This window comes from Coregonus lavaretus, assembly GCF_964263955.1.
Source record: "Coregonus lavaretus genome assembly, chromosome: 1".
In the NCBI taxonomy this organism is placed as follows: domain Eukaryota; kingdom Metazoa; phylum Chordata; class Actinopteri; order Salmoniformes; family Salmonidae; genus Coregonus; species Coregonus lavaretus.
The window spans coordinates 20021445-20590976 of NC_139988.1; the positions used below are offsets into that span (position 1 = coordinate 20021445).

At 43.6% G+C, this 569532-nt stretch overlaps 7 protein-coding genes and 1 long non-coding RNA gene across 9 annotated transcripts; 4 read left to right on the top strand and 4 right to left on the bottom strand.

The window, feature by feature from the left end:
* Positions 1–5064: 5064 nt before the first annotated feature.
* LOC311116144 (sphingomyelin synthase-related protein 1-like) lies at positions 5065–42758 on the bottom strand. Its single transcript, XM_084157383.1, has 15 exons — positions 42620–42758; positions 34251–34843; positions 32960–33055; positions 32493–32610; positions 32167–32317; positions 30747–31047; positions 20200–20234; positions 13826–13897; positions 8257–8306; positions 7992–8144; positions 7851–7903; positions 7279–7506; positions 6875–7025; positions 6164–6221; positions 5065–6069 (listed from the first exon to the last, which is right to left on the bottom strand). The coding sequence occupies exons 2-15, from the start codon at positions 34823–34825 to the stop codon at positions 5978–5980; spliced, it is 2133 nt and encodes a 710-aa protein (XP_084013509.1). The 5' UTR covers positions 34826–34843; positions 42620–42758; the 3' UTR covers positions 5065–5977.
* Positions 42759–66614: 23856 nt separating this feature from the next.
* On the top strand, positions 66615–69453 carry LOC311139663 (dual specificity protein phosphatase 13A-like). Its single transcript, XM_084174585.1, has 3 exons — positions 66615–67232; positions 67558–67775; positions 68197–69453. The coding sequence occupies exons 1-3, from the start codon at positions 67078–67080 to the stop codon at positions 68397–68399; spliced, it is 576 nt and encodes a 191-aa protein (XP_084030711.1). The 5' UTR covers positions 66615–67077; the 3' UTR covers positions 68400–69453.
* Positions 69454–98403: 28950 nt separating this feature from the next.
* On the top strand, positions 98404–101517 carry LOC311124464 (dual specificity phosphatase 29-like; the record flags this gene model as incomplete). The annotated part of the gene is made up of 3 exons (XM_084158302.1): positions 98404–98570; positions 99914–100134; positions 101321–101517. The coding sequence occupies 3 exons, from the start codon at positions 98404–98406 to the stop codon at positions 101515–101517; spliced, it is 585 nt and encodes a 194-aa protein (XP_084014428.1).
* A 2362-nt stretch (positions 101518–103879) lies between these two features.
* LOC311124575 (dual specificity phosphatase 29-like) lies at positions 103880–106622 on the top strand (the record flags this gene model as incomplete). Its single annotated transcript, XM_084158314.1, has 3 exons — positions 103880–104067; positions 104593–104816; positions 106348–106622. 3 exons carry the CDS (start codon positions 103880–103882, stop codon positions 106620–106622), a joined length of 687 nt encoding a protein of 228 aa, XP_084014440.1.
* A 2971-nt stretch (positions 106623–109593) lies between these two features.
* Positions 109594–166814, bottom strand: LOC311136678 (histone acetyltransferase KAT6B-like). Its single transcript, XM_084170894.1, has 17 exons — positions 166729–166814; positions 164850–165775; positions 148958–149066; positions 146364–146479; positions 143164–143245; positions 142109–142238; positions 140785–141896; positions 138799–138914; positions 138397–138509; positions 138086–138227; positions 137591–137752; positions 137254–137347; positions 133598–133829; positions 132398–132653; positions 116521–116799; positions 114138–114426; positions 109594–113995 (listed from the first exon to the last, which is right to left on the bottom strand). The coding sequence occupies exons 2-17, from the start codon at positions 165504–165506 to the stop codon at positions 110607–110609; spliced, it is 7278 nt and encodes a 2425-aa protein (XP_084027020.1). The 5' UTR covers positions 165507–165775; positions 166729–166814; the 3' UTR covers positions 109594–110606.
* Positions 166815–171919: 5105 nt separating this feature from the next.
* On the bottom strand, positions 171920–448210 carry adkb (adenosine kinase b). 2 transcript variants are annotated; one of them, XM_084160041.1, is made up of 11 exons: positions 447999–448210; positions 445898–445972; positions 445724–445777; positions 395656–395734; positions 340865–341037; positions 338127–338235; positions 257427–257597; positions 210915–210953; positions 199976–200090; positions 172957–173043; positions 171920–172654 (listed from the first exon to the last, which is right to left on the bottom strand). In XM_084160041.1, the coding sequence occupies exons 1-11, from the start codon at positions 448031–448033 to the stop codon at positions 172530–172532; spliced, it is 1062 nt and encodes a 353-aa protein (XP_084016167.1). In that variant the 5' UTR covers positions 448034–448210; the 3' UTR covers positions 171920–172529. The 2 variants fall into 2 exon arrangements, with proteins under 2 accessions (XP_084016167.1, XP_084016168.1); XM_084160042.1 differs by lacking the exon at positions 447999–448210 and adding an exon at positions 447234–447370.
* An 18576-nt stretch (positions 448211–466786) lies between these two features.
* On the bottom strand, positions 466787–545123 carry LOC311127740 (vinculin). Its single transcript, XM_084159608.1, has 22 exons — positions 544791–545123; positions 515968–516038; positions 511896–512046; positions 510608–510716; positions 510049–510171; positions 500947–501107; positions 482029–482119; positions 481438–481585; positions 478560–478713; positions 478219–478394; positions 476077–476267; positions 475283–475482; positions 474405–474533; positions 473644–473793; positions 472155–472263; positions 471872–472050; positions 471005–471128; positions 470570–470697; positions 470146–470331; positions 469697–469900; positions 469143–469247; positions 466787–468686 (listed from the first exon to the last, which is right to left on the bottom strand). Exons 1-22 carry the CDS (start codon positions 544956–544958, stop codon positions 468540–468542), a joined length of 3204 nt encoding a protein of 1067 aa, XP_084015734.1. The 5' UTR covers positions 544959–545123; the 3' UTR covers positions 466787–468539.
* Positions 536996–539776, top strand: LOC311101893. Its single transcript, XR_014609962.1, has 3 exons — positions 536996–537154; positions 537408–537459; positions 539423–539776. It is a non-coding gene; the product is annotated as an uncharacterized lncRNA (long non-coding RNA).
* Positions 545124–569532: the final 24409 nt, after the last annotated feature.

A 569532-nucleotide genomic window follows, 5' to 3' on the forward strand; every position in this document is an offset into this window, starting at 1 on the left:
AGAATAGGGGGAAATGTAGAAATAGAATCAAAACGTTGCAGAGACAAAGAACTGCAGAAATACAGAAGCCTGCTACAGAAACTATTACGGTCTGATTTCACGAAATTGAACAAGAAGTGTAGGAACTGGCTTGTGCTGGGGTTGTGAAGAAGTGTAGGAACTGGCTTGTGATGGGGCTGTGAACAAGTGTAGGAACTGGCTTGTGATGGGGCTGTGAACAAGTGTAGGAACTGGCATGTGATGGGGCTGTGAACAAGTGTAGGAACTGGCTTGTGCTGGGGGTGTGAATGAGCACAAGCCACACTCTGCAATGCAGGTCTTCATGTAAAACTTTCATGGATGATAATGACATGACATGAAATACCATCATCTAGATTTGGTGAACCAAGTGTTAAATTGATTAGTCATGAATCAGAGACCCTCCCTCCATCCCTCCTGTCCTCAGAGGTCATTTTATGCAGTGCACCACAGACATAGCGGTACAACAGAACTGGCCCCATGCAGATTCATAGTTAATCTCCTTATATGCGGTAAGTAGGTTATTCTGTGCATGACTTTTGGTGCTATACATATTTTTGTAAATTTGCATTCCACTTGTGGTTGTTATGGTTTAATGTAGGGGTCCCCAATTACATTCAGTAGTGGGACGATTTTGAGCAGATTGTCGGGGGACCGGAACATAGCTATAAATAATTGGTACACTGCAAATTGACAGCAAGAATCCCAAACAGATATAGTATTTGACAAAAACTGAATTATTTGAAACCTTGATTACATTTGGATACAATCACATAGGCCTGTCTATCAACCTATTACCGTCTGGAAGTGGATGTATGCAACAACCATATCTCTGTCACTAATAAATACAGTCATAAGTGGTAACGCTACAATTCACTTGAAAGGCAAGGCACTCTGGGAAATATGCAAATAAGGCTTTACAATAAGCAGTGTGTTAATTTAACACTGAAAAGTGTGGACCCATAGACACTGGACCACTGTCAGTGTTGATTTAACACAAAAATGAGCTGTGCATTTAAACAGAAAAAATTAGGGAGAGTGATGTCTCTCTTCCTCTTCAGTCCTTGATCTGTCAAACTGTCAATGAGGAAGAGAGGAGAAACATTGTTACAATGTCTTTTCACAATGTATCTAGAGAAGCATTGATCAGGCCCGCTACACTTGTCTTTGTCTCTGGTTATTACATTGGTAAGGGGGGAGAAAAGCAACGTGCCTGCTTCTTCTCAATATCATGACATGTCAAGATGATGTTGAACAGTGTTGCCATTAAAGAAACTCATCAGTTGGCATGATTGTTCCCTCCAGGGAAAAGAAAATCAAACATTTTCAGTATGGACATGTTCAAGAGTCACTCTGGGGCAAAAGATAAGCCTTTGATGGATGTCCTCAATCAATTAATGAGGAAGCATCTGGCCCCAAAGAAGGTCCTGATTTAGAGATGTCTTCTTCATTATCAAAACATTTGCTCAGATTTGCCTGCCAGCACTACAAATTGTTAGCTGTCAAATACAGTAGTTATGCCACAAGAGGGCCCCATTTACAATGTTTCACAAGTATGATTAAATAGAAGTTCACACATGCTCATAGAACACATATCAGTCTTACGCCTAAATATAGTCATTATATCAATTATTCTCTTCTGTGGCAAAAATAATAAATTAACATTTTGGCTTTCAGAGGACCATGGTCATGGATGATTCCTGGAACTTCATCATGGTTGCAGCTGAGCAGTCACATCTCATGGGTAACCTGGCCAAGAAAGCTATAGAAATCGGTAAGCATTATTCATCACATTATAGTCTTTATCACATTTAATAATCTCTTCTCGCTCATTGCTAAAGCCTACCTTTTATTTGATGTTTTCATCACCACCAATAACATAGTGTAATGCTATTCCATATACTGTAGGTTTGCAAAAATAAAAACTGTCAAATCAAATCAAAGTTTGTCACATGCAGAATAAATGTAGTGCAGAATCAATGAAAATTAGCAAAACTATCAATATACAAAGTAGATGAATTGGCCCACATAATTCAAGAAGATTTAAATGCATATTCCCATGAAACTGATTGAGATCAAATGATTGGTATACAGATGCAGTTTAGACATTTCACCGGTAAAATGTGAAGAATTATCATTCACAATTGACAGTGATGATGGCCAATTATGAAATTAGGTATGCCTAATGCTGTGTTTACACAGGCAGACCAATTCTGATCTTTGTTTTCACAAATTGGTCTTTTGACCAATCAGATCAGCTCTGAAAAATATCTGATGTGATTGGTCAAAAGACCAATTAGTGGAAGAAACAATGTGCAGTCTTGTCATGGGTACTGCATTGTTGATAAAGATACCAAACACAGAGCATCATCTGTGGAACGAAAACATAGCTCAAATCACATTTCATCCCCTGTAACTCAGTTGGTAGAGCATGGTGCTTGCAACGGCAGGGTTGTGGGTTCGTTTCCCACGGGGGGCCAGTATGAAAAATTTATGCACTCACTAACTGTAAGTCGCTCTGGATAAGAGTGTCTGCTAAATGACTAAAATGTTTTTCAAAAATGTAAAAATGTCACATGCACCGAATACAACAGGTGTAAATTTCACAGTGAAATGCTTACTTATGAGCCCATTCCTAACAGTGCAGAGGTAAACATACAAATATTTGCTAAAGGAAATAGTAACTATATACAAGGAGTACCAGTACCGAGTCAATGTGCAGGGGTATGAGGTAATTGAGGTAATACAGTATGTACATGTGGGTAGGAGTAAAAGTGACTAGGCAATCAGGATATATAATAAACAGAGTAGCAGCAGCGTATGTGAAGTGTGTCTATGTGTGAGTGTTAGTGAGTGTGTGGCGTCAATATGCATGTGTGTGTGTTTTGTGTGTGTAAGCGTATGTAGTGTGTGTGTTGGACTGTCAGTGTGAGTGTGTGGGTAGAGTCTAGTGAGTGTACATAGAGCCAGTATAAAACCATTAAGATAAATTAATATATAATAAAGGGGGTCAATGTAAATTGCCCGGGTGAACTGTTGATGAACTGTTCAGCAGTCTTATGGCTTGGGGGTAGAAGCTAGTTATCATTTTGTGAACGTTTAGATTTACAAGACGCTGCCTATGTACTACCCTTTACAAAAGTGATGAACTCAGACTTCTGCTTGCTTTTTCACAGTCCCTCAAAATCAATACAAGCTTTTAGAGACTGGCTGTGGTTGTGTGATAGATTGATGATGTGATGTAAAAGTCATCTGATCTATCATAGAGAGCCTGGGCACATTACACATTGCAGCCGACATTAAAGGTGAGTCGAGACTGACTGATCTACAAATCACCTTGCATCGTGAACAACTACTCAATATTACTTGTAGATCAGTCAGTTAGTCACAATTTACCCATGATACATCATGGTTTTGATGCTCTCGAACACAGCCCGTCAGAGCATCTATTACCAACAGTCTCCCCTGATAACATAAGTTCTTATCAAAACTCTTAACACATTTTTTTACATTTTAGTCATTTAGCAGACACTCTTATCCAGAGCGACTTACAGTTAGTGAGTGCATACATTTTTCATACTGGTCCCCAGTGGGAAACGAACCCACAACCCTGGCGTTGCAAGCGCCATGCTCTACCAAATGAGCTACAGGAGGCCTGAAGATGGCAAGTAACACCTTCAAGGAAAACCCTTCTTGTCAACATTGTCAGCTGTTTACAGAATTGGTATCAGAAAAAGCAAGGTGTAACCATGGACTTTATTATATAACTCCCTGATCAAGCAACAGTCATATCCATTTTGGTGGGGGTTTTTACAGGCTGGAGTAGACCATAAAATAGATCTATACATCCAGCCGGCATTTAAAACTCGAGGTACAGTAATAACATGGTTATAAAAGAGATCCATTAATCAGCATGGATACAGACAAGACAATGAACAAATGTATTCACTCACATTTCCCACTCCTCTTCCTCAGATGACCTCCTGGCTAAACATTTGACTTCGTCTTCATGGATGCAAAGCAAACTATGGAAACTACTACAGAAAATCCCTCCAGCTAGTGAGGAAAGGAGTTATTATTATTGAATATTTCAGTACAGCATGACTATAGCTCAGTCATGATGCATAGTTCAACAAAATATCTATTCAATGATCATGTTACAACAGTCATTTCGGCACTCAGAACCAAGTTTAAGCAACTAAGCAAAACGCTTAAGAGTGCTGACGATGCTCTGTGCTTTAGTTCTGTGGAGTGGGAAGGTGGTGAACCCTGCAGCTGATGATGATGTGGACACCCAGGCCATGTGGGAGATAGGCTAACACTGGCCTTCAAACTGTAACTATGTAGGAGACAGGTGTTTAAATTGTAGTGAAGAGTGAGATTGGCCAACACTGGCCTATACTGTAATAAACTGTAGTAACTTGGCCTAGATTCAATCCGTAGAGCTGAAGACCCGTGCTATTGGGCGATTTAAATTTAAAGGCAATGTTCCCGCGTTTGCGGAGAATGCATTCAAGGTAAACGCTGCATGACAGCTCAACCTGAAATTCCCTTTACATTTAAATTGAGCTATAACGCATTGTCTTGCGTCAGATGGCTTCACTTCTCCGCGAAACTCATCCCTTTGTGCAGTCGGAATCGACGCACTGATGTAAGACAATGTCTATAACGCAGATCTTCCGCGCTATGGGTTGAATCTAGCCTCTAATTAGTGAGCTTTTCATTATAATAATCAGATGGTACTTGCCATCTTTTTGGTACAAGTACTGACTTTTCAATTGGTGTTACGCTGCCTTGAATAACTGTCTTGAAACAGTTTAAATGAAAGACCCAAAGTAATAAGGGTAACGTTTACAGTTCTACACATTTTGTACACAGGTGTGTCATATTTTCACTGTATACATGTTTGTTTTAAATGTTCATTATGGTTGAGCTGTACATTCAAATTGTAAAACAAGTGACTTGTTGGCTTGTATATTTTCATTTTGTCCAACTGTATGAAGAGGCTATGTGCCATAATATATGAAGGAAGAAAGGACTGACTTGTTAAAATACTTTATTGTAAAGGTAGACACACAAGTGGACTTGGTTTCTGATCAATGTCCCAGTCATATCATTTATACACAGCTATGGGAAGGGGAGGTGGAAGATAGTCTTTCCTAATCACACCCAGAAAATTCCATTTGGCATTGTTGTGCAAATGTACATTACCACGTTCAACTAGGAAGCAGGTTAGTTCATCAAGATAGTACGGGTCTGCTAATGACCGCACAGAGTGGGTAAGCAATAAGCATAGTTAACAAATCCTCAAGAATATTAGCTAAATAGATCACCCAATAGAATAGATTGAGGTTTAAGGTCTCTAGAGTAGATGATAAGCATTGTGAGTAGGAGCCGTCCTGACAACAGGCAAAGCGTTGCTAACCGAACGCTACTATATGTGCAAATGAAACAGGGAAAGATGGGATATAAATAATATATGTAAAAAGGTATAATATAATTTGCTAGTGTGCTAGTTTAGAATTGACACAATAATGACATAATATAACATATTATTATACATATTTAAATCAAAGAATATATCTTCATATAACCCTCCTCGGACTGTCCAATCCAATGAGCCAAATCAATAAAGCAAAACGCTCTCTTTGAGAAGGATGTATTTCACTAGTGGTACAGCACAGTATAGAAACAAACACATGACTTGATAAATAGCAGACCTAGTAGGACTAGGCTACAAACCATATGAAAGGAAATAACAGTGGCTGATGGGTTGGGGATCCATCTAACTGAGGGTACTGAGGGCTATGTTGTTGTTGCTTTAGATTAGATTCATCCCTTTCCTTTGAGACATCCCTTAAAATGGTGGTTGGGCTGGAAATACATAAGGCCAAATTCTTCTGCGATTCCCTCAATTCAAATAAATACGACGACTTCACTAGACAGGATAGCTAGATACTTATGCCTCCAGCTCCAGTCCCAGTCCCAGTTTGTGGCCACCGGCATTGATGCTTTTTCCGTCGACCAGTGCAGACAGGACGAGTTTCATACCTGCAGAACAGGAAAAATAAATAACTTCGCTATAACAGCCCACTTTGGAGATGGTTGGCAGTGCTTTTGCAAAGTAGTCAGAGCCAGTTCTTACCTGGCCGCAGTGTCTGGGTATAGCCAACTCCCACCAAGCTGGCATTGTTAACTTTAGCCTGGAAAATATAGCAACAAACACACACAATTAAAGACATCCTCCAGAACTTTGGCGACCACTATTTCTTTTTTGGGGTCTAGATGTGTCAATGTTCATACATGCATAATCTATGAGCAGAATTACTGTTTTACCTCAATTAGCCACGTAGCTATGCTATGCAATTTTCCTTACATTTTGCTCTGTGGGCCAGCCCCCTAGCAATTCTAGTTCAACCAATAAGCTTCAGCCCCTCACCATATGAGTGACAGCTAGCAAGATGCACATGATGCACCCACAGCAGACCAAGAGAGAGAGCAATGCTGTGGTGCACATATCTGCACATATGTGACGTAGTACGTAGTTTTCAGGGACCACTTTTGGCTTGTGAGTGCTACTTTCAGAACTACTGGCTAAAAAGTATAAAGAAGTACCGGATAATCCCTTTAACAACGGAGTACAAAGGGTTATAAGATCATTATTGGCACTGAATAACAGAAACATCAACAAAAAAAACATCAAAAACTACAGTTACTTCCTAAAATACCTATTCCCATCTAATAAACGACTAATCTCACAGAACCAGAGTCTCTGAATATTGAATACTAAATACAGCCTTAAAGTCTGGCATAAAAAACGTACAAACAACAAGAGAAGCAAAAGAGCAGCACTCACAGATATTGAGGTACTGGAGTCCAGCTGGTACTTGGCAGCGATGCCAAAGCGGGTGCTGTTGCTGCCTGCTGTCCAGGCCAGGTTCACAGCAGTCTCCAGCTGGTCATTTACCTTCTGGTAGATGGACCCTCCAAACTCTGTGCCATCATTACTGGGATATAGGAAATAAGCAGACGTACATTATGTTATCCTTGTCTGATGAACAGCTCTTTTTGTTTGATAACTCAATTAAAGATGAACTGAAACGCTCAAATCAACCTACAACTTATCAAAATCAACTTTCAGTTAATCTTTAATTACAAATAAGACTCCACTTTCTAACCATGGTAGAAACATTCACACTTATCACTTTAGTGCCGAGACATATAGTAAGTCCTCCAAAATACAATCGATATGAAGCTTACACATTGGTGTGCAGCTGGAAATCTCCTGTCTTATAGCCAACAGCGAAGTTGCTCTGGGTCATTTTGGACTTGGCCGTGTCGAAGGCCATCTGATAGCCAGCCAGCCATCCCTCGTATCCGGCCACCGCTGCCCCGTGGATGGCCGGGCCGGCAAAGTCAAAGTCTACATCCACACCCAGGTTGACGTATTCACGCTTATAGGCAGTCTTCACCTTCCCACTCTTCTTGCTGTTAGAGAGAAAAATAAGTATAGAGAGGGAGAAAAAGAGGATGAATAAACATCTATAAAAATAAATATCTCCGTTGTTACATTTTAGTCATTTAGCAGACGCTCTTATCCAGAGCGACTTACAGTTAGTGAGTGCATACATTTTTCATACTGGCCCCTCGTGGGAAACGAACCCACAACCCTGGCATTGCAAGCGCCATGCTCTACCAACTGAGCTACATAGGGCTGGTGGATTCTGCAGTGCCGAACATGTACAATAAATGTTTTAGACTCCAGGGTCTCAAAAGACTGGTGAGAAACATTCAGTTATGCTTGAAAACTAAAAAAAAGCCACAAACATTACCCAGAATTTGGTGAGAATTGGGTGTCGAACGTAAGTTTCAGTCCTTTGGTGATCTATGGAAGAAAAAAATACTAAATACAACCAAATAGAAAGCTCACAAATCACTTGGACACTTCAGTTAGACTGGTTTCTCCCCTCTACCTGGTCTTCAACGGTGATCTCAGTCCCCAGAGTGTTGTCTGTTGTCCACTTCTCTGTAAACGTCAGGCCGTATTCACCCCATTTGTACTTAGTCTCCAAGTTCCCGTTGACTTTGCTGGTGTCAGTGTTGGAGGAGCCCGAGGTTTTGAATTCCTAAAGAACAATTACGACAGGATTAGTTAGGAGTTGTAGGCTAGCCTATCCTTTGTTATGCAAGATAATAATGCACAGTAATTCCCTGGCAGGCTTGAATAGCCAAACTCACCACTCCACTTGAAGACTTGGTCTTGACATCAAGTTTCACCAATCCAAAACCTAATGAAGAACAAATCATAGCATTCAGACCACCACATGTTCCTTTGTATGGTAAGGTTCCTTTGCATTTCAGTATTTGACAAATGGACCACTACAATACTGATAATAATGGCGCCGGAGGAGATGGCTGCCGTTTTACGGCCCCCTAACCGACCTCGACTAACCTGTGCCCCTGCACATTGACTCTGTACCGGTACCCCCTGTATATAGCCTCCCTACTGTTATTTATTTTACTGCTGCCCTTTAATTATTTGTTATTTTTTACTTATCTATTTCTTTACTTAACACTTATTTTTCTTAAAACTGCATTGTTGGTTAAGGGCTTGTAAGTAAGCATTTCACTGTAAGGTCTACTACACCTGTTGTACTCGGCCCATGTGGCAAATAAAATGTGATTTGATTTGATCCATATGGCCCAATTGTGACATGGCTTAAACAAATTGAATGTCTGGTTGTCATCATCGTGTTTCCTTCCTGTAATATGTCCTGTCAGTGTGAAATATGTTCTGTGGATGGATGTAAACATTCCCTTAAAAAGGCAAGTTGCAAGTCCTTCAAAATATTTTTGATATACCTTGTGTAGGGGTACCAAAAGACAACCATGTTTTTACATATCTCTAAAGGACTCCCATATATGAAATGGATGGTTGTGTAAAGATATTTTACTGCAAAAGTGGTTAAATTGATAGATATTGTGGAGGGGGAAGGGATGGGGGGTACATAAGCTCATGTAACCCAATATTGCGAAAATGTGGAATACGAGTGGTCAAGTGTCTGCCCTTTATACACAAACAAACCGCGTTAGGATATATTAAAGCATTTCGGAAATAAATACCTGTAAACACAGATACAACAGGCGGAAATATCAACTGTGAATATTTATGATGAATGTTAACTTCACTCTTTGGTAGCTGTTCAATAGAGAACTTTCCAAGGCATACTTGCTCTCATTCAGTGCTGTATGGTCCTGCCTGACCAAAAAAATAAATACACACAGTAAAATGTTTCTTGATGATGTGGCTATTGTAATCAGCTCTAAGGAAAACACCCTAAACTCAAAAAGTGCAGAATAATGCAGTGTTTTCCATTAGCGCCGGCTGTTTGCTAATAAGCCGGTTACAGACTCATTTTCAGCCGGCTACTTTTTCCACTTCATATTAACTAGGCTACTTTTCATTTAAATATTTTCAATTCGCTAGTCCGTCGAGCCCTCTCCCACTAGAATGAATTATATGCACCTTCTAGAGATCTATTGATAGGATAGGTGCAAATAGTCTGGGTAGCCATTTGATTAGCTGTTCAGGAGTCTTATGGCTTGGGGATAGAAGCTGTTAAGAAGCCTTTTGGACCTAGACATGGCGCTCCGGTACCGCTTGCCTTGCGGTAGCAGAGAGAACTGTCTATGACTAGGGTGGCTGGAGTCTTTGACAATTTTTAGGGCCTTCCTCTGACACCACCTGGTATAGAGGTCCTGGATGGCAGGAAGCTTGGCCCCAGTGATGTACTGGGCTGTACGCAATACCCCCTGTAGTGCCATGCGGTCAAAGGCCGAGCAGTTGCCATACCAGGCAGTGATGCAACCAGTCAGGATGCTCTCAATGGTGCAGCTGTAGAACTACTTGTATTTGTGAGAGGTATTGACATGTTGAATGCACCGAGCTGTCTGTTTGAACTACTGGCACACAGCTTGGACACCCATGCATACCCCACAAGACATGCCACCAGAGGTCTCTTCACAGTTCCCAAGTCCAGAACAGACTTTGGGAGGCGCACAGTACTACATAGAGCTATGACTACATGGAACTCTATTCCACATCAAATAACTCATGCAAGCAGTAAAATTAGATTTTTAAAAACAGATAAAAATACACCTTATGTAACAGCGGGGCCTGTGAAGCAACACAAACATAGGCACAGACACATGCATACAAACACACGATAACATACGTACACACAGATTTTGTGTTGTAGATATGTGGTAGTAAAGTAGGGGCCTGAGGGCACACACTTAATATGTTGTGAAATCTGTTGTGAATGTATTGTTTTTTTAAATGTACAACTACCTTAATTTTGCTGGAGCCCAGGAAGAGAAGCTGCTGCCATAATAAACACACGTACAAATATAGCCACATACATAATACTTTGCACATTCCCTTATTCTGTCAGTGGTGTACTAACGAAACTCAGCTTTACCTATTGCTGTTTAGGTCTTTGATGGACATGGGAATCAGGGAGTGCTTATACCTTTTCAGCTTACATTTAGGGACCCTTTAGTGTCTGCCTGATACTCAGAGTGAAGTACATGGGAGGGACCAGAATTTTTTTTCTGTGCTGGTGTGGTAACGGTCAGTTCAGAAATAGTCTGCAGAGAAGGATGTTGCCTCACACCCGTTACATTCATGGCAGTTTGTATCAGGCAGGTCTTCAGTTGGACTGATAAATTGCCAAACCAGACTGTGATGCCATATCTCAGGATGCTCTATTACCACATGGAAGTACAGGAGCATTATTTTCTGGTCAACTCCAAAAACCCTGAGTCTACGTAGGAAATAGAGGCGTGTGCTATGTCGGCATTGTGGACAACCACAGGCACGTGGTCGCAGACAGAGTTGGGGTCAAACACCATCTCCTCAGTTTTCTTTACATTGAGGATGAGGTGGTGTTCATCACACCACTTGACAAACCTTTGAATCTCAGACCTGTATACACAGTCGTAGCTTGTCATGTCTGGTTGCATCGAGGGTGGGAAATTAACTTTGTCCACCAGTTACTGTGGCATGTAGATGAACAAAACAAATCTACCAGCCATTCAAATGTTAACAGCCAAAATAACAAATAACAGATGAGCATGCTTTGTAATGTTTCTAAAACAAGAAATGTATTACTAGTAAGAAGTAATGTGGTATATTGCTCAATTCAATTTTGTTTGTGACCTGAGTCTTTTAACTGAGTGTGCAAAACATTAGGAACACCTTCCTAATATTGAGTTGCACCCCCTTTTGCCATCAGAACAGCCTTAATTCATTGGGGACTCTACAAGGTGTCGAAAGCATTCCACAGGGATGCTGGCCAATGTACCCTCAACATTTTTTGGGCATTGAGCAAATTTCAGGCCTGCTGAGGGCAAACTTGAACGTTGTGAAAATTCTGTGCAACTTCCAGCGCGTGTTTACTGTGAACACTGAGGCTGTACCCGCTTTAAGTTACAGTTTCAGTCAGTGGTCAAGTAGGCTACTGTGGCTATTTGATCATAATGTAGGCCTACCAGAGTGGCCTACCATCAAAAACAATGGAGAAAATGCATCCCATAACATGGAAATAGCTGTCATTCAGCCTCCTGTAGCAGCCAATGTGTGGTGTTCAAAGTAGGCCTACATTCCATGAGAAATATATATATATATATTTTAAATAAAATAAACTGCCAATGTGGCTGGTGAAAAATACAAATAACACCCGCCAAATGCTGGTAGAGTTTGGCATTGGCGGGTATTATTTTCCCACCCTGGTTGCATTCTCTATAAGGTCACCAAGTCAACATATACAGTAGCTTCAAAAAGTATTCACACCACTTGACTTTTTCCACATGTTGTTGTGTTACAGCCTGAATTCAAAATGGATTAAATTGAGATGTATTGTCACTGGCTTACACACAGTACCCCAGAATGTCAAAGTGGAATTATGTTTTTTAATTTGTACTAATTAATATACTGATCAAAAATATAAAAAACACAACAATTTAAAATGTTTTACTGAGTTACAGTTCATGAGGAAATCAGTCAATTTAAATAAATTAGGCCCTAATCTATGGATTTCACATGACTGGGAACACAGATATGCATATGTTGGTCACAGATACCAATACATCTATACACACACAACCAGTCAAAAGTTTTAGAACACCTACTCTTTCAAGGGTTTTTCTTAATTTTTACTATTTTCTACATTGTAGAATAATAGTGAAGACATCAAAACTCTGAAATAACATATGGAATCACGTAGTAACCAAAAACAGTGTTAAACAAATTAAAATATATTTTAGATTCTTCAAATAGCCACCATTTGCCTTGATGACAGCTTTGCACACACTTGGTATTCTCTTTACCTCATAAAGTTGGTTGTCACCTGGAATGCTTTTCCAACAGTCTTGAAGGAGTTCTCACATATTCTCATCCATCTACTGTGTGTAGATGGATGAGAAAGGGTTATGAATACTTTCAGAAGGCACTGTAATGCAACTCCAGGGCAGACAGCCAGGATTGTCGACATGTTTGTCTGGAAGAACCAATGTGCCAGCTCAACCCGAACAGGATGACAGTGTTCATCACAAATGCAGTGAGCCAGCGGAAGGTCATGTTGGATTCAGGCAGGCATATTGGACTAGCAATGAATCAAAGCTTACTTTAAATAATAAGGAGGTAACTTAAGAGCCCAATCCTGGAGGCGCAAGTTCTACCACAGTGGGGGCCAATTGCAGAGCTAGGGAGAGGGTGTCAGAGTGCAGGGTTGGATTCTCTTTCCTTACGGTTGCTCATGACTTGGAATGCTTGGGGTTGCCATGCCAAACAGTCTGTTGCTTTTTTCTATATCCAGACAAAGGTGTTTGAATTGGATTGGATTCCTAACATAGTTGAAGTACACAAAAATAGTCTTCAGTACAGGTCATAAGTGCAGTACACAAATCTGAAAAATGTATCATTTAAAAACGTGTACATAATGTATTTGGGTGATTAAAGCATCATTTAGTGGTATTGTGGCAGTCATATTGGAGTTTGAGTCAAATCTAGGAGGGCCCCTAACGTAATTGCAAGAGTAAGGGCTGAACATATAAAATTATTTTATTTTTTATGACAGTTTTATGTGTCTGAGCCCACTTGCCTTAGAGCCGATTACAATAACTACATTTTTTTTTAAACATGTGTAACTGTATGCATTTTTGTCAGGCAGTACCATACAGCAGTGAATGAGAACAACTTTGGAAAGTTCTCTATTGAACAGCTAACGTTACCAAAAAGCGAAGTTTACATTAATCATAAATATTCATAGTTGATATTTTCCGCTTATTGCATCTGCGTGTTTATATTTCCAAAATGCTTTAAAATATCCTAATGCTGTTTGTATGTGTACAGTATAAAGGGCAGATAATTGACTATTTGTACCCCCCCCCCCCCTCCCTCTCTCCAGCCAGGCATTTTCAGCACTGTGAGAGTTATGGGGGTGTCACAATATCTATACATTTAACCACTTTTGCAGTAAAATACTTTTACTCAACCATCCATTTCATATATGGGAGACCTTAGAGATATGGAAAACATGGTTGTGCTTTGTTATACCTCGGGTAGGTACCTCAAAAACAAAAGCCCTTTTTGAGGAATGGCCACTAGCCTATTAGGGCGTAAGAGAGGCCAAAGCAAAGTGATGGTTCATGTCCAAGCTGTCACAAGTACCCCTGTTACATAAATGTAAATGTTTGTCACTCTTGTCATTTCTACAGGGGTAAACCAACCAGTTAAGACATTTACCATATCCTTTGTTGAAGATGTCCTTTGCAGATTTGCCAAGGTCACCATATGATGGAGGTACAGCCATTATACCTGTGACAAGAAAAATGGAAGATGAGAAATCTAGCTATCGTAGTACTACTGACTGAGTTCAGCATGTAGCCTATAGAGAAATAATAATGGTGTATTTTTGTAGGCACCAACTCCGCCACGGTTCTTTGGACAAAGCCTATGGGAAAATGAACGCCATTTATGTAGTTTTTTTTTGAAAAACTCAGAAAATAAGGTATGTGGTAAACACAGGCTTAGGAGATCTTATATGTTTTGTTCTATGAGAATCTTCATCAGCTAACATCACTTTGTGAATTCTTAAGCATTTATGTAATTCATAAAGGTCATGTTAACTGAATGATACTAGCCTATCTACTAGAACAAAATATATAAGATCTCCAGCCTGTGTTAAGCGCAGACCTTGCCTATAAACCTCAGCGGTACCGGAGCACCAAGTCTAGGTCCAAAAGGCTTCTCAACAGCTTCTACCCCCAAGCCATAAGACTCCTAAACAGCTAATCATGGCTACCCAGACTATTTGCACTGCCCCCCCACCCCCTCTTTTTACGCTGCTGCTACTCTTAATTATTTATGCATAGTCACTTTAACTCTACCCACATGTACATATTACCTCAACTACCTCGACTAACCGGTGCCCCCGCACATTGACTCGGCACTGGTACCCCCCTGTATATAGCCTCCCTACTGTTATTATATTTTACCTCTGCTCTTTTCTTCTCAATACTTTTTTGTTGTTGTTTTATTTTACTTTTTTATTAAAAAATAAATGCATTGTTGGTTAAGGGCTGTAAGTAAGCATTTCACAGTAATGTCTGCACCTGTTGTATTCGGCGCATGTGGCAAATAAAATTTGATTTGAACTTTGAATTGTATTGAATTCTATGTCTGGCAGAAATTAGCGTTTGAGTCTGGAAAGTTTCCTCGCACGACCTCTACAAGCTAGAATGTTGAATAAAAGTATATTTTAAAGTACTTTACCGGTTGTCCATGCAGTTGGTCCTTTTGGGGGGTAGTAATGTGGGACAATATATCCACAGGAAAGTATAATTACATCAACTTTTCAAAGTGCTGGTAGTGCTTTATAATTTCTATCACCTGAACCATGAGCAGAACCATGTAAACACGTGCAAGAGCTGGGCAGGTATGCATGAGTCTGTGTATGTATTTGTATCTTGTGTGCATGCTTCAGGTGATAGAAATGTGAACACACTACCTGCGCTTTGAAAAGTTGACGTAATCTTGCTTTCTTGTGGATATATTGTCTCACATTCCTACCATCAAAATGCACTGACAACCGGTAATGTACCTTAAAATATCATTTTATTCAACATTCTGGCTTGTAGAGGTTGTGAGAGGAAACTTAACTGATTCAAAACACTCATTTCTGCCCAACATAGAATTCAATGTAATTCAACATCGAGTTTCCAAGCAACAGCAAGCCTTATTTTCAGCGTTTATCCCAAAACCCTATTCTTTCCCCATAGGCATTGCTGAAGCAACCAGAGGTAACTCATTTACGAGTTTTAGGACTACAACCTGGCGAGCTCTATTACAGCGAGTGTATGACAACGATGGTATTACCACAAAGGGATAATCCTAACATGCATAATGTTTGCTTGTTCATCACTGATTGACTAGTGGCAGTATAATCCACCACCCAGTAACTGATCAGATAATAGGGAATTTATGGATCATCTCCGCATAGGACTGTGCAAACATTTGAAGGGATATAGCCAGGCCTACAACCACATCTACACGGGTGAATATTTGAAGAACATGGTTATCTGCAATCAGCATCCATCTTGACATCGATATTAGCACTCCAAAGCCTCTGCCATGTCTCAAGTTGTTTGCCTAGATCGTTTCAATGACTGACAGTGGCGGCTTGTTCAATGAAAGTCAAGCTAGCTAGCTAACTAACTAGTAGGGTTAGCAAATAGCTAGCTATCACATCACAGACAGGGATTTGCTCACAGCAATCGGTTCTTTGAACTTGAAGCAAAGCATGGTTAGCTAGCTAATGTCACAATTTTGAATACAAATTTAATCTTTTTTTTAATTTTTACATTTACAATTATGTCAACGACCATGACTTGTCTGACTTTATTGACAAAGGACCAAACGTTAGCTAGCTGGCTACACATTTCTCTTCGCTGGATCCTTGCTGGCCATGTCCCCGTCTTGACTTTAGCTATAATGGCTAGCTCGCTAACGTTAGCACTCAAAGACACCTAACGTTAGCTAGCAAAAAAAGGTTTGACATTTAGGCCTAACGTTACTTAGCTACGGTAGCTAAATTTTGCAGGAATATTATAACTTCACCTCAGTTGGTTTGACTTGTTTTCAGGCTGTTTCTGACACCGCGTCGCGATACAGTCGTGTCCAGCTGGAGGGCGATGAAGGAGAAACACATAGAGATAGATAGAGGTCTCTAGTAGAGACGGAAGATGAAGCGAGACATTCCACTCCCTCAAATTATCTGTTTCAATGTAAGTCAATCAACTAAGTAGACCAGGGACCAGACCCAGCTGCTATTGCATTGGTGTCTATGGGAGAGCCACCCCCTCCTTAAGTAGACAGGAACTGATATCTTTTTTCAATGGTAAACAGAACTGTCTTAATTTATCCACCATCTTGGACTCTAGTGCCCAAGAACCCGTTTTATCATGGGCAGCGCCATTGAGGACTTTCACCATTTTTAAGTAGTCAACTGGGTGGGACTTCATCTGGGTTAAGGAAGGATCACATACTTCCATCCAGGTCATCAGGAGGGATCAGCCAATGAATTATACTTGTGAGCAATCATTCCATAACTGCAGGTGGCAGTAAATCACCAACCTTGACTTTTATACCTGTTCAAACACACTCCAGGTGGCAGTATGCACCCTTTCAGTTTGTTTGCCAACTCATATAAGTAGTAGAAGAAGAAAATTGACTACTTCAAAATGGAGATGGCCTCAATGGCGCTGCCAAAGACAGTACAGTATGAAGATAGGCTAAAACTGCTTCTCCAATAGAAATCCCTGCTCACACTTGTAGGCAATGTAGCGTCGGGTCTAATGGTCGTCTCGTGCAGAAATGCGCATGTGCAGACCGTCAAATCAAAGGCACTCTTTCGATATAAAGTTGTTTTTGACATAAATGAAAATGTGTCAGTTTGTCACTTTCACGAGGTTGGAGTAATAACATGTTCATCCACTTAAGACATTGTCTAAAATCTAGGTTGTGCCTTTAGATTTCGAGAAAATTAACAACTAAGGAAGAATTTCTCACTTCTCTCATTTACTTCTCAAACCACAAACCCCGGCCTGGTCTGTTTCGCAACCGTTCACGGAAGTCTCACGATGTTGCGCCTCCGTATCTAGAAACTCAGTGGCATACTCTCACAGACGCCATATAGGACACATACAATGTTGCGTCCTCTAACTATCTTCATGGAGAAACACCAACAGCAAAACAACCCCTCATGACCCTGTAAATGTAGCTGCTCGTTTCTTTGCCTGTCTAAAACAAAGTAGAATGACTGAATTATGAGTTAATTTGAGTATTTATAAGTCCATATTTGAGTAGCAAGTTAATACAAGACTGAAACACTTAAAAATGAATGTATTTATTAACTTAATACAATTGTCATCATAAATAATATATCTGGCAACTGGAAGCAGTCTTTATCCTCACCATAGCAACCATGGTGCTTGGCGTAATAAGTAGCCAAGCCATATATATACACTGCTCAAAAAAATAAAGGGAACACTTAAACAACACAATGTAACTCCAAGTCAATCACACTTCTGTGAAATCAAACTGTCCACATAGGAAGCAACTCTGATTGACAATAAATTTCACATGCTGTTGTGCAAATGGAATAGACAGCAGGTGGAAATTATAGGCAAGTAGCAAGACACCCCCAATAAAGGACTGGTTTTGCAGGTGTTGACCACAGACCACTTCTCAGTTCCTATGCTTCCTGGCTGATGTTTTGGTCACTTTTGAATGCTGGCGGTGCTTTCACTCTAGTGGTAGCATGAGACGGAGTATACAACCCACAAAAGTGGCTCAGGTAGTGCAGCTCATCCAGGATGGCACATCAATGCGAGCTGTGGCAAGAAGGTTTGCTGTGTCTGTCAGCGTAGTGTCCAGAGCATGGAGGCGCTACCAGGAGACAGGCCAGTACATCAGGAGACGTGGAGGAGGCCATAGGAGGGCAACAACCCAGCAGCAGGACTGCTACCTCCGCCTTTGTGCAAGGAGGAGCAGGAGGAGCACTGCCAGAGCCCTGCAAAATGACCTCCAGCAGGCCACAAATGTGCATGTGTCTGCTCAAACGGTCAGAAACAGACTCCATGAGGGTGGTATGAGGGCCCGACGTCCACAGGTGGGGATTGTGCTTACAGCCCAACACCGTGCAGGACGTTTGGCATTTGCCAGAGATCACCAAGATTGGCAAATTCGCCACTGGCACCCTGTGCTCTTCACAGATGAAAGCAGGTTCACACTGAGCACGTGACAGACGTGACAGAGTCTGGAGACGCCGTGGAGAACGTTCTGCTGCCTGCAACATCCTCCAGCATGACCGGTTTGGCGGTGGGTCAGTCATGGTGTGGGGTGGCATTTATTTGGGGGGCCGCACAGCCCTCCATGTGCTCGCCAGAGGTAGCCTGACTGCCATTAGGTACCGAGATGAGATCCTCAGACCCCTTGTGAGACCATATGCTGGTGCGGTTGGCCCTGGGTTCCTCCTAATGCAAGACAATGCTAGACCTCATGTGGCTGGAGTGTGTCAGCAGTTCCTGCAAGAGGAAGGCATTGATGCTATGGACTGGCCCGCCCGTTCCCCAGACCTGAATCCAATTGAGCACATCTGGGACATCATGTCTCGCTCCATCCACCAACCAGTGGCGGTTTTACACGGAGGCCGGGGGAGGCCCGTGCCTCCCTGGAAATGTCCCTGGCCACCCCTGTGGCCCCCCCGTGCTGACCAAATAAAAAATTATGAATTTATAACTATTTTACACGCGAGCGCCAAAAGCGGAACTAATGCAACGCCGTACACGGCAACGTTCTACACGGGTAAATTAGAGTGGCGCACCCAAAAACTGTATCCTGCCATCTGCCTGCCTGCCACGTGTGGTGCTGCTTCGGTGAATGAGAGCTCAGCAACTACTATTTGCGAGAGGAGCTACGATTTGCAGGAGTCGAAGGTAAGAAAAGATTTAATATCATAAGTGACTTGTTGTTCTTGCACATAGCCTACATGTTCCTTTTGTTCCTCACACATAAATCAAATCAAGTTTTTAAATGTCTGGTCTCGATTTGTTTAGAAATGTAATCATATCTAAGCAAACTCATCGAAGCAGAAGCAAATATCCAAATGTTAGTAGGCTATCCTTGCTAGGTCTACACAATGTTGTGATGTTAACCACGTAACTTCATCCGTCTTGGCTGTTGCATCGCGATAACAAATACATTTTTAGTAAAGTAATCAACAGGTTATCTGCCAGTGTTAAGTAGGGAGGGATGGTTAGGTAACAAAATGTAATGCATGCCCCTACGTTTTTTCTTCTTCTAATAGTTATCATGAAACGAGGAAGGGACATAAAGTCATTTTTTGCCCCAGCAAACAAAAAAGTGAGAGAAACAAATCGAGGTTTTGAGAAAGTTGAGGAAGAGGGAGAGCCAGCATGTGATGAAAGTGAGGGGTCTGACAAAGAGAGGGAAATTCCAGAGGGTGAGGAGGATGAAGAAGAGGGTGAGGAGGATGAAGAAGAGGGTGAGGAGAATGAAGAAGAGGGCGAGGAGAATGAAGAAGAGGGTGAGAAGCATGAAGAAGAAAGCATACAGGGACAGAGAGATGAACAGCCAGAGGGACAGCAAGTGGATCCATGTGGATCAAGTACTGCACCATCAGGTTTGTGATGAGGAAGGTTCTTACTATTTGCAAAGCAATGCAATTACAATGTAATGGTAGGCCTGCTGGGTGTCCTTAAAATGCTGCTTTCTACATTTACATTTACATTTTAGTCATTTAGCAGACGCTCTTATCCAGAGCGACTTACAGGAGCAATTAGGGTTAAGTGCCTTGCTCAAGGGCACATTAACGTCATTTAGCAGACGCTCTTAGCCAGAGCGACTCACAAATTGGTGCGTTCACCCTATAGCCAGTGGGATAACCACTTTACAATTTGGCTCTGTTTTTTTTTTAAAGTAAATACTTTGCCTACATTTTGAAATACATGCAGATATACAGTAAATAAATGTTGTAGTTGTGCCCTATGTTTACTGTCCATCTTCTTCAGATATCAGCAAGTCTAAGTATGACGTACCAGTACAGCCGAACTTGAAGATATTCCCAACCACACTGATGGGGGACAGAAGACGAAGCTTCAGACCAAACTGGTACACTACTCATCCATGGCTTGAGTATTCTGTAATGACGGACTCTACATGTTGCTATGCATGTAGACATTTTAGCACACCAAATGCCCCAGACACCGTTTTTGTTTCAACACCTGGTTTTACAAACTGGAAAAAGGCAACTATGAGAAATGCAGGGTTTTCACTACATGCAAAGTCTGAACGACACAAGTGTGCAATGATCGCATGGAGGGATTATCAAAGAGCTGTTAGAACTGACGCAACACTAACAGATCTCCTTGACAAAGAACACACTAAACAAGTACAAGAAAATCAGGCATACATTAAAACAGTTGGGGAAGTGCTGTTGCTTACAGCTACACAAAACATAGCACAAAGAGGACATGATGAATCTGAAGGGTCCACTAACAAAGGAAACTTTAGGGAAATTCTTAACACAGTTGCTAACCACGACCAACTTGTTAAGAGAAGATTAACTTCCATTCACAATGCAAAGTACACAAGCAAGATCATCCAGAATGAGGTTTTGGGTTGTTTGGCAGAAATGGTTCGGTCTGAAATCATAGAAGAAGTGAAGAAAAGTGTGGTTTTTAGCGTCATGGCAGATGAAACAAAGGATATTTAAAAAAAAGAACAGATGTCCTTCACACTCAGGTACTATTACAATGGGGCCATTAAGGAGAGTTTTCTCCATTTTGAATCTGCAGAGAGGTTAGATGCAGCAGGGCTTACTGGAAAAATAGTACACTTACTGGAACGTTATGGCCTGGACTACAAAAATAACCTCGTAGGCCAAGCGTACGATGGCGCTGCCGTTATGAGCGGTAAGCATTCAGGGGTTCAGGCAAGGATCAAAGAACAGGCTAAATGTGCCTTCTACGTCCATTGTAGTGCTCATTGTCTGAATTTAGTGTTAGTTGATGTAGTCAAAAGTGTCCCAGAAACGGAGGAGTTTTTTTCTTTGTTACAGAGTCTTTATATGTTTACTTCTTCCTCATATGTGCACCCAAAATGGCTGTCTCTCCAAAGAGAAATGTATGGCAGAACCAGAGAGCTGCAACGTTTAAGCGACACACGTTGGTCATGCCGATTTCTAGCCCTACGTAATATCATGGACACTCTACCTGCCCTTAAACGACTACTGCAAGAGATTGCTCAAGAACGTCATGGTGAAAGAACTGTTGAGGCCCGAGGTCTTCTTGCTCAAATTGACCTAGAATTTGTTGTGCATCTTGTTACTCTGCGTAAGTTGTTTGGGGAGACAAAGCTATTGTCTGACATGTTACAGTCACAAACTGTTGATCTGTCAAGTGCTGTTGACTTAGTAAATGCTTTAGTCCTGACATTGAAAGACCCCAGGCAGGAGTCTTTCTTTGATGAGTTGTGGGATGAAGCATTGAATATTTGTGAGCAGTGTGATTCTGCAACAAGGTCAGTGGCGAAACGTCAGAAAATGCTGAGCTCTAGACTCAGTGGCTACTGCACGCTAAGCACTGTTGGTCAGAGGGAGGTAGAACGTGACAAAGATATGTTTCTCACATCATTTTTCTATCCTGTAATTGACAGCATGCTCAATGAGTTGAACAGACGTTTCTCCAATACAAACTGTGAGCTCATGAGAAGCATACAGTCTCTCAGTCCCCAGAGTGATACCTTTTTAAAGGAGAGCAATGTTTTTTCATTTGGCCGTTTGTATAATGCAGACATTGATGATTTAGGGCATGAGCTCCATCAATTTAAGAGAGTTTTGGACAGAAAAATACAGAGTGGTGAAGTCAAAAAGCCATGCAGTACAGTTGAGCTGGTTTGTTTTATTGAGCCATACAGGGAAGTTTTCTTTGAGCTCTTTAGACTGTGCAAGATTGCTGTAACCCTTCCTGTAAGCTCAGCCTCTTGCGAACGCAGTTTCTCCACACTGAAACTGATAAAAACCTTCCTGCGGTCCACCACTAGTGATGAGCGACTCAGTGATCTTGGTGTCCTGAGCATAGAGTCCAGAAGGGCCAAGGCTCTGGATCTTGATGTATTTGTGGACCGTTTTGCCAGACAGCACAACCGCCGTATCCTGTTGCTGTAGTGTATCTATATGATATATACGCTAGTAGCGTATGAGTGCCGCTGTGAGGAAAAAGAGATATAATGAACAATAAAACAACAAGCTTGAGCTTCTTAAGACACGGTGGGTTTATCTGTTCTCAATACCACCGGTAAAATGAATGGAGTTAGTCTGGTGTCCACATGAAGTTACGTGTGTAGACAAAGAGTCTGGTGTCCATATGAAGTTACATGTGTAGACAGAGACAGTCTGGTGTCCATATGAAGTTACATGTGTAGACAGAGACAGTCTGGTGCCCATATGAAGTTAAATGTGTAAACAAAGACAGTCTGGTGTCCATATGAAGTTACATGTGTAGACAGAGACAGTCTGGTGCCCATATGAAGTTAAATGTGTAAACAAAGACAGTCTGGTGTCCATATGAAGTTACATGTGTAGACAAAGAGTCTGGTGTCCATATGAAGTTACATGTGTAAACAGAGACGGTCTGGGGTCCATATGAAGTTAGATGTGTAGACAAAGACAGTCTGGTGTCCACATGAAGTTACATGTGTCTACTTAGATGAACCCACCGTGTCTTAAGAAGCTGAAGCTTGTTTTATTTTTCATTTTACATCATCTATCTTTTTTTCCTCACAGTACCAGTAGTTCCACACACTACTAGAGTGTATGTATGTTTGTATGTATGTATATATATCCCACCAATCCTCTCTCAAGAGGTTTTCAAAAAGGGGCAAACTCATGTCTCAAGACCTGCTTCTGTTGGTTCCCCTCTCCTGCCTGTAACTTTCCATCCACATCCCCAAAGTTTTGTGGCCCATTATGACATCACTCCATTAAGTGATTGCTGCATGTACTGCTCTAAGGAAACACTTCTCTCTCTCTCTCTCGCTCTCTCTCTCTCTCTCTCTCGATAGATAGAGTTTATGATTTTATTCTTTTGAATTATCTCTGCCAAACATCTATGTACTACAAATCTTCAAGCTCCACAGATGTTTTATGGCATCCACTAAACCTCTTTAGATATTTGTAAATTATACAGTGTGATACCTTTCAACGAAAGTTTATTTTATTTTTTACCAACTATGATTTTTCCTTTTGAAAACAAGCAAAGCAAGAAAAAAAAGAAACAAAATCACTCCAATCATTGCACACTTGTGTCGTTCAGACTTTGCAGGTCCAGCTTTGACATGATGATCTAACTAACACTAATATTGTAACTAATATTGTAACTGAAATATGTATGATCCTATGATGAGCGATTGCTTACTTCCCTTTCACTCTTAAAAAATTACTGAAAAAAAATGTGTATAAAAAGGTATATGTAGTATATGTTTGTTTAGTGAGCATTCATGCTGTCATTTTTTCCTAATGTGAACTATGGTGGAAATGTGCTGTCCTAAATGGACTTGCCCATATATGTTGTAAAGCCTTTTTTTGTACACCTGCTCATCAACTGACAGTGAAGTACACAGACACACACACACACACACACAGACACCTGTAATATTCTTGTTTTCATGTTGTTGCTGATATCCATCAGTGTTGTTCATATTGCTACATTGTGTTGACATGATTGTTGCTTTTAAACGAATGTTAACTTAATGTTTATTGTCTGCATCCTATTGGACTACTGGATGTTAATGTGTAACACGTTTCCCTGTTTATGTGCTTTAGCAATACTGTATGTCAATATGGTCATGCTAGTAAAGCCTCTTTGAATTGAATTTCTTTTCTGATTTGGTTTATTTTACCTAAATGGATACAGGGTAGTGTGTTTTGTTTATAAATCACTCAGAAAGTTTTCTTTCTTAAAACAAAATGTGGAATCAACTGTCCACAGTAGTGGGGCTTCCATAAATAGGAAATGGCACATTGTTGTACCCTTTGTTGTATCCTGGAGTTTTGTTCACATTGAATATGAACCCTGTATTTGTACCCTGTACTTTTTTTTTTTTTTTTTTTTTCATTTTTATGGCACTATCTCTCTTGCATCTGCACTCTTGTACAAAATACGTGTTATAATAAATGTCATATGATTTTAAAGTAAAATAAAGTTTATAATCTTTGAATATCATGTGTTGCCAGTTTTTTTTATGTGTGCCCCCCTGATTAAACACTGGCCCCTCCTTGGCCCCCCTTGTAAAATGTGTCTAGAACCGCCACTGCCACCAACGCCACGTTGCACCACAGACTGTCCAGGAGTTGGCGGATGCTTTAGTCCAGGTCTGGGAGGAGATCCCTCAGGAGACCATCCACCACCTCATCAGGAGCATGCCCAGGCGTTGTAGGGAGGTCATACAGGCACGTGGAGGCCACACACACTACTGAGCCTCATTTTGACTTGTTTTAAGGACATTACATCAAAGTTGGATCAGCCTGTAGTGTGGTTTTCCACTTTAATTTTGAGGGTGACTCCAAATCCAGACCTCCATGGGTTGATCAATTTGATTTCCATTGATCATTTTTGTGTGATTTTGTTGTCAGCACATTCAACTATGTAAAGAAAAAAGTATTTAATAAGATTATTTCATTCATTCAGATCTAGGATGTGTTATTTTAGTGTTCCCTTTATTTTTTTGAGCAGTGTATATATTTAAGACCCGTTTCCATTGGCACTTTAAAGTGAACCTAGGTTGTGCTGGCTGAAATTGTGTTTCCACTGCCTCCAGAAATGTAAAATGATGCCATGTTGATAGGTAGCCAATATGTGACTGCAGCTGCCTTGATTGATTGAATTTATTTGACAATTTGTAAAATACATACATAAGGGGGCTCCGGCCGGTGACGCCTCTGCATTCAATTTAATAAAATAATCAAGGATAACACAATAAAGCTTATTTCCATTGTGGTCCTAATGTTGCTAGCTAGCAAGACGTTGAAGAATTTAATTCACCCTTACCATGCTGTAACTAACGTTACCCCATACTCCTGCCAGTGCCAGCCAGACTCGGAGCCATTTATATAGATCGCTGACGTTAGCTACCTAGCTAAACGGTTAGCGTAGTCGCTAGCATAGCATACTAACTAGCTAGCTTAATTCCTACCTTGCTCGCCATGGTATCTGCTATTAGCTAGCTAACCAAGCAAACCAGACAAAGTTTTATATGATGTAGCTAGCTTTCAATACGACCTGGCCAGCTACAATTCCTGCTAGCTCACGTTAGCTAGCTAGCTTGTTTCAACTCTGATTTGCTAGCATTCGAGGGCTGACTTTTCATAAAAGTTTGTGTAGTGCAAAAATTAATGAAGGATCCAGCTACGGTGGTAATTCGTGTCATGTCTCAGTACTGCTTGTCCATGTGCTAGCTAACAGCAACAAGCCCAGACGAGCTGGCACCAGCTGTGAAACTGGGCTGCGGTGGCCCGGGTTTCCCTCGACCCAGCAGGAATTTGAGAATTCCATTGAGCCAGCTAGAATTTGGCCCTAAATGTAAGTGCCAGTGGAAGCGGGGATTTAGTTTGGCCAACTTTTAGAATTTTGAATATTGTTCTAGTTCTAGACATTCAGAATATAATAGTTTTTTAATATTCATCGTGTAACGTTAATGTGGAATTAACATGGCTGCCATAGAATGTTGAAGGGGTTAAAGTGTAATGTAAATGCATCATAATGCAGAAAACGCATTGGCCCAACTCTCTAAATACATATAGCTAGTTGTCTGCAAGTAACACTTTTTGTAACCTTAATTTCAATTAGGAGTCCCACTGAGTCCAAGGTGTCTTTTGCAAGGGAACCCTGCATCTTACATGATAGGTCTATATTAAACATTTAATAATATATAAATACCCATTTAAATATATTAAATAATATTAAAGTATTTCTGGTATAGCAGTCAGCTTTTCTCTGTACAGTTAGTTTCAGGAGGTTTGTATTTTGTTTACAGCTGGATTACTATAACTGGGGTAAGAAACACTTCAAGAAACCTGAACTAACTTTAGATATCTAGCGAAACTAGCAGCATTGTGCAAGGCAAGGAATTAGAGTAGACCTGAGATCACAAATAAAAAATATTTTGCTGAGAATGACAACTGTGCTAGCTAGCTAGCTTGATGAGTGTGGTTGGAGAACTCTTCTGGTGGTCAAAACAGAAACAGGTGTTCTAGCTAACTGAACAATACACACAGTGTTACACTGAATCAGCACTTTGACCTTCAGAGACGTGAGAGCACTTGAGATCTAATGAGATCAGGCTGAACACACCAGTGTTGCCAACTCCTCAGTAAGGAAAGTAGCTATTGGCTGTCCTAAAAGTAGCTAAATGACGTCATCATAATTTGCATAATTGGCCATGTGCATGTAATTGTGATGGACGCTGTAGGAGAGAGGAATAATGTCGTGGGAGAGACAAAAAGTGAGTAAAAAGCTGCACGATGACTGGGCCGCCTTTTGTGCTACAGGGTGGGGCCCACAGCAACACCCGCTGTGGCAGCACCCGCTGTGGCAGCACCCGCTGCTCGTTGAAAAGAGTAAGAACAATACGTGCTTTCACGTCAGTGTCTCCAATAACACCAGAAAAAGTCACTAGATTTGTCGCTAGTCGCTTTTTTGAAAATGTGTCGCTAGAGGGGTCTGAATACTCGCTAAATATAGCGACAAAGTCGCTAAGTTGGCAACACTGGAACACACATGCTTTTTTCCCCTAGCAGAGACCTGACATGTAAACTCAGAAACGTTAGTAGGTTGAATCCATGCTTAGACTCTGGACCTGTCACAGTAGGAACCATGACCATCAACTGGGAGGGATTTCCAAAATGTAAACTGCTCAGAATAGCTCTGAGCGAATTCCCATAATCTGCTTTAATCCACTGCACTCGACTATCTCGTGCAGATGATGTGTCACCATGGCCTCTAATCGTGTAGCTAACTGAATTACATCCTTACACACACACACAGGGCTCCGGTGTGACTTTTCACTAAGTACAGTTCTAGGATCAGCTTCCCCTCCCCAACACTAACCTTAACCATTAGTGGGGAAATGCTTAACTGATCCAAGATCAGCATCTAGGGGCAATTTCACCCTACTCTAACTCACAAACCGTTCTATATTGAAGAATCACATCAAGACGACAGACCCTTGACTTCAACTATTTGTTAGAAATTGCGTAATTCAAATCTGGTATTGGAATAAGAGAAAACATAATCAAGAGATATTCAATCCAAGCTAAATTTATTATATGCAAAATGTATGTATGATAAGTATGAAGGTTCGTATATGGGCTCACTGAAATACCACGCAGGGCAGACAGAGATCTAAACCATTGTTTACAGGTTCTTTCTCAAATACTCTGACAGAGAGTTCCCACCTCTTCTGTTGGCCAATCAGAGTAAAGGACTGAGTGTGGTTTAGACTTTACTCAGCCAATCCGTTGGCGCACGGGTTAGTCCCAAACCCTTGGCGCTCCACCCCTTGGCGCTCCACCGTTCCCAGGCATAAGTTGCTATCATAATAACCTGTAGAGTCAGCACCCAAAAGACACCCTTCCAATCTGTACTCTATGTACCTACGTTCAAGGACGGTTTCACAGACAACAAAGAGAGAGTGTTCGTATCTGTAAGAAATACAAGTCTTATCTGTCCTACCCCCTAACGTTCCTTACATGAATCACAGCCTGTTATGTGAAACAATTTATATCAGTATAGTACAAACCTATGCTTATCATTAATGCATTCCTTCTAAGTTATTCATCACATACAGATCCAATTATGAGAAAAATAGAAGCCAACATATTTAATGATGGTAAAGACACTTGTCATTTGCAGGGCATTATCGATTAACCCAAAACAACCACACTGGCTGTTATTGCTACATTTTCATTACATTGGTAGTCAATTACTGTATCTTGAAGATAAGTAACATACCGCTATAACCACACCAGTGATAAGGATTAGTAACATTTTATTAGAGGGGGTTAAAAGTGACAACTAAGAACAAATTCATGAGAGAAAAGCCATCATTCATAAGTATGTATCTAACATATTAGCAGAAAATGATCGATTTGTAGTTTGCTAGCTAGCTAGCTAGCTAGCTAGCACATGAGCTGGCATTTCTCAAACCAAAAGATTTATGCACTAGGAACTAGTTGGAATTATAAGAAAGGTGGGGGGAAAAGGTAATAAAGACACATAACCAGTAGGGGTTATGAACTAGGCCTAGTAGTACTAGTAACTATTCCACAGCTGAAATAAAATAAAAATAAACATGATGGGATGGATATAGGACATAACCCACTGGACACAAACTGGTTGATACATTGTTTTTACGCCATTTCAACAAAAACATTTAATGTGATGATGTTGAATCACCATGGAAAAAGTCTGTGCGCAGTGGGAAGTAATACTTTATTTTTTTTACAAATATGTGCTAAGTGGGTTGTAACCAATACCATCAATGGCAGTTTCAGATCTGATTTGAGTTACTGTGGGGGACTTTGTGTTGGTCTGCATTTGTTTTCAATGATTTCGGTGAAAGGGTGATTCTGAAATCAACCCTATACATAAAAGCACATTGTGTTTCAAACAAATATAGTTCCGCACAACTGTAAACATATTGCGGTTTAAGTGCATGTTGCAATAACCTTTTTGTACATCAAATATATAAAAAAAATTGCTATTTACATATACCAAATGAAATAAATTAAGATGCAGTCAAAATGAAGTCCAAAGGATCTGTGGAAGAAGTTAAAAAAATACGATTTCTTTCAATTATTTTGTAGGGATTGATATCCTTGTATGTTATTCTTATTATCGTGAAGCTTGGTCAATTACTAAATTACTATTTTACAAGCTAGTATACAACTCAACAATATTCAACATTTGAGATATGCATTTCCTACAAAGACAATGTTACTATAACAACTAAAGCTATTGGCAAATGGAATGGTATTTAAAACAATTGTTCACCATTTTCCATTCCATAGTTTTGGCTGCTTTTTGCAATCTCCTTAGTAAAGGCCCTGGTTACGGTAACGTCTAGTTAGGACAAGGCAGGATAATAACTGAACAATACAAATATTATAAAGAAAACCAAAACAGTTCATTTCATAATGAGCCATGAATGACTAATTCAGCGTTCTAGTAATACTGTCAAAACCACAGTAGTGTCTTAAGGAATGCAGAAGCTTTACACACTACCTAAAGAAACAATGTCAGACAAGTAACAAGACCCGTCACAACATCTTGAATTATGATATTGCTATACATAAATTCAGCAATATCATCTGTGACGTTTTGATATTGCCTTTAAGGTGGTCCATACTTGTATTAGAACTAGAGTCCAGATAAAACATTGAAAGAAACATGTCAATAATATCATGAAAAGTGCCCTAATTTCTCAGGATATCTAGTGAACACACAAGAGCCTATTTCACTATAACACTGTTGAATTTATGATTTCAACAAACTCTACTGACTTAAAAATAAGGTGTTTGGTTACAATAGGCTGCCTGAGAATTCTGCTTTCATGTTTTCCCAAACCTCTAGCTTGCTATTACCCCCAATTTTCTATCAGGTTGCAAGTTAAGAGCTTTTAAGGCTCGCACACGTCGCAACGAATGTGCATCTAGTGTTCGTCTGCCGATCATTCACATTTTACACACGATTTTACATGTAAAATCGGTGCGCACTCGGTTTGCAAATTATGTTCAGAGGTGCTAAGTACTCCCGGGCAGCAAACCCTAGTCGTGTGTCTGAGACCCAGCATTGAAATGCTAGCCTGGTAGTAGCAGGTCAGTTTGTGCTTTAGTCAACTCCTCTGTAGAGTTTGTTGTCATGCCATTAACAGATTGTATACCATAACAACAGATGAGGAATTGACTAACTCCTCTGTCAAGTTTGTTGTCATGCCATTAACAGATTGTATACCATAACAACAGATGAGGAATTGACTAACTCCTCTGTCGAGTTTGTTGTCATGCCATAAACAGATTGTATACCATAACAACAGAAGAGGCATTGACTAAAGCACATATATATCCGTAACCAGATTATTGATCTTGTGGCAAAAGTTGTGGGAAATTTCTTCAAAAAAACAAATCCCTTTTCAAATGAAGAGAGGAAGTTTAGAGGACAGGATGAGTCCTTAGGATTCCTATTCCCTATGTAGTGCACCACTTTTGATCAGAGCCTTATGGGGCCCTGGTCAAAAGTAGTGCATTACATGGGGAATAGGGTGCCATTTTAGACGCAAGCCTTCCTTTAATCCCTCTCTCAGTCTGTACCCGGTCACACCATGGCACCAATAGGATCCCACAAGCCATCTCAGTTCTCTTGTAGATATTGGAATATGAAGTCGATATCACATAACCACAGTTAGCAACTTCTTTCAGAGGGCAGTAGCAAAAATAGCATGCCAGGGCTCAGTCAACAGTAGTGTCTATTAGATGAGATCAATGTCCTTGTGGCTGCATCGCGGACCGGTGTCCTCTACCACCTAGTACCCAATCAACCTCCTGATCATGGCGGGTTTAGAGAAGGGCCAGCCGTACTCGTTGGGCACGGGGCCGTTGACGTTGCATTCGAAGAAGGAGAACATGGGGAACCAGATGCGGGCCCTGCGACTCTGCTGGTACGCCCTGGTGTTAGCCAGCGTGTGGTAGTACAGGAACAGCCTGGTGGTGATGTAGAAGGCTATGAAGACGTCAATGGAGTAGTGTTCATGGGCTGCCAGGATAAAGAAGATCCCAAACAAGTTAAGGACCCAGGATAAGGTGTGGATGAAGTTCCAACCCCTCGGTGTGTCTGTTGAAGTAAAATCAGCAAATTGATGCGTTAGAATGTTGAATTTCTGTCATGTTAAACTCAGGTTGTGTACCAAATGACACCCTATACATTGCGCACTACTTTTGACCAGAGCCCTATTGCCTCACAGTGCATTGAATGACACATCTTTATTGATTCTGGTCTCAGTGTAGATCCATTATCTGTATGCGATTTTCAAATCAATCAAACTTTATTTATAGAGCACATCTCTCACAGAGGATGCATTTCAAAGTGCTTAACAAATAAAATAAAAAAGATGAGAAGATAAAAACCTAATACATTTTCTAAAATGAGAGAAATTCAAATAGTAAAACAAAATAACAGTGGACATGAGACTAAAGAATTAAAATAAATAAGATGTATAGAATGGGATAAAATAGTATGGCTAAAAGCACACTATGTAAAAGTATGGCTAAAAAGGTGTCTTAAGATCTTTTTTAAAAATGTCTACAGTTTCTGAGGCCCCTCCCCTCTGGTAGGCTGTTCCAAAGGCCAGAACCATAATGGCTGAAGGCAGCCTAACCTTTGGAACTAAAAGGCCGGTGCCAGAGGATCTGAGGGACCGACTGGACACATATCTTAAAAGCATATCAGACACGTATTCGGGTGCAAGGCCACGTAGTGCTTTAAAAAGCTTTAAAAACATTTTTAAATGAACTCTAAAACTAGCAGGCAACCAATGCGGGGACTTTAAAATAGGTGGTATGTGTGCTCTCCTTCTGGTTTTCGTTAGCACACTTGCTGCTGTAAAACAGTTTAAATCTGTCAGTGGTTATCGGTGGCTCAGTTGGTAGAGGGTGACACTTGCAACGCCAGGATCGTGGGTTTGATTCCCACTGGGGTCACCCATACGGAAAATGTATGCATGCATGACTAAGTCGCTTTGGACAAAAGCGTCAGGTAAATAAATGGCATATATTATTATATTGTCAGTGGGCTGGTCTTGACGCCTTTTGTGCAGTTAGAGCTAATGGACACATGAGGGCAGCAAAGGGACAACACATGACGTACATAAGTTCTTCCCACTACAGTCAAGGATAATTATTGTCTGCAACAGGTGACAGTGAAAGTAACAGTAAAAAGATATGGAAGACTTACATTCTGTCACAAAGAAGTTGAGCATGGTGATGACCACTGTGTGACCGCTGAACATGTAGTCACCACATGTGTGGACACCTGTGAGAGACATTCCAAATCCACTCCAGATGGCCAGAGCTCGATGCAGTTTGGCCCACATATCACCATAAATCTGGGGGGGAAAGAGAAGGAAAGAGTCACTATTGAGATTTGACCCTGTCGTGAGAAGAGTGAAAATTGCTAAAGAAAATTGCTACCCATAGATTGTAACTATAAAAAGCGACACGTGTTATGAAAAGATCATCCTCAACCTGGAGGGAATGCTGATGTGTGTGGAGCTGTAGTACCTTTCCTGAGCACTGCAGGTGCTGTCCTGGCACTGACAGGGAGGTGACGAACATGGTGATGCAACGCAGCATGAACACTGTCCCCATGAGGCTGCACAGGCGCCGCAGCAGAACAGACCTTCAGCAGAGCATACATTACACATGAACTAGACCTGTGGTTTTCAAATCTGTCCCCCGGAAGTTTCACAATTTTGTTGTAGCCCTGAACTAACTCACCTGATTCAAGTAGTCGAAAGCATAATAGTTAGTTGATCATTTGAATGAGGTGGGCTAGCTCTGGAATATTTCAAATACATCGAACGGCTGGGTGTTCCCAAGGACAAGTAAAAAAAACAATGGACTAGGTAAAACATTCCACAATTCTCTTAATTTCATAGAGAAATTCTAGATACTAGTTTAAATAATGTTTAGGCTATCTGTGTGATGAACAAGTTTTCCTATGGACCAGTCAGTAGTCAGTACTCTACCTGTGCTTGTGCAGCAGCAGAACTAGCAGCCAGATATTACACAGGATCACGCCACATGCCTCTGCCATGGCAAAGGCCCATGGTATTCTAGGTACACTGTTAAGAGAAAGAAATGGTTATTGGCTAATCTACTTAATGCAAACTGCCTTGTATTGTGCATTTAGATTATTTTCCCAGGCTTGGCTAATGTTTATGAAGTGTCACTTTAGCCTATTAACAGATAATAATAGCCAATAATACTAATAATATGATGATGATGAGGAGTATTACCCTATCAACATTACTTCATTGGAAAAATGAAATAGCCTAGTAGATTTCTATGCAAACAGCAAGCCTAAACTTGTGCAACTGGAAAAACACACCTGACAAACCTGCATGAGGTTAACGCAAAAGGCAAGCCGCCTTCTCGATTGCACCAAGATTAGGCTCTATGACAATCTGTAATCCTGCCAGTCAGATCATAAACACAGGGAGCCTAGAGAGCTACATTTAGCCTAGTTCCTGCTTACTCATCTTGCCAACAGTAATCTGCCACGTTATCACACCATGAGTAAGTCAAACTACACTCTCAGTGAGAACAAGCTGGTTGTTCCGGGGGCATGCCCCATTGGGCGTATTTTGTTTTATGAACGACTGATGACTTTTTAAAAAGGATATTCTACTCCAAAATGCATTAAAATGTAATTATGTTATCTAACTTTAAAACTAATCTGAAAATCAAAGACAGTAACATTTTATCTCTTGATCTCAATGACAAACAGCCAATTCAATATTAACCCAAAAACGTAGTTAGCTAGCGTAACGTTACTGTATCTTAGCTAGCAATTATTCCATACATCTATTAATAGGATTGGCTAGCTAGTTACCTTGGAGGTTTCTTGGACGATCTGATGAGACTGAGGAAGATACGTAACTTGTTGTAACTTGTCACTCTGATCTTAAAAGCGTGTCTCGGAATAAATAAATATTTCCTTAATTTTTTATGTATTTGTTTGCATTGGCGGCAACAGTGCACTGCTCTTAAATTAATATAGGCGAAACACTAGACACCATTGCAAAACGTTTAGCAAAAATAAACAAGTTTATATTGGACAAATTCAGGTAGCCTAAGTAAGTCCCTCCCCGTTTAGTTCAGTTTGCTTGTGTTTGGTTCCTAGTAACCGGTTATCACCACAGCATCAGTTATGTTGACATTCGAAACAGAGGTGTTTGCTGAACAGTCACAAGCTCAAGTAGGTCTACATATACATTGCATAGGATGTGGGGAACAGCATGACCAACAGCAACCCACCTGTCTAAGAAAATGTCTGGCAAGGGCGGGTAGGTGCGCATGTCCGGCACCCTCTCGTGCACGATCACCATGACGAAGGAGGTAAATCCGAACACGAACACAACATAGATGGCACTAAGCACCGTCTTCCAGTACTCAGGGTCCAGCCTCCTGCTCCCTCCATGCTTGTACTTCCCATTCGTATACTGATGATACTGCTCTCCAACCGGTGCAGTATCGGTGTTAGAGTTATCACACTCTCTACTGGAGTCTCCATTGCAGTGCCAGTCCCCACCACCTCCGCCGCCCTGAGGGGAGTGTCCGTCGAACGGGACCCCCAGCTCCTCCAGGATGTCCAGGTTTTGTTTCTGCAGCTTGCGGAGGGACACCATCAGCCTCTTGATGTCCCCCAGCACCTTGAGCTCCAATGGGGGAGAGCGTAGGTCGTACTCGCTGAGGGTGAGTAAGGACATGCCGTCCAGACGGTGCTTGTTGCACAGTAGGTCTACATAGTGGCAGAAGCCCTCGTCCTTCAGCCACTTGGCTATGTGCTTGGTGGTCCACTGCCGGATGTTCAGCTGGGTGCTGCTAGACATCTCCTCTTCACTCTGAAACTGTAGAAAACAAACAAAATATTAATCTTGACTCCAAGAACCAAATCTTGCATGTGCCCTTATTAAGTCTGTCACGGGAGAAATGCATATCACGTGAGCAGTCAGTACCCGGTACTTTTACGAAGGAGAAAACACTGTAACTCTGTGTCATTACACAGAGAACTAGTCATCCACCATTTCCACTGAATCAGCATTTCAGAAATACTGTTGGTTCCCTATAAAGCCAAGCAAGACTTCAACACGAGTCACTGACAAAAGAGGCACATACTTTACACTGCTACAAGACAAACTTCACCTTCTCTTCCCGTCTGGTTGTTAAATTGTGGTCACTAAAAACAGTTTTCCACTGAAACATACAGTGAGGGAAAAAAGTATTTGATCCCCTGCTGATTTTGTACGTTTGCCCACTGACAAAGAAATGATCAGTCTATAATTTTAATGGTAGGTTTATTTGAACAGTGAGAGACAGAATAACAACCAAAAAATCCAGAAAAACACATGTCAAAAATGTTATAAATTGATTTGCATTTTAATGAGGGAAATAAGTATTTGACCCCCTCTAAATCAGAAAGATTTCTGGCACCCAGGTGTCTTTTATACAGGTAACGAGCTGAGATTAGGAGCACACTCTTAAAGGGAGTGCTCCTAATCTCAGTTTGTTCCCTGTATAAAAAAAGACACCTGTCCACAGAAGCAAATCAATCAATCAGATTCCAAACTCTCCACCATGGCCAAGACCAAAGAGCTCTCCAAGGATGTCAGGGACAAGATTGTAGACCTACACAAGGCTGGAATGGGCTACAAGACCATCGCCAACAGTTGGTGTGATTATTCGCAAATGGAAGAAACACAAAATAACTGTCAATCTCCCTCGGCCTGGGGCTCCATGCAAGATCTCACCTCGTGGAGTTGCAATGATCATGAGAACGGTGAGGAATCAGCCCAGAACTTCATGGGAGGATCTTGTCAATGATCTCAAGGCAGCTGGGACCATAGTCACCAAGAAAACAATTGGTAACACACTATGCCGTGAAGGACTGAAATCCTGCAGCGCCCGCAAGGTCCCCCTGCTCAAGAAAGCACATATACAGGGCCATCTGAAGTTTGCCAATGAACATCTGAATGATTCAGAGGAGAACTGAGTGAAAGTGTTGTGGTCAGATGAGACCAAAATCGAGGTCTTTGGCATCAACTCAACTCGCCATGTTTGGAGGAGGAATGCTGCCTATGACCCCAAGAACACCATCCCCACCGTCAAACATGGAGGTGGAAACATTATGCTTTGGGGGTGTTTTTCTGCTAAGGGGACAGGACAGCTTCACTGCATCAAAGGGACGATGGACGGGGCCATGTACCGTCAATTCTTGGGTGAGAACCTCCTTCCCTCAGCCAGGGCATTGAAAATGGGTAGTGGATGGGTATTCCAGCATGACAATGACCCAAAACACACGGCCAAGGCAACAAAGGAGTGGCTCAAGAAGAAGCACATTAAGGTCCTGGAGTGGCCTAGCCAGTCTCCAGACCTTAATCCCATAGAAAATCTGTGGAGGGAGCTGAAAGTTCGAGTTGCCAAACATCAGCCTCGAAACCTTAATGACTTGGAGAAGATCTGCAAAGAGGAGTGGAACAAAATCCCTCCTGAGATGTGTGCAAACCTGGTGGCCAACTACAAGAAACATCTGACCTCTGTGATTGCCAATAAGGGTTTTGCCACCAAGTACCTGTCCGAAACCCCTACCTGTCCCAGACCTGCTGTTTTCAACTCTTAATGATCGGCTATGAAAAGCCAACTGAGAGACCTGAGCCCTAGGACCATACGTCGGGACTACCGGCCGTGGTGACTCCTTGCTGTCCCCAGTCCGCCTGGCCTTGCTGCTATTCCAGTTTAAACTGTTCTGCCTGCGGTTATGGAACCCCTACCTGTCCCAGACCTGCTGTTTTCAACTCTTAATGATCGGCTATGAAAAGCCAACTGAGATTTATTCCTGATTATTATTTGACCATGCTTGTCACTTATGAACATTTTTGAACATCTTGGCATGGTTCTGTTATAATCTCCACCCGGCACAGCCAGAAGAGGACTGGCCACCCCTCATAGCCTGGTTCCTCTCTAGGTTTCTTCCTAGGTTTTGCCTTTCTAGGGAGTTTTTCCTAGCCACCGTGCTTCTACACCTGCATTACTAGCTGTTTGGGGTTTTAGGCTGGGTTTCTGTACAGCACTTCGAGATATTAGCTGATGTAAGAAGGGCTATATAAAATAAAATTGATTGATTGATTGATTGACTAAGTCATGTTTTGCAGAGGGGTCAAATACTTATTTCCCTCATTAAAATGCAAATCAATTTATAACACTTTTGATATGCGTTTTTCTGGATTTTGTTGTTGTTATTCTGTCTCTCACTGTTCAAATAAACCTACCATTAAAATTATAGACTGTTCATGTCTTTGTCAGTGGGCAAACGTACAAAATCAGCAGGGGATCAAATACTTAATTCCCTCACTGTATGTGCTCCTAAGAACGGACTTAGCCTAGCCTACAGTACACATAGTCAGACTTGAACTTATTTACCTATATCCCTCAAGTACAGAAACTGTGTGTGTCAAGCTAATATTGACGACAGACAAAGTAACAGAAACAGTTGCTTAATCATGAGAGCCACACCCTCCATTATTCCATTGTGGAATACAAGCGTTGTCACATATGGGGTAAAGAGCAACTTGAACTAGACTTGCTTGCTTCTGTTTTGAGAACAGAGCAACAATCCATTACATTCTTTTGGGTTGGGCTGTGTGTCAAAAGGGGAAAAAAAGACAGCCCAACAACGCAGCAGCCCATCTATACTTAACAAAAATATAAACGCAACAATTTCAAAGATTTTGCTGAGTTGCAGTTCATGTAAGGAAACCAGTCAATTGAAATAAATTCATTAGGCCTAATCTATGGATTTCACATGACTGGGCAAAGGCTCAGAATGAGTTTTTCCCCTACAAAAGGGCTGTATTACAGACATGGACGTACTACCAAATTCTCTAAAACGACGTTGGCTTATGGTAGAGAAATGAACATTCTCTGGTGGACATTCCTGCAGTCAGCATGCAAATTGCACACTCCCTCAAAACATCTCTGACATTGTGTTGTGTGACAAAACTGCACATTTTAGAGTGGCCTTTTATTGTCCCCAGCACAAGGTGCACCTGTGTAATGATCATGCTGTTTAATCAGCTTCTTGATATGCCACACCAGTCAGGTGGATGGATTATCTTGAGAAAGGATAAAATGCTCACTAACAGGGATGTAAACAAATGTGCCCATAACTTTAGAGAAATAAGCTTTTTGTGCGTTTGGAAAATTTCAGGGATCTTTTATTTCAGCTCATGAAACATTGGACCAACACTTTACATGTTGCGTTTATATTTTTGTTCAGTTTATAAACAGAATTATGTGCAGAGATTCACAAATGTGACTGATACAGTATTAAGACTTGAACTTGACATTCAATCTGTATCACTGAAGCGTTAGATTGTGCGATAGAAATGTAAAGGTAGGCCTAATTTTAGATTGAGCCTTCATATGCAGCGTTTACCATGAATGTAGTCTCCACTAACGCAGGAAAATTGCCTTTAAATTTCAATCACACTGTAACGCTGAACTTCCACGATACAATTTAATTTTTGTTCAGTATATTTGGCAGTAGCCGTCTAAACTCAACTCTGCGATTTATGATGGAGTTGAGCAGCAATTAGTGTGGGCGGACTGGAGCTTCGACTTCAAAAACTACAGCACCCAAAGAACAGCCCGCAATTAATGGGTGCTGAAATCAGTCATTTTTTACGTTGGAGCTCCAGTCCTTCCACACCAGTCGATGCCTGAGTATGTGAGTGGACAATTTGACTGGAAAGCGGAGCCAGATTCCCAAAGGCTGGAGCGTCGGCCTTCTCGCCCGCTCCAATTTCGCTCACTTCACCAGCTCAGGGCATGCCCGGCCCAGCATACATTTGTAGTCTACTTGTGTGCTGCTATAGCCCCTTGCTTTAGCTACTGTCATGGAGTTAGCTAAATATTTTCTTTAAAAAAATTGATAAAAACACACATGTGCAAAATCAAGGTGACTTACAAAGATGAGGACCAAGAGCAAGAGAGGGAGTGCCGTGATGTAGTGTCCACAACTAAATAATCATTGTGGAATCTGAAAATACACATATCCCGAAAGCATGATGGTGTACTTAGAATGTGCACATGCTAAAGAAAGGATCGAGGTGGGTAGATAACTAAGTGTGTCATTGTAGCAAAGTATTTATAAACAAAAAATCAAATTTCTTAAACGTTTCGTTCATTTTTGTTCTATTATCTATACAATAGGCCATAATTGATTTTGGCCAAATAGGCCGGGCATATTCCCATGTTCAAGGAGCTTTCCGTTTTGATTGGATTATTTTGCCAAAAAACCTTTAGGCCTACCTATAGAAAAATAAAAACAACAACTCTGCATCTCTGCCCAGCCTGGCAAGAGTGGCCAAAAGGGTGTTTAGCATCCCCAGTGGCTCTGCAAGTGTGGAGAGGATATTCTCTGCTGCTGGCCTGCTCTCCAGGCAACATCGCATGAGCCTAAAGTCACAGACTGGCCAAACTCATGTTTCTAAGAATGAATTCTAAAAATGAATTCTAAAGCACTAATAAGTCATTTTTCATTTAATTTGTATTTAATTCTCAGTATTCACAGCCTATATGCTCAATTTATAGACTATAATGATTTAATACAACAAAATGTTGTTTAAATGCTGAGGGTTATATGTCCCTACCAGCCTATTGTGTCGCACTCGCAAATGTTTCACAATGTATTTCTTTGTAGGCTATAGCCTTGAAATAATTGAAATAATATAGCCTAAATAATTCATTTTAGTTCCTTCTTAGGCTCCCTGTCTGGCTCCTGACCTATTTAGGGTGTTTATATGCTGTTTAGTATGACATGATGCAAACTTCTTACATTCACCTTTTCATGTTTATTCAAATACTTTTCATTCAAATCAAGTGGTTTGGTTTCAATACTTAAAAACAAAATGGTAGGTCCAGGTAGTCACAATAATAGATGGGTGTTCATTAAATTGTGATTTTAATGAATGGAGCTGCAGTTTTTATTTTCTGTGAGCAAGGAGAGGTTTTTAGCGGAGCAGTTGGAAAGGACGTGGAGCGCCTGAGCGGTGTGCAAGCACCACTCCATGAGCAGGATTTCCAACCGATCAAATACTCTGGTCGATGCTCAACTGCATCATAAATCGTGGAGTTGAGCTTCATCGGCTAACTTGACAGAGGACAGTGTTCTAATGATGGGAAGTTAATTTGGGTCAGATAAACTGAAAAGTCGAAATAGTAATGATTCTGCAAGCCTCTCGTTCACAATAAGGGGCTTAATGGAGCTGTCATTTGTGACAGACTTGTAAAACTGTGGTTTAAAGAATGTACATTTGTTGATTGCTAGGCACACAAATAAGATAATTTCTTGGTACATTTGAAACAAGGTCTAGTTGTGGCCGCGACCGGACTAAATCGTGAACGACTTGGCAGAACGCATTAATTGACTGCCGTGAGCGTAATACGCACAATATCGTTCGCGGACCGATTCGTTCTCGAGTTCCGAGTTTGTTGAGCAGAGGCTGTGTATGTTTTGGTTCTACAAAGCTGTGTCCATCATAACATTCAATAATCAATTAATTGCATTCATTCTTGCACCATGCGATTAATTATCAGTTCTAAACATGTACAGTTGAAGTCGGAAGTTTACATACAGAGTTTGGAGTCATTAAAACTTGTTTTTCAACCACTCCACAAATATCTTGTTAACAAACTATGGTTTTGGCAAGTCGGTTAGGACATCTACTTTGTGCATGACACAAGTCATTTTTCCAACAATTGTTTACAGACATTATTTCACTTATAATTCACTGTATCACAATTCCAGTGGGTCAGAAGTTTAGATACACTATGTATTTCAAGGTCTACCTTCAAACTCAGTGCCTCTTTGCTTGACATCATGGGAAAATCAAAGAGATCAGCCAAGTAATAATTGTAAACATCCACAAGTCTGGTTCATCCTTGGGTGCAATTTCCGAACGCCTGAAGGTACCACATTCATCTGTACAAACAATAATAAACACCATGGGACCACGCAGCCGTCATTCCGCTCAGGAAGGAGACGAGTTCTGTCTCCTAGAGATGAACGTACTTTGGTGCGAAAAGTGCAAATCAATTCCAGAACAACAGCAAAGGACCTTGTTAAGATGCTGGAGGAAACAGGTACAGTAATTATCTATATCCACAGTAAAACAAGTCCTATATCGACATAACCTGAAAGGCCGCTCAGCAAGGAAGAAGCCACTGCTCCAAAACCGCCATAAAAAAGCCAGACTACGGTTTGCAACTGCAAATGGGGACAAAGATCGTACTTTTTGGAGAAATGTCCTCTGGTCTGATGAAACAAAAATAGAACGGTTTGGCCATAATGACCATTGTTATGTATAAGGGAAAAGGGGGTGGCTTATAAGCCGAAGAACACCATCCCAACCGTGAAGCACGGGGTGGCAGCATCATGCTGTGGGGGTGCTTTGCTGTAGGAAGGACTGGTGCACTTCACAAAATAGATGGCATCATGAGAAAGGAAAATTATGTGGATATATTGAAGCAACATCTCAAGACATCAGTCAGGAAGTTAAAGCTTGGTCGCAAATGGGTCTTCCAAATGGACAATGACCCCAAGCATACTTCCAAAGTTGTGGCAAAATGGCTTAAGGACAATAAAGTCAAGGTATTGGAGTGGCCATCACAAAGCCCTGACCTCAATCCTATATTAAATGTGTGGGCAGAACTGAAAAAGCGTGTGCGAGCAAGGAGGCCTACAAACCTGACTCAGTTACACCAGCTCTGTCAGGAAGAATGGGCCAAAATTCACCCAACTTATTGTGGGAAGCTTGTGGAAGGCTACCCGAAACGACCCAAGTTAAACAATTTAAAGGCAATGCTACCAAATACTAATTGAGTGTATGTAAACTTCTGACCCACTGGGAATGTGATGAAAGAAATAAAAGCAGAAATAAATCACTCTCTACTATTATTCTGACATTTCACATTCTTAAAATAAAGTGGTGATCCTAACTGACCTAAGACAGGGAATTTTTACTAACACTAAATGTCAGGAATTGTGAAAAACTGAGTTTAAATGTATTTGGCTAAGGTGTATGTAAACTTCCGACTTCAACTGTATGTTCTTCTCTGCCTGCACATCACTACTGTGTTCAGTGTCCCTGGCAAGACAAACTGTCCCCATATGATGGTATTCCCACACTTAAGTCTTGCACCCATTAAACGCAATACAGATTACTTGTGGGCTGTTAACTAATATCAAAGAATCCCTCAATAAACGAAACAACACAATATACAATACACAGAGAATGATGGTTAAATAAAGGTGAAAAAAAACAACATCATCTCTGGCAACAAGCCCATTGTCTTCAGTAGGCCAGGCAGAGATTAGTTAGCTAACGTTGTTGGCTACACAGTAGTAGTTAGCTGATACAGGCAGCTAGCTATCTGCACGAGTGACTGATATACCCCCGATCCCAGTAAGCTTGCTGTGTAGATTCCTAAAAATATGCAGAACACATTTCCATGCTCCGAATACATTAGCTAGCAACAAAGCGTACATTCAGGCATAGCGTACCAGCTGGCTAGCATGCTAACGTTAGGCTGATATGTTAGCTAACTAACCAGCAGTAATTACTCACCAGAATTCAGATTCAACGGTTAGTTAGCTGCCGCGGTGAGCAATATGACTAGCTATATGGCATCTCACATGAGTCTGACGAAGCTATATTTACGTTTAGTGCAATAAGAGGATTGAGGCAAATCATTTCGCCCCGCTGCTGATTATTATCTGCTTTGCTGTGGACATTACCAAAAAGGAGCGTCGGCCGTAAACACTAGAAAAGCCGCGCACTAGTCAGTCTTCTTGTACAATGACCTCTACTGGTGAAATTACAGTATCGGTATGCAAAGTACAGTAAGTAGTGCAATGCATTGTTTATAATAACAATAATAATATGCCATTTAGCAGACGCTTTTATCCAAAGCGACTTACAGTCATGCGTGCATACATTTTTGTGTATGGGTGGTCCCGGGGATCGAACCCACTACCTTGGCGTTACAAGCGCTGTGCTCTACCAGCTGAGCTACAGAGGACCACATAAAATAACCTATAACATAATGTAGAATATATAAAAATGTGCTTAGTCACTCACTGTAGCCGACCTTAGCTCTTTGTAAAGTTGCAAGACATATGTAAGTTTAACTACACAAACAGACATAAATCAGGTCATTTTAATTTTAGACTGAGGGGAAGGAAGGACACCTGTTCCTGTCACTATACATAGGCCTATCTAAAGCCTCAACTAGGCTAATTACCACCCTACAACATCAGAAAATGAAAAGGAAAGATAGCTAATATCGCATAAGAGCCATTTATACCACAGTGTTGTTATTGTGCCTTTTAAAATATTTTCAATTGAATCTTATTTAAAGCTCTCACAATGTATCCTGTGCATATGACAAATAAACTTTGATTTGTATGTTGGAAGTAGTCCATTTAATGAGCAAATAAAAACATCCCCATGCAAACAAACATCATCCATCGAGCACACCTGCAGCAGGTCAGTTATCATGAAAGGGGATCTCCCAGCCTCTGTCATTTACATCTGCAACAACATCATCACCCTGCAAGAACAGAGATCACAGAATGACAGCCAAATGATGGATGACTACGATCATTTTAGATAATGGCATTGGCAATGGCAGGGATACAAATTGCTGACATCTTTGTGTGTTGTTTCTCCACATGGAGAATGTCAGGAGAAACAGTAATCCATGTTTTGGTTTACTTTAAAATGCCATTACAAACTTCAGCCAACTTTAGCCACCGCTAGCTAAAACTCAATGGCATGATAGGGGCAACCGTGCAATCAATAAAATGACATGGTCAAATCAACTCAAATATTTGGTTTGATGTTACCTGAAGATGATTAGGCCCTATACACTTCCATTGGTTGTCAGCTAGCTATGGCTAAAATTAGCTGAAGTTTGTAGTGGCTGTTAAAAAACATTTAAGAAAATCGAAACATGGAATACAGGTTCCCCTGGCCTATAAGCCACTTTCAGGCTGAGGAACCATCTAACATCAGGTTGTAAAATACTGACTGTTGTGAATGGTCATGCCACTCCTACAGTCTTCTAATTGTCTCCAATTATCCTAGGGCACTGCCCTTTCCTCCACACCTGTTTTCATTCCCAAATCACCTCTCCTCTTCCTTTTTCACACCTTTCTGTTTCCACCCTACATGCTAGAATAGTTTGCTTGGTGATGCCACAGGGTGGCCCTATCCATCCTCCCATTGTGCGTGATATGATTAAGTAAGTGCCTTATATTGTAGGAGAAATGTAAGTTAACCATGTATATTATGCTGCCAGAACTTATGACGTATCCTTTATATCCATGCTATGCTAATGTCCCTTTATGTTTAGTCCTGGCATTCTCCTTAGTTTGTAGTTACAGTATATGTTAAGCCCATTCCCTGTATGTCACATCCTTCCTAACTCTACCTCGGTTCCAAACCCTCCCCATGTGCCTCTGTTCATTCCTGTGTTCAACTGTGTGTAATAAATACCCCTAAACCTGGATTCCTGCTCCATACATTTACATTTTAGTCATTTAGCAGACACTCTTATCCAGAGCGACTTACAGTTAGTGAGTACATACATTATTATTATTTAATTTTTCCATACTGGCCCCCCGTGGGAATCAAACCCACAACCCTGGCGTTGCAAACGCCATGCTCTACCAACTGAGCAACATCCCTGCCGGCCATTCCCTCCCCTACCCTGGACGACACTGGGCCAATTGTGCGCCGCCCCATGGGTCTACCGGTCGCGGCCGGCTACGACAGAGCCTGGATTCGAACCAGGATCTCTAGTGGCACAGCTAGCACTGCGATGCAGTGCCTTAGACCACTGCGCCACTCCATCACTTGATTCACACTCTGACCAATGCACCATGGTGGAAGAAACAGTCCTGACTGATGCACCATGGTGGCAGAATCAGTCCTGAACTTAGCTTACAATCTATCCTAGTCCTTTTCTTCACTGACCTTCCCCTATAACTATGACTCCCAGCCCACAATTACAACCTAAGCTTGATTGAAATGCTGTGTTCATGCTGTGGGAAGGTGGTATTTACCACATCTGACCATAGCCGTGGGAAGATGTTTTGAGAAGGGGGTGCTGACCGCAGAGTTGAAAAAAATCCCCTTTATAATAAAGCATTTTCAGGCTAACAAAATAGAATTCCTAATGTGATGAGTAGCCTAAGCAAAATTGGGTAACAGTAGTCACCGCAGCCTAAGTTAATTTAACTCCATGACTGTTTGCAAAACAAAATAGACTGTTGTGAACAGAGCACACATTTCTTTATAGGTCCACTGCAATTACACTGTGAGAGAGAGAAAACGACAGGGGTGTTGTAACTAAATTAGTCAACACAAGATTGTGCCTATCAGAACTGAGAACAAATGGACAGCTATGCGATCCATCGTAGCATGGGCAGATTGGCTGTCTGGCTAATGACAGAATTGCAGGACCATCTTTTATTGGGGTGGGCTGGTTATTATTAACTTTTTTATATATACACTGCTCAAAAAAATAAAGGGAACACTAAAATAACACATCCTAGATCTGAATGAATGAAATAACCTTATTAAATACTTTTTTCTTTACATAGTTGAATGTGCTGACAATAAAATCACACAAAAATTATCAATGGAAATCAAATTTATCAACCCATGGAGGTCTGGATTTGGAGTCACCCTCAAAATTAAAGTGGAAAACCACACTACAGGCTGATCCAACTTTGATGTAATGTCCTTAAAACAAGTCAAAATGAGGCTCAGTAGTGTGTGTGGCCTCCACGTGCCTGTATGACCTCCCTACAACGCCTGGGCATGCTCCTGATGAGGTGGCGGATGGTCTCCTGAGGGATCTCCTCCCAGACCTGGACTAAAGCATCCGCCAACTCCTGGACAGTCTGTGGTGCAACGTGGCGTTGGTGGATGGAGCGAGACATGATGTCCCAGATGTGCTCAATTGGATTCAGGTCTGGGGAACGGGCGGGCCAGTCCATAGCATCAATGCCTTCCTCTTGCAGGAACTGCTGACACACTCCAGCCACATGAGGTCTAGCATTGTCTTGCATTAGGAGGAACCCAGGGCCAACCGCACCAGCATATGGTCTCACAAGAGGTCTGAGGATCTCATCTCGGTACCTAATGGCAGTCAGGCTACCTCTGGCGAGCACATGGAGGGCTGTGCGGCCCCCCAAAGAAATGCCACCCCACACCATGACTGACCCACCGCCAAACCGGTCATGCTGGAGGATGTTGCAGGCAACAGAACGTTCTCCACGGCGTCTCCAGACTCTGTCACGTCTGTCACATGTGCTCAGTGTGAACCTGCTTTCATCTGTGAAGAGCACAGGGCGCCAGTGGCGAATTTGCCAATCTTGGTGTTCTCTGGCAAATGCCAAACGTCCTGCACGGTGTTGGGCTGTAAGCACAACCCCCACCTGTGGACGTCGGGCCCTCATACCACCCTCATGGAGTCTGTTTCTGACCGTTTGAGCAGACACATACACATTTGTGGCCTGCTGGAGGTCATTTTGCAGGGCTCTGGCAGTGCTCCTCCTATTCCTCCTTGCACAAAGGCGGAGGTAGCAGTCCTGCTGCTGGGTTGTTGCCCTCCTATGGCCTCCTCCACGTCTCCTGATGTACTGGCCTGTCTCCTGGTAGCGCCTCCATGCTCTGGACACTACGCTGACAGACACAGCAAACCTTCTTGCCACAGCTCGCATTGATGTGCCATCCTGGATGAGCTGCACTACCTGAGCCACTTGTGTGGGTTGTAGACTCCGTCTCATGCTACCACTAGAGTGAAAGCACCGCCAGCATTCAAAAGTGACCAAAACATCAGCCAGGAAGCATAGGAACTGAGTGGTCTGTGGTCACCACAGACCACCTGCAAGTGGTCTGTGGTCACCACCTGCAAAACCAGTCCTTTATTGGGGGGTGTCTTGCTAATTGCCTATAATTTCCACCTGTTGTCTATTCCATTTTCACAACAGCATGTGAAATGTATTGTCAATCAGTGTTGCTTCCTAAGTGGACAGTTTGATTTCACAGAAGTGTGATTGACTTGGAGTTACATTGTGTTGTTTAAGTGTTCCCTTAATTTTTTTGAGCAGTGTATATACAGTGCCTTCAGAAATTATTCACACCCCTTGACTTATTCCTCATTTTGTGTTACAGCCTGAATTTAAAATGTATTAAATTGAGATTTTTGGTCACTGGCCTACACACAATAATACCCCATGCCAAAGTGATTTAATTTAATTTTTTTTAATACAAATTAATTTTAAAAAAGCTAAAATGTCTTGTTATCACAAGCCTAAATAAGTTCAGGCGTAAACATTTGCTTAAGTCACATAAGTTGCACATAAGTGTTTAACATGATTTTTGAATGACTTCCTCATCTCTGTACCCCACACATACAATTATCTGTAAGGTCCCTCAGTTGAGCAGTGAATTTCAAACACTGATTTAACCACAAATACCAGGGAGGTTTTCCAACGCATCGCAAAGAAGGGCACCTATTGGTAGATGAGTGAAAAAGCAGGTATTGAATATCCCTTTGAGCATGTTGAAGATATTAATTACACTTTGGATGGTGTATCAATACATCCAGTCACTACAAAGATACAGGCGTCCTTCCTAACTCAGTTGCCGGAGAGGAAGGAAACTGCTCATGGTTTTCACCATGAGGCCAATGACTTTAAAACAGTTCGTTTAATGGCTGTGATAGAACTGAGGATGGATCAACATTGTAGTTACTCCACAATACTAACCTAATTGACAGGTTGAAAAGAAGGAAGCCTGTACAGAAAAAAATATTCCAAAACATGCTTCCTGTTTGCAACAAGGCACTAACGAAATACTGCAAAAAAGTTGGCAAAGCAAATTCACTTTTTGTCCTGAATACAAAGTGTTATGTTTGGGGCAAATCCAATACAACACATTACTGAGTACCACTCTCTATATTTTCAACCATAGTGGTGGCTGCATCATGTTATGAGTATCGTTATGATCGTTTAGTCTGGGGAGTTTTTCAGGATAAAAAAGAAGGAATGGAGCTAAGCAGAGGCAAAATCCTAGAGGAAAGCCTGGTTCAGTCTGCTTTACACCAAACACTGGGAGATGAATTCACCTTTCAGCAGGACATCCTAAAACCCAAGGCTAAATCTACACTGGAGTTGCTTACCAAGAAGACATTGAATGTTCCTGAGTGGCTGAGTTACAGTTTTGACTTACACTACCAGTCAAAAGTTTTAGAACAAGGGTTTTTCTTTATTTTTACATTGTAGAATAATAGTGAATACATCATAACTATGAAATAACACATGGAATCATGTAGAAACCAAAAAATAGTTAAACAAATCAAAATATATTTTATATTTGAGATTCTTCAAATAGCCACCCTTTGCCTTGATGACAGCTTTGCACACTCTTGGCATTCTCTCAACCAGCTTCATGAGGTAGTCACCTGGAATGCATTTCAATTAAGAGGTATGCCTTCTTAAAAGTTAATTTGTGGAATTTCTTTCCTTCTTAATGCATTTGAGCCAATCAGTTGTGTTGTGACGGGGGGGACGGGTATACAGAAGATAGCCCTATTTGGTAAAAGACAAAGTACATATTATGGCAAGAAAAGCTCAGATAAGCAAAGGGCAATGCCAGTCCATCATTAATTTAAGACATGAAGGTCAGTCAATCCGGAAAATTTCAAGAACTTTTAAAGTTTCTTCAAGTGCAGTTGCAAAAACCATCAAGCGCTATGATGAAACTGGCTCTCATGAGGACCGCCACAGGAATGGAAGACCCAGAGTTACCTCTGCTGCAGAGGATAAGTTCATTAGTGACTAGCCTCAGAAATTGCAGCCCAAATAAATGCTTCACAGAGTTCAACTCACAGACACATCAACATCAACTGTTCAGAGGGGACTGTGTGAATCAGGCCTTCATGGTCGAATTGCTGCAAAGAAACCACTACTAAAGGACACTGTTATGTTCTCCCCTCGGGTGTAGTTCGTCTGAGGAGGAGACGTAAATGCCCATGCCTACGCACACAATGTAAACTAGATGGATGGGAAAGAAATGTGGGTTGTAACTAACTAAAATAACCAGACACAACAACCAGATCTCAATGTTAGCCTTCTGGGGACGTTTAGTAAAGTACTAAACAAAATAATGTATAACACCCATAAAGAAACAGTAAGAAAACAAAGACCAATCAAACAAACCAGGGAAGGTAAGAGAAGGGAATGTTTGGGAACGGGGTCCAAGTAATGAAAATAAACAAAAGGTCCCTTCTCTTCTACACACCTAATCCTTCCTAACACACTCTAAGCCTTAACCCACTTTCCTACCTGTTACCACAAATTCAGGGGTGACACCCGCCCGGCTAACCTAGTGTGTAAAACAGTGGGTTATCTACGTGTGAGTGTACACCCATGGGCAGAACTAACTTTCCCTTCTCCAGGACCTAGGTAGGGTGGAATACAGCAGGAGGACAGGCTGGAACACAAACAAAGATAAATCAAAACAACTAATAACCAAATCCTCAGACAAACAGCCAAACAAAAAGTGCCCCCTTTCTCTGTTAAGTTCACACGGCAAACAGTTTATATACTCTAGTCAATCAGTCACTCAACCACAGCTGCCAGGACTCCGGACCGAAGCCACGCCCACCATCGTCAGCCGCAACTCAGCATACCTGTAATAACCAGAACACACAAACAGAACAACCACTCTGAACCACACACACACACTACAAAGGAAGATTGGGAGAAAGAAAAACATGTCACACATAACAGACACCAATAAGAAGAAGAGACCTGCTTGGGCCAAGAAACACAAGCAATGGACATTAGACCGGTGGAAATGTGTCCTTTGGTCTGGAGTCCAAATTGGAGATTTTTGGTTCCAACCACTGTGTCTTTGTGAGACGCAGTGTGGGTGGACGGATGATCTCCGCATGTGTAGTTCCCACCGTAAATCATGGAGGAGGTGGTGTTATGGCGTGGGGGTGCTTTGCTGGTGACACTGTCTGATTTATTTAGAATTCAAGGCACACTTAACCAGCATGGCTACCACAGCATTCTGCAGCGATACACCATTGCATCTGGTTTGGCCTTAGTGGGACTATCATTTGTTTTTCAACAGGAGAATGACCCAACACACCTCCAGGCTATGTAAGGGCTATTTTACCAAGAAGGACCTGAACCTAATTGAGATGGTTTGGGATGAGTCAGATGGCAGAGTGAAGGAAAAGCAGCCAACAAGTGCTCAGCATATGTGGGAACTCCTTCAAGACTGTTGGAAAAGCATTCCAGGTGAAGCTGGTTGTGAGAATGCCAAGAGTGTGCAATGCCGTCATCAAGGCAAAGGGTGGCTATTTGAAGAATCTCAAATATAAAATATATTTTCATTTGTTTAACACTTTTTTGGTTACTACATGATTCCATATGTGTTATTTCATAGTTTTGATGTCTTCACTATTATTCTTCAATGTAGAAAATAGTAAAAATAAAGAAAAACCCTTGAATGAGTAGGTGTGTCCAAACTTTTGACTGGTAATGTAAATCTACTTGAAAATCTATGGCAAGTCCTGAAAATGGTTGTCTAGCAATGATCAACAACGAATTGTGAAAAGAATAATGGGCAAATGTTGCACAATCCAGGTGTGGAAAGTTCTTACACTTACCCAGAAAGACTCACAGCCTGTTATTGCTGCCAAAGGTCCTTCTACAAAGTATTGACTGAGGGGTGTGAATACTTATGTAAATTAGATAATTTTGTATTTCATTTTCAATTCATTTGCACTTAAAAAAAAAGCACTGTCATTATGGGTTATTGTGTGTAGATTGGTGAGATTATTTTTTTTTTTATCCATTGTGAATTCAGGCTGTAATACAGCAAACTGTGGAATAAGTCAAGGGGTTTGAATACTTTCTGAAGGCACTGTTTATATATTTTTTAATGAAAAGGCCAGTTTTCTTGTGCAATTTCTCTGTTGTCATAATAGTCGACAGTATATTGAGCATTTGGCTGATCAGTGGGCAATGGCCCCCCTACCAAGATGGGCCGGCCCGGTTTTCTGATTGGCTGAGCTAAGTTGGCCAAAATTCACATTCAAAGTCAAACGCGCATCATCAAAGAGAGTGAGATCCACTGACTCTCTGTCAGTCACTCAGTCAGAACAGAAGATCAGGGATCATAAAAAACGGAAAGGTGGTGCCGAAAAAGTTATAGACCAAAAAAAGGGCTCTTGAGGCCGACACTGCTAAATGTCTGAAGTTAACCGACTTATTTACTAAAAGTTCTGCTGGTCCAAGTGCTGTGTCTGTGAGAAATGACAGACAATCTGCTGCTGCCGCTGCAGCAGAGGACAGTGGTGCAGTCCAGGTAGGAAGAAAACAGAGAAAGACGCACACTGACACAGATCATGTAGCCTACTGCTGCCAGTTAGGCCTAATATTTTGGCTGTACATTGTATGAAATAGTAGGCTAATTAGGGAAGGGGGGATTTGGAGAAACAATTATACACTAGGCTACTTGCAATATAGCCTAACAAGTTGTTAGATTTAAGCAATAAGGCTTGAGGGGGTGTGGTACATTACATGGTCAATATACCACGGCTAAGGGCTGTTCTTATGCACGATGCAATGCGGAGTGCCTGGATACAGCCCTTAGCCTTGGTATATTGGCAATATACCACAAACCCCTGAAGTGCCTTATAGCTATTTTAAACTTTTTATTAAATCGTTTTTTCATGATTAGTTTTAGTTTTTAAAAAATGGTCTAGGTAGCTAACTACAAACCCCAGAAGTGCCTTATTGCTATTATAAACTGGTTACAAATGTAACTAGAGCAGTAAAAAGCAATGTTTTGTCATACCCGTGGTATACGGTCTGATATACCACGCGTGTCAGCCAATCAGCATTCAGGGCTTGAACCACCCAGTTTATAATGGATTTTATAAACTGGGTGGTTTGAGCCCTGAATGCTGATTGGCTGACAGCCGTGGTATATCCGACAGGTATGACAAAACATTTATATTTTCTGCTCAAATTACATTTGTAACCAGTTTATAATAGCATACTTATAATAGCATGTCAAACCAATTTTAAGTGGCCCTCCGGACCTCTGTGAAGACCAAATGCGGCCCGCGGGACAAAATTAGTTTGATACCCCTGCAATAGGGGAACACTTTGGATAACCTTTTTATAATGGTTCTACACTGTAAACCCCAATGAATTTTTAACTCAAATACTTCTAGTAAGTTTAACTCAAAGTAAATTAAAAGTCATTACTACTTAAAATGTTTATGTGGTACTGACTCAAAACTAAATAAGAAGTCACATCAACAAGATTTTTTGCACCAGTTACTGAAATGGTTGTTCCAGTTTAATGGGTTAGGTACACCTCTTATACTGTTCCTAACCCTGGCAGTTATTATGGTGAATAAAAATTAAACTGTTGAATATCCTAACTCTAGCTGGATTCCAATAGAAATTACACATTACTTTGCAAGGCAGCATAATGTGACTTGCAGGTAGGGTTGCAAAATTCGGATATTTCCTTGAAAATCTTGGAATTTGGGGAAAGTTACCAGTATTTTGCAACTCTACTTGCAGGTCTGTTGTGGACTGTAAAGCTAGGCCTCAAAATAAGGCCTTATGAGATATGTCATAAATAGTTAAATTATAATGATAATACACCTAGGAACTCACTTGGTGAAGGCCACAGGACTGAAAATAAACAAATTCAACAACCATGTTTCTGTCACTAACAAATACGGTCATGGGTGGTTACTCTACAATTCACTCAAAGGCTAGGCACACTGGGACATTATATTGGAGGCGTGGCTTAGCAGGGGCATGACAATTGTTTTTCTTCCTGATTCAACTAAAATCTGGACCCCCTATAGGGTGACAGTTACTCTATCAGTTTGAGTAATGACAAAAAATCACTTTAAGTAACTGTACACAGATATATTTAATGAAAGTTTTGAGTAATGACAGCACATTCGGGTTCTACAGTGTATGTAGAACCATCCACAAATGGTTCTACCTTCATAAGAGGGTTCTACATAGCACCAAAAGGGTTCCATGCTTGATTTATTCCTTTAGGAACCATAAGTGGGTTCTTTGATTTGTCCCTGTAGGGGAACCCTTTCTGGTGCTAAGTAGAACCCTCTCATGAAGCACTCTCTGCACTGGGTTCCAGGTAGCACCAATAATGGGTTATATCTAAAACTGTACTAGTATTGCATTTTAATGCATCTGATTACACTTTACATTCAGCAATGAGGCTCATCCACAATTAAACGTGAGAAATTTGAGATTTCTCCCTCTTGATTTTATCAAAGTGAGACAAGCCACCAAGAAAAGTGATTCAGCGTTAGAATCTTGATATAATGGAGTCTGGAGGCCCGGAGTCAAATACATGCAGACATTTTTCACTCAAGGTTCCAGACCAACCACCACAGTATAACCCATAAACATAAACACATAGGCAATACAGTTAGAATAAAATCACACAACCCTATTGGAAGAAGGTTCTTTGCAGCCATTCAGACAGCATAGAGCCTAGTGAAGAACCTCCTCCAAGAAAGGGTTTCTTGAGCAGAAATAATGCCATGTAGAACCATTGCTCACCTCAAAGAACCTTTCAAGAACCCCTTTTCCAAGACTGTAGTTCAATTGTAAATGTTATACACTCTTTGGAGAACATATAGAAAGGTGGGTCTAAGCAAAAACAAGCATTAACATAGGAAAATAACAAGAACATTATGGGATTGAATCCAAAACCCAAGACTCAAGCACTCTTCTGAAACCAGAGGCAGAGCCAGTCCACTTTCCCTGGATTACCCAGGTAGAGAATAGGCATGATTGCACTCCCTGCCATAGAACTGATTAGAACTGGGATAGCCATGGTGCACAAGTACATCACTTATGGTTATAAACCACTGAAAAGAGTGGACTAACATTGGGGGCAGGAATCCAATGAAAGTCATGACCAGGCTGTTAACGATGATCTGGAGAGCCTTCTTCTTCTGGGGATGGAGGTCTCCCCCTCCAGGATAAGATCCCTTCAGAGCCCCGAGGATGAGGACGTCACAGGGATGGATATTATGTATGGCACGATGATGATGGGACTGGAGAACAAACGGGGCTCAAGTAACAATGCAGTCCCATTGGCTACTGTGATAGCCCAAACACCAACAGACATCAGAACTCTGGAAGTCAGGCCCTTTCTCAAACTCCCAGTTGTGCCCAATTAAATAGTTACACACGCCGGTGGGGATGAAAACTAAAAAACCAAGTCCATGACTGTGAGGTTTAGCATGAAGACGTCGTTGGGGGTGGTGGGGTTGCCTTTCTTGTGTCTCTGCAACAGCTCCTAAAGGATGGCAACACATGCAGTGGACCCAAACAGGAAAGCGACCACACCGAAACAAGCCCAGAATACGATACCGACCATCATGTCATTGCAACAATCAAAGTACCCTAGTTCCCCAGAGTTTTTTAAGTTTAAAGTTGACTGTAGCTCCATCCACGTAACTGAGCAGCGGAGATGAGATGTTATGCCCAAGATATGTATAAATCTGAGAGAATCAAAGAACAGCTAAATGTGCACATCAATGCTAGTTCTGTATACAGCAGATGTATGAATTAAGTAAGTGTAACCATATTATTGCTAAACATTGTTAGGTTGATGCTTCTCTCTATGATATTTTACATTTTAGTCATTTAGCAGATGCTCTTATCCAGAGCGACGTACAGTAATGAGTGCATACATTTTCATACTGGTCCCAAGCGACATGCTCTACCAATTGAGCCACGGGGACCACTGTCCTGATTTACAGTGATATATGTTAATTTACAGTACAGTAATAGATGAGTAAATGCAGAGAACTTGCCTTTCAGCCAGAGGGTTTGTGATGAGGTGATTTTTCACAGTGTCTTTATAAACTCACTAGCTTTGTATATGCAAGTTTTATTGTTATGTTTTATTTTTCTTTGCATATGCAGGTGTCACTAGTATAGAGTGAACCTACAGAGTAAACCTCCACTAGGGTGGCCTGTCAACATGGATTGATTTTGCAAACCAAATAGACACAACCAGGTGCAGAGTCATAAGGTAGAGCAATGGAAAACATTTGTTTTAGCAGTACTGGAAAAATGTACATTTGGTCCTCCAGCTTTCTGTTCCATGATCTAACTATTACACAATGCACCAAAAGCTGTGTTAAAAACAAACCATTAAATGCCTGGTATTTTTTATTTGTCTAAGGGTAACAGACAGGGATGCCCACATTCTTCTCTTATATTCACCATAACCTTCAAGCCTCTTGTTACATAAATGGTATCATAACGTCTGTCAAAAGACTGTGGGATGCAAAGACCACCGGGCAAAAGTTGTTCCAGTGGGCAGGTTTTTCGTCACTGGTAACTTGAACAAATTGCGATTTAGCTGGTGTTCGCTTCTTTCGAAATTCGGAAGGGGACATTTGGCCCATAGACTTGCCCGAAACTAGCAGCGAGAGGGTGTTGGAGCGACCGCCCTGCTTCGCTGCTCGTTCTAGTATATTTTCTCATGCATCTCCCCTCAGAGCAAAATCAAGCATCTGACACATTTACGCAAGATTAACATTTTGGTTTTCCGAGATTATATGTTGAGAGCCCGACTGAGTTCCTAAAAAAAAAAACGTATGTCGCTGATTGGCTGAGCCGGCACTGCATGCGTGTGTCACACGTGCTGCTAGAGAAACCAGATTACAGGGATTAAGGCAATAAAATGGCTTTAATGAGAATTTCAATGTGAAGTAACTTAACTGGGCAAAGATACACTACATTACCAAAAGTATGTGGACACCTGCTCATCGAACATCTCATTCCAAAATCATGGGCATTAATATGGATTTGGTCCCCCCTTTGCTTCTATAACAGCCTCCACTCTTCTGGGAAGGCTTTCCACTAAATGTTGGAACATTGCTGCGGGGACTAGCTTCCATTCAGCCACAAGAGCATTAGTGAGGTCGGGCACTGATGTTGGGCGATTAGGCCTGGCTCGCAGTCGGCGTTCCAATTCATCCCAAAGATGTTCGATGGGGTTGAGGTCAGGGCTCTGTGCAGGCCAGTCAAGTTCTTCCACACCGATCTCGACAAACCATTTCCGTATGGACTTCACTTTGTGCACGGGGGAATTGTCATGCTGAAACAGGAAAGGGCCTTCCCCAAACTGTTGCTACAAAGTTGGAAGCACAGAATCATCTAGAATGTAATTGTATGCTGTAGCGTTAAGGTTTCCCTTCACTGGAACTAAGGGACCTAGCCCGAAGCATGAATAACAGCCCCTTATTCCTCCTCCACCAAACTTTACAGTTGGCACTATGCATTGGGGCAGGTAGCGTTCGCCTGGCATCCGCCAACCCCAGATTCGTCCGTCGGACTGCCAGATGGTGAAGGGTGATTCATCCTCTGTAGCTCAATTGGTAGAGCATGGCGCTTGTAACGCCAGGGTAGTGGGTTCGATCCCCGGAACCACCCATACGTAAAAATGTATGCGCACATGACTGTAAGTCACTTTGGATAAAAGCGTCTGCTAAATGGTATATTATTATGTTATTATTATTATTATTATCACTCTAGAGAACATGTTTCCCCTGCTCCAGAGTCCAATGGCAGCGAGCTTTACGCCACTCCAGCCGATGCTTGGCATTGCATATGATGATCTTAGGCTTGTGTATGACTGCTCAGCCATGGAAACCCATTTCATTAAGCTCCCGACGAACAGTTATTGTGCTGATGTTGCTTCCAGAGGCAGTTTGAAACTCGGTAGTGAGTGTTTGCGATTTTTACGCGCTACGCGCTTCAGCGGTCCCATTCTATGAGCTTGTGTGGCCTACCACTTCGAGGCTGAGCCATTGTTGCTCTTAGACATTTCCACTTCACAATAACAGCACTTACAGTTGACCTGGGCAGCTCTAGCAGGGCATAAATTTGACAAACTGACTTGTTGGAAAGGTGGCATCCTATGACAGTGCCACTTTGAAAGTCACTGAGCTCTTCAGTAAGGCCATTATACTGCCAATGTTTGTCTATGAAGATTACATGGCAGTGTGCTCGATTTTATACACCTGTCAGCAACAGGTGTGGCTGAAATAGACAAATCCACTAATTTGAAGGGGTGTCCACATACTTTTGTATATATAGTGTATATCAACCAACAACTGAAATAAAACAAGGGCCTATAACTCAAATGCAAACTATGTATAGCAATGCTGCTCTCATGGAATGACATTCCTTTAACACTACAGCTAAATCATAGAAATCAAGTGCTATTTGCATGTGAGAATTATCCATAACTCAAGCACTCTTGTGAAGCCAGAGTCAAACCAGTCCAGTTTCCCTTGATTGCTCCGGTACACCGTCATGACCAGGCTGTTAACGACCAGGCTGCCTTCTTCTTCTGGGGATGGAGGTCGCCCCCTAAAGGATCCGATCTCTTCAGAGCCCTGAGGATGAGGACGTCACAGAACCCAGACTAAAACTCACGCTTTGGCTGGAGAAGGTGCCCATGTACTCGTGGACCGAGCATGCTCCGTTGAGACCTTGTGACTGGAACAGCTTCCTGGGTTATCTAGCCTATCTAAGACTACCACTTGTGCAAGACATTTAGGGCCACCATCTGGCAAACAGGTCACATTTTGTGAAATAGCTACCTCCGAGGTCAAACCAATCAAATAGTCAAAATGTCACGACTGAAGTGACTAACCTCAATGAAAATTCAGATTCAAACTACAGATGTCACTACAGATGTTTAGTTAATTTCATTCCGATCTCCTTTGCATTATTGTAGCCTTTTCTGTAGCCTGTCAACTATGTGTCTGTCTATCCTTGTTCTCTCCTCTCTGCACAGGCCATACAAACGCTTCACACCGCGTGGCTGCTGCCACTCTAATCTGGTGGTCCCTGCGTGCACGACCCACGTGGAGTTCCAGGTCTCCGGCAGCCTCTGGAACTGCCGTTCTGCGGCCAACAAGGCAGAGTTCATCTCAGCCTATGCTACCCTCCAGTCCCTCGACTTCTTGGCGCTGACGGAAACATGGATTACCACAGAAAACACTGATACTCCTACTGCTCTTTCCTCGTCTGATCATGTGTTCTCGCATACCCCGAGAGCATCTGGTCAGCGCGGCGGTGGCACAGGAATCCTCATCTCTCCCAAGTGGACATTCTCTCTTTTTCCCCTGACCCATCTGTCTATCTCCTCATTTGAATTCCATGCTGTCACAGTCACTAGCCCATTCAAGCTTAACATCCTTGTCATTTATCGCCCTCCAGGTTCCCTTGGAGAGTTCATCAATGAGATTGACGCCTTGATAAGTTCCTTTCCTGAGGATGGCTCACCCCTCACAGTTCTGGGTTACTTTAACCTCCCTACGTCTGCCTTTGACTCATTTCTCTCTGCCTCCTTCTTTCCACTCCTTTCCTCTTTTGACCTCACCCTCTCACCGTCCCCCTCTACTCACAAGGCAGGCAATACGCTTGACCTCATCTTTACTAGATGCTGTTCTTCTACTAATCTCACTGCAACTCCCCTCCAAGTCTCCGACCACTACTTTGTATCCTTTTCTCTCTCGCTCTCCTCCAACACTACTCACTCTGCCCCTACTCAGATGGTAATGTGCCGTCGCAACCTTCGCTCTCTCTCTCCCGCTACTCACTCCTCTTCCATCCTATCATCTCTTCCCTCTGCTAAATCCTTCTCCCTCCGATCTCCTGATTCTGCCTCCTCAACCCTCCTCTCCTCCCTTTCTGCATCTTTTGACTCTCTATGTCCCCTATCCTCCCGGCCAGCTCAGTCCTCCCCTCCTGCTCCGTGGCTTGATGACTCATTGCGAGCTCACAGAAGAGGGCTCCGGGCAGCCGAGCGGAAATGGAGGAAAACTAGACTCCCTGCGGACCTATCATCTTTTCACTCCCTCCTCTCTACATTCTCTTCCTCTGTTTCAGCTGCTAAAGCCACTTTCTACCACTCTAAATTTCAAGCCTCTGCCTCTAACTCTAGGAAGCTCCACTGGCTTCCAGTTGAGGCTTGCATCTACTACAAGACCATGGTGCTTGCCTACGGAGCTGTGAGGGGAACGGCACCTCCTTACCTTCAGGCTCTGATCAGACCCTACACCCAAATGAGGGCACTACGTTCATCCACCTCTGGCCTGCTAGCCCTCCTACCTCTACGGAAGCACAGTTCCCGCTCAGCCCAGTCAAAGCTATTCGCTGCTCTGGCACCCCAATGGTGGAACAAGCTCCCCCACGACGCCAGGACAGCGGCGTCACTGACCACCTTCCGGAGACACTTGAAACCCTACCTCTTTAAGGAATACCTAGAATAGTATAAAAGTAATCCTTCAACCCCCCCCCCCCCCTCCACCCATAAAAAAAGTGGTTGTCCCACTGGCTATCATAAGTTGAATGCACCAATTTGTAAGTCGCTCTGGATAAGAGCGTCTGCTAAATGATGGAAATGTAAATGTAAGGTATTTTGGGATGTTTGTCTGAATATCACCAAATAAACCTGAACCCAATAGCCTCAAGCATCATCGTATCAAGGCAACCCCTTGAGACCACCCCTTGAGACCATTCCATTGATTCCGTTCCAGCCATTACTTTGAGCCCGTCCTCAAAATTTAAAGTGTCACCGGCCACCACTTGTTTTGAGGGAGTTCCTTCTTTCTTCCAATTTTGGCATTGCTTCGAGTCTGACAATCTTGTTTTCTTTCCAGGGAAAAAATTATCTTGAACCGGGTGCCTCGGGTCCTTTATGAAGCCAACTGCCTTGAGAGACACTCCTGTAAGGGTATCGACAGCACCCCCAGCCTTGAGACAATCCCGTCACCCTCAGGATGCCCATGCTGAGGATAAACCCCCGCTGCACCACCTTCTCCCTGGAGTTCGAGCCCATCAATATAGCCTATACATGTGCCACTTCCAGACAAAGCTGATTTCCAACCTCTCAATTGTAAATTATTATAGTATTTATTTTGCCTATAAATGAGATCAAATGTATTCTGAATGTTTTTCTATGCCATAAGGGCAATGATGATTGTAATTGTTGACACCACTCACTGCATAACTGTCACTTCCAACTCTCAATCTCAGTTCCAAATCTCAAAGTCAGTTCCAACTCTCATGTTGTTGTTTGCCATAAAGACATTGAAAATATCGGTCTTAGTCCGAAGAAGTAAAATTGTTCACTAACCATCTGCTTAAAGTAACTGCCCAGTGTTTCCCGATATCTATGAAATATGACCTATAATTACTTACAATATGAGTCAAATAGTTTTCCTTCCAAAAAGTTATAAAAAGCAGCTATTCTGTGTTGGAATTGTGTAGGTGTACCCCAATAACCAAATGGTGTGGGCGAATACCGGTCATTAAAAATATTAATGCAAGGAGACTGCTGATTGGCCAGCTCATCCTCCTCTAGACCTATCACTACACAGCAGATTCAAATAACCAACTCATCATCAAGCTTTGATTATTTGAATCAGCTGTGTAGTGCTAGTGTAAAAAACATGCACCCGGGGGGGGGGGGGGGGGGGGTTGGACCGAGTTCGGGAAACCCTGCTCTAGACCACTGATTGGCCAGCTCATCCTCCTCAGGGAGATGACATCATGTTCTATGAGGAAATAACAAGCATTTTTGAAACGGTCTGTTTGATATACAAGTTTGAGGTGGGGTTTTTGATGTGTTTTTTCTCCAATGTATGCTTTGGCCACAAATACGAGTATAGGACTAGTCAACAAAATTTTTGGGATATGAGTTGACAGAATATTAACTTTTAAAAGTGAGATTTTCACTGGGCAGTTACTTTAAAGCTTAACATGCTGACCAGACCGCCTACATTGCGTGTGTGAGTGTTGCAAAATACATTTACACATACATATTGGATTAAATGATTATTCAATCATTTTATCCAAACTGCTCATGGGCGTCTGCGTAGCCAGGCGCTAAACTAGAAGTTGGTTCTATTTTAGATGCTTGACGCGCTGCAAGTCCCACCTCCCCCATCTACTCATTGGTTTTTAGGAGCATATACCCTTGTGAGTGATTGAAAGACGAACGAGGTCCATACTCCAGTCCAGTTGGTGGTGGTAATGCACCTTAAAGTTGGTTGCCAATCGGCATATAAAATCCCCAGAAGAAGAAGAATGAATGAATGAGGAGAGATTAATAAAAGAAAACGAACTAAAAACTAACTAGGTTTCACCTTTTATCTGTGGATTAATTGTCGGGGGATAGAACACACGATTTTGTGTGACTCAAAATGGGTCAAAATTCAAAATATGCATATCAAGCAAAATAACAACCCATGTTTATCTCCCAGGACAAATTAGCGAGCAACAGTAAGCTAGCTAAATGTCCATGAATGTTTTATATGTGCAAAAATATAAACGCATCATGCAACAATTTCAAAGATTTGACTGAGTTACAGTTCATATAAGGAAATCAGTCAATTGAAATAAATAAATTAGGCCCTAATATATGGATTTCACATCACTGGGAATTCAGATATGCATCTGTTGGTCACAGATAACTTTTTTTAAAGGTAGGGGCGTGGATCAGAAAACCAGTCAGTATCTGGTGTGACCACCATTTGCCTCATGCAGCGTGACACATCTCCTTCGTACACGTCGATCCAGAGCATCCCAAACACGCTCAATGGGTGACATGTCTGGTGAGTATGCAGGCCATGGAAGAACTAGGTCATTTTCAGCTTCCAGGAATTGTGTACAGATAATTGCGACATGGAGCCGTGCATTATCATTCTGAAACATGAGGTGATGGCGACGGATGAATGACACACTTGGATTGCATCCTACCTGGCAGGCCACTCCTACCAGGTGATGAGGAGAGGATCTGTGTCTGCACCACGTACTCTCACTACTAGCGTCCCCCAGGGCTCGGTTCTAGGCGCTCTCCTCTTCTCTCTATACAACAAGTCACTCGGCTCCGTCATATCCTCACATGGTCTCTCCTATCATTGCTATGCGGATGACACTCAACTACTTTTCTCCTTCCCTCCTTCTGACACCCAGGCGGTGACACGCATCTCCGCATGCCTGGCAGATATCTCAACTTGGATGTCGGCCCACCCCCTCAAGCTCAACAAGACAGAACTGCTCTTCCTCCCGGGGAAGGCCTGCCTCTTCAAAGACCTCTCCATCATGGTTGACAACGCCACAGTGTCGCTCTCCAAGAGTACAAAAACCTTGGCGTGACCCTGGACAACACCCTGTCGTTCTCTGCAAACATCAAAGTATTTTTTATTATTTATTTATTTATTTCACCTTTATTTAACCAGGTAAGCCAGTTGAGAACAAGTTCTCATTTACAACTGCGACCTGGCCAAGATAAAGCAAAGCAGTGCGATAAAAACAACAACACAGAGTTACATATGGGGTAAAACAAAACAAAGTCAAAAATATAACAGAAAAATAAATATATATATACAGTGTGTGCAAATGTAGCAAGTTATGGAGGTAAGGCAATAAATAGGCTATAGTGCAAAATAATTACAATTAGTATTAACACTGGAATGATAGATGTGCAAGAGATGATGTGCAAATAGAGATACTGGGGTACAAATGAGCAAAATAAATAACAATATAGGGATGAGGTAGTTGGGCGGGCTAATTTCAGATGGGCTGTGTACAGGTGCAGCGATCGGTAAGGTGCTCTGACAACTGATGCTTAAAGTTAGTGAGGAAGATAAGTGTCTCCAGCTTCAGAGATTTTTGCAATTTGTTCCAGTCATTGGCAGCAGAGAACTGGAAGGAATGGCGGCCAAAGGAGGTGTTGGCTTTGGGGATGACCAGTGAGATATACCTGCTAGAGCGCATACTACGGGTGGGTGTTGCTATGGTGACCAATGAGCTAAGATAAGGCGGGGATTTGCCTAGCAGTGATTTATAGATGGCCTGGAGCCAGTGGGTTTGGCGACGAATATGTAGTGAGGACCAGCCAACAAGAGCGTACAGGTCACAGTGGTGGGTAGTATATGGGGCTTTGGAGACAAAACGGATGGCACTGTGATAGACTACATCCAATTTGCTGAGTAGAGTGTTGGAGGCTATTTTGTAAATGACATCGCCGAAGTCAAGGATCGGTAGGATAGTCAGTTTTACGAGGGCATGTTTGGCAGCATGAGTGAAGGAGGCTTTGTTGCGAATAGGAAACCGATTCTAGATTTAACTTTGGATTGGAGATTCTTAATGTGAGTCTGGAAGGAGAGTTTACAGTCTAACCAGACACCTAGGTAATTGTAGTTGTCCACATACTCTAGGTCAGACCCGTCGAGAGTAGTGATTCTAGTCGGGTGGGCGGGTGCAAGCAGCGTTCGGTTGAAGAGCATGCATTTAGTTTTACTAGTGTTTAAGAGCAGTTGGAGGCTACTGAAGGAGTGTTGTATGGCATTGAAGCTCGTTTGGAGGTTTGTTAACACAGTGTCCAATGAAGGGCCAGATGTATACAAAATGGTGTCGTCTGCGTAGAGGTGGATTTGAGAGTCACCAGCAGCAAGAGCGACATCATTGATATACACAGAGAAAAGAGTCGGCCCAAGAATTGAACCCTGTGGCACCCCCATAGAGACTGCCATAGGTCCAGACAACAGGCCCTCCGATTTGACACATTGAACTCTATCTGAGAAGTAGTTGGTGAACCAGGCGAGGCAGTCATTTGAGAAACCAAGGCTATTTAGTCTGCCAATAAGAATGCGGTGTAGTGACCCGGTCCTGCATATTCATGGTCTACAACATCCATAGAGTACGACCCAACCTCACACATGAAGCGACGTAGGTCCTAATCCAGGCACTTGTCATCTCCCGTCTGGACTACTGCAACTCAATGTAAGCTGGGCTGCTTGTGCCATCAAACCCCTGCAACTTATCCAGAACGCTGCAGCCTGCCTGGTTTTCAACCTTCCCAAGTTCTCCCAGGTCACCCCGCTCATCTGCACACTCCACTGGCTTCCAGTCTAAGCCCCTCCCCTCCCCCCAGCTAAAAAACGTTAGCTGACATGGGCTAGTTGATCTGGACATTTCTGACAATTTATAAATAGCTCTTTAAGGTATGCAATAACTGACATGACAAGCAGATTCTACTAGTGCGTTCTACTATTACAACATTGAAGAGTAAGTTGAAAGCCAGACCGAGTTCCTAAAAAATCATATATTTTTTTATTTGGGGGGGGAACCACTGATGTAAGACAGTAAAAATTAACTCATTTTACAACTAACTTTTTCCTGTTGCGTTGCAGTTTTACAGTTTAAGCTTGGAATCACTCATGTCCTGAATGCTGCCCATGGGAGGCAGCACTGCCTAGGGAGCCATGTTTTCTACGGGTCAACCATGGAGTGCCTGCTGATGATTCACCATCTTTTGAACTTTCACCGTATTTCTATTCCACTCCGATTACAGATGAAGTCGGAAGTTTACATACACCTTTGCCAAATACATTTAAACTCAGTTTTTTACAATTCCTGACATTTAATCCTAGTGAAAAGTCCCTGTCTTAGGTCAGTTTGGATCACCACTTTATTTTAAGATTGTGAAATGTCAGAATAATAGTAGAGAGAATTATTTATTTCAGCTTTTATTTCTTTCATCACATTCCCAGTGGGTCAGAAGTTTACATAAACTCAATTAGTATTTGGCAGCATTGCCTTTAAATTGTTTAACTTGGGTCAAACATTTCGGCTAGCCTTCCACAAGCTTCCCACAATAAGTTGGGTGAATTTTGGCCCATTCATCCTGACAGAGCTGGTGTAACGGAGTCAGGTTTGTAGGCCTCCTAGCTCACACACGCTTTTTCAGTTCTGCCCACAAATGTTCTATAGGATTGAGGTCAGGGCTTTGTGATGGCCACTCCAATACCTTGACTTTGTTGTCCTTAAGCCATTTTGCCATAACTTTGGAAGTATGCTTGGGGTCATTGTCCATTTGGAAGACCCATTTGCGACCAAGCTTTAACTTCCTGACTTAAGTCTTGAGATGTTGCTTCAATATATCCACATCATTTTCCTTCCTCATGATGCCATCTATTTTGTGAAGTGCACCAGTCCCTCCTGCAGCAAAGCACCCCCACAGCATGATGCTGCCACCCCCGTGCTTCACGATTGGGAAGGTGTTCTTCGGCTTGCAAGCACCCCCTTTTTCCTCCAAACATAACGATGGTCATTATGGCCAAACAGTTCTATTTTTGTTTCATCAGACCAGAGGACATTTCTCCAAAAAGTACGATCTTTGTCCCCATGTGCAGTTGCAAACCGTAGTCTGGCTTTTTTATGGCGGTTTTGGAGCAGTGGCTTCTTCCTTGCTGAGCAGCCTTTCAGGTTATGTCGATATAGGACTTGCTTTACTGTGGATATAGATACTTTTGCACCTGTTTCCTCCAGCATCTTAACAAGGTCCTTTGCTGTTGTTCTGGGATTGATTTGCACTTTTCGCACCAAAGTACGTTAATCTGAGTGGTATGATGGCTGCGTGTTTATACTTGCATACTATTGTTTGTACCGATGAACGTGGTACCTTCAGGCGTTTGGAAATTGCTTCCAAGGATGAACCAGGTCTTGGCTGATTTCTTTCTGAGGTCTTGGCTGATTTCTTTTGATTTTCCCATGATGTCAAGCAAAGAGTCACTGAGTTTGAAGGTAGACCTTGAAATACATCCACAGGTACACCTCCAATTGACTCAAATGATGTCAATTAGCCTATCAGTAGCTTCTAAAGCCATGACATCATTTTCTGGAATTTTCCAAGCTGTTTAAAGCACAGTCAACTTAGTGTATGTAAACTTCTGACCCACTGGAATTGTGATACAGTGAATTACACGTGAAATAATCTGTCTGTAAACAATTGTTGGAAAAATTACTTGTGTCATGCACAAAGTAGATGTCCTAACCGACTTGCCAAAACTATAGTTTGTTAACAAGACATTTGTGGAGTGGTTGAAAAACGAGTTTTAATGACTCCAACCTAAGTGTATGTAAACTTCCGACTTCAACTGTACATCCAAGATGCACTAAACTCAGCAGACGGTAGGCAAGCATAGCCATCCCATTTAGTATTTTACAGTCATTAGACTTTGCATATAAGGCCGGTTTTTCCTCTGCATTATAAAGGGCTTGACATTCACCTTTTTAGCCACTTGTCTTTCTGACCAGTAGGACAGATTTCTAATTGTCCAAAAGCTCAAGTCACCAGATACTTTTTTTTTTTGTAAACACCATTGTCCAAATAGTTGACTGAACATTGTGTTGTATTGTGTTGTATGATGCAAGAAACCACTTTACAAAATACAAATAATTATTATCATTGTTATTACCATACAGAGAATCAGACAGAAATGCAGGCTACCCTCTGCCTATTGGCCTCTTTGCATATTCAAGCCTGTCTCAAAATACAACACTGCCCCTTTAAGACAAAAAAAAAACTCCTTACCTAACTTGCATATCAATGATGCCTAGAAATGGAACTAGGAAGCAACCACTCCCACATTGCTGACCAAAATAAGCTATAACTTGGCTAGTAACTTGCTAACTAGCAAATAATCAAGAAATGTGCACACGTGGTGGCTACACGTGGTTCTGCACTTTGAAAGACCGCTTGTCAGAGTAGTTCTCCTCAGATGCACAATACCTACAACGACTCGATCTTGTAAATTAGATTTGTTTTGTTGCATTGAAAGGAACTGATATGTTGATTCGATCACAATTTCCACATTAAAGAGAAACATTGATATGTTTATGGGAAGATAGTGTAAACTAATGGGGCAACTCTAGTGAAGTTCATTCTGCTTCTCTGTGTGGGCTGGCAATTCTTCTGCGCGTCGAAGGAGCTGCGCGACCGTGCACGCACAGTTTAGAAGGAACGTTGGACTCAGGCAAGTCATACTAATGATATGATGGCATTGTAGGAAATTATGTCCATTGTCCAGCACTGAGAGGACAGTCATGTCCAAGGTGTTAACAACAACAAATGTTCAGGAAGCATGTGGATCCTCCTCTGACACTCCATCTGTGAAGGACTTGGTGAAGATTCTCTTTGGTGGCAAAAGATTTGGCAACCCAGTGGATGAGGTTTGGCCTAACCTTTTCATTGCGGACATGTAAGTCATGAAGTATTATTCCTTCACAGATTGCCCTTCACAGGCTAACTGAATTGCATGTATAGAATTATCTTATTTGTAGCTTAGTTGGTAGAGCATGGCGCTTTCAACGCCAGTATAGTGGGTTAGATTTCCGGGACCACCCATACGTAAAAAATGTATGCACGCATGGTCACTTTGGATAAAGGCGTCTGCTAAATGAAATATTTTATTATTACACAGCTTATTTTAATCATTTTACAATGTTTCTCTCAATGTTTACAAGGGATTTCGGAAGATCATACTATGAAAGAAATACATGAGATTCCGTTTTTTTTTTCTGCAGGTCTGTAGCCAATGATCGATACAGCCTATGGAAGCTTGGAATCACTCATGTCCTGAATGCTGCCCATGGGAGGCAGCACTGCCTAGGGAGCCATGTTTTCTACGGGTCAACAGTGGACTACCATGGAGTGCCTGCTGATGATTCACCATCTTTTGACCTTTCACCTTATTTTTATTCCACTGCCGATTACATCCAAGATGCACTGAGCACAGCAGACGGTAGGCAAGCATAGCCATCCCATTTAGTATTTTACAGTCATTAGACTTTGCATAAAAGCCGGTTTCACAAACACAGATTAAGCCTAGTCTTGGACTCAAAAGTGTATTCTTAATCTGTCTCTTGGAAAAGTGGCCCATAAAGTATGTCTCACAAGATCAGTTTTACGCCAAAATGTAACCCTTTCTGTATGCCTCGTTAATTAAATAATCAGATCTATGCAGAAACAGAATGCTCCTTTTTCTTTATTTTCCTAGATAGTCACCCGTTGAAGTGTCCTGGTGTAAGGAATGTTTTCTGATTAGTTGGACCACTTTAATTAATTCATACTTTGAAGTGCTATCCTCTGGGAATACAATGTACATCTTGCTTTATATGGTTTTACCCAAATAAATTAAACTAATTTTTTTCACTCCTCCACAGCCAGGATCCTGGTCCACTGTGCTGTAGGTGTGAGTAGGTCTGCTTCTCTGGTGCTGGCCTACTTGATGATCCATCACCACTACTCCTTGCTAGATGCCATCACAAAGGTCAAAGAGCACAGGTGGATCTTTCCAAACACAGGATTCCTAAAACAACTCAGCGCGTTGGATAAGAAACTGCACACAAAGAAACAGGAGAAGTGAATATGAAGACAGGTCAACATTATGCTACAAAGAGCACTGAGACACTAAAAGTCAACCCTTTTAAACAGATGAAATGTCAATTTCTTAATAAGCTCTGTCTGCACAAGGCAATTAGATTTCTGATATTGACTACCATGTTGATGCACTTTTCAATAGAAATAAAATAGTTTGTTTGGCTTTTTAATGTACTATATTTGACCTATTTACAATGAATAGGCAGCACTGTCTTTCTGTTCCTGCCAACACACTACTGTATACTGTAGAAAACATTTGTCCATAATGATGTGTAAAATGATCAGTGCGTAATCTCGGTTTGTAGTTTATTGAATTAAGATTTGGCTGTGTCGCAAATGGCACCCTATTCCCTATATACTGCACTACTTTTGACCAGGGCCCATATGGCTCTGATCAAAAGTAGTGCTCTATATAGGGAAAAGGGTGCCATTTGGGACTCACACCCAGAGTGGTGTGAAAGGCACAGTCACAGCCCCCAGTTTGTGATCCCGCCCTCTCACAGCCTATGTAGTAAGCGTACACGCTAGCCTGAGCGCTAAATTGGGTAACTGTCCCACTCCATCACACTTAGTTTATAGTTAATTAATTTGTAAGTACCCCATGTCTGATGTTATGATTGTTAAAACCAAAACAACCCTGATGATAAAAACAGCATAGACCAGCATACATTTCAAGCTGGTCTGACCAGCATGGTCTAGCTGGTTCTGCTGGCTGACCAGCATGGTCTAGCTGGTTATGCTGGCAAACTAGCATTCGTTGTGTTTTTGTCCCTATGGGGGAACCCTTTTGGGTGTCACGTAGAACCCTTTGATTTGTCCCTGTAGGTAGGGGAACCCTTTTAAATTCCATTTAAATCCTCTCATTTAGAACCCTCTGGTTCCAGGTAGAACCAATGACAGGTTCTACAGTTATACTTATAGCATACTTCAGATGCGCTTATGGCACACGCTGTTAAAAATTACCTGTAATTTGACATTAAGGCTACTGAGTTGCAGTAAAATACAGTATTTTCACTGTTGAATTAAGGTGTTATTGTTGTAAAATAACTTGTTGTTTACCTTACTTTCACTGCAGTTTGAAATGTAGGTGGAGCAATGTACTGGCGTGGGCTTATTAGCATATTTGGGGGCATGTTCTAAATATGTTGCATTTGTGCCAACCGTTAGTGGAAGTGTTGTACCAGTTTAAGTGGTTTTATCGTTATGTTGATGAAGATTGAGCAACTAATTTGTCCACGCACATTTCTATAGTCTTTGTAAGAGGTTGTGAAAATCAAGAGCTGCACTGTTAACAGTAACTTACTTTGGCTGAATTTACTTTACGCTCACTGACCTGATGGTGTGGCAGGAAGGCCAATCTAGAGGTTGAGGCCAAGTGTGCTCATCACAAAGAATGCTAATAGTTGTCACCTAATGTTATAAGCTTTCTTGTAATCAGAAAAGTTCATTGAAGGTACAGTGAGCTACTGGCAGCTATTTGCAAGTATGTTACTGTGCATTTTAAAATAACTTATTGACAGTTAGGTTGCAGTTCAGCTGCCAGTTACTGGCTATTAATCAATCAATCAATCAATTTTATTTTATATAGCCCTTCTTACATCAGCTAATATCTCGAAGTGCTGTACAGAAACCCAGCCTAAAACCCCAAACAGCTAGTAATGCAGGTGTAGAAGCACGGTGGCTAGGAAAAACTCCCTAGAAAGGCAAAACCTAGGAAGAAACCTAGAGAGGAACCAGGCTATGAGGGGTGGCCAGTCCTCTTCTGGCTGTGCCGGGTGGAGATTATAACAGAACCATGCCAAGATGTTCAAAAATGTTCATAAGTGACAAGCATGGTCAAATAATAATCAGGAATAAATCTCAGTTGGCTTTTCATAGCCGATCATTAGAGTTTAAAACAGCAGGTCTGGAACAGGTAGGGGTTCCATAACCGCAGGCAGAACAGTTTAAACTGGAATAGCAGCAAGGCCAGGCGGACTGGGGATAGCAAGGAGTCACCACGGCCGGTAGTCCCGACGTATGGTCCTAGGGCTCAGGTCTCTCAGTTGGCTTTTCATAGCCGATCATTTAGAGTTGAAAACAGCAGGTCTGGGACAGGTAGGGGTTTCGTAGCCGCAGGCAGAACAGTTGAAACTGGAATAGCAGCAAGGCCAGGCGGACTGGGGGCAGCAGGGTGTCATCATGCCCGGTAGTCCTGACGTATGGTCCTAGGGCTCAGGTTCTCAGAGAGAAAGAGAGAACGAGAGAATTAGAGAGAGCATACTTAAATTCACACAGGACACTGGATAAGACAGGAGAAGTACTCCAGGTATAACCAACTAACCCCAGCCCCCCGACACATAAACTACTGCAGCATAAATACTGGAGGCTGAGACAGGAGCGGTCCGGAGACACTGTGGCCCCATCCGAAGAAACCCCCGGACAGGGCCAAACAGGAAGGATATAACCCCACCCACTCCGCCAAAGCACAGCCCCCGCACCACTAGAGGGATATCCCCAACCACCAACTTACAATCCTGAGACAAGGCCGAGTATAGCCCACAGAGGTCTCCACCACAGCACAAACCAAGGGGGGGGGGGGCGCCAACCCAGACAGGAAGATCACGTCAGTAACTCAACCCACTCAAGTGACGCACCCCTCCCAGGGACGGCATGAAAGAGCACCAGCAGGCCAGTGACTCAGCCCCTGCAACAGGGTTAGAGGCAGAGAACCCCAGTGGAGAGGGGAACCGGCCTGGCAGAGACAGCAAGGGCTGTTCGTTGCTCCAGCCTTTCCGTTCACCTTCACACTCCTGGGCCAGACTACACTCAATCATATGACCTACTGAAGAGATAAGTCTTCAGTAAAGACTTAAAGGTTGAGACCGAGTCTGCGTCTCTCACATGGGTAGGCAGACTGTTCCATAAAAATGGAGATCTATAGGAGAAAGCCCTGCCTCCCGCTGTTTGCTTAGAAATTCTAGGGACAATTAGGAGGCCTGCGTCTTGTGACCGTAGCGTACGTATTGGTATGTACGGCAGGACCAACTCGGAAAGATAGGTAGGAGCAAGCCCATGTAACGCTTTATAGGTTAACAGTAAAACCTTGAAATCAGCCCTTGCCTTAACAGGAAGCCAGTGTAGGGAAGCTAGCACTGGAGTAATATGATCAAATTTCTTGGTTCTAGTCAGGATTCTAGCAGCCGTATTTAGCACTAACTGAAGTTTATTTAGTGCTTTATCCGGGTAGCCGGAAAATAGAGCATTGCAGTAGTCTAATCTAGAAGTAACAAATGCATGGATTAATTTTTCTGCATCATTTTTGGACAGAAAATTTCTGATTTTTGCAATGTTACGTAGATGGAAAAAAGCTGTCCTTGAAACAGTCTTGATATGTTCGTCAAAAGAGAGATCAGGGTCAAGAGTAACGCCTAGGTCCTTCACAGTTTTATTTGAGACGACTTTACAACCATCAAGATGAATTGTCAGATTTAACAGAAGATCTCTTTGTTTCTTGGGACCTAGAACAAGCATCTCTGTTTTGTCCGAGTTTAAAAGTAAAAAGTTTTCAGCCATCCACTTCCTTATGTCTGAAACACAGGCTTCTAGCGAGGGCAATTTTGGGGCTTCACCATGCTTCATTGAAATGTACAGCTGTGTGTCATCCGCATAGCAGTGAAAGTTAACATTATGTTTTCGAATAACATCCCCAAGAGGTAAAATATATAGTGAAAACAATAGTGGTCCTAAAACGGAACCTTGAGGAACACCGAAATGTACAGTTGATTTGTCGGAGGACAGACCATTCACAGAGACAAACTGATATCTTTCCGACAGGTAGGATCTAAACCAGGCCAGAACTTGTCCGTGTAGACCAATTTGGGTTTCCAGTCTCTCCAAAAGAATGTGGTGATCGATGGTGTCAAAGGCAGCACTAAGGTCTAGTAGCACGAGGACAGATGCAGAGCCTCGGTCTGACGCCATTAAAAGGTCATTTACCACCTTCACAAGTGCAGTCTCAGTGCTATGATGGGGTCTAAAACCAGACTGAAGCATTTCGTATACATTGTTTGTCTTCAGAAAGGCAGTGAGTTGCTGCGCAACAGCTTTTTCTAAAATTTTTGAGAGGAATGGAAGATTCGATATTGGCCGATAGTTTTTTATATTTTCCGGGTCAAGGTTTGGCTTTTTCAAGAGAGGCTTTATCACTGCCACTTTTAGTGAGTTTGGTACACATCCGGTGGATAGAGAGCTGTTTATTATGTTCAACATAGGAGGGCCAAGCACAGGAAGCAGCTCCTTCAGCAGTTTAGTAGGAATAGGATCCAGTATGCAGCTTGAAGGTTTAGAGGCCATGATTATTTTCATCATTGTGTCAAGAGATATAGTACTAAAACACTTAAGTGTCTCTCCCGATCCCAGGCCCTCGCAGAGCTGTGCAGATCCAGGACAGCTAAGCCCTGGAGGAATACGCAGATTCAAAGAGGAGTCCGTAATTTGCTTTCTAATGGTCATGATCTTTTCCTCAAAGAAGTTCATGAATTTATCACTGCTGAAGTGAAAACCATCCTCTCTTGGGGAATGCTGCTTTTTAGTTAGCTTTGCAACAGTATCAAAAAGAAATTTTGGATTGAGTTACTGTGAATATTAAGTTACTGTGAATTTTACAATAACTTACTGACAGATGGTTGCCAATTCAGTAACACAAAATTCATAGTAACTTCCAGGCAACTAACTTCTATTAAGTCACAAGCTCTTACAAAGATCGCAGAACTGACAAGTGTTAAAAGAAGTGCTCAACCTTTGACAACATAACCATCAACCACTTAAACTGGTTCAACACTTCCACTGACAGTTGGCACAAATACACATTTATTACACCAGGGTTCCCAACTGGCGGCCCGCAGGATTTGACCTGTAGATGGTTTTATTTGCCCCCCAAGTTTTCTGAGCAAATTATTATTATAATTTTGGGGGAATTTTCATTGTTGGACATAAAAGACTAAAAACACCTGGAAATCAGCTCCAATTGATTTTAATTTTGGAAATCAGTTCCCAAGTATTCCCATGCATAAAAGAGAGACGTGACCATATACAAATGTTAGCAAGGTTTGAAATTCTTATGTTTTAGTCAAATATTGTATCTGTTTGGGCTTCTTGCAGTCAATTTGCAGTCCACAAATTATTTGTAATTATGTTCTGGCCATCCGCTCAAGAAAAGATTGGTGTGTGATTTTAACCAATTATGAGTAGGCGTTGCCTACTAATTGCCAACTAATTGTTAACTAATTGGTTAATGATGTAATTGGAAACGCTCATCTTCCTCTATCTTTTTTACTACCAAACATAGAAATGCACAATTTTCACATATGTTGATGTTGGGGTGGTGCTGTATATGATGACATTTCCCTTTAAGCCTTGAGACAATTAAGACATAGATTATGTATGTGTGCCATTCAGAGGGTGAATGGGCAAGACAAAATATTTAAGTACCTTTGAATGGGGTATGGTAGTAGGTGACAGCCGCACCGGTGTGAGTGTATCAAGAACTGCAATGCTGCTGGGTTTTTCACGCTCAACAGTTTCCCGTGTGTATCAAGACTGGTCCACCACCCAAAGGACATCCAGCCAACAAATATGGGAAGCAATAGAGTCAACATGTGCCAGCATCCCTGTGGAACACTTTCGACACCTTGTAGAGTCCATGCCCTGATGAATTGAGGCTGTTGTGAGGAAAAAACGGGGTGCAATTCAATATTAAGAAGGTGTTCCTAATGTTTTGTACAATCAGTGTAAATAGTCTCAGGGCTTAAAAATCCTTCTTTAACCTGTCTCCTCCCCTTCATCTACACTGATTGAAGTGGATTTAACAGGTGACATCAATAAGGGATCATAGCTTTCATCTGGATTCACCTGGTCAGTGTATGTCATGGAAATAGAAGGTGTTCCTAATGTTTTGTACACTCAGTGTATATTGGCACACTCCACTTAGACCAAGGCAAGGGTAACAAACTAAACCTTGAAGTTGGAGGTTTTATAATCTCACACTGGTGGTTAAATTGACCTGTTTAACAAATGGGTGGCTCTACCGTGTAAGGTCTCTGGTAGGTTGATTAGTTATTCTGTTATTATTATGTGCTCAGTGTAGTGGCTAATTGTGCCAGGTTTGGCCTATGAGAAAAGCTAGCAGCTAGCCATTTTAGACCACAAGTCTCAATCTCGGTTGTAAGCTAAATTTGGCAATTATGGCCCCATACATTGTATTTCAATGCCACACTAAACAGATAAGCTATGTTATAGAATCAGAACTATAACCTAATGTCATATCATAGACTACTGCACATCTGATGTAAACAAATAGATGCATTATCTATTGTTTGTACTGTTTCTGACGAGCTAAAAAACTACTTTGACAAACTAATGTAGTGCTGTCGTGCATTCACAACAGTTCTGTCTCACCACCTACTTCTTTTTCTAGCTTTGTCTTACCAGGACAATAGACCAAAACAGGAGTGCCTTGCAGAAGTTATGTGGACACCTCTTCAAATTAGTGGATTCGGCTATTTCAGCCACACTCGTTGCGGACAGGTGTATAAAATCAAGCACACAGCCATGCAATCTCCATAGACAAACATTGGCAGTAGAATGGCCTTACTGAAGAGCTCAGTGACTTTCAACGTGGCACCGTCATAGGATGCCACCTTTCCAACAAGTCAGTTTGTCAAATTTTTGCCCTGCTAGAGCTGCCCCGGTCAACTGTAAGTGCTGTTATTGTGAAGTGGAAATGTCTAAGAGCAACAATGGCTCAGCCTCGAAGTGGTAGGCCACACAAGCTCACAGAACGGGACCGCCGAGTGCTGAAGAGCGTAGCGCATAAAAATCGTCTGTCCTCGGTTGCAACACTCACTATCGAGTTCCAAACTGCCTCTGGAAGCAACATCAGCATAAATAACTATTTGTCGGGAGCTTCATGAAATGGGTTTCTGTGGCCGAGCAGCTGCACACAATCCGAAGATCATATAACTCTTATAGAAGTTCCACGTGGACGGGGATGTTGGAAATGTTATCAAAACCTATTGGATGACAATTTGTTCTTAACTAAGACCAAATAATTCATAATTGACTTTTTTCTGCACAACATACAGTGGGGAAAAAAAGTATTTAGTCAGCCACCAATTGTGCAAGTTCTCCCACTTAAAAAGATGAGAGAGGCCTGTAATTTTCATAATAGGTACACGTCAACTATGACAGACAAAATGAGATTTTTTTCTCTCCAGAAAATCACATTGTAGGATTTTTAATGAACTTATTTGCAAATTATGGTGGAAAATAAGTATTTGGTCAATAACAAAAGTTTCTCAATACTTTGTTATATACCCTTTGTTGGCAATGACACAGGTCAAACGTTTTCTGTAAGTCTTCACAAGGTTTTCACACACTGTTGCTGGTATTTTGACCCATTCCTCCATGCAGATCTCTAGAGCAGTGATGTTTTGGGGCTGTCGCTGGGCAACACAGACTTTCAACTCCCTCCAAAGATTTTCTATGGGGTTGAGATCTGGAGACTGGCTAGGCCACTCCAGGACCTTGAAATGCTTCTTACGAAGCCACTCCTTCGTTGCCCGGGCGGTGTGTTTGGGATCATTGTCATGCTGAAAGACCCAGCCACGTTTCATCTTCAATGCCCTTGCTGATGGAAGGAGGTTTTCACTCAAAATCTCACGATACATGGCCCCATTCATTCTTTCCTTTACACGGATCAGTCGTCCTGGTCCCTTTGCAGAAAAACAGCCCCAAAGCATGATGTTTCCACCCCCATGCTTCACAGTAGGTATGGTGTTCTTTGGATGCAACTCAGCATTCTTTGTCCTCCAAACACGACGAGTTGAGTTTTTACCAAAAAGTTATATTTTGGTTTCATCTGACCATATGACATTCTCCCAATGTTCTTCTGGATCATCCAAATGCACTCTAGCAAACTTCAGACGGGCCTGGACATGTACTGGCTTAAGCAGGGAGACACGTCTGGCACTGCAGGAATTGAGTCCCTGGCGGCGTAGTGTGTTACTGATGGTAGGCTTTGTTACTTTGGTCAAAGCTCTCTGCAGGTCATTCACTAGGTCCCCCCGTGTGGTTCTGGGATTTTTGCTCACCGTTCTTGTGATCATTTTGACCCCACGGGGTGAGATCTTGCGTGGAGCCCCCGATCGAGGGAGATTATCAGTGGTCTTGTATGTCTTCCATTTCCTAATAATTGCTCCCACAGTTGATTTCTTCAAACCAAGCTGCTTACCTATTGCAGATTCAGTCTTCCCAGCCTGGTGCAGGTCTACAATTTTGTTTCTGGTGTCCTTTGACAGCTCTTTGGTCTTGGCCATAGTGGAGTTTGGAGTGTGACTGTTTGAGGTTGTGGACAGGTGTCTTTTATACTGATAACAAGTTCAAACAGGTGCCATTAATACAGGTAACGAGTGGAGGACAGAGGAGCCTCTTAAAGAAGAAGTTACAGGTCTGTGAGAGCCAGAAGTCTTGCTTGTTTGTAGGTGACCAAATACTTATTTTCCACCATAATTTGCAAATAAATTCATAAACAATCCTACAATGTGATTTTCTGGATTTTTTTTTCTCAATTTGTCTGTCATAGTTGACGTGTACCTATGATGACAATTACAGGCCTCTCTCATCTTTTTAAGTGGGATAACTTGCACAATTGGAGGCTGACTAAATACTTTTTTCCCCCCACTGTAGGTACAGCAGATCCCGTTATTATATGGGACACTTTTAAATGTACTTTTAGAGGCGATTCAATACAATACTCATCATTAAAACAAAATAGTTTAGGTCAAAAGAGATTAGACTAGTAAAGGAAATAGAGGAAATATCAGCACATGTAGATGGTCATGGAAACTGAACTATAGAGAAACAAAATAGGTTAGAGGGAAAACAACAAGAATTGGAGGTACTTATTCAAGAACGATCAAGTGTAATGTATTACAAAAATAAAACGAATTGGATGGAATATTGTGATAAATTCACTAAACTTTTCTTGAATCTTCAACATAGAAATGCTACCAAAAAGAATGTACAGAAACTCATTACAAATGGAGTCATCCATGATTCACAAAATTATATTTTGAAAGAGGAAGCAAAATATTTTAAGCCTATGTTTTATTTTCAGTCTCCTCCATTTCCACAGAGTTATGTTAACTATAAGGATTTCCTTCATAATAATAATAATAATAATAATAATAATAATAATAATAATAATATCAAATTAACACATTTACAGAAAGACCTGAATAGTATGAAGTAATCCTTCTTCCCCCACACCCCATAAAAAAAAAAAAAAAAGTGGTTGTCCCACTGGCTATCATAAATTGAATGCACCAATTTGTATGTCGCTCTGGATAAGAGCGTCTGCTAAATGACGAAAATGTAAATGTAAGGCCAACTTACAGAAGAGGAACATTTTGAGGCAATTCAATATTTTCAGTCTGGAAAAACACCAGCGCTTGATGGTATACCAGTAGAGGTACAGTTGAAGTCAGAAGTTTACATACACCTTAGCCAAATACATTTAAACTCAGTTTTTCATAATTCCTGACATTTAATCCTAGTAAAAATTCCCTGTCTTAGGTCAGTTAGGATCACCACTTTATTTTAAGAATGTGAAATGTCAGAATAATAGTAGAGAGAATGATTTATTTCAGCTTTTATTTCTTTCATCACATTCCCAGTGGGTCAGAAGTTTACATACACTCAATCAGTATTTGGTAGCATTGCCTTTAAATTGTTTAACTTGGGTCAAACATTTCAGGTAGCCTTCCACAAGCTTCCCAGAATAAGTTGGGTGAATTTTGGCCCATTCCTCCTGACAGAGCTGGTATAACTGAGTCAGGTTTGTAGGCCTCCTTGCTCGCACACGCTTTTTCAGTTCTGCCCACGTATGTTCTATAGGATTGAGGTCAGGGCTTTGTGATGGCCACTCCAATACCTTGACTTTGTTGTCCTTAAGTCATTTTGCCACAACTTTGGAAGTATGCTTGGGGTCATTGTCCAATTGGAAGACCCATTTGCGACCAAGCTTAAACTTCCTATAATATAATATAATATAATATGCCATTTAGCAGATGCTTTTATCCAAAGCGACTTACAGTCATGTGTGCATACATTTTTACGTATGGGTGGTCCCGGGGATCGAACCCACTACCCTGGCGTTACAAGCGCCATGCTCTAACAATTGAGCTACAGAGGACCACAATTCCTGACTGATGTCTTGAGATGTTGCTTCAATATATCCACATAATTTTCCTTCCTCATGATGCCATCTATTTTGTGAAGTGCACCAGTCCCTCCTGCAGCAAAGCACCCCCACAGCATGATGCTGCTACCCCCGTGCTTCACGGTTGGGATGGTGTTCTTCGGCCTGCAAGCAGCCCCCTATTTCCTCCAAACATAACAATGGTCATTATGGCCAAACAGTTATATTTTGGTTTCATCAGACCAGAGGACATTTCTCAAAAAAGTACAATCTTTGTCCCCATGAGCAGTTGCAAACCGTATGGCGGTTTTGGAGCAGTGGCTTCTTCCTTGCTGAGCAGCCTTTCAGGTTATGTCGATATAGGACTCGTTTTACTGTGGATATAGATACTTTTGTACCTGTTTCCTCCAGCATCTTCACAAGGTCCTTTGCTGTTGTTCTGGGATTGATTTGCACTTTTCGCACCAAAGTACGTTCATCTCTAGGAGACAGAATGCATCTCCTTCCAGAGCGGTATGACGGCTGTGTGGTCCCATGGTGTTTATACTTGCGTACTATTGTTTGTACAGATGAACGTGGTACCTTCAGGCGTTTGGAAATAGCTCCCAAGGATGAACCAGACTTGTGGAGGTCTACAATTGTTTTTCTGAGGTCTTGGCTGATTTATTTTGATTTTCCCATGATGTCAAGCAAAGAGGCACTGAGTTTGAAGGTAGGCCTTGAAATACATCCACAGGTACACCTCCAATTGACTCAAATTATGTCAATTAGCCTATCAAAAGCTTTTAAAGCCATGACATCATTTTCTGGAATTTTCCAAGCTGTTTAAAGGCACAGTCAACTTAGTGTATGTAAACTTCTGACCCACTGGAATTGTGATACAGTGAATTATAAGTGAAATAATCTGTCTGTAAACAATTGTTGGACAAATTACTTGTGTCATGCACAAAGTAGATGTCCTAACCGACTTGCCAAAACTATAGTTTGTTAACAAGAAATTTGTGGAGTGGTTGAAAAACAAGTTTTAATGACTCCAACCTAAGTGTATGTAAACTTCCGTCTTCAACTGTACAAAACTATACTTTAACTTCCAAAAGTCTTACCTTGCAGAATGACACTGGCTCCTCTCAGAGACCCTCTTCACCAGAGGACAGGCAGTATGGGATTTATGTGACAGCCAGGCAGCCTCTCTCTCTGCAAAGGGACTTTAAATGAACAAAGGCAATGAATTGCGGACCCTATTTTTAGCTTTCTGAGGTTAATAGAAATGCCACAAGATGAGACGGGCAGTCATGTATGATATTAATAAGACTGTAAGTGAGGACTTTGTGGACTGTATATTCTTTAGGTTAGGTTTTACTTTATGTGTTAGCTCCCGTGTGCTGGTAAGGGCACAGATACAGACTGGTAAGATTCCAGTTGAGGTGTGTTTGTGTGTTCTGCAAGTAAAGTGAGAAATAAAGATACAATAGTGAATGAGAGAATACAATCTCTAATTCACATCTCTTATAAATAATATGCATGGCTATAACATAACTATGATCTTAATGCTATACAGGACTATACATCGCAATTCAATGTGACTGTGACTGACTAATTGAGATCAAAGGGGTGCCGCCGCACGTGTACTACAAAGCATAGCCCCATCATCTTCAGTACAAGGCTACAACTGCACAATGAACTTCAATACCTCTAAACAGTAAAATACCCATATAATGATGTACCATACACCTATACAAATACAGGGCATATAAACAATGCACTAAATGTCCGAAATGATTAAACAGCCAAAACCAGATCTAGCCAGCTCACAATAGCTAGCTCGCAGTATAAACTACTAATTAGCATAACCATCAATATGTGATTATCGTAAGAGTGCATCTTAAGACATAAACACCTGAAAGATATGAAATATGTACTTACATATCAACAGGGACTGGCCTTGGCTAACACAATGAAAGCTAACTGGTGGGAAAACAAGGATGGCTGGAACTTTCTCTCACATGACTTCTCTCTAGCTGATCTTCTTCTTTAAGCTGGAGATCGTCCAGCATGCTCTGCTCCACTTCACCGGTGGGCGGAGCTACAGCTCTGATATGATTAACTACTATTACTGATATGATTAACGACAAATACTTCACAGCCTTTTGTACACAGATGGAGGCCTCTCACTAATCCATATACATTTAACATTTAAGTCATTTAGCAGACGCTCTTTTCCAGAGCGATTTACAGTTAGTGAGTGCATACATTTTCATACTGGCCCCCTGTGGGAAACGAACCCACAACCCTGGCGTTGCAAGCGCCATGCTCTACCAACTGAGCTACAGGGAACCCCCCCTGCAATCCCTCTCCATCACATTGTTCTCTCTGCTCTTCTCATCTTCTCACTAATCCCTCTCCATCACATTGTTCTCTCTGCTCTTCTTCTCACTTCTCCTCTCCAGGGAAGGTTCTTGTGCATTGTATTATGGGTATGAGCAGATCGTCTACCTTGGTGTTGGCGTAACTCACGTTTTATCATCACATCTCTCTCCATCGTGCCCTTCGGAAAGTAGTCCAGAAGAGAGTCATTTACCCTAACAGGAACTTCCTGGCACTGCTGCTGGACCTTAGATCTGATTTCTGTGGAGATGAGAAGTTTTGACATTTCTGGATTTTTTTTTTTAGCACTGAAGGCCCAACTTGAATCTTGGGATTGCCCCTTTCACAGCTCCAATAGTTCACGCTTTGTGGGCAATGCACCTTTTTTTCCCCACGCTGCATACAGTGAGGGAAAAAAGTATTTGATCCCCTGCTGATTTTGTATGTTTGCCCACTGACAAAGAAATGATCAGTCTATAATTTTAATGGTAGATTTATTTGAACAGTGAGAGACAGAATAACAACCAAAAAATCCAGAAAAACGCATGTAAAAAATGTTATAAATTGATTTGCATTTTAATGAGGGAAATAAGTATTTGACCCCCTCTCAATCAGAAAGATGTCTGGCTCCCAGGTGTCTTTTATACAGGTAACGAGCTGAGATTAGGAGCACACTCTTAAAGGGAGTGCTCCTAATCTCAGCTTGTTACCTGTATAAAAGACACCTGTCCACAGAAGCAATCAATCAATCAGATTCCAAACTCTCCACCATGGCCAAGACCAAAGAGCTCTCCAAGGATGTCAGGCTGGAATGGGCTACAAGACCAATGCCAAGCAGCTTGGTGAGAAGGTGACAACAGTTGGTGCGATTATTCGCAAATGGAAGAAACACAAAATAACTGTCAATCTCCCTCGGCCTGGGGCTCCATGCAAGATCTCACCTCGTGGAGTTGCAATGATCATGAGAACGGTGAGGAATCAGCCCAGAACTACACAGGAGGATCTTGTCAATGATCTCAAGGCAGCTGGGACCATAGTCACCAAGAAAACAATTGGTAACACACTACGCCGTGAAGGACTGAAATCCTGCAGCACCCGCAAGGTCCCCCTGCTCAAGAAAGCACATATACAGGGCCGTCTGAAGTTTGCCAATGAACATCTGAATGATTCAGAGGAGAACTGGGTGAAAGTGTTGTGGTCAGATGAGACCAAAATCGAGCTCTTTGGCATCAACTCAACTCGCCGTGTTTGGAGGAGGTGGAAACATTATGCTTTGGGGGTGTTTTTCTGCTAAGGGGACAGGACAACTTCACCGCATCAAAGGGACGATGGACAGGGCCATGTACCGTCAAATCTTGGGTGAGAACCTCCTTCCCTCAGCCAGGGCATTGAAAATGGGTCGTGGATGGGTATTCCAGCATGACAATGACCCAAAACTCAGGACCAAGGCAACAAAGGAGTGGCTCAAGAAGAAGCACATTAAGGTCCTGGAGTGGCCTAGCCAGTCTCCAGACCTTAATCCCATAGAACATCTGTGGAGGGAGCTGAAGGTTTGAGTTGCCAAACGTCAGCCTCGAAACCTTAATGACTTGGAGAAGATCTGCAAAGAGGAGTGGGACAAAATCCCTCCTGAGATGTGTGCAAACCTGGTGAACAACTACAAGAAATGTCTGACCTCTGTGATTGCCAACAAGGGTTTTGCCACCAAGTACTGAGTCATGTTTTGCAGAGGGGTCAAATACTTATTTCCCTCATTAAAATGCAAATCAATTTATAAAATGTTTGACATGTGTTTTTTTTGTTATTTTTGTTGTTGTTCTGTCTCTCACTGTTCAAATAAACCTACCATTAAAATTATAGACTGATCAAGTCTTTGTCAGTGGGCAAACAAACAAAATCAGCAGGGGATCAAATACTTTTTTCCCTCACTGTATGTCGGCTCAATCAAAAATTACCTTTCAATTTCAAGCAAGCTATAATGCGGATCTACAGCTGATCGGATTGAATCCCGGCCTACGTAATAAGCCTTGTCCAAGCCAGAATAGTACTGAGTTGGACTATGTTAAGAACTAATATCAGTCAATTCATACCAACATGAAACAACAACCAGGTGGTAGGCAACATCCGCCATGCTGGCCCTCAACACGGGGGCCCCTCAGGGGTGCGTGCTTAGTCCCCTCCTGTACTCCCTGTTCACCCACGACTGCGTGGCCACACATGACTCCACCAGCATCATTAAGTTTGCAGACGACATGAAGGAGGTAGGCCTGATCACCAATAACGATGAGACAGCCTACAGGGAGGAGGTCAGAGACCTGGCAGTGTGGTGCCAGGACAACAATTTCTCCCTCAACGTCAGCTAGACAAAAGGAGCTGATCGTGGACTACAGGAAACGGAGGACCGAGTACGCCCCCATCCACATTGACGGGGCTGTTGTGTATCAGGTCGAGAGCTTCAAGTTCCTTGGGGTCCACATCACAAAGGAACTATCATGGTCCACACATCAACACAGTCGTGAAGAGGGCACGACAATGCCTCTTCCCTCTAAGGAGGCTGAAAAGATTTAGCATGGGCCCTCAGATCCTCCGAAAGTTATACAGCTGCACCATTGAGAGCATCTTGACTGGCTGCATCATCGCTTGGTATGGCAACTGCTTGGCATCCAACCGCAAGACGCTACAGAGGGTAGTGCGTACGGCCCAGTACATCACTGGGGCCGAGCTCTCTGCCATCCAGGACCTCTATACCAGGCGGTGTCAGAGGAAGGCCCTAAAGATTGTCAAAGACTCCAGCCACCCAAGTCATAGACTGTTCTCTTTGCTACCGCACAGCAAGCGGTACCGATGCACCAAGTCCAGAACCAACAGGACCCTGAACAGCTTCTACCCCCAAGCTATAAGACTGCTACATTGTTAGTTAAATAGCTAACCAATCGCTACCCGGAATATCTGCATTGACCCTTTTTGCACTAACTCTTTTGACTCATTAAATAAGCTGCTGCTACTGTTTATTATCTATCCTGTTGCCTAGTCACTTTATCCCTACCTATATGTACATACAGTATCTACGTCAATTACATTGTACCCCTACACATCAACTCGGTACTGGTACCCCATGTATATAGCCAAGTTATCGTTACTCATTGTGTATTTATTCCTTTTGTTATTACTTTTCCATTTTTCTACTATTTCTATATTTTTGTCTCTCAGCATTGTTGGGAAGGGCCCGTAAGTAAGCATTTCACTGTTAGTCTACACCTGTTGTTTACAAAGCATGTGACAAATACATTTGGAAATGTTTTATTTTTATTTCAAAATGGACCAAATGTCAAAAATGTGTTTAGAATTGTTTTATCCCAAGGAGTTTACATTTTTATTAGTATGCAATGAAGCTTAAAAGAGAAAGTTGATATTTACATAAAGTGGAAATAAATCTGTCAATTAACTTTATGCACAAACTACCTTAAAACAAACATGTATACATCTATACCTGAATACTGTATGTTGAAAAAATATGCTGCAATATTATGTTTTACATTTATTTTATTATTGACTGACATAATAAAAAGTTATATGGATGTTCTGAAAGCAGACTTAAGTAGAATTGTCAGGTTTCAAGATGATTTGCCATGTGTAACACATGTTGAAATGTTCTGCATTGTGTCAAATGAATGAGGTCATCTCGTACGTACTGCATACACAGTAAAGGTATTTTCCATAAACGGAAACATAGAAAGCACGAGCAGTACTTCTTAAAGTTATTTTCTCGCTGCCGACAAAACCAAACAGCGTGTCCTCGAACGCTCTCCATGCCTACTGGTAGCCGAGCTCACAGAACTTTTGGGGAATGCAGAAGATGATGCCAGAATTCTTTTGAGCTGAGATCATTCAGATGTTTAAATAGAAAGAAAAGGTTGCGTGGTGGATAACACTACAGACAGTTGTGCCGCTAGTCTACATGTAGAGCTCCTGTTTAATGACATTTCCTGACAAGCAACACTACAAGGCAAGTGTGTCGATTATTTCAGCTGTCTAATATACGTTTTATGAGAAGTCTGTTGGAAGAATAAGTCATCTCTGCACAATATCAATTTGGATATACAGTCACCTCCAAAATTATTGGCACCCTTGATAAAGATGAGCAAAAAAGACTGTATAAAATTCATCATACAAATGCTGAGCTACATTGTATGCTCCAAAAAATGTTCACATATTATTCTATACTAATACAATTGCTCAGAGAGATTTTGTTGAACAAATCATATTTAACCTTTGTTTTCAATATGTTGTGCACCCTCCTCTTGCTAGGATAATGACACAGCCTTTTTCTATAATGTTTTATGAGATTGGACAACACATTGGGAGGGATCTAAGACCATTCCTCCATACAGAATATTTTCAGATACTTGACTGCCCTCTTCAATACAAACCACAGGTTATAAATGGGGTTCAAGTCCAATGACTGAGATAGCCATTGCAAAATGTTGATTTTGTGGTCAGTTAACTATTTCTTTGTGGATTTTGGTGTGCTTGGGATCATTGTCTTGCTGGAAGATCATCTTGTGGCCAAGTGTCCACCTCCTGGCAGAGGCAACCAGGTTTTTGGCTAAAACGTCCTGGTACTGGGTGAAGTTAATGATTCCGTTCATCTTAACAAGGGCCCCAGGACCAGTGGAAGCAAAACTGCCCCATAACATCAAAGATCCACCACTATATTTTACAGTAGGTATGAGGTTATTTTCTGCATATGCATCCTTTTTTCGACGCCAAACCCACCGCTGGTGTGCATGGCCGAAGACCTCTATTTTAGTAACATCTGACCATAGCACCCAGTTCCAATTCAAGTGCCAATGCCGTTTAGCAAACTCCAGGAGTTTACATTTGTTGGTTGCTCTCAATAAAGGCTTTTTTATGGCAACCCTTTCAAATAGACTATTGGCATGAAGGTGGCATCTAATTCTAGATTAAGAGACTTGGTGACCCCAAGATGCGACCAAGTTCTGTAATTCTCCAACTGTGGCCCTTGGACTTTTCTTTGCCTCCCAAATCATCTTCCCACTGAGTGGGGACAAGATACAAATGCACTCTCTACCAGGCACGTTTACCACTGTTCCAGTGGTTTTAAAGTTGTAATTATTGCCCTAATAGTGGTTAGTGGTATATTTAGGTTTTTTGCTATGTTTACGTACCCATTGCCTGATTTATGAAGGTCAACAACCATGTCTCTTTTCATTTGTGAGTTCTTTGTATTTCAAATCAAATCAAATCAAATCTTATTGGTCACATACACATATTTAGAAGATGTTATTGCGGGTGTAGCGAAATGCTTGTGTTCCTAGCTCCAACAGTGCAGTAGTATCTCACAATTCACAACAATACACACAATCTAAAAGTAAAAGAATGGAATTAGGAAATATATAAATATTAGTATGAGCAATGTCGGAATGGCATTGACTAAAATACAGTAAAATAACAGCATATACATATGAGATGAGTAAAGCAGTGTGTAAATATTATTAAAGTGACTAGTGTTCCATTATTAAAGTGACCAGTGATTCTATGCACATAGGGCAGCAGCCTCTAATGTGCAGGGTTAAGTAACCGGGTGGTAGCCCGCTAGTGATGGCTATTTAACAGTCTGATGGCCTTGAGATAGAAGCTGTTTTTCAGTCTCTCGGTCCCAGCTTTGATGCACCTGTATTGACCTCGCCTTCTGGATGATAGCGGGGTGAACAGGCCGTGGCTCGGATGGTGGATGTCCTTGATGATCTTTTTGGCATTCCTGTGACATTGGGTGCTGTAGGTGTCCTGGAGGGCAGGCAGTGTGCCCCCGGTGATGCGTTGGGCAGACTGCACCACCCTCTGGAGAGCCCTGTGGTTGCGGGTGGTGCAGTTGCCGTACCAGGCTGTGAAACAGCCCGACAGGATGCTTTCAATTGTGCATCTGTAAAAGTTTGTGAGGGTCTTAGGGGCCAAGCCAAATTTCTACAGCCTCCTGAGGTTGAAGAGGTGCTGTTGCGCCTTCTTCACCACACTGTCTGTGTGGGTGGACCATTTCAGATTGTCAGTGATGTGTACTCCGAGGAACTTGAAGCTTGGCACCTTCTCCACTGCGGTCCCGTCGATGTGGATAGGGGCATGCTCCCTCTGCTGTCTCCTGAAGTCCATGATCAGCTCCTTGGTTTTGTTGACGTTGAGGGAGAGGTTATTGTCCTGGCACCACTCCGCCAGGGCCCTCATCTCCTATCTGTAGGCTGTCTCGTCCCTATGGTGATGGATGACAAATGGATTTTACACACGTGTTACCTTATTTTTTATACCCCAGTGAAACAGGAAGTCATGGAAGGCCACAAGACAGTTCCTTAAGCTGAGATGAACTTACAAAAGTGGAATGTTAACGCAGATTTCATTTTGTTTGATTATATTTTATAAGAATCATTTTGACACCTATTTTTTTTTTTTTTTTAAGTATTACTTGTTAAACAAAATCTATTTCTCTGAGCAATTGTATTAGTGTAAAATCATGTATAAAAAATTAAATAATGCATACAATATAACTAACCATTTGTATTATTTATTTCATAGTCTTTTTTGCACATCTTTATCAAGGGTGCCAATAATTTTAGAGGTCACTGTATATACTGTACATGCTTTCTTTATACTGTAGCAAAGTAAAACAGACTACGTATATGACATTATAAACTGGGTGGTTCGAGCCCTGAATGCTGATTGGCTAAGCTGTGGTATATCAGACCGTATACCAATGGTATGAATTTATTTTTATTTTTACTGTTCTAATTACGTTGGTAACCCGTTTATAATCGTAATAAGGCACCTCCGGAGTTTGTGGTATAGCGCCAATATATAATCTGATATACTGATGTACTGTACGGCATTGCATGGATAATTCCTCAACCCTCCGTTGTCAATTGTTTTTTTAAATTATATTTTATCTAGAACAAACCCCCCGAAGCAAAAGAGGAACTGTATTTCATGAACCCTGCAAGAGGAGGGAGGCTAGAGGTAAGTGGAGGTAAAAAACTACATTTTGATTTATCCTCGGTGTTAAACATGGGCACTTTCCCACACACAGCATCTTTAATTACACAAAAGTGAGGCAGAGCAGAGCAGCAATGACAGGCTAGCCTGAGGGGGGATGAGGATATCGAAGCAGAGCTGCAGCTCAACATGGACACCAGGGAAATCAGCTTGGCGCCCCTGACTTGGAGGAGAGGGGAGATTATATTTTATTAGGATCTCTTTTAGTCCTCATTTGGACTAATCTTCCAAGAGTCCTTAAACATTACAATACAATTTATAATACAATCACATTTTCACATATAACACACTGTTACAAACAGCAGACATAATACACTTACAGTCTGAAAATATAGATTGGTTCCTTCATCTACCCTAGTCATGCACAACCTTCCAATTTATTATACTTAAGTGGTTTTAAAGTATTGTTTGAATTTATATTATATTTCTGGTTTGCTCAGATAAATTATTTCATTTCTTTATTGCACTGAATCGAAATGTTATTTTGCCTATTTCTCTTTCCTGCCTGGATGACAGATGGTGGACAATATCTTCCTGGTATTTACTGAATGTCTGTCTCTTACCAACTGAATAATGTCGTGAATGGAGTTTAGCCGTTTTAAATGGTGTACATTGTGATATAAAATAAGAATGTTTTCTTCAATTATCTTGTTGATTGATGACCACCCAAGAGCATTGTGCATGACTACAACAGAATAATCATTTCTCCACCTTAAAACAATCCTTGCTGCTTTGATCTGTGCAATCTGCATCCTAATCTCACTTGCTGATGCATTTCCCCAGACCACAGAACAGTAGTTCACCTGACTCCCAATTAATGCTTGGGTTGTTTGCTTAAAAATCTTTCCCGGTAAATATTTAGCTATCCTTCTGATGCAGTGTTAATTATTTTATTACATAGATTAGTTATTTTTAGACGACCATGATAAGCAATTTTCTAGCTGCACCCCTAGTAGTTTGGTTTCTGCCACTTCCTCAATTTGTACTCCCCCCATGCTTAATCACATTTACATTTACATCCTTTAGCAGACACTCTTATCCAGAGCGACTTACAAATTGGTGCAGCAACTTATGATAGCAAGTGGGACAACCACTTTTTGTTTTCTTCTTCTTTTTTTCCCTTCTTTTTTAATGGGGTGGGGGGGGGGGGGGGGGGGGGGGTTGAAGGATTACTTTATACTATTCCAGGTATTCCTTAAAGAGGTAGGGTTTCAAGTGTCTCCGGAAGGTGGTCAGTGACTCCGCTGTCCTGGCGTCGTGGGAGAGCTTGTTCCACCATTGGGGTGCCAGAGCAGCAAATTGCTTTGATTGGGCTGAGCGGGAACTGTGCTTCTGTAGAGGTAGGGGAGCTAGCAGGCCAGAGGTGGATGAACGTAGTGCCCTCGTTTGGGTGTAGGGTCTGATCAGAGCCTGAAGGTAAGGAGGTACCGTTCCCCTCACAGCTCCGTAGGCAAGCACCATGGTCTTGTAGTAGATGCGAGCCTTAACTGGAAGCCAGTGGAGTGTGCGGAGGAGCGCGGTGACATGAGAGAACTTGTGAAGGTCGAACACCAGACGGGCTGCGGCGTTCTGGATAAGTTGTAGGGGTTTAATGGCACAGGCAGGGAGTCCAGCCAACAGCGAGTTGCAGTAATCCATACGGGAGATGACAAGTGCCTGGATTAGGACCTGTGCCGCTTTCTGTGTAAGGTAGGGTCGTACTCTGCGAATGTTGTAGAGCATGAACCTGCAGGATCGGGTCACCGCTTTGATGTTAACGGAGAACGACAGGGTGTTGTCCAGGGTCATGCCAAGGTTCTTTGCACTCTGGGAGGAGGACACAATGGAGTTGTCAACAGTGATGGCGAGATCATTCCCCGGGAGGAAGAGCAGCTCCGTCTTGCCGAGGTTCAGTTTGAGGTGGCGATCCGACATCCACACTGATATGTCTGCCAGACATGCAGAGATGCGATTCGCCACCTGGTTATCAGAAGGGGGAAAGGAGAAAATTATGTTGTTGGCCTTTTGTTTACGGAACAGACCAACATAACTTTGGTTTTCTTAGCGTTCAAAAGAAGTTTGTTCCAGCAAACCCACTCCCTGATATTTCCCAGATCTACTTGTGGAGCTTGCTGTACCTGTTGACCAGATTGTCTTGCTGTATAAATTGTAGTATGATCTACAAAAATAGTGGCTTGAGTTTCAGATAAGACATAAGGAAGGTCGTTGATATATGTGCAGAAATACACCTCTCCTTCTCTCTCTTCTCTCCCTCTCACACACACATGCACTCCAACATACTGTTGACAGGTAGGCTATGTTTAATAATATATATTTTTATTGACCATATTAAATTCTCATTGTAATTGCGTACACATTGATGTCAGACATGCACCTACCCCAAAGCTATGTTTCTGATGACTGGGATGAATGCAGGAGCAGATTTTAGGAGCAAGACAAGACACCCTCTTTGTGACTAATGACTAACATAAGGGCATGTACGTGATAGGCCTATCTGGCTTATATGATTATGATGGTCATAATGCTTCTTGACAGTGTCATAAAGTGTATTTTCTTAGTCCAAGTAAAGTGACACAGGATGGTCATAATGCTTCATGACAGTGTCATAATGTGTATTTTCTACAAGTTATTTAAAATATGCTGAAAAAAACATGACTGTAAAGAATTCATTAAAACAGCAAAGATTTAAGAAAAACTTTAAAACGAAAGGAAACTTCTTGGCAGGGAAAATAACTAATTTGAATAAATGTGGATTTTGACACTCTTATGTAGGTGTCATAACAGCCATAAAATAATGCAATATATGTCACAACAGGTGTAAATATTTGGGTCATGACAGTGTTATGATCATATTATGACGTTATGACAAGTTATAATAATAATAATAATAATATGCCATTTAGCAGACGCTTTTATCCAAAGCGACTTACAGTCATGCGTGCATACATTTTTGTGTATGGGTGGTCCCGGGGATCGAACCCACTACCTTGGCGTTACAAGCGCCGTGCTCTACCAGTTGAGCTACAGAGGACCACAGTTATGTCAGCTGTTATGATATTATGACATGGTTATGACCATGCTTCTACATCTGCATTGCTTGCTGTTTGGGGTTTTGGGCTGGGTTTCTGTATAGCACTGTGACATCTGCTGATGTAAAAAGGGCTTTATACATACATTTGATTGATTTGATTGATTGAGTGTCAAGTAAAGTGTTACCGATATGGTTTTATATATATATCTATATATATATATATATATACACACAATGCTCAAAAAAATAAAGGGAACACTAAAATAACACATCCTAGATCTGAATGAATGAAATAATCTTATTAAATACTTTTTTCTTTACATAGTTGAATGTGCTGACAACAAAATCACACAAAAATTATCAATGGAAATCAAATTTATCAACCCATGGAGGTCTGGATTTGGAGTCACCCTCAAAATTAAATGTGGAAAACCACACTACAGGCTGATCCAACTTTGATATAATGTCCTTAAAACAAGTCAAAATGAGGCTCAGGCCTCCACGTGCCTGTATGACCTCCATACAATGCCTGGGCATGCTCCTGATGAGGTGGCGGATGGTCTCCTGAGGGATCTCCTCCCAGACCTGGACTAAAGCATCCGCCAACTCCTGGACAGTCTGTGGTGCAACGTGGCGTTGGTGGATGGAGCGAGACATGATGTCCTAGATGTGCTCAATTGGATTCAGGTCTGGGGAACGGGCGGGCCAGTCCATAGCATCAATGCCTTCCTCTTGCAGGAACTGCTGACACACTCCAGCCACATGAGGTCTAGCATTGTCTTGCATTAGGAGGAACCCAGGGCCAACCGCACCAGCATATGGTCTCACAAGGGGTCTGAGGATCTCATCTCGGTACCTAATGGCAGTCAGGCTACCTCTGGCGAGCACATGGAGGGCTGTGCGGCCCCCCAAAGAAATGCCACCCCACACCATGACTGACCCACCGCCAAACCGGTCATGCTGGAGGATGTTGCAGGCAACAGAACGTTCTCCACGGCGTCTCCAGACTCTGTCACGTCTGTCACATGTGCTCAGTGTGAACCTGCTTTCATCTGTGAAGAGCACAGGGCGCCAGTGGCGAATTTGCCAATCTTGGTGTTCTCTGGCAAATGCCAAACGTCCTGCACGGTGTTGGGCTGTAAGCACAACCCCCACCTGTGGACGTCGGGCCCTCATACCACCCTCATGGAGTCTGTTTCTGACCGTTTGAGCAGACACATGCACATTTGTGGCCTGCTGGAGGTCATTTTGTATGGCTCTGGCAGTGCTCCTCCTGCTCCTCCTTGCACAAAGGCGGAGGTAGCAGTGCTGCTGCTGGGTTGTTGCCCTCCTACGGCCTCCTCCACGTCTCCTGATGTACTGGCCTGTCTCCTGGTAGCGCCCCCATGCTCTGGACACTACGCTGACAGACACAGCAAACCTTTTTGCCAAAGCTCGTATTGATGTGCCATCCTGGATGATCTGCACTACCTGAGCCACTTGTGTGGGTTGTAGACTCCGTCTCATGCTACCACTAGAGTGAAAGCACCGCCAGCATTCAAAAGTGACCAAAACATCAGCCAGGAAGCATAGGAACTGAGAAGTGGTCTGTGGTCACCACCTGCAAAACCAGTCCTTTATTGGGGGTGTCTTGCTAATTGCCTATAATTTCCACCTGTTGTCTATTCCATTTTCACAACAGCATGTGAAATGTATTGTCAATCAGTGTTGCTTCCTAAGTGGACAGTTTGATTTCACCTAAGTGTGATTGACTTGGAGAAACATTGTGTTGTTTAAGTGTTCCCTTTATTTTTTTGAGCAGTGTATACAGTGGGGAGAAGAAGTATTTGATACACTGCCGATTTTGCAGGTTTTCCTACTTACAAAGCATGTAGAGGTCTGTAATTTTTATCATAGGTACACTTCAACTGTGAGAGACGGAATCTAAAAGGCTGGGTTTCTGTATAGCACTGTGACATCTGCTGATGTAAAAAGGGCTTTATACATACATTTGATTGATTTGATTGATTGAGTGTCAAGTAAAGTGTTACCGATATGGTTTATATATATATATATATATATATATATATATATATATATATATATATATATATATATATATATATATACACACACACACACTGCTCAAAAAAATAAAGGGAACACTAAAATAACACATCCTAGATCTGAATGAATGAAATAATCTTATTAAATACTTTTTTCTTTACATAGTTGAATGTGCTGACAACAAAATCACAGAAAAATTATCAATGGAAATCAAATTTATCAACCCATGGAGGTCTGGATTTGGAGTCACCCTCAAAATTAAAGTGGAAAACCACACTACAGGCTGATCCAACTTTGATATAATGTCCTTAAAACAAGTCAAAATGAGGCTCAGGCCTCCACGTGCCTGTATGACCTCCATACAATGCCTGGGCATGCTCCTGATGAGGTGGCGGATGGTCTCCTGAGGGATCTCCTCCCAGACCTGGACTAAAGCATCCGCCAACTCCTGGACAGTCTGTGGTGCAACCAAATATTAAGTTCTGCTTTTCTGATGTATCAAATACTTATGTCATGCAATAAAATGCAAATTAATTACTAAAAAAGGTACACAGTTGAAGTGTACCTATGATAAAAATTACAGACCTCTACATGATTTGTAAGTAGGAAAACCTGCAAAATCGGCAGTGTATCAAATACTTGTTCTCCCCACATATATACACATTTATTATTATACGGTATTAGAATACTGATCCATCTGAGGAAATAAATGTGTTTTACTTAAGAGTTACTGTAATATAGACAAGTTATTGTAAACTGTATGGCCATTTATCTGGACTACACACTAAGAAAAGAGGGTTCCTCAAGGGTTATACTCCTGAGTGGCGCAGTGGTCTAAGGCACTGCATCGCAGTGCTAACTGTGCCACTACAGATCCTGGTTCGAATCCAGGCTCTGTCGCAGCCGGCCGCGACCGGGAGACTCATGGGCGGCGCACAATTGGCCCAGCGTCGTCCAGGGTAGGGGAGGGAATGGCCGGCAGGGATGTAGCTCAGTTGATAGAGCATGGCGTTTGCAACGCCAGGGTTGTGGGTTCGATTCCCACGGGGGGCCAGTATAAAAAATTAAAAATAAAAGATGTATTCACTAACTGTAAGTCGCTCTGGATAAGAGCGTCTGCTAAATGACTAAAATGTAAATGTAATGGGTTCTTTGGGAAGGGTGATGGTTCTATGTGGAACCATAATGATTCAAAGAACCACTTGAGCCCTTCAATGGTTCTTTGCAGTTCAGAAAAGTGTTCTTTCCCCTTTTAGTGATAATTAAAACGTAGGGGAGGTGGTTCATTAGAATAATTTGGGGCTTGGTTTGCCCACAGCTCTTTTTGTGCAACCATGAGTGAGTGTCATTCCAGTTCATCTAATATGTTGTGTTATGCAATTACATGTTAAACATGACCATTTACGGTGTCTTGTGACAGACTCGCTTATGGCCTTGTGTCAATTGAGAACAGTTAACTATAGTAAATCATTGGTTCTCAATTCTCTCCTCAGGGACCCCCAGCTGTTGCAGGGCAAGCACATCTGCTTCAACTTGTCAATTAACACAATAATAACGCTTTAGGAGTTTTAACAATATAATATGGCCAATCAGAATAAAAAAACCTAAATGGTTCTTCAAAAAGATCTACAAAGAACCTTTGAGATTGATGAAGGTTCTTTATAGAACCATTCTCCATAAAGGTTTTATAAAGAACCATAAAAAAGGGTTCAATATATCCTCCAAAAGGGTTGAAACCATAACAAAACCCTTTTTTGGTACTACAGTGGCTTGCGAAAGGATTCACCCCCCTTGGCATTTTTCCTATTTTGTTGCCTTACAACCAGGAATGAAAATGGACTTTTTGGGGGTTTGTATCATTTGATTTACACAACATGCCTACCACTTTGAAGAAATTATTTTTCTGGTGAAACAAACAAGAAATAAGACAAAAAAAACAGAAAACTTTGTAGAGCCACCTTTTGCAGCAATTACAGCTGCAAGTCTCTTGGGGTATATTACCGTTCAAAAGTTTGGGGTCACTTAGAAATGTCCTTGTTTTTGAAATAAAAGCAATTTTTTGTTCATTAAAATAACATCAAATTGATCAGAAATACAGAGTAGACATTGTTAATGTTGTAAATAGCTATTGTAGCTGGAAACGGCTGATTTTTTATGGAATATCTACATAGGCGTACAGAGGCCCATTATCAGCAACCATCAGTCCTGTGATCCAATGGCACGTTGTGTTTGCTAATCCAAGTTTATCATTTTAAAAGGCTAATTGATCATTAGAAAACCCTTTTGCAATTATGTTAGCACAGCTGAAAACTGTTGTGCTGATTAAAGATGCAATAAAACTGGCCTTCTTGAGACTAGTTGAGTATCTGGAGCATCAGTAATTGTGGGTTCGATTACAGGCTCAAAATGGCTAGAAACAAATAACTTTCTTCTGAAACTCATCAGTCTATTCTTGTTCTGAGAAATGAAGGCTATTCCATGCGAGAAATTGCCAAGAAACTGAAGATCTCGTACAACGCTGTGTACTACTCCCTTCACAGAACAGCGCAAACTGGGTCTAACCAGAATAGAAAGAGGACTGGGAGGTCCTGGTGCACAACTGAGCAAGAGGACTCTGCCTACATTAGAGTGTCTAGTTTGAGAAACAAGTGCCTCACAGGTCCTCAACTGGCAGCTTCATTAAATATTACCCGCAAAACACCAGTCTCAACGTCAACAGTGAAGAGGCGACTCCGGGATGCTGACCTTCTAGGCAGAGTTGCAAAGAAAAAGCCATATCTCAGACTGGCCAATAAAAATAAAAGATTAAGATGGGCAAAAGAACACAGACACTGGACAGAGGAAGATTGGAAAAAAAGTGTTATGGACAGACAAATTGAAATTTGAGGTGTTCGGATCACAAAGAAGAACATTTGTGAGACGCAGACCAAATGAAAAGATGCTGGAGGAGTGATTGATGCCATCTGTAAAGCATGGTGGAGGCAATGTGATGGTCTGGGGGTGCTTTGGTGGTGGTAAAGTGGGAGACTTGTACAGGGTAAAAGGGATCTTGAAGAAGGAAGGCTATCACTCCATTTTGCAACGCCATGCCATACCCTGTGGAAGGCCCTTGATTGGAGCCAATTTCCTCCTACAACAGGACAATGACCCAAAGCACAGCTTTGCAAGAACTATTTAGGGAAGAAGCAGTCAGCTGGTATTCTGTCTATAATGGAGTGACCAGCACAGTCACCGGATCTCAATAGTTATGCACACTCAAGTTCAGTTTTTTTGTCTTATTTCTTTTTTGTTTCACCCCAAAAAGTTTTTTGCATCATCAAAGTGGTAGGCATGTTGTGTAAATCAAATGATACAAACCCCCCAAAAATCCATTTAAATTCCAGGTTGTAAGGCAACAAAATAGGAAAAATGCCAAGGGGGGTGAATACTTTCGCAAGCCTCTGTATATCGACACAACCTGAAATGCCGCTCAGCAAGGAAGAAGCCACTGCTCCAAAACCGCCATAAAAAAGCCAGACTACGGTTTGCAACTGCACACGGGGACAAAGATCGTACTTTTTGGAGAAATGTCCTCTGGTCTGATGAAAATAAATAGAACTGTTTGGCCATAATGACCATCGTTGTGTTTGGAGGAAAAAGGGGGAGGCTTGCAAGCCGAAGAACACCATCCCAATCGTGAAGCACGGGGGTGGCAGCATCATGCTGTGGGGGTGCTTTGCTGCAGGAGGGACTGGTGCACTTCACAAAATAGATGGCATCATAAGGAAGGAAAATTATGTGGATATATTGAAGCAACATCACAAGACATCAGTCAGGAAGTTAAAGCTTGGTCGCAAATGGTCTTCCAAATGGACAATGACCCCAAGCATACTTCCAAAGTTGTGGCAAAATGGCTTAAGGACAACAAAGTCAAGGTATTGGAGTGGCCATCACAAAGCCCTGACCTCAATCCTATAGAAAATGTGTGGGCAGAACTGAAAAAGCGTGTGCGAGCAAGGCCTACAAACCTGACTCAGTTACACCAGCTCTGTCAGGAGGAATGGGCCAAAATTCACCCAACTTATTGTGGAAAGCTTGTGGATGGCTACCCGAAACGTTTGACCCAAGTTAACAGTTTAAAGGCAATGCTACCAAATACTAATCCCACTGGGAAATTGATGAAAGAAATAAAAGCTCGAAGAAATAATTCTCTCTGCTTTTATTCTGACATTTCACATTCTTAAAATAAAGTGGTGATCCTAGCTGACCTAAGACAGGGAATTTTTACTAGGATTAAATGTCAGTAAATGTGAAAAACTGAGTTTAAATGTATTTGGCTAAGGTGTATGTAAACATCCGACTTCAACTGTATGCACGCACCACTTTTCCGTTATAAAATCTTTCACATTTTTTGAAACAAGTAATTTTTTTCATTTCACTTCACCAATTTTGACTATTTTGTGTATGTCCATTACATGAAATCCAAATAAAAATCCATTTAAATTACAGGTTGTAATGCAACAAAATAGGAAAAACGCCAAGGGGGATGAATACTTTGGAAAGCACTGCATATAGAACCTTTTATTAATGGTTCTTTATAGAACCTTAGGAAAGGGTTCTTTATGGCACCATAAAGGTTCCATTTAGAACCTTATGAGCATGGTTCTTTATAGAACCTTTTAAATAAAGTTATATATAGCACCAAAAAGGGATTGTTACAAGTCAAATAACCATTATTTGGCACAATTTATACTTACACAATACTTATTTTCCACCATAATTTGCAAATAAATTCATAAAAAATCCTACAATGTGATTTTCTGGATTTTTTTTCTTCTCATTTTGTCTGTTATAGTTGACATTTACCTATGATGAAAATTACAGGCCTCTCTCATCTTTTTAAGTGGGAGAACTTGCACAATTGGTGGCTGACTAAATACTTTTTCCCCCCCACTGTATATATAAAAGGTTTGTGTACCCGATGACTCATACATACAATGAATACATGTACTATTCCAGACCAATGAACCCTATGTGTGGTAATCTCAAAATATGTGCGAGTCATTGGGTACATTGGGTTTGAGAGCGGAGCAGAAGACACATTTCGGATGTAACCGGTGGACAAATATAGTTGTTATTGTATCTTATCGTATCATATTGGAATCGCTGCTAAAAATATAAATGTGTGACTCCAATAGCAGATTGAGTGGAAGGTTTAGCAGCAACAGGAGTTTCAGACCACCACCACCAGCACCACCCAGACAGCCAGACATGCGCCGGGGCATGGACAGCATCAGCAGTTGTTTGGGGGGCTCTGAGGGGGCAGAGAGCAGGTACGAGACGCCCCCAGCCTCAGAGCTCCAGAGGCTGATGTGGACCAAACCAGGGACCAGTGACCATATGGATGAGGTTCAGCCCAGGATCTACATAGGAGACATGTAAGAGAACTCACCCTCAATATAATAGGCTATACTGTATACTATAAGTGCCACTTAGCAGATGCTTGAGTTCATAAATTTTTTGTAAGTATATGTGATATTTTTTAATCACATAGACTGAAGCTTGTCCCTTATTAACAATGTATGCAGTTTTGACTAGCCCACACTGTAAAACATTTCCTGTAAAATGTGCCGTAACTTACTGGCAGCAATTGGCCAGTAAATTACTGTATTTTATTTTACACTACAGCTACGGTTATCCACTTTACAGTAACAAAAATGTCACTGTAATCTAATATACAGTACTCATCACAATTACTGTATATTACTGTAATTACCCAGTGACATATTACCCAGTGTTTTTTGCAAGTTTTCATTTTTCCATTTACATTTTGGTAATTTAGCGAGCACCACTTGTCCTTAGCAACTTAGTCAGTGCATTCAACCAAAGTTGATTAAAAAAACACATATCACATTCATAGTAAGTTAAACATTTCTGTAACCGTTATTGAAGATGTTGTTGTAGTTAAGGATACATTGGTCTTAAACATTTATGTAATTACAACAAGATATCTTATGATACAGTATGTCTCTATCTCTGGATAGTGCCAACACAGTACTGAAATATTCACGGTAACTTGATGCCAGCTTCCTGTAAATTACTATAATGTCAAAGCAATGAAACGCAGTACAATACTGTAAAAGTGATGAATACTAGGTGTTTTATATCACTTGCACTTCTAGAGGTCTAAATGGACATGGTTAAATATTGAAACATTAAAGGTTTAAGACATGCTACTACTCTGATCTGTTCCCTATATACATTTAATTGTTAAGGAACTACTACCACATGTCACAGGCACTCCTTAAAATATGTTAATGAGCCAGACTCTTTCCCCGCAACAACATTTTCCAACAATGCACCATATTAAATTCTGTAAAACACATTTAAGGATATTTTACTGTGCATTCTACAGTGTTTTACTGTTGAAATTACAGAAGTCTTGCAGTGCAGTAGTGACATCTACTGTCACAAGGTCGTGGATTCAATTCCTGCCATGACTGTAAGACACATCGATATAAGTGTCTGCTAAGATGTGATGTGATTCGAGGGGACATGGTTTGAACCAGAGATTAAAATACCCTGGTAACGCTTTACTTATGACTCTTTATGTCATGCATATACAGGCTTAATGAATGCTTTATGAACGCTACATATCACCACTAAGTGTTCATAATCAACCAGACATGCCTTTAGAACAACGTCTTAAGACATCTCAAGACAGACACAGGTGATGGCTGGGTATTAGCAATACCACTTACATGGTCTTGTGTGTTGTTAGGTATGCAGCCAAAGACAAGAGGACACTCCAGACTCATCACATCACCCACGTCTTGAACGCAGCGGATGGGAAGTTTAATGTGAACACAGGTGCCAGCTACTACAGGGACACTAGAATCTCCTACCATGGAGTGGAGGCATTCGACATGCCCTCCTTTGACCTCAGCATCTTCTTCTATTCTGCAGCCAAATTCATCAAGTCCGCCCTGAGCTCGCCCAACGGTAAGCAATCAATCAACCAGTCAATTAATCAATCAATTTTATAAAGCCCTTTTTACATGATCAGTTGTCACAAAGTACTTTACAGCTACCCGACCTAAGGATCTTTTTACCATGCAGAGAGCATCATCTCTAAATGTATATTCTGTGCATGTTTTTTTCTCTGTATCATTTTCTCTAAAATTACCTTTGAAATTACATTGTTTGTGAATGAATTATATTCAAACATCATTAGTCTGTCAGTTCTAACACAATGCAGCAATCCTCCCTTCCATTCCATTAGCAGTTAAAATGCAAATCACAAAGCTGCAAAAACATAATATCAAGCTAATATCGTACCCCACAGTAATCTCCTCATAAGCTGGTGACCTTGGACAAGAATATTGGTTTTAAATAGATTTCCCTGGTAATTTGTAAGCAACACTTTCATTGGACATGGAAATTACAAAATTATGTTTGTGGACTTGTGCTTTAGCAGAGCTGCTACTTCCTGTCCTCGTTATGCAGAGTGCATCCGGTATCTGACTTGACAGTAATAAGATGATGGGAGCGTTCCAAATGGCACCCTATAGCCTATTCCCATTCCCTATGGGCCCCGGTCAAAAGTAGTGTAGTATGTCGGGAATAAGTTGCTATTTGGGACGTAGACAATGCCTCCGCTCCCCTCCTCCACATGCTGACTGACTGGTTGATCGGACTAGCCCTCCAGTGTGTAGTGGGGCCTACAGTAATCCCTAGCAGAAACACACAGCCTGGAAGACAGTTCAATTACCCGCACCCATGGGCCCTAAGCCCCAAAGCAGGATAAGAAACCACGGATTACCATGTGTAGAAACATTTGTTGCAACATTGTTGAAAGAAAACTTTTGGGAGGTAGTCTATTTAGAAATATCTCCATTTTTATATTAAGCCTACAGGTCTGTAAGGCTGTTTGACACAAATTACACAATATGAAATAAACAACAAGTAATCTATGAGGTGTTCTTCTACTAAATGGGATATGGTACATGTTGCCAGGGGGATTTGGGTGAGCCAAGACATCACTTAGGTAAACAAAATAGATACAGTAGGTACGGAATTGAAGTACTGTATGTAAATACATTTTACACATGATGGAATTACCTATGTACCTGTGTCCTTCTTCTTCAACTGAATGAGAGCTAAGCATGTAGCCTTTCTTCCCTGGCAGGTAAGGTGTTGGTCCACTGCGCCATGGGTCTGAGTCGCTCGTCCTCTCTGGTCCTGGCCTACCTGATGATCGATGAGAACCTGTCCCTGGTGGATGCCATCAAGGCTGTGGCTGCCAACAGAAACATCTGTCCCAACGCTGGATTCCTGGAGCAGCTCCGAGACCTGGACAAACAACTCCACTACCAGGCTAGATGACAATGAAAACACATTTTTTGATGAGACATAGATGGGGGACAACTGTGCAGACACTATACTCATACTGTAGATGGTTTTATTATTTTGTATAAATTCCGACGTGTCAGAAATAAATCCCTTGCTAATGTGATCAACACATTCAACTTTTATCATTCAAAGACTTGTGATATTTGTTGCTTCACAATAATGAGTACAAACTGAAACAAACAAGTGTACCTACAGAGACAACGCACAAAACCACAAAAGTAAGTTAATAAAACACGAATTCATTAGAACCAATGTTCTTCTTTTTACAACAAACCAACATTAGAAATGACAGATTGCGATGAACACCAAATGCTAATGACGACAGTCTGAAGAACAGGTCCTCTAATTCGCTTCAATTAGCAGAATCACATCTGGAGGGGTACTATGGTGCAGTTCTGTTCTCTCCACCACCTGCTGTTGCCCTGGCCTCCAACACGGTTCTTGTCACCAGAGCGAAACCTAGCCCAGAACCACCCACCCTGCCTGGGCCAAGGGATTCTCAGCTTCTCCCAATCACTGGATGTCTGAGCCAACTGTACCATCTGGATACATCCTTGACTCTGGAGAGAATGGGGAAATGAATAATGACTCATGGTATAATTGTGAAAGACTATTGTTGTATGACATCACAGAATCTCTTGTCTCTAATACCACAACACTAACGTGCTATATTATTATATTCTTCTACTTCTATTTTTGCTTGATAGAAATACATCTATACAGACCGATGGAGACTAATAGACGGAACAACATGTAGGTTATATTGATGTGTCTGCATACCTTTATAAATAAATAACGTTACACTTATTCAGTCACTTCCTGTCTATCAAAAATGTTTCTAAACTGCTGAAATCTACCACTGAAGCTGTTAAAATGTGATGTCTTAAAGTAAGAGGGTTGATTTACTATGACAGAAATATGCCAACTGTGGTTCATAAAAGAGATGAAACAAGATGAAAAGAGATGGAGCCATCTTAAGAGATGCTTGTACTCCAGAGCATCGCACTGTAGAGAAGAGAGACGCTCGCTGTCATAATAAAATAAACATCCCAGGTCTAATGATTTCACTGTCAGAACGAATGATGCCAGAGCATGAAGATGTGAAGGGGAGAAGAGAGGAGCTTGATGGTGTAAAACTGAAATTTGACATGTAAAAAGGCTTTGTTCAACTCCTTTCCACACTGCAATCATCATCATTACTTTTGGACTTCTGTTGTGTGGCTCGCATTGAGGAGCCTTTAAAATATCAGCGAAAGTAACACGCATCACGCATATCATCATACAACTGAGAACTCAAGACGTGTACCATTTTATCATCCTTTCCCCATCTTATCCCTTGACATATTTCAATGACATTTCTTCCTAGAAACACCCATCAAAGTTACATATTTCTTTGACTATATGACTTTAAGTATAGGCCTACTCCTTCTTATAGAATGACGAACAAAATCCCACGGCCCTCTCTTTAAGACTGTGATATGTAAACTGACAGAATTCCAAGGAATCATTCTTATGCTTGAACAGGTGCTTGGCATACCCCGTTCACTGGAGTGAATATGGGATATATCGTTTGGCAAAGGAAGGATAAGCACAGCACGGCTTCCTTCTGCCAGCAGCAGAGATTAAAGTTCCCAGCTCTGTTTAGGAGTAGATGTCTGCATCTGAAATGGCACCCTATTCCCTATATAGTGCACTACTTTTGACTAGAGCCTGCATTGGGGACTCTGGGGGCTCTCGTTCAAAAATACAGCACAATAGGGGATAGGATGCCATTTTGGACGCAACCTATGACTGAGGAGGTTTTTCCCTACAGGCAAGTTACTCAGCCGCTAAGGCTAAGGTCAGGGGGCCTTGCTTCCACTTCAGAGCACTAAAAATATCCTCTAAATTTGATGCCTGTCCAGTTATACAATCTGTGCCCCCGACCGACTCCACTCGTCAGGCTCCCAGAATTAAACTTCAAGCACTGGGTTCTATTGGTTTCCTCCAACTGTTTGACAACATTTTACCACATTTGACAACAGGAAACACACATAAGGCTACACTCTAAAAGGCTACACTCGAAGAACACCATCCCAACCGTACAGTAGAGGACTTCAATTAAATCTCTTGGTATGTTGTTCTTTGACCAGAATTATAATTCTAACTGTTGCCAGTGCATGTTAGGGATTTAAATAATGCCTAAAATGCACATTAACAGAAATGTGCCATAGATACCTGTCTTACGACATTGTCTTTGTGGCACGTTAGAAGGAAATAGCTCCAAATCAAAACTTTATTTTATATTTTTAAGGGAATGGATCCTGTGTGAAAGCAGGAAGCTATTGTGATAAACATGGCGTCTCACAGCTCCAAGAGGTGTGCAACTGTGAAGAAAAAGTTTGTTCCTAAGACGAAGCCACCTGAACCTGTGGTGGAATACGTCACACCTGGAGGCTATGAGCTGGAGAAGATCCTTAACCGTGACTGCATGGAGTACACTCACATCAACCAGGTCTGGCCCAATGTCTGGATTGGAGACGAGTAAGTGAGGCAGTCTGTGTTCTGTAAGAGATCAAATTCAACATAAAGTAGCATTATTTACCTAGCTTGAGTGCCAGGCAGTCTGTTCGTTCTATAATGCCAACGCCTTGTCATGTAAAATGTTTGGCTTGATATTTCCCTAAGGAGTTGGCAAGAGACCAGAAACCATAGATATAGGACCTATATACAGTATATTGTCTATGGCCAGCAAGGCTATTATTTACCTTAAGTGTTATATCTGTTCAGTATTCTCAAGTATTATAACTGAGTATTACTGCATTATATACAGAATTATAACAGTTACCTACTGTCTGATGTATTAACTGTTTGAGTACACTCTTTGTCTCCTACCTGCAGTACAGGTCCCTGCATCCTTAGCCAGGTCCCCAGTCTGTTTGTGCTCTTGCCAATTCCATTTGATCATTATAAACAAACCATTTGGTATGACAATGAGTGACTGACAAGGAGTTAGCATGATAGCACAAACTGACTGGCACTCAGGCTAGTAAATCCTTACATTGACAGAGAGAGTGCCAAAGACAAATACAACCTGAAGAAATTGGGCATGACCCACATCCTGAACGCAGCAGAGGGGACGTGGAACAATGTGGACACGGGAGCGGAGTTCTACAGCGACATGGACGTGGTCTACCATGGGGTCGTCGCAGAGGATACTCCAACCTTTGACCTTAGCCAGTACTTCTTTCCTACAGCCCAGTTCATCGACCAAACACTCAACATACCTGAGAGTAAGTTAGTCTTAGTTTGGGTGACATTTTATTAACTTTAATGAATAAGAAATTATACAGTTGAAGTCGGAAGTTTACATACACTTAGGTTGGAGTCATTACAACTCATGGGAAAATCAAAAGAAATCAGCCAAGACCTCAGAAAAACAATTGTAGACCTCCACAAGTCTGGTTCATCCTTGGGAGCAATTTCCAAACGCCTGAAGGTACCACGTTCATCTGTACAAACAATAGTACGCAAGTATAAACACCATGGGACCACGCAGCCGTCATACCGCTCAGGAAGGAGACGCGTTCTGTCTCCTAGAGATGAACGTACTTTGGTGCGAAAGTGCAAATCAATCCCAGAACAACAGCAAAGGACATTGTGAAGATGCTGGAGGAAACAGGTACAAAAGTATCTATATCCACAGTAAAACGAGTCCTATATCGACATAACCTGAAAGGCCACTCAGCAAGGAAGAAGCCACATAAAAAAGCCAGACTACGGTTTGCAACTGCACATGGGGACAAAGATTGTGGTTTTTGGAGAAATGTCCTCTGGTCTGATGAAACAAAAATAGAACTGTTTGGCCATAATGACCATCGTTATGTTTGGAGGAAAAAGGGGGTCCCTTGCAAGCCGAAGAACACCATCCCAACCGTGAAGCACGGGGGTGGCAGCATCATGCTGTGGGAGGGACTGGTGCACTTCACAAAATAGATGGCATCATGAGGAAGGAAAATTATGTGGATATATTGAAGCAACATCTCAAGGCATCAGTCAGGAAGTTAAAGCTTGGTCGCAAATGGGTCTTCCAAATGGACAATGACCCCAAGCATACTTCCAAAGTTGTGGCAAAATGCCTTAAGGACAACAAAGTCAAGGTATTGGAATGGCCATCACAAAGCCCTGACCTCAATCCTATAGAAAATGTGTGGGCAGAACTGAAAAAGCGTGTGTGAGCAAGGAGGCCTACAAACCTGACTCAGTTACAGCAGTTTTGTCAGGAGGAATGGGCCAAAATTCACCCAACTTATTGTGGGAAGCTTGTGGAAGGCCACCCGAAACGTTTGACCCAAGTTAAACAATTTAAAGGCAATGCTACCAAATACTAATTGAGTGTATGTCAATTTCTGACCCAATGGGAATGTGATGAAATAAATAAAAGCTGAAATAAATCATTCTCTACTATTATTCAGACATTTCACATTCTTAAAATAAAGTGGTGATCCTAACTGACGTAAGAAAGGGAATTTTTACTAGGATTAAATGTCAGGAATTGTGAAAAACTGAGTTTAAATGTATTTGGCTAAGGCGTATGTAAACTTCCTTTTTCAACTGTAAGTGCTTATAATTTCTTTATAAAGCATTGTTATAAATGCCTATGAATGGCAAAGCTTATAAATACTTTGAAATGTTTATAAATGTTTACAAAAAATGTAAGGTTATTAATGCTTATTCATTCAAGTAATTATACAGGGGTACCGTTCTATTCTAATAACAAACACCTCTTCTTCCAGTCATGTTTTTCTATGCGTTTCCATGTAGATAAGCTGCTGGTGCACTGTGTGATGGGGAGAAGTCGGTCAGCCACCCTGTTCCTGGCCTACCTGATGATCTGTAAGAACATGACGGTAGTGGACGCCGTGGACCACGTGAAGCGACGCAGGCGTATCATCCCCAACTGGGGCTTCCTGAAACAGCTCCGGCAGCTGGACACCTACCTCTTAGAACAGAGGAACGGAGTGACGACTGACGAGGGAAAAGGAGGAGAAGAAAACGACAAGGAAAGAGAGGAGGATGAAAAGAAGGATAAAATGTGATCGATGCACCCTGAGAAAAGGGACATGTATTTCATTTAGATCATTTGGTTCCACAAGAAATGTGTACAGTGAAAAAATTGTCTAACAAGTAGGTTTCCTAGTACTTCAAAAATACTGTACTCCAATTGTACTTCAAATTTAAAAGAGTTAAAGTGGAAATCCACAGTTCAAACAATAACAATAACAAAGCAACCATCCCACCACTTGTTTTGGTAAACCGCTAAGGGATGGGGCCCGAGAAATGTTAACACTCAAATTCATAGACAATAGCTACAGATCTGCTATCTTAATTTGATCACTTTGTCGTAGATAATTTTCTTGCGCAGCAGGAAATGCTAATTGTAAAGGCATCCAAAGTTAGTAATTTACACTTGAATATTTCAGACTTAAATTTTCCCTAATGAAAAATATATCAACCACTACAAAAATGGCCATTAATTATAATCCACATTTCCTGTTGCTGCAGGATTCTTTTCCTGTTGTGAGAAGCAGGGTCAGATGAAGATCTTGCATCCATACATTTACACTGACAGACCATCCATGAGATCTAAACTAGTTTTAACCATGTTTGTAAGCTATACAGTGTTTGTTTACATTGGCTTTATTTACAAACATTTGGAGTAAAACAAGCTTATATTTTGGGTTGTGATGGGGTACGACAGTTGAACTGACAGTTGAACTAAGGTCATGAGGCATTTAAAAGTTATATTATTCAATAATCCATGGCTATACAGTGCCTTGCAAATGTATTCATCCCCCTTGGCGTTTTTCCTATTTTGTTGCATTACAACCTGTAATTTAAATGGATTTTTATTTGGATGTCATGTAATGGACATACACAAAATAGTCCAAATTGGTGAAGTGAAATAAAAAAAAAATAACTTGTTTCAAAAAACTCTAAAAAATGTATAACCGAAAAGTGGTGTGTGCATATGTATTCACCCCCTTTGCTATGAAGCCCCTAAATAACATCTGGTGCAACCAATTACCTTCAGAATTCACATAATAAGTTAAATAAAGTCCACCTGTGTGCAATCTAAGTGTCACATGATCTGTCACATGATCTCAGTATATATACACCTGTTCTGAAAGGCCCCAGAGTCTGCAACACCACTAAGAAAGGGGCACCACCAAGCAAGCGGCACCATGAAGACCAAGGAGCTCTCCAAACAGGTCAGGGACAAAGTTGTGGAGAAGTACAGATCAGGGTTAGGTTATAAAAAAATATCAGGAACTTTGAACATCCCACGGAGCACCATTTAATCCATTATTTAAAAAATTGAAAGAATATGGCACCACAAAAAACCTGCCAAGAGAGGGCCGCCCACCAAAACTCACAGACCAGGCAAGGAGGGCATTCATCAGAGGCAACAAAGAGACCAAAGATAACCCTGAAGTAGCTGCAAAGCTCCACAGCTGAGATTGGAGTATCTGTCCATAGGACCACTTTAAGCCGTACACTCCATAGAGCTGGGCTTTACGGAAGAGTGGCCAGAAAAAAGCCATTGCTTAAAGAAAAAAATAAGCAAACACGTTTGGTGTTCACCAAAAGCCATGTGGGAGACTCCCCAAACATATGGAAGAAGGTACTCTGGTCAGATGAGACTAAAATTTAGCTTTTTGGCCATCAAGGAAAACGCTATGTCTGGCGCAAACCCAACACCTCTCATCACCCCGAGAACACCATCCCCACAGTGAAGCATGGTGGTGGCAGCATCATGCTGTGGGGATGTTTTTCATCGGCAGGGACTGGGAAACTGGTCAGAATTGAAGGAATGATGGGTGGCGCTAAATACAGGGAAATTCTTGAGGGAAACCTGTTTCAGTCTTCCAGAGATTTGAGACTGCGATGGAGGTTCACCTTCTAGCAGGACAATGACCCTAAGCATACAGCTAAAGCAACACTTGAGTGGTTTAAGGGGAAACATTTAAATGTCTTGGAATGGCCTAGTCAAAGTCCAGACCTCAATCCAATTGAGAATCTGTTGTAAGACTTAAAGATTGCTGTACACCAGCGGAACCCATCCAACTTGAAGGAGCTGGAGCAGTTTTGCCTTGAAGAATGGCCAAAAATCCCAGTGGCTAGATGTGCCAAGCTTATAGAGACATACCCCATGAGACTTGCAGCTGTAATTGTTGCAAATGGTGGCTCTACAAAGTATTGACTTTGGGAGGGGGTGAATAGTTATGCACACTCAAGTTTTGTTTTTTTGCCTTATTTCTTGTTTGTTTCACAAAAAAATTATTTTGCATCTTCAAAGTGGTAGGCATGTTGTGTAAATCAAATGATACAAACCCCCCCAAAATCCATTTAAATTCCAGGTTGTAAGGCAACAAAATAGGAAAAATGCCAAGGGGGGTGAATACTTTCGCAAGCCACTGTACATCATCACACAGTCCAAAAATGTATGTATCAACTGCAGACTGCCCCTTTAAACTAAATGCTGAAGTTTTATAAAGAGGACATTGCCTTGGCTTAGAGGTCTGTCATTTAACATTTTGAACTTCAAAACTCCCAATTAATCTGACGTTAAGTCAGTTGTAAGTCAATGGAGTAGAATAGTGTGCATGGTCAATCCTAATTTATTTTATGCTAAAATGTACAGCATTTTTAAAGTGTCTGAAAAAAGGAGAAAGTCATCAATAAAAGACTGCTTGTTTGTGCACATAGCCAGGTCTTCCCATGTAACTGACCCTACCAGCCATTCTTTACAGGTAGAAAGGCTACAAAAGAGCAATATAGACAAAAACACAAGTTGCTTTTTACATGCAATCCGTTAGCTGAGTTTGGTCTATTCACATCCTCTAGTCCTACACTTCGTAAAATATAAATCCAACATTTTATAAAGATAGAAAACAAATCTACAGATGGAATGAAAATGTAGTTTTTTTAAAGGCATTATGTAAAATATTGACTTTGGACTAAATGTATATTTCTTTATTATTAATAATCATCATCATTATAATCATTTAGTTGTTTTTTTAAATTCCGCCACATTTCTCGACATTGGTACACCTCTGAAATGTTTTAAAATCAGAGTCAGGGTACAAACACTGAGATATGCTTAGTTATCTGGACAGAAATCAGTCTTCTGCATTATAAAACAGAAAGCTGCCTCAAGGAAATCTGTTACAAAAGACTTCAGAATTATACATACATACATAGCAATAAAACCTCTCAAACATACAGAAGAACAGGACTAAAGAAGTTTACACTTTTTTTTACATTATTAGAATTAACAAAATATAGTTTCTTCTTTCTCCCTGTGAGAGGGGGAACCTAATAAAGGCCAAAATATATTTAGAATGGCTTGCTATTAAGCACAACACTTGTACAGTACTACTCAATGCACTGTTACTAACGGAGACTGGAGACCGAAGCATGCTTTACAAAATAAGTACAATAATTTAAATATACAAAGGCATGAGTATAGTACAAACTAATTGTCAGCACTGTTAGACAGGTACACTGAACAGGTTCTAGGAATATCCACTTGTTTAAGTCTGTTTGTAGCAGGCACATTAGATGGCTTAGTTTGAGGCTGCTACATAACTACACTCACTCTCTGTGATGAACTCTCTCCCCAGTCTCCCCCTCCCTCCGGAGTGACCAGGGAGACTAATACTAATGAAATACATTTTCATCTTTATGACGTAAGGCTTAGGAACTAAATGAACACAAATCTGTTAGGAACAAAAATACTTTGACATAGATAGTAGCTTGTTGTAAAAAGTTTGCTTGTTGATGAAACTTTTTGCATTCTTTCCAAGTGCTGGTTTTTAAGTAACTATAAACAATGAAAAACAAAGAAACAAACATTATCAACAACAAACAAACAAAGGCCAAATTTGTGCATTTGGAACTCATAGTAATAATAATACACATTTGTGTGATTTAAACATCCAGTCAGATTGATTACATTTGTTTGTCATTAGTTACGGTTTCATTAACTGTTACTTAACGGTTAGGTTAGTAACCGTGGGTTACCGTCTGATGAAAGGCCCTTTGAGTGTCTGCTTGGACATGGGTCCGGTGTTGGTCATGTATCCGTGTTGACCAGTTGAAGAGTACATCATGCTGCCGTGCGGCGGAGCCTGCATGGGTTGCTGGGGGTATGGCTGTGTTCCCATCATGCCCATCTGCATAGAAGCGTACTGGGCCCCGGGCGACTGGTTCATGTAGGCCGCCGCCATCTGATGACCCGACATCTGGTTGCCGTGGTAACCACCATTGGCCGCCATCATGGCTGCCCCCTGGGTGGTGACGTGGTAGCCGTTCATGGCGTGGTTTATGGCGGCGGCGGCGGGCATGTTCATGGAGTTGACACTAACAGCATGGTTGTAGGGATTGCCAGGGGCTGGCATGATGTTGACCGTGCCCATGTTCATGCCCCTTGGCATGGCTGCCAGCGTCCGGGACGAGGGGGCCTGCATGGTGACTGTCTGGGGGGCCCCGCGGGTGTGGCTGTACATCTGCTGCTGGTGCTGGTGGTGGGGGTGGGAGGAGAGACCAGAGGCTGCTGACTTGGAGCGCATGGCAATGTGTGTGGGGCCCTTGGGTCCCACGGGGGCCATCTGAGCCTGTAGAGTCCTCTGGGAGGTGGGGATGTTGGAGATGCCCATGGCGTTGCGCTGCAGCATCATCTGAGGGGAGCTAAGGGGGTGGGAGGAGGTCGGAGGGGGGGTCATGGTGGCCTGCACCTGGACCTGGGGGCCCCCGGGGTGAGGAGAGACCCCGTGGGGGCGAGGGTTGCTGGGGTGGGGGGACTGGGACAGAGACACCAGGCCAGAGTGCTGCGAGTGCGATGACAGGGAGGTACTGTTTGCATAGGATGTGATAGGGTGGGAGTGGGAGGCTGAGTGGTTGAAAGGCAGAGAGTGAGGGTGGTCTATGAGGGTGTTGGTCAGCTGCTGCAGTTTGGCCAGGCTGAAGGTGGCCGAGGGCTGGGAGTAATGACCGCTGCCATAGCCCTCCTGGTTCATCCTCTCATAGATGCTGCTCAGGTTGGGGTTGCCTGACTCGGGGATGTCAGCTAGCTGAATGGGTGCCGTGAAGTTGGTGGCTATGCCACACTGTGTCATGGCCTGTTGCTGACTGTGGCTGTGTTGATTATGAAGGCTGTGTTGACTGTGTTGATTGCGAAGGCTGTGTTGACTGTGTTGATTGTGAAGGGTGTGTTGACCGTGTTGATTGTGAAGGCTGTGTTGACCGTGTTGATTGTGAAGGCTGTGTTGACCGTGTTGATTGTGAAGGCTGTGTTGACCGTGTTGATTGTGAAGGCTGTGTTGACCGTGTTGATTGTGAAGGCTGTGTTGATTGTGATGTACACTATGTGGCTGACTGTGTGCAGGGTGTGTGTGTGGGTTGAGTTGTGTTATCTGGCTGTGTTGATTGTGTGGAGTGCCGGGAGGCTGATTGAGTTGCGGATGCTGATTGTGTGGAGTGATAGTGAGCCTAGTATGGCCATGGGGATTGTGTGTGATTGTATGACTGTGACTGTGCTGAGTCCTCTGACTGTGTTGACCATTGCTCGGTGGTCTCTCCACCACCACACAGCCCTGTGGTGACTTGACGTTGCAGTGCTGCGGGGAGCTCAGGCTATTCTGCTGAATCATGCCACAGCTTCCAGGGTTGACGCCCCCCATTTGCTGGCTGACAGAACAGCTGCTCTGCACCAGGCCGCTGGGGGGGAGGGGGCCGTAGGAGCAGCTGTTCTGAGAGGGGCCCCCAGGTCCGCCCGGACCCCCGGCCCCGCCACAGATGCTGCCCCCCAGCGTGGAGTCGTAGGAGCTGGGGTTCTCATAGTTCTCTGTGGTGCTCTCGATGGAGCCCAGGTCGCTGAAGCCGCTGTCCACCACCTGCTGGGACGAGTGGTCCGACACCGACGGCACGTCCATCATGGGGCTGGTCTCCATGTTGTGGAGGGAGGATGGGACCGAGATGGAGGCTCCGCCGCTGGAGGCGTGGTCAGGGCTGATTTGGGTGTAACCTCCTCCTCCACTGCTGCTACCTCCACTACTCTCCAGGATGGACACAGCCGGGCTGCTGACGGAGCGCACCGACTGGCTGGGGTGGGAGTGGGCCGAGGACAGGGGGCTGCTGTGGTCCGACTGGGGGCAGCCTTCGTCCAGCGAGGTTAGGGTGTGATGGGGGCTATGGGGGGCCATGGGGTGGGTCTGCAGGTTGTGGCTCACCTCCTGTTCGAACCCCGAGCTGGAGTTGTCCTGCGGTGTCTCTGTGTCGCGCTCCGTCTCCTGGGTGAGGCTCTGCACAGCCTGGGCCGTCTCCTTGTCCACCTCAGGATCTGTCTCCTCCTCTCGGTCCTCCTCTCGGTCCTCCTCTCGGTCCTCCTCTCGGTCTCTCAGCGCAGCAGCAGGACTCAGCGCAGCAAGTCTCTCTCCATCCCTCTCTGTCTGCTGGGGCTGGCGTCGAGCCTCCTGACTGCTACTCTCCTCTGACTCGGAGTCAACGGGGTGGTTAGTGTCTACTGCTGCTGCGTTTGGTGCCTGTTCCTGGATACCATCTCTTCTCTCGTCTCCAGTGTTGGCCGGCTGTTCCTCCTCTCGCCTATGGGCCATCCCTTCAGACCCCTCCTCCTGACGTCGTTCAGAATCCTTATCGTTGTCATTTGGATCTAAAAACGTTGAGGTGGTGTAGGACCCTGCTTTAGGAGGCTGTTGACAAGGCTCTGGATCCTGCTGCCTCTCCACTTTCTCTGGCTCTGCCGTCGACTCGATGCGACTCTCGTCTTCATCGTCCGCATCCAGGTGAGTGGCCTCTTCGTCCTCATCCTCCTCAGTGCTGTGTTCCAGCTGTTTGGATGGAGATGGAGCGGGGGAGTCCCCGTGCTCAGTGTCCTGTGGGTCCTCCTCCGGTGGCTCGTCACGACTGGGGGATCCGGCGGGAGAACACACAGCGGAGCCAACAGGAGAGAAGACAGGGGTGCTAGCTCTAGAGGCCATAAGGGAGGCTACTGGAGAATAGGCCATGGGAGAAGCCACAGGAGACACCCCAGGGGAGCTCAGTTTACTAGGGCTTTCTTCCTCCATGGGACTGTGGGGCTCTGAGGGCAGGAGCTTGTCCATCTCTGTGTCCCGACCGGCCAGGTCTCTGCCGGGCTCTGAACCCTCCTCCGTGATGGTCGAGGCCTTGTCCTGGTCCTCCGGCTCCTCCTTGGGCTCCTCGGCCTGGATGTGGGGCTCCTCGGCCTCCAGCGGAGTCTCGGGGGGAGTGTACAGGTTCAGCTTGAAGCCCATCTTCCTCTCCTTCTTCAGACGCCATTTTGGAGGCCCCCGTTTCACTCCTTTGGGCCAGCCCTTCTTGCGCTTAATCGCTCGAGGCCTGCCCGGTTTCTTTGACAGCACACCGGCTACTAGAAAGTAGAAAGAGAAAAGATCATCAGTGATTTGACCAAATTGGTGATGTGATGTTCAGATTTAAAGGATGTATGCTGTCGGTTATAACTTACAACTTAAAATAATACAGCTTCTTAAAAACATCAAGGATTTAGTTACCTTCATTCCAGTGTTCACGATTGTCTCTGTCCATGTTTTTCTCCAGCCGCGGACGACCTCTGCGTCTCTTCACTGGTTTCCTCAGCCCCTCCTCCTCCTCTACCTCCATCTCTCCCACCCTGCAGGTCCTCTCCAGCAGGGGCATGGGCCTCTCGTCCTCAGAGTTGTCAAACGGTTCATTCAGAACCTCTGTCGTCTCCGAGATGGTCTCTGTCGTCACACTGCTATTAATCCTTTGCCTCTTGCGACCTCTCTTCTTGAGCACGACAGCTCTCTCAGCTCTCTCTCTCTGGACACAAACACAGATCAAATGTTAAACTTTAGGGCCGTTTTCTCGGACACAGATTAAGCTTAGTCCTGGACTAAAAACGTACTTTTCATTTCTGAGCACAACTGCTCTCCAAGACAGACAAAACAGATTAAAAAAAAGAGAAAAAAAAGGTTAAAATAAACATAATACTTCCTCTCTAAACTCTTTCTGCAGTTTAATAGCTACAGAGAGAGACACTCAAGGCTCTGGTTAAATGTCTGCAGGGAGGACCGGGCCTCATCATAAACTTTTGTTCTGAATGTAAAATGCTCAAACCACACGATGTGAGCCTTGAACGCTTGAGCAACTCTTTCCCACAGATGAAGGCTGCCTGGTTTAGAGAACCACAAATGAGACAGGCAGAGTTAACTCAGACCACAGGCCTCATTCTACATACGCTCCAGTTTTTCACTGAGTGGGTATTACAAGGATGTCACTTTCTTTTTGTCGTAGTGATTAAACCCAGTGAAGACTATGAAAGCAATCCTTTAACAAATTCACTAATTAACTGCAACAATCATCCGCAGGCAGTCTTATCTGACAGCCATATTACTGCTGTGTGAAATAGAGCGGGTTCCTAACTTTTAGACCACAATCTGTTGTAATATCATCTTCACCACAAGGGAGCAGTTGCCTATAGACCACAAGGGAGCAGTTGCCTAAAGACCACAAGGGAGCAGTTGCCTATAGACAACACAGATGAGAAAACCATGGAAGTTTAAATTAGCCATGACCACTGACAGACCACTGACAAGAGAACAAGGTTTAGTCTGCCTGCCTGCTACACAATAGCCTCCACAGCACCAGAGAAATCACAACTGTTTATCTGTTGTACTGTAAGGAGGATTCCTGAACATAATCTAGAGAACTGAGTGAATCTTTCATTGCAGCCAAGAACATTTAACCGGTTAAGGATCAGACCCTTTTTTTCATTTTCCGCCTAAAATGACATACCCAAATCTAACTGCCTGTAGATCAGGACCTGAAGCAAGGATATACATATTATTGATACCATTTGAAAGGAAACACTTTGAAGTTTGTGGAAATTTGAAATTAATGTAGGAGAATATAACACATTAGATCTGGTAAAAGATAATAAAAACAAAAAAACATGCGTTTTCTATTTATCATCTTTGAAATGCAAGGAAAGGCCACAATATAATATTGCAGTTTAGGCACAATTTAGATTTTGGCCACTAGATGGCAGCAGTGTGCGTGCAAAGTTTCAGATTGATCCAGTGAAGCATTGCAATACTGGACTATTTTGTATCAAGTCTGCCCAAATGTGCCGAATTTATCAATTGATACATTTTGAAGTACATAACTACAGAGAACATACAACAATTATATGGGAATACAAAATGTAAGTTTAACACTCCCAGGAATGTCATACATGATAGATCATTAGCTTATACACTAACTTTCTCATCTAGAAGGCCGGGCGGGGTGGGTGTAGAGCCAGAGACAGCCAGGGTTCAAACTGTAGAACCCAGTTCCTACATTTGAATATAAAAATTGTTTTTATCAAACCAAACTATGCTACATTTTATCTCTGGGACCCTCAGGATGACAAATCAGAGCAAGATTTCTGAATGTAAGTACATTATTTACCTTCAGAGGTGAATGTAACATACCAGTTGCCGTGTTAAGTTTTTTGTTGTTGTGCATTCTCCTCAAACAATAGCATGTTATTTTTTCACTTTAATAGCTAATGTAAATTGGACAGTGCAGTTAGATTAACAAGAATTTAAGCTTTCTGCCCATATAAGAGATGTCTATGTCCTGGAAGGTTTGCTGTTACTTAAAACAGTCATGCTAATCACATTAGCGCACGTTAGCTCAACCGATCCCGTAGAGGTTAACACATCTTAGTTGGTAGACAACACATCTTCCGATACTAAGTCACATGATATAATGATGGAAAACAATCTAATTCTGAAACTATTACATAACATTCAATTGAACGCACTTCTTTTTCCATCACTATGTAAACACTACAACCAGTCAATCACACAGCAATCACCTCACCCTGCAATGAGGAAATGTGACAAATAACTAATTTCCAGCTCTCACCGTTCTCTTGACTCCAAACATTGCATGGGCTTTCGTTAGGATGGGCGGCGATCCATCAGAATCATCCTCATCTTCGTCATCACTACATTCCTCAGAGTCGTGCAGTCTTTGGTCTCCGGCGGTGGTGGCGGTGGCGGTGGGGCGATGCTCGTAGATTCTGAACGGGTTCTTACTGTAGACCTTAGTGGGAGGACGAGGGTGACGTAAGCTAGTCATCAGGTGGGACACCGCTCTCTCTTCATTCTCCCAACAATTAGCCTGCTCCTTCAATCGCTCAGCCTGGAATTAACACACACAGACAGACACATCAGTCGCTCAGCCTGAAATGAACACACTGAGAGGCACATCAGTCGCTCAGCCTGGAATTAACACACACAGACAGACACATCAGTCGCTCAGCCTGAAATTAACACACACAGACAGACACATCAGTCGCTCAGCCTGAAATTAACACACTGAGAGGCACATCAGTCGCTCAGCCTGAAATTAACACACTGAGAGGCACATCAGTCGCTCAGCCTGGAATTAACACACACAGACAGACACATCAGTCGCTCAGCCTGGAATTAACACACACAGACAGACACATCAGTCGCTCAGCCTGAAATTAACACACTGAGAGGCACATCAGTCGCTCAGCCTGAAATTAACACACTGAGAGGCACATCAGTCGCTCAGCCTGAAATTAACACACTGAGAGGCACATCAGTCGCTCAGCCTGAAATTAACACACACAGACAGACACATCAGTCGCTCAGCCTGAAATTAACACACACAGACAGACATACCAGTCGCTCAGCCTGAAATTAACACACAGAGGCACATCAGTCGCTCAGCCTGAAATTAACACAGAGGCACATCAGTCGCTCAGCCTGGAATTAACACACTGAGAGGCACATCAGTCGCTCAGCCTGGAATTAACACACTGAGAGGCACATAAGTCGCTCAGCCTGAAATTAACACACTGAGAGGCACATCAGTTGCTCAGCCTGGAATTAACACACAGAGGCACATCAGTCGCTCAGCCTGGAATTAACACACACAGACAGACACATCAGTCGCTCAGCCTGAAATTAACACACTGAGAGGCACATCAGTCGCTCAGCCTGGAATTATCACACACAGACAGACATATCAGTCGCTCAGCCTGAAATGAACACACTGAGAGGCACATCAGTCGCTCAGCCTGGAATTAACACACACAGACAGACACATCAGTCGCTCAGCCTGAATTTAACACACTGAGAGGCACATCAGTCGCTCAGCCTGAAATTAACACACTGAGAGGCACATCGGTCGCTCAGCCTGAAATTAACACACACAGACAGACACATCAGTCGCTCAGCCTGAAATTAACACACTGAGAGGCACATCAGTCGCTCAGCCTGGAATTAACACACACAGACAGACACATCAGTCGCTCAGCCTGAAATTAACACACTGAGAGGCACATCAGTCGCTCAGCCTGAAATTAACACACTGAGAGGCACATCAGTCGCTCAGCCTGGAATTAACACACACAGACAGACACATCAGTCGCTCAGCCTGAAATTAACACACTGAGAGGCACATCAGTCGCTCAGCCTGGAATTAACACACACACAGACAGACATCAGTCGCTCAGCCTGAAATTAACACACTGAGAGGCACATCAGTCGCTCAGCCTGGAATTAACACACACAGAAAGACACATCAGTCGCTCAGCCTGAAATTAACACAATGAGAGGCACATCAGTCGCTCAGCCTGGAATTAACACACACAGACAGACACATCAGTCGCTCAGCCTGAAATTAACACACACAGACAGACACATCAGTCGCTCAGCCTGAAATTAACACACTGAGAGGCACATCAGTCGCTCAGCCTGAAATTAACACACTGAGAGGCACATCAGTCGCTCAGCCTGAAATTAACACACTGAGAGGCACATCAGTCGCTCAGCCTGAAATGAACACACAGAGGCACATCAGTCACTCAGCCTGAAATTAACACACTGAGAGGCACATCAGTCGCTCAGCCTGGAATTAACACACACAGACAGACACATCAGTCGCTCAGCCTGGAATTAACACACACAGACAGACACATCAGTCGCTCAGCCTGAAATTAACACACTGAGAGGCACATCAGTCGCTCAGCCTGAAATTAACACACTGAGAGGCACATCAGTCGCTCAGTCTGAAATTAACACACACAGACATACACATCAGTCGCTCAGCCTGAAATTCACACACAGACATACACATCAGTCGCTCAGCCTGAAATTAACACACAGAGGCACATCAGTCGCTCAGCCTGGAATTAACACACACAGACAGACACATCAGTCGCTCAGCCTGAAATAAACACACTGAGAGGCACATCAGTCGCTCAGCCTGAAATTAACACACACAGACATACACATCAGTCGCTCAGCCTGAAATTAACACACAGACATACACATCAGTCGCTCAGCCTGAAATGAACACAGAGGCACATCAGTCGCTCAGCCTGAAATTAACACACAGAGGCACATCAGTCGCTCAGCCTGAAATTAACACACACAGACAGACACATCAGTCGCTCAGCCTGAAATTAACACACTGAGAGGCACATCAGTCGCTCAGCCTGGAATTAACACACACAGACAGACATCAGTCGCTCAGCCTGAAATTAACACACTGAGAGGCACATCAGTCGCTCAGCCTGAAATTAACACACTGAGAGGCACATCAGTCGCTCAGCCTGAAATGAACACACAGAGGCACATCAGTCACTCAGCCTGAAATTAACACACTGAGAGGCACATCAGTCGCTCAGCCTGAAATTAACACACACAGACATACACATCAGTCGCTCAGCCTGAAATTAACACACAGACATACACATCAGTCGCTCAGCCTGAAATTAACACAGAGGCACATCAGTCGCTCAGCCTGGAATTAACACACACAGACAGACATCAGTCGCTCAGCCTGAAATTAACACACTGAGAGGCACATCAGTCGCTCAGCCTGGAATTAACACACTGAGAGGCACATCAGTCGCTCAGCCTGAAATGAACACACAGAGGCACATCAGTCACTCAGCCTGAAATTAACACACTGAGAGGCACATCAGTCGCTCAGCCTGAAATTAACACACACAGACATACACATCAGTCGCTCAGCCTGAAATTAACACACAGAGGCACATCAGTCGCTCAGCCTGGAATTAACACACACAGACAGACATCAGTCGCTCAGCCTGAAATTAACACACTGAGAGGCACATCAGTCGCTCAGCCTGGAATTAACACACACAGACAGACATCAGTCGCTCAGCCTGAAATTAACACACTGAGAGGCACATCAGTCGCTCAGCCTGGAATTAACACACACAGACAGACACATCAGTCGCTCAGCCTGAAATTAACACACTGAGAGGCACATCAGCCGCTCAGCCTGAAATTAACACACTGAGAGGCACATCAGTCGCTCAGCCTGAAATGAACACACAGAGGCACATCAGTCGCTCAGCCTGAAATTAACACACTTAGAGGCACATCAGTCGCACAGCCTGAAATTAACACACACAGACATAAACATCAGTCGCTCAGCCTGAAATTAACACACAGAGGCACATCAGTCACTCAGCCTGGAATTAACACACACAGACAGACACATCAGTCGCTCAGCCTGAAATTAACACACACAGACAGACACATCAGTCGCTCAGCCTGAAATTAACACACAGAGGCACATCAGTCACTCAGCCTGGAATTAACACACACAGACAGACACATCAGTCGCTCAGCCTGAAATTAACACACTGAGAGGCACATCAGTCGCTCAGCCTGAAATTAACACACTGAGAGGCACATCAGTCGCTCAGCCTGAAATTAACACACTGAGAGGCACATCAGTCGCTCAGCCTGAAATTAACACACACAGACAGACACATCAGTCGCTCAGCCTGAAATTAACACACACAGAAAGACATACCAGTCGCTCAGCCTGAAATTAACACACAGAGGCACATCAGTCGCTCAGCCTGAAATTAACACAGAGGCACATCAGTCGCTCAGCCTGGAATTAACACACACAGACAGACACATCAGTCGCTCAGCCTGAAATTAACACACTGAGAGGCACATAAGTCGCTCAGCCTGAAATTAACACACTGAGAGGCACATCAGTTGCTCAGCCTGGAATTAACACACAGAGGCACATCAGTCGCTCACCCTGGAATTAACACACACAGACAGACACATCAGTCGCTCAGCCTGAAATTAACACACTGAGAGGCACATCAGTCGCTCAGCCTGGAATTATCACACACAGACAGACATATCAGTCGCTCAGCCTGAAATGAACACAGAGGCACATCAGTCGCTCAGCCTGAAATTAACACACTGAGAGGCACATCAGTCGCTCAGCCTGGAATTAACACACACAGACAGACACATCAGTCGCTCAGCCTGAAATTAACACACTGAGAGGCACATCAGTCGCTCAGCCTGAAATTAACACACTGAGAGGCACATCGGTCGCTCAGCCTGAAATTAACACACACAGACAGACACATCAGTCGCTCAGCCTGAAATTAACACACACAGACAGACATATCAGTCGCTCAGCCTGAAATTAACACACAGAGGCACATCAGTCGCTAAGCCTGAAATTAATACACAGAGGCACATCAGTCGCTCAGCCTGGAATTAACACACACAGAAAGACACATCAGTCACTCAGCCTGGAATTAACACACTGAGAGGCACATCATTCGCTCAGCCTGTAATTAACACACACAGACAGACACATCAGTCGCTCAGCCTGAAATTAACACACAGAGGCACATCAGTCGCTCAGCCTGAAATTAACACACTGAGAGGCACATCAGTCGCTCAGCCTGGAATTAACACACACAGACAGACATATCAGTCGCTCAGCCTGAAATGAACACACTGAGAGGCACATCAGTCGCTCAGCCTGAAATGAACACACAGAGGCACATCAGTCGCTCAGCCTGAAATTAACACACTGAGAGGCACATCAGTCGCTCAGCCTGAAATTAACACACACAGACATACACATCAGTCGCTCAGCCTGAAATTAACACACAGAGGCACATCAGTCACTCAGCCTGGAATTAACACACACACACAGACAGACATCAGTCGCTCAGCCTGAAATTAACACACTGAGAGGCACATCAGTCGCTCAGCCTGAAATTAACACAATGAGAGGCACATCAGTCGCTCAGCCTGGAATTAACACACTGAGAGGCACATCAGTCGCTCAGCCTGAAATTAACACACTGATAGACACATCAGTCGCTCAGCCTGAAATTAACACACTGAGAGGCACATCAGTCGCTCAGTCTAAAATTAACACACACAGACATACACATCAGTCGCTCAGCCTGAAATTAACACACAGACATACACATCAGTCGCTCAGCCTGAAATTAACACACACAGACAGACATCAGTCGCTCAGCCTGAAATTAACACACTGAGAGGCACATCAGTCGCTCAGCCTGGAATTAACACACACAGACAGACATCAGTCGCTCAGCCTGAAATTAACACACTGAGAGGCACATCAGTCGCTCAGCCTGAAATTAACACACAGAGGCACATCAGTCGCTCAGCCTGAAATTAACACACACAGACAGACACATCAGTCGCTCAGCCTGAAATTAACACACTGAGAGGCACATCAGTCGCTCAGCCTGAAATTAACACACTGAGAGGCACATCAGTCGCTCAGCCTGAAATGAACACACAGAGGCACATCAGTCGCTCAGCCTGAAATTAACACACTGAGAGGCACATCAGTCGCTCAGTCTGAAATTAACACACACAGACATACACATCAGTCGCTCAGCCTGAAATTCACACACAGACATACACATCAGTCGCTCAGCCTGAAATTAACACACAGAGGCACATCAGTCGCTCAGCCTGGAATTAACACACACAGACAGACACATCAGTCGCTCAGCCTGAAATAAACACACTGAGAGGCACATCAGTCGCTCAGCCTGAAATTAACACACACAGACATACACATCAGTCGCTCAGCCTGAAATTAACACACAGACATACACATCAGTCGCTCAGCCTGAAATGAACACAGAGGCACATCAGTCGCTCAGCCTGAAATTAACACACAGAGGCACATCAGTCGCTCAGCCTGAAATTAACACACACAGACAGACACATCAGTCGCTCAGCCTGAAATTAACACACTGAGAGGCACATCAGTCGCTCAGCCTGGAATTAACACACACAGACAGACATCAGTCGCTCAGCCTGAAATTAACACACTGAGAGGCACATCAGTCGCTCAGCCTGAAATTAACACACTGAGAGGCACATCAGTCGCTCAGCCTGAAATGAACACACAGAGGCACATCAGTCACTCAGCCTGAAATTAACACACTGAGAGGCACATCAGTCGCTCAGCCTGAAATTAACACACACAGACATACACATCAGTCGCTCAGCCTGAAATTAACACACAGACATACACATCAGTCGCTCAGCCTGAAATTAACACAGAGGCACATCAGTCGCTCAGCCTGGAATTAACACACACAGACAGACATCAGTCGCTCAGCCTGAAATTAACACACTGAGAGGCACATCAGTCGCTCAGCCTGGAATTAACACACTGAGAGGCACATCAGTCGCTCAGCCTGAAATGAACACACAGAGGCACATCAGTCACTCAGCCTGAAATTAACACACTGAGAGGCACATCAGTCGCTCAGCCTGAAATTAACACACACAGACATACACATCAGTCGCTCAGCCTGAAATTAACACACAGACATACACATCAGTCGCTCAGCCTGAAATTAACACACAGAGGCACATCAGTCGCTCAGCCTGAAATTAACACACTGAGAGGCACATCAGTCGCTCAGCCTGGAATTAACACACACACACAGATAGACATCAGTCGCTCAGCCTGAAATTAACACACACAGACAGACACATCAGTCGCTCAGCCTGAAATTAACACACAGAGGCACATCAGTCACTCAGCCTGGAATTAACACACACAGACAGACACATCAGTCGCTCAGCCTGGAATTAACACAATGAGAGGCACATCAGTCGCTCAGCCTGGAATTAACACACTGAGAGGCACATCAGTCACTCAGCCTGAAATTAACACACTGAGAGGCACATCAGTCGCTTAGCCTGAAATTAACACACTGAGAGGCACATCAGTCGCTCAGCCTGAAATTAACACACTGAGAGGCACATCAGTCGCTCAGCCTGAAATTAACACACAGACATACACATCAGTCGCTCAGCCTGAAATTAACACACAGAGGCACATCAGTCGCTCAGCTTGGAGTTAACACACACAGACAGACACATCAGTCGCTCAGCCTGAAATTAACACACTGAGAGGCACATCAGTCGCTCAGCCTGAAATTAACACACACAGACACATCAGTCGCTCAGCCTGAAATGAACACACTGAGAGGCACATCAGTCGCTCAGCCTGGATTTAACACACACAGAGAGACACATCAGTCGCTCAGCCTGAAATTAACACACTGAGAGGCACATCAGTCGCTCAGCCTGAAATGAACACACAGAGGCACATCAGTCGCTCAGCCTGAAATTAACACACTGAGAGGCACATCAGTCGCTCAGCCTGAAATTAACACACTGAGAGGCACATCAGTCGCTCAGCCTGAAATTAACACACACAGACATACACATCAGTCGCTCAGCCTGAAATTAACACACAGAGGCACATCAGTCACTCAGCCTGGAATTAACACACACAGACAGACACATCAGTCGCTCAGCCTGGAATTAACACACACAGACAGACACATCAGTCGCTCAGCCTGAAATTAACACACTGAGAGGCACATCAGTCGCTCAGCCTGAAATTAACACACTGAGAGGCACATCAGTCGCTCAGCCTGGAATTAACACACTGAGAGGCACATCAGTCGCTCAGCCTGAAATTAACACACTGAGAGGCACATCAGTCGCTCAGCCTGGAATTAACACACACACACACAGACAGACATCAGTCGCTCAGCCTGAAATTAACACACACAGACAGACACATCAGTAGCTCAGCCTGAAATTAACACACACAGACAGACACATCAGTCGCTCAGCCTGAAATTAACACAATGAGAGGCACATCAGTCGGTCAGCCTGGAATTAACACACTGAGAGGCACATCAGTCACTCAGCCTGAAATTAACACACTGAGAGGCACATCAGTCGCTTAGCCTGAAATTAACACACTGAGAGGCACATCAGTCGCTCAGCCTGAAATTAACACACTGAGAGGCACATCAGTCGCTCAGCCTGAAATTAACACACACGGACATACACATCAGTCGCTCAGCCTGAAATTAACACACAGACATACACATCAGTCGCTCAGCCTGAAATTAACACACAGAGGCACATCAGTCGCTCAGCTTGGAGTTAACACACACAGACAGACACATCAGTCGCTCAGCCTGAAATGAACACACTGAGAGGCACATCAGTCGCTCAGCCTGGAATTAACACACACAGACAGACACATCAGTCGCTCAGCCTGAAATTAACACACTGAGAGGCACATCAGTCGCTCAGCCTGGAATTAACACACACACAGACAGACACATCAGTCGCTCAGCCTGAAATTAACACACAGAGGCACATCAGTCGCTCAGCCTGAAATTAACACACTGACAGACATCAGTCGCTCAGCCTGAAATTAACACGCTGAGAGGCACATCAGTCGCTCAGCCTGAAATTAACTCACACAGACATCAGTCGCTCAGCCTGAAATTTACACACAGAGGCACATCAGTCGCTCAGCCTGGAATTAACACACTGAGAGGCACATCAGTCGCTCAGCCTGAAATTAACACACTGAGAGGTACATCAGTCGCTCAGCCTGAAATTAACACACACAGACATACACATCAGTCGCTCAGCCTGAAATTAACACACAGAGGCACATCAGTCACTCAGCCTGGAATTAACACACACAGACAGACACATCAGTCGCTCAGCCTGGAATTAACACACACAGACAGACACATCAGTCGCTCAGCCTGAAATTAACACACTGAGAGGCACATCAGTCGCTCAGCCTGAAATTAACACACTGAGAGGCACATCAGTCGCTCAGCCTGGAATTAACACACACACACAGATAGACATCAGTCGCTCAGCCTGAAATTAACACACACAGACAGACACATCAGTCGCTCAGCCTGAAATTAACACACAGAGGCACATCAGTCACTCAGCCTGGAATTAACACACACAGACAGACACATCAGTCGCTCAGCCTGAAATTAACACACACAGACAGACACATCAGTCGCTCAGCCTGAAATTAACACACAGAGGCACATCAGTCACTCAGCCTGGAATTAACACACACAGACAGACACATCAGTCGCTCAGCCTGAAATTAACACACTGAGAGGCACATCAGTCGCTCAGCCTGAAATTAACACACTGAGAGGCACATCAGTCGCTCAGCCTGAAATTAACACACTGAGAGGCACATCAGTCGCTCAGCCTGAAATTAACACACACAGACAGACACATCAGTCGCTCAGCCTGAAATTAACACACACAGACAGACATACCAGTCGCTCAGCCTGAAATTAACACACAGAGGCACATCAGTCGCTCAGCCTGAAATTAACACAGAGGCACATCAGTCGCTCAGCCTGGAATTAACACACACAGACAGACACATCAGTCGCTCAGCCTGAAATTAACACACTGAGAGGCACATAAGTCGCTCAGCCTGAAATTAACACACTGAGAGGCACATCAGTTGCTCAGCCTGGAATTAACACACAGAGGCACATCAGTCGCTCACCCTGGAATTAACACACACAGACAGACACATCAGTCGCTCAGCCTGAAATTAACACACTGAGAGGCACATCAGTCGCTCAGCCTGGAATTATCACACACAGACAGACATATCAGTCGCTCAGCCTGAAATGAACACAGAGGCACATCAGTCGCTCAGCCTGAAATTAACACACTGAGAGGCACATCAGTCGCTCAGCCTGGAATTAACACACACAGACAGACACATCAGTCGCTCAGCCTGAAATTAACACACTGAGAGGCACATCAGTCGCTCAGCCTGAAATTAACACACTGAGAGGCACATCGGTCGCTCAGCCTGAAATTAACACACACAGACAGACACATCAGTCGCTAAGCCTGAAATTAATACACAGAGGCACATCAGTCGCTCAGCCTGGAATTAACACACACAGAAAGACACATCAGTCACTCAGCCTGGAATTAACACACTGAGAGGCACATCATTCGCTCAGCCTGTAATTAACACACACAGACAGACACATCAGTCGCTCAGCCTGAAATTAACACACAGAGGCACATCAGTCGCTCAGCCTGAAATTAACACACTGAGAGGCACATCAGTCGCTCAGCCTGGAATTAACACACACAGACAGACATATCAGTCGCTCAGCCTGAAATGAACACACTGAGAGGCACATCAGTCGCTCAGCCTGAAATGAACACACAGAGGCACATCAGTCGCTCAGCCTGAAATTAACACACTGAGAGGCACATCAGTCGCTCAGCCTGAAATTAACACACACAGACATACACATCAGTCGCTCAGCCTGAAATTAACACACAGAGGCACATCAGTCACTCAGCCTGGAATTAACACACACACACAGACAGACATCAGTCGCTCAGCCTGGAATTAACACACTGAGAGGCACATCAGTCGCTCAGCCTGAAATTAACACACTGATAGACACATCAGTCGCTCAGCCTGAAATTAACACACTGAGAGGCACATCAGTCGCTCAGTCTGAAATTAACACACACAGACATACACATCAGTCGCTCAGCCTGAAATTAACACACAGAGGCACATCAGTCGCTCAGCCTGGAATTAACACACACAGACAGACACATCAGTCGCTCAGCCTGAAATAAACACACTGAGAGGCACATCAGTCGCTCAGCCTGAAATTAACACACACAGACATACACATCAGTCGCTCAGCCTGAAATTAACACACAGACATACACATCAGTCGCTCAGACTGAAATTAACACACAGAGGCACATCAGTCGCTCAACCAGGAATTAACACACACAGACAGACATCAGTCGCTCAGCCTGAAATTAACACACTGAGAGGCACATCAGTCGCTCAGCCTGGAATTAACACACACAGACAGACATCAGTCGCTCAGCCTGAAATTAACACACTGAGAGGCACATCAGTCGCTCAGCCTGAAATTAACACACAGAGGCACATCAGTCGCTCAGCCTGAAATTAACACACTGAGAGGCACATCAGTCGCTCAGCCTGAAATTAACACACTGAGAGGCACATCAGTCGCTCAGCCTGAAATGAACACACAGAGGCACATCAGTCGCTCAGCCTGAAATTAACACACTTAGAGGCACATCAGTCGCACAGCCTGAAATTAACACACACAGACATAAACATCAGTCGCTCAGCCTGAAATTAACACAAAGAGGCACATCAGTCACTCAGCCTGGAATTAACACACACAGACAGACACATCAGTCGCTCAGCCTGGAATTAACACACACAGACAGACACATCAGTCGCTCAGCCTGAAATTAACACACTGAGAGGCACATCAGTCGCTCAGCCTGAAATTAACACACTGAGAGGCACATCAGTCGCTCAGCCTGGAATTAACACACACACACAGATAGACATCAGTCGCTCAGCCTGAAATTAACACACACAGACAGACACATCAGTCGCTCAGCCTGAAATTAACACACAGAGGCACATCAGTCACTCAGCCTGGAATTAACACACACAGACAGACACATCAGTCGCTCAGCCTGGAATTAACACAATGAGAGGCACATCAGTCGCTCAGCCTGGAATTAACACACTGAGAGGCACATCAGTCACTCAGCCTGAAATTAACACACTGAGAGGCACATCAGTCGCTTAGCCTGAAATTAACACACTGAGAGGCACATCAGTCGCTCAGCCTGAAATTAACACACTGAGAGGCACATCAGTCGCTCAGGCTGAAATTAACACACAGACATACACATCAGTCGCTCAGCCTGAAATTAACACACAGAGGCACATCAGTCGCTCAGCTTGGAGTTAACACACACAGACAGACACATCAGTCGCTCAGCCTGAAATTAACACACTGAGAGGCACATCAGTCGCTCAGTCTGAAATTAACACACACAGACACATCAGTCGCTCAGCCTGAAATGAACACACTGAGAGGCACATCAGTCGCTCAGCCTGGATTTAACACACACAGAGAGACACATCAGTCGCTCAGCCTGAAATTAACACACTGAGAGGCACATCAGTCGCTCAGCCTGAAATGAACACACAGAGGCACATCAGTCGCTCAGCCTGAAATTAACACACTGAGAGGCACATCAGTCACTCAGCCTGAAATTAACACACTGAGAGGCACATCAGTCGCTCAGCCTGAAATTAACACACACAGACATACACATCAGTCGCTCAGCCTGAAATTAACACACAGAGGCACATCAGTCACTCAGCCTGGAATTAACACACACAGACAGACACATCAGTCGCTCAGCCTGGAATTAACACACACAGACAGACACATCAGTCGCTCAGCCTGAAATTAACACACTGAGAGGCACATCAGTCGCTCAGCCTGAAATTAACACACTGAGAGGCACATCAGTCGCTCAGCCTGGAATTAACACACACACACAGACAGACATCAGTCGCTCAGCCTGAAATTATCACACACAGACAGACACATCAGTCGCTCAGCCTGAAATTAACACACACAGACAGACACATCAGTCGCTCAGCCTGAAATTAACACAATGAGAGGCACATCAGTCGGTCAGCCTGGAATTAACACACTGAGAGGCACATCAGTCACTCAGCCTGAAATTAACACACTGAGAGGCACATCAGTCGCTTAGCCTGAAATTAACACACTGAGAGGCACATCAGTCGCTCAGCCTGAAATTCACACACTGAGAGGCACATCAGTCGCTCAGCCTGAAATTAACACACACGGACATACACATCAGTCGCTCAGCCTGAAATTAACACACAGACATACACATCAGTCGCTCAGCCTGAAATTAACACACAGAGGCACATCAGTCGCTCAGCTTGGAGTTAACACACACAGACAGACACATCAGTCGCTCAGCCTGAAATGAACACACTGAGAGGCACATCAGTCGCTCAGCCTGGAATTAACACACACAGACAGACACATCAGTCGCTCAGCCTGAAATTAACACACAGAGGCACATCAGTCGCTCAGCCTGAAATTAACACACTGACAGACACATCAGTCGCTCAGCCTGAAATTAACACGCTGAGAGGCACATCAGTCGCTCAGCCTGAAATTAACTCACACAGACATCAGTCGCTCAGCCTGAAATTTACACACAGAGGCACATCAGTCGCTCAGCCTGGAATTAACACACTGAGAGGCACATCAGTCGCTCAGCCTGAAATTAACACACTGAGAGGCACATCAGTCGCTCAGCCTGAAATTAACACACACAGACATACACATCAGTCGCTCAGCCTGAAATTAACACACAGAGGCACATCAGTCACTCAGCCTGGAATTAACACACACAGACAGACACATCAGTCGCTCAGCCTGGAATTAACACACACAGACAGACACATCAGTCGCTCAGCCTGAAATTAACACACTGAGAGGCACATCAGTCGCTCAGCCTGAAATTAACACACTGAGAGGCACATCAGTCGCTCAGCCTGAAATGAACACACACAGACATACACATCAGTCGCTCAGCCTGAAATTAACACACAGAGGCACATCAGTCACTCAGCCTGGAATTAACACACACAGACAGACACATCAGTCGCTCAGCCTGGAATTAACACACACAGACAGACACATCAGTCGCTCAGCCTGAAATTAACACACTGAGAGGCACATCAGTCGCTCAGCCTGGAATTAACACACACACACAGATAGACATCAGTCGCTCAGCCTGAAATTAACACACACAGACAGACACATCAGTCGCTCAGCCTGAAATTAACACACAGAGGCACATCAGTCACTCAGCCTGGAATTAACACACACAGACAGACACATCAGTCGCTCAGCCTGGAATTAACACAATGAGAGGCACATCAGTCGCTCAGCCTGGAATTAACACACTGAGAGGCACATCAGTCACTCAGCCTGAAATTAACACACTGAGAGGCACATCAGTCGCTTAGCCTGAAATTAACACACTGAGAGGCACATCAGTCGCTCAGCCTGAAATTAACACACTGAGAGGCACATCAGTCGCTCAGCCTGAAATTAACACACAGACATACACATCAGTCGCTCAGCCTGAAATTAACACACAGAGGCACATCAGTCGCTCAGCTTGGAGTTAACACACACAGACAGACACATCAGTCGCTCAGCCTGAAATTAACACACTGAGAGGCACATCAGTCGCTCAGCCTGAAATTAACACACACAGACACATCAGTCGCTCAGCCTGAAATGAACACACTGAGAGGCACATCAGTCGCTCAGCCTGGATTTAACACACACAGACAGACACATCAGTCGCTCAGCCTGAAATTAACACACTGAGAGGCACATCAGTCGCTCAGCCTGGAATTAACTCACACACAGACAGACACATCAGTCGCTCAGCCTGAAATTTACACACAGAGGCATATCAGTCGCTCAGCCTGGAATTAACACACAGAGGCACATCAGTCGCTCAGCCTGGAATTAACATACACAGACAGACATCAGTCACTCAGCCTGAAATTAACACACTGAGAGGCACATCAGTCGTTCAGCCTGGAATTAACACACACATCAGTCGCTCAGCCTGAAATTAACACACTGAGAGGCACATCAGTCGCTCAGCCTGAAATTAACACACACAGACAGACACATCAGTCGCTCAGCCTGAAATTAACACACAGAGGCACGTCAGTCGCTCAGCCTGGAATTAACAGACAGAGAGACACATCAGTCACTCAGCCTGGAATTAACACACAGAAAGACACATCAGTCGCTCAGCCTGGAATTAACACAGAGACACACATCAGTTGCTCAGCCTGAAATGAACACACAGAGAGACAGACATTCTTGTCGTCTCTGGGAAACACACAGGCAGCTAGCTCAACATCACAATGAGAAGGCTAATGGGGAAATAAACAGATCTGCGTACACACTCACGATTTGAATTAACATCTTGACAAATGCATCACCACAGGTTCTCATGATAATGTGTGTGTGTGAGTGTCAGAGCAGAGGAAGCATTCGCTGTTAAGCAATTCCATGAGATTGCATTTCATGGAATATTTAGTACTATTCATTATGTAATGATGTAGTGAACTGATTTGGGGCAATTTAGCACCACATTAAATACCTAGTGACAGTGAACATGTTAAGCCCATTAACGGCCTTGGTTTGAACTCAAACAGAATCAAACAATACCTTTAACAGACTGTGGGATGATGAATGATCACGCATCGTGTTAGCTGATGTACAAGTCTTTAGTACTAACGTAGGGTGCTCCAACTAAAGTAAGGGTCCTGGAGAGCTAATGTACCGAGTGTGTAGGCTTTTGCTCCAGCCCAGCACAAATACACCTGATTAACCTAATCATAGTCTAGACTCCAGACTGAACACCATGATTAACCTAATCATGGTCTAGACTCCAGACTGAACACCATGATTAACTTAATCATGGTCTAGACTCCAGACTGAACACCATGATTAGTTGATTATTTGAGTTTAGTGATGGGCTGGAACAAAAACCTGCACAGCCGTTAGCTCTTCAGGACCAGAGTTGAAGAACACTGTGTGTGTGTCTCCGTGCACAAGACTTACATCCATCTCGACCTCTCTCTCTTTCTCAGACAGGACAGAGTTGAGGGCCACTGCGGGGGTCCAGTGAAGTGCATCAGGGTCCACCTGGTTCAGCCTGGGGCTGGGGGTCCAGTGCAGCAAGTCAGGGTCCACCTGGTTCAGCCTGGGGCTGGGGGTCCAGTGCAGCACGTCAGGGTCCACCTGGTTCAGCCTGGGGCTGGCTCGCAGCTTCTCCATGTGCCTCTGGATCAACCACTCTTTTCGGATCACCACAAACCTAAAGAAGAGCAATCAGAAACAACATAAAATCAGTCAATCAAACCTTGAGACATCATCAACGAGATCAATCAATCTATTCAGATCACTACAAAACTATAGATCAATAACCAATAAGATCAATCAATCTATTCTGATTACCACAAACCTAGAGAGGAGCAATCAAAAGTTATGACAAAAAGCACCAGCTTTCAACATATTCATGTATGTGACATGAAACATGGCTTGTAGTTAATAAAACTGAACATCAATCGATATCTTCTGATCACGAAGAACCTAGAGAGAAATCATAAACCAATCAAATCAACCCATTCTGATCACTACGGACCTACAGAGAAATCATAAACCAATCAAATCAACCCATTCTGATCACTACGGACCTACAGAGAAATCATAAACCAATCAAATCAACCCATTCTGATCACTACGGACCTACAGAGAAATCATAAACCAATCAAATCAACCCATTCTGATCACTATGAACCTAGAGAGAAGTCATAAACCAATCAAAATCAACCCATTCTGATCACTACAATCTAAAGAGCCAATCATAAACCAATGAACCAAAGAATCAAATGTTTTTTTAAAGCCCTTTCTAAGTTAGCAATTGTCAGTAAGTACTGTCAAAGTGCTTTTACAGTCAACCAATAAGAAAAAGACCAGCTGTTGTAGAGTGAATCCACATGACCCATGGCGTTATGTAAGTTAATAAAGCTGAAACTGAGGATTCTCAGGCTGGAATAGCAGCAGGCTGTTCTGTCTGTCTGTTTCCTTAACCTGACTTACTTCTGCCAATATTCTGTTAAAAATACCCAGCGGCCTGAATAAGTCTGAGTCAGACAGGGTGCGTGCACACACACACACACACACACACACACACACACACACACACACACACACACACACACACACACACACACAGCAAGAGTGTGAGTTAGGACTGACCTGCCATCCTGCCTGTCAATCATGCAGAGATGCTGGAGAGTAGCGGCGATATCATGCGGACACATCCCAGTGGCCCTGCTTATTCCTTTAACGCTGATGTGTTTATCTGGCTGCTTATAGAGGTACTCTACCATGACACTTTTCCAATATGCCAGGTAGGATAAGCGACCCAGATCTGACAGAGGCTTCTCTGGGGAGCCAGCTTGTCCTTCCTGCCTCGTCAGAAGGTAACCTGAAACAGACACATTCAAACAAAACAACATGGCGTGAGAAGACATAACTTCAAAAAGACAGTACCTATATTATAACAAATCAACAATGTGAGAAGGGATTAAATCCTGTGCTTCAATCTAAGTAAGGTAATAAAATAATCCCACGGGCTGCGTCTCAATACACCCCATCCACCTTTGTCGGGCTTCCGCATCTGCGGTGGAAGGTGGACCGAGTTACAGCTGTATTTGTCAGACCATGACATGCTGAAAATCAGTCTCATCTGTAGTGTCCGAATGGTGTGGCCTACAAACTAATATGAAAGGATGAGACTCTCACGAACAGGAGGGTGTTCTCCGTTTTGCTCTACGGCCCCCACAAGTGTCACAGGACTCGTCTGATGCTAAACCGGTGCAGGTTTAATTGTTATTTATGGAAGTATGGAGGCAGTTTTGTGCCAACATAAAAAAGGGGTTAAATATGTGTCCAAAAAACACAAATATTTCCTGAGCCTACTTATATATCTCCTAGATATAGGACAGACACTTCAAAACCTTATTCCTTATGATAACATTTTTGAATGTCTGTTTTGCCATGTATGAATAGTAGTAATAGTAAATTCTGTATTTTATCCCAAAAAATTATATATTTTTTTATACCTACAGGGATCCTAAAATTCAAAATCAAATAGCTAAAAGATCCATTGTATGACCATCTTAAAACATTTGGTCAACATACCAATTAGTGGGCAAAAATAAATACATCTGAATTGGGCTGCATGTAAACGCTGCCATGTTTTGAAAAGGTAGGTAACCTTCAAACAATACAATGTTGTGAGAAAGTAGGCTAGTATGTAACCTAAAAAGACATTCTGACAAAAACACAATGCTTTACTCAAGCTAGCGAGAATCGGTTGTTGCTGCTGCATGTCTTAGACTGCAGTACATATTCATAATCTGACGTGCCATGACATCCTGACGTCGCTTCATTTTCACGTAGCAGAGAGTAGAAAGGGAGGCTATCAGATTTCCTCTCCTTCAACCTCCGTCAGATGCTATGATGCTGGCGTGGGCAACAAAGGAGGCGGAGGAGGAGAGGAGGGTGAACGAAAAAAGAGAGGAGAGGAAAAGCGACAACAAATGGAGGAGAGAAGCAGCTGGACGTCATTTCTCACAAGAGGTTGCACTTATCAGAGATAATGAAGAGGGGGAAATAAACAAAGTAAAAAGGTAGCTGTGTCTGTATGTAATTAGTTTTATAGCCGTCCTGTCAAGGGTCATCCATTATAAGCAGCTTGAACTTAATTAATGTATTTTAATGTGTGCACCCACTACAAGGAACCAAACAAGCACATCTAATCACCAAACACTGAATACATAATATTCCAGTCATTATGACAGTATTCATTACCCAAAGCTGAGACGAGGAGAGCCAATAATTGACAACAAATAAATGAGCTGCTAGAACAAAGATGAATAACTAACTAAAACACGGATAATAATAATAACGTAACACTAACAAGTCATATTTGATTCTGTGTGTTTTATAAATGTATCAGCTGTGATTTACCATCTTTAAATCAAAACAAAGAGCTTATTCAGAATCCTCTGGAGTAATGACTAGAAAACCGCATTCACGCTGGTAAACGGAGCTAATGCTTTCCCTCTCACAGCGAGCTACCCGAGACAAATTGTTCCTCTAATACAATCCAATATAAGCAGAAAAGCTGTAAATGAGGATGTGTTCTCAGTCAACTTACCTGATAAAATAAGGGTAAAATAAAAATATATAAAAAAATGTGTTCAGACAGAGAGACACAGAGAGGCTGGATGTGATATTAAGAATGTGCAAAGATAACAAAGAGAGGAATTAAGAAGAGAACAGAGATGAGCTCCATGAGAGCGCTATTGGAAAATGTCTGTGGCTTTGTCCCAAATGGCACCCTATTCCCTATATAGTGCACTACTTTTGACCAGGGCCCATAGGGCTGTAGTGCCCTAACTAGGGCAACGTCCCCAATCACTGCCCTGGGCCATTGGGATATTTTTTTTAGACCAGAGGAAAGAGTGCCTCCTACTGGCCCTCTGACACCAGTTCCAGCAGCATCTGGTCTCCCATCCAGGGACCAACCAGGACCAACCGTGCTTAGCTTCAGAGGCAAGCCAGCAGTGGGATGCAGGGTGGTATGCTGCTGGCAAAGTGAGCAGGAAATCAAATGCTCCATTACAACTCTACCACCCACCCACGCACACACCACTACTACTACTACTACTACTACTCCAAAGAGGAAAACGTGAACTAATAAAATAGCTATGACAAACAGTCCAAATTCAGAGTGGAGGGTTATTCCAATAAAGAACCCCTAGAGGCAAACATGCTGCTAAATGTAATTGGATATCAAATATTAACTTATGCAGACGTAACCTAATACGTCTTTATAATTCCTGATTATATTATTGAAAACATGATTACTTATGCATGTAAATTGCCTTGACTTACCCATTTAAATTAATTCACAACATAATTGAAGTACCTGATTAACCATGTTTCCACCTTTTTCTGTGAGTAAAGTACGTCGGATACAAAATGTCACCACAGGCCTGATGGAAATAGCAAATTTGTCAGTAAACTTTTCAAATTTCTACAAAACAAAACACGCTAGACAAGGTGGGATCTTCTTTTGTGTCAGTAAAATAAATTATGCGAGAAATGGCCATATAATAACTATCAAATCGAAGTAAACATGGAGTCATGCGATGATATGGTGTGTGGTCCTCCCACTACGACTGGGGAAAGCATACAGTTTATTAGGCTACAGATTAAATAAATGATGATGAACTTCACAGGGTGATGAAAGTGCACGGTGATGAGCTTGATGCTCCTTTTCAATAAATATCGAGGGTCTTATTCTGGTGACATGATGATCGATGCTTGGCTGCCGTTTGATAAATAAAAATAATCTTGCTCTTTTGTCCATAATAATCTCATGTAGGTAGCCTACCCACACTATCTGCTAGCTGTTGGCTAGAGAGCACGTGCCAAGACCAGAGTGGGCACGTTCCCTATATAATACTTTTTTTTTTGTGACAAAACCATCAGTAGAGTTGAAAATGTGATGGAAACCCATTTAACTTGTATGTTTTTTTCAGTAAATGGGAATTTAACAGCAAAAGTGATTTTTATGTGCACTACGTCATCACGCATATACTTTTATCCACAAGTGAATTTGATGGAAACATCTCTGGTGGGAAAATGTGCAGATTGTTTTTTATGCGGATATTAGAATATTCACATGAAAATCTGTCACCAATTGGATGGAAACCTAGCTAGTGGCACAAATGTATGGCTGGGAAACAGATTATTTTAAATTGTAAAGAATCAGGCAAGGATTCTAGAATCAAGCAGGAATTGAGTTTTATGTTCTTAGAATGCTTTAAGGGACTTACTGAAATCAATGAGGAACCTTCCAAAGCCTTGCCTTTGGTACTGAGGCATGATCATTATACAGGAGACATTGTATTTCTGCTGGCAAAGCTTTTCCTGAGGGAAGGGGAAACAGATCAAGTATGTCAGAGCTGCACTGAAGCTGGCAATTTATTGCACCTGCCACTGTCCTTGTCTAAAGCAAACACACACACACTTGTGCACGCACACTCAGGCGCACACACACACACACACACACAAACCCTTGAGAATACAATTAGCTTTTAAGAGGACTAATATAGTAAAGACACTGTCACTGCATTAAGCAAACATATTTTTCATTCTATTGAATATCCTCACCTTGGAGAAATAACCCACAAGGTGACAGCCTTTCTCGTCGTTCTTTGTTAGTATGTAAAAGAGGAAAGGCTCCACGTCGTAATATAGGGTCTTGTGATCCAGGAACAGCTTGGCTAACAAGCAGAGGTTTTGGCAGAAGAGCTTGCTGACATTTCCATCCACCTAAACACGGAACAAAACCAGCATGAGAACAATGTTCAAATTGAAACAAACAGTTGATTCTTTCCACCTCTCCTGCAAAACCATTCAGTCACATTTCATACACCAGCATATGATCATAGTCCCAAACAGCACCCTTTAAAGTGCACTTATTTTGACCAGGGCCCATAGGGCAGTGCACTATAAAGGGAATAGGGCGCCATTGGGCCCTGGTAAAAAAGGAGAATAGGGTGCCATTTGGGTCCTGAAAAAATCTTTGCGGTATTTTTATATAGGGAATAGGGTGCCATTTGGGATGCACCCATTGCTTTACAACTTTGAAGAGTGACCTCTGACCTCGAACACTGAAAGGTCGTCCTTCCTGTAAATCTCATTGGCTGGAGGGTGAAACCAGCCACACTTCTTGGCGTGTCGCTGGAGGATGTTCTTGCTTCTCATGTACTTCAGACAGAACTCACACAGGTAAAGCTTTTGCAATCTGCCAACAACAGAGACAAAAGTTAGCCTATAATTTGGATTTCAACTAATCAGTTGACACACCGATTTCCCCTCAGGGATTAATAAAGTATTTATTTTCTTATAAAATAAAAAAGCCTAGCATTGATCGCCATTTGTCCGACCTGAGTTTAAGAAATAATAAACTGTACCTTGAGTATTCAGGTGGGTAAGGCGAAGAGTGCCAGGTTTGGATTTCATACTTTCCAAACTCAATGACGGCCGGGTATCGTCCAGAGTCAGTGATGGTCATGGTTCCATTTCTCTAAACACGACAATACAAAATAAAAATGTCTCAACGTCGTACCACAAGCATTCATTCAAACAATATCAAAGATCTCAGTCTGACATAGGCAGCATCTTCAAACAGAAACTTGGGATGTGGACCCTTCCCTTTGTGACATTAAAACTTATTTTCAAGTCTGAAAACATCTGACAAACGTAGATTTTGGGGTTGTAATGTTAATCTATAAATGCTACATATAACTTACATTGATTAGGTGATAGGTGTGAGAAGTGTGATTGAGAAAGGTTCTTTTGGACAGTTCACTCACCTGCGACGAGAGCTCTTGGACCTTTGTGAATATATCCACGTCTTCCTCTGTGACGTGTTCCCTGGAGACCGCTACGAAGCCAGGTTCCTGCTTCACCCTCAGTTCACCTTCACAGCCTGTTACAGCAACAAAACATTACAGCCTGTTACAGTCACCAAGCAGCCTGTTACAGTCACAGTCACCAAACAGGCTGTTACAGTCACAGTCAACAAACAGGCTGTTACAGTCACAGTCACCAAACAGGCAGTTACAGTCACAGTCACCAAACAGGCTTTTACAGTCACAGTCACCAAACAGGCTGTTACAGTCACAGTCACCAAACAGGCTGTTACAGTCAGTCACCAAACAGGCTGTTACAGTCACAGTCACCAAACAGGCTGTTACAGTCACCAAACAGGCTGTTACAGTCACAGTCACCAAACAGGCTGTTACAGTCACAGTAACCAAACATTCACATCAGAGGTGTACCATCAAACATGGTGGATTATCATCACTGCTTTATACAGTAGACAGGGAGCAGTGTTCTGTAGCCCGTGAACATTCAGTATAGTAAATGCATTTGGTTTTAATGTGCTTTTAATGTATGTTTTGTTACACAGCCTCTGCGAGGTTATGTCTCTGTGGAGTTGTGTAATGAATGTATCATCTCTGCACCTGTGAATGAAAATCCTGAATGTAATGACGTGAAACTAAATCACTCTACTAACGTAACCACTTTCATGTGCTTAATCATCCCACCAAGTCTGCATCCCAAAAGGCACTCTATTCCCTATATAGTGCACTACTTTGGACCCCGGCCCATGTGTCTCTGGTCAAAAAGTAATGCACTATGCAGGGAATACTAGGGTGCCATTTGGGACACAGCCCCAGACAGTTTCCCATGAATTAACAAGCCAATGCAGTGACAGCAGAAGTGTGGAGACTACCATATAACAGCAATGATGTTGAAAAGATAAGCAAGCAGCTTTAGCATACATGAAACACTTGAAATGATGTATTATACACTAACAAAAGTGGAAATGATACATTAAAAAACAAATTACAAATATTTGTTTGAGACTTGAGTATACGTTTTAAATGTGTAGATGGACGTTTTGGCTTTCCACTTTAAACACTTTTGCTTCTATTCACTGTATTATTTACAACCCCTTCAAATCAAATCCATATCCTTTAAAAACATCTTAGCCCTTTAGGGCCGGTTTCCCAGACACAGATTAAGCCCAGTCCTGGACTAAGAAGCATGCTCAATGGAGAATCTCAATTGAACATGCTTCTTAGTCCAGGACTAGGATAAATCTGTGTCCGGGAAACGGGCCCTATGATACCAAATCAGATGGGGGAGGGTGTAGATCGATAGATGTAATCACCATGTCAAATGCGAGTCATAAATGGCAGGTGTATGTGTGTCAGTCTAACGACTGTGGGAGGTTAGGGTTGAATGGTGACAGTGCCACTGGTGGTAGTGGTGATGGTGGGTGGAATGGGAGGCAGAAGAGTGAGTCTTAATAATCCAACTACAGAACAGTACAGTCACTACTAGGCGACAATCACAATGGGAGAAGCCAGTGCACTAATGCAGAGGGTCAAGGACAGGGCAAGGAGAGAGCAGTATGAAGGAGGGGTTAGTGTTTGGGACATGCACTACTATGACAAAGAAGCCGACGGCAGAGAGATGGAACTGAAGCTGCATAGCTAGATTCATTACGCAGCCAAAGTCAAAACGCAATAACGAAATTAAACGGGTTGAAAAAAACGGAAATGAATTAATTAAAAGTAGGTGGTGTAAAAGATTAGTAGTAGAAACTGTTAAAATGTTATTGAATTAAAGCGAGGCAAAGCCAAAATGCACTTGTTCACTCATACAGTAGTATGGTAAAAAATTAAAATAGCCAGGCAATTTGTGACAAGCCTTGGGTTAAAAAAAGATTTCAACTAGCGAAGGTAGACTCTGGTAGTTTCGGTCGGAGCGTTCACGCCTTTGCTTACCATGGTCGTGCTCTGCCTTAATTCTTCCTTCGTCTGTCATGTCTCCCTTTCCTGGTGTTTCCTGGGGTCCCTTCTGAGGGGTAACTCTACATCTTAGCCTGCCTAGCGTCCTGTGCTTTTTAAAAAAGGGATTACGTCTGAAGTGACTGACCACCTTAAAGGGGCGCCCCCTGGGCCGGCCCGGCCCGAGATGGGAGGAGGAGTGGGAAGACAACAACAACAACCTATTCTTTGTCATCTCTTTCTTTCCGAGGCGCTGTTGGGAAGGATGGGGAATGAGAGGACACGTTTTGGACGCGGTGGCACAGGACCCTAAGTCCTGCTTACGGTGTCTGCGCCTAGGTGGTGCGTAGCAAGGCAGTCCCTTTTTCCGAGATTGTCCCTGAGTGGCATAGATATGGGAGAGTCCATCAAAGAGTCCCTTAAGTTGGTTGTGATTAGAGAGACTAGTGATGGAGGGGACGCTAGACTGGCTGGAAGAACTCTGGGGGGAGTTAGCGGAGGTGGAGCTGGAGGAGACCTGGGAGGTGGTGGGGCTATGTCCAAGCGACGTGGGTGGGAGAGGGAGTGTACAGGGAGATAGGGTGGTGGTGGTTAGCTTTTGACTTGGAGTTGTATCGGACTTTGCAGCCAAGCCAACAACTGACTGAGACGGACTGAGTTTCCATAGTTTCGGCGGAGGGCCCGGCTTTTTCCTAGCAGGACAACAAGACTGTGACCCTTTCAGGGCAGAGGGGTCTAAGATTTCGCTGGCTCGCGACGACCTGCGGCCGACAGGCGAGGGGGTAAAGAATTTGGAAAGCCCATCGATAAGCCCTTTGGTTTTCTTGTTAACAGTGAGTGTAGCTGCTGGGGTGGAGGAGGACGAGGTGGGCGTGAGGGGGGGGGTGGTGGAAGGGGTGGAGGAGGAGGTGGTGAATTGGGTGGTGAAGGTGACAGCGTCACCGGCCCAACAGGGGTCTGATGTAGCAACAGCCAATCTGTCTGTGGCGTCCTTCACAGATGCTGCATGACCAGATGAAGGTGTGGAACAGACGGTAAGCTTTTGACCCCTACCAGGTGACCCCCTTCCTCCCCGGGCTAGCATGGAGCCGTCACCACCGCTTACAGACCTACAAAAGAAAACAGCATAGAGGTTAGGCAAGGACACAAACTATGGTATGAATCAAAAGCTAAACAAAGCTGAAGTTTATGAAAATAACATAGTCATAACAACTCAACAACAACAATATTGCGATAAAAAGCTGGTGGATTTCCTTGAGGCAACCATTTATTGGTACACTAAAGTAAAGACAATATTTACAGATCATGGTGATAAACTTACATTCTTTGTTTGAGCTTATTTCTGGGCCTCCCCATTGGCTTTGCATATCGACGTTTGATCTGATCGGCTTTCTTATGCAGCAGTTTCTTTCCATTTTCATTGGGCCTGCAGACCTGGCAGACCCAGATACCTAGAGAGACCCCAGACAGAGAGAGGAGAGCATCGATTAGGTGGCTTTATCAACTGACACCACACATTCATTTGAAACATTTCCCTTTAAAATGGAGAAACACTCCCACTCACTCCTTACAACGAACAACAATCAATTACTCAGCACAAAGCAGAGAAATCCATACGAAAAAAACATCAGGGTCCACTGAAATAGACTTCTAGTCTGTTTCCCAAATGGAACACTATACAGTGCACTACTTTTGACCAGGGCCCATGTAGGGAAGAGGGTACCATTTGGGAGACAGCCCATGTCAGCTCATTTTGAGCAAAGCAATGCGACTTGTGTGAATATTAGTCCTGCTGTCAAAGGTCTTACACTACAGTAGTTGTTCAATCATTACAAGCATAGCTGTAGGCCATGTACAGTAATCTACATATAGCAAATCTCCCCTGGGACTGGGGAATAATTTGATATTCATGCAAAGCTCCTAACAAGCCATCTCTGCTTCACTATGATGATTGACAGCCCTAAAGGCCCCCTATGAAGAACACACACACACAGAAAGATAGACAGAGAGAGAGACAGTCAGCGAGAGAGAGACAGAGAGAGACAGAGAGAGACAGAGAGAGAGAGAGAGACAGAGAGACAGAGAGAGACAGAGAGAGAGAGAGATACAGAGAGATACAGAGAGAGAGAGAGAGAGAGAGAGAGAGAGAGAGAGAGAGAGAGAGAGAGAGAGAGAGAGAGAGAGAGAGAGAGAGAGAGAGAGAGAGAGAGAGAGAGAGAGAGAGAGAGAGAGAGAGAGAGAGAGAGAGAGAGAGAGAGAGAGAGAGAGAGAGAGAGAGAGAGAGAGAGAGAGAGAGAGAGAGAGAGAGAGAGACAGCGAGAGAGAGAGAGACAGAGAGAGACAGAGAGAGAACATACAGTGTATAAACGCCTTTACCTTTTGGCATCGTTGAGAGTGGTGGGTTGCAGCACTCCATGTGAAACCCACGATCACAAGAGTCACAGAACAGCATCTCGTCCTGCAAGGAGACAGGAGGCATGTGTGGGGCTGTGTGGTGGCTTCCCTGTTGTTGCATAAATGTTACACCTTCTGTCATTTCACTCTAAAGAGGGACATGTCCGTTTAGTTTAATATGGATGATGGATGTGGAGGTGAATTATGTTGAAGGGTGGAGGGAGAAAAAGGAGTCTTCACAACATGTTGCCCGGAAATGGCAGATCTAAAATCTTTCATGATACATCTGTGTCCCAAACGGCACAATATTCCCTATATAGTGCACTACTTTTGACCAGAGCCCTGATCAAAAGTAGTACATTATATATAGGGCCCCATTTGGGACACAACAAGGCCCAAATCCCTGTCATTCGCAAGAGAATGAGACGGAGATATCGGGGACGTAGGTCGAGGTGCCCTGTAAGGATCCGACGGCGAGTGGGTAATCTGCCTCTACCATCAGTCCTACTAGCCAACGTACAATCATTGGATAACAAAATAGACGAGCTACGATGACGAATATCCTACCAACGGGACATTAAAAACTGTAATATTTTATGTTTCAGCGAGTCGTGGCTGAACGGCGACATGGATAACATACAGCTGGCGGGTTTACGCTGCATCGGCAAGATAAAACAGCTGCCTCCGGTAAGACAAGGGGTGATGGTCTGTGAATATTTGTAAACAACAGCTGGTGCACGAAATCTAATATTAATGAAGTCTCAAGGTTTTGCTCACCTGAGGTAGAGTATCTCATGATAAGCTGTAGACCACACTATTTACCTAGAGAGTTTATCTATATTTTTCGTATCTGTCTATTTACCACCACAAACTGATGCTGGCACTAAGACCGCACTCAATGAGCTGTATAAGGCCATAAGCAAACAGAAAAACGCTCATCCAGAGGCGGTGCTCCTAGTGGCCGGGGACTTTAATGCAGGGAAACAAATCCGTTTTTACCTCATTTCTACCAGAATGTTAAATGTGCAACCAGAAGGAAAAAAACTCTAGACCACCTTTACCCCACACACAGAGACGCATACAAAGCTCTCCCTCGCCCTCCATTTGGAAAATCTGGCCATAATTCTATCCTCCTGATTCCTGCTTAGAAGCAAAAACTAAAGCAGGAAGCACCAGTAACTCGGTCAATAAAAAAGTGGTCAGATGACGCAGATGCTAAGCTGCAGGACTGTTTTGCTAGCACAGACTGGAATATGTTCCGGGATTCTTCCAATGACATTGAGGAGTACACCACATCAGTCCCTGGCTTCATCAATAAGTGCATCGATGACGTCGTCCCCACAGTGACTGTACGTACATACCCCAACCAGAAGCCATGGATTACAGGCAACATCCGCACTGAGCTAAAGGGTAGAGCTGCCGCTTTAAAGGAACGGGACTCTAACCCGGATGCTTATAAGAAATCTCGCTATGCCCGCCGACAAACCATCAAACAGGCAAAGCATCAACACAGGACTAAGATTGAATCGTACTACACTGGCTCCGACGCTTGTCGGATGTGGCAGGACTTGCAAACTATTACAGACTATAAAAGGGAAGCACAGCCACGAGCTGCCCAGTGTCACAAGCCTACCAGACGAGCTAAATTACTTCTATGCTCGCTTCGAGGCAAGCAACACTGAAGCATGCATGAGAGCATCAGCTGTTCCGGACGACTGTGTGATCACGCTCTCAGTAGCCGATGTGAGCAAGACCTTTAAACAGGTCAACATTCACAAGGCCGCAGGGCCAGACGGATTACCAGGACGTGTACTCCGAGCATGCGCTGACCAACTGGCAAATGTCTTCACTGACATTTTCAACCTGTCCCTGACTGAGTCTGTAATACCAACATGTCTCAAGCAGACCACCATAGTCCCTGTGCCCAAGAGCACTAAGGTAACCTGGCTAAATGACTACAGACCCGTAGCACTCACGTCTGTAGCCATGAAGTGCTTTGAAAGGCTGGTCATGGCTCACATCAACACCATTATCCCAGAAACCCTAGACCCACTCCAATTTGCATACCGCCCCAACAGATCCACAGATTATGCAATCTCGATTGCACTCCACATTGCCCTTTCCCACCTGGACAAAAGGAAAATAAAGAATTTTATTCATGGACTACAGCTCAGTGTTCAACACTATAGTGCCCTCAAAGCTCATCACTAAGCTAAGGACCCTGGAACTAAACACCTCCCTCTGCAACTGGATCCTGGACTTCCTGACAGGCCGCCCCCAGGTGGGAAGGTTAGGTAATCTGCCACGCTGATCCTCAACACGGGGGCCCTTCAGGGGTGCGTACTCAGTCCCCCTCCTGTACTCCCTGTTCACACATGACTGCATGGCCAGGAACGACTCCAACACCATCATTAAGTTTGCCGACGACACAACAGTGGTAGGCCTGATCACCGACAACTATGAGACAGCCTATAGGGAGGAGGTCAGAGACCTGGCCGTGTGGTGGCAGGATAACAACCTCTCCCTTAACGTGATCAAGACAAAGGAGATGATTGTGGACGACAGGAAAAGGAGGACCGAGCACACCCCCATTCTCATCGACAGGGCTGTAGTGGAGTAGGTTGAGAGCTTCAAGTTCCTTGGTGACCACATCACCAACAAACTATCATGGTCCAAACACACCAAGACAGTCGTGAAGAGGGCACGACAAAGCCTATTCCCCTCAGGAGACTGAAAAGATTTGGCATGGGTCCTCAGATCCTCAAAAAGTTATACAGCTGCGCCATTGAGAGCATCCTGACTGGTTGCATCACTGCCTGGTATGGCAACTGCTCGGCCTCCGACCGCAAGGCACTACAGAGGGTAGTGCGTACGGCCCAGTACATCACTGGGGCCAAGCTTCCTGCCATCCAGGACCTCTATACCAGGCAAAATGTAAAAATGTATATAGCCTTTATTTTTTTACTCATTTATTTTTTACTTAACACTTATTTTTCTTAAAACTGCATTGTTGGTTAAGGGCTAGTAAGTAAGCATTTCACTGTAAGGTCTACACCTGTTGTATTCGGCGCATGTGACAAATATAATTTGATTTGATGAAAGCAATATCAATCTCTATCTCACACAGATGAAATGGTATGGTTCCGTATTTAGAACAAAATCTAAGGTATTAAAATACTTACAGCGTTTTTACCCTGTATTCGACAGGAGCTACAGGTTTTGCATTCTATACATTGCCATCGCAATCTCTTCACATTTGTGGTCAGCTCTGGGGAGAACTTCAGACAAGATGGGTGTCCTGTAGAGGTAATTAAAGAGTGTTATTAGTGTTGTTGCACATTTCAACCATCCTTTAGGCTGTGTCCCAAATGGCACCCTATTCCCCATGTAGTGCAATACTTTTGACCAGCGACCAGGACAGTGGTCAAAATTAGTGCACTACATAGGGAAGAGGGTCCTTTTTGGGACACATCCTTCAATATCAGTTTCACCGAGCGGGAGCGCGACCTTCCCATTATGTTCACACAGCAAGGTTAAATATTAACATATTGCATCATCAACAATGTTGAGCAGCCTTTGCGTGCGTGTGCGTGTGTGTCCGGGTGGGACCTCACGTTTTTTTCCACAAGCTGTGTTTAAAAAACAGTATGATCAAACATCTGAGCAGCTAATTAAAGATAATTTGATCTTAATGAGGCAGAAACAGTAGCAGAACTCAGTCTAATGGGGGCCCAAACGTGAAAGTCATGTAAAAGCATGCCTCCTCTCTCACCGGCTCGTTCTCATGGTTGTAAAACAGCTGTTTTACACCCAGAGCACAATTTGTGTGTACACTAGGAGCGGTTAATGAAAACCACCTCAACGCTACTTAGTCAAATTTGAGCTATAAAAATGTCACCGGGAGAACAATTCCTTACAGCATTTAAAATAATTGTTTCCAAGGCAAACTAATCCTTATGAGAGGTAATTTTACGGAGGGTTAGCAGCAGCAATTTTGCATGGAAGAAAAGAACAGTAAAGGAAAATGACACCAATCTACGGCAGTGGAAAATGGATGACATTTGATCCTCTTTCCCTCTGTGTCTCTCATTGCTGCCTGCCGTGTTCCCAGAATGCTGTTGCATTCCGATTCCGAGAGTGCCGTTCACTCAACGACGTGAGTGATTTCTAAATTCTAATGGGCACTCAAGTAGAATCTGCAGCTTCCTTCCTCAGTCAATCATGGGTTGTTGGCAGTTTTGATCCCCTCAACTATCCAATTTAAACAGTTCCTCCAATAAGTCCTTCAAGTAGAGTGGTTTAGTCTAAAGCAGGAGAACATCATGATGCAAGTGGAATATGGCAACAGCCCCAATGGCACTAGAGTTGCTGCTACCATTTCGGGGTACACCCCTCCACACCTCAACTCACTGTGTTTAAACCACAGATTCACAAATTACAGATTGACCATGCCTTATTAGAATCTGTATAAACCACCTCTGCTACAACATTAGCTACATATACACTGAGTGTACAAAACATTATGAACACCTGCTCTTTCCATGACATAGACTGACCAGGTAAATCCGAATGAAAGCTATGATCCCTTATTGATGTCACCTGATAAATCCACTTCAATCAGTGTAGATGAAGGGAAGGAGACAGGTTAAAGAAGGATTATTAAGCCTTGAGACATGGATTGTGTACGTGTGCCACTCAGAGGGTGAATGGTCAAGACAGAACATTTAAGTGCCTTTGAACGAGGTATGGTAGTAGGTGACAGCTGCACTGGTTTGTGTCAAGAACTGCAACGCTGCTGGATTTTTCACGCTCAACAATTTCCTGTGTGTATCAAGAATGGGCCACCACCCAAAGGACATCCAGCCAACTTGACACAAATGTGGGAAGCATTGTAGTCAACATGGGCCAGCATCCCTGTGGAACACTAGACACCTTGTAGAGTGCCCCGACGAATTGAGGCTGTTCTGAGGGCAAAAGGGAGGGGTGGGGGTGCAACTCAATATTAGGAAGGTGTTCTTAATGTTTTGTACACTCAGTGTACAAGCTACATTGTTTTGTGGATGTGTGGGGTCCTGAGGGCTCTCTCCCCCCCCCCCGTCTATCTGTGGCTTCATCCCAAGTGGGGCACTCTGTTCCCTATTTAGGCCTAGTGCACTACCTTTGGGCACTAGTCATAGGGCTCTGGTAAAAATGAGTGCACTTCGTAGGTAATAAGGTACCAACCGGGATTCAGACAGTGGCCGTGTCCGATTACCTGTACTTGTATTCTAAATAATAGGCTGATTGGGTATGCCAAAATACAACGTGTTATAGTATGTGAACTTTCTAAAATTCAGTATGTAATCAAATTTAAACTTTTCATTTAGTAGAATTCGCTTCATGCTATTGAGGAAGAGAGTCGTCTTTTTACTAAACAATACATTCTAAATGGTATGTAGTACGATTAGCACACAGTTTTAGAAAGAATGACTATGACATGGCCAGTGTGTTTGAGGGGATCAATTTCAGCAAGGCGAAGTGCAGTTAAATCACTAACCTTGATCACATAATGAGTAGTTATGTGGGATGCAAGGTGATCTAGATCAGTTATTCTGCACAGTCCGACTGCCATGTAGTGAGATCTCAAACATGCACATTGTGTCAAGTGGACAAAGGCTCTCTAGGAGTCTAGGTAATATGGTGAATGCGTAACCAGGCTAGCCAAGTACAGCTCGGCTTGGCTCAGCCCAGTCTGGCTCAGTCATCAAAAAAAAAAAAGAAAAGGGTATGAACTTACCGCTGCTCCCACAGTCTGCACAGGAGAGAAGCTGCTCTGGACTCTTGTCCCGATTGGACTCTTTCGTTCCCAAACAGAAACTGCATATTGGGATGGGGTCAGCGCGTAGCTGGGGAGAGAAACAGAAACTGCATATTGGGATGGGGTCAGCGCATAGCTGGGGAGAGAAACAGAAACTGCATATTGGGATGGGGTCAGACCGTAGCTGGGGAGAGAAACAGAAACTGCATATTGGGATGGGGTCAGACCGTAGCTGGGGTGAGAAACAGAAACTGCATATTGGGATGGGGTCAGACCGTAGCTGGGGAGAGAAACATAGCAAGTGTTCGAAAACCTGAGAAGAGGCATGGTGGACTAGCTATGTATGTACTGTTTGTGATGTGCTGTACCATGAATGATATCAGTATTCTGGCATGCTGTATGACACAGAAACAATGTCCTAATGGATACAAATAAAGTGACCATCATCATAAGCCTACAGTCCTGTAAAGTGCTGCTGATATGCCTAATATCCATCTATTCCTGGTTGTCTTGGAGTCTACTGACTGAAGAGCATCCTTTTAGGGGATTATTGAAACAGAGAGAATATATTCAAACAGACGCAATGATATGCAGAGACATGAATAAGTAAACACAAGGCTTAGCCATCAAAGCTCCGTGAATGAGATGGGAATTAATGACATAATAGTCCGTCCCCCTGACATGAGTTCTCAACAACTAAAACACAATTAGCCTATTATGAACACTTACTGCCCAGAGGTACCGTACCGTAATACATGTAAACATTTGCCCTTCTTTATCCATTAAATCTGAAAGGGGATTTGATAATCAGTTAAGGGGTTTAATCCAATTGAGAAAGTGTTATACTACAATTAGACAGGATTAGCCAGCATGTAATCAAATTACCTTCCTAATAATAATAATAATTATTATTATTCAAATACATTGTATAGGGCCGGGACGTTACCAGTATCGCGATATTGTTTGTTTCCATGGCAAAAAGGAAAACCCAAAGCAGACCTCACTCTTTGGTCCTTTAACCTGCTGTATGTAAAATATTGTGAGCTACAAACATGACCTTTGTTTCCAACATTAAGGCTATTTTCCTAAAGAAGTTAACTCCGCTTCGTGTTTTGTTTCCTTGCCAGGATACTAACGAGTATCACGATACTGGTATCGTCCCGGCCCTAACATTGTAGTTGCTCTCCCTCTCTCCATGTCTCAGAATCAGCAGTAGAAAAGTTAACACTCACTTAAGGGCTTAAAATGACGTTCAAAAGTAGTAAAATATCAGCTTTAAGGTTTAAGAGGACTTAGCACTGATCACTTAGAACTAATGAAAGGCAGATCTCAGAAACTATAGCATGGTTAGCCCATGTCCAGTAGGAAGGTAAACACTGTGCATATATCCATCTGTTCTTTAGCCTACAAAATATTCAAAACACTTTCTTCTGCTCAGTATCGAACAAAGTGACTTTCTTATTGAACCCAATGGCCTCAACCACCTTGAACACAACATCACCACATAACACGGAAACTAACAGCAGACTAGCCCATGTCTAGTTTGAAGGTAAACGGCCATGTGTAGCTCAGTTGGTAGTGCGACACTTGCAACAAGGTCATGGGTTATTTTCCTGCAGGGATCACATAGCCTACCAATGCTAAAAACACATGCACTCACTATGCTGTTAATCACTTTAGATAAAAGCATCTGCTAAGGGTCATAGGTTATATATTACTATATGTTGTGTACCTACTCTTCTATACAAGCACCATATTCAACACCTTTTTTGCTGAGTAGCCCTATGAAATGGTATGAAATGACTGAACCAAATGACCATCGTAAAGCAACCACCAAAAACGACACCACGTAGCACAGCGTCCCACACACTTCTCAGGCAGCATAACACAGCGTCACACAAGCATCACACACACTACTCAGTCAGCATAACACAGCGTCACACAAGCATCACACACACTACTCAGGCAGCATAATGCAGCATCACACAAAGAGCCTCCTCTGAGAGGAAGGAGGTTCTTAAGGGAAAATAACACTCACAGGTTGTGACCATAAATAACAAACCTCATCATCACTTTACACACAAACGACTCATCAACTGACTGCGGAGGCTTTGGGAAGGAAGTGGACTCTGGGGAGATTCCCGTAATTAGTTTCTACTGAGGCAGGCAGATAATCATGACCTCAACACAGGCCGTTTTAACACAATATCCATCGGCCCTGACGTGACCTGCAGATGCTATCTGGGTGTTCAAAAGGGTCCGATGTTACGTTACCTTGAGAAAGAAATACCTAGTACGTGGAATAATCATGCCTCTCTGACATGTAGGATAAGGAATCATGTCAGCTCTATTCATGACATTTCTAACTGCACAGTTACTGAACGTGCCCCAGGGAGATTTTAGGACTAGCATTACATGTCAACCAAACAGTCACATTTATTTTTTTACATTTTAGTCATTTAGCAGACGGTCTTATCCAGAGCAAATTACAGGAGATATTAGGGTTAAGTGCCTTGCACCAGGGGACATCAACAGATTTTTTACCGAGTCAGCTTGGGGATTCAAAACAAGCGACCTTTCAGTTAGTGGCCCAACGCGCTTAACCGCTAGGCTACCTGCTGCCATTTCAAAATACAGGAAGTGGAGAAGTAAAACAGGAATAGGATACATCTGCGGGATTTGGTCATTGTTCCTGACTGGTGTTATAGCCTATCAATTGAATAATATGATGAGACAAAGCAGTTTACAGATACATCAATGATTACTCCATTTCCAAAACCTTCCAGGTCAAGAGTGGCTGCGCTACCGGTGGAATCAGCTTGCCTCTGTCTATGTAAAGACAACAACTCTTGAATGAACGCTACATTGAGGATTCATTTTTGTAAGATAGGCTATACATCACTTTCATCATCTCTTCAACAACGTACAATTTACTTGGCAGATGCTTTTATCCAAAATGACTAAAGAGTACAGTACATGGAGTGCATACATATTTAGTAGGCGTATCAATCCCGACAGGAATTGAACCCACAACCTTGGCTAGATGCGGCATTATGTCATTGTGATCATTAAATGGGTCACAGAAAGTAGAAACAGGAAGTAGCTCTATCAAACAGGATTTTAAAAATATATCTATGTCCTTTAAACTTCTAAATAGCAGAGCCGTCTGTCTCTAATACATAGGCCTATCTAGCCTGGTACTTTTGCACTTGATCACAATATATTCCATCACAAAACTGCTGTATCCACCTAATCTACAAATTATGATTAAATTTTATGTGAAAGGCACTAGGTGTTTGGAACAACTGTGTTCAAACTACTTCTAAATCAGCAGAGCCGTCTTTCTCTAGTAGGCTAAGTATCTAAATAGGATGCACTTTTTGTACTTGATCACAATCAAATCACAAACCTAGGCTACTTTGTATCACCCAAATTAAGATTTAACTGGATGTGAAAGGCCTAGGTGTTTGGAACAAATCTTAATCTGCAGGGATGCTATAGTGAAATGGCTACAAGGGCCCAGCTTATCATTGTGATAACCATGTAATTGGTCTGTGGGACTAGGGCTGGCACAATTACTGTATAACCGGAAGTTATGAAGACTGTCATGAAAATAAAATAACCGTCATACATTTTTTTGTAATGTATTTTTATTACATTTTTTGGTGGAACAAACTGCTGACTGAAGACGGGACAGCCGGGCATTCGTGCGGTTGAGTCCGTTTCTGCGGCAACATGGACTCTTAACGACGTGATGGAACTTTGTTGCTCCTTACTGAAACAAGCATGTTGTTGTAGCAAACAAGTCTTAGGTTGCGAGGCAACGCCCCCGCAATGCAGCAGCAGCACACATAGAAATAGAATGGGCATGGAACCTCTAACACTGGCAATTTGACTGGTAAACTCATGGGTACACTCACAATGGCTTCCTGGTATTGTGATGCAATAATTTCCATGGTAATGTAGAATGTTCATTCAAACGATGTTAACTGATATGGCTCATGCAATGGACTGTATTTTTTGTAATGTCGGTTGAGTTGAATCAACAAATCATGGCACATTGATGGGTACACTTCCTGCTTTTACGTCCTGCTTTGCTCCTATGGGTACACTCGCAATGGCCGCCAGTCCACCAATTGTGCCATCACTGACTTGAATGGGGACCCCTGTTCTATTCATTCAATTTCTATGGCAGCACATGCAGTCAGGAGTGGAGGAGGAGAAAATGTGTGTTTTGTTTTGCTATTCGAACTGATATTACGATGACTGTGGACAATTGCCTGGCCAATTACCGTCATCCAAAATTCCATGACCATCACAGCCATATGCATGGACTGCATGAAAAAGAAGGCATTGTTCCAATAAGCTAGAGATAGGATTAGCTTTTTAGAACATCACATCAGTAGCCTGAGCATATGAGTAGAGACAGCAAAGGTTCAGGCTGCTGCACAGTCACTATGGAAGATCTAGTCTAGAGCGCCTGGTTAAATTGTCTTTAGGAGCATTTTTTAACTCTCTCCATGGTCAAAGTAGTGAGAAATAGATGTCATTGTTGTAAGAATCAGTGACAAATTATTTAATTTTATACTAATTTCCCTATAGTGGACAGAACGTATTCCTACATTACACAGACGTTTTCACCACACAAGAATAACAGGAAAATGAAATACACATCCTTTTTACCTCAGATTAGTGATGTTAGTATTAAAGTTTATAGGCCTAGTCATCATGATCTCACAAAATCGATTGCTTAAAACAGATCAATATCTTTCGTTTAGTACCTGTGTTTTTGTCATATGCGCAAGTCCGTAGTAGAAAAAAAGGAATCTCCCATAAACGTCTTTGGCCTCAAATTAATTCATGGATTTGAGGCTTAAGCTATAATTCAAATGAAAGCCAATCCCTGTCGCCATTTTGAAACCGATGTGAGGTGGTGATTCGATGGAATTATCCAGTCCAAAAAAAGTGTTGGTTTCCTTTTCTGTATCGGCCACCTCCCTACAGTTGAAGTCGGAAGTTTACATACACCTTAGCCAAATACATTTAAACTCAGTTTTTCACAATTCCTGACATTTAATCCATTAAAAATTCCCTGTCTTAGGTCAGTTAGGATCACCACTTTATTTTAAGAATGTGAAATGTCAGAACAATAGTAGAGAGAATGATTTTTTCAGCTTTTATTTCTTTCATCACATTCCCAGTGGGTCAGACGTTTACATACACTCAATCAGTATTTGGTAGCATTGCCTTTAAATTGTTTAACTTGGGTCAAACATTTCAGGTAGCCTTCCACAAGCTTCCCACAATAAGTTGGGTTAATTTTGGCCCATTCCTCCTGACAGAGCTGGTGTAACTGAGTCAGGTTTGTAGGCCTCCTTGCTCACACACGCTTTTTCAGTTCTGCCCACACATTTTCTATAGGATTGAGGTCAGGGCTTTGTGATGGCCACTCCAATACCTTGACTTTGTTGTCCTTAAGTCATTTTGCCACAACTTTGGAAGTATGCTTGGGGTATGCATTGTCCATTTGGAAGACCCATTTGCAACCAAGCTTTAACTTCCTGACTAATGTCTTGAGATGTTGCTTCAATATATCCACATCATTTTCCTTCCTCATAATGCCATCTATTTTGTGAAGTGCACCAGTCCCTCCTGCAGCAAAGAACCCCCACAGCATGATGCTGCCACCCCCGTGCTTCACGATTGGAATGGTGTTCTTCGGCTTGCAAGCACCCCCTTTTTCCTCCAAACATAACGATGGTCATTATGGCCAAACAGTTCTATTTTTGTTTCATCAGACCAGAGGACATTTCTCAAAAAAGTAAGATCTTTGTCCCCATGTGCAGTTGCAAACCGTAGTCTGGCTTTTTTATGGCGGTTTTGGAGCAGTGGCTTCTTCCTTGCTGAGCGGCCTTTCAGGTTATGTCGATATAGGACTCGTTTTACTGTGGATATAGATACTTTTGTACCCGTTTCCTCCAGCATCTTCACAAGGTCCTTTGCGGTTGTTCTGGGATTGATTTGCACTTTTCGCACCAATATACATTCATCTCTAGGAGACAGGATGCGTCTCCTTCCTGAGCGATATGACAGCTGCGTGGTCCTGTTTATACTTGCGTACTATTGTTTGTACAGATCTGTAGCTCAGCTGGTAGAGCACGGCGCTTGTAACGCCAAGGTAGTGGGTTCGATCTCCGGGACCACCCATACACAAAACAAAAATGTATGCACGCATGACTGTAAGTCGCTTTGGATAAAAGCATCTGCTAAATGGCATATTATATTATATGAACATGGTACCTTCAGGCGTTTGGAAATTGCTCCCAAGGATGAACCAGACAGTTTTATTTTTAGGTCTTGGGTGATTTCTTTGGATTTTCCCATGATGTCAAGCAAAGAGGCACAGAGTTTGAAGGTAGGCCTTGAAATACATCCACAGGTGCACCTCCAATTGACTCAAATGATGTCAATTAGCCTATCAGAAGCTTCTAAAGCCATGCCATCATTTTCTGGAATTTTCCAAGCTGTTTAAAGGCACAGTCAACTTAGTGTATGTAAACTTCTGACCCACTGGAATTGTGATACAGTGAATTAAGTGAAATAATCTGTCTGTAAACAATTGTTGGAAAAATTACTTGTGTCATGCAGAAAGTAGTTGTCCTAAGGGACTTGCCAAAACTATAGTTTATTTGTGGAGTGGTTGAAAAACGAGTTTTAATGACCCCAACCTAAGTGTATGTAAACTTCCGATTCCAACTGTAAATAATTGTCTCACAAGCTATAAGTTGATAGACGGCTACTACGTCATTGTCTATCAACTGGTATAGGTAGTATATCCAAGTTATTGGAGGTTTGTCTTTTATAAGAGAACAAATGGCACATGTAGCATCAGCGAATTGTCCCAGTTCCATTGATTTCCATACAATATCGATGTGAGTGATTAATTTGCGCACAATATTGATTACAGTAGAACAAGCTAATCAATCCCAGCTTCGAGTGGACCCTTAGCAGATTTTTGTGCGTGTGCAGTTTATAAAAAGGTACTAATTTAGCAACATACAAGTAATCTGAACACAAGTGTGACAGTGGCTTGCGAAAGTATTCACCCCCCTTGGCATTTTTCCTATTTTGTTGCCTTACAACCTGGAATTAAAATTAATTTTTTGGGGGGTTGTATCATTTGATTTACACAACATGCCTACCACCTTGAAGATGCAAAATATTTTTTATTGTGAAACAAACAACAAATAAGACAAAAATACAGAAAACTTGAGCGTGCATAACTAATCCCTGGGCTTTGACTAGGCCATTCCAAGACATTTAAATGTTTCCCCTTAAACCACTCGAGTGTTGCTTTAGCAGTATGCTTAGGGTCATTGTCCTGCTGGAAGGTGAACCTCCATCCCAGTCTCAAATCTCTGGAAGACTGAAACAGGTTTCCCTCAAGAATTTCCCTGTATTCAATTCTGACCAGTTTCCCAGTCCCTGCCGATGAAAAACATCCCCACAGCATGCTGCTGCCACCACCATGCTTCACTGTGGGGATGGTGTTCTCGGGGTGATGAGAGGTGTTGGGTTTGCGCCAGACTACTGACCAGAGTACCTTCTTCCATATGTTTGGGGAGTCTCCCATATTCCTTTTGGCAAACACCAAATGTGTTTGCTTATTTTTTTCTTTAAGCAATGGCTTTTTTCTGGCCACTCTTCTGTAAAGCCCAGCTCTGTGGAGCATACGGCTTAAAGTGGTCCTATGGACAGATACTCCAATCTCCGCTGTGGAGCTTTGCAGCTCCTTCAGGGTTACCTTTGGTCGCTTTGTTGCCTCTCTGATTAATGCCCTCCTTGCCTGGTCTGAGAGTTTTGGTGGGCGGCCCTCTCTTGGCAGGTTTGTTGTGGTGCCATATTCTTTCAATTTTTTAATAATGGATTTAATGTTGCTCCGTGGGATGTTCAAAGTGTCTGATATTTTTTATAACCCAACCCTGATCTGTACTTCTCCACAACTTTCAGAACAGGTGTATATACACTGAGATCATGTGACAGATCATGTGACACTTAGATTGCACACAGGTGGACTTTATTTAACTAATAATGTGACTTGTGAAGGTAATTGGTTGCACCAGATCTTATTTAAGGGCTCCATAGCAAAGGGTGTGAATACATATGCACGCACCACTTTTCCGGTATTTACAGTGGGGAGAACAAGTATTTGATACACTGCCGATTTTGCAGGTTTTCCTACTTACAAAGCATGTAGAGGTCTGTAATTTTTATCATAGGTACACTTCCACTTACACAAAAATCCAGAAAATCACATTGTATGATTTTTAAGTAATTCATTTGCATTTTATTGCATGACATAAGTATTTGATACATCAGAAAAGCAGAATTTAATATTTGGTACAGAAACCTTTGTTTGCAATTACAGAGATCATACGTTTCCTGTTCGGTCTTGACCAGGTTTGCACACACTGCAGCAGGGATTTTGGCCCACTCCTCCATACAGACCTTCTCCAGATCCTTCAGGTTTCGGGTCAGTCGCTGGGCAATACGGACTTTCAGCTCCCTCCAAAGATTTTCTATTGGGTTCAGGTCTGGAGACTGGCTAGGCCACTCCAGGACCTTGAGATGCTTCTTACGGAGCCACTCCTTACTTGCCCTGGCTGTGTGTTTCGGGTCGTTGTCATGCTGGAAGACCCAGCCACGACCCATCTTCAATGCTCTTACTGAGGGAAGGAGGTTGTTGGCCAAGATCTCGCGATACATGGCCCCATCCATCCTCCCCTCAATACGGTGTAGTCGTCTTCTCCCCCTTGCAGAAAAGCATCCCCAAAGAATGATGTTTCCACCTCCATGCTTCATGGTTGGGATGGTGTTCTTGGGGTTGTACTCATCCTTCTTCTTCCTCCAAACACGGCGAGTGGAGTTTAGACCAAAAAGCTATATTTTTGTCTCATCATACCACATGACCTGGATGATCCAGATAGTCTTTGGCAAACTTCAGACAGGCCTGGACATGCACTGGCTTGAGCAGGGGGACCTTGCGTGCGCTGCAGGATTTTAATCCATGACGGCGTAGTGTGTTACTAATGGTTTTCTTTGAGACTGTGGTCCCAGCTCTCTTCAGGTCATTGACCAGGTCCTGCCGTGTAGTTCTGGGCTGATCCCTCACCTTCCTCATGATCATTGATGCCCCACGAGGTGAGATCTTGCATGGAGCCCCAGACCGAGGGTGATTGACCGTCATCTTGAACTTCTTCCATTTTCTAATAATTGCGCCAACAGTTGTTGCCTTCTCACCAAGCTGCTTGCCTATTGTCCTGTAGCCCATCCCAGCCTTGTGCAGGTCTACAATTTTATCCCTGATGTCCTTACACAGCTCTCTGGTCTTGGCCATTGTGGAAAGTTTGGAGTCTGTTTGATTGAGTGTGTGGACAGGTGTCTTTTATACAGGTAACGAGTTCAAACAGGTGCAGTTAATACAGGTAATGAGTGGAGAACAGGAGGGCTTCTTAAAGACAAACTAACAGGTCTGTGAGTGCTGGAATTCTTACTGGTTGTTAGGTGATCAAATACTTATGTCATGCAATAAAATGCAAATTAATTACTTAAAAATCATACAATGTGATTTTCTGGATTTTTTCTTTAGTCTCCAGACCTGAACCCAATAGAACATCTTTGGAGGGAGCTGAAAGTCCGTATTGCCCAGCGACAGACCCGAAACCTGAAGGATCTGGAGAAGATCTGTATGGAGGAGTGGGCCAAAATCCCTGCTGCAGTGTGTGCAAACCTGGTCAAGACCGAACAGGAAACGTATGATCTCTGTAATTGCAAACAAAGGTTTCTGTACCAAATATAAAATTCTGCTTTTCTAATGTATCAAATACTTATGTCATGCAATAAAATGCAAATGAATTACTTAAAAATCATACAATGTGATTTTCTGGATTTTTGTTTTAGATTCCGTCTCTCACAGTTGAAGTGTACCTATGATAAACATTACAGACCTCTACATGCTTTGTAAGTAGGAAAACCTGCAAAATCGGCAGTGTATCAAATACTTGTTCTCCCCACTGTATTTGTTAGAATCTTTTGAAACAAGTTATTTTTTTCATTTCACTTCACTAATTTGGACTATTTTGTGTATGTCCATTACATGAAAAACAAATCCATTTAAATTACAGGTTGTAATGCAACAAAATAGAAAAAACGCCAAGGGGGCTGAATACTTTTGCAAGGCACTGTATGTGTAAAGAGCAATTTTAGTATTTAAAAAAATCACAACCTACTTCAGCATCTTGATTGTAAATTTGGACATTTAAAACCAGTGTTATGACACTGGGCTATAAATCAAAAACGGAAACAGCAACAGTATAATTTTGAACTTGTGTTTAGGAATATAAATGATTATTTAAACAATTTTCTTACGTGAATCTACTTAATTAGGTAAGAACCACTGAATTAGCCCAGAAAACATGTTATGATTTAAGCTATTGATTTTGATGATATTAGTGAAATCGTGAAAATACGTTTGTCTTACCTAATATTAGCCTAAGATGATACAACAAGTGCAGTGTATCTGTAGTTGATAAAGTCAAGTTTCACAACTTACCTGGTACTTCAAAAATGTATAAAGCAAAAACCATATGTGGCTAATAAATGAAAGTCTGGGCTGGCCATTGGATATTTTTTCCAGTAGGGAACAGCCTCTGATTGGTGATTAAACAGAGAGAAATATAAAAACCCTCAAAGTGGTGCTCATCTAAAAAAGAAGAATAGAAAAAATTAGAAAGAACACACAGCTAAAGATGTTACTGATTGACTAGGGGATTCCAAATGAAGTACATTAGAGGAAATTACAGTGCTTTAAAAAGGCACGGTTGTGTTCCGTGAGGGGGGTGGGGTTCTATTAGAAGACTGCTGCTGGTCTAGAAGCAAGGCAGAGAGCTGTGCTGAAGAACAGGTTACATAACAGTGAGGGGAGAGAAGAAAAAAACATTCCTTGCCTTTGTTGCTGCCAAACTCACTTCAGAATCTAATAAACTTTGACCCAAGACTGCTCTTTTCCAAGACTCTCATTTCCTATACCCACTAGTTATGCGTTGTTACTCGCTAACTGCAAGGACCAGAAAGAACTCATCCTTTTGAGTAAACTAAACTAAAATATCTTAGTAAACTAAAATAACCAAATAGCATAGGAACTGAGCGCAATGGAAAGTCTCCAAACTTATAAGAAATGTCTACACCCTATTCAGTATGAGGATAGATTTCTTGGTAATGACAAGCTTTTTATTACAGGACGACAGTGTCTTAAAACAGAACTATTTCACTTTGGTCTGACCGCAAACACAAACTTGTGGCTGCACAGTAAAGGGTGTCATTTCCTGATATTTATAACGAAACTGAAGGGTAGATAATGTCTCCAATAGTGAAAATGCCAATCTTGAACGGTCTACTGTAGGCCTACACCATTTAAAGTAGTAAAATACCAAATATTTAACATAAATGAATCACTTCCATAAATTGATGGAAACATGTTAATGCAACTTTACACTCCCAAAGCCCTAGACTGTCATTTTCACCTTCTACACAAAAGGGAGGAAAACTGTGTTTTATGGCAACAGTAATAGTACCCTTCACTGTACAGTCATTTTCATTTGTCAACTACAAAACTGCTGTCAATACAGTATTGTTCACCTGCAGCATGAGTTACTGCTGAGTGATGGAGCCGCAAGTCTATGGGTACACTTCCTGCTTTTACATCCTGCTTTGCTCCTATGGGTACACTCGCAATGGCCGCCAGTCCACCAATAGTGCCATCACTGACTTGAATGGGGACACCTGTTCTTCTATTCATTCCATTTCTATGGCAGCACATGCAGTCAGGAGCATCATAGTCAAGAGAAAACAATGAAGACTAACAGGACGTTTTTTTTAATGGCCCTATATTAAGTCATACAGTGTTTCCCCTATATGCATTTAGCAGAGGCGCAATGCCGCTGCTAAATCGTGGTCGCCACTGACATACACACACACACACACACAAATGCATTCGGAAAGTATTCAGACCCCTTGACTTTTTCCACATTGTTACGTTAGTCTTATTCTAAAATTGATTCAATTGTGGGGGGTTTTCCTCTCTCAATACCCCATAATGGCAAAGCAAATTTATACAAAATAAACAACTGAAATATCACATTTAGATAAGTATTCAGTCCCTTTACTCAGTACTTTGTTGAAGCACCTTTGCCAGCGATTACAGCCTCAAGTCTTCTTGGGTTTGATGCTACAAGCTTGGCACACCTGTATTTGGGGAGTTTCTCCCATTCTTCTCTGCAGATCCTCTCAAGCTCTGTCAGGTTGGATGGGGAGCGTCTCTGCAAAGCTATTTTCAGGTCTGTCCAGTAATGTTCGATCTGGTTCAAGTCTGGGCTCTGGCTGGGCCACTCAAGGACATTCAGAGACTTGTCCCGAAGCCACTCCTGCGTTGTCTTGGCTGTGTTCTTCGGGTCGTTGTCCTGTTGGAAGGTGAACCTTCGCCCCAGTCTGAGGTCCTGAGCGCTCTGGAGCAGGTTTTCATCAAGGATCTCTGTACTTTGCTCCATTAAATATTTCCCTTGATCCTGACTAGTCTCCCAGTCCCTGCCGCTGAAAGACATCCCCACAGCATGACGCTGCCACCACCATGCTTCACCGTAGGGATGGTGCCAGGAATCCTCCAGACGTGACGCTTGGCATTCAGGCCAAAGAGTTCAATCTTGGTTTCATCAGACCAGAGGATCTTGTGCCTCAACACAATCCTGTCTCGGAGCTCTACAGACAATTCCTTTGACCTCATGGCTTGGTTTTTGCTCTGACATGCACTGTCAACTGTGGGAGCTTATATAGACAGGCGTGTGCCTTTCCAAATCATGTCCAGTCAATAGAATTTACCACAGGTGGACTATAATCAAGTTGTAGAAACATCTCAAGGATGATCAATAGAAACAGGATGCACCGGAGCTCAATTTCGAGTCTCATAGCAAAGGGTCTGAATACTTATGTAAATAAGATATTTCTGTTTTTCAATTTTTTATATATTTGCAAAGATTTCTAAAAACCTGTTTTCCCTTTGTCCTTATGGGGTATTGTGTGTAGATTGATGAGGATTTTTATTTATTTAATCAATTTCAGAATAAGGCTGCAACGTAACAAAATGTTGAAAAAGGGAATGCACTGTACATATGCCCCAGGAAGACCTCCTCCCCCCCGCAGGAAGACCCCTGCTAGACCCCATTCAGCCCCCCTCCGCTAACTCTGCCACAGCTGCTGAAAAAAATCCTCTTATAAAATCAGCTGCTGAAAGAAATCCTCTTAGAAATATAATTGCTCAGAGAAAGATTTTGTTTAACAAGTTTCAAAAAAGAATATAAAAAGACGTCAAAATTATTGGCACCTCTAAAGATTCTTATAAATAAAATTAAACAAAATAAAACCTGCATTAACATTCTACTTTTTAAAATTAATTTCAGTTTAAGGAACAGTATTGTGGACTTCAATGGCTAAAATCCCTTTGTCATCCATCACGATGGGGAAAGGCAAAAACTCATGGAACTCAGAACTCATGAGACAAATGGTTGTTAACTTTCATAAAAGCAGACAATGTGTAGAAAAAAAAACATCTGAAAAACCAAATACCACTATTAGGGCAATAATTACAACTTTAAAACCACTGGAACAGTGGTAAACTTGCCTGGTAGAGGGTGCATTTGTATCTTGTCCCCACTCAGTGGGAAGATGATTTGGGACGCAAAGAAAAGTCCAAGGGCCACAGTTGGAGAATTACAGAACTTGGTCGCATCTTGGGTTCAACCAAGTCTCCAAATCTACAATTAGATGCCACCTTTGGAAAGGTTGCCATAAAAAGTATTTATTGTGAGCAACCAACAAATGTAAACGCCTGAGGCATTGGCACTTGAATTGGAACTGGGTGCTATGGTCAGATGTTACTAAAAAATAGGTATTTGGCCATGCACACCAGCGGTGGGTTTGGCGTCGAAAGAAGGATGCATATGCGGAAAATAACCTCAAATGTATTGTAAATATGGTGGTGGATCTTTGATGTTATGGGGCTATTTTGCTTGCACTGGTCCTGGGGTCCTTGTTAAGGTCAACGGCATCATCAACTGTACTAGGACATTTTAGCCAAAAACCTGGTTGTATCTGGCCGGAGCCTGAAACCTGGCCGCAATTGGATCTTCCAGCAAGACAATAACCCCAAGAAATGGTTAACTGACCACAAAATTAAAGAGGGCAGTCCATAAGCTCAGACCGAATGATATCAAGGATCTAGAAAGATTCTGCATTGAGGAATGGTCTAAGATCCCTCCCAATGTTTTTTCCAATCTCATAAAACATTTTTGAAAAAGGCTCAGCGTCGTTATCCTAGCAAGGGGAGGGTGCTGGAGTATTGAAAACAGGGGCGCTAATAATTTTGTCACCTATCTTTTTTTGATTATTTGTATTACTTGTTAAACAAAATATTTTTCTCTGAGCAATTGTATTAGTATAAAATAATGTACCCATAAAATTAAAGAATTCACACACACACACACACACACACACACACACACACACACACACACACACACACACACGTGTTCTCAAAGACAACTTTAAAGCTACTGTAAGTTATTTACTCTCCGTCTATAATAACATAGCCCATTTATTCTGCCATAGAAATGCAAAAATGGCCAATTGGTTACAAAGCATTTTCCTGAGTATTTTTCTCAAGTACACACTGAACTATTTTATTTATTTTTTTTTATTTTTTTATTTCACCTTTATTTAACCAGGTAAGCCAGTTGAGAACAAGTTCTCATTTACAACTGCGACCTGGCCAAGATAAAGCAAAGCAGTGCGATAAAAACAAGTTACATATGGGGTAAAAAAACATCAAGTAAAAAAATACAACAGAAAATCTATATACAGTGTGTGCAAATGTAGCAAGTTATGGAGGTAAGGCAATAAATAGGCTATAGTGCAAAATAATTACAATTAGTATTAACACTGGAATGCTAGATGTGCAAGAGATTATCTGCAAATAGAGATACTGGGGTGCAAAAGAGCAAAATAAATAACAATATAGGGATGAGGTAGTTGGGTGGGCTAATTTCAGATGGGCTGTGTACAGGTGCAGTGATTGGTAAGGCTAACTAGCTAGGAGATCTACTGAGTAGCTGGGTTTCCAAGCAGCAATATATCACAACAGCTTGATTTAAACCCACAAGAGTTCCGCTATTCATCACAACACAGTCAGCTATCATCCAATTGCATTCCTCAAGAGCAGCATCATCACCCAGTGCTTGAAGCAGATTAGGCATGATCAGTGAGAGCATCACAAGTCCTTAACTGAAACCAAATGAGACTCCCTGAATATTCCGAAATGAGACATATTGGTCAAACAACAATCTAGTGTTTATTTTGCTGGCTAAAGGGATAATATAATAATATATGCCATTTAGCAGATGCTGTTAACCAAAGTGAGTTATGCAGGCATACATTTTCACGTATGGGTGTTCCCGGGAATCAAACCCACTATCTCGGCATAGTAAGCGCCATGCTATCCCAACTAAACTACAGAGGGATAGAAACAGTATTTCGCTAGCGGGTGTGCCGATTGGACCATGACTAAAATAAACACTGTCTCTGAAAAGAAAAAACTGTAGTGAAAGAAGGGGATATATTATCAACATAAGCGATAACTTGAAAATGATTCAGAGGCTATGAGTAGCATACTGTACCTAGTGAAATAAGCCTTGGAATACACAGTATTATCAGCAGGCTACTTTAAACAGAGAACGATACAGAACCTAGTATCAGTATACTGTACCTGGTCTCTTTCATGTGGAAGAAGAGTGACACACTGAAGAGCCAATGGGGAAGCACCTGGACACATCTGGCTCCACCCCTCCGCTCCACTACCCCCCTGGTTCAACCTGTAGAGCGGGCCGTTCTTCGCCAGCCGGCCGTTGTTGACTGCCCGTTTGGCGGCTAGTCGTAACCTCTGCTGGAACCCCGGGTTGTCCAGGACGTGTGATAGATCCTCCTGGTTCCTTAGGTACCTCTGGATGTTCTTCAGAGAGGAACCGTGGGTATCATCCAGACCCTCAATGGCCCTCCTCAGGATTTTATTCCAATCAACGTGGCGAAGGTCACTGGGATTCCATATAGATCCTTTAGACGATGGGACAGAGAGGTTTTCACTAACAGGTTTGAGCGATGATGTTGTTGATGAAGACGAAGATACTCCTCTCCCAGGGTGCTCGGGGTCTTTGTATGACACACTCCCCTTATTGGTGACTTTGAGAATGGAACCATCGTGAACACTTAACTCCAACTGCTCCAGAATGGTCCGCTTGTCCAATCTGTGTAAGGTAGCCACCGCATGACAAATCCGCTCCTCGGAAGGCCTCTGCTTTTGCCTTTTGATTTTCTGTATTGCTTCTAGAATCCACTCCGTATACAGAGGGTTGGCAAGTTCCACCATGGTTAAACAATGAGATTCAGGAAAAAGTGATCCATAGAGAATCTCCCTTGTTGTTGTGAAACATTTGATACATCCAACACATATTGAAGGTCAAAAAGTAATGTTCCACCTCGGCATCAATACATTCCTGCTGTAAATCCTCATCCAAGGTAGTAGCTCACATGTAACCTCACAAAATAAGATGAAAGTAGCTAGATAGTAAATTCCTTGAAGGTTGGGACCTTTACCGACCGTCCTGGAACATGATTCCTTCAAGATCCAAATGATACCTTAAAATAAAAAATACAGATAGTCATAAACAGTCAAACAAGATCACAAACCAAAAAAGCAATACTGTACTCTAACAATAACAGCGCCAAAATGTCCATATTTGTTTCACCCAGCACCTTTACTGAGTATCAAAGTACTAGTAATCCATGGTCACATTAGACAATAACTAGATTGGTTTGATTACTGGTAGCGAATTGTGAGGGATCGGCCTAGTATACACTTTACACATTGGGCCATGACGAATTTAAGTGTTTTTGGATTAGTAGGCTAGGCTACATTCTGAGACCTCACCATAACATTTACTGAAGAGCAGACCAAGACAGCATGAATTGAAGGTCAACAACACTCAAGAGAAACAGATGGATTATAAAGCAGTTCAGACGGATTGAATATGATTCTACGGAGGTTAGGGATAGGCTAATGTTACTTAATCCGTAGTCTGAGTCTGATACTATAATCCACCGATTGACCTAACGTCACGCAATAGTTTGTGGTAAAATAATTATTAAGATTAATTTGTCATGACACACTGACTATAGCCATAACAACAAGGGAGATTAAATGTAACCTGTTAAATATATGTTAAAACACCTATCAGAATTACTTGTGATGTGTTATTTTTAGTTGATAGTTAAATGCTTCATTGTAACATCACCAGCTGACTAAACTAGGCTACTCTGTGTTTCTAATCAGCTACAATGTAGAGCAACAAGGGCAATGGAGTTTGACTTCTTGCACGCGAGTTTGACAGCTTGGATGCATAACGAGTGATAAACAAGGATTTGTTAATTTTAGCAGTCGGCGCAAGCTTGAATGTCAGTTGCACACCATCAATTCATATTGTTGCACTTTTTGACAGCTGCCGAGGGATGGTTACCGGAAATTTATGACGGCAATTTATGTTCAAACTAACATGAGACGCTTACGAACGAGAAGATAATATGTAACTAACCTTGCTTGTATCAGTTGAGTTGTAGAAAATAACATTGCTGCCCTGCATTAATGACGTGACCTAAACAGTCGCCATTTTGTTACAATGTTGTAGTTTACATAAATCCAACATGACGCTGATTACAATCCAATGGAGTCTCATTAAACCTTACCTACACTAATGTGCCCTCCCTAGCAATTTTAATATTGGCTGTAAAGGGAAGATCCGATTTCTGATTTGATAAAGTACATGTCAATCATTATATATGAGCTCACTTTAGAAGGGACTGTGTTGGCTGCTTGATCTGTCACTACACTCAATTGAACCGCCTCTTAAGGTCTCTTCTCTTATCATGGATTTATGTTTTATTTACCCTGAGCACTTATCGTTTGACTGAATAAGTCGGTGCACTATAGGGACAATTTTATATCTCAATTAGATTGTCATTCATTAACATAAAAGTTACTGCAGGTCATTGGCTAAATTAATGATTTCTGGTTAAACTATATCCAGTGTCAAAGGCCAGCCCACCTTTACTACGACTCCTCCTTGAAACAATTGGTTACACTTCAAAATTATTCGGATCATTTTAGACTTTAATTGGTTGTTTGTGAAATCCATCATTTATTTGCACACAAAAAAACTGTGAAGACTTGACTGCTGATTTAAAGCAGCAAGTTTTAAAAAGGTTTGAAGGTGATGGGCTATTATCGTGCTAAGGTTGTGCATGCTACCCGACACCTCTTTCCCCACAAACTGGTGTTCTCATTTTATTTTCCACTCTTATGGATATCCACTATAGCCTATTCCCAGAAGCACCGATAATTCACTGATTTCAGTTTTCACCAACTCATGTAGGTTACCAAACGTTTATAGGTGGGCTACATCATAATAAATAGGACACACTATAAATAATCCTTCAGGATTTCTTATCCATCAAGCGGTAGAATTTCTCTACATAGCACGAGTGCCTGCCTGCGTTAGCCTACAGCGATCATCAACATTCTACCATGTAAATCATGACAACACTTATTATCGGTATTATCTTGCACTGCATTTCCGACTAGAAAATAAACACATGGGGGGGGAATTCCACATATCCTACAAACGGAGTAGTTGACCCAGGTAATCGGAGTAGCAGCATCTTCACCGTGCCTCAATAATAAATGTATCGCTACAGTTTCACGATCCATCCATTTCTCACTCGACTCGCAGGTCCATTCTCGTTTACACATTATTAGTCGGTGATATACAGCCTCCTTGAAATGTAGGCCAGATCGTTTACAAAATGTTCCGACGCTGGGCAAGGAGGCAAAACAAATTACGCAAGTTTTATGCAAGGATGAACATGTAACCAGTGAGAGAAAAAGGCATCGGTTAGCTACCGTAAATATTTGCTGGTAGTTACCTCTTCAAGTTTTCTTTATCGGATACAGTCCTCTTCTTCATTAACACGATGACTGAAACGACGATCGGATATAAATAATCACACTCACAGCGGCACATCCATAGGGGGGTTTTCTTGTATTTTTAATCTCTAAACGATTCGCTGAAGGCTCGCGCTGAGACAGAGAGGACCTGATAACAACTAATTGAAAGGTTAATCTACATAGCAGCCTGTGACAAAGTGGTACCTCCCTCCCCCTTCTTCTTCACTGTAGACATCCCTACTTCAGTCAGTGAAGTGGAGCAGACCGTCGCCCCTGTAGCAGTAGCGCTTCCACAATGATCATAGCGGCAAATGTAATGTCACTTTCACTTTTCACATTAAAATGTCCCGGGATGTGCATGGGAAGATTAAAAAACATGTTTTTGAAACACATCCAGGGCTGTATTCTGCGAGTGGCATAATACTTGCATAGCTAGTGTACAAACTGACATTGGCATTAATTGCCGTTATCCTGGAATAACTTCCTAGATAATGCAGCCTATTGGGCCACCTTGTTTCCCAGCATCTTCTGATCATAGAACCAGCTGGATAGGTATTTTTGCAGAGGGATTGTCAAATTGACCCAATCCTAATATAATGAAGACATCAAGTCCTTGATTATGATCATAACATAAAATCGTTATGAATAATGATACCTACAAAAAATAATATTGATTCTGTTTGTCACAACACAATAAAAACCTATATCGTTTTAATGGAAGACAGACAAGAGGACAAAGAATCATAGTCTATTAAATGGACAACAATTAATCAACAGTATGATTCAATCATATTATGGAAATGATCCATCAACAACCTCAAGATGTTACAGCTGCTGCCTACACTAATTTGGGTGTGAAATTCGTCACTGCTCTTTCCTTCAATGCCCACATTAGTCACGTCTGTAAAACGTCATTCTTTCACCTGAATAACATCTCCCGCATAAGACCCTCTCTCACCACATCTGACGCAGAAAAACTAATCCATACATTTATTTTATACAGAATTTATTATGGGAACGCAGTTCTGGGGGCCTGACTCCAAATGTAATTCATAAACTACAGCTCATCTAAAACAGTGTCGCAAGGATTCTAGCACAAACAAAGTCTGCGCACATCACCCCCATCCTTGCTGATCTCCATTGGCTACCTGTTCCTCAAGTAATTGACTATACAATTGTCCTCCTGTTTACAATGCCCTAAATGGCATCGGACCCGCCTACCTGTCAGACCTTCTCTCCCCCAATGAACCTCCACGCACCCTACGTTCGAACCACGCCAAAATCCTCCATGCCCCCAGGACCAGGCTCGGCACAATGGAGGACACATTTTTGTTGTAGCCCAGACACGCACACCTGATTCAACTTGTCAAATAATCATCAAGCCCTCAATGAGTTGAATCAGGTGAGTTTGTCTGGGGCTACAATGTGTGCTGTTGGGGGTACTGGAGGACTTGAGTTGGGAAACTGATATAGGGTGCCATTTGGGACGCTCTTGGAGCACGTGCCATCCACAGTCTGACCATCCCCTCATCTCTCCTCTCTCTCTCTCAATCCTTGCCAACTGCCACCCCAGTGCTGTTCAGCAACACTGCTGCCCATCTGCGGGGCAAAACACTGGTCTGGTCTGCTCTGGCTACGTCCCCAGTCAGTCAAAACGCGTCCCAAATGGCACCCTATTCCCTATGTTGGGCACCACTTTTGACCAAGGCCTCATTCGTTTTGTCCCAAATGGCACCCTATTTCCTATATAGTGCATTACTTTTGACCAGGGCCTGTAGAGTCTCCCCCAAATTGCACCCTATTCCCTATATAGTGCTCTTAGGATGCAGACACACTCTGCTTTTGCTTTTCACGCAATCAGAGAAGGGATGTATGGTGATGAATGAGGGTAAATACCAGACATACGAATTGTGTTCTTTCTTTGACAATATAACTCTAAAATGATGTCCAAATTTGCCAACGCCATATGTTCTTCTAGCAACTCTGATCTAATTTAACACTGTATATGTACAAATTAAGAACATTAGAAGTCGGTAGAATTCAGACTTGGGTATCGCACAGCCCAAGGGAGAAACCGGGGACCTTGCCAGTTAGTTTTTGTGACAGAGACAATGACACATCCGTAAAATGTTAAACTACTGTTCTTACACTTTAAAATGAAGTAAAGCACGGTAGAAAACTGTGGTTAACAGTTTTCCTTATCGCGGTAAACTACGCAGAATTCCTTATTCTCATTACTTAATCATGGCTCCATCTTTTTGCCTACGTCCAAAATCGCACCTTATTCTCTATTTAGTGCACTACCTTTGTCCAGTAGTGCACGAAATAGAGGATAGGGTGCCATTTGTCACGCATTCTTTGTGTTTGTGTTTTGCCATCTGTCAAGTTGAGAAGCAAATGAAGCAGCTGCTACGGAGTGTGATCTCTGCCAATCAGAAACGTGGTCCTTTTCAAAGCGCATCTGTGTGAAACCTTAAAACGCTGATGAAAAAAGTGTCTCAAAGTTGTTAATAACATTTTGGCTAGAGCCTGTTTTCACCTAGATGCCCCTGATTAGCATAAACGCATAAACCCAGCATCATTAAATGGATCTACAGCCCTTTGCATAAGAGGTGTTTGAATAGGATCACTCTTCACATTTAATGAGCCTATAAATTAAAGGAAAAATATATGCAAACAGGTTGCGTTCTGTAGTATTATTTATACACAATATGATAATGGGATATTGCATAATGTGTTTTTGTATTTCAGTTTTTCAGTTTCACAGTTATATGGGCCATAGGCGAATTTTGACCTCAGTCTATGATAATAGTGTAGGTTATAGGCTACAGTTTGTATCTACTCCTGTTAAAGGAGCAGTGTAGTACTGGCTCAGAAACTATTCCCTATATAGTGCACTACTTTTGACCAGAACCTTATTAGGGAGGCAAAAATAAATGGATACAGTCGTTTAAGAAAAATGGTCTCTTGTCAAAAGTAGTACATAATCTAGGGAATAAGGTGCCATTTGGCACTTAACCCAATTTCTCTCAATCCCCATTATCCACTACTTGTGGCCCCCCATGCCTGGAGGGAGGAAGGGACAGTCTGGGGCCTCTCGGTGATCCTTGTCTCCCCTATCCAACACCCGGCGACAGCACAGCTGGGTGCAGGGGGGGGAATCAGCCAGCTGGGTGCAGGGAGGGGGATCAGCCTAATTTCCAGGGCTCTCTAATGATCACCATGACGAGGCACCACTAATCCCATAATTGAGAGAAACGACCTCCAGCAGCCGTGGAGCCATCGTCCCAAATGGCACCTCAGTCCCTATATAGTTCACTACTTTTGACCAGGGCCCATAGGGAGACCATAGGGCTCTGGTCAAAAGTAGTGAACTATGTAGGGAATAGGGTGCCATTTCGGACGTATTAATAGAGATCCGGGAGTCTGGGAGAATCCAGTTAGAACCCCACAAACCCTGTGGAGATTACCCAGCTCTGTGGTCTGTACTACGACACCAGGACACCCAGGCTTGGGGCTGGATCTGGCCTGCCCTGGACCCCATTTTGCTAATGATGGAGGTTTAGCTGTTTTCCCATCATGTTTTCCAATACAGTAGTCAGGACCAAAACTGATTAGCTTGCTGCAACCACACCTTCAATCATTCATCGGAAAGTGGTTAGAATGGGTGAAAGATATACACAGCTTGGTATTATGGTAACAGTCAAACTCGTTATGCATCTGTTGCTTTACTTCTTCAAGGCTTTGGAAATGTGGTGTGAAGGCATTGTTTGAACTCAAGGAACATTTGACAGACCACCCACGCCTGTTGTTTTAATGAACAATTATCTGCGTCATGGCAACACGAACTTGGCAACATACCATTTTATTCAGAGTCTTCAGTAAACATTTAAGAAAGGAATAATAATATCAAACTCCACATTTCAGACAGTTCTACATTACTGATTTTCTCTAGACCACTTGTTGACCTGGCGAGGAAAAACTCCTGGTCCTTAGTATTGGACATCGTAACCTTTTAATAGCAAAGCCAAGACAGTCAAGAGAGTTAAATGAGAGTTAATATTTAGTGGTTTTAAACTGACAGATGGCGCATAGAAAGTGGAGTGTTGTTTGGAGTGTTGTTTAGAAAGTTGATTAAAAAGTAATCTACTAAAGCAAATTGAATCACTGATGATCGATAATCTCACAGCAATTTACTTCACAAAAATGTATTCAAGTTAAGTTACAACACATAGCGACAATGTTGTTGACCAGTTATATCCATGGAATTATTGTAAACTTGAAACAAACTTTACACACACACTTTGAGGCACATACATACACACAGCTTACTGCAGGTGTTTGTAAGGTAAGGAAAATACATTTGTGGTTGGGGGATAATGGTTGGATACATCAAGGGAAGTCAGGTTTCTCAGGGAAGGTACATCCTGCCCGTCTGATAATGACATTGGCTGCGTAGTGGCCCGCACGGATACACTCCTCCAACGGCCTCTCCTGGACCAGCTCTGACAGGAAGCCTGGGAGGAGAGAGAGGCGAGAAGCAAGGGTCAGGGGTCAGTAAAAGAATAGAGCAGAGAAGAAACGTTTATTATAGTGTCACTTCTCAATATAACATTTGACAGAATGGTTTGAATTACAGGGGGGCTAGGGAGAGCTGGGCACCCCTATAAGACAATCAGAACTCCCCTGGAGATGTATCAAAGAAATAGGGAACATGGGAATATAATTGGTTAATTGGGAATCTATCTACATGCTGTGGAGAGGATTATTGGCAGAAACTAGAGAGAAACCAGGAAGGAGACAGACTAGTGTACTGCACCTCCCACAAAGGCATCTCCTGCTCCGTTAGTGTCCACGATGTCGTTCTGGTCAATGTCCAGGACAGGAAACATGGTCACCTTCTCACCTGGGGGCCAAAGACAGAGAGACAGAGACAGAGAGAGAGACAGAGAGACAGAGAGACAGAGACAGAGAGAGAGAAGAAATTTAGGATTAGGCATATGGTTTGTTCATTATTATGGTCTATATCAGGGTTTCCCAAAGTAGGTCCTGGGGCCCCCCCTGGGCGCACTTTTTGTTTTTTGCCCTAGCACTACACAGCTGATTCAAATAACCAACCCATCATCAAGCTTTGATTATTTAAATTAGCTGTGTAGTGCTAGGGCAAAAACCAACCAGGACCGACTTTGGGAAACCCTGATCCATATGACCCTGGGTCAAAGATCAAAGAATACCATGCTTCCAAATGTCATACACACTGTGATCAGTCAGTTGAGTGTAATTTCACAAGAGATATCTTCAGGTGTGATTTGGCCAACTTCACTATACAATAAAAATGCATAGTGGTGACATGCCTCTACACTTTCAACTCAGTATCATATCAAGATGGATAAGGGTTCCAGGCCATGAAAGAACAAGTTAAGCTTTCACTTTAAGGTTTCACTTTGAAATCCATTAAATGAGTGCCGTACAGATGTAGGATCTAAATTTGATCAACCTGTTCGCGAATAACTTTCCTGCAATGCAGGAAATGTAAACTTGTAGTGTATTTGAGGTTTAAAAAGTCTTCTGAAGTTTGTAATTTCCACTTAGAAATGTCAGATTTGATTGTCCCGTACGAAAAATGTATAAACCCCTACAAAAATCTCCATGAATTATAATCCTGTTGCTGCAGGATTATTTTCCTGCTTTAGCAATCTGGCTCAAATTAAGATCCTACATCTGTATATTATCTTCAGTGGGATGTATTGCTTCAATTATCAGTAGCACATGTACTTCAAAAGAAACGTCAAGTCAAAAGAAAGGAAACTGGCAGGGAGGAGGAGGAGGAGAAAAAAAAAGTAAAAATCTACCAGACAACAAAGTCTTGAGGTATAGAATGACATTAGATCAGCAACTTCTGTCAGTACAATCCAAACCACACACAGGGTCTTCAAACAAGGCAAGGGCTGCATCCCAAATGGCACCCTATTCCCTATCTAGTACACTACTTTTGACCAGAGCCCTATCAAAAGTAGTGTACTATATTAGAAGTAGGGTGCCATTTGGGATGCAGCCAAGGGCTCTGGTGCCGACATGAACCTTCAAACAGGTGTGGGAGACAAAAGACTGACGTTTGGATGAAAGGAACACGAGGAGGCTGACAGAGTTCTTATTGGGTCGGAAAGATATAGGAGTTTGGGGTTTAAAGCCACAATCTGCAATTTGTTTTCAATGGGTATATACACTGAGTGTACAAAACATTAGGAACACCTTCCTAATATTGAGTTGCACCCCCTTTTGCACTCAGAACATCCTCAATTTGTCGGGCATGGACTCTACAAGGTGTCGAAAGCGTTCCACAGGGATGCTGGCCCATGTTGACTCCAATGCTTCCCACAGCTGTGTCAAGTTGGCTGGATGTCCTTTGGGTGTTGGACCATTCTTGACACACACGGGAAACTGTTGAGCGTGAAAAAAAAACAGCAGCGTTGCAGTTCTTGACACAAACCGGTGCGCCTGGCACCTACTACCATACCCCATTCAAAGGCACTTCACTCTTTTGTCTTGAACATTTTTTATTTTATTTTTATTTAACCTTTATTTAACCAGGCAAGCCAGTTGAGAACAAGTTCTCATTTACAACTGCGACCTGGCCAAGATAAAGCAAAGCAGTGCGATAAAAACAACAACACAGAGTTACATATGGGGTAAAACAAAACATAAAGTCAAAAATACAACAGAAAATATATATACAGTGTGTGCAAATGTGGCAAGTTATGGAGGTAAGGCAATAAATAGGCCATAGTACAAAATAATTCCCAAATCAAATCAAATCAAATTTTATTGGCCACATGCGCCGAATACAACAGGTGCAGACATTACAGTGAAATGCTTACTTACAGCCCTTAACCAACAGTGCATTTATTTTTAATAAAAAAGTAAAATAAAACAACAACAAAAAAGTATTGAGAAAAAAAGAGCAGAAGTAAAATAAAATAACAGTAGGGAGGCTATATATACAGGGGGGTACCGGTGCAGAGTCAATGTGCGGGGGCACCGGCTAGTTGAGGTAGTTGAAGTAATATGTACATGTGGGTAGAGTTAAAGTGACTATGCATAAATAATTAACAGAGTAGCAGCAGCGTAAAAAGATGGGGTGGGGGGGCAGTGCAAATAGTCTGGGTAGCCATGATTAGCTGTTCAGGAGTCTTATGGCTTGGGGGTAGAAGCTGTTGAGAAGTCTTTTGGACCTAGACTTGGCACTCCGGTACCGCTTGCCGTGCGGTAGCAGAGAGAACAGTCTATGACTAGGGTGGCTGGAGTCTTTGACAATTTTGAGGGCCTTCCTCTGACACCGCCTGGTATAGAGGTCCTGGATGGCAGGAAGCTTGGCCCCAGTGATGTACTGGGCCGTACGCACTACCCTCTGTAGTGCCTTGCCAGGCGGTGATGCAACCAGTCAGGATGCTCTCGATGGTGCAGCTGTAGAATATCTTGAGGATCTGAGGACCCATGCCGAATCTTTTCAGTCTCCTGAGGGGGAATAGGCTTTGTTGTGCCCTCTTCACGACTGTCTTGGTGTGTTTGGACCATGATAGTTCGTTGGTGATGTGGACACCAAGGAACTTGAAGCTCTCAACCTGTTCCACTATAGCCCCGTCGATGAGAATGGGGGCGTGCTCAGTCCTCTTTTTTTTCCTGTAGTCCACAATCATCTCCTTTGTTTTGGTCATGTTGAGGGAGAGGTTGTTATCCTGGCACCACACGGCCAGGTCTCTGACCTCCTCCCTATAGGCTGTCTCATCGTTGTCGGTGATCAGGCCTACCACTGTTGTGTCATCGGCAAACTTAATGATGGTGTTGGAGTCGTGCCTGGCCATGCAGTCATGGGTGAACAGGGAGTACAGGAGGGGACTGAGCACGCACCCCTGAGGGGCCCCCGTGTTGAGGATCAGTGTGGCAGATGTGTTGTTACCTACCCTTACCACCCGTCAGGAAGTCCAGGATCCAGTTGCAGAGGGAGGTGTTTAGTCCCAGGATCCTTAGCTTAGTGATGAGCTTTGAGGGCACTATGGTGTTGAATGCTGAGCTGTAGTCAATGAATAGCATTCTTACGTAGCTGTTCCTCTTGTCCAGGTTGGAAAGGGCAGTGTGGAGTGCAATAGAGATTGCATCATCTGTGGATCTGTTGGGGCGGTATGCAAATTGGAGTGGGTCTAGAGTTTCTGGGATAATGGTGTTGATGTGAGCCATGACCAGCCTTTCAAAGCACTTCATGGCTACAGACGTCAGTGCTACGGGTCGGTAGTCATTTAGGCAGGTTATCTTAGTGTCCTTGGGCACGGGGACTATGGTGGTCTGCTTGAAACATGTTAGTATTACAGACTCAGTCAGGGACATGTTGAAAATGTCAGTGAAGACACTTGCCAGTTGGTCAGCACATGCTCGGAGTACACGTCCTGGTAATCCGTCTGGCCCTGCGGCCTTGTGAATGTTGACATACTAATTACAATTAGTATTAACACGGGAATTATATATGTGCAAGAAATGATGTGCAAATAGAGATACTGGGGTGCAAATGAGCAAAAGAAATAGCAATATGGGAATGAGGTAGTTGGGTGGCCTAATTTCAGATGGGCTGTGTACAGGTGCAGTGATCGGTAAGGTGCTCTGACAACTGATGCTTAAAGTTAGTGAGGGAGATAAGAGTCTCCAGCTTCAGAGATTTTTGCAGTTTGTTCCAGTCATTGGCAGCAGTGAACTGGAAGGAATGGAAGCCAAAGGAGGTGTTGGCTTTGGGGATGACCAGTGAGATATACCTGCTGGAGCGCATACTACATTCACCCTCTGTATGGCACACATACACAATCCATGTCTCAATTGTCACAAGGCTTAAAAATCCTTCTTTAACCTGTCTCCTCCCCTTCATCTACACTGATTGAAGTGGATTTAACAAGTGACATCAATAAGGGATTATAGCTTTCAGCTTGATTCAGCTGGTCATTTTATGTGGTAGTCCCCTGTAGCTCAGTTGGTAGAGCATGGCGCTTGCAACGCCAGGGTTGTGGGTTTGTTTCCCACGGGGGGCCAGTATTAAAATGTATGCACTCACTAACTGTAAGTCGCTCTGGATAAGAGCGTCTGCTAAATGACTAAAATGTAAATGTCATGGAAAGTACAGGTGTTCCTAATGTTTTGTACACTCAGTGTATAGCTATCACTATTACCATAAATAGCTGTAATATTGCAGATTGCACCTTTAAAGAAACAAGAAAAGTGCTAACAACAATCCGAATGTATGGTGACGAGGCTGCTAATGGAACAACAGTTCACTGACTAATTTTCTAGTTGCAAGACAACCCAGCCTCATCAATTTCAACAAAATTCCTAAACATCCTCAGAGTCCAGTGTCATACAGGAATAAGACTCACAGTAAAAAACTTCATTCCTACACTCAACTAAGCCTAATTCTCTTGAATTACACAGTACATTGTGCACATACTGTAGATGTCTCTGACCATAACTTGATACCATTTCAAACAAATCAAGCCACCATGTGAAAATAAAATAAATAAATTGTCAGCAATGGTTTCACAGATGCTGGTGTTATGACCTGACCTGATATCAGTAAGGTTCTAACCATATAATGTCTATGGTTTTAACACTCCTTGATTAACGTAGCCTACGTGGCACAGTGACCAGTCGGTCACATAGATATGTCCAACTATATCAGCACATATGGCTTCTCAGTCTGAGAGAACATCCCGCCCTCATTTCAAGGAAGCAGCTGACTGTCACTTTGATAATAAATTACAATAAAACCGAGATCCTTTTAGGATCAGCTAATTAGCGCCATAATGACTTTGCTTAATTAATGTTGCAGATGAAGCATGTGGACCCTCCCTCCTCCCTCTTGAAAATGATTAACCGCACGCACATCTTAACATGTACATTGTGCTTATAATAAATCACAGTTTGTTAACTGTAGAATAATTGACCGATTAAAATGATCAATTGTGAGATGTGTGTTTATTTAAAGAGGAGGAATTAATTAAAAACACCTACACAAGACAATATCTGTGTTCCAAATGGCACCCTATTCCTCTGTGTCCCAAATGGCACCCTATTCCCTCTATAGTGCACCTTTATTTTTTTAATAGTACACTACCCACAGGGCTATGGTCAAAAGCAGTGCACTTTCAAGGGAATAGGGTGCCATTTGGGACGCATACATAGTCTTGTGTTGGTGTTTTTAATTAAAACCTCTCTTTATAATACATTTAGAATAATAGAATCTAGTATAATTATTGAGCATGGATTCCAAACACGATTATTATTAACGCAGACGTTCAGTTTAATAGCCCTTAGGATGTTACAGGTTTTGTTTTTTCCATTTTCTTTTTAGGTTGGACTTTTAGCACGTATAGTACATTAGCATGTAGGGCGCACAGATTGGTGTCACCTCATTAGTCAGTATGTGTTACACCTGTGCTGGTTGCCATGTCGTTAGTAGGAAGGCGTTTCACCCGTGCTGGCCCAGGTGCTATATAAGAGTGGCTGGCCCAGTGCTCTTGAGAGAAGGAGGGTTTACACCTTTAGTTGGTGCTCCCTATTTGATTTCTAGAAAACGTTAATTTGTCTGATCTGCCCTGTTATTGTTTTGCGCCACATTTTTGGTTTGCCTCCTGTTTTTAAGTTTGGTGTTGGTTTTAATTTTGTTTGCCTCTTCTTGGGCAAATTTAGTGGGTGCTCTTGGTGGGTGCCTTTTAGGTTCCAGTTGTTGTTGCTAGTCAACTTTCAGTGGACACCCCATGAGTCTTTCATAACCCCTCCAAAAACCCTTTAACGAGGATCTATTGGAGGGCAATAAAATGCAGAAGGTAAATATGTTTACCCAGTTTCAAACAAAAGGTTATTTTCTCAAAGATTTCCAGAGTGGGCGGCAGAGGAGGAAGAGAAACCAACCATCTGAGACGTAACCAGCTGGAAACTGAAGGGGCTAGTTGATTATAAAGCTGAACTTTGTAATGATAATTACATATCACATATTAGGCCTACCTATACTAAGAAAAACACCAGCAACACATATTGCTATGATTTGATGTAACCTTTATTTAACCAGGTTAGTCATTGAGAACACACTCTCTTTTACAATAACAACCTGACCATGATGCCATAACCTACACACTAAGTAGAGAGAAACTATACTTTAAACAGAGTAGTACTGAATAATCCCTTTCACTAATGTATTCTAAACATGAACTTTGTAATGGCATTCACATATCTTGCACTAACTCTATGATGCAGCCACTAAATCGCAACACACACAACCACACCTACAAAGTTGTACAGAGAATAACTGAATAATAGATTTTGTCAGTGAATAATACCACCCCTACTGCTTGACCGGATATAAATATATTGATATGCTCTTCACCTCTGAGTTGATGCTTACGACAATGGTAGGAAGTGTTATGACAGCCTTATGTAGTGTTATGTCACTTATGTAGCTTTACGAAAGTGTAGATTAGTTGTTTCTTACACTTGTCATTTCTTTACTAGCACTGACTTTGCTGAGCGCCTTTAAGTTTGACTTACGATGACTGAGATATGTGGTTGTCCTACCTAGCTACCTGGAGTGTCTGCTAAATGTAAATTAAGCCTTATATGACCGTCCATTTTCCCCCATTTATTTGACAGTAAGTGTGACCCTCATAATAACTATAGAAACATCACACCACCACAGTGGAACACTCCCTTCCTCTTCCTCTGTCTGCTAATCCTCCCTTGCGTTTAATTTAATTTCACCAAGAGTAGGAAAGGTCACAACTTCTGAGAGTCAAATTAGTAAACTTGACTGAAACGTTAGCTCAGGTTACAAGTGCACCAAACTCCCAGGTGATGTGGAAACACAAAGACTTCATTGGCAGAGAACTGTCATGGAATGCTTCCCAAGTGGCACCCTATTGCCTATGTAGTGCACTACTTTTGACCAGAGCCCATGAAAAGTAGTACACTACATAGGCAATAGGGTGCCATTTGGGACACAGACATGGAAATGGTCATAAACACGTCCCTGACAAAACGCTGTCTCTGACGTTGGCTGATGGCATGTCTGAACACATTTTACATTACATTTTAGTCATTTAGCAGACGCTCTTATCCAGAGCGACTTACAGTTAGTGAGTACATTATTTTTATTTATTTTTCATACTGGCCCCCCGTGGGAATCGAACCCACAACCCTGGCATTGCAAACGCCATGTTCTAGTTTCCAACTGAGCTACAGCCGGCCATTCCCTCCCCTACCCTGGACGATGCTGGGCCAATTGTGCGCCACCCCATGGGTCTCCCGGTCGCGGCCGGCTACGACAGAGCCTGGATTCGAACCAGGATCTCTAGTGGCACAGCTAGCACTGCAATGCAGTGCCTTGGACCACTGCGCCACTCGGGAGACATCACTTCAGCGTAATAACTTCACATTTCACTGTCTGTAATTGAGGGGAGGGTCACCAAGTGCAGTCAGTCATTTTAACTTCAACTGTACCCTTTCTTAAACGGCTCAGTCTCTTCAAGAACTACTATACTGAACAAAAATATTAGCGCAACATGCAACAATTTCAATGATTCTACTGAGTTAGTTCATATAAGGAAATCAGTAATTTGAAATAAATTCATTGGGCCCTAATCTATGGATTTCACATGACTGGGCAGGGGCGCAGCCATGGGTGGGCTTGGGAGGGCATAGGCCCACCCACTTGGGAGCCAGGCCCAGCCAATCAGAATGAGTTTTCCCCCCACAAAAGGGCTTTATTACAGACAGAAATACTCCTCAGTTTCATCAGCTGTCTGGGTGGCTGGCCTCAGACGATCCCTCAGGAGAAGAAGGCGGATGTGGAGGTCCTGGGCTGGCGTGGTTAAACGTGGTCTGCGGTTGTGAGGCCGGTTGGACGTACTGCCAAATTCTCTAAAACGACATTGGGGTGGCTAATAGTAGAGAAATGAACATTCAATTTTCTGGCAACAGCTCTGGTGGACATTCCTGCAGTCAGCATTACAATTGTGCGCTCCCTCAACTTCAGATATCTGTGGCATTGTATTGTGACAAAACTGCACATTTTAGATTGACCTTTGATTGTCCCCAACTCAAGGTGCACTTGTGTAATGATCATGCTGTTTAATCAGCTTCTTGATATGCCACACCTGTCAGATGGATGGATTATCTTGGCAAAGGAGAAACGCTCACTAACAGGGATGTAAACACATTTCTGCACAACATTTGAGAGAAATAAGCTTTTTGTGCATATGGAAATTTTTGGGATATTTTATTTCAGCACATGAAACATGGGACCAACACTTTGAATGTTGCGTTTATATTTTTGTTCAGTATAAAACAAAATAATAATGATATGGTGGGTTTGCTCATTGAATCAACAAGGTAATTGGTTGGCTTGCTGTGCTGGGGTGGCCTGTTGGGGGATGTGTGGGTGGGTGTTGACTCAAGTGTTACTGTCTAACAGTTAACCTGTAGGATTGATTCAAGAAAGAAAGAAACCGGGATTTGTTTTCAGAATGAAATACATCCTTGGTAACAGTTCGCAGTTGTTTGGCTTTTGTTCTATTTCATCTTTCCCTAATTAACAAGGCTTGAATGCTTTGCTAATCAAAAGGAATTCAACAGGCGACTCGCTTTGAAATGTGCACCAATGAAGTACTTTGTTAATTACTATTTTTTCAGAACAATGTGTATTATTCACACCATTCCAATAACTTGAGACAAATATAGGGTACTATTATGTGAAAATAAAGACATTTATACCCTGGATATTTAGCCTACTAAATGATGAGTACACAGAGCCTTGCTTGGCTTATTAAGTCACTACATGCTCTTTTTAATTAGAAATCAATGTGATTGTAATGCGACAGACGTCAGGTAAAAGTTTAAATTAATGCCTTGCCAGAATGGTGCACTATATGTCAACACTGTCAATACATTCCACTATGATGGCTAATTCAACAGAGTTGGAATGAATGATACTTATTTTTCTGGAACACGTCCTTAATGGCTTGAACATACCAATAGCGTTTGCCTGCCGAGACCGAGTACAAAACGATTTTACACGTAGAATCGCCTGAAGATATCGCCAGTCAGACAGACATCAACAGTGCGCTGAGCGATCGATAGACGAACAGGAGATCTACATTCAGTGCAATGTGTGTGAGACCCTTAACATTTCAGCCAAACTGTCAGAGAGAGAAAACAACATTATCACTTTCTTGGCAAACCCGTCAGTTTAGCAGCAAGCACATTGACGTTAAATCTGTTTCTGTGTCATAACTAGCAGCATCTTTATTCACAATCGAGTTCTAAAAAACTAAAACATCTGACTGTATTTACTGTACCCACAGACAAAAAAGATCCTCGCCGCTGAGTAGACCAAGATCCCTTTGGTGAGAGATGAGAGAAAACACTGATGGGAGATGCCACGGAAAAGAGTACAGGTCACCCACACAGTCAGCTGCTAATTGATTCCATCTCTCGCTGGAATATGAAATACAAACAGGGCAGCCCGTATGCATAAAGCAGCATATCAGAGTAAGAGTGCTGATTTAGGATCAGGTCCCCCCTGTCCATGCAATCATATTCATTATGATCTATATGGCAAAACTGATCCTAGATCAGAATTTTGTCATGTATAGTGTTTGTAGCGTAGATTCTGAAATGAATTGTCGATTATATTCTCTCTTTTGTTTATCATCTTTATTCTGTCTTTTGATTCTGTTTAATGTGGGTGCACCATTTCACTAAATCAAATTCCGGGTATATTTAAATGTACTTGGCAAATAAAGGTGATTTTGATTCTGAAATCATATTGCATACCATGCTTACATGGACCTGATCCTAGATCAGCACTCCTACTCTGAGAATACAGATCCAGGTGCCTTTTACTAGGAAGTGTTCAAAGTCAAACATACAATCCAGCTTCTGGCCTATAGGCCTAGAGCTTCGGTCCACTGTGGCTTGGAATGACTCTACCTTATTTGATTAACACGAGTAGTAGATAGACCTAGTCTTTTATTTCACACAGTTAAAACCCTCTGAGCCACAGACAGCTTTCCTGGCTGCCTTGCCTTAGCCCCTGAGAGCCTTAAAACTCCATTGGAGAGAGAGGCTGCATCCCAAATGGCACACAGTTCCCTGTATACTACACTATTTTTGACCGGAGCCCTATGGGCCCTAATGCACTATAAAGCGAGCCTTGTCAGGCTTTATCTAGCTGGTCCTTATCAGCGATTAGAGCAGCAGCCCTCTCTCTGCTCAACGATCGTTTATTAAATCTCCTGCACCGTTAAGGTTCAGGGCACAGTCATCTTAATCAGTGCTTTAATGGGTCTATAAGCAAAAGTGCAGTGTAGTTCAGCAGTGTCAGTGGCTGGCTCAGTGGCTAGATTGGCAGTGGCTGGCTCAGTGGCTAGATTGGCAGTGACTAGATTGGCAGTGGCTGGCTCAGTGGTTAGATTGGCAGTGACTAGATTGGCAGTGGCTGGCTCAGTGGCTAGATTGGCAGTGACTAGATTGGCAGTGGCTGGCTCAGTGGCTAGATTGGCAGTGGCTGGCTCAGTGGCTAGATTGGCAGTGGCTGGCTCAGTGGCTAGATTGGCAGTGGCTGGCTCAGTGGCTAGATTGGCAGTGGCTGCTAAATAAAGAAGTAACATTTACATAGCTAGCTCTAACTTGACACTAGGCTAGGCACATTAGGCAGGTTTAGGCAGTGTCCCCAACGGCACCCTATTCCCTATATAGTGGACTACTTTTGACCTGGGCCTTGTTTGATGGTAGGAGGTGATGAAAGAGGCAGTTTATTACACAAATGAAGGGCAGGGTAAAGAAACACATTTTCTGACAATTATACCACGGGGGAAATTATACCACGGGGGAAATTATACCACGGAAATTATATCACGGGGGAAATGGATTCTCTTCATTCTCCCTCCATCCTTAAATCACTGTAAAATGGTTGAACGTGATGTCACAGAGTTTCTAAACCCAGAGGCGCAACATCACGAGACTTCCGGGAACGCTTGCGAATCAGACCAAGCTGAAGTTTGGGATTTGAGAAGTCAATGATAGAAGTAAAAAAATATTATGTAGTTCTCTATCTAAAGGCACAACCTAGATTCGAGCCAATGTGTTAAGTAGTTTAACATGTTATTATTCCAACCTCGTGAAAGTGACAAACTGACACATTTTCATTTTTGTCAAAAACTACTTTATATCAAAGGATTGTCTTTGATTTGACAGCCTGCGCATGCGCAGTTCGGCACGAGACGACCATTAGACCCGATGACGTGTTTCTACGCATGAGCTTAGCTAGCCAACGTCGCCCTGATATCACCTACAAGTGTGATCTGGGATTTCTATTGGAGAAGCAGTTTCTGCCTATCTTCATACTGTACTGTCTTTGGTGACGTGCAGAGGCTGGCAAATGATCAAATCCTGACAGGCGGACAAATTGCAAACAAAACGAGAGATCAAGTTTATTAGAGCACCGCCTCTGGGAAACATCTTTAATACTCTTTTTACAAGGACATTTATTTGGCTCTGTACGCACACACACACACACACACACACACACACACACACACACACACACACACACACACACACACACACACATTGAATGTAATTAAACTACAGCTCCCTCCTTGCTAGTGCTATTGTTCACTCTGCTCCCCTCCCACAGCAGCTAACACATGATCACGTTCCACTCCCTTATGGAAAAAAACTCATTAATTTCAAGTGATCACGTGATTTAATGTGAAGTTAATGTGATTAACATGTGAAGCAACATGTGAAACAATGCGATAACAAAACTACACGTGACAACATGTAAGCACATGATCTCGTGAAATTAATGCTAAATAAATGTGACAACATGGGGTAGCAAAACATGTGAGAACATGAAACTACGCGTAACATGTGAGCACGTGAAAACATGATCTCATGTGAAATTTCTTTGACCACGTGGGGATGCAACATTTCAACATGTGATACCATGAAAATACACGCAACAACATTTGAGCACGTGAAAGCCCAGATGTCAAATGTAATTTAGAATACTTTACTTTAAAAGGCATAATTTACATTAATTCAATTTAAACAGTCATGGTCCCCTGCAGGTTTTGTTTAGTTCCCACTTTGTTCCAGGGACGTTCCCAAGGACCTTTTTAGGACGTTCTTAGAACGTTGTGTCATGGTCCCCTGGAGGTTTTTGTCTAGTTGCGGTGAAAATACGGTAAATCTACAACTAGTTACTGTATTTTTACAACTAAATTAAGGGATGAATTTTAAATGACAGTATGCTGCTGTATTCTGATTACTTGGGACTCAACCTCACTTGGGATTTGAACTCACAACCTCTTGGTTTCTAGCTACCTGAAGTTCCTGCTGAGCCACAAGGTCTATGGACATATTGGAGATTGGCTATATATTTATTGCCAAGAATACATTTCTGCACTTTGCCTAAATTTGCAGTAAAAATAAAGTACATTTCTATAAAATGACAGTATGCTGCTGTATTCTGATTTAAATTACTGTAAAATCTTGTACCGTGAACACAATTGGGACTCAGCCTTAAATGGGATTTGAACTAATAATCTCTTGGTCGCTAGCAACCTGTAATGTTCTGCTACAGTGCATCTACACCACCAGATCTGTGAGTGTGAAGGAGATATGGCCACAGACTTATTGGCAAGAATGCATTTCTGCACTAAAAGCTGCCCAGAATCTAGTAAATAATTGTACAATTATCACCACCAATGTAACATCAACGTTAACCTAACGTAGCCAGGCGTAAAATAAATGCCTAAAACTAGATCCCCCACATTCTGGTTTTGACGAGAATAGAAAAAACTCTCGGGTGAGGTTCTCTTCTACACTGTTCAACCAATCCAGTAAATGTGAAGTAGGAGTGCCGCATTGTTAACGTCCAAAAGCAGGCTCTCTTACATTTCCCCCTGAAAACTGGAACTTCCGTTTGTTGGCAACTCCGCTAAGGCTACATCAACGTTGTCACGATCGTCGTAGGGAATAGACCAAGGCGCAGCGTGATGAACGAACATGTTTAACTTTATTATCTTTAGTGATAATAGACAACAATAAACAAAACAAGAAACGACTCGTGAAGTCCACGGTAACAATGACCAACACGGAACAAGAACCCACAAACACAAAGGGAAAACAGACAGATTAAATATGGCTCCCAATCAGAGACAACCAACGACAGCTGACACTCGTTGCCTCTGATTGGGAGTCACTCAGGCAAACATAGAAACAGACGAACTAGAACCCCCAACATAGAAATATAACACATAGAATACACACACCCTGGCTCAACATATAGAGTCCCAGAGCCAGGGTGTGACAGTACCCCCCCCTAAAGGCGCGGACTGCGACCGCGCCTCAACTTGAACAAAACAGGGGAGGGCTGGGTGGGCATTCCTCCTCGGCAGCGGTTCTGGCTCCGGCCTTGCCCACCACCCTCCAATAAACCCACCATAGCGCCCCTGGTCCAGTCTGGCCCCGCTGGCTGGAGCTGAACTGGACGTAGCAGGAGCGGTTAGCTTCAGCTCCGTAGTGGAGCAGTTGACCGGTACCTTACCAGGCACCGGTGACCCAGGCACGGGTTGTGCTGGACTGACGACGCGCACCCCTGGCTTGGTGCGTGGAGGAGGAACGGGCCTTACCAGGCTGACGACGTGCACCCCTGGCTTGGTGCGTGGAGGAGGAACGGGCCTTACCAGGCTGACGACTCGCACCCCTGGCTTAGTGCGAGTAGCAGGAACAGGCCGGGCCGGGCTGGCGACGCGCACCGTAGGCTTGGTGCGTGGAGCAGCAACGGGCCTTACCAGGCTGACGTCTCGCACCCCTGGCTTGGTGCGAGTAGCAGGAACAGGCCGGACCGGGCTGGCGACGCGCACCGTAGGCTTGGTGCGTGGAGCAGCAACGGGCCTTACTAGGCTGACGTCTCGCACCCCTGGCTTGGTGCGAGTAGCAGGAACAGGCCGGACCGGGCTGGCGACGCACACCGTAGGCTTGGTGCGAGGAGCAGGGACAGGCCGGACCGGGCTGGCGACGCACACCGTAGGCTTGGTGCGAGGAGCAGGGACAGGCCGGACCGGGCTGGCGACGCACACCGTAGGCTTGGTGCGTGGAGCAGGGACAGGCCGGACTGGGCTGGCGACGCACACCGTAGGCTTGGTGCGTGGAGCAGGGACAGGCCGGACTGGGCTGGCGACGCACACCGTAGGCTTGGTGCGTGGAGCAGGGACAGGCCGGACTGGGCTGGCGACGCACACCGTAGGCTTGGTGCGTGGAGCAGGGACAGGCCGGACTGGGCTGGCGACGCACACCGTAGGCTTGGTGCGTGGAGCAGGGACAGGCCGGACCGGGCTGGCGACGCGCACCGTACACTTGGTGCGAGGGGCCGGAACAGGCCGGACCGTACTGGGGACACACACCACTGGCTCTACCTCGGGATCTGGAACGGGCCGGACCGGACTGGTAACACACCCCAGTACCTCTCGCCGTGCCTCTACACCTTCCTTCCCTACTTTGACCAGTGGCCCCCGTAACCTGGTGGCCTTCTGAATCCGCCCCTTTTCTGCCTCCGTCAGCCCCGTCGTCCATGCCATGTGCCCCCCCCCTAAAAATTTATTGGGGTTGCCTCTCGCCTGTCCGACGTTGACCCGTTTGGCGCCGCTGCTCCTCTCTCCGTCGCCTCTCTACAGTCTCACTCCATGGCCGGCGATCCATCCCGGCCAGGATTTCCTCCCAGGTCCAGGACCCTTTCCCGTCCAATATCTCCTCCCATGTCCAGGCTGCCTGCTCCTGGACACGCTGCTTGGTCCTTGTATGGTGGGTTCTTCTGTCACGATCGTCGTAGGGAATAGACCAAGGCGCAGCGTGATGAACGAACATGTTTAACTTTATTATCTTTAGTGATAATAGACAACAATAAACAAAACAAGAAACGACTCGTGAAGTCCACGGTAACAATGACCAACACGGAACAAGAACCCACAAACACAAAGGGAAAACAGACAGATTAAATATGGCTCCCAATCAGAGACAACCAACGACAGCTGACACTCGTTGCCTCTGATTGGGAGTCACTCAGGCAAACATAGAAACAGACGAACTAGAACCCCCAACATAGAAATATAACACATAGAATACACACACCCTGGCTCAACATATAGAGTCCCAGAGCCAGGGTGTGACAAACGTAAAACTAGCAGTGCTCAAGGACACTTGACGTAGAGTACAGTGGGGGAAAAAAGTATTTAGTCAGCCACCAATTGTGCAAGTTCTCCCACTTAAAAAGATGAGAGAGGCCTGTAATTTTCATCATAGGTACACGTCAACTATGACAGACAAATTGAGAAAATAAATTCCAGAAAATCACATTGTATGATTTTTTATGAATTTATTTGCAAATTATGGTGGAAATTATGGTGGAAAATAAGTATTTGGTCACCTACAAACAAGCAAGATTTCTGGCTCTCACAGACCTGTAACTTCTTCTTTAAGAGGCTCCTCTGTCCTCCACTCGTTACCTGTATTAATGGCACCTGTTTGAACTTGTTATTAGTATAAAAGACACCTGTCCACAACCTCAAACAGTCACACTCCAAACTCCACTATGGCCAAGACCAAAGAGCTGTCAAAGGACACCAGAAACAAAATTGTAGACCTGCACCAGGCTGGGAAGACTGAATCTGCAATAGGTAAGCAGCTTGGTTTGAAGAAATCAACTGTGGGAGCAATTATTAGGAAATGGAAGACATACAAGACCACTGATAATCTCCCTCGATCTGGGGCTCCACGCAAGATCTCACCCCGTGGGGTCAAAATGATCACAAGCAAAAATCCCAGAACCACACGGGGGGACCTAGTGAATGACCTGCAGAGAGCTGGGACCAAAGCCTACCATCAGTAACACACTACGCCGCCAGGGACTCAAATCCTGCAGTGCCAGACGTGTCCCCCTGCTTAAGCCAGTACATGTCCAGGCCCGTCTGAAGTTTGCTAGAGTGCATTTGGATGATCCAGAAGAGGATTGGGAGAATGTCATATGGTCAGATGAAACCAAAATAGAAGTTTTTGGTAAAAACTCAACTCGTCGTGTTTGGAGGACAAAGAATGCTGAGTTGCATCCAAAGAACACCATACCTACTGTGAAGCATGGGGGTGGAAACATCATGCTTTGGGGCTGTTTTTCTGCAAAGGGACCAGGGCGACTGATCCGTGTAAAGGAAAGAATGAATGGGGCCATGTATCGTGAGATTTTGAGTGAAAACCTCCTTCCATCAGCAAGGGCATTGAAGATGAAACGTGGCTGGGTCTTTCAGCATGACAATGATCCCAAACACACCGCCCGGGCAACGAAGGAGTGGCTTCGTAAGAAGCATTTCAAGGTCCTGGAGTGGCCTAGCCAGTCTCCAGATCTCAACCCCATAGAAAATCTTTGGAGGGAGTTGAAAGTCCGTGTTGCCCAGCGCCAGCCCCAAAACATCACTGCCCTAGAGGAGATCTGCATGGAGGAATGGGCCAAAATACCAGCAACAGTGTGTGAAAACCTTGTGAAGACTTACAGAAAATGTTTGACCTGTGTCATTGCCAAAAAAGGGTATATAACAAAGTATTGAGAAACTTTTGTTATTGACCAAATACTTATTTTCCACCATAATTTGCAAATAAATTCAATAAAAATCCTACAATGTGATTTTCTGGATTTCTTTTTCTCATTTTGTCTGTCATAGTTGACGTGTACCTATGATGAAAATTACAGGCCTCTCTCATCTTTTTAAGTGGGAGAACTTGCACAATTGGTGGCTGACTACATACTTTTTTCCCCCACTGTATACATTTGGGGATTTGAATTTGCAACTGCTTGGTTGGGATGCATCAATGTTTCTGTAGTACCACCAGGTTCATACTCATTGCTTGGAACATACACTCACCGGCCAGTTTATTAGGTACACCCTTTTCACAAATGGATCACTCCTAAAGCAGGCAGACGTCAAGGCATTCAGTTATGTTAGAATGGGCAAAACCAGTGACCTAAGTGACTTTGAGCGTGGTATGATCTTCGGTACCAGGCACGCCGGATCCAGTATCTCAGAAACGGCCGCCCTCCTGGGCTTTTCACGCACTAAAGTGTCTACAGTTTACAGAGAATGGTGCGACAAACAAAAAACATCCAGTCAGCGGCAGTCCTGTGGGCGGAAACTACTCGTTGATGAGAGGTCGAAGGAGAATGGCAAGAATCGTGCAAGCTAACAGGCGGGCCACAAACAGACATAACGCCTCAGTACAACAGGGGTGTGCAGAACGGCATCTCGGTACGCACAACTCATCGGTCATTATCACGGACGGGCTATTGCAGTAGACGACCACGCCAGGTTCCACTCCTATCAGCTAAAAACAAGAAGAACCGTCTCTAGTGGCACGCAATCTCCTACACTGGACAATTGAGGAATGGAAAAACATTGCTTGGTCCTACGAATCCCAGTTCCTGTTGTGTTATGCTCATGGCAGAAGTCAAGATTTGGCGTAAGCAGCATGAGTCCATGGACCCATCCTACCTGGTGTCAACGGTACAGGCTTGTGGCAGTGGTATACCGCTGTCCATTCTGCGTGATGCCATCGCGTCAGCATGGACGAACCTCCCTGTGGAACGTTTCTGACTTGCAGAATCCATGCCCTGAAGAATTCAGGCTGTTTGGAGGCAAAGGGGGGTGTACCTAATAAACTGGTACACACTCAAATAATCAGGGTATGGTTAGGGTACAGTGTTGTTCCCTGGTTACAAAAAGGTCAAAAGGTACACTTCACAGGTACACATATAATCTACAGTTCGGTACCTTGTAGGTATGGAATATTTTTCTATCCAATATATTGAATATAAGGTACAATCATTACTGCACTTTAAAATATAGGTGGGGGTAATGTACTGGTTGGGGCTCATTAGCAAATATTGGGGCGTGATCAAATATATGTGTATTTGTGCCAACCGTCAGTGGAAGTGTTTTGCAGTTTAAGTGTTTGATGGTTATGCTGATGCAAGTTGAGCACCGTCTGTTCTGCAAACTTGGCAAGATAATGCGTCAGTAATAAGCGGCACTGTAAAGAGGTTATTGTGCAATTTCCAGTAACTTAATGGCAACATAGCTGGAAACTACTTGTCAGTAAGTTATTGTAAAAGTCACAATAACTTACTGGCAAAACATTGCCAGTAACCTACAGGACACTTGCTGCCACTAGCAATCCATGTCAGTAACCTACTGTGCCTTCACTAACGTTTATGTTGACAACATGCACAACACATCATACTGTAGCAGCGGCAGCCTATCAGAAGATTGCAGGTGTGGCTTATTCGAGGCATGTCTTTCAGCTAGCTATTTTTGGTCTCTCATGAGAGGGAATGTCATCCAAGTTAATGTGCTCTGTTGTATTCTGTTTATTACCATTAAGCTTGTACAGTCAGTTCTGCAGTCTTGTTAAAGGCTGGCATAAGTGCATTTGATACCAAAGAACCATATGATATTTCATTTATAGCTAGTCACCATGTAATTGTAATACTCACTTACTAGACCATCAAATCAGTGTGATGGATTAGATACAGTAAGTTACTGTGAATTTTACAAGTTAATGAAAATTAAACATTAACTTGCTGCCATTAATCTGCCATATTTTCAAGCATAGTGGTGGCTGCATCATGTTATGGTTATGCTTGTATTTGTTAAGGACTGGGGAGTTTTTCAGGATAAAAAACAAATGGAATGGAACTAAGCACAGGCATAATCCTAGAGGAAAACCTGGATCAGTCTACTTTCCACCCAACACTGGGAGATCAATTCACCTTTCAGAAGGACAATAACCTAAAACACAAGGCCAAATCTACACTGGAGTTGCTTACCAAGAAGACAGTGAATGTTCCTGAGTGGTCAAGTTACAGTTTTACTTAAATCTGCTTGAAAATCTATGGCAAGACTTGAAAATGGTTGTCTAGCAATGACCAATTTGACAGAGCTTGAAGAATTGTGAAAAGAAAAATTGGCAAATATTGTACAATGCAGGTGTGCAAAGCTCTTAGAGACTTACCCAGAAAGACTCACAGCTGTAATCGCTGCCAAAAGGTGATTATAACATGTATGAATACTTATGTAAATGTGACATTTCTGTATTTCATTTTCAATACATTTGCAAAAATTTATAAAAACATGTGGCGGCAGGTAGCTTAGTGGTTAAGAGCGTTGTACCAGTAACCGAAAGGTCGCTGGTTCTAATCCCCAAGACGACTAGGTGAAAAATCTGTCGATGTGCCCTTGAGCAAGGCACTTAACCCTAATTGCTCCTGTAAGTCTCTCTGGATAAGAGCGTCTGCTAAATGACCAATTTATTTTTTATTTATTTATGTTTTCACCTTGTCATTGTGGGGTATTGTGTTTAGATAGGTGAGAAAAAAAAATATTTAATCCATTCTGAATTCAGGCAGTAACACAACAAAATGTGGAATTAGTCAAGGCATATGAATACTTTCTGAAGGCACTGTATGTTCTTGGTAACAAACCCTCTTGGGGCGGCAGGTAGCTTAGTGGTTAAGAGCGTTGTGCCAGTAACCGAAAGGTCGCTGGTTCTAATCCCCAAGCCGACTAGGTGAAAAATCTGTCGATGTGCCCTTGAGCAAGGCACTTAACCCTGATTGCTCCTGTAAGTCGCTCTGGATAAGAGCGTCTGCTAAATGACTAAAATGTAAATGTAAATGTACTGCTGAGACATTAATGCACTCCAGACCCAAAGGTTGCAAGTTCAAATCCCGAGAGCATTTATGCACACTTAGGGCTAGATTTGATCAGATCTGCGCTAGCATACACCTGCATAGCAGTGTTAGAGGTGGAACTGCGTTAGAGCTGTTAAATCCACAAGCGGCTCCCAGCATTATACCTAAAGTGGACATTGCAATTGGCTGCACAGAGCTGCATTAAGAGAAATCCCATGCAGCCTTGTTTACAAGTTGGAACACCGGAATGTGATACACTATATTACCATAAGTATTTGGACACCTGCTTGTCGACAATCTCATTCCAAAATCATGGGCATTAATATGGAGTTGGTCCCCCTTTGCTGCTATAACAGCCTCCACTCTTCTGGGAAAACTTTCACTAGATGTTGGAACATTGCTGCAGGGACTTGCTTCCATTCAGCCACAATAGCATTAGTGAGGTCGGGCACTGATGTTGGGCGATTACGCCTGGTTCGCAGTCGGTGTTCCAATTCATCCCAAAGGTGTTCGATGGGGTTGAGGTCAGGGCTATGTGCAGGCCAGTCAAGTTCTCCCACACCGATCTCGACAAAACCATTTCTGTATGGACCTCGCTTTGTGCACGGGGGCATTGTCATGCTGAAACAGGAAAGGTCCTTCCCCAAACCGTTGCCACAAAGTTGGAAGCACAGAATCGTCTAGAATGTGATTTTCCACATGTGAAATCATGTGGTTTTTCCATAAGGGCTGACATTTATCATGTTTGCCTTTGTAGATGACATCGGTAACACATTGCTTTCATCCCGCCCGCATTCATCATGTATTTTATATAAAGTTCACAGACTAAGGCACACAGCTTTGTCTTCATACAGGAGCACTGAGAGAACCAGGCAGGCATTATCCATCACTATGTAACACCTGCAATACAATGGATGGCTTCATTTTCTCTTGAAGCTTAGAGCGGCGAGCCTAGAGGTTCCACTACTGAAGAAGATACTGCTCAAATGTTCACGAAAAGAAAAATGGGGGAGCTACTTCCAATAACACTTGACTTCTACTGAACAATGACAAACCCCCAAATTCCCTTATTAGCCCCATACAGTACAATGCCATTAGTCTGAAGTAGGAAAGTGATGTGCATACATTTACATTGTAACATTGCTTAACAATATCCCTTATGACATTTTATTTAATAATGTTATACATTTTCCCCCAAATCAATATTAGCCTAATATTAACTCTATGATTAATTCAGCTTGCCGACAGATATAATCCTCTATATTTAAGAGCAGTCTGTAGTATTCTGTTCGTATCCTGTGTCTAGAGTAGTAGTACTACTGTACTTGTGTTTCTCTTGCCTACAGTCACCTGTGAATAAGTGATACTGTATGTTCCAGTCTTCACCTGAGGCCATCTTTCCACCACCTCCATGTGCACTTTGTGTGTGTGTGTGTGTGTGTGTGTGTGTGTGTGTGTGTGTGTGTGTGTGTAGGTGAGTGTGAATGTACAGTTGAAGTCGGAAGTTTACATACACAGGTTGGAGTCATTAAATATAATTCACTGTATCACAATTCCAGTGGGTCAGAAGTTTACATACACTAAGTTGACTATGCCTTTAAACAGCTTGGAAAATTCCAGAAAATGAGGTCATGGCTTCTGATAGGCTAATTGACATCATTTGAGTCAATTGGAGGTGTACCTGTGGATGTATTTCAAGGCCTCCCTTCAAACTCAGTGCCTCTTTGCTTGACATCTTGGGAAAATCAAAATACATTTTGTAGACCTCCACAAGTCTGATTCATCATTGGGAGCAATTTCCAAACATCTGAAGGTACCACGTTCATCTGTACAAACAATAGTACAAAGTATAAACACTACGGGACCACGCAGCTGTCATATCGCTCAGGAAGGAGACGCATCCTGTCTCCTAGAGATGAACGTACTTTGGTGCAAAAAGTGCAAATCAATCCCAGAACAACCGCAAAGGACCTTGTGAAGATGCTGGAGGAAACAGGTACAGAAGTATCTACATCCACAGTAAAACGAGTCCTATATCGACATAACCTCAAAGGCCGCTCAGCAAGGAAGAAGAAACTGCTCCAAAAACCGCCATAAAAAAGCCAGACTACGGTTTGCAACTGCACATGGGGACAAAGATTGTACTTTTTTGGAGAAATGTCCTCTGGTCTGATGAAACAAAAATAGAACTGTTTGGCCATAATGAACATCGTTATGTTTGGAGGAAAAAGGGGAAGGCTTGCAAGCCAAAGAACACCATCCCAACCGTGAAGCACTGGGGTGGCAGCATCATGCTGTGGGGGTGCTTTGCTGCAGGAGGGACTGGTGCACTTCACAAAATAGATGGCATCATGAGGAAGGAAAATGATGTGGATATATTGAAGCATCATCTCAAGACATCAGTCAGGAAGTTAAAGCTTGGTCGCAAATGGGTCTTCCAAATGGACAGTGACCCCAAGCATACTACCAAAGTTGTGGCATAATGGCTTAAGGACAACAAAGTCAAGGTATTGGAGTGGACATCACAAAGCCCTGACCTCAATCCTATAGAAAATGTGTGGGCAGAACTGAAAAAGCATGTTCGAGCAAGGAGGCCTACAAACCTGACTCAGTTACACCAGCTCCGTCAGGAGGAATGGACCAAAATTCACCCAACTTATTGTGGGAAGCTTGTGGAAGGCTACCCGAAACGTTTGACCCAAGTTAAACAATTTAAAGGCAATGCTACCAAATACTAATTGAGTGTTTTTAAACTTCTCACCGACTGGGAATGTGATGAAATAAATAAAAGCTTAAATAAATCACTCTCTCTCTATTATTCTGACATTCCACATTCTTAAAATAAAGTGGTGATCCTAACTGACCTAAGACAGGGATTTTTTACTAGGATTAAATGTCAGGAATTGTGATAAACTGAGTTTAAATGTATTTGGCAAAGGTGTATGCAAACTTCCGACTTCAACTGTATACAGTGAGGGAAAAAAGTATTTGATCCCCTGCTGATTTTGTACGTTTGCCCACTGACAAAGAAATTATCAGTCTATAATTTTAATGGTAGGTTTATTTGAACAGTGAGAGACAGAATAACAACAACAAAAATCCAGAAAAACGCATGTAAAATTTTTTATAAATTAATTTGCATTTTAATGAGGGAAGTAAGTATTTGACCCCCTCTCAATCAGAAAGATTTCTAGCTCCCAGGTGTCTTTTATACTGGTAACGAGCTGAGATTAGGAGCACACTCTTAAAGGGAGTGCTCCTAATCTCAGTTTGTTATCTGTATAAAAGACACCTGTCCACAGAAGCAATCAATCAATCAGATTCCAAACTCTCCACCATGGCCAAGACCAACGAGCTCTCCAAGGATATCAGGGACAAGATTGTAGACCTACACAAGGCTGGGATGGGCTACAAGACCATTGCCAAGCAGCTTGGTGAGAAGGTGACAACAGTTGGTGCGATTATACGCAAATGGAAGAAACACAAAATAACTGTCAATCTCCCTCAGCCTGGGGCTCCATGCAAGATCTCACCTCGTGGAGTTGCAATGATCATGAGAATGGTGAGGAATCAGCCCAGAACTACACGGGAGGATCTTGTCAATGATCTCAAGGCAGCTAGGACCATAGTCACCAAGAAACCAATTGGTAACACACTACGCTGTGAAGGACTGAAATCCTGCAGCGCCCGCAAGGTCCCCTGCTCAAGAAAGCACATATACAGGGCCGTCTGAAGTTTGCCAATGAACATCTAAATGATTCAGAGGAGAACTGGGTGAAAGTGTTGTGGTCAGATGAGACCAAAATCGAGCTCTTTGGCATCAACTCAACTCGCCGTGTTTGGAGGAGGAGGAATGCTGCCTATGACCCCAAGAACACCATCCCCACCGTCAAACATGGAGGTGGAAACATTATGCTTTGGGGGTGTTTTTCTGCTAAGGGGACAGGACAACTTCACCGCATCAAAGGGACAATGGACGGGGCCATGTACCGTCAAATCTTGGGTGAGAACCTCCTTCCCTCAGCCAGGGCATTGAAAATGGGTTGTGGATGGGTATTCCAGCATGACAATGACCCAAAACACACGGCCAAGGCAACAAAGGAGTGGCTCAAGAAGAAGCACATTAAGGTCCTGTAGTGGCCTAGCCAGTCTCCAGACCTTAATCCCATAGAAAATCTGTGGAGGGAGCTGAAGGTTCGAGTTGCCAAACGTCAGGCTCGAAACCTTAATGACTTGGAGAAGATCTGCAAAGAGGAGTGGGACAAAATCCCTCCTGAGATGTGTGCAAACCTGGTGGCCAACTACAAGAAACGTCTGACCTCTGTGATTGCCAACAAGGGTTTTGCCACCAAGTACTAAGTCATGTTTTGCAGAGGGGTCAAATACTTATTTCCCTCATTAAAATGCAAATCAATTTATAACATTTATGACGTGTTTTTTATGATTTTTGTTGTTGTTATTCTGTCTCTCACTGTTCAAATAAACATACCATTAAAATTATAGACTGATCATGTCTTTGTCAGTGGGCAAACGTACAAAATCAAATACTTTTTTCCCTCACTGTATATGTCTCCCGTGCACGTCGTTTCAGTAGTCTGAACTGCAAGGTCAACGAGGAGAGACACCCCGCGGCTCCAAACAAAGGCATAGACTCCCAGCTGTAATCAGAAACCATCATCTCTCTCCACATAGCTTTACCCCGGGCAGGGTTGCAACCCCAAGCCCTGCTCTGATACGATGACACCATTCTTTTTTTTTCTTTGATCCACAAAACAAAAAAATGTTACCCCTCTTTTTCTCCCCAATTTTGTGATATCCAATTGCGATCTTGTCTCATCGCTGCAACTCCCCAACGGGCTCGGGAGAGGTGAAGGTCGATTCGAGGGGTCCTCCGAAACATGACCCGCCAAGCCGCGTTGCTTCTTAACACCCACTCGCTTAATCCGGAAGCCAGCCGCACCAATGTCTCGGAGGAAACACTGTTCAACTGACAACTGAAGTCAGCTTACAGGCACCCGGCCCGTCACAAGGAGTCGCTAGAGCGAAATGAGCCAAGGAAAGCCCCCTGGCCAAACCCTCCCCTAACCCGGACAACGCTGGGCCAATTGTGCGCCGCCCTATGGGACTCCCGGTCACGGCCGGCTGTGACACAGCCTGGGATCGAATCCCAGGCTCTAGTGACGCCTCAACACTGCGATGCAGTGCCTTAGACCGCTGCACCACTCGGGAGGCGACACCATCCTTTTAATGTCCACTAACACAGCTAACAAATATGCCAGGATAGCAGTTTTACTGTACTGTAGCCTAATGGGGAAAAAAGGAAAAAGGTGTGAAAAATAAGAGTTCACCCTTAAATCACTAAGTAGAGTATCGCAATATTAACTTTGACGATATTATATAGATTCTATGACTGCAAGTATCGATTTTTAAAAATATTTTTGCCAGGTAGTCAATGTTAGCTAGCACTAGTCGGCTGCACCAAAACTTCGGTATTTCTCCTCCTATAGCTTGGCCACAATCTTCTTTTTAAAAATTGTGAACCAACATGTTTTCAGCACTTTCATTTCCATGACTGATCAAAACTCATTTTTATTATGTCTCTCTGTTGTCCCGCAGAAGACATATAGTGAGCAATATGTTTGGAACATCGAATCGCAATACATATACAATCGTGATAAATCAGGTACACCCATTTAGTACCGGGTCAGACCCCTCTTTGCCTCCAGAACAGCCTGAATTATTTGGGGCATGGAAACGTTGCTCAATTGGTATCAAGGGACCTAACGTGTGCCAGGAAAACCTTCGCCACAGCCTTACACCACTGCCACCAGCCTGTACCGTTGACACCAGGCAGGATGGGGCCTGTTGGTGGCCTGGATGTTCGCTTGCACGATTCTTGCCAATCTCCTTCGACCTCTCATCTACGAGCTGTTTTCGCCCACAGGACTGCCGCTGACTGGATGTTTTACGTTTGTCGCACCATTCTTGGTAAACCCTAGACACTGTCGTGCGTGAAAAGCCCAGGAGCCGGCCGTTTCTGAGACACTGGAAGCGGCGCGCCTGGCACTGACTATAATACCACGCTCAAAGTCGCTTAGGTCACTCGTTTAGCCCATTCTAAGGTTCAATCGAACAGTAACTGAATGCCTCAATGCCTGCTTTATATAACAAGCCACGGCCACATGACTCACTGTCTGTTGGTGTGAACCATTTTCATGAACAGGGTGGTGTACCTAATAAACTGGCCACTGAGTGTAGAAACGCAATACATATCGCGTATTGGCACCTAAGTATCATGATAATATCGTATCGTGAGGTCCCTGGCAATTCCCAGCCCTACTAAGAACTGTTCTGGAATCTGCCCAAAAACACAACATAAAAAAAGTCTACTTCACAAATCAATGCCTGTTCCATGCTCTCCTCCAACCTCTCTTAAACTTTGATTGTCAGAAGAGCTTATCACAAAGGGGGAGTCCCAAATGGTATCCTGTTCTCTATAGGGCACTACTTTTGACCAGAGCCTGCTCAAAAGTAGTGGACTATATCGGGAATATGGTGCCATTTGGGACATACATTTTCTGAGAAAGGTATTTGTAACATTCTGTATACATTGTCAAGCTAAACATAAAAGTAAATATTGTTGCCATGAAGCGACTCCCATGGTGCTGTTTCAGTGAACAGCAGTCATCTATCATCATGTATTTAAGGCAATACTCTGAAATTGTGAGAGATGTGGTTGGAGTCAAGGGCAGAGATGCCTTACAGGGGCCATTCAAGCTCACAAGATCAGGATGGTCGTACGAGGCTATAAGTTCTCTACAATAATGGTGAGAATGGAGCGGAAAGAAAATACTAAAAAAAGAATTAGTTAGGATTATTATGAGATGATTATAACTAATTAGGCATTATAAAGGGGTCATACATGCTCATGACAAGTCTTAAATGTGTTATAACGGCATAATATGTTTTTAAGTACCTACATTTATTTTAGGAAAATATGTTTGCCTACCGATAGTGGCCACAGTATCATCCTTGCCCTGAGTGAAGACCACCACTCGTTGTCTCTTCTTGTTGACCTTAGGCAGGCTCTGGGCCCTCCTGGCAATCTCTGCAATGTCATCCGTCTGTGGAGAAATTATATGATTGGGTTGAAATAGCAAGATCCTGCTACATTAACCAAATGAACACACCAATACAGCCTTACTGTGGTGTCTATAATGACGCTGCAGGGAATAGTGGCCGTTTTACAGGCTCCTGACCAATTGTGCCATTTTTCAAATCAAATCAAATCAAAATGTATTTGTCACATGCGCCGAATACAACAGGTGTAGACCTTACCATGAAATGCTTACTTACAAGCCTTTAACCAACAATGCAGTTGTAAGAAAAATAAGAGTTAAGAAAATATTTACTAAATAAAATAACAAAATAAAAGAGCAACAATAGAATAACAATAACGAGGCTATATAGAGGTACAGGTTAGTAGAGGTTATTGAGGTAATATGTACATGTAGGTAGGGGTAAAGTGACTATGCATAGATAATAAACAGCGAGTAGCAGCAGCGTAAAAAAAGTGGGGGGAGTCAATGCAAATAGTTCAGGTAGCCATTTGATTAACTCTTTAGCAGTCTTATGGCTTGGGGGTAGAAGCTGTTAAGGAGCCTTTTGGACCTAGACTTGGTGCTCCGGTACTGCTTGCCGTGCGGTAGCAGAGAGAACAGTCTATGACTAGGGTGGCTGGAGTCTTTGGCAATTTTTAGGGCCTTTTTCTGACACCGCCTGGTATAGAGGTCCTGGATGGCAGGAAGCTTGGCCCCAGTGATGTACTGGGCTGTATGCACTACCCTCTGTAGTGCCTTGCAGTCGGAGGCCGAGCAGTTGCTATACCAGGCGGTGATGCAACCTGTCAGGATCCTCTTGTTGGTGCAGCTGTATAACTTTTTGAAGATCTTAGGACCCCATGCCAAATCTTCTCAGTCTCCTGAGGGGGAATAGGCGTTGTTGTGCCCTCTTCACGACTGTCTTTTTGTGTTTGGACCATGATAGTTTGTTGGTGATGAGGAAACCAAGGAAGTTGAAGCTCTCAATCTGCTCCACTACAGCCCCGTCGATAAGAATGTGGGCGTGCTCAGTCCTCCTTTTCCTGTAGTCCACGATAATCTCCTTTGTCATGAAATGCTTTGAAAGGCTGGTCATGGCTCACATCAACATAATTATCCCAGACACCCTGGACCCACTCCAATTCGCATACAGCCCTAACAGATCAACAGATGATGCAATCTCTATTGCACTCCACACTGCCCTTTCCCACCTGGACAAAAGGAACACCTAAGTGAGAATGATGTTCTTTGACTACAGCTCAGCGTGCAACACCATAGTGCGCTCCAAGCTCATCACTAAGCTAAGGAGCCTGGGATTAAACACCTCCCTTTGCAACTGGATCCTGGACTTCCTAAAAGGCCACCCCCAGATGATGAGGGTAGGCAACAACACATCTGCCACACTGACCCTCAACACGGGGCCCCCTCAGGGGTGCGTGCTTAGTCCCCTCCTTTAATCCGGTCACCCATTACTGTGTGGCCGCGCACGACTCCAACACCAACATTAAGTTTGCAGACGACGGTGGTAGGCCTGATCACCGACGACGATGAGACACCCTATAGGGAGGAGGTCAGAGACCTGGCAGTGTTGTGCCAGGACAAAAACCTCTTCCTCAACGTCAGCAAGACAAAGGAGCCGATCATGGACTAAAGGAAACGGAGGGCTGAGCACGCCCCCATCCACATTGACAGGGCTGTAGTGGAGCCGGTCGAGGCGCTACAGATGGTAGTGCGTACGGCCCAGTACATCACTGGGGCCGAGCTCCCTGCCATCCAGGACCTCTATACCAGGTGGTGTCAGAGGAAGGGCCTAAACATTTTCAAAGATTCCAGCCACCCTAGTCATAGACAGTTCTCTCTTCTGCCGCACGGCAAGCGGTACCGATGCAACAATTCTGGAACCAACAGAATCCTGAACAGCTTCTACCCCCAAGCCATAAGACTGCTAAATAGTTGGTCCGGGTAGCTAAAGGTTAACTATTTAACTATCTGCATTTACCCTTTTTGCACTAACTCTTTTGAATCATCACATACTCTGCTGTTACTGTTTATTATCTATCCTGTTGCCTAGTATCCCTACCTATATGGACATCTACCTAAATTACCTCGTACCCCTGCACATTGACTCGGTACTGGTACCCCGTTTACAGTTTAAGTTGGAAGTTTACATACAGTTAGGTTGGAGTCATTAAAACTCGTTTTTCAACCACTCCACAAATTCCTTGTTAACAAACTATAGTTTTAGCAAGTCGGATAGGACATCTACTTCGTGCATGACACAAGTAATTTTTCCAACAATTGTTTACAGACAGATTATTTCACTTATAATTCACTGTATCACAATTCCAGTGGGTCAGAAGTTTACATACACTAAGTTGACTGTGCCTTTAAACAGCTTGGAAAATTCTGATAGGCTAATTGACATCATTTGAGTCAATTGGAGGTGTACCTGTGGATGTATTTCAAGGCCTACCTTCAAACTCAGTGCCTCTTTGCTTGACATCATGGGAAAATCAAAAGAAATTAGCCAAGACCTCAGAAAAAAAATTGTACACCTCCACAAGTCTGGTTCATCCTTGGGAGCAATTTCCAAACGCCTGAAGGTACCACGTTCATCTGTACAAACAATAGAACGCAAGTATAAACACCATGGGACCACGCAGCCGTCATACCGCTCAGGAAGGAGACGCGTTCTGTCACCTAGAGATGAACGTACTTTGGTGCGGAAAGTGCAAATCAATCCCAGAACAACAGCAAAGGACCTTGTGAAGATGCTGGAGGAAACAGGTACAAAAGTATCTATATCCACAGTAAAACGAGTCCTATATCGACATAACATGAAAAGGCCGCTCAGCAAGGAAGAAGCCACTGCTCCAAAACCGCCATAAAAAAGCCAGACTACAGTTTGCAACTGCACATGGGGACAAAGATCGTACTTTTTGGAGAAATGTCCTCTGGTCTGATGAAACAAAAATAGAACTGTTTGGCCATAATGACCATCGTTGTGTTTGGAGGAAAAAGGGGGTGGCTTGCAAGCCGAAGAACACCATCCCTACCGTGAACCACGGGGGTGGCAGCATCATGCTGTGGGGGTGCTTTGCTGCAGGAGGGACTGGTGCACTTTACAAAATAGATGGCATTATGAGGAAGTAAAATGATGTGGATATATATCTCAAGACATCAGTCAGGAAGTTAAAGCTTGGTCACAAATGGGTCTTCCAAATGGACAATGACCCCAAGCATACTTCCAAAGTTGTGGCAAAATGGCTTAAGGACAACACAGTCAAGGTATTTGAGTGGCCATCATAAAGCCCTGACCTTAATCCTATCGGAAATGTGTGGGCAGAACTGGAAAAGCGTGTGCGAGCAAGGAGGCCTACAAACCTGACTCAGTTACACCAGCTCTGTCAGGAGGAATGGGCCAAAATTCACCCAACTTATTTTGGGAAGCTTGTGGAAGGCTACCCGAAACGTTTGACCCAAGTTAAACAATTTAAAGCAATGCTACCAAATACTAATTTAGTGTATGTAAACTTCTGACCCACTGGGAATGTGATGAAATAAATAAAAGCTGAAATAACTATTATTCTGACATTTCACATTCTTAAAATAAAGTGGTGATCCTAACTGACCTAAAACAGGGAATTTTTACTTGGATTAAATGTCAGGAATTGTGAAAAACTGAGTTTAAATGTATTTGGCTAAGGTGTATGTAAACTTCCGACTTCAACTGTATATAGCCAAGTTATCATTACTCATTGTGTATTTATTCCTTGTGTTATTATTTTTCTATTATTTCTCTTTTTTTCTCTCTGCATTGTTGGGAAGGGTCCGTAAGGAAGCGTTTCACTAAGTCTACACCTGTTGTTTACGAAGCATGTGACAAATACAATTTGATTTGATGTATTGCCTGATAAGGGGCCATTTCAGTCAATGAGGGGTCACAGGTCAATGTTTTCCTATCTCTGCTGGGCTGAGGGGATCAAGTGATAATTAAGAGATCAATATTACTGGGTTAAAAACACTCATTGTTTTGTAATGTAGAAATGTGAAAACACTCAGTAGATAGGGCTGAACTGCATCCATTATCAACAATGAAACTAGGCTATAGGATAGCCTATAGTGTGGCTGAAGATTTGCTGTTGTCAGACAAAGCTACGTGAATGAAGAGAGGGGATACAGCTAGGTGGTGTTTTACATGTAGTCATATACTATTCTCCTCCTGAAGCAGGCCCTGTCTGCGTCCCAAACGGCACCCTATTCCCTACATAGTGCACTACTTTTGAACAGAGCCCTATGGGGAATAGGATGCCATTTGGGATGCAGACAGGGCTCTCGACAGCATGTGCACAGACTGGATATCTTGGAGCCTGGAGACTAACAACTCTCCAGTGAGCCTCCCTTTGATCATCACAGGGATAAAAACCCACCCCTGTCATGGCTGCTTTACTATTAACTTATCATGATGTACTATGAGCAGGTGGAATGTCTCTATCAGTAGCTCACAGTAAGGTGGACCATGAACGACACTGCTGTTTTATCATTTGGTTCCAGTGGCTCAGTGGGTTGGGCTTTAGAGAATGGTGGATTGTGGGTTCGATTCCCACATGGCCACATCTGCTCTCAATGTTGACAGTTCTGTAAGTCGCCTTGGATTCAAAACGTCTACTAAATGACCATATTACATTACTTTATTATTGTTAAGTCTTTTATTATCATATTATTATTAGAATTTATACAACAATAAGTCTCTTCTCAGGCAATTCTAGCAGTATAGTGTTTATCTACAATGAGGAACGTTTAGAGCAGGGGTGTCAAACTCATTTTAGCTCAGGGGCCACATGGAGGAAAATCTATTCCCAAGTGGGCCGGACCGGAAAAATCATGGTATATATAACTTAAAAACAACAACTTCAGATTGTTTTCTTTGTTTTAATACGATCAACATACAACATAAAGCTGGAGCCTGAGGACAGTGTGTCCAAAATAGTACAAGCACAACATCACTATTAATCATAAAACACGTCAAGTTTATTTGAAAATTCTAAAGAAAAAGAACACACAAACACACAATGCCTCAGTGATTAACAGAACTGTTTCACAGATCACAGAACTACATCAGGGTGTCATTTCTCAGGCAGAAATGTAGATAGAAATAATGAAATCCTGTTCCCCAAACAAGTGCAAGAACCACAGAGTCAAGAATAGGTTAAATATACAAATAAAATAACATCTATTAAAAACAATAGCACATCAACATAAAAACATATAAACATAAAGCTGGAGCCTGAGGACAGTGTCCAAAAGCACAACATCACTATTAATCATAAAACACCTCAAGTTATTTGAAAGTTCTGAGGACAAAGAACACACAAACACACAATGCCTCAGTGATTAACAGAACTGTTTCACAGATCACAGAACTATATCAGGGTGTCATTTCTCAAGCAGAAATGTAGATAAAAATAATGAAATCCTGTTCCCCAAACAAGTGCAAGAACCACAGAGTCAAGAATAGGTTAAATATACAAATAAAATAAAATCAATAAAAAACAATAGCACATCAACATAAAAACATATAAACATAAAGCTGGAGCCTGAGGACAGTGTCCAAAAGCACAACATCACTATTAATCATAAAACACCTCAAGTTATTTGAAAGTTCTGAGGACAAAGAACACACAAACGCACAATGCCTCAGTGATTCACAGAAGTATATCACAGATCACAGAACTATATCAGGGTGTCATTTCTCAGGCAGAAATGTAGATACAAATAATGAAATCCTGTTCCCCAAACAAGTGCAAGAACCACAGAGTCAAGAATAGGTTAAATATACAAATAAAATAAAAACAATTAAAAACAATAGCACATCAACATAAAAACATATAAACATAAATCTGAAAGCGTTGCTCAAACTCCCGTAACAGTCCCGTTATTTTATCTTTGAACCACTTCATGTCTGCCACATGTTGGGTCGCGCACACATTTTTCAGACAGGGGAAGTGAGCTGCATCACCACCGGCAAGTTGCGTCTCCCACAATGACAGCTTCAACTTGAAAGAACGTATACTGTCATAATACTGCGTGACAACTTTGTTGCGCCCTTGCAGCTGTTTGTTCAAGTTATTCAGGTGCTCTGTAACATCCACCATAAATGCAAGGTCCTGCATCCATTCTGCGGAATGAAATTCTAACACTGGTTTGCCCTTTTCTTCCATGAACTGTTCAATTTCTTCTCGTAAATCAAAGAAACGCCTCAGCACAGCACCTCGGCTTAACCATCTTACCTCAGTGTGGTATGGCAGGCCATAGATGTGGTCTTTCTCTCTGAGAAGGCTGTCAAACTGACGGTGATTCAGGCTTCTGGATCGGATGAAATTAACAGTTTGGATGACCACCTTCATGACGTTATCCATCTTTAATGACTTGCAACACAAAGCCTCCTGGTGCAAAATACAGTGAAAAGTCAAAAAATCACGTCCTCCATTTGCAGATTGCACTTTCTCTCTGAACTTTGTCACAACGCCTGCTTTTTTCCCGATCATTGAGGGCGCACCATCTGTAGCCAGGCTGACAGCGCGGGACCAGTCCACTCCGACCCTGTCCAGCGCGCCGACGAGTGCGGTAAAAATATCAGCTGCTGTCGTTGTATCTGTCATCGGCACCAACTCCACGAACTCCTCGGTGACGGTCAATGTGTCATCAACTCCGCGGATGAAAATGGCCAGTTGTGCAACATCTGTAATGTCCGTGCTTTCATCAATTGCAACCGAAAACGCAATAAATGACTTTACTTTTTGCTTCAACTGGCTGTCCAAATTCACTGAAAGATCGGAAATCCTGTCTGCAACTGTGTTTCTTGTCAGGCTGATATTTGCAAAAGCCTGCCGCTTTTCAGGGCACACAATCTCCGCTGCCTTCATCATGCATGTTTTTACAAATTCACCCTCACTAAATGGTTTTGAAGCCACTGCGATTTCATTAGCAATGAGGTAGCTAGCTTTCACTGCAGTGTCACTGATGTCTCGGCTGTGAGTAAACACAGACTGCTGTTTCTTCAGACCCGCCAACAGTTCATTCACCTTCTCTCATCTCCGCTGTCCTTGAAAGTTGTCATATTTGTCGGCATGAAGACTCACATAGTGGCGACGAAGGTTATATTCTTTCAGCACTGCAACATGCTCTGAACACACCAAACATACAGCTTTCCCATTCAATTCCGTGAATAAATAGGATGACAATCTTTCTTGGAACACTCTGCACTCTGCGTCCACTTTTCTCTTTTTTGACAGAGACATATTGGGGCAATGAGGGTGCCAAAGCACATAATGTTAAAAGTAGAAGCCGTAATAAATATCGCGGGCAAAACAAAGTAGCTCATTGGCTGCACGTGCTTGACCTACTTGCTCTGCCCCGGTATAAACAGTTTGCTTGCTTAACACAATTGCTATTGCGGCATCCAGTGGACGCAATTGGAACAGCAGTTTATTTTATTGAAAAATAGGAGCGCATTTTTATACTTTCCCAAAAATTATTATTATTATTATTTATTTTTTTCAAAATCATCTCGCGGGCCGGATTAAACCCGTTTGCGGGCCTGATCCGGCCCGCGGGCCGGACGTTTGACACCCCTGGTTTAGAGCAACCAAATAAAGCCAAGCAGGAAGTAATCAGAGTGATACAGCTCCTATCCAATACCACCAGCCAGCTACACTGCCTCCCTTCCTCACTCCAGCCGATGAGCTTTAGCACCTCTAAATGCTTCCCAAACCTCCGTTAATCAGTCTAAAGAGGTCCGCCGAGACATTGGGCAGAAGAAAAATGGGTGTAACACTCTAAGTAAGTGCTAATGGAGAGGTTAATACAGAGGCTGTTAGCAGGCAACAGCAAAGAAGCAATTTGTCACTGTGACTGACTCAACCGAACCACAAGCCAGCCACTCCAATGACTCCAGACACCAAATGCAAAAAATCTCCACGGGAGTAACGCACAGCCCTGGTGTGTAACCCTATATGGTTTATGAGAGGTTTATAAAAAGAGGTTAAGTTGGTTTAGGAAAATAGGGGTTTAGGGGTCTAATATAGGGGTTGGGGGTGGTAGGGTAACTATTATAGTAGTTAAGGAAGGCAAAACACACACACAATTAACAATATGTTACTACACCTGTTTGTGTAGCCGACTTACCTGGCAACAACTTCCTATGGCAACAACACAATATGGAAAACAGATAATATTCAATTCAACATGAGTGCATTTAGAAAATGTCAAGGAGACCATTTGCATTGTCAATTTGGATTACTGTACTGCTGACAAATGCAAACGTGTGAACGATTAATTGTGCAGTAATTGATCGGATCCAAATCAACAGCATCTGCACTTTAGTGGGTTATGATGTTGTGAAGCACATTTCTCTGTAGTCGTTTTTTTAAAGCTGCTGAAAAATGTAACTTCCTCAATGCAGAGGCTGTTTGTGAGGCAGTGATTGCGTCCTAAATGGCACCCTATTCCATATGTAGTGCACTACCTTTGACCAGTAGTGCACTTTATAGCAAATAGGGTGCTATTTGGGACTAGGAAAGATTTCATTATTGCTGGTCTGCAGATACCTCATCTCATCTCTGGCCATTTAAAGGAAACAGATGACAATCAGAACGTCTGCTAAGTGTGTTTTCGGATGTACTGATGGCTTTTTGGAGAGAGAGAAAACTAACCTTTTAATGAATAAATAGTCATTGGCACGGCTACAATGTATATTTCTGGCCAGCAGACAAATTATTTAGTATGTTATTACAAAAACAAAAAGCAGGAAGCAGAAATATCAATGCACATACTCCTTTGTATTCCCTTTGCCAATCTTGTGAATTAACAGATTTTTGGAGCACCTGGCTGCACGAACCACATTTTTACAAAAGTGACATGACAACAAGATAAATCTAAGCAGAAAAAACTAATTTCACCGCAAACCATATAGAAATACTGTAAGTACCATACTAGTGTTCTCTGAAAAATCATATTTTACAGATGCAATTTTGCAGTGTTCTGGCAAATCAAGTTGACACAGAAAATGTCAGAGAATTGGTTAGTACTGGGAGAGTTGATGCTTTGCCCTTTATATTTACTTTCTGTGATGTGAGCTTTTCCCCTCCCTCCCTCCCTCCCTCCCTCCCTCCCTCCCTCCCTGGAAGCTGTCAGGGCCATCAGGAATCCATTCCCATTCCAGTCACGTTGATCACACTGTAAGTGATTCTGGATGAAAATTATTCATACACAGAAGAACTATATTCAAGGGAGAGCTCTACCTTTAAAAGAGAGAAGACACTTAAAAATATCTAATGCAGATTTCACATTTAAAAAAAAGAAACGCACCTGTTTTGTTTATTTTTTTAAATTCATATTTAAAAAGCAAAGCGGGGATATATGATTTTTTGAAAAGGCAGCAAAGAGGCAGGCAAAGCTAAACATGCATTCATCAGCCCACTTAAAACACATTATGTCATTTTCATTTACATCATCTAAAACCACAGGTGGCAGTCATTTGGTTATTAAAAGGATGGTGTGCGCACTGTACAATTTTGTGTTAGTGCTATATTATACTGTAGCAGGGAGAGGGGAGACATATCATCCCTGGGAGTAATGATACTAATGAGAGAAGCTTTTTATCCAGGCAACCTGTCAGCCCCGAGAGAGAGAGAGAGAGAGAGAGAGAGCGAGAGAGAGAGAGAGAGAGAGAGAGAGAGAGAGAGAGAGAGAGAGAGAGAGAGAGAGAGAGAGAGAGAGAGAGAGAGAGAGAGAGAGAGAGAGAGAGAGAGAGAGAGAGAGAGAGAGAGAGAGAGAGAGAGAGAGAATATTTTGCATTTAGAAAGACCCTGTATAAATTAAATCCCCAATTAGATGTTTTCTCTTTGTGTGTATTATTCTCAATGTATTCTTGTTTTTGTTGTCATATACTATTGTTGCTCAAGCATATTGTTCATTTATGTAATACTTCATATACATTGCTTTGGCAACAGCGGCAACCAGCCATTCATGCCAATAAAGCATTTATCAAATGTAATTGAAATGAGAGATGGAGAGAGAGATTCAGAGAGAGAGAGAGATGAAGAGAGAGAGAGAGCGGCAGAGAGAGAGAGATTCAGAGAGAGAGAGAGAGAGAGCGGCAGAGAGAGAGATGGAGAGCGAGAGAGCGGCAGAGAGAGAGATGGAGAGAGAGAGAGCAGCAGAGAGAGAGATGGAGAGAGAGAGCGAAAAGAGAGAGAAATGGAGAGAGAGAGAGGAGCGGCAGAGAGAGAGAGAGAGATGAGAGAGAGCAAGATGGAGAGAGAGAGCAGCAGAGAGAGAGAGATGGAGAGAGATAAAGCGAGAGCGAGTGTGGGAGAACAGAGAGAGGTAGAGGGGCAGAGCGAGAGAAAAAGAGAGGCATTGTGGGCGCGAGAGAGGGGCAGAGAGATTGAGAGAGAGAGAGAGAGAGAGAGAGAGAGAGAGAGAGAGAGAGAGGCAGAGAGAGAGGAGAGGAGAGGAAAGGCTTGAAACCATGCCCAACTTCTCAGCTTCCCAAGAGGCTTTTCAAAATTCAATACATAACATCTGTAGGCAATGTTGGATGCAGACCTAGCGGAGTGCGTCATAACACACACACACACACAGAGACAGAGAGAGAGACAGCGAGAGAGAAAGAGAGAGATGGCTGAACAAAGAAACCATGACGACTGCCAGGTTTCCATAGCAACTGCTGCAAGGCCCAGAGAGTATAATAGCACATCAATCACTGTCCAAAAAATAACTAAATTATCAGCTAAAATAAACCTTTAGGATCTGTTTAGTGGTGTGCATTCGGCGGTAACTCACCTCCTGGAAACCTTGCTCTGTGGCGAATGTGGCCGCCTCCTAAAATAGAAAATAAAGAACACAAATTAACCGTTAATTACAGAGTCACAATGCTGTAACAGCCCCCTATCCCCTATGTAGTGCACTACTTTTGACCAGGGCCAATAGGGGTCTGGTCAAAAGTAGTGCACTACATAGGGAGCCATTTGGGACACAACCACTGCAGGCATACAGTACAAGACCTCTCACTTCCTTCCTTCAGTCACTGACGGACTAAACACGTGTGATGACCTGACACTTGAGATTGAAAGAGTAACTTGAGTCCATTTTGCTGCTATGCTACTTTGCTCCCTGAATTAATACTGTACTCACAGGGGACAAAATAAACCCTTTTAATCCCAATGCCCCACTTTGGCTGATCTTACAACAACAGCCTTGAGAAGAAGACAACATCTGCATCCCAAATGGAACCCTATTCCCTTTATAGTGCACTACTTTTGACCAAGGCCCATAGGGTCGAAAGTAGTGCACTATATAGGAAATAGGGTGCAATTTGGGACACAATCAACACCATTTCCACACTCCAGCCATGAAACTATTGTAACACAGAGGATAGATATGGATAGATATGTGGGTTTCCCAGTTTACACCACTGGAATTCAATAATAGTGAACACAGACGGCATGATTTATAGTGTACTTGACTTGTGGTGGTTGCTAGCAGTCAGGTGGTATTATTTGCTCTGTTTAGTCAATGGGCAGAGGCTGCTGTAGGCTAGTTGTTGCACGATGAGATGCAATAACATGGACACAAATCAAGAGTGACAAGTCCATTCGCTCAATTCACTTTTGACCCTTAGACAAAGCAATAAGTCGATGCTATGATGGTAAATGACCCGATTATATGGAAAGGGGGCTGGGGTTGTGACCTTAGGGAGAGACTGGTTGACGACCTGGTCTTACACACAGAAGAGAGGGAGGAGATGAAGGAGTGTGTGTGTGTGTGTGTGTGTGGTCAAGAGAAAAGGGAGGAGAGGAGAAGACATGAAACAATAAGGTTATGGGGCCCAGGGGAGAACTGGGACAGAGATACCGGATGTCAATTCATCTAATAACACACGCACAGACACACAAAAACACACTGTAAAAAATGTAGTTGTTTCAACTAATTATTATTGTCACGCCCTGACTCAGGGGACGCTTATATGTTGAGTCAGGGTGTGTATATTCCTTGTTGTGCTTTTTCTATGTTGTCGTTCTGGTATGTGTGGATCTATGTTGGCCGGTGTGGTTCCCAATCAGAGGCAGCTGTCGCTCGTTGTCTCTGATTGGGGACCATACTTAGGCAGCCTATTGGCACTGTCTAGTTGTGGGATCTTGTTCCGTGTAATGTTTGTTGTTCTGTACTACCTTGGACTTCACGTTTCGTTTCCTTTGTTGTTTTGTCGTGTTGTTTATTACGTTAATAAACATGTACGCATATCACGCTGCGCCTTGGTCTGACCCGTCATTAAACGAACATGACAATTATTAAGTAATTGGTTCCATAGCCTTTTTTAGTTTACTCAACTGTTCAATTAAAGTGCTACCTGAACTTAACTTTTAGTTGGCCCAAACTTAGCTCTAACTTGAAAAAATGTCAGTCAACTTTAATAATGTGTTTGCTCAACTTGTCTCATATGTTCATTCAACTAGAAATGATTATTATAAATACTTTACAAAAAAAGGCTGTGGAACTAGTTACACAGTGGTTTTGACATACAATGTTTTCAACGTACATATTTGACACACGTTGACATACATGATTACATTGTGCATGTTCATTTATACAGTAATTATTATTCAACATGTCCTCACCTAGGATTTGAATTCATAATCTCTTGGTACACGGCATACCGATCTTCCTGTTACACCAGCATGTCTGTGTCAATGACTGATTTCACGTGTATTGTACACTGCATACACTTTGCACTTCTAAATCTCAGCTCTGTTAAAAGGACACTCAAGTAAAACTCATTTATCATAGTGATTAAGGAGTAACATTAAAACAGAATAATATGCCAAACCAATAACATTAGACAACTATACAGAAACCCCCAAAATTGCTTAAATAAATCAATAAAATCAATGACGAGAGAATAGTCAGATTAACAGATAACTGACACAGACATGGTGGCGTAGCAGGAAGATCGGTATGCCGTGTACCAAGAGATTGTGAATTCAAATCCTAGGTGAGGACATGTTGAATAACAATTACTGTATAAATGAACATGCACAATGTGATCATGTATGTCAAGGTGTGTCAAATATGTAAGTTGAAAACATTGTCAAAACCACTGTGTGTAACTAGTTCCACAGCCTTTTTTTGTAAAGTATTTATTATAATAATAATGAACATACACTTAGGATGGAGTCATTCAAACTTGTTTTTCAACCACTCCACAAATTTCTTGTTAACAAACTATAGTTTTGGCAAGTCGGTTAGGACATCTACTTTGTGCATGACACAAGTAATTTTTCCAACAATTGTTTACAGACAGATTATTTCACTTATAATTCACTGTATCACAATTCCGGTAGGTCAGAAGTTTACATACAATAAGTTGACTGTGCCTTTAAACAGCTTGGAAAATTGGCTTTAGAAGCTTCTGATAGGCTAATTGACATCATTTGAGTCAATTGGAGGTGTACCTGTGGATGTATTTCAAGGCCTACCTTCAAATTCCGTGCCTCTTTGCTTGACATCATGGGAAAATCAAAAAGAATCAGCCAAGACTTCCGAAAAAAAATTGTAGACCTCCACAAGTCTGGTTCATCCTTGGGAGCAATTTCCAAACGCCTGAAGGTACCACGTTCATCTGTACAAACAATAGTACGCAAGTATATACACCATTGGATATTGCAGCCGTCATACCGCTCAGGAAGGAGACGCGTTCTGTCTCCTAGAGATGAACGTACTTTGGTGCGAATCAATCCCAGAACAACAGCAAAGGACCTTGTGAAGATGCTGGAGGAAACAGGTACAAAAGTATCTATATCCACAGTAAAACGAGTCCTATATCGACATAACCTGAAAGGCCGCTCAGCAAGGAAGAAGCCACTGCTCCAAAACCGCCATAAGAAAGCCAGACTACGGTTAGAAACTGCACATGGGGACAAAGATCATACTTTTTTGAGAAATGTCCAAAAATATAACTGTTTGGCCTTAATGACCATCGTTATGTTTGGAGGAAAAAGGGTAGGCTTGCAAGCCGAAGAACACAATCCCAACCGTGAAGCACGGGGGTGGCAACATCATGCTGTGGGGGTGCTTTGCTGCAGGAGGGACTGGTGCACTTCACAAAATAGATGGCATCATGAGAAAGGAAAATGATGTGGATATATTGAAGCAACATCTCAAGACATCAGTCAGGAAGTTAAAGCTTGGTTACAAATGGGTCTTCCAAATGGGCAATGACCCCAAGCATACTTCCAAAGTTGTGGCAAAATGGCTTAAGGGCAACAAAGTCAAGGTATTGGAGTGGCCATGACAAAGCCCTGACCTCAATCCTATAGAATATTTGTGGGCAGAACTGAAAAAGCGTGCACGAGCAAGGAGGCCTACAAACCTGACAGTTACACCAGCTCTGTCAGGAGGAATGGGCCAAAATTCACCCATCTTATTGTGGGAAGCTTGTGGAAGGCTATCCGAAACGTTTGACCCAAGTTAAACAATTTAAAGGCAATGCTACCAAATATTGAGTGTATGTAAACTTCTGACCCACTGGGAATGTGATTAAATATATAAAAGCTGAAATAAATTATTCTGACATTTCACATTCTTAAAATAAAGTGGTAATCCTAACTGACCTAAAACAGGGAATTTTTAGTAGGATTAAATGTCAGGAATTGTGAAAAACTGCGTTTAAATGTATTTGGCTAAGGTGTATGTAAACTTCCGACATCAATTGTATGTGACAAACATTTTAAGTTCTCAAGTTGGAGCAAGGTTTGGGCCAACTAAAAATGTTACGTTCAGGTATCACTTTGACCGAAAAGTTGCGTTAACAAAAAAAGGTTGTGGAACCAGTTACTTAATAATGATTAGTTGAAACTATAATTTTTACAGTGCACACATACATGCATTTGCGCGCACACACACACACACACACACACACACACAAATAGCCACTCAAGCTCCTTTCATATTAGGTGAGTGTCTCTTTTTATGTAGCTAGTGGGTACCAGCCGCAGCCACTCACATTCATTCATTTGTTAATTTATTTACTACTAGATATTGACTTCAGAAACATTTAGTCACAGATGCAACCATCACACTTCAGGGGCATGAACAGCTTAATGTGTCGTCAAAACAAGGATACTTCATCTGGTGCTCCTTTACAAAGGTTGTGTCCCAAATGGCACCCTATTCCCTGTGTCAGCCGTGGGCCGGATGGTCGGGGGGGAACGGAACATAATTAGAATAATTTGTAGACTGCAAATTGAACTAAACCCAAAAAGTATTAGAAAATATTTAGTAAATTAAATACATTTTTTGCTGATTTTACAGTCTTTGACCAAAAACGGAGTGTACAAAACATTAAGAACACCTGCTCTTTCAATGACATAGACTGACCAGGTGAATCCAGGTAAAAGCTATGATCCCTTATTGATGTCACTTCTTAAATCCACTTCAATCAGTGTAGATGAAGGGGAGGAGACAGGTTAAAGAAGGATTTTTAAGCCTCGAGACATGGATTGTGTATGGGCAAGACAAAATATTTAAGTGCCTTTGAACGGGGTATGGTAGTAGGTGCCAGGCGCAACCGGTTTGTGTCAAGAACTTCAAAGCTGCTGGGTTTTTCACGCTCAACAGTTTCCTCTGTGTATCAAAAATGGTCCACCACCCAAAGGACATCCAGCCAACTTGACACAACCGTGGGAAGCAATGGAGTGAACATGGGCCAGCATCCCTGTGGAACGCTTCCGACACCTTGTAGAGTCCATACCCCGACAAATTGAGGCTGTTCTTCAATATTAGGAAGGTGTTCTTAATGTTTTGTACACAAATGGGTGCCATTTGGGACGCAGCCAAAGCCTTTTAAAAAGGCACATGAATGCAGGCTGAATAACATTCCTGTTGGTTGGTTGTAGCCTTCAGTCACCCAGTTAGCTACAGTGGCAACACTCTTCTGTGTAAGTGGGTTTTGGTTGGCAGCATAGAAGATTTATATAATGGTGGTAACAATTTCTATGAGCCACCTGCGTGTGATGTATTATAGGCATTTATGCATTTATAATGGTTCTTAGGATAGATGGATCTGCACGCTGTTATGAATGCGTACAGCTAAACCACACTATAAAACTAATGTGTGACTCCATTATATATGCATGCAAATAAAGTTGTATTGAATTCAATTGAATACATTTATAGCCCTTGTGTAATAAAGAACCTTCAGACCTACAGTATAATACACTATTGGACGATAGAAAACACTAATTAATTAATTATGCATTATAAAAGGGCTGCCAAATGATAACGGGTTGAATTGATAAGAGTTTAGACTGATACAATGGTACAACGATATGAGGGCTTAATGTTTCTTTACGGCTGTCACTATAATGGTAAGTGCTTAGGGGCTGCTTAAAATTCCAGAAACTCTCAAAAAATTCCCACGTTTCCCAAACTTTTGCAACCCTATTCTATAAGTCCTTCGAGCCACATCTGGACAAGATCAATGTCTTCAACAAAGCGTCTCATTAGTTTAAAGATGTAACGCTGTAATGAAATCTTTCCTTATCCAAGTCCTATTCTCCTCTTTAAAGATGGAATCCGCAGCACCACTGTTCGCCCCCAGCACCTTTGTCTTTGTTTTTGTTTTGTTGATGAAACGGAGGCGAGGGGCCTCAGGCTACGAAAAAATTTAATAAAAATGGCAGTACATATTTTGCTGTTCTGTCGCACGTGCAATGATGTCTGCGGGAAAATCAAATCAAAGTGTATTTGTCGCATGCACAGGATACAACAGGTCTAAACAGTAAAGTAAAATGCTTACTTACAAGCGCCTCCTCAACAATGCCTTGTTCAATATAAAAAATAACATTGTTTGTTGTTTACAGTAACCTATTTATTGTTGTTTTCTTTCAAACAGACGTGGCAGTTTCACCAATTAAGGATTCCAGCTGAGTAATGTGGCAGGTTGATGAGTGACAAGAGGTTCTCCTTAAGGCGTCAGCATGCTTCAGTTCGGCTGACGGCTAGCCAAAGTCGGCTAGACGAACCGAACGAGTGTGCTCGCATACTCCCTTAAAAGACATTGGCTTGAAAAACTAGAAAAAAAAACAGAAATAGTACTGTTTGTCTATTTTGAGACACGGTAGCTATTGCTCAAAATAGTCTGAATTTATTTAAGATTACTCAACAAAATCGATCATTAATTTTGACGTTTTTGCCAAGGTGATCTTAGTCGCGGAATTTTACATCCAACTAAGATGTTTGGTACAGTATTACTAAATACATTTTTTTGCATGAAATCGAGTCGAGTTTTTGTGTGCCCCCCTTTTCTCCCCAATTTCGTGATTATGATCTCGTTTCATCGCTGTAACTCCCCAATGGGCTCGGGAGAGGCGAAGGTCGAGTCATGCGTCCACCGAAACATGACCCACCTAACTGCACTTCTTAACAACAGCTCGCTTAACCCGGAAGCTAGCTGCACCAATGTGTCGGATATAACACCATTCGACCGAAGTCAGCCTGCAGGCACCCGGCCCGCCACATCGCTAGAGCGCGATGAGTCAAGTAAAGCCCCCCCGGCCAAACCCTCCCCTAACCCGGACGACACTGGGCCAATTGTGCGCCGCTGGGCCATATGAGACTCCCAGTCACAGCCGGTAATGGCACAGCCTGGGATCGAACCCCAGGCTGCGATGCAGTGCCTTAGACGGCTGCGCCACTCGGAAGGCCTACTAGGCTACTTTTCATTTAAAAGTTTCAATTCACTAGTCCGTCGAGCTCTCTCCCGCTAGAATGAACAATATGCATCTTCTAGCGATGTTCTGAAGGATCACGCCATCTCACCAATTCCCTAATTATCCTCTGGACATGCCCCCATTCCTGACAACTCGCCACACCTGAACTCACTCTGATAATCACCATTCCTATCCCTTCCTCACCTAAATAAGCGGCTTGTTTTATCTCATTGTTTGTTCAGTGTTTGTGGTGGCAGCCCAATTCATTTACCTGGCTAGAGTACGTGCCTTATATTGTGTAGCAGTAATTGTAATATTCTTACCTGTGCACATTTGTTGTTTGCAAGCTCATAGTTTGATGTCTGCACTGGCTTAGTTGTTTATTCTAGCTAGTGGCACTGCTCAGTCACACATGCCAATGTCTTGCACCTCCCCCTTTGGTATCCTCCAGAACCACAACCTCCTATCATAACTTGTATCAAACTTACCTACCGGCCTTACAAGCCATCAAATCTCCATCCCTCATGTGCTCCTGTGTCCTTGTGCTGTGCCTTTTACACTGAACAAAAATAAACGCAACATGCAACATTCATTTATTTCAATTGACTGATTTCCTTATATGAACTAACTCTGTCAAATCTTTGCAATTGTTGCGTTTATATTTTTTGTTCAGTATAAATGTATTAAATTAATTTGCCCAAATTTATCATAAGACATTTACAATTTATCAGTGATTTGTATTTCCTGCAACTTTTTGAGGCATTGAGAACGCCCCTGTCTGTGCGGTGCGCGCGAAACCATTTTGTGTAGCAGTTAAAGCCAATTTATGGTCAATCTGATATCTGCAGTGGCCATACAGCATTTACAGCTATGCAGCCTCGAGAAGTCAGAGCATTCATACTTCTTGCGCTTCGGGGAGTTGTCATACGCATCCAATAAATTGGTCTGCACCGCACTACTAGTAGTAATTCAGGGCTAATCTCTATAGCCAGCCAGCTAATTACGAGCAACTGTCTAAAGTAAAAGGCAAGACCTTACTTCTTCTAAGATGTTGGAGTCCGTTTCCCGGTGCTTGACATAGGAACTGAGCCAAGATAGTATGAAGTAAATGCTGCACCGTTTTTCCACGTGCATCTCCATCCCAAATCTCCCCATTGCCACCCAGCAAAATATGCCTACATTTAGGTTGTATGTGCATTTCACACTATGTTGAGGTAAAAAAATCAGAGTATAATGCTTGTATGGATGTCAACCCCCAGTACATGTTCATGTTATCGTCATTAATAAACTGTGTTACAGTTAAAAATGGCTGACTGCCACCACCGATTTCTGTATGCTACCTATGTTACCAGTTTATACGAACGGGAGTTAGCATTTAGCAGTCACTTTCTAAACCTGAAAAGGGACAACTTCTAAATGTTATGTAGTGAAAAACAGCCAAATATTTCCAAATCAGATTTTAGTAAGCACATTATGGGCTTGTTTACAATGCATCAATCATGACTAATTTGACACAATTCTACTTTGTTAGAGATTTGTTGAATATGCGCCAATCGAGCGTCCTGCTATCCCCCACAGTCTTTTGTCAAAGTTCTCCATGTTTGTTGTCAAGGAAGTGAGTTTGTGTTTATACAGGATGTACAACCCCCACCTAGCGTCAATACGGAGCTATACGGCGCTATGCGGAGCTCTCTGCATTGTTACAAAATTTGGGAGGCGCACGGCCGTACGGAGACTCCGGGCTGGATCAAGCATAAATCGGCTTTTAGCGATGATGCTAATGAAAAGTCTTCCGGGAGATGGAAAGGCTTTCCCAAAAACCTTCTCAATTAAATGTTAACTACAAAGTAGCCTATGCTTACCTGGCAGAATATCATGATTTTCATCAACCCAGTGGGTATTTATTTTGCATACTCTGCCATCACATATGCGTTACAAAAACACAGCTAAACAGCATTTTTCTAGGCGCACACTTGAATTAAAAGGGTAACTACACCCAAAACTAAATTTCTCCCTGATATACAGTATATTCGGAAAGTATTCAGACCCCTTGACTTTCTCCACATTTTGTTACATTACAGCCTTATTCTAAAATGGATTAAATAGTTTTTCCCCCTCATCGATCTACACACAATACCCCATAATGACAAATCCAAAACAGGTTTTTATAAATTTTTGCAAATCTACCAAAAAAAGCAACAGCAATATCACATTCACATAAGTATTCAGAACCTTTACTCAGTACTTTGTTGAAGCACCTTTGGCAGTGATTACAGCCCAGAGTCTTCTTGGGTAGAACGCTACAAGCTTGGCACACCTGTATTTGGGGAGTTTCTACCATTCTTTTCTGCAGACCCTCTCAAGCTCTGTCAGGTTGGATGGGGAGCGTCGCTGCACAACTATTTTCAGGTCTCTCCAGAGATGTTCAATTGGGTTCAAGTCCGGGCTCTGGCTGGGCCAAAAGGATATTCAGACTTGCCCCAAAGGCTCCTGCATTGTCTTGGCTGTGTGCTTAGGGTCATAGGTTAACCTTCGCCTCAGTCTGAGGTCCTGAGAGCTCTAGAGCAGGTTTTCATCAAGGATCTTTCTGTACTTTTCTCCGTTCATCTTTCCCTCGATCCTGACTAGTCTCCCAGTCCCTGCCACTGAAAAACATCCCCACAGCATGATGCTGCCACCACCATGCTTCACCGTAGCGATGGCGCCAGGTTTCCTCCAGATATGATGCTTGGCATTCAGGCCAAAGAGTTCAATCTTGGTTTCATCAGACCAGAGAATCTTGTTTCTCATGGTCTGAGAGTCCTTTAGGTGCCTTTTGGCAAACTCCAAGTAGGCTGTCATGTGTCTTTTACTGAGGAGTGGCTTCTGTCTGGCCACTCTACCATAAAGGCCTGATTGGTGGAGTGCTGCAGAGATGGTTGTCCTTCTGGAAGGTTCTCTCATCTCCACATAGGAACTCTTGAGCTCTGTCAGAGTGACCATTGACCCTGACCAAGGCCCTTCTCCCCCGATTGCTCAGTTTGGCCGGGCGGCCAGCTCTAGGAAGAGTCTTGGTCGTTCCAAACTTCTTCCATTTTAGGCCACTGTGTTCTTGGGGACCTTCAATGGTGCAGAAATTTTTTGGTACCCTTCCCAGATCTGTGCCTCAACACAATCCTGTCTCGGAGCTCTACGGACAATTCCTTCGACCTCATGGCTTGGTTTTTGCTCTGACATGCACTGTCAACTGTGAGACCTTAAATAGACAGGTGTGTGCCTTTCCAAATCCTGTCCAATCAATTGAATTGACCACAGGTGGACTCCAAGTTCTAGAAACATCTCAAGTATGATCAATGGAAACAGGATGAACCTGAGCTCAATTTCGAATCTCATAGCGAAGGGTCTGAATACTTATGTAAATAAGGTATGTTTAAAAAAAAAATATATATATATATATATATATATATATATATATATATATATATATATATATATATACATTTGCAAATATTTCTACAAACCTGTTTTTGCTTTGTCATTATGGGGTATTGTGTGTAGACTGATTTTTGTTCTTGTTTTTGTAATCCATTTTAGAATAAGGCTGTAACGTAACAAAACATGGGAAGGAAGGGGTCTGAATACTTTCCGAATGCACTGTAGGCCTAGACCTACAGTAGACAATATACAAAACATTACACTGAATTCATACATTTTCAGTCATTTAAATTGTAAAGTCATGTCTACACAATACCAAAAATAAATGTTTCCAATCTGGGAGGTAAACTCTATACAGCATACTGTAGCGGGTGATTTGACGGAGTCAGGCGCAGGAGGTGTAAATCACAGAATAAATGGTTTATTCGGCCAATACAGCGGTTCGCAGCAATGCGTAAAACAACTACAGTTCGTTATAACGGCGCACTGGAGAAAAACAAAACACACGGGTGAATATCCCGGCGATACAGTACATAAAGCTCCACCGAGCTATCAACACCTCCACATGAAACAATCACACACACTGACATGGGGGGCAGAGGGAACACTTATACAGGGACTGATGAGGGGATATGAACCAGGTGTGTATAAAAACAAGACAAAACAAATGGAATGATGCGATGAGGAGTGGCAGTGGCTAGAAGGCCGGTGACGACGAACGCCGAAGCCTACCCGAACAAGGAGAGGAGGCAGCTTCGGACGAAGTCGTGACACATACAATAATTTTGCTGTGTATTTCGGATGGAATCAAGGCATTAGAATGTACCAGAGGTCACCAAAATAGAAATCCTTCTGCAACAAAACAATTGAACTCTGGGGGTCAAACGCCTGTCGGGCTACTTTTTCTATTTGGCTAGCTACTCTACATGTGTACATGTGGAAAACACTGGAAAGGTAAAAGATAACATGGTGGGCTTAAAACATCAGCCCTCTAGCTGCAGACTGCATGGGGGACATGGAGCATGAAGCTATCAGAACGCGTGAGAGGTTTCTGCTGGCAGGGGCTCGTACATTCAAATATATATTTTTAGAGAGCGTAAGCTAATAATCCTAAACCCCATTAAGACGGAGAGCATTTCACGGTAAGATCTACACCTGTTGTATTCAGCGCATGTGACATTTGATTTGAGGAGAGAGTCAACCATTTCTTGCCAAGCAAAACGGGAAATGCACTTCATGCATAGGACATTTTTCAAAGCTTCCCACTTAGGTATTTTTTCTTCCCCACACAGAGGAGAGAGGAAAGACTGGAGCATAGGAGAGAGAGAGGAGAGACCGGGGCACAGGGGAGAGAGAGGAGAGACCGGATCACAGGGGAGAGAGAGAAGAGACCGGAGCACAGGGGAGAGAGAGGAGAGACCGGAGCACAGGGGAGAAAGAGGAGAGACCGGAGCACAGGGGAGAGTGAGGAGAGACCGGAGCACAGGGGAAAGTGAGGAGACCGGAGCACAGGGGAAAGTGAGGAGAGACCGGAGCACAGGGGAAAGTGAGGAGAGACCGGAGCACAGGGGGGAGAGAGAGGAGAGACCGGAGCACAGGGGGGAGAGAGAGGAGAGACCGGAGCACAGGGGGGAGAGAGAGGAGAGACCGGAGCACAGGGGGGAGCTAGAGGAGAGACCGGAGCACAGGGGGGAGAGAGAGGAGAGACCGGAGCACAGGGGAGAGAGAGAGGAGATACCGGAGCACAGGGGAAAGAGAGAGAGGAGAGACCGGAGCACAGGGGAAAGTGAGGAGAGACCGGAGCACAGGGGACAGGGAGGAGAGACCAGAGCACAGGGGAGAGAGAGGAGAGACCAGAGCACAGGGGAGAGAGAGGAGAGACCAGAGCACAGGGGAGAGTGAGGAGAGACCAGAGCACAGGGGACAGGGAGGAGAGACCAGAGCACAGGGGAGAGAGAGGAGAGACCAGAGCACAGGGGAGAGTGAGGAGAGACCAGAGCCCACTTGCTTCATGCAGGCGATCATACTGACAGGATATACTGTTGGACATATGACGTTTATTTCCAAAACGCTTAATCCACCAATTTTTCACATTTGTTTTTTATTGCTTATGGGTACCTTCATGTGTTTGTAAAATATTACTGTTCTCAGATATTTTTATTCATAATTTATATTTTAGATGTGTATGAATTTGTTTTATTTTTAAATGCTATATATATCCATTGTGTAGCTGGAATGGTATCCTGTATATTTGACATGTTGTTGTCTCACCTAGTTATCTTATACACTGCTCAAAAAAATAAAGGGAACACTAAAATAACACATCCTAGATCTGAATGAATGAAATAATCTTATTAAATACTTTTTTCTTTACATAGTTGAATGTGCTGACAACAAAATCACACAAAAATTATCAATGGAAATCAAATGTATCAACCCATGGAGGTCTGGATGTCAGGGCGACGTGTATGCTGTGAGCGAAGCCAAGCACAGGACACCGAGCTACTGGCAGACGACCTTTACTTGCACAGTAAATCGAATTACAAACAAAACTTCCAAACAGAGAGAAACAAAATACGCATACACCTGAACACTGCCGACCTCACGGAAAACAATCACACACAATAACTAATGAGAGACAGGGGGTTATAAAGGGAATACAATGTAACATAATGGGAAACAGGTGAAAACAATCAGGACAAACTAGACAAACACCGAAACCGGGGACGACGAACGCCGAAGCCTGCCCGAGCAAGGAGGAGGGGCAGCCTCGGCTGATTCCGTGACACTGGATTTGGAGTCACCCTCAAAATTAAAGTGGAAAACCACACTACAGGCTGATCCAACTTTGATGTAATGTCCTTAAAACAAGTCAAAATGAGGCTCAGTAGTGTGTGTGGCCTCCACGTGCCTGTATGACCTCCCTACAACGCCTGGGCATGCTCCTGATGAGGTGGCGGATGGTCTCCTGAGGGATCTCCTCCCAGACCTGGACTAAAGCATCCGCCAACTCCTGGACAGTCTGTGGTGCAACGTGGCGTTGGTGGATGGAGCGAGACATGATGTCCCAGATGTGCTCAATTGGATTCAGGTCTGGGGAACGGGCGGGCCAGTCCATAGCATCAATACCTTCCTCTTGCAGGAACTGCTGACACACTCCAGCCACATGAGGTCTAGCATTGTCTTGCATTAGGAGGAACCCAGGGCCAACCGCACCAGCATATGGTCTCACAAGGGGTCTGAGGATCTCATCTCGGTACCTAATGGCAGTCAGGCTACCTCTGGCGAGCACATGGAGGGCTGTGCGGCCCCCCAAAGAAATGACACCCCACACCATGACTGACCCACCGCCAAAATCGGTCATGCTGGAGGATGTTGCAGGCAGCAGAACGTTCTCCACGGCGTCTCCAGACTGTGTCACGTATGTCACGTGCTCAGTGTGAACCTGCTTTCATCTGTGAAGAGCACAGGGCGCCAGTGGCGAATTCGCCAATCTTGGTGTTCTCTGGCAAATGCCAAACGTCCTGCACGGTGTTGGGCTGTAAGCACAACCCCCACCTGTGGACGTCGGGCCCTCATACCACCCTCATGGAGTCTGTTTCTGACCATTTGAGCAGACACATGCACATTTGTGGCCTGCTGGAGGTCATTTTGCAGGGCTCTGGCAGTGCTCCTCCTGCTCCTCCTTGCACAAAGGCGGAGGTAGCAGTCCTGCTGCTGGGTTGTTGCCCTCCTACGGCCTCCTCCACGTCTCCTGATGTACTGGCATGTCTCCTGGTAGCGCCTCCATGCTCTGGACACTACGCTGACAGACACAGCAAACCTTCTTGCCACAGCTCGCATTGATGTGCCATCCTGGATGAGCTGCACTACCTGAACCACTTGTGTGGGTTGTAAACTCCGTCTCATGCTACCACTAGAGTGAAAGCACCGCCAGCATTCAAAAGTGACCAAAACATCAGCCAGGAAGCATAGGAACTGAGAAGTGGTCTGTGGTCACCACCTGCAAAACCAGTCCTTTATTGGGGGTGTCTTGCTAATTGCCTATAATTTCCACCTGTTGTCTATTCCATTTGCACAACAGCATGTGAAATGTATTGTCAATCAGTGTTGCTTCCTAAGTGGACAGTTTGATTTCACAGAAGTGTGATTGACTTGGAGTTACATTGTGTTGTTTAAGTGTTCCCTTTATTCTTTTGAGCAGTGTATGTATACAGTGAGGGAAAAAAGAATTTGATCCCCTGCTGATTTTGTACGTTTGCCCACTGACAAAGACATGATCAGTCTATCATTTTAATGGTAGGTTTATTTGAACAGTGAGAGACAGAATAACAACAACAAAAATCCAGAAAAACGCATGTCAAAAATGTTATAAATTGCTTTGCATTTTAATGAGGGAAATAAGTATTTGACCCCTCTGCAAAACATGACTTAGTACTTGGTGGCAAAACCCTTGTTGGCAATCACAGAGGTCAGACGTTTCTTGTAGTTGGCCACCAGGTTTGCACACATCTCAGGAGGGATTTTGTTCCACTCCTCTTTGCAGATCTTCTCCAAGTCATTAAGGTTTCGAGGCTGACGTTTGGCAACTCGAACCTTCAGCTCCCTCCACAGATTTTCTATGGGATTAAGGTCTGGAGACTGGCTAGGCCACTCACCCAAGATTTGACAGTACATGGCTTCGTCCATCGTCCCTTTGATGCAGTGAAGTTGTCCTGTCCCCTTAGCAGAAAAACACCCCCAAAGCATAATGTTTCCACCTCCATGTTTGACGGTGGGGATGGTGTTCTTGGGGTCATAGGCAGCATTCCTCCTCCTCCAAACACGGCGAGTTGAGTTGATGCCAAAGAGCTCCATTTTGGTCTCATCTGACCACAACACTTTCACCCAGTTCTCCTCTGAATCATTCAGATGTTCATTGGCAAACTTCAGACGGCCCTGTATATGTGCTTTCTTGAGCAGGGGGACCTTGCGGGCGCTGCAGGATTTCAGTCCTTCACGGCGTAGTGTGTTACCAATTGTTTTCTTGGTGACTATGGTCCCAGCTGCCTTGAGATCATTGACAAGATCCTCCCGTGTAGTTCTGGGCTGATTCCTCACCGTTCTCATGATCATTGCAACTCCACGAGGTGAGATCTTGCATGGAGCCCCAGGCTGAGGGAGATTGACAGTTGTTTTGTGTTTCTTCCATTTGCCAATAATCGCACCAACTGTTGTCACCTTCTCACCAAGCTGTTTGGCGATGGTCTTGTAGCCCATTCCAGCCTTGTGTAGGTCTACAATCTTGTCCCTGACATCCTTGGAGAGCTCTTTGGTCTTGGCCATGGTGGAGAGTTTGGAATCTGATTGATTGATTGCTTCTGTGGACAGGTGTCTTTGATACAGGTAACAAACTGAGATTAGGAGCACTCCTTTTGAGAGTGTGCTCCTAATCTCAGTTTGTTACCTGTATAAAAGACACCTGGGAGCCAGAAATCTTTCTGATTGAGAGGGGGTCAAATACTTATTTCCCACATTAAAATGCAAATCAATTTATAACATTTCTGACATGTGTTTTTCTGGATTCTTTTGTTGTTATTCTGTCTCTCACTGTTCAAATAAACCTACCATTAAAATTATAGACTGATCATTTCTTTGTCAGTGGGCAAACGTACAAAATCCGCAGGGGATCAAATACTTTTTTCCCTCACTGTATAACACTGAGTGTACAAAACATTAGGAACACCTTCCAAATTCATCGGGGCATGGACTCAAATTGGTGCATTCAACTTATGATAGCCAGTGGGACAACCACTTTTTTATTTTATTTTATTTTTTCCACGGGGGGGTGGGGGAGGTAGAATGATTACTTTATACTATTCCAGGTATTCCTTAAAGAGGTAGGGTTTCAAGTGTCTCCGGAAGGTGGTCAGTGACTCCGCTGTCCTGGCGTCGTGGGGGAGCTTGTTCCACCATTGGGGTGCCAGAGCAGCAAATAGCTTTGACTGGGCTGAGCAGGAACTGTGCTTCCGTAGAGTTAGGGGAGCTAGCAGGCCAGAGGTGGATGAACGTAGTGCCCTCGTTTGGGTGTAGGGTCTGATCAGAGCCTGAAGGTAAGGAGGTGCCGTTCCCCTCACAGGTCCGTAGGCAAGCACCATGGTCTTGTAGTAGATGCGAGCCTCAACTGGAAGCCAGTGGAGTGTGCGGAGGAGCGGGGTGACATGAGAGAACTTGGGAAGGTCGAACATCAGACGGGCTGCAGCGTTCTGGATAAGTTGTAGGGGTTTAATGGCACAGGCAGGGAGCCCAGCCAACAGCAAGTTGCAGTAATCCAGACGGGAGATGACAAGTGCCTGGATTAGGACCTGTGCCGCTTTCTGTGTAAGGTAGGGTCGTACTCTGCGAATGTTGTAGAGCATGAACCTGCAGGATCGGGTCACCGCTTTGATGTTAGCGGAGGTATGAGGTAGGGGTAAAGTTAGTGCAAAAAAGGGTCAACGCAGATAGTCCGGGTAGCCATTTGATTAGCTATTTAGCAGTCTTGTTAAGCAGTCTTATGGCTTGGGAGTAGAAGCTGTTCAGAGTCCTGTTGGTTCCAGACTTGGTGCACTGTTACCGCTTGCCATGTGGTAGAAGAGAGATCACTCTATGGTTTGGGTGGCTGGAGTCTCTGAAAATGTTTTGGGTCTTCTTTAGACACCGCCTGGTATAGAGGTCCTGGATGGCAGGGAGCTCGGCCCCAGTGATGTACTGTACTGTACTCACAACTAGGGCTGTGGCGGTCATTCAATTTTGTCAGCCGGTGATTGTCAAGCAAATAACTGTCGGTCTCAAGGTAATTGACCGTTAATTAACAAACACATTTCGCCTCTCCTGGCTTCCACGCATAGCCTATAAGCCACTAATGCATACCTTTGGAACATCTACATTTAAAAAAGTATAATAAATCCATGTAATATAGCCTACACCATCACAATAAATCCATTATTTATTTTAGACAGGTCTAAAGAAACATGATATGAAGAAAATATTGCCCAATTCAGAAGAACAGAATAGCATATTCTGAGTTGTCCTTATGTTAGGCCCTGATCTGGCTATGCCATATGGCTGTCGGCTACATTAGTTCATTTAGCAGACAAGATTTGCTTAGAATTCCGTGGCATTAATTTGTAGTATGAAGAATACAATTGAACATAGCTGAATAAAATCGGATATTCTGTGTTGAGCGGTTAACAAACAAAACAGGTACTCCTGTATGCTTCATTTAAAGTTATTAATGCAACTTTAGATGTGATACAAATGATGTTTAATATATTCTAAGGCTGCATGATGCAACTAATGATGATTTGAAAAAAGTTTTATGAAAGGCATGAGCTCTGCTTAGTTTTTTGTGCAGGCTGTACATACTTCATCAGTCTCTCATTCACAATTTGACAAGCACTTGATAATGCCTCGAATTTCCCGGCGGCATCCCCTTTGTGTGGCCGTAATGCCCCCTAAAAAGATCCATGACTTTTGCAGCCAGTGGCCGTTGGGCTGAATATAATAGTTATAATTACCAGCTGCACGCACCAAAGCACCTCTCACTCACATGCCTCTCCATCACATGATCGGTTCTTCTCATAGGCTACAAGTGAAGGCCGACACGTCGGGAACGCAACTACGCGCGTCGTTTTCCAATTCCGAGGCGCATATTGAAGATATTGGGTGAACTGTCCACATTAAAATTTTCGTCAGCCAACAAGATGAGTAGGCCTAACAAACAGTAAAAGCACTAGCCTATGTCAATCTACTATCCCCTGTAGTACAAAGGTTGTCCTATTCTATTCTGTGCGAGAAATAAATATTCCAAACATAGTCTGGGACAGTTGTGGGATGTGATAGATCCCAAATTAATACAACCACTAGCATCAAAAAACACGTTTTAAGTAATGAGGCTGACGCAACAGATCAGAACATTTAGTTTAAAATGTTTTTAAACTATTTCTTCACATTATAAGAGCAGCAATGTGCACACGGCAGTAGGCTACAAGCGTGAACGTTCCATTAGCAGGAAAACGCCATTCTCAAAAGTGACTACAAATGTGATTATGCATGTTATGCTTTTATTATAAAGATGCATTTTTATGGTGAAAATTATCTTCCCCAAACTTGAAACTCATGCACTGCATATGTATGCAAGTTAGGCTCTACACCCGTTGTAAAGCGGATTAATGTGCTTAATTTTAAGAAGTTATTTGGCAATTTTAGTTGTGATCCAAACCTTATCAAAATACATAAGCCTATGGGATAGGCTACATGAGGTGTGCGACTATGATTAAAAAAGAAAAGGCATGCCCTGTTTCTTGCCTTAAGCTGGGCATCACTCACGTGATAATATCATTCACAAGTGATAGGCTAATATTGTCACCCATCAGACTATTCTTGATTTAATTTTGTCTTTACATATACTAAATAATAGATGTTTGAAATTTGTTTTGATTTAGAATGGACCATTATCATGCACCTGTCTCGAAACAGGGCAGGGGAAAAAAATACAGTACCAGTGAAAAGTTTGGACACACCTACTCAATCAAGGGTTTTCTTTATTTTTACTATTTTCTACATTATAGAATAATAGTGAAGACATCAAAACTATGAAATAACACATATGGAATCATGTAGTAACCAAAAAAGTGTTAAACAAATCAAAATATATTTTATATTTGAGATTCTTCAAATAGCCACCATTTGCCTTTGACAGCTTTGCACACATTCTCTCAACCAGCTTCACCTGCAATACTTTCCCAACAGTCTTGAAGGAGTTCCCACATATGCTGAGCACTTGTTGGCTGCTTTTCCTTCACTCTGCCGTCCAACTCATCCCAAATCATCTCAATTGGGTTGAGGTTGGGGGATTGGGGAGGCCAGGTCATCTGATGCAGCACTCCATCACTCTCCTTCTTGGTAAATAGCCCTTACACAGCCTGGAGGTGTGTTGGGTCATTGTCCTGTTGAAAAACAAATTATAGTCCCACTAAGCCCAAACCAAATGGGATGGTGTATCGCTGCAGAATGCTGTGGTAGCCATGCTGGTTAAGTGTGCCTTGAATTCTAAATAAATCACATACAGTGTCCCCAGCAAAGCACCCCCACACCATAACACCTCCTCCTCCATGCTTTACGGTGGGAACTACACATGCGGAGATCATCCGTTCACCCACACTGCGTCTCACAAAGACACGGCGGTTGGAACCAAAAATCTCCAATTTGGACTCCAGACCAAAGAACACATTTCCACCGGTCTAATGTCCATTGCTCGTGTTTCTTGGCCTCTCTTCTTTTTATTGGTGTCCTTTAGTAGTGGTTTCTTTGCAGCAATTCGACCATGAAAGCCTGATTCACACAGTCCCCTCTGAACAGTTGATGTTGAGATGTGTCTGTTACTTGAACTCTGTGAAGCATTTATTTGGGCTGCAATTTCTGAGGCTGGTAACTCTAATCAACTTATCCTCTGCAGCAGAGGTAACTCTGGGTCTTCCATTCCTGTGGCGGTCCTCATGAGAGCCAGTTTCATCATAGCGCTTGATGGTTTTTGTGACTGCACTTGAAGAAACTTTCAAAGTTCTTGACATTTTCCGTATTGACTGACCTTCATGTCTTAATGTAATGATGGACTGTCATTTCTCTTTGCTTATTTTAGCTGTTCTTCCCATAATATCGACTTGGTCTTTTATAAAATATGGCTACCCCCCCTCGTACCTTGTCACAACACAACTGATTGGCTCAAATGCATTAAGAAGCAAATAAATTCCACAAATTAACTTTTAAGAAGGCACACCTGTAATTGAAATGCATTCCAGGTGACTACCTCATGAAGCTGGCAAGAGTGTGCAAAGCTGTCATCAAGGCAAAGGGTGGCTATTTGAAGAATCTCAAATATAACATATATTTTGATTTGTTTAACACTTGTTTGGTTACTACATGATTCCATATGTGTTATTTCATAGTTTTGATGTCTTCACTATTATTCTACAATGTAAAAAATAGTAAAAAAATAAAGAAAAACCCTTGAATGAGTAGGTGTGTCCAAACTTTTGACTGGTAGTGTACATCTATGCACTTAAATAGTGAATGGAGGATGCTATTCCCATGGTTCATTTTCATGCCAGCCAGGTAGGCTGTTGTAAAGATAAGAAATGTGCTTAATATTAGGAAGGTTGAGAAATAAATATAGTAGGCCTAGCCTATAGAAAGCTGATGGGATCCTCTTTTTAATAGAGGCCATCAATCAGTTTTCTCATGCAATTGCATAGCCAATAGAAATGTTGTGCAACATGAGCTCATGGGCTCTCATAAAGTGTTTGATTTGATTTCCGATTACATTTGCAATGATGTCAGAGTGATTAGAGGGACAGTAGAGTGCTGAGTACCAGGCAGTTAGAAAGTTAGGTAGGCTATTAATGACCATCAGCAGCATCAGAGCTTGGAGAAACCTAATTACCATGACTAAATGGTCACGTGGAATTTGACTGATGTGGACACCGAGGAACTTGAAGCCCTTGACCTGCTCCACTAAAGCCCAATCGATGTGCATGGGGGCGTGCTCGCCCCTATGTTTCCTGTAGTCCACGATCAGCTCCTTTGTCTTGCTGACGTTGAGGGAGACATTGTCCTGCCAGGTCTCTGAGCTCCTCCCTATAGGCTGCCGCACCGCCGTCGGTGATCAGGTGTTGGAGTCATGCGTGGCCACGCAGTTGTGGGTATACGGGGAGTACAAGGAGGGTACTAAGCGCACATACCCCCGAGGCCCCCCCGTGTTTATTTTTTATTTTTGTCATTTTAGCAGACGCTCTTATCCAGAGCGACTTACAGGAGCAATTAGGGTTAAGTGCCTTGCTTAAGGGCACATCGACAGATTTTTCACCTAGTCGGCTCGGGGATTAGAACCAGCGACCTTTCGGTTACTGGCACAACGCTCTTACCCACTAAGCTACCTGCCGCCCTGCCGTGTTGGGCCCTCATTGCAGAATTAGACTTATCCACGTTTCTTCAAATTTCTAAGTATTTTGGACACCCTGGGTTGACTCCTACTCAGCATCGTTCTGTTGCGCCAAACGTCAAATTTAGAAGGTTAAGGTTATGGATAGGGTTAAAACATTAAGTTTAGGCAAGCAACCTTCTGATCCAGAGTAATGGGATTACTGCCATCCGCCACCCCTGTCCACAACCAGGCTGATCGCTCAAGATTGACTTCGAAATTGGACGTCTGTCCATGTACTGAGGACATCAGGAAATGCCTTCCAAACTGTCCACTAGGGGCAACCATCAAGTAGGGTTTTGCTAGGGTGTTGTGGATGGGGGGTGGCGGATGGGTGTAAACCAATGACTCCGGATCCGAAGGTTGATTGTTCAATTCCAGTGGTAGACACTTATTAAACATTTTGGGGTTTGAACCTTACCCTTAATTTTGAAGTTTGGAGAAACGGAACGATGCTGAGCAGGAGGAGTCAACCCAGGCTGTGAAGACACTTAGAAATTTAACGTTTGGAGAAACGTGGATAAAGGTCAGAATCTGAAGTCAAATTGGTAAAGCAATGAGATCTTGTTTTCCACAACGCCCTAGCAAAAACCCAAGCCTAATTGATGGTAATAGCGCTCACTGTTGCCTCTAGTGGCCGGTTTTGAAGGCATTTCCCAACGTTCTCAGGACATGTTAACTCTTAAGCAATAGTGAAAAACCACTCCAACTCTTGTTCCTTTAAACAATAAAAGCTAATTTACCAACGTTTCTGAAAATGGATATATTTAGGGTGTCCAATCAAAAGCGCATCTTTTGACGAATAGGTAAAATGTTAATTGTGTAGATAATCCTCTAAGAAATTGTCTCTATGGCGTCAGCTAGGCTGGATTCTGTGTAAGAGTTAAGGCTACTGGCTTCCTGACAGGTTCACTTTCCCATTGAACTCATCATCTTTCTTCTCGAATCCGCAGGACATAAAACAATAGAAATAAGATGGATAACGATTTTGAACGTTCATATTTTAGTATACGCGTTTCATATTAATTCAAAATTCCTGTTCTTTTTTGAAGATTTCTCATAAAACAAGCTTATCTCTGAAATGTAGCTGGAGCACTGAGCTTATACCAAAGCTTTTTATTTTCAAAGCCTTTTACACTCAACAAAACTATAAACGCAACGTGTCAAGTCTTGGTCCCATGTTTCATGAGCTGAAACAAAAGATACCAGAAATGTTCCATACACACGAAAAACACATTTGTTTACATCCCTATAAGTGAGCATTTCTCCTTTGCCAAGATAATCCGTCCACCTGACAGGTGTGGCATATCAAGAAGTTGATTAAACAGCATGATCATTACACAGGTGCACCTTGTGCTGGGGATAATAAAAGGCTGCTCTAAAATGTCTCAAGTTGAGGGAGCATGCAATTGGCATGCTGACTGCAGCAGAGCTGTTGCCAGAGAATTTAATGTTAATTTCTCTACCATAAGCCAATGTCGTTTTAGAGAATTTAGCAGTACGTACAACCGGGCCTCACAACCGCAGACCACATGTAACCACGCCAGCCTAGGACCTCCACATCTGGCTTCTTCACCTGTCAGAAACCGTCTCAGGGAAGCTCATCTGCGTGCTCGTCGTCCTCACCAGGGTCTTGACCTGACTGCAGTTTGGCGTCTTAACCAACTTCAGTGGGCAAATGCTCACCTTCGATGGCCACTGGCACGCTGGAGATGTGTGCTCTTAAGGGATGAATCCCAGTTTCAACTGTACCGGGCAGATGGCAGACAGCGTGTATGGCGTTGTGTGGGCGAGCGGTTTGCTGATGTCAACATTGTGAACATGGTGCCCCATGGTGGCGGTGAGGTTATGGTATGGGCAGGATGCATAAGCTACGGACAATGAACACAATTGCATTTTATCGATGGCAATTTGAATGCACAGAGATACCGTGACGAGATCCTGAGGCCCATTGCGCCATTCATCCGCTGCCATCACCTCGTGTTTCAGCATGATAATGCACGGCCCCATGTCGCAAGGATCTGTACACAATTCCTAGAAGCTGAAAACGTATGTTCTTCCATGGCCTGCATACTCACCAGACATGTTCCCCATTGAGCATGTTTGGAATGCTCTGGATCGACGTGTTCAACAGCGTGTTCCAGTTCCAGCCAATATCCAGCAACTTCGCATAGCTATTGAAGAGGATTGGGACAACATTCCAAAGGCCACAATCAACAGCCTGATCAACTCTATGCGAAGGAGATGTGCCGTGCTGCTGGAGGCAAATGGTGTTCACACCAGATACTGACTGGTTTTCTGATCTACACCCCTACTTTTTTTTTTTAAGGTATCTGTGACCAACAGATGCATATCTGTATTCCCAGTCATGTGAAATCCATAGATTAGGGTCTAATGAATTGATTTCAATTTATTGATTTCCTTATATGAACTATAACTCAGTAAAATCTATTAAATTGTTGCATGTTGCATTTACATTTTTGTTCAGTGTACATTTAATTCAGCTCGTGTCATGCTAATTTAGCTTTTTGCGACCCGCGGAAACCACTTTGAAGATGACGACCACAAAAAGTGTTACAAGAAACCTTCACCGCTATGTCAAGAGCTTATTTTCGGATGTATTAGGTTGCAAAACCGACTTTTTGGATTTAATGATATGTTAGAGAAAGACCCCACTGAACGATTCAGAACATGAATAATTATTTGTATTGGTAAATTTTATTTTATAACATAAGGAAGTGAAATTTCATCACCAAACCACGTTTTCACCCACTCTGGGCAGAGTGGGAGGACACCCTAATATATAGCGTTTTGGAATGAATCTTTCCTATCAAAACACATTTCTTCATACACACTGAATATTAATATACATGGGCTTTTCACTGTAGATGTGCTTACTTGTATATTGTGCTTGATTCAAATTCTGAAAATCACTGGTGGTGTACCTTGTTAATAACACTGTTGCAGTCCACTGATTCTCAACATCAGAAAACTATTGTGTAATAATCTCAGCTGACTCGATTCTTACTGAGCCAAACAAGTTGTGTTCCAAATGGCACCCTATTCCCTATTTAGTGCACTACTTTTGAGAGTAAGAAAGTAGTGAACGTTATAGGGAATAGGGTGCAATTTGGGACACAACCAAGGTTAAACACAACCATGTTTAACTGCTTGTAATGTCACAGCGATAGGTCAGGATATTCACACAAGAAATGTGGTGGAAAATGCAATTACAGAAGTCATCAAGTTCAAACCGAAATAGGCCTAATCAGTTTAACAAACCGCAACAAGCTCACTTAACATTCTCTTCTTTATAACGAATTGTTGAACATATGTCACAGAAAAAAAAGAGGGAGCGAGCGAGAGAGGTAAATCAATCCTATTATAGGAGTTTCACAAAGAATCTAAATCAAAGAGCAAAACCCAGTGATAAGGTTAATACAAGTTGATAAGCTGAGAAGTGTAACTCCCTCCCTCAGGCCATTCAGAAAATAGGCATTTGCTTGACCGTGTTAGCCCGAACTGATGCCGAGGCAGAAACTGAATTTTGTTTGACATTGGGGGAAGAGAAAAGGGGAAGGGGGGGGGGGGGTTGCAGGGGATGAGTATGGTCCTGACAAGTTATTTACAACAAGACTTGTGTTCTATTTCGTCCTTCTGTGGGCATTTAAATAACAAGTTGTTTTGAGGGGTGTTTATGTATTGGTTGTGTCGATTTGAAAAATAACAACATTTGTATTGTTGAAGATTGGTTTTCAAATAGCCTGTGGTTTGACAAGGTTACCAAGTATTCCTCATCTGTCTGTGATTAGGCCTACACCAAGTAACCAAGAGGGAGAGTGATTTAACAGGGCTGAGGGACAGTAAAAATACTGATTGTTAAATTGATCGATTTACTGAAAACATTGCCTTTGACTGACTCGTCAAAAGGTTAGAATGTCAACCAAAAAAATAGAACAGAACATTGTAGTTTAGCGCGGGGTAGAATGCCTCAAAGTAAGAGCAGTTGCAAATCAAAGATTCACTTGACAATAGAACACTGACTGACTGCAGTGCATTCTATTTCTGTTCGAATTGTAATTCTATGTCATGCCTGTCAGTTCCTCTTGATTCAACCCTGGAGGTGCCAGTGATCCTCAGCATCTTTAGCGGCTTTAATAAATTAACAGTAACAACAAAAACAACACCTGGCATTCAGCCCAAGTGCTGCTTCCAAACACTCATACATACAGCATACATTATAGTGTGTGTGTTGCAATTGCAGCAGCAGTAGGGTGAGCGTCGTGCCCTTGAAGTGGCCTCAGGCTCAGTCATGCTCTTAGGATGCGTCCTAAATGGCACCCTATTCCCTACTGTATATAGTGCACTACTTTTGATCATGGCCCTATACAGGGAGTAGGGTGCCATTTGGGGCTCATACTTACTGTATGTCAGAGCCCAGAATGGGGGTTAGTTCAGCTGCTGTAGTGCTGTGTGAGTGTCAGTGAGCTGCCTGCGACACTGAAGATGTGTGTATTGATAAGTAGTGCAGGTGATTATTAATATGATAATGTGGCTGGGCTGATAGTGCCCACCTCCCCACAGCCAAACGGAGGGCTGTGTGTGAGTCTGTGGAGGACAGATTAGGTAGGAGGAAAATAACTGAGCCGCGGACTCCTGGAGCTCCCTGCAGAATGAATGCGGCATTCCTGCTGAAGCATGACATGCGACAAACAGCCGGAAAAACACGCACACGTGCGCATACACAAACGTACGCACACGCTACACGCACACGCTACACACACACACACACACACACACACACACACACACACACACACACACACACACACGAGAACATCCTTCGTACTGCCTGTGGGAACTGATTGAAAGGATCTGATTAATGTACGTTGTTGTTTACCATAAGTGGGGTGTTTTTATTTGGAAATATAACTAAACATATAATATAGAAAATACTGTGATAATGTAAATAAATACTGTGATAATGTCAATAAATACTGTGATAATATGTCAATAAATACTGTGATAATGTCAATAAAGACCATGACCAAACAATTACTGTGTAGAGGAGTGAATTGGAGTGTTCCCTTACGAAAAAAGATGGCAGTTAGAGTGCAGTATAACTGCAGTATGCTGTAAATACTGCATCCAAAATACGTATTTTTTTACTGCAGTAATTTTGCAGTGTAACTGCAGTTAGTGTGGTATAAATGCAGTTCACCTGCAGTACACCAGTTATTCTGCAATTACTGCGTCCAAAATACCACAGTCGACTGCAGTTACTGCAGTTTCAAAACAGCAAATCTTTTTTTGTAAGGGTTTTGGAATTGTCATTGAGAAATATTACAATATTTTGACACTTTTACAGGCAATCTAATAATGTAACCCAAAATACAGTAAGGGGTGACTTAACAGAGTTGACAACTGGGTGATTCCTCACACAACTTTTGTTTTGTAATCCATAGAAGGGTCCTTTGGAGGAAGGATTGTTGACTTATTTGACATTTGTATATTAAAGCATAATTGAAGCTTTACCACTTGCTCAATAATATGAGTAGTATTTTTATTTCAATAACAACATTAATCTTGACAAATATGAACATCAATATTTAAAATATATATTTTTTAGATTTTGCAAATGTTTATATATATTGTTGCACATAATGTACTCTATGGGCATATCAAAAGTTCCAGAGTGGGATCTCTGCTACTTTTAGAGTTATGATCCTATTTGTAAGCATTACCAACAGAGTGAATGTGAAAATGGATTTAAAAAAGGGTTGCCCTCTGTGGTGATTTGCAGCATGTGCAAAGTAAAAGGAGGGCTTTCTCTATCTATTCGATATTCACAAATTAATGTAAGAATTTTTGGGGGAATTAAAATACTACTCGTACTACAAAGCAAGTGGTAAAGCCTCATATGACACCAATGTTTGCTTTGTAGCACCTACAGATAAAACATTAAGGAGGCCTGGGTAAGGCCAAAATGTCACACATTTTCAAACTTTAATACATTATTTCTTAATTATGTTCAAAGATACAAATGTCAAATATGTCAACAACCTTTCATCCAAAGGACCCTTCTGTGGTTTACATTTCATAAAAATCCCCCAAATCATGGTTTTGTTCTAGTTTCGTGAGGAAACATCCATCTATTTTACAGTCTGGCCATGCATACCAGTGGTGGGTTTGGCGTCAAAAGAAAGATGCATGTGCAGAAAAGAACTCCATACCTACTGTAAAATATGGTAGTGGATCTCTGATGTTATGGGGCTATTTTTGGGCCCTTGTTAAGGTCAACGGCATCATGAACTTTACCCAGTACCAGGACATTTTAGCCAAAGACCTGGTAGCCTCTGCCAGGAGACTGAAACTTGGCCGCAAGTGGATCTTCCAGCAAGACAATAACCCCAAGCACACATCAAAATCCACAAAGAAATGGTTAATTGACCACAAAATCAACATTTTGCAATGGCCATCTCAGCCTCCGAACCCCATTTAAAAACCTGTGGTTTGAATTAAAGAGGGCAGTTTTTAAGCGCAGACCGAATGATCTCAAGGATCTGGAAAGATTCTGTATGGAGGAATGTTCTAAGCTCCCACCCAATCTCATAAAACATTTTAGAAAATGTTGTGTTATCCTCGCAAGGCTTTTTTGCTCATCTTTATCAACGGACCAATAATTCCGGACCCCACTGTATACTGTGTATTACACGTCTACAATAACAGCCTCCAATTCTAACGTCACTCTCACCATCTAATCTCACTATCTAAAAGGCCAGGCAGTGAGGTCTCTTTAACAAGCCCTTGGGGCATGCACCAATACCTCCAGTTACAGCAGAGCTCCAAAGGTTAAACAATCGGAAACATGTGCAGTATATAAATATCTCCTGACGATTGCGATCACAGAGAGGAAACAGGTTTGCGTAGTTTGTTAAAACAGGATATAACCTAACCTCATGGTGTAGTGAACAGAATAGGGCTCCGATACATTCTGTTCCTTTGATATAAGTCTAATGAAAGCAGCGGTAGCAGCAGTCATAGAAATAGAATCCCTAGAATGGAAGAAAAAGCCCCTCAGGTCGACTTGAATGGGGATGCCGGTTCTAGAATCCCTAGAATCGACAAAGCCTCTCACATTGACTTGGATGGGGATGCCGGTTCTAGAATCCCTAGAATGGACAAAAGCCTCTCACATTGACTTGGATGGGGATGCTGGTTCTAGAATCCCTAGAATGGACAAAGCCTCTCACATTGACTGGGATGGGGATGCCCGTTCTAGAATCCCTAGAATGTTCAAAGCCTCTCACAGTTCTGTGCAATGAGCCAGGGGGCTTCTCAGTGAGATGGCCTTATCAGCAGTAAGGGCCTCTCAAATGTTTCTATCACCTCTGGGATTTATCATGTGAGCAACATAGGACTGCAGGCTGCCAGAAGAGAGAAGACTAGCCATCTCTCTGTCAAGGACTGATAAGTCAACTATGGATGGTTATATAAAATCAGATACTGTAAGAACACAATTCTGATCAGAATCCGATTATCGAATTAACTAAAAGTCAAATCAGATAAGAATATTCTGATCAGATTGTATTTAATAAATTATCTTATGAACCTCGTCGTCATCTGATTCCAAGGCAGATTTGTTTGGTCTTGAGAAGTCTTGAGAACGGACTAAAAGGTCAAGGAAACAAACTGTAACCAGCCACTCTACGAGGACAATAACCTAATGTAGCAGGCATAATAGAAACCCCACATCCGGTTTTCAGGGGAAAAGGAAGCTAGGTTGAAGATGTATCCCTGAAAACCGATGTTTTCAGCGGGGGGGGGGGGGGGGAGTTCGACCCCACTGAGGGTGCGAGGGAAAACAGCAACTATGCCCGGGCTCAAATACTATTTGAAATCATTTCCCAGAAGTGTAAACCCCGCCCACTTGGCACTCCAGATAGGCTAAGGAAAACACCTTAGAGTTCAAATAGTATTTGAACCCAGGTTGACAACAACCATCCTCTCCTGTGTATAATGAACACTTGGCTCTGCTCTATTTAACTCGTAATGAGAAACAAAGATATGGTCTGCGTACTGAATGGCACCCTATTCCCTACATAGTGCACTACGTTTGACCATGGACCATAGGGCTCTTGTTAAAAATAGTGGACTATGTAGGAAATAGGGTGTCATTTTGGCGCAGCTCCACTCTGTCAGGGATTAATAATTCAAACCATTTGTGTGTGTGTGAGTGGAGAGATTAGAGAATTTGTGTTAGAATAAATTGTCTGTATGAAAATTGAGATGTCCAGCGTGTTATCTGTTGATGTGGCGTAAGATGGCCCCACGCCAGATGAAAAGCTAAGAGTGAGAGAGAGAGAGAGAGAGAGAGAGAGAGAGAGAGAGAGAGAGAACGAGACCCCTGCCTGCAACAGCCAAATCATTTCACATGCGTGCACACAGCTAGCATGTGACAGGTTCTACAGAGCAGACAGACAGAGGAAAACATCTGCAGGGCTTTTCTGAAGAGGAAATACTTGGCATGATGCAATCAAACAGACCCACAATAATTAAGGTCAAAACAACAGCTAATTCACTTCAGTTCTAGTGGGAGTAGCAGTAGTAGTGGGTAGCTGTGGCTAAGTGAGGTTTCTCAGACAAATCCAAGACCGCATCCTCAGTGGAAAGTAACATTCCTTTGATATTATAATAGCTGGTGGGAAAATACAAAGCATTTAGTCATTGATCTTCTATAGAAATATGACCAATATCAGGAAATTAGAGGAAATTTGTCACATTAAAAAAATCATACTTGTGTCTGGCTCTCAAACATTCGAGTTGCAAAAATCGAAAGCAATTTTTACAACACTTTTTCACAATAGAGAACTGGACTATTCTTTGACAACCTCCTTCTTTCTCCTCCCTGCGGATAACACTACACTTACTAAGAGACAAAGCCAATAGAAGACAAGCAACATTGGAAAACATGACTAGGCCTATACTGTCTTCCCTGGACAGTGGGAAGTCGATAACGAAGGCCAGTGGTCTCTGCCAAGCCAACACAGTGTAGATAAGACAAGAGCACGGGTCAGAGGTCAGAGAGAGGAGGGAGAACCCAGCAGCAGGCAGCCAGTGGCCTCAGTTCCACTAGATCATAAAAAGCAGGAAAGGTTAGGCATCATAAGGGCCCGGGGCCCCGAGGTATAGGGTATCAGAGCCCGGGCCCCCGAGGTATAGGATATCAGAGCCTGGGGCCCCGAGGTATAGGATATCAGAGCCCGGGGCCCCGAGGTATAGGATATCAGAGCCGGGGCCCCGAGGTATAGGATATCAGAGCCCGGGGCCCCGAGGTATAGAGTATCAGAGCCCGGGGCCCCGAGGTATAGGATATCAGAGCCTCACAATCCCCCGGTGGTCTGGTTTGTTAAATTCCTACAGCGCCAGTCTACCTCCAAAATGGCACCCTGGTCAGAAGTAGTGCACTATATAGAGAATTGTGCCATTTGGGACACTCCTAGTCTTCTCCAGTAGCAACAAGCTGACATCCTGCACTCCTCCTGTACTCTTCTTCTCCTGCTGTGACAGAAAAACACTGGCTTCAGAAGCCAGCTGAGCTCAGGCATCTATTGATCTGCTCCCTGCAGCAGTATCTTCTCATATCTCCTCTTACTTCCATAATTACTTCTCCTTCACAGGACTCCCTCTGCAGTGAGCCCCTCACATTATAGAGTGTTTGTGTGTGTGCGCGCCTGTCTGTGTGTGCATGTGTGTGTTTGTGTGTGGCAGCCTACTTGTTAAGATGCTCTATGGGTCTCTCTCTGTGTTTCCGTGGCACTACTACCACCACCGAGAACACTACAGACCCCTCTTTTAACCCTGGAAATTTCAAATATTTTCTGCTTCAATCCTGGAGATCCGGGAGCCGGCCCCTTGACTGTAGATAACAGTGGTTAGCCTGGGCTCCTCTTGTGACTGCTGGAGACATGCTGGCTACCAAAGTGCCATTATGACTCTCGAACAGAAAGGCCAGAGCCCGGAGATAGAGAGAAACTTTGGATGTACAGTACTGTGGGTGGATGATGTTTTATTTAGCTGCCCTCTTGGCCAGGTCTCCCTTGTAAAATATGTTTTCTGACCTCAATGGGACATCCTGAATAAATAAAGGTTTATAAAAAATACATTAACAAAAGTACTGAAGCCCTATCCAAACTGCACTGTATTACAGGGCTGTTCACACTACGTTCGTAGCACTGGGCTAAGACAAATATTGTGCAGTCTGAATGCCACATACACACATACAGTGCCTTAGGAAAGTATTCAGACCCCTTCACCATTTCCACATTTTGTTACATTACAGCTTCATTCTAAAATGGATTCAATAAAAAAAACATCCTCAGCAATCTACACACAATGCCCCATATTGACAAAGCGAAAACAGGTTTTTAGAAATGTTTGCAAATGTATTCAAAATAAAAAAACAGAAATTCCTTATTTACATAAGTATTCAGACCTTTTGCTATGAGACTCGAAATTGAGCTCAGGTGCATCCTGTTTCCATTGATCATCCTTGAGATGTTTCTACAACTTGATTGGAGTCCACCTGTGGTAAATTCAATTGATTGGACATGATTTGGAAAGGCACACACCTGTGTATATAAAGTCCCAGAGTTGACAGTGCATGTCAGAGCAAAAACCAAGCCATGAGGTTGAAGGAATTGTCCGTAGAGCTCTGAGACAGGACTGTATCGAGCCACAGATTTGAAGAAGGGTACCAACAAATGCAGCACTGAAGATCCCCAAGAACACAGTGGACTCCATCATTCTTAAAGGGAAAAAGTTTGGAACCACCAAGACTCTTCCTAGAGCTGGCCGCCCGGCCAAACTGAGCAATCGGGGGAGAAGGACCTTGGTCAGGGAGGTGACCAAGAACCCGATGGTTACTCTGACTGCGCTCTAGAGTTCCTCTGTGGGGATGGGAGAACCTTCCAGAAGGACAACCATCTCTGCAGCACTCCACTATTCAGGCCTTTATGGTAGAGTGGCCAGATGGAAGCCACTCCTCAGTAAAAGGCACATCACAGCCCGCTTGGAGTTTGCCAAAACTAAAGACTCTCAGACCATGAGAAACAAGATTCTCTGGTCTGATAAAACCAAGATTGAACTCTTTGGCCTGAATGCCAAGCATCACGTCTGGAGGAAACCTGGCACCATTCCTACGGTGAAGCATGTTGGTGGCAGCATCATGCTTTGGGGATGTTTTTCAGCGGTAGGGACTGGGAGACTAGTCAGGATCGAGGCAAAGATGAACGGAACAAAGTACAGAGATCCTTGATGAAAACCTGCTCCAGAGCGCTCAGGACCTCAGACTGGGGCAATGGTACACCTTCCAACAGGACAATGACCCTAAGCACACAGCCAAGACAAAGCAGGAGTGGCTTCGGGACAAGTCTCTGAATGTCCTTGAGTGGCCCAGCCAGAGCCCAGACTTGAACCCGATCGAACATCTCTGGAGAGACCTGAAAATAGCTGTGCAGCAACGCTCCCCATCCAACCTGACAGAGCTTTAGAGGATCTGCAGAGAAGAATGGGAGAAACTCCCCAAATACAGGTGTGCCAAGCTTGTAGAGTCATCCCCAAGAAGACTTGATGCTGTAATCGCTGCCAAAGTTGCTTCAACAAAGTACTGAGTAAAGGGTCTGAATACTTATGTAAATTTGATATTTCCATTTTTAATCCATTTGCCAAAATTTCTAAAAACCTGTTTTTGCTTTGTCATTATGGGATATTGTGTGTAGATTGATTAAATTGTTTGTTTTTTCTCATCAATTTTAGACAAAGGCTGTAATGTAACAAAATGTGGAAAAAGTAAATGGGGTCAACCCTTGAATGAGTAGCTGTGTCCAAACTGTTGACTGGTACTGTATGCATGTGTGTGTGTATATACAGTACCAGTCAAAAGTTTGGACACGCCTACTCATTCCAGGGTTTTTCTTTATTTTTTTAACTATTTTCTACATTGTAGAATAATAGTGAATACATCAAAACTATGAAATAACACATATGGAATCATGTGGTAACCCAAAAGGTGTTAAACAAATCAAAATATATTTTATGTTTGAGATTTTTCAAATAGCCACCCTTTGTTTGATGACAGCTTTGCACACTCTTGGCATGCTCTCAACCAGCTTCATGAGGTAGTCACCTGGAATGCATTTCAATTAACAGGTGTGCCTTGTTAAAAGTTTATTTGTGGAATTTCTTTCCTTCTTAATGCATTTGAGCCAATCAGTTGTGTTGTGACAAGGTAGGGTTGGCATACAGAAGATAGCCCTATTTGGTAAGACCAAGTTGATATTATGGTAAGAACAGCTCAAATAAGCGAGAACAACAGTCCATCATTACTTTAAGACATGAAGGTCAGTCAATACGGAAGATTTCAAGAACTTTGAACGTTTCTTCAAGTGCAGTCGCAAAAACCATCAAGCGCTATGATGAAACTGGCTCTCATGAGGACCGCCACAGGAAAGGAAGACCCAGAGTTACCACTGCTGCAGAGGATAAGTTCATTAGAGTTACCAGCCTCAGAAATTGGCAATGAACTGCACCTCAGATTACAGCCCTAATAAATGCTTCACAGAGTTCAAGTAACAGACACATCTCAACATCAACTGTTCAGAGGAGACTGTGTGAATCAGGCCTTCATAGTCGAATTGCTGCAAAGAAACCACTACTAAAGGACACCAATAATAAGAAGAGGACTTTAGACCGGTGGAAATCTGTCCTTTGGTCTGATGAGTCCAAATTTGAGATTTTTGGTTCCAACCGCCGTGTCTTTAATAATAATATAATAATATGCCATTTAGCAGACGCTTTTATCCAAAGCGACTTACAGTCATGCGTGCATACATTTTTGTGTATGGGTGGTCCCGGGGATCGAACCCACTACCTTGGCGTTACAAGCGCCGTGCTCTACCAGCTGAGCTACAGAGGACCAGAGTAGGTGAACGGATGATCTCCGCGTGTGTGGTTCCCACCGTGAAGCACGGAGGAGGTGGTGTGATGGTGTGGGGGTGCTTTGCTGGTGACACTGTCAGTGATTTATTTAGAATTCAAGGCACACTTAACCAGCATGGCTACCACAGCATTAAGCATCGATACGCCATCCCATCTGGTTTGCGCTTAGTGGGACTATCATTTGTTTTTCAATAGGATAATGACCCAAAACACACCTCCAGGCTGTGTAAGGGCTATTTGACCAAGAAGGAGAGTGATGGAGTGCTGCATCAGATGATCTGGCCTCCACAATCCCCCGACCTCAACCCAATTGAGATGGTTTGGGATGAGTTGGACCGCAGAGTGAAGGAAAAGCAGCCAACAAGTGCTCAGCATATGTGGGAACTCCTTCAAGACTGTTGGAAAAGCATTCCAGGAGACTACCTCATGAAGCTGGTTGAGAGAATGCCAAGAGTGTGCAAAGCTGTCATTAAGGTAAAGGGTGGCTACTTTTTATATATATATTTTGATTTGTTGAACATTTATTTGGTTACTACATGATTCCATATGTGTTATTTAATAGTTTTGATGTCTTCACTAATATTCTACAATGTAGAAAATAGAAAAAATAAAGAAAAACCTTGAATGAGTAGGTTTGTCCAAACTTTTGACTGGTAGTGTATATAAAGTGGGTAAAACAGTATGTAAACATTATTAATGTGACCAGTGTTCAATGACTATGTACATAGGGCAGCAGTCTCTAAGGTGCAGGGTCGAGTACTGGGTGGTAGCCAGCTAGTAACAGCGACTAAGTTCAGGGCAGGGTACTGGGTGGAGGCCGGCTAGTAACAGCGACTAAGTTCAGGGCAGGGTACTGGGTGGGGTCGGCTAGTAACAGCGACTTAGTTCAGGGCAGGGTACTGGATGGAGGCTGGCTAATAACAGCGACTAAGTTCAGGGCAGGGTACTGGGTGGAGGCCGGCAAGTAACAGCGACTAAGTTCAGGGCAGGGTACTGGGTGGGGGCCGACTAGTAACAGCGACTAAGTTCAGGGCAGGGTACTGGGTGGAGGCCGGCAAGTAACAGCGACTACGTTTCAGGGCAGGGTACTGGGTGGAGGCCGGCTAGTAACAGCGACTAAGTTCAGGGCAGGGTACTGGGTGGAGGCCGGCAAGTAACAGCGACTAAGTTCAGGGCAGGGTACTGGGTGGGGGCCGGCTAGTAACAGCGACTAAGTTCAGGGCAGGGTACTGGGTGGAGGCCGGCTAGTAACAGCAACTAAGTTCAGGGCAGGGTACGTGTGGGTCCCAAATGACACCCACACCCTACATAGTGCTCTTCTTTTGACCATAGTGCACTACCTTTGACCATATAACAGTGACCTTGAATGAGTAGGTTTGTCCAAACTTTTGACTGGTAGTGTATATAAAGTGGGTAAAACAGTATGTAAACATTATTAATGTGACCAGTGTTCAATTACTATGTACATAGGGCAGCAGTCTCTAAGGTGCAGGGTCGAGTACTGGGTGGTAGCCAGCTAGTAACAGCGACTAAGTTCAGGGCAGGGTACTGGGTGGAGGCCGGCTAGTAACAGCGACTAAGTTCAGGGCAGGGTACTGGGTGGAGGCCGGCTAGTAACAGCAACTAAGTTCAGGGCAGGGTACTGGGTGGGTCCCAAATGACACCCACACCCTACATAGTGCTCTTCTTTTGACCATATAACAGTGCCCTATACAGGGAATAGGGTGCCATTTGGGACGAAGTCTAGGGGTCGTGCCCTGGTTGGCTTCTCATCAGGCAATAGTGTAAACCAGGGATATCAAACTGGCGGCCATGAGGCCACTTCAGGCCCACAAGCTGCTTTCTTATGGCCCCCAGACTGATTTGTAATTCCTTTATGGAATCAGGCCTCCCAGTTGGATATCATCAGGCCTTGGTGTAAACACAGAGGTTAATGACTATCCTCAGAGGAAACTTGGAGGGAGAGAGAGATGAGCTTTAAAGGGTGTTTCAGTTATAAATTAATCTGTCTTCCAAATCTCTTTGTTTTAGCCAGTCAGACTGACTGACCGGCCGGCTGACCTACAGGATATTTTCACCAAGCTAAGAAGCACATCTCCAGACCGCTGTGGGTGAGCTGTCAAGGGGAAATTCTTTCTCTCTCTCGCTCCCTCTCTCTCTCCCGCTCTCTCTCAGCAACAGGCCTCAGCGTGGAAATAAGGCTTCCTAGCAGTCCATCAAACAAACAAAGCCAGGATGATGAATCATACCACTAGAGAAGAGAAACACCACGGCCATATTGCCCCGTATATCTATCCAGACCTGGGTTCAAGTACTATTTGAAATAATTTCAAATACTTTAGCTGTGATTGAGTTGTTGACTTGCCTGTTGCAATGGAACCAGTAGAAACGTTTTGGTTCCAAATCAAATTTGTCACATGCTTCGTAAACAACAGGTGTAGACTAACAGTGAAACGCTTACTAACGTGTCCTTTTCCAACAATGCAGAGTTAAAGATATGAAATAAAAAATTGTGACGAGGAATAAATACAGTAAATAATAAATAACAACAACGAGTAAAAATAACATTGGAAACCCCGCCCACCTTGCACTCCAGGCAGACTAGAGCAAACACTACAAAGTATTTGAACCCAGGTGTGATATTGCCCTGTATATCTAGCTATCTCTCCACTGCCTCTCAGTCTGTGTGCCTTTTCCACACAGACACCCACTTCAGCTTTCCTGGAAACATCATTACCCCACACACACTGTAGATAGATAGAGAGATAGATAGATGGATGGATGGATGGATGGATGGATGGATGGATGGAGAGAGAGAGAGAGAGAGAGAGAGAGAGAGAGAGAGAGAGAGAGAGAGAGAGAGAGAGAGAGAGAGAGAGAGAGAGAGAGAGAGAGAGAGAGAGAGAGAGAGAGAGAGAGAGAGAGAAAAAACAGGGCTGGGGGTCAAACCGCCTGAGGAGATTTTAATGTCAACCTTCTGTAGAACTACTTGTATTCCTCCACCCTCCACCTAGATAACGGAAGGGCTGGGCTGTGGGATGGATGGGAAAATAAGCAAGATCAACCACACAGACAATATTATGTGGGGAAACATTCACAACATAGGAACTACAACAGAGGCGAAAGAATAAAAATAATTCATTTCCTCCTTTTATAGCCCAAGGAACATGGGTGCACTTGGGCTAAATGCTCTTTAAAAACAGCTTGAACACTAGAATGATGATGGTTCCTTCGCCAGGGCAGGGCATATTAATACGTTAGCAATATGCTATTTCCTCCTTTTTTAAATGTCTCGCCTATTGAGTATTCAATTACAATGGTTGGTGGCTTCTCGTTTGTCATTTGGAAGATGGGGCTTTGGCCCACATAAATAAGCTCCTCCTGAGAGCAGAGGAGAGTGGAGGTGCTGAATGGATTGGACAGGGCTGGAAGGAGCTCCCCGTTTGGGGGCAGATGGGCTATAGGCCTATAATATAAATGACGGAGGCAGAGAGAGAGGGAGAGGTGGAGGGGAAGAGGTGGAGGTTGAGGGGGAGGCTGTCTATGATATGCAGGGCTGTGTGATGCCAAGGGAAAGAGGAAATGGGCTGTGGGGTATAATCCTAAAGCCTCTGTAGTAGCATTGCCGTTTGTTTTATGAGGGAAGAACATTATTTTAAACTGTTAAAACCGTTTCATTTCTATGTTACCGTTTTCCTCATCCTGCTGCCCATATTTAGGGCTGAACAAAAAGGCCCCAATTACTAGAAACAATCTAAATTGAACCGCTATGAATCATGGTGGCTTAAGGAAACATCAGTCAGGGTGATTAATTCTGTCTCAATTAATTGTTCCATTTCTCTATCCATGATATGTCTAAATGCGTCCCAAATTGCACCCTTTTCCCTATTTAGTTCACTACTTTTTTTTACGAGGGACAACAGGGCTCTGGTCCAAAGTACATGTGTTTAGCAGATGTTATTGCGGTTGTAGCGAAATGCTTGTGTTTCTAGCTCCGACAGTGCAATAACATCTAACAAGTAATATCTAACAATTTCACAACATATACCCAATACACACAAATCTAAGTAAAGCAATGGGTTAAGAATATATAAATAAATATATGGACGAGCAATGTCAGAGCGGCATAGACTAAGATGCAGTAGACTAGTATATAATAAAGTATATGAGATGAGTAATGCAAGATATGTAAACATTATTAAAGTGACTAGTGTTCCATTTATTAAAGTGGCCAGTGATGTCTAATCTATGTATATAGGCAGCAGCCTCTAATGTGCTAGTGAAGGCTATTTAACAGTCTGATGGCCTTGAGATAGAAGCTGTTTTTCAGTCTCTCGGTCCCAGCTTTGATGCACCTGTACTGACCTCGCCTTCTGGATGATAGCGGGGTGAACAGGCAGTGGCTCAGGTGGTTGTTGTCCTTGATTATCTTTTTGGCCTTCCTGTGACATCAGGTGCTGTAGGTGTCCTGGAGGGCGGGTAGTTTGCCCCCGGTAATGCGTTCGGCAGACCGCACCACCCTCTGGAGAGCCCTGCGGTTGCGGGCGGTGCAGTTGCCGTACCAGGCGGTGATACAGCCCGACAGGATGTTCTCAATTGTGCATCTGTAAAAGTTTGAGGGTTTTAGGTGCCAAGCCAAATTTCTTCAGCCTCCTGAGGTTGAAGAGGCTCTGTTGCGCCTTCTTCACCACACTGTCTGTGTGGGTGGACCATTTCAGTTTGTCAGTGATGTGTACGCAGAGGAACATGAAGCTTTCCACCTTCTCCACTGCGGTCCCGTCGATGTGGATAGGGGGGTGCTCCCTCTGCTGTTTCCTGAAGTCCACGATCATCTCCTTTGTTTTGTTGACGTTGAGTGAGAGGATATTTTCCTGGCACCACACTCCCAGAGCCCTCACCTCATCCCTGTAGACTGACTCGTCATTGTTGGTAATCAAGCCTACTACTGTTGTGTCGTCTGCAAACTTGATGATTGAGTTGGAGGCATGCTTGGCCACGCAGTCATGGGTGAACAGGGAGTACAGGAGTGGGCTGAGCACGCACCCTTGTGGGGCCCCAGTGTTGAGGATCAGCGAAGTAGAGGTGTTGTTTCCTACCTTCACCACCTGGGGCAGCCCGTCAGGATGTCCAGGACCCAGTTGCACAGGGCGGGGTTCAGACCCAGGGCCTCGAGCATAATGATGAGCTTGGAGGGTACTATGGTGTTGAATGCTGAGCTGTAGTCAATGAACAGCATTCTTAAATAGGTATTCTGTGATGGTGATTGCATCGTCTGTGGATCTATTGGGGCGGTAAGCAAATTGAAGTGGGTCTAGGGCGGCAGGTAAGGTAGAGGTGATATGATCCATGACTAGTCTCTCAAAGCACTTCATGATGACAGAAGTGAGTGCTACGGGGCGATAGTCATTTAGTTCAGTTACCTTTGCTTTCTTGGGTACAGGGACAATGGTGGCTATCTAAAAGCATGTGGGGACAGCAGACTGGGATAGGGAGAGATTGAATATGTCCGTAAACACACCAGCCAGCTGGTTTGCGCATGCTCTGAGGATGAAGCTAGGGATGCCATCTGGGCCGGCAGCCTTGCGAGATTTAACACGCTTAAATGTCTTACTCACGTCAGCCGTCAGCCACGGAGAAGAAGAGCCCACAGTCCTTGGTAGCGGGCCGCGTCGGTGGCACTGTATTATCCTCAAAGCGGTTGAAGAAGGTGTTTAGCTTGTCCGGAAGCAAGACGTCAGTGTCCGCGACGTGGCTGGTTTTCCTTTTGTAGTGCACTATATAGGGAATAGGGTGCCATGTGGGATGCACACACAAATTCCCACAATATAAATCCAAGGCTAACGTTAGCCCAACCCTTTTCCCTTTCCCTCCCTCGACTCCATTGTGTGGTTTATCTCGTCGCTCAAACGACAAAACCAAATTGTCTGATAATTTTATCGGCAAATGAATCCTCTGGCATATGGTCAATTTATTCAGCTGGTAATGACTCCCTCATTGGAAACTAATTAGCTGTGGCTATTAAACAGAGAGGAATGGTAATGCCCTGGATGGCTTCATGTCAGGTAGCTAGTCAGGAGAGAGAGAGGAGAGGAGGGGAGGAAGAAGGAGAGAAGGAGGAAGAGAGAGAAGGGAGGAGAGGACTTAATTAGGCCTTTGCTGTTCCCAGGTTATCACACTACGTTTGCCAATCAAGTGGAGCAGGCAGCGCTGTCTGATGTGTGACTGTATGCACTCACACCTCCATCTCTCTATCCTCACCATCCACTGTCTGGCTTTATGTCAGTGGCCCCCAGCCGCAGACACAGAGGCAGTGTAAGAGAGACTGACAGCTAACTGCTAGTGTGTGTGTGTGTGTGTGTGTGTGTGTGTGGGGGGGGGGGGGGGGGGGGGGCTAACAACAGAACATAGCAGACTCAGACACTAATTACACTATGTCCCAAAAAGGCCAGTAATTACAGGAGGGTTGGAAGGTTGTTAAAGATGAGAGAGAGAGAGAGTGAAAGAGAGAGAGAGCAAGAGAGAGAGAAAGGCTGTCTATGATAGGCCAGGCAGGGCTGTGTGATGCCAAGATTCAAACAAGTAGCAGCAGGATAGAGTTACAGCAGCACAATCTCTCTCACACACACACATACACACCTCAGCAGCATGTACGGTGAGGGAAAAAAATATTTGATCCCCTGCTGATTTTGTACGTTTGCCCACTGACAAAGACATTATCATAATTTTAATGGTAGGGTTATTTGAACAGTGAGAGACAAAATAACAAAACAAAAATCCAGAAAAACGCATGTCAAAAATGTTATAAATTGAATTGCATTTTAATGAGGGAAATAAGTATTTGACCCCTCTGCAAAACATGACTTAGTACTTGGTGGCAAAACCCTTGTTGGCAATCACAGAGGTCAGACGTTTCTTGTAGTTGGCCACCAGGTTTGCACACATCTCAGGAGGGATTTTGTTCCACTCCTCTTTGCAGATCTTCTCCAAGTCATTAAGGTTTCGAGCCTGACGTTTGGCAACTCGAACCTTCAGCTCCTTACACATATTTTCTATGACATTAAGGTCTGGAGACTGGCTAGGCCACTCCAGGACCTTAATGTGCTTCTTCTTGAGCCACTCCTTTGTTGCCTTGGCCGTGTGTTTTGGGTCATTGTCATGCTGGAATACCCATATACGACCCATTTTAAATGCCCTGGCTGAGGGAAGGGGGTTCTCACCCAAGATTTAACGGTACATGGCCCTGTCCATTGTCCCTTTGATGCGGTGAAGTTGTCCTGTCCCCTTAGCCGAAAAACACACCCAAAGCATAATGTTTCCAACTCCATGTTTGACGGTGGGGATGGTGTTCTTGGGGTCATAGGCAGTGTCGTGTATTGGGATTATGCCTTTGTTAAATGTTTTTCTTGAAGAAATGGAATGTTGTTTATGTTAGGTCAAATGTAGCCGTTTGGAGGGTGACGCCCCAGGGGAGACTGGTGATTGGCCAGAAGAGGGAGCCACCCATCTTTTTGCATTGTTTATAAGTAGGGGCTAGACAAAGAAAGGGCAGAACGGCCATTGCAATCTGGGACGCCGTTCTCCGGATGTCATGACATCTGTCACTTATGCTGAAGCTTGTGATATGAATAAACCTTATGATCCAAGTTCAGTATGAGCGGACTCCTTTGTTTATCAGCAATAATTGCCAGCATTCACCCGATACGACAGCAGCATTCCTCCTCCTCCATACACGGCGAGTTGAGTTGATGGCAAAGAGCTCGATTTTGGTCTCATCTGACCACAACACTTTCACCCAGTTCTCCTCTGAATCATTCAGATGTTCATTGGCAAACTTCAGACGGCCCTGTATATGTGCTTTCTTGAGCAGGGGGACCTTGTGGGCGCTGCAGCATTTCAGTCCTTCACGGCGTAGTGTGTTACCAATTGTTTTCTTGGTGACTATGGTCCCAGCTGCCTTGAGATCATTGACAAGATCCTCCCGTGTAGTTCTGGGCTGATTCCTCACCGTTTTCATGATCATTGCAACTCCACGAGGTGAGATCTTGCATGGAGCCCCAGGCTGAGGGAGATTGACAGTTATTTTGTGTTTCTTCCATTTGCGAATAATCGCACCAACTGTTGTCACCTTCTCACCAAGCTGCTTGGCGATGGTCTTGTAGCCCATTCCAGCCTTGTGTAGGTCTACAATCTTGTCCCTGACATCCTTGGAGAGCTCTTTGGTCTTGGCCATGGTGGAGAGTTTGGAATCTGATTGATTGATTGATTGCTTCTGTGGACAGGTGTCTTTTATACAGGTAACAAACTGAGATTAGGAGCACTCCCTTTAAGAGTGTGCTCCTAATCTCAGCTCGTTACCTGTATAAAAGACACCTGGGAGCCAGAAATCTTTCTGATTGAGAGGGGGTCAAATACTTATTTCCCTCATTAAAATGTAAATCAATTTATAACATTTTTGACATGCATTTTTCTGGATTTTGTTGTTGTTATTCTGTCTCTCACTGTTCAAATAAACCTACCATTAAAATTATAGACTGATAATTTCTTTGTCAGAGGGCAAACGTACAAAATCAGCAGGGGATCAAATACTTTTATCCCTCACTGTAACACACAGTCGGGCTCACACACACATTACAGACACATTTCAACACACACATTACAGACATTTTTACACTTCACCGATGCAAAACAAAGTTAAATAAACCTGTTTACACCACAGCGTTGTTGAATACTCATTTCTGATTGGCTAGAAGGGCATTCTAGAATTGGCAGATATACAGGACACCTAATCATGACACATTATAAAGCACTGCACATGCAGACTGTACTTGCTACAAAGTTACAGAAAGCTAAACCAGCAACCACACAAACCGATATTGGTTACATTGTAAACACCGGTCCAACGAGGAAAAACTATGCTAGTTAGCTAGCTGTCATTTATTTGTTTCTGAAGAGACATCTGATGGCCTAACGTGGTGAGTGATGGGATTAACATGGATTTCTCCAGGTGGCACTGTGCTGTCAAATCCTCCCATATCTTTCTAGTTTGACCAGCTGTTTTCAGCAACTGATATCGTTGAATTCGGTTGTCATATTGACAGGTTTGCTAGCAACAAACTATTTAGCTAGCCTAGTGTTTGATATGCAATGTGATCTCCTCATAATGAAGTGTCCTAATGAGAAGGCAAACTGTTCTATACCAGGCAAAATCGCGCATTACAGCTCATTGTTTTGGAAGTATCTACATTAATGTCACTAGAAAACAGTTTAAACAAACACAAACAGCTACTTTGCTGTTATTCTGGCTGCATAGATGGACGTGACTGTGTTAGCCGGAGTTGGCTTGCTAGCAAGCAAGGGATAAGAAAGAACGCTGCCACTTGCCAGACAGCATGGCAACAGAATAAAAATGAACAAACAACTGGGTCACGTCCATGTCTATAGAACAGAAAGAATGTTGTTAGTTTTATCCCTGTTGATCGAACTAACGACCAGATTTTGTGGAAAGACGAGAAAGTATGAATTCACTTATCAAAAGGAAAGTATAATTGAAAACATGTTATTTCGGTAAATGTGTGCTTTAGTACTGTTTGTTGGCAACTGTGGTATAAGCGGGATAAACGCCTCTGTTCTGTACATTACCCACGAAAAATGAACTCCGCAAAGGAACTCGGCTCCGTCTCGTCCTACTGCGTCGTCCATTATCTCCAAGGTAACGGTCCTTTGTAGCTCAGTTGGTAGAGCATGGCGCTTGTAACGCCAGGGTAGTGGGTTCGATTCCCGGGACCACCCATATGTAAAATGTATGCACACATGACTAAGTCGCTTTGGATAAAGGGCATATATTATAATGTTCAGAACGTCAACGTTTATCCCTTAAACACAAGGCACTGAGACAAACATATGAAAATATTGTATAGATCTATAGGCTATAGAGTCAGGTCCATCATTATTGGCACCCTTGATGAAGATGAGCAAAAAAGAATGTATAAAATAAATATTGCAAATGAAGAGTTTATGTCCAAAACGCTATGTCCACCAATTTTTCACATTTTTGTTTTTTCATCAGTAATGATTGCTTATGGGTAACTTCATGTGTTTGTAAAATATTACTGTTCTCAGATTTGTAATGCAGAGATTTTAGAAAACGTTATATAGCCATTGTTTAGCTGGAATGGAATGTTCGTGTCCTGTATATTTGACTGTGATATGTTGTTGTCTCACCAAGCTAACTTAAGATGAATGCACTTACTGTAAGTCATTCTAGATAAGAGCATCTGCTAAATGACTAAAATGTCAAATGTAAATGTACCCCTGTAACATCAAGCAAAATATCCCCATAACATCAAAGATGCAACACCATATTTTACCGAAGCTACGAGCTACTTTTCTACCTATGCTTCCGTTTTTCGACACTGACCGTAGCACCGGTTCCAATCCAAGTGCCAATGCCGTTTATTAAACTCCAGGCGGTGCTATGGTCAGACGACATGAAAAAGTGTGTGTGTTTCATGGCTGAGGCAGTCCTGTTGCCTGTCACTCATCATGTACCATGCATGACCGCCAAGAAGCTCCAACCCTGACTGTCTCCCCACTGCAACGCACCACAGGAGGCCACGGTCTAACCATACGAGCAGTCACTCCTATACACTCCACTCCATCAACAGTCTGACACAGAGGGGGCCAACTGCCCAAGAGGTGTCAAAACACTCAAAGAGGACCTCTTCTACTTCCTTTAAGGTCTTTAAAGCATATGGTTGGAAAATTCCTAGGTTTTCAAGAAATCCCAGTTAGAGGATTCTCAGAAAGAAAGCTGGGAATTTTTGTGAAAGTTACCAGAATCTTGCAACCATAAAAAGGGATGATGTTTACTGGATCTGCTGTACAGTAGGGAAATGTCCTTCCCTTGTTCCACAAAACATTGTAACAGCGTTGCTTCACAAACACCATTGCACAGCTCTTTCAACACAAGCTAACGTTATAATTATCCACCGTCATTAAAATGTAATGACTGGTGGCGTGGGTAACATACCTTAACCAATACAGTTACAGTGGCTAGCTAACACCCACCCACCTTGAAAATAAATAACATTTGCAAAATGTAGGCTGCTGTAGGCTTTTAGGCTACATTCATCCCAAATGGAACCTTATTCCCTATATAGTTCACACCCTTTGACCAGGCCCCATAGGGAATATGAATACGCTGCCAATTTGCGACGCAACCTAATAGAATCATTCCTTGCCGTAATTACAAGGAGAGGTAGGGGTGAAGTTAGCAAAAGCAATAAATCCTGTGTCTGATGTTGAGATGGTATCCTCCACTTCCTCCTCTAGTCTGTGGACTACATCTCGATCCAAACAAGGCACTGTATGTTTAGTAGCTTTAGCAGTAGGGGGTAGTGGGGAAGACGGGGGACGGGGTAGGGGGAGACAGTCCAAAGCTCTCCCCCCAGAGGTGCAGTATGTCTCCAGCTCCGGTGTTCGCTGGAACCCCAAGTTAACCCCAAGCCTGGCCATCCCTGTTAGAGACCTGGGTTCAAATTGTTTGAGCGTTTGCTTTAGCCAGCCTGGAATGTCAGGTGGGTGAGTTTGACACTTTTGGCACTATTCTATTGATTCCATTGCAACAGGCAATTACATTGTTTACAGATGTACGACAGTTAAACTTAGCTCATTAAGAATGTTTAAGTTATATTCTTTGAGAATCAATGGATAGATAGCATTAATTTAAACGTCCAATAATACATGTACCAATCCCATGGACGGTGTAGTCCATTTTCCTTTCAACAAGGTGAGAGGACATGATATGTATTTATTTGACAGGGACAATGCACATCAATTAAAATGTCTGTAAATGTGCCCGATGTAAAGACATAATGCTCAAACTGCCGGACTCTTTCCATCTCTCTAGGTCAATAAGTCGATAGTGATGTGGTGGCACTGACACAAACCTCTTGAAAAACATCTTACGCAATCACAGCCAGCCATCAGTTCTTACCTTACTGGAATGTATGGGATGGTTGGAATTGTTCCTGTAGTAGTGAACAGCACTGACCAGCTTACAAAAACACACTCAAACGCTCTCTTACTAAACCAGAATAATGTGTTGTTGAACTGTGTAAACAGAATACATAAATCCAAGGGGAAGGCCTTTGACAAATGGCCCATTTCACTCACCGTCTCGTTGCCAAACAAGATGTCGACGTACGGCATGACCTTCATCATGGCCTCCTTGAAGAATTGGCTGATGAAGGGAGCCGAGAGGTTCAGGCTAAAGATCTTGTTGTTTTCAGACGCGTGCTTCGCCACCTTCAGGATTGACTCTGGGGACACCGTCAGGAAGAAACCCTGAAAACAACAGATGATATAACATCATGAAACAAGACAATACACTAGTATTATCATGTTTCTTCCCTGTCACACACACACACACACACACACACACACACTGAAGAAGAAACCTTGAAAACAAACAGACAATATCCCCTAGCAAATCAAATCAAATCAAATTTTATTGGCCACATGCGCCGAATACAACAGGTGCAGACATTACAGTGAAATGCTTACTTACAGCCCTTAACCAACAGTGCATTTATTTTTAACAAAAAAGTATTGTAAAAATAAGTAAAAAATAAAAATAAAAATAAAACATCAACAAAAAAAGTGTTGAGAAAAAAAGAGCAGAAGTAAAATAAAATAACAGTAGGGAGGCTATATATACAGGGGGGTACCGGTGCAGAGTCAATGTGCGGGTGGCACCGGCTAGTTGAGGTAGTTGTACATGTGGGCAGAGTTAAAGTGACTATGCATAAATAATTAACAGAGTAGCAGCAGCGTAAAAGGATGGGGTGGGGGGGCAGTGCAAATAGTCCGGGTAGCCATGATTAGCTGTTCAGGAGTCTTATGGCTTGGGGGTAGAAGCTGTTGAGAAGTCTTTTGGACCTAGACTTGGCACTCCGGTACCGCTTGCCGTGCGGTAGCACAGAGAACAGTCTATGACTAGGGTGGCTGGAGTCTTTGACAATTTTGAGGATTTTCCTCTGACACCGCCTGGTATAGAGGTCCTGGATGGCAGGAAGCTTGGCCCCAGTGATGTACTGGGCCGTACGCACTACCCTCTGTAGTGCCTTGCGGTCGGAGGCCAAGCAGTTGCCATGCCAGGCGGTGATGCAACCAGTCAGGATGCTCTCGATGGTGCAGCTGTAGAATTTTTTGAGGATCTGAGGACCCATGCCAAATCTTTTCAGTCTCCTGAGGGGGAATAGGCTTTGTCGTGCCCTCTTCAAGACTGTCTTGGTGTGTTTGGACCATGATAGTTCGTTGGTGATGTGGACAACAAGGAACTTGAAGCTCTCAACCTGTTCCACTACAGCCCCGTCGATGAGAATGGGGGCGTGCTCAGTCCTCTTTTTTTTCCTGTAGTCCACAATCATCTCCTTTGTCTTGGTCACGTTGAGGGAGAGGTTGTTGTCCTGGCACCACACGGCCAGGTCTCTGACCTCCTCCCTATAGGCTGTCTCATCGTTGTCGGTGATCAGGCCTACCACTGTTGTGTCGTCGGCAAACTTAATGATGGTGTTGGAGTCGTGCCTGGCCATGCAGTCATGGGTGAACAGGGAGTACAGGAGGGGACTGAGCACGCACCCCTGAGGGGCCCCCGTGTTGAGGATCAGTGTGGCAGATGTGTTGTTACCTACCCTTACCACTTGGGGGCGGCCCGTCAGGAAGTCCAGGATCCAGTTGCAGAGGGAGGTGTTTAGTCCCAGGATCCTTAGCTTAGTGATGAGCTTTGAGGGCACTATGGTGTTGAATGCTGAGCTGTAGTCAATGAATAGCATTCTCACGTAGGTGTTCCTCTTGTCCAGGTGGGAAAGGGCAGTGTGGAGTGCAATAGAGATTGCATCATCTGTGGATCTGTTGGGGCGGTATGCAAATTGGAGTGGGTCTAGGGTTTCTGGGATAATGCTGTTGATGTGAGCCATGACCAGCCTTTCAAAGCACTTCATGGCTACAGACGTCAGTGCTACGGGTCGGTAGTCATTTAGGCAGGTTATCTTAGTGTCCTTGGGCACGGGGACTATGGTGGTCTGCTTGAAACATGTTGGTATTACAGACTCAGTCAGGGACATGTTGAAAATGTCAGTGAAGACACTTGCCAGTTGGTCAGCACATGCTCGGAGTACACGTCCTGGTAATCTGTCTGGCCCTGCGGCCTTGTGAATGTTGACCTGCTTAAAAGTCTTACTCACATCGGCTACGGAGAGCGTGATCACATAGTCATCCGGAACAGCTGGTGCTCTCATGCATGCTTCAGTGTTGCTTGCCTCGAAGCGAGCATAGAAGTGGTTTAGCTCGTCTGGAAGTCTTGTGTCACTGGGCAGCTCGCGGCTGTGCTTCCCTTTGTAGTCTGTAATAGTTTTCAAGCCCTGCCACATCCGACCAGCGTCAGAGCCAGTGTAGTATGATTCAATCTTAGTCCTGTATTGACTCTTTGCCTGTTTGATGGTTCGTCGGAGGACATAGCGGGATTTCTTATAACCGTCCGGGTTAGAGTCCCGCTCCTTGAAAGCGGCAGCTCTACCCTTTAGCTCAGTGCGGATGTTTCCTGTAATCCATGGCTTCTGGTTGGGGTATGTACGTACGGTCACTGTGGGGACGACATCATCGATTCACTTATTGATGAAGCCAGTGACTGATGTGGTGTACTCCTCAATGCTATCTGAAGAATCCCGGAACATGTTCCAGTCTGTGCTAGCAAAACAGTCCTGTAGCTTAGCATCTGTGTCATCTGACCACTTTTGTATTAACCGAGTCACTGGTGCTTCCTGCTTTAGTTTTTGCTTATAAGCAGGAATCAGGAGGATAGAGTTATGGTCAGATTTGCCAAATGGAGGGCGAGGGAGAGCTTTGTATGCGTCTCTGTGTGTGGAGTAAAGGTGGTCTAGAGTTTTTTTTCCTCTGGTTGCACATTTAACATGCTGGTAGAAATTAGGTAGAACGGATTTAAGTTTCCTTGCATTAAAGTCCCCGGCCACTAGGAGCGCTGCATCTGGATGAGCGTTTTCCTGTTGATTTATGGCCTTATACAGCTCATTCAGTGCAATCTTAATGCCAGCATTGGTTTGTGGCGGTAAATAGACAGCTATGAAAAATATAGATGAAAACTCTCTTGGTAAATAGTGTGGTCTACAGCTTATCATAAGATACTCTACCTCAGGCGAGCAAAACCTCGAGACTTCCTTAGTATTTGATTTTGTGCACCAGCTGTTGTTTACAAATATACACAGACCGCCACCCCTTGTCTTACCGGAGTCAGCCGTTCTATCCTGCCGCTAGCTGTATGTTATCCATGTCGTCGTTCAGCCACGACTCGGTGAAACATAATATATTACAGTTTTTAATGTCCCGTTGGTAGGATAGCCGTAATCTTAGGTCATCCAATTTGTTCTCCAATGATTGAAGATTGGCTAATAGGATTGATGGGAGCGGCAGTTTACTCGCTCGCCGTCGGATCCTTACAAGGCACCCCGACCTACGTCCACGATATCTCCGTCTCTTCCTCATGCGAATGACGGGGATTTGGGCCTTGTCGGGTGTCTGTAGGATATCCTTTGCGGCCGCCTCGTTGAAGAAAAAATCTTCGTCCAATACGAGGTGAGTAATCGCTGTCCTGATATCCAGAAGCTCTTTTTGGTTATAAGAGACGATGGCAGAAACATTATGTACAAAATAAATTACAAATAACCCGGAAAAACACACATAATAGTACAATTGGTTAGAGGGCTGTAAAACGGCAGCCATCTTCTCCGGCGCTGTTCTCCGATGTAAAGACATAATGCTCAAACTGCCGGACTCTTTCCATCTCTCTAGGTCAATAAGTCGATAGTGATGTGGTGGCACTGACACAAACCTCTTGAAAAACATCTTACGCAATCACAGCCAGCCATCAGTTCTTACCTTACTGGAATGTATGGGATGGTTGGAATTGTTCCTGTAGTAGTGAACAGCACTGACCAGCTTACAAAAACACACTCAAACACTCTCTTACTAAACCAGAATAATGTTGTTGAACTGTGTAAACATAATACATAAATCCAAGGGGAAGGCCTTTGACAAATGGCCCATTTCACTCACCGTCTCGTTGCAACAGGTTATTTTACTGTTAGGAACACACACACACAGACAGACACAAACAAAGACAACACCCTGCAAATAACAGATCATAATAATAATAATAATAATATACACAGGCATCATGATGATTTCTTCACTGTTATGATCGCCAAGTACACGAGAAACAATCCCCATAGCTCCACACATACAGTACAGACATAACAGTCTGTGGGCTGACGGACAACATGAGCCAAAATGTGCTCCCTGTTTGATCCAACTGCTCATTTGTGGCTTCTGGAGTCTGACAAAAGAATTACGGGGTACAATTCAATACGCTGTAACAAGGTGAGGCATTGACATATCATGAGAAAGGCAGTGTAATGCGCGAGGGGTGGTTAGGCCTAAGCATTTATCTAAAATGGTTTCTTGGAACGTATACAATTAAGACAAAGAAAAGAGAAGGCTGGTCCAAGGCTGTGTTCTGAAGGAAGCAACATGCACATATCGGATGAACGAGAAAACAAAAGTCTGGTCTGGACTCTGGTTACTGGGAAAGAGGAGGTCTGCTCATTGCGTGAATGAATAGAAATCAGGTAAGACAACACCTCTGTGTTGCAGGTTGAAATCCGAAGCGAGACTCTCCTGCAAACCACACAAAACCACCCCTCTTTGATGCTGATCTCCTTAACCTTGTTTTCAGCTACAAGCTTCTCTTCTAGACATCCACTGTGTCACAATAGGGGCAGGATAAGGATAAAAAAATAATACCTTGCGTATGGTGATACATTTAATCTAGCTGAAAAGCTTCCATTGAACAGTGCACCTCTCTCATTAAAGCACGTATGACATTTGCAGCGAGCAAATAGAGGAGCGACCTTCATGTTGTAAAGGAAAGATACTAATACTGCTGAATGGAAGGTACCCGGTTAGTCAATCAAATGCAACAATGTATTACATGGTACTAAGTGGGGGAATATTTAATCACATATTCATGAAGTCTTGATATTTTTAACTCTCTGCAGAAATTCTCATTACTTTATACATTGCTTTACACAGTATGTCATCATGCGGATGTGGAAAATGTATTTGGTTAGGAATAACTAGGACTGGGTTGGTGCCCTTGGGTTGCGGTATCATGGTGCCACGATGTTCCATCTGCATAAAATTAAAGGTGTTTTGAATGGGAACTCATCATGAAAGTGTGTGTGTGAAACACAAATAAGATGGCCAATCATTGACCCTGACACTTCTCAGTCTGAGTGTGCCAGCATGTCAGAGGAAACTGAGATTGCTTTCTGACACAAATGGCCTTTTTGTAGTTGAAGAGAAACTATGGGCCCTGGTCAAAAGTAGTGCACTATATAGGGAATAGGGTGCCATATGGTAAGGCTAATGTTAGCTGCTCTGATGAAAAGGGCTGTCTTTCCGATACCATTTTTTGGTAATATTTTATTATACTTTTTTGGACAATAAACAAAAACATACCTAGATAAAACAATAAACAACTTAACATTTACATACATTTCCACAAGCATTAATGACATCACACTTGCTCAGACCCACATGTTCCCACCATATCCACAACCAATGTTGTTTCCAATGCTTGTAAGATTCTGCCACATACAGTGGGGAAAAAAAGTATTTAGTCAGCCACCAATTGTGCAAGTTCTCCCACTTAAAAAGATGAGAGAGGCCTGTAATTTTCATATTTTTAAGTGGGAGAACTTGCACAATTGGTGGCTGACTAAATACTTTTTTCCCCCACTGTATTACTTCAGATTGTGTTATGTTGTTTCTGTCTGTAGGCAGATTTTTTTCAATATTTAAATAAAACATTTAATTCTTCCATTCTCTTAACACTGGAGTATCATTTGACTTCCAGTATTTAAGTAATAGCATATTCAATATACAGTGGGGGAAAAATGTATTTAGTCAGCCACCAATTGTGCAAGTTCTCCCACTTAAAAAGATGAGAGAGGCCTGTAATTTTCATCATAGGTACACGTCAACTATGACAGACAAAATGAGAAAAAAAATATCCAGAAAATCACATTGTAGGATTTTTAATGAATTTATTTGCAAATTATGGTGGAAAATAAGTATTTGGTCAATAACAAAAGTTTCTCAATACTTTGTTATATACCCTTTGTTGGCAATGACACAGGTCAAACGTTTTCTGTAAGTCTTCACAAGGTTTTCACACACTGTTGCTGGTATTTTGGCCCATTCCTCCATGCAGATCTCCTCTAGAGCAGTGATGTTTTGGGGCTGTCGCTGGGCAACACGGACTTTCAACTCCCTCCAAAGATTTTCTATGGGGTTGAGATCTGGAGACTGGCTAGGCCACTCCAGGACCTTGAAATGCTTCTTACGAAGCCACTCCTTCGTTGCCCGGGCGGTGTGTTTGGGATCATTGTCATGCTGAAAGACCCAGCCACGTTTCATCTTCAATGCCCTTGCTGATGGAAGGAGGTTTTCACTAAAAATCTCACGATACATGGCCCCATTCATTATTTCCTTTACACGGATCAGTCGTCCTGGTCCCTTTGCAGAAAAACAGCCCCAAAGCATGATGTTTCCACCCCCATGCTTCACAGTAGGTATGGTGTTCTTTGGATGCAACTCAGCATTCTTTGTCCTCCAAACACGACGAGTTGAGTTTTTACCAAAAAGTTATATTTTGGTTTCATCTGACCATATGACATTCTCCCAATCCTCTTCTGGATCATCCAAATGCACTCTAGCAAACTTCAGACGGGCCTGGACATGTACTGGCTTAAGCAGGGGGACACGTCTGGCACTGCAGGATTTGAGTCCCTGGCGGCGTAGTGTGTTACTGATGGTAGGCTTTGTTACTTTGGTCCCAGCTCTCTGCAGGTCATTCACTAGGTCCCCCCGTGTGGTTCAGGGATTTTTGCTCACCGTTCTTGTGATCATTTTGACCCCACGGGGTGAGGTCTTGCGTGGAGCCCCAGATCGAGGGAGATTATCAGTGGTCTTGTATGTCTTCCATTTCCTAATAATTGCTCCCACAGTTGATTTCTTCAAACCAAGCTTCTTACCTATTGCAGATTCAGTCTTCCCAGCCTGGTGCAGGTCTACAATTTTGTTTCTGGTGTCCTTTGACAGCTCTTTGGTCTTGGCCATAGTGGAGTTTGGAGTGTGACTGTTTGAGGTTGTGGACAGGTGTCTTTTATACTGATAACAAGTTCAAACAGGTGCCATTAATACAGGTAACGAGTGGAGGACAGAGGAGCCTCTTAAAGAAGAAGTTACAGGTCTGTGAGAGCCAGACATCTTGCTTGTTTGTAGGTGACCAAATACTTATTTTCCACCATAATTTGCAAATAAATTCATTAAAAATCCTACAATGTGATTTCCTGGAAAAAAAATCTCAATTTGTCTGTCATAGTTGACGTGTACCTATGATGAAAATTACAGGCCTCTCTCATCTTTTTAAGTGGGAGAACTTGCACAATTGGTGGCTGACTAAATACTTTTTTTCCCCACTGTAAGTGACAAAAATAATATTGTCCAACCCATTGGGTATTTCACCACACCCTCATATGTCATGTCTTGAAATATGCAGATAGACGGATTAAAAGTAAACTTACTTTGTAACACTTCTGACCGACAGCTTTCTCTGCCCATAACATTTGGACTTTATAGCACTCGCAGAATACATTAATTATTGAGTCATTGTTCATTTTACACTTAAGACATCACTCTTGTTGTGCTGTAGAATTTGTGATCGCTCTCTCTCTCCAATACATATAACATTACCAATCTCTCCACTGGACCTGACAAATAGGCTATATGATGGACATTGTTCCCCTCATCATGAATTCCTATTTGGTCTTTCTAACATCTCCCGAGTGGCGCAGTGGTCTAAGGCACTATATCGCAGTGCTAGCTGTGCCACTAGAGATCCTGGTTCGAGTCCAGGCTCTGTCGCAGCCGGCCGCGACCAGGAGACCCATGGGCGGCGCACAATTGGTCCAGCATTTTCCAAGGTAGGGGAGGGTTTGGCCGGCAGGGATGTGGGTTCGTTTACCACGGGGGGCCAGTATAATTTTTTTTTATAATTCACTAATTGTAAGTCGCTCTGGATAAGAGCGTCTGCTAAATGACTAAAATGTAAATCTTTCTATTCTAAACAATATGTGAGCTTTGATGCAAAAAAAATACTATATATATGCACTACCGGTCAAACATTTTAGAACACCTACTCATTCAAGGGTTTTTCTTTATTTTTACTATTTTCTACATTGTAGAATAATATTGAAGACATCAAAACGATGAAATAACACATATGGGATCATGTAGTAACCAAAAAAGTGTTAAACAAATATATAATGCCAAGCGTGTGCAAGCGTGTGCAAAGCTGTCATCAAGGCAAAGGGTGGCAATTGAAGTATCTCAAATATAAAATATATTTTGATTTGTTTAACACCTTTTTGATTACTACATGATTCCATGTGTTATTTCATAGTTTTGATGTCTTCGCTACTACAGTGGGGGGAAAAAGTATTTAGTCAGCCACCAATTGTGCAAGTTCTCCCACTTAAAAAGATGAGAGAGGCCTGTAATTTTCATCATAGGTACACGTCACCTATGACAGACAAATTGAGAAAAAAAAATCCAGAAAATCACATTGTAGGATTTTTAATGAATTTATTTGCAAATTATGGTGGAAAATAAGTATTTGGTCACCTACAAACAAGCAAGATGTCTGGCTCTCACAGACCTGTAACTTCTTCTTTAAGAGGCTCCTCTGTCCTCCACTCGTTACCTGTATTAATGGCACCTGTTTGAACTTGTTATCAGTATAAAAGACACCTGTCCACAACCTCAAACAGTCACACTCCAAACTCCACTATGGCCAAGACCAAAGAGCTGTCAAAGGACACCAGAAACAAAATTGTAGACCTGCACCAGGCTGGGAAGACTGAATCTGCAATAGGTAAGCAGCTTGGTTTGAAGAAATCAACTGTGGGAGCAATTATTAGGAAATGGAAGACATACAAGACCACTGATAATCTCCCTCGATCTGGGGCTCCACGCAAGACCTCACCCCGTGGGGTCAAAATGATCACAAGAACGGTGAGCAAAAATCCCAGAACCACACGGGGGGACCTAGTGAATGACCTGCAGAGAGCTGGGACCAAAGTAACAAAGCCTACCATCAGTAACACACTATGCCGCCAGGGACTCAAATCCTGCAGTGCCAGACGTGTCCCCCTGCTTAAGCCAGTACATGTCCAGGCCCGTCTGAAGTTTGCTAGAGTGCATTTGGATGATCCAGAAGAGAATTGGGAGAATGTCATATGGTCAGATGAAACCAAAATATAACTTTTTGGTAAAAACTCAACTCGTCGTGTTTGGAGGACAAAGAATGCGGAGTTGCATCCAAAGAACACCATACCTACTGTGAAGCATGGGGGTGGAAACATCATGCTTTGGGGCTGTTTTTCTGCAAAGGGACCAGGACGACTGATCCGTGTAAAGGAAAGAATGAATGGGGCCATGTATCGTGAGATTTTGAGTGAAAACCTCCTTCCATCAGCAAGGGCATTGAAGATGAAACGTGGCTGGGTCTTTCAGCATGACAATGATCCCAAACACACCGCCCGGGCAACGAAGGAGTGGCTTCGTAAGAAGCATTTCAAGGTCCTGGAGTGGCCTAGCCAGTATCCAGATCTCAACCCCATAGAAAATCTTTGGAGGGAGTTGAAAGTCCGTGTTGCCCAGCGACAGCCCCAAAACATCACTGCTCTAGAGGAGATCTGCATGGAGGAATGGGCCAAAATACCAGCAACAGTGTGTGAAAACCTTGTGAAGACTTACAGAAAACGTTTGACCTGTGTCATTGCCAACAAAGGGTATATAACAAAGTATTGAGAAACTTTTGTTATTGACCAAATACTTATTTTCCACCATAATTTGCAAATAAATTCATTAAAAATCCTACAATGTGATTTTCTGGATTTTTTTTTCTCATTTTGTCTGTTATAGTTGACGTGTACCTATGATGAAAATTACAGGCCTCTCTCATCTTTTTAAGTGGGAGAACTTGCACAATTGGTGGCTGACTAAATACTTTTTTTCCCCACTGTATTATACAATGTAGAAAATAGTAAAAAAGAAAAGAAAAACCCTTGAATGAGTAGGTGTGTCCAAACTTTTGACCGGTAGTGTGTGTGTGTGTATATATATATATATATATATATTCCTTCCCTTTTAAATTTGTTTATGTTTCCATGTTTGAAGTTACATAAATGCCTTAGGCTGGCCTTTCACAAAATAATGCATGCAAAGTTCTCAGCTTTGTGACTCCACTCCAGTAGTGGTTTGTGGGTAAGAAAGAAGCAGAAGCTCAAGCCATGACAAATTCCAGTTCCAATCGTCAACTTGACTTTTTGTACGGAGCAGAAACTGGAGAAGTTAAGTCTTTAGCATAGTGATGGAGTGGATCAGGTGTCCACAACAACAGATCCAGTTTCCCCAGGTGTCAGAGAGAGCTTGTGAAGTAGAAGCGTATCACCTTTCCAGGTCACTGTGATCAAAGTGGCTCCGAGATACACTTTGTACAATTTCCATCCAGCCAAAACATTTAATATAGGCAGTTAGAGGTTCTGACATGTTGTTTTCTTGGCAAACAATAAGAAGAAGTGATGTTTGGCTTCTGTCGAGCTGTACTTTGAGGTAGAAGTTGGAAAGTGACACGTACATTTTTCACTGTTTACCCAAAAGACGAATTACTTCCACTTCTTGGCTCACACAATGAAAAATGTCCTAAGTGGCAGTACTGAAATGAAATCGTCTGGTAATATGACCACAGTAAGTCTTACTGTGCAGTTAGAACAGTTAGTTACACACACACACACACACACACACACACACACACACACACAAGAACACGCATGTGCACGCATACTTTCCCTGCCCTCGTATCAGAGTTCCTCTCTCCGATAGTTTAACATCAGAAAATCTGGGTGTGATGAATGGGAATGATGTCACTAAAGCTTAAAATAAAACTAATCATGTGAAGGGTACAAATACCTAACATTCTATACAAAGATCTATCCAAATGTCCCATCATGGCTCTCATGTTGTTGGTCTTTTTCCAGCTATAATTTCCTCATACCTATTTGTGACTATAGTATATACAGTGGGGAGAACAAGTATTTGATACACTGCCGATTTTGCAGGTTTTCCTACTTATAAAGCATGTAGAGGTCTGTAATTTTTATCATAGGTACACTTCAACTGTGAGAGGCGGAATCTAAAACAAAAATCCAGAAAATCACATTGTATGATTTTTAAGTAATTATTTTGCATTTTATTGCATGACATAAGTATATGATCACCTACCAACCAGTAAGAATTCCGGCTCTCACAGACCTGTTAGTTTTTCTTTAAGAAGCCCTCCTGTTCTCCACTCATTACCTGTATTAACTGCACCTGTTTGAACTCGTTACCTGTATAAAAGACACCTGTCCACACACTCAATCAAACAGACTCCAACCTCTCCGCAATGGCCAAGACCAGAGAGCTGTGTAAGGACATCAGGGATACAATTGTAGACCTGCATAAAGCTGGGACAATAGGCAAGCAGCTTGGTGAGAAGGCAACAACTGTTGGCGCAATTATTAGAAAATGGAAGAAGTTCAAGATGACGGTCAATCACCCTCGGTCTGGGGCTCCATGCAAGATCTCACCTCGTGGGGCATCAATGATCATGAGGAAGGTGAGGGATCAGCCCAGAACTACACGGCAGGACCTAGTCAATGACCTGAAGAGAGCTGGGACCACAGTCTCAAAGAAAACCATTAGTAACACACTACGCCGTCATGGATTAAAATCCTGCAGCGCACGCAAGGTCCCCCTGCTCAAGCCAGCACATGTCCAGGCCCGTCTTAAGTTTGCCAATGACCATCTGAATGATCCAGAGGAGGAATGGGAGAAGGTAATGTGGTCTGATGAGACAAAAATAGAGCTTTTTGGTCTAAACTCCACTCGCCGTGTTTGGAGGAAGAAGAAGGATGAGTACAACCCCAAGAACACCACCCAACCGTGAAGCATGGAGGTGGAAACATCATTCTTTGGGGATGCTTTTCTGCAAAGGGGGCAGGACGACTGCACCGTATTGAGGGGAGGATGGATGGGGCCATGTATCGCGAGATCTTGGCCAACAACCTCCTTCCATCAGCAAGAGCATTGAAGATGAGTCGTGGCTGGGTCTTCCAGCATGACAACGACCCGAAACACACAGCCAGGGCAACTAAGGAGTGGCTCCGTAAGAAGCATCTCAAGGTCCTGGAGTGGCCTAGCCAGTCTCCATACCTGAACCCAATAGAAAATCTTTGGAGGGAGCTGAAAGTCCGTATTGCCCAGCGACAGCCCCGAAACCTGAAGGATCTGGAGAAGGTCTGTTTGGAGGAGTGGGCCAAAATCCCTGTTGCAGTGTGTGCAAACCTGGTCAAGAGCTACAGGAAACGTATGATCTCTGTAATTGCAAACAAAGGTTTCTGTACCAAATATTACATTCTGCTTTTCTGATGTATCAAATACTTATGTCATGCAATAAAATGCAAATTAATTACTTAAAAATCACACAATGTGATTTTCTGGATTTTTGACCTCAACATGCTTTGTAAGTAGAAAAACCTGCAAAATCGGCAGTGTATCAAATACTTGTTCTCCCAACTGTGAGGGAAAAAAGTATTTGATCCCCTGCTGATTTTGTACGTTTGCCCACTGACAAAGACATGATCAGTCTATAATTTTAATGGTAGGTTTATTTGAACAGTGAGTGACAGAATAACAACAACAAAATCCAGAAAAACGCATGTCAAAAATTTTATCAATTGATTTGCATTTTAATGAGGGAAATAAATATTTGACCCCTCTGCAAAACATTACTTAGTACTTGGTGGCAAAACCCTTGTTGGCAATCACAGAGGTCAGACGTTTCTTGTAGTTGGCCACCAGGTTTGCACACATCTCAGGAGGGATTTTGTCCCACTCCTCTTTGCAGATCTTCTCCAAGTCATTAAGGTTTCGACGCTGACGTTTGGCAACTCGAACCTTCAGCTCCCTCCACAGATTTTCTATGGGATTAAGGTCTGGAGACTGGCTAGGCCACTCCAGGACCTTAATGTGCTTCTTCTTGAGCCACTCCTTTGTTGCCTTGGCCGTGTGTTTTGGGTCATTGTCATGCTGGAATACCCATCCACGACCCATTTTCAATGCCCTGGCTGAGGGAAGGAGGTTCTCACCCAAGATTTGACAGTACATGGCCCCGTCCATCGTCCCTTTGATGCGGTGAAGTTGTCCTGTCCCCTTAGCAGAAAAACACCCCCAAAGCATAATGTTTCCACCTCCATGTTTGACGGTGGGGATGGTGTTCTTGGGGTCATAGGCAGCATTCCTCCTCCTCCAAACACGGCGAGTTGAGTTGATGCCAAAGAGCTCGATTTTGGTCTCATCTGACCACAACACTTTCACCCAGTTCTCTTCTGAATCATTCAGATGTTTATTGGCAAACTTCAGACGGGCCTGTATATGTGCTTTCTTGAGCAGGGGGACCTTGCGGGCGCTGCAGGATTTCAGTCCTTCACGGCGTAGTGTGTTACCAATTGTTTTCTTGGTGACTATGGTCCCAGCTGCCTTGAGATCATTGACAAGATCCTCCCGTGTAGTTCTGGGCTGATTCATCACCGTTCTCATGACCATTGCAACTCCACGAGGTGAGATCTTGCATGGAGCCCCAGGCTGAGGGAGATTGACAGTTCTTTTGTGTTTCTTCCATTTGCGAATAATCGCACCAACTGTTGTCACCTTCTCACCAAGCTGCTTGGCGATGGGCTAGTAGCCCATTCCAGCCTTGTGTATGTTTACAATCTTGTCCCTGACATCCTTGGAGAGCTCTTTGGTCTTGGCCATGGTGGAGAGTTTGGAATCTGATTGATTGATTGCTTATGTGGACAGGTGTCTTTTATACAGGTAACAAGCTGAGATTAGGAGCACTCCCTTTAAGAGTGTGCTCCTAATCTCAGCTCGTTACCTGTATAAAAGACACCTGGGAGCCAGAAATCTTTCTGATTGAGAGGGGGTCAAATACTTATTTCCCTCATTAAAATGCAAATCAATTTATAACATTTTTGACATGCGTTTTTCTGGATTTTTTTGTTGTTATTCTGTCTCTCACTGTTCAAATAAACCTACCATTACAATTATAGACTGATAATTTCTTTGTCAGTGGGCAAACGTACAAAATCAGTAGGGGATCAAATACTTAAATTGATTGTTTAAAGCAAAACTACCAAAACTATTGCTGCTTGTGAACCTAAACAATCAAAATGAAATCTATTGTAGGCCCCGTTCAGCAGGTATATCCAGATGAGAGTTGTGTCTCCGGTAGATTACTTTTATTCCGTAAAAAAAAAAATCAACAGTGCATAGATAACAATAACCTAGGAAATTACATAGGTTGTCACTCAACTAATAAAACCTAATATCACGCAAGCCATTTTAGCATGTGAATGCTGAAGGTGCCGTGCAGATGTGTAAGATCAGGAACAAACCGCCTACTTCGTGTGTTGGTCAGCACGCGAAGCTGGGCACAGTGTGCAGTTTGACTAGGCTACTGATATACCCTAGGGTTGTTCAGCATGCAAAATTACTTGTAAATCAATGACTGTCAACACAGTTGGCACAAAAGATGAGAACGGAAGATATAAATAATGTAATATTGAGCAAAACATTTTAGTGAGCCGGCGATTTCTAACATTTGAATCGATTTTCTGACCGACACATGCTACATTTGGATCGGTTTGGGGTCCGCGGACCGATGCACTTGTATCTTAAACATTTGAATCGGGAACCGATGCGTATTGGTGAATCATTACATCCCTAACAAACACACACACCTTCACACATGAAGAGTAGAGAGTGAGTAGCACAGAAGAGGAGCGAGACAAGAGTAAAGTCTTGAGTGGATGAAAGCCTCAAGATGAATGCTTTGATGACTACTCTGTATTGCTCAGCAATCAAACCATACTGATCAAATCTGCTTCTCTCTCTCACACACACACTCTCTCCTCTTCCCATCTCTCGCTCCTCTTCCCATCTCTCTCTCTCTCCTCTTCCCATCTCTCTCTCTCTCCTCTTCCCATCTCTCTCCCCTCTTCCCATTTCTCTCTCCCTCTCCCCTCTTCCCATCTCTCTCTCCCTCTCCCTCTCCCCATCTTTCTCTCTCTCCTCTTCCCATCTCTCTCCCCTCTTCCCATCTCTCTCTCCCTCTCCCCATCTTTCTCTCTCTCCTCTTCCCATCTCTCTCTCTCCTCTTCCCATCTCTCTCTCTCTCTCTCCTCTTCCCATCTCTCTCTCTCCTCTTCCCATCTCTCTCTCCTCTTCCCATCTCTCTCCCCTCTTCCCATCTCTCTCTCCCTCTCCCCTCTTCCCATCTCTCTCTCCCTCTCCCTCTCCCCATATTTCTCTCTCTCCTCTTCCCATCTCTCTCTCCCTCTCTCTCTCCCCATCCCTCTCTCCTCTTCGCATCTCTCTCTCCTCTTCCCATCCCTCTCTCCTCTTCCCATCTCTCTCTCCCCATCTCTCTCTCTCTCTTAAGAATCATGTTCTGAAAGACATGAGACAGAAAGAGAGAGAAAGTGAGAGAGAGAGAGAGATCTGTAGGGAGTGAGGCCAACTGTACTGGAAACTAAACTAAGGGCAGGCTGTGCTTGTAAAGGCCCTGCGGAGATGAAGAGGGGTATCAAATCAGTCATACTGAGTCCTCCAGAGCAACATAAATGTGACACAAACAGGATTTGACAACTGGAAAATAAATAAACTGACTGCTTTAGTATTTATTTCTTCAACAAAATACTTTCTTTCCGGCCAAAAAAAGGTGAATCCATTTTGAGTGATTTTTGTAATGATATACATACAGCATGTATAGATCTAAACCAAGTTATTCTATTCCATTTGAAGGGTTGTTATAAAATATGGAGATGTACTGTGGCTGGAACGAAGGTCGTGGCAGTGATGCCCTACACTGTCATTACACTGTCACAGCCTGGCTAGAACAAGGCATTGGGGCATACTGCGGAACACACACACACACAACGGAACACTGGGAGGGGGGGGCAACGTGTCACAGTACAGGCCTGCAATTTGTACGGCCATGGGAGAACATAATTGCATTAACCTCTAGTGCCTCTACTGCTTTAAAAAGAACAAAGAATAACTACCAACTACGTAAATGAAAAACCCTAACCTATCACCAAGAGGGTAAAATGGAGCTGTCATCCAAACACTGAGGAGCTGGCATAATCAGGGTGGTTCTTACTAATCCATCTTCCTAATAACATTATGAGATGGGCCTCAGGGGATAAATGGTTTGGTGCTCTCTCTCTCTCTCCTCCCAAGCTCCAAACAGAGTTGAGTCAAAAATGTGTTGGCCAGAGTTAGAGGGCAGGCTGAGAGATGAGAGGGAATGCCAAGGAATGTACTTAAGATCTAAAACAGACAAGATTTAAAGCCAAGAGCATTCAAACGCCAATACTAACCCTCAAAATAATTCACAAACTGACTCTCCCTTACACGTACCATATGTTACCCATGGTAAAAGACTAAAAACGCATTCCAGGAAAAAAAAAACTGCTTTCCAGTCTTCCCTCCCTCCTTCCCTCCTAAATCTTTGCTATATGTTAATGAAAAAAGGACACAACAGAAACTATACAAGACAAAACACACATTTATTTCCATGCTAGAGCCTAAAACATCAAACTGTTGGGTTCGCATGGAGGGAGCTAGACAATGCTTGATACTACTCACAAGACTCCTTTTGTTCCACATTGCTCTGTCTCTGTCTCTCTCTCGCTCTCTCTCTCTGAGGAGGAGGAGGAGGAGGAAGGGGTGAAAGAGGATGGAAAATGGAATAACAGTCTGCAGAACACACCTATATGGAAACAGATGTTGAGACTTTTTTCCCTGCTGAATTGGCTGGAAAAGACATTAATACATGGGTCAGATGTATAAAGCAGTGCAGTGGGTTCAGTGTTGGTGTGTCTGAACTGGAGTGGAGTCTCCAGTTACAACCAAAGGGCCTAGCAGTAAGTAATCACACGACACTGTGTCCCAAATGGCACCCTAGTCTCTACATAGTGCACTATCTAGAGCATTACTTTGACCATGGCCCATGTAGGAAAAAGGGTGCCATTTGGGACTCAGCAACAGGTTGACTATGCACAGAAGAGAGGGAGAGAAACGAATCTATCCTGCAGACATTCCTCGACAGTGTCACACAGAAGTGAACATTTCCAAACTTGCCACTCCATGGATGTAAATGCATTATTGACACTTAACTTGAATATGCGTCACAAATTACACCCTATTTATCACACTACGTTTGAACAGGTCAAATGTAGTGCACTACATAGGGAATAAAGTGCCATTTGGAACTCAACATCAGTGTACAGGATCGAGAGAGAGAGAAAGAAAGAAAGAGAGAACATGAGAGAGTGTGAGATAGAGGGAGAGAGAAAGAGAATGCGAGAGAGAGAGGGGGGGCGAGAGAGAGGGAGAACGAGAGAGCGAGAGAGAGGGCGAGAGAGGAGAGAGAGAGAGGGAGAGCGAGCGAGAGAGTGGGCGAGAGAGGAGAGAGAGAGGGCGAGAGGAGAGATAATGAGAAAGAGAGAGAAAAACAGAGGGAGAGAGAGGGACAGAGAGAGAGCGTGAGAGAGAGGGAAAACGAAAGAGAGGGAGCGAGAGAAAGAGGGAGAAAGAGAGAGAGAGGGAGAAAGAGTAAAAGAGGGAGACCCTCTCTCTTCAAGAAACAATCCGTCTGCCATATTCCATGTAAACAGTATGAGAAACAAAGTGTGCCCTTCCACCATGTTGTGTGAAGCCTGTCAAACTCCATAATGCTGTACGGGGCTCCAGTGCTATACTGATCCTGTTCAGAGTTAGAACACAATACAGCACAGGCCTGCTGCTTGAACTCAGTCATTCTAATAATATATTCTGACTGTACTGTGTGTGTGTTCCATATGTGTGCGTGTGTGTGTGTGTGTGTGTTTGTGTGTGTGTCTGTTCTCCTGAGTGGCGCAGTAGTCTAAGGCACTGCATCGCAGTGCTAACTGTGCCACTAGAGATCCTGGTTCGAATCCAGGCTCTGTCGCAGCCGGCCGCGACCGGGAGACTCATGGACGGCGCACAATTGGCCCAGCGTCGTCCAGGGTAGGGGAGGGAATGGCCGGCAGGGATGTAGCTCAGTTGATAGAGCATGGCGTTTGCAACGCCAGGGTTGTGGGTTCGATTCCCACGGGGGTCAGTATAAAAAAAATATGTATTCACTAACTGTAAGTCGCTCTGGATAAGAGCGTCTGCTAAATGACTAAAATGTAATGTAAATGTCTGTGTGTGTCAGCCTATAAAACAGAAGTGTACATCCCATCAGATCACATGGCAAACAGCAATATAATGAAAACACAAACAGCTCTCAGTCAACACTCTCTGCTTAGTCACCGAATTAGACTTTGAGATCTGGAGAGGGGCTGGGATGTTACAGGGATTAGACTTTGAGATCTGGAGAGGGGCTGGGATGTTACAGGGATTAGACTTTGAGATCTGGAGAAGGGCTGGGATGTTACAAGGATTAGATTTTGAGATCTGGAGAGGAGCTGGGATGTTACAAGGATTAGATTTTGAGATCTGGAGAAGGGCTGGGATGTTACAGGGATTAGACTTTGAGATCTGGAGAAGGGCTGGGATGTTACAAGGATTAGATTTTGAGATCTGGAGAGGGGCTGGGATGTTTCAGGGCTATTACAGCAGCAAGCAGCAGCAATAATGTGCAAACTAACTACATTGTTTTGGAATGTACTGTTAGCTAAAACCTTGAATACAGGTTGAAACCACTTTGAGGCACAGGAGGCTCCTTATATTCATTCATTGATTATATTCTACACCTATTTAGCATCTTGTAATTTATATTACAAGTTAGTGGAAATTGCTGACATTAAATGAAATCTAGATCTGTAAACATGATAAAACAACTGGATAGGTTGGCATCACTGTCAAAGCCTCAAAACTTGAGACACATTTCCCTGTTTTGTTTTCATCTCTGCAGCGTGTGTCATCTCTGCAGTGTGTCATCTCTGTTTTGATCTGGTGGGCCTGCGGGGGGAGAAGGAGCTGTGTAGACGACACACACAGCTCATAGTAAACACGCACACAGACACAGACAGACAGACACAGACAGACAGAGACAGACAGACAGAGACATGCGCAAGCATACATACATGTGTGCAAGAACACACATACACACAGACAGGAAGAACAAGCACGGGAGAAACAGTGCGGGGACACTGCAGCAGCCAACAGAAACTCCTCTCTGAGTGGGACTGTCAACTTGATGTTCACAACACCGCTAAAATCTGCATCACTATGGATGTGTCCCAAATGCACCCTATTCCCTTTATATGGCACTACTTTTGAATAGGGCTCAGGCTCTTGTCAAAAGTAGTCACTATATAGGGAATAGGGTGTCATTTGGGAGGCAGCTTTTATAACTGTACACAGAAAAATAAAAACCCACATCAGTTAATACACAGAAAATAATACACAGAAAGATAAAACCCCATGTTGGGGTCGGGACAGGGGCAGTCGGTCAGAATAACAGTTTATTTGTAACAGTGAGGTCATCAGACATATCGTGACCTTTGACCTTCTGTGAGGTCATAATAGGGCAACAACCCTGTTTGGCCTGGCAGTTCAGTACAGACTGCTGTATCTGTGCAACAAATGGCACCCTATTCCCTATTTAGTGAACTATTTTTGGAACGCAGTCAAGAAAGACACAATGGACCTAGACGGACCGTTCACATTACAGTAATGCTATTCAAAGTGAATGGGGTTATTTTTGTAAATACTATTATCCATCTACCGAAATGCTTTCTCTTCGACATAATAAACGTCGTCGTTCAGCCAAAGCCGTGGAGGAGAGGAGTCCAGTGACTTTCTCCCCAGGTTATTATTATGACTACATCCCAAATGGCACCCTATTCTCTATATAGTGCACTACAATTGACCACAGCCTTATGGGCCATTTGGGACGCAGATGATGACTACCTTACAGACAGGCAGACAGATACATTCCTACAATATTTCACAATACTTATGATTTCTCTGAAAAGAGGCTGGCTAACTGAAGCCTGGGCAATGTGAAGGGACAGATATGGAGACTTCCCAATGCGTGGCTCATCCTCCAATTGGATGATACTCAGCTGAGCACACAGGGTACGGCTAGTTATGCACAGTGGGTGGACAACAAACCAAAAAACACATCACAATTTGTACAGTTACTTTAGTCAGAACTTGCAGTCGCATGACTGAACAGTAGTAGAAGCACACACACACAAACACACACAACACCTTAACCCCTCAAAGTAAAAAAAACTGATCACTTAAGGAAAAATAAACGTACAGTATTTGAGGCGAAGGCAGTCTGAGAAGCAAAGGAGGGTGCAGGGAGAAAGGTGGAAGATGGAAGGAAGGAGCAGGGAGGAAGGATGTGGAAGGAGGGAACAGGGAGGAAGGAGGAAGGAGGTGGAAGGAGGGAGACGGGAGGAAGGAGGGAGCAAGGAGGAAGGAGGTGGAAGGAGGGAGCAAGGAGGTGGAAGGAGGGAGCAAGGAGGAAGGATGTGGAAGGAGGGAGCAAGGAGGAAGGAGGTGGAAGGAGAGAGCAAGGAGGAAGGAGGTGGAAGGAGGGAGCAAGGAGGAAGGAGGTGGAAGAAGGGAGCAAGGAGGAAGGAGGTGGAAGGAGGGAGCAGGGAGGAAGGAGGTGGAAGGAGGGAGCATGGAGGAAGGAGGTGGAAGGAGGGAGCATGGAGGAAGGAGGTTGAAGGTCAAATAGGGGGTGCTTATATTTGTCCCGGTTCACACATGCATTTCACACCATACAGGTGTGTGGTGTGAAATGGAAATTCGTTTTTTGTATATCCCACTCCCCATGAGACACCCTTCTGTGAGGTCTTAATAGGACAACAACCCTGGACAAATTAGGTGAACCTGAAGCGATAGCAGATCGACAAATTTCACCTAGTCAGCTCGGGGATTCTAACTAGCAACCTTTCGGTCACTGGCCCAACGCTCTAACCGCTAGGCTACCTGCCATCCAGGTTGAGTCCTAATTGCTTGAAGGGAAAGAAACCATGTAAGTAAACAGAGTGTGATCTATGAAAGGAACTGTATCAGAAACCATGTAAATAAACAGAGTGTGATTGATGAAATGGATTATATCAGAAACCATGAAAGCAAACAGAGTGATCGATGAAATGGATTATAATCAGGAACCATGTAAGTAAACAGAGTGTGATTGATTCAATGGATTATTTCAGGAACCATGTAAGTAAACAGAGTGTGATTGATTAAATGGATTATATCAGGAACCATGTAAGTAAACAGATTGAATTATTAAATGGATTATATCAGGAAGAGAGTGTTTGGCCTTTAGCCAAGAGGAGCAAACACACTGGTCTCTGTCTCTCCTAGGCCATGCCCCAAATGGCACCCTATTCCCTATATAGTGCACTACTTTTGACCAGAGCCCTATGGCTGCACTATAGGGTGCACGAGTTTGGGAAACCCTGTTCTAGTCCAACATCTTAAACCCTGTCCTAGTCCAACAGCTTAAAACCCTGTCCTAGTCCAACATCTTAAAACCCTGTCCTAGTCCAACAGCTTAAAACCCTGTCCTAGTCCAACATCTTAAACCCTGTCCTAGTCCAACAGCTTAAAACCCTGTCCTAGTCCAACATCTTAAAACCCTGTCCTAGTCCAACAGCTTAAAACCCTGTCCTAGTCCAACAGCTTTAAACCCTGTCCTAGTCCAACAGCTTAAAACCCTGTTCTAGTCCAACATCTTAAAACCCTGTCCTAGTCCAACAGCTTAAAACCCTGTCCTAGTCCAACAGCTTAAAACCCTGTCCTAGTCCAACAGCTTAAAACCCTGTCCTAGTCCAACAGCTTAAAAATAGCCACAGTGAAAGTCTGAAAGCTGCTAAGCTAAAAGCACTATATTTCACAGAAGCAAGAGCAGATAGCTGGACCGTACTACAACACTAGATATGAAAAATAGACAACTATATCACTTCTCTGGCTATTCCTATCAGACAGAAACCCCAGGAGATAAGGAAGGTAGTGTTGTGAATTTGATGGAAGGGTAGTGTAGCTGAGGGCTTAGCTCTAGGGTCAGGCAATACTCACACACTGTATGGCAAGTGTACAGCTGTAGTACTAATCTATGTGTGTGTGTAAAACCTCTCCAACACTACTTCCACACCACAGGAGGCTGGTGAGGGGAGGACGGCTCATAATAATGACTAGACTGAAGTGAATGGAATGGTATCAAACACAGTGAGGAACGTGCAGTACTCTATTCCTCCTGTGCTTCAATATGGCCAATTCCAATTCACATAAGCCACTTAAAGAAATCTGCTGAGAGAAGGGTAGGAAAATGAAAGCGCTTACGAGTTACTGGAGCCTCCTTTAAAACATCAGGGCTAGCCCTTCAACATCAGGGCTTTCTCTTCAACATCAGGGCTAGTTCTTCAACATCAGGGCTAGTTCTTCAACATCAGGGCTAGCGCCTCAACATCAACATCAGGGCTAGCGCCTCAACATCAACATCAGGGCTAGAGCCTCAACATCAACATCAGGGCTAGAGTCTCAACATCAACATCAGGGCTAGAGTCTCAACATCAGGGCTAGAGTCTCAACATCAACATCAGGGCTAGAGTCTCAACATCAGGGCTAGAGTCTCAACATCAACATCAGGGCTAGAGCCTCAACATCAGGGCTAGAGTCTCAACATCAACATCAGGGCTAGAGTCTCAACATCAGGGCTAGAGTCTCAACATCAACATCAGGGCTAGAGCCTCAACATCAGGGCTAGAGTCTCAACATCAACATCAGGGCTAGAGTCTCAACATCAGGGCTAGAGTCTCAACATCAACATCAGGGCTAGAGCCTCAACATCAACATCAGGGCTAGAGTCTCAACATCAGGGCTAGCGTCTCAACATCAACATCAGGGCTAGAGTCTCAACATCAGGGCTAGAGTCTCAACATCAACATCAGGGCTAGAGTCTCAACATCAGGGCTAGAGTCTCAACATCAGGGCTAGAGTCTCAACATCAACATCAGGGCTAGAGTCTCAACATCAGGGCTAGAGTCTCAACATCAACATCAGGGCTAGAGTCTCAACATCAGGGCTAGAGTCTCAACATCAACATCAGGGCTAGAGTCTCAACATCAGGGCTAGAGTCTCAACATCAACATCAGGGCTAGAGTCTCAACATCAGGGCTAGAGTCTCAACATCAACATCAGGGCTAGAGCCTCAACATCAACATCAGGGCTAGAGTCTCAACATCAGGGCTAGAGTCTCAACATCAACATCAGGGCTAGAGCCTCAACATCAACATCAGGGCTAGAGCCTCAACATCAACATCAAGGCTATGGCCTCAACATCAGGGTTAGCGTCTCAACATCAGGGCTCCTCAACATCAGGGCTAGCTCCTCAACATCAGTTCTAGGTCCTCAACATCAGGGCTAGCTCCTCAACATCAGAGCTAGCTCCTCTACAATGGGGCTAGCACAACACCAGGGCTAGGTCCTCATCCAACAGTTTCCCTTATTTTCAGACTAGTTAAATGAGTTCCCGCTATTACCTGTTAAGCCCTATTAAGGTATTAAAACATGCACACTGCTTTCGGTCGTATCACCTTTCTTTTCTTTTTTTATAAAGCTTATGTGTGCGCACAGTTTTAAGGTGATAAAACCCCAAATGACATAATTTATTACCTTGATCTGAAACTCATACAATTTATACTGAACACTACACATATAGCAATATTATAAATATACATATTTTAAGAACAGTATTTACTCCTTGTCTAGAAATCACCTATCAATTGCAGGTTGAATCCATGCAACCACAAGTTTTAAAAAATGCCATGGCTTCACATCAACATATGGTTGTGTTTTCAATCGTTTGTCAAAAGTTCAGCAACTCCTAAAAGAAATGACAAAAATAATGCTCAATTCCAATTATTTCATATTAACACAGACAGATTTGTGGGCAATGACTTGGGTAACGTTAGTTTGAGGATTGATTACATTCATTAAAACTTCTTAAAGAAGTTAGGGGAGAGATTGATGAAAGCATGTATATACTTCCCACAAAGCCTTGGGAGTGTGTAAAAGCTGTTACCATGGCGGCATCACATTACAATAACAAATATTTCCCCTTGATGTTTAACACTGCTTCACAGAGAGCCCTCCCTCTCCATCCCCCTCCCCACTTACCCCTCTCTCCTTTCCCCCCCTCTCCCCTCCTCGCACACAAGCACCTGCCACCACATTTTCACTTCTAGAATTCCACCCCCAGTCATTTTGAAAAATAGCAAGGAAAGAAAAGTAGGAAATATGAAATGCAGTTACGAAAAAAAGTGAAGTTGAGTGCTGCCAAAAAAATAACGTTTTCTTCAAGGCCGTAATAACTTTCCATGGGAATAAGGAGAGAGAGAGAGAGAGAGAGAGAGAGAGAGAGAGAGAGAGAGAGAGAGAGAGAGAGAGAGAGAGAGAGAGAGAGAGAAAGAAAGAAAGAAAGAGAGAAAGAGAGAAAGAGAGAAAGAGAGAGAGAAGGAAAGAGAGAGAGAAAGAGAAATATTTAACATTTGCCCTTTTTTCTACTCCTACCACTTTTTAAGCAGGCAGTGAATTTCCTGAAGTGATAAGGGCTTAACCAATGTAATCCTCAGAGAGGGGCCTTCTATGCCATGCAGGCAGGAATAAAGAGGAAATCTCTGTCTCCTCTCGTGCTGCCTCTCTCAGTCTCTCTCTGTCTGCCTCTCTCCATCTCTCCCTCTCTCCTCTCCCCCTCCTCCCTATTTTTGTACTGCTCTCTTTTGAAGGCAGTTGGTTTGCGAACAAGGAGACGAGAGAGAGAGAGAGAGAGAGAGAGAGAGAGAGAGAAAGGCCGCCTGGCATCTCCCACACACGCCTGGGAATGCAAATTAGCATGTATTGAAAGAGCAGCCGGACTCTTCTCTGCTGGAGATCAACACAGGAATATTGATATGACAACGGATGCGAGGGGTTTCCCTGACCCAGACAGCAGGGGCAGGCCACAGACGCAGGTCTATAATTGGCTACATGCAGGGTGCCACCTATAAATAATGTTTCACACCATCCATCCAGCCATTCAGAAAGGGCTAAATGGTGCCCTATTCCCAGCTATTCCCTATACAGTAGGGTGCCATTTGGGATGCAAGCATTGATTCATTATCTGATGGCTTGGACAGGATGGGAGGGCACTCTGATTAAAGTGCACCATCTTGATAACAGGTATCATAGCATCATGTAAGTCACTGCTTTTTCAACTCTGCCGGCCTGAATACATGATTAATATCACTCCGACTTACAGCATCAGATATTGAAATGAGTCTCTGGGACATGACTTGACGTGCCAAACTGCTCATCTGGGCTGTAGAGCTGCATTTAAACAACAGGAGTACTAAATTGATAGTCGACTGACTGTGCAAGAGAAGGTAACATAGTTATCAATAATTCACTGACTCAATGTCCACTACTGTTCAGATAAGCTGTAGAAGTAAGACTGATTTTTATAAAACTCTAAAAGTTTGAGGTTCTAGGTGTCTAGATGCAGAACTCCAGGAGATCCGGTTGTCATGGCCAGAGGCAAAGAAAGCAGCCCAAGACATTGGCAAACTTTAGTACAGGTCCTAGCTACAGTGGGGAAAAAAAGTATTTAGTCAGCCACCAATTGTGCAAGTTCTCCCACTTAAAAAGATGAGAGAGGCCTGTAATTTTCATCATAGGTACACGTCAACTATGACAGACAAAATGAGGAAAAAAAATCCAGAAAATCACATTGTAGGATTTTTAATGAATTTATTGGCATATGATGGTGGAAAATAAGTATTTGGTCAATAACAAAAGTTTCTCAATACTTTGTTATATACCCTTTGTTGGCAATGACACAGGTCAAACGTTTTCTGTAAGTCTTCACAAGGTTTTCACACACTGTTGCTGGTATTTTGGCCCATTCCTCCATGCAGATCTCCTCTAGAGCAGTGATGTTTTGGGGCTGTCGCTGGGCAACACAGACTTTCAACTCCCTCCAAAGATTTTCTATGGGGTAGAGATATGGAGACTGGCTAGGCCACTCCAGGACCTTGAAATGATTCTTACGAAGCCACTCCTTCGTTGCCCGGGCGGTGTGTTTGGGATCATTGTCATGCTGAAAGACCCAGCCACGTTTCATCTTCAATGCCCTTGCTGATGGAAGGAGGGTTTCACTCAAAATCTCACAATACATGGCCCCATTCATTCTTTCCTTTACACGGATCAGTCGTCCTGGTCCCTTTGCAGAAAAACAGCCCCAAAGCAGGACGTTTCCAACCCCATGCTTCACAGTAGGTATGGTGTTCTTTGGATGCAACTCAGCATTCTTTGTCCTCCAAACATGACGAGTTGAGTTTTTACCAAAAAGTTATATTTTGGTTTCATCTGACCATATGACATTCTCCCAATCCTCTTCTGGATCATCCAAATGCACTTCAGACGGGCCTGGACATGTACTGGCTTAAGCAGGGGGACACGTCTCGCACTGCAGGATTTGAGTCCCTGGCGGCGTAGTGTGTTACTGATGGTTGGCTTTGTTACTTTGGTCCCAGCTCTCTGCAGGTCATTCACTAGGTCCCCCCGTGTGGTTCTGGGATTTTTGCTCACCGTTCTTGTGATCATTTTGACCCCACGGGGTGAGATCTTGCGTGGAGCCCCAGATCGAGGGAGATTATCAGTGGTCTTGTATGTCTTCCATTTCCTAATAATTGCTCCCACAGTTGATTTCTTCAAACCAAGCTGCTTACCTATTGCAGATTCAGTCTTCCCAGCCTGGTGCAGGTCTACAATTTTGTTTTTGGTGTCCTTTGACAGCTCTTTGGTCTTGGCCATTGTGAAGTTTGGAGTGTGACTGTTTGAGGTTGTGGACAGGTGTCTTTTATACTGATAACAAGTTCAAACAGGTGCCATTAATACAGGTAACGAGTGGAGGACAGACGAGCCTCTTAAAGAAGAAGTTACAGGTCTGTGAGAGCCAGAAATCTTGCTTGTTTGTAGGTGACCAAATACTTATTTTCCACCATAATTTGCAAATAAATTCATAAAAAATCCTACAATGGGATTTTCTGGATTTTTTTTCCTCAATTTGTCTGTCATAGTTGACGTGTACCTATGATGACAATTACAGGCCTCTCTCATCTTTTTAAGTGGGAGAACTTGCACAATTGGTGGCTGACTAAATACTTTTTTTCCCCACTGTATGTTCCTCCAGGAACGAAGAGGATCAGTAAGTAAGTAACAGTTTAAGGGAACTTTTTATATACCAAACTAGCAAGTTTTGCCATAAAAATCAGCATGCTTGTGGACGCAACCGTGAATTAGGGGCAGATACAAACACATTGACACAATTAAGGGGCAATCTGCAGTTCGAAAAATAAAGCAGGCACCACACCACTGTTTTGGTAAAAAGCTTCGGGATGGGGCTGGAGAAATGGAAACACTTTTAAATTCATAGACTGAGCTATGGATGCAAGGACTGACCATCCATGATATCATAATTATACTTTTAGCCATGTTTTGAGGATATACAGTGTATGTTTACATTTATATTGTTTAATCTGGAGTAAAAAAGCGTATATTTTGGGTTCTGATGGGGTACAACAGCTGAACTAAACTATATTCTTAAGGTATCAATGGGTATCAGGATTTCAGTTAGCCGGTAATAGCTGACTTTTGTCCTTCTTGTTTTTTTTTTTAGCTGATAAATGAAATTGGCACCGGCCAATTGTCCAGGAGAAGAAAATAAAAAAAGCTAAATGCTTTTTAGCTTCTTCATTGATGGAAATACCAGTTGATGTAAATACATTTGACCGGTCATGCTTAAGGGTCTATGAGTTAATTTGCATACTTTTGTGGAATTAAATTGCCGTGTGTGTATATTCGTTATGCATCTCAGAGCAAAATCTGTCAGACAGTGGATTTATAAGTCCAATCATTGCGCAATCATGTGTTCAAAATATTTTGGGGGGCCACGATTAAATATAACTACTATTTGTATTTCTCAACTGGTAATTGAAGCGCGCTTCCCATATGCCATGCAAACACACACATATACATATATATACATATATGTATATATATATATACAGTGGGGAAAAAAAGTATTTAGTCAGCCACCAATTGTGCAAGTTCTCCCACTTAAAAAGATGAGAGAGGCCTGTAATTTTCATCATAGGTACATGTCAACTATGACAGACAAAATGAGAAAAAAAAATCCAGAAAATCACATTGTAGGATTTTTAATGAATTTATTTGCAAATTATGGTGGAAAATAAGTATTTGGTCAATAACAAAAGTTTCTCAATACTTTGTTATATACCCCTTGTTGGCAATGACACAGGTCAAACGTTTTCTGTAAGTCTTCACAAGGTTTTCACACACTGTTGCTGGTATTTTGGCCCATTCCTCCATGCAGATCTCCTCTAGAGCAGTGATGTTTTGGGGCTGTCGCTGGGCAACACGGACTTTCAACTCCCTCCAAAGATTTTCTATGGGGTTGAGATCTGGAGACTGGCTAGGCCACTCCAGGACCTTGAAATGCTTCTTACGAAGCCACTCCTTCGTTGCCCGGGAGGTGTGTTTGGGATCATTGTCATGCTAAAAGACCCAGCCACGTTTCATCTTCAATGCCCTTGCTGATGGAAGGAGGTTTTCACTCAAAATCTCACGATACATGGCCCCATTCATTCTTTCCTTTACACGGATCAGTCGTCCTGGTCCCTTTGCAGAAAAAAAGCCCCAAAGCATGATGTTTCCACCCCCATGCTTCACAGTAGGTATGGTGTTCTTTGGATGCAACTCAGCATTCTTTGTCCTCCAAACACGATGAGTTGAGTTTTTACCAAAAAGTTATATTTTGGATTCATCTGACCATATGACATTCTCCCAATCCTCTTCTGGATCATCCAAATGCACGCTAGCAAACTTCAGACGGGCCTGGACATGTACTGGCTTAAGCAGGGGGACACGTCTGGCACTGCAGGATTTGAGTCCCTGGCGGCGTAGTGTGTTACTGATGGTAGGCTTTGTTACTTTGGTCCCAGCTCTCTGCAGGTCATTCACTAGGTCCCCCCGTGTGGACGTGTACCTATGATGAAAATGACAGGCCTCTCTCATCTTTTGAAGTGGGAGAACTTGCACAATTGGTGGCTGACTAAATACTTTTTTCCCCCACTATATATATATATATATATATACAGTGGGGAGAACAAGTATTTGATACACTGCCGATTTTGCAGGTTTTCCTATAATTTTCATCATAGGTACACGTCAACTATGACAGACAAATAGAGAAAAAAAATCCAGAAAATCACATTGTAGGATTTTTAATGAATTTATTTGCAAATTATGGTGGAAAATAAGTATTTGGTCACCTACAAACAAGCAAGATTTCTGGCTCTCACAGACCTGTAACTTCTTCTTTAAGAGGCTCCTCTGTCCTCCACTCGTTACCTGTATTAATGGCACCTGTTTCAACTTGTTATCAGTATAAAAGACACCTGTCCACAACCTCAAACAGTCACACTCCAAACTCCACTATGGCCAAGACCAAAGAGCTGTCAAAGGACACCAGAAACAAAATTGTAGACATGCACCAGGCTGGGAAGACTGAATCTGCAATAGGTAAGCAGCTTGGTTTGAAGAAATCAACTGTGGGAGCAATTATTAGGAAATGGAAGACATACAAGACCACTGATAATCTCCCTCGATCTGGGGCTCCACGCAAGATCTCACCCCGTGGGGTCAAAATGATCACAAGAACGGTGAGCAAAAATCCCAGAACCACACGGGGGGACCTAGTGAATGACCTGCAGAGAGCTGGGACCAAAGTAACAAAGCCTACCATCAGTAACACACTACGCCGCCAGGGACTCAAATCCTGCAGTGCCAGACGTGTCCCCCTGCTTAAGCCAGTACATGTCCAGGCCCGTCTGAAGTTTGCTAGAGTGCATTTGGATGATCCAGAAGAGGATTGGGAGAATGTCATATGGTCAGATGAAACCAAAATAGAACTTTTTGGTAAAAACTCAACTCGTCGTGTTTGGAGGACAAAGAATGCTGAGTTGCATCCAAAGAACACCATACCTACTGTGAAGCATGGGGGTGGAAACATCATGCTTTGGGGCTGTTTTTCTGCAAAGGGACCAGGACGACTGATCCGTGTAAAGGAAAGAATGAATGGGGCCATGTATCGTGAGATTTTGAGTGAAAACCTCCTTCCATCAGCAAGGGCATTGAAGATGAAACGTGGTTGGGTCTTTCAGCATGACAATGATCCCAAACACACCGCCCGGGCAACGAAGGAGTGGCTTCGTAAGAAGCATTTCAAGGTCCTGGAGTGGCCTAGCCAGTCTCCAGATCTCAACCCCATAGAAAATCTTTGGAGGGAGTTGAAAGTCTGTGTTGCCCAGCGACAGCCCCAAAACATCACTGCTCTAGAGGAGATCTGCATGGAGGAATGGGCCAAAATACCAGCAACAGTGTGTGAAAACCTTGTGAAGACTTACAGAAAACGTTTGACCTGTGTCATTGCCAACAAAGGGTATATAACAAAGTATTGAGAAACTTTTGTTATTGACTAAATACTTATTTTCCACCATAATTTGCAAATAAATTCATAAAAAATCCTACAATGTGATTTTCTGGATTTTTTTTTCTCATTTTGTCTGTCTGTGTACCTGTGATGAAAATTACAGGCCTCTCTCATCTTTTTAAGTGGGAGAACTTGCACAATTGGTGGCTGACTAAATACTTTTTCCCCCCACTGTATATATATATATATAATGATGGCGCCGGAGGGGATGGCTGCCATTTTATGGACTCTTAACCAACCGTGCTATTTTATTAGTTTTTTCGCATTGTTTGTAACTTATTTTGTACATGCCGCTACTGTCTCTTATGACCAAAATAGCTTCTGGACATCAGAACAGCGATTACTCACCTTGAACTGGCCGGATAATTTTTCTTTAAATTGATTTGCCATCAATACTATTGGCCAACTTACAATCGCTTGCTAATAAAGTGGACAAACTACAAGCATGTACAGTGGGGAGAACAAGTATTTGATACACTGCCGATTTTGCAGGTTTTCCTACTTACAAAGCATGTAGAGGTCTGTAATTTTTATCATTAAAAAAAAAATCCAGAAAATCACATTGTATGATTTTTAAGTAATTAATTTGCATTTTATTGCATGACATAAGTATTTGATCACCTACCAACCAGTAAGAATTCCGGCTCTCACAGACCTGTTAGTTTTTCTTTAAGAAGCCCTCCTGTTCTCCACTCATTACCTGTATTAACTGCACCTGTTTGAACTTGTTACCTGTATAAAAGACACCTGTCCACACACTCAATCAAACAGACTCCAACCTCTCGACAATGGCCAAGACCAGAGAGCTGTGTAAGGACATCAGGGATAAAATTGTAGACCTGCACAAGGCTGGGATGGGCTACAGGACAATAGGCAAGCAGCTTGGTGAGAAGGCAACAACTGTTGGCGCAATTATTAGAAAATGGAAGAAGTTCAAGATGACGGTCAATCACCCTCGGTCTGGGGCTCCATGCAAGATCTCACCTCGTGGGGCATCAATGATCATGAGGAAGGTGAGGGATCAGCCCAGAACTACACAGCAGGACCTGGTCAATGACCTGAAGAGAGCTGGGACCACAGTCTCAAAGAAAACCATTAGTAACACACTTCGCCGTCATGGAATAAAATCCTGCAGCGCACGCAAGGTCCCCCTGCTCAAGCCAGCGCATGTCCAGGCCCGTCTGAAGTTTGCCAATGACCATCCGGATGATCCAGAGGAGGAATGGGAGAAGGTCATGTGGTCTGATGAGACAAAAATAGAGCTTTTTGGTCTAAACTCCACTCGCCGTGTTTGGAGGAAGAAGAAGGATGAGTACAACCCCAAGAACACCATCCCAACCGTGAAGCATGGAGGTGGAAACATCATTCTTTGGGGCTGCTTTTCTGCAAAGGGGACAGGACGACTGCACCGTATTGAGGGGAGGATGGATGGGGCCATGTATCGCGAGATCTTGGCCAACAACCTCCTTCCCTCAGTAAGAGCATTGAAGATGGGTCGTGGCTGGGTCTTCCAGCATGACAACGACCCGAAACACACAGCCAGGGCAACTAAGTAGTGGCTCCGTAAGAAGCATCTCAAGGTTCTGGAGTGGCCTAGCCAGTCTCCACACCTGAACCCAATAGAAAATCTTTGGAGGGAGCTGAAAGTCCGTATTGCCCAGCGACAGCCCCGAAACCTGAAGGATCTGGAGAAGGTCTGTATGGAGGAGTGGGCCAAAATCCCTGCTGCAGTGTGTGCAAACCTGGTCAAGACCTACAGGAAACGTATGATCTCTGCAATTGCAAACAAAGGTTTCTGTACCAAATATTAAGTTCTGCTTTTCTGATGTATCAAATACTTATGTCATGCAATAAAATGCAAATTAATTACTTAAAAATCATACAATGTGATTTTCTGGATTTTTGTTTTAGATTCCGTCTCACACAGTTGAAGTGTACCTATGATAAAAATTACAGACCTCTACATGCTTTGTAAGTAGGAAAACCTGCAAAATCGGCAGTGTATCAAATACTTGTTCTCCCCACTGTATATACTACCAACGGGACATTAAAAACTGTAATATCCTATGTTTCACCGAGTCGTGGCTGAACGAAGACATGAATAACATCCAGCTGGTGGGTTATACACTGTATTGGCGGGATAGAACAGCAGCCTCTGGTAAGACAAGGAGTGGCGGTCTATGTATATTTGTAAACAACAGCTGGTGCACGATATCTAAGGAAGTCTCAAGGTTTTGCTCGCCTGAGGTAGAGTATCTCATGATAAGCTGTAGACCACACTATCTACCAAGAAAGTTTTCATCTATATTCTTCGTAGCGGTCTATTTACCACCACAAACCAATGCTGGCACTAAGACCGCACTCAATGAACTGTATACAGCCATAAGCAAACAGGATACGCTCATCCAGAGGCGGCGCTCCTAGTGGCCGGGGACTTTAATGCAGGGAAACTTAAATCGGTTTGACCTAATTTCTAACAGCATGTTAAATGTGCAACCAGAGGGAAAAAAACTCTAGACCACCTTTACTCCACACACAGAGATGCATACAAAGCTATCCCTCGCCCTCCATTTGGCAAATTTGACCATAATACTACCCTCCTGATTCCTGCTTACAAGCAAAAACTAAAGCAGGAAGCACCAGTGACTCGGTCAATAAAAAAGTGGTCAGATGAAGCAGATGCTAAGCTACAGGACTGTTTTGCTAGCACAGACTGGAATATGTTCCGGGATTCTTCTGATGGCATTGAATACTACACCACATCAGTCACTGGCTTCATCAATAAAGTGCATCGATGTCGTCGTCCCCACAGTGACCATACGTACATACCCCAACCAGAAGCCATGGATTACAGGCAACATCCGCACTAAGATAAAGTGTAGAGCTGCCGCTTTCAAGGAGCGGAACTCTAACCCGGGAGCTTATAAGAAATCCCGCTACGCCCTCTGACAAACCATCAAACAGGCAAAGAGTCAATACAGGACTAAGATTGAATCGTACTACACCGGCTCCGACGCTCGTCGGAGGTGGCAGGGCTTGCAAACTATTACAGACTACAAAGGGGAGCACAGCTGCGAGCTGCCCAGTGACACGAGCCTACCAGACGAGCTAAATTACTTCTATGCTCGCGTCGAGGCAGGTAACACTGAAACATGCATGAGAGGATCAGCTGTTCCGGACGACTGTGTGATCACGCTCTCCGTAGCCGAAGTGAGTAAGACCTTTAAACAGGTCAACATTCACAAGGCTGCAGGGCCAGACGGATTACCAGGACGTGTACTCCGAGCATGCGCTGACCAACTGGCAAGTGTCTTCACTGACATTTTCAACCTCTCCCTGTCTGAGTCTGTAATACCAACATGTTTTAAGCAGACCACCATAGTCCCTGTGCCCAAGAACACTAAGGTAACCTGCCTAAATGACTACCGACCCATAGCACTCACGTCTGTAGCCATGAAGTGCTTTGAAGGCTGGTCATGGCTCACATCAACACCATTATCCTAGAAACCCTAGACCCACTCCAATTTGCATACTGCCCCAACAGATTCACAGATGATGCAATCTCTATTGCGCTCCAAACTGTCCTTTCAGACCTGGACAAAAGGAACACCTATGTGAGAATGCTATTCATTGACTACAGCTCAGCATTCAACACCATAGTGCCCTCAAAGCTCTTCACTAAGCTAAGGACCCTGGGACTAAACACCTCCCTCTGCAACTGGATCCTGGACTTCCTGACGGGCCGCCCCCAGGTGGTAAGGGTCGGTGACAACACATCCGCCACGCTGAATCTTAACACGGGGGCCCCTCAGGGTTGCATGCTCAGTCCCCTCCTGTACTCCCTGTTCACTCATGACTGCATGGCCATGCATGACTCCAACACCATCATTAAGTTTTCCGATGACACAACAGTGGTAGGCCTGATCACCGACAACGACGAGACAGCCTATAGGGAGGTGGTCAGAGACCTGGCCGTGTCTTGCCAGGACAACAACCTCTCCCTCAACGTGATCAAGACAAAGGAGATGATTGTGGACTACAGGAAAAAGAAGAGGACCGAGCACGCCCCCATTCTCATTGACGGGGCTGTAGTGGAGCACGTTGAGAGCTTCAAGTTCCTTGGTATCCACATCAGCAACAAACTAACATGGTCCAAGCACACCAAGACAGTCGTGAAGAGGGCACGACAAAATCTATTCCCCCTAAGGAGACTGAAAAGATTTGGCATGGGTCCTCAGATCCTCAAAAGGTTCTACAGCTGCACCATCGAGAGCATCCTGACTGGTTGCATCACTGTATGGCAACTGCTCGGCCTCCGACCGCAAGGCACTACAGATGGTAGTGCGTACGGCCCAGTACATCACTGGGGCCAAGCTTCCTGCCATCCAGGACCTCTATACCAGGCGGTGTCAGAGGAAGGCCCTAAAAATTGTCAAAGTCTCCAGCCACACTAGTCATAGACGCACGGCAAGCGGTACCGGAGCGCCAAGTCTAGGTCCAAGAGCCATCTAAACAGCTTCTACCCCCAAGCTATAAGATTCCTGAACATCTAATCAAATGGCTACCCAGACATTTACATTTAAGTCATTTAGCAGACGCTCTTATCCAGAGCGACTTACAGTTAGTGAGTGCATACATTTTCATACTATTACAGACTATTTGCATATATATACTCCCCTTTATTACTTTTCAACCCCACCATCCTTTCCCTACTTGGAGTAAATTAGTGAACAACAATGCCCAGGCCTCTACTTCAGGTCTATACTTACTATCTACACCTTATGGACAGAGTTAATTTAACATTTGTAAATATTTTTTTTTTTTTACATTTTAGTCATTTAGCAGACGCTCTTATCCAGAGCGACTTACATGAGCAATTAGCGTTAAGTGCCTTGCTCAAGGGCACATCGACAGATTTTTCACCTAGTTGGCTCGGGGATTAGAACCAGCGACCTTTCGGTTACTGGCACAACGTTCTTAACCACTAAGCTACCTGCCGCCAATAATTATATATATATATATTTTTTTTTTTTGCTCCTGAACTTCTACTCTCAACCTCTCCGATCATTTTCATGATGTCCATCTGGTTTGCTTCTATATGCCATATCTTTCTAACTGTGCTCTTTCCCAAAAGCTCCCAACATACAACCTATATACTTATTATGGACACAGTATGCTTACATTATTAGCTATCTTTGTTATTATTTGTTGTTATTTGTTATTAGCCCCATCCTTCAACTCTATTCAATACCTCCCATCTATCTCTTAACACCATCCATATAGGATTTCTATTTGCCATATATATTTCAACCGTACTGTGATGTTTTACAAAAGTTCTGAACCTTTCTATTCTCATTGCTTCTACAGATTGTGAATTAAAAATAAACATTTTTGCTAAAAGTATTATTATATTATTGATTGATTGACTATGACTTTTCAGATCACCCAGTAATGCTATCTGCAAGGTTAGCTCCAGGTAAATATTGCAATCCTTTAGCCATTCCTGGACCTGTGTCCAAAAACAAGCTACAAATGGACAGAACCAAAACAAATGATCTAATGATTCTGTCTCTTCACAGCAAAATCTGCAGAGCTGGGAAGATTGTATCCCCCATATAAATAACATTCTATTGGTAGCAAGAATTTTATATAATAATTTAAATTGAAAGATTCTAATTTTTGAATCCGGTGTCGTTTTGCGTGTCAGTTCATAAACACTATGCCATGGGATCGGTACGTCAAAGATCTCTTCCCAACTATTTTGCAACCTATATGGGACGGCTGTCAATCCTTTGGTCCTTAAGTGAAACTGATATACTTTTTTATTTATCACAGTTTTCCTTAACCAATTATGTTCTTTAATGCAAGGCCGACAGACAAGTTCCTTACTTTCTCCCCCTTCCACTTTCCTCTTCCACTTTTGCGGTAAGGCTGCAATTATTTGGTTGTAATTTTGGGTAGAGCAGACATTTCCATATGTTTTTGTTAGCTGCATGTGCGACATAACTCCACCAGTCCTACCGATGATATCATTTACGAAGATTATACCTTTTTTAAACATTCTGTCAAAAAATAAAGTTTTTTTGTCAATTAGTATATTTGAATTTAACCACAATATTTGTTGCATTATTATATATATTGTTTCTTTGTGTGATTTTTTTTGGTATTATTTCTTAAAACTGCATTGTTGGTTAAGGGCTTGTAAGGTCTACACCTGTTGTATTCAGCGCATGTTACAAATAAAATTTGATTTGATTTCATCAGTGCGTCACACACCACTTTGCAATGAGCTGGAGGCAGTATGCATTTTGAAAACATATAGCTACTTAATTGTTTGAAACCTCAATGTTTTACTACATATTATGAGGCATGTTTTACACTGCTTCAAAGTAGTTTCGGCAAAATCTGGCCATATCCATGTAGGCAATTATTTTATAAAGACTTCCATATGCCATTGAAACCAGTAGCCTATTTCTCTCGTGTTCTGTTGGTTTTTTACTTTCTTTCATTGTCCAGTAGCCAAATGAACATTCACGCGTAGCCGACTGCCTTGTGCGCATTGCTGTGCTAATAATGTTAATAAATAATAATTTATCAACATTTTCAGCTAAATGTTCTGATGCGTTGCATCAGATTATTATTTTATTTGTTATGTAATTGCTTTTGAACGTTTTTTTTTTTTATGTAGCCTAGGCCTACTGGTTGTATGAATTTGGGAACTATCGTCCCACAACTGTCCCAGAGTCTGTTTTGGCTATTTCTTTCTCGACCAGCTGACCAATAGAATAGGTAAACTTTTCTACTATGGGGGACAGTAGATTGACATAGGCTCATAGGCAGTCCATCCATAAGGCTAGGGGAAGCTAAGCTTTCCCTAAGTAAATTGAATTACATTGCCAAAATTATATAGCCTAATTAGCCCACTCCTGTCTATACAGAAATACATATAATCATTCAAAATAGGCTACTAAAGCATGATTTGGCCACAGAGGATCATTAGCTTCCGTAGCCTTAAAAAAAAAAAGTTGTGGATTGTTTTGAATCACATTGCCTAAAGGAAAGGCAGCGTGTGCAATTTGGTTAGCGCGACTGGCAAATACCAAATAGATGATTGTTGAGTTGCGACTGTCTGTGAAAAATAGAGAGGCCAAGTCAGGCATTTCACAATATTAGAAAATTAAATCGCGGGAAAACATTGTTTGGAAACCAAATGGCTATTGTTGTAAAGAGGGGGCTTTACTTGGCTCATCGCGCTCTAGCAACTCCTTGTGGCGGGCCGGGCACCTGCAGGCTGACTGCGGTCATCAGTTGAACATTTCCTCCGACACATTGGTGCGGCTGGCTTCCAGGTTAAGCGGGCAGGTGTTAAGAAGTGCGGTTTGGCGGGTCATGTTTCGTAGGACGCATGACTCGACCTTCGCCTCCGAGCCCGGTGGGGAGTTGCAGCAATGAGACAAGATCGAAATTGGGGAGAAAAAGGGGGTAAACCTAAAAAAATTACTAAAAAGGATTTATCCACAATCTGCTCAGGGACAAGTCCGGTCCCGGAGTGTCTTAACAAATTGAACCAAAAATATTTAGGCTGATTGAATCCAGTGTCCAGAAAAATGGATTTGCACGATATGCAAATGTTCACATATTTAATGAGATATCACCTCATTTGCATTCCGCAAAACTTCTCAAACAGCCGCCTGTCCCTTTTAATAGCCGGGCAACGGCACACATTTCAGCAAATAAATGCCTGTTTCAAATAAATGCTGGGTCTAAATGAATTGTTTACGAGGTTACCATGAATTACCATGAATTGTTTACGAGGTTTCATGTTTGATTTGTTACATTAAACAATTCAGTAATGACAAAAAAATTGCAATCATCCGTTTTTATCGCCCGTAAGAAACTGCTAGCCATTGGCTGCTAACAGCTGAGAACTGTTAGCTAACTGGCAAACACAAAAAGTCAACTTCGGGAGTACAGACCCCCAGAAACCTTCTGATCGCTCTCTAGTGGCGAAAGTAAGAACTGCTTAAAATGCACAGATAGAGGAGAATAATTATAGGTATTCTGTCAAGGATATTTTTGATATAGTTTTTTTTTACAATAGAGCCATACTAAGACAAAACGTGACACACTAAATGATAACACAGTGCAGAAAATTAAGAAATTGCTTAAAATGGTGGAAGTGAATGCTGGAATTAAACACATACTGTAACTATGCAAATGGTGAAAAGCTGTTTGCATTAAGGAAATAGACACCTGGCTCAAATAGAAGCCTGTCTCTAATAAGCACCTGTTGTGTTCAGTGATTGAAGCAAATAAGCACCCAGGCTATTAATTGAAGTTTTACAGTATTTTAATAAACTATTTCAGAAAAATTGTAATACAAAAAAATTACATAGTAATTGATTACAAAACAAGACAAGTAGTAAAATGTCTATGATCAAGAAGGGCTTACTGGCCAATCAGGGTTAGACTAAGTAAATTAGCTCTATAGCACAATGAGTGCATACATTAATTAATCTATGGCGTAGCGGGCTAGTGTGTGTGTGTTCAGCTAGTCACGTAGCCTAATCTGGTCATTGAATAGGGGCCTAGAACTAAAGACTGAGACTAAAGAGGGGTTGCTGAAGATCACTCCTAGCCATCTAAGAGCCGTGAGAAAGACTGCCTCTTGTCTATGAGGCTCGCGCAGGCTCTCTGGGTGGTTAGATACATGTGGTTGATACATTTGCATCTTCAAAGATGCTCACAGACAAGCTCAACATGTGAGAGCAGTGTCTGGGGCTGGGTATCATGTGGATGGAAAACCCCATCCTTTCTGTCTCTGCTCTGAAGCCGTTAGTTTTCCCCACGCACGCACACACAAAGACACACAGACACAGGCACACCACAGGCAGTGCAATGTTTTGAGTTCATATTGTATATCTGTCAAGTCAAGAACGACAGATATGGATTTTTTAGGGCCGATGCCAGTAAAGATTTTGTGTGGTGGTCAAGGAGGGCGATATTTTAGGCCGATATTCAATATCATTAAATGTTTCAATTTTAATGAAAATTTTTTCCAGAGACACCCATGTATGCATTAATGCATCCATTTTAAAATCAAACAATACATGTGACTTTGTTTTTTACCAATCTAACTACATAACAACATAATGGTGATCATTTATTTGAATGGTAAATCTTGATTGATAAACTGGGTAAATCAAGATGTAGCCTAGGCTACAATACAGGTGAATGCATATTCAATAGGAGTGTGTGCATGCATTGAGCTATTGAGCTTGTTTTAGGCAGATCAGTGGAGTCTATGGCGCTACAGATGACAAAACAATCTGTTTGCCTTCCATTTGGGACTAATATTAGCCTACTGATCAACAACATTTGCATAGAAGCATCAATCCAGCATGTCGCGCCTGTATGAAAGAACATTATATAGGCCCTGCTTAGTTTGAGAAGATAAAAGAACATCTATCTATGAACTACTAACATCAATGCAAATGGTCCAACGTAACGTCATTAATTGTGATCACGGATGCTTATGAAACGTAGTCATTTTCCATGATCTGGAGGAATTAAACAACTCTAAACAACCAGGATGAAATTCGAAACAACTCAATTGGCTAGTTTATCTATCTGTTAGGAAATTGTCGGGCTGTAACTTGGTCCTACTGCTACGATTGGATAGAGCGAGGCTGTAACTCTGCTCCCTTTCACATCTCTCTCCATCGCTCATATCACTTGCTGCTGTTTCCTGCTACTGTGAGAACTAGCTCAATGGTGATGACATTTGCTACCAAGCCATAAATGTGCATAATATCCAACAACCAGAGCGATGGTAGGGGAAAAAAAAGAAACGACGATGCACGTTCTGTCTGACTTGACTCAAATCTGCCTATAGTTTGAGAAGTGAGAACGCACACACACGTACGCTGATCTACAGCTTTGTTGGTCCATAAACGTGCAGGAAGATTCTTAGGTAGCTAAACCTATTGCCAACCTTTATTTAGGCATTTTAAAACACTTCATTCTTTCCCTATTATGGCAATCATCGAATCTAACTATCAACTGTCAATTTACGGATACGATTGCGGCTGTTCAGATCAGCACACCAGTAAATAGCTAATGTTACACCGCAAGTCAGATTGCTAGTTGCTGAAAATGGTACATGTTCAAAATTATAACCAGCTAATGTTAGCTAGCTAGCTAGCTATGTTGGCTATTAGCTCCTGAGATCTTAGCACCATGTTTATCTAGCCAGCTAGCTAGCATAGTAGCTAATATAGCTAGCTAGGTAGCTAGCTAGCTAACACCACAGATGAAAGGGTTAGTTATCGTAATCTTTGCTAACAGGTCACATAGCTACAGTTCCTTCAGAAAGTAGTCACACCCCTTAACTTTTTCTACATTTTGTTGTGTTACAGCCTGAATGTAAAATTGATAAAATTGAGATTTTATGTCACTGGCCTACACACACAATAACCGATAAAGTCAAAGTGGAATTACTATTTTTAAATTGATTAACAATTAATAAGTATTCAACCCCTTTGTTATGGCAAGCCTATATAAGTTCAGGAGTAAAAATGTGATTAACAAGTCACATGTTTTGTTTTTACACTGCTGCTACTAGCTGTTTATTATCTATGCATATTCACTTTACCCCTACCTACATGTACAAATGACCTCGACTAACCTGTACCCCCGCACATTGACTCGGTACCGGTACCCCCTCTATGTAGCCTCATTACTGATATTTTATTGTCTTACTTTTTATTTTATTTTTTACTTTAGTTTATTTAGTAAATATTTTCTTAACTCTATTTCTTGAACTACATTGTTGGTTAAGGGATTGTAAGTAAGCATTTCATGGTAAGGTCTACACCTGTTGTGTTCGGCGCATGTGACAAATACAATTTAATTTGATTTGATTTGACATAATAAGTTGCATGGACTCACTCTGTGTGCAATAACAGTGTTTAACATGATTTTGGAATGCCTACCTCATATCTGTACCCCACACATGCAATTATCTGTAAGGACCCTCAGTCGAGAAGTGAATTTCTGACACAGATTCAACCACAAAGACAAGGGAGGTTTTCCAATGCCTCGCAAAGAAGGGCACCTATTGTTAGATGCGTAAAAATAAAAAGCAGACATTGAAAACCCCTTTGAGCATGGTGAAGTTATTAATTACACTTTGGATGGTGTATCAATACACCCAGTCACTACAAAGATACAGGCGTCCTTTCTAACTCAGTTGCCGGAGAGGAAGGAAACAGCTCAGGGCTTTCACCATGAGGCCAATGGTGACTTTAAAACAGTTACAGAGTTTATTGGCTGTGTTTAGTGGCTTAATTGTAGTTACTCCACAATACTAACCTAAATGACAGAGTCTGTACTGTACAGAATAAATAATATTCCAAAACATGCATCCTTTTTGCAATAAGGCACTAAAGTAAAACTACAAAAAATGTGGCAAAGAAATTAACTTTATGTCCTGAATACAAAGCGTAAGTGTCTGGGGCAAATACACTCTTCATATTTTCAATCATGGTGGTGGCTGCATCATGTTATGGGTATGCTTGTCATTGGCAAGACTAGGGAGTTTATTTTTATTTTATAGAGCTAAGCACAGGCAAAATCATAGAGGAAAACCTGGTTGAGTCTGCTTTCCAACATACACTGGGAGACAGATTCACCTTTCAGCAGGCCAATAACCTAAAACACAAGGCCAAATATACACTGGAGTTACTTACCAAGACGACATTGAATGTTCCTGAGTGGCCTAGTTACAGTTTTTACTTAAATCGTCTTGGAAATCTAATGCATGACTTGAAAATGGCTGTCTAGCAATGATAAACAACGAACTTAACAGAGCTTGAATAATTAAAAAAAGAATAATGGGCAAATATTGTATATTCCAGGTGTGCAAAGCTCTTAGAGACTTATCCAGATAGACTCAGCTGTAATAGCTGCAAAATGAGATTATACATTTTTACATTTTAGTCATTTAGCAGACGCTCTTATCCAGAGCGACTTACAGTATTGACTCAGGGGGTATATTATATAATTTTTTTATTTTACAAATGTTAGAACTTTTCTTCCACTGACAGTATTTTGTGTAGATTGTTGACAGAAAATTACAATTAAATCAATTTCAATCCACCTCTCCAAAATGTGGAGAAAGTCAAGGGGTGTGAAACTTTCTGAAGCCACTGTATCTGCTTAGCTAGCTAACTTGCTTATTGAATGCATTTCCAGGCACGTCGACACAAGCCTTATTATTAGTAAATTAACTAAACTAATATTTGCATAAGGAGTTCAATTTTGGCCACTGTGTCAATGCATCCATGTCTCAATACTGCACATTTCTGTTGGAGAATGAGCTAGCTTGCTGCTTGCTGCTGCTGATGATTTTCCCAGACAGACATTACTCTGCATTGTGCAGTGCTCGTGGCTCAGGCGGTGAGTGGCTGCTGGCGTAGCAGCAGTTTCTACGTAGAGCGACTATCGGCAAAGCCGATAAGAAGGGCCGATAGACTAGAAAAGGGCAATATCGGTCCGATATATCGGGTCAGCCGATTATCGGTTGTTCTCTACTGTCAAGCAATTCAATCTGAAATCAGTTCAGCATTGAGTTGTAAACAAGTTGCTTGGACTTGCTTTCATGCATGCACAGCGTGCAGCAAGCCTTGACCTATATGGTGCAATATAATACTGTATCTAGTCACCCCCAAATGCCAAAAATGGTATAATATCAGATGATGAATGCACGCCAACAAATATGACAGTGACTGCACTGCACAGTGCACATTACTTCACTCAGTGTCGGTTCCAATGAGGCTGAACAATGCAAGCAGAGTGAATTGTACCACAGTTTCATGTGAGCGTGTTTTCTCAATGGGGAGTAAATTACTAAAGGAGCACTGAGAGCAAATTGCACATGATGACTTCATAACACGTCTGAAGTGTCAGCTGCTCTAGAAAGCCCCCATCTACCCCAGGCTATACTCATCATGGGTTGCTTGCCCAAATGACAACCTATTCCCTATAAAGTGCACTACTTTTGACCAGGGCCCATAGGGGCCAAAGCAGTGCACTATGTTGTAAAACAATCACTTCTAGTCTCACTGAACTGTAGCCTACACACTGTCTGGGATCAATGATGACTTGACTCACATGCTGGCAAGGACAGGGTTAGCTATCAGGGCTATATCACGGCTTAACACAGCGTTTGGATCACAAAGCACTCATCTATATCTGGTAAGGGAAGAAGGATGCATATCCGTTTTTGGGCATGAGGCTTCAACACAGCCACATTGATTTAAAATAAAAAATAAAATGCAAACCATTGAGTGAGAGATTGAGGTCCTTAAAGCAGATGAATTTATCTTGAAGCGTTTGTAGTGGAGCTAATCTTCAGAGACTTAATTAAGTATCAAAAATAAAAGTATAAATCATTTCAAATTCCTTATATTAAGCAAATCAGATTGCACTATTTTCTTGTTTTATTTTATTTACGGATAGCCAGGGGCACACTCCACTGTTTAGTGAGTTCATCAGATCAAAGGCAGTAGGGATGACCAGGGATGTTCTCTTGATAAGTGCGTGAATTGGACCATTTTCCTGTCCTGCTAAGCATTCAAAATGTAATGAGTACTTTGGATGTCAGGGAAAATGTATGGAGTAAAAAGTACATTATTTCCTTTAGGAATGTAATGAAGTAAAAGTTGTCAAAAATATAAATAGTAAAGTACAGATACCCATAAAAACTACTTAAGTATTTTTACTTAAGTACTTTACAACACTGATACAACACTGATACACAGTATACTCCGTTTCAATTGTGCAAAATGTCTGCTTCAAGAGCTCTCCCTGTCAAGTGATTTCAAATTACAACATAAGCCCACTTACTCAGAATGCACAAGTTGGCTTTGCTCAGAAATAAATTACCTTTGCAATTTGGGACCCTTTCCAAGTGTTGTATTTGTTAGCCTAGTACCGTGGTTTTTCTACACACTCAATGAGTCGGTGTGAATGCACTGTGAATGCACTGCAGTGCACTAAAAGCGAACCTAAACAAAGGCAGGGCGACCCAGGGTCATAGACCTGAACTCAACCAGAAAAAGTTATCACAATGGGTGGGCAGAGAGGCAGCGAGAGACCGAGAGAGCGAGAGAGACAGAGAGCGAGAGAGACAGAGAGAGCGAGAGAGACCGAGAGAGCGAGAGAGGCAGAGGGGGAGAGAGAGAGATGGAGAGAGAAAGACCCTGCACTCAGGAGCAGGGCCAAGAATAAAACAACACAACCCAAGGGACACAGACAGACAGACAGACAAAGAGGAATTACTTACTAACACAAGATTAAACATTAAAGTGTGCTTCTCATCCTCAATTATGTTTATATTGTCTTGATGATTTGTAAATATTATGCCTACAACAACCTAGTTAAGATGCATGTTGGGTTGTCCTCTGGTCTGCACTGCTGCTTGGCATGCTAGCTACATAATGAATAGGTACACAGACATGACAAGGATATGATACGACAGGGGTATCAGAGTTAGAGTTGGAGAAAGAGCCAAGTGTGTGTGAGTGAGTGAGTGACAGAGAGAGAGAGCGCGCTAAGCGGATGTATTTTTCATGAACTATGCAGTGTTTCCCTACAGTCTGGGATTTTGCTTTGGTTTCTGAAACACAAGGACAGGACAGGGAGGGCAAGAAAAAAAAAAACAGCTATGTGTTTCACCGGATGTATAAATCTGAAGCATCCGGTTAGAATTTCCAGATCTCAATACTGTTTTCTGTTCCAAAAACTAGAATATGTTACAGAGTGCACTAAGTTTTGTAGATTTTGTAGAAAATTGTATGGAAAAGGTTGAATTGAGTTATATGTGCTCTTCACAGAGAAGGTGTTCCCTAACGGAAATATGCAAATACAAGGCTTGCTAATTAGTTGACAAGTTGAATCAAGTGTGCTAGCTCTGGAATAGGTCAAATACATGGAATGGCTTCGGGGTCCCTGAGGAGAGGTTTGAAAAGCCCTGTGACCTACCTACACCACCTCTCCACTGAGCCAATCTGTCTCATTACCGTCATACTGTCAGCGTCACGCTGTCCCCTCACTCATCACACACACGCACTTGCACACAAACCTACACCTAAATGCGCGCACACACCAACCAAACACACACATTATAATTATTGTTTGGATAACCTTATTTACTATTTATAGAATTTTCTTTTATATTTTTATTATATTTTTTATTTGAATTTTTTTCACTCTTTATGTGATGCACACTGCAGAGAACACCGGAAGAAGAATTATCACTGAATTATCACAGTGAATTATTGTAATGTTTGTTTATGTGTCAATTAATCCCATAAGGGATGGGTTGCCAACTGGCGATTTGACATGGAAATACAATTTCATTCATTCATTCATTCACACCATTATCACTGTCATTCACTCCCCTCACACATCACAGGACTCTTTCAGCAACCTGGCCTGTCTAGAGCAGGCTTCTCCAACCTTTTCTAGCATGAGAGCTACTTTTAAAAAATGAAACATCTTGCGAGCTACTCAATTTGTTCCTAGCTTTCAAATAGGAACATTCTTCTCTTCAACTCTTCCCCGGGTCCTTAGTGTACAAGATAATAGTAGTACACTACATTTTCTGTCAATATACCTGGTCAAATAATGGTTAATAAACAACTAAGGGGGCTCTATAAAAATTATGATTTATATTTTCCAAAATTATGTTTTATTTTTCCTGGTTTTAGATTTTTTTGTTTTTCACTCCCAAAATTACAATTGCTCATAGAAACAACGAAATTGGAGGTTCTGAGTCCATGTCAATGCTTAAATCACATCAGAAGACAATTGTTTTAGGTCTGAAAAAAAATAAAAAAAATAATGATTTTAGTGTATTTCCCCTTTAATTGCGCACCTGGCCATTTAATTGTGCGTCTAGCCAGTGAGGAATGTGCCATCTAATGTGCCAGTCTAGGGATGGTTCCGGACTGCTGCTGCTCATTTCATAGCAAAGTTTGCAATGAACAAATAATAGATACACATTAAATACTTACTCTTCTGCCAGGTAAGCCGACTTTGCAGTTAACATTTAATTGAGAAGGTTTTGGGGAAAGTATTTCTGTCAACCCACAAGACAGTTATCACACTGGCTACACAAGGAGTGATAGACAAACGCGTGCACTACATAGACAGACACGGGCAATATTGCTGGAAATGTACTGGCAGATATTGTATTAGGTTTGGCTTTTAAGCCAATAGTGGCTAACCAGGGGTGGGATCATGTCAATGTTGCATTGATTAGATAGTAGCTAGGAGAAATCCAGATTTGTGTGTTGTGTTGTGTGCCTGCGTGCAATACACCCACTACGTGCCCAGAGAAGGAGTAATCTCTTCTATCACCACCGAAAGTCCTTGAGAGAGGAGAGGAAGAGAGGGACCTGCCATGACTGATAAGGTGAGTATCTTGTCAGTTTAAAAAAACATCACTGTGGTAACAGCAACTTACCAGGAAGTACAGAGCACATCTTGTAGCACAAGTTGCCCTCGACAACCTGATAGCCTTCTCCCTAAATCCCAGTTAGTGGATGTGTCCGAAAGCATCATATTCACCATTTTTGTGTTATTTTATTTAACCTTTATTTTAGCAGGGAGTTCCATTCAGACTCAGACCTCTTTTCCAAGGGAGCCCTGCATGAACACAATTTATAAAATGTACAACATTCAAACACACAACGTAATAAGAACATACAATATTGCAAGCAATTTAAGAATCAGGCATTCCTCAACAATGAGGTCCTCCATTAACAACTTGTACTACCCTAGAGGCAGCAAAGCATTAAGGTGCAGAGAGTTCTACAGACCATTCCATACATGGGGCTCAAAAAGCATCTAGAGTTAGTCATCCGTGTGATCGGGTCTGGTGACTTGTCTGTCTGTAATTTAACAATGAAGTAAGGTATGGCAGAAGTTTGCACAAGAGGGCTTTATAAACCAAGAGAGCATTACATTGATCTACGAGACTTACAGTGGGGGGAAAAAAAGTATTTAGTCAGCCACCAATTGTGCAAGTTCTCCCACTTAAAAAATTGAGAGAGGCCTGTAATTTTCATCATAGGTACACGTCAACTATGACAGACAAATTGAGGAAAAAAAATCCAGAAAATCACATTGTAGGATTTTTTATGAATTTATTTGCAAATTATGGTGGAAAATAAGTACTTGGTCACCTACAAACAAGCAAGATTTCTGGCTCTCACAGACCTGTAACTTCTTCTTTAAGAGGCTCCTCTGTCCTCCACTCGTTACCTGTATTAATGGCACCTGTTTGAACTTGTTATCAGTATAAAAGACACCCGTCCACAACCTCAAACAGTCACACTCCAAACTCCACTATGGCCAAGACCAAAGAGCTGTCAAAGGACACCAGAAACAAAATTGTAGACCTGCACCAGGCTGGGAAGACTGAATCTGCAATAGGTAAGCAGCTTGGTTTGAAGAAATCAACTGTGGGAGCAATTATTAGGAAGTGGAAGACATACAAGACCACTGATAATCTCCCTCGATCTGGGGCTCCCAAAATGATCACAAGAACGGTGAGCAAAAATCCCAGAACCACACGGGGGGACCTAGTGAATGACCTGCAGAGAGCTGGGACCAAAGTAACAAAGCCTACCATCAGTAACACACTACGCCGCCAGGGACTCAAATCCTGCAGTGCCAGACATGTCCCCCTGCTTAAGCCAGTACATGTCCAGGCCCGTCTGAAGTTTGCTAGAGTGCATTTGGATGATCCAGAAGAGGATTGGGAGAATGTCATATGGTCAGATGAAACCAAAATATAACTTTTTGGTAAAAACTCAACTCGTCGTGTTTGGAGGACAAAGAATGCTGAGTTGCATCCAAAGAACACCATACCTACTGTGAAGCATGGGGGTGGAAACATCATGCTTTGGGGCTGTTTTTCTGCAAAGGGACCAGGACGACTGATCCGTGTAAAGGAAAGAATGAATGGGGCCATCTATCGTGAGATTTTGAGTGAAAACCTCCTTCCATCAGCAAGGGCATTGAAGATGAAATGTGGCTGGGTCTTTCAGCATGACAATGATCCCAAACACACCGCCCGGGCAACGAAGGAGTGGCTTCGTAAGAAGCATTTCAAGGTCCTGGAGTGGCCTAGCCAGTCTCCAGATCTCAACCCCATAGAAAATCTTTGGAGGGAGTTGAAAGTCCGTGTTGTCCAGCGACAGCCCCAAAACATCACTGCTCTAGAGGAGATCTGCATGGAGGAATGGGCCAAAATACCAGCAACAGTGTGTGAAAACCTTGTGAAGACTTACAGAAAACGTCTGACCTGTGTCATTGCCAACAAAGGGTATATAACAAAGTATTGAGAAACTTTTGTTATTGACCAAATACTTATTTTCCACCATAATTTGCAAATAAATTCATTAAAAATCCTATAATGTGATTTTCTGGATTCTTTTTCCTCATTTTGTCTGTCATAGTTGGCGTGTACCTATGATGAAAATTACAGGCCTCTCTCATCTTTTTAAGTGGGAGAACTTGCACAATTGGTGGCTGACTAAATACTTTTTTTCCCCACTGTAAGAGAGGGCCAGTTTACTTTCTGATACGGAATGCTGACGATCTAAACTTAACCTTGAGTAATACTTGCAGTCCACACATTAAAAAAAAAAACTAGCTCCCTGGTATACCCCATCCCTGAAGCAAGCTTCCAGAAAATTGGAACGGAAATGGTGCTCCAACAAATTGGAAGTATTCTGACTAGCTTGGAAAAACCGTACCGTGCGATATCGAAAAGCCCTCACTGCTGCTCGATCAGCCTACTTTTCCAACCTGATTGAGGAGAATAAAAACAAGGCAACATTTTATTTTGATACTGTCGCAAAGCTAACTCAAATCAGCATTCCCCAAGTGAGGATGGCCTTCACTTCAGCAGTGATGAGTTTATTAACTTCTTAGACGAAAAGTTCATGATCATTAGAAAACCAGTTACGGACTCCTCTTTGAATATGCGTATTTCTCCAAAACTCAGTTGTCCTGAGTCTGCACAGAACTGCCAGGACCTCGGATCAATGGAGACACTCAAGTTTTTTTAAAATCCTGCATCTCTCAAAACATTCACGAAAATAGTCATGGCCTCTAAACCTTCCAGCTGTCTACTGGACCTATTCCAACTAAACTACTGAAAGAGCTACTTCCTGTGCTTGGCCTTCCTATGTTGAACATAATAAACATATCCTCATCCTCCGGATGTGTACCAAACTCACTAAAAGTGGCAGTAATAAAGCCTCTCCTGAAAAAGCCAAACCTTTACGAGTCGGCTTATACCAAATCTCCCATTCCTCAAAATAAAAATAAAAAATAAAAGCTGTTGCTCAGCAACTCACTGCCTTCCTGAAGACAAATAATGCATACGAAACACTCCAGTCTGGTTTTAGACCCCCATCATAGCACTGAGACCACACTCGTGAAGGTGGTAAATTACCTTTTAATGGCATCAGACCAATGCTCTGCACCTTTCCTCGTGCTCCTTAGTGCCACTTTCGACACCATAATCACCACATTCTTTTGGAGATTGGAAATCTTAATTGGTCTACGCGGACAAGGTAATGCCTGGTTTAGATCTTATCTGTCGGCAAGATATGTGTTTTTCTCTGTGGATGGTTTGTCCTCTGACAAATCGATGATAAGTTTCGGTGTTCCTCAAGGTTTTGTTCTAGGACCACTATTGTTTTCACTATATATGCTATATGTCATTGGGAAACATAATGTCAAAATTGCCTACCCTGGAAGCCTGTGTTTCAGACATAAAGAAGTGGATGGCTGCAAATGTTTTACTTTTAAACTCGGACAAAACAGAGATGCTAGTCCTAGGTTGCAAGAAACAAAGAGATCTGCTGTCGGATCTGACAATGAATCGTCTCAAATTAAACTGTGAAGGACCTCAGCGTTACTCTGGACCCTGATCTCGCTTTACAGCTTTTTTCCCATCAGAAATGTTTTGTCCAGAAATGATGCAGAAAAGCTAATACATGCTTTAGTCACTTCAAGATTAGACTACTGCAATGCTCTACTATCCGGCTATCCAGATAAGGCACAAAATAAACTAGTACTAAATTCAGCTACTAGAATATTGACTAGAACCAAAAAATTTGTTCATTTTAGCCTATCTACACTGGATTCCTGTTAAGGCTAGGGCTGATTTCAAGGTTTTACTGCTAACCTACAAAGCATTACATGGACTTACTCCTACCTGTCTCTTCAATTTGGTCCTGCCGTACATACCTACAGGTACACTATAGTCACAAGACGCAGGCCTCCTTATTGTTCCTAGAATTTCTAAGCAAACAGCTGGAGGCAGGGCATTCTCCTATAGGGCTCCCTTTTTATGGAATGGTCTGCCGATCCATGTGAGAGATGCAGACTCGGTCTCAACCTTTAAGTCTTTACTGAAGACTCATCTCTTCCGTAGGTCCTATATTTGAGTGTAGTCTGGCCCAGGGGTGTGTGTGCCCCGTGTAGCTCAGTTGGTAGAGCATGGTGCTTGCAACGCCAGGGTTGTGGGTTCGATTCCCACAGGGTACCAGTATGAAAAAAGTATGAAAATGTATGCACGCCCTACTGTAAGTCGCTCTGGATAAGAGCGTCTGGAGTGACAAACCCCCCTTGCTGTCTCTGTCTCTGCCTTGCCGGCTCCCCTCTCTCCACTGCTCTGCCTCTGACCCTATTACGGAGGCTGAGTCACTGGCTTGCTCTCCCATGCCGTCCCTAGAAGGGGTGCATCACGTCGTGCCAGGCTTTTTTTTGCTCTACTCGACTTGAGTGGGTTGAGTCACTGATGTGATCTTCCTGTCCGGTTTTGTGCCCCCTCGGGCTAGTGCGGAGGGGGAGATCTTCGTGAACTATACTCTGCCTTGTCTCAGGGTAGTAATTTAGTGGTCTGTTGATATCGTTTTGGTGGTGTGGGGGCTGTGCTTTGGCAAAGTGGGTGGGGTTATACAGTGAGGGAAAAAAGTATTTGATCCCCTGCTGATTTTGTACGTTTGCCCACTGACAAAGAAATGATCAGTCTATAATTTGAATGGTAGGTTTATTTGAACAGTGAGAGACAGAATAACAACAAACAAATCCAGAAAAACGCATGTCAAAAATGTTATAAATTGATTTGCATTTTAATGAGGGAAATAAGTATTCGACTCCCTCTCAATCAGAAAGATTTCTGGCACCCATGTGTCTTTTATACAGGTAACGAGCTGAGATTAGGAGCACACTCTTAAAGGGAGTGCTCCTAATCTCAGCTTGTTACCTGTATAAAAGACACCTGTCCACAGAAGCAATCAATCAATCAGATTCCAAACTCTCCACCATGGCCAAGACCAAAGAGCTCTCCAAGGATGTCAGGGACAAGATTGTAGACATACACAAGGCTGGAATGGGCTACAAGACCATCGCCAAGCAGCTTGGTGAGAAGGTGACAACAGTTGGTGCGATTATTCGCAAATGGAAGAAACACAAAAGAACTGTCAATCTCCCTCGGCCTGGGGCTCCATGCAAGATCTCACCTTGTGGAGTTGCAATGATCATGAGAACGGTGAGGAATCAGCCCAGAACTACACGGGAGGATCTTGTCAATGATCTCAAGGCAGCTGGGACCATAGTCACCAAGAAAACTATTGGTATCACACTACGCCGTGAAGGACTGAAATCCTGCAGCGCCCGCAAGGTCCCCCTGCTCAAGAAAGCACATATACATGCCCGTCTAAAGTTTGCCAATGAACATCTGAATGATTCAGAGGAAAACTGGGTGATAGTGTTGTGGTCAGATGAGACCAAAATGGAGCTCTTTGGCATCAACTCAACTCACCGTGTTTGGAGGAGTAGGAATGCTGCCAATGACCCCAAGAACACCATCCCCACCGTCAAACATGGAGGTGGAAACATTATGCTTTGGAGGTGTTTTTCTGCTAAGGGGACAGGACAACTTCACCGCATCAAAGGGACGATGGACGGAGCCATGTACCGTCAAATCTTGGGTGAGAACCTCCTTCCCTCAGCCAGGGCAAATGGGTCGTGGAATGCACGAGGCCACAGTGTCCCCCGACCCCCCCGTCTCAGTCTCCAGTATCTATGCTGCAATAGTCTATGTGGCGGGGGGCAAGGTTCAGTCTGTCCTATCTGGTGTAATTCTCCAGTCTTATCTGATGTCCTGTGTGAGCTTAGGTATGCTCCCTCTAATTATCCCATCCCTCGCTCTCCTCCTGAAGGACCTGAGCCCTAGGACCATGCCTCAGGAGTACCTGGCCTGACGACTCCTGGCTGTCCCCTTCCCATCTGCTGATCCAATTTCTTCTGTTCTGCCTGAGGCTATGGAACCCTGACCTGTTCACCGGAACTGCTACCTTGTCCCGGACCTGCTGTTTCGATCCTCCCCCTCCCTTTCTAGGTAGTTTTTCCTAGCCACCGTGCTTCTACATCTGCGTTGCTTGCTCTTTGGGGTTTTAGGCTGGGTTTCTGTATAAGCACTTTGTAACTGCTGATGTAAAAAGGGCTTTATAAATACATTTGATTTGATTGAATGCATTGATGTGTACTGAACCTATCACCTGTAATAGGTTATTTGACCAGGGCCAATAGGGCTCTGGTCAAAAGTAGTGCACTATGTAGGTAACAGGGTGGCATTTGGGACGCACCCCCAGTATTCCACAGACAATGTCATAATTCCCCATACAAAATGGCATATCTTATAGAAATTGTGATAGATTCATGATTATAGTTGTTTAACTCTCCCTAACCTCTCTCTAATAAAGTCCTGTTATGCTGGGTTCAAGGAGACTTTTCCTTTCCCTTTCCCTGGCCTCCAGAGAATTACAATCATTTTTGCTCCATTTAGATTCCCCCTGCATAGAAGTAGGCCCTTTACCACCACCACAGAGAGAGACCCCATGCAGGGACATATCTTTACTTCAGGCCCCCAGTGTCCGGTCTGGAGCGTGAAGTCACGAGATCTGCTAGTCGGCTACCACGTAGCAACCTATCGGTGCCAAAAGCCCTGGTCTGCCCTAGAAAGCCTATGTAAATTACGATTGACAGAACAGCCCGTTTTGGCCTCTAAAATTAGTTTATTAAGGTCAAGTTAAATCCCCACAGTGAATTATTTTAAAGTTCGCTACAAATCGAAATATTTCATTAAATAGTGATCCATTCTGACTACTACATTTGTCGTCACACGGGCCAGCAGCCTACGAGGAGGCTCCCGGTTGACTCTCTCAGACAAGATGAAAACGACTACATCGACCATGATCCTTTGCTAGTTACGGACACTTTTACCACGATCCTTGGTGATTTTTTGGTGCCACTCAGCCCCATTCAGCAATATGGCGCACTTCAAAATCAAATACTTCCGGCTTCATGAGCCATTGGGAGTTGTCCATTGGAATACGTGGATGACGTCAGCGCTATCACTATCTACTGGTTTTAATGTCTATGGTTTACTTCCCCAGCTACAGCTCAGCTTTCTCAGCCTGCCTCTCTCCCTCCTTCCCTGCACATCGAGCCCCAGAAGCATAGTGGCATTCAGGGAGAGAGAGAAAAATGTATAGCAAAATGATTTATGTTATAACCTGAATAAAATGAATCAAGCCCAGAGTTCACTCCGGTGTATAAAATACAGAAATACAGAATAAAAAGCTGCTTTTCATAGTAATTATGCTGCTCCATCTATCTTCCTGCGTCCCAATATTCCCTATAGTTCTCTCACTCTATCTATCTCTCTCTCTCCCTCCCTCCCAGGGAAACATGTTTACATTGCCAAAGCAAGTGAAATTAACAATAACAAAATGTACAGTAAACATTACATTCACAAAAGTTCCAAAAGAATAAAGACATTTCAAATGTCATATTATGTCGTACACAGCGTTGTACGAGATCTTCAGTTTCTTGGCAATTTCTCGCATGGAATAGCCTTCATTTCTCAGAACAAGAATAGACTGACGAGTTTCAGAAGAAAGTTATTTGTTTCTGGCCATTTTGAGCCTGTAATCGAACTCACAATTGCTGATGCTCCATATGCTCAACTAGTCTCAAGAAGGCCAGTTTTATTGATTATTTAATCAGCACAACAGTTTTCAGCTGTGCTAACATAATTGCAAAAGGGTTTTCTAATGATCAATTAGCCTTTTAAAATGATAAACTTGGATTAGCAAACACAACGTGCCATTGGAACACAGGACTGATGGTTGCTGATAATGGGCCTCTGTACACCTATGTAGATATTCCATAAAAAATCAGCCATTTCCAGCTACAATAGCCATTTACAACATGAACAATGTCTGCACTGTATTTCTGATCAATTTGATGTTATTTTAATGGACAAATTTTTTTTATTTCTTTCGAAAACAAGGACATTTCTAAGTGACCCCAAACTTTTGAACGGTAGTGTATGTCAATTTTATGTTCCTTTTGATGGCATAGAAGGCCCTCCTTGCCTTGTCTCTCAGATCGTTCACAGCTTTGTGGAAGTTACCTGTGGTGCTGATGTTTAGGCCGAGGTATGTATAGTTTTTTGTGTGCTCTAGGGCAACGGTGTCTAGATGGAATTTGTATTTGTAGTCCTGGCAACTGGACCTTTTTTGGAACACCATTATTTTTGTCTTACTGAGATTTACTGTCAGGGCCCAGGTCTGACAGAATTTGTGCAGAAGATCTAGGTGCTGCTGTAGGCCCTCCTTGGTTGGGGACAGAAGCACCAGATCATCAGCAAACAGTAGACATTTGACTTAAGATTCTAGTAGGGTGAGGCCGGGTGCTGCACACTGTTCTAGTGCCCTCGCCAATTCGTTGATATATATGTTGAAGAGGGTGGGGCTTAAGCTGCATCCCTGTCTCACCCCACGGCCCTGTGGAAAGAAATGTGTTTTTTGCCAATTTTTACAGCACACTTGTTGTTTGTGTACATGGATTTTATAATGTCGTATGTTTTTCCCCCAACAACACTTTCCATCAATTTGTATAGCAGACCCTCATGCCAAATTGAGTCAAAAGCTTTTTTGAAATCAACAAAGCATGAGAAGACTTTGCCTTTGTTTTGGTTTATTTGTTTGTCAATTAGGGTGTGCAGGGTGAATACGTGGTCTGTCATATGGTCATTTGGTAAAAAGCCAATTTGACATTTGCTCAGTACATTGTTTTCACTGAGGAAATGTATGAATCTGCTGTTAATGATAATGCAGAGGATTTTCCCAAGGTTGCTGTTGACGCATATCCCACGGTAGTTATTGGGGTCAAATTTGTCTCCACTTTTGTGGATTGGGGTGATCGGTCCTTGGTTCCAAATATTGGGAAAGATGCCAGAGCTAAGGATGTTGTTAAAGAGTTTAAGTATAGCCAAATAGAATTTGTGGTCTGTATATTTTATCATTTCATTGAGGATACCATGAACACCACAGGCCTTTTTGGGTTGGAGGGTTTGTATTTTGTCCTGTAGTTCATTCAATGTTATTGGAGAATCCAGTGGGTTCTGTTAGTCTTTAATAGTTGATTCTACGATTTGTATTTGATCATGTATATGTTTTTGCTGTTTGTTCTTTGTTATAGTGCCAAAAAGATTGGAGAAGTGGTTTACCCATACATCTCCACTTTGGATAGATAACTCTCCGTGTTGTTGTTGTTTAGTCTATGGATTCTTCAATTACATTGAGCTGATTTCTGACGTGCTGTTCCTTATTTTTCCATAATGTATTTCGGTATTGTTTTTGTGATTCACCATAGTGAAGGCGTAGGCTCAGGTTTTCTGGGTCTCTATGTTTTTGGTTGAATAGGTTTCTCAATTTCTTTCTTAGGTTTTTGCATTCTTCATCAAACCATTTGTCATTGTTGTTCATTTTCTTTGGTTTTCTGTTTGACATTTTTAGATTTGATAAGGAAGCTGAGAGGTCAAATATACTGTTTAGGTTTTCTACTGCCAAGTTTACACCTTCACTATTACAGTGAAACATTTTGTCCAGGAAGTTGTCTAAAAGGGATTGAATTTGTTGTTGCCCAATTGTTTTTTGGTAGGTTTCCACACTACTTTCCTTCCATCAATAGCATATCTTAATATTATTCAGTTCCTTTAGCTTTGATGCCTCATGATTATTGACTATTGCGCTGTTCAAATAGACTGTGATTTTGCTGTGATCTGACAGGGGTGTCAGTGGGCTGACTGTGAACGCTCTGAGAGACTCTGGGTTGAGGTCAGTGATAAAGTGGTCTACAGCACTACTGCCAAGAGATGAGCTATAGGTGTACCTACCATATGAGTCCTCTCGAAGCCTACCATTGACTATGTACATACCCAGCGTGCGACAGAGCTGCAGGAGTTGGGACCCATTTTTGTTTGTTATGTTGTCGTAGTTGTGCCTAGGGGGGCATATGGGGGAGGGAATGCTGTCACCTCCAGGTATGTGTTTGTCCCCCTGTGAGCTGAGGGTGTCAGGTTCTTGTCCAGATCTGGCATTTAGGTCGCCACAGACTAGTACATGTCCCTGGGCCTGGAAATGATTGATTTCCCCCTCCAGGATGGAGAAGCTGTCTTCATTAAAGTATGGGGATTCTAGTGGGGGGATAGAGGTAGCACACAGGAGGACATTTTTCTCTGTTGTGATCATTTCCTTTTGAATTTCTAGCCTAATGTAAAATGTTCCTGTTTTGATTAATTGAATAGTGAGTTAGGTCTGCTTTATACCAAATTAGCATACCCCGAGTCCCTTCCCTGTTTCACACCTGTTAGTTTGGTGGATGGGACTACCAGCTCTCTGTAACCTAGAGGGCAACCAGTGGGTCCATCTCCTCTATATCATGTTTCTTGTAGGATGACAATGTCTGTATTTCTGATTTCTTTGGTGAAGTCCAGGTTCCTGCTCTTTAGGCCAAAGGCAGATGACCTCAAGCCTTGGATATTCCAGGATGAGATAGTGAAGGCCTTGTGCTCCATAAAGTGTCCAATGTTGTTGTGTGGTTTGGCCTCAGAGCAGTAGGTGTGAGCAGAGCCTGCTGAGCATCTGGTACATGCCATTGGCTTGGGCTAGTGTAAGAGTGGGGGTTGGGCCTGTTTGCCTGCTCACGGCCTAGGCATATGTGTGACTTTCATGTTGAGGCCCTCTTTGCAGGAGTGGGGGGAATGGGGTGGGCAGGAGGGGCATAGGTTTGATCTGAGGGGGCCTAAATGGGGTGTGGGCATGGTTGACTTGGGGGGGGGGTGTTGATTGGCTGGGGTGGGGGTGTGGATGTGGCTGGTGTTGCTGTGGTCTGGATGTAGGTCCTCTCGGCATGGGTCCTCTATGTTCTGCTGGCTTCTCTGCGGGGGTGGTCAGCTCTCTAATGGGTTGTTCTCTGTCACCCGTCATTGTTCTCACCTTTTCTTCCAGCACTCTGATCCTCTCCTCTAGTGCTCTGTTCTTCTCCTGTTGATGTTGTCTCACCACAGTCTAGAGTGCAGATATGTCTCTTTCCACCTCCAGCTCTCCGGGTCTGGTTGAGTGGGTGTTGTTGAGCTGGACAATTTTTTGTGCTGACTAGAGTGTGTTCACCTGCTGTTCCAGCTCCACCTGCCTCACCTCCAGCTGGGTGAATTTATCCTTAATTTCAATGAGGGAGTAGTACTCTGTGCTGGGTGGTTGACTTTCCGCTTGGGGTTGCTCGTCTGTGGGGTTATATAATGAAGAGGTCTGACCCGCTCGGGGTGGGGGTATCTTTCTCAAGGGAGAGCTTCTCCTGCTGAACTATTTATTTGATTAGGTTTAAGTACAGCTGAAACTGTTTGGGGTTGCCCTGTACCAATACTGTTCCAGACTTGTACAGATTTATATTGGCTGACTCAGAGTCCTCGTTGTCTAGTATCCTGAGTTTCCACCCATCGCCAGACACCAGACACAGCCACAAAATACCACCGCAGTCTGTCTATTAGACTGGCAGGCAGGCAGAGAGCGCGAGAGATGTACTATACTGACATAACAGGTTTTTACCTCAGACATACTTTATATTGCACTTTCTTCTGTGATCAAATGTGAAATCTTACCATATGTATGGGTTATAAGTCCCTATGTAGGTACTTCAAATAAAGTGATATCGATGATAGTCTTCATAAGTAGCAGGACCTAAATGATTGAGAACTCATTTAAAATGCTCACAAACTAAATCCTATCATATAATACAGGCATGACAATGAACACCTAAATGATAGATAACTGTTTCCTTCAGATGTTCCCCTACAGAGGAAAAACAGCTAAACACCTTTGGGCTGAAATCAATGCAGTTTGATAGAGCCGAATGCAAATAGTGACTATTCCTCCATTCTCCTGCCTCTCTCCTAACGGTCTGCATGACACAGGTACTGCATCCCAAATGGCACCCTATTCCCTACATAGTGCACTACTTTTGACCAGAGCCCTATGGGTAAAAGTAGTACACTATATAGGGAAAAGGGTGCCATTTGGGATGCCGCCGGGACGATCCGCCATTAGTTATTCTGTCTCCATTCAATGTCATCATTAGCCTCAGTAGTGTCAAAGCCGCTCAATAAAGGGCATTATTTCCACAGGATCACACTGCATTAATCCTGTTATGCCTCTTCCAGCAGGCTGGGATGGAGTCAATGGCTGCGTCCCAAATGGCACCCTATCCCCTATGTAGTGCACTACATTTGACCCAAGCCCGAAAGGCCCTGGTCAAAAGTAGTGCACTATATATGGGATAGGGTACCATTTGGGATGGAGACACTCCTCTCCCATAGCTAATATTAATGTAGCAGGGTGTCAAGTGTTCGATGGGTAATCCTGGTACATTCAGGATGTAGCTAACAGAGTATGTGTCCCTATATAGTGTACTACTTTTGATCAGGGCCCATAGGGGTTTGGTCAAAAGTAGTGCACTATGTAGGGAATAGGATGCCATTTAGGAGGCAATCATAGGGAGTCTAGTCCATTTTACTCTACATTTTACATTTACATTTTAGTCATTTAGCAGACGCTCTTATCCAGAGCGACTTACAGTTAGTGAGTGCATACATTATTTTTTTCATACTGGCCCCCCATGGGAATCGAACCCACAACCCTGGCGTTGCAAACTCTACAGATGGTGATGGAATCTCTTCTGATGTGGACAGAGGAATTCTAATACGCGCTTTACACAGGAAACGTGACTTCAAAAAATGTACTTCAAAGCAAAACAATCATTTTCAGCTGTGGAAATAAGACACTGAAGATGGCGTTTGTGTGTGTGTGTGAGATGGAGTTTGTCTGTGTGTGTTCTAAATTATGTTTATCCTTGTGAGGAAGTAAGGCTTCTTGATCTACCTTTTTAAAGCTGACATGATGTAGGAACATATATCTTATACATAAAGCCTGAGAATGAATCTTGCCTTTCCAGTTTGTTTAGATCTCAGACACAACCCTGAGTGATTAAATAATTCTCTGTCCGCCGCTCCCTCGCCCCTCTCCTGTATACAACTCCCCCTCTGTCCTTAAATCAATCCCTTTTTTATTTTTCCTGTAACAAATATGTCTTGGCAAATGATGTCACATAAGCACAGAGAATGACAGCCTAATGTCTATGCCGCCTAACATCAACCTTGATCCTGCTAGCATCCTCCCAAGGTGAGTAATCACACCGAGGAGAGGAGAGGGGGAGGAGAGGAGCAGTGTTGCTGTGTGTGTGTGTGCGCACGTGTGCAGTGTAGATGCCAGGCAGCTCAGAGTCCAAACAAACAAACACAGCGAGTCTGCTGCTGAAGATAAACAAACCAATTAAGACTCAGAGGAATGGAGGAGAGGTCTGTTATTCTCCAGTCAGTTGGTTGGTTGGCAGCGGAATTTGTTCTGATAGGAAATAATAATACATTAATTATAATTATCCAGGATAGGAGCAAGGCCTAGTGCTGTAAAAGCAATCCTTAGAGATACATGAAGAAAATCTAGTAATGCAGATTTTTTTATACTAAACTAGCTACTAGTGGTGTTGTAATGTAATTAATCCACGCGGCATCATTTGAGAGGAGCGAAGGAAAATAACACAGAAGATTCATCATCATAGCTTCACTCTGGCCTCTCTCCTCGCTCCCAGGGATGCATGGCCTTCTTGTATGGATGAGTCAGCTTACATCTTCTGACAATTGCAAGCCAAGGGCTTTGTCAAAATGAACCACAGTTATTGTTTTGATTGGTCCTCCCTTGTTATGTTGAATCAAAACTGCTTTCAAAAGTGATTTCTGCCTGTGCCACAGCCGTTTGAAATAGATAACATGAAACATATAACATGAAAAAGAAGATGTCTGCTTTTTATTTGCAGAGGACAATCATTTGGCACTTAAAGGCCTTGTGCTCCGGCTCGCTCTGCTCTGGCTTTGTCCCCAGATTGGAATACACATCGACCCTATCAGTAATTGCAGGGACCGGGCCCAGATCTCCCATCGGCCAATAAGGGCATTAGATGCTGGGCACACACTGAGCATGACTTTCAAGCCGGCCAATAAAGATGGGCATGCTAATCAAAGTGGATGAGGCCTCCACAGTCCACCGGGACCCAGCTATCTGTCTCATTGGAGCAGGATGGAGGGATGGATGGATGTGTCTGCAGATGCACTGGCTGTCTCTCCTCTCTGTTCCCTTCTGCCCTCAGGGGCCACGCCAAGCACCAGTCAGGCAAGCCACGGGGCCCCCGGCACAAGTTCTGATTCCCGGAAAAAACACTGTGCTTGCTTACAATGCAACAGCCAGCTTGTTATGCAGCTTGTTAGGTAAGAGAGAGAGAGAGAGAGAGAGAGAGAGAGAGAGAGAGAGAGAGAGAGAGAGAGAGAGAGAGAGAGAGAGAGAGAGAGAGAGAGAGAGAGAGAGAGAGAGAGAGAGAGAGAGAGAGAGAGAGAGAGAGAGAGAGAGAGAGAGAGAGAGAGGGAGAGAGAGAGAGAGAGAGAGAGAGAGAAAGACAACTGGTTTAAGAGATGAAATGTGCTGCTGAAAATGACACTTGCCACAGATCCAAACGGTCCACCAGAGAGAGCGAGAGAGAGAGAGTGAGATAGAGAGAGAACAAGAGAGCGAGAGAGAACGAGAGAGAGAAGCCGCTGCCTGGTAAAGTCTCTATAAACCCTCTCTAAAGCTGTTTACAATATAGACTGGAGCAACAATAAGGTCATTACACTAGATCCAACAGTGGAACCAATGCATGGAAAATAAACACTTCCCTAACTGAGTGCATCCCAAATGACACCCTATTCCCACTTAAAGTGCACTGCGTTGGACCAGGACACATAAGGCCCTTGTCAAAAGTAGTGCACTATATAGGGATAGGGTGCCATTTAGGACACACTTACTGTGTGTACTTGTACTAATAATACACTGAGTTCCTTATGAACAACTAGGGTAGAATAGCGCTCCATAAATAAGTTTGTCTCAGTTTGTCCTTTGTCAAAAATGCTGTTTGATTAATAAATCATAAAATCATTACACAGTATGAAAATATCTTCAGAAGTCATTAGTCGTTAGAGAGACCGAGAGAGAGAGAGAGCAAGAGAGAAAGAGAGAGAGAGAGAGAAAGAGAGAGAGAGAGAGCGAGAGAGAGAGCGAGACAGAGACAGAGGGACAGAGAGACGGAGAGAGAGTTAAGAGAGTCATCATGGTTAACCCAGAACTAAAGTATTGCGTAATTGGTCAGATGCTCAATTCAGTTCTGGGACCTTATGTGTTAAGAGAAAGAGATCAGAACTGGAACTAAGAGCTCCACCCTTTCTCTTTGCAAGTTACGGGCAAGTCTATGGGTCAAATGTCCCCTCCCCTTCCGAAATGTGAAAGATGCTAACACCTACGAAATTGTGATTTGTCCAAATAACCAGTGAGGAAAAACCCAAGCACTGGAACATGCTGCTCATTACCTCACGCATCCCGTTGTATCATGACATATCTACGGTACCATATATGTTCAAATAGTCTGTCCGAAAGAGACAGACACATAGAACGAGAGAGAGACCGAGAGAGACAGAGAGAGAGAAAGAGAGAGTTTAGAATGGACCACTGCCAAACTGGAATGGGGAAGAAATGCAATGCGCTTATTATGAACTATAAACAAATTATGGCAACATAAAAGGCGAGAAAAAAAAAGTTGAAGAAGGAAACAATTCCCCACTGAACCATGTCCCACATCTGCAGAGCAGAAACACAACAGCCATCATCAAATGGGTTAAAAACGGTCAAACTGACCCCAGAAGTTAGGATGGGTTTGTGGTGGAAAAAACTGGATATATTTGTGGAGATATTTTTTCATATCATGTTTTATGCTTGAGCATGATGATATAATAAAACGTGACACTTAGCAGTAGTCGATATGTAAGCCACACACACACACACACACAAACACACACACACACACATACAGAGACCCTGCGCATACATAGATCCTCTGGATTTATCAATTTGAATCCAATTTTCTTAGCCAGTGAAACAGGACCTCCTGCCTCTGTGATCAGATCAACACACGGCCATCAGACAGACTTCATGGCCTCACTGGAACTACGCCTTCTCTATTCTGTCACACACACATAGAATATTACTCAATTTAGCCTGTTATTGGTGCGAGGAACAGTAGGAGAGAGAACACTTTAATGAGGAGTACTTTAAAGCTAGAATCATTAATTGAAACAATAACAAAACGGCAACCACGCCTGTGTTTTGGTAAAAAGCTGAGGGATGGGCCTGGAGAAATGTAAACACTCAAATTCATAGAAAGAGCTATGGAGGTTTTGAGGCTATACAATGTTTGTTTACATTTACATTGTTTACAAACATTGGAGTAAAACAAGCTTCTATTTTGGGTTCTAATGGGGTACGACAGTTGAACTAAGCTCATGAGGCATTCATAAGTTAAATTCTTCAAGTCCAAAAATGTATGTAGCAACTAAGGATTCTAGCTTTAATTCAACATGTAGAGCTTTCCCCATAGAAATATAATTACCAACCATTGACTTGAATGGGGATGCCAGTTCTAAACTAGTAAATATAGCTTTTTCCTCCTGAATGCAATAATACACTGCTTTGATAAACAGTACATCGGAACAAAGTACACCAGTTAGAATATCATTAAACCAGGGTTGCGTTCCAAATAATAATCATTCAACTTCTAAAGCGCTTTTCATAGAATCTCAAAGTGCTTCAAGAGCAAAAAAACAAAGAAGCAATATATCATGACAGGTCAACCAATAGAGGCCAAGTCTCTGAACGCTGCATCCTCTGAAGATGGAGAGGGTCAGTTGATGGCTTGAGTGGAGGGAGCTGGACAGAGGATGGTAGATGATGTTGATGGAGTCTGCTGATGATCTTGTGGAGGGCAAGTCTGGGATCCAGCCTCTTATAGCCACTGGAGTCTTATAGCCACTGGAGTCTTATAGCCACTGGACTTCTCCTCTTCCACTCTGTATATCACCCACTTGGGTGACGCCTCAGCACCTCTGGGCGCCAAATAGCTCACAACACAATGTTCAGAATAGTAGCCAGACGTCCTCACTACGAGCCCTCTGCCTCAGCACTGCTGTATTCCTCCATCTCCCATTCCTCTCAGGCTTCAGGCCCAGCCCCACCCCTATAACCCAGCCCCACGGCCCCAGGCCCAGCCCAAACCCCACGACCCTAGCCCAAATCCTACGGCCCCAGGCCCAGCCCAAACCCCACGACCCTAGCCCAAATCCTACGGCCCCAGGCCCAGCCCAAACCCCACGACCCTAGCCCAAATCCTACGGCCCCAGGCCCAGCCCAAATCCCACGACCCAGCCCTATAACCTGGCACCAGGCCCAAACCCCCAGGCCCAGCCCCAGGCCCGGGCCCAGCCCCACGGCCCCAGGCCCAGCCCAAACCCCACAGCCCCAGCCCTATAACCCAGCCCCAGCCCTATAACCCAGCCCCATGGCCCCAGCCCCATAACCCGGCTCTTCAGCCCCAGCCCTATCACCCGGCTTCAGGCCCCAGCCGCAGGCCAAACCCCATGGCCCCAGGCCCAGCCCCACGATCCAGACCAAACCCCACGGTCCCGGCCCTAGACTGGAGTGGAATTGGATACTCTCCCTAAAGGCCAGGTTCCAGCCTATAAGCCCTTGTCTAGACTCTAGACTCCCACTACAGCAGGCCAGGCATGGCAGTCCCACCAAGAGCCAATCACCTGTCTGCCCTGCTCAATTAGACAGCTCTTCAGCCAATCACCAGCCTGCCCTGCAGACAGCTCATTACATCTCAATTAGACAGGTGCAGCTCCACAGACAGCTACGGTTGCCCCAGTGTGCACGTGCGCGTGTGTGCACATCTAGTCGGCTACCCACCCGGCGTCATAATTAACATACAAGGGAATAATCTAGATATGGTTGTTGGCAATTATAAAAGACTACAGACACTAAATGGGACACCCCTTATCACTTTATTGCCTCTGATTGAAATCCTATAATTGGAAGCAAGAACGGAAAAAAGATAAACCAATAACTAATAAATAGGATCCAGTAAGGTGATGTAATTGAACAATTATGAATACATTTTCATCAGAGGCCACTCTTCAAATGATGTTCTCAGAAGATCAGGAACTGGCAGCCAGGTAAAACCAAAATGATGGAACTGTCAAACCCTATGGGCCCTGGTCAAAAGTAGTACACTACATAGGGAAGAGGGTGCCATTTGGGACACAGCCCAGGTCTAGCAGAAAAAAAAAAAAATAGTTTCCACTTTCCAGTACTGTGCAGATGTCGACAGTACTATGGGGTTGAAAGGCCCTGGTGTTTTCCCTGGCTGAAAAAGAAAACCTGTTTTTACAAGGTAACGTGGGTGTAAAAAGGGAAAGTTACAACATACTGGTGGAGAAATATTGAGTCCAGACTGGAAGACTGCCAACCAGCCAAATACTGGGCGCCGAGGCAATTACTCAAGATACAGTGGATTAAAGCAATTATTGTCCTGTTCTAATGTTGTTCAAATTAGAAGTCCCTAAATACTACTACTACAGTAAAGAGTCTGATCACCACCAGCTTCCAGCTCAAAGAGTGTTTACTCAACACACAAAAACTTTCTATAAAATATACAGAGCAAAACCATTTCAAAATGGCTGCTATGTAGGCTGAACAGCAGCAGCAGGGAGTGAGAACTACACACTTTTCCTTTCCTTTATAACAATAAGAAGAAGGATTGCTTGTTTATTATTAAGTCAAAATTCAGGACTGAATCCTGGCTAAATCCCATAGATAAGTGAAAAAACCTGTTTCCCAACTGATCCACCCCCATTTATTCACTATACAACCCACGGCCCCAGGCCAAGCCCAAACCCCATGGCCCCAGCCCTATAACCCAGCCCCACGGTTCCAGGCCCAGCCCAAACCCCACGGCCCCAGCCCTATAACCCAGCCCCACGCTCCCAGGCCCAGCCCAAACCCAATGGCCCCAGCCCTATAACCCAGCCCCACGGCCCCAGCCCTATAACCCAGCCCCACGGTCCTAGGCCCAGCCCAAACCCCACAGCCCCAGCCCTATAACCCAGCCCCATGGCCCCAGCCCTATAACCCAGCCCCAAGGCCCCAGCCCTATAACCCAGCCCCACGGTCCCAGGCCCAGCCAAAACCCCACGGCCCCAGCCCTATAACCCAGCCCCACGGTCCCAGCCCTATAAGCCGGCACCACGGCCCCAGCCCTATAACCCGGCACCACGGCCCCAGGCACAGCCCAAACCCCAAGATCCCAGGCCCAGCCCCTATAACCCGGCCCCAGGCCCAGCCCAAACCCCAATATCCCAGGCCCAGCCTCCCGGCCCGAGGCCCAGCCCAAACCCCACCACCCTAGCCCAAAACACCGGGTCCAGCCCAAACCCCACAGCCCTGGGCCCAGCCCAAACCCCACAGCCCCGGGCCCAGCACTATAAACCAGCCCCACGACCCCAGCCCCGTCCCAAACCCCACGGCCCCAAGCCCAGTCCCACGGCCCCAGGCCCAGACCAAACCCCACAGCCCTAGGCCAAGTCAAAACCACACAGCCCCAGCCCTATAACCCGGCCTCAGGCCCAGCCCAAACCCTACGGCCCCAGCCCTATAACCCGGCCTCAGGCCCAGCCCAAACCACATGGCCCAACCCAAACCCCACGGCCCAGCCCTAAAACCCGGCCTTAGGCCCAGCCCAAACCCCATGGCCCAACCCAAACCCCAGCCCTATAACCTGTCCCATCGGCCCCAGGCTCAGCCCAAACCCCACGGTCCCAGCCCTATAACCCCAGCCCCATGGCCCCGGCCCTAGACTGGAGTGGAATTGGATACTCTCCCTAAAGGCCAGGTTCCAGCCTATAAGCCCTTGTCTAGACTCTAGACTCCCACTACAGCAGGCCAGGCATGGCAGTCCCACAGAGAGCCAATCACCTGTCTGCCCTGCTCAATTAGACAGCTCGGCAGCCAATCACCAGTCTGCCCTGCAGACAGCTCATTACCACTCAATTAGACAGGTGCACCTCTACAGATATCTACGGTTGCTCTAGTGTACACGCGCGTTTGCACATCTAGTCGGCTACCCACTCGGCCTTATAATTAAAATATAAGGGAATAATATAGTGACAGCAATTTAACATATAATAGAATAATCTAGATATGGTTGTTGGCAATTATAAAAGACTACAGACACTAAACGGGACACCCCTTATCACTTGATTGCCTCTGATTGAAATCCTATAATTGGAAGCAAGAACGAAAAAATAAATAAACCAATAACTAATAAATAGGATTCAGTAAGGTGACGTAATTGAACAGTTATGAATTCATTTTCATCAGATGAGTGTTGGCAATTATAAAATGCCATCTGATTAGCAAGACAAAGATGTGAAATGACATTGTTCCACACAAAAGACATGGGTATGTAACAAAGAGAAGAGACATCATTACTCTGACACAAGACCTCTAGAGAGTGAGTCCACGTCCCAAATTGCACCCTATTCTCTATATACTGTACTACTTTTGACCTGAGGACCCTGGCCCAAAGTCGTGCACTATATAGGGAATAGGTTGCCATTTGGGTAACATATTCACTCTCTAGACGTCTTGTGTGCAGAGTAATGATGTATTTTCTCTTGCCTGAGACACTGACAGAATACTGTAGGTAGCACTGCTGACTAGTCGCTGATGGACAGACAGGACTTGGCAGGGAACATCCTTTGTCCCCTAAAACCACCATCATATCCTAAAGAAAGTCTGTTGAAAGAACACTAGGCAGATTTGCACATCACTGCTGAACATCAGGCGACAAAAAAAAAACAGGCAAGGAAAACATTTTGATCCCTCGAGGATGGATCCTAATCAAGATGAAATGCATTTACAAATCTATTTAATAAGGCTTGCCAGAAGTCAAACTTGGCATGTAAATGTGGTGGAGATTACATTTCACTGGGAACCAACACTGTAACCGATCGCCTGCAGACAAAGGGACAAGCTGCCAGTTTCCCCCTCTTTTCCCCTTTCCCTTCATCCCCTGCCTGCATTCAGCCTCGTGACCCCTCACTGGCTATGGGGAAGGACAGTGGCAGGGAAGAGAGGGAGAGGACAGTGTGGTGTCCTCCATGGCTCAAGGTCAGGGTGATGACACTGTGGTGTGTCCTGTAAGCAGCGGCCAAGGAGAGAACAGAGGAGGAGAGGACAGAGGAGGATAGAGGAGGACAGAGGATGACAGGACAGAGGAGAGGACAGAGGAGGAGAGGACAGAGGAGGACAAAGGAGAGGAGAGGAGGAGAGGACAGAGGAGGACAGAGGAGGAGAGGACAGAGCAGGTCAGAGGAGGACAGAGGAGAGGACAGAGGAGGACAGAGGACAAAGGAGGACATAGGGGAGGACAGAGGAGGAGAGGACAGGAAAGAGGAGAGAACAGAGGAGGAGAGGACAGAGGAGGAGAGGACAGAGGGGAGGACAGAGGACAGAGGGGAGGACAGAGGACAGAGGGGGGGGGGACAGAACGGAGCGTTAGCCGCAGTCACCTCTGTGCTAATCAGCCCATTGGCTAGCTGATAAGGTGTCAGTTAGTGGTGTGGAGAGCCACTCCTTTCGCTTTTTGGCAGCAAATTAAAGGGGCTGGCGGGGCAGAGCAGGTGTGTGTGTGTGTGTGTGTGTGCCTGCGCCACTCTGGGGAGTAGCAGGCTGACGTGCCGGCTTGTGGTGCCAGCAGCTAGTGTTGCACATTTTTTTCAATTTTTTCCCCCTCTCCATCCCTTCAGTCCTTTTCTATTTGCTTGCATAGACATGATGCTTCAGTGACTGTAGCTCATCTCAGCTTCCCCTCTGCAGTCAGGGTAAAGAGACACAGCTGCCATTGAATGCTATCTATCTGCTATCTATCTGCTATCTATCAGCAATGTGCTCATGTTAACGGAGTGTGCCAGTATTTCAGGTTGCAGGGCTGTTTAGGCAGGCTCAATAGCCTGGGTTCAGACATGGGTTCAAATGGTATTTGAAATCCATTAAATACTATAGAGGTGCTTGACTGAGCTCACCTGGCACAATGGAATCAACAGAAAAGTCCAAAATGTGCAAACCCTGTCCAACTGGAATTCCAGGAAGGTTAAAACAAACATACTATTTGAAGCCAGGTCTGCCTGGGTGTGGCTACCATAGGGGAGGTGTTGGTTGGGTTAGAGAGCTGTCTGGGATGGAAGGGTTCCATGTCTGTAGGGAGCATGACCTAGCTAATTTCTCATTGGGCAGTGAGTTCTCCCGATCAGACTGGTTGGCATGGTGAAGTGTTTCTTGTATCCTGGGGTTGTTTCTGACCATCTGCACCAAGTCATTAATAGGCCTTTTCATAGTCAATTGTTTCACACACACGTCTCTTTTTAATTTCGCCATTACAATGCTCCGGTTTTATTTGGATCAAGCTTGATGAGAAAATAGAGTCTGTTTCCTGGATGTAAATGGCTTTAGACCAGGGCTCTTTATTATGTGTGTGTGTTTTATTGGCTAAAGGAAGTAAAAGCATAGGTTCATTTAATGTGGCATCATGGAAGACGTGTTCACATTACAAGACTGGTATGCTGTGCTGCAGACGGTGTGTGTAGTGTGTGAGAGAGAGAGAGAAAAGAGGGAGGGTGTAGAGGGTTGGGGGGGGGGGGGGGGGGGAAAGGTGGATAAAGGGAAGGGGGCAAGGTGGAGGGACCCCCCCCTTCAATTACAGTCAATCATCTAGAGCGCTTCATCTCTTTCACACCCACCCACACAATACAGCAGGCCTCCATTTCTGATGCTATAACACTGGCTTTTGTAAAAACAACAATAACTGTAAAAAGCAACAACGTTCGCTGCCACATCACCGTTGATATTCAAAACAAGAAAAAGACATCCTCTCCTCATCCTTTCCCTTCCATCCGTTTATCCATCTCTTCTATCCTTCCCTCTGCTTTTGTTATTGCTCTTTGTGCAGTGATATGCCCAAGGACCCAGCTTACCTAGCAACAGCAAGTATGCCACCAAACATCTGGCAGGAGTTCAACACAGGCTCTCTCTTTGTGAGGAATGGCAGTCACTCCCACACTCCCTCCCCCGCTCTCCATTCCCTCCCTCCCCATCTCTCCCTCTCTCCTTCCCTCCCCCTCTCTCATTCCCTCCCCCTCTCTCCTTCCCTTCTTCCCTCCCCCTCTATCCTTCCCTCCTTCCCTCCCTCCCCCTCTCTCATTCCCCCTCCCCTCTCTCCTTCCCTTCTTCCCTCCCCCTCTATCCTTCCCTCCTTCCCTCCCTCCCCCTCTCTCATTCCCCCTCCCCTCTCTCCTTCCCTTCTTCCCTCCCCCTCTATCCTTCCCTCCTTCCCCCTCTCTCCTTCCCTCCTTCCCTCCTTCCCCCTCTCTCCTTCCCTCCCCCTCCCTCCTTCCCCCTCCCCTCCCTGCTCAGCGTCTGCCACTGTGTGTGCATGTGTTTCTCGCTCTCTGTGTGGTGTGTGTGTGTGTAGCCCTGCTGCTGGATGGGCTGATGTAGGAGCCAGATTGGCTTTAGGAGCCCTCTAATAATTATGTTTTCATCCAATCACACCACATAGTAGCAGGCACCTTGAGAACCTCTGCCAAGAATCATCAATCACCTCTTTAACACACGCACGCACACACACACACACACACACACACACACACACACATTCTTGTATAACTAACCTTGTGGGGACACACAATTCAGTCCCATTCAAAATCTTATTTTCCCTAACCCCTAAACCTAACCTTAACCCTAAACCTAGCTCCTAACCCTAAAACTAACCCTAGCTCCTAACCCTAATTCTAACTAACACTAATTCTAACCTTCACCCTAAACCCCCTAGAAAGCGCATTTGACCTTGTTGGGACTAACAAAATGTCCCCAGTTGGTCAAAAAATATATATAATCTGGTCACCACAAGTATAGTTTAACACACACACACACACACACACACACACACACACACACTTAGGTACAGTTCAGGAAGTACGTAAGTAAGTAAGGGCCAGGCTGGAGCCTTTGTCTAACTGGGGTGGAAGTCAGTCAAGAAAGCATTGGTAAAGATGATTGACAGATTAGAGCATAACAAGACATACCAACACAGAACAGAGTCAGTCAATTAATGGAAATCAACAAAGCACATTAATACATGGCGGCAGTGTTGTGTTGTGATGCTGCTCGTTGGTTAGGGTAGTGGTCAAAAGTAGTGCACTATATAGGGAACAGGGTGCCATTTGTAACACAGACACACAGCATTAAGTGCCAATGGCTGTGGCAGTGGATCTGGATAAGTTCTGTAGAAGTGCCAATTGGACTCTAACAAAGACAACGATCCGTTGTTTTGACAAAGAGGCCCGAGAGGGATTCCGAGATGCCGTATTCCGATTCCATCGTGTTGAGATTCCCAGCAGCAACTGACAAAGATTGAGTCCCAAATGGCAGAGGGTGCCATTTGGGACATATTTTTTTAAACAAAATAACTGTGGCCCTTCTTTCTCTCCAATCCCACGGAGGGAAGAGTTTCTCTGCATCACACTGTCAAATGTGGCGAAAAAAAAAATATATGCCAATTTGCAGCGGATGTGCTGTGTTTGCTAATGCGAATCAGAGCCTCAAATAAGGCCACACAAACTCTGGATGACAGAGTGATGTAGTTTACTGTTCCTTCTGTTGATGTTATTTTGACTAAGTGAAGTAATTACAAAGAAACTTGTATCGTTCATTCGACCACAATATTCTCAAGTTAGCGGCATGACTCCGTCAATATTGACATGTCATTGTGGAGTTGGGGTCTGGGGTGTATTTGGAACAAAATAACGGTAAAACAAGAGTAGGTACTGGTCAGGCTATAAAGTTGATTTACGTAGATAACTGTTTAAAGACATGGAATGCAGGGTGATTTTAGGGCTATCAACTAGATGTGAGATCAGAGTGGAAGTTCATCCACTGGAATTAAATCTAATCCTAAAAGGGGAAACACGAGCGCCGCTGGCCATTCTACCCTGCCTACCTCTAGCAAGTCAAGACATTACATTAGTGTGTGTGTGTGTGTGTGTGTCTGGGAGAGTATGAACTTGGATAATCAATTGTCACACTTCTGCAGCACCTGTTGGATACAATATTGATGGAATGAACACATCACATGCACAACAATTTCACATTGACTTTAAACCGTCACACACAGATGCACAAGGAGAATAGGAAGACTTGAGTGGTATTGTTTGAATAGATGAGTTACTAAAAGAAGACAAAAGAACACTTTGACAATGACTGGGGATCGTTTCCTTTCTACAAAGGCCCTATTAACGTTTTGTCCTCTTCTGGCAATGGGAGAAAGTGTGTGTCTGTGTTTCAATCTATAGCTAGAGGATGACTGATATCTCCAGGAGTGATAAGTACATTGTTTGTCTTAATCTGTTGTTGTCTAGTACCGTCTTTTTGCTAGCTTGGGCCATCTACTTTAAGTGCCGCCTGTCTTCCCAGTAGTCTACAGGTTGTATGAAATGCTGACTGCTCATAACTTGCAGATGATTGTTGACACATCAACCAGGATTAAGGGGCAGGGCAATTTGGGACTGTTGTTGTTTTCGTAATCAGTGGCTGTATTGGAGGGGGAGTGGTTTCACCTCTGCTAAGCAATTATCAATTTGTGTTAGTACTTCAGTCTCCCCTGGTTTCCCAGCAGCAGTCGTGCAAACATAGACGGTTCTGCGGAGTTACAGTGGGGGAAAAAAGTATTTAGTCAGCCACCAATTGTGCAAGTTCTCCCACTTAAAAAGATGAGAGAGGCCTGTAATTTTCATCATAGGTACACGTCAACTATGACAGACAAAATGAGAAAAGAAAAACCAGAAAATCACATTGTAGGATTTCTAATGAAAGTATTTGCAAATTATGGTGGAAAATAAGTATTTGGTCAATAACAAAAGTTTCTCAATACTTTGTTATATACCCTTTGTTGGCAATGACACAGGTCAAACGTTTTCTGTAAGTCTTCACAAGGTTTTCACACACTGTTGCTGGTATTTTGGCCCATTCCTCCATGCAGATCTCCTCTAGAGCAGTGATGTTTTGGGGCTGTCGCTGGGCAACACGGACTTTCAACTCCCTCCAAAGATTTTCTATGGGGTTGAGATCTGGAGACTGGCTAGGCCACTCCAGGACCTTGAAATGCTTCTTACGAAGCCACTCCTTCGTTGCTCGGGCGGTGTGTTTGGGATCATTGTCATGTTGAAAGACCCAGCCACGTTTCATCTTCAATGCCCTTGCTGATGGAAGGAGGTTTTCACTCAAAATCTCAAGATACATGGCCCCATTCATTCTTTCCTTTACACGGATCAGTCGTCCTGGTCCCTTTGCAGAAAAACAGCCCCAAAGCATGATGTTTCCACCCCCATGCTTCACAGTAGGTATGGTGTTCTTTGGATGCAACTCAGCATTCTTTGTCCTCCAAACACGACGAGTTTAGTTTTTACCAAAAAGTTATATTTTGGTTTCATCTGACCATATGACATTCTCCCAATCCTCTTCTGGATCATCCAAATGCACTCTAGCAAACTTCAGACGGGCCTGGACATGTACTGGCTTAAGCAGGGGGACACGTCTGGCACTGCAGGATTTGAGTCCCTGGCGGCGTAGTGTGTTACTGATGGTAGGCTTTGTTACTTTGGTCCCAGCTCTCTGCAGGTCATTCACTAGGTCCCCCCGTGTGGTTCTGGGATTTTTGCTCACCGTTCTTGTGATAATTTTGACCCCGCGGGGTGAGATCTTGCGTGGAGCCCCAGATCGAGGGAGATTATCAGTGGTCTTGTATGTCTTCCATTTCCTAATAATTGCTCCCACAGTTGATTTCTTCAAACCAAGCTGCTTACTTATTGCAGATTCAGTCTTCCCAGCCTGGTGCAGGTCTACAATTTTGTTTCTGGTGTCCTTTGACAGCTCTTTGGTCTTGGCCATAGTGGAGTTTGGAGTGTGACTGTTTGAGGTTGTGGACAGGTGTCTTTTATACTGATAACAAGTTCAAACAGGTGCCATTAATACAGGTAACGAGTGGAGGACAGAGGAGCCTCTTAAAGAAGAAGTTACAGGTCTGTGAGAGCCAGAAATCTTGCTTGTTTGTAGGTGACCAAATACTTATTTTTCACCATAATTTGCAAATAAATTCATTAAAAATCCTACAATGTGATTTTCTGGATTTTCTTTTCTCAATTTGTCTGTCATAGTTGACGTGTACCTATGATGAAAATTACAGGCCTCTCTCATCTTTTTAAGTGGGAGAACTTGCACAATTGGTGGCTGACTAAATACTTTTTTTCCCCACTGTATGAGAGAAAGGCTCCACACCACTCTCTCACTTAAGTATCTTATCTTGTTATTTTCAGATCTAATTTTGCTCTTTTGTAGCTTTGTCAACTGTGTGTGTGTTTTCTATACCTGTTCACGCCCACTCCTTGTCTGTAACCCTTCTAAACTCAGCAAAAAAAGAAACGTCCTCTCACTGTCAACTGCATTTATTTTCAGAAAACTTAACATGTGTAAATATTTGTATCAAAATCAAAAGTAACAGTCAGTATCTGGTGTGGCCACCAGCTGCATTAAGTACTGCAGTGCATCACCTCCTCATGGACTGCACCAGATTTGCCAGTTGTTGCTGTGAGATGTTACCCCACTCTTCCACCAAGGCACCTGCAAGTTCCCAGACATTTCTGGGGGAAATGGCCCTAGCCCTCACCCTCCGATCCAACAGGTCCCAGACGTGCTCAATGGGATTGAGATCCAGGCTCTTCGCTGACCATGGCAGAACACTGACATTCCTGTCTTGCAGGAAATCACGCACAGAACGAGCAGTATGGCTGGTGGCATTGTCATGCTGGAGGGTCATGTCAGGATGAGCCTGCAGGAAGGGTACCACATGAGGGAGGAGGATGTCTTCCCTGTAACGCACAGCGTTGAGATTGCCTGCAATGACGACAAGCTCAGTCCGATGATGCTGTAACACACCGCCCCAGTCCATGACGGACCCTCCACCTCCAAATCGATCCTGCTCCAGAGTACAGGCCTCGGTGTAACGCTCATTCCTTCGACAATAAACGCGAATCCGACCATCACCCCTGGTGAGACAAAACCGCGACTCGTCAGTGAAGAGCACTTTTTGCCAGTCCTGTCTGGTCCAACGACGGTGGGTTTGTGCCCATAGGCGACGTTGTCGCCGGTGATGTCTGGTGAGGACCTGCCTTACAACAGGCCTACAAAGCCCTCAGTCCAGCCTCGCTCAGCCTATTGCGGACAGTTTTCATAACTGTGACCTTAATTGCCTACTGACCACTGATGGAGGGATTGTGCGTTCCTTGTGTAACTCGGCAGTTGTTGTTGCCATCCTGTACCTGTCCCGCAGGTGTGATGTTTGGATGTACCGATCCTGTGCAATTGTCGTTATACGTGGTCTGCCACTGCGAGGACGATCAGCTGTCCGTCCGGTCTCTCTGTAGCGCTGTGTTAGGTGTCTCACAGTACGGACATTGCAATTTATTGCCCTGGCCACATCTGCCGTCCTCATGCCTCCTTGCAGCATGCCTAAGGCACGTTCATGTAGATGAGCAGGGACCCTGGGCATATTTATTTCAGTAGAAAGGCCTCTTTAGTGTCCTAAGTTTTCATAACTGTGGCCTTAATTGCCTACTGTCTGTAAGCTGTTAGTGTCTTAACGACCGTTCCACAGGTGCATGTTCATTAATTGTTTATGGTTCATTGAACAAGCATGGGAAAGTGTGTTTAAACCCTTTACAATGAAGATCTGCGAAGTTATTTGGATTTTCACTAATTATCTTTGAAAGACAGGGTCCTGAAAAATGGACGTTTCTTTTTTTGCTGAGTTTAATTTAGTGTACCCTGCGTGCACAACCCATATGGAATTCCTGGTCTCTGGCAGTGTTTGGAACTGCAGATCTGCGGTCACCAACGCAGAGTTCATCTCAGCCTATGCTGCCCTTCAGTCCAAAACACTTGAGCGTGCTGTCTCTGACCAACTCTCTCGCCATCTCTCTCAGAACGATCTTCTTGACCTAACCAGTCAGGCTTCAAGATGGGTCACTCAACTGAGACTGCTCTTCCCTGTGTCACGGAGGCTCTCCGCATTGCCAAAGCAGACTCCCTCTCCTCTGTTCTCATCCTCCTAGATCTATTTGCTGCCTTCAACACCGTGAACCATCATATCCTCCTCTCCACCCTCTCAGGGCTGGGCATCTCAGGCTCTGCACACTCTTGGATTACATCCTACCTGGCATGCCATTCCTACAGGTGACGTAGAGAGGATCTGTGTCTGCACCACGCACTCGTACTACTGGTGTCACCCAGGGTTATCTTTACCCCCTTCTGACACCCAGGTGGCGACATGCATCTCTGCGTGCCTGGCAGATATTTCAGCTTGGATGTCAGCCCACCACCTCAAGCTCAACCACGACAAGACTGAGCTCCTCTTCCTCCCGGGGATGGCCTCTCCATTACAGTTGACAACTCCATGGTGCGCCCCTCCCAGAGTGCAAAGAATCTTGGCGAGACCCTGGACAACACCCTTTCATTCTCTGCAAACATCAAAGCAGTGACTTGCTCCTACAGGTTCATGCTCCACAACATCCGTAGAGTATGACCCTAACTCACACAAGTGACTTAGGTCCTAATCCCGGCATTTGTCATTTCCCGTCTGGACTACTGCAACTCTATTTACAATGACTACTGCATTATAAATATGGTACTGGAACTGACCCTGTACATGTTCTTCTTATTTCTCCTTTTTATATCTCATGTGGTTTTGTTCAATCTTGTTATTTTTTGTATTACATTGTTATTGATTACTGCATTGTTGGGGTTAGAGTTTGCAAGAAAGGCATTTCACTGTCCTTGTGCATGTGACATTGAAACTTGAACTCGCTGTTGGCTGGGCTCCCCACTTGTGCCATCAAACCCCTGCAACTTATCCAAAACACTGCAGCCCGTCTGGCGTTCAACCTTCCCAAGTTCTCCTATGTCACCCCGCTCCTCCCCACACTCCACTGGCTTCCAGTCGAAGCTCGTATCCACTGCAAGACCATGGTACTTGCCTACGGAGCAGCAAGTGGAACTGCCCCTCCCTACCTTCTGGCTATGCTCAAACCCTAAACCCCAACCCGAGTACTCCATTCTGCCACCTCTGGTCTCTTGGCCCTCCCACCCCTACAGGAGGGCAGCTCCAGCTCAGCCCAGTCCAAGCTCTTCTCTGTCCTGGCACCCCAATGGTGGAACCAGCTTCCCCCCGAAGCTAGGACAACAGAGTCCCTGCCCATCTTCCAAAAACATCTAAAACCCTACCTCTTCAAAGAGTATCTTAAATACTTACTATGACTGAGATATGGGGTTGTCCCACCTAGCTATCTTAAGAGCGTCACTGTAAGTTGCTATAGATAAGAGTCTGCTAAATTACTAAAATGTGATGTGTGCGCTCATGCGTGCGTGTGTGTGTGTGTGTGTGTCTCTACACATTTGAATGTAGAGACTAGAGCAGGGGTACTCAACTACTATTTCCTAGGTGGTAAAGGTCCGGATGGATATTGTCCTTTATCGGCGCTGTGGTACAGCGTCGTAGCAAACAGTTGTCTAAGACTTAGGAAACATGTTATATAAAATGTACATTAAATACATTAAATGAGACTAAGTATTTGAATTAATTACAACTTCTTTCGAATGTAAACATGTGCAACATTGCATCAACATCGCTGAAGAACAAAAGTGGTTGCATAATTGTCTATGCAAAAAGTGCACTGTGAACCATTGTACATGGGCCTTGACTAAAATAAAAAAAGATTTAAATAAAATTAAGTGTATGTTTTCTGGAGAACAAAGGAGAGTTGAACAACAATAATAATCTGAATGCACAGAACGTCAATGTGGGCCATGCAATACTCATGTATAAGTCACTTGTCAGTGTTGCTGTAGGTGGGTGTGGTGGTGGAATCAGGCGCAGGACGCAGAAAATAAGTCCAAAAGACTTTAGTGGATGCACAAACTCAAGCACGATGAAATGCCCTGAGGCGAGAACTCCGCACGCAGGCGAAAACAAAACGGGCGCACTAAACAGGTGCGACAAAACACTCCTACACATAGGAGGACAGCTCTACCGAGCAAACAGTATACGCATTAGCAAAACGCACGACAGTGAAGACAATCACACACAACACCTGACAAACACAACGAGAACTTATAGGACACTAATGACACTAAACGATAACAGGTGTACAATACCAGACCAGACCAAATGAACATAGAAACATACAACGGTGGCAGCTAGTATTCCGGAGACGACGAACGCCGAAGCCTGCCCGAGCAAGGAAGAGAGGCAGCCTCGGCCGAAACCGTGACATCACTCTGGGCCTTGCCCTGCATTAATGAGAGAAATTACATTTTCTGTCTCCTGCCAATGCTTTGAACTTTGGCACAAATGGTGTGAGAGTAACTCTGAGACACTGGTGAAGGTGTTCATTGGTGAGCCTGGTGCGGTATTTGTTTTTAATGAAGTTCGCTGTGGAGAAGGCTGATTCACAGCTGTATGTGGAGCCAAACATGGTCAGGATGTCTAGTGCCAGTTTCTTGAGAACAGAGACATCAGCTGCAGGCACCATCTTTCCCCAGAAAGTGACAGGGTCCTTCAAAGCCACATTTTCTTGCAGCTCAATCAACTCCATTTGCAGTGATGCAACATCTACCCATCTGAAGATCTGTTTTGTTTCTTCTGACAACTTTGTCACATTTGTGACCAAGAAGGGGTTCTGGATGAGCAGCAGCAGTTCTCTTCCAACAGTGAAGTCATCAAAGCGAGCCTTGAAGTTATCCATCAGCTTCTGGATGAAATCAACATGGTTGGGAACATCTTTGTCTCCCTGCGTTTCGCCAGAAGATTGGGGAAGTGGACAAGTTCTCCCTGGAGATAATTCAGGAAAAGCTCAAATTTCTTCTGGAAAGCCTGGACTGCTGTTATCATAACACACACTGTGTTGTCCCGTCCCTGCAGCTTAACATTCAGTTGATTAAGGTGTGATGTAATGTCTGTCAAAAATGCAACTGTTTCCATCTTCTCCTCATCTTCCAAAAAACTGAGTTGCCTTGTCATTCTTTTGCTCTGACAACAAAGCTTTGATTTCCTCCTGAATGGCCCAAAAGCGTTCCAAAACCCTGCCTTTGCTGAGCCATCGGACATTGTTTTGCAGTAGGAAGTCATCAAAACTGCCATTGGCCTCTGTCAGAATGCCTCGTAGCAGGCGGTGATGTTGCTCTCAAAAAGTTGATCAGTTTCATCATCGTTGTCATGACCTCAGAATACTATTTTCCCAGACTGGCACACAGGACAGATTGATGGATAATGCAGTGATATGATGTCAGGTCAGTGTGGTCCTCTTTCAAACATGCAACCAGTCCCCTCCCTCTTCCCTTTCATGGCTGGAGCTCCATCTGTGGTGATGGAGACCACTGACTTCAGATCTATCCCCCGTTTTGTCAGCATCCCTTTGATGGCCTCATGGATATCCTCTCCCTGTGTGTGCGCTTCTAGATTTGTTAAGCCCAACAGCTCCTCACAGAATTCCTTCTTTGTTTCGTAATAAAATCTGACAAACACCAGAAGCTGGGCATTATCAATGTTATCTGTTGATTCATCCACAGCTAATGAAATGCATGGTGCATTCTGAATGGCCTCATCAAGTTGTGAAGTTAAATCTTCAGCTAATATTTCAGTTCTCCTCATTGCTGTGGAATCTGACAGTGGGATCTGTTTGATATTTTCTCTGAGCTCATCTTTTTGTTTACCTTCAAGCAAGGTGTCAGCAACTTCATACATGCATTACTTTACCATCTCAGTGTCTGAAAATGTTTGTGTTTTCCCAAAACCCAAGTTATCCTCAGTGAACACTCCATTGCACGTTGTTGGGCTGTCAGGAAATTGACAAGGATTTTGGTGGACGTCTCATATTTGAGTTGGCTAATCTTGTTTGTTCTCACCATCGCAGTCAAATCTTTCTGTTTCTCTCTGCCTGCATGTCCCAAGGTTCCGTGGAGGATACTTGGATTAATGTGATTGGGTAAGACGCGGCCTCTTGTATTTGCATATAACCACACGATTGGATTAGAAGGGGCACTAGTAGAGGTGTTGCTTCAAGAGAGAGAGGGTGTGAGAAAGAGAGGTTGCTGGGTAAAAGAGGCCAATTTTTTTAAAGCTGTCTACAAATAATGTATTGACTTTTATATAACAAAATGCGATGTTGTCCGGTCCGGACTGACCCTTCTCTGGGTCCGGACCAGGACCGCGGTCCGCCAGTTGAGTTTGGCTGGACTAGAGTCATTTGAATGTAGAGAGAGAGAGAGAGAGAGAGAGAGAGAGAGAGAGAGAGAGAGATTTTAATGTAGAGTGTCACTTACCGCTATATAATAGACCTTGGCTTTCTCAACCAGCTCCCAGTTGCCATCCAGATCCAGGTGTTTCTCCTTGTTGTAGCAGTTTGCTGCTGCCAGGTTAGCAACCAAGGACCTGCACAGACACAGCCCATAAATCACAACAGGGACCTGCACAGACACAGCCCATAAATCACACACCCCGCTCTCCAATCATCCATCTTCATTCCCAACTCCAAAAATATCCCCAAAACACCAGCATCAGACCCAGGCTACGACCCAAATTTCACCCTATTCCCTATATAATGCACTATGTTTGACCAAAGCTGGTCAAAAGTTCTGCACTATATAGGGAATAGCGTGCCGTTTGGGACGTAGCTCAGACACTTTCCTCCATGATGTAAAAGGATGATAATGCGTAGCGTAGAACGTTAGGTGCAAGGTGAAATAAAGTAATGTTTTCTTATCAAAACTTAAATTGGTTATCACAGAGACAGTCTGACCTGGCCTTAGGGCTTTGGATAAAAGTAGCACACTATATAGGGAATAGGGTGCCATTTGGGATGCAGACAGACACAGGTCTCCAATAGAGAATGGGATTAAAAACATTCAAGGCTAACAGTGAACCAAGGTTCCGCCTGAAATAATGTCACATTATCATGTCACCTCTTAAAACGTTTTGCGCTAATAATCAGGCCCCAGTCTGCATCTGAAATGGCCTATATAGTGCACTATTTTTGACAAGGGCCCATAAGGTAAAAAGTAGTGCACTATGTAGGGAAAATAGGGTGCCATTTCAGATGCAGCCACAGTCTTCACCTCTTCATCTGTTGTGGCATGTGAGAGGATGTGTGAGGATGTGAGATACTGGAGGTGATATTGAGACAGAGAGGTTCATTCATACATCCTAGCCAGCCTAACTGACAATACCTTCTCTGCATTATTATCTAAAGCCAAAGCAGATCAACAGGGCTCGTATCCATAAAGCGTGGGGTCAGGTCCGACACGACAGGTAAAATTAATGTAATTAGCTACGGAGTTCAATGGACAGGGTGGTTTGTGTTCATAAATGGTGTGTGAGGAAATAATTTGATGCAGTGTTTGGAACTAAGATCCATGAACAAGTGAGAGTCTCAGAGGATTTGGGACCTTGCTTAGTGTTGGGAAAAACAGTATGATGGCATTGAATTAAATCACCAAGTAAAGCACTACCCCATTATCAAACAGTGTTAAGAAAATAATATATAATAATAAGCCATTTAGCAGACGCTTTTATCCAAAGCGACTTACACTCATGCGCATATAAATTTTTACGTGTGAGTGGTCCTGGGAATCGAACTCAATATCCTGGTGTAGCACAGCCGTGATGGACAGAGCTACAGAGCTGTGTGTGTGTGTGTTACAGAGGAAAATACCATATATGGTGCAGTTCCTGAAGAGAGAGATTGGCTAGGCTAATCAAAGCAGAGGAGGTTATTACACACTGACTGGCTGGAATCCTTCAAAGCTCTACATCTCCCTCATAACCCAGCCCTGCCATGACCTTTAACCTGGCCTCCTGAGCTGTCTGTTAAACACCTGGAAGACATATTACAGGGCTCCTCTCCTGAAGCACACAGACTGACCTTTTTAGGTGTCAGAGCCCACATCAAACAAGCCCCACTAAGAGAGCTCGTTCACTGGGCCTGTCTGCCAGGCCTACAGGGCAGGCCAGCCGCTAGAGACTAACACACACACACACAAACACGGTGAGTGACACCTCCAGTAGCGAGAGATGAAAGGCCAGACAGACTGAGTCTTTACTGAGGACTTATTGATCCACATCTGGCCCTGTGTGTGTGTGTGTGTGTGAGACGTGTTGATGATGACAACAGTGTGAGAAGCGGTTGACAGTCTGAGGGTCAATACTACTGACAGACAGGAGGGGTCTGACAGGTGAGGAGAGTGATCCAAATACATCTAAAAATAATGATAATAATTTGCTTATACTTGTCCTGTTTCACACATGTACAAGTGCGTATTATACGCATGTGTGAAATGGAAATGTTTTTCCATCGTCAGCCATTATCAACGGCGACCCTGGAGCAATTTAGGGCACGTCGACAGATTTTTCACCCTGTCGGCTTGTGGAGTCGAACTAGCAACCTTTCGGTTACTGGCCCAACGCTAAAACCGCTCGCCTACCCTCATGTGTTGCGTCCCAAATGGCACCCTACTCCCTATATAGTGCACTACTTTAGAACAGGGCCAAGAGGGGGATGTGGTCAAAAGCAGTCCACTATATAGTGAATAGGGTGCCATTTGGGCTGCATCCTCTGTGTCCGCCTGAGCCTGTACTGTAGATAGGTGACAAGACGAGTCACTGGGGCTGCAAGGTTCCACCAGAGTGGAAGGAATGTACAGTAAGTGCTTTCCTTTGATGAAAGACGACCGACTAGCATTTACGTATGACGAGCTGTCACCATTTAACAACTCTGTGAACTTGAAATGAACAGAAACTACTCTTGGGGGACAGATAATTGGGATGTACACCAGGTTCTCTCTCCTTCCTCCTGAAGTGTGCACTAGTTCACTACTCCCCACTTAGTTTAAAAGCATTGGATTGGTGGAGGCATGGGCTAGAGGGAGGGAGTTTCCATACCAGTCAAATCCATGACGGGAAGTGAACACGGGCACACATCAGGAGAAAGGACCGGTGTTGGTTTGGGGAGGGGGGGTCACTTCCTGTTCCTGCTTAGCTTAGAGCTGATTGGACGAGGCCTGACCTGTTGTCCCCAGTGATGCAGGCAGCGCAGGTTCCGGTTGGCTCCTGGGTCTGTTGGTAGTAGCGAGCGTCTACATGGGCTTCCTCAGCCTTCTGTTTCAGGATTTCTCCAAAGTGGTCCGTCCCGATGCAGCCGAAGAACGTGGCCACCTTGTGAGGTTTCTGGATCATCCACTAGAGGAGACAGGAGAGGAACTGTTAGTACATTAGGTATATTGACCTGTGTTGCTCAGTAGGTAGAACATAGCACTTAAAACGCCAAGGGTTGTGGGTTCAATTGCTGCTGGGGCCACCCATACAAAAAATGTATGCACGCATGACTAAGTCGCTTTGGATAAAAGGATCTGCTTAACCCCCTTAGGTCGATGTCTGTGCCCCTGCGAAAATCGAATTAGCATATTCAAAAAATCCCCATAAAAATCTGTCAGTTTAAGCTAGACATCTGTTTTCTTTTGCATTTGATGCGTCTCAATGGGCCGCATCTGCCTATACCGCACTTCAGCATCTGCGTTGAAAGGTGACAGAGCTAGAGCGGTGTTTGTCAAACCATGAGACATCCCGCAAATTGGTCTTCTCACAAAATCATCTGTAGCAGCCGAACGGTTTGGCCTACAGTTGATGTTGAGATGTGTCTGTTACTTGAGCTCTGTGAAGCATTTATTTGGCCTGCAATTTCTGAGGCTGGTAACTCTAATTAACTTATCCTCTGCAGCAGAGGTAACTCTGGGTCTTCCATTCCTGAGGCGGTCCTCATGAGAGCCAGTTTCATCATAGCGCTTGATGGTTTTTGCGACTGCACTTGAAGAAACTTTCAAAGTTCTTGAAATTTTCCGGATTGACCCCCCTCCTACCTTGTCACAACACAACTGATTGGCTCAAACGCATTAAGAAGGAAATAAATTCCACAAAAATAACTTTTAACAAGGCACACCTGTTAATTGAAAATGCATTCCAGGTGACTACCTCATGAAGCTGGTTGAGAGAATGCCAAGAGTGTGCAAAGCTGTCATCAAGGCAATGGGTGGCTATTTGAAGAATCTCAAACATAAAATATATTTTGATTTGTTTAACACTTTTTTGATTACTACATGATTCCATATGTGTTATTTCATAGTTCTGATGTCTTCGCTATTATTCTACAATGTAGAAAATAGTCAAAATAAAGAAAAACCTTTGAATGAGTAGGTATTCTAAAACTTTTGACCGGTTGTGTATATTATATTACAGGTGTTTAATACCATCAAATATGTAAAGACAGGGAGATATGTTAAACAGAGTTAAAGAAATAGAGAAGGAAGTGTCTGAGTAATATGAGTTTGTTGATGGCATACATAGCTTCATGGAAAGATATAGCTTTATTTCATGTGCAGCAGGCTAGTAACGGAATTAAACAAACCAATAACTGTCCCACTCTACACAGAGACTCTTCTGTCCCAGGCTCTCCTCCACATGCTAGTCACACACACACACACACACACACAGTGAGCTAAAAACAGTCCCATATCCCTATTTACACAAACCCCATATTTCAAGGTTCCATCGCCATCCTACTTCTGCAAACATAGGTAGTCTGTGTGAGAGAGAGTACCTGTCTAACGGGGACACCTGATTGGTTAGGAGCTCCGCTGTTACTTCCTGGTACTGACAGGCCTAATGTACTGGGTGACTTTTACCTTGGTAAAAGAGAGGAGCTGCTCACATTCTCCTACTCTCAGGTTTAACCTCCAAAGATTTATCGACGTACTGGTGTGTGTGTGTGTGTGTGTGTCTCATTTGTGTGTGTACCGTCTGTGTGTGTATACTGTGAGTGTGTGCGATGTTTGCTCAATTTCCATCTAGACGGCTCGTGTTCTGTTTTGTTGCTGACTGGGGCCCCTAGTGAATGAGATGTTGCTGCTTCCAGGGATGACCTGTATATGTGTGAAATTAATCATTTCACACAACCAAATAGCATCTCAGTGGGAAAGAAAAAATAATTGTAATCCTCGTCTCTCTCCTTCCTGCGATTCCTCTCCATCTCTCCTGCCATTCCTCTCTCTCTATCTCTCCTGCCATCCCTCTCTCTCTTTCTCTCTTGCCATTCCACTCTCTCTTTCTCTCCCGCCATTCCTCTCTCTCTCTCTCCTGCCATTCCTCTCTCTCTCTCTCTCCTGCCATTCCTCTCTCTCTCTCTCTCCTGCCATTCCTCTCTCTCTCTATCTCTCCTGCCATCCCTCTCTCTCTTTCTCTCTCCTGCCATTCCTCTCTCTCTCTCTATCTCTCCTGCCATCCCTCTCTCTCTTTCTCTCTCCTGCCATTCCTCTCTCTCTCTCTCCTGCCATTCCTCTCTCTCTCTCCTGCCATTCCTCTCTCTCTATCTCTCCTGCCATTCCTCTCTCTCTCTATCTCTCCTGCCATCCCTCTCTCTCTTTCTCTCTCCTGCCATTCCTCTCTCTCTTTCTCTCCTGCCATTCCTCTCTCTCTCTATCTCTCCTGCCATCCCTCTCTCTCTTTCTCTCTCCTGCCATTCCTCTCTCTCTCTCTCTCCTGCCATTCCTCTCTCTCTATCTCTCCTGCCATTCCTCTCTCTCTATCTCTCCTGCCATCCCTCTCTCTCTTCTGCCATTCCTCTCTCTCTATCTCTCCTGCCATTCCTCTCTCTCTCTATCTCTCCTGCCACCCCTCTCTCTCTTTCTCTCTCCTGCCATTCCTCTCTCTCTCTCTCTCCTGCCATTCCTCTCTCTCTATCTCTCCTGCCATTCCTCTCTCTCTATCTCTCCTGCCATTTCTCTCATGCTCAATCTCTCTACTTCTTTCGATCTCTCTCGCTATTTTTCTCTCCTCTCACTCCCTCCCTCTCTCGCTCTTTTCCTCTCCCTTGATTTCCTGCCATTTCGCCTCCTCCCTCTGGTAAGTAACCAGAAATAAACAGTGTAGAGAAAATACCATAGAAGCACGGTTCAGGTGTGCTTTTAAACCGAGTGGCTTCGGTATGTTTGGGGTTTAATGGATTCTATTTGGGAGACGCAAAATGAACAGTAATTAGAGAGATGACGGTTCCTGCCATGTGTCGAGCCATGTCCCTGCCATGTGTCGAGCCATGTCCCTGCCATGTGTCGAGCCATGTCCCTGCCATGTGTCGAGCCATGTCCCTGCCATGTGTCGGCTTGACTCATGCTTCATTCCCCTCAGCCTCCAGACAAACCCACGCAGGCGTAAGCACGCGTATACACACAAACATATGCACACGCACACAGAGTGACACACACAGAGTGACGCACACAGCGACACACACAGCAAGACAGGCAGAGAGACAAAAAGAACCACGCACAAACACTTATTCTCCCAAGACCTCCTGCTGCAGGCACCTCACACACTTATTCTCCCAAGACCTCCTGCTGCAGGCACCTCACACACAAACCAGATTGGATGGCGTATTGCTGCAGAATGCTGTGGTAGCCATGCTGGTTAAGTGTGCCTTGAATTCTAAATAAATCACTGACAGTGTCACCAGCAAAGCACCTCCACACCATCACACCTCCTCCTCCATGCTTCACAGTGGGAACCACACATGCGGAGATCATCCGTTCACCTACTCCGCATCTCACAAAGACACGGAGGTTGGAACCAAAAATCTCAAATTTGGACTCATCAGACCAAAGGACAGATTCCCACCGGTCAAATGTCCATTGCTCATGTTTCTTGGCCCAAGCAACTGTCATCTTCTTATTGGTGTCCTTTAGTAGTGGTTTCTTTGTAGCAATTCGACAATGAAGGCCTGATTCACGCAGTCACCTCTGAACAGTTGATGTTGAGATGTGTCTGTTACTTGAACTCTGAAGCATTTATTTGGGTTGCAATTTCTGAGGCTGGTAACTCTAATTAACTTATCCTCTGCAGCAGAGGTAACTCTGGGTCTTCCATTCCTGTGGCGGTCCTCATGAGAGCCAGTTTCATCAAAGCGATTGATGGTTTTTGCGACTGCACTTGAAGAAACTTTCAAAGTTCTTGAAATTTCCGGATTGACTGACCTTCATGTCTTAAAGTAATAATGGACTGTCGTTTCTCTTTGCTTATTTGAGCTGTTCTTGCCATAATATGGACTTGGTCTTTTACCAAATAGGGCTATCTTCTGTATATACTAACCCTACCTTGTCACAACACAACTGACTGCCTCAAACGCATTAAGAAGGAAAGAAATTCCACAAATTAACAAGGCACACCTGTTAATTGAAATGCATTCCAGGTGACTACCTCATGAAGCTGGTTAAGAAAATGCCAAGAGTGTGCAAAGCTGTCATCAAGGCAAAGGGTGGCTACTTTGAAGAATCTCAAATATTAAATATATTTTGATTTGTTGAACACTTTTTTGGTTACTACATGATTCCATATGTGTTATTTCATAGTTTTGATGTCTTCACTATTATTCTAAAATGTAGAAAATAGTAAAAATAAAGAAAAACCCTGGAATGAGTAGGTGTGTCCAAACTTTTGACTGGTACTGTACAACAATGCTTTTTCAAAATAAGCCCCCCAAAAATACATCTCCAGAAATCAACATTCACTCAAGTAATTGAATACTAACGTCCGTTCGGATATTTGGATAACCATGCCGATCCCTAATAAATATGTATAAATCGTTGTCAGTACAAGCACGTGAAAAAAAGCAATATTATTTTAGCCCCGTCTAGTACTGTAGGGAGTTAGATCAATTAATCTCAAAGACTGCGTCTGTAATGGCACCCTATTCCCTATATAGTTTACTACTTTTGACCAGAGCCAATGCACTATAGAGGCAATAGGGTGCCATATCCATCCCTGGAACCCTGCAGACAACCCCTATCCATTCCCAGATTAGGGGAGATAATACTTATATTATGACCAAAGCATTATCTGTAGGGTCGTGTGGAGGTCAACCAACCCTGCGCCGGGTATTCATGCTCAGTCACATCCCAATTATACTGCAGTGGCACAGGCAGAAATTGGCAAATGTACATCAAGGCGCTTCATTACGAGGGCCGCGCCAGTGAAATTAAGCAGCAGATGAGACAGAGAGAGAATTGGCCCCAGGCGTCATGTTAGAGAAAGAGAGAGAGGGGGGAGGGTCAGAGAGATAGAGAAAGAGCGCGAGAGAGAGAGATAGGGAGGTATGATAGAGGGGGGAGAGGGCCCATAAGGTTCTGGTCAAAAGTAGTGCACCATATAGGAAATAGGGTGTCATTTGAGACACATCCAGAACATGGAATCCTACTAGCTGAGGGCAACGTGATGATGATGAGTATACATTATGTTAAATGGTGAATAAGAAGTCTGGTGTATTTTACTGTTTGGCTTCCATTTATCCACAACCCAACCTATCCTCCCCGCACATCCGCCTTCTCATAGCCCAGGGGCCCCCCAGATAGATATTAATTATGACATCTTGTGGATGCGAGGAGCCGAGGAGCCCCACTTAGGGAGTTGACCCGCGAGCCCCTCTCCCTCTCTCAACATCCAACAGCTGCCAGTCTTCACTAGGAGGAGGGGGAGAGGAGGAGAGAGAGAAGATGGGTAGAGAGAAGAGGAGAGGGAGAGGAGAGCGGGAGAAGAGGAGAGGGGGAGAAGAGGAGAGGGGGAGAGAGAGAAAGAGAGAAAGAGGAGGCAGCCTAGCAGTCGCTCCGCATGGCAGGTTCCAGGAGGGCAATTACGCAGGCCAGATGAGACGAGGAGACAGAGGAGAGTAGCAGCAGCACCAGTGTTTGGGAGTTGAGCCGCTTCAGACTGACTGCTTGTCATTAACACTATAAGCTATTACTTTCTCCCTCTCACTCCTTCTAGTTCCCCCCATCTCACTCACTCTCTTTGTCACTTTACCGCTCCCTCGCTCCCTCCCCCTCTCTCTCCCTCCCCCTGTCTTTCTCCAGCTCCCTGCTGTATATTGATTAACTGCTAAAGGGCCCACCTATTAGATATTCCTACTGTAAAAACATTGTCTGCCTCCCAAATTGCACCCTATTCCCCATAAAGTGCATAACTTTTGACCATGGGCCCTGGAATAGGGTGCTATTTGGGAGGCAGACTGTGTCTGGTTTCTAGTCCTCCCCTAGGGGTCAATGGAGTTTCTTGTGAGTCGCTCTGGAGAATAATCTCTGCACTATTAATGATGCAATTCCAATGCAATACAACTGATATCCGCTGAGGACTCCATCTCCGTGCATCACAACGGGGCTTTGGGTTTGATAGATGAGGCTGTGTTGTATCCTACAGCTCCACAACAAAAGGCCTTTGCACCCCAACAGAAGCAGAGGGTAATGCATCTGGTATCCAGCCTCAGCGAGTAAGCCCTCTATAACAGTTATCACAGCAGTCCAGTTCACTTGAGTTCACCCTTTATAACAAGGGCAGTGAAGACTCCTTGCACGCCGTGCACACACACACACGATCACACTCCCCTCAGCAGCAGGGTCCTCTAGAGATGAACATGTCCGTACCTAATGACGGCCACATTAATTATAGGCTTATCAAGCTGGCTAAATTCAATAGGCTATTTATAGAGGACTAAAATAGCCTCCTCAGTGAAGTGGCTCTGCTCTGGCTTCGGGGTGGTCAGGGAACAGGACAGGCTGTTCTCACACACATACACTCTCTCCCTCATACACAACTACACACACACACACACAAAATACACACACAGCTCTGTCCTTAAGAGTCCAGTCAGAGGTGAAACAATATCCTGGTTGGTTTATACAAAACAACAACACAACATCTGTCCCCTGTCACTGATGCGTTATAAACCAGAGACCGCAGGGGTCAAGGCCGAGCGAAGGGGGCCCGTCAAGAGGCCCTGACATTGATGAGGTCTGGCAGATTCCATTAAATCCCTCTTTCCTGTAAAGTGCCAACCATCAAAGCCAACCGGCCGAGGAGTTTTCAGTCAATCAGGTAACACACAGCCCCCCCCCCCCCCCCCCCCACCCCCATTCCTCTTGGGGGCTGAGCCTCTGGTCAATAACTGCTATCAGTTCAATTTCATGCACAGTTAGCCGTGTTGGGGGCTAGGGCACTGCTTCCTCCGCTCCCACTCAGAGCTTGCATATGTTGTTGTTTTTTTCACTTCCTGGTAAGTGGGGTGGGAACTGGGACCTGGAGTGGAGGGAAGTATTAAATACTGTATAGCTTTATAGCTACAGGCCTAGTAGTGTGGCCTGTTCTAACACCGTTACTCTCCTCTACTCGCCAGTCGCCTCCATGGCTCCCTGCCAAATCCATTAACAGTCTCTGTTGCTATGGGAGAGAGGGGGAGAGAGAGAGAGAGAGATGAGAGAGAGAGAGAGAGAGAGAGAGAGAGAGAGAGAGAGAGAGAGAGAGAGAGAGAGAGAGAGAGAGAGAGAGAGAGAGAGAGATGAGAGAGAGAGAGAGAGAGAGAGAGATGAGAGAGGAGAGAGAGAGAGAGAGATGAGAGAGAGAGATGAGAGAGAGAGAGAGAGAGAGAGAGAGAGAGAGAGAGAGAGAGAGAGAGAGAGAAAGAAAGAAAGAAAGAAAGAAAGAAAGAAAGAAAGAAAGAAAGAAAGAAAGAAAGAAAGAAAGAAAGAAAGAAAGAAAGAAAGAAAGAAAGAAAGAAAGAAAGAAAGAAAGAAAGAAAGAAAGAAAGAAAGAAAGAAAGAAAGAAAGAAAGAAAGAAAGAAAGAAAGAAAGAAAGAAAGAGCTGTAAATGATCAACATGATAACAAGGTGATTATCAGGGCTTCCTGCCAAAGCCATTAACAGTCTCTGTTGCTATGATAGAGAGCGAGGTAGAGAGATAGAGAGTGAGATGAAGAGAAAGCGTGATAGAGAGATGGAGAGAGGGTGAGAGAGAGATGAAGAGGGAGAGAGAGCGAGATGGAGAGAGATGAAGAGGGAGAGAGCCAGAGAGTGAGATGTAAATGATCAACACTATAACGAGCTGATTATCAGTCAAAGACATGGATAAGTGCTCCTCTCCAACATGAAGTTGTTTGCCTTCAGATCACTCACACTTTGTCTTGTTCTAATGAACACAGACAGCATACATAATGCCCTTTATGAACGTCACATTTAAAAAATCTCTACAATTACAGCATGGACATGGATATCAGGCTCATCTCTTAGCAGACCACACTGCATCTTTCACTGTAAGTGATGTTACCCGGTTACCTTATGCCCTTTCCCCCCCACTGTTACCACTATTTACTGGCAACTAGGAGAATATCATAGTAAAACTGAATCTGATAAGATTGCCTAGGTGTTATCAACCATGTCCTAAATCTGACAAAGATCTCTTTGGATCAGGGGGGCGCCATAATGCGGCATCCGTCCCTGGGAAGAATGGGTGTTGTTGAATTGTTCTCTGGCCACAACATGGCACCAACATGCCCAGCCAGAGTAGAAGGCCGGCATTCATAAAGCATCTTAGAGTCGGAGTGCTGGTCTAGGATCAGTTTAGTCTTTTAGAACATAATGAACACGATTATATAGACAAGGGGGGACCTGATCCTAGATCAGCACAGGGTGGAGGGAGGCGGGGATGTCTCTTAGGAAGAGACACCTTAGGTGGGTGCTGAAGACCAAACCAGATGACGGTACACTACAACTACGTGACAATCTACAGGCTCTGATGTTAAGCACAGCAAGAATGTCCCAACCGACATTATCTCTCTCTCCATCTCTCCTCTTCACACAGGTATCAAAGGGCGAGTTCAGATCAGTGAGCTAGCACGCAAAACCCTCCCCAACACACACACCTCTCTGTAGCATCTTCGCGCTGCATGACAATCAGAGATGTGTCGATGTGTTGCTATCTCCCGGCGCCAGGTTTGTCTAGAAAAGGAAACTAGATTCTCTCTCTCTCCGCTGCTCTCTTGTTAAACAGCAGCCTTGATTTGTTTTCGGCGCTCGGGGGTTGAATTGTTTACCAGATAAACAAGGTGATGTTGTCTCAGTCCCAATCTGATCCAAACTCCCCCAGATCTCTCTCAGTGCCACAATAGAGGCCTTCTTACCTGGCTGCTACTGTTTACTGTGTAGTAGTACACCTGAGGGGTGAGCTCTGATACAGTGAGTGAGTCTACAGAAGTTATGCGGAGCAGAGCAGAGCTTACAAAGATACCATCTAGGGACACACTGGAGAGAGGAGAAAAAAAGAACTACACGACAACAAACAGACAACTAGATCCATGGGAGTGTGTGTGTGCACCTGTTTGCCTGTGTGTGTGGGAATTAGCTGATCATAAAGCAGCATTAGGTGTTTGTGGGGTTAGTTACAAGGAGAAAGAGAACATGGAGAACCTTTAGACGCCTAAACCCGCTAATCCTATTGGTGGAGCTGTGTAGTGTTCAGTCCAATCCATCTATCCTGCTGGTGGGAGTGCAGCTGTGCTCGGTGTGTGTGTGTCTGGAGCAGGTGAATCGGTTTCGCCCCTGTACGGTACGGTGGATTATCACTGTGATTTGATCTCGTCACCGTGTCAGGTTGTCGAGGGCCTCCCGTGGTTACAGTGACAGCGCCAGGTGATCGGTGTCAGCCAGGACGAGTGTTTTTAAAACACACACACACACTAACCAAATGAAATGACAGGCGGTAGAGGGTTTAGCGCAGAGCACAGGGTCAGGCTCAGCTACATCTAATGTGGCAGGGCAGAAAATTCACTTCAAAACATTAGCTGCTTTAGAGACCAGAGAGGAAGTGGAGCCTAATGAGTGTCTGACTGCAGCTTGTCGTCTTGTGAGATGTGACAGCTGTGAAGACAGTTAGTTAATGAAGACATCTTCATGGCTATGTCTCGGGTTAGAGCACTAGAACGTTCCAGAACAGACACGGTCTAGTCCATCTCTAATCATAGCCGTCCGTTTCCACCATTGACCTACTACAACGCTACAATATATCACAACTTTGATAATAGTGCTCATTCATTTCATTTTCATTTTAGTCATTTAGCAGACGCTCTTATCCAGAGCGACTTACAGTTAGTGCTTTATTTTTATTATTTTTTTATTTTTTTCCCGTGGGAAACGAACCCACAACCCTGGCGTTGCAAACGCCATGCTCTATGAACTGAGCTGCTACATCCCTGCCGGCCATTCCCTCCCCTACCCTGGACGACGCTGGGCCAATTGTGCGCCGCCCCATGGGTCTCCCGGTCGCGGCCGGCTACGACAGAGCCTGGATTCGAACCAGGATCTCTAGTGACCACTGCGCCACTCGGGAGGTAGTGCTCAGATAATGCTGTGCTCCCACACTATATCACATAGATCATATTTAACTGTATGTAGCCTAGGTGTCTGCATATAAACTGATTTAGGATTAACTCTGTTGATAGTTATCCGCTTTTGGAAAACATCGGACATTGACATCTGCAGAAATACGTCTTGCCACCTCATTCCAAACAAGAAGAGGAAAGTAACATTGAGCCCAACATGACCTCTGATCCCTGACCTTTAGCCTATGATCACTGTGTGATGATTATATAATAGGCTGTTTCAGATGACATAGGACAATAATGGGAGGATATGATTTGGCCATTGGCTAACATTTAAAAAAACTCGAAACTCAACGTCTTCACAAGGTGTAGAATAAAATCAAAATTATTAGATTTCTCCTCCCTTTGTGTCATTTTTTGCAGGCGAAGAGGTTTCCCTTCATGTTACCAGTTGGGATGAGCCTCTCCTCTTACTAAGCCAGTCTGTCTGTGTCACTGTAAAGGCAGTTTGTGTGCAGATTCAGTGGCTAAGTCCCAAAAGGCACCCTATTCCCTCTACAGTGTACTTCTTTTGACTAGGGCCCATAGGGCTCTGTTCAAAAGTAGTGGACTAGGTAAGGAATAGGGTGCCATTTGGAATAGAGGCAGTGGCTGTCGCGCTGCACAGGTAAGCAGAAAATAGCTCTTAACTGAAGCCTGACCTTGAGAAGGATGCCATTCAATCAGCCGGCTGCCTGCAGTAAAGGCCTATCATTGCACTAACAAAGTGAATCTTCTTCCAGCACAGGCAGATCATTGACAACGCATGGATGGCTTCCTCCTCCTCGACAGGTTAAAGGGGAAATGTATTGAATAAATTAAACCCCCTAGAAAATAAGCCATGATGAAAGTACCACTGCTGCTATTGGTGGTGGGTGAATGGATCTTACATTCTAGTATGCCTAATCTAATTTTAACATTGATAGACATAACCGAATTGAATGACAAAACACAGTTAAAATGCAAGAGTGCACATATTGTGGGTAAGTCTTATTGGAGAGAAGTAACATCGAGAGAGAGAGAGAGAGAGAGAGAGAGAGAGAGAGAGAGAGAGAGAGAGAGAGAGAGACATAAAGAGACAGAGAGAGAGACAGAGAGAGAGATAGAGAGAGAGACACAGAGAGAGAGAGAGACACAGAGAGAGAGAGCGAGAGAGAGCGACAGAGAGCAACACAGAGAGCGACACAGAGAGAGACACAGAGAGAGAGACAGAGAGAGAGACACAGAGAGACACAGAGAGACACAGAGAGAGAGACACAGAGAGAGAGACACAGAGAGAGAGACACAGAGAGAGACACAGAGAGAGACACAGAGAGAGACACAGAGAGAGAGAGAGAGAGAGACAGAGAGAGAGACACAGAGAGAGACACAGAGAGAGAGAGAGAGACACAGAGAGAGACACAGAGAGAGAGACACAGAGAGAGACACAGAGAGAGAGAGAGAGAGACACAGAGAGAGACACAGAGAGAGAGAGAGAGACACAGAGAGAGACACAGAGAGAGACACAGAGAGAGACACAGAGAGAGACACAGAGAGAGAGAGAGACACAGAGAAAATAGTACATTGCTGTGATTATCAGCAGCCCATCAGCCTCCAGCTGGAAGCAGAGAAGAGGGTACCTGACAAAGGTACAAGGTAATAACAAGAAGATTTAAGAACAGTTGCCAGCTTTGAACTTTCCGAGAGTTTGCAGACAGGCGAGGCAGCACTATCAAATTCCACCTTATCAACCCAGTCGGCAGGGCTTAAAGAAGTTGTGTTTCTTTCTGACGGCTTAGAGAGAGAGAGAGCGTACAAGAGCAAAAGAACAGTCATAACTATTAGCTGTATGCTGCAGTGGCATCATCGACAAACAGTAGAAAAAAGTTGAGATTTATTTTGGAGTTATGGCGATAATAACCTTCCAAATTCCTTCAGCTGTTGGCGTAGTCTTTGTCTCTGCATCCCATATAGCAGACCTATTCCCTATATAGTGCACTACGTTTGACCAGGGCCCACAGCTCTGGTAGTAGTGCACTATACAGGGAATATGGTGCCACTTGGGACGCAGCCACTGGGTATGCCAGACAGGGTTCGACTCCGCCAGAAAAAGTTATGGTTCATTAATCTCCATGAACCAAGCAGTGATAAATAACCGCATGGCAACTGTACCAGCTTTGAAAAACAAGGCAGTTATTATGAAACCATAAAGAATGGTACACATAACATCACTTCATGTAGATAACGCGAGGAGGATACGGTTTTCAAGGATGAAATGACGCGCTCGGCTTGGAGACGGGGATGAAATGACGCGCTCGGCTTGGAGACGGGGATGAAATGGCGCGCTCGGCTTGGAGACGGGGATGAAATGACGCGCTCGGCTTGGAGACGGGGATGAAATGACGCGCTCGGCTTGGAGACGGGGATGAAATGGCGCGCTCGGCTTGGAGACGGGGATGAAATGACGCGCTCGGCTTGGAGACGGGGATGAAATGGCGCGCTCGGCTTGGAGACGGGGATGAAATGACGCGCTCGGCTTGGAGATGGGGATGAAATGGCGCGCTCGGCTTGGAGACGGGGAGAGAGAGAGAGACAGCGGGCAGTATATTCACATCCTCGTGAACATGCTGTTCGAGAGAGAACTTGCAATAAATAAAAGCACTTTAGCTGTTGCAAATAAAAGTTATTTATATTCCTACCGTACTGCCAGTCAAACACAGAGGATATTGATACTATCAAGTAGCATTTAACAATATAAAGCAGTGTTAATCATGACTAAGCTATACAGCTTAACTTCTGCACTACTAGACATAATATGAAATGTGACAGCAGCTCAGTGCCTGCATTCACAAAGCGCCTCAGAGTACTGATCCAGGATCAGTTTTAGCTTTTAAAACATAATGAATAAGAGGGGTGACCTGATCGTAGATCAGCACTCCTATTCTGAGAGGCTCTAAATATGGGCCCAGGCGAACGGCTTAGACGGAGAGTTAAAGTGTGACCTGTTGCTCCCCACGTCTCCTCCCCAGAAACCATTTATTATATGCAGTATTAGCACCTGATACTTTCTCAGAGAACCCAGACAGACTTGAATCCAATCCAACAGACATAGTAAAGCTATATCCCCTACAGGTGTAAATTCCTGGTGCTTCAGAATGAGAGAGCGAGAGAGCGAGAGAAACACCCAGAGGAAGAGGAGGAGTAGTAACTATGTCTATTCGATACAAAGATGTTCCCACTTCCAGATGCTGTGAGCCTCTCGGGGAGAAGTTGGGCAAAGATCAGTTCAGCACTCTTATAGACTAAAATAGAAAGTTGGACATAAATTCAAGCTACGCTATAAATCAAATCTACATTTTCAGCCCCAGCCGCCCCCCTTTACTTTAGCTGGGATTGCTGTAATAACAATGTGACTTGAGAGCAGCCTGGTTGCCATTAGACCTCTGGATTCCATCCATACTAATGATTTGGGGTGCGTCCCAAATGGTACCCTATTCCCTATATAGTTCACTACTTTTGACCAGGGCCCATAGGTAGAGCTCTGGTCAAAATTAGTGAACTATGTAGGGAATAGGCTATCATTTAGGATGAAGTCTTCGTATGCTGCGTGATTTATAAAGCCATAAGAAAGTGGAAAATATTACAGGGCTATTTAACGCTTTGTAGGTTACAGAGAAACACCAAGGACTGAGGCAGATGTACCGTTCCATAAATGTTACATCAAAACATCTCTCAAAATGGCCTATTCACCTTGCCAGATACAACACCCTTTGTGCCAGTAAAGTTAATATGCTGAAACTCTGTGGCTGTGCCTCTTTTTTTTGACAGCTCGGTAGTCGAAGCCAGACTGCAGGACAATACGTTCCAGTCAAATCCATCTCAACTGAAAAATGGGAATACTATTTAGACATTGTTCCGTGTGTCAGCAAGCCTCTCCACACTCCGACAGAAACACAATCCGATCTCACTCAAACTCAATTTTGAACGCATTTCTCTTTTGGAAATTACCGTCCTGCAATAATCTTTAAGCGTTGGTCTCTAGGCAGAGCCGATTCACCTGACTGAGCCCATAGCCTATTAAATAGACTATTCCTGGAATGGGTCTCATATCGACTAACAGTGTCTGAACGGTTTTCATATCAGAAACAGTAGGCCTATAAAGTATCTGAATACAGTTCATATATTTGTATCGCTATAGTGTAAACACACCTACATTTTCATTTCTGTGAAACCAAAACCCCAAAGTGGGGCACAGGGAGATGATTCTGGTCATGAGCGCGCACACACACACTGTTTGGAGAGGAGCGGCTGTAGACGAAGCCAGCTTTCCTTATGAGGTAAAAAGCAAACACATTTTGGAGCGAGCAGCATCCGCACTACATACACTAAAATGTGAAGGGGCTCTGACTCAGGGAACAGGCTGTTCACACACACCGCAAACATACCACACACAAGCACCTCTGCAGCCCCTGTCAGCTTTGGCCCTGCAGGTTCAATGAGTTTTCAGTCAACACCACTGAGAGTCTTGCTCTCACACTGGATGCGTACAGATGGACAAAAGAGTGCTTTCAGAAAGAAGCACCAAGGTAATCTTCAGTTACTCTACGATATCAACATAGCACAAATAACATTACACAATTTTCTCATTGCTAGCTAGTGGATGTTGGTTCTCAGTCTGTACATAACACAAAACAAGTGAGGCCAACGAGTTCAATAAACACTGACTTCACTTTACAACTACTGGAACCGCTCAACTTGTCTAAGGCAAGACTAATAACAGTAATGCACTGTGCTACAGGAGCCATTATTATATAACAACAGAAAACTACTACACTGTGGCTGACCGTGGCTCTGACCCCAACCTCTCTCTGCATACAAAAATATAAAAACGCAACAACTTCAAAGATTATACTGAGTTACAGTTCATTTAAGGAAATCATTCAATTTAAATAAATAAATAAATTAGGCCCTAATCTATGGATTTCACGACTGGGCAGGGGTGCAGTCATGGGTGGGCCTGGGAGGGTCACCCACCCACTTGGGAGCCAGGTCCGCCCACTGGGGAGCCAGACCCGGCCAATCAGAATGAGTTTTCCCCACAAAAGGGCTTTATTACAGACAGAAATACTCCTCAGTTTAATCAGCTGTCCGGGTGGCTGATCTCAGACGATCCCGCAGGTGAAGAAGCTGAATGTGGCGGTCCTGGGCTGGTGTTGTTACAGGTGGACTGCGGTTGTGAGGCAGGTTGGATGTACTGCCAAATTCTCCAAAATGACGTTGGAGGCAGCTTATAGTAGAGAAATGAACATTAAATGATCTGGCAACAGCTCTGGTGGACATTCCTGCAGTCAGCATACCAATTGCACGCTCCCGCAAAACTTGAGACATCTGTGGCATTGTGTTTTGTGACAAAACTGCACATTTTAGAGTGAACTTTTATTGTCCCCAGCACGAAGTGCACCTGTGTAATGATCATGCTGTTTAATCTGTTACAGGTTTAGGTTTTTCCATTTATGTTTTGAGGCTGGACTTTTAGCACGTATAGTATTTTAGCACGTAAGGTGCACAGATTGGTGTCACCTTGTCAGTCATTATGTGTTACACCTGTGCTGGTTGTGGGAAGGTTAGTGGGAAGGTGTTTCACCTGTGTTGGCCCAAGTGCTATTTAGAAGTGGCTGGCCCAGTGCTCCAGTTGAGCTTGAAAGATGTTGGGAGACCTACACTTCACGTCAGCTGAGGTGGGATTTCAAGCTCATCCTATATACGTTTGAAAGAAGCCTGAGTTTTGGTTTCCCCTGTTTGTTTTGCTCCATATTCTTTTACTCCCTATCCTAAGTTGTTGTGGGTTTTTCTTTTAGTTTGTCTTTTCGGAGGCAAACCTAGTGGGCATCCATGTTGGGTGTCTTTTAAAACCCCTTACTAGTGGCTTTGCCAACTTTCAGTGGGCATCCACATGGGTGCCTTTCAGAACCCCTTTCTGTTTTGTTTGGTTGTCAGTGATTTTCTTTTATTTTGAGTTTGTCTTGTGGGAACGTAACAAATCAGCTTCTTGATATGCCATACCTGTCAGGTGGATGGATTAGCTTGGCAAATGAGAAATGCTCACTAACAGGGATGTAAACAAATTTGTGCACAACATTTGAGAGAAATACGCTTTTTGTGCGTATGAAACATTTCTAGGATATTTTATTTCAGCTCATGAAACATGGGACCAACACTTTACATGTTGCATTTATATTTTTGTTCAGTATATTTACACAACCCAGCTATAGTATATTCCCAGGTGTAGAATATATTCAGAACAGATGTAGAATACATTCAGAACAGGTGTAGAATACACTCAGAACAGGTGTAGAATACATTCAGAACAGGTGTACAATGGCATTCAACAAAAGAATAAAGGCCATCTCTGCCATCATCACAACACCTATACATTTTCAGTACAAATGGTCGGAACATCTCACATCCATTTTAATTACTGAAACTCTGACTCTGATAATGTCAAAGGACTATGGTAGGTATGATAGCGTCTTTCAGCAGGAGGAAATCTATGGCCTTGGTCTTTCAGCTGGGCAGGAAGATAGATGAAATATTTGGAAGACAGCAAAGTAGGAACATAGTCAAAATCCCACTTTACGTTCATCCTAAAGGATCTTGGTGTGTGTATGTGCCTGTATGCCTCTGTGTGTGTGTGCCTGTATGCCTCTGTGTGTGTGTGCCTGTATGCCTCTGTGTGTGTGTGCCTGTATGTCTCTGTGTGTGTGTGTGCCTGTATGTCTCTGTGTGTGTGTGCCTGTATGTCTCTGTGTGTGTGTGTGCCTGTATGCCTCTGTGTGTGTGTGCCTGTATGTCTCTGTGTGTGTGTGTGCCTGTATGTCTCTGTGTGTGTGTGCCTGTATGTCTCTGTGTGTGTGTGCCTGTATGCCTCTGTGTGTGTGTGCCTGTCCGTGTGTGCGAGTATGCATGCTCATGTGCGTGTGTTTAATTGTTAATGATAGGAATTCCCCAACAGGTTTGTGTTAAAAGGCTCTCAGTAGAAACAGGGAACAGCTGCCAGCAGCAGGAATGTACAAGTGCTACAGCAGCACAAAGTGATTGGCACCAGGAAGTTACACCCCACTTTGTAATAACATGGTGCTCTTTGGTCAAACGGCAAATGGGTCATTGCCTACGTAGACATGGCAGATCATTTTGTACAAAACATAAACTCTTATTATTTGCCTGGAGGTTGATCTTCGTTTAAAAAATACTATTCGAACATTAGAATATTTAGAATATCTAATAGTGACGAATACATATATTTTACACTTACATTTTAGTCATTTGGCAGATGCTCTTATCCAGAGCAACTTACAGAAGCAATAAGGGTTACGTGCCTTGCTCAAGGGCACATCAACATATTTTTCACCTTGTTGAGTCAGGGATTCGAAACAGCGACCTTTCGGTAGCTGGCCCATCGCTCTAACCGCTAGGCTACCTGTCGCCGCATACGTCATCAAACAAAGTCTGTTTAATTGGTTACTAAAAAAATGAACAATAAAGCAACAACAATATAAGTGATGAGCTGGTATAAATAATAGGCCAACAATAAGTGAACAACAATTAAAGTGCTGGAAAAACAGCAGGGATTTTTCTGCAATAGAAACCCTTGGGCGGGCCACCCAATTTTCGGTATGGAAAAACACTGTCAGTATAAACTTAAACGACTAAAACCAAATATAAAAGTATGTAGAGAAGATAATGGAGCTACAGTATATATTTGTTAAATCATATAATCTTTGAGAAATAACAATCACCAAAAAAAAAGCTAAAGTCAGGGGAATTGAAAATTCCCAAAACAATGAATTGATCAGTATTGATTTTGTTATTAATTTTGAGCAAAATAACACAGTATTAGCCTTGGCAAAATCCCTGAAATGTGCTTTAAAACTAACATTTTCTCTCAGCTCCATGGCAAAATGTATAGAATTGCAGGAAATTAACTTTAAAACTGCAAAAATGTATCTTGGCGCCATGGAGAAATTCTGAGAATTGCAGGTAATTTGCTTTAAAATGAAAACATTGCCACCTAACGTGAACAGTATAAGTGCTTGAACAACAATATAAAATATAAATACTGTAACAATATACAGGTAACTGCAAAATAAAGGAAACACTTGAGTAAATGAACATCCCATCATGCTTAGGGTCAGGTATAAATTGCCCAGTTGACCATTATATTGGCTACCATGGCTAGGAGAGATCTCAGTGACTTTGAAAGATGGATCTCAAAGCAGCATAGGGGGTTTAAAGTGTGTGTGTGTGTGTGTGTTTCAGTCACCAGATCTCAACCCAAGAACACTTACCAGAGAACACTTACCAGAGGCGACTGAGACTGCGTTTTCTACCACCATCAACAATGTTATTTTTTTTGTGGAAGAATTATGTCGCATCCTTCCAATAGAGTTCCAGACAATTGTTGAAAATATGCCTAGGTGCATTGAAGCTGTTCTGGTTCGTGGTGGCCCAATGCCCTATTAACACATTTTTTGTTGGTGTTTCCTTTATTTAGGCAGTTAGTGTACCTGTAAGTGTTTCTTCCCATACCAATATAACGCAACCCATTTCTTCCCATACCACTAACACTTACTTTTGTGTACAAAAGTCTATCGTTCCATACAGTCTATCCTTGGCTACATAATTCACAATGCATAGGCTATATCCAAACTTTGACATGGGAGATTCATTCAACAACCACTTACCAGTAATTACCTTCTTACTACTGACTGCCAAGAAGAGATTTGACTTTTGTTAAGTCATCATTGTTAAGCTATCAGGAAGATTATCTAGGTACAGTATTTTAGGACAGGAGAGGAAGGGTTTCTGTGCTACATCAAACCCCACAATGTCCAGTCAGCTAATTGACTAACCCCTAGCTGTCTCACATTTAACCATGTAAATTGGTATTTGAAGAGCACCAACATAAGGACGTCATAACCAGTACATAAGTGTGTTATGAAGTCCTTATGTAGTGTTACCACTTTCTCAATGTTACAGGCCTTTTCCCATGTAGGCCTTTCACTAGTGTTTTTCTCAAAGCTGGTGGTATTAGTCTATGTTAATGAACTGTGGATAGAAGAATGGATGAATGTTTGTAAGTCAGTCACTAAACTCCTCACCGCAGACCTATTTTGTGAGCCGTTAATTGGGGGTAGGCCCATTAAGTCAAGAGAAGCTTGTTCAGTCAGATGCCAGCAAGGCAGACTTTCTTGCCAACTGCTTCAGATTTGTTTTCACCTGGGCTGGTCAATGAATGTACTAACACCTCTTGGGCAACATTCAGTAGGCTAACACTTGAATTAAAGCCTGACGCTATAATGCATTAGGTTGCGGTTATAATGCATTGTAACACTTGCCATAAGCATGTATGCATATGCACATTATTCAGGTACCATCCATTAGTGATGGGTGTTTGGTTATAGAGATATTACAGCTCTGTGCATTTCCTCACTTCCCTTTCCATTGATTACAGGACAATACTGCAGTATCAATACCATGCAACAGGACCAGGGAGTAAATGGTTAGAAATACTGCAAAGAAAATAAAACTGAGACCCCTTCTGTGGTGTGAAATTGCCCACCACAAAGGAATTAATGAGGGATCCTTGCAGCGTAATTGTCTAATTATGTTATTGGTTGGGCAGATGGGACGCTGCTTTAACTAGGACACATTGTGCTGCTTCCTCTCCAGACTCCACAACAAAAGGCCAACCAGTGTGACAGTCAGCCTCTTCAGCAGCACAGAGGAGTGGGAGGTAGTGAAAGAAAAGAAGAGAGAGAGAGAGAGAGAGAGAGAGAGAGAGAGAGAGAGAGAGAGAGAGAGAGAAAAGAAAGTAGCGAGAGTAGGGTAGAAAGAGAGAGCTGGAGAGGAAAAAACCTGGCTCTCTGGCTCTGTCACAGACGAACCATTCCTCCACTCGATGTTACCACAGAAACAAATGTATGGTGTAAACACTGAGGGGATTAGTGCTCCAGGGACGTGAATCACTGCACTGTAACGAGGTTGGTTTACACCAGGCTTCTCCCCCCTTAGCCTCCCCCAGCCCAGCCAGGCTAGCTAACTCAATACGTAGATCCTAATTAAATACAAATCGGACACTCGATAATTGATCACATAGGTCGTCCGTGTGTGAGTGTGTCGCCACTGTAAGACGAGAGAGAGAGACAGAGAGACAGTGAGAGAGAAATGATGGCGGGAGATACAGAGCGAGGGACGTATGGAAGGAGGGAGGGGGGTAGAATTAAATCGTGGAGGAGAAATTAAAGCATTATTTCAAGCTGTGTTTAAAGAGCAGTGTGATGGTATATGATACAACATATCAGCACTCCTCTCACAATACAGATGTCACATTGACTGACAGCCAGGCTGTTTCTAGACTGGTTTGGACCAACAGGATACTCATTACTGAAGCAAGCCCGTCAGTAAGTGACAGCAGCGTGGAGTCGAGTATCTTTACAATTGTCATCACTACAGGGTGTCTGTCGATGGCAAACTAAATATGAATAAGTCTGGGGGCTCCGAGTTCCGAAATTGATTTTATCCAAAGCAAATTAATCATGGATAATGATCCATGGATAAAGGACATTAAAGGGTAGAAATGAGATGTATGCCTACAGTATGTTAGGATGATGATTCGCTACTCAGGGGGTGAAAGACATGAGGAAAATGGGTTGGAGACCGTACAAACAAATGATACATGGTGAATTGTAAATGGGGTTTGAGTGTGTACATGTAGAACACACCTGAATACCAGACAGAGTGAGGTTACACCAGAACAGAGCACCCTGAGCAGGTGCGGGGTAAGATAAGACGTACGACCAGTGGTGTCTAATTTCTCCCAATGGTAATTAAGCTACATTTCCACTGACAGCCTAGCTCTTTCCCCATTGTTTATTACTACTGGTCATTTCCAAGTGAAAGGACCCATGAGTACCAACATGTGAAGTTTATAGGATCAAATTTGGTGTCAAATGAAAGCTAAGAGTCTATATTTGGGGGAAATGAAGGCATAGATATGTTTTTCAACCATTTTCCCATCCTAAATATTAGGAAGAAGCAAAGGCTTTGATTTCTGGATAAACAGATGGAAAAGGGGTCTTAAAAATATCTACTAGAAAAATAATTTAAAAAGTATTAGAAATTAATTTAAACACAATGTTGAAGTAAAGGTCCCTGCCAACTAATATCAACATTTATATTTAGTTTTGCAGACATTATTTGCCTTCTGTGAGTTTAAGAAATAGTGTAGTGTCATTCTGTTAACAAAAACCCACATATCTTCAAGATATTTTCAAATTTCTCTCCCCCTTTACTTGGCTCATCGTGTTCTAGCGACTCCTTGTGGCGGGCCGGGCGCCTGCAGGCTGACTCGGTCGCAATTTGAACGGTGTTTCCTTGGGCACATTGGTGTGGCCGGCTTCCGGGTTAAGCGTGCGGGTGTTAAGTAGCGCGGTTAGGCGGGGTCATGTTTCGGACAACGCATGACTCAACCTTCGCCTCTCCCAAGCCCGTTGGGGAGTTGCAGCGATGAGACAAGATCGTAATTGGATCGCAATTGAATATCCTGAAATTGGGAAGAAAAAGGGGGTAAACATTTTTTTACAATAAAAAATCTGTAACGGAATGACTGCAATTGAATTGGCCACAATGGGAAATCATAGTAGTCACAAACCAAAGTTGCAGTAGAGCACAGTACAGCAGAATCATGCGGTTGGGATGGTTTTCAACGGCAGGGACTGAGAGACTAGTCCAGATCGAGGCAAAGATGAATAGTGCAAAGTACTGAGAGATCCTTGATGAAAACCTACTCCAGATCAACAGGACAACGACCCTAAGCACACAGCCAAGACAATGAATGTCCTTGAGTGACCCAGCCAGAGCCCGGACTTAAACCTGATCGAACATCGCTGGAGAGACCTAAAAAAGCTGTGCAGCAACACTCCCCATCCAACCTGACAGAGCTTGAGAGGATCTGCAGAGAAGAATAGGAGAAACTCACCAAATACAGGTGTACCAAGCATACCCAAGAATAATATAATAATATGCCATTTAGCAGACGCTTTTATCCGAAGCGACTTACAGTCATGTGTGCATACATTTTTACGTATGGGTGGTCCCGGGGATCGAACCCACTACCCTAGCGTTACAAGCGCCAGCCATGCTCTACCAATTGAGCTACAGAGGACCAAGGCTGTAATCTTTGCCAAAGGTGCTTCAACAAAGTACATTTACATTTTAGTCATTTAGCAGACGCTCTTATCTAGAGCGACTTACAGTTAATGAGTGCATACATTTTATTTTATTTTTCATCTAAAAACCTGTTTTTGCATTGTCATTATAGGGTATTGCGTGTAGATTGATGAGGGAAAAATGTAATCAATTTTAGAATAAGGCTGTAACCTAACAAAATGTGGAAAAAGTCAAGGGGTCTGAATACTTTCCGAAGGCACTGTATGTATGTATGTATGTATGTATGTATGTATGTATGTATGTATGTATGTATGTATGTATGTATGTATGTATGTTCTACAGACCATTCCATACATGGGGCTCAAAAAGCATCTAGAGTTAGTCATCCGTGTGATCTGGTCTGGTGACTTGTCTGTCTGTAATTTAACAATGAAGTAAGGTATGGCAGAAGTTTGCACAAGAGGGCTTTATAAACCAAGAGAGCATTACATTGATCTACGAGACTTACAGTGGGGGAAAAAAGTATTTAGTCAGCCACCAATTGTGCAAGTTCTCCCACTTAAAAAGATGAGAGAGGCCTGTAATTTTCATCACAGGTACACGTCAACTATGACAGACAAATTGAGAAAAAATAATCCAGAAAATCACATTGTAGGATTTTTAATGAATTTATTTGCAAATTATGGTGGAAAATAAGTATTTGGTCACCTACAAACAAGCAAGATATCTGGCTCTCACAGACCTGTAACTTCTTCTTTAAGAGGCTCCTCTGTCCTCCACTCGTTACCTGTATTAATGGCACCTGTTTGAACTTGTTATCAGTATAAAAGACACCTGTCCACAACCTCAAACAGTCACACTCCAAACTCCACTATGGCCAAGACCAAAGAGCTGTCAAAGGACACCAGAAACAAAATTGTAGACCTGCACCAGGCTGGGAAGACTGAATCTGCAATAGGTAAGCAGCTTGGTTTGAAGAAATCAACTGTGGGAGCAATTATTAGGAAATGGAAGACATACAAGACCACTGATAATCTCCCTCGATCTGGGGCTCCACGCAAGATCTCACCCCGTGGGGTCAAAATGATCACAAGAACGGTGAGCAAAAATCCCAGAACCACACGGGGGGACCTAGTGAATGACCTGCAGAGAGCTGGGACCAAAGTAACAAAGCCTACCATCAGTAACACACTACGCCGCCAGGGACTCAAATCCTGCAGTGCAAGATGTGTCCCCCTGCTTAAGCCAGTACATGTCCAGGCCCGTCTGAAGTTTGCTAGAGTGCATTTGGATGATCCAGAAGAGGATTGGGAGAATGTCATATGGTCAGATGAAACCAAAATAGAACTTTTTGGTAAAAACTCAACTCGTCGTGTTTGGAGGACAAAGAATGCTGAGTTGCATCCAAAGAACACCATACCTACTGTGAAGCATGGGGGTGGAAACATCATGCTTTGGGGCTGTATTTCTGCAAAGGGACCAGGACGACTGATCCGTGTAAAGGAAAGAATGAATGGGGCCATGTATCGTGAGATTTTGAGTGAAAACCTCCTTCCATCAGCAAGGGCATTGAAGATGAAACGTGGCTGGGTCTTTCAGCATGACAATGATCCCAAACACACTGCCCGGGCAACGAAGGAGTGGCCCAGTCCGTGTTGCCCAGCGACAGCCCCAAAACATCACTCCTCTAGAGGAGATCTGCATGGAGGATTTGGGCCAAAATACCAGCAACAGTGTGTGAAAACCTTGTGAAGACTTACAGAAAACGTTTGACCTTTGTCATTGCCAACAAAGGGTATATAACAAAGTATTGAGAAACTTTTGTTATTGACCAAATACTTATTTTCCACCATAATTTGCAAATAAATTCATAAAAAATCCTACAATGTGATTTTCTGGAGAAAAAAATTCTCATTTTGTCTGTCATAGTTGACGTGTACCTATGATGAAAATTACAGGCCTCTCTCATCTTTTTAAGTGGGAGAACTTGCACAATTGGTGGGTGACTAAATACTTTTTTCCCCCACTGTATGTACGTACGTACGTACAGTGGTGTGAAAAAGTGTTTGCCCCCTTCCTGATTTGTTATTTGATTGCATGTTTGTCACACTTAAATGTTTCAGATCATCAAACAAATGTAAATATTAGTCAAAGATAACACAAGTAAACACAAAATGCAGTTTTGAAATGAAGGTTGTTATTATTAAGGGAAAACAAAATCCAAACCTACATGGCCCTGTGTGAAAAAGTGTTTGCCCCCCGTTATAACACAACTCAACTGTGGTTTATCACACCTGAGTTCAATTGGAGGACAGGTTGAGAGCTTCAAGTTCCTTGGTGTCCACATCACCAACGAACTATCATGGTCCAAACACACCAAGACAGTCGTGAAGAGGGCACGACAAAGCCTATTCCCCCTCAGGAGACTAAAAAGATTTGGCATGGGTCCTCAGATCCTCAAAAAATTCTACAGCTGCACCATCGAGAGCATCCTGACTGGTTGCATCACCGCCTGGTATGGCAACTGCTTGGCCTCTGACCGCAAGGCACTACAGAGGGTAGTGCGTACGGCCCAGTACATCACTGGGGCAAAGCTCCCTGCCATCCAGGACCTCTATACCAGGCGGTGTCAGAGGAAGGCCCTCAAAATTGTCAAAGACTCCAGTCACCCTAGTCATAGACTGTTCTCTCTGCTACCGCACGGCAAGCGGTACCGGAGTGCCAAGTCTAGGTCCAAAAGACTTCTCAACAGCTTCTACCCCCAAGCCATAAGACTCCTGAACAGCTAATCATGGCTACCCGGACTATTTGCACTGCCCCCCCACCCCATCCTTTTTACGCTGCTGCTACTCTGTTAAATATTTATGCATAGTCACTTTAACTCTACCCACATGTACATATTACCTCAACTACCTCAACTAGCCGGTGCCCCCGCACATTGACTATGCAACGGTACCCCCCTGTATATATAGCCTCCCTACTGTCACTTTATTTTATTGTATATATAGCCTCCCTACTGTCACTTTATTTTACTTCTGCTCTTTTTTTCTCAACACTTTTTTGTTGTTGTTTTATTCTTACTTTTTTGTTTAAAATAAATGCACTGTTGGTTAAGGGCTGTAAGTAAGCATTTCACTGTAATGTCTGCACCTGTTGTATTCGGCGCATGTGACCAATAAAATTTGATTTGATTTGATTTGAATTCCTCTAGCCACACCCAGGCCTGATTACTGCCACACCTGTTCTCAATCAAGGAATCACTTAAATAGGACCTGCCTGACAAAGTGAAGTAGACCAAAGATCCTCAAAAGCTAGACATCATGCCGAGATCCGAAGAAATTCAGGAACAAATGAGAAAGAAAGTAATTGAGATCCATCAGTCTGGAAAAGGTTATAAAGCCATTTCTAAAGCTTTGGGACTCCAGCGAACCACCATTATCCACAAATGGCGAAAACATGGAACAGTGGTGAACCTTCCCAGGAGTGGCCGGCCGACCAAAATTACCCCAAGAGCGCAGCGACGACTCATCCAAGAGGTCACAAAAGACCCCACAACAACATCCAAAGAGCTGCAGGCCTCACTTGCCACAGTTAAGGTCAGTGTTCATGACTCCACCATAAGAAAGAGACTGGGCAAAAATGGCCTGCATGGCAGAGTTCCAAGACGAAAACCACTGCTGAGCAAAAATAACATTAAGGCTCGCCTCATTTTTGCCAGAAAACATCTTGATGATCCCCAAGACCTTTGGGAAAATACTCTGTGGACTGATGAGACAAAAGTTGAACTTTTTGGAAGGTCCCATTACATCTGGCGTAAAAGTAACACCGCATTTCAGAAAAAGAACATCATACCAACAGTAAAATATGGTGATGGTGGTGGTAGTGAAGGAGAATGTCCGTCCATCTGTTCGTGACCTCAAGCTGAAGCGAACTTGGGTTCTGCAGCAGGACAATGATCCAAAACACACCAGCAAGTCCACCTTTGAATGGCTGAAGAAAATCTAAATGAAGACTTTGGAGTGGCCTAGTCAAAGTCCTGACCTGAATCCTATTGAGATGCTTTGGCGTGACCTTAAAAAGGCAGTTCATGCTCGAAAACCCTCCAATGTGGCTGAATTACAACAATTCTGCAAAGATGAGTGGGCCAAAATTCCTCCACAGCGCTGTAAAAGACTAATTGCAAGTTATCGCAAATGCTTGATTGCAGTTGTTGCTGCTAAGGGTGGCCCAACCAGTTATTAGGTTGTAGGGGGCAATCACTTTTTCACACAGGGCCTTTTGTGTTTACTTGTGTTATCTTTGACTAATATAAAAATTTGTTTGATGATCTGAAACATTTAAGTGTGACAAACATGCAAACAAATAAGAAATCAGGAAGGGGGCAAACACTTTTTCACACCACTGAATGTACAGTTGATGTCGGAAGTTTACATACAATTAGGTTGGAGTCATTAGAACTCATTTTTCAACCACTCTACAAATTTCTTGTTAACAAACTATAGTTTTGGCAAGTCGGTTAGGACATCTACTTTGTGCATGACACAAGTCATTTTTCCAACAATTGTTTACAGACAGATTATTTCACTTATAATTCACTGTATCACAATTCCAGTTGGTCAGAAGTTTACATACACTAAGTTGACTGTGCCTTTAAACAGCTTGGAAAGTTCCAGAAAATGATGTCATGGCTTTAGACGCTTCTGATAGGCTAATTGACATCATTTGAGTCAATTGGAGGTGTACCTGTGGATGTATTTCAAGGCCTACCTTCAAACTCAGTGCCTCTTTGCTTGACAAAATCGTAGACCTCCACAAGTCTGGTTCATCCTTGGGAGCAATTTACAAATGCCTGAAGGTACCATGTTCATCTGTACAAACAATAGCATGCAAGTATAAACACCATGGGACCAAGCAAGCCGTCATACCGCTCAGGAAGGAGACGCGTTCTGTCTCCTAGAGATGAAAGTACTTTGGTGCGAAAAGTGCAAATCAATCCCAGAACAACAGCAAACGACCTTGTTAAGATGCTGGAGGTAACAGGTACAAAAGTATCTATATCCACAGTAAAACGAGTCCTATATCGACATAACCTGAAAGGCCGCTCTGCAAGGAAGAAGCCACTGCTCCAAAACCGCCATAAAAAAGCAAGACTACGGTTTGCAACTGCACATGGGGACAAAGATCTTACTTTTTGGAGAAATGTCCTCTGGTCTGATGAAACAAAAATAGAACTGTTTGGCCATAATGACCATCGTTATGTTTGGAGGAAAAAGGGGATAGCTTGCAAGCCGAAGAACACCATCCAAACCGTGAAGCACGGGGGTGGCAGCATCATGCTGTGGGGGTGCTTTGCTGCAGGAGGGACTGGTGCACTTCACAAAATAGATGGCATCATGAGGAAGGAAAAGTATGTGGATATATTGAAGCAACATCTCAAAACATCAGTCAGGAAGTTAAAGCTTGGTTGCAAATGGGTCTTCCAAATGGACAATGACCCCAAGCATACTTCCAAAGTTGTGGCAAAATGGCTTAAGGATACAAAGTCAAGGTATTGGAGTGGCCATCACAAAGCCCTGACCTCAAACCTATAGAACATTTGTGGGCAGAACTGAAAAAGTGTGCGCGAGCAAGGAGGCCTACAAACCTGACTCAGTTACACCAGCTCTGTCAGGAGGAATGGGCCAAAATTCACCCAACTTATTGTGGGAAGCTTGTGGAAGGCTACCCGAAACGTTTCACCCAAGTTAAACAATTTAAAGGCAATGCTACCAAATACTGGTTGAGTGTATGTAAACTTCTGACCCACTGGGAATGTGATGAAATAAATAAAAGCTGAAATAAATCACTCTCTACTATTATTCTGACATTTCACATTCTTAAAATAAAGTGGTGATCCTAACTGACCTAAGACAGGGAATTTTTACTAGGATTAGATGTCAGGAATTGTGAAAAACTGAGTTTAAATGTATTTGGCTAAGGTGTATGTAAACTTCTGACTTCAACTGTATGTATGTATGTACAGTGGGGAGAACAAGTATTTGATACACTGCCGATTTTGCAGGTTTTCCTACTTACAAAGCATGTAGAGGTCTGTAATTTGTATCATAGGTACACTTCAACTGTGAGAGACGGAATCTAAAACAAAAATCCAGAAAATCACATTGTATGATTTTTAAGTAATTAATTTGATTTTATTGCATGACATAAGTATTTGATCACCTACCAACCAGTAAGAATTCCGGCTTTCACAGACCTGTTAGTTTTTCTTTAAGAAGCCCTCCTGTTCTCCACTCATTACCTGTATTAACTGCAACTGTTTGAACTCGTTACCTGTATAAAAGACACCTGTCCACACACTCAATCAAACAGACTCCAACCTCTCCACAATGGCCAAGACCAGAGAGCTGTGTAAGGACATCAGGGAAAAAATTGTAGACCTGCACAAGGCTGGGATGGGCTACAGGACAATAGGCAAGCAGCTTGGTGAGAAGGCAACAACTGTTGGCACAATTATTAGAAAATGGAAGAAGTTCAAGATGACGGTCAATCACCCTCGGTCTGGGGCTCCATGCAAGATCTCACCTCGTGGGGCATCAATGATCATGAGGAAGGTGAGGGATCAGCCCAGAACTACACGGCAGGACCTGGTCAATGACCTGAAGAGAGCTGGGACCACAGTCTCAAAGAAAACCATTAGTAACACACTACGCCGTCATGGATTAAAATCCTGCAGCGCACGCAAGGTCCCCCTGCTCAAGCCAGCGCATGTCCAGGCCCGTCTGAAGTTTGCCAATGACCATCTGGATGATCGAGAGGAGGAATGGGAGAAGGTCATGTAGTCTGATGAGACAAAAATAGAGCTTTTTGGTCTAAACTCCACTCGCCGTGTTTGGAGGAAGAAGAAGGATGAGTACAACCCCAAGAACACCATCCCAACCGTGAAGCATGGAGGTGGAAACATCATTCTTTGGGGATGCTTTTCTGCAAAGGGGACAGGACGACTGCACCGTATTGAGGGGAGGATGGATGGGGCCATGTATCGCGAGATCTTTGCCAACAACCTCCTTCCCTCAGTAAGAGCATTGAAGATGGGTCGTGGCTGGGTCTTCCAGCATGACAACGACCCGAAACACACAGCCAGGGCAACTAAGGAGTGGCTCCGTAAGAAGTATCTCAAGGTCCTGGAGTGGCCTAGCCAGTCTCCAGACCTGAACCCAATAGAAAATATTTGGAAGGAGCTGAAAGTCCGTATTGCCCAGCGACCTGAAGGATCTGGAGAAGGTCTGTATGGAGGAGTGGGCCAAAATCCCTGCTGCAGTGTGTGCAAACCTGGTCAAGACCTACAGGAAACGTATGATCTCTGTAATTGCAAACAAAGGTTTCTGTACCAAATATTAAGTTCTGCTTTTCTGATGTATCAAATACTTATGTCATGCAATAAAATGCAAATTAATTACTTAAAAATCATACAATGTGATTTTCTGGATTTTAGATTCTGTCTCTCACAGTTGAAGTGTACCTATGATAAAAATGACAGACCTCTACATGCTTTGTAAGTAGGAAAACCTGCAAAATCGGCAGTGTATCAAATACTTGTTCTCTGTATACTACCGGTCTAAAGTTTTAGAACAAATCAAATCACATTTATTTGTCACATGTGCTGAATACAACAGTGAAATGCTTACTTACAAGCCCTTAACCAACAATGCAGCTTTAAGAAAGAATACCAAAATACAAATACCATATAAAATAATACGAAATAAAAGTAACAAATAATTAAAGAGCAGCAGTAAAAATAACAATAGCGAGGCTATATACAGGGGGTACCGGTACCGAGTCAATGTGTGGGGGCACCGGTTAGTCGAAGTAATTTAGGTAATATGTACATGTAGGTACAGTTATTCAATTGACTATGCATAGTTAATAAACAGAGAGTAGCAGCAGCGTAAAAGAGGGGGGGGGGGGGGCAATGCAAATAGTCTGGGTAGCCATTTGATTAGATGTTCAGGAATCTTATGGCTTGGAGGTAGAAGCTGTTTAGAAGCCTCTTGGACCTAGACTTGGCACTCCGGTACCGCTTGCCGTGCGGTAGCAGAGAGAACAGTTTATGACTAGGGTGGCTGGAGTCTGACAATTTTTAGGGCCTTCCTCTGACACCGCCTGGTATAGAGGTCCTGGATGGCAGGAAGCTTGGCCCCAGTGATGTACTGGGCCGTACGCACTACCCTCTGTAGTGCCTTGCAGTCGGAGGCCGAGCAGTTGCCATACCATGCAGTGATGCAACCAGTCAGGATGCTCTCGATGGTGCAGTTGTAGAACCTTTTGAGGATCTGAGGACCCATGCCAAATCTTTTCAATCTCCTTAGGGGGAATAGGTTTTGTCGTGCCCTCTTCACGACTGTCTTGTTGTGCTTGGACCATGTTAGTTTGTTGGTGATGTGGACACCAAGGAACTTGAAGCTCTCAACCTGCTACACTACAGCCCCGTCAATGAGAATGCCAGGAGTGTGCAAAGCTGTCATCAAGGCAAAGGGTGGCTATTTGAAGAGTCTCAAATATAAAATATATTTTGATTTGTTTAACACTTTTTTGGTTACTACATGATTCCATATGTGTTATTTCATAGTTGTGATGTCTTCACTATTATTCTACAATGTAAAAAATTGTAAAAATTAAGAAAAACCCTTGAATGAGTAGGTGTGTCCAAACGTTTGACTGGTAGTTTATATATAAATACACACACACATATATACACACATACACAAACAGTACAACAAAAATATAAAGCACACAAACCGGCATCGAGGCATTTAGTTACTGTTCGACTGAACGTTAGAATGGTCAAAACGAGTGACTTAAGCGACTTTGAGCGTGGTTTGATCGTCGGTGCCAGGCACGCCAGATCCAGTATCTCAAGCACAAGTGTCTAGGGTTTACGGAGACAAACAAAAAACAGTCATGTGGGCGAAAACAGCTCGTAGGTGAGATAGGTCGAAGGAGAATGGCAAGAATCGTGCAAGCTAACAGGCGGGTCACAAACAGACAAATAACGGCGTTGTACAACAGTGCGGTGCAGAACGGCATCTCGGAACGCACAACTCGTCGATCCTTGTCACGAATGGGCTTTTGCAGCAGAAGACCACACTGGGTTCCACTCCTATCAGCTAAAAACAAGAAGATGCCGCTCCAGTGGACACTCGATCACCTACACTGGACAATTGAGGAGTGGAAAAACATTGCCTGGAACATGACAGCGAGTTCAGTTTACTTGAGTGGTCTGCGTAGTCCCCAGACCTCAACCCAATAGAGCATCTTTGGGATGAGATGGAAAGGGCAGTTTGCAGCATGAATGTACCGCCGTCCAATCTGCGGCAACCGTGTGATGCCATTGCATCAGCATGGACCAACATCCCTGTAGAACATTTCCGACACCTTGTAGAACGCCCCGAAAAATTCAGGCTGTTCTGGAGGTACTAGGTGTACCGAATAAACTGGCCGGTGAGTGTACGTCACAATGAAAATGTACCTATGAATATACCTGTATGGAAAATGTTGACAAATTTTTTTTTTACAACACAATGTTTGACAAAACAACAACACATTTTTACATTTACATTTTAGTCATTTAGCAGACGCTCTTATCCAGAGCGACTTACAGGAGCAAGTAGGGTTAAGTGCCTTGCTCAAGGGCACATCGACAGATTTTTCACCTAGTTGGCTCGGGGATTAGAACCAGCGACCTTTCAGTTACTGGCACAACGCTCTTACCACTAAGCTACCTGCCTACCACTAAGCTACCGTCACTAAAGCAGACAACAAACTGGCACTCAGACAAGAAACCTGCAGTGAGTACTTAGCCTACAATATTTTACGACAACACTTGATTCTACCTCGTACATGCGTTTTATTGTAAAGACAAGGGGCCTACTCAGCATTCCTCTAGATATGAAAAGCTCAGTTTGACAGATGCATGTGGGTAGCAAAATATCTTACAGACAGACAGTGGAACTCCAATCTGATTATAGCTGTGATCTAATCAGCCATGAATTCATCTTGCAAAGACAAGCAACTAGGAGAGGCAAAGAGAGAAAATCAACGTAGAGAATTCAGTCGCAACAATTATCAAAAATCTCACAGCGGTACATTAAAATTCTAATTAGGACATAGGCCTATTATCTTAATTGCTAAGGAGATGCAAATCAAAACAAGGTTAACAAATGGTCCCGTAACATTCAAAGGAACACGCGGTGGGAACCGCTTTAATATTCAATGAATCTGCTTGACTTGTTCCACACGAGAGGCATTTCATTTAGGAGTGTTTCCACCCCTCTTAGGTGCTGATAAACCTAGTTGTGAGGTCAAGGAGTAGGCTTATCGGCGCAGACAGCCTATCAAATCATTCAAATGTATTTTATAAACCTCTTTTTACATCAGCAGTTGTGACAAAGTGCTTTACAGTTAGGCTACCCGGGCCTAGATTCCAAAGAGCAAGCCTACAACAACAGATTAAACATTTAAACTGCTGTAAATGTATTTTAACATTTAAGTCATTTAGCAGATGCTCTTATCCAGAGCGACTTACAAATTGGTGCATTCAACTTATTTTACATTTATTTAATCAATCACAACTGGCTCACAAATAATTTAAGCACATCTTGCAATTTATTGGCCAAAAAATATATTGCCAGATGAGAATTATACAACGTGTTATGTACAACAACTTCTAGTGAATTTAGTTGTTGTTATACAACATCTTTAAATCGATTCCAATCTCAAACAACAGTAGACTACATATTGCGGGTTGTAAATTCAGGCTGACAGCGCCACTGTAATTCCCAGACACTTCCGGGTCAAATGCACAAAGTCTGGTGGACCAACATGTCAAACGTGGCCTTCGTTAGCCAATACAGGAAGACCGGGAGATACTCCCAGTGCATAGGCATTGGCTTGATCAGCTTAATCTACCAACCAATCATATCCCACAATACACCTCGCAGTCATGTGATTCGCTAAAATGAAGTAATGACAAATACTTTACTCAGTATGTCACTCCCATAGAATTCTATGGTCACTCCCAGTAAGGTTAACTTTGAACCGTTGATATCCCAGGCTTTGACCGTTGATATCCCACAGCTAGCACTGCATCGCAGTGCTAGCTGTGCCACTAGAGATCCTGGTTCGAATCCAGGCTCTGTCGTAGCCGGCCGCGACCGGGAGACCCATGGGGCGGTGCACAATTGGCCCAGCGTCGTCCAGGGTAGGGGAGGGAATGGCCGGCAGGGATGTAGCTCAGTTGGTAGAGCATGGCGTTTGCAACGCCAGGGTTGTGGGTTCGATTCCCACGGGGGGCCAGTATAAAAAATTGTATGTATGCACTCACTAACTGTAAGTCGCTCTGGATAAGAGCGTCTGCTAAATTACTAAAATGTCAATGTAATATATGCGCTGTGCGCAATAGCCTGGGGACGAGGTTAGCACCAGTGTAACTCTGCAGTCATAAGACTGACAGCACTGTAACAGACAGCCGGCACAAGGGCTAAAAATGACAGGGAAAGAGCACGCCAATAAACATAATAATTACATTTTTGAAGCAGTCCCAAATGGCACCCTATTCCCTATGTAGTGCATGACTTTTGACTATAGGGCCTATAGGGCACTACGTATATATGGAATAAGGTGCCATTTGGGACAGAGCCATGTATCACAGACTGAGTCATGTAGCATTCAACCACACTATGATGTCAAGTGCCCTCCAAATGGCACACTATTCCCTATATAGTGCATTACTTCTGAGAGGCCTATTGGCCCTGGTCAAAAGAAGTGCACTATAAAGGGAATAGGGTACCATTTGGGACATACAATGATGTCCAGGACTACATCACAGTTCATATCGGCTGATCCACTACTCCGCATACTGGAGTTAAATGGTTAAAGCAGACTTGGGTTCAACTAATATTTGAAATAATATGTCCTTGATTGAGCTTGTCTGGTGCAATAGAACCAATTGAATAGCAAACGCTGCCCATCTGGTACTTGAAAGACTTTAAATAGTCTTTGATCCTACTGTTTCAAATAGGCTACACTCTCTAAGTGGTTAAAGAGGCATCAATCACTAAAACTGAGTGGTTTATGAGGAAGAGAGTAGTTTGACAAGACTTTAAAAAGGGCGAAATGTTGCTTGCCACCCACAAAGCCTTTTTCGCACTTCTTTTTTTTTACTCGCGAGTCTTAATTGGAAAGACTTGTACTTTGATACAGCGGTACCATTTCTCCTGAGGTCCTGTCACTAATTACAGTGGCTGCGTCCCAAATGGCACCCATAGGACTCTGGTCAAAAGTAGTGCGCTATATAGGGAATAGGGTGCCATTTGGGACATGTAGCCAGTGTTATGTGTGCCAGGCAGCTATACACTCACACTGCCACACCAACAGCCATTTCCAAACGTTAAATTCCTGACAGAACATAATAAACGGTAGATATGTAATGTTTTTACATGGAGATAGAGATTCCTCTGGTAGTAGGCATGTGGTTACCCACATCATACTGTAAAACACACATGATGAATGGCGGCCCCTGGAATTCCCTCCTCCTGCTAGCCCAGCTCTTCCAGTCTACAGTGTACCAGCCAGGACCGACAGCTCTGATCATTCCTGAGAAAGCAAAAGCTGCTTGGGGATCGCTTTACAATTCTCAGGGGCTGGAATAACCCGATGTTGAACGAATCCCGCTCGCTGATCCCCCTGTATTGGGTTAGGAACGTGTGAAGGAGCCTGTTGGGAATGAGCTAGTGTGGATATCAACATCCTCACTTCGTGTTGCTCTGGCTGAGCCCTGAGCAGATTGTCTGACTTGATTAGTCTTTGCACCCCCCCGGCCTCAGCACTCGGGCTAGACCCCCCTCTCTCTATCCCCCAAGCCCCTCTAGACACGGGTATCAGCATGTCGGAGGAGAAAAGTACCCTCTCTCTCGCTCTCCCCTAGTCTCAAGGTGTAGGCCATTACGCTGAGTGAGAGCACTGTAAGTTAATAGGATTTGCTCCCGATCAAGAGACGGAGCTATTTCCTGCTGGTGCCGTTACAGGCCAGAGCACAAAAATAAATGTTGCTTTATTCAACACTATTAAGCGTCTACCGCCCCCACCGCTCCTCACCACCACTCACTCTGACCCCACCCCTCCTTTTACCCTTGTCTGTTATTACTCAGGGAGGTCGTGCTCTACCTCTATCCCCTCCCTTTTTTCAAACCGCCGGTAAAAAGTAAAAGGTTAGCACTTTTTGTTTAAAGGAGCCATTTGTTCAGGTGAAAATGAAACTTGCATGGTAGGTAGCTAGAGCCAGAGCCCAGGATGTTGGACAGAAAATGAACTAAGGTGATTTCAGATGAATCAAATGGACTATGGCTATAGCATGGAGGGTAATCATTGAGGAATAATTGACAGGGAGCTCTGTATAATGTGTTCTTCTCCTCTCTGAGGTAAAACCTTGTACAGAGGAGGGCTAATAGAGTAAGAGGATCTGCATATAAAATATGTTTACTGCTCCAACCTTTAACTCCGAGCTTAACCTCGGCCCCAGCCACTAATTACGCTGTTAATTGTCAGCTGATCTGAGGACTGACGAGTACTGAGGAGTAGAGCGGAGGACTGATGAGTACTATAGATATCCATTAGGTTTAAAAGACCTCCCTCTGAGGTACAATGGATCATAAACCATAGTTTCGACACTACTGTACATGAGGGAAAATTAACACTAGGATGTAGTTAGGGTTCTATACTACTACTCTCGATGTCTGTCACTCGCTACTCTGCATTAAACACTTCTATGGAGTTCTATGGATGTGAGTGATGTTGGGAGAAATAAGAAGTATTTCTGAATAAAAAGTCAAGACAATGTTGGTCTTTGGAGGTGTTTAAACCTTAAGAGGACATACAGCCAGCTTGGATTTCACAATACATCTAAGCAGCACAACTCTCTCCCAGAGATGTCTAAACGTCTTCAGTCAGTGAGTGGAGCCAGTGCAGCCATATAAACCCAGTGGGAGCGCTTGGAATAATCTAGGCGATGTTAATGATGCAATTTATATGTGAGGGGACTGTTGTTTGGCAGGCTCTTTCCATCTGAGCAGAGCGGTGCTGCACAACCCACCAGCTCTCTCTCTCCCTCCCTCTCACTCTAGCTTCATACTCTCTCCCTCCCTCTCACTCTAGCTTCCTACTCTCTCCCTCCCTCTCACTCTAGCTTCCTACTCTCTCCCCCCTCTCTTTCTCCCCTCCCTCCCTCCCTCTCTTTCTCCCCTCTCTCTCTCTCCCTTCCTCCCTCTCTTCCTCCGTCCCTCCCTCCATCCCTCCGTCCCTCCCTCCATCCATCCCTCCCTCCCTGCAGCCAGCCAGCACACCCCCCTGCCTGGTGGAGGGGGTGGAGGAGGAGGAGGTTGTCAGAGCCTGTGTGAAAAGAGAGTGAGCGCGCCACTGATAAGAGCCATTACTATTAATGTGTCTGTCACCTGCTGTGAGTCATCCAGCCTACCTGCATCTCCCTCGCCGCACATCCCTCTCTCTCTCACATCCCTCCCCATCCGTTTTCCTCAGGGCGCATCACTTCAAATTTGCACTCACCTACACATTTTTCCATCTAGTCACAGATACTCTGTGTGGTAGCAAACTAGAAACTACACATCCAAAACCAACAGTAGGTAGCTAGGCCTCTCTCTTCAATACAGGTGGCTGATTTAGGCTTATTACTGAAGCTACTGATAATAACCACAATCATCTGTTGATCAAAATAACTATGGTTATTAATGGCTATTAGTCTAACGACAAATAACAATCAGTCTAGCCTGATTATCATTCTGGCAATAAAAATACCCTTTCAAATGCAGTCGTTAGTAATTATACAGTAATCCAAATCAGAAATTACATAGCCTATTTCTTCATGATTCATTATGGTTTTATAGAGTGGCGCAGTAGGAAATTCCACAGAGATCTTTAAACTCCGGACCTTGGTAGAAATTAACTGTAATTGTAGCCTCCTCTATATTTTATTCCAATCTTTTTAACCCAAATATTTAAAGCTGTTTTTCCTTTGGTTGCTATGCAACACTTCAACCACAAGAGCAGGAGCATGCCGAGAATGTGCCAAATAAATACAAGCGCCACAGCCGAGCCCTTCTCCCGAGGAAACACGAGAAGAGGGGAAGAGACACATTAAAACAGTCACATGTTAATGGAGCCTATAGCCTAATGGTTGGTTTGTGTAAAATGCATTATAATTTTTGCATTCATCATTGTGTCAATTGACCCCGTGTCAACAGATAATTCTAGCCAATAGTGGGAGTAACAAGACATTGTTTACATTATAACAGGTTATGATCCCATCCCAAAGCCATATGAGCAGTTTACATTTTTATTGCCGGAGCGCCAACTATTACAAGACACAGCCCTTAGCTACAGCATAAAGCAATGTGGCAGGCATACCAAGTGATACATCACTTGGTAATTTGACATGAGAACGCTGACAGATATGCACATGGCCGTCCGTTTCACAAGTATTTTCATATTTCTGTCAGAGTTAGCCCAGAGCCCCGACAAACAGCCAAAACAAAGCCAGTAGGCCAATGGGAATACAAAACTTCTATTTCAGAGCCTCTACAACCAACGAATCAAGGACTCGTTACGCAAGACATCACATTCAATTCCACAGCAGCGCCAGGCAGGCTCTGAGGCCAGATGATACAGATCGAGTGTGTCGGTCTCCCGAGCATTAAATGTTAATCAACACTCTTTTCCAATGCATACTTATGAGTTACTCCCCTCCGTCATCCTGCCGGCTGCTGAAATTAAGTCGGCAAATTTGACGGCAAATTAACCTCAACAGCAATGGTAATACGTCACCTATACAATAAGCTGTGATGTTTCTCTAACACAGCCAGAGCAAATACAGATGAAAATCGCAGTAAATATTTGTAGAAATGGAATCGTTTCATTTTTATAAAAAAAAGAACAAAAAATGAAGGGTTATATTAGAATGAAGAGCAACGGTGTAGGCTAAGTATTCCTCTTGATCATAAAGCCTAAAGATTAAAATGCACACTAGTATTAACGGTAACATACAGTCTCAATTGTGGGGTTTGGGAGAGATGGGAGAGATCACTAGCTCAAATGGGGCGGATGGGAAGAAGATGTGGAATCCACAGAGGTCTCTTCACTTCATCATTGGGTAAATGGCAGTAATGTTCAAGGCAGACACGAGCTGCGACATCACAGCTGCTTCATGACGGGTGACACTGGAGCCCACGCATGAACACGTCGCTCATCAAAGCAAATGAGGCGGTGCATTTCGTTTCTTCCGCCCGCCGCCGCTTGTGAGGGAGGAAAACAATCGAGGGAGCAAGGCCCTCCAACAAGTGCCTCGCCTTCTATTCTAACGACATGACGATGGAACACCTGGAATGCAGAGGAGTGGTGTTATGAGAGAACAGAGGACTAGAGAATCCATTTGGTGTTCTCCCTCATCTCTCACATAACAGATTCATGGGCTGTGACCCCTCCATAACAGGGGAATGGGGTATGAATGTGGGCTAGGCCTTAATGGGCTGTGACCCCTCCATAACAGGGGAATGGGGTATGAATGTGGGCTAGGCTTTAATGGGCTGTGACCCCTCCATAACAGGGGAATGGGGTATGAATGTGGGCTAGGCTTTAATGGGCTGGGACCCCTCCATAGCAGGGGAATGGGGTATGAATGTGGGCTAGGCTTTAATGGGCTGTGACCCCTCCATAACAGGGGAATGGGGTATGAATGTGGGCTAGGCTTTAATGGGCTGTGACCCCTCCATAGCAGGGGAATGGGGTATGAATGTGGGCTAGGCTTTAATGGGCTGTGACCCCTCCATAGCAGGGGAATGGGATATGAATGTGGGCTAGGCTTTAATGGGCTGTGACCCCTCCATAGCAGGGGAATGGGGTATGAATGTGGGCTTTAATGGGCTGTGACCCCTCCATAGCAGGGGAATGGGGTATGAATGTGGGCTAGGCTTTAATGGGCTGTGACCCCTCCATAGCAAGGGAATGGGGTATGAATGTGGGCTAGGCTTTAATGGGCTGTGACCCCTCTATAGCAGGGGAATGGGGTATGAATGAGGGCTAGCGGTGGGATAAAATTGGCTAGCGGTGGGATCACAGCACTAATGGTGGTGTTGCAATTAACCTGTGTTAAAATACACACAAACACTTAAACCTGTGTTTAAACAAACAAGAGGCTTTGTTTTAACAACAAAGGAGTACTTGAGCTCTGTTCCGTGATGGATGAGAGAAACTCCACCAGGGGTCTGGTTTTAATCAGGCATTAGTATTCTCATTTCAGTACAGCTGCACTAGGACACACACACCTCAGAGAGAGAGAGACAGAGAGACAGAGATCAAGAAATCAAAGCTCTTCAGTGAAGAACAATTTGTTTTTGAAGGGCTCAAACGAACACCCCTCAGATCTCCCCAGAGGCAGTTTGAGAACATTTGCTTAAACTTGCGTCGTAAAGGAGTGTGATTAAGGATCGGATGTAAGCCATAAACAGTACAGTAAAATCTGAAATGGATTTTATTTTTCATGTTAGTACATCCTCTCCCCCAAATATCCACCATGTACATAACATGTAACACAAAACCCTCTCCCCTTTCAGTTTTACCATCATCCTCCCTGCTCTCACTAAGTGGTAACAGACCTGGGGCAATTCTTGATTCAGTCCATACAAATGGGAGGCAAGTTGCCTTCTCTCTCTCTCTCGCTCTTTCTTTCGGTCTCTTTATTTATTTAACAGAACAAGCTGTAAAGCCAAACATGAGGTCATGGAATATTTTCACCCTCAGGAATAAGTGCATACAATAAGAAATCAAACCCAGTTGAAGTATCCCTACAAAATATGAGCTGGTGAGGGTCTTTCAGAGTATGTGAGATTTGTTTTTTATATAGAAACTTTTCAACAGTGTACTGTTAGACACATGAGGTTCCAATTAAGAACTCTGACCAAACTCCTCAGTCTTATCCAAGCCTGGGCCCCTTTCACACACCCTGGGTTGCGTCTCAAATGGCACCCTATTCCCTACCTAGTGCACTACACTACCAGAGCCCTATGGTTCGTGGTCAAAAGTAGTGCACTGTGTAGGGAATAGAGTGCCATTTGGGACGCATCTCCTGCCTCCACTCCTTCTTTCTCCACGATTGATAAAATCAGAGGAAATGTTAAACAGGCATCAGAACCATAACAAAGACAGGGAACATTTATCACAACGTTTTTAAAGTGATAGTCAAAACATTGTTTAATTGATGATGCAATTCAATCTACACATCACATAGAATCACAAAAAAAGTCAGAGAAACTATGATTAAGAGTATGTTTCCAGTCATTTACCAGAGCCGGCAATTTTTTTATTTTTTAAATCCTCATCTATCCTATAGGCCAATGAAATATTCAGAGGACCCCCTATAGTTATGAAAAACAACACACAGTTCAATTCAATACAGTTGATATATTCAATACAGTTGATATATTCAATACAGTTGATATATGAGGATCATAATGAAAACACCCAGTTTACAAGAAACATTTCATTTGCATTTTGTAATAGAATCTAGCTCCCAGGTAGCAGGCAGAAATATCTACTAGAACGAGACAGGGTGTGCGTCCCAAATGGCACCCTATTTCTTTTATTGTGCTCTACGTTTGACCAGATCCCTATGGACCCTGGTCAAACATAGTGCACTATATAGGGAATAGGGTACCATTTGGAATGCAGACAGAGACTGGCTTCTCTCACAGACAAGTTCAACCTTCAGACCCTAAGGAGCTGTAGGTGGACTTTGATGTTGGTTCTAAATGAATTTACTGTGCTTCCTGATACTAGCCCTCCAGTCACCCCCCATTCCCCCTTCCCCTCCAACTCCCCCAACTCTGGCACCGGTGATAAATACTCTGCACGCACACTTAAGGGCACACATACACCAACTGCATGCTCACCTGACCCAAATCCTGGATCACATGCTAAAGAAAAGGGCCACCATTTTCCCTAGACGGTATAATGACTGAGAAATAGGATTGTTTCCCTCTCCTCACTCCTGCAGCCCTCTGATGTACTGTATGGGCTCTGCATGTGAGAGAAAAGAGAAGACAGACAGAGAGAGAGGGCGAGAGAGAGTATCGAAGAGAGAGAAGTGCGAGAGAGAAGAGCGAGAGAGGTGAGAGAGAGAGGAGAGAGAGAGGAGAGAGAAGCGCGAGAGAGAAGAGCGAGAGAGGAGAGAGAGGGCGAGAAGAGCGAGAGAGAAGCGCGAGAGGGCGAGAGAGAAGAGCGAGAGAGAAGAGCGAGAGAGGTGCGAGAGGAGAGAGAGAGAGGTGAGAGAGATGAGCGAGAGAGGAGAGAGAGAGGGCGAGAGAAGAGCGAGAGAGAAGCGCGAGAGGGCGAGAGAGAAGAGCGAGAGAGAAGTGCGAGAGAGGAGAGAGAGGGGGTGAGAGAGAGAAAGAATCGAGAGAGAGCTGTGTTACCTTACAGCAGGTATACAGAGCACTCCAGTAGGTGATCCTTGATACAGGATACCCCTCCAGGGCATGTTGTTAAAGCCCAGGAAAAGACACACATCCCTGTTTCTAGGGAATCACAACCAATGAGCTCTGCATACAAACGCACAACTTTCAGCGGCTTTCTGACAACTAAAGCTGATGTGAGAGGAACAGGAACACAGGTAGGGAAATTACTAATGTGTTGAGACAGACATCTGCCATGGGACTGGGGTGTGGAGTGTGTCACGCAGTGTGCAAGATAATGTCTAGATGCTTTTTAAAGTGGAGATCAAGTTTATAAATGACTTGGCTGGGCTGATGAGACAGTGGATTGCGCAGTCAGATGGAACAGAGTAAATAGGCATTTTAACGTCATAGATTTAGCCGGTGGCAACTTGTGGAATAGACACCGGCTGGAATGCGGTTTTAACCAATCAGCATTCAGGATTAGAACCACCCGTTGTGTAAAGCTGGATATGCTGTGACTGAATGGATCACAAGAGAGGTTCAGAGAAAAACACTCCTAGGGACTGACTGACTTACCACCAATTGACAGAGATGCAAACTGGTGAGGGTCCAAAAAGGTGACAAAAAATGTTGAAATTAATTTGCATATTTTCAGAGAATAAATATTTGAACAAATCTCAATACTCCTAACATTCCAAACCACAATAGACAGAAAATAGTGTCATGGGGTAGGGGGGAGTTGGGTTCTTTGTTCTGGGTTGAAGGTTTATCATGACGTGATAATCTCAGTCTCCCCAAACAGTTAGGATTATTTTCTTGATCAAAAGAACATACATTTTCCAGTGGGTTTAATGAAGCACTGCAAGGTGAAGGTCTAGGGCTAGGCCTACCTATCTGCTAAATAACTTTATTAGAATATTTTGTTGAACTCAGTTGCCTCTTAGTATAATCTAACCTGTCAGTCTAACACACACACAAACCTCATAACCCCCATTCTTTTAAAGAAAATTATTTTATTTTGATGCTCAAAATAATAAACAGTAAGAGGTTATCACTCCCATATCTAGCCTACACTCACTCACTCTCCCTCAACGTCCGCAAGACAAAGGAGCTGATCGTGGACTACAGGAAACAGAGGGCCAAGCACGCCCACATCAACAGGGCTGTAGTGGAGCGGGTCGAGAGCTTCAAGTTCCTCGGTCCACTTCACTAATGAATCATCATGGTCCACACACACCAACACAGTCATATAGGCATGACAACACCTCTTCCCCCGAGGAGGTTGAAAAGATTTGGCATTTTCCCTCAGATCCTCAAAAAGTTCTACAGCTACACCATTGAGAGCATCTTGACTGGCTGCATCCCCGCAAGGTGCTACAGAGGGTAGTGCATACTGCCCAGTACGTCACTGGGACTGAGCTCCCTGCAATCCAGGCGGGGTCAGAGGTAGGCCCTAAAAATTGTCAAAGACGCCAGCCACACAAGTCATAGACTGTTCTCTCTGCTACCGCAAGGAAAGTGGTACCGATGCACCAAGTCTGGAACCAACAGGACCCTGAACAGCTTCTACCCCCAAGCCATAAGGCTGCTAAAAAGTTAGGCCGGACTATCTGCACTGACCCTTTTTGCACCAACACTTTAGACTCATCACATACGCTGCTGCTGCTACTGTTTATAATCTATCCTGTTGCCTATTCACTTTATCCCTACCTATATGTACATATCTACCTCAATTACCTCGTACCCCTGCACATTGACTCGGTACTGGTACCCCGTGTATATAGCCAAGATATTGTTACTCAGTGTATTTTTATATTGTTTCTCTTTTTTTCTCTCTGCATTGTCGCTCTGCTGTCTTCATGGTCTTCTGGGCACTGGATGTTGGCTGGCAACCATACTCCTACCTCCTCTTCTTCCTCATCAGGTCCTCCGGTCGCTGAGCTTTGTCCTTTGTTCCTGCAGTGCGGATGTTCTTACAGAGTTCCTTGTCAACCTTGCTCAACTTGACATAGTCTCTCTGGAACATCTGTATGTAAGTCAGACTCCTGGACCTGAGGACATATTTGGTGGTCTCAACGGCATTGAAGGTAGCCATGCTTACCAAAGAAATCTAGGGTTGGTGCATTGATATCATATTGATATAGTAACGCATGAGATACTGACTAGCCTGTAGTGGCTTAAATGCACCCACCTCAGCATTTGCAACTCTTTCACAGGCAGGCACCTGTAACCTTTCTCTCATCTTTCAGGGCCTTGGCATCGGTGTTCCTGGCATCACACATTGTGTTGTCAAAATAGCGTGCACTTTCTTTCTTTTTTGGGGGGCAGTGTGCCAAAAGGGCTTGGGAGCTCTTGCTTCCATAGTTTATATCCTTACAGCAGAGGATGCAAATTGCATGATCTGGCTTGTCTACCTTTTTATTTATTTTATTTTATTTTTAAACAGTGGGAAGGTGTTCTGCACTCCCTTGACATCCGTCTCCATCCAATTTCAGCCAGGCCCAACTCCACTTGCACCTCAACCCTGACTCAAGCTTAGACACTGTCAGGGCATTCCTCTCCTCAAATTCTGGAAATGAAACCATAAATAAAATAAATTACACTTATGCCAATAACACAGTATAATAATAATAATAATTACATTTGATTTTCTAATGTCCTACATAATAACTAGAGAATAGAACCACACAGTGTGGTAATGTCGGTTTGCCTAAGGTCATTACACAAATACGCCACCACTTGATTAAGAGTATTGTGACATCACCCCCCCAATATACACCATGGTTGTGCAGCTACCCGTTCTACCATGTTAGTAATAAAGCAAGCAAGTTTATAAAGTTACTCCCTCGCTTCCTCCAATGAAAATAAGTGTTCCGTGGGTTATCACACACAGACATGTGAAGTACGCTGAGGCAACACGATGTCAGCTGAGGCAAGCGGGTGGTAAAGGTTAGCTTGCCAACTTAGATGCTAATGCAGCTAGCTAACGATAGAAACTGTGTGTATTAATTTGCGCTATTGAAAAATACAATCACCTATCATTTGCTTCTCATCAACTACTTCTTATCAACTATAAATCGCAACATTTTTTCGAACACAGGTTGCTTACCTCGAGTTGCATTCTTACATTTTTCAGTCAGGAAAAAAGTTTGTTGTGTGGAGTGCATGATGACACAGCCGCCAGAGAAGGCAGTGATCAAACAGGGAGAAGATCTGTTTGCGCCCCTCTTTCATAGCTTCCCCTGCCCCCACAAAAAAAAATATTGCTTAAAAGTGACAAGTTTGCATCTCTGAATTGATGAGCTACTAACACGCAGTCCAGCTAACAGTCTTTATAGTGAGAGTGGGCAGATACAGGAAGAGGACAACACTAATACAGATCCATCCTAGGCTAGCGTAGCTTCCCCCTTTGATCAATTAGTTTTACCTAAGCCTAAAATTGGCTGTTCGTTCTCCGTTCTCTTCCAGGCTGAGGTTGTTCCTTGATGACAGCCCACTAAGTGTCCAGTGGAAATGAAGGGAAATGTTTTTTGGCAAAGCTGCGAGTTTGGAGGCATCTAAAATTATTCAGAATATTATGGTCAACCCTCAGAGTATTGAATGAGACGAATGTGTCATCAACAAATAGGTCATAAAAAAACACCAGACCATTCCTATGCCAGAACTGGAATGCTGTTTCAATCGGCGACGCTGGGAAGAGATGATTAGACGTTAATGGAGAGAAGCAGCTTGCTTGTTTAAGGCTGAAGTGATTTTAAGAGAGTTCTTGACAATGGGATTCAAAACATGGGTGCCAAGGTTCATGGGCAGTGGGGAGCACAGGAGCGAGACAGGAGAAGTTGGAAGGCTTGACAGTAACTCCATGATGGCCGAAGTTGAACCATCCTTGTTTTCAAATGTAGAAACACAATAAACACATTTAGATATATTCGCTGACCAGTAGTAGTGTAAAAATGTGGGAAGGCCCAGCCCGACTGCGGTCTTAGGTCTCTCGATATACCTTTCTCATTTGTGGATTTGACTTATTCCAAATTAAGTTGGAAATGTAGCTGTCTAGTTGTTTGATCATCGACTTTGGCAGAAAAATGGGATTCATTTGGAATAAGTACAAAAACCTAGGTAGTACAGTCATCTTAACAGAATTAATGCGACCTGCTAATGAAATGGGAAGAGACCACCACCTTATGAAATCCTGCTTAGTGCGCTCCAGGAGTGTTTTGAAGTTGTTTAAACAGAGCCTTAAATGAGCGTGTGACCTTTATCCCCAAATAAGTTAAGACCTGATGCTCCACCTTAAATGGGAAATTGGCATAGCCAATACCTTCTGCTAACTGATTAATGGGGAGGAGCACACTTTTTGTCAGGTTTAACTTATGACCAGAGAATGTCCCAAAACCTTGTAGCATGTCCAAGAGATAGGGTATAGACTCCACAGGGTTAGAGATGTATAAAATAAGATTGTCTGCATATAAGGACAACTTGTGAGTTATAACGCCCCTTAGTATTCCCTTCATCCTCTCCTCCAACCGCAGGGTGATAGCAAGAGGCTCAAACCCAAATCTCTCTAGTACTGAAACTAGATATTCCCACTCAACCCGGTCAAAAGCCTTCTCAGCATCAAGAGAGATGATGACCTCTGACTGTGGAGTTGAGTGGGTAGAATAAAGAACATGAAACAGCCGGCACATATTATGGAAAGACTGCCTACCTGAAATAAAGCCAGTTTGGTCCGAGTTAATTATATTAGGCATCACGGTCTCTAAATGGCGAGAGAGGACCTTAGTGAGAATTTTATAAATTGCAGCACAAGAAGCTTATAGGGTGGTATGAGCCACAGTCTAGGGGATTCTTGTCCTTTTTAAGCAAAACCAAAATGGTAGCCTGGGTAAGTGTCTGGGGCAGTTTCTGACTAGAAAGGATTTCATTGGGATAGTTTAGAGGAAAATGTTTTATAAAATTCAATAGGGAAGCCATCAGGCCCAGAAGCTTTACCGCTCCGCATGGACTGGATTGCCAGAGTAGCTTCATCATCACTTATTGAGGCATTCATGTAAGTTTGTCATCTGAATTGAGATGGGAAGATGTGTCAAGAAGAGCCTGTGACGAGTAAAGAGCAGAGTAGAATTGCTTAAAATGATTGTTGATTTCTTTGGGATTGGTAGAAGTTAAAATCAGCTGCAACACAGATTTCAGATATGGTGCTGCTAGCAGTGGATTGTCGAAGCTGGTGAGATAACTTGCCAGCTTTCTCTCCGTGTTCAATGTTTGCCTCGACTTAAACAGAAGCTGCTCCGTTTGCTTAGTGGAAAGATTGTCAAATTCCGATTGGTGTAGCAGTCTATGGATCTGTCTAGACTTGGAGGTAATACACAATTGAAATCTCCGTCCAGTATCAAATGATGAGAGTTAAGGTCGGGAAGTGTTGCAATGAGGTCAGAGGAAAATTGAGCGTCATCCCAATTAGGACCATAGAGGTTAGCCAGAACAACCTGTGTGCTAAACAATTTCCCCATCACTATAATATATCTGCCATTAGTATCTGAAATGACTTTGGAGGAGACAAACAGGGTGCCTTTTCTGGCCTTAGCACCAAAGTTGGAGTGAAATATTTGGTCTACCCATCCTCTCTTTAGTTTTTCATGGTCGCTGGACCGGAGATGGGTCTCTTGGAGAAAAACAATGTCCTGACTTAAAGACTTAAGATGAGCATACACTCGGCTATGCCTGACCACATGGTTAATTCCTTTTAAGAACTAGCTGATAAAGCAAGTGGAGCCTAGAGTATGGGAATTAGGCATAGTCATAGTCATTAGAAATGATGTTAGTACAATCACATGGCCAGTGTGCTGAAAGGTCAGAGTAATAAAATATAAAGAAAAGAAAAAACCCCCAGCTAAAACAACATACCCAGAAGAAAACCTTGGACCCCTATGCTGGCTTTCTCCCTGTTGGAAGGCTGATACTACCATGTTAAACCGAACCTCAGTAGAGCTCTATCCAGGGCGAACATAATAAAGTTTACACATAGGGAAGGGATTCTGGAGGGAACCACCTCCGTTCTCTAATGTATCTTATGCAATATGCATATTTGAAGGATAATAAAAAAGATATATAAAAAAGGAGGTATATGTCGTCCGTGACCAACCTCATCCATTTGGGATGATTTAAAAAATACATAAATAAATAAATAAATGTAACCCTCAGTTAAACATCCTAACAAGCTAGAACACCGAAAAATGGCTGGCAAACGCTTGGTAATGAATACCCGTCCTGCAGTGTTCGCTCGGCTGTACAACCTGCAGTCCCGTACCAGCAGCCACTAAGCACCAAGGCGGACCAACCAGTCAAATAGTAAAGAATAATACACGTGGTCCTTTGGGAGTACAAACTTGTAGGTATTAAACATGCTCACAGTATGTTGGTAGGGTATCCTATTAAGGCATGGAAAGAGAGCTCAGTGGCTAGCCTTAGGTAGCGACTAGGCTAATTAGTACCGCGCCACCTAGCACCGAGGCTGTCCAGCCGCAGCTAGTTTACTGTGTACTGTAAATAAAATACTATTCCAACTATATTGTCCTTGTGAGAACATGTCACCATATACATACCATCATTGTTCAGAACGTTAAGTTATTGGAAGAATAATTGTAATTTTTTGGCAGCAGGGTGTAGGCACAGGCTATACAAACGCCTCACACCACGTGGCTGCTGCCTCTCTAACCTGGTGGTCCCTGCACGCACGACACATGTGGAGTTCCAGGTCTCCGGCAGCCTCTGGAACTGCCGTTCTGCGGCCAACAAGGCAGACTTCATCCCAGCCTATGCTACCCTCCAGTCCCTCGACTTCTTGGCGTTGACAGAAACATGGATTACCACTGAAAACACTGCTACTCCTACTGCTCTCTCCTCGTCTGACCATGTGTTCTCGCATACCCCGAGAGCATCTGGTCAGCGGGGTGGTGGCACAGGAATCCTCATCTCTCCCAAGTGGATATTCTCTCTTTTTCCCCTGACCCATCTGTCTATCTCCTCATTTGAATTCCATGCTGTCACAGTCACTAGCCCATTCAAGCATAACATCCTTGTCATTTATCGCCCTCCAGGTTCCCTTGGAGAGTTCATCAATGTTCTGGGTGACTTCAACCTCCCTACGTCTACCTTTGACTCATTTCTCTCCTTCTTTCCACTCCTCTCCTCTTTTGACTTCACCCTCCCCCCCTACTCACAAGGCAGGCAATACGCTTGACCTCATCTTTACTAGATGCTGTTCTTCTACTAATCTCACGGCAACTCCCCTCCATGTCTCCGACCACTACTTTGTATCCTTTTCTCTCTCGCTCTCCTCCAACACTACTCACTCTGCCCCTACTCAGATAGTAATGCGCCGTCGCAACCTTCGCTCTCTCTCTCCCGCTACTCTCTCCTCTTCCATCCTATCATCTCTTCCCTCTGCTCAATCCTTCTCCCTCCAATCTCCTGATTCTGCCTCCTCTCCTCCCTTTCTGCATCCTTTGACTCTCTATGTCCCCTATCCTCCCGGCCGGCTCGGTCCTCCCCTCCTGCTCCGTGGCTTGAGGACTCATTGCGAGCTCACAGAACAGGGCTCCGGGCAGCCGAGCGGAAATGGAGGAAAACTAGACTCCCTGCGGACCTGGCATCTTTTCACTCCCTCCTCTCTACATTTTCTTAATCTGTTTCTGCTGCTAAAGCCACTTTCTACCACTCTAAATTCCAAGCATCTGCCTCTAACCCTAGGAAGCTCTTTGCCACCTTCTCCTCCCTGCTGAATCCTCCTCCTCCTCCCCCCTCTCTGTGGATGACTTCGTCAACCATTTTGAAAAGAAGGTTGACGACATCCGATCCTCGTTTGTTAAGTCAAATGACACTGCTGGTCCTGCTCACACTGCCCTACCCTATGCTTTGACTTCTTTCTCCCCTCTCTCTCCAGATGAAATCTTGCGACTTGTGACGGCCGGCCGCCCAACAACCTGCCCGCTTGACCCTATCCCCTCCTCTCTTCTCCAGACCATCTCCGGTGACCTTCTCCCTTACCTCACCTCGCTCATCAACTCATCCTTGACCGCTGGCTATGTCCCTTCCGTCTTCAAGAGAGCGAGAGTTGCACCCCTTCTCAAAAAACCAACACTCGATCCCTCTGATGTCAACAACTACAGACCAGTATCCCTTCTTTCTTTTCTCTCCAAAACTCTTGAGCGTGCCGTCTCTAGCCAACTCTCTTGCTATCTCTCTCAGAATGACCTTCTTGATCCAAACCAGTCAGGTTTCAAGACTGGTCATTCAACTGAGACTGCTCTTCTCTGTGTCACGGAGGCTCTCCGCACTGCTAAAGCTAATTATCTCTCCTCTGCTCTTGTCCTTCTAGACCTGTCTGCTGCCTTTGATACTGTGAACCATCAGATCCTCCTCTCCACCCTCTCCGAGTTGGGCATCTCCGGCGCGGCTCACTCTTGGATTGCGTCCTACCTGACCGGTCGCTCCTACCAAGTGGCGTGGCGAGAATCTGTCTCCGCACCACGTGCTCTCACCACTGGTGTCCCCCAGGGCTCAGTTCTAGGCCCTCTCCTATTCTCGCTATACACCAAGTCACTTGGCTCTGTCATATCCTCACATGGCCTCTCCTATCATTGCAACGCAGACGACACACAACTAATCTTCTCCTTTCCCCCTTCTGATAACCAGGTGGCGAATCGCATCTCTGCATGTCTGGCAGACATATCAGTGTGGATGACGAATCATCACCTCAAGCTGAACCTCGGGAAGACGGAGCTGCTCTTCCTCCCAGGGAAGGACTGCCCATTCCATGATCTTGCCATCACGGTTGACAACTCCGTTGTGTCCTCCTCCCAGAGTGCGAAGAGCCTTGGCATGACCCTGGACAACACCCTGTCATTCTCCGCTAACATCAAGGCGGTGACCCGATCCTGTAGGTTTATGCTCTACAACATTCGGAGAGTACGACCCTGCCTTACACAGGAAGCGGCACAGGTCCTAATCCAGGCACTTGTCATCTCCCGTCTGGATTACTGCAACTCGCTGTTGGCTGGGCTCCCTGCCTGTGCCATTAAACCCCTACAACTCATCCAGAATGCCGCAGCCCGTCTGGTGTTCAACCTTCCCAAGTTCTCTCACGTCACCCCGCTCCTACACACACTCCACTGGCTTCCAGTTGAAGCTCACATCTGCTACAAGACCATGGTGCTTGCCTACGGAGCTGTGAGGGGAACGGCACCTCCGTACCTTCAGGCTCTGATCAGTCCCTACACCCAAACAAGGGCATTGCGTTCATCCACATCTGGCCTGCTGGCTCCCCTACCTCTGCGGAAGCACAGTTCCCGCTCAGCCCAGTCAAAACTGTTCGCTGCTCTGGCACCCCAATGGTGGAACAAGCTCCCTCACGACGCTAGGATAGCGGAGTCACTCACCACCTTCCAGAGACACTTGAAACCCCACCTCTTTAAGGAATACCTGGGATAGGATAAAGTAATCCTTCTACCCCCACACCCCAAAAAAAAAAAAAAAATTGTAAAGTGGTTATCACAAGTAAGGTGAATGCACAAATTTGTAAGTCGCTCTGGATAAGAGCGTTTGCTAAATGACGTAAATGTAAATGTAATGGGATTCAGCCGTGATGCCTAACAGAGGACATCCTTCTTCTCCTGAAGGTAGTGGAATTTGACTACGATGGATCTGATGATAGCTGGGTGACTTGCTCTTCCAGTGTCACCACTATGTCGGAGTAAGTATTTGCGCCGCCTTCCAGGCTATTCAGACGGGTGTCCTGTTTCGCCAAGTCTTCATTAACGGAGTCGATCTTTGTGTTGACCTCAGTGGCGAGAGTGGCTATTTGTGCGGATAGGTCAGTGACTCCATCTTAGCCAGCACAGTCTGTTCAGACTTAATGATAGCCGCCATTACCTTGGCTAGGTCGGGGGATCAGAGTCCGTGTCTGTGTTCGGTGAGCCCGAGGCTTTAGTAGAGGCCTGCTCTTTTGTGACTCTTGGCCATTGTTGTTTCGACATTTTACGATGAAAAGTCCAAAAATGGCTGAAAAAAATTGCCACATTTGTGAATTGGGTTTGATTCCTATTTAAATGTTACAAAATTAACACGGTAGGGGAGGTGTTGGTCAAGTATTAATAGTAAATTGTTCGCCCTGGACAGGAGCACAGAGAAAACGCGTCTTCACATGTTTCTGCTCACCAGCGCCCCCATTAGTTGATTATTTGAATCAGCTATGTAGTGCTAGGACAAAAACCAAAATGTGCACCCCTTGGGATCCCGAGGACCGAGTTTGGGAAACCCTGAATTAACTAATTAGAGCATCAAATGAACCGGGTGGTTATGTGTGGAGAGAAGAGGCTTCGGTCGCTGCACACAACATGCTGGGAACACTAGGTGTGGGGGCGGCTCAATGACTGGCTGTCAGTAGCTGTGGGCTAAGTCCCAAATGGCACCCTATTCCCTACATAGTGCACTACTTTTGACCAGAGCGGTCTGGGCGGCTCCCCTTTTGACCAGATCCCTAAGGGTTCCATTTTGGGATGCATCCCACAGCCAGTCATTGAGCCGCCCCCACACCTATGGTTCCCAGCATCCTGTGTGTGCAGCGATTTCACTAGCAAATCGTCCGTATCTCTCTCTCTCTCCCCCTCTGTCTCCCTCCCTCCCAGTGGTGGTGATGGAAATCCTGAGTGAACCTGCCTGCCTAGCCCTGGAACAGAACGAGCATCTAATTTAGTCTGTCTGAGGCCCTTTGAAGTGGATTCAGTGCTGCAGTGCATATCATCGTGTTTGAAGGTTTCTGCTCCCACAATACATCCCGGTTTTGAAGTTGCAACATATTGCAGGTGCTTCAATGTGATAATCTCAGCACCCACAGTTATGCATTATACATGTTTTTGTAAAAAAATAAAATAAAAAAATGCACCACCATCTCACCTGTGAAAGTGAGGGAGTGAAAAAGCAGCAGCCAACAATGCTTCAAGGTAAATGTTATAAAATAATATTTATTCTGAGACAGCTAGGTAGAAAGCTGTGGGGGAGGGGGGGGGGGGAGTTGTTAAAAAAATAAAATAATATTATACAGAGTATTTGGAAAATCTACTTCCTGATATCAAATACTGTAAAGGAGGGTAACACCTCAAACAAAGCAAGGTTCTGGTTTGCCGTGTTTATAAGGTCCATTTAAATTAGCGGTGAACGTTTTCTGAAAGGTGTTAAAATAAAACATAAAAAGTATTTGTTCAGTGCTCGTTGGTTGTTGGCAGTGAACAGTGCAATTCTCATTCTCCATCTGATTTCACATAAGAGCTTGAGCACAGCCGAGGCAGTTCCCTCAATGTCTTCTTAGATAAAACCTGAACACTAGCTGCTTGTCAAGGTCTAGTCTAGGTCTTAACTGCAGAATCCCAGACCCAACTGAATGTATGGGTTTCTAACCAACTAGCTACACGAAGTGAGGAAATGAAATAATCAGTGTTAAAGAAAATGTCTGGCTCTGAATTTTCAAGGTTGTAATCGAGTCAAACCGAATAGAACACTCAAGTGGGTAAAGATGGAGCCGGCAAACCAAACCAAATAGAGCGCCAAATATAAATAATAAAATAAACTAAAGTTGGCAGTTAATGTCTCTCTCACTTCGTGTCGAGACGTCTTTGGAGAGGGAGGTAAATGTTTCTGATCTACATAATTAAAGAGTGTTTGAGATGGAGGAGCACAGCTTTCTCTCTCCACAGCTCTTTCCCCGACCGCTCTCTTTCTCCATCTGCCTGCCACTCTATCCTGGTATCTCTCTTTGAAAAGGACGTTTAATGTCTCTTCATCATGAAGATGCTGCTGTCAGCCTGAGGGGCCTTGACCCCCCCCCCACCCGCCCCCCATCTCTCGCACTCTCTAAAACACACAAACACATGCACACTTCACACACACACACAGTCTTGGTTGGACCTGTCTTGGTTAGACCAGGTCTCTGTTGAAAAATATATTTTATCTCAATGAGACTAACTTGGATAAATAAATGTTCAATAAAACAAACAAACAAACACACACACACACACACACACACACACACACACACACACGGACGGAAATGGCGGCTCTCACACACATCATTCTGTCAATTAGCACCTTCACCCATCTTCTCTCTTTGGAAGCAGCAATATCTCTCTGTCAGCTGAGTTGTTTTCCTTCCTTCTTTGTTTATTGTGAACAGACCCACGGCTTATCAACAACAGCTAATCAGCGCAAGTAAAATATGTAGACTTATTGCAGTCAGAATTGAAAATGGAATTCTTTCCTATCAGTCAATATTGCTATTTTAGATTCTGGGGCCAATCCCCCAGTTTTCTTTTTGAAGCTGGAATCAGTGGAACAGCCAAGAGAGGAGATCAGCATTTGTTTGATTTCATTTGTTGTGACATGTTAATTGCATCGACATGTAATTCTTCCTAATTGATGCTTGATATGTCTCAGGAAATTAGGCCAACTAGATAACATTGCAAATATTATTAATCCCTCCCGTTTCCTCTTCGTGGCAGGTCTGATATATCTGCACCGCCTAAAACTGTAATGTCAACTAACTGTTACAGCAGCCCGCACTCTCCATTTTCAACACCGCCTGGCTGACAAATTTAAGGTTGCAACAAGCACACTACTGTACATTCACAACACAGAGAGACCGGATGCGTCCCAAATGGCACCCTGTTCCCTATATAGTGCACTACTTTTGACTACGGCCCATAGGACTCCAGTAAAAAGTAGGGAATATTGTGCCATTTGGGACGGACTCACACACACACACACACACACAGGAAAGGAAAAGGCCCAGAGAAAAGACCAACCTGGGCAATCTTCACTGAGTTTTGGGTGGAGCCACCGGCATGGTATTCAACTTTGCTCTTCTTTGCAATTTCGTCAAACCTGAAAAAAGATACATTAGGGAAGGCACAGTAAGTATAGGCTTGTTCATAGTAGACACGTTGCCAACAAACCACAGCTTTTGTAAACAGGAAACTGCACAAAGCCAGAGCTAATATAAGACCTGCGTCTGAAAAGGCCCCCTATTCACCATGCAGTGCATAACATTAGTGCACTACATAAGGAATAGGGTAGCATTTCAGACTCTGCACTAGTTCAGTGGCCAAATACAGCTGACCGTTGTAAAAATCATCCAACGATGGATCTTTATGTTGTCCACACTGACTTTATATTAAAAAAGTAGGAGTTGTGCTCTGTACTGTAAGCTATTTCAAAAGGTCTAGGGGGGTGCAGTTGTGGGCCCGTCTTCAAAAACAGTCTCAAATTAGGAGTGCTGATCTAGGATCAGTTTAGCCTTTTAGATCATAATGAATAAGATTACATGGACAAAAGGGACCTGATCCTAGATCAGCACTCCTACTCTTTATGAGACACTTTATGAATACGGCCCCTGGAGGCAATGGTTGAAGGAAGAGAGAGTATGGGAAAATCATGTTTACAGGGCCTTATTATAAGGCTGATGTCAACACTTGAAAGAACCATCCATTCAAAAGTTTTGGATTTTGTGTTTATGAAGAACAATAAATGAAGTCACAGTAAATAGGCACTTAACAAGATCTGTGGAATAGATTAAGGGATTGTTTAAAGGGGACTTACATTTTACATTTTAGTCATTTAGCAGACGCTCTTATCCAGAGCGACTTACAGTTAGTGAGTGCATACATTTTCATACTGGCCCCCCGTGGGAAACGAACCCACAACCCTGGCGTTGCAAGCGCCATGCTCTACCAACTGAGCTACAGGGGACATGTCAACATCATACTTTCAAAATCTGAATCAAGTCGACAATCTACTGGCAAATCTTTTTCAATCCTTGTCATATGAAGAGAAATTATAGATCAAACATATCGGTGCTCATCGGCCATTGGACATACACAACAAGTTGGAAATCGCAAATTCAACAATGAGTGGTTTGGAAGGAATCAGTGGCTAACTACAAGCATTACAGCCCCTATAGCCTGTTTTAGAGAAATGTCATCATCGAATATTGTAAGAGCTTTCATTGTCTGCTTATATGCCTCCTTTATTTATCCTACGGTTCTGACTTAGTGTACAGGGAGAATACTGTAAGAACGGCCCATGTTCTGAATTCTGTCGCTGTACATTTCAAAAGTATATTAATGTATTGTTTAGTGTTGTGTTGTGGCTTTGCTGGCTAGCTTTATATGCTAAAAACGCCACTGGTAATTACAAGTGGGAAAGTCGTCTATCATTCCTGAGCTCCTGCTGGTTTCACGTTCATGTGGGAAATGGGAAACTGGGAAGTCCGACATGATTGTGTTCAAGTGCTTTTGAAGTCGGAACAATTCTTCAACCAATAAGATTTTAGGTAGCTTGTTAAGCTATCTATTAACACGGTTTATGAAAACTATCATTTGTTTACAAGCATGATGATGTACTTTCAGTCCATTAGCCAATCGCCGTTTCTCAACGAGTTCAAAGCACATGAATGCATCTGTTATTTACGACTTAATTAATTAGGCCTACCACAACTTGGTTATAAACGCAGAATAATAACAGGTACATTGACTTACACACTCTCTAAACACAATATCATCCACAGCAACAGCTATAATAGTTTTCTTTCATTTACAAAGTTAATTGTAGGATATAGGCTACATTTAAATAATATTATGAACCAACTCAACACAATAATTCACTAACCTCATTCATCCTTTTCCCGAAGTTGCTTCACTGTCGCTTCTCTCAGTTTCGATTTCTAGTATTTGAATAACTTTGTTTTACATTCTGCAATCATAAAACAATGCAGTCACAAGTACCGTGAACACAAAAAACGACGTGACAGTAGCGGTTGGTAATATTATAGGAGGAAGTTTGTGAATTGAGTGACAGTTAGGCTACTGTAGAAAGTTCTGTCTGAAGTTTTGTGGGCTTAAGTCTTAGGGGGAATTAGGAATGACCAAGGAGACCTTTTGGGTTGACTAACACACTCGTTTAAGTTTTCAAACTATCTGCATGACACAGCACTTTGCACATCCAAGTCATCGGGCATACTCACATGTTCTGAGTTGTATAGCTAATAAAGTGATTGTAATAATAGTCTTACATAATAAACTTAAGAGGTATTATTTTTCTACTTGTTCGCATTGTGATGCCCACGTGAAATTTGTTAAGAGGAATATAAACTTAAGAAGCAAAAACAAAATACCATAAGGAAATGTGTTTCTGGAGACACTTTACCACAAATCTTACTGGAGTTGAGAAGAGGGCCAGGCACTTAACTGGCAGCTTGATAAAATACAAAAATATAGATTTTTTTCTCCCAACATATGTTTGTGCTTAGTCAATAAACCAAGTTGAGTAGTGAAAGTTCATTTTTATCCCAGACTAAAAACAATATCTTAGTCACCTGAGAGTCGTCCTGTTTTTTCCGACCAATCGATTAAGAGACACAAATGACTCAAGAAAGAGTCCGATGGTCACACAGTGTTAAAAAAATGACACAGAGTGCCTGTGTGACTGCAGCCAAAAGGCACCACAGCAAGTATTTATTGTGCTGTTCGTGCTGAAGCTGCAACAATTTCAGCCATTTAGTTTCTTACTTGTTTCTGACTGAAAAGTTGTTACCGAAATCCCTAATTTGTTTAGGAAAAACATTCCTTATTCCCTCAACCCTTGCTCTCTTTACGTGAAACATGTAAGCATCGCATGCATGTGACCAATAGGACCTGACTTATAGCCTATCATAATCACATCAATAAATTGGTTATAACAAACCTCGAACATAGTAACACGTGACAGCAAAACGGATGCGGAGGACGTGAAAAAGAAACTCGAAAACGGGCAAATGTTGACTGGTTTCTCAGGAGGGAAAGGGAAGTCAGATCTGTGGAAGACATTTGACTTAGTTGTGGAAACTACTGGAGATCAAGAAAAAGGAGGATATAGGAGAAAGCGTTGTGTGAGTATTGTGTGTGCCAAACAGTTGCTGTCAGATTACAATATGATTATTTTTTTCTGACCATTTGGAACAGTGTAAACACTAAATAAATAAGTGTACCAGAGAGTCTGTTCTAACAACAACAACAAATATATATATAAAGCCTTTATTACAGCAGACTAAAAACAGTTGCATGCATTCATAAATTACGGTTTATTTATTGTTTAGGCTAATTATTCAAAGCTCCCTTTGTTATTTAATTTTAAAACTAAAATGCTTGATTGCATTTCAAAGCATGAATGTCTCGTATGCTGTGTGATGGCATGAACGAATGAATGATTGATAGATACAGTAGCCTATATATTGAAATACAGGCCTAAGTTACGGTATTAAGACTAAACAGGACGCGCTCTTAGGCCTACAGCTCGATGGTGGTTATACAAGGCTACTATACAAAGCCTACTAATGATAACGACATTACTTATTATTATAATGATGGTCATAATAATAATTGTAATAATAACAATAAGTAGATCAAGAAAAAGGTGGGTATAGGAGCGAGAGATGCGTGCATATTAATTGTGACAAACAGGTGCTGTTAGATTACAATATTATTTTTCTGCCTGTTTGGAACAGTGTAAACAACACTAAATAAATTATAAGTAATATGAGTCTGCTCTAGCCCAAAAAATGGTAAAGCCTTTATCGTAGCAAAGATTAAAAACAGCCGAATGTGAAAATTTCTTTATTTTGTCGTTGCACGAGGCTTGGTGTTCACTGAATCAGGCTATTAAACAAACACTCAAACAGGCAACAGAAGCAAGATCCGTCTTATTTCTGTAGATATAAAGTGCCTTCGGAAAGTATTCAGACCCCTTGACTTTTTCCACATTGTTACATTACAGCCATATTCTAAAATTGATTAAATGAATAAAAATCCTCAGCAATCTACACACAATAACCCATAATGACCAAGGAAAAGCATTTTTTTTTTTTTTATGTTTACAAATGTATATAAAAAATAAAATAAATATTTACATAACTATTCAGACCCTTGAGTTCAGGTGCATCCTGTTTCCATTGATCATCCTTGAGATGTTTCTACAACTTGATTGGAGTCCACCTGTGGTAAATTCAATTGACTGGACATGAACCTCCCGAGTGGCGCAGTGGTCTAAAGCACTGCATCGCAGTGCTAGCTGTGCCACTAGAGATCCTGGTTCGAATCCAGGCTCTGTCGTGGCTGCGCACAATTGGCCGTCCAGGGTAGGGGAGGGAATGGCCGGCAGGGATGTAGCTCAGTTGGTAGAGCATGGTGTTTGCAACGCCAGGGGTTGTGGGTTCGATTCCCACGGGGGGCCAGTATGAAAAAATTAATAATAATGTATGCACTCACTAACTGTAAGTCGCTCTGGACAAGAGCGTCTGCTAAATGACTCAAATGTAATGATTTGGAAAAGCACACACCTGTCTATATAAGGTCCCACAGTTGTCAGAGCAAAAACCAAGTCATGAGGTCGAAGGAATTGTCCATAGAGCTCAGAGACAGGATTGTGTCGAGGCACAGAACCAAAACATTTATCCAGCATTGAAGGTCCCTCCATCATTCTAAAATGGAAGAAGTTTGGAAGCACCAAGGGCCTTGGTCAGGAGATGGGAGAACCTTCCAGTAGGACAATGGTAGAATGGCCAGACGGAAGCCACTCCTCTGTAAAAGGCACATGACAGACCGCTTGGAGATTGCCAAAAGGAACCTAAAGATTCTCAGACCATGAGAAACAAGATTCTCTGGTCTGATGAAACCAAGATTGAACTCTTTGGCCTGAATGCCAAGCGTCACATCTGGAGGAAACCTGGCACCATCCCTACGGTGTGGTGTCAGGGGATGTTTTCCTGTGGCAGGGACTGGGAGACTAGTCAGGATCGAGGGAAAGATGAACGGAGCAAAGTACAGAGAAATCCTTGATGAAAACCTGCTCCAGAGGGCTCAGGACCTCAGACTGGGGAGAAGGTTCACCTTCCAACAGGACAACGACCCTAAGCACACAGCTAAGACAACACAGGAGTGGCTTCGGGACAAGTCTCTGAATGTCCTTGAGTGGCCCAGCCAGAGCCCGGACTTGAACCCGATCGAACATCTCTGGAGAGATCTGAAAATAGCTGTTCAGCGAAGCTCCCCATCCAACCTGACAGAGCTTTAGAGGATCTGCAGAGAAGAACGAGAGAAAGTCCCCAAATACAGGTATGCCATGCGTCATACCCAAGAAGACTCGAGGCTGTAATCACTACCAAAGGTGCTTCAACAAAGTACTGAGTAAAGGGTCTGAATACTTTTGTAAATGTGATATTTCCGTTTTCTATTTTTAATACATATGCAAAAAATTCTGAAAACCAGTTTTTGCTTTGTCATTATGGGGTATTGTGTGTAGATTGATAAGGGGAAAAAAATAATGTAATCCATTTTAGAATAAGGCTGTAACGTAACAAAATGTGGAATAAGTGAAGGGGTCAGAATACTTTCCGAATGCACTGAATATGGATGATTTATAAAGCCAGGCACATTTAACAGTTAGTCTATTGATTATAGACCTAATTAAGTTGGGGTTTCCTCTCTCCATTTTCTTAGACAATTAGGCTAAGGCAAGGGCTGTTTCCTCGTCTCTGCTGCATTGTTCTCAATCCTAATATGCTGGTTAACTTTGCTGTTATGCACATCGCAACATAGGGAAAGGCGCCAATTCTACGGCGCACTGAAAATTGTTGCAGAACCGTGGACAGCGACCTTATCCATCGCGGGAGAAAGCGCATTTGTTATAAAATAATATTTGATTTATTAGTGTTGCACCATTATTTGTACATAATATAACCATAAACAATTTCAGTATCACATGTCATAGAGTGATGGACTGTGCCGTCCCCGTGGCCTCCGCAATGGATTAGAACACAGAGACAGGTGCGAATCAGTCAGTTGTCTTGTGCACCATTAAAATAATATATAATTGCGACTGCTCGACTAAAGAAATCTCGATCGACCAACAGCCTATCGACCAAACAATGGACCAGTCGACTAAATGGGGTCAGCCCTAAACCGAATTAAGCCTAAACAGTCTGATTGTTCTCAAATCAAGCCACTGCCCACGTCTAAACACACCAAGACAGTCGTGAAGAGGAAACAACAACACCTTTTCCCCCTCAGGAGACTGAAAAGATTTGGCATGGGTCCCCAGATCCGCAAAAAGTTATAAGTTCCGGCTCTCACAGACCTGTTAGTTTTTCTTTTAGAAGCCCTCCTGTTCTCCACTCATTACCTGTATTAACTGCACCTGTTTGAACTCGTTACCTGTATAAAAGACACCTGTCCACACACTCAATCAAACAGACTCCAACCTCTCTACAATGGCCAAGACCAGAGAGCTGTGTAAGGACATCAGGGATAAAATTGTAGACCTGCACAAGGCTGGGATGGGCTACAGGACAATAGGCAAGCAGCTTGGTGAGAAGGCAACAACTGTTGGCGCAATTATTAGAAATGCAAATTAATTACTTACAAATCATACAATGTGATTTTCTGGATTTTTGTTTTAGATTCTGTCTCTCACAGTTGAAGTGTACCTATGATAAAAATTACAGACCTCTACATGCTTTGTAAGTAGGAAAACCTGCAAAATCGGCAGTGTATCAAATACTTGTTCTACCCACTGTATATACTAGGCGGTGTCAGAGGAAGGCCCAAAAAATTGTCAAAGACTCCTGTCACCTAAGTCATAGACTGTTCTCTCTGCTACCGCACGGCAAGCGGTACCGGAACGCCAAGTCTAGGTCCAAAAAGCCCCTTAACAGCTTCCACCCCCAAGCCATAAGGCTGCTGAAAAATTAATAAAATGGCCACCCGGACTACTTACACCCCCCCATTTGTTTTTACACTGCTGCTACTCGCTGTTTATTATCTATGCATAGTCACTTTCCCCCTACCTACCTACAATTACCTCAACTAACCTGTACCCCCACACATCGACTCAGTACCTGTACCCCTGTATATACAGTGGGGGGGAAAAGTATTTAGTCAGCCACCAATTGTGCAAGTTCTCCCACTTAAAAAGATGAGAGAGGCCTGTAATTTTCATCATAGGTACACGTCAACTATGACAGACAAAATGAGGGAAGAAAATCCAGAAAATCACATTGTAGGATTTTTAATGAATTTATTTGCAAATTATGGTGGAAAATAAGTATTTGGTCAATAACAAAAGTTTCTCAATACTTTGTTATATACCCTTTGTTGGCAATGACACAGGTCAAACGTTTTCTGTAAGTCTTCACAAGGTTTTCACACACTGTTGCTGGTATTTTGGCCCATTCCTCCATGCAGATCTCCTCTAGAGCAGTGATGTTTTGGGGCTGTCGCTGGGCAACACGGACTTTCAACTCCCTCCAAAGATTTTCTATGGGGTTGAGATCTGGAGACTGGCTAGGCCACTCCAGGACCTTGAAATGCTTCTTACGAAGCCACTCCTTCGTTGCCCGGGCGGTGTGTTTGGGATCATTGTCATGCTGAAAGACCCAGCCACGTTTCATCTTCAATGCCCTTGCTGATGGAAGGAGGTTTTCACTCAAAATCTCACGATACATGGCCCCATTCATTCTTTCCTTTACACGGATCAGTCGTCCTGGTCCCTTTGCAGAAAAACAGCCCCAAAGCATGATGTTTCCACCCCCATGCTTCACAGTAGGTATGGTGTTCTTTGGATGCAACTCAGCATTCTTTGTCCTCCAAACACGACGAGTTGAGTTTTTACCAAAAAGTTATATTTTGGTTTCATCTGACCATATGACATTCTCCCAATCCTCTTCTGGATCATCCAAATGCACTCTAGCAAACTTCAGACGGGCCCGGACATGTACTGGCTTAAGCAGGGGGACACGTCTTGCACTGCAGGATTTGAGTCCCTGGCGGCGTAGTGTGTTACTGATGGTAGGCTTTGTTACTTTGATCCCAGCTCTCTGCAGGTCATTCACTAGGTCCCCCCGTGTGGTTCTGGGATTTTTGCTCACCGTTCTTGTGATCATTTTGACCCCACAGGGTGAGATCTTGCGTGGAGCCCCAGATCGAGGGAGATTATCAGTGGTCTTGTATGTCTTCCATTTCCTAATAATTGCTCCCACAGTTGATTTCTTCAAACCAAGCTGCTTACCTATTGCAGATTCAGTCTTCCCAGCCTGGTGCAGGTCTACAATTTTGTTTCTGGTGTCCTTTGACAGCTCTTTGGTCTTGGCCATAGTGGAGTTTGGAGTGTGACTGTTTGAGGTTGTGGACAGGTGTATTTTATACTGATAACAAGTTCAAACAGGTGCCATTAATACAGGTAACGAGTGGAGGACAGAGGAGCCTCTTAAAGAAGAAGTTACAGGTCTGTGAGAGCCAGAAATCTTGCTTGTTTGTAGGTGACCAAATACTTATTTTCCACCATAATTTGCAAATAAATTCATTAAAAATCCTACAATGTGATTTTCTGGATTTTTTTTCTCAATTTGTCTGTCATAGTTGACGTGTACCTATGATGAAAATTACAGGCCTCTCTCATCTTTTTAAGTGGGAGAACTTGCACAATTGGTGGCTGACTAAATACTTTTTTCCCCCACTGTAGCCTCTGTATTGTTATTTTTTAGTGTTACTTTTTTTAGTAAACATTTTCTTAACTCTATTTCTTGAACTGCATTGTTGGTTAAGGGCTTGTAAGTAAGCATTTCACGGTAAGGTCTACAGCTGTTGTATTCGGCGCATGTGACAAATAAAATGTGATTTGATTTTTTTTTTTAATGTCTAATGTCTTTGGCAGATATGCCATTTTGTGATCATTTTATGTTGTTTTTAAAACCCTAGTAAGATTTCCATCCAATTGCAAATTGTCAGCTTTGACATGCATGATTTCCAAGGAGAGATAACCTGACTATCAAGAGACCATATTTACATTTACATTTACGTCATTTAGCAGACGCTCTTATCCAGAGCGACTTACAAATAGGTGCATTCACCTTATAGCCAGTGGGATAACCACTTTACAATGTTTTTTTTTTTTTTTTTGGGGGGGGGGGGTTGGAGTAAAGGGGGGGGGGGGGGGTAGAAGGATTACTTTATCCTATCCCAGGTATTCCTTAAAGAGGTGGGGTTTCAAATGTCTCCGGAAGGTGGTGAGTGACTCCGCTGTCCTGGCGTCGTGAGGGAGCTTGTTCCACCATTGGGGTGCCAGAGCAGCGAACAGTTTTGACTGGGCTGAGCGGGAACTATGCTTCCGCAGAGGTAGGGGAGCCAGCAGGCCAGAGGTGGATGAACGCAGTGCCCTCGTTTGGGTGTAGGGACTGATCAGAGCCTGAAGGTACGGAGGTGCCGTTCCCCTCACAGCTCCGTAGGCAAGCACCATGGTCTTGTAGCAGATGCGAGCTTCAACTGGAAGCCAGTGGAGTGTGCGGAGGAGCGGGGTGACGTGAGAGAACTTGGGAAGGTTGAACACCAGACGGGCTGCGGCATTCTGGATGAGTTGTAGGGGTTTAATGGCACAGGCAGGGAGCCCAGGCAACAGCGAGTTGCAGTAATCCAGACGGGAGATGACAAGTGCCTGGATTAGGACCTGTGCCGCTTCCTGTGTAAGGCAGGGTCGTACTCTCCGAATGTTGTAGAGCATGAACCTACAGGATCGGGTCACCGCCTTGATGTTAGCGGAGAACGACAGGGTGTTGTCCAGGGTCACGCCAAGGCTCTTCGCACTCTGGGAGGAGGACACAACGGAGTTGTCAACCGTGATGGCGAGATCATGGAACGGGCAGTCCTTCCCCGGGAGGAAGAGCAGCTCCGTCTTGCCGAGGTTCAGCTTGAGGTGGTGATCCGTCATCCATACTGATATGTCTGCCAGACATGCAGAGATGCGATTCGCCACCTGGTTATCAGAAGGGGGAAAGGAGAAGATTAGTTGTGTGTCGTCAGCGTAGCAATGATAGGAGAGGCCATGTGAGGATATGACAGAGCCAAGTGACTTGGTGTATAGCGAGAATAGGAGAGGGCCTAGAACTGAGCCCTGGGGGACACCAGTGGTGAGAGCACGTGGTGCGGAGACAGCTTCTCGCCACGCCACTTGGTAGGAGCGACCGGTCAGGTAGGACGCAATCCAAGAGTGAGCCGCGCCGGAGATGCCCAGCTCGGAGAGGGTGGAGAGGAGGATCTGATGGTTCACAGTATCAAAGGCAGCAGACAGGTCTAGAAGGACAAGAGCAGAGGAGAGAGAGTTAGCTTTAGCAGTGCGGAGAGCCTCTGTGACACAGAGAAGAGCAGTCTCAGTTGAATGACCAGTCTTGAAACAAATCAAATCAAATCAAATTTTATTGGTCACATGCGCCGAATACAACAGGTGCAGACATTACAGTGAAATGCTTACTTACAGCCCTTAACCAACAGTGCATTTATTTTAAACAAAAAAGTAAGAATAAAACAACAACAAAAAAGTGTTGAGAAAAAAAGAGCAGAAGTAAAAAATAAAGTGACAGTAGGGAGGCTATATATACAATAGAATAAAGTGACAGTAGGGAGGCTATATATACAGGGGGGTACCGTTGCATAGTCAATGTGCGGGGGCACCGGCTAGTTGAGGTAGTTGAGGTAATATGTACATGTGGGTAGAGTTAAAGTGACTATGCATAAATACTTAACAGAGTAGCAGCAGCGTAAAAAGGATGGGGTGGGGGGGCAGTGCAAATAGTCCGGGTAGCCATGATTAGCTGTTCAGGAGTCTTATGGCTTGGGGGTAGAAGCTGTTGAGAAGTCTTTTGGACCTAGACTTGGCACTCCGGTACCGCTTGCCGTGCGGTAGCAGAGAGAACAGTCTATGACTAGGGTGACTGGAGTCTTTGACAATTTTGAGGGCCTTCCTCTGACACCGCCTGGTATAGAGGTCCTGGATGGCAGGGAGCTTTGCCCCAGTGATGTACTGGGCCGTACGCACTACCCTCTGTAGTGCCTTGCGGTCAGAGGCCAAGCAGTTGCCATACCAGGCGGTGATGCAACCAGTCAGGATGCTCTCGATGGTGCAGCTGTAGAATTTTTTGAGGATCTGAGGACCCATGCCAAATCTTTTTAGTCTCCTGAGGGGGAATAGGCTTTGTCGTGCCCTCTTCACGACTGTCTTGGTGTGTTTGGACCATGATAGTTCGTTGGTGATGTGGACACCAAGGAACTTGAAGCTCTCAACCTGTTCCACTACAGCCCCGTCGATGAGAATGGGGGCGTGCTCAGTCCTCTTTTTTTTCCTGTAGTCCACAATCATCTCCTTTGTCTTGGTCACGTTGAGGGAGAGGTTGTTGTCCTGGCACCACACGGCCAGATCTCTGACCTCCTCCCTATAGGCTGTCTCATCGTTGTCGGTGATCAGGCCTACCACTGTTGTGTCGTCGGCAAACTTAATGATGGTGTTGGAGTCGTGCCTGGCCATGCAGTCATGGGTGAACAGAGAGTACAGGAGGGGACTGAGCACGCACCCCTGAGGGGCCCCCGTGTTGAGGATCAGTGTGGCAGATGTGTTGTTACCTACCCTTACCACCTGGGGGCGGCCCGTCAGGAAGTCCAGGATCCAGTTGCAGAGGGAGGTGTTTATTCCCAGGATCCTTAGCTTAGTGATGAGCTTTGAGGGCACTATGGTGTTGAATGCTGAGCTGTAGTCAATGAATAGCATTCTCACGTAGGTGTTCCTCTTGTCCAGGTGGGAAAGGGCAGTGTGGAGTGCGATAGAGATTGCATCATCTGTGGATCTGTTGGGGCGGTATGCAAATTGGAGTGGGTCTAGGGTTTCTGGGATTATGCTGTTGATGTGAGCCATGACCAGTCTTTCAAAGCACTTCATGGCTACAGACGTCAGTGCCACGGGTCGGTAGTCATTTAGGCAGGTTATCTTAGCGTTCTTGGGCACGGGGACTATGGTGGTCTGCTTGAAACATGTTGGTATTACAGACTCAGTCAGGGACATGTTGAAAATGTCAGTGAGGTTTGGATCAAGAAGGTCATTCTGAGAGAGATAGCAAGAGAGTTGGCTAAAGACGGCACGCTCAATCGTTTTGGAGAGAAAAGAAAGAAGGGATACTGGTCTGTAGTTGTTGACATCAGAGGGATCGAGTGTAGGTTTTTTGAGAAGGGGTGCAACTCTCGCTCTCTTGAAGACGGAAGGGACATAGCCAGCGGTCAAGGATGAGTTGATCAGCGAGGTGAGGTAAGGGAGAAGGTCACCGGAGATGGTCTGGAGAAGAGAGGAGGGGATAGGGTCAAGCGGGCAGGTTGTTGGGCGGCCTGCCGTCACAAGTCGCAAGATTTTATCTGGAGAGAGAGGGGAGAAAGAAGTCAAAGCATAGGGTAGGGCAGTGTGAGCAGGACCAGCAGTGTCATTTGACTTAACAAACGAGGATCGGATGTCGTCAACCTTCTTTTCAAAATGGTTGACGAAGTCATCCACAGAGAGGGAGGAGGGAGGGAGGGGGGGTTCAGCAGGGAGGAGAATGTGGCAAAGAGCTTCCTAGGGTTAGAGGCGGATGCTTGGAATTTAGAGTGGTAGAAAGTGGCCTTAGCAGCAGAAACAGATGAAGAAAATGTAGAGAGGAGGGAGTGAAAAGATGCCAGGTCTGAGAGAGAACACTTTGGGACTGGGGAGTAAACAGTCAATCACTATGCAAATCAACTGAAGAATTACCCTTGGGTTTATCATAGTTACTTGTATCATTATTGCATTCCCCCTGCTTGTCAATATCACAATCTAAAATAACTAGGCCTATCTCATGCTTACACAATACACACAGCTTTGTGTTCAACCTACAACACACAGTGAGTAAACCTATTCCAGGAGGAACTTCTCTGGTCAGCTGTGAGGAGAACATGAATAATATGAATTCCCACATCTTTCACACACACAGCCTCCCTGAGGCCTTGGCTATAGAAACAGGCCCGCCCAGAGAGGATCTGGGTCCCAAGTGGCACCCTATTCCCTACATAGTGCACTATTTTTCCCAGAGGCTCTAGGGAATAGGGTGCCATTTGGGACACACAGACAGACAGACAGAGAGACAGAGAGAGAGAGACAGATAAAGAGATTGACCTAACTGCTGCAGACTAGATGATGGCTCGTATTAGGGAGGCTCTTCTTATGGCATTTTTTTTTTTACTGAAAGTTTTAAAACGCAAGTCGCTCTGGATAAGAGCGTCTGCTAAATGACAAAAAAAACAAAAAGTGTATTTACACCAAGGAAAATGGCAATGACATGGTGGTAAATTGTCTAATTATACCAGTCTTGTTTCCAACGGTTTAATGTGTAATACCACTTTAAATGAACTGAGTCAGAGGAGCTATTTGGAAAATGGAATCAAATAAACAAAATCTAATCAAATTGTATTTGTCACATGCTTCGTAAACAACAGGTGTAAACTAACAGTGAAGTGCTTACTTGGGGGTCCTTTTCCAACAATGCTGAGTTAAGATACAAAAAAAGTTAATTTAGGTTACTATGCACATATAGGTAGGGGTAAAGTGACTAGGCAACAGGATAGATAATAGACAGTAGCAGCAGCGTATGTGGTGAGTGTGTGTGTGTGGGTGTGTGTGCCATCAGTATACATGTGTGCGAGTGTTATGTGTGTGTGGGTGTATGTAGTGTGTGTGTGTGTGTGTGTTGGAATGTCAGTGTAAGTATGTATGAGTGTGTGGGTAGAGTCCAGTGTGTGTGCGTAGATTCAGTGCAAGACAGTGCAAAAAAGGGTAAATGCAGGTAGTCTGGGAAGCCATTTGTTTAGTAGTCTGATGGCTTGGGGGTAGAATCTGTTCAGGGTCCTGTTGGTTCCAGACCTGATGCGCTGGTACCGCTTGCCGTGCGGTAGCAGAGAGAACAGTCTATGGCTTGGGTGGCTGGAGTCTGACAATTTTTGGGGCCTTCATCTGACACCGCCTGGTATAGAGGTCCTGGATAGTGCCTTGCCGTGAGGTGCCTTGCACTTTCCATACCAAGCGGTGATGCAGGCAGTCAAGATGCTCTCAATGGTGCAGCTGTAGAACTTTTTGAGGATCTGAGGGCCCATGCCAAATCTTTTCAGCCTCCTGAGGGGGAAGCTGCGTTGTCATGCCTTCTTCACAACTGTGTGGGTGTGTGTGGACCATGTTAATTCCTTAGTGATGTGGACACAGAGGAACTTGAAGCTCTCGACCCGCTCCACTACAGCTTCATTGATGTGGATGGGGGCGTGTTCGTCCCGCCGTTTCCTGTAGTCCACAATCAGCTCCTTTGTCTTGCAGACGTTGAAGGAGAGGTTGTCCTGGCACCACACTGCCAGGTCTCTGACCTCCCTATAGGCTGCCTCATCATCATCGGTGATCAGTCCTATCAACATCGTGTCGTCAGCAGACTTGATGGCGTTGGAGTCGTGCACGGCCACGCAGTCGTGGGTGAACAAGGAGTACAGGAGGGAACTAAGCATGCAACCCTGAGGGGCCCCCCGTGTTGATGGTCAGCATGGTCCTAGCCATGTAAAATACACAGGCTGCTTCCCAAATGGCACCCTTTTTCCTATATACTGCACTACTTTTGACCAGGGCCCATAGGGTTCTGGTCAAAAGTAGTGCGTTATGTAGGGAACAGGGTGCCATTTGGAACGGAGCCATTTACTACTACCTACACAGCATATAGGTCAATGTCTTCCTACTTTAAAGGCTTGAGACACTTTTATGGAGTACCTGCAGGGTCAAAGGTTCCTACTTCCTTATTTTATTAATCTAGAAGGTGATGAACCAGACTGACATAACATCAATCATGTCAACTCTTTCAGACAGCCTATATACATTTCTAACAGTTGTAACACCGGACTATCAGTTTCCTCCTGTTATAACACTGATTGTTTTCCAATAAAACACACACATACATATATATATATACACATATATATACATATATATATATATACACATATACATATATATATATATACATATATATATATATATATACACATATATATATATACATATATATATGCACAGTGCACTACAGCTAACATACAAGACGGCAGTGCAGAGGTGCTACTCTGTATTTCAATGATCTCTTGGTTTAACTAGGCACGTCTGGCTTTCCAAGCTTTCCAGGATGTGTGAAAGTAACAATTTTGCTTCAAAGTGAAGCCTGCATATCGTCATTTCTCTATGTAGAAAGCGAGGTCTACCCAGTAACCTAGGGCTGCATGTTCCCAATAAAAAGAGAACATTCCATGCAAGTGGAAAATATGCTAAGCTGGAAGAGAAAAAAGAAACCCCTTACAGTCCAAGACACCTGTTATGACTCATAGAGAGAGAGAAGAGAGAGAGGGAGGATGATGGGTGTTTATAACATGAAGGCAGCCAAGGGACTCACTCCAATAGACACCAGCTTCAGAGGATTTCAGCTAGCTTTTTTGCCCTAAGAAAAAGTATTTGCTCCACCTTTCAAAGCAGAGTTAGAGACAGCATGGGGCACCGGCTCAACCCTGCTCTGCGTTGGACAGACACCTCCCTCCAAAACCCCATCCAAAAAGCAGCAGCTGCCTTGAGACCTTTATGCCCTCAAACGTCATGTGATCCCATAGTAGTGAAACAGTCAAAGGCCCCCACAGCAATTTACGGAGAGGGGAGAAAATCCCTTTCTAGCTCACTGCCTGTGGTCAACACTAGAACCGCTACTAAAATTTGATTTGATTTGATTTTAAAGCTGTAATTTTGACTGCTCATGAATTTAAAAAACATTACTCTGCCATTTTTTAAAAGTCCAACTTTTCCTAAACAAGTCTTTATAAACATACTGCCGTTGATAGAATCTTAATATCACAAATATAACTAGAAACCAGTTTTAGGAGGGCATGTCTTTTTTATGTCCCTGCCCTCCCGACAGTAGGGCCTGCTCCACCTCTGAGGCCTAAGCAGAAAAAACACTGAGCACGTGCCAACGCCACCACAAAATGAAACGGTGAGACAGGAGAGAGGAAGGGACGGCACCGTTTGGATAGAACAACCTGGTGAAAATGCTACGGGCCAATTATCAGAACAAAATGTCATCACTGAGAGAGCAGGCCCTATATCTCAAGCAAGAAACGACATCAGGCAACACACTCACCAGCTTTCGTTGTTTGTGTGACATGGACATGTTACAGCACATCAGGGACTGTACTGTGGCACACAGGGAGCAAGGCCTGGGATCTGTCTGTTGCGCTGGAAGTTATCATTTCAATCCTGTATGTCTGTGGAGCATTCGGTGGAAAGGGTGTGTATATGGTCTGTGTGGATGTTTTGGATCAGATGGCACCTGCTGTACTAGGTGAAAGGAGGCACCCGCCGCTGGCCTGTTGCTGAGTTCTACAACATGCTTGAGTTGGCTGCTTTCAACGCACACGTTGTTCAAGCAGTGCATGAACAACACCATGAGCAGGAGATACTTTATCATGAGTCTGGCACACAGGCTACGTGAGAGACATATGAGGGCCAAGGCAGCAGCAAAGACGCCCCGCAAGCCATTGCACGAGCCAAATTGTGCAAAGCTCCAAGGGAGGAGACAGTGCCAGTTGGCCAGATGCACTAAGAACAGAACCCAAGACACCCGTGTCACCTGCAAGCGACGTGTTTGTGGGAAATGTGTCAAGTAACTGAAAGTGGCGAAGATTTGTGTTGAATGTTAGGAAAAGACATAACCTCTAAATGAAATCCAACTAATGCCATTGGGTGAAGCACACCATGTAAGCACGAGCCGACAATAATTAACTATTTTTGACTGCTGTCATATCGACACCTATATTACATTACAATGCCATGATTTTTATTATTTATAAAGCACACTTGGCACCTACAGTGAGGGAAAAAAGTATTTGATCCCCTGCTGATTTTGTACGTTTGCCCACTGACAAAGAAATGATCAGTCTATAATTTTAAATGGTAGGTTTATTTGAACAGTGAGAGACAGAATAACAACAACAAAAATCCAGAAAAACGCATGTCATAAATGTTATAAATTGATTTGCATTTTAATGAGGGAAATAAGTATTTGACCCCCTCTCAATCAGAAAGATGTCTGGCTCCTAGGTGTCTTTTATACAGGTAACGAGATGAGATTAGGAGCACACTCTTAAAGGGAGTGCTCCTAATCTCAGTTTGTTCCCTGTATAAAAGACACCTGTCCACAGAAGCAATCAATCAATCAATCAATCAATCAATCAATCAATCAGATTCCAAACTCTCCACCATGGCCAAGACCAAAGAGCTCTCTGAGGATGTCAGGGACAAGATTGTAGACCTACACAAGGCTGGAATGGGCTACAAGACCATCGCCAAGCAGCTTGGTGAGAAGGTGACAACAGTTGGTGTGATTATTCGCAAATGGAAGAAACACAAAATAACTGTCAATCTCCCTCGGCCTGGGGCTCCATGCAAGATCTCACCTCGTGGAGTTGCAATGATCATGAGAACAGTGAGGAATCATCCCAGAACTACACATGAGGATCTTGTCAATGATCTCAAGGCAGCTGGGACCATAGTCACCAAGAAAACAATTGGTAACACACTACGCCGTGAAGGACTGAAATCCTGCAGCGCCCGCAAGGTCCCCCTGCTCAAGAAAGCACATATACATGCCCGTCTGAAGTTTGCCAATGAACATCTGAATGATTCAGAGGAGAACTGGGTGAAAGTGTTGTGGTCAGATGAGACCAAAATCGAGCTCTTTGCCATCAACTCAACTCGCTGTGTTTGGAGGAGGAGGAATGCTGCCTATGACCCCAAGAACACCCTCCCCACCGTCAAACATGGAGGTGGAAACATTATGCTTTGTGGGTGTTTTTCTGCTAAGGGGACAGGACAACTTCACCGCGTCAAAGGGACGATGGACGGGGCCATGTGTCGTCAAATCTTGGGTGAGAACCTCCTTCCCTCAGCCAGGGCATTGAAAATGGGTCGTGGATGGGTATTCCAGCATGACAATGACCCAAAACACACGGCCAAGGCAACAAAGGAGTGGCTCAAGAAGAAGCACATTAAGGTCCTGGAGTGGCCTAGCCAGTCTCCAGACCTTAATCCCATAGAAAATCTGTGGAGGGAGCTGAAGGTTCGAGTTGCCAAATGTCAGCCTCGAAACCTTAATGACTTGGAGAAGATCTGCAAAGAGGAGTGGGACAAAATCCCTCCTGAGATGTGTGCAAACCTGGTGGCCAACTACAAGAAACGTCTGACCTCTGTGATTGCAAACAAGGGTTTTGCCACCAAGTACTAAGTCATGTTTTGCATAGGGGTCAAATACTTATTTCCCTCATTAAAATGCAAATCAATTTATATCATTTTTGACATGCGTTTTTCTGGATCTTTTTGTTGTTATTCTGTCTCTCACTGTTCAAATAAACCTAATATTAAAATTATAGACTGATCATTTCTTTGTCAGTGGGCAAACATACAAAATCAGCAGGGGATCAAATACTTTTTTCCCCTCACTGTATGAGGTTTAGGCTACTGATGTTTTCATCATTTGACTGGGCGTCTTCGTGGCTGGGGTATTTTGTTTTATTTTGTCGTCATAAAAAAGAACCTGTTAACATGTTCCAACACATACAGTGCCTTCAGAAAGTATTCAGACCCCTTGACTTTTCCACATTTTGTTACGTTACAGCCTTATTCTAAAATTGATTAAAAACTAAATAAAATCAGCAATCTACAAACAATACCCCATAATGACAAAGTGAAAACAGGTTTTTAGAAATGTTTGCACATTTATGAAATATAAAAAACAGAAATACCTTTTTACATAAGTATTCAGACCCTTTGCTATGAGACTCGAAATTGAGCTCAGATGCATTATGTTTCCATTGATCATCCTTGAGATGTTTCTACAAATTGATTGGAGTCCACCTGTGGTAAATTCAATTGATTGGACATGATTTGGAAAGGCACACAACTGTCTATATAAGGTCCCACAGTTGACAGTGCATGTCAGAGCAAACACCAAACCATGAGGTCGAAGGAATTGTCCGTAGAGCTCCGAGACGGGATTGTGTCGAAGGCACAGATCTGGGGAAGGGTACCAAAAAATGTCTGCATCATTGAAGGTCCCTAAGAACACAGTGGCCTCCATCATTCTTAAATGGAAGAAGTTTGAAACCACCAAGACTCTTCCTAGAGCTGGCTGCCTGGCCAAACTGAGCAATCGGGGGAGAAGGATCTTGGTCAGGGAGGTGACCAAGAGCCCGATGGTCACTCTGACAGAGCTTCAGAGATCCTCTGTGGAGATGGGAGAACCTTCCAGAAGGACAACCATCTCTGCAGCACTCCACCAATCAGGCCTTTATGGTAGAGTGGCCAGACGGAAGCCACTTCTTAGTAAAAGGCACATGTCAGCCCGCTTGGAGTTTGCCAAAAGGCACCTAAAGACTCTCAGACCATGAGAAACATGATTCTCTGGTCTGATGAAACCATGATTGAACTCTTTGGCCTGAATGCCAAGCGTCATGTCTGGAGGAAACCTGGCACATTCCCTACGGTGAAGCATGGTGGTGGCAGCATCATGCAGTGGGGATGTTTTTCAGTGGCAGGGACTGGGAGACTAGTCAGGATCGAGGCAAAGAAGAACAGAGCAAAGTACAGAGAGATTCTTGATGAAAACCTGCTCCAGAGCGCTCAGGACCTCAGACTGGGGCGAAGGTACACCTTCCAACAGGACAATGACCCTAAGCACACAGCCAAGACAATGCAGGAATGGTTTCGAGACAAGTCTCTGAATGTCCTTGAGTGGCCAAGCCAGAGCCCGGACTTGAACCCGATCGAACATCTCTGGAGAGACCTTAAAATTGCTGTGCAGCAACGCTCCTCATCCAACCTGAGAGATCTTAAGAGTATCTGCAGAGAAGAATGGGAGAAACTCCCCAAATGCAGGTGTGCTAAGCTTGTAGCGTCATACCCAAGAAGACTCGACGCTGTAATTGCTGCCAAAAGTGCTTCAGACCCTTTACTCAGTACTTTGTTTAATACTTATGTACAGTGGGGAAAAAAAGTATTTAGTCAGCCACCAATTGTGCAAGTTCTCCCACTTAAAAAGATGAGAGAGACCTGTAATTTTCATCATAGGTACACGTCAACTATGACAGATAAAATGAGGAAAATAAATCCAGAAAATCACATTGTAGGATTTTTAATGAATTTATTTGCAAATTATGGTGGAAAATAAGTATTTGGTCAATAACAAAAGTTTCTCAATACTTTGTTATATACCCTTTGTTGGCAATGACACAGGTCAAACATTTTTTGCTGTAAGTCTTCACAAGGTTTTCACACACTGTTGCTGGTATTTTGGCCCATTCCTCCATGCAGATCTCCTCTAGAGCAGTGATGTTTTGGGGCTGTCGCTGGGCAACACGGACTTTCGACTCCCTCCAAAGATTTTCTATGGGGTTGAGATCTGGAGACTGGCTAGGCCACTCCAGGACCTTGAAATGCTTCTTACGAAGCCACTCCTTCGTTGCCCGGGCGATGTGTTTGGGATCATTGTCATGCTGAAAGACCCAGCCACGTTTCATCTTCAATGCCCTTGCTGATGGAAGGAGGTTTTCACTCAAAATCTCACGATACATGGCCCCATTCATTCTTTCCTTTACACGGATCAGTCGTCCTGGTCCCTTTGCAGAAAAACAGCCCCAAAGCATGATGTTTCCACCCCCATGCTTCACAGTAGGTATGGTGTTCTTTGGATGCAACTCAGCATTCTTTGTCCTCCAAACACGACGAGTTGAGTTTTTACCAAAAAGTTCTATTTTGGTTTCATCTGACCATATGACATTCTCCCAATCCTCTTCTGGATCATCCAAATGCACTCTAGCAAACTTCAGACGGGCCTGGACATGTACTGGCTTAAGCAGGGGGACACGTCTGGCACTGCAGGATTTGAGTCCCTGGCGGCGTAGTGTGTTACTGATGGTAGGCTTTCTTACTTTGGTCCCAGCTCTCTGCAGGTCATTCACTAGGTCCCCCCGTGTGGTTCTGGGATTTTTGCTCACCGTTCTTGTGATCATTTTGACCCCACGGGGTGAGATCTTGCGTGGAGCCCCAGATCGAGGGAGATTATCAGTGGTCTTGTATGTCTTCCATTTCCTAATAATTGCTCCCACAGTTGATTTCTTCAAACCAAGCTGCTTACCTATTGCAGATTCAGTCTTCCCAGCCTGGTGCAGGTCTACAATTTTGTTTCTGGTGTCCTTTGACAGCTCTTTGGTCTTGGCCATAGTGGAGTTTGGAGTGTGACTGTTTGAGGTTGTGGACAGGTGTCTTTTATACTGATAACAAGTTCAAACAGGTGCCATTAATACAGGTAACGAGTGGAGCCTCTTAAAGAAGAAGTTACAGGTCTGTGAGAGCCAGAAATCTTGCTTGTTTGTAGGTGACCAAATACTTATTTTCCACCATAATTTGCAAATAAATTCATTAAAAATCCTACATTGTGATTTTCTGGAAAAAAAATGCTCAATTTGTCTGTCATAGTTGACGTGTACCTATGATGAAAATTACAGGCCTCTCTCATCTTTTTAAGTGGGAGAACTTGCACAATTGGTGGCTGACTAAATACTTTTTTTCCCTACTGTAAAATGTATATTTCCTTCTTTTTTTTTTTTTGCTAAATTTTTTTAAAAACTGTCTTTTCTTTGTCATTATGGGGTATTGTGTGTAGATTGATGAGGGAAAAAAACAATTTAATCAATTTTAGAATAAGGCTGTAACGTAACAAAATGTGGGAAAAGTCAAGGGGTCTGAATACTTTCCAAATGCACTGTATGCTCTGTGTTTAATAGTTGTAACAAAAGACACTTAAAATTGATTGAACACTTGAATTTGTGTTTAGTGTTTTTACATATAGCCCACAGTAAGAAACTAATGAAAATGCTATTGTTTTTTTAATACTTTTTTTCCCGTATTCTAATGTTCTAAGACCTTCAATAACACAACCAAATGATTATTTTTGCAATAGCATGTATGAAATGTATTAATTACAGTAGCTAGGTTTCCGACAGATATGTGAATATTATAAAATCTGCATAAAACAATGTGCGTTTTCCCACCATGTGTGAAGTTTCCATCAAACAGACTTTTTGCGGATAAATGGCTGTGCGTGATGACGTAGTGCACATAAATAACTTTTACTGTTAAATTCCCATGTACCGAATGAAAAATACAAGTTAAATGAGTTTCCATCGCATTTTCAACTCTACTGAAGGTTTTGTAACAAAAACGGTTGGTTATATAGCAAATGTCCCTACTCCTGTCTTGGCACATGCGCTCTAGCCAACAGCTGGCAGATACAGTGCGGGTAGGCTACCTACATTATGAGATTATTATGGATACGAGCGATATTATTTGTATTTGTCAAACGGCAGCCAAGCATCGATCATCTTGTCACCAGAATAAGACCCTCGATATTTATTGGAAAGGAGCATCAAGCTCATCACCTAACACAATCACCACACTGTGAAGTTCATCATAACTGATTTCATCTGTAGCCTAATAAACTGCATGCTTTCCCGAGTCTTAGTGGGTGGACCGCACACCATATCATCGTGTGACTCCAAGTTTACTTCAATATGATGGTTATTATATCAATACACGCGCATAAAGGCATGTTCACTGCCATTTCTCGCATAGTGAAATTTACCGACACAAAAAGATCCCACTTTGTCCAACAAACAAATTGTCTGTCTGCATTTAGAAAACTGTACCGGCATTTCATGTTTCCATCGGCCCGGTCGTTCCTTTTTCATGCGTCAGGTAATTCATCTGCATGAAATGGTTGGATGGAAACGTGGCTACTGTTAGAATATTGCAGTCAGAAAGACTGAGCTTATTAGCTTAAAAGGGGGGGTCCCTGGAGGCCCAGCGGTTCTTATTTTTTAAACATATTATCCTTTAGTATTTTCCCCTAACCCTACCACCCCTCCCCTAATTGGAGTAAACTAATGGACAACAACACTTAGGCTTCTACTTCCAGCTTAAAATTTTTACGGACAATGTATTTTACAATAGTTTTCTTCTGTTTGTTTTTAATCCCATCCTTCAGCTACCCTCAACCCCTCCCATCGATCTCTGAAGACCATCCAGTTTATATATCTATTTGCCATACATTTTTCAACTGTGCTGTGATGTTTCAGTGGTTCTGATCTTAAAAGGAGAGTTCAGAAATATAGGCTGTTTCTTTACATTGTTTAGGCTACTTCATATGGCTTTCCGTAAAGCTTCTATTAAAAAATTATATGAAAGACAACTCCAAGGTAAGAAAAAACATTAAGATGGGGTTAACATTTCGGTAAACTATCCCTTTAAAGTGATTCTCCAGAAGTTCTGTATAGTTTCAGCCAATAGTTTTGAAAGTGGTGCTCCCAGTTTTTTGTGTATTACGTCATCCAATTGTGTACCAAGTCATCAATTTTGTATATATATGTTATGTACTGCAAATTATTATTAGTTTGCTATTCGTATTATATGTTACGAAGTTGTTGTCTTTAACTCTCCCTCCCAATGTGATGCCAGTTTAAAGGAGAAATCTCATCGAACAAAATGTCACTCTACTACCAGTCCTGTGTGTATGTTATGTTTGTAAGATGACCAGTGCTGTTCACTACTACAGGGACAATTCCAACTATGCCATACATTCCGGTAATGGTAGGACTGATGGCTGGCTGTGGTTGTGTAACACGTGTTTGTCAGTGACACCACATGGCTATCGACTTGGGCCAGAAGGTGTTATTTTTGTATTCTAATACCTATGTGAGTTGACTAATGGTGGCACTTAACCTACTTATTGAAATGTAAGAAAATCTGATTAAATTAGGAAATTAGTGAATAAGATATTTGTGTTCAGATGATACTGAGTCCTGCTCTGAATCTGATAGTCAAGTGCCCTAGTTAGTACACTGACGGCTTGACACATTCAGATTGGACGGGTGGATCACAACACACACAGTAATGAGAGCATCACAAAGTACTACTACAAGTGCCCCCTCTTCCCTCTGTCCCCGCCGTCGCTCTCCCTCCTTCTCTCTCCCTCCTTCCTTCCTTCCCCTCCCTTCGTCTCTCTCCCTCCTTCCTTCCCCTCCCTCCGTCTCTCTCCCTCCTTCCTTCCCCTCCCTCCGTCTCTCTCCCTCCTTCCTTCCCCTCCCTCTGTCTCTCTCCCTCCTTCCCCTCCCTCTGTCTCTCTCCCTCCTTCCCCTCCCTCCGTCCCCCTCCCTCCCTCCTTCCTTCCCCACCCGCCGTCTCTCTCCCTCCGTCTCTCTCTCTCCCTCCTTCCACCCCATCTCCCTCCCCCTCCCTCTCTCTCTCTCTCCCTCCCTCTCCCTCCCTCCTTCCCCACCCGCCGTCTCTCTCCCTCCTTCCTCCCCTCCCTCCGTCTCTCTCCCTCCTTCCCCCCCTCCCTTCGTCTCTCTCCTTCCTTCCTTCCTTCCCCTCCCTTCGTCTCTCTCCCTCTTTCCTTCCCCTCCCTGTCTCCCTCCCTCCGTCTCTCTCCCTCCGTCCCTCTCTCCTTCCTTCCCCTCCCTCCTTCCTTCTCCCCCTCCCTCTCTCCCACCTCCCTCAGTCTCTCTCCCTCCTTCTACCCCCCCTCCCACCGTCTCTCTCCCTCCTTCCCCCCCTCTCTCCCTCCTCCTCTCTCTCTCTCTCTCTCTCTCTCTCTCTCTCTCTCTCTCTCCCTCCCTCTATCCTTCCTTCCCCCCTCCCTCTCTCCCACCTCCCTCCGTCTCTCTCCCTCCTTCCCCCCCTCTCTCCCTCCTCCTCTCCCTCCCTCCCCCCTCCCTCCTTCCTTCCCCACTCCCTCCCCTCCCTCCCCCACTCCTTCCTTCCCCACTCCCTCCCCTCCCTCTCTCCCCCCTTCCTTCCCCCCTCCCTTCCTCTCTCCTTCCTTCCCCCTCCCTCTCTCCCTCACCTCCCTCCGTCTCTCTCCCTCCCACCTCCCTACGTCTCTCTCCCTCCTTCCCCCCCCTCTCTCCCTCCTCCTCTCCCTCCCTCCCCCCTCCTTCCCCACTCCCTCCCCTCCCCCCCTCCTTCCTTCCCCACTCCCTCCCCTCCCTCTCTCCCCCCTTCCTTCCTCTCTCCTTCCCCCTCCCTCTCTCTCTCCCTCCTCCCCTCCCTCCTTCCTCTCTCCCTCCCTCTCTCCCTCCTTCCCCCCCTGCCTCCGCTCTCTCCCTCCTTCCCCTCCTTCCCGCTCTCCCTCCTTCCCCCCCGTCTCTCTCTCCTTCCCCCCCTACCTCCGTCTCTCTCCCTCCTTCCCCCCCTCCCTCCGTCTCTCTCCCTCCCTCCCTCCGTCTCTCTCCCTCCTTCCCCCCCCCTCTCTCCCTCCTCCTCTCCCTCCCTCCCCCCTCCTTCCTTCCCCACTCCCTCCCCTCCCTCTCTCCCCCCCCTCCTTCCTTCCCCACTCCCTCCCCTCCCTCTCCCCCCTTCCTTCCCCCCTCCCTTCCTCTCTCCTTCCTTCCCCCCTCCCTTCCTCTCTCCTTCCTTCCCCCCTCCCTTCCTCTCTCCTTCCTTCCCCCTCCCTCTCTCCCTCCTCCCCCCCCTCCTTCCTCTCTCCCTCCCTCTCTCCCTCCTTCCCCCCCTGCCTCCGCTCTCTCCCTCCTTCCCGCTCTCCCTCCTTCCCCCCGTCTCTCTCTCCTTCCCCCACTCCCGTCTCTCTCCCTCCTTCCCCCCCTCCCGCTCTCCCTCCTTCCCCCCCTCCCTCCGTCTCTCTCCCTCCCTCCGTCTCTCTCCCTCCTTCCCCCCTCCCTCCGTCTCTCTCCCTCCTTCCCCCCCTCCCTCCGTCTCTCTCCCTCCTTCCCCTCCCTCCGTCTCTCTCCCTCCTTCCCCTCCCTCCCTCCTTCCCTCCCGCTCTCCCTCCTTCCTTCCTTCCCCCCCTCCCTCCGTCTCTCTCCCTCCTTCCCCTCCCTCCCGCTCTCCCTCCTTCCTCCCCCCCCCCGCTCTCCCTCCTTCCCCCCCCCGCTCTCCCTCCTTCCCTCCCGCTCTCCCTCCTTCCTTCCTTCCCCCCCTCCCTCCGTCTCTCTCCCTCCTTCCCCTCCCTCCCGCTCTCCCTCCTTCCTTCCCCCCCCCCCGCTCTCCCTCCTTCCCCCCCCCGCTCTCCCTCCTTCCCTCCCTCCCGCTCTCCCTCCTTCCCTCCCTCCCGCTCTCCCTCCTTCCCTCCCTCCCGCTCTCCCTCCTTCCCGCTCTCCCTCCTTCCCCCTCTCCCTCTCCTCTAAATGACTCATGAGTTCCTATTCCACAGAAAAAATACAAAGGAAAAACAGTGAGTAGATTATTTACATGAGGTAATAATTCAACATTGGCTCTTCTAAATCTCTTACATTTACCCAATCCCCTCTTCATTCGCCCTTTGATGTTAGCCAATCTAAATAAGACCGGATGAGTGCCCTAAAATCCCCATTGAGTGATTCCACAGGAAGAACAAGCCGACGTTAATCAATGGCTAGATTGCATCTGGCTCGTTGATACGCTTGCCGGTCGGTAACGACTAACGGTAGTGGTCCGGCTGAAAGTAGTCCTCCGAGTGTTTGAGTGCTACACAGAGGTAATTCGTCGCTAATGATCGCCACGGCACCCACTCCTCTCCTCCTCGCCTAGTAGCGCGCACCGCAGCTTATTTAATTGCCTCATTCACGTTTAAACACAAGGACGGGCAGGAAAACATGATCAAACGGCCCATCACTAATCAAGGGAGCAGGAGGCGAAGGAAGTTGTGTCAGATGACTAAATGGGGCTCCTCTCCTCAAGGAGTAGGGCACAGTATATATAAACAGTAAATTACCTCACCCAACTACAGAGGCAGGTACACCTGAAGAGGGCCGGGCAGCTCCATCTAGTCTCACACCCCGAAACAGGTTATATTTTACCCTGAACACTGCAGCAGAAGTGAACTCCTTCCTCCGCTACAATACGTGCGGGAAGCTATGAAGCCTATTGTGTGATTGTGTTTATAAATCTGTTAAAGAATGTGAATGTTTACTGCTTTCCATTAAATCATGTATGGCTATAAAATTGTATAGGCCTATATTCGTTCATATGAGCAGGTATGTTGACTGCTATTCATTAAATGACAAATGGCTATAAATATTGTATATACACACATTCGTTCATATGAGTACAATATTTAATATATAGCCTAGAGTAATTGGTTCAGTTATGGCCAAAATAAAGTTGTTCATATGGGCAGAATATTGTATTCATATGGTTATATAAAGGCTGAAGGCTAAAAACAGCCTATACTATATGTAGGCATATACACTATCTAGTTTCAGCAATGTGTTATCGTTTTAAAGAATGTATTTTCTCCCCAAATAGACGCAGGCAAGCAGTGTGTACCACGATCCACACCTTGCTCGGTTTCTTCCTGGGTCTCTAGGCTTCTTTCCTTCAGGCCATTCATCACCTTTCGGATCTGAATCTGAGCATTGTTGTGTTCTCCAGATACAGAACCTTCAGAAAGTATTCACCCCTTGACTTTTTCCACATTTTGTTGTGTTACAGCTTGAATATAAAATTGATTAAATCGATTTTTTTGGTCACTGGCCTACACAGAATACCCCATGATGTCAAAGTGGAATTACGTTTTTCTCGAGGTGTTCCAGCCCAGCAATGGCACACTTGATTAATAACAAATTAGGTTTAATACATTGAATCAGGTGTGTTAGTGCTGGGCTGGAACAGAAGTCTGCTCACCCAGTAGATCAGGGATCAGTGGAGAGGTTGGCCACCTCTGGTATTACGTTTTTTTGAAACAGTGTTAGAGTTTTTCGAAATGTTTACAAATTAATACAAAAATGAAAAACTGAAATGTCTCGAGTCAATATGAATCAGGTGTGATTGTCCAATAAAACTGTGTACTGTTGGAGGTACTCGAGGACCGAAGTTGGACCACCACCACATACTTTTCTCCAAATAGGTCTGAGTGGCACTTGGAGGTGCCACTGTGATGAAGATGGTTTGCTTAAGACTACCACAACAATTACATTGTGTATGCTAAATTGTGTAAAAAAAATAATAAAAAGAATAGTTAGGCTATAAGAAATACATCTGTATTCAATGGGGCAAAGATGACAAAATAATTTTCATTTCACCCATACAACAATAACCTATTAAAGTTCATTATGTTTACAATATCATAAACAACATGTTGTTTCAAATTACATGTAAAAATTTTTTTTATATATATATATACATACACACACACACACACACACACACACACACACACACACACACACACACACGGTTTAAGGGGGCACTTTTGTCATGACAACAAGGTGAAGGTGCGCTCTACTCAAATGGAACAACAGAATCCTTCAGATTGGCCAAAGCACAGCATATGACAAACATATTGTATAACTGAGGGATGTCTCCTTTCATATCTGGAAAAGGACAAAGTAGTAGAAGTAGAAACTGATGCTGCTGCAGCAATGTTCATCTTCACAGTGGGAATCCAGTCGACATGGTTGTCTTGAGAGGTCAGCTGGTGAACCTACAGTAAAAAGCACACTTGCTGTTAGAATATCACTTCTTCAGGTCACCTATACCATCAGCGATCTTAATTGTTTGGTTGTGTTTAATTCATTCAGGTATTTTAGTGTCATAAAGATTACATCGATTGTTGGGCTGGAACAACCAATAGTCACACAGCAGGTTGTCCTATCCCCTTTGAGGCCTTTGTCCTATGCTGTAATGTCCATACATTTTCCCTCCGCTTATGAATAAAGTCCAATAAATTATCATTGGGTCAGTGCTACTGGAGTTTTTTTGGACAATAATGTCCTCCTCCAAGCTAGAAGGACATCATATTGTACAATTTGCGTCTCCCCTTTTCATGGTCAAGGCTAGAAGGGATCCAGCTTAAGTAAAATTAACGCCATATTTGACTTTTCGTAGCAGATTAGAATTTACGCAGCAGGTTAGGAGAATTAGGTTAAGGTTACGAAACGGGTTAGCTAAAATATAAACTTTAGATTACATGGTTGCATTCAAGACCAGGTCGTTTTTATTGATCAGTTGTCAGTGTCAGCAGAGTAGGCCTTGGTTACCATCATATTTAAAAAGATTGTTAAGATCTCCAGTCATAAAGTGCAGTGGAATTGCATGAAATGTTTATCTAAGGCCACATTTTTCTTGTGCAAAAGAAAGAAACGTCTCTGATAGCCTATAGGCCTATGCCACAAGGTGCTCATTAATAGCCTAAATTTTGACTATCCAATCTACTCATCACATTAGGAATAGTAGGTAAATGCGATGATAGCTGCATGCAAACCTTGGTTATAAAAAATGTGTATTGTTAATGGTGAAAAAAATTGCTTCTCCAAACTTGAAACTCATGCGATACATGCTAATAGCTAGACTACAAGCTAGCTAATGTTGGGTAACGTAGTCTTAAACAGCTAAACTAAACTCTAAATCGATTAGACTTACCAGTGATGAAATGATCGGAGCAGTCCCTGTACTGACAGCTGTCTGGGTTCAGGTCCTGAGGGGCAAAAAGGTTTCTTCGCTTTTCTGACAGTTCGAGTCTTATCTCCGTGGTGTTTCATGATTTTGATAATCTATAAAAAAAAATGTATCCCGTTGTCTTTACTGCCTTGTTAGAGCAGCCAAATACTGCACAGAAATTGACCTCGGTGATGAATCAAGTAGTTTTGGCACTGTTATCATGCAGCATGGGGTAGCCTCTCAGCTGCTGTCAAAATAATTGATGCGGTGGTCTTCCAACATGGCCGCCAGGAGCCATCATACTGTACATCAACCCTCTACAGATAATATTCTGCCCATATGAACAAATGTATTTTAGGCCATATAAAGAACAGCTATCCAAGATTTAATGAAAAGCAGCAAACAGACAACATTGAGTCACATTCTTAACATAAAAAGATGGGCAATAGGCTATACAGCGGGCTTCACAGTTTCCCTGCCAAGTAGGCCTAAAAAGTAAACCAGACGTATCAATGACGTTGAGTGTGCGAGGGGGGTCTGTGCGCTGCGTAGTACCAAAAACTTTTGCTCGACAAAGACAGACACACACACACACACACAGGGGACCAATACTTTAAAAAATACTTGGATAATCTTCGTTTTAACAGCTAGGCATCTGAAGTAAAGAGCAGAGACTGGTTCTAGAATGACTAGATTCCCCCATCCGTGTGCATCCTCTCGGACCTGGCCAGCCTTCCTTGTATTGGTAGCAGACAGTATTGGTTTAGTCTTAGTTGCCTCCTTTATTGTTCCGTGTAGCTTATATAGTACTAAGCTACTAGCTATCTTTTTAATTCTCGCTTAATGTTTTTTGCCTTTTTTTAATGAAATCCTATTTTTGGAATGGTTGCTCAATGTTAAGAGCTTTGTGATTACTGTCTGTAAATGAAAAGTGCTCTACAAATAAAAATGTATTATATATTACATTTGACATTTTAGTCATTTTGCAGACACTCTTATGCAGAGTGACTTACAGTAGTGAGAGCATAAATTTTTCGTACTAGTCCCCCTTGGGAATTGAACCCACAACCCTGGTGTTGCACGCGCCATGCTCTACCAACTGAGCCACACGGGACCAATAGTACAGAGGCAGCAGGCCGGATGCACAGTAATGGTTTCTATAGGTCATAGGTCACACAGAGGAGAAAACAGCTTGGGGATGTGATGAAAGGAGGAGTACGTCCCAAATGGCAATCTATTCCCTATATAGTGCTATTTAGTCAAAAGTAGTGCACTATATAGGGCATAGGATGCCATTTGGGACGCATACGTGGAGAGGGTGATGAAAGGAGGAGAGGGTGAGGTAAAAGTTGTTTCTCCCCCCCAATTAAATTGTTTGTCAAAGCCTTCACAAAGGGTTAGTCAGTTTATCTGTTTCAAATCAATAGTCAGTGTGAAGGCTTGTCCCAACACCAGACAGAATCAATAATTATCTCTCCATCTCCTTCAGAAATAGATGTGCTTTTCCTTCAATGCCTGAAGTGTAGTAAGTGCCTCTCTTCTCGGTCTGTTGTAACCTGTGAGAAAGCGTCACAATGAATAGAATCTTCTAATCAGTATAGGGCATTAGGATGAGTACTAGGTATTAAAGAATGAGAAATGTTTAAACTACTGAACACATAATGTATGATTTAAGGTACGATTTGTTTCTGACTGTCCTCTGATGCAGACACACACTTCAAATAGGCTGCATCACTGCCTGGTATGGCAATAGCACCGGCCTCGATCGCATGGCGCTACAGAGGGTGGTGTGGACAACCCAGTAGATGACTGGGGCAGAGCTCCCTGCCATCCAGGACATCTATATCAGGCGGTGTGGAAGGAAGGCCTGGAAAATCGTTAAAGACTCCAACCACCAAAGCCATAGACTATCCGCACGGCAAGCGGTACCGGTGCATCAAGTCTGGCACCAACAGGCTCCTGTACAGTTTCTATTCCCAAGCAATAAGACTGATAAATAGCTACACAGACCAAGTCTTTATTTGACCTTTTATTTTTACACTGTCGTCTCTACGCACACAGGGCCCTAGACGCTCACCCATCATCTTCTCACTCACACATAACATGCACATACATTTATACTGACTCTACACACCCGCACAAGCTGCTGCTACTCTGTTTATATCTTACATCCTGTTGCCTAGGCACCTTACCCCTATACATACAGTGCATTGGGAAAGTATTCAGACCCCTTGACTTTCCACATTTTCTTACGTTACAGTCTTATTGTAAAATGGATTAAATTGTCCCCCCCCCCCCAATCAACCTACAAACAATACACCATAATGACAAAGCAAAAACAGGTTTTTAGAAATTTTATCAAATTTAAAATATCACATTTGCATAAGTATTGAGACCTTTTGCTCAGTACTTTGTTGAAGCACCTTTGGCAGCGATTACAGAGAGATGTTGGATCAGGTTCAAGTCTGTTTCTATTTTATTTTCTGCAAACATTTCTAGGAACCTGTTTTTGCTTTGTCATTATGAGGGGTTGTGTGTAGATTGAGGGAAAATAAATATATTTAATCAATTTTAGAATAAGGCTGTAACGTAACGTGGAAAAAGTGAAGGTCTGAATACTTTCCAAATGCACTGTATCTACAGTGAGGGAAAAAAGTATTTGATCCCCTGCTGATTTTGTACGTTTGCCCACTGACAAAGAAATGATCAGTCTAGAATTTTTATGGTAGGTTTATTTGAACAGTGAGAGACAGAATAACAACAACAAAAAATCCAGAAAAACGCATGTAAAAAAAATTTATAAGTTGATTTGCATTTTAAATGAGGGAAATATGTATTTGACCCCCTCTCAATCAGAAAGATCTCTGGCTCCCAGGTGTCTTTTATACAGGTAACGAGCTGAGATTAGCACACTCTTAAAAGGGAGTGCTCCTAATCTCAGCTTGTTACCTGTATAAAAAAAGACACTTGTCCACAGAAGCAATCAATCAGATTCCAAACTTCCACCATGGCCAAGACCAAAGAGCTCTCCAAGGATGTCAGGGACAAGATTGTAGACCTACACAAAGCTGGAATGGGCTACAAGACCATCGCCAAGCAGCTTGGTGAGAAGGTGACAACAGTTGGTGTGATTATTCGCAAATGGAAGAAACAAAAGAACTGTCAATCTCCCGCGGCCTGGGGCTCCATGCAAGATCTCACCTTGTGGAGTTGCAATGATCATGAGAACGGTGAGGAATCAGCCCAGAACTACACGGGAGGATCTTGTCAATGATCTCAAGGCAGCTGGGACCATTGTCACCAAGAAAACAATTGGTAACACACTACGCCGTGAAGGACTGAAATCCTGCAGCGCCCGCAAGGTCCCCCTGCTCAAGAAAGCACATATACAGGGCCATCTGAAGTTTGCCAATGAACATCTGAATGATTCAGAGGAGAACTGGGTGAAAGTGTTGTGGTCAGATGAGACCAAAATCGAGCTCTTTGGCATCAACTCAACTCGCCGTGTTTGGAGGAGGGGGAATGCTGCCTATGACCCCAAGAACACCATCCCCACCGTCAAACATGGAGGTGGAAACATTATGCTTTGGAGGTGTTTTTCTGCTAAGGGGACAGGACAACTTCACCGCATCAAAAGGGACGATGGACGGGGCCATGTACCGTCAAATCTTGGGTGAGAACCTCCTTCCCTCAGCCAGGGCATTGTAAATGGGTCATGGATGGGTATTCCAGCATGACAATGACCCAAAACACACGGCCAAGGCAACAAAGGAGTGGCTCAAGAAGAAGCACATTAAGCTCCTGGAGTGGCCTAGCCAGTCTCCAGACCTTAATCCCATAGAAAATCTGTGGAGGGAGCTGAAGGTTCGAGTTGCCAAACGTCAGCCTTGAAACCGTAATGACTTGGAGAAGATCTGCAAAGAGGAGTGGAACAAAATCCCTCCTGAGATGTGTGCAAACCTGGTGGCCAACTACAAGAAACGTCTGACCTCTGTGATTGCCAACAAGGGTTTTGCCACCAAGTACTAAGTCATGTTTTGCAGAGGGGTCAAATACTTATTTCCCTCATTAAAATGCAAATCAATTTTTATTTCTGGATTTTGTTGTTGTTATTCTGTCTCTCACTGTTCAAATAAACCTACCATAAAATTATAGATTGATCATGTCTTTGTCAGTGGGCAAACGTACAAAATCAGCAGGGGATCAAATACTTTTTTCCCCTCACTGTACCTCCATCTCTCCAGTATCCCTGCACATTGTAAATATGGTACTGGAACTGACCCTGTATATGGTATGCTTACTTATTGTGTTCTTCATATTCTTATTTCTCGTGTTTTTTCTAGTATTAAATTATTGTATTGTTGGTTTTGAGTTTGCAAGAAAGGCATTTCACTGTACTTGTGCATGACATTGAAACAAATTACAAAGAGGGGTGAATGTTTATTCTCATACTATTATGATATTACTTTCAACAAGAGCGGTGTGTCGCAAATGTCACCCTATTCCTTTTATAGTGCTCTACTTTTGACCAGAGCACTTAGGGAATAGGGTGCTCTTTGGGACGCAGCCATAGAGATAGAGGACTCAACTTGAATACAACACGTTTTAGCATGGACTTTGCGCCATTGACTGCTTCCACCATTTTAAAGTAGTCAACTGGGTGGGGACTCCTACCTTGGAATAGATCAGCAAATGTTCATAGCACTTTCTTCTTCTAATTGGGTGCTATGCTTTGTAAATGGCTTTGAGATATATTACCGACATCTAGAGGCCAAAATAAATGAATGACAAGATTTGGGTCAGGACTCCAGCACTGCAGGTGGCGGTAAATCACCAATATTAGCTTTACACTTTTTTCAAACACAAAATAAGAAAACAGCCTACTTTAAAATTGAGATAGCATGTGCAGGTTGTCACACACGCCATAATGGCACAGATAGAGAAGATGAGACCTCTTTCCATCTCTATGGGATCTCATCCCACCATGTACTCATATTTTGAAATGTTGTCAGTGCAAGAACGAACAGTCAGCCTGCCTGCAGACATAAGCCTTGTAGACAAACCAATAGACTAGGATGCTAATTAAAGCACCAAGTAATTACATGGTAATAATGGCTGAATAATTACATTAAAATGTATCAAACAAATATACAGGGTTCTAACAATATTCTGCCCATCCAGGCCGCAGGCCTTTAGCTAGCGTTAATAGGACTGGTGTTATCCTTAAATTAACCAACACTTGAGGATTACAGAGGATATTTGGTCATGGAGGACCAGTTTACAGTGGGGAAAAAAAGTATTTAGTCAGCCACCAATTGTGCAAGTTCTCCCACTTAAAAAGATGAGAGAGGCCTGTAATTTTCATCATAGGTACACATCAACTATGACAGACAAACTGAGAAAAAAATTTCCAGAAAATCACATTGTAGGATTTTTAATGAATTTATTTGCAAATTATGGTGGAAAATAAGTATTTGGTCACCTACAAACAAGCAAGATTTCTGGCTCTCACAGACCTGTAATTTCTCCTCTGTCCTCCACTCGTTACCTGTATTAATGGCACCTGTTTGAACTTGTTATCAGTATAAAAGACACCTGTCCACAACCTCAAACAGTCACACTCCAAACTCCACTATGGCCAAGACCAAAGAGCTGTCAAAGGACAGCAGAAACAAAATTGTAGACCTGCACCAGGCTGGGAAGACTGAATCTGCAATAGGTAAGCAGCTTGGTTTGAAGAAATCAACTGTGGGAGCAATTATTAGGAAATGGAAGACATACAAGACCATTGATAATCTCCCTCGATCTGGGGCTCCACGCAAGATCCCACCCCGTGGGGTCAAAATGATCACAAGAACGGTGAGCAAAAATCCCAGAACCACACGGGGGGACCTAGTGAATGACCTGCAGAGAGCTGGGACCAAAGTAACAAAGCCTACCATCAGTAACACACTACGCCGCCAGGGACTCAAATCCTGCAGTGCCAGACGTGTCCCCCTGCTTAAGCCAGTACATGTCCAGGCCCGTCTGAAGTTTGCTAGAGTGCATTTGGATGATCCAGAAGAGGATTGGGAGAATGTCATATGGTCAGATGAAACCAAAATATAACTTTTTGGTAAAAACTCAACTCGTTGTGTTTGGAGGACAAAGAATGCTGAGTTGCATCCATAGAACACCATACCTAGCTGATTAAACAGCATGATCATTACACAGGTGCACCTTGTGCTGGGGACAATAAAAGGCCACTTTAAAATGTGCAGTTGTGTCACACAACACAATGCCACAGATGTCTCAAGCTGAGGGAGCGCGCAATTGGCACGCTGACTGCAGGAATGTCCACCAGAGCTGTTGCCAGAGAATTGAATGTTAATTTCTCTACCATAAGCCACCTCCAATGTCATTTTAGAGAAATTGGCAGTACGTCCAACCGGCCAACAACCACATGTATGGCGTCATGTGGGCAAGCGGTTTGCTGATGTTAATGTTGTGAATAGAGTGCCCCATGGTGGCGGTGGGGTTATGGTATGGGCTGGCATAAGCGACGGACAACAAACACAATTGCATTTTATCAAAGGCAATTTTAACGAGATCCTGAGGCCCATTTTTTTTTGGGGGGGGGGGGGGGGGGGGGGTATCTGTGACCAACAGATGCATATCTGTATTTCCAGTCATGTGAAATCCATAGATTAGGGCCTAATGAATTTATTTCAATCCACTGATTTCCTTATATGAGCTGTAACTCAGTAAAATCTTTTAAATTGTTGCGTTTATATTTTTGTTAAGTATAGATGTTTGTGAGTGTTTGTGTGAATGTTTCTATGAGAGAAAGAGAGACGGGCTTCTTCTTTCCTGTCTGTAGTCTCCAGGGAGGATTGAGATTTGAAGCAGTCTGAATCCAAAGCCTTTGAGACCTCTCCTCCTTCCCTCATCTCAGAGGTTGCTACCAGCATCCTGCTGATGGGGATTCATAATGCTCTGAGCGCGCGCGTATATACAGGTAAAAGTCAGTAAATTAGAATATTTTGAAAAACTTGATTTATTTCAGTAATTGCATTCAAAAGGTGTAACTTGTACATTATATTTATTCATTGCACACAGACTGATGCATTCAAATGTTTATTTCATTTAATTTTGATGATTTGAAGTGGCAACAAATGAAAATCCAAAATTCCGTGTGTCACAAAATTAGAATATTGTGTAAGGGTTACATTTTGAAGACACCTGGTGCCACAAAATAATCAGCTGATTAACTCAAAACACCTGCAAAGGGCTTTAAATGGTCTCTCAGTCCAGTTCTGAAGCCTACACAAACATGGGGAAGACTTCAGATTTGACAGCTGTCCAAAAGGCGACCATCGACACATTGCACAAGGAGGGAAAGACACAAAAGGTTATTGCAGAAGAGGCTGGCTGTTCTCAGAGCTCTGTGTCCAAACACATTAATAGAGAGGCAAAGGGAAGGAAAAACTGTGGTCAGAAAAAGTGTACAAGCGATAGGGATCACCGCGCCCTAGTCAAGATTGTGAAAAAAAACCCATTCAAACATGTGGGGGAGATTCACAAGGAGTGGACAGCTGCTGGAGTCAGGGCTTCAAGATCCACCACCAAGAGACGCTTGAAAGACATGGGTTTCAACTGCCGCATACCTCGTGTCAAGCCACTGTTGACCAAGAAACAGCGCGAAAAGCGTCTCACCTGGGCTAAGGAAAAAAAGAGCTGGACTGCTGCTGAGTGGTCTAAAGTCATGTTTTCTGACGAAAGCAAATTTTGCATTTCCTTTGGAAATCGAGGTCCCAGAGTCTGGAGGAAGACAGGAGAGGCACAGGATCCACGTTGCCTGAAGTCTAGTGTAAAGTTTCCACCATCAGTGATGGTTTGGGGTGCCATGTCATCTGCTGGTGTCGGTCCACTCTGTTTCCTGAGATCAAGGGTCAACGCAGCCGTCTACCAGCAAGTTTTAGAGCACTTCATGCTTCCTGCTGCTGACCTGCTCTATGGAGATGGAGATTTCAGGTTCCAACAGGACTTGGCGCCTGCACACAGCGCAAAATCTACCCGTGCCTGGTTTACGGACCATGGTATTTCTGTTCTAAATTGGCCAGCCAACTCCCCTGACCTTAGCCCCATAGAAAATCTGTGGGGTATTGTGAAAAGGAAGATGCAGAATGCCAGACCCAACAACGCAGAAGAGTTGAAGGCCACTATCAGAGCAACCTGGGCTCTCATAACACCTGAGCAGTGCCAGAAACTCATCGACTCCATGCCACGCCGCATTAATGCAGTAATTGAGGCAAAAGGAGCTCCAACCAAGTATTGAGTATTGTACATGCTCATATTTTTCATTTTCATACTTTTCAGTTGGCCAACATTTCTAAAAAATCCCTTTTTTGTATTAGCCTTAAGTAATATTCTAATTTTGTGACACACGGAATTTTGGATTTTCATTTGTTGCCACTTCAAATCATCAAAATTAAATGAAATAAACATTTGAATGCATCAGTCTGTGTGCAATGAATAAATATAATGTACAAGTTACACCTTTTGAATGCAATTACTGAAATAAATCAAGTTTTTCAAAATATTCTAATTTACTGACTTTTACCTGTATATAAAAAAATTACGCAGCTCTCCTGCTGGGGCAACCAGTGTGAACTTTAAAACACACAGCCAGTGCTTTGCACCACTCAGGAGGTCTCCTAACAGCACTACTATATGCGTGTGAGGATGTGATCTCTAGCCATCGGCTGCATCCCAAATGCCACCCTACTCCCGATATGGTGCACTACTTTGGACCAGAGTTCTGGTCAAAGGTAGTGCACTATAAAAGGGACTAGGGTTCCATTTGGGACACAGTTATAGAGCTTCAAAGAGGGAGGGGGGGGGGGGTTCAAAGACAACAGCTGTGAAATAAATAGCTGTGAGGGAGAGCATGCTCTCGACTGCTCTCTGAACATGCTTTACATGTGCGATTGAGACGCCCACATCGTAATTATAAAACACCAGAACGCCCACATGCATAGAAATGTGGGTATATTTGTGTTCCACCCATAATCAGTTCAGTGGTGTTTGGTTGGTGGTTCTGGCGCCAGCTGCTGGCAGAGACTGCCAATAACAGGGGGATATTACTATTAAAGGAGAAGGACATAGTTTAATTGAGATTGCATCAGCTACAGTGGGGAGAACAAGTATTTGATACACTGCCGATTTTGCAGGTTTTCCTACTTACAAAGCATGTAGAGGTCTGTAATTTGTATCATAGGTACACTTCAACTGTGAGAGACGGAATCTAAAACAAAAATCCAGAAAATCACATTGTATGATTTTTAAGTAATTAATTTGCATTTTATTGCATGACATAAGTATTTGATCACCTACCAACCAGTAAGAATTCCTGCTCTCACAGACCTGTACGTTTTTCTTTAAGAAGCCCTCCTGTTCTCCACTCATTACCTGTATTAACTGCACCTGTTTGAACTCGTTACCTGTATAAAAGACACCTGTCCACACACTCAATCAAACAGACTCCAACCTCTCCACAATGGCCAAGACCAGAGAGCTGTGTAAGGACATCAGGGATAAAATTGTAGACATGCACAAGGCTGGGATGGGCTACAGGACAATAGGCAAGCAGCTTGGTGAGAAGGCAACAACTGTTGGCGCAATTATTAGAAAATGGAAGAAGTTCAAGATGACGGTCAATCACCCTCGGTCTGGGGCTCCATGCAAGTTCTCACCTCGTGGGGCATCAATGATCATGAGGAAGGTGAGGGATCAGCCCAGAACTACACGGCAGGACCTGGTCAATGACCTGAAGAGAGCTGGGACCACAGTCTCAAAGAAAACCATTAGTAACACACTACGAGGAGGAATGGGAGAAGGTCATGTGGTCTGATGAGACAAAAATAGAGCTTTTTGGTCTAAACTCCACTCGCCGTGTTTGGAGGAAGAAGAAGGATGAGTACAACCCCAAGAACACCATCCCAACCGTGAAGCATGGAGGTGGAAACATCATTCTTTGGGGATGCTTTTCTGCAAAGGGGACAGGACGACTGCACCGTATTGAGGGGAGGATGGATGGGGCCATGTATCGCGAGATCTTGGCCAACAACCTCCTTCCCTCAGTAAGAGCATTGAAGATGGGTCGAGGCTGGGTCTTCCAGCATGACAACGACCCGAAACACACAGCCAGGGCAACTAAGGAGTGGCTCCGTAAGAAGCATCTCAAGGTCCTGGAGTGGCCTAGCCAGTCTCCAGACCTGAACCCAATAGAAAATCTTTGGAGGGAGCTGAAGGTCCGTATTGCCCAGCGACAGCCCCAAAACCTGAAGGATCTGGAGAAGGTCTGTATGAAGGAGTGGGCCAAAAACCCTGCTGCAGTGTGTGCAAACCTGGTCAAGACCTACAGGAAACGTATGATCTCTGTAATTGCAAACAAAGGTTTCTGTACCAAATATTAAGTTCTGCTTAATGTGATTTTCTGGATTTTTGTTTTAGATTCCGTCTCTCACAGTTGAAGTGTACCTATGATAAAAATTACAGACCTCTACATGCTTTGTAAGTAGGAAAACCTGCAAAATTGGCAGTGTATCAAATACTTGTTCTCCCCACTATCTCATGAGACAGCAGAATGCTTAAAATACAGAGGAGACATAAGGAATAATAATACCCAATGTGATTACTTACTGATGTAAACCAATTTGACTGAATGCCACAATCTAGACTTATGTCTTATTCTTATACCTAGAATTCATGTAGATGTTTAGATCAATTCTGACAGCCTCCTAAACTCAACTGAATATCTAAATTGAGAGCTTTGCCTTTCAGAGGGGGAAATGGTTTGATTCAATATGCATAAATTAATCATTGCGAGGCTGAGAAACACATGGCAGTTGAGGTGTGCTGCCTTGACTGGTGTCAATGATGGATGTGGGTCTATGACCTTTGACCTCTACACTGAGACAGGGGAGCAGGACGTACAGTATGACCCTAATGGGTTTCCATAGCTTCCCTGAGTACTGTACTACAGGACATATAGATACAGCACTCTGTATAACAGACAGCCTGACTTACTGGGGGTGGGGAGGTAGTGTGTGTGTGCGCGTGTGTGGTAGTGTGTCTACACACTCAGTCAAGGATGAGTGCATCCAGTGAAGTGGCACAATGGATAGCACATGCAGCCTGACACGTACGCTTGCATGCGCACACAAACAGACATGCACCGCGCCGCCAGATACACACACAGCCGTTCACTCCCTCTTCCATGCCTGACACACCAGGATGGATCCGTTGGGGGTTTCCAACACTCACGATTCCCTCTCGTTAGAAAAAGAGACAAGAGAGAGGGAGGGAAGGAAGGACAGAAACAGAGAGATTGAAGGAGGGGGAATAGAAAGAGAGCAATATAGACTTAGAGGGAGGGAGGGACAGAGACAGGAAGAGAGAGGGAGAGAGGGACAGAGACAGGAAGAGAGAGAGGGAGGGAGGGGAAGAGAGAGGGTGGGAGGGACAGGATGATGTTTAGCATGTACTCAGAGAGGAGAGGAGAGACCCAGGAGCCATGATGATGTTTAGCATGTACTCAGAGAGGAGAGACCCAGGAGCCATGATGATGTTTAGCATGTACTCAGAGAGGGGGCGGCACAAAAAACCTTTGTTATTTTCTTCACAGTAAGCAGATGGAACTACGCCACACAGCAGCAGGTGTGTGTATATGTGTTTCTGTGGGTGTGCGCGTGAGCAGTGTGTGAACAGGGGCGGGGTGAGAGACGAAAGGAGAGGCACCTCCACTGATCTCCTGTGTCGTGTGTGATGAGTCTCAAACCTGCCTGATCCCCTCCAGAGTCAGCCCCGTCACCATAGGGCTCTGGTCAGAAGTAGCGCACTATGTAGGGAATAGGGTGCCATTTGGGACGTAGCGTCTCTCCTCTCCCAACCACCCATCTAGAATGCTAATAAGAGCCAGCGACTAACACACACTGACACACAGTCCCTTGCATAATTCATACAGCAGCAGCGGGTCACTCTGCATAATGAGCAGTTTACTCTGGTTCTGGATGTCATTGTGACACCGCTAATCTGCATTTAGCACAGAGGAGGAGAAAAGAAAACAGAACAAGAGATGAGCGGAGCGCTGATGAACAAACAACCTCTGAAAGTAGTCAAGCCCCGTCAGCACTAAGCTGAGAAAGTAAAGCATTAAATGGACAGACGGAGGCGCCATAAAACTCATGTGTGAACAGGTCCAGTTTAGACAGGACGCTGTTGAATATTTATTTGTAGGCCATTACTGAAAACGAGATTACTAGGTTTCATTCAGTCATCTAACAGACTAATTGAACGTTGTAGCCTAATTTCAGGGTTAATATGACAATATTAAGACTGTTGAATATTTCTCATGGGCTCTTGGTTTTGTAAGGGCCAGATTACACTGTCATTCAGTGATCTCTAACAGACGGATAATAGCCTAATTTGAGGTTAATATGACATATGGTTTAATATTGGCCTGAGACGATTACCTAGATAACAATATAGACCCATTTTAGCCATAATAATAAAAGTGAATGTGACTCTACAAAGACCATTTATCATAACTATGAAAAGTGTATGCTATTTTCTCTTATTGTAATATTTTGCAGATTTGAGATGTTTTATAATGTTGTCATGTTGAATCCAGCTAAAGAACAAAAATAAATACAATTGCCACCTGCAGGAGAAAGAGGGTAGTCTAGATATTGTGTTTATCCTGCGCCATACTGTACTGTCATATGACTGTGAGGTTCCATTTCCAGCCACATGATGGCAGTGTCGTCCAGATAATATAGCAACCAAAATAACAATTGTTCAATTTCCTTACACTTGTAGCTACATTTAAAAATGTGTTTAAACTCAGAGGGTATTAAAACAATTGCATGAATAGGCTACTAAATGTAACCAATGCTGTTCAATTAATTATATAAAGTAAAACAAAAAGCCAAGATGAAACTTAAGTACACACCGCCCGTTTTCAAAGCAAAATCTGACTTCACGATCACCACCTTAAAAAGAGGTTAATGTTAAGATGACAAGATAACTAGCCTGAGGAGCAGTGGAACAGTGGGTTAGCTGTGGGAACAATTAGAGAAGACAACACTGCCATATATGGAAGAGAGACTAACGTGAACAGGCCCTGGATGCGTCCCAAACGGCACTCTATATAGTGCACAACTATCAACCAGAGCCCTATGGGCCCTGGTCAAAAGTAGTGCACTAGATCGGGGACTACGGAGCCATTTTGGGACGCATCTCCTAAATCTGGTGGTTAGTCAGTGAATCTGATGGATTATCTGTATAATGGAGATTGTATGGGGTGATTCATTACATTTACATTACATTTTAGTCATTTAGCAGACGCTCTTATCCAGAGCGACTTACAGTTAGTGAGTGCATACATTATTTTTTTTATTTTTCACTCTGGCCCCCCGTGGGAATCGAACCCACAACCCTGGCGTTGCAAACGCCATGTTGTACCAACTGAGCTACATCCCTATTCATACACTACATTTACTCTGAGGGAGTTTTCACCCCCTTTCTTCAACTGTGTAAATCCTGTACTAGTTTGCACAGTCAAAAGGTAATAACTAAGGAGGTCATTGTGATCGTACTAGACTAGAGGACAAGGCAGTCAGGGATCTTTTGTTGCAACATTGATATACCTTTGATGACTAAAACAGCCATAGCATTGAAAGAGGTCAATGTAGATGGATCATGTTTGGATGAGTCAGCATTTTTCACTTGCTGTCCTGACTGAACAGTATCAGGGCTTGTATTCATAAAGCGTCTCAGAGTAGAAGCGCAAATGTAGAATCAGTTTTGCCTTTTAGATTTGAATGACTAAAGATTACATGGACAGGGGAGGACCTGACCCTAGATCAGCACTCCTACTCCGAGACGCTTTTTGAATACAGTTATCAGACTGGTAGTGGTGAACCATTGGCCAGATATGACAGTGAGAGGAGAGTTGATGGCATAGAATCAAAATGACTAGAATGGACATTGATTGCACTGTACGGTCATGGTCAAAAGTTTTGAGAATCACACAAATACTAATTTTCACAAAGTCTGCTGCCTCAGTTTTGATGATGGCAATTTGCATATACTCCAGAATGTCATGAAGAGTGATCAGATGAATTGCAATTAATTGCAAAGTCCCTCTTTGCCATGAAAATGAACTTAATCCCCCAAAAACATTACCACTGCATTTCAGCCCTGCCACAAAAGGACCAGCTGACATCATGTCAGTGATTCTCTCGTTAACAAAGGTGAGAGTGTTGACGAGGACAAGGCTAGAGATCACTCTGTCATGCTGATTGAGTTAGAATAACAGACTGGAAGCTTTAAAAGGAGGGTGGTGCTTGAAAACATTGTTCTTCCTCTGTTAACCATGGTTACCTGCAAGGATACACGTGCCGTCATCATTGCTTTGCACAAAAAGGGCTTCACAGGGAAGGATATTGCTGCTAGTAAGATTGCACCTAAATCAACCATTTATCGGATCATCAAGAACTTCAAGGAGAGAGGTTAAATTGTTGTGAAGAAGGCATCAGGGCGCCTAAGAAAGTCCAGCAAGCGCCAGGACCGTCTCCTAAAGTTGATTCAGCTGCGGGATAGGGGCACCACCAGTGCAGAGCTTGCTCAGGAATGGCAGCAAGCAGGTGTGAGTGCATCTGCACGCACAGTGAGTTTTGGACTTTTGGAGGATGGCCTGGTGTCAAGAAGGGCAGCAAAGAAGCCACTTCTCTCCAGGAAAAACATCAGGGACAGACTGATATTCTGGTACAGGGATTGGACTGCTGAGGACTGGGGTAAAGTCATTTTCTTTGATGAATCCCCTTTCCGATTGTTTGGGGCATCCGGAAAAAACCTTGTCCGAAGAATACAAGGAGAGCGCTACCATCAGTCCTGTGTCATGCCAACAGTAAAGCATCCTGAGACCATTCATGTGTGGGGTTGGTTCTCAGCCAAGGGAGTGGGCTCACTCACAATTTTGCCTAAGAACACAGCCATGAATAAAGAATGGTACCAACACATCCTCCGAGAGCAACTTCTCCCAACCCTCCAAGAACAGTTTGGTGACGACCAATGCCTTTTCCAGCATGATGGAGCACCTTGCCATAAGGCAAAAGTGATAACCAAGTGGCTCAGGGAACAAAACATCGACATTTTGGGTCCACGGCCAGGAAACTCCCCAGACCTTAATCCCATTGAGAACTTGTAGTCAATCCTCAAGAGGCGGGTGGACAAACAAAAACCCACAAATTCTGACAAACTCCAAGCATTGATTATGCAAGAATGGGCTGCCATCAGTCAGGATGTGGCCCAGAAGTTAATTGACAGCATGCCAAGGCGGATTGCAGAGGTCTTGAAAAAGAAGGGTCAACACTGCAAATATTGACTCTTTGCATAAACGTAATGTAATTGTCAATAAAAGCCTTTGACACCTATGGAATGCTTGTAATTATACTTCAGTATACCATAGTAACATCTGACAAAAATATCTCATAACACTGAAGCAGCGAACTTTGTGAAGACCAATACTTGTGTCATTCTCAAAACTTTTGACCACAACTGTACTATCGCGGCGGTCTGAAGGGATTTGCCTGTTCTAGGCATTTTATTTCTATGGCCAGATACGCCCGGGAGAGGGGTGATGACGGCGTACACTGTACCAGAGATGGTTCATCTATATTGTTAACAGGATTAGCTAGATAATTGAATTCAGACAGGACTGGAGTTGAGAGCGCCCCGAGTGATATCTGCGCCGCTAAAGCAATGGAAAAAATACTAACAGCACTAACCAGTTTGGGTTTGTGGATTTGGAAGTGGCACACAAGGGTAAGCTTTGATAAAAGGGCTTGTTTGCCATATAGTGCTAATCACAAAGCTCCAAGGTTAGGGTCCAGTTAGAGTTAGACAGCATGTCAGACTTGTTTGGGTTGCTACAACAAAATCAGTGCAGACATAAAGTGCTACCACAAGTTCACCCAAAACTAGGCTAGACACCACAAGCTAAGTGTGGCAGTACAGTAAACTCTATAACCAAACATCAACTTCATCTGTACATAATACTAATACTGTCAAATGGCCTGCTGTACAACATGTTAGGGCCCTGTGTTTTGGGAAAATCATGTCACATTACCTGTATTTTAACCATTATTTAAGTGATTTTTCATCAAACTGCCCCCTTACTTTTTACTGTATGCCAGATGGTCCAGCACCATCCTCAGTGTAATTCTAATTTCTGGAAAAGGCAATAGTGGGCGGAACAAGCAAGGAGGTGGGCAGAGCCAAGCATGAGCTACCGAGATCCTATTGGCACGTTCTAGCATGCATTTGCATATTTCCTTTAGGGAACGCCTACTCTGAAGTGCGCAATAACTAAAGTTGCACTACTAAACAACGCAACTTTTAAAAACTTTGGCAAAGGGTAAAGTCCACAAAAAACATAGTTCACTCTGTTCGTAACAGATTCTAGTTTTGGGAACAAAAAAACATTGAGATCAAATGTTTCATCAATGAGAATACTAGCAGAATGTCGGACAAAATCCATCTCGTTCCATCTTCTCCCACTGTCGGCCATTGGGCTTCCTCTCACTACCATGTTCGGTAGTGAGTGGAAACGCTAAGCGGACGCTTCACATTTATACATCCGGTGAAATATCTGTCTCATTGTTCTATCTATGGTTAAAATCTAGGTCATGTGACACAATAGCCCAAGACACGGGGCCCTATACACGGGATGAAGGGTTTCCACGAGCTGGGATATTACCAAAAATTATCGACACCGAGCATCACTTATCGCAGGGTTTCCCAAACTCGGTCCTGGAGCCCGCCCCCCGGGTGCATGTTTTGGTTTTTGCCCTAGCACTACACAGCTGATTCAAATAACCAACCCATCATCAATCTTTGATTATTTAAAATCAGTTATGTAGTGCTAGGGCAAAAACCAAAACGTGCACCCAGGGTGGGCCCAGGACCAAGTTTGGGAAACCCTGACTTTATCGCAGGCATTTTGCTGATATCGTTCATTACAATAACTACCCGATATTAAAGAAATGTGAAGTTTGAAATTAGATTTTAGTTTGCTAATATGGGTGATTGTTAATAGGACAATTGATGGCTACAACTATCACACTAGTATTGGTAGTTTCAAAGGATCATTTTAAACTGTGTTGCACATTAATGTTAATTAAATGTTTTAAACGCATCTTTATATTTATCATTATCGCATCAATTCAGGCAATTTATCGAGATATGGATTTCTCTCCCCACCCAGCTCTAGTTTCCAGACAGTAGAGTAAGCTGTATTGTAGGCTATAAGCAAACATGAACTGAAACTCTGAGGGATACTTCATCCTACTTATATCAAATGTATATTATAAATCCCTTTTACATCAGCAGTTGTCACAAAGTGCTTTCCAGATACACAGCCGAAAACCCCAAAGAGCAAGCAATGAAGAGGCAGAAGCACAGTGGCTAGGAAAAACTCCATAGAAGGCAGGAACCTAGGAAGAAACCTAGAGAGGAACCAGGCTCCGAGAGGTTACACTCGCCATAGACTACAACACAAGGTTCACTAAATAGTTTCCTCTATACTGAACTAGGCGACAGAGCCAGTCCTGGTGCTGTAGAAATGGCGACATGAAGAATGCAGCCATTGTGTGTGGGGACAGAACAGAACTGCATGGTATATGTGATGCCAAAGATAACACTATTATCTATGTGTCTGTTGCTCTGCCTGTTGGGGAGACTGAACTACACTGCTGATAATGCTGCTTTACAGTAGAAGCACCACACCTGGACTACTGGTCAGTGATCTGGCATCCAATATCACGAGTAGTAGATCATCGCTGAAAGGGGCCATCTTAAATAATACAAGTTTCACCGGGTAACCAATCAATTCATTATTCTGAATGCTTTCAGCCACATCTCTTTGTTTTCTTATAAAGCAGAAGAATAAAAAAAGTTCCCTACCAAAGCAATAGCCTAAAGCTGAAACTCTTATTATTACTGTGGATTATTGGTTTCCCTCTTTAGAGATCTCTGGGGAGTACTCTGCATTCTGAAAGCTGTGGCAAGTACATCACATGGTACATGGAATAACAGGAAATTAAAGGAACTCAGGGGCCACATTTCTTACGCAAGCTTTCTGGCTAGAGGTACACCATCTATACAGAAGTATGTGAACACCCCTTTAAATTAGTGGATTCAGCTATTTCAGCCACACCCGTTGCATAAAATCGAGCACACCACCATGCAATCTCCATAGACAAACAATGGCAGTAGAATGGCCTTACTGAAGAACGCAGTGACTCAACGTGGCACCGTCATAGGATGCCACCTTTCCAACAAGTCAGTTCGTTAAATTTCTGCCCTGCTAGAGCTGCTCCGGTCAACTGTAAGTGATGTTATTGTGAATTCGAAACTTCTAGGAGCAACAACGACTCAGCCGTGAAGTGGTAGGAATCACAAGTGCACAGAAAGGGACCACCGAGTGCTGAAGCGCGTAGCACGTAAAAATCGTCTGTCCTCGGTTGCAACACTCACTACCGAGTGCCTCTGGAAGCAACGTCAGCACAAGAACTGTTCGTTGGGAGCTTCATGAAATGGGTTTCCATCCGAGCAGCCGCACACAAGCATCGGCTGGAGTGGTGTAAAGCTTGCCGCCATTGGACTCCGGAGAAGTGGAAACGCGTTCTCTGGAGTGATGAATCACACTTCACCATCTGGCAGTCCGACGGACGAATCTGGGGTTGGCGAATGCCAGGAGAACGCTGCCTGCCCCAATGCATAGTGCCAACTGTAACATTTGGTGGAGGAGGAATAATGGTCTGGGGCTGTTTTTCATGGTTCGGGCTAGTCCCCTTAGTTCCAGTGAAGGGAAATCTCAACGTTACAGCATACAATAACGTTCTAGATGATTCTGTGCTTCAACTTCGTGGCAACAATTTGGGGAAGGCCCTTTCCTGTTTCAGCATGACAATGCCCCCGTGCACAAAGCGAGGTCCATAAAGAAATGGTTTGTCGAGATCGACGTGGAAGAACTTGACTGGCCTGCACAGAGCCCTGACCTCAACCCCATCGAACACCTTTGGGATGAATTGGAACGCCGACTGTGAGCCAGGCCTAATCGCCCAACATCAGTGCCTGACCCCACGAATGCTTGTGGATGAATGGAAGCAAGTCCCCGCAGCAATATTCCAACATCTAGCGGAGTCACTGACCACCTTCCGGAGACACTTGAAACCCTACCTCTTTAAGGAATACCTGGAATAGTATAAAAGTAATCCTTCTTTTCTTTTTTTTTTAAGTGGTTGTCCCACTGGCTATCATAAGTTGAATGCACCAATTTGTAAGTCGCTCTGGATAAGAGCGTCTGTTAAATGACGTTAATGTAAATGTAGTGGAAAGCCTTCCCAGAAGAGTGGAGGCCGTTATAGCAGCAAAGGGGGGACCAACTCCATATTAATGCCCATGATTTTGGAATGAGATGTTTTGGATAAATGCTCGTTTTCATTGCAAAACATTTTTGCTATGGTGTGCGCCAATGAATACGACCCAGGCAATGCAACCACTGAAGACCCTCCCACTCAAGAATCCTATGGAGTGCCGACTTCAGAATTGAAAGACTTTACGCATATCAGACCATCCCTAAAATCCAGCTCTCCTTTGGGCATCAACAGAAGACATCGGAGGCTAATATATCCTCCTAACACTATGGTCTTTTAAGTGCTGCCTAACCCCGAGGTCATATTGTTGGTGAATTAGCCCCTTCTATAATGTAGTGTGGAGAAGGGTTATTTTTTGGGGTGTGTCCGTATCAGCTCAATCTATATTTAGACTACACAGATGTTCACAGAGGATAGAATCATCCCTCTACAGTCAGTGTCAAAGTTATAACTGCATGCAATTCAATAGCACATAGCCTACATTTCAACGATATTACATTATTCAAGTCCTCTAATTCCTTATCGAAATCCATGATCCATATATTTCTAATAGTCTACCATTTGGCTCAACTGTAGTAGAATAACTGAGTCAGTGTCAGCGTGAATTCTTGTGGCTAACAGCCACATCGTGGTGGAAGTAGCATGAATGTGCCATGGCCATGCTTGGGGACCTGCAGATCAAGAGCAGCTGCCCCATTCCGAAAGGCTGATTTATAGACACCCAGGTTGTGTCCCAAATTGCACCCTATTCTGTATTTAGTGCACTACTTTTGACCAGGGCCCATAAAATAGTGTACTAAATAGGAAACAGAGTGACATTTGGGACGCACTCCCAGTCAGCTATTTTCAGTGCTGCTTATTATGCCAAGATGCTTCAGCAGAAGTATGAATGAACAATAGTTGACTAAATTTGATAGTAAAAAGCGGATATTGAAGTGTGTGTGTGTGTTGAATTAAGTCGCTGTTTTAGCGGTCCGTTACTCACATGGCTTTGTGCTTGTCCTCCGCCAGTATCTGGTCGTTGGGCTTCAGTCCATACCTATTGAGACAGAAGCAATATTAAAATAAGAGTAGAATTTAAATTTGTAAACACACACCTAAATAATACAATGACAGGCTGCATGATTAGCTTAGTCTAAATGGTTTAGTTCAAACTCACTTGTCGAGGAAGTCCTTGTCCACAACAGCTGAGATGTCGAGCAGGGGGTTTCCCATCCCAAATAGAGCATTTTCACTGTGAAGAGAAAAGAGAGAAAAGCTATAAAGGCTCAGACCCTTTCTGCCCACTAAAGTCGTCCTCATCCCCACATCTGGTGTGACAGAGTAAATAAAAGAAGTGAAAGTTCTGAAATCCCAGATAGTCCTCAGACAATGTTGCCTAGAATGGTGGAACGGCAAATCCTTCTAGCTAAACCTTACTCGAAACCATGAACATGTTCAGTTCACCATAGGTTGTGATGTTTTATTTGTGACCAGACAAAGACCTAGGGCCTGCCAAGTGAGGCAGTGTGACACCAGTCCCTGTGTTTCTGTGGTGGCTCTGTTACCAGTGGAGATCATTTGAGGATGACCTGTGCTCCTCACAGAGTGAAAGGGGTTAAGGCAAGTCAAGTCTGTCATCTGAGCTGTTCCCTGTGAGCAACACGTGGGACACATGAAGCATCCTGTACTGAAGAGAGAACACAGGATCTAAGCAGAGGCAAACATATGCATGTCTCACTCCCATATCAAACTAAACCATGTCCTCTGTGAACTGTCTGTCTGATCACCTGATAAGAGAAGAACAACGTAGGAGTGCTTATCTAGGATCAGTTTAGCCTTTTAGATCATAATGAATAAGATTACATGGACAAAAGGGACCAGATCCTAGATCAGCACTCCTACTCTGACAGAATATGAATGCATGACGTAATGGTGTTGGTATTGAAGAATCGCACTAAACCCCTATGGGTTTTTCAGCACTCTACGGAGAGCCTAAAGTGTTTTATTCCACTGACAGCGTCATCTTTTAGGCACATGCAGATATGGCATAGGCACACGTGGAGCTCATGTCTCGCTTAACTAACAGCTGAAGGCCTATATAGCAACGTTACCCCACGCATGCATACACAAAGAGCAAACCTGAAAAATGCAGGCCAGTGCACATTCCATAATGCATTTAAACTCCATATGGTAATGATCTATATAGGCAGTAACTGAGTGTACATTTATTTTAAACACACATTTTGAAAGATATCGTTATCTTTGACAAGGTTTCATAGACTTCACAAGTTATAGTCAAAGTCTGCTCTTATGACAAGACAACAACTGACCCTCAAGTCCTGCAGTCTCTTCCAAGTCATGCCCTAACAAGAAGTCCATAGGCTATAGCCTATCACAATGATGTTCCTGTCACTCCCTTTTGATCTAACCATTATCACTGGAATGACAGGAGAAACATGCCACATAAATATACAATAATGACTGTTATATTACTGTGAAGCAAATAATCTTACCTTGCAGAAGTCATTGTGTCAGTTTAGGTTGATTCTAGCTTTAGCCTAACAAACTGGTGAAGCTACAACTCAATATCAAGCAGCAATAGCAGTGTGCTTATCTTGCAGCAATTTCCACTGAAACTGGAACCTCCTCTAATACCGTTTCCAAAACTGATTGGCTTTAACTGCAGTGGGCGGCGCGATATAAAACATGTCTAGGTATGTGGTTGGCTGCACACATGTCACCTATTTTGAGTCCTTAGCACGTTCGCCTAGTTAGTTACTTAAACAAATAATTGAAACCTTAGCGTTGCCTAACTTGATACTTTGTTGCATATTCTGATTAATCGCCGATGTGCAACGTATCCATGTTGCATCATGCATGGGAAATACAGTTGTGGTTAGGCATAAAAAGCTTGGACCATCATGGCCACCATATAAACAAATTCTGATGCAAGAATTTATCAGCACAGCAGCAGAATAATAAGTTGTGTAATCACGTTTCATAAGAGCGCGTGTCAGAACAAGATATTTCGCTAATCAATTTATTAACACGTGCACGTGGAAATTCTTCGAATTCTTGTTAGCTACTGGCTAGTTGGCATTCTTGCTAGCTACCTGAACCAGTATGTGCGCGAACGCACAGATCGATACTGGTTCACTAGTTACCCACCCATCTCTGTACTTGTTTACGAAGCTTCACTACAAAGCCATAATTTATCAGCGTCTTATACACATCTGAGCATTGAGTTTCTAGATACTGTTAGATAGTTACACACTTACCCGAGTGCTTTATCTGTCATTCTGCCTTTCTCCATGTTGGCTTCTACAACCGCACTCACCTTTTCTGCCGCCACACGGAGTCCACTGGCAGAAGCAACGACCGTTTTATTGGACAAAAATCTATCACATGCTGGCTTGAGATATTGCCTGAATTAAAACATTAGTGACTCGCTATTCCAGAGTGAGAGCTTTGATATCGATTTATAACCAATAGGAACATGTAGGTAATTTTAGCCAATACCGAGCTCACCTGCACCAACCTGGTCACAGAGCATTTCGTATTATTCTGTACCTAAATCCGAGTTGCCATTTCTACTGAACAAAAATATAAACTCAACATGTAAAGCTTATTTCTCTCAAATTCTGTTCACAAATTTGTTTACATCCCCGTTAGTGAGCATTTCTCCTTTGCCTAGATAATCAATCCACCTGACAGGTGTGGCATATCAAGAAGATGTTTAAACACCATGATCATTACACTGGTGCACCTTGTGCTGGGGACAATAAAAGGCCACTCTAAAATGTATTTACAATTACATTACATTTTAGTCATTTAGCAGACGCTCTTATCCAGAGCGACTTACAGTTTAGTGAGTACATACATTTTCATACTGGCCCCCAGTGGGTATCGAACCCACAACCCTGGCGTTGCAAACGCCATGCTCTACCAACTGAGCTACACGGCCTTTTGTGGGGCTTTAAAACTCATTCTGATTGGCTGGGCCTGGCTCCCCAATGGGTGGGCCTATGCCTTACCAGGCCCACCCATGGTTGTGCCAATGCCCAGTCATGTGAAATCTATAGATTAGGGACTAAGAGCCCATTTATGCTTGATCCGAAAATGTGGTCGGAGTCGCCATATGGATGGTGTGATGCAATCGCGGAGTCTCCGGGGGCACGCAAAGGCCAAATTGAGCTCTGTACCACATCGCCATGCGCCTCTCAAATTGTTTAACAATACGGAGGGCTCCGTATAGCTCCGTATTGACATGATTGGTTGACGGTAGGTGATGGCGTGAGGTCCTGTATAAACACAAACTCACTTCCTTGACAACTTCCTTCACAACAGCTCTGCGCTGCACCGCGAAGTGCAAGAAGTATGAATGCCCTGACTTCTGCAGAGGCCATATCACCGTAAATGCTGCATGGCCAATGCAGACAGCAGATTCACCATGCAGAGCCTTTTATGAATATATTTCAATTGACTGATTTCCTTCTATGAACTGTAACTCAGTAAAATCATTGAGATTGTTGCGTTTATATTTTTGTTCAGTATGATATATTAAGTATGGTATGGTATGTATTAATTTATGGATGTCCATCACTCATTTCGTATGATATGTTACAAATTACAATTCGTATTATATGTTACGAATTTGCAGTAATGTACAATATGTTACGAATTCTAGCTAGGTGGCTAATGTTAGCTATGCTAGGGGTTAAGGTTAAGTTTAGGAGTTACGTTAAGGTTAGGGCAGGGACGGCCTGTTCAATAGGGCGATATGGGCGACGCACTGCCAAACGGGAAAAGGAAGGGATTTTTTTTCTAATCAATTATATCACGGCAACAGTAGTTATCAGTGTTGTAATCTGATCTGACTGCCACTAAATGTCAAATCAGGCTAAAGTCGTGCTTCAAATGGCCCCGCCCGTTTTTGGGCGATTTCAGTCAGGTTGAAAATCGCCCAGAAGTCTCTCATAGCCTGTCATGTAAAATCTATTTTTTTCAAATTTCAAAGCTTTCAATACATTCTCTATGGGTGTCTGTGGGCTTGCACTTACGCGCTTTCGTCATACGTGACGTAACCATGAACGTAACTAAGCAAATAGCGGCTAGCAGCGTCTCTTTGCGACCTGCAGTGTGGCGTTATTTTATGTTTTTAATTTGTACACTTAGTTTACAAACATTCTGCCAACCATGGATTTCGAGTGGTGGGTTTTGGACTGATCTTGTTGATCGTGTACATACCCGCTACGAACGGACTAAATAATGAAAACGTTGCTGGCAGCGGAATCCAATACAGCTGGGAGACTTGGCTGGATGACAGAGTCCCGGACAGAGAAGTGGAGCCGGCCGGCTTCACCCTGGTCGGAGCGGACCTCGATCTGACAGTCACAGGGAAAATCGATCCTGGTAAGAGAGCGACTCTGTACCCCCGAGCCCCGACATTGAACTGCTTTCTGTGTCACTGTGACCTTACTATCTGCCCCGTGAGTTCCCCCAATTGTTTGTTACCGTTGTGTACTGTTGATAATCACAAGTTTACTGGAGAACTGAGACCAAGTAGAGACTTTGGACAGGGTGGATATGCACAAGATTTTAGTCAGACCAAGCTATAACATTATATATTTACTACAACAGTACATTCAACCAAAAGCTAATATAACAAAGGCATCAGAGATTATTTATAATCTGTCACAGAAACTGGAATCCATCTCCCCAGATCAGTCAATAAATGCTTCTGGTATTGACTTATATGCTGCCCCTGTCTTCATGTTGTTGCTGGACATATCTTTTTTAAAATGTGTGTAGGTCACCTAAATCATCAGAAAAATTGCCCCTCCTGAGAATTTTTTTAGGAGCCGCCACTGGGTTAGGGTTAGGGGAAGTGTTAGCTAACATGCAAAGTAGCTAAAAAGTAGTATGTAGTTGAAAAGTTGCTAATTTGCTAAAATACTAAAGTTGTCTGTGATGCGATTCAAACTTGCAACCTTTTGGCAATTTTCACGTGTTCCACGGCTAACTGTCATAAACAAATCTCACAAGTATCAGACACCGCAAACTGCCATCTACTGTCTAATCAACGTAAAATTGACATTATCCCACCCCTGGCTGGCCACTATTGGCTTAAAAAGCCAAACCTAACACAATACCTGCCAATGAATTTCCAGCAATATTCCCCCTGTCTGTCTGTGTGGTGCGCGCGTTTGTCTATTACCGTGATAACCGTCTTGTGGGTTGACAGAAATACTTTCACCAAAACCTTCTCAATTAAATGTTAACTACAAAGTAGTCTTACCTGTCAGAAGTATATCATGAGTAAGTATATAATCTGTATATATTATTTGATATTTGCAAACTTTGCCATGAAATGAGCAGCAGCAGTACAGAACCATCCCTAGACTGGCACATTAGATGGCACATTCCTCACTTGCTAGAGGCACAATTAAAGGGGAATTACACTCAAAAATCAACACTGAACAAACATATAAACGCAACATGTAAAGTGTTGGTTCCATGTTTCATGATCTGAAATAAAAGATCCCAGAAATGTTCCACATGCACAAAAAGCTTATTTATCTCAAATTTTGCTCACAAATTTGTTTACAGCCCTGTTAGTGAGCATTTCTCCTTTGTCAAGATAATCCATTCACCTGACAGGTGTGACATATCAAGAAGCTGATTAAACAGCATGATCAAGACCTCCTGAGTGGCGTAGCGGTGTAAGGCACCGCATCGCAGTGCTAGTGGCATCACTACAGACCCAGGTTTGATCCCGGGCTGTGTTGCAGCCGGCCGCGACCGGGAGACCCATGAGGTGGCGCACAATTGTCCGGGTTAGGGGAGGGTTTGGCCAGCCGGGATGTCCTTGACCCATCGCGCTCTAGCGACTCCTGTGGCGGGCCAGGCGCAATGTTTCCTCCAATACATTGGTGCGGCTGGCTTCCGGGTTAAGCGAGCAGTGTGTCAAGAAGCAGTGTGGCTTGGCGGGGTCGTGTTTCGGAGGACGCATGGCTCTCGAACTTCGCCTCTCCCGAGTCCGTATGGGAGTTGCAGCAATGGGACAAGACTGTAACTACCAATTGGATATCACGAAATTAGGGAGAAAAAGGGGTGATAATTACACAGTTTCACCTTGTGCTGGGGACAATAAAAGGCCAATCTAAACTGTGCAGTTTTGTCACAGATGTCTCAAGGTTTGAGGGAGCATGCAATTGGCATGCTGAATGCAGGATTGTCCACCAGAGCTGTTGCCAGAAAATGTAATGTTAATTTCTCTACCATAAGCCACCTCCAACGTCGTTTTAGAGAATTTGTCCAACCGGCATCCCAACCGCAGACCACGTGTATGGCTTTGTGTGGGCAAGCAGTTTGTTGATGTCAACGTTGAGAACAGAGTGCCCCATGGTGGTGGTGGGGTCATGGTATGGGCAGGCATAAACTACGGACAACGAACACAATTGTATTTTATCGATGGCAATTTGAATGCACAGAGATACCGTGATGAGATCCTGAGGCCCATTGTCGTGCCACTCATCCGCCACCATCACCTCATGTTTCACCATGATAATGCACAGCCCCATGGCGCAAGGATCTGTACACAATTCCTGGAAGCTGGAAATGTCCCTGTTCTTCCATGGCCTGCATACTCACCAGACATGTCACCCATTGAGTATGTTTGGGATGCTCTGGATCGACGTATGACAGCGTTTTCCAGTTCCCGCCAATATCCAGCAACTTCGCATAGCCATTGAAGAGGAGTGGGACAACATTCCACAGGCCACAATCAACAGCCTGATCAACTCTGTGCGAAGGAGATGTGTCGCGCTGCATGAGGCAAATGGTGGTCACACCAGATACTGCCTGGTTTTCTTTTTTTTAAGGTATCTTTGAGCAACAGATGCATATCTGTACTCCCAGTTATGTGAAATCCATAGAATAGGGACTAATTAATTTATTTCAATTGACTGATTTCCTTAAATGAACTATAACTCAGTAAAATCTTTGAAATTGTTGCATGTTGTATTTATATTTTTGTTCAGTGTAAATGGTCTTCTGATGTGAAGCATTGACATGGACTCAGAACATCAAGTCCTTGTTTCTCTATGAACAATTGTAATTTTGACAGTGAGAAACAAAACAAATCTAAAACCAGGAAAAATAAAACTGAGAAAACATAATTTGGGAAAATATAAAACAGAATTAGAAGAAGAAATAAAGACCGATTTTATAGGGCCCCCCATTAGAGTTGTTTATTAACCACTATTTTACCAGGTATATTGACAGAAAACATAGTGCACTGCTTTCTCTTGTACACTAAGGACCTGGGAAGAGTTGCAGGGGAGAGGAGAAAAATGTTCCTATTTGAAAGCTAGGAAAAAATTAGTAGCTTGCTACAGGTTTAATTTGTTAAAAGTAGCTCTCATGCTAGAAAAGATTGGAGACCGCTGGTGTAGGTAGGTATTGTAGGTAGTTTATCCAGATAGTTATTGTAGGTAAGTATTGTAGTGTATTCGGCTGAGCCCGGTGAAGCACGAGGCTAGCTAGCTAACCCACTACCTGGACCATTAAAGCTAGCTAGCTAGCGGGTAGCAACACCACAGCCACTGCTAGCTGGCCAACTATACCAGCTAGCAGTACTGTAGCAACTAAATACATTTCAACGGAACGATTTCATTAGTGTAAAGTTAGCTAGCTACATAGTTGTCTTGGTATCAAAGGCAAATGTGTAGTATAGAGAAAATATCGAGGTTAGCTAGCCAGCTACATTTTAAAACAGTCAACACCGCAGCCACTGCTAGCTAGCCAACATTACCAGCTAGCAGTACTGTATAATTTTAGTCAATGAGAATTTTGAAACGTAAGCTTCACTTTCTGAACATTCGAGATGTGTAGTCCACTTGTGTAGCTAGCATGACTGACTTTGTGCTAGCTAGCCAACGTTTAATTACTTCTGCGTTATGAAAGGTACTAGACACGGACATGAATGATCCATTGGTAGTTTGTTGTAACCAAGTATTGGTGCTAAACAGTGTGTTATTGGATGCTAGCATGCTAGTTAGCTATGGCGTCATAGGATACGGTGCCCTGGGCGGTTTTCACAGAAGAATACTGTACCAAGTGTCAAAGTTGCGTCAATTCAAATCTGGCATTAGGAACAAAAGAGGTCAACACGACTTCTAAGATATACTAGTTATTTTAATTAATGCAAAAACCTTCAATGGTAAATATGATGTTTCGTATATATACGGGCTCTTTGAAATACCTCGCAGGGCACTTCAGAGAACTAATCCATTGTTCTAGGTTCTTGCTCAAATACTCTGACAGAGAGAGTTTCCCACCTCTCTGCTGGCCAATTAGAGTAGAGACTTGAGCGTGGTTTAGACTTACTCAGCCTATCCGTTGGCGCACAGGCTAGTCCCCCGCCTCTTAGCGCATCCCTGTTTCCAGGCATACGTTCATCATAACAACCTGTCATAGTGAGAAGAGCCAGCTCCCTTAGACACCATTCCTACGTCCAAGGAAGGTTCACAGATCACAAAGAACCAATATAGTCTAGCATTTGGAGACACAAATCCTTATCTCATTTTACCCCCTAAAACAGCTCTTCACATCAATCACAGCTTGCCAGGTGTCACAACCTACATTAGCACAGTCCAGAATGCATTCTTTCTAAGTTAGTCATCCCATCAATTATGAAAATAATAAATCCCCAATACAAGTTAGCTAGCTGAATAAACTAAGTTAGTCTATTCCTGGAAACATTGAACTACTGTAGATTACGGCAATTATAATTTCTAAAGTGGAAGTTGGAAGAGTTGTATTTGAGTGTTTCAGTGAAAGGTTAGTGAGGGAGGCATCGCTTCCCCAGATGTTTAGTTAATTTCATTCCGATCTCCTTTGCATTAGTGTTGCCTTTTCTGTAGCCTGTCAACTATAAGTCTGTCTATCCCTGTTCTCTCCTCTCCGCACAGGCCATACAAACGCCTCACACCGCGTGGCTGCTCCCTCTCTAACCTGGTGGTCCCTGCACGCACGACCCACGTGGAGTTCCAGGTCTCCGGCAGCCTCTGGAACTGCCGTTCTGCGGCCAACAAGGCAGAGTTCATCTCAGCCTATGCTACCCTCCAGTCCCTCGACTTCTTGGCGCTGACGGAAACATGGATTACCACTGAAAACACTGCTACTCCTACTGCTCTCTCCTCGTCTGACCATGTGTTCTCGCATACCCCGAGAGCATCTGGTCAGCGGGGCGGTGGCACAGGAATCCTCATCTCTCACAAGTGGACATTCTCTCTTTCTCCTCTGACCCATCTGTCTATCTCCTCATTTGAATTCCATGCTGTCACAGTCACTAGCCCATTCAAGCTTAACATCCTTATCCTTTATCGCCCTCCAGGTTCCCTTGGAGAGTTCATCAATGAGCTTCCTTTCCTGAGGATGGCTCACCCCTCACAGTTCTGGGTGACTTTAACCTCCCTACGTCTGACTTTGACTAATTTCTCTCTGCCTCCTTCTTTCCACTCCTTTCCTCTTTTGACCTCACCCTCTCACCGTCCCCCCCCCTACTCACAAGGCAGGCAATACGCTTGACCTCATCTTTACTAGATGCTGTTCTTCTACTAATCTCACTGCAACTCCCCTCCAAGTCTCCGACCACTACTTTGTATCCTTTTCTCTCTCGCTCTCCTCCAACACTACTCACTCTGCCCCTACTCAGATGGTAATGCACCGTCGCGACCTTCGCTCTCTCTCTCCCGCTACTCTCTCCTCTTCCATCCTATCATCTCTTCCCTCTGCTCAATCCTTCTCCCTCCAATCTCCTGATTCTGCCTCCTCAACCCTCCTCTCCTCCCTTTCTGCATCTTTTGACTCTCTATGTCCCCTATCCTCCCGGCCGGCGCGGTCCTCCACTCCTGCTCCGTGGCTTGACGACTCATTGCGAGCTCACAGAACAGGGCTCCGGGCAGCCGAGTGGAAATGGAGGAAAACTAGACTCCCTGCCGACCTGTCATCTTTTCACTCCCTCCTCTCTACATTTTCTTCCTCTGTTTCTGCTGCTAAAGCCAATTTCTACCACTCTAAATTTCAAGCCTCTGCCTCTAACCCTAGGAAGCTCTTTGCCACCTTCTCCTCCCTGCTGAATCCTCCTCCTCCTCCCCCTCCCTCCTCCCTCTCTGTGGATGACATTGTCAACCATTTTGAAAAGAAGGTTGATGACATCTGATCCTCATTTATTAAGTCAAATGACACCGCTGGTCCTGCTCACACTGCCCTACCCTATGCTTTGACTTCTTTCTCCCCTCTCTCTCCAGATGAAATCTTGCGACTTGTGACGGCCGGCCGCCCAACAACCTGCCCGCTTGACCCTATCCCCTCCTCTCTTCTCCAGACCATTTCCGGAGACCTTCTCCCTTACCTCACCTCACTCATCAACTCATCCTTAACCACTGGCTATGTCCCTTCCGTCTTCAAGAGAGCGAGAGTTGCACCCCTTCTCAAAAAACCTACACTCGATCCCTCCGATGTCAACAACTACAGACCAGTATCCCTTCTTTCTTTTCTCTCCAAAACTATTGAGCGTGCCGTCTTTAGCCAACTCTCTTGCTATCTCTCTCAGAATGACCTACTTGATCCAAACCAGTCAGGTTTCAAGACTGGTCATTCAACTGAGACTGCTCTTCTCTGCGTCACGGAGGCTCTCCGCACTGCTAAAGCTAACTCTCTCTCCTCTGCTCTCATCCTTCTAGACCTATCTGCTGCCTTTGATACTGTGAACCATCAGATCCTCCTCTCCACCCTCTCCGAGTTGGGCATCTTCGGCGCGGCTCACTCTTGGATTGCGTCCTACCTCACAGGTCGCTCCTACCAGGTGGCGTGGCAAGAATCTGTCTCCGCACCACGTGCTCTCACCACTGGTGTCCCCCAGGGCTCAGTTCTAGGCCCTCTCCTATTCTCTCTATACACCAAGTCACTTGGCTCTGTCATATCCTCACATGGTCTCTCCTATCATTGCTACGCAGACGACACACAATTAATCTTCTCCTTTCCCACTTCTGATAACCAGGTGGCGAATCGCATCTCTGCATGTCTGGCAGACATATCAGTGTGGATGACGGATCACCACCTCAAGCTGAACCTCGGCAAGACGGAGCTGCTCTTCCTCCCGGGGAAGGACTGCCCGCTCCATGATCTCGCCATCACGGTTGACAACTCCGTTGTGTCCTTGTGGTATCGAGTAAATGTTGCTAGTCATTGCTGATAAACAAAGGAGTCCGCTCATACTGAACCTTGATCATACGTTTATTCATATCACAAGCTTTCAGCATGAGTTACAGGTGACATGCCCACCCGGAGAGCGACGCCTCAGATTGCAATGGCCGCTCTGCTTTCTTCTTCGTCTAGCCCATACTTATAAACAATGTGAAAATATGGGTTGCTCCCTCTGCGGTCCAATCACCGGTCTCCCCTGGGGCGTCACCCCACAAATGGCTACTTTTGAACTAACATAAACAACATTCTTTCAGTTCCCCTTAAAACCATTAACAAAGACATAATCCTAATACACGACATATCCCCCCTTCGAGACTAACTAAAAGTCTCGAAAACAAACAGAATAGGATTATGACAAGTAACAATTTATCTTATTGAGTATTTTTAACCTTAAACCAAAAAACATTATTCTCTAGAGTGTATATACCTTTCTATGAAATATGAACAAATCTTTATGGAGTGTGAATACATTACTATGAAATATGAACAAATCTTTATGGAGTGTGAATACATTACTATGAAATATGAACACATCTTTATGGAGTGTGAGAGCGAAAAACTGTCTGGCAACCTTCGTTCCAAATCCATCCATCAATCAAGACAGTAAAATTCTCTCACGGTCCCTCTGCCCCAGGCAACCACCTAGGTACTCCCGATGACTTCATATTTCTTTATAAATGCATTTGAAACTATGATGCAATTAAATACACATGTAAGCCCCTGCAAACAAAATACTATCCAAAAAATGTCCACTCTAAGGCTGGTCAACCCATCGGATCCTACAGTGGACCTCTCCCTGCCTAGACTCCCTGTCCCTAAGCATCAACGAAATAAACAAAAACATCTAAGATCCCCACATGTATCCAATAACATCAAATATCATTCTACAAAAATGTATACCTAAGAATATGACACAAATTATGTATTACACATGCAAATATGTCTATATTTCATTGCAGACACTGGAATGTAGTCCACTACACTTCATCTCCTCCGTAGTCTCGACTTCCAATGTATTGTTGATGATGGAATCGGAATCTTTCCACACCCTCCTTGTTCCATCTCCTCCAGTCATTGTCCTTTCATATTGTCCCTTCATATTGTCCTTGTTTGAGTATTTCAATCTCCACATATTCCCCCAAATGCTTCTGGAAGAAAATAAAAGACCAAACAGTATCTTTTGCAAAACAACACTTTCAAATTAAACATCAATATCAACTAAGAATATAAAAATTATATATAAATGATGTATGAATCAATATAAATGATAGAATAATGAAATAGGATAATGTGATTCATTCATACACTTCCCCCCTTTGATTCATACAATCATACTAAAATCACCCTAATATTGAAAAAAAAAATTTGAAAAATGATCAAATATTCAAAAAGGATATTTATCATCCAGTCCCACTTGTCCATCTTCATCCAGATCAGGAACAGTCAACAACGGCATCTGAGTGTTATCTCCAGGCATCACTACTCCAACCTATAAATCATAGCTTTCTCAAAGGTCAGTAACAAATTACAAACATCACACACAGTGCTATCAAAACTGCTATTAAAATGTAATCCATCACTGCTCCTACTGGCCTACCTGATCTTGCAACCAAGTCTTCGCTGACCATCCAGCTCCTTCAGATCTACCAAATGCATCCCTTATATTCTTCAATGCATATATAACCCTAGTGATAATATCTGAACTATCTGGACTCAAAGTATAACTAATATTATCAATATGATCTTCCCAAATGTTACACCATACCATGGAAAAAGTCCCCCCTTCTCCCTTAGATTTATCCTTCAATGATAGGCTTGAAGACTATGACATGTCGCCATGTCTCTTTTCACCCTATTTTCAACCCTAGATTTATCTGTGTCCGGTGCTACCCCTCTTATAATGGTAGAAACCTCATATGGAAGCTTCAACGTTGACATGTAACAACATCCTATCCATCCATAGGGTAAGAATATATATGCTTTATCACCACAAACCCTCAAAATATCTCTAAAATTTCCCATAGTCACATTGTCAGGCAAAAGCTAATCTTTTAACCATCAAAGTCCTGCTCTTCTTACTAACTGGAACATAAAAAGTTACATTATATTTCTCATTACTACCCTTAAGGTCATGCATACCCAAAGTTATCATATAATCATCACAATCTGATATTCCCATAAACATACCCCTTACATCATATGTTTTATTAGAACAAAAACAACGTTTAGCCCTCAATGGTTTCACCTCCAATGCTTCAGGGTTCGCTGTTAACTGATTTTCCTTCCCATCTAACAAATGCACACAAGTTAATTCACTTAACCCAATAACACTTAAACCTAGGCTTAAACAAATGTTTTGACAATGACATTATTTTATCTGTTACTGATTGTTGCTGATACAACAGTCATGACAAAGCATAAGATTGACACATACTTGATAGAGGTCGAGCGACCGTCTCCAAAATGTTTGGTGCTGGAATTCTCAACAGACATGGACCCTCAAGATTCCTCACTGATCTTACAGAATAAGCTAGCTGCTGGAACCAAAGATTCCTACCTGCCCATCCATCTTTAATTTTCACAACAGAAGAATCAAACCACATTTAGTTTCTCTCTTCCCTAATGAGCGGTACTGATCAGATACCTCTCCTTGTCTGTCATTAAAATCAAAGACCTCATCCTGTACCTCCATGATAGTATCCTTCACTATTTTAGATGAATCTATATTGTTCTCTACTACTATCTGCTCTCCTATTTTAACCCTATTCGTACTATCATTGACAGCACTCTCCATCCGTAACATAAACCCCTGAGTCCTTCTTGCTACCCCCTTTAATTTCAGAAAAGTTGTTGTCGGTGTCGGTGTCGGTGTCATACTTCCTACATTTGCTATTGCCATCGTATCATTAATCCCTTCCAAAGTTACCATTAAAGTAGTTGATTTAGTTGATGTATTAACACCCTTAACTACTTCTAGTGGGAAAGTTCCCGATATCCTCGGTGTATTATCTACTGTTGGAGTGACTACTGTAATCTACTCCTCCTGAACTCCCTCGGTGACTGTGGAAATTTTAATGCTTGCACTAGATAAGTACACATATATTCTCCCTGATCTTTCTCTGTAACATTACGCAAAATAAATGAACAATCACTCATAACCCTCTTCCACTTCATATCGCTGTACAACCTATACCTCCTTTGACTAGGTGCAACAGCTTCTACATTTGGTCCTGATAACACTACTTCTTCTCCATAATTATCTCTCCATGTGGGAGGAAGTGTCCTCTCCACTCCATCTCTCACATCTACAATGAAGATGAGCTGGATCACTCATCCTAACCCTAATAACAGTCTTTTCCTCTAAAATTGGTGCTGGAGCTATTGGTTCCCTTATAATCAAATGCGATATATTTATGGCTTTAATAACTATCAATGTTGAAAGAGTTAAATTGCTTCTCACTGTTGTTTTAATAGACTGACGTGTTAATGTCCTTATTGTTACTTCATCTAGTTTCCCCAAAGCTTTGAACTCTTTGCTTGTACTTCCATCTATCACCACTAGTGTCAAATGACGTAAATGTAACTTACATTCACTCTCTCTTCCTACTCTAAACCCTAACTTTCAAACTTTTGATTATAAAAATACACCTACAATTACCTTGATCTTCCTACTCTAAAATGTCCTTCACCACTGTTCTCTCTCTTACTACTAACTTTGAAATTTAGCTTACTGTCTTAGAGTTCCTTCAACCTAGTTCTCCTAACTTATTTTAATCTAATCTTTTCTCCTAACTTTTAAAACCCTTTTTCCACTGATTTATTCACAAAATCCCTTTACCACCCAATTTTTAGAATATGTGATTAGGAAGTCCCCACCTGCTTCTGACTTCTTCACACACAGACTTGGCAAACGACTAAACACCTTTTAGCCTAGCCTGAAATCTCTTGGTGTAGGAATGTAACCCAGAATAACAGTCACCCCTTTTAACTTTATTTCCCAGACAGATCGTCTAATAGGCAGTCTAATAGATTATCATCCTTCCTATGATATTATCTTTTTAAGCAAATATGATTCCCAAAAACCCTACTTTTTTTAAAATCCTCTACCAGACAGTCGTCTAGTGTACATCTTATTGTACAGTTCAATTTACACCATGCATCTCTTCCCAACAATGCAATAGGTATATGTTCTAATATTAGTATGTCTATTTTAATTTCTCTTTGATTTTTATAGCAGAGCTCAATTGGTTCCTTAAGAGTAATTAGCTGTTTTACTACCTCAAATCCCTATCCTAATTAGTTAATTTTACCTAGTGAGATGTTTAACCTCTTTAGGCTGAACACAGATAAAAGCTTTTCCACTATTCACCTCTCAAAGTCCTTTGTTTTTACTTCAATTGTTAGATATTTTCTTCCTAATTGGTGCTACCAGCTGACACCCCCCTTCGTATCTTCTAGGCTCTAGACTCCTTGCTCCGGACCCCTGTAGGGGTTCACCTGGAGAACAGGTGATTTTCACTTGCTCCTTTATCTTCCTTAGAAATGTCCTCTGTTGTTTCCTCCTGGCCCATTGCAATCACAGGTAAAGTAACCAACCTGTCCATAATTATAACACTCTTCTGAAAGTTGCTGGAAGTGTAGCTGAAATCTTCCTCCTCCTTCTAAGCCTTCTCGTCTTCTTCCTCTCCAATTCTGTGTCTGTCCAGAAACTGGCTGTGGATATGGATAACTGGTACCGCCCTTGGTGGCTGGTACAATTGCGGTTGGAACTGGTCCTGTTGAAGCTGTGGCAGTGATTGTTGATTTGGTGCACTCTGATTCTTCCTAACCAAAGCTTCTCTTCTCCACCAGTTGTATGATTGAGTTTTCTGAGAGTTTCTTGGTCCTGTTCCTTCTTGTTGTTGACCTATCAGTATTCTTCAAAAGCTTATATTCTAAGTTCTGTCCTCGAAATATCATCTTCCATCATCTTCTTACTATTGGCCTTTCCTTGACCTCAATGTATTCTTCTCCTCCAATTCTTGGGATTCCTTTCTCAGCAGTTTTCTTCTCTTCTGTATCTTCATCCTCATCTTTCCGAACCTCATTCTTCTCTTAGTTTCCAGACATCTCGGTTTTTTCTTACTTCTGGAGTTTTGGATTCATCTTTCTGGTCGTTTCTGCTTGTCCTCTATCTATTATTCATTCATCTTCATCTCTGATGCAATAATCACCCTCCTAGATGATCACCGGAAGCTGAGGATAAACATCCCTAAGCTCTACTTCCTTCTCGTAAGGTGGGTGTCTTTTTGCTGAATCCGTATGTGAGAAAGGTGTACTAACTTCTGCCATTAGTTTTTCTGTCGCCTTTTCTTCCTTTAGCATTTTCCTCTATACCTTTGTTTATCTTATCGCTGGAATCTTTTATCAGTTTTTGTTTGAGAATGAAGGGCAACTTTTGTTTCATTTGCCGGATAACCTAGCAATACTTTAGTTAAAGGATTACTATTTTGTACTATATCAACAGGTGTAATCACCTTCATAGCCTTGCTGTCCTTTCTCCCCATTGTAACTACTCTTTTATATTCCTTTATTGTGAATTATTTTATTTTAGACTAGTGAATTATTTTATTTTAGACTATATAGCCTATGGCTTCCCCCCTTTAATTATTAATATAAACCAAACAACCAAACAACCATTTTTTTTTTTTTTTTATCAATCAACCAAATTATGAATATTAAAAATTCAATTAAAAATTTTATTCAAAAAATATTTTTAATTAAAATAAAAATCAATTAAAAATTATGAATAATTAAAACCAATTTTTTATTTCTATATCCTATCTTACCAATTTATCAATTAGTGGCTACCTTACCAATCCTAAAAACAAAGCCCTCTAACCTTACAACACTACAATTCCCATAAACCCCCTTGCTCTATAAGCACCTAATTATCTTAATTTTACAGAATAATGTCAGTACTCGATTTCCAACACAACTGCAATCAAACCCAAGTGATGCCAGAGACTCTAAAATGCAAATTTTATTGAAACGATCAGTCTGTTGCCAAGCCCCTGTGAAATTGTCATAACATCAAATATCCTGTAGGGGAAGATTTTGTGAACTAGCCTGATATCTGATCCTCTGCCGCGTCACACCTTGTCACGTCAGTCAGCCCCTCCTCTCTTTCTCCTCTGACACTCCTCTCGTCCTATCGCCTCTCATATGACAAAAGAGCATAGAAACAGAAAAAGAATTTAGCAGTTTATGCAATCACTGAGTTATTTCCACATTCAATATTCCTTCGTTTACATTCGCTCTAAGAATCAACTCAGGAATAATTATGGATCGCTCAAAAACATTTTTATTTTATTTATTTATTTAATTATTTTTATTTTTAATCCGTCAACATATCTCTCTCATTTATCAATTCAATAGGTCACAAAACAAGTTTAATATTTAACCAACAGCCGATGTAACAACTAGAAGATCTAATTAATTTTCAAATCTTTCCTCTTTGTTCCCTCGTCTGTGTTTCTCTGTCTCCCCCTGCAGCCCAGTCTAGTAAAATCCCACGCATGCGCGATACATTCAAAAATACTTTTTCACCGTGGAAGGGAGTTTAACAGTCCTGCTGTACCTCCGTTTTCCCCTCATAGTCAACAACATTTAACAGCGCTCACAAAACATAGAACCTGAATTCCACACACACACAAACATAATTTAAGAGGCTTTATCCCATCGCAGTGGACCTCTACGGTCACATGTTAGTATGCAGCATATTAGCATTTAGCATTAGCATTAGCCTGTATGCACCATGTAGCATAAAAACAATGCACCCGACATTGCGTCTTTAATTACTTTTCTTTGTTCCTTATAACTTTAGGCTGCCGTGAGTATGGATATTTTATGAGAGGCTACTCCAGACAAATGCTTCGTCAACCACCAGCTGAGATGTAACATCAATAGAATTTATATTCCAAAACTCGTGTCCCCAGAACACACCTGAAACCCCTAACGCGTTACCAGGATTTCATGGCCCACCCTATGGTCGCCTCGTTTGTTCCGAGGGCTTATCAAATCCTGCAATGTCCTAACTTGTATACATATCCTGGCCCCCGATTGTTCTTGACTTCCTATTAAAGCAACACATATCTATAGCCAATTTATAGGCTCTCCCCCCTTTTGCACTGTTTACCAGTGCAAAAAGAAATTTATAATGATTTGCCAGACCCCTAGTACTCAGCAATAACGCAACATAACGCACATTTGTTCTAACGGTACATTTCTCCAGTGTACACTCAAATAGTATCCAAACTAACAAACTTCCAAAGCTGTGAGAAAAAACTCACCCTTGTTTGGCCATGACTTCAGAACGAGTTAGCTTGGCGGCTGAATGAATGGAACAAAGAAGTAAATGCAGTCCTTCCCTTTTCGTGACGCCATTTGTGGTATCGAGTAAATGTTGCTAGTCATTGCTGATAAACAAAGGAGTCCGCTCATACTGAACCTTGATCATACGTTTATTCATATCACAAGCTTTCAGCATGAGTTACAGGTGACATGCCCACCCGGAGAGCGACGCCTCAGATTGCAATGGCCGCTCTGCTTTCTTCTTCGTCTAGCCCATACTTATAAACAATGTGAAAATATGGGTTGCTCCCTCTGTGGTCCAATCACCGGTCTCCCCTGGGGCGTCACCCCACAAATGGCTACTTTTGAACTAACATAAACAACATTCTTTCAGTTCCCCTTAAAACCATTAACAAAGACATAATCCTAATACACGACATCCTCCTCCCAGAGTGCAAAGAAACTTGGCGTGACCCTGGACAACACCCTGTCGTTCTCCGCTAACATCAAAGCGGTGACCCGATCCTGTAGGTTCATGCTCTACAACATTCGCAGAGTACGACCCTATTTTACACAGGAAGCGGCACAGGTCCTAATCCAGGCACTTGTCATCTCCCGTCTGGATTACTGCAACTCGCCGTTGGCTGGGCTCCCTGCCTTTGCCATTAAACCCCTACAACTCATCCAGAACGCTGCAGCCCGTCTGGTGTTCAACCTTCCCAAGTTCTCTCACGTCACCCCGCTCCTCCGCACACTCCACTGGCTTCCAGTTGAAGCCTGCATCTGCTACAAGACCATGGTGCTTGCCTACGGAGCTGTGAGGGGAACGGCACCTCCGTACCATCAGGCTCTGATCAGTCCCTACACCCAAACGAGGGCATTGCGTTCATCCACCTCTGGCCTGCTGGCCCCCCTTCCTCTGTGGAAGCACAGTTCCCGCTCAGCCCAGTCAAAACTGTTCGCTGCTCTGGCACCCAATGGTGGAACAAGCTCCCTCACGACGCCAGGACAGCGGAGTCACTCACCACCTTCCGGAGACACTTGAAACCCCACCTCTTTAAGGAATACCTGGGATAGGATAAAAGTAATCCTTCTACCCTCCCCTTACCCCACCCCTCCAAAAAAAAAAGGAAAAAAAAGAAAATAATTGTTTTAAATATATTGTAAAGTGGTTGTCCCACTGGCTATCATAAGGTGAATGCACCAATTTGTAAGTCGCTCTGGATAAGAGCGTCTGCTAAATGACGAAAATGTAAATGTGTATGTAATGAAGGGGAGGAGACAGGTTAAAGAATGATTTTTAAGCCTTGAGACAATTGACAAATGGATTGTGTATGTGTGCCATTCAGAGGGTGAATGGGCAAGACAAAATATTTAAGTGCCTTTGAACGGGGTATGGTAGTAGGTGCCAGGCGCACCGGTTTGAGTGTCAAAAACTGCAATGCTGCTGGGTTTTTCACGCTCAACAATTCCCTGTGTGTATCATGAATGGTCCACCACCCAAAGGACATCCAGCCAACTTGACACAACTATGGGAAGCATTGGAGTCAACATGGGCCAGCATCCCTGTGGAACACTTCATACCTTGTAGAGTCCATGCCCCGATGAATTGAGACTGTTCTGAGGGCAAAAGGGGATGCAACTCAATATTACAAAGGTGTTCCTAATGTTTTATACATTCAGTGGATATCAGCAATCAACACTTCATAATGGTGTAGGTTACATGTTCAAGTGCATTTAATTCATTCACATGGCAGAATACAATTGAACTCTGAATTGCGTAATGAATAAAATAAAAAATAAAAAATATAAAGAATACATGAAACATACATTTAGGTAACGGTGGTTGTTTCAGTTGTTTGGAGTTGCTGTGGCGTTTTAATAGGGGAATCATAAGGAATGGATGATCTTTTGTATCGTTCAGTTCTTGCTCTGAAAGGCCAGAATTTGTGTGTGTGGGATGTTTCCCTTCCAGAGGTTGTGATGATTGATTGGTAGTGGTAAGAGGTTCCTCAGACTGGAGCAGATGGGAGTAGCGTGAACTGGCCCCTAAACACTGATCTTGAGTCAGTTTTGCATTTTCCTCACTAATTGTTAAGGTTAGGATTGGGAGAGGGGTATCTGATCCTATATCTGTATCTAAGAGAAACTTCACCCCGGAGTGAGATGATTAGCAAACTGGAGGCAGAGCCAAGTTCTTCTCTCAGTCAATGAGCTGAGGTTGAGGGATAAAAGTTCTACAAGTTAAGAATACCGTAACAGAGAGATGCATTTAGTCCCCTCAGAGGGGGAAGGGCTGACTAGTCCTTGGGCATTGTTCTTTGTGCTTTCCTTGTGTTCCTGGACCATTTGCCATGCAGCTCCAGGTGAATTAGGGCAGAGCCTACACATGTAAATATGTCACTACTGTGTTATAAACCTATGGCACTATCAAGTTATAAATAAGAGAGGAATTGCAGTTGGGAGTCTTATTAAATGCTTTATTAAAAAATAACGTGAACAATACCAAAAAGCAGGACTTTATTCTAATTTCATAGAGACTGAATGAAACGTGTGTTACTTCACTTTGTACCCATCTTATAAATATCACAAAAATGTGTCTGAACAGAATTATAATGCCTTGAGTAGCGCTTACTACAAAGTAGATACAAAACATCATTTCCTGAAAATGAAAAAACAAACATTTATTGCAATCAGAGTGTTTTTATTACAAGGCACAGATGTTTTGTAGGGTCTCAGTTTCTTCATCTTGTCCACACAGAGTCTTTATCCCCCATACCCAGACCTCATCTTCAAAGTGTTTGAATTATCATTCATTCATCTTTCACAAAATTGGCTGTGCAGTGCACACCACGTTACGTCAAGAAACAGTTTAAACATTACAGCATAGTTAGCCTCTAGTCAGCCTAAAACACGGAGACTGGCTTGCTATAGTTTCACTGAGAAGTACAAAGTATAGAGCGCCAGACCTAAGGCCTACATGTAATCTCAATGCAACATGGTGAAAAATCAAGCTAGTCCTGAAACTGACAGAGCTGAATGCAAGTAATCGTAATGGATATTTAATTTCAATCATCACCTCTTTTGTACACTAAATGGTTGTGAACATTAAAAGTTAATAAGACATTCTCTACGCAATATGTCTGAAGAGCTAGCCCTTATGTTTTCCAACAGTGCAGATATAATAAACCCCAAGACAGAAAAAAATATATTAAAAAAGTTAAATGGTGCTAGTCTGTTTAGTGCTATCACGCCAACTCCGGCACAAATAGCACAAACAGATCTGGGACCAGGCTAGAATAAACTCTGACAGTCCTGACAATAAAAAACAAACAAAAAAACATTGCTACAAAAACCAACTCACTATCTAATACAAATATGGAACAAGGAATAATGTTTATTTTTCAGTTTCTAGAACATAGCATAGTGTAAACAGACATAATACCACTGAATAATATATATTTGCGTGTAGAGCTCAGCATAACGATCTGCTTGAACCAACTCCCATTGAGTTGGATGTGCTTTATCCTAGCAACGGTGAATGACTGCACAATGTAAATGGTGAAATAAAGAACAGGTATAAAGATATAAAAATGTCTTCCAAGACAAATCTTAATAATATTCCAATCTTCTTCTCGCCATGGGGCTACTGCATGTTTAACTGAGACTGGTAATAGTACTCCTTTAATCTTACTGGATACGAAAAGCAAACCTCTAATATATATATATACATATGCCTGGGAAGTGTATACCCTGCACTTTTTACACAATTAGACAAAATAATTTCCCAGTAAGAATCATTCTAAACCATGTTATAGTTGCATTGGATAGTCCCTTCTTTTACATTGTACCAAAACTGTCACCGTTTACAGGCAGGTATGGGATTGACATCGACTGATAAATAGTGCATTCAGTATTAACTCACTCTTTTTACCCCAACCAGGCAGGGCTTTCAATCATAGTAGCTTGGAATTAGTATGTATGTGTCCGTCAAATCTATCGCTCAAAGGGTCTGGGTGTTTTCTTCTTCTTAACAAGCTGGGCCTTGAGCAGAGGAACATAATAACTTGTGTCCCAAATGGCAACCTACTGTATTCCCTATTTAGTGCACTACTTTTAACCAAAGACATGAGCCCTGGTCAAAAGTAGTTCCCTACATAGGGAATAGAGAGCCATTTGGGACACAGTTGAAAGGACAGTTGGCCTGTCTCTTCTTATTGGTACCAGGGGGTCTTTCGGATCCAGTGGAGGGTGAAGCCTGCATCCGTCCGGATCTTGATGGAGGCAGCCTCAGCCTCTCTTACCGTCTCCTTCACAGACTGCATCAGGTTCTGGGCATTGTGAACCAACATCTCTGTGGCCTGGGGGAGGGGGAAGGAAAGAAAAATGGTGGTCACATTTTACATGACGTTGCTCTTATGTGTAATAACACTGTAATTACACTAGTAACAACATGCTATTTATATCAGTGTTTCCCCTATATTAATTTAGCAGCGGCGGCCCACCGCTGCAAAAAAATATGTAATTTTGTAAAATACATATATTTCTGCTGAGACGCGCTTTTAAATGGATAGTCGTTGGCTCAATGACTGGAAGTCTATGGGAACAGCTAGCATGTCATTGTGCTAAGTAGTAATTAACCCTCCCCCTCCCCCCCAACCTTGCCACCACTGCTGAAAGATTGTACATTTCATAGTACATTTCTAGTTGAAATAATATAATAACAGAAATCGCTCAACTCCATTACGATGTAATTTCAAACGCAAAAAGGTAACTTTGGTTGATATGTGTTATCCAGTTATCTCCAGTGTACTGACCTGCTCGGACTCCTCCTCGCTGATGTTGGTACGACCCAACATGGTGGCCTTGACTGTGGAGAGGATCTTGAGCTGTGTGCTAATGGTGGGGATCCGCTCACACACCTGGAATACAGAGAAGTTTATTTAAGTTTAAGTTCCGAGAAACCAGTGAGAGACACAGAAAACAGTGTAGTTTAATTCAAATGATCTACCCTAAATCAAATCACGAGGACAGGGTGGAAATTCAATTATCTTTAGTCCTACCACTCCTACATTAATATAATGTTGTCCTTTGTATGGTCTTGCCAGAGCAGCAGCTGCTACACAAGAAAAACCTGAAGAGAGCGGAGTCTGAAAATCCTTGCTTCCTCTGTTCTTGTTTGCTCAATTAATCCAATGAGCTTTGAGAAACAAGGACACATTGGCAGAATATTGGACCAGATGAAACCCTGATGAAGGCAGCATAGCTGTCGAAACGTTGGTATTTATTAATTTTATTGCATCGTAGCCATGAGAGTTAGCATTTTATTTTTTCTAAGAAGACTGGACCAGGGACCAGTCAGTCAACTGACCTGGAGCAGGTTGGTCCGGATGCGTTTGTCTGTGCACTGCTTGGCCACCTCCTTGGCCAGCCTCGTGACCTCATCTGAGGCCTTGGCGATGTCTTTGGCACACTGGATGAGGGCACGCTTGTTCCCACTGCCACCGCGCACCAGACGGGACATCTCAGCCATGAGCAAGGCCATTCTCTTGGCTGCACCGATGATGTCGTTACCCTGAAAGAGATTACAAAAAACAAGGCATTAAATTGGACGTATGACAACACAGTTGGGGTTGATTCCGTTTCCGGTGTAATTGTGCAGTATACATGTTTATGTGCATGTCACACTTCCTAGATGACACCGAATTAGGGCTAGTCTGAATCTGCTCTACTATTGCTTTCTGGTCACAGAGAAATTCTGTATTGGCAATAAACTAAACTTTGAACATGTAACTAACTGTATATGTGCTGTTATCTCACCTTGCTGGACCACTTGCGGGCCTCCTCGTGGAGCTGCCTGGCGGCCATCATCATGGGCTCGCTCACCATCTCTCCCACTTCCTGCTCTGGGAAGTCCTCGTCCTTCTCCTCTGGGGGAGGGGGTCTGGGGGGAGGAACCTCACCCTCTGGGAGAGGGGGTTTGGGTGGGGCGGGCTCGTCGCTGACCTGGCGTGTATTCAGATAGGTGAAACGTTCAGAATGTTGCAGATAGAAATGAATCCCTCTATTCTACATGGCAGATAATATGTTCTAAAAATATCTAGTTTTTATATGAACGTTCTGAAACCCCATTTGTACCCCACTGAACAAAACCCTGGTGTTGACAGTGCAGAATTGTGAAGTCTTTTGTGACAGATGCTGATGTGAAAAGAGCTTCATAAATAAATTTGACTGATTGACTTACGTGCAGCTGATGCAGATCAGGAGGAGGTGGTGGTGGGAAGTCTGGTTCCTGTGGCTGGAAGGCATCTCTCACCTTGGCAACGGCACCCAGGATCCTATAGCCTGAGTCCAGGAAGCCCTTCTGCAGACCTGGACACAACAGAGGAAGAAGGAGATGCATATAGGTAGTTAGTTAGGCCTTATAAACAGGAGATTAGACAAAGGCCCCAAAAGGTGCTGGTATGGCGGCAGTAACACATTGACAGGTCCCAAAACCATAACACCATCGACTGAACCTTAACTTTTGACAATCACAGATTCAGAAATTGACAGAATGAGGCTTTATATTTAGTATTAGGTCATGTTGGATAGCTGTACACGGGTAGCTATAACAGCAGGGTATACAGTATAATGATCAAATGCATCCTAAATGTCGGGAAACTGCCTTGGAACGTACTTGGATCTGTGATGTTCCCAGCCACAGCCTTGGCGTCCATCACCATGGGAGAGATGGTCCGGCTGAGCTCATCAGACGCAGCCTTCACTATCTCTCTGAACTTGGGATCCTCAGAGTTCTCCACCTAGGAAAGAAAGTGTATTCATGCGTTTCTATTTTTTGTTATGTAATTTTTGTTTTGTTTTTACTCCCCCAATTTCGTGATATCCAATTGGAGGTTACAGTCTTGTCCCATCGCTGCAACTCCCGTAAGGACTCGGGAGAGGCGAAGGTCGAGAGCCATGCGTCCTCTGAAACACGACCCTGCCAAGCCGCACTGCTTCTTGACACACTGCTCACTTAACACGGAAGCCAGCCGCACCAATGTGTCGGAGGAAACACCGTACAGCTTGCGACTGAAGTCAGCGTGCATGCGCCCGGCCCGCCACAAGGAGTCGCTAGAGCACGATGGGACAAGGATCCCGGCCGGCCAAACCCTCCCCTAACCCGGACGACGCTGGGCCAATTGTGCGCCGCCTCAGGGGTCTCCCGGTCGCGGCCGGCTGCGACACAGCCTGGGATTGAACCTGGGTCTGTAGTGACGCATCCTGCACTGCGATGCAGTGCCTTAGACTGCTGCGCCACTTGGGAGGCCATGCGTTGTTCATATCATCTAATTTAAACTGAACTGCAATTCAGTTGTCAGTATTGTAATCTGCTAAAGTGCACCATTGTGGCACGTGTTTGTATGCTTACGCATCTGTATTGCTTGCTCTTTGGGGTTTTAGGCTGGGTATCTGTAAATCACTTTGTGACAACTGCTGATGTAAAAAGGGCTTTATAAAATAAATGTGATTGATTGTATGTGTAAATAAAAATGATCAACACCTCTCGTTTCGCCACCAGGAGGATCCGGTTGGCCCGCCGGGCGATGCTGGTGGCCCCGGCCACTAACATCTGGGGCTGGTGGTTAGCCATGGCCACGCGACACTTATCCAGGTCTTTCTTAATGGCCTCCTCAGAGGCATTCAACAGAGACTTGGTGTCTATGGCCTCATCCACCAAACCTAGGAGACAGAGAAGACATCATTCTTAGTGCTTATAACGAAGTGACCACAACGCCCACTTTTTGTAATCAATGACAAATGACACAAGATGGTCTTGGCACTACCTGTCATTTTCTCCACGTTGTCAATCCACTGGTTCTTCATGGTCTCAAAGTGCTCGTAAGCAGCCTGGTTGCCTGGGTTTCTCAGCAGGATACGGGCAGCAGAGACCACCTAGAAGAGAATGTTCCAGCCGGGGAAAAGAGGTCAACTGACCAAGGCCAAATGAATCGTCCCTATGTCACTATGGCATAAGCACCACACAAATGTTGATGTTGCACAAAATACAAACACACACCACTGGTTCTCTGGACCCCCGCAAAGTCAGAGTTTGGGCCCCTCCCCTCCCTAAATAAACCCCTCAATGTATAGACAACCGATCGCTGTCCATGGTTCTGAAATTGCGACGTCTACGCGGCTGACTATCGATAGGCTATCAGATTATGTGGTGCTAGTGCTTGCAGTAGCCTATAGCTTTGCTTTAATGGGTACATGTTTATTTTTATTTGGTCGCCATTTTCTCACGTTAAACCTTACGTTTATGTTTCACGAAGCTATAGACCTACGGTGTCGCAATGATGCCATTTAGAATGCTTGCTGAAGGCAATAATGTAATTCAAGTGGGAAGTTCAAAGATTGCAGATTATAAAATGAATTTCCGATGTAACAGCATACTAATGTTTTTAGAATATACAATTGTCTTGTAGGCCTTTCTGGGAGGGGAGAGGAGGAGGAGGGCCGGCACTCTCACTAGAGGAACTGACACTATTCTGGAGGGGAGGAGAAGGATGGACTCTCACTAGAGGAACTGACACTATTCTGGAGGGGAGGAGGAAGAGGAGGAGCAAGGCCACTGTCATTGCCGGGTCTGGGCAGTGAGGTCTCTGTTGGGACTGGGAGGCTGTTAGTTCTAGCTGCTGCATAAGTAGGTCTACTAGCTTCCACCTGCCATAGTGTTTCATCAGTCGATTCACCCACTCACTCTCCATTCGAGTCCCACCTGATTCACCCATTCACTCTCCATCAGAGTCCCACCTGATTCACCCACTCACTCTCCATCCGAGTCCCACCTGATTCACCCACTCACTCTCCATCCGAGTTCCACCTGATTCACCCACTCACTCTCCATCCGAGTTCCACCTGATTCACCCACTCACTCTCCATCCGAGTCCCACCTGATTCACCCACTCACTCTCCATCCGAGTCCTACCTGATTCACCTAGCTTTTTAAAAAATTGACAGCCAATTAGGTGAAGATGCTGAGGCGGGCTGCCGCCGGCGCCACTGAGAAATAGGCAAATTAGATGCATGACAACTACATTGACTGTCTGACTCACCTACTACCCATGTAGATTGGACAACACAAACATTTCGCCTGCTACATGTGGAAATTAAAAAGGAGGGTTACTGTCAAAATTATATATATATTTTTTTTTACACAATTTAGACATCGGCTGAGATGACAGGCCCACGAGCTTTGCGGAGGCTACGGGGGTTTCCGCTAAGCCAGTGACACACACGCACATATTCACACACACACATACTGTCCCATACCTGTGGTGTCAGGTCCCTTGTAGACTTGACGGCAGCTTGGATCCCCTCCACAGTGCTCTTGTTAGCTGTTCCTACAGCGGCAGCCTTTTCTGCCGTGGCACCCAGCTTGTTGGCATGGTTCTCAAAGTTGGCCGCCCTCTCGTCAAACACCTAACATAACAGTGACAAATCATAGAATGATGAGAAATATTATTAAATATTAATCTTACATGATTACTAAAGGTAAAAGTTCCCTCGGGAAATGTAGTCTAAGTATTATTGAGTGGCAAGTACATAAATGATTGGAAAATAATCAATGAATCATCCATATGTTGCACTGATAGTTTCTTTGTTTAGTGTATGATGATATGAATCTGCCAAATAAGTCGCCCTATTGCAGAGCCATATTATAGGCATATACAGTACATTTACATTTCACATTTTAGTCATTTAGCAGATGCTCTTATACAGAGTGACTTAAAGGAGCAATTAGGGTTAAGTGCCTTGCTCAAGGGCACATCGACTGATTTTTCACATAGTCGGCTCGGGATTAGAACCAGCGACCTTTCGATTACTGGCCCAACACTCTTAACAGCTAGTCTACCTGCTGCCATACACACCTCTAGCCATATTGGCATGTACTTTAGAGCTCTATATACTGCTCAGTTCATAGGTAGAGTGATTGAATGAGCCATGATGAAGTTAGGGAGACAGACAGAGAGAGAGACAGAGGGAGAGGGAATGAGAGAAGAAGGGAAGGAGAGAAAGAGAAAATCCCCCACCTGGTCCCTGTTCGGGGCATCGGGCGGGGCGGTGGAGGCTACAGCCAGTAGTTTGATGGGAGTGGTCGTATCGCTGAAGATGTCCGACACCTCGTGAGTCATAGCTTCCTGCATCTTTTCTTTGAGGTCCTGAGAAGACAAGACCACACACACACACGAGTTAGTAAGCATTAGACCAGCTTTAGAAGTATTACATGTTAACAATAGGCTCTTTTGTCAAGTGGTTTACATTGCAGCTATGATCTATGGATAGTCCGGATTTCTATCTGTAGATGCTCTAACGATGGTCATACAATCAACAAACTATCTGTTGATAAGCAACTGCTTGCTAAGGCTGCGGTTAGGGTTAGGTTTACAATAAGGGTAAGGGTTAAGGTTAGGATAAGGGTTAAGTTTAGGGTTAAAGCTAGGGTTAGTTTATGGTTAGTTGAAATGAGAACCATAGTCATCGTGGCTCTGTCTTTGACTGCAGCTGGTGTGTCCCACCAGGAGGGGGAGCACTTCACCATGCCTGTGTCAGAGTGAGCTCCAGTCAGTCTGGATGACTTGTGTGAATAATGACTTGTGTGGATAATGACTTGTGTGGCTAATGACGTGTGTGGCTAATGACGTGTGTGGCTAATGACGTGTGTGGCTAATGACTTGTGTGGCTAATGACGTGTGTGGCTAATGACGTGTGTGGCTAATGACGTGTGTGGCTAATGACTTGTGTGGCTAATGACGTGTGTGGCTAATGACGTGTGTGGCTAATGACGTGTGTGGCTAATGACGTGTGTGGCTAATGACGTGTGTGGCTAATGACGTGTGTGGCTAATGACGTGTGTGGCTAATGACGTGTGTGGCTAATGACTTGTGAGAGTGAATGTGAGCCGTCTCACCTTCAGGGTCTCCTGGAGCTGTTGAGCCACGGCACGCGCCTGTGGCGACTCCCCCTCGCCCCTGGCGGCCAGGTTGGCTAGCTGGGCCATCAGCTGTTCTACCTGCTCACACTTCCTCACCAGCTCCTGTCTATAGGGACCTGGCAGGGCGTTAGCCAGACGATGGCCCTCCGCCACCAGACCCCGGATAGCTGCCTGGCCTGGGGAGAGACAAAGATGGAGTCAGACACAGAAGCACACAGCAGACCACAGCAGTCTAGGCAGCTTTATATCGATTCGGGCCAGAGGGTAAAGTTAAGAGTAGGACCACCCATTCTTCCTTTATATATATTCAATATATTGTTGTACATTATTATGTATAGCTGTGGTTATGCTTACTCTGAACATTCTCTAGTAGACTGTGTCATACAGTCCAGAGCAATAAACAATGCATGACATGTGAGAGTGTATCCAGGCTTCTGAGCTGACAAGCCAAAGAGAACATTATGAGGTTAGGTGTGAGTAGTGGAATGTAGTGCACAGAGAAAAACAACACATCAAACAAGTTCACAAAGAAAGAGGCGGAAGGAGGGAGGGCTAAGAGGGGGAGAGAGAGAGGGAGCCAGAAAGAGACAGAGAGAGGAGAAATCAAGAGGCAGGGAGGGGTAAAGAGAAAGAGAGAGAGAAAGAAAGAGGGACGGAATGAAGGGGGGAGAGAGAGAGAGAGAGAGAGAGAGAGAGAGAGAGAGAGAGAGAGAGAGAGAGAGAGAGAGAGAGAGAGAGAGAGAGAGAGAGACTGGGCTATTCAGACTCACCCACTCCACCGTCATCAATGGTAGGGTTCTCCATCCAGCTCTGGGCCTGTTCTATCTTCCCCTCCAGGTGGACTGCTGCCTTTGCAGGCCTGCTGTTGGCTACAGCCTTGTTGGTCTTAGACTGCAGGTTCTGTAGAGCCGTGGCTATCTGCTTGGCCAATGCCCTGGCCTCCGGAGTGTCTCCTTTACCCCTGTAAATGGGAGAGAATAATGTACTGGAAAGCACCTTTCTCATAGTCTCTCTAAAGCATGATATACAGTGAGGGAAAAAAGTATTTGATCCCCTGCTGATTTTGTACGTTTGCCCACTGACAAAGAAATGATCAGTCTATAATTTTAATGGTAGGTTTATCTGAACAGTGAGAGACAGAATAACAACAAAAAAATCCAGAAAAATGCATGTCAAAAATGTTATAAATTGATTTGCATTTTAATGAGGGAGATAAGTATTTGACCCCTCTGCAAAACATGACTTAGTACTTGGTGGCAAAACCCTTGTTGGCAATCACAGAGGTCAGACGTTTCTTGTAGTTGGCCACCAGGTTTGCAAACATCTCAGAAGGGATTTTGTCCCACTCCTCTTTGCAGATCTTCTCCAAGTCATTAAGGTTTAGAGGCTGACGTTTGGCAACTCAAACCTTCAGCTCCCTCCACAGATTTTCTATGGGATTAAGGTCTGGAGACTGGCTAGGCCACTCCAGGACCTTAATGTGCTTCTTCTTGAGCCACTCCTTTGTTGCCTTGGCCGTGTGTTTTGGGTCATTGTCATGCTGGAATACCCATCCACGACCCATTTTCAATGCCCTGGCTGAGGGAAGGAGGTTCTCACCCAAGATTTGACGGTACATGGCCCCGTCCATCGTCCCTTTGATGCGGTGAAGTTGTCCTGTCCCCTTAGCAGAAAAACAACCACAAAGCATAATGTTTCCACCTCCATGTTTGACGGTGGGGATGGTGTTCTTGGGGTCATAGGCAGCATTCCTCCTCCTCCAAACACGGCGAGTTGAGTTGATGCCAAAGAGCTCGATTTTGGTCTCATCTGACCACAACACTTTCACCCAGTTCTCCTCTGAATCATTCAGATGTTCATTGGCAAACTTCAGACGGGCATGTATATGTGCTTTCTTGAGCAGGGGGAACTTGCGGGCGCTGCAGGATTTCAGTCCTTCACAGCATAGTGTGTTACCAATTGTTTTCTTGGTGACTATGGTCCCAGCTGCCTTGAGATCATTGACAAGATCCTCCCGTGTAGTTCTGGGCTGATTCCTTACCGTTCTCATGATCATTGCAACTCCACGAGGTGAGATCTTGCATGGAGCCCCAGGCCGAGGGAGATTAACAGTTCTTTTGTGTTTCTTCCATTTGAGAATAATCGCACCAACTGTTGTCACCTTCTCACCAAGCTGCTTGGCGGTGGTCTTGTAGCCCATTCCAGCCTTGTGTAGGTCTACAATCTTGTCCCTGACATCCTCGGAGAGCTCTTTGGTCTTGGCCATGGTGGAGAGTTTGGAATATGATTGATTGATTGCTTCTGTGGACAGGTGTCTTTTATACAGGTAACAAACTGAGATTAGGAGCACTCCCTTTAAGAGTGTGCTCCTAATCTCAGCTCGTTACCTGTATAAAATACACCTGGGAGCCAGAAATCTTTCTGATTGAGAGGGGGTCAAATACTTATTTCCCTCATTAAAATGCAAATCAATTTATAACATTTTTGACATGCGTTTTTCTGGATTTTTTTGTTGTTATTCTGTCTCTCACTGTTCAAATAAACCTACCATTAAAGTTTTAGACTGATCATTTCTTTGTCAGTGGGCAAACGTACAAAATCAGCAGGGGATCAAATACTTTTTTCCCCTCACTGTAGTCATTTTAGGGAAAGTTAAATCAAAATGAAATGACGTTGTTTACGATTTGTGGACTACTGGCCAGCAAGAAAACAAAATGTGATTCAACCTCTAAAGAATTACATTGCCAAGGGATACATGTATAGTGAGAACAATAATTGCCCAAGAACCGAAACCTGTGGAACTCAATATTTAACCTTGGGAGTGTTTTGAACTTTCTTCATCGAAGTCTTCTTTATTCTTCAAGGAATGCAACCAACAACTATTTCCATAGCATCTCCAATGTGCTACTTACTGTCTCCGGAGCTCAGAGAGCTTGGCGGTGAGAGCAGCCATCTCTCCGATGGACCTCAGGATGTCATCTCTCTCCTTGGGGTCTTCACACATGTCAGCGATCTTCTTGGCCTCAGCCAGGAGGGCTCGGATGTTCTCCTCTCCCTCAGGACCACCGTTGGGGTCTGCCAGCCAGTTCTGCAGGGGCACATGGTTAGTGGTCAACATAACACAATAGGCCCAACACCATGGAACACAAATTACTGTTGTTTAATGCTTTTGTGTGTTATCCTCTGGGATTTGTATTTTCTTTTACTTTTACCCTATCAATCAATCAATTAGCCAATCAATCAGAGATCCTACCTGAGCAGCGTCGATCTTCTTGGCGATGACCTGTTTGGAGTTGGTCATGGCCTCCAATTTCCGGGCTGCATTCTCCACCTTTCCCGTGAGAACGTCCAGGCCCTGGGAGACCTGCTGGGCCTTCTGCATGGCTGCAGGAGATGCCCCCTGACCCCTGGAGAGAATGACAACCCAGAACATCAGTTGGTTGTAAAATTCCAGAAACGTTCACAAAGTTCACAGGTTTTTCAGGAATCCCAGCATGGTTGGAATCCCTGCTTATTCCCTACTGATTCCAGGAATAACTGGGTTAATGTGTGGAAAGCAGGTTGGCATTTATCGTCATGAATCTGGACCTGGAGGCAGCTATGCAGAGTGGTCACTAGCTAGCACAGCCACAAAATGATTAAATCCAGATAGGTGCAGTGAAATGTGTTGTTTTACTGTCCTTAACCACACTGCTAACCCTAATCTTAACCACACTGCTAACCCTAATGACACTGCTAACCCTAATGCCTAACCACACTACTAACCCTAATCACACTGCTAACCCTAATGCCTAACCTTAAATTAAGACCAAAAAGCACATTTTAGTTTTTCATTAATCTTTACAATATAGCACATTTTGACTTTGCAGCTGGCCCATCCAGTGGAAATCGCTCAGTTCTGCCTCCAGGGCAAGATTCATGACAATAAACGTCAACCTGCATGTGGAAAATGAAATCTTGTGCATAGTGTTAGTCATTCTGATGGAAAGACATAGAAAATGCTACAAAACTGACTGAGGGAATATTTCATTGACTAACATGTCCTGTACCTCTTGCCCTCCTTCTGTTTAACGTCCTGTATGTAAATGTTGTTCACTGTCTCATATGGGATGAAATAATTGAACAATAATATATATTTTTTCGATCTTAGTGTCTCCATTTCCAGACTCAGAGCAGAGAGGCCTTTCCAGTTGACAGCAGACAGTAACTCATCCAGGCCGGGGGTTTAACTAGATCATGCATTAAGTGCGGAAAGCTGCTTTTAATCTGGCAGCATGATTTAGTCCCCAGCCACTGTGAGATCTGATTGGATGGGTATCAGTTACAGTCTAACACACTATAATCCCCTGTAATAAACGTACCACCTTGTAGGCTACTTCCTCCCACTGATTGATCACAGTGATTGATCACAGGCTGTGTTGCAAATGGCACCCCATTCCCTATATATATTTTTTGCAGTTTTACTTTAGTGCCTTATTGCAAACAGGATGCATGTTTTGGAATATTTTATTCTGTACAGGCTTCCTTCTTTTCGCTCTGTCATTTAGGTTAGTATTGTGGAGTGATTACAAATGTTGTTGATCCATCCTCAGTTTCTCCTATCACAGCCATTCAACTTTAAAGTCACCATTGGCTTCATGGTGAAATCCCTGAGCGCTTTCCTTCCTCTCCGGCAACTGAGTTAGGAAGGCCGCTTGTAGCTTTGTAGTGACTGGGTGTATTAGCGCGCACCGCTAACTAGCTAGCCATTTCACACTGGTTACACTCACCCCCCTTTGACCTCCTCCTTCTCTGCAGCAACCAGTGATGTGGGTCACGGCACCAATATAACAGTGTTGCTTCCGTCCCTCTCCTCGCCCCAACCTGGGCTCGAACCAGGGACCCTCTGAACACATCAATAACTGCCTCCTACGAAGCATCGTTACCTATCGCTCCACAAAAGCCACAGCCCTTGGAGAGCAAGGAAACCAACTACTTCAAGGTCTCAGAGCCAGTGACATCACCGATTGAAACGCTACTAGCACGCACTGCTAACTAGCTAGCCATTTCACACCAGTTACATTAGCTTGAGAAATGTTTACAAAAACAATTAATATACACTACCAGTCAAAAGTTTGGACACACCTACTCATTCAAGAGTTTCTTTATTTTTACTATTTTCTACATTGTAGAATAATAGTGAAGACATCAAAACTATGAAATAACACATATGGAATCATGTAGTAAACAAACAAAAAAGTTAAACAAGTCAAATTATGTTTTATATTTGAGATTCTTCAAATAGCCACCCTTTGCCTTGATGACAGCTTTGCACACTCTTGGCATTCTCTCAACTAGCTTCATGAGGTAGTCACCTGAAATGCATTTCAATTAACAGGTGTGCCTTCTTAAAAGTTAATTTGTGGAATTTCTTTCCTTCTTAATGCGAGCCAATCAGTTGTGTTGTGACAAGTTAGGGGGGGTATACAGAAGATAGCCCTATTTGGTAAAAGACCAAGTCCATATTATGGCAAGAACAGCTCAAATAATCAAAGATAAACACAGTCCATCATTACTTTAAGACATGAAAGTCAGTCAATACGGAACATTTCAATTACTTTGAAAGTTTCTTCAAGTGCAGTCACAAAAACCATCAAGCGCTATGATGAAACTGGCTCTCATGAGGACTGCCACAGGAATGGAAGAGTTACCTCTGCTGCAGAGGATACATTTATTAGAGTTACCAGCCTCAGAAATTGCAGCCCAAATAAATGCTTCACAGAGTTTAAGTCACAGACACATCTTAACATCAACTGTGTGAATCAGGCCTTCACGGTCGAATTGCTGCAAAGAAACCACTACTAAAGGACACCAATAAGAAGAAGAGACCTGCTTGGGCCAAGAAACACGAGCAAAGGACATTAGACCGGTGGAAATGTGTCCTTTGGTCTGGAGTCCAAATTGGAGATTTTTGGTTCCAACCGCTGTGTCTTTGTGAGACGCTGTGTGGGTGAATGGATGATCTCTGCATGTGTAGTTCCCATCGTAAAGCATGTTCCCATACGTAAAAATGTATGCACACATGACTGTAAGCCGGTTTGGATAAAAGCATCTGCTAAATGGCATATAATATTATTGTATATGTACTGTACCTGGCCCTCATCTCAGACACCTGGTCAGTGATCTGGCCCAGGGTTTTGGCTGTGCCCAGGATATCCCTCCGCTCCTTCCCAGCACACAGCTCTCCCACCTTCCCAGCCTCATCCAGGATCTGACGGATGGCCTGTTCTCCTGCATCCCCTGATCACCAGGAGACAGAGACCACAGTAAGACAAATGTTAGTTACAACCTAGAGAAAAAGGACAACTGCATTGTTCAATTGGCACCAATCAGAAGAAAACGGACTGATACAGGGAGGAACTACTTGGACTCCAATAAAACCGATTGTTTAGTTTTTAATTGAAAAACATTTTGTTACAGTGCGCCCAAATGCAGGGGTTTTCAAACCTCTCATCTGGGACCCCCAGCCATTCCATGTATATGAACTATTCCAGAACAAGCACACCTAATTCCACTTGTCAACTAATCATCAAGCCCTTGACTATATGAATCAGGTGAGCTAGTTCAGGGCTACAACAAAATAGTGAAATGTCTGGGGGTCCCCGAGGAGAGGTTTGAAAACCACTGCCCTAATGAACATGGCCCTGGTATATTAAGCCACTGGGAAGACCCGTCTCTGTTACCTTGTTGGGCGTTGGGATCTCTCAGCCAGCTCTTGGCCTGGGTCATCTTAGAGTCGATGAGCGCCAGAGCTCTCTTCATGGCCTCTGTATCCTTTAGGGTCAACAACAGGGTTAAAGGAGACAACATGGATGAATAATAAATAACCTTCCAGTCTAGAACCTCCCCCAAAATACATATTTGAAAAAGATTGATTGATTGACTACAATTAAGACTTTGTATTACAGCATTTTGAGACCTTGGGACTATAAGGTTCTATCTGCGCAAAGCATAGTTCTGAGATATTGAGCATCAAAGTTCTCGTATCCCAGATCTCAGAACTGTCTTGTTGTGAATTCTTCTTTCATAAACCATTAAGGCACTCAGTTTAAAAGGTACCTAAAGAGTATCAAAATCCTAACACATTTATAAATCAGTTATTTTAGGGGAGTGCAATCGCAGATAGAACCTTATGGCTCTGAAATGTAAATCTTGGTTCAGCCATAAGATTCTATCTAGCACAGAATGTTACAATTATTTTAATTTCAATAGAAAAGTACAGACATTTAAATGATTAAATAAATAGAATACCCTTCCTTGTTTCTTATGTTCATAACACATTTGTTAAAGCGATAGTTCCCTCAAATGACAAATACACTATATTCTATGGAGAACTAGCAAGATTGCTAAAGCTTAGCAAGCACTCGATGAGTAAACTGATATAATTTTCTGGTCTCTGACACCCAAAGTCAGTAAACTACTTGGTATGAATCAATAAAATCAAATAAAATGTTAGCAAAATACCCTTTCCATGGAGGTTTTCGTAATTATATAGAACAAGACGAAAACAGCAATGCCTCTCCTAAGGGCCTAAAACATGCTCTAAGGCAGGGTTTCCTAAACTCAGTCCCAGATCTCAGAACTGTTTTGTGAGGTCTTCCTCTTTCATGACTCAATAAGTACACTACCGATCAAATGTTTGGGGTCACTTAGAAATGTCCTTGTTTTCGAAAAGAAAAGCAATTTTTTTGTCCATTAAAATGACAAAATTGCTTTTCTTTTGAAAACAAGGACATTTCTAAGTGACCCCAAACTTTTGAATGGTATTTTACATTTGACCTTTTTTACCTTTTTAAAAATGTTTAGTCATTTAGCAGACGCTCTTATCCAGAGCAACTTACAGTTAGTGAGTGCATACATTTTTCATACTGAACACTGAGGGTGCATCTCAAAAGGTGGCCTCCTCTCTTTGATCTGCACTGATGTGAAAACATACAAATGGAATGGTAGTGTATATTTTTACATTTACATTTTAGTCATTTAGCAGACGCTCTTATCCAGAGTGACTTACAGTTCGTGAATACATATTTTTTTATACTGGCCCCCCGTGGGAATCGAACCCACAACCCTGGCGTTGCAAACGCCATGCTCTATCAACTGAGCTACATCCCTGCCGGCCATTCCCTCCCCTACCCTGGACGACGCTGGGCCAATTGTGCGCCGCCCATGAGTCTCCCGGTCGCGGCCGGCTGCGACAGAGCCTGGATTCGAACCAGGATCTCTAGTGGCACAGTTAGCACTGCTATGCAGTGCCTTAGACCACTGCGCCACTCAGGAGTCTGATCACCTTACATACAATTATTTTTTATTAACAACCCAGCATTATGTGATTGGATTGCAGATAGAACCAAGTTAAAAGGTGTTTGCGCAGATAGAACTTTCAGATTTGTCCTTTTTATCATTGTAAATTGACAAAAAATGCAAATGACCATCTAAAGAGCAACTCTATGTGAATAACACATTTTTGACCAAAATGTCAGACTGAAACTTTTAGTTCCAAGGTCACGATTTGGCATACACAAGGATTTGTTCAAATAATTCTGTGCAATGTCTAAAATTAGGTAATGTCCCTAATGATCATTCCTTTTTAGGGTAACCCTTCTGTAATTTACTGTATGTCTTCTGAGTCAGCTAATGGTCTATCTGTCAATGAGCCAGATATTCCAGCATGTGTTTGGAGTTTGAACAGGGTTGGAATAGTGATCTCATACAGTAAGAGTATTTGCCTGCTTGGGGAATTAATTAATGTGATGATGACTGATGAAAATGAGCACAGCATTCACACAGATGAACACACGGATTATGACGTTACATAGTTACATAGGGAAAATACATGTAATCTCCATGATTACCACCATTACAGCACACAACAAACCTGCAAAAAGCTGTCACACACATATGTACCTCAAATGCAAGGCTAACCTCTGGCAGCAAGACACAACCGTAAAAGTGCACATGCTGTTCAAATCAAATCACTTTCCATTATTTTGTTGAGTCCCAAATGGCACCCTATTCCCTACATAGGCACTACTGACCAGAGGCCTATAGAGTGGTGAGGAGGAGCTCCTTGGACCCTTCCGCCCTGAAGTCATTTAGCCATTCATTGTAGCCATTGGCACTCTGTAGAGTTTTCTTGTGTCAATTAATTTGTGACATTCCCAGATTACTCATTATACTAACAAAGTCTGATTAAGTCAACAAATACGATAGCCAGTTTAAAAAAAGGTTAAGGGTACAAGACTGTGTACATATCTGGCTGTGTTGGCAAAATCACTACATATCTCATGGAGCCAAGCGGGGAGAGGCTGCCCGTTATCACAGTTCCAAGACCAGTCAGAAACGTCCAGCTAACCCTACGCCAATGACGGTGGATCTCAAAACTGAACTTGGATCCGCATTAGGTAGCAATGATATCATTCGCCACCATTGTCTTACGACACGACAGATAGCTCGAACCAGTTATGACTATTCAACAGAACAATAAATAATTTTCTTAAGTTTCTTTCCAGCTAAGTTCTTAGTTACATGATTGTATAACTAAGTTTTGAAGTTGATTATCTGACACTTTATCTGACACAGAAGAGGGTCTGATCTCATTATTACTGAAACAGGATACAAGTGGAAAATATAAAGATCCAGTCCATTTACAAAATTGGAGGCCCCTTACACTTCAGTGTTGTGATGCAAAAATCCTAGCAAAATGTATAGCGCATAGAATTAAAAAGGTATTGTCGGATATTATTCATTCTAATCAGACAGGTTTTTTACATGGAAGATACATTGGAGATAATATAAGGCAAGTATTGGAAACAATAGAACACTATGGAAAATATGGGAAACCAGGCCTGCTATTCATAGCAGACTTCGAAAAGGCATTTGATAAAGTTCGACTGGAATTTATATATAAATGCCTGGAGCATTTCAATTTTGGAGAATCTCTTATAAAATGGGTCAAAATCATGTATAGTAACCCTAGGTGTAAAATAGTAAATAATGGCTATTTCTCAGAAAGTTTTAAACTATCAAGAGGAGTGAAACAAGGTTGTCCACTATCGGCATATCTATTTATTGTGGCCATCGAGATGTTAGCTATTAAAATCAGATCCAATAATAATATTAGGGGATTAGAAATACAGGGCTTAAAAACAAAGGTGTCATTGTACGCAGATGATTCATGTTTTCTTTTAGATCCACAACTAGAATCCCTCCACAGCCTCATAGAGGATCTAGATACATTTTCTAACCTCTCTGGATTAAAACCAAATTATGACAAATGTACTATATTACGTATTGGATCACTAAAAAATACAATTTTTACATTACCATGTAGTTTACCAATAAAATGGTCTGATGGTGATGTGGATATACTCGGAATACATATCCCAAAGGAAATAAATGATCTCACTTCAATAAATTTTAATAGAAAGTTAGCAAAAATAGATAAGATCTTACTACCATGGAAAGGAAAATACCTGTCAATTTGTGGAAAAATCACCCTGATTAACTCTTTAGTATTATCCCAGTTTACCTATTTGCTTATGGTCTTGCCTACGCCTAGTAAACCGTTTTTTAAATTATATGAGAAAAAAATATTCAATTTTATTTGGAATGGCAAGCCAGACAAAATTAAAAGAGCATATTTATATAATGAATATGAATTCGGAGGACAGAAATTATTAAATATTAAAGCATTAGACCTATCACTAAAAGCTTCAGTCATACAAAAGTTATACTTAAATCCGAACTGGTTCTCAAGCAAATTAGTAAGATTGTCTCACCCACTGTTCAAGAAAGGCCTTTTTCCCTTTATTCAGATTACAACCTCTCACTTTCAGTTATTTGAAAAGGAAATAATCTCCCAAATGTCACTATTTCTAAAACAAGCCATAGAAAGTTGGTTGCAATTTCAATTTAATCCTCCAGAAACGACAGAACAAATAATGCAACAAATATTGTGGTTAAATTCAAATATACTAATTGACAAAAAACCTTTATTTTTTGACAGAATGTTTAAAAAAGGTATAATCTTCGTAAATGATATCATCGGTAGGACTGGTGGAGTTATGTCGCACATGCAGCTAACAAAAACATATGGAAATGTCTGCTCTACCCAAAATTACAACCAAATAATTGCAGCCTTACCGCAAAAGTGGAAGAGGAAAGTTGAAGGGGGAGAAAGTAAGGAACTTGTCTGTCGGCCTTGCATTAAAGAACATAATTGGTTAAGGAAAACTGTGATAAATAAAAAAGTATATCAGTTTCACTTAAGGACCAAAGGATTGACAGCCGTCCCATATAGATTGCAAAATAGTTGGGAAGAGATCTTTGACGTACCGATCCCATGGCATAGTGTTTATGAACTGACACGCAAAACGACACCGGATTCAAAAATTTGAATCTTTCAATTTAAATTATTATATAAAATTCTTGCTACCAATAGAATGTTATTTATATGGGGGATACAATCTTCCCAGCTCTGCAGATTTTGCTGTGAAGAGATAGAATCATTAGATCATTTGTTTTGGTTCTGTCCATTTGTAGCTTGTTTTTGGACACAGGTCCAGGAATGGCTAAAGGATTGCAATATTTACCTGGAACTAACCTTGCAGATAGCATTACTGGGTGATCTGAAAAGTCATAGTCAATCAATCAATAATATAATAATACTTTTAGCAAAAATGTTTATTTTTAATTCACAATCTGTAGAAGCAATGAGAATAGAAAGGTTCAGAACTTTTGTAAAACATCACAGTATGGTTGAAATATATATGGCAAATAGAAATCCTATATGGATGGTGTTAAGAGATAGATGGGAGGTATTGAATAGAGTTGAAGGATGGGACTAATAACAAATAACAACAAATAATAACAAAGATAGCTAATAATGTAAGCATACTGTGTCCATAATAAGTATATAGGTTGTATGTTGGGAGCTTTTGGGAAAGAGCACAGTTAGAAAGATATGGCATTTAGAAGCAAACCGGATGGACATCATGAAAATGATCGGAGAGGTTTAGAGTAGAAGAAGTTCAGGAGCAAAAAAATAAATAAATAAATAAATATATATATATATATATATATATATATATATATATATATATATATATATATGGATATAGAATTATTGTAAAATTAACTCTGTCCATAAGGTGTAGATAGTAATTATAGACCGGAAGTAGAGGCCTGGGCGTTGTTGTTCACTAATTTACTCCAAGTAGGGAAAGGATGGTGGGGTTGAAAAGTAATAAAGGGGAATATATATATATAAAAAATAAAAAAAAACATGAGGGATTGGAACTGATGCAGACAATTACATTGATAGAAGATACAATCTATCTGCAATATTAAGCTGATCCATCCCCCCCCCAAAAAAAAAAAAAAAAAAAAAAAAAAAAAAAAAGTTTTGAAGTTGAGGGTGCAGTATTTATGAAGCTTGGCAATGACGACGAAAACTAGCATAGTTCAGCTAGCCAGATAGTTTAGCCGGGGAAAACAAGCTCGGGATAGGATATAGTTGGGCGCACATGCGCACTAGGCTAATTCAGGACACAAATTGTAGTTTTTATGCCCTGATATCAGGAGCTGGCGGCAAAAAGTTAGATTAAACAATTCAGAGACTGAAGCGAATCGGTATACAATCCCGAAATCAGCTGTAACTTCATTAGTAAAACAAAGCTTAAAAATATGTTTGAGCAGGGGCGCAGCTTTCACTGGGGATGGGGACGGACGGACGGGGGGGGGGGGGTACATGTGCCCCCCACATTCTGAAATTGGATTTTTGTCACCACAAAATTGGAATGTGATACAAAACGAGGCAACGGTGTGCCATGCGGACACCTCCGAGCGGTCGGGTAGGCTGTTTGGAGTGTTTATCCGACTGAAAAAAAAAAAAAGATCTAAAACCAAAGTTTTGCTCCTGTGTCCAGAAAATTAATGGTGAAGTCACTTCCGGACACGGTAGACTCCTCCTCACCACTATGGGCCATGGTGAAAAGTAGTACACATTACACTGAATGTACAAAACATTAAGAACACCTTCCTAATATTGAGTTGCACCCCCTTTTGCCCTCAGAACAGCCTAAACTCCACAAGGTGTCGAAAGTGTTCCACAGAGATGCTGGCCCATGACTCCAATGCTTCCCACAGTTGTGTCAAGTTGGCTGGATGTACTTTGGGTGGTGGACAATTCTTGACACACACAGGAAACTGTTGAGCGTGAAAAACCCAGCAGCATTGCAGTTCTTGACACAAACTCCTGGCACCTACTATCATAACCCATTCAAAGGCACTTAAGTCTTTTGTCTTGCCCATTCACCCTCTGAATGGCACACATACACAATCCATGTCTCAATTGTCTCAAGGCTTAAAAATCCTCCTTTAACCTGTCTCCTCCCCTTCACCTACACTGATTGAAGTCGTTTAACAGGTGACATCAATAAGGGATCATAGCTTTCAGCTGGAATCAATGAAAGAGCAGGTGTTCTTAATGTTTAGTACATTCAGTTTATAGTGAATATGAGTGTGGTCAATATGGGTGTGGTCAATATGGGGGGGGTTGTTTCACGTCATAAAAAACCAAACGACTGTCTCAATCGGAGGGAATGGAAATACAACAATTTGTCCGTCAAGAGACGGCTTTACTTGACAATGAGTCCATTCATTGGCCAAGTGTTGAAACAAAGCCGAGTTATACACAACATGTGGCAGAGGGAGATGAGAGACAAAGGGAGATGGTTACATTTTACTTTTTTAAAAACATTTTAGTCATTTAGCCGATGCTCTTATCCAGAGCGACTTACAGTGGTGAGTGCATACATATTCGTACTGGTCCCCCATGGGAATCGATCCCACAACCCTGGTGTTGCAAGCACCATGCTCTACCAACTGAGCCACACAGGACCGTGGTTGAGGGTTGAACGATAGGCTATGTCCTTTGAATGGTCTTATGCAGTTTATTACTTTTTACTCCATAAAGGACATCCACAAGTGACTGTTCTCTCTGATACCGCCACCCATGAGTTTAAAGCCTTGGCATTTGTCCTTCAGGGACAACACAGATCTATTATATTCTATATTAATACTGTACTGTATGTCTACTGTCTCTACTACATCACTGAACTAATATTAGCGTAGCGGTTTAGAGCGTTGGGCCAGTAACTGAAAGGCCCACCAAACAATACAGTAGCTGGTCCCTTGTCTTTGAATGATTTCTATGAAAATGTTGCAAATTGTTTAAAACATTTTTTTATCTGGTTTGCATGTTACGTAAAAATTGTAAGCCTCGACGACAGTTCCTGCTTTCCAAAGGTCAAAGAACAGGATGTAAATGGTCATGACCAGCATGTTTTTTTTGTTGGCATATATCCATTGGTGGGATTTCTGAGAGTATTAAAGGTAGACTCAGCGATGTGACTTAGATGCAGAAAGTAAACAGTGTAGTGGGTCAATTTCCACAACAACTAATTCCGTTGAAGCACGAGGCTCAAATTCTCAGCTGTTTTGGTGCCCTGGCTACCACACTGTACACAGTGTGAAGCAAACCTGTGCACATGTGCAGGTACTGTGTGTGACTGAGTGAGAGCGAAGTGTTGCATCTCGCTCATCTCAATATCTCCGGTGCTGCTCGTGGCAGTCATTTTGCTGAGTCTAACCTTTAAAACGGAAGATTGAGCAAAGTCAAGAATGGCACTCAAATGGTGAATAAAAATAAATAGATAAAAAAACAGGAGGTGTGGAATGATGTCACTACGACTATGTCGCAAATGGCACCCTAGCTTCCCTATGTGCCCTGGTCAAACGTAGTGCACTATATAGGGAATAGTGTGCAATTTGGAATGTATCCAAGGTTTACTTTACCAACTGATGAAGCCAGCCTGAGAAGTGGACAGGTGGTTTGACAGACCAATCCTTTCACAACACAAGCAAACACACACTCTCTAACAATACACCCATCTATCCAGTGAGAGGCCCTTGCGTTGGGGAGTATTAGTATTGGGGATCATGTAAGGTGAGAGGACATTCGATTATTTATGGTCCTAGCTAAATCTGTGAGCAAAGGACCACTGTTTTTACACACTGACATTATCGCAGTGCTGGAATCATATAATATTTTGGACCACTTGACGATTTGAGTGCCATTCTCCCACGGGCAGAAATCTAGTGCAAGATATGTACACTATTACTACACAGATCAGGATTCATTTACACTGCCTAAGGACAGTTTCCAGGACCCTGGCTAAGCCCAGAATAAGCCTGGACTAAAAAGCATGCTCAATGGAGAATCTCCTTTGAAAGTATTTTAAGTCCAGGAATAGGCTTAACCTGTGTTCCAGAAAATGGCCCCTAATCTTACTGGAAAGTTGAATAAAATATAAGTTTTACGTGACTCCGTAGTACTATGGATCAATAGGACATCCTACTACTGGCATCTATAGGAGAAGGGCACTCAGGTCAGCTGTTTATGTGTTATGTCAAACTTGCAAAAACAAAACAAACCCCCCCAACAAAAAAAAAATCTAGAAAAACATTGCTTGTTAAAGGGATAGTTTCGGGATTTTTGCAATGAGGCCCTTTATCTACTTCCCCAGAGTCAGATGAACTTGTGGATACCAATTTTATGTGTCTGTGTCCAGTATGAAGGAAGTTACAAGGTAGTTTTGCGTGCCAATGCTAACTAGCATTAGCACAATGACTGGAAGTCTATAGGTATCTGCTAGCATGCTAGTCATTGCGCTAATGCTAGTTAGCAATTGGCTCATTTGGCTCATTGCCAAAATCCTGAAGTATCCCTTTAAAGTAAAGTAAAACAAATGCCAACATTTTCAGAACTTGCTGCACATTTTCCCCAAATGTGTAATTTCATTCCGTTAGCCTTGCTTATGCTGCATCTGGCATCAGGCAACATCTCTCACACTCATCTAGTTAGTGTATCTACTACAGCAGTACTCATAGTTTTACCTTAGCACTGATCTACTACACAAAAGCACGCATGGACAACCACATGGCACAAGACTGTCATCATCATCATGTCAGCACACAGACAGAGAGCTATCAGTAGGGTTGCAAAATTCCTGGAACGTTCAATAAATTCCCTGGTTTTCAAGAAACCTTCGGAAGATTCCGGATTTCCTGCCTTTTCTCTCCTGATTCCGGGAGTCCTTAACCGGGATTTCGGGAAAACCAGGGAATTTCTTGATAGTTCCAGGAATCTTGCAACCCTAGCTATCAGACATGCTGCTGCCGAATGCAAAACAAGGTAGGTAGGGGGTGAAAGAGGTAGGCTTACCTTCTACAGGGAGGGGAAGGGGGGGGGGATGGTAAAAGAAAAGGAAGAATAAAACAAATAGAAATGTTTAACCAGACATACCAACCAAGAACAACGGAAAAATAGAAGTCATTCAGAGAGGAGAGTGGGGGTGACATGGGAAAGAAATAGAGCTGCTTGAGACTGACTGGGCATGCTAAGCAGGCCGAGTGGTGGTCAGAAAGAGTTAAAGGAAAAGTTCTATATCGTGGAGCTCCGCCCGATAGGGGAGCTCTGCTCCTATTGGTTTACCCCGCTGCCTAGGCAGCGAACAGCCTCAGACAAAATTATGCACACACCTGCAGCCAATAGGAGTACAGGTGTCCCTATAAGAGGGGACACTTCCCCTCAATCAGCCTCCCATCATCTTCAGCGACTGGACTGGACTGAAGAAGCCTACGAAGTCCTAATGAGCACACCAGGAGATTTTCCACCCTCAAAAGCTCTTTTCAGAGCTCAATGTTGCTGTTCCGCCCCCACAACTTACGTTTCGTGTGTTTAGGGTCACAGCACGCCAGGGACAGCCTCATTGATCCCCCACTATGCGCCAGCTGCGCCCTCCTTTCTTTGAAGGAGAGGAAGCAGTGTTGGGCATTTTTCAGGGAGGATATCCCTCGAGGATGTGCTATCGGTGTTAGCCTCAGCTTCTGAGGCGTCATCCGAGGGCGCTGATTCAGGAGAAGACAGGGATATTGGGGACGAGATGGATATTCCTTTGGAACAATCCGTCTCAATGACCCTTTGGGAAGCGAGAGGTCATGTTCATCCCTGGGCGATGACGACACAGGCTCTGAGAATTCAGCAGCCCTGTCTTACGCCGCAGTCTCTCTGCGCTCTGACTTTCCAGGGCTCATCGAGAGGGCTGCCAAACGTCTAGAGATCAAGCTGCCTCCCATTCCCTCCAGATCGGAAGTGGATATGATGGAGGGCGGCCCTTATTCTCGACCGAGGAGGGCGGCGGAGCCTCTGGCACCAGCCATGCCCTCACTTGGGAAGTACGTTGAGGGCTCATGGGAGGCACCTTTGGCGGCGCCTTCGCCGGCCAAGGCATACCTGCCATTCACCAGAGTGGAAGGGAGACAGCAGGGCTTCTCAAAGGGAATCCCCAAGCTCGAGAGCGCCATGGCTGCATATCTCGTGCCGGGTTCGAGTCCCTGGCCCTCGTCCAAAAAACCACCTTGCCTATACAAAAGGACCGATTCACAGCGCAGCTTGTTGAGAAGTCCTTCGTGTTGGGTGCCCAAGCTTTAGCAGCAGCAAATAACATTGCCCTCCTCGCGGCCTCTCTGTCCTGCTTAACCACGGGTAAGACTGAGCTCACGAGGGAGGAGGTGGAAGAGGCGTCCAGGATTCCTGGCGCTATTCTCCACCTAACACAAGCGTCGGCTGTCTATGCAGGGAGGTCCATGGCCACTTTGGTGGTCACGGAGCGACACCTGTGGCTGTCCATGACGGCCATGAAGGAGGCCGATAGAGCGTCGCTCTTGAACGCCCCCATCTCTGACGACGGCCTTTTTGGGGTCGCCGTCAAGGATGCGACAGAGCGATTCATGAAGCTGGACGAGGAGAGGAAGCAGTTGGCCAGACACCTGCCACTGGCAGGGAGATCTAGCCATGCGACACAGAAACTGTCCACCTCCACCACCTCCAGTAGACCTGGGTCTACTGCGAGGCGTCGTGCCCGGCGTCAGACGGCGACCTCGAGCAGCAGGAGAGAGGACTCCGCCCCCCCAGCAGCACCTGAGGTTCCGACCATTCCGCCGGCAAGGGAGGTCATCAGAACGCCGACCTGGCATCACCTGAAGGGCAGCCAGAAGCGACGGTGTCTATGACGGGACGAGGAGGAGAGAATGGAAGCTGGCACAGCGCCTGGTTCGACTGCGCCCACTATTCCCCCCTACCCTTCTGTTGAGGATACGGAGGAGACTGTATGTATCGATGTATGTAATAAAAATAGTTGGCTCCAATTGACTTTGTCACAAGAGAGACCCTTTTCCATAATACATCTGAGAACGTTCAGAATTCTTCACTCTCTATGTCTCTCTCTCCCCACTCTGAGTGTAGCTCAGCCCACCAAGGGTGCGTAGTTGAGCACACACGAGGCAGGTGTTAAAAAGGTAACAAGGTGCTGCCTTGCTTTACCTCAAAAAGACCTCACATTACAGACTTCTAGGAGTGCTGTAGTGAAGGTCTCACATAGCAGACTGCAGTCACAGCCAAGTAATGGAATGATGACGCAATCGCTATTCGGGGACGGCGCTCTGTCTCAGGCTAACACCTCAGTCAGTGCAGTTCAGACCCGTGCTGCGTTCACGGAGGGCCGGGATATCGAGGTTACAAGTTTAACCAACGTATCGGCACCCCTGTTTCTCTCAGAACGCGCAAATGTTTTCTCTCCCTTTCTTGGGAGGCCCGCCTTGGGCTGTTCCACCACTTCAGTGTTGGGGAACAGCGGCGGCGAGGGCCGTCGAGGAATACAGGTCCTTCCTACTGAATGTACCACAGCTTTGTGCTCTTCCGCTTTCTCTGCATGGCTGGGAGTGGCGGTGAAGCTGTACCCTCTCCCTCTGGCTAGGCCAGACGCTGGAGAAGGGTTATGCCATCCAATTTCATCTGACCCCTCCTCCATTAAGGGGGGTGGTGGAGACGGTGATGAAAACGCTCGAAAAAGTTGTCGCTCTCGTTGCAGAGATTACGAAACTTTTGGCGAAGGAGGCGGTCACAGTAGTTCCCTGGGAGCAAAGGAACAAAGGGCTATATTCACCCTATTTCCTGGTGCCGAAAAAGACCGGGGGAATGAGGCCGATATTGGATTTACGCATTCTCAATGAGAGCGTAGCCAAACGGCCCTTCCGAATGCTAACGACAAAACGTCTACTGGAATGTGTCCAGAAGGGAGACTTTTGTACGAGCATAGACCTAAAGGACGCATACTTTCATGTGCCGGTGCAGCCGCGTCACAGGAAGTTTCTGCGGTTCGCCTTTCAAGGGGTGGCGTATGAGTTCACGAGGATGCCATTCGGGTACACCCTGGCACCTCGCACGTTTTCCAAATGTGTGGAGGCGGCATTAGAACCATTGCGTCATCAGGGAATAAGGCTACTAGCCTACCTAGATGATCTACTGGTTCTCGCCCCGTCAGCAGAGCTGGCGTTCACTCACACGACACAGACAGTGATTCATCTCATGCGTCTGGGGTTCGCTGTGAATTGGAAAAAGAGCGCACCCTGGCCCAGTCATCAGATTGTCTATCTGGGGATACAGATAGACACTAACGATGAGGGCTCGAATTTCGGACCCTCGAAGGGTTGCTATGTTGCTAGCCCTACGAAGGTTTCGTCCGAATCACACGGTAATGGCGCTTTCGGTCATGTCACTCTTGGATCTCATGTCGTCGGCCCATTTCATGGTTCCGCTGGGACTCCTACGCATGCGCAGCATACAGCGATGGTTCGCCCAACTACGACTAGACCCAGTGCGTCAACGTCATCGGATGGTGGTGGTTCCCCTCTCGCTCAGTGCAGATCTGAACTATTGGAGAGACCCGCGTGTTCTCACACACAGAGTCCCAATAGGCAAAGTGTCCTCCTACATTCCAGTGTTTACAGATGCCTCTCTGACTGGATGGGGAGGGACATGTCAGACCCAAGCGATAGGAGGTGTGTGGCCTCTTTCGAGTCGTCACATCAACCTCTTAGAGTTGGAAACGGTTCTACTGGTTCTGACCCACTTTGCTACACTTCGGGGTCGCGATGTGCTGGTCTGGTCAGACAACCGAACCACAGTAGCCAACATCAATCGCCAGGGAGGAGTCAGGTCTCCTGCACTCCACCGGGCGGCGGAGGAATTGTGGCTGTGGGCTCACGAGCACCTTCGCTCACTGAGAGCAGCACACATTCCAGGCTACTTGAACGTAGGGGCAGACATCATGTCTCGACTGCACCCTAACATCGTTCTCCAAATTTGGAAACGGTTCGGGAGAGCCGAGGTGAATCTATTCGCGTTACGCGTGAACGCGCATTGCCCTCTTTGGTTCTCTCTTCGAGCTCAGGACGAACCGCCACTGGGGAGGGACGCATTTGCGCACCGACCGTGGCCGAGAGTTCTCCTGTATGCTTTCCCACCGCTGTCCTGCATTTTCCCACTGTTAGCCAGGGTGAGATCAGGCGGGCTGTCAATCATATTGGTGGCTCCCGATCGCCCAGGGGCTCCATGGTTCGCGGAGATGATTCAGATGTTGATTGTGCCACCTTGGCCAATTCCACATCAACGGGACGCGTTGTCTCAGGCGAGTTGCCCATAATCGGCCAACCACTGAAGGCTTGGCTCCTGAGAGAGACAGGCTAGAGCGCCGTGGGTTATCTGATTCTGTAATCAGAACCATACAGGGTTCACGTGCCAGTTCCACTTCCAGGGTTTATGCCAGCAAATGGAACGTGTTTTCACAGTGGTGTGCCACAGAAAATGTGGACCCCGTGTGCTGTCAGGTTGAGAGTGTTCTCCCGTTCCTACAGTTCTTATTTGATAAGCAACGATCGCCCGCCACCATTAAGGTGTTTGCAGCTGCGATTTCGGCTTGTCATGAGGGGTTTGGCAGAGACACTGTCTTCAGCCACCCTCTGGTGAAACGTTTCCTTTTGGGAATACAGCGGCTAAGGCCAACACCTAGAGCCACGGTTCCTCAATGGGATTTGGCTCTGGTACTCGAAGCGCTCTGTGAGTCGCCGTTCGAACCATTGAACCAAATTCCCCTCAAGATGCTGTCTTTGAAGACGGCACTGTTGCTCGCTTTGACTACTGCTAAGCGTGTCAGTGATTTGTGTGCTCTTTCGACGAGACCCGACTGCCTTGCCATTAATGGCGATTTGAGCAGATCGGTGTTACGTCCTAACCCGGCATTTATGCCGAAGGTTATTAAGAGCTCATATAGATCACAGACCGTGGAGCTGTGGGCTTTTTCTCCCACTCCCCATGGGGAGAAGAGAGAGGAAAGGCTCCATCGCCTGTGCCCAGTGCGCGCTTTGGCGTGTTACGTTGAGCGCACAGCAGCGATTAGGTCATCACCTCAGCTGTTTGTGTCACAGCGCGGCTGCACTAGATAGACCACTTTTGAAACAGCGTCTGTCTCATTGGCTTTGCGAAGGCATTGAGACAGCTTATGAGGCAGCGGGCGACAATTGCCTCAGGGTATAAGTGCCCACACCACTTGTGGAGTAGTGGCTTCTACTGCCCTTTTCAGAGGAACAGGGGTAGAGGATATTTGTGCAGCGGCGTCGTGGTCGTCACTGTCTCCATTTATCAGTTTCTATCTCTTGGATATGTCTTCTAACTCTTTGGCTCGGTCTGTACTCAGCGTGGCTGATGGGAGGCCTTGAGCTAGGAGAAAGGAATGCAGGACTAAAGAGGTAGGTCTCTTTCAGGTCCGCTCCTTTTAGAGGGTGTCATATATGACATGACTCCTGACTGACATGTTCAATACAGTAGAGGGAATGTTATTCATCTGCCCACCAGTGTTACTGGGTTGGGGCGGGATGATGAGGGAAATAGTTTTTGTAACTTTGTTACATTACTATTAGACCGGTCATAAATATTGACGGAATTGTGACGTCATCTATCTGCTGGTTCAGATTAGTATGACTCATATTCTGGCCCACTAGACATTGGCAATGCCATTGGACTAGGTGGGGCGGATTTGTACCGAGGACACAGTATATTGTGACAGTGTGTTACAGTACTGTGGGACTTGGTCGCAGCCATTGCTAGGCCCGACCTTTTCATTTAAGTGGGAAGTGTTGGGCTCGGCAGGGAGTACATTTTGGAGCGTTGCGCTCCGCCTTAAACCAATAGGAGCAGAGCTCCCCTATAGGGCGGAGCTCCACGATATAGAACAATAGTTACTGGAGTTGTAACTCCAGTTCTATGAGTGGAGTGGAGCCCCATAGGACTTAAGGCCCTGCCGACCCTCCAGTCTCGCTGAAGATAATTTCTCGGGAGGCTGATTGAGGGGAAGCGTCCCCTCCTATAGGGACACCTGTACTCCTATTGGCTGCAGGTGTGTGCATAATTTTGTCTCAGGCTGTTCGCTGCCTAGGCAGCGGGGTAAACCAATAGGAGCAGAGCTCCCCTATGGGGCTCCGCTCCACTCATAGAACTGGAGTTACAACTCTGGTAACTATCGTTATTTTTTACAACCAAATCTCTATTTTTGATGTAAATGGTATGTTATAGAAGGGTCATCACACCTTTTTTGTTATTTCACTTGTTTTTAATTAACTTACCCCAAACAGCAAATCACTTCCTCATCCTCATTGTGTAGTATGAGGGCCCTAAAAAACATGAACAAAGGCTCCAAAAACACCCAAATACGTCCTTTCAGAAACAGTAAAGCTCTCAGTATAGTGATGCAGGTCTTTAGATGTTGAACACATGAAATTGTGTCATTCCGAACTTCATCCGCAACGTTGTATTCCATTTTGTTGATGACTCAAGCGATACCTCTCTGTCCATTCTAATGGTAACTGCCAAAATAAAGGAAACGCTTGAATAAATGAGGGATACAAAGTATATTGAAAGTATGGGGAGCTTCCACACATGAAGTTCCATTTAAGCATTGAAGCTGTTCTGGCGGACCAATGCCCTATTAAGACACTTTATGTTGGTGTTTCCTATATTTTGGCAGTTACCTGTAGCAGCAGGATACACAGAGAATGGAACAGCTGGATAAGGGAAATGTCTTGAGTCGCGCAAAACAGAATACAGTGGGGAAAAAAATTATTTAGTCAGCCACCAATTGTGCAAGTTCTCCCACTTAAAAGGATGAGAGAGGCCTGTAATTTTCATCATAGGTACACGTCAACTATGACAGACAAATTGAGATTTTTTTTCTCCAGAAAATCACATTGTAGGATTTTTAATGAATTTATTTGCAAATTATGGTGGAAAATAATTATTTGGTCACCTACAAACAAGCAAGATTTTTGGCTCTCACAGACCTGTAACTTCTTCTTTAAGAGGCTCCTCTGTCCTCCACTCGTTACCTGTATTAATGGCACCTGTTTGAACTTGTTATCAGTATAAAAGACACCTGTCCACAGCCTCAAACAGTCACACTCCAAACTCCCCTATGGCCAAGACCAAAGAGCTGTCAAAGGACACCAGAAACAAAATTGTAGACCTGCACCAGGCTGGGAAGACTGAATCTGCAATAGGTAAGCAGCTTGGTTTGAAGAAATCAACTGTGGGAACAAATATTAGGAAATGGAAGACATACAAGACCACTGATAATCTCCCTCGATCTGGGGCTCCACGCAAGATCTCACCCCGTGGGGTCAAAATGATCACAAGAACGGTGAGCAAAAATCCCAGAACCACACGGGGGGACCTAGTGAATGACCTGCAGAGAGCTGGGACCAAAGTAACAAAGCCTACCATCAGTAACACACTACGCCGCCAGGGACTCAAATCCTGCAGTGCAAGACGTGTCCCCCTGCTTAAGCCAGTACATGTCCAGGCCCGTCTGAAGTTTGCTAGAGTGCATTTGGATGATCCAGAAGAGGATTGGGAGAATGTCATATGGTCAGATTAAACCAAAATATAACTTTTTGGTAAAAACTCAACTCGTCGTGTTTGGAGGACAAAGAATGCTGAGTTGCATCCAAAGAACACCATACCTACTGTGAAGCATGGGGGTGGAAACATCATGCTTTGGGGCTGTTTTTCTGCAAAGGGACCAGGATGACTGATCCGTGTAAAGGAAAGAATGAATGGGGCCATGTATCGTGAGATTTTGAGTGAAAACCTCCTTCCATCAGCAAGGGCATTGAAGATGAAACGTGGCTGGGTCTTTCAGCATGACAATGATCCCAAACACACCGCCCGGGCAACAAAGGAGTGGCTTCGTAAGAAGCATTTCAAGGTCCTGGAGTGGCCTAGCCAGTCTCCAGATCTCAACCCCATAGAAAATCTTTGGAGGGAGTTGAAAGTCCGTGTTGCCCAGCGACAGCCCCAAAACATCACTGCTCTAGAGGAGATCTGCATGGAGGAATGGGCCAAAATACCAGCAACAGTGTGTGAAAACCTTGTGAAGACTTACAGAAAACGTTTGACCTGTGTCATTGCCAACAAAGGATATATAACAAAGTATTGAGAAACTTTTGTTATTGACCAAATACTTATTTTCCACCATAATTTGCAAATAAATTCATTAAAAACCCTACAATGTGATTTTCTGTTTTTTTTTTTCTCATTTTGTCTGTCATAGTTGACGTGTACCTATGATGAAAATTACAGGCCTCTCTCATCTTTTTAAGTGGGAGAACTTGCACAATTGGTGGCTGACTAAATACTTTTTTTCCACACTGTATAACATGCAGATAAAGTTCAGAATTACACAAGTTCATGTGTAGATCACTATACTGAGAGCTTTACCGTTTCGAAAAGGACGTTTTTGGGTGATTTTGGAGCCTTTACTCATGTTTTTTCAGGGGGCCCCATACTACACAACGAGGATGAGGAAGTGATTTGCTGTTTGGGTTAAGTTTCCCAAAAACGTTATATCCCCAAAAGTTGTCTGGACCCTTATATAAGCGAGAGAGAGAAACATAGATAGAAACAGAGAGAGATGGAAAGAGAGAGAGCCTATGCATACCTGCTTAAATATAAATTAGGACCCTGTGCCTGTGGCCTCATGCAATCTTAAAATAGCAATGTAACAAACTGCAATTTTAGACAATCAGCCACCTCAAAATAGGCTTATCCAAAAGAAACAAAAACATCAGTCATTTTACTAACACTGAACAGTAAATGGGCATCACACTTAAACCTGTCCAGGCTGCGGTGCGCTCTACTCCCACAGCATTCTGGGAGTCTGTATATGTACGTGAGCGCACGGTGTATAGCGCATGTGAGCGCACGTGGGTGTTTAGCAGACCAAGCTTTGGCCCAGACAGTCACTGCTTTGCTTTTAGCCTTTAACTGAAGTCCAGATTCAAATGAACTCATACTGGACAAAATACACAGCTTGCTTTAGACGTTGCAATGAGCGAGTGACTGGGCAAAGCGATTTCACTGCCTAAGACGAGCAGCTCTCGAGGGTCGAGGTGTGTGTGCGTGGGAGAGACAGGGCCAAAAACAAGCTCTGGGGTGAAGTTTCCCCCAGGTACAGCATCTTCCCCCCAATTCTATCATCAACCGTTAGTGGGGAAAATGCACAACTGACCCAAGATCAGCACCTAGGAGCAACTTCACCCAACAGTGGCCAAAGACAACCCTGAGGGTGTGGTTCTAGCTAGCTACGTACCTTATTGGCCCAGGCATCTTCGTCCCAGGAGGTGAGCTGCAGCACCCTAATGATCTCGTTGATCTCAGCACTCATCTTCTCGAAGGTGAAGTTCCTGTTCTTCAGAGACTCCTCTACTCCCTGGCTGCCGGACGTCTTGGTCGTCACAAAGATCTTGATACCTATAGTAACACCACAACAATGACCATCAGTAACAAGCTCTTAGTTACTTACAGTATAGTTGTAAGTAAGTTAACTGAACTAGAGGTCTTCACGGGTCCAACAGACTAGAAATTCCGAGATCCGACCCGAGTGGGTCCGGGTCCTAAATTCTGACTTTTGTCTCGGATCAGGTTCAGGGCTGATATAATTGCCACGGGTCTCATGTCTGTGCAATTGAAATTGATTTACCAACTGGTCCTGAATGGACCCGTCCTCTGTTAATTTAATGTGAGCTGATGAGAACTGCGTGAGCTTGTTATCCGTGTCAGCCAATTGACAATCAATAAAACGTATAGCTTATGTCCAGCTGAAACTGGTTCTGGCCGCTCACCTCACATGTGCCTGCTGCTGAGGAGAGAGAGTGAGTGAGAGGAGCCTTGGCCTAGTCTACTGTTGATTGCCAAGATGGAGGCCTTTTTCATTTAAGTGAAACGCAAGTTAGAGGAGAAAGAGTATAGTGAAAAGAAGCAGAGAAGGGGAATGTCCTCAGGGACAAGTTTTAATATTGAAAAGGACAAAGATGATAAGAAAATTGGCGCGGCCAAATGGACTGTGTGCAACTTGCTATTCAGGTTTGATGCAATTTTCAAACTTGTATTTATTTATTTTTCGTATTTATTATCATTGGATTTATAATAATAATAATAATAATTATTATATATCATTATTATTATTGTATATCATTATTACTATTATTATTTTAGGCTTATTTATCAATCCAAACCAGTTCTCTACATATGCTAAAAGTGTTTGGTTTCATTCTGTTGAGACATTTTCGAACGGCTAAATTAAGTTTTAACAGTTTTTTAAAATGTTTTGCTGGGTATTTAGTTTAAGATCGGTTATAAGTAAGCCTGTTAAAAGAGAGATCAATAGCTTATTGCTGTCATTTGTTCGGTAGCCTATGGTATAGGGACTCACCTTTGTTGATAGGCGTAATTGCTACAATATAGCCTGTTCAAAACTTGTGGGTTTAAACCAGCTCTTTAAATTTATTTTTATTTATTTTACCTTTATATAACTAGGCAAGTCAGTTAAGAAAAAAATTCTTATTTACAATGACGGCCTACACCGGCCAAACCCGGACGACACTGGGCCAATACACTACATCACCAAAAGTATGTGGACACCCCTTCAAATGAGTGGATTCGGCCCATGATTTTGGAATGAGATTCGGTATTTGGTATTTTATTAAAAGCAGCAGCTACTCTTCCTGGGGTCCACACAAAACATGACATAATACAGAATATTAATAGACAAGAACAGAACTACATACATTTTGTTTTAAAGGCACACGTAGCCTACATATAGATACATACACACAAACTATCTAGGTCAAATAGGGGAGAGGCATGGTGGCGTGAGGTGTTGCTTTATCTGTTTTTTGAAACCAGGTTTGTTGTTCATTTGAGCAATATGAGATGGAATGGAGTTCCATGCAATAATGGCTCTATATAATCCTGTACGCTTTCTTGAATTTGTTCTGGATTTGCGGGTGTTGCTTTATCTGTTTTTTTGAAACCAGGTTTGTTGTTCATTTGAGCAATATGAGATGGAATGGAGTTCCATGCAATAATGGCTCTATATAATCCTGTACGCTTTCTTGAATTTGTTCTGGATTTGGGGACTGTGAAAAGACCCCTGGTGGCATGTCTGGTGGGGTAAGTGTGTGTGTCAGAGCTGTGTGTAAGTTGACTATGCATACAATTTGGGATTTTCAACACATTAATGTTTCTTATAAAAAAAAGAAGTGATGCAGTCAGTCTCTCCTAAACTCTTAGCCAAGAGAGACTGGCATGTAGAGTATTTATATCAGCCCTCAAATTACAATGAAGAGCAAGACGTGCCGCTCTGTTCTAGGCCAGCTGCAGCTTAACTAGGTCTTTCCTTGCAGCACTCGACCGCACGACTGGACAATAATCAAGATAAGGCAAAACTAGAGCCTGCAGGAAGTGCTTTGTGGAGTGGGTGTCAAAAAAGCAGAGCATCTCTTTATTACAGACAGACCTCTCCCCATTGAATCTACAGTGGGGAAAAAAAGTATTTAGTCAGCCACCAATTGTGCAAGTTCTCCCACTTAAAAAGATGAGAGAGGCCTGTAATTTTCATCATAGGTACACGTCTACTATGACAGACAAATTGAGGAAAAAAAATCCAGAAAATCACATTGTAGGATTTTTAATGAATTTATTTGCAAATTATGGTGGAAAATAAGTATTTGGTCAATAACAAAAGTTTCTCAATACTTTGTTATATACCCTTTGTTGGCAATGACACAGGTCAAACGTTTTCTGTAAGTCTTCACAAGGTTTTCACACACTGTTGCTGGTATTTTGGCCCATTCCTCCATGCAGATCTCCTCTAGAGCAGTGATGTTTTGGGGCTGTCGCTGGGCAACACGGACTTTCAACTCCCTCCAAAGATTTTCTATGGGGTTGAGATCTGGAGACTGGCTAGGCCACTCCAGGACCTTGAAATGCTTCTTACGAAGCCACTCCTTCGTTGCCCGGGTGGTGTGTTTGGGATCATTGTCATGCTGAAAGACCCAGCCACGTTTCATCTTCAATGCCCTTGCTGATGGAAGGAGGTTTTCACTCAAAATCTCACGATACATGGCCCCATTCATTCTTTCCTTTACACGGATCAGTCATCCTGGTCCCTTTGCAGAAAAACAGCCCCAAAGCATGATGTTTCCACCCCCATGCTTCACAGTAGGTATGGTGTTCTTTGGATGCAACTCAGCATTCTTTGTCCTCCAAACACGACGAGTTGAGTTTTTACCAAAAAGTTATATTTTGGTTTCATCTGACCATATGACATTCTCCCAATCCTCTTCTGGATCATCCAAATGCACTCTAGCAAACTTCAGACGGGCCTGGACATGTACTGACTTAAGCAGGGGGACACGTCTGGAACTGCAGAATTTGAGTCCCTGGCGGCGTAGTGTGTTACTGATGGTAGGCTTTGTTACTTTGGTCCCAGCTCTCTGCAGGTCATTCACTAGGTCCCCCTGTGTGGTTCTGGGATTTTTGCTCACCGTTCTTGTGATCATTTTGACCCCACGGCATGAGATCTTGCGTGGAGCCCCAGATCGAGGGAGATTATCAGTGGTCTTGTATGTCTTCCATTTCCTAATAATTGCTCCCACAGTTGATTTCTTCAAACCAAGCTGCTTACCTATTGCAGATTCAGTCTTCCCAGCCTGGTGCAGGTCTACAATTTTGTTTCTGGTGTCCTTTGACAGCTCTTCGGTCTTGGCCATAGTGGAGTTTGGAGTGTGACTGTTTGAGGTTATGGACAGGTGTCTTTTATACTGATAACAAGTTCAAACAGGTGCCATTAATACAGGTAACGAGTGGAGGACAGAGGAGCCTCTAAAAGAAGAAGTTACAGGTCTGTGAGAGCCAGAAATCTTGCTTGTTTGTAGGTGACCAAATACTTATTTTCCACCATAATTTGCAAATAAATTCATTAAAAATCCTACAATGTGATTTTCTGGATTTTTTTTTCTCATTTTGTCTGTCATAGTTGACGTGTACCTATGATGAAAATTACAGGCCTCTCTCATCTTTTTAAGTGGGAGAACTTGCACAATTGGTGGCTGACTAAATACATTTTTTCCCCACTGTATATGTTTTGACCATGACAGTTTACAATCCAAGGTAACGCCAAGTGATTTAGTCTACTCAACTTTCATTACCAGATTCAGTTGAGGTCTAGAACTTAGGGAATGATTTGTACCAAATACAATGCTCTTAGTTTTAGAGATGTTCAGGACCAGTTTATTACTGGCCACCCATTCCAAAACAGACTGCACCTCTTTGTTAAGGGTTTCAGTGACATCATTAGCTGTGGTTGCTGATGCGTATACGGTTGAATCATCAGCATACATGGACACATATGCTTTGTTTAAAGCCAGTGGTAGGTCATTGATAAAAATAGAAAAGAGTAGAGGGCCTAGAGAGTTGCCCTGTGGTACACCACACTTTACATGTTTGACATTAGAGAAGCTTCCATTAAAGAAGTTCTATTAGATAGATAGCTCTGAATCCACTATATGGCAGAGGTTGAAAAGCCATAACACATTAGTTTTTTCAACAACAGGTTATGGTCAATAATATCAAAGGCTGAACTGAAATCTAACTGTACAGCTTTCACAATCTTCTTATTATCAATTTCTTTCAACCAATCATCAGTAATTTGTGTCAGTGTAGTACATGATGATGTTTGACGAGCAGGTGTCCACATACTTTTGGTCATGTAGTGTATGTAACAAGTAATTAGTTTCATTCTGTTGAGACATTTTCTTTGGCCAAATTAAGTTACAATTGTAATGTTATGTTTGCCACAATATAATATAATTACTACGTTACTCGCACTCAAACCATGAAAAAACAAATCATGAAAAAATAAACGTATATAATAGCCTGTTCGTATTTTCCCTATAAACAATGGTTTGACTTACTTTTGATATTTCCCTAATAAAAGTTTAGAAACTTTTGTGAAGGTTTGGTGTGTTGTGGATATTATACGCTTTAGCTACTGCAGGCCTATGAAGTTAGTGTTCATTGGCGCTCCAACTAACTCCGACAGTTGAACTTGAGGTAAGGAAGAATATTTTAGGCCTACCAGAGTTACTCCTTTAATGTAACAATATAATGCTTATCTTTATATTATCAACATGAACGAATTAGCCTCCTTCTGTATGCCTATATCTGTATAGCAGTAGTAGCCTATCTGACAAGGATAACGAAATGCATCTCGGTGTCGGAAACATGCCGCCGGCATTTCTCTCTCTCTCTCTATAGGACTAAGCTTCTCTTATATATATATATATACACACAGTGGGGAGAACAAGTATTTGATACACTGCCGATTTTGCAGGTTTTCCTACTTACAAAGCATGTAGAGGTCTGTAATTTTTATCATAGGTACACTTCAACTGTGAGAGACGGAATCTAAAACAAAAATCCAGAAAATCACATTGTATGATTTTTAAGTAATTAATTTGCATTTTATTGCATGACATAAGTATTTGATACATCAGAAAAGCAGAACTTAATATTTGGTACAGAAACCTTTGTTTGCAATTACAGAGATCATACGTTTCATGTAGGTCTTGACCAGGTTTGCACACACTGCAGCAGGGATTTTGGCCCACTCCTTCATACAGACCTTCTCCAGATCCTTCAGGTTTCGGGGCTGTCGCTGGGCAATACGGACCTTCAGCTCCCTCCAAAGATGTTCTATTGGATTCAGGTCTGGAGACAGGCTAGGCCACTCCAGGACCTTGAGATGCTTCTTACGGAGCCACTCCTTAGTTGCCCTGGCTGTGTGTTTCGGGTCGTTGTCATGCTGGAAGACCCAGCCACGACCCATCTTCAATGCTCTTACTGAGGGAAGGAGGTTGTTGGCCAAGATCTCGCAATACATGGCCCCATCCATCCTCCCCTCAATACGGTGCAGTCATCCTGTCCCCTTTGCAGAAAAGCATCCCCAAAGAATGATGTTTCCACCTCCATGCTTCACGGTTGGGATGGTGTTCTTGGGGTTATACTCATCCTTCTTCTTCTTCCAAACACGGCGAGTGGAGTTTAGACCAAAAAGCTATATTTTTGTCTCATCAGACCACATGACCTTCTCCCATTCCTCCTCTGGATCATCCAGATGGTCATTGGCAAACTTCAGACGGGCCTGGACATGCGCTGGCTTGAGCAGGGGGATCTTGCGTGCGCTGCAGGATTTTAATCCATGACGGCGTAGTGTGTTACTAATGGTTTTCTTTGAGACTGTGGTCCCAGCTCTCTTCAGGTCATTGACCAGGTCCTGCCGTGTAGTTCTGGGCTGATCCCTCACCTTCCTCATGATCATTGATGCCCCACGAGGTGAGATCTTGCATGGAGCCCCAGACCAAGGGTGATTGACCGTCATCTTGAACTTCTTCCATTTTCTAATAATTGCGCCAACAGTTGTTGCCTTCTCACCAAGCTGCTTGCCTGTTGTCCTGTAGCCCATCCCAGCCTTGTGCAGGTCTACAATTTTATCCCTGATGTCCTTACACAGCTCTCTGGTCTTGGCCATTGTGGAGAGGTTGGAGTCTGTTTGATTGAGTGTGTGGACAGGTGTGTTTTATACAGGTAACGAGTTCAAACAGGTGCAGTTAATACAGGTAATGAGTGGAGAACAGGAGGGCTTCTTAAAGAAAAACTAACAGGTCTGTGAGAGCCGGAATTCTTACTTGTTGGTAGGTGATCAAATACTTATGTCATACAATAAAATGCAAATTAATTACTTAAAAATCATACAATGTGATTTTCTGGATTTTTGTTTTAGATTCCATCTCTCACAGTTGAAGTGTACCTATGATAAAAATTACAGACCTCTACATGCTTTGTAAGTAGGAAAACCTGCAAAATCGGCAGTGTATCAAATACTTGTTCTCTCCACTGTATATATATATATATATATACAGTGGGGAAAAAAAGTATTTAGTCAGCCACCAATTGTGCAAGTTCTCCCACTTAAAAAGATGAGAGAGGCCTGTAATTTCCATCATAGGTACACGTCAACTATGACAGACAAATTGAGAAAAAATTATCCAGAAAATCACACAGTAGGATTTTTCAATGAATTTATTTGCAAATTATGGTGGAAAATAAGTATTTGGTCACCTACAAACAAGCAAGATTTCTGTCTCTCACAAACCTGTAACTTCTTCTTTAAGAGGCTCCTCTGTCCTCCACTCGGTACCTGTATTAATGGCACCTGTTTGAACTTGTTATCAGCATAAAAGACACCTGTCCACAACCTCAAACAGTCACACTCCAAACTCCACTATGGCCAAGACCAAAGAGCTGTCAAAGGACACCAGAAACAAAATTGTAGACCTGCACCAGGCTGGGAAGACTGAATCTGCAATAGGTAAGCAGCTTGGTTTGAAGAAATCAACTGTGGGAGCAATTATTAGGAAATGGAAGACCACTGATAATCTCCCTCGATCTGGGGCTCCACGCAAGATCTCACCCCGTGGGGTCAAAATGATCACAAGAACGGTGAGCAAAAATCCCAGAACCACACGGGGGGACCTAGTGAATGACCTGCAGAGAGCTGGGACCAAAGTAACAAAGCCTACCATCAGTAACACACTACGCCACCAGGGACTCAAATCCTGCAGTGCCAGACGTGTCCGCCTGCTTAAGCCAGTACATGTCCAGGCCCGTCTGAAGTTTGCTAGAGTGCATTTGGATGATCCAGAAGAGGATTGGGAGAATGTCATATGGTCAGATGAAACCAAAATATAACTTTTTGGTAAAAACTCAACTCGTCGTGTTTGGAAGACAAAGAATGCTGAGTTGCATCCAAAGAACACCATACCTACTGTGAAGCATGGGGGTGGAAACATCATGCTTTGGGGCTGTTTTTCTGCAAAGGGACCAGGACGACTGATCCGTGTAAAGGAAAGAATGAATGGGGCTATGTATCGTGAGATTTTGAGTGAAAACCTCCTTCTATCAGCAAGGGCATTGAAGATGAAACGTGGCTGGGTCTTTCAGCATGACAATGATCCCAAACACACCACCCGGGCAACGAAGGAGTGGCTTCGTAAGAAGCATTTCAAGGTCCTGGAGTGGCCTAGCCAGTCTCCAGATCTCAACCCCATAGAAAATCTTTGGAGGGAGTTGAAAGTCCGTGTTGCCCAGCGACAGCCCCAAAACATCACTGCTCTAGAGGAGATCTGCATGGAGGAATGTGCCAAAATACCAGCAACAGTGTGTGAAAACCTTGTGAAGACTTACAGAAAACGTTTGACCTGTGTCATTGCCAACAAATGATATATAACAAAGTATTGAGAAACTTTTGTTATTGACCAAATACTTATTTTCCACCATAATTTGCAAATAAATTCATTAAAAACCCTACAATGTGATTTTCTGTTTTTTTTTCTCTCATTTTGTCTGTCATAGTTGACGTGTACCTATGATGAAAATTACAGGCCTCTCTCATCTTTTTAAGTGGGAGAACTTGCACAATTGGTGGCTGACTAAATACTTTTTTTCCCCACTGTATATATATTTGTATATTAATGCCTATAGGCCTATATGCATGCAATGCCGTGATACATTTAGCGCTCAAATCTCTGACAGCTGAACCCGGAGGTGGACAATTATTTTTTTAGGAAAGTAAAAACCAATAAAACAATAGGCTATGAAGTTATGAATATGCTACACATCGAAACGCAACAAATGTTTTTTTGTTGTAATTTGTTATAGGCTGTTTTTAAGGACACGTAACTGTGGCTCATTTGGCCAACATCCCTCGTTTATTTACGGCGCTGGCAGCATGCGGTCTGAGGTTTCTTTCTCTCTCTCTCTTGTTCTACTCTCGGATCTGAACGGGCTTCACGGATCCGAACCGGCACGTGCCTGTTTTTCCACAGGCCTTTTCGGAACGGGACTGACTGTCCTCGGGTCCATTCGGGAACAGTTCATATTGGGTCGGGTGAGAAAGCCACGGGTCCATTTCGGAACGGGTCCAACTTTATGGATCTCTGAAGACCTCTACTGTGAACATCCAGTATTACTCTGTTAGAGAAACAGTTGTGAGTCTGGTCTAGTGGTATAACCGCAGACTCTGGACTCTGCATACCCACTGGCGACGAGGGTTCCAGCCCCTTCTCAACCTTTACTGTCTATGCCCTTCTAAATGTCCATCTTCCACTCTACATTCCCCCTGTACTGTCATAAAGAATACAAATATGAATGATCTTTAAAAACAAAAAGACAGTTCTTAGAAGAAGGAGAGGAGAGAAAAGGGGTAGGAGGAGGAACTGGTCACCTGAGATTAGTACAGGGAGCAGCTCTTTGACTGTGTTCAGTAGAATAGAGTAGAATAGAAGCTCACCTGAGATGAGTACAGGGAGCAGCTCTTTGACTGTGTTCATGGAGTTGACCAGCATCACGCGGTGTTCCTGGTGGGTCAGCTCCTGCTGTCGCTCGTCAATCATCTTGGCCATCTTCGTCATCCCTGGACAGGAACAACAACAAAGGACCGGTTATATAATGTGTTTCTCTCAAGTCATTTCCACTTCCTGTCAACATGCCATCCATGCAGAGAACATCTGGTCATACATCAGGTCATCATGTCAGGAGCATGGGGGGTCGAGGTGGGATTGATGCCGGATCAGTTTGTGTTTTGTCCTCTACCTGTTTGTCTGTAGAATCTTTAAAATGCCAAATAACATTTAAAAAAAGTAATGTCAAACAATTATGCATTGACTGTAGTCACTTTGGATAAATGCATATATTATTGTTATTATGCATTATATCATCTCTGTAGCCAGATATTGGAAACTACATTCCCTCTGTACTGGTTGTCTCACCTATGCACTAACTGTAAGATACTCTTTATAAGAGTGTCTGCTAAATGACTCAAATGTAAATGTAACTATGAATAGGCTGACCTGGTCCCAGGTTCTTTGTGTATGTGATCAGGTCCTCCATTGATTCCACCACCTCTGCCACGGTTAGGTACTCCAGGATACCTTTGCAGACGCGGATGATTTTACGAACCTGCAATTGATCAGAACAACACGAAACAGGATCAATAATCTACATTGTCTTGGTCACCCAGTTTGGTGTGGAAATTAGATTTGGAAATCCGATTTGAAGTCAGATCCATCTCTTTTAGACTAGTGATTCAAGCGAGACCTTTCGCTCTTGGACTCTAAACCCCATCTTTCGTTCTTGGACTCTAAACTCCATCTTTATTGGCTAAAGACTTATTATTATGATGTCAATCACAGCTGAAGGTGAGATAGTGTTTATATAATATAACATTAGCATAATCACTCTATCTTGGACTTTTAAATGTCCAAGACAAATTTCCCCTCGGGACAATAAAGTAAATCCTAATCCTAATGAATTGTTGGTACAGTAGTTTGTCTAGCTAATTAGACCTGATAATAATGCTGTGCTACTGACATCTCTGTCTCTTTGTCCTGCTCTGTCAGCTCCTGACCAGCTGCATGTGTTGTGTACTGTGTGTGTGTGTATATGTGTTTGTGTGTGTGTGTATATGAGTGTTTGTGTGTGTACGTGTGTGTGTTGTTACTGTACGCCTCTCCTCTCCTAGTCCCAGTGCTGCTGTATAAACAACTTCCCTGGCTCAGTCCCAAAATGCACCCTATTCCCTATATAGTGCACTTATTTAGACCAGGGTCTCCCAGTTCCATCCCAAATGGCACCCTAATCCCTATTTCGTGCAGTGTATAGTGAGGGAATAGGGTGCCATTTGGGACGAAGCCCCTGGCTGCCTGTCTCTACACTGTACTGTGTTACTGTCCCTGAGCCCAGCTGCATGAACAGAGAAACAGCCTGTCAGTGCTGACTGATGAGTCTCCCTGGCTGCTGCTACCGCCTGCTGCTCCACTCACTGAGAGCTAATGGCTGATGATTTTCATCACGGGTAGAGAGGGAGGGATGGATGGAGGGATGGATGGGGATGGATGGAGGGATGGACGGGGATGGATGGTACGGCTACCTGGTTTAAGACACTAGCTTTAGCCTTCTGAGCTGAGCTGTAATAACACACATTCGTCCCGGAATACATTTTGAGCATGGCCAAGGATGGACGGCAGGTTATGCCTGTGTGTAATTTATGTGGTTTACATGACGTTCAGTTTGAGGGAGAAATTAAACTGCTTCCAGAACCTACGGTGCTGTACTCTACGGCACTGTACTCTACTGTACCTCAGCCTCGTCGAAGGTCAGCAGCAGGTCCGAGGTGCCAGAGAGGATGCCCCGGGAGCCGTCGATGAGGTAATCCCGAGCGGGGACGGAGTAAGGGTCTGCTTTCAACATAGACGCTGCCTGCACCAGCTTGGTGCATGCAGTCTCCACCCTGAGAGAGGGAAAGAGGAACAGTGTAAAACAATACCACTAAACAATACTGTAACATAGCTCCATTTAGGCGTTAGCTAGCTGATGCTAATGATCAGGAGCTGGTCTCCAAAAGCCAGTAGGGCATCATGCATGGTTTCAGCCAATTTCCTGTTGTTAAAAGTGATTATGGATAAAAGTGTCTATACATAGCAGCAGTGTGTCTAGATGGAACTGCTGACCTGACAAAGAAAAACTAAACGCTCTTTCATGTTTTAAACACATCTACTTTCTCACGTTCTAAATCAGTATACTGCCTCCAGTCATATACTGCAAGGCAAGCAGATGAAGCCCATGGTCAATATAAAGGGCTTCTATTATTCTCACAATAGATCTTACACTATAGCATCCCTGAGCAGGTTTGATGAAAATGGCCTCGGGCGTGTACTGCTACTGCAGAGGAGATGCAGTATATTTAAGAAACCTGCTAGTCAGCGAAACACAGGTAGGCTCGCTATCATAGCCCAAGCCTCACATGTGCTGTATATCATTGAACTTCCAACCCCACGGTACGATGCACAGAAACAGGTAACAAGCCAAAGACAGACACATGTTCCAATTCCCACAGAATCCTGACATCCTACTAAAGCCTGCGGGCCAAACACTCTTCTCCTCTGTTTAATAGGGAACTGGGAACTAGAATTATTCGTTTTTTCCCCCCACAGTGCTGTAAGGCAAGGCACTGTGTGTGCAGGCAGGGCCAGACAAGAGGAGTTCGGTTTGAGTTTCCATTATAGCTAAGGCAGAATTGTCGCTGGTCTCTTGAAGCCTGTGGTAACTGGTAATGTATGTGCATATTAAAACAGGACGAGTGCTGGGAAGTGATGCTTGGACGCTGGCGGTGTCTGTGTTTAATTTTCGTTAAATTTTCGCGCCTTTTTTCAAATTTTTCGACCCTGCGGCTTAAATAACGGTGCGGCTAATCTATGGATTTTTACAGCTAACGGCCACTAGAAGACCTCCTAAATCTATGGATTTTACAGGTTACAGTCCACCAACTTTAACTCTATGGGCTCTATGACCAGTCCGCGCCCCCCACCTTTAAGCGGCGGGCTCCAGCAGGAAAAGCTGGAGGCCGGAAAAGAGTGAGACAGGTAGCGCGCAAAAGTAAAAGTGGAACCAAGAGTGGTACGAGAGACAGAACGAGAGACAGAACGAGAGCAAGACAGACAGACATTACGAGAGCGAGACAGTTTGTCTCTTTCCCGAAAATCCCCTCTGTGCACGAACCCTTACATATGGTAATTAAACATTAAAACACCTGCGGCTTATAGTCCAGTGCGGCTTATATATGTACGCATCATTCAATATCATTCAATTTAGCTGCTGCGGCTTATACTCCGGTGCGCCTTATAGTGCGGAAAATACGGTAGTTTGTAGTGTAATGGTGTTGGCAACGCCAGAGTCATGTGTTCGATTCCCACTGGGGTCACATATAAATGTATGCACTCAACTGTAAGTCACTTTAGATAAAAGCATATATTATGTATTATTAATGCATTTAATGCATCGACACTGAACAAAAACATGAACGCAACATGCAACAATTTCAACGGTTTTACTGAGTTACAGTTCATATAAGGAAATCAGTCAATTGAAACAAATTCATTAGGCCCTAATCTATGGATTTCACATGACTGGGCAGGGGTGCAGCCATGGATGGGCTTGGGAGGGCATAGGCCCACTCACTTGGGAGCCAGGCCCACCCACTGAGAGCCAGGCCTAGCCAATCACAACGAGTTTTTACCCACAAAGGGCTTTATTACAAACAGAAATACTCCTCAGTTTCATCAGCTGTCCAGGTGGCTGGTATCAGACGATCCCGCAGGTGAAGAAGCCGGATGTGGAGGTCCTGGGCTGGCGTGGTTAAAAACGACGTTGGAGGCAGGCTTATGGTAGAGAAATGAACATTACATTCTCTGGCAACAGCTCTTGTGGACATTCCTGCAGTCAGCATGCCAATTGCAAGCTCCCTCAAAACTTGTGGCATTGTGTTGTGTGACAAAACTGCACATTTTAGAGTGGCATTTTATTGTCCACAACGCAAGGTGCACCTGTGTAATGATCATGCTGTTTAATCATCTTCTTGATATACCACACCTGTCAGGTGGATGGATTATCTTGGCAAAGGAGAAATGCTCACTAACAGGGCTGTAAACAAATTTGTGCACAAAATTTGAAAGAAATAAGCTTTTTGTGCGTATGGAACATTTCTGGGATCTTTTATTTCAACTCATGAAACATGGAACGAATACTTTACATGGTGCGTTTATATGTTTGTTCAGTATAATATGTATGTATGTTACATTAGTACAGCCAGCACTGTCTTTCAGTAGCCAGCACCATGCTATGCTACATTACAGGACCAGACCAGGACCTACGCACACGCTAATTATAGTGAAGGAGATATATATAGTTAAGGAGACACATTCCAGCATGTGTATCTGATGGATGAAGACAGGGTGACGATTTGACTTCAAGGTGCCAAATGTGTTCAGGGCGCCTCCGTGACCTCTATGACCTACGCCTGCCAATCGCTTTTCACCCGTGAACTTGTTGGGTGTCCCGTGACCCTGTCGATCCCTACTGTATTACTGAGTTATAGACGGAGGTGACGGGGGCGAGGGTGTATCGGCTAAGAATGGATCGCAGAGTCAAAGCAAAGCAGCTGGGCTACAGATTATTGATAGATCGAGTGGAGTAGGAAGAGATCTCAGGAGGGAAGAGGAAAAATAAATGACACTCTTGATTAATTCATTCAGGGAGTGACTTATTGTAAGACTACTGTTTAAAATGAGAAAAAGGTGATATAGACTCAGTTTATTACTCATCTAGTACCGGGTCGAACCCCCCTTTGCCTCCAGAACAGCCAACGTTCTGCACACCACTGTTGTACTGCGCCGTTATTTGCCAGTTTGTGGCCCGCCTGTTGCCATTCTCCTTCGACCTCTCATCAACGAGCTGTTTTTGCCCATAGGACTGCCACTGACTGGGTTTCTTTTGTTTGTTGCACCAACCTCTAGACACTGCCGTGCGTGAAAAGCCCAAGAAGCCGGCCGTTTCAGAGATACTGGAACTGGCGTGCATGACACCTACGGTCATACCACCCTCAAAGTCGCTTAGATCACTTGTTTTGCCCATTCCACCATTCAATCGAACGCCTCGATGCCTGTCTGCCTGTTTTATATAGCAAGCCACGGCCACGTGACTCAGCGAACCATTTTCGTGAACGGGGTGGTGTACCTAATAAACTGATTGAATCAATACGTCCAAAGAAATCTACTGTCTGAAAATACATTTTAACAGCATGTTTTCACAAGGAGCTTTGGTCAAGGTTGTGCAAGAGCAGCTGTCCACGAAGGAAGACCATATAGAAACCTAACAGTGTTCCTTCCTGCTTCCTCCATTAGTGAAGAGCCCCTCCATAGAGTCACTCCATGGGCAAATAGTAGCCTATGAGGCAACCAGCCTCTCACTAGCAGTAGCAGGCACAGTGTTTATAATATACCATGGAAGCACAGGACTGACTGCGGCGCCACTACCAGTCCCCTAACCCTATGGGCCCTGGTCAAAAGTAGTGCACTATATAGGGAATAGGGTGCTATTTGGGACACAGTCTAAGGCAGTATTTATAATAGACCAGGGAGGGCAGGGCTATGACTCTGAGGCACTTAACATGCCATCTCTGACCTTTGCTTGCTGGCCTGGGTACAAGCATGTCTGCAGCAGATAGCGGAGAGAGGGAGAGGAGAGAGAACAGGACAGAGAGTACAGAAGTTCAGAATCATCATCGTTAACTAATGTCTAAATTGGATAGACTGGTAAATACGGTGATAAAGTTTGTGGGCTGAGAGGAGAGGAGGGTTGTCCTTCGTGTACTTACTTGATGAAAGCTGGAGGCATATCTCTCTTCATTATCTGGTCCTCTGTAGTCTGGACAGTGTCTTTCCCCACCTAGAACAGAAACACAGGGAGAGCACATTACCACATACTGTAGGGCCAATTTCCTGGACACTCCTATAGACTAAGTAATTACTTTTATATTAGCTGATGGAGATTCTCCATTGAGCATCTGGGTCCGATAAACCCACACATGAAATGAGTCAGGTTTTTAACCTTTGTTCTTCCTTGTCTTTAATCATGTATTGTCACATCTTGTTAGTCAACAATGATATAAACACTTGTTTCAACAAGTAGGTCACTGGAGGAGAGCCAGGGCAACACACACACACAGTAATGTGTAAAACAGCTGAACGCCTCTTCTCTCTCTCACACATGACTCATTTCTCCCAGTATGACCTCACACTCACACAAGGAATTATCAAAACCATTCATAGAAGATAGACTTTTCCTCTATTTGTCAATTGCAGAGAGGAGTACTGTCTTATTGCAGATGTTCAAACCAAGGGACAGGGAGGGAATCCCTCTGTTCAGTAAACATCTAGTAGTCTCTCCCTGATCCGATAGACATTTGAGCCCTGAGATTCGAGCTCGCTCTGCTAGATATTGTCTGATTCAGATGGGGCTTGTTGGCTGACTGATCCCGTCACACACACACACACACACACACACACCTCTTCATACACAGCATCATATTCAACAAATGTTAACATGCCCACTACAACTCAGGTTAACAAGCACCACGACTTCAACTTGATACTACGACTTCAACTTCATCAGCTACTCTGGTGTATCTAAAAGCAAGGATTTTTTACATTTACATTTTTAGTCATTTAGCAGACGCTCTTATCCAGAGAGACTTACAGTTAAGTGAGTGCATACATACCAACTGAGTGCATACAAGTGAGTGCATACATACCAACTGAGCTACATCCCTGCCGGCCATTCCCTCCCCTAACCTGGGCCAATTGTGCGCCGCCCCATGGGTCTCCCGGTCACGGCCGGCTACGACAGAGCCTGGATTCGAACCAGGATCTCTAGTGGCACAGCTAGCACTGCCTTAGACCACTGCGCCACTCGGGAGGATTTATAATCGACATAGGAATTTTGGGAACTTTGATACAAAGGGAAATTATAATGAAGTTGCATAATACATTTTCAAAATGATAGGGACTGCCGCTGAAAAACATCCCCACAGCATGATGCTGCCACCACCATGCTTCCCCGTAGGGATGGTGCCAGGTTTCCTCCAGACGTGACGCTTGGCATTCAGGCTAAAGAGTTCAATCTTTGTTTCATCAGATCAGAGAATCTTGCTTCTCATGGTCTGAGTCCTTTAGGTGCCTTTCGCAAACTCCAAGCAGGCAGTCATGTGCCTTTTACTGAGGAGTGGCTTCCGTCTGGCCAATCTACCATGAAGGTCTGAGATGGTACAGAGATGGTTGTCCTTCTGGAAGGTTCTCCCAACTCCACAGAGGAACTCCGGAACTATTTCAGAGTGACCATCGGGTTCTTGGTCACTTCCCTGACCAAGGCCTTTCTCCCCCGACCAAGGCCTTTCTCCCCCGATTGCTCAGTTTGGCCGGGCGGATAGCTCTAGGAAGGGTCTTGGTGGTTCAAAACTTATTCCATTTAAGAATGATGAAGGCCACTGGGGACCTTCAATGCTGCAGATATTTTTTGGTACCCTTCCCCAGATCTGTGCCTCGACTCAGCGTCTCTGCGCTCCACAGACAATTCCTTCGACCTCATGGCTTGGTTTTTGCTCTGACATACACTGTCAACTGTGGGACCTTATATAAACTGGTGTGTGCCTTTCCAAATCATGTCCAATCAATTGAATTTACCACAGGTGGAGTCCAATCAAGTTGTAAAAACATCTCAAGGATGATTAATGGAAACAGGATGCACCTGAGCTCAATTTCGAGTCTCATAGCAAAGGGTCTGAATACTTATGTAAATAAGGTATTTGTTTTTTATGTTTAATAAATTTGCACCAAAAAATAAAAACCTGTTTTCACTTTGTCATTATGGGGTATTGTGTGTAGATATTTTTTTTTTTTTTTATTAAAACAATTTTAGAATAAGGCTGTAACGTAACTAAATGTGGAAAAAGTCAAGGGGTTTGAATACTTTCCGAATGCACTGTAAATCACTGGAAATGGAATGGCTTATACAGTGGGGAAAAAAAGTATTTAGTCAGCCACCAATTGTGCAAGTTCTCCCACTTAAAAAGATGAGAGAGGCCTGGAATAAGTATTTGGTCAATAACAAAAGTTTCTCAATACTTTGTTATATACCCTTTGTTGGCAATGACACAGGTCAAACGTTTTCTGTAAGTCTTCACAAGGTTTTCACACACTGTTGCTGGTATTTTGGCCCATTCCTCCATGCAGATCTCCTCTAGAGCAGTGATGTTTTGGGGCTGTCACTGGGCAACACAGACTTTCAACTCCCTCCAAAGATTTTCTATGGGGTGGAGATCTGGAGACTGGCTAGGCCACTCCAGGACCTTGAAATGCTTCTTACGAAGCCACTCCTTCGTTGCCCGGGCGGTGTGTTTGGGATCATTGTCATGCTGAAAGACCCAGCCACGTTTCATCTTCAATGCCCTTGCTGATGGAAGGAGGTTTTCACTCAAAATCTCACGATACATGGCCCCATTCATTCTTTCCTTTATACGGATCAGTCGTCCTGGTCCCTTAGCAGAAAAACAGCCCCAAAGCATGATGTTTCCACCCCCATGCTCCACAGTAGGTATGGTGTTCTTTGGATGCAACTCAGCATTCTTTGTCCTCCAAACACGACGAGTTGAGTTTTTACCAAAAAGTTATATTTTGGTTTCATCTGACCATATGACATTCTCCCAATCCTCTTCTGGATCATCCAAATGCACTCTAGCAAACTTCAGACGGGCCTGGACATGTACTGGCTTAAGCAGGGGGACACGTCTGGCACTGCAGGATTTGAGTCCCTGGTGGCGTAGTGTGTTACTGATGGTAGGCTTTAATACTTTGGTCCCAGCTCTCTGCAGGTCGTTCACTAGGTCCCCCCGTGTGGTTCTGGGATTTTTGCTCACCGTTTTGACCCCACGGGGTGAGATCTTGCGTGGAGCCCCAGATCGAGGGAGATTATCAGTGGTCTTGTATGTCTTCCATTTCCTAATAATTGCTCCCACAGTTGATTTCTTCAAACCAAGCTGCTTACCTATTGCAGATTCAGTCTTCCCAGCCTGGTGCAGGTCGACAATTTTGTTTCTGGTGTCCTTTGACAGCTCTTTGGTCTTGGCCATAGTGGAGTTTGGAGTGTGACTGTTTGAGGTTGTGGACAGGTGTCTTTTATACTGATAACAAGTTCAAACAGGTGCCATTAATACAGGTAACGAGTGGAGGACAGAGGAGCCTCTTAAAGAAGAAGTTACAGGTCTGTGAGAGCCAGAAATCTTGCTTGTTTGTAGGTGACCAAATAATTATTTTCCACCATAATTTGCAAATAAATTCATTAAAAATCCTACAATGTGATTTTCTGGATTTTTGTTTCTCATTTTGTCTGTCATAGTTGACGTGTACCTATGATGAAAATTACAGGCCTCTCTCATCTTTTTAAGTGGGAGAACTTGCACAATTGGTGGCTGACTAAATACTTTTTTTCCCCACTGTATTATGAAACAAAGTGGAAAGCAGGTTCTTGTTTAGAACAATTGGTTGCCTGTATTGACCTAACAGAAAAGCATGAAAAAACGTATAGTGACTAACAGTGAGGAGGAGGAACTGTACTGCTTGTATGACAGGGGACGGGGCTTGGTGTGTGAGAAGCAGCAGCAAGAGGAGAAAAACTATCAAAACTGACTTTACACGTGGCTGATATGCGTTTCAAAATATTGCATGCAATATGGATCTCTTGCAATATGGATATTGCACGTCAATATTCAATTATTTAAATAATAATACAAATAATTTAGTCTATTTAATTAAAATAATTGTAAATAATACCAGCACTGTTCAGGGTGAGGGCGAGTTCAGACGAAAATACATCTAAACACACTGTCACGACTTCCGCCGAGGCTGCCTCCCCTCCTTGTTCGGGCAGGTTTCGGCGTTCGGCGTCACCGGCTTACTAGCTACTGCCGATCCATTTATCATCACTCCATTTGTCTTGTCTTCAATCACACACACCTGGTCCTTATTCCCTCATTAGTCATTGTATAAGTGTTCCCACTAGCTGTGGTGACTGTATTCTGATCTCCAACCCCAACCAGCTGTCACGTTTGTTGAGTACAGGATTGGACCAAGGTGCAGCGTGGAATGCATACATGTTTATTTATAACGTAAACACACGACAAAACAACAAAAGCACCGTAACGTGAAGCTCACAATGGCTACACACACACAAGCCAAACAAGAGTCAAGATCCCACAACATAGTGATAAAGAAATGTGTGAGTGAGATATGACTAAAATGTCACACCCTCAGTTAAACTAATTATTAATGACTAATTATTACACCCTGAAACTGTGTGATATGTGTTAGAGTGTGTGAGCGTAGGGCAAGTTAAGAGTATGACATTGTGTTACCATTTAGCAATGCGAGTAGGAGTTAGACCAGATAACAAAAGGACAAGGAGAACTGTCTACAGATAACTGAGAAAGCAAGATAAAGAGGCCTCCCAATTTAGGGAGGAGAGAAACCGTTAGGCTTGGAAGAGTGCATGTGTGTGTGTGTGTGTGTGTGTGTAACCTGATGGTCAGGAGATCAGTTTTCCAGTGGAAAACTACAGCCCGCCTAAAGAGGGGTGGGATTTTTCCTCTGACGTTTGCATATAAAAATATTGTACGACCATTTTGTTTCAGAACGTTCTCATGAATGATTGTATGCTGGGCTGCTTGGTCTGATTATTAGAGATTTACAACCTCTGGGATACAGACTGAGTAATACGTTCATTTTTGAAACATTGAGATAGAAATACTCGTAACACATAGGTAGGCAAAATGGCTGCCTAAGTATGATCCCCAATCAGAGACAACGATCGACAGCTGCCTCTGATTGGGAACCACACCCGGCCAACATAGATCCACCCATACTAGATAATACACATAGATCTACACATACATAGATACTCACACCCTGACCAAACCAACTAGCGAACTCTATGTCAGGGCGTGACAGTACCCCCCCCCCCAAAGGTGCGGACTCCGGCCGTAAAACCTAACTTAACAGGGGAGGGTCCGGGTGGGCATCTAGCCTCGGTGGTGGCTCCGGCTCCGGGCGTGATGTCCTCTCCCTTACTGCCTCCCCGTTACACCCCTGGTCCGGTCTGGACCTCGGCGCGATGCTTCCCCTCTCAGTCCTCCCACGATGCACCAAGCCCTGTCTGGACCCTGGTGTGGGAGGCCCCGACCCTGGAGAGGGGTTGACGTCTGGTTCTGGAGTGGAGCCGCTGACCGGAGCTGAACTGGACCCCGGTGGAGCAGACTGCTCTGGCTCTGGACTGGAGCAGCTGACCGGGGCTGGACTAGGCACCGGTAGAGCGGACTGCTCTGGCATGGAGTGGAGCCGCTGACCAGAGCTGAACTGGACCCCGGTGGAGCGGACTGCTCTGGCTCTGGACTGGAGCAGCTGACCAGAGCTGGACTGGGCACCGGTGGAGCGGACTACTCTGGCACTGGAGTGGAGCAGCTGACCGGAGCTGGACTAGGCACCGGTGGAGCGGACTGCTCTGGCACTGGAGTGGAGCAGCTGACCGGAGCTGGACTAGACACCGGTGGAGCGGACTGCTCTGGCCCCAGCCGTACCGGGCTGGGGACACGCACCACTGGTCTGGTGTAAGGGACAGGCATGGGCCGCACCGGGCTGGGAACACGCACCACTGGCCTGGTGCGAGGAGCAGACACGGGCTGTGCCGAACTGGGAACACGCACCACTGGTCTGGTGCGAGGAGCAGGCACGGGCAATGCCGGACTAGAGACACGCACCACTGGTTTGGTGCGGGGAGCAGGTATGGGCCGTACCGGACTGGATACACGCACCACTGGTTTGGTGCGGGGAGCAGGTACGGGCCATACCGGACTGGATACACGCACCACTAGTTTGGTGCGGGGAGCATGTACGGGGCGTACCGGGCTGAAGACACGCACCACTGGTTTGGTGCGGGGAGCAGGTACGGGCCGTACCGGACTGGATACACGCACCACTGGTTTGGTGCGGGGAGCAGGTAAGGGGCGTACCGGGCTGGCGACACGCACCACTGGTTTGGTGCAGGGAGTAGGTACGGGCCGTACCGGCCTGGATACACGCACCACTGGTTTGGTGTGGGGAGCGGGTACGGGACTGTGGAGGCGTACTGGAGGTCTGGAGTGTAAAGCTGGCACAACCCGTCCTGGCTGGATGCCCACATTCGCACGCACGTGCGGGGCGCTGGCACAGGACGCACTGGGCTGTGAATGCGCACTGGCGACACAGTGCGTATCTCCGCATACCTTGGTTCCTCAATGAACACACGCTCCTTTTGTTGCCTGACCAGCTCCTCTCTCTGTGCATCCACTAATTCCTTCTCCCTACGGGCCTCCTGCAGCGCCTCCTCTTGAAGGGAGCTCTCCTGCTCTATCCTCGCTATCAGCCCCCGTAATGTGGTGGCCTCCTCTCTCAAATTGCTGATCCGCAGGTCTTGGAGGACCTCTAAAATAGCGGCCTCCTCTGCTTCGTCGACCACCCCGTGTGCCCCCCCAAAAATGTTTCTTGGGGTTGCCTCTCAGGTCTCCTTCGTCGTCTCGCATTTTGGAGTCGCCGTCTTTTTTCCCTCGCTGCCTCTGTTTGCTCCCAAGGAAGGCGATCCATACCATCCTGGATCTCTTCCCACGTCCATGATCCTTTTCCTTCCAGTATCTCCTCCCATGTCCAGGCTTCTTGCTTTTCCTGGCCACGCTGCTTGGTCCGTTGGTGGTGGGATCTTCTGTCACGTTCGTTGAGTACAGGATTGGACCAAGGTGCAGCGTGGAATGCATACATGTTTATTTATAAAGTAAACATACGACAAAACAACAAAAGCAACGTAACGTAAAGCTCACAATGGCTACACACGCACAAGCCAAACAAGAGTCAAGATCCCACAACATAGGTAGGCAAAATGGCTGCCTAAGTATGATCCCCAATCAGAGACAACGATCGACAGCTGCCTCTGATTGGGAACCACACCCGGCCAACATAGATCCACCCATACTAGATCATACACATAGATATACACATACATAGATACTCACACCCTGACCAAACCAACTAGCGAACTCTATGTCAGGGCGTGACACCAGCAGGCCCTCTTTGAATAGAACTTTGCTATAGTGCAAGAAGAGCAGAGGTGGTTAAATTGGTTTGGTATTTCTTAATTTCAAAAGAGGAGTGCTGTCCGCACACTGCAACAAAAGATTATTCAGACTAAGTCATTCTTAATATCATCTTTTTTATCCATTACCGGTCGACTGACCCAGACGGTCATTGTGGGAGTATGCTATCGCACCAAACAACCGGATATCAAGCGAGCCTACCAGCCAGCAGGGGTCCAATTTCCAGCTGCCAACAGAACTGCACAGACCAGTGCAGTGATGTGACGAGGAAACCCTTGTGTTGTGAATGAGCTAGATAAAGTGGCCGGGCCGGGGGAACAGACAAGGCCTTGTTGACATGCACTCAGAGAGAAGAAATGCCACTCTCAAAGCCTGGAGGACTGAGGCAGTGACACAGAGAGAAAGACACAGCCTGGCTTTCAGAGGGGGAGCTTGCACCAGATGCTAGGCTGGTTCTATATATTGTAACATCCCGGAATGGCTATTAGGCCTAAGTAAGTGTCCTCATCGACGTCTAACAATCGCCCGCTCTGAACGTGTTATGGAAGGAAAGCATAATAGCAAAAGTATGTAGTATCCAAAAATTTTCCTAATCACAGGAAGAATGCGTGAAGCGAAGAAGCAAAGAGATGAATTTCCTGTAACTAAATCTGCAGAGGCTTCAGTACCAACAGCTCCACAATATGGCGACCATGAGGTAAGTCAGGTGAAGGTGATCCATTTGGCATTTCCATTCTTTAGTAAAATATGCCTCTTAAATAGGAAAGCACTCGACTCTAAAGTTAAGAAATAACTGAAACGTTATGTTGGCAACTGCATGTTATGGCAAATACTAGATAGAGAATTAGAGACAAACAAACACCGCGACCATGGACCAAATACAGTAGCTGCCGACTCAACTAAAGTGAGTTTAGAGACCAACAGAAATATGCACTGGCAAATCAGGGCGGGAATCCCTGATATGACTGAACTGGGAAAACGCATGGAGGAGGCCGAAACTGGCTTAACCCTGGAGAAAACCGCACGAGAACATCTCCAGAAAACTGTGGCTGAACAAAAATACATAATTACGGGCTTACTGAAAGATTAAACCCGATGGAGAACTTCAGTCGTCGTTCAAATCTACATTTCGTAGGTTTCCCCGAACGCTGTGGAACAACTGGAATGAAACAATTCCTGGAAAAGGTAATACCACAACTACTGGGCCAGGAGAACTTCACACAAGCTCCCACAATCGAACAAATACATCAAACAGGTGTCCCAAGAGGGGACACGAACAGCAAACCAATGGGCATCATCGCAAAGTTCCTTAGCTATAGGGAGAAAGATTAAGTTATACGACTGGTCATCAAAGCCACAAAAAAGGAGTCAGACCTTTGATGTATGAGGGCCATTGGATCTAGCTACATCAACGCCGACATGAGCAGAGACCTCTACATGAAACGGAGAGAACCCCGCACAACTACGGGTCAAATGGAAGGAAAGAGACATCGCACTGAAATCAGCAAAATAATCTACCCGATTCCTGGATAACCTGGACAAGGAGAACGTTGGAAATGGCATTGAATGAACTGTATAGACTACAGGACTGCCTCCCAACAGACGATGTACAACAGGTGGCGAATCGCATCTCTGCATGTCTGGCAGACATATCAGTATGGATGACGGATCACCACCTCAAGCTGAACCTTGGCAAGACGGAGCTACTCTTCCTCCCGGGGAAGGACTGCCTGTTCCATGATCTCGCCATCACGGTTGACAACTCCGTTGTGTCCTCCTCCCAGAGTGCGAAGAGCCTTGGCGTGACCCTGGACAACACCCTGTCGTTCTCCGCTAACATCAATGCGGTGACCAGATCCTGTAGGTTCATGCTCTACAACATTCGGAGAGTACGACCCTGCCTTACACAGGAAGCGGCACAGGTCCTAATCCAGGCACTTGTCATCTCCCGTCTGGATTACTGCAACTCGCTGTTGGCTGGGCTCCCTGCCTGTGCCATTAAACCCCTACAACTCATCCAGAATGCCGCAGCCCGTCTGGTGTTCAACCTTCCCAAGTTCTCTCACGTCACCCCGCTCCTCCGCACACTCCACTGGCTTCCAGTTGAAGCTCGCATCTGCTACAAGACCATGGTGCTTGCCTACGGAGCTGTGAGGGGAACGGCACCTCCGTACCTTCAGGCTCTGATCAGTCCCTACACCCAAACGAGGGCATTGCGTTCATCCACCTCTGGCCTGCTGGCTCCCCTACCTCTGCGGAAGCATAGTTCCCGCTCAGCCCAGTCAAAACTGTTCGCTGCTCTGGCACCCCAATGGTGGAACAAGCTCCCTCACGACGCCAGGACAGCGGAGTCACTCACCACCTTCCGGAGACATTTGAAACCCCACCTCTTTAAGGAATACCTGGGATAGGATAAAGTAATCCTTCTACCCCCCCCCCCCCCCCCCTTACCCCAACCCAAAAAAATAAAATATAAAAAAAACATTGTAAAGTGGTGATCCCACTGGCTATAAGGTGAATGCACCTATTTGTAAGTCGCTCTGGATAAGAGCGTCTGCTAAATGACGTAAATGTAAAAATGTAAATGTAGTCTACTGAATTTAGGTGAACAATGGACTATTACAGTACACCCCACCACATCAAAAACACAAAAGAGAAAGGTATGTGTTGTTAATGCCTTCACCTGGGGCGGCAGTTGGAAGCACAGAATCGTCTAGAATGTCATGGAATGCTGTAGCGTTAAGATTTCCCTTCACTGGAACTAAGGGGCCTAGCCCGAACCATGAAAACAGGCCCAGACCATTATTCCTCCTCCACCAAACTTTACAGTTGGCACTATGCATTGGGGCAGGTAGCGTTCTCCTGGCATCCGCCAAACCCAGATTAGTCCGTCGGACTGCCAGAAGTGTGATTCATCACTCCAGAGAACTCGGCCATGGAAACCCATTTCATGAAGATCCCAACGAATAGTTATTGTGCTGATGTTGCTTCCTGAGGCAGTTTGGAACTCGGTAGTGAGTGTTGCAACCGAGGACAGACGATTTTCACGTGCTATGCGCTTCAGCGGTCCCATTCTGTGAGCTTCGTGGCATACCACTTCGCGGCTGAGTCGTTGCTGCTCCTAGACATTTCCACTTCACAATAACAGCACATACAGTTGACCGCGGTAGCTCTAGCAGGGCAGAAATTTGACTAACTGACTTGTTGGAAAAGTGGCATCCTATGACAGTGCCACCACTGAGCTCTTCAGTAAGGCCATTCTACTGCCAATGTTTGTCTATGGAGATTGCATGGCTATGTGCTCGATTTTATACACCTGTCAGCAACGGGTGTGGCTGAAATAGCCGAATCCACAAATTTGAAAGGGTTGTCCACACATACTTTTGTATATATAGTGTAGGTTTATCCTGCAACTGTCTAGTCACGTCAAGCAGGGGTTATTAATATAGTTCAGGAAATGCACAGAGTGTAGCCAAGGTGGTGACAGACACAAATCAAATGCCTCACTTGTCCTGTGCACCAAAAGAAACCATACAGCAAGGAAACATGCATCACACACACTTGATGATACAGAGTAGTAGTCTATCATGAGTCTTTCTCATGACAATATTCCTATTCATAAGCTTTCACAAGATTCTGTGAGCAGATATGTTTGGTCATAATTCATTGAGAACATCTTCTGGGCAACATAAGCATACTATTTATAGCATGAATTTACCCTCCGAGTCTTAAGAGTAATCTTTTCACACAGCTGAGGTGACACTGACAGCCACACCATACACCACATCCCAAATAGCACCCTATTCCCTTTATAGAGCACAGAACCCTATGGGCCCTGGTCAAAAGTAGTGCACTATATAGGATATAGGTTGCCATTTGAGACGCAGACTACACCACACAACCACAGCAGCGGAGGTGACTCGATGGAACACACAACTTCTGGTGGTTTCCTGACACATCTGACTATACACTATTTCCCCTGGCTGTTGTGGTCTTTAGGGCCATCAATGTATCATCGCTTGCGAGGAGGAAAGGGAGGGAGGATAACTCATCAGTGCCCAGCAGAGTTTTAGTTGATTTATTTCCCTCCCTCTGATGTACTAACAGCTGTTGCTGCATCACTGGACTACTACTGTTGGTGGATTCAGATCCACAGCCTTTATCCAAGGCTTCCTGAGCCTCCCGAGTGGCGCAGCGGTCTAAGGCACTGCATCGCAGTGCTAGATGCGTCACTACCGGCCGTGATCGTGAGTCCCATAGGGTGGCACAAGTGTGCATCCCAAATGGCACTCTATTCCCTTTCCCCAATAGGGGTCTGGTCAAGAGTAGTGCACTATATAAGGAATAGGGTTTCTCCAAGGAAAAACCCATATCTTTAAATAAGAGACTTTATTATACAGTTATTTGTTGAGTAAAGATGTGTAGCTACTCATCAAAGCTGTGTCAGAATGCAGCCTTGGAACCGGCAAACGTTCCATTCAAATGTTCAAGCAGCATGAATAATTTCCTTGGACAAATGACAGGAAACTGGAGAAGCAGGTAATAGGAAGCCTTGACTTGGTCATATTTATTTCCCCATTATCACACATTAGAGAAGGATTTAATGAACAAATGTGGTAAGCAAATCAAACACTATTTAGGCCAGTAGTCTTGACACGACGTAGGATTCACTACACTGCAGGATTAGTGCAGTGGAAACAAGTTTCTTAGTCTACTCATTTTGTGAAACGGCAATACTGTCAACCGTCATGATGTCGCCAACTGACAAGTTGACTTTGTTCACAATGCTCATTCTCACTTGACTTCAGCAAGAATTTGTTACTGAACATATGATCTGCTTGCATCATGTCTCTGTGACTCCTCTGTTTTACTTGTAGACCTGAAGTAAAGATGAAAAGAAAACTAAGAGAAAAGCTAACTGAAGTAACAATACTAGCTGTGTCGTTGCAGCTCTCCAAAAAGAGTGAAGTAGCAGCAGTGCTCCGTTCCCTTAGCACAGGACTCCAAAAAGCAAAAGCAAGGCCAATCAAAGTACAGTTACGCACCATCTACACTACAGTGCTGAATGTTTGTTTCATTGTGCATGGTATTGCTGTCTCCAGTCTTCAGACCTTGCCTTGGAGAGACTTAGCTGTAGAAGCAAACATTCAGTTCCCAGTCTGTGCCAAGGCCCTGTGACTACTATTGACGTTCTACTCACTTTTCAAAAGACCATAAAAAGGAACTGCAGAAATGAAGTACAGCAGGCCTCGTTTGATAATCACTATTTTAGTCATCTCAAAACTATGCCTGTTGACTAGTATGCCTGCTTAAATAACACTTGCTATAGTGGAAAATGAGTCATCCCGGCACGCACAAGCCAAGGCTCAAGTGCAAGCCGACTTACTCTTATTTATAGTGGGACATGTGTCTTTCTTTAGGGATGCATTCAGGCCATCAAGGCTGATTTCTTCTACCCAAGGAATATGGCCAAATTGTGCTTAACATTTCTGTTTCTGACACACAAAGAAGATCATGGATCATGGAATAAAGAGGAATAAATATTCTCTTCCTGTTTTTTGAGTGCTCAAACTTTATTTATTTTCTATTTTTTTTAAGCCAGGGATTAGTCCTTTTTGGGAAGTTTATTTTTGGTAAGCCTTATCACTCATTATTTCTTAAGCCAGGAATTAGTCCTTTTTAGGAAGTTTATTTTTGTTAAGCCTTATCACTCATTAAGAAGATAACATATGGTCTGATTATAGTCTGTCCGCTTAATCAACCATAGACAATAATGGCTGATAAAGTCTGTCCTCTGGATGAGTTATTGCTGAGGAGAACATCTTGGCCCATTACGAAGACTGACCTTTTCATCTCCATGCATCTGGAATGATGGGATTTCCATCCTGTTAAACATTCACAAGACAGATGACCGATCATTAAAAGACGAAAGCCTCAACAGCATTGAGCTTTCAGACAGATCCACACACACACATCTCCGTGAGGGCTTAATTCAAACACCCGAAAGCGCTTTCCCTTGCTATGCCAGCAGATAAACTGACAGAACAACAACGTAAAAGTGATATTTGAATCACAATTCAACAATCAAGGGGGAATTAACGTAATCCAATAATTACCTAGTTTAGCTGTTTAGTAGGCTAAAGCTGCTAGCGCAGGAGATTTAATTGATTGATTGGTGGGTTCTGAAATTGTATATTTCATTACCAAAGTAAACAGAAGTACTAGACATAGGAGTAGACTAGGCTAGGGTAGCCAGTGGTCTCCTACGAGTCTGTGCAACATGTGGTTTTGTGGGTAGCAGAGACAATAAAGTGAATGTCTTTCTTTGGCAATGTCTTTCTCCCTGGGAATGTCTGGGGAAGAGTCATTAGACTCATTGAGGAGCCGGGGCCCACATGAGTTACAGCACCCTGGCTGAAAGAGGCTGAGTGAGACTCATCCTTTGGGCTGGTTGCAGACCTGGGTTCAACTACTATTTGAAATAATTTCAAATACTTTATTTGTGCTTGATTGAGTTTGCCTGGCTTAATGGCCCAACAGAATAGTCCATAGAACCTCTGCCCATCTGGCATTCCAGGCAGGCTAGAGGAAACGCTGAACATATTTGAAAATTATCAAATAGCATTTGAACCCAGGTCTACTTGATTGAATGTTCCTGGAGAGCACTAATTCAGTGACAAAACAGGCTTTACAATCCATAGGCTTATGACTCATAAAACAAGAGGCCTTTTTTTAACCACAAAGTGCACTGCAAACTCACACACGTCACTGTTGCATTTAAATAGAACCATAACAGTTACACTGCAGATATCGTTTATAAGGTAAGAGGAAATAATTACAGCGTGAGTTACACTTTCATCGTCATGTCACAGTTGGAAATATGTGATGACTGCTCAGATAGCACAGCTGGGGAACTGAATATGGCTACCAAAACGCTGCAGGTGTAGACGTGCCGGCATCCTGGTGAGATCGAGATGAAGAGAATATCAATCGGCACTCTCCTCCGATCTATTGGCAAAGGTCCAGTCACTTGAGAATAAGACGGATGAGCTTTGTTAGAGAGTCTCCTATCAGAGAGACTTGAAAAGCTGCAATATTATATGGTTTGCAGAGACGTGGCTGGATGACTCTTCGTACGTATGACTCAGTGGTTTCTCCATGCAGCGGCACGGTCGGATGAAGGCAACCTCGGGCGAGTCCAAAGGGGGAGGGGTGTGTCTCTTCATAAACAACAACTTCCTACCAGGAAGTACCAGTGACGTGTTCAATACGGAAGTGGTCCGATGAAGCAGACAAGAGGCTACAAGACTGTTTTGCTAGTACAGACTGGGATATGTTCCGGGATTCATCCGATGTCATTGAGGAGTTTACCACATCAGTCACGGACTTCAACAATAAGTGCATAGATGATGTCGTCCCCAGTGACTATACAAACTTATCCAAACCAAAAACCATGAATTACAGGCAATATTCGCGCTGGGCTAAAGACTAGACCTACTGCTTACAAGGAACGGGACATAGACATGGACGCATACAAGAAAGCCCGCTACGACCTCCGACGAGACATCAAACATGCAAAAGGACAATATAGGAGGAAGTTGGAATCCTATTACACCTGCTCCGACGCTCGTCGTATGTGGCAGGGCTTGCAGACGATAACGGATTACAAAGGGAAACCCAGCCATGAGACGCCCATTGATGCAGAACTCACAAAACAAGCTAAATGCCTTTTATGCTCGCTTCAAGGAATACAACACTAAGTCTTGCGTGAAAGCCCCTGTTGTTCCGGATGACTGTGTGATCTCGCTCTCCGTGGCCGATGTTGGTAAAACTTTTAAACAGGTTAACACTCGCAAGGCCGCCGAGCCAGACGGAATGCCAGAGCACGTTCTCAAAGCATGCGCAGACCAGCTGCTAAGTGTCTTCATGATTATGTTTAACCTCTCCCTGACCCAGTCTGTAATCCCAACATGTTTCAAGCTGACCACCATTGTCTCTGTTCCCAAGAACTCCAAGGTAACCTGCCTAAATGACTACCGCCCTGTAGCACTCACATCTGTAATTATGAGGTGCTTTGGAAGGCTGGTCATAACACACATCAACACCATCATCCCAGACATCCTGGAACCACTCCAATTCACATACCGCCCCAACAGATCCACAGATTACGCAATATTAATTGCACTTCACACTGGCCTCTCCCACTCACACAGTTATAGGGGAAATAACTATGTGAGAATGCTGTTCATAGACTACAGCACAGCGTTCAACACCATTGTCCCCTCCAAGCTCATCACCAAGATGGGGACCCTGGGACTGATCGCCTTCCTCTGTAACTGGATCCTGGACTTCCTGACAGGACGGCCCCAGGTGGGGAGGTTAGGCAACAACACCTCCGTCACGTTCACCCTCAACACAGGGCCCCTCAAGGGTGTGTGCTTAGTCCCCTCCTGTACTCTCTGTTCACCCATGACTCCAACACCATCATCAAGTTAGCTGACAACACAACAGTGATATGCCTGATCGCTGATGGCGATGAGACAGCCTACAGGGAGGAGGTCAGAAACTTGGCAGGTTGGTGCCATGACAACAACCTCTTCCTCAACATGAGTAAGACTAAGGAGCTGATCTTGGACTACAGGAGAAAGAAAGTCCCCACCCCATCGACAGGGCTGTAGTTGAGCGGGTCGAGAGCTTCAAGTTCCTTGGTGTCCATATCACTAACGACTTAACATGGTCCACACACCCCCGCACAGTCTTCAAGAGGGCACGACAGTGCTTCTTCCCCCTCAGGAGGCTGAAAAGAGTTGGCATGGGCCCTCGGATGCTCAAAAAGTTAGGTCACACTTTATTTGGATTGTCCGGATTTTCCATCTGTACATGCTCTACAGATGGTCATACTATCAACAAACAATCTGTTGATAAGCAACTGCTTGCTAAGGTTACGGTTAGGTTTAAAATAAGGGTTAGGGTAAGGGTTAAGGTTAGTGTTATGATAAGGGTTAGAGCTATGGTTACGGTTAGTAGATAGTTAGTCAAAATGTTACTGATAATCTGTAGCTGGACTATCCAAATAAAGTGTTACCAAAAGTTCTACAGCTGCACCATCGAGAGCATCTTGACTGGCTGCATCACCGCTTGGTATGGAAAATGCACCACCTTCGGTCTCAAAGCACAACAGAGGGTGGTGCGGACAGCCCAGTACATCACTGGGGCCAAGCTCCCTGCCATCCAGGACCTCTATATGAGGCGGTGTCAGAGGAAGGTCTGAAAAATGTCCAAAGACTACAGCAACCCAAGCCATAGACTGTTCATTCTGCTACTGTCTGGCAAGCGGAACCGGAGTATCGGCTCTCGGACCAACAGGCTGACAGCTTCTAGCCATAAGACTGCTTAATAGTTCATTAATGGTTCCCATGACTATCTGCACTGACCCTTTCTTGCACTGACTCTATGCACGCTCACAAGACTATACACTGAGTGTACAAACATTAGGAACACCTGCTATTTCCATGACATAGACTGACTAGATGAAAGCTATGATCCCTTATTGATGTCACCTGTTAAATCCACTTTAATTAGTGTAGATGAAGGGGAGGAGACAGGTTAAAGAATGATTTGTATGTCTCGAGACAATTGAGACATGGATTGTACATGTGTGCCATTCAGAGGGTGAATGGGCAAAACAAAAGATTTAAGTGCCTTTGAACGGGGTATGGTAGTAGGTGCCAGGCACACCGGTTTGAGTGTTTCAAGAACTGCAATGCTGCTGGGTTTTTCACGATCAACAGTTTCCCGTGTGTATCAAGAATGGTCCACCACCCAAAGGACATCCAGCCAACTGGAAGCAACTGTGGAGTCAACATGGGCCAACATCCCTGTGGAACACTTTCGACACCTTGTAGAGTCCATGCCCTGACGAATAGAGTCTGTTCTGAGGGCAAAAGCGGGTGCAACTCAATATTAGGAAGGTGTTCCTAATGTTTTGTACACTGAGTGTATATACACACTCACACACACACCGAGAACACAAACACAGTTTTACACTCATCATATGCTGCTGCTACACTGTTATTTATTTTACTCGTATTATCTATCCTGATGCCTAGTCACTTTACCCTGCCTTCATGTACATATCTACTTCATATCCCTGCACAGTGATCTGGTACTGCTACCCCCTGTATATAGCTCTATTCTTGTGTATTTTATTCATCTTGAGTTACTTCTTTTCTTTTTATTATTATTTCTTAACTCTGCATTGTTGGGAAGGGCTCGCAGGCAAGCATTTCATGGTTAAGTTTACACCCGTTGTATTCGGCGCATGTGACAAATACAATTTGATTTGCAAGTTACAACATAATTCATTTTGAATAATGCAGATGTATAAATCACATTTCAAAAGAATGAAACTGCCCAACAAAACAACTGTTCCCTTCACAGTTCTTAGTAGGCCTATGACTTATCAGGCAGGCCATAGATCTCATTGACTTTCTATGAGCAAACAGACATGAATCATCCTTTTAGCACACCTCATTAAGGAAGGAATTCTGGGGGTTGTGGACAGATGAACAATGTACAACAGGGTAAAGTGCATTCAGAACCAGACATGTTAATGTTTTCAGCAGTTATCAATGGCAGATTCTGTAGAGGAGGACCAAGAGTCATGCGAAAACAAATGCAAAGTGGTTAGACTATTCTTTTTTTTCTTTTTTTGTCATTTAGCAGACGCTCTTATCCAGAGCGACTTACAGGAGCAATTAGGGTTAAGTGCCTTGCTCAAGGGCACAGGCAGATTTTTCACCTAGTCGGCTCTGGGATTAGAACCAGCGACCTTTTGGTTACTGGCACAACGCTCTTAACCACTATACCCCCCTACAGTCGATTGACGCACTTGTGCGTCACACGGTGACATCATTTTGAAAAGCTACCCATGTGTTTATGCTAGAGACTTATCACTGCAGTTCAATCCCCTCTTTCCACCAATATTATGTCTGCTTGTGAAAGCGGTCTTTTTCTACAAAAGAGGATGCGGACAAGAAAATCGTCACGAAATCGTCTGTAAAGCACAAACTGTTTGAGCTACAAACTAATAGGTTACCACCATCGAAAGATGAGACTCTAATGAACACGACAGTGTTGGTTGTTTGAGTCTATGACATCCACAGGCTTTACAGCAGTCGTCTGAGCTCTGTCGCAGACGTCCTCATTTCGAAGAGGTCTTCTCACAATACTGACTATACAGACCGAACAGTTGGAGCTACAAACTAATAGGTCACCAATATTGAAAGGGGAGACTCTCACGAACACGTCGGTTGTTGTGCTTTACGCACACAAGCTTCATGGGAGTCGTCTGAAGGTAACCCAGTACCAGGCTGTAAAAATGGCAAAAGTGCGTTTTCTTATATCGCTCAGATATAAGACAGACACTTCAAAACCTTATTCCTTATGATTTATTTTTTGGCTGTCTGTTTTGCCATGTACAAATGTGTTATTCAATGTGTTTCTATGGACTATAGCAGTAAAGGCCAAATTCAATGTTTCATCAAATAATTGTTTGCCATTTTTTTAATATATATGCAGTACCAGTCAAAGGTTTGGACACACCTACTCATTCAAGGGTTTTTCTTTATTTGTACTATTTTTTACATTGTAGAATAATAGTGAAGACATCAAAACTATGAAATAACACAGATGGAATCATGTAGTAACCAAAAAAGTGTTAAACAAATCAAAATATATTTTATATTTGAGATTCTTCAAATAGCCACCCTTTGCCTTGATGACAGCTTTGCACACTCTTGGCATTCTCTCAACAAGCTTCATGATGTAGTCACCTGGAATGCATTTCAATTAACAGGTGTGCCTTCTTAAAAGTTAATTTGTGGAATTTATTTCCTTCTTAATGCGTTTGAGCCAATCAGTTGTGTTGTGACAAGGTAGGGGGGTATACAGAAGATAGCCCTATTTGGTAAAAGACCAAGTCCATATTATGGCAAGAACAGCTCAAATAAGCAAAGAGAAATGACAGTCCATCATTACTTTAAGACATGAAGGTCAGTTAATACGGAACATTTCAAAAACGTTGAAAGTTTTTTCAAGTGCTGTCGCAAAAACCATCAAGCGCTATGATGAAATTGGCTCTCATGAGGACCGCCACAGGAATGGAAGACCCAGAGTTACCTCTGCTGCAGAGGATAAGTTCATTAGAGTTACCAGCCTCAGAAATTGCAGCCCAAATAAATGCTTCACAGAGTTCAAGTTACAGACACATCTCAACATCAACTGTTCAGAGGAGACTGTGAATCAGGCCTTCATGGTCGAATTGCTGCACAGAAACCACTACTAAAGGACACCAATAATAAGAAGAGACTTGCTTTGGCCAAGAAACACGAGCAATGGACATTAGACTGGTGGAAATGTGTCCTTTGGTCTGGAGTCCAAATTGGAGATGATTGGTTCCAACCGCTGTGGCTTTGTGAAACGCGGTGTGGGAGAACGGATGATCTCTGCGTGTGTAGTTCCCACCATAAAGCATGGAGGAGGAGGTGTTATGGTGTGGGGGTGCTTTGCTGGTGTGTGTGATTTATTTAGAATTCAAGGCACACTTAACCAGCATGGCTACCACAGCATTCTGCAGCAATACGCCATCCCATCTGGTTTGGGCTTAGTGGGACTATCATTTATTTTTCAACAGGACAATGACCCAACACACCTCCAGGCTGTGTAAGGGCTATTTTACCAAGAAGGAGAGTGATGGAGTGCTCTATCAGATGACCTGGCCTCCACAATCCCCTGACCTCAACCCAATTGAGATGGTTTGGGATGAGTCGGACTGCAGAGTGAAGGAAAAGCAGCCAACAAGTGCTCAGCATATGTGGGAACTCCTTCAAGACTGTTGAAAAAGCATTCCAGGTGAAGCTGGTTGAGATAATGCCAAGAGTGTGCAAAGCGGTCATCAAGACAAAGGGTGGCTATTTGAAGAATCTCAAATATAAAATATATTTTGATTTGTTTAACACTTTTTTGGTTACTACATGATTCCATCTGTGTTATTTCATAGTTTTGATGTCTTCACTATTATTCTACAATGTAAAAAAATAGTACAAATAAAGAAAAACCCTTGAATGAGTAGGTGTGTCCAAACTTGACTGGTAGTGTATATACCTACACTACAGAGGTCCTAAAATGCAAAATCAAAATGGCTAAATTATCAATTTTAATGACCATCTTAAAACAATTCCATATGTTAGCTTAATAAGATATTGCGATCTAAGGGCTACAGGGGATACTCGTTTGTTGTATCCTTTTGTTATATTTTGTGAAAAATTTACAAGAAATGTATGACAATAAAAGAAAGGAATGGATGCAGGAGTCACTCTGGCTTGTTTAGCCCATAGGCCTACACCAGATTAAAGGGAAATTTCACCACTGCCCTATTTCACTATATGTCCATTAATACAGTATGTTATTAACATATCATATGTGTCCAAAAATATTTATTTCCTCACTACAAGCATATCATTTACAAACGTTTCTGCATCTCACCAGTAGAAACGGACCAGCTACATTTCTTGATTGTAAGCAAACCACAATTATCCAGAATTCATAGCGATTTCAAGACGTAGTACTGCCCAATGGAGGTGTATCCAGTACATATAAAAATGTCTGTGTTTGTAACCAGAATTTTCAGCCAGAGGATTTCGAAATGGAACTCAAGTCTCAATGGATGGGGTTGCCATGTCATCAAACATTGAAAAGTGATGCTATTCCATCGATTTTCCCCTTCACTTCAAAGAGGAAAGCATCCGATCAGCAGAAAATAAGTCAAGCTGAGGTAACGTAGCTAACGTTACCTAGCTACCTAGCTAACTAAATTTGTTTATCAAAACTAAAATCTAGCTAGCTAGCTTTAATAATACACTGGCTAGACATTCCAAAGCATATCAATGTAATTAGCCAGCTGCTATCTGGCGATGTGATTTGTAACTTTGCAAGCTAACGTTAGCTTCGTTAGGTTTCGTTAGCTAACCGTTAGCTAGCTAGCTAACTAACTACCGCAGAGGCTAATGTGACTGTCTTCTATTTAGAGTCCGATCCCATCAACATCTTCAGAGGCATCAACATCAAGCTTAGCATCAGGTACTAGTGTAAGTCACCTTTTTAAAATCGACCAGTGGCGGCTCCTGAAAAAATTCTCAGGAGGGGCAATTTTTCTGATGATTTAGGTGACCTACACACATTTTAAAAAAGATATGTCCAGCAACAACATGAAGACAGGGGCAGCATATAAGTCAATACCAGAAGCATTTATTGACTGATCTGGGGAGATGGATTCCAGTTTCTGTGACAGATTATAAATAATCTCTGATGCCTTTGTTATATTAGCTTTTGGTTGAATGTACTGTCGTAGTAAATATATAATGTTATAGCTTGGTCTGACTAAAATCTTGTGCATGACCCATTTTGTGTTGGGCCTTTGTATTCAATATAATGAACAAGAGTCCTATCTTGTCAGCCTTGTCAGCAGGTGGCTAAGGATAACACCCACGCCATAGGTCTCTCAGTTCTTCCAACTCACGAGTTCTTGCCCTGAGGACACACACACACACACCCACACACACACACACACACACACACACACACACATCATCACTGATAACAAACACACACACACACACACACTGATAACAAACACACACACACACACACAAATCCTCTTCTCTTAGGCTGAACATCTGAAGACAGAGAACCCGACTCAGAGCCAATGCAACAGTGACACTAGCCTGGAGGTGACCTCGCCCAACTCATCAGGACCAATCAGAAGATCAGAACTACTAGATTCAACCTACTTCATTTTATTGTATAAAATGTCAGCACACAATGTTTAGGGGCTCTTCTGATAAACTCCCTACGAGTTTGACGAACGGGTCCGTGCACGCGATTCCAGATATCTTTACCTCTGAATAAACTGCCTTATATTATACAATTATCCACCTTGTCCAAAAGTCTCTACTTGGTCTCCGTTCTCCAGTAAACTTGTTTTATCAACAATAGTAAGGTTCAATGACACAGAAAGCAGTTCAATGTCGGGGTACAGAGTCGCTCTCTTACCAGGATCGCGGTCCGCTCTGACCAGGGTGAAGCCGGCCGGCTCCACTTCTCTGTCCGGGACTCTGTCATCCAGCCAAGTCTCCCAGCTGTATTGGGATTACAGCTGCCTGCAGCGTTTTCATTATTTAGTCCGTTCGTAGCGGGTATGTACACGATCAACAAGATCAGTCCAAAACCGAAGATCAGTCCAAAGCAGAATGTTTGCAGAATGTTTGTAAACTAAGTCTACAAATTAAAAACATAAAATAACGCCACACTGCAGGTCGCAACATAGACGCTGCTAGCCGCCATTGTCTTAGTTACGTTCAACGTTACGTCACGTATGACGAAAGCGCGTAAGTGCATGCCCACAGACACCCATAGAGAATGTATTGAAAGCTTTGAAATGTGAAAAAATAGATTTTACATGACAGGCTATGAGAGACTTCTGGGCGATTTTCAACCTGACTGAAATCGCCCAAAAAACGGGCGGGGCCATTTGAAGCACGACTTTAGCCTGATTTGACATTTAGTGGCTGGCAGATCAGACGTGAACACTGATAACTGCTGTTGCCGTGATATAATTGATTAGAAAAAAAATCCCTTCCTTTTCCCGTTTGGCAGTGCGTCGCCCATATCGCCCTATTGAACAAGCCGCCCATGAAATCGACTAAATCTTTCCATAACAAGCAAATAAATATACTGGAGCTAGGCATAAACATGGTTCTTGTCTTGTTATAGTTGGTGTGTTTACAAGTAGGCTACTACTTCTACTGTAGTTCTCTCTGTATTATGGCGGCTTAGTTGATTGTTCATGCAAGGCTTGAAGTCTAAATTGGAGAAAAAAAACAAATCAAATTGTATTGGTCACATACACATATTTAGCAAATGTTATTGCGGGTGTAGCGAAATGCTTGTGTTCCTAGCTCAAACAGTGCAGGAGGTATTAGTAAGGAGGGGGATGTGTGGGTGACTGACTGGTGTCTGTTGGGGGTGGGTATTGTGTGTGAAGGTTAGTATGCATGATCTGGCTGTGGAGTGCAGAAAGAACCAGACGTTTGTCTAACAGGAGCCTGAGTCACAGCTACCCAAACCCAACATCCCTGACAACATCGCCACAGCGCCTGCTAAACAGCCTGCCATTACCCAACACAATAAGGGGTTCACCAGCTGAAGAACATTCAGGAACTTGCCTGGAACATTCAACCAACACAACATCCATATTCAGTTAGACTGATGTTGTAGTATAATATAGAATGCCTAGTATGCTAACAACTGCATTGTGGTATAGATATTGCTAGCTGTTGTACATATGTATATAATGGTGTTTTATATCATATTTTTTACAAGTGTACTGACAAGTTACTAAATGATTCCAGCTGCATAAGAAACCAATAAAGTGTTGACTTCAACTTCTGGATCAATTCATTTTGATATTCATGAAATGTATTTGGATAAACTAGCTTCAGTCTTACTGCTAAAACAAATGAGGCAGGGAGTTGGTGTATCATTTAAACTTTTAATTTGTTAGCAAGTAAACATGTTTCAATAAAACAGTAGGTTAGCCTCAATATAGCAGGGGCATTCAACTCTGACCCTACGAGGTCTGGAGCCTGCTGGTTTTCTGTTCTACCTGATTATTAATTGCACCCACCTGGTGTCCATGATTAGAAGGGAACAATGAAAAAATGTAGTGGGACTGGCTTCGAGGTCCAGAGTTGAGTTTGAGGGCAATATAGCAAATAAGTAGACATGGCTTGTATTCAAGACCGTTTATTTGCTCTGGAGACAGAGGTGAGTTTACACAGCAGTATGCAGGAACAGTTATGGCAATGTATTACATTTAGCTATAAAAAGAGAGTCGCACACTATATATACAGTATATAAACTGCCAGCAATTTATTGGGTAAAGAAGAAGGCACAGTGATGCCGGAACGTTGGTTCCCACCGTAAATCATGGAGGAAGAGGTGCTATGGTGTGGGGTTCTTTTGCTGGTGACACTGTCTGTGATTTATTTAGAATTCAAGGCACACTTAATCAGCATGGCTACCACAGCATTCTGCAGTGATACGCCATCCCATCTTGTTTGGGCTTAGTGTGAATATAATTAGTTTTTCAACAGGACAATGACCCAACACACCTTCAGGCTGTGTAAGGGCTATTTTAGCAAGAAGTAGAATGATGGAGTGCTGTATCAGATTACCTGGTCTCCACAATCACCCGACCTCAACCCAATTGAGATGGTTTGGGATGAGTCGGACAGCAGAGTGAAGGAAAAGCAGCCAACAAGTGCTCAGTATATGTGGGAACTCCTTCAACACTGTTGGAAAAGCATTCCAGGTGAAACTGGTTGAGAGAATGGAAAGAATGTGCAAAGCTGTCATCAAGGCAAAGGGTGGCTATTTGAAGAATCTCAAATATAACACACTTTTTTGGTTACTACATGATTCCATATGTGTTATTTCATAGTTTTGATGTCAACACTATTATTCTACAATGTAAAAAATAGCACAAATAAAAAACAACCCTTGAATGAGTAGGTGTGTCCAAACGTTTGACTGGTAGTGTATATATAGAGTGTGCGACTCTCTTTATTTTATAGCTTACAGTTTATTTGGCGTTAGTCAGCACCTCTACACTAAATCATTTTCTCTGGGTGTGCGCCAGCTCATGGTTTTTTAAATGTATAACATATATACAGTAGATTAAAAATATACTACTAACGTTTATTATAAATACTACAGTTCTACAAAGGGAATACTTGCATATGGTGTGTTTGGGTTGTGCAGTGAGGAGTTCGGAGTCACTTTGATACAAGGGGAGATTGTTGTTATGGGATCAAGTTCTTTGTATCCAAGCGGTATTGTCTGTGAGAGAAAGACGAACACATTATTACACATTAATGGGAAATCGTTGTGTACTGTGTGTATTATTACTGTAGCAGCATTGTGTAGAATATGAGACATCTCAGAGACACACGTTTGCGAGCTAGCTACAACACACAGGTATAGTTACTCCAAGAGTAACATGAGTCGTAAAGCCAAAGTAATTCCTTTACTCTCTGCCATCATCATCATCAAAACATCTCTCCAGTTTTGCTCCTAATGAGAGGCACCGTGGCTAGCTAGGCTAGTTAGCTAGCTAGATATAATGTTAGACTACAGTACAGCTAAACTTGGCTAGCTTGCCTTGTAGTGGTACTAGCAAGCCCTGTTATGGCCGAATCGATCACCAAATTGTACTGTACTGAACAACACTGCCTTGTGTATAAAGAGAGCTTATATTGCTAGCTAGCTACCGACAGCAAACCAACTTACTTGTTTGTCATTTGCCCTCCTGAGTCGTGGTCCAGCTGGTCTTTTTCTCGCTGTCTCAACTTCAGTGTATACCGGCTCAAATAAATAGGGCTGTATGATCCTATGTAAAAGAACATAAAAAAATGTTACATCGTCCAGCTCTTCTTGGAAAGAGGAATCATTAGAAACTGCTATTGTAGCTAATTATTTAGCCATCTCGGCTAGACAGTGCATGGTAACATAGGTTCCATGAACCTGTAAACTAGTACCTGCCCCGTTTTGAAAAGCCTGCCTCCGAGGGTGAGAACAAGGAAGTAGGGCTCCCATCAGTCTGTAGTCTTTACAAAGCCAGGGAAAATTAGTCAACCTAGATATCCTGCAATGTCCTGGCAGATAAGAACATATATCAGACAGCAGGCTCAAATCAACCAATGACATCATTGGTTGAACTCTCCAAGCGCAAAAATTTAATAAATAAAAATACAGCTATAGTGAATAATTATGTCTGAAACACCCTCTCATCACTCATTATTATGTAGGGAGACTGGAAAAACACCCCAAATAATGTCTAGCGGTGACGTTTCCCTTTAACTGCCAGCCTGGCAAGGGGGCTTAACCATCGTCAGTTCATTCAGCTGCACAATGACACAGAGGCAGAGCACCAGGACTTGTTGTACCATTCAAATGTGCGCTGGCTAAGCCGGGGAAAAGTATTTCGCTGTGTGTGGAAACTGAGGGGAGATAGGTATGTTCCTTGATACGGTTGGTAAAGCTGACGACTTCTCCTAGTTGAAACACAGAATGGCTGGGCGACTTTGCTTTCGGTGTGGACATATTGGGGCATCTGAACGATATAAATGTGAAACTGCAGGGAAATTGTGTTTTTGTGCATTAACTGTTTTCCAACGTCAAAGCATTAAAGGCCAAACTTATGTTGTTCTCCAGACAAATGAGCAGCCGGTCTCTCGCTCATTTTCCGACACTGGCCGCACTGAACGCCCACATCGCAGTGCCGCACTGAGACGTACAGTAGCACTTTGATCGACCTGCATGCTGAGTTTTCCCGCCGCTTCTCAGACTTCACCAAGATTGAGACTGAGCTGGAGCTTGTATCATGCCCCCTGTCTTTCGACAGTGAGAAAGCACCACCAGACACACAATTGGAGTTCATCGACATCCAATGTGACAGTGCTTTGAAGGAGAAGTACAAAACTGCAACAATAGACCAGTTCTATGGCTCACTGAATGAAACAAAGTTTCCAAACATTAAAAAGCACACCCAAAGGATGCTTGCTTTATTCGGGTCCACAACATGTGTGTGAACAAACGTTCTCAGTCATGAACTACAACAAATCCCATCACAGGTCAAATTTAACAAATGACCACTTGTCAGCTGTTCTGAGAATCTCTACATCAAAGATGACACCAGACTTTGATGCCCTTGCCAAGAGAGGTGACCAGACCCATTGTTCACATTAAGACTGTGACTGGGGTAGGCAAGGATTATGCTTTTTCATGGTGATAGTTATGCAATGAGAATTATCCAGCAATGCACTTGGATACAGGTAATAACTCATCAGTCAGATTTGGGCTGAGGTGATTGGATAACTGTGAATATGGCTCATAATGGATATGAGAATTGTTCCTTAATATGCTTTCAAAAACAGACCATTCCAAATGAAACGGATGCTCTTACCATATGTTTCACTCACATTTTTGAATAGTTTTTTTTTTACACATCTGCTGTTACATTTTGCATGTCTCCAGTCATATAATATATATATATATATATATATTTTTAAGTTTGCATATTGTAACTGTAAGTTTGATTGTACTTTACAAGGGTCGAGATGCAGGATCTGTGTGTGTGTTTGAGTGTGTCTGTGATGTTATAAATTATATCAATTTTGTTAAAAATCTGTGGGAAATGTGTTTCCAAAAAACAAGGGTAGAGATGGTACAGGGGTAGAATTGTTCTGCAAGCATATGTACACCTACAGTACACTAGTAGTTTAGTGTCAATGTGAAAATGAATAAAGGCTTCACATGTTTTGTCATGCATATAGTATGTGGCCCTTCACCAGGTTTCAAAAACTCAATGTGGCCCTTCAGCCAATAGGTTTGCCCACCCCTGGCCTAGACTGTAGGCCTAGCTTGCTGGCTGCCATGGAGTTCAGTGAGTCATCTACTGTAAGAAGTTGTTCTGTGGAGCACAACTTCTATTGCCACTGGGGTTTTAACTGCTTTTCGATTTACACTTGTCTAACTAAGCCACAGCTCAGACTGTAGTTAATTACATTCAAAACTGTTGAGAACACTTATACTGTGTGAAAAACAGTGGCCCATTTTTACAAGAGTATGTCCATGTCTGATTGTAAGATTACATTTTACTGTATACATAGGCTATATTCAGAGCAAAGCGTGAAGAAGATTTAACTACCAGATGTGTCTGTCATTAGCAGATCATATGGTGATGAAATACACTGGGGTTGCCCTTACCAGCCAAATAGCCTACACTATAACGGCATGACTTCCATTAATTCTAATTTAAAAAAGATACTGGCACAAAGTTGAGTAGGAAACATAATGTAGATCCATGCAATTATATGTTGGCATTTACACAAGTCTACAATACAAATACTGCTTAAATTATGAATTTTAAAAAATGACAACACTTGAGTTGAAGATAGTTAACAATTGTTTTTTCAATTGTTAGTTACAAAGGATCTTTGAAATACAGTGGCATAAGAATAGTGTATAAGTCAAGCCTCGGCTCCAGGGGGCAGGCTCAGGGCATATTTTCAAGGGGAAAAGGGCGTCACTGCCCTATGGTCCAAGTGAAAGAGAACTTCAACAAAATGTTATATATACACAGTGTAGCTACAACTCTCGCGTTCTAAAAGCAGAACGTTGCCAACCGATAGAGCAGTGAAAAGAAACAAAGTAACCGCAGCTGTAACTTCTCACATAAAATGACAATTGACTGGAATCGCGGCGGGCTGGCACAATGTAGCACTACACAGACAGCGAGCGACAGGTAACCAACCCTACGCCAGTGTATTCTGTGTGGGCTGTTCACTTACCCGAACCAGGTTGCTGACAGCCGCCTGCACCGCAGCCACCGGTGCCGTGAGATCCGGGATAGCTTTCCCGTCTACCTCACCTTCTTCGTGCATTATCACCAGATGGGATATCTGCTGAGCCACCGGCTCTAGGATACTTTCTATCGTCTTTGTGTGAAAAACCGGCATGATGAAAACTTAAGTCCGCTCTCCTATCCAAGAGAAAAAAGGCAGACACCGTTAGGTGTTTCAAAAGTTCCCTCTCTTGTTTGCGCCTTTATGAAGTCAACAGTTGGTTAATCCAACACTTTCCTTCCCCAGGACAGTTTCACTCTCTAGGAACATGAACTACCCCCTTGCAACCATCAATGAGAGAATCCCCAACCGCAGCTCGCGATGAGTAATTGCAACCTAAAGCATAATGAACGTAATGTCCACCCTCCGACCAATAAGAGAAATAGCATAATGTCACCGCCAACGCGATTGGCACAAGTGAATGCCAATCTTTCCCGATATGCTCCGCCTATTCCACACATTCGAGTTTGCTAGAGACGCAAGTTCTCCCAAAATTACGTAGTACATTATCATGCCCTAAAAAGGGAAATATGCCTCTTCTGTTGAGAGGAGCAAATTCCAACCAGTAAGGACATACACAGTGAAAGTTGTAGTGACAAATTGCTGGCAGAAGGGACTGAAGTGTAGCCTAGTTGCTTTGGGATGAAGGCTATACCTGCTCTGTCCATTTTATATATAAAGGTAGAATGAACAATTGTAGAATATAATTTTAGTATAGAATAGAAAGTTATAATATCCCAAATGGAATTGTGGTTTGATAAGATGGATAAAATTCCCAGATATTGAGTCGATAAATATTCCATTAGCCTTCTTTATAGTTATCATAATACATTAGCTCAAAGACTGCAGTGTTTAAGTAATTCAAAGCATATTTAAGCATACCGCTAGCCTACAACTAAATTGCATCCTTATGGATAACATGTTTGTCTAACAGGACAGTCAGAAGACCGAAACTGAATAGGCTAAATCCATTCCAAGGTGTGATTTGATGAGCCCAAGTTCAAGTATGGATCCTATCCACTGCTAGCAACAATTAACCATTGTGTATTCAAAACTTTTCCTTCTACATCCACCTATTCACAGATGATCCTATGAGTCTGTCAAGTTCTGTATCCTGTGATATTGGGATCAGCCTCCAACAACTTTATCACATTGTTTTTACTTTCAGACTTTAGTAGGCAACACACTCGAACCACCCAGAGGAAAAAAGGCGGCAGGTAGCCTAGCGGTTAAGGCCGTTGGGCCAGTAACTGAAAGGTTGCTGGTTCTATGTGCCCTTGGGCAAGGCACTTAACCCTAATTGCTCTGGATAAGAGTTTCTGCTAAATGATGTAAATGTAGGAAAACAAATGTCCTATTAAAGCATAGCGTAACACAAGTCAACCATGTGCACTTTTGTGTAGTCTTCGTACTGGGGTCAAAACTATTTATTCTGGTTCTGGCAACTTGTGTGTATCATAATACATTTCTCAAATTCCATCTCACCCTTTACAACTTTAAATAACAATAATCGAGAATTGAAAACCAACTGCCAACCAAACCAGCAAAGGAATTCCCACAGATTCCCAGGAGGAGGCTGCAAGGCAGCAGCCTACTTCCTAAAAAGGAAGGGTCTTAAAAAGAAAGAATCAAGGAAGTTGCTCTGTTTGAGACATCGTGTAAACATTCAAGGGATTGATGAGTCTGCTGCTGCTGCTCTCCTGCTCTGTTTCTGTTTCTATCTTGCAGTGTTTTAGTGCCTATCAGTGGTGGAAAAAAGTACCCAATTGTCATACTTGAGTAAAAGTAAAGGTACCTTAATAGAAAATGACTCAAGTAAAAGTGAAAGTCACCCAGTAAAATACTACTTGAGTAAAAGTCTAAAAGTATTAGTTTTTTAATATACTTAAGTATCAAAAGTAAATGTAATTGCTAAAATATACTTAAGTATCAAAAGTAAAAGTAAAAGTATCAATCATTTCAAATTCCTTATATTAAGCAAACCAGAAGGCACAATTTTTTTTAAAATATTTTTTATTTACAGATAGCCAGGGGCATACTCCAACACTCAGGCATCATTTACAAACAAAGCATTTGTGTTTAGTGAGTCCATCAGATCAGAGGCAGTAGAGATGGCCACGGATGTTCTCTTGATAAGTGCATGAATTGGACAATTTTCCTGTCCTGCTAAGCATTGAAAATGTAACTAGTACTTTTGGATGTCAGGGAAAATGTATGGAATACAAAGTACATCATTTTCTTTAGGAATGTAGTGAAGTAAAAGTAAAAGTAGTCCAAAATATAAATAGTGAAGTAAAGTACAGATACCCCAAAAAAGTACTTAAGTAGTACTTTAAAGTATTTTTACTTAAGTACTTTACACCACTGGGGCCTATACCAAGGATGGGTAACTTTGATGGGGGCCCCAGAAAATCGTAACTCATCATGATAAATCCATGAGCCAAACCCCCAAATTTGGGCTGTTGGGCTCACTTGGGCCGACGATGTCTCATAGTGATGTCTTATTTTGAAGATCAAGGTCAAGAGTTGGAAAATGTGTGGTAGCAGTGCAGCAATGGTAGCTTTCTCTCTGTGTTATCACTCTTTCTTTCATACCTCCATCCCATTAATTTTTCTCATAGGGATTTTACCCTATGACAAACAATGTCAGTATGCACCAAGTTATTGCTCACTTATACCCTTTAATCATATATAATTGGAAAGATTCACAGCTATCCATCAGAAACTTTCCGAACCCCCTGGCTCACACACCTTATGAGCAAAACATTTTAGCAGCTCCCCTCTTGACAGTGGCGAGAAAAAATGTTTTAGAGTTAATTTCCTCTTATTATACACATTTTGCCATGGGGCGTAAGGAAAATGTTGCAATTTTATAACTAATTTCATGCAATTCTACTAATTTTGCCAGGGGGCGAGAGAAAGGTGAGCACATTTTCAGTAATTCTACACATTTTGCCAATAGGTGGAGACAAATGTTTGCCGTTTTTAATAGGATATCTAAGTGAGATATCATATTATGGGGACCCCCGGTTGGTAATTTTACCTTGATTACTACAAGGTTAGATAGCTAGCCATTATACTAACTTACCAATCTAAAACATGTTAGCTGACTTGGGCTAATTGAGTGACTGACATAACAAGAGAAAAACTGCTGATGGACAACCAACATTTGAAAATGCACCTTGTGTATTCTACTATTCTAACTCTCAACAGTAAGTTGAGACCTCAACTGAGTTCCAAGATCCTGAAATATACTAAGTTTAATATAATCGTCTTCAAGGTTTTTTTGTCTCTCATTTAGGCTTGGATGCCTGACACGTCTTTGAAGTACACAGTCTGCATGCAGTTAGTTCCATGTAGGGTAAATACACTGGGTTAAAGAGTGCACTGCATCCCTAGCAACACACCACACTAACACCACATAATCACTACTCACTCCAGGATTACTGCCATATAGCTCAATGCAGCCCATTTCAGATGCTCTTACCTCATAATCACCTATTCCTAGTTTCACCGACCCAAATAAGTATTTTTTTAAGGAAGCCGAGTGGTGTTTGTAAATACTGGACAGCACATTTAGGCTCTGTAGCCTAGGCCTACTTCCCTTATTTTAAAATGCTTGAAAAGCTGATATAGTTGTGTTGTTTTGTCTTATACTATTTATTTGAGGTGCAAGCAATTTTGCAGTATCTTTCCATGATACCACTCTTACTGAGATGGATCCATAATAACGTGATAACCCAAAAGGCCCATGGAGATGCTATAGAATAGGCCTAGATGACAGTATACAAGAAGGCCCATCCCTCTCTCTAAAAATTCATGCCTTCAGATGATAACCAAACAGAAGAGTCCATTCTAGATATAGAAATCAAAGGAAGGCAGCAGGCTGTAGTTCTCTGAAGTCTCGGGTTGCTCCCAGGGCCCTCCCCTGTGTACAGTCTGGAATGCACGTGGGGCTGCCTGCCGGTCAAGATGGGTGGTCTGGTTTGCGTCCCAAATGGCACCCTATTCCCTATGTAGTGCACTACTTTTGACCAGGGCATTGTGGGAATGTAGGGAATAGGGTGCAATTTGAGACATAACCCTGGTTGCCTTCTTATGCTCTATGTCTGATAGAATAATTGAATGATATTGTCTGTCCACACAGAACTGATATATAATTGTTGGTAGCTTATATTTAGTTCTTCCTCAAAAGTGTAATGGTAAGTGTTCGCACATTCCATTGTTATTTTTATAACTCCCGAGTGGCGCAGTGGTCTAAGGCACTGCATTGCAGTGCTAGCTGTGCCACTAGAGATCCTGGTTCAAATCCAGGCTCTGTCGTAGCCGGCCGCGACCGGGAGACCCATGGGGCAGCGCACAATTGGCACAGTGTCGTCCAGGGTAGGGGAGGGAATGGCCGGCAGGGATGTAGCTCAGTTGGTAGAGCATGGCGTTTGCAACACCAGGGTTGTGGGTTTGATTCCCACAGGGGGCCAGTATGAAAAAAAACTGTAGGCACTCAATAACTGTAAGTCGCTCTGGATAAGAGCGTCTGCTAAATGACTAAAAATGTTAAAAATGTGAAGGAAACAGATACTGTGCTCCTATGATGCCATGCTATGAATTATTTTTATCATTTTATGTATTAGGAATTGTCCTGATATTGCTGAAAGTATTTTTTAGATGCTTTGAGAGAAAAGCCTATTTTGAACCCTTGGTTCATTTATGCATCAACAGCGCTACTCTGTCTGTACAAAGGCCTTGCGATGCCATGGATAGTTAACACCTGATACCCTCTTGTGGTGAAATATAGTAAATACAACAGGTTTAAATAATTGAGGAAATTAGATACTCATTTATTATCATGCCCAATTACAATCTGTACTACATTGTTAAACTGGGAAATGACTACAGGACTTTCAAATGTTGTTTGATATGAAATGTAAATCTTACGAGCTTCATAAGTGAAACCATTGTGTCGTTTGACCTCAGCTAATCAACCTACCTTCACTAAAAATCACCTTTGTGTACTTTGCACTGTACAGAGGTAGCATAATATGATATCTCTGTAGGTATCACTGCATGTCTTTAAAATTGGATTTGGTTCATGTTTGTTACTCATCCCATCTCAAGTTCTCTGGTGAAACCCGGAACCGGATGAGGTCACCGTAGGTTACCGTAACCGTGGGGACCCCAGCTCTAAGTCTATTTCCTGCCATGGCTGATGCGTTTTACTACACCCCTTCTTTCCCACCCCTCTGTGACATAGTCCCATAGCTAGCCGTCAAAACAAAAATAACACAGTGGGTCAGGGCCAGCTGCCGTGGCGCTGCTAGTGGCTTCATGTGAGGAGGGCTTCCACTAATCCATGCGCTGCATGTCAAGTCCCCTAACTCACACACACTGACACATGCACGCACGCATGCACACATGCAAGACACATGCACACAAACACACACACACACACACATACAGATGTAGGATATTAATTTCAGACAGTTTGCTACCGCAGGAAAATAATCCTGCAGCAACAGGAAATGTGAATTATTATGTGGATTATAATTAATGGCCAATTTTTGTAGGGGTTGATACATTTTTCGCCAGGGCAAATCAAGTCTGACATTTTAAAGTCGAAATTACAAACTTTAGAAGCCTTTTTTAAACCTTGAATACGCTACAAGTTTGCATTTCCTGCTGTGTAGAAAATGTGCAGCAACAAAGGAGTGATCAAATTAAGATCCTACATCTGTACACGCACACACACGCACACACACACACACACACACACACACACACACACACACACACCCACACACATTTGGTCCCATACTCCTAGCAGGCAATGACTACATCAAGTTTGTGACTCTAACACAAATTGGATGCATTTTAAGTTTGTTTTGCTTGTGTTTTGGGTTATGTTTTGCCCAATAGGAACTGAATGGTGAATGATGACTGAAGTAATTTCCTTTCTAAGTGAGTAGATAAGATGTTTCTGAACACATATATTTTTACTTTATTTAAGCAGGTAGTCACCATTGAGACCAGGGTCTCTTTCACAAGGTAGACCTGCATATACAGTATATACTATTTCAAAATCAAATACAATAGAAAACTATTGAAATACATCACAACACAAATAGTAAAGAAAAACAATTACATTCTTCAATAAGAAGGTACCCAATCAATATTTGTAATTGCCTGTGCTGCACCAGAACATCCAACTGCAATGTATTTTGTAGTTGGTTCCAGCAATGAGGTGCGTTAAAACTAAAAGCAGATGTACCTAGTTCAGTGGAGACCTGATAATGCCATGATTAAGAAAAATAATGAATGAATCATGAATAGTGATGATTGAGAAAGTTACAGAGGCTACAACAAAACATGCTAACGTCTCGCCATTACCAATAACAGGAGAGGTTAGCATTTCTGAAGGGTATGAGCTTTGTCCCTCTATAACTATCTCAATCATCATTCACAATTCATTAATGATTATCCATAATCATGGCAGCATCCACAGTGCTATGAAAAAGTATTTGCCCCCTTTCTAATTTTCTCTACTTTTGCATATTTGTGATACTGAATGTTATCAGATCTTCAACCAAAACCTAATATTAGATAAAGGGAACATAAGTGGACAAATAACACAACAATTACATATTTATTTCATAAACAGAGTTATGCAACACCCAATTCCCCTGTGTGAAAAAGTAATTGCCCCCTTACACTCAATAACTGGTTGTGCCACCTTTCCAAAACTTCCAATTTGTTGCTTTTTAGCAATTTTCATGTAGACTTGATTGTGTGTTTTGGATCATTGTCTTGCTGCATGACCCAGCTGCGCTTCAGCTTCAGCTCACAGACGGATGGTCTGACATTCTCCTGTAGAATTTTCTGATACAGAGCAGAATTCATGGTTCCTTCTATTAAGGCAAGTCGTCCAGGTCCTGAGGCAGCAAAGCATCCCCAAACCATCACACCACCACCACCATGCTTGACCTTTGGTATGATGTTCTTACTGTGGAATGCAGAGTTTGGTTTTCGCCAGGCATTACTGGAACCATGTCGTCCAAAAAGTTATACTTTTGAATCATCTGTCCATAGAACGAGTCTTGATGATGATCCAGGTGCTTTTTGGCAAACTTGAGTCAACTTTTTGGACGAGATGGGTCCCATTATGCCTGGCGAAAACCAAACACTGCATTACACAGTAAGAACATCATACCAAAGGTCAAGCATGGTGGTGGTGGTGTGATGGTTTGGGGATGCTTTGCTGCCTCAGGACCTGGACGACTTGCCTTAATAGAAGGAACCATGAATTCTGCTCTGTATCAGAGAATTCTACAGGAGAATGTCAGACCATCCGTCTGTGAGCTGAAGCTGAAGCGCAGCTGGGTCATGCAGCAAGACAATGATCCAAAACACACAATCAAGTCTACATGATAATTGCTAAATAGCAACAAATTGGAAGTTTTGTAATGGCCTAGTCAAAGCCCAGACCTAATCCCAATTGAGATGTTGTGGCAGGACTTGAAACGAGCAGTTCATGCTTGAAAACCCACACGTCACTGAGTTAAAGCAGTTCTGCATGGAAGAGTGGGCCAAAATTCCTCCACAGCGACGTGAGAGACTGATCAACAACTACAGGAAGCATTTGGTTGGAGTCATTGCAGCTAAAGGTGGCACAACCAGTTATTGAGTGTAAGGGGGCAATTACCTTTTCACACAGGGGAATTGGATGTTGCATAACTTTGTTTATGAAATAAATGAAAGAAATATGTAATTGTTGTGTTACTTGTCCACTTATGTTCCCTTTATCTAATATTAGGTTTTGGTTGAAGATCTGATAACATTCAGTATCACAAATGTGCAAAAGTAGAGAAAATTAGAAAGGGGGCAAATACTTTTTCATAGCACTGTATATGTGTTCAGAAATATCTTCTACTCCTACTTACAATAAAAGTGACTCCAAAATTACGCAAAACATAATCCGAAACACAGCCAAAACAAGCTGTAAATGCATCCAACAAGTTTGTGGTCACAAGCCTGATGTAGTCATTGTGTGCAAGGAATATCGGACAAAATACTAAATCCAAAATGCTGGAGTATAGAACCAAATTAAACATTTTAGCTTCACTGTCCAAATACATAAGGAGGGGAGTGTATGTGTATATATGCAGTGAGTGAGTTATGTGGACATACAGCTGAAGTCGGAAGTTTACATACACCTTAGCCAAATACATTTAAACTCAGTTTTTCACAATTCCTGACATTTAATCCTAGTAAAAATTCCCTGTATTAGATCAGTTGGGATCACCACTTTATTTGAAAAATGTGAAATGTCAGAATAATAGTATAGAGAATTATTTATTTCAGCTTTTATTTCTTTCATCACATTCCCAGTGGGTCAGAAGTTTAAATACACTCAATTAGTATTTGGTAGCATTGCCTTTAAATTGTTTAACTTGGTTCAAACTTTTCGGGTAGCCTTCCACAAGCTTCCCACAATAGGTTGGGTGACTTTTGGCCCATTCCTCCTGACAGAGCTGGTGTAACTGAGTCAGGTTTGTAGGCCTCCTTGCTCGCACACGCTTTTTCAGTTCTGCCCACACATTTTCTATAGGATTGAGGTCAGGGCTTTGTGATGGCCAATCCAATACCTTGACTTTGGAAGTATGCTTGGGGTCATTGTCCATTTGGAAGACCCATTTGCGACCAAGCTTTAACTTCCTGACTGATGTGTTGAGATGTTGCTTCAATATATCCACATAATTTTCCTTCCTCATAATGCCATCTATTTTGTGAAGTGCACCAGTCCCTCCTGCAGCAAAGCACCCCCACAGCATGATGCTGCCACCCCCGTGCTTCACGATTGGGATAGTGTTAGTCTCCTGAGTGGCGCAGTGGTCTAAGGCACTGCATCGCAGTGTTAGCTGTGCCACAAGAGATCCTGGTTCGAATCCAGGCTCTGTCGTAGCCGGCCGCGACCGGGAGACCCATGGGGCGGCGTGCAGTCGTCCAGGGTAGGGGAGGGAATGGCCGGCAGGGATGTAGCTCAGTTGATAGAGCATGGCGTTTGCAACACCAGGGTTGTGGGTTCGATTCCCACAGGGGGCCAGTATAAAAAAATATGTATTCACTAACTGTAAGCCGCTCTGGATAAGAGCGTCTGCTAAATGACTAAAAGGTCAAATTAAGGCACATCTTGTCTTCTACATACTGATCCTAGATCAGCACTCCTCTCTGAGATGCTTTATGAATACCTTGCCCTGGTTCTGTATGTTGTAGACGATCCTCCTTACCCTCCTTTTCTTTTCTGTAAACAGCTATCTCTGTAAACAGCTATCCCCTCTCTCTCCAGATAAAATCTTACGACTTGTGACGGCAGGCCGCCCAACAACCTGCCCGCTTGACCCTATCCCCTCCTCTCTTCTCCAGACCATCTCCGGTGACCTTCTCCCTTACCTCACCTCGCTGATCAACTCATCCTTGACCGCTGGCTATGTCCCTTCCGTCTTCAAGAGAGCGAGAGTTGCACCCCTTCTCAAAAAACCAACACTCGATCCCTCTGATGTCAACAACTACAGACCAGTATCCCTTCTTTCTTTTCTCTCCAAAACTATTGAGCGTGCTGTCTTTAGCCAACTCTCTTGCTATCTCTCTCAGAATGACCTTCTTGATCCAAACCAGTCAGGTTTCAACTGGTCATTCAACTGAGACTGCTCTTCTCTGTGTCACGGAGGCTCTCCGCACTGCTAAAGCTAACTCTCTCTCCTCTGCTCTTGTCCTTCTAGACCTGTCTGCTGCCTTTGATACTGTGAACAATCAGATCCTCCTCTCCACCCTCTCCGAGCTGGGCATCTCTGGCGCGGCTCACTCTTGGATTGTGTCCTACCTGACCGGTCGCTCCTACCAAGTGGCGTGGCGAGAAGCTGTCTCCGCACCACGTGCTCTCACCACTGGTGTCCCCCAGGGCTCAGTTCTAGACCCTCTCCTATTCTCGCTATACACCAAGTCACTTGGCTCTGTCATATCCTCACATGGCCTCTCCTATCATTGCTACGCAGACGACACACAACTAATCTTCTCCTTTCCCCCTTCTGATAACCAGGTGGCGAATCGCATCTCTGCATGTCTGGCAGACATATCAGTATGGATGACGGATCACCACCTCAAGCTGAACCTTGGCAAGACGGAGCTGCTCTTCCTCCCGGGGAAGGACTGCATGTTCCATGATCTCGCCATCACGGTTGACAACTCCGTTGTGTCCTCCTCCCAGAGTGCGAAGAGCCTTGGCGTGACCCTGGACAACACCCTGTCGTTCTCCACTAACATCAAGGCGGTGACCCGATCCTGTAGGTTCATGCTCTACAACATTCGGAGAGTACGACCCTGCCTTACACAGGAAGCGGCACAGGTCCTAATCCAGGCACTTGTCATCTCCCGTCTGGATTACTGCAACTCGCTGTTGGCTGGGCTCCCTGCCTGTGCCATTAAACCCCTACAACTCATCCAGAATGCCGCAGCCCGTCTGGTGTTCAACCTTCCCAAGTTCTCTCACGTCACCCCGCTCCTCCGCACACTCCACTGGCTTCCAGTTGAAGCTTGCATCTGCTACAAGACCATGGTGCTTGCCTACGGAGCTGTGAGGGAAACGGCACCTCCGTACCTTCAGGCTCTGATCAGTCCCTACACCCAAACGAGGGCATTGTGTTCATCCACCTCTGGCCTGCTGGCTCCCCTACCTCTGCGGAAGCATAGTTCCCGCTCAGCCAAGTCAAAACTGTTCGCTGCTCTGGCACCCCAATGGTGGAACAAGCTCCCTCACGACGCCAGGACAGCGGAGTCACTCACCACCTTCCGGAGACATTTGAAACCCCACCTCTTTAAGGAATACCTGGGATAGGATAAAGTAATCCTTCTACCCCCCCCTTACCCCAACCCACCCCCACCCCAAAAAATAAATAAATAAACATTGTAAAGTGGTTATCCCACTGGCTATAAGGTGAATGCACCAATTTGTAAGTCGCTCTGGATAAGAGCGTCTGCTAAATGATGTAAATGTAAATGTAAATGTAGGAGGATCCCGTGTCATGGGTTTGGCATGCCGGGGGTAGACAGACAGTCCTCACAGAGCTACTCTCCGCTGCACACTGACCATCTATAGCCTTTAGCTTCAGTAGGGCTGTATGGGAAACCTCAATCAACCACTCCGATCCATGTTATTATGATGAGATCCATGTTATTATGATCAAATCCCATGACACATGTACTGAAGTTTCACTCTTGACCTTCACACAGCATTCAAACAAAAAAAATCTAACCACAGTGAGATCGGAATTTAATAGCCTGGTGGGTCCCACCAATGACCAGGGTCATGCCAATGACCAAAGGAGTTGACAAGACAGCGCAAACCGATTTGGAACCAGGCTAGGAATTGTTTTATTGCTTGGCTATATCCGCTTTGATGTTTTCGCCACGATGCGTCGATAATGAAGGGTGCTTTTACGGGTTTGTTTTCCTCTGTGTCTCTCTCAATCTCTCAGCATCACAAGGAAAACAGTGTTCATAATGTAGGGGAGAGTGGGGTTAGTTGTGCCAAAGGGTTAGTTGAGCCACCCCTTGTTTCTAGCAAACCATAGACACAATTAATCATGTGACCAAATATTTAGGAAGAGGTCATTATTTCATGGAGTCTGTGAAGGAAGATCCACATGGAAAAAGTGGTAAGCAAGTTAGGTAAAAAAAAACGGATTTCCACAAAGTCAAATTAATTTATTGTGTTATAGGTTTCATGATGCTTGTATCTAAACCAAAGTAGATCCTAAGACTGTTTTACACATCAGTTGGGGTCTCTATAAGCTATGAGGTCCTAAACCTAGCATGAAAGTGCATCTTTGTAGCTGTGTGGGCTAATATAGTCAAAATGGTTGCTTTGGGTAAATTGTGCCATTTGGCTAATCAATATACTCCATACAATGATGATTATATTTGTCAGTTTTATGCATAGTATTATGAAGATAATTTGTGTGATTAGTCAAGTTCAAATGATGAAAAATGCCTTCTTCAGTTGGGTTAGTGTCACGTCTCCTCCCGTTGCTCCCCTCCGGCGCTCTGATTCGCCGGTTTACTGAGCCACCTGTCTGAGCGCACCACCTCGGCAAACACAGGAATGGAAACCCAACACACCCTAATCACCTCCAGCGCACCTGCACCTCATCATCTCATCACCACCACTATATAGCCCTGGACTGTTAGTTCATTGTTGTGTGTAATTGTTAGTGTTGTGTCGGTTACGCTCGCTTTGTTATGCTCTTTGTCATTATTAAGTAAACCTTTACCTTGTTAATTCCTGTGTCTGCGTCCTGCCTCTTCGTATACTCAGTACTCGTCACAGAATTACACACCACTCACAAAAATGGATGCAGCAGGAGTTTCCCAATGCCTCGACCAGCATCAGCAGCAGCTTGCCCAGTTGAACACCACCATGCAGGAAGTGCTCCGGTTCCACCTCAGGGAGCGGCGAGTGCACCCAATCCACCTGTTCCCATGCGATCACCCACTTCTGAGGGAACACTCGCCCTGCCGGAGCGCTATGACGGTAAAACTACTAAATGTAGTGGCTTCCTGCTACAGGTTTCACTTTATCTGGCGCATCAGCCTGGGGCATATCCATCAGACCAAGCCAGGATAGCGCTGGTGATTTTGCTACTTAAAGGAAAGGCGCTGGATTGGGCCACGGCAGTCTGGGAAGAAGGGGAGGCAGTGGCGTTTCCCTACTCCACCTTCCTCGCTCAGTTCAGGGTGGTCTTTGATCATCCCACGGAGGGAAAGGACGGGGGTGAGCGTCTCCTCCAGCTACAACAGAGAGAGGGGCCCGCATCCGAGTACGCTCTGAGATTTCGCACGGTGGCGGCATCTTCCGGCTGGAATGAGCGTGCTCTGTGCACGGCCTTCAGGAGAGGCTTACGGGAGGACATTAAGACAGATCTCACATGTCAGGACGACGAGATGGACCTTGATACCCTCAATACCACGTCCATCCATCTTGACGACATGTTGAGAGAGAGACAACGTTCCCAACACCTCCCGGAGCCTCGACACTCACCCCATCTGAGCTATGGAAGCCGTCCTGCCTCCGAGTCCTCACCCATGGAGGTGGGCAGCACCCCCTACACCACCACGGACCACAGATCTCCTGGCAGCTCCCTATCTAGGCGGTATGACTCCCGTAGCCACTCCGTGAGTGTTACGTCATCTCATATCACAAAACCATTGTTTTTAGTTCCCATAACGGTGACTGGTTATTCCTTCTCTTCCATTTCTACTGCAATGATAGATTCTGGATCAGCGGGGAACCTTATAGATAGGGAGCTGGTCTCTGAATGGGGGATGCCCACCGTTCCACTGCCATCTCCGCTACATGTCACCTCGCAGGACAATAAACCCCTTGGATCAGGCACCATTACGCACGTCACTCTCCCCATCACCATCACCATTCCCACACTACCAGAGCACCACGAGGAGCTGTCATTCCACATCGTCACGTCACCCCTTCACCGGATCGTCTTGGGATTGCCCTGGCTCAGACTACACAACCCCACCATCAATTGGATAACCAAGAGGATCACAGCCTGGTCCACCTCATGCCGGAAGACCTGCCTGCCGGTGGTTTGTTGTTCCACGTCAGTCTGGAGTCCGGCCTCCAGCCCAACATTCCACGTGAGTACGCAGATCTCTCCGATGTCTTCTCTTCATCAAAGGCTATGTGTCTCCCTCCTCACAGGCCCTGGAACTGCGCCATTGACCTGTTGGAGGGACAACACCCCCCGAAGAGTCGCATTTACCCCCTTTCCATGGCGGAGACTGAGGCCATGGAGAAGTATGTGGCGGAGACCCTGAAACTGGGGTTCATCACACACTCTACCGCTCCTGCCTCCGCCAGCTTCTTCTTCGTGGCCAAAAAAGATGGAGGACTGAGACCATGCATTGACTACAGGGGGCTGAACGCAGTCACCACCAAGTACCGGTACCCCCTCCCTCTGGTTCCGTCGGCCATCGAGCAGCTACGATGGGCCCGGTACTTTACCAAGTTGGACCTGAGGAGTGCCTACAACCTGATCCGAATCCGGGAAGGAGACGAGTGGAACACGGCATTCAGCACTACCTCAGGCCACTATGAATACTGCGTCATGCCCTACGGCCTCACCAACACACCTTCTGTGTTCCAGTCCTTCGTCAATGACGTGTTCCGAGACAGAGTAGACAGGTGGTGGTGTACATCGACGATATCCTGATCTACTCGGCTACGTTCGAGGCGCACGTCAGGGACGTCCGAGCTGTCCTACTCCGCCTCCGGGAACACAGCCTGTTGGTGAAGGGGGAGAAATGAGAATTCCACCAACAGGCCATCTCCTTCCTGGGATACAGGATCAGTCATCAGGGGGTGTTCATGGAAAGAGTGAAGACTGCCGCCATCAGGTCATGGCCAGTCCCCACCACCATCGAAGGCCTACAGAGCTTCCTGGGCTTCGCCAATTTCTACCGGCATTTCATCAGGTCCTTCAGCTCCATAGCCGCCCTGCTCACCTCTCTCCTTAAGGGTGGGCCTCAGAAGCTGGCCTGGAACCCTGAGGCTGAAGCTGCCTTCAAGAGGCTGAAGGAGAGGTTCACCACAGCGCCCATCCTAAAACACCCAGATCCATCTCGTCCTTTCATCCTGGAGGTGGGCGCATCGGAGGAGGGCGTGGGAGAGAAAATGTATCCCTTTGCATTTTTCTCTAAAAAGCTTACCCCCGCAGAGAGGAACTATGGAGTTGGAGACAGGGAGCTGTTGGCGGTGGTTCTCGCTCTGGAGGAATGGAGACACTGGCTGGAGGGCGCAGTCCATCCATTCCAGATTCTTACTGACCACCGGAATTTGGAGTACATACGGGCAGCGAAACGGATGAACTCTTGTCAAGCCAGGTGGGCCCAATTTCTTACTCGCTTTCAATTCATTCTGTCCTACCGCCCAGGATCCCAGAATGTGAAAGCCGACGCACTCTCCAGGATGCACCATACCGGAGAGAGGAAGGATCTGGGGGATCCTGCCCTCGTCTCTCATCATTGCACCTGTCGTCTAGGATGTGGACGAAGACATCTGCCTGGCGGCTCAGGAGGGCCCAGCGCCTGCCAACGCCCCTCCAGGGCACGTGTATGTACCCACCAGTTTTCGTGACCGCCTGCTGATCTGGGCGCACACCACCCTTACGGCAGGGCACTCTGGTATTACGCGCACCCTGCAATCTCTAGCACAAAAATACTGGTGGCCCACCTTGGCTTCTGATGTCTCTAGCTATGTCAACTCCTGTTCCGTATGTGCCCAAACGAAGACACCTCGGAACGCCCCGGCAGGCAAACTAGTTCCTCTACCAGTGCCTCAGCGACCTTGTTCACATCTGTCCATAGATATTGTCACCGACATCCCACGTTCTGAAGGTTTCACCACAGTCATGGTGGTCGTAGATCGGTTCTCAAAATTATGCTGTTTTTTGCCACTAACTGGTCTTCCTTCTGCTCTCCAGGTTGCTGAGGTCCTGTTTCAACAGGTCTTCCGGCACTATGGACTTCCGGAGGACATCATCTCGGACCGTGGCCCCCAATTCACCTCTCGAGTGTGGAAAGCTTTCCTGGAGAAGATCGGGGCCACGGCCAGCCTCACTTCCGGGTATAGGCCTCAGTCAAATGGGCAGGTGGAGCGCATGACCCAGGAGCTGGGGAGGTTTCTTCGTTGCCACTGTCAGGACTGGCAGGGTGAGTGGGCGAGGTTTCTTCCCTGGGCAGAATATGCCCAGAACTCCCTTGTTCACTCCTCCACGGGGCTCACTCCCTTCCGATGCGTCTTGGGGTACCACCTGGCCCTGGCACCTTGGACATCCAGCCAGACCGATGCGCCCGTTGTCGACGAGTGGTTCTGCAGGGCCGGACAGGTCTGGGACGCCGCCCATGTCCGTCTCCAGAGGGCCATTCGTCGGCAGAAGGACCAAGCTGACCGCCACTGCAGTGAGGCTCCCATATTCCAGTCTGGTGATCGCGTCTGGCTGTCCACTCGAAACCTCCCTCTCCGCCTGCCTTGCAAGAAACTAAGCCCCTGGTTTGTGGGGCCGTTTATGGTCCTCCGGCGGATTAATGAGGTGTCGTACCGGCTGCTCCTTCCCCCTTCCCCGTGTCTCACCTACTTTTCATGTCTCTCTCCTCAGGCCGGTGGTTCCTGGTCCTCTGGCGGATGCCGTCCCCCGGGGTACGCCCCCTCCGCCCCTGGACATTGACGGGAGTCCGGCATATGCTGTGAGGGATCTGCTGGACTCAAGGTTCCGTGGGGGACGGCTCCGTTACCTTGTGAACTGGGAGGGGTATGGTCCTGAGGAGAGGAGCTGGGTTCTGGCTGGGGACATTCTGGACCCCAACCTAATTCGGGACTTCCACCGTCGCCGCCCTGACCGGCCCGCTCCTCGTCCTCACTAAATAGCCTATAGGCGCACTGGATATTGCGCGCCCAGTGGAGAATCAGAGATGAGAGGTGGCATCGGGCACACATTGATATACATCGAAAGTATTCAGACCTCTTCACTTTTTCCAAATGTTGTTACGTTACAGCTTTATTCTAAAAAGGATTCCTCATCAATCTACACACAATATCCCATAATGACAAAAGAAAAACAGTTTTTTATAATATAAAATAAAAAACTGAAATATCACATTTATGCTGCCACCACCATGCTTCACCGTAGGGGTGGTGCAAGGTTTCCTCCAGATGTGATGCTTGTCATTCAGGCCAAAGAGTTCAATCTTGGTTTCATAATTTTTTACATTTTAGTCATTTAGCAGACGCTCTTATCCAGAGCGACTTACAGTTAGTGAGTGCATACATTTTTCATACCAGAGAATCTTGTTTCTCATGGTCTAACAGTCTTTAGGTGCCTTTTGGCATACTCCAAGCAGGCTGTCATGTGGCTTTTACTGAGGAGTGGCTTCCGACTGGCCACTCTACCATAAAGGCCTGATTGGTGAAGTGTTGCAGAGATGGTTGTCCTTCTGGAAGGTTCTCCCATCTCCACAGAGGAACTCTAGAGCTCGGTCAGAGTGACCATCGGGTTCTTGGTCACCTCCCTGACCAAGGCCCTTCTCCCCCGATTGCTCAGTTGGCCGGGCGGCCAGCTCTAGGAAGAGTCTTGGTGGTTCCAAACTTCTTCCATTTAAGAATGATGGAGGCCACTCTTGGGGACCTTCAATGCTGCAGACATTTTTAGGTAGCCTTCCCCAGATCTGTGCCTCGACACAATCCTGTCTAGGAGCTCTACAGACAATTCTTTCTACCTCATGGCTTGGTTTTTGCACAGACATGCACTGCCAACTGTGGGACCTTATATAGACAGGTGTGTGCCTTTCCAAATAATGTCCAATCAATTGAATTTACGACAGGTGGACTACAATCAAGTTGTAGAAACAGCTCAAGGATGATCAATGGAAACAGGATACACCTGAGCTCAATTTCGAGTCTCATAGCAAAGGGTCTGAATACTTATGTAAATAAGGTGTTTTAGATTTTTAATAAATTTCTCAAAACCTGTTTTCGCTTTGTCATTATGGGGTATTGTGTGTAGATTGATGAGTATTTAAAATTAATTTTAGAATAAGGCTGTAACGTAACAAAATGTGGAAAAAGTCAAGGTGTCTGAATACTTTCTGAATGCACTGTATGTCTCAAGGGAAACAAAAGTTGAATGAAAACACACATACACCTACACATTAACACACAGAAACAGTACACCCTCCATATAATTCATATCATAGGAATAATAGTCCTGTAGAGTTATTTTTGTTCTTTTTACTTGCACACAGGGGCGGCCTGTTCAATAGGGCGATATGGGCGACGCACTGCCAAACGGGAAAAGGAAGGGATTTTTTTTCTAATCAATTATATCACGGCAACAGTAGTTATCAGTGTTGTAATCTATACGTCTGATCTGCCACAGTGCCACACTGCCACTAAATGTCGAATCAGGCTAAAGTCGTGCTTCAAATGGCTCCCCCCCCTTTTGGGGCGATTTCAGTCAGGTTGAAAATCGCCCAGAAGTCTGTCATAGACTCCCATGTAAAATCTATTTTTTTCAAATTTCAGAGCCTTCAATACAATCTCAATGGGTGTCTGTGGGCTTGCACTTACGCGCTTTCGTCATACGTTACGTAACCATGAACGTAACTGAGAAAAGAGTGGATTGTTTGAAAGAAGTTCCTTTTTGTCGGCGAACAAATGAAGATAAATTGGCAACGAAACAATTAGGACCTCCCAGACCAAATTTAATAATTCAACAGGTTTCTACTAAAGGCGGAAAGTCCTACACCCGAGGATTTTCCAAAAATTGGTACGAACGAAAAAAGACATTGCCACTCACTCAACTGGATGACGAGGGATACAGGCTAGCTGTCCGCCGCCACAACGATGAGGTTAGTGTTGATAATCACAAGTTTACTGGAGAACCAACTGAGACCAAGTAGAGACTTTGGACAGGGTGGATATGGTGTAATAAAGGCAGTTTATTCAGAGGTAAATATATCTGGAATCGCGTTCACGGACCCGTTCGTCAAACTCTTAGGGAGCTATAAATTAAGCCCCATTACTTACCATATCAGATAAGAGAAATTGCTGCAGCTACATATATTTTACATCCTGGCCCTACATAGTTCACTATTTGCATCACTTACCAAAATATTACATGTGGTCATATATGCTTGGAAAGTGGAGATGCCATAGAACGTCAAAAAAGTAAACATTGCTGGAGACACATTGCCGTTTTGGAGAAGACATCGCGTTTGCTAGCGAAGAGATTTGTTGTGGCAAATGAACTTGGGCTGGGAATTGCCAGGAACCTCACGATAAGATATATGCATCAGCATTGCGAGTCTCATGATTCTATACGTATTGCGATTCGATACTGTGATTTTATTGCGCATCATATGTCTGTTGCAGAGGGATCAGAAAGCCATGAGAACGAGTTTTGATCAGTCATGGAAATAAAAGTGCTGAAAACAAATTGGCTCCCAATGTGAAAAGATTGAGAACAAGCTATGAAGGAACAATAATGGTGTTTTGGTGCAGGTACAGCCAACTAGCGCTAAAATATTGCGATATTGTCAATACAGTATATCGTAAAGTATCACTATGTAACTCGATTTCTTTCACCCCAATCCCTCAAATTAACGGTAAATAACTGAATTGTTTGCCCCACATTTAGCTAAGATGATTAGCTAGCCAGCTAAAATGTTTTATTTAGTTAGCAGTCGCATCTACAATAGTTTACTGTCAATAACATGTCTCCAAAAATGACGTGGTGTCTCCAATTGTGTTGACATTTTACAATTGCAATGCGCATCCATGAGTATCCACTTTCTGTAGCTCAGCTGGTAGAGCATGGTGCTTGTAACGCCAAGGTAGTGGGTTCGATCCCCGGGACCACCCATACACAAACATGTATGCACGCATGACTGTAAGTCGCTTTGGATAAAAGCGTCTGCTAAATGGCATATTATTATTATTATTATTATTATTATCTGAAGAGAGCCCCGAAACATTGTGTGCAGACATTTTATGCAATAAATGAAGTAGGTTCAATCTAGTAGTTCTGATCTTCTGATTGGTCCTGATGAGTTGGGCGAGGTCACCTCCAGGCTACTGTCACTGTTGCATTGGCTCTGAGTCGGGTTCTCTGTCTTCAAATGTTCAGCCTAAGAGAGGGGATTTTTGTGTGTGTGTGTGTGTGTGTGTGTGTGTGTGTGTGTTTAACAGTGATGATGTGTGTGTGTGTGTGTGTTTAACAGTGATGATGTGTGTGTGTGTGTGTTTGTGTGTGTGTGTGTCCTCAGAGCAAGAACTCGTGAGTTGGAAGAACTGAGAGGCCTATGGCGTGGGTGTTGTCCTTGGCCACCTGCTGACAAGGCTGACAAGATAGGACCCTTTTGTCCATTGTTATTGGATAGTAACAGAACTTATAACCAGCTCCTGACCTAAATAGATCTTAGCACAACATTTTACTCAACATATCATATTCCATATTCACTATAACAAATATATTTACTACGACATTAGCAAGAACCGCCACATCCTCAGCCGGCTAATCCAGTGTGTGAAGTTTTGCCGAGTGTTTGAGTTAGCTTTGCGAGGCAAAGATGAAACTGAGGGCTCCACCAACCCTGGTAAGCCAACACTTTTGAGATCAGTCAATAAATGCTTCTGGTATTGACTTATATGCTGCCCCTGTCTTCATGTTGTTGCTGGACATATCTTTTTTTAAATGTGTGTAGGTCACCTAAATCATCAGAAAAATTGCCCCTCCTGAGAATTTTTTCAGGAGCCGCCACTGCTTGCACACAATATAGCTAGGTCACCCCGTCCTGCCCCTAGTTGTCCACGGCCCTGTAGCGCCCCAACCCAACACACCCCACTCAGCTTTAGGATCTTAGTGAAACATTCATTATTGGTTTCAGGTGTGTTAGGCCAAGGCCAGAGTGACAACAGTAAAGCAGATCGCCAGGGCCAGGACTGAGCTTTACTAAATAGGTATCTCTCCTGACTTGGGCATGTTTTCAATACACTCCTTTTGTCGTACAGTATTCCATATAAGGCATCCAGCCAGACCTTATGAAAGTTGCAGAGTATACCCTTATTCTTAAAACAAATGTAGTGATACTGTACATAACTTGACATTTCTTCCATATATTGTGGGAGGATAACTAACCTTCCAATTTACGGCAATGTTTATTAGCCACTATAAATGCTAGGTTACACAGTTTCTTCTGTTAACATTCTCCAGTATCAATATTTACAAGCAAACAAAAACAGGAGAAGGGAGAACCTGTAGACATGCTGAGATAAAAGGACATTCTCTTTGCCAGAATTCAGCCAGCCTTCACAAGACCACAACATATGCAAATATGTGTCACGACTTCCTCCGAAGCTGCCTCCTCTCCTTGTTCGGGCAGGCTTCGGCGTTCGTCGTCCCCGCCTTCTAGCCACTGCCGCATCTCATATCATCATTCCATTTGTTTTGTCTTGTCATTAACACACACCTGGTTCATATCCCCTCATTAGTACTTGTATAAGTGTTCCCTCTGCCCCCTTGTCCTTGTGGGTGATTGTTCTATGTGAGGAGAGAGTAGCTAGGTTTAGCTACGTGTATTTTGTATTGCTGGGGTATATGTTCCCTGTGTGCCTGTATTTGCTCCAGTTCGCCTGTTTTGCACACTGGACTGTTTGACGCTATCCTGCGTAACTCTGTTTTCCGGAATAAATTCTGTATTCTGTGATTTACCCTCCTGCACATGACTCCTTCAAATCACCCATCACAATATGTCCCCTTTTGTGCTTTACACCTCCAGCAGAATAATACAATTTCTGAGTATATGATATTTAGTTTCACTGGCATATAGTACGTTCTATGGATGGTCTTAAACTGCAGTAATTTATGTCTGTGTAACGAGTACTGATATACGAAGAGGCAGGACGCAGACGCAGGAATTAACAAGGTCAAGGTTTACTTAATATTGAGAAAGAAATGCACGCATGACTGTAAGTCGCTTTGGATAAAAGCGTCTGCTAAATGGCATATTATTATTATTATTATTATTAGAATAACAAAGAGAGAGTAAACGACACGACGCTAAACAATCACACACAACACCATACTGAACAGTCCAGGGCTAAATAGGGGTGGTGATGAGATGATGAGGTGATTAGGGTGCGTTGGGTTTCCATTCCGGTGTTGCCGAGGTGGTGTGCTCAGACCGGTGGCTCAGTAGACCGGCGAATCAGAGCGCCGGAGGGGAGCAACGGGAGGAGACGTGACAGTCTGAGATTATATGAACATGACTGGGAATTCTAACGTATCTGTATCCATTCATCATTATCAATAGCGTCTCCCAGGTCTTTCTCACATTTTTGTTTTACATGTTTTGTGTCATCGCGAAAAGCCTCTATCAACCCTTGATACAGTTTGGAAATCAACTTTGGAGGTTTGTCAGACTGCCTTAAAATAGCATCTGGCTTGTCCAGTGTTTGCTGGACAGAGAGAATAAAGTGTTGTATCTGCAAAAATTCACCTCACCTCTGTCACAGATTGGTCTTCCCTGGCTGCCTGACCCTGCTGAGATTCCTGTCACCATCTGATCCTCCTAAAATGAGGCATGACAAAGAATTACCTTGGTGTACATTTATACATGATAATATCCAAGAATAGAATCAATGGTTCAATAATTGAAATGACCATTATTCCCAGATCCCAGACTGTAGCTTTAAGCTTAAGCTGCTGTTCTGTAGCTACTGTAGGTCTGTCTACCCATCAATTCAAGATGGAACTTTGTATCATTCACTGAATATACTGAAAAATTCACCTGAGCTCTGTAGACTGGTCTTCCCTGGCTGTCTTGCCCTGATGGGACCCCTGTCACCAGCTGATCCTGTTAAAATATGATGAGAATAGTGTTGTGTACTGACTGCACTAGAGGGCTGCATTCCCGTGGGATGCCTTGCGGGACCTGCGGGTCTCGACAGAGATAATTGCGGCGCGGTCTGCATTTTTCATGCTGCAGGTGGGAGCGGGCGGTCAGAGAGATGACTTTGGGATGAAAATATTTTTGTTGTCCCACAGATTATTTTTAAACTGTCCTCATTCTGCTTTGTATGCATTAGCCTTCTTATTTTATTAAAAGCACATATTTTTCACATTATTCACACACTCGCTGCTTCAACTTCAGTAGCCTACCTCTCCTAGTTGGGCGTGAGAGTTCAAGTGCGCCTAGTATGTGTGGTCTCATTGAAATAGAGTAGGCTAGGGCCTCCCGAGTGGCGCAGTGGTCTAAGGCTCTGCATCGCAGTGCTAGTGGCATCACTACAGATCTGGGTTCGATCCCGGGCTGTGTCGCAGTTGACCGGGAGACCCATGAGGCGGCGCAAAAGTTGTCCGTGTTAGGGGAGGGTTTGGTCGGCTGGGATGTCCTTGTCCCATCGCGCTCTAGCAACTCCTTGTGGCGGCCGGGTGCATGCACGCTGACTTCGGTCGCCAGCTGTACAGTGTTTCCTCTGACACATTGGTGCGGCTGGCTTCCGGGTTAAGCGAGCAGTGTGTCAATAAGCAGTGCGGCTTGGCGGGGTTGTGTTTCGGAGGACACGTGGCTCTTGACCTTTGCCTCTCCCGAGTCCGTACGGGAGTCGAAGTGCAATACATTTATTTTATCATCATTGAAAAGGAAAAGGCCGAAGGCGAACATAGGTTAGGCTACTATGGTGAGCGAGCGTTGCGCCTTTTCAATTTCAATAAGTATTGATTACCCATTTGCTTGTCTCTGCCTGCAAATTGTCCTCCTAAAAGGTAGGCTATATCCTATAGGACTATGCAAAACATAGCAAATGTCTCCATCATCATTCTTGCTGCTTCCAGTTCAGTAGCCATACCTACGAGATCAGGTGTGTGTGTGGTCTCAATTAAATACAGTAGGCTATAGCCTATTTATACGTGGGCTGAGAAGCACGGAGCCGTTATCTTTCCAAGGAAATGTACTTCCTAAATAGGCCTATGATTAGGCTATAGTTTACTACATTGCCTATAAATAGGCCTAAATATTGATTACCCATATTTCTCAGTCTGAAAATCTTCCCACTCCTAAAAGGTATCCAATAAAAATAGCTCAATAGAAAGTGCAAGTCTCTCCAACTCTGCTCTCTTCAAACTACATCTAGCATTTTGGCTGATATAGCCCATTAATACAATGTAAGGGCCATGTGAGAATCTCTGGTAATTTAACCTATTTCTTAAGTTATTTCTGCGCATTTGATATTGTCTATAGGGCGCAAAATTGTTGGGACCATGGCTGGCAAGTGAGCTGTCTCACATATGCCTAAAATAACGTTGCGGGACTGCGGTTGGGTTTGGGACCAGTTCTTGTGGTAGAGGGTGGGAGTCGGACAGAAAGCCAGCCAGCGGGTGTGGGCAGGAGTGGGATGAAGAAATCGGTCCTGCACATACCTCTACTGTGCACCATGACAGTGAAGCCTGTAACGTTAGAGCTGTTTATTACTGTGTCAGTGTGAAACGTAGGGAATTAGCTAGGGAAACTGACAGATCAATAACGTTACATTGCCACTGACTAATACAACTCACATTGCGCTGAAAAAACGTCAGAATATTAATCTTAAATCGTTTGGCCGATTGTTTCATCGTTTGATTCAGGTCTAGTTCGATTGAGGCAAAAATAATAGCTAATGTAAGCCAACTTTTGGCCAGCTCTCTCTCGCTTGCCAAGTTCATTTACATCTGAAATGGGACAAAACAAAGGCTACAAACATTTCCATACAAACAACTGCTGTTACATAGTAATAATAGCCACCTCATATCGCTATCTGACAGATAACTAGAGGCTAGAGCTGACCTGGCTGTGGTAGCTACTCACTAGCGTCCTAAATCCAGTCGCATAAACACTCCAAACAGCCTAACCGACCGCTCGGGGGCATCCGCATGGTCCTAAAGCACACTGAGGCCCTGTTTTGTATCACATTCCAATGATAAAACTGGGGGGGACAAAAATGTAATTTCAGAATGTGACATGACCCCCCCGTCCCCAGTGAAAGTTGCGCCCCTGGATTGAGATAGTTCCTTACCTAGCTCACAGTATTTGC

Coding starts and splice junctions, on each gene's coding strand:
- LOC311116144 (XM_084157383.1), bottom strand. CDS start 34,825: ATGTCTAGCAGCACCCAGCTGAACATCCGGCAGTGGACCACCAAGCAC. Junction 8,307..13,825: donor CATCTTCAACAAAGGATATG/GTAAATGTCTTA, acceptor GTTCTTCATTAG/GTTTTGGATTGGTGAAACTT. Junction 7,904..7,991: donor AGATCACCGTTGAAGACCAG/GTAGAGGGGAGA, acceptor TTTCTTCCATAG/ATCACCAAAGGACTGAAACT.
- LOC311139663 (XM_084174585.1), top strand. CDS start 67,078: ATGTCCAAGGTGTTAACAACAACAAATGTTCAGGAAGCATGTGGATCC. Junction 67,233..67,557: donor AACCTTTTCATTGCGGACAT/GTAAGTCATGAA, acceptor TTTTTTCTGCAG/GTCTGTAGCCAATGATCGAT. Junction 67,776..68,196: donor TGCACTGAGCACAGCAGACG/GTAGGCAAGCAT, acceptor ACTCCTCCACAG/CCAGGATCCTGGTCCACTGT.
- LOC311136678 (XM_084170894.1), bottom strand. CDS start 165,506: ATGGTGGAACTTGCCAACCCTCTGTATACGGAGTGGATTCTAGAAGCA. Junction 149,067..164,849: donor TTCCACATGAAAGAGACCAG/GTACAGTATACT, acceptor TTCTCTCCCCAG/CTACGCGCTGACCCCATCCC. Junction 133,830..137,253: donor AAGGTTCCTCATTGATTTCA/GTAAGTCCCTTA, acceptor TGTCTGTTTCAG/GTTACCTTCTGACGAGGCAG.
- adkb (XM_084160041.1), bottom strand. CDS start 448,033: ATGGAGAAAGGCAGAATGACAGATAAAGCACTCGG. Junction 257,598..338,126: donor CCAAGGTCTATTATATAGCG/GTAAGTGACACT, acceptor TGTTGTTTTCAG/GGTTTCTTCCTGACGGTGTC. Junction 200,091..210,914: donor CAGAGCAAGGTTTCCAGGAG/GTGAGTTACCGC, acceptor ATTTCTCCACAG/ACGGATGACATTGCAGAGAT.
- LOC311127740 (XM_084159608.1), bottom strand. CDS start 544,958: ATGCCGGTTTTTCACACAAAGACGATAGAAAGTATCCTAGAGCCGGTG. Junction 472,264..473,643: donor CAAGGGACCTGACACCACAG/GTATGGGACAGT, acceptor ATTCTCTTCTAG/GTGGTCTCTGCTGCCCGTAT. Junction 468,687..469,142: donor GCGAGGAGGAGTCCGAGCAG/GTCAGTACACTG, acceptor CCCCTCCCCCAG/GCCACAGAGATGTTGGTTCA.